Source organism: Lonchura striata, chromosome 1, assembly GCF_050655825.1.
Source record: "Lonchura striata isolate lonStrDom1 chromosome 1, ASM5065582v1, whole genome shotgun sequence".
NCBI classification, from domain to species: Eukaryota; Metazoa; Chordata; class Aves; order Passeriformes; family Estrildidae; genus Lonchura; species Lonchura striata.
In genome coordinates this window covers 95,189,772-95,766,487 of record NC_140703.1, presented here as the reverse complement: position 1 = coordinate 95,766,487, position 576,716 = coordinate 95,189,772, and the positions used below count along the sequence as shown (strand labels likewise).

Below are 576,716 nucleotides of genomic sequence, written 5' to 3'. Positions count from 1 at the left end.
CAAATGTTCAAACTACAAGGGTGTAAGCAGAAAAATTGCCAGATAAAATTGGTTCTCTAACTGCTTCTATTTAGCATATCAATGTATGATATAACTTCAAAGGCTACATTTAAATAAACTTCTATATAACTTCTGTTAACTGGCAGGATTGGATGGAGTAAAATGCAGCAGCTGGAGTTATACAACTTGTGCCTGAAGTCATCCTAACATGAGGGGTAGACTCTGAAAAGGGAAGCCACTCCTACAGCATCAAGTTGGCCATTTTGATTATCACAAATAGCAAGTCTCTGGTTGTTCTCTAATTTTTATGAGCCCACCAGAAGAGATAGATTGACTAAAACAGATCCAGATTGATATCCTTGCCAGTGTTCATTTTGTTTTAAAATCCCACAGAAATCTTTTCACACTATCTAACCACTGTCTGGGGAACAAAATGGGCCTCAGCTTGTTAATGAAGCTTTAAAAAATGTTTCCTGCTATTTTTTTCTAACTGTTTTCTATGTAGTTTGTAATGTTGAAATTATGAGGATTAATGTCTTAGGTTAAATCCTTTTAATGAAACTTGTTTCATTCCATGTATACACACTGGGATGAATGAAAATTGCTATTTTTACACTTGGAAAATCACAATATGACAATTTATTTATTTTTTTGATTTATTTTTATTTATTTAATTCAATATATTAAAAGCCTCTGTCTACTAATTCTTTTTATTTGTAATTATTTTATTCTACCATATATATATACATTCGTGTATGTGTATATATATTTATATACCTATATCAGCTATATTATCTCAGCTGAACTATACCTGACAACTTCTTAATCGGATTTTAAGAATTAAACTGATTGACAAACATGGTCTTAGACAAGCAGCATAGTGAGGAAAAAATACTGACCTATGATTCTTGGGGGAATCCTGCTATAGGACTTTGTTGTAATAATTTCTGAAAATATATTTTTCTGTTTTTCTCTTCTGCATCCTGGACTACTCAGAAATTTTCAGTTTCTGATTTCCTGAGTAATTATTCATTGTCTTTTCCATCTAGTGAAAGGAGAGATAAGTTTTCTGTTATTTCCCTTCCTAGAAGAAATAGGCATTTAATAGTTTTCTGATTCAACCTCAAAAACCTCACCCAGCTGGTAGCCTCATTTTTTTTTTTCTATTTTGTCTCTTTTTTCCCCTCCCAATTATTCAAATGGCCTAGCTTAACATCTCTCACTTCTAATTACAGAAAACGTTTTTTTTCCTCACACTTTCATCCAGAGAAAAGTAAGCAGCTCAATAGCACCACTCAGCCACCATGCTTTGGCATATTTCCATATGCCACAGATTATAATGTCATTTTTTCTGTTTGCTTGTGGCCAGTATCAACATTATTGGACTTTTTTGCTTATTTTTTCAAAGCTGTATATTTAAAAATGGCTATTTATCTATAACCCTTTTTTCCTGCTGACCTCCATACTTGTGTCATTTTAATTCTCTTGAAAAATTGTGAAAAACAGAAATTATCTTCTAAAATGTTGCTCTTTTAGATGTTTAATAGTGAAAAAAATTTAAAAATTAATAATCACAATACTGAAATTTCCTTTTGAACAAAGACCACTTGAAGAACAAGCGGGTTCCTGAATTGCTGCTTATATACCTTCCTGAACTGGCACCCCTCAGAAAAAGGGCTCTTTGTGAGTTTGCTACAGTTTCCTTAACATTTAGTATTTTGTCTCATGCAAACCTACTAGAAATCTACTCCATTCAGTTTAATTTGGTTTGGCTGCAAACAAAGTAATGTGTTGTGAAATCTGGCTAATGACTATAAACACTGACTAACGATTAACAGCAGCACACTTAATCAGAGAGGTGTCTAATGATATACATCTGTTCCTGGTTAGCTCCTTCATTAATGATCCCCAAAAGGAAGAAATGAGCATGCAGATGACAGCAATTTACCCTAACTAGAATATGTAGAGGAATGATGCAGAGGTGTACAAACAGAGCAGAAACACTGGCAAAAGATAATTACATTACTATTTGTAAAGATGTAATTCTGGAATGAGAAGAAAAAGTCTATAATCCAACATATATATCTACTCAATGAGAGGAAGGAATGTAAGGAATGGTAAATAAAGGGGAAATAAAAGTGACTTCCAGGATGACCTACTGAAGAAATTGCCTTATTTTTTAACAAATAGCACTAAGATATGGACAATGAAAGACCTTACAATCATTCTCATCTAGAGCAAATTTTGTCATGGTTTAGTTTTAAAGAGAAAAGCCTGCAAATTATTGAAAAGGTATATTGAGTTCAGAAAGGAGTGGGAATAAATCTTAGGCAAGAGATAATTTTGATAGTCTCCTTCTTTCCAACTGATGGATGCCAGTAATTGAAGAAATTTACTTTCTTAGCCCTCTGAAGTATATAATGAAGTATTATACATTTTTCCACCTTGTTCCTACAGCTTTATTATATGCTATAGCTTATCTCCTTTATTCTCCTATGAGAATAAAGACATAAATGGCATTTTACTACAGAGATTTTTGGAAGGTGGAGACTAAAAGTTTTTCAAAGTCAGAATTTGTTACATTGCAATGTCAAAAAGATCTCTCCTGAAGTGTGCTTTTATTTAGTACTACTTTTCTGCACTATAAAAAGAATCATCAACAGGATAGGCTTCACAATTCTCATAAAATATTTTGTAGCACAACTTTTTTCTGAAGAGCCCTGAATTTCTCTGGCAATTCACCTATGTCACTGACATACAGTTGCTTTTATTGGCTCGGTAAATTTTTTCATAAATAGCAACCACATACAGGATTTTAACATAAAGCCAAAATGACTGTTATGCACTTTTTTGCTCTTTGTTGCCTTTAAAAATCTGCACTATATAAATCTGAGGTTTTTTTTATTTCTTTAACTGTCTTTAATCTTTCCAGTGATCTAAGCATCCATATGTTGGTAACCATAGATGTAATTTTCCTATAGGTACTTTCTAATATTTGTTTAAGATGGAAAAAACTAAATGTGACAAAATTACACCCTTAAAGAATTCTGTTCTATTTCTTTCAAAAACACTTGCATTGAAAACAAAATGGTATGTTTTGGGGGAAATCCAGAAATGCAAAATATAGTTGCAGAAAGTTCCCATAATTGACAGAAAATTTTGGTTTTATAATTGAAGTCCAAAATGACAAAATAAATGAGTACCAAAATTTTCTCTATTGCTATTAGGAAAAAATTAGGAAGTAGTGGTTGCAGCACCAGGCTTGCATGAGTTCAAGAAAGCATTTGGACAAGCTCTCGGGTTCATGGTGTGATTCTTGGAGCATCTCATGCAGGGCCAGGAGCTGGACTCAATATTCCTGATGATTCCCTTGCAACTCAGCATATTCTGTGATTCTATGATTCTATAATAAAAACATTTAAAAGCCTAAGGCTGTGAAAGCAATATAATCTCTGTCAAAACTAAACTTGGCACCTTATTTCTCTGGGACAAATTACCTGCTGGCATGAGCTGGCTCAGATCCACTGAGATTTGAATTGTCAAACCCTGACCCTGAATTTCATATTCCTCTCCTTTCACAGGAGCAAATTAACTCAGTGAAAGAGGACTGGCACTTTGCTTAGAAATAGTTATGTTTGCCTATGTTATTTGTTTTTATTGTTTCTTCTGTTTATTGCAGATCCTGTGATTCAACCACACAGATCTAAGCATATTTTGCAGTATAGAATCCACTGCACTCCCCACAGATGTGGCCAAGTAAGGTGTAGTCAGGAACAAAGCACTCCTTTTTTCCAGTGCCAAAGAAAACATGGAAAAATTCAGTCACATGTGGGTATGTGCCATAGCCTTTCCTCCAAAACCACTGCTAGCAGTTTTCTTGCTCTGCTTTGTGGGCTATATGCAATAGTCAGCCACCTGTGGTTTAAACGAGCCTGTTTTCTGCTGCACTGGAACAGAACAAAGACGAGCTCTCACCACCGCTTTAGCTGAGGGGCATTAACAGATGAGCCACAGCTGCAGGCATTGCAATTTCTGCATAACTTTGACAAAACTGCATGGAGAATAGATATTTAGCTCCTTACTCACTTGGAGAGAGCAAGAAGTGACATGACAACAAGGGCCAGTGTCTGCTATCTATCTATCTATCTATCTATCTATCTATCTATCTATCTATCTATCTATCTATCCCTTTGTGAGTAATGAGCAAATTGCACTTTCATCATTTATTGTCAAAAACATTGTAATTCTACTTGCACAAGAGATAGAAATACATCTATTTAAAACATTTTCCACTCCTATTGCTGTCTGTTTACACTTATCCAGACATGAATCTTCCTGTTCACACAAGAAGAGCTGGCAGCTACCTGACACTGTCCTGTAGTTAAAGGAGTTGTTTGCTCATTTCTTTCTGTTGCAGATCATCATGCTTGTAAAATAACTTAATCTGAGTAAGCTACTTTCTACAAAGTAGAAATGCCAAATACCCCAACTGCCCCAAGAGATATTTCTTCTTAATATTCAGATGACAGACAGCTTGGAAGCACTACTTCAGTTTAGTATAAAAAGATCTATTGTAGTAAATCACAAATCATAACAGTAATGGAGACACATCATAAATGAAGCTGTGGACAGACAGAGGAATTAGGATACTAAATTTTCCTGTTTCCTTGTGCTTTTTCTAAAACTCAATCAAAATTTATACAAGTGAGTAGTTTTCTATGATTTTTGATGTTTCTTTCATGCAGAACCAACTAATTATAGGTATTTGTAATTTAAAAGACTCAACTTCTGTATGAGTGACACAGACACTGCACCTTCCCTGAGACAGCACAATGGAGGAATCTGGAAAGAGAGAGAATTTTGTATGCTGTATGTGTAAAGAAGAAAATCTCATTCTTCAGGATTAGTTATTTTACTCCTAAAGATGTATTTCAAAGAATTCTTCCTTCTGCTTGTGAATAACATAGTTTGCCTATGAAGTACTCTGCCACCTATCTGTATGAATAGCAGTAGATTATAAAATATCATTATTGTTCCTCTAAGAGAAAAAAATGCTCTATGCTTGTAGTTTCAGTTGGCAATGAATGTCATATCCAGGTTATGCCTGAAAACCATTTTCTGAATCAGTGAAAAGTATCAGACTGTAAAAATTTCATTTTGCTTAACTGGCTAGCACTGACTTAATTCTTACTCACCAGGAGTCCAATTTGCCTTGACGCAACACCCATTTCCAGTAAAGAGACCATCAGAATGGCTGCTGCCAAGAAATGAGGACTGAATTGCACAGTATTGTGTGAATTATCCTTCAGTTTACTTTGTAAGGTTTAGTGCAGTGTATCCTGCATTTTGACTATGTTAGCTGTATATAATTCTATGTTCTGAGTTTGTATAGGACTCACTGGACTAAATTCACTGTTTTACACTAAATTCACTGTTTTACACAGTTTGAACTACCTCATTTAACCAAGCAATTAAGACCTGTCTTTGACCATTTTAGCCATGTGAAATCACCAAAAGCAGTCAAAGCATACAGGTGCATCTAGACCAGAATCTCCCTTTATACAGAGGTAATTTCAAAGGCAAGGCAATCCCATTATGGAAAACAAGCCAGTATAAATAGTATATGAAGAGGCCAAAGAAGGAAACTGGATTTAACACAGCAGCACACAGTGATACCCACCAGCAAAGATCATTCAAACAGAACCTGTACTTCCCTCTACAAGTATTTGCCTCCTGCTTTTTAACATTAGCTAAATTAATGCAGACCTGATTTGGAATAACACAAGCAAAAGAATTCAACTACTTAAAATTAAGAAAAGAAACAGTGAAGTGCATGAAGCAAGTATGGGTCTTTCTAGTTTACCCATCTTGTAAGTTGAATTTCAATTGGCCAGTAACACTATGTAGAGATTGGACTAGATATTTTTTAAATGATTCTGTGATATTTTCTCATAGAAAATAACAAAGAACTTGGATAGTATCAGAGTTGCTCACTGAAAAAAAGATCTGCCCTATAGCTAAGTTTCTATTACTTTCTACAGTATAATTATTACATATAATAGCAGAGGATGTAATTTGAGGTGAAACTTCTGACTGAACCACTAAGTTCAGTGGAGTTATAAATGAAGTCTGGATTTTATAAATAAAGTTTTAAGACCACACTGCTATTAGAAATTTCATGGGAAGCCAGAACAATCATGTTCTTGTGCCACTTTTTTCTTGAATTCATATGGGAATGGAATTCAGGGCATTGTCATCCTAGTAAAAATCACAATGAAGAAAAAAGCATTTATCTTGGTGATTTTATTTTTGAAAGATTTGCTTGGAAAGTTTTTATTATTTGCAGGCAGAATGAAGGTTCCCCTTACACTGAGGATTTTTTAACTCATTTTTAGATGGGCAATTTTCTCTTTCTATTGTCCAATTTGGGTTTTAATTCCCCTCAAACCAATATTCTCCTAGTTGGTCTACAAAAGTAGTTGTTTTTTTTCTAAGGAAGCCTGAAACTACATCACACAAATTATTTTGGGTAGATGTTTTGTTCAACACTTCTCTGATCGGGCAAGAACTCTAAGAAATGTTGTTGAGATTCTTATTGAGCTATTCATAATGTTTTCCACTCTGTGTCTCAGCATGTGAGGCATTGTTCATATTGTCTCAAATGCTGTCCACAGATGCAACTTCAATACTGCATCCAGCTCTTACTTAGCCCAAGAGTTTTGTCATTCACAGGAAATACATCCTAACATTTCAACCCTGAAAGCAATGGGGAACCAAAAACATATCCAAAATACAGCTCTTTGAAGTAGAACAAAACAAACAGTAATATCAAACTACATCTGAGAGCAAGAACAAAGGCATTAATTTAAAACAAAAAGGATGTTTTTGTCCTTCCTGTTGTCTTTACAGTGCAGGTAAAATATGGATTATGGCTTTCTTCGAACTCTACTGATATAGTATCTCTGATTGCCTTATAGAGCTACCAACAGCTCCCTCAGCTCCTTTGGGGATTTTCTAAGATGATTCATGTAAATGAATGTGTGGCAACTGCATTGAAGAGTGTGAACTACAGAGATGCTGTAAAACCATTGATGCACTTGGGTAGTTTGGAAACCCACCACACTGACTGATGCATTTTTAAAGTACAAGTTTTAATTTCATTAATTAGGATTTCCTCCTGCAACTACTTATCAAAATATCTTTATATGTAGCAAATTCATGACATTAATGAGACAAAGTATTTAATCAAATTTACCAACAAACCAGAGAAGATAATCTGGCCTAGTGATATAACTGAACCACAGAGGTTGTGTCTGAAAACAAAGCAAGGCACTTTTATTCACTGTGAATGCACTAAATGGCAAACTGTATTGGGAATAAAATAGAAATTTTTACAACTCAACTAAGTAAGTTCCGTATACATAAATTGTGTTCAGAAAAGTTATTTTTAAACCTAGAGGTTTTAACAAATAATCTTTGGAATTTCTGGCTCATTTCCATTAAAAAATCCATAGAGTTGAATTCAAGTTGGCTGCCAATGTCTTTCCTGTCCAGATAATTTCAAATTGATTCCTATGTACCTTTTAAGTTTTTATTTTTACAATAACATGACACTCTATTATACACTAGATGAAAGGGGCTAGAAGAGCACGGAAGGAACACCAAATAAATATGAAGCTATTAGTAGTGATTCCATGTGTTTAATTAATTAATTAAATAATTCTTAAATACAGCTGTAACTGTATTTTCTTAATAGAATATTTTCTCATTATTTTCTTAATAGAACTGTGCACACATAAATACTATGTACCACTTTTCCATTTCCAGAGGATCTTCTTATCCCAGTCTAACTGTACCAATAAATCTTATCCAAAACAAGACTCTTTAAATTCTAGCTGCAAAGAGCAACTTATCCAAAGAAAATACTTGCTTTATTATTTATTGATTTATTCTCTAACAAGTTTGATACACATCACCAGTGAATTCCAAGGATATAACTCTGAATGATATATAGATTCTTGTATGGAATTCTTTAAAATCACATCTAAGTAGCCAGACAGATGAAAATTATAAAGAAATCCAAGTAATGAATTAGATATTTTTTTTCTGATTATTTTAGCCTTTATTTGGGTATGTTAAGTTGATGTAGAATATAAAAACTTCAATTGTGCTTTGTTTGCTTCTACTTGCTTTGAATATCAGCAATGCTTTGAATCAACAGGGATTATTTATTTATAGTTTATATTAATATGAAGGCTCTACTTTTCTGGCATTTTTGACACTCAATATTAAGTGGCATATTCCAGGTTTCTCTATACTATAGAAAGAAAGTATTCATGATAACATCTGAATAAAAATGCAGAATATTTAGTAAGCATGAAGAATTTTTATAAGAGTGCTCAGTAGGCCTAAGATGATTTTTTGAAAGCAGAATTCAACAGCTAAATGGCTTCTGAGTTCTCACTTTTGTGGTCACATTAGAAGTAAACATAAGACTGACTGCTGATTATGAGCATTATATTACAATTTTTATTGGTAAAGGGCTTCAGTTTATAGCTGTCATAATGATATAAACTTTAGCTTGACTGTGTGCTAAGTTTTAAAAAACTGTAGAAGTGCTGTCAGGGTACAAAAACATGACAACAGGTGATAGTAAACCAATAATGTAAACATATTATTAATAGTCCTTGTGTCTATCAAATATATTTAAAAGACTAAATCTATTAAGGGCAATATATTGCCAATGTATGGGTTGTCTGATGCATCTCTGTGGTGATTTGGGAATTTACTAATTTTTTTTTTTTCCTTTTTCTGTTATGCTTAGTTTTTTCTGATACCTAACTGTTCAAATGTGATGGGAATCTGCTAAAGAGCATGAAGCTATGCCTCTCTTTTCTTGCAATATTATGATATTCTGAGTTTATGATACTGACTAAAATTTATCTCCTCTCTAGATTAATAGAATTATGCAGGTTAGAAGGACCCCAGAAAGTTATTCCTACTGTAAATATTGGAAGATATTTAAAGTTGCAAGTTTACACTGGGAGTTTTTCTTTTGATGAACCTAAATGACTATGTTTCAGCAAATTCAGATGAGATCAAATTAACCACGAAGTATTTTGCTTTTTCAAAACCTCAGACATTATGTTTTGGTTTTGCAAGTACAAAACCACCCTGTAGTTTCATATTGAATTGTCAATCCAAAGGAAGCAATGAAAGAGAAGAGTGGCAATTATTACAGCACAATTATAGGATTTATTTGTCTTGTTAGAGGCTGGGGGTTTGTTTGAATACAAAAATTAAACTATCATTTATTTTTTTATGTTCCTAAAACAAAGTTGGAGAATCTTTTTTAATTCTGCAGTCTTTTAATTAAAAGATATTTTGTGGTTATTGTTATGGATAATACCTGACATTGAAGTTTCAGAAATAATGGGTTTGACATTTGAACCAAACTCTGCCCAGACTCAAACTCCAAATACTTTACAGCTTACAGAAGAATCATAGAACCATGAATCACAGAATACCAGGTTGGAAGGGACCTCAAGGATCATCTGGTGCAAACTTTGTTGGCAAAAGTACCATTCTGATAAGAATGTTCAGAATCCTGTCCATCTAAATCTTAAAAATTTGCCATATTGGGGAGTCCACTACTTCCTTAGGGAGATTATTCCAATGGCTAACTGTTCCCTTTGTGAAAAATTTTCCTTTTTTGTCTAATCAGAATCTCCCCAGGAGTAACTTGTCATCATTGTCTTTGATCTTTTAAGAAAAGAAAGCCTCTACCTTCTTCACAGCTACATGTTAAACATTAATGGTGATAAAGGTCTCCCCTAAGCCTTCTTTTCTCAGGGCTGAACAAACCCAGTTATCTCAGCCTTTCCTTACATGGGAGGCTTTTCAATCCTTTGACAATCTTTTTGGCCCTCCTCTGGATCCTGTCCACATCTCTTTTGTATAGCAGTGGCCAAAACTGAATTCAGTATTCCAAGTGTGGCCTAACAAGTGCTGAGCAGAGTGGGATAATGGCTCCTTTATCTGTGCTGGTGAAGCCCTTGTTGAGCCAACCCAGTGTCCTGTTGTCTTGCTTTGCCACAGGAGCATATTGGCCACTCACATGGAGCTTGTTTTCCACTAAGAGCCTTTCCACAGGTATTCTTCCCAGCTGGGTAGACCCCGGCCTGTGCTGTTCACATGGATTGTGTTTTTCCAGGTGCAAGACATTGACCTTGTCCTTGTTGAACTTCACAGGGTTCTTGTTAGCCCATTTCTCTAACTTGTCCAGGTCCTCCTACAGGGAGGCTCTCCCTTCCAAAGTGTCAACTTCTCCATTCAGTTTGGTATCACTGGCAAACTTTCTCAGGGTACATTTGATCTCATCTTCCAGATCACTTATTAAGACATTGGACCCAATACTGACCACTGGGAGACCCCACTTGTGACCCGCTAACAATTTGAAATGGAACAATTTACTTCCAGTTCCCTACCTACTGCATAGACTACTTGTCTAGATTGTAAGGCAAAGAAAAATGTCTTTTTTGTGCTGCCTAACCCTATGAAATTATCTTTTGGTAATTTATTCTGATAGAGTTTCAATAAATTCTTGTCTGGCTGGAATTAATGACAAACACAGCTGTTCATTCTGGACCTCAAATATGAACTTGAGAAAGAGTAACACATTTTTTAAAGGAACAATCTAATGGCAAATATCGAAGGGGCAAAAAGACTTCCACATTGTAACTTGTAATATTTCTGGAAAAATAGTTTTTTAAGTGTTAAGTGTATGACAACTCAGGAAAAGGTTCTAGGCATTTTTGAAAATGTGGCCTGCTATATTTGGGAACAGACACTTGAAATAATCTGTTTCCTGTTTTGCTGGTCTTGGTAATCATTTTCAAAAGGAAAATACTAATTACACCTATAAACTTGAAGTTAATCAGCTGTCACCCTGCTAGGCATCATAAATGAAAGCATTTTCACAATGAGAAAACAGATCAAAACATGCTTCACATCTGGTGACTGCGAATACAAAGAAATCAGTCATTAGAGCTAACAGTCTTCTGGGTAAGAAATTTCTTGATGAGGGTAAATAAGCTTGCAAGTTCCCTATTTCAAAGCTGAAGTGGTCAAAAGAAGTGAGAAAAGAGTGGAAAGTTGCAATCTCTTCTTCCTCTGTGCGTGCCGGGATATACGGAGCTGGCTGCTGACCAAGGCTGATCTGGTAGCTGGCACAGCACAGGACACAACCTCCTTTCTTCTCCTAACCTTTATAGCAGCCAAACCAACCTACTTACAAAGCAGAGGCAGCCTGGGGAATGTGTTCTGGCTTGGAGGCAAGAAAACACATCTCACATACCCCATTCCCATTCTTCTGTCTCCCATACACGTGTCTTCCCCATGTCCCTTTATTGGCCTCAACATACTCCGCAGGGAGAAAGGAAGGTAAGGACAGCTCTGCCCTTTGAGCACCTCTCCTTTTGGAAAAGCTTTGTGTACTCACACAAAGTTACTGGAAAGCCTCTTTACAATGTCACAGTAACACACATAGATCTCTGGTGAATTTTGAAGAAGCCACATTCATAAATAATTTGGTTTCTCCCTGGCAAAGTTGACTGAACTGTAGGATTTCCTGCTTCCTCACCCAACAAATACAGACTGAATGTTATGTTTCTTTCTTAACTTAAATTTCCATAAGTACTTACACTAATTTACATCTGCCTGTGGGTTGGACCTGGGTGCTTCAGCTGCTGGCTAAATATCCAAAGTGAACACCTCCCTTTATTGCAGCCCTGCTCCCTACTCTGAAGTTAATTCAGAGCCGACTGAAAGCAAACCACTGTCCTGCCAGTGCTATTTCAGTTTTAAGGGTGTCCAGGATTTAAACCTAGACCTGGATCCAAACTTCCTAAATATCTTCCATCCTTTTAATTGGCTAAATCAAAATCTTGGATTCAGAAACCCTCAACAATTTCACATTATTCCAAAGGGATTTTACTGAAACATTACAAAACTAGCTTTTGGTGTATTTTGGCAGAGAGAATAAAGTGAAAATTCAGCCCGTGAATAATTTGTTGTGGAATAGAGAAAGCAAGATGCTGGCAGACAATTTCCTCAGAAATCTTGACATGTAAAATAGGATTTCTATTGCAACAGGTGTGTGGGGTGGAAAATTAGGTCAGACAAGATTTTCTCCTCTGTGTGCAATCGCTGCTGACAGGCATGTGTCTCCCAGAAGACCTAGGGAGACAGATATTGCTCCACTATTGTTCTGAGTCTCAGGACTGCTACAGAATTAGCTATTGCCTCAACCACTTTTAGGTCATGGTTCACTTTTAGGCATTGTTCCAGTTCTTTATGGATATAACTGCACTTAAAACACCCATAAAAGATGGGAATTGCAAAATAGAGGTTTCTGCAGAAAGCACTGCATGGAGCATATGATGACCTTGTCTTGTTTTTCCCTTCTGTCTGAAGGTTTTATGTCCTTTCTTCATGTTGATTGCTAGGTTTGTAAAGAACATCCATTAAACTTCCCAATACTTTTATTTTTGATTTAAATTCACATGTTCAACAACAAAGGCAACAGTCCGTATGTAGTTATCTGCTATATGGTATGGTTCTTACTGAACATATTTATTTTTTCTGTAATTCTACCTCAATCTCCCTTATTAGTATGTAAGCTAAATGCATCCCTTAAGTACAAGAAAAAAAGCACAGAAACAAGACACAAAACAGCATTTAAGCAACACCATGTAGGATTATTTTGCCTGTCACTCTGGTCTATAAGGATTAGCTACAGACACTAGATTAGGCCTATAATTTGATATATCTAAATCAAGCACAAGCTAAATGATCCATGGGAATATGCCTAGAGCTACTCAATAGGAAAACATAGTTCAAGTAAGGATCAGATGCATCCCCAGCTGCTGTGACTTTAGATAGTGAATTTGTCTCTTGAGGTGAGGTGTCTGACGGCATGAGGGTCAAGGGAAGGTTCTGGGAAGGGGAAGGAAGCTTGTTGGTACACTGGCTCAGTGCACCTTCAGGAAACCTGTGGGTGCTGCTTAACAATGAGGAGTAGCTGACTTGCCAAACACAAATCTTCAGTCTAAGGATATTGACAAACTTGAAGCCTAGGCCAGTTTAAAACCCATGAAGTTCAACATGGAGGAGCAGGAAGTTCTGTACCTGGGGCAGAAAGAAGACACATGTCAGTTGTGGCCCCGGTGGAAAATACATAAGGGTTTTAACGGATGCAAGGCTGAAAATAGGACCACAGTGAATTCTCAGGACAAATAAGGAAAACTGAAACATCAGGAAGACCAGAATGTCATGGGAACTTATGACTGTCCTTTATACAGTGCCAGTGGGGCTATACTTGGCATAATCTGCCAAATTTTGGGCTCTCCCTAGTTCAGGATGGATGTAAAGAAACAGAGCAGTGTCCAGCAAAGACCTATCAAGATCATTCATACATGTATGAAGAAAATTTAATCCTCAGAGATCTAGGAGACTCCACCAGACCATAGCATGGCTGACTTGATCTGCTGCTGGCATTTGTCCTGTTCCACATGTGAGATTGCACTTGATGTCCTACAGGGCTCCCTTCCAACCAACATGTTTCTAATGCCATGATACTGTGATTTTATTTGCCTATGATGCAGGAGATCTGAACCTTAGGTCCTTGCTGGTCTCAGGGTATTTGAGAATATAACTCCCAAATTTTTTTTAAGCAAGTTCTGTTAGCTGCTCTCCAAACATCCCATTGAATCTTGGTCAACATTCAAGGAAAACAGAGAAAGGAAGAGAGGGAAAAAGAGAGAGAGAGACAGAGCAAAATGACACCAAAGTCAAACTCCTGTCCTGTGTTTTCACTTCCTAGAATCATGGCATGAAAAGCAAACAGAACCTGGAAGAGGAATTTAAAGCAGCTGATACCCTGTCCCATTACAGCTTGGACTATTCTTCAAAGTGAGCAGTGTTAGTCACTGCCTGACACTTTCATGACTAAACTCCAATATAAGCATAATTTAAGGAGTATGAAAATACCCTGAAGTTTTTAGTCAGTGGGCAATTGAGAGTGAAGAACCTTAGTGATTGCTGATAGATATATCAGGAGTGGAAAGAATTGAATATTCTATTGAAAGAGGAAGATGTAATTTTTAAATCTGTATTTGTAAGGATCGTGAAGATTAAAAAGGGGGAAGGGTTGTGACAGATGAGAAAGAATAATGAGAAGAGAAAGCTGAAAGGAAAGAGGCAAAAAATTGTTGCTAAAACTGAAGAAAAAGTTTAAGATTAAAAAAGGACCAAGTCTTCTGTGTCATTATCAGGAAATCTAGAACAGAGTGACACTAAGAAAATAGAAAAGTGAGGAGGTCTCCCTAGATCTAGACAGATTCTTTAAATGATAAATCAGTGTTCTCTGTAGAAAGAGGAGAGCTCAAAATACTTTCTATAATGAAGTCTAAAGGCAGTGAGGCATGAAGAACATCAGATATCATCTTGCCAAGAAGAAATGCCTGACTGAAGAATGGCAGAGTAAATTAAAGTCCTGTAATTATACATGGTAATGAGATTTTTTTACAAAGGTGTACAGAAACACAAAAACAGAAGCAAAGAGAAATTTTTTCAAAATGAGCCAGCAATGGAGATTAGTGAAACAGACAGTGGAAAAGAAGAGATGGGCAGGCAGACCTGAAGGCATGCCAAGAGTACGGTTAAAAAAAAAGTCCCCAAACCATCTGACAACAAGATCAATAGGAGAAAGAACAAGGAGCAGAAGACAAACAGAGGCATTTAAATCCTGGGGAGTGCTCAGGCACTTCCTGAATATTATTCCAGACCAATGACCTGAAGGTGAGTTCATTTCCCTGCTCTGTCAGTCTTTAACTGTTTTGCTAAATCTGCCTGGGCAGAGATCCACTGTATTCTAATTGAGGTACTGGGATGAAAATGAAGTGGTACAGGGACAGAAGACAGCCCTCTAAAAATACCTGTTTTTCTGATCTAAATTGATAAAAAAGGTCTAGCATTTGAAATAGTGACTTACAATATGTCTAAAGCTAAGACATTGCTGCAACTACAGCATTCAGTAAATGTTTCCAAGTTATATATTAATTATCTAACTCTGGAACTGCAAGTCTAGTTCTGACCCCATAACTCTGTGTTGCCATTAAACTCAAATATAAAGCTAAGTATCACAGAAATTTGCCTGTGCTGCCTCCACCCATACCAACTCTTTAGAGTAACTCAATGGTGTTTCTACTTTACAAGTGTCATAGTGATGTGCTAACCAACAGCTTTAGAGGAAATATAGCCAGTATTCTGTCACTAATTCCTAATAACTAATCCCTAATCACTAATACTGTAAATGCATGAAATTAAAATTAGTGAAAAAGAAAGATGTTACAGAGGTGTTAAAAGATCATTTTAAAATATATTAGTTATAACTTAATCACTGGCTATAAAATCAAAACTCTGGACCTGGACAAAACTCTCAACTTTCTCTCCAAGTGTAGAGCCAGCATTCCAGACCCAAGCATTGCACATATTTATCTTACCACATTCCACCAAAAACTGGAATCCAGTCACTTTACCGAAAATCTTAATTTCAAGGGAAATACATGTGTGTTTTTAAATATTAAATTTTAACTGTTCACAACCACAAATTCCCAGATGGTAAGCAGTAAGCAGTTGCAAATAGAAAAGGGAAACCTTGCAAAGCATGGAAAAAATGCTCTCTGGCAAAGCTAAAAAATTATAGGAACTGGCTTGCCTTTGCTATACTTTTTCCAAGATATTAAAAGAAGTCGACAGATGGCTGCTTGCCATTTGTCATAACCCATTTCAAATATGTCTCCTTGTTACCTTTTTTCATACACTTTTCCTATCCCTCTTTTCCTTCTTATCTTCAATCAAAATCTCTACTTCTTCTCAAGAACTCTTATTGCAGAAACATTTTCCAGGTTTTAGTATGTCATTGGAATATTTTAAGATTTGCCCTAGTGTAAGGGTCTCTCACAGCTTTGTAGCACATGCTGACAAAAACAGGAGAGTTTGTGCCTTAAATTCATTTGGTCTTACTGCTCTGAACCATGAGTGTTCTATGACTTAGATTATTGGAAACCAGCTTTCTGGCATTAATCTTCAAATTATATTCATTTTTGTCATTCAAAGTTTTGACATAGCAATCTTAGAATGTCTTGATGAATATTAATTAATTTTTAAATTAGTTAACTTATTCAGGTGCCTAAAGAGGGAAGTATAGAAACATCCAAGATACTATAAAATATTCTTCACCCAGTCTCCAGATGCATTTCCAAAAAGATACAGGTCTCTTATGTCTCCTATGTCATACATGCTGGGCTTTTCGGGGTGTCTGAGGTACCCTAAGGAATCTCAGGTGATACAAGAGATTTATGGTTTGGTACATGAACTGTGCCCTGATCACAGCTCCACTGAGCATTCCTAAGTTGATCAGGTATCAGTGATTTTCACCTTCCAGTTTTAAAGCTATCAGGACTCTAAACAGTGAGAATAAAATAATGTTTTTCACTGATGTGGTTTTAATTCATCTTAATATTGCAATTATTAGCTGGCTGTTTGAGATTTTTTATAATTCTAATATGCCTCCTTTCCCGCTTCTTTATTCTTCTATGAAACTATAGTTTTCTAAATTCTTGAAGAATACAATTCTCTTGTTTTCAATAGAACTAAACCTATGCCTAAATTTTGTCTGGGCCAATCACCTACAATCCAACAATGCAGAAATCCAAAGATGAAAAGCAAAGTTACTATATGCAAAAGACTTCACAAAATTATGTACAGGAATGTTTTAATAAGTACATTATTCTGTGGAAACACTTTAGGTTCATTCCAGCCCGTACAGCAAATGAATTGAATTCTGCATGTACCCTTGTACAAACAGGATAAAGCTCCCTTTTCTCACCCTGTAGGGCAAAGGATATTGGATCTTAAGGCCATAATATATCTGTGCATAGAAAACTTATTGCAAATCCTGGGTCTGGTCCAGACATACAGATATTTTAAGGAAACCATTCATTTGGAGAGAAAAGAAGGAATGATATCCGTCTCAAATTGAAGTTTGAGGTTCTGGTGTTTTTAGGTTTTGTTGTTTTTCTAATGAATAGCAGCTGTTCAAATGTGCTCAGAAGGTAGAATGCTGAATAAGCTCCAGTGCATGGGATTATTGGGCAAGGATCCGGGCACAAGGTCAAAGGGGAGATATAAATAAATATTTATATAGCAGCTCCCATTGTTGTCAGTAAGGGATGATGGCTCAGCAAATCTAAAAATCTGCAAAGTTTTATTTAGGTGTCTGGATATGAATATGAGAGACTGTATACAGTCCAGAAATAAACCATACTTTTTCCAGTTAGAAAAAGTAATATGACTGTGTTAATCTGACTTCTTACATAAGCTATTGATTCCTGAAGACAATAGTTCTGACTGTGTGACACTGCTTTTTTAGATACGTCCTTCATTTAAGAATGGAAAAACAGTAGATGGAAGGTACTGTACACATGTAAAGGTATATGTGTTTCTGAAGTTTACTTTTTTTTCTGAAAATCCATTTCAAAAATATTGATTTGGTGCAATTAAGACCTTTTTTTCTGATATTAATGTAGGTCTTCTAAAGAACAGGTTACAGCAACCTACCTTTTTGTTGATGCTGAGAGGAGTTATCAATGGCTGAGAAAATAATGCAGACTGGCTAAAGTTATTTTACTAAGTCTTACTGCTTTAACATTAGTTCTCTACAGGTTTAATCCAAATTTCTCATGCAGCCATCTTTGCTGCTACTTACTCACTTCTCTGTACATACTTTAGTACCCTCTACTGGTCTTAAATTTACTGTGATGTTCAGCTAGTCTGAGGAGGTAGAGGCAAACCCCTAATAGACATCTGAATGATGAATACTTTCCCTTCTTCTGTTTTGATCAGAAGGTCATGATCTCTGTTCCAGTTAAAGGCACAACTCTACTCGGTAATGTGGGGTGGTTTCTATCTGTCCTACAGCTCATTAAAATTGTTCATAAAAGCACAGATAGTGGAATCAACAATAAACCAGCACTGCTGGAAAAGACATAAAATATTGCACAGCTAATCATAAAGAAAATATGGCCCCTATAACAGCTCTTTGTTCTCTACATTCTTGCTGTCATCTGTTGCACTGTTTTCAAGAATGTCAGATGTGAATTGATTTGCAACATCTTTGTTTGAGGGGAGCAAAGCTATGTAATGTATATGGGTTTCAAAACTCTATAGCAGCCTATGAACTGCCCTGGAAATATATAAATTCAAATTTCGTTCTAGTTGAAGAAAAAAGAACAGTAACAAAAATGGTCCAAAAGGAAAATATGGCTAAAAGGAGCACCATGGACAAGAAAGCACTGAATTTCTCAAAAGGCAGATTATTGTCCAGATAGGGAGTCTCATGAGCCACTTTTACAGTTTGGCAAAGTTATAACAAATAATGCAATCGCTGGATTATACCAAAAAGCCCCACATTTTTCAATGCATTAAATGACAATTTTGATCTTAAAGGCTCCTTACCCAAATATTCCAAAAAGGTTTCTAAGTAAGTGGGCATGAACTTGGGCATGAACATTAACCAATAAATAAAACTGTTTTAAACTACAGTTTCCAGAAAATGGAAAAAGGAGATAATTCTTGTCCTGAGACTTTGAACCATCCATGCCAATATTTCCAGTTTAGCCCCTCAATAGGATGCTGGACTTCAGTAATATTTAATATACCATGATATTGTGCACAGATCCTACAGTTCCCCATGGCTGAGATCCTCTAAAAATAATAAGTTCTGCTTCAGCAATGGCACACACTGATGCAAGAGGTTGACATGGCTTTCCAGTGCTAGAGGACTCTTGGAACCCATAACTAGAGCTGCATTACCAGATAGTGTCACCACCAGGTTCAGCTGAACCTAGTAAAGGATGAGCACCAAAAAACTGCTGTAGGTGGAGCGAGAGCCACATTGGATGTTTCATTTGGATTTTTTTTTTTTTCCTCTCTTATTTGTTTGGTGTTTATAGACTGTTACTTTGTATGAAAGAAATACATCCACAAACTTTTCTGGTTTGGGTTATTTTTACTGAGCAAATGTTCTATATAATACTAAAGCCCTTAAAGAGATTTTTTTATATTATGCTTAAGCTTGGTTACCCATGGACTTTCTCTCCCTTTGTTTTCATGCTTGGCCTTGTTACAAAGGAGCACAAATTTTATTCACGCCAAGGAAACCTTTGAACAGTAACAATAAATTAAGAGACTGGACAACTTATTCTGAATGCTTGCTTTTTCAATTGTAAAATGAGAAGAATGATCTTTCCAAGGGAAAAAATGAAAAAAGAAAATACATTCTTTTTCTCTTGAAAATTGCTAAATGATTTCTAGCAACTTTTCTTATCTGACTAAATTGAAATTACCTTAACTGATTTCCTCAACCTGGTTCTCTGAGAAAGATCTAAATAATCTCTAAGATCTAAATAATTCCCATCTGCATGTCCATCTGAATGTGCCCCATCATTCCCTTTATTTTCCCTGAACCCTTATCCAGTAACCTATTAAATTCTCAAGATATTAGAGAATATGTTAGAGGGAGGTGAATTATCCAAGCTCTAGCATGTTCTTATACTGCCATGAAAATAAGAGGGTAAGAAGATCAGAGTTCCCTTTGTGCCCCTTGAAGGAAAAGGGAAGGAACACTAAAGGGGTAGTGACTGGTAGGCCAGTCAGGAACATGCATCTCTAAACTACTGACTTGGCACACTACTTCTTGCTCAGCTAGAGAGCAATAAAATGTGCTTAGTTATGGTACTAAGCTGAAAATATTGTGATTGCTTGGATCACAAGAGGAAGTGAAGAATTGTGTTTTAAGCAGCAGGAAATGTAGGGAGAAGGGCTGTAAGAGGAGGCTGGTTTGCTTAGTTCTGCTTCTCAGTGAGCCATTAAAGGATACTTTTAGTTGTTGTAGTTTTATTTTTTTTTAATTAGCCTGATTGTATCACATTTCTTTGGAAGAATGAATTAAAGATTATTAATATTTCATTTTCTATTTTATTTCCAGATTTGCCTGTTTGGACTGTGCCTTAGACTCGCGGGTAAGGTATGTTATAAGGACAAACTAATTCACGTAAGAGGAAAAAACACCCTTTTCCCAGTTCTTTCTGAATATTCAGATACAGAAATCATAGAATCATTGGATGGTTTTGCTTGGAAGAGGCCTGAAAGGTCACCAACTCTCCTGCTATAGGCAAGGACACCTTTCACTATACCAGTTTGCTCAAAGCCCCATCCAATCTGGCCTTGAGCATTTCCAGGAACAGGGCATCCATCCCCAGCTGTTCTAGGCAATCTGTTCCAGGGTCTCACTACCCTCACAGAAATGAATTTCTCCCTAATAACTAATATAATCCTACTCTTTTGTTTTAAAGCCATTACCCCTTGGCCTGTCACTATATGACCTTGTGAAAAGTCCCTCTCCTGCTTTCTTATGTGCCTCCTTTAGGCACTGGAAGGCTTCTTTGAGGTCACCCTAGAGTCTTCTCCAGGCTGAACAATCCAACTCTCTCAGCCTGTCTTGATAGAAGAGGTGCTCCAGGTGCTCCAGGCCTCAGATCCTCTTCAACCTTTCTTAAACAGAATAGAAGGGACACTCTTCCAGAAGTAAAGAATAGGGAAAATAAAGCTAGAGAAGTACTTGGGACAGAATTTCATTCAACCCACAGTACAAATCAAAACCAAATTTAAAATATCTTTTAAACTATTATTTTAAAAGATATGTTTGTTGAATTAGTCTCAAATCTTTTGATGACAAGTATCCAATTCCACAGTCTTTCCTACTGTATATATTACTTAAAATAGGAGAGAAGAACTGACTCTTCTTCAGTGCCTTCATATAGTTTAGAAATAAAAACTTCTGCATTTTGGGTTCATCCCAAGTCTCATGTGGGATATGTAATACCTCTATGCTTCTACTAAAACACTATAAAAACAGAACCAAGACAAACAGAGAGATAAATGGACAGATAAATGGCAAATGTTTTAATTTAGATAAAATTACAAAATAATAGATAAAAGAAAAGAGGACAAGGACATAAATCAAACTACCATCTGCTAGGAATAACTTGTGGGAATATAGCTGTCAAGTCCTTTAAATTCTAAACAGTACTACCATTGTGGGCATTTTTGTGCCTAAATTGTGTGTCTACAACTCCCTGTGTGTTTCGCATACACATAAGAAAATTTTAATCTTAATTAAATCAAGAGAGCAAAATGAAAATTAAGTTCCAGCTATGAATTCTGGGAAACAACTTGAGATAGAGATAATGAAGGGATGATTAATTTGACAAGTTATCTAATGTAAGTAAATATTGCTGGGTTGCGAAAGTAATTTTAAAGAAAATGCAGAGTTGATAGTTATAGTTGCCCTAGGGAAAATATATATGAGTGATATTGTCTTCATACTCCTACTCAGTCTACCCTTTGTGAAAATATATTTATTGCCTGTTTTTCAGTCTTGGTTCACATGATATATATTTTATGTGTTTTGTTGAAAATCATGTATTTTACAAAATATGTGGAATATATACACTTTAATTCACAAATATATACATATATGTCTAGATATTTTTACACAGAGAGATAAAGAAGAAAAAGAGTGAATGTGTGTTACGAAAGCAAAGACAATCAGCTTCCCTGGCTGATTGTTGTTGTTTCATTGGAATGGAAACAGCAGAAACATATATTATCCTGAGGTGTGAAAAAAGTCTTCCTCCAGTTATTAATGTCTCAGCTGACTGTTTTGTGAATGAATGTCTAAACCAGGCAGAACCATAGGAAATTTAAACAGCTATTATAAACTCATGTGTAAAAATATTTGAGATTATACATGGGTGGAAGATTCAACTTGACTACTATATCATAATTGACACCCATCTTAAAGCATCAATTTGGTAATTTTGTTTCTTATCAAATGTTTATATTTTATTTACTGCCCATCCCATTTCCCTGTCTCCCACAAGAGCCATATCAAGTTTCAGGTGCTGAAACATTTTCAGAAACTGCAGAAACTATCCACATATAAAACATATGACAGAACTGTGACCCCTGAGACAGAGAATTTATTTATGATGATATTTAGCTTTTTCAATCCCTTATTTCCCTTTTCAATCACTATCTGGAAATGATACTTTACAAATTTTAGATTGAGTAATCCATTTCAGCGTCTGTATAAGAAACAAAGAAATTTTCAATCTGGCACTTGTAATAGAATCACAGAATTAATGAATTTGTAAGTGAACAGCATATAATGCAAATAAACCTAAAAAACATTTTTATTAGTCTTATTTTTTTACATGCTGGTTCTGGCTAGTCCAAAAAAAACTTCAATAGAAAATATTGTGTCATTTTTTTCTATTATATAAAATCTATTATTTTCAGAAGTTTGTAACAGAATCATAATAAATTAATCATTCTGTTTGCAAATTACACTGCAGTTATTTGTGTTTTTTTTTTAAATATAAGAATCTTCAGGGAAAGAGATAGGATTACTCTAAGATACCATAAGTAAAGAATGGAAAAATTCCAAGTTAGTATGTATTTGAATAATTTTAAATGGCACAAAATCTTCTACAAGACATGAACATTAAATTCATTTAATTAAATTATAATATTTATATAATCAGCAAGCCAAGGTATCTCAGACTGCTCTGTTGTGTGGTTCCCATGGACCCTTTCATTCTAGTTGGGGCAAAAAGCTACAGACTATATTTTCTTTGAAATGCGTCATTTTGTTTGATGAAAACTGTCCCAAAGCAATTAGTGTCATAGCTTTGAAAGAAACATAAGTAGAAATTGAAAAAACAAAGGGGAAAGGAGCACTTATAAATCTGCCTCTTATGCCCACAAACCAGTGCAATGCTGAGTGTCCTGATCTAGTGAAGTAATCCTGTTGGAGGAGATCCTCACAGCAGAAAGGTGATTTGTGTCACGAAGCCACAAGCCTGCCTCCCTGGGGGACATGTGCCCAGACCACCCAGTACTTAACCTGGTTGTATAAATGTGGAAAACAACAGTGTTAGCATAATGCTGGGCATGAGCTAACGTGCTCAGGCTTTTAATTCCAGGTTGCTCTATTTGGCTGTCCCAGGGCATGGGTGAAACAGATGCATAACTGCCTCCAGCTGCTTATGAACATATCCTCTATATGAATCTCAGTGAAGGAGGGGGAAAGGAGGTGAACACACCCTTCACAGCAAAGTTTGGCTGTAACCAATTTGCTTTGATTATCAGATCCCCTGTTCAAAATAACTATCTAGCCAGGTCGGCATTTGGGCAATACAAATTTGCACATCAGGCTAAGACCAGAAGCCTCAAGGGAGGCCCTGTTGCCACAGACCCAAGCTCCAGAGAAGTGATGCCACCAGAATGTGCTTCTCATTAAAAACCACATAGCATTGTATGCTGCCTGTTTCTAACATTCTGAGGCAAATAGATTAATATATTTAAAACATTCCAGTCTTTTCAATCTTCTAAAAATATATCCTGGAATAGACAAGGTTTAATGTTTGATACAGGTACACCTATTCAGGACCTTCATCTCAGACTAATTCTCCTAGAAGAAGGACTTTTGGCAGAAAAATCATGACTGTATGCTCAAAAAGACTAAGGAAAAAAAATTTCATTTTATTTTAACACTTTGCTTTTGACAGCAACCATTTTTACAGATAATCGGTTTCCTGTGGTGCTTCCCAACAAATAGAAAAGATTTGTAGCTGGCAGCATTGGTCAATCTGAAAAGCAGAGTAACCTTCAAAGTCTGCACATGAAGAAGGGAGGTTGCTGTAGGATAGGACAGGAGAGAACAGGAAAAGGTAGTGAAGGCAAGGCAAGGCAAGTCATACTCTGTTCTGTAATGTTAGTTATATTAGATGTCTACTTCCCACATTATTGTAATATACATTCCATCTTCCATTTGCAGTAAAAACTAAATTGTTCAGTTAATGTATTTCATATGAAATTCACTTCTATTGAAAAAAAAAAAAGAACTGGCTGGTTCATAGTTATGAATCTGACTTACCTAAGTGGCTGATAATTATGCCGCTAACTTGAGTGGACACAGAACCCCATCCTTATTAACTTGTGCTTTCTTATTGACTCACTGCATTTAAATTGTGTCTGGAAATGCCATCTATAAAATTGTTTTGAGGGCATTTTGTGATGCTATGTCACCACACTATTGCTTACAAATTGCTGCAAAAGTTACACTTAAGAGCAATATTAAGAAACAGTAGTAATGTGTACCTAATAAAATCCAGACTGTATGCTAGGGAACTGCTTTCTCATTGTGAGACTAGTTTTTCCTCACAAGGAAACTAAAGAAGTCCAGAAAGTGGCCTAATCACAGTTCAGTTCTCAAGAAAGTCATAACACAGGGAGTTAATACACCTTGGAAGAAAACAATGTGTAATTCCACAACACTCTGCATCCCACCTAGATAATTTAACTCTGTCTGACAGTCAAGGAATGACACAATAAATCACTAAAATGGTTGGATGCTTTATTAAGTATTTTATTTCTGGTGTATTACCTCTAGATACCTGGATGAAAAATATTTCTTACTGAAATTGGATTTTAAGCTGCTCCCCCAACTACTCCATTACATTAATTAATTCCTTTCCTTTACACAATGAGGTAATTGGGTTCTCCTTTACTTTCCATGCAGTTCTGCGTAATTTTTAAGGCTACCTGTGATTTAAAACATGGCAGAGAGGTGGTTCATTTTTTAAAATCAAAATGGAGCATCAATGTATGTTGTTGACACAAGTATCTAATTGCATTGGAATCCTAGAATTCTGTCTATAAGGTTAGACACAAAGACTGTTTAAGAGTAAGGGTGTCGTGGTTTGACATGTCAAACCATGACAAAGGGTAACTATGCCAAAGCCTGGGACACATCCATTTCAAAACACATGCCCAGGTGGTGCTTCACTGGAGTGAGGGCTCGGAACACAGGAAAAGGTGGCCCTTGGAAATCTACTAGTATAATGCACTGTTGCATGGCCCACTGTTCCCAGATCCAGTGTATTTACAACACAGGAGCAAGACTTCGATCCAGCACTTTCATGGTGCCACATGGAGGTGCAGAGGAAACAGAAGTGTTTTTCCTCTACTCTCTTGTCAGCAGTGCACAGGAGAGCAATCAAAGCTGGGTGCTGCATGTAAACATCACATGGAAGGTGAGTCTAGATTGGGAAAAAGTGTACAGGTTTTGCATCACAGTCCAAGTGCTGTCAGAAGTGGGTACCATGGAAGAAAGAATGCAAAATACCACTGTGATATCATTCAACAGAAAACATGAGAAGGTAACTACCTGATGTATGTTCAGTCATTCCCCATGTTTCAGCAATGTTCAGTAAACACCCAGTGATATCCTTAAAGTTCGTAATTCATGATACTCAGCTTATATTTGATTTCCATTAAATTTATGGGCTATTTACCTTTCCTATGCTGCCATCCCCTTCAAAAAGAGCGTTAAATGTTAAAAAATCACAGCTGCACCCCTGTCATTTGTCTTTTTAATGTACATGTGTTTGAATGCAGCTTCCTTTCTTCCCCTTTCCCAGTTTCCTCTCAGATAATATGTACTTCCTAAAAGCATGAATCTGTACCTAACTTGACAGAATAAGAGAAAAGGGGCTGACTGGATTGGATCCATCTGATCACTCATATTATGCCTACCCGTATTAAATGGTGAATTTAATCATTATACATACACTACACATATGAGAACACTGCAGCATTAAGCAATAGAAGAGATTCACAGGAAGAAGATCATTGAACAAACATTCCAGAAGCATGGGTTCATTGACAAGCTTAATTATGCCTATTATACCTGAATGGTATTCCTTTTTTTTTTTTTTTTTTTTTTTTAAGAATAAAAATATGACAAAAACAGAAGTTGGGAGCTATTCAGCCATAACAACCACAAACCCTTAATTAAGTGTGGTGATCCTGGATGTATTGAAGCCATAATTGAATTTTTATTGACTTTAATGGGGACAAGATTTCACCAGCAAACATTCAGAAATCTGTAAGAGTTTAAAAAAAATAAAATGAAGTCACTCAAGTTTCTTACACTCTGAGTATTAAATAAGAGCAAACCATGATGCTAATCAGGTTTGACTTCTAAAATGCAGTGTTTATGGAAAGAAGTTTGAACATTGAGAAATCCACAATGGGAACTATTTAAACTAAAATATTTTATGATGCTTTAATTACCTTGGGCTTAGTTATGATTTTGGCTTTTTTTCTCAGGACTGTCAGCTGCAGTAGTGATGGGTACAGATAGCTCCCTAGGGATGAGGATGTGAAAGTAGGGAATGACTGATTTTTCTATATCACAAAAATATTTTAAGTGCTTTAAACATTACAGTTTGACTTTTCAGTTCTGAACTATATCTTTTGAATAAAAAATGATACTTGACGAGGCAAGAAAATGTATTTAAAAGTCCAAGAAAAAATTATATTGCAGGTGGGTTGCAATAAGCCTGGTGAGCTTTGGACCCTTAATTGCTCTCAGAAGCCCCAGAATAAAAAAACCCTGCCATATTATCAAGTAATCTGCAAAAAGCATAGAAGGTTGGGGAAAATAGACCTCTCAAGGCTTCCATGGTTTTGGCACATAAATATCCCTCCAGGTGCTCTACTGATGATCCTGTAGCTTGAAGGAGGAGCTCTAATAAGAAGACAGGCAGAGCAATTTTAATACATTAAATATGTCATCATACCTGCAGTTTCAGCAAATCAAAATGTTTAATGGAAGCAATATTCCCTTAAAAAATTTCCAGTTATTCAGAATGCTGCTTTCATGCTACAATGCAAAATCACATGGATGACTGTTGTCCTGCCCCTGTACACATCTTTCTTCTCCTTTTCTATGTTCTTTTTCCAGTTTTGGTGGGTTTAAACTCATAATAGAATATACTCAGGTTTTATACTCTGTTTATTCTCCTTGAATATTATTCTTTACTGTGTCTGTCTCCAAAAGTCTTAATCCAGTGTTTTGACGGAAAAAAATTCTACAGATTAGGAATGTTGGTTATGTTTTAGTAAGATTCTTAGTTTCAGCTTCCCTGTACTACACTACCTTCTAACAGTACTGTATTCTAACAGTATTTTATTTACAATCACTGTACTGTCCAAAAATATCTGGTGTATTAAGGTGACTTACAAGGTAGTCTAACGGAGGTTCAACTAAGTTGGCATGCAAGAGACTATGCCCATCTTTTTGTACTGCCACTGGCATGTACCTTGGGCATCAGACATCTTAAAATGGAAACACAAGCAGCTTTATAAAAATCTTTGAAAATAGCTTTTTAAAGTTTTTTTTTTTCAATTGTTCATAATAACTACATTATTATTTTCCAATCCTGTGCTTCATTAAACTACAGAGGTAAGTAATCTAAATTACATAAAAGTAATCTAAATTACTTCTGTGAAAGCTATTTATGAACAACAAATTTTTTGCTGGTTGGTCAAAATTGTTCCCCAGCTTTCAGAACCTCCATAAGAAATGTCATTATTTCAGAAGAGGAATATGTTAATAGTCTCAGTTCTTTAGATCATGGTGCTAATAACGCTGATCTTATGGGTTCAGTCCCCACATGGGCCATTCCTTTGAGAGTTGGGCTTGATGATCCTTGTGGGTCCCACCCCATTCAGAATGTCCTGTGATTCTGTGAAATACTGACCAGAACAAGGAAAAATAATGTGTTCATTAATTCACAAAACTACTTCATTCAGACAGGCTCAGTTTATTTTCCAACTTAGATCAGACTGTTTAATACCTATATCACAGAAATTGCGTTTCTGTTACAAAGACAACCAAACACTTAAAAAATCATCTGTGAAAGAAAATCCACAGCTTCAGACATTGATGGTGTGAAGCTCCCAATCCAAAATGTTGTGTATCTGGTTTTCAAAAAAGGCTGAAGTCCAAAGATTTCCTTAGTTCAAAGTGGAAACCCACCTTAAAATAATGGGTTTAATTTTTATTTGAATGTCTAAATATGACTTAAAAGCCTTCACCAAATGGTTTTCCACTATGGAGACACCACAACACATCTAACTTTTCTTCGTAAATTTTAATATGCCAGAGATTATTTGATCCTTGGGAAGCAGCATGGAACTCCTTTCAGACACAAAAATTTGAGACCACTAATGCTAGGCACCCCTGCTCCAAGCAAGAAACTTTGATACAGGTCAAAATCCATAAATTCTTTATTAGCCCTTCTTTAAAAAAGAAACTCATTAGAAAGAAACAGTTCTTATGAAAATCTTAAAATACAATGTGCCTGTTTGGCAGCAAGGGCTCCTCAGAAGTGACTTCTATACTTGATATTGACAAGATGTGGAGTCCTTTTACTTCACAGCTAAAACTCATTAGGCCCACAGGTCAAGCCCATTTCTCTCTTCAAAATTATTTTACTAGTTGTCTAGTTTTTGTACTCTCTCTTCACATTCTTTTAAGGAACTCAGGGAGCTCGATACACTCAACTGTTGATAGCTGGTTATCTAAAGCAAAGGTCATCTTCAGTCCTCTTTTCTGGTGAGATAAAGTCAGTTTCTTCGCAAACATCTCAGGTCAGTCTTACCTTGCATTTTCTGCTGAACTTCACAGTCACATTGTCCTTGCCCATCTTCTCTCATTTTAAGGGTTTATTGGTCAGCCACACTCAGTAAGGTGACTCAAAAGCATTTTTATATTATTGTTTTAGGAGCTAAAGGTTATAAAATACAGCGATACCAGAAAGCTCCTTTTTTGCTCCAGGTGCAAGTTAGTGTGTGCCAAGAGGAAGCAATTCAGTAGGCCAAGTGGGCTTCACCACCTTACTTAACTAGCACTGTAAAGAGGCAAAATTCTGATTTAAAGACACCTCACTACCTCTAGGGATAATTTTGTACCCTTGGCAAAGAATTAATTCTAAGCCCCTGGGTTGTTTAGGCTCTACAATCCATAAAATAACTTAACAATTTTTTGACAACATTTTCACATTCCCCATGTGTGTAGAAGTTATTTTTCATGGAGTCTTCAAACAAGCTGACACAAGAGAAGCCTGCTGGGGTTGGCTCAGTTTATCTGTAATGAGTCAAAAAAGACAGAAGCTAATATTCCACTCTACAACTGGAATCAGCAGCTTATCTCATTAACTATTCACAGTGGAGCTGCTATGCTTGAGGAAGCTGGATAATTCTCCCTTTCTTTAGGTGAAAACGTTACTCAAGCATTGTGAAGCTGCAATTTATCCTTAGTGCAAGCCTGCCATGAAATAACTACTTTACTATTTACAAAAAAACCTCATAACAACTTAGAGTTTTTATGGCATTTTCAGCTAAAGATGATTCTAACATTCCAAAACACAGTACGATGATTTCCATTTGCTAGTTAAGGTATTTTAAATCTTTACAATGTCTGAAAGCATTGGATAAAATTCTCAAAGCACATCTGTAAGTTCAAAAAGCCACATTGAAATCAAACTAGCAATAAGTGTTTCTTGACTGATATCTTAGATGCCAAATTGTATTCTGGAAGCAGTTTTATAACCAGATTCTGAACTTTGAAATAGGGTTTTAGGTTTATAACAGAAACAATTACAAAAGCAAGGCCAAGTCCCTGCATCTGGATTCAATGGTCGCACCATTGGTCTTGGAAGTTCCAAATCTAAGTCTGTACAAAAAAATGTTAAGAACTTCTGTAGTGTAGATACAGTGGAGGTATATTGGCTTATTCTTTAAGAAAATAAAAGATAGTGATAGGAATAAGCAAGAAATGTTTTTAAATGTATCTACATTTCCAGTTGGAAAAATATATTTATATTTCATTTTTCAGAACATATTTCTAAAAAAGATTAAACTAGTACTTTCAACTCAGCTTTAAATCTGTTTTAACCCCTCTCCTAGATATGGCCTCCAAGTGTCATTTGTAGCAGAAGATTTTGCTACGTCTGCTTATCAGAGCAGACATATGAAAAACACTGCTTTCTAATATTTTGGCCACTGGATTTCATTTAGCCATTCAGATCACACAGACTTGTCTAATGCTGCACTACTAAAAACATTATAAAACCGAATAAGATACAGCAAAACATAATCTAAATCTGCACTTATCTATCTGACATGCTGAGCATTAGGAAAACATATATTATCTTCAATCACATGCTGTTATGCTACTTACCAGCTCAGATAAAAAACAATTATATTCTGCAAGTCTACACATGAGTAAATCAAAAAAGCTGTTCATTGCTAAAATCCTCTAATCTCTAAAATGATATGTTTTTGTTTTTGCTGTGTCCAGTTCAGTTCTTATAGAGGGCATTAAGGTATCTGTGGCCTATAGAAATGTTTAAAAGATGAAGCAGAACACATCTCATGATTTCTCCAGGGTTTGTGGCACGTTTTGTTAACACTCCTAGAGTTTTGTTACTTACCTGGCACCAGCTATACAAAGCCTCTTTCAGTACATCTAGTCTTACTGCTGAAATACATTCAGTGTAAAGTCACCTGGGCATCCACTTCAGGATTAAAGATTGCCTTCCACTATGTAAAATCCAGTGACTCTGAAGTGTTTCTGTGTTAGTTTTTGATGCAGAAATACACAGAATACCAAGAAGGGTAGGAGAAGCACTTGTTTCAATCAAGAGAGTGTTTCTGAAATCAGGGATAGATAAAAAATGGAGCTGGAATAGCTGCCCAGTGAAATAGGGAAAATATCTCTGATTAGTGTTCCTGAGGACCTTGTTAAGTTTCTGGAAATAGCTGTACATCAGGATAGCCTGTGTTATTAGGAGGCTAAGTTTATTGGCCTAAAAGTCACATGTGCTTCCTACTGAGGTAACAAGAAGTGACAACACATTGTAGTGTTTCAAGCATGCACCACAAAAAGTGTAGCAAATCTTGGAGCTTAGAGGGAAGAGCCAAGTATTTGGGGTCTAAGTTTAATTGGTAGACAGGACTTGAACAGCTGAGCAGCAGTTCGGCAGCATTCTTAGGACAAAATTTGTTCTTCAACTTGAAATGTTGTTTTTCAGTATAAAAGGAACAACAGTGAATGAGAAGGTTAAAACTGAGGAAGTGGAGAAGCGTTTTGTAATTTCAATGCCAGATAATATAGTGTAAACCACAGTAAAGTGAAGGAGACTCTAGTGGAGAATGTTTGCTGCCCACTGCTACAGATAATTATTTTTCTTTTTTTATAATACTGTAATGAAAGTTAAATTCTTAGCTGAGGAAAGCAAGCAAATAAAATAAAGTTCTCATCACCTCTTTTATTTCAGCTCTTTTTTTGAAAAAAGGGAAATATTTTTCTTTCCTTGGCTAATTCTTTAGCTGACAACAGAAAGAAGAAAATTTGTCTCTATTATGCTTAATCTTAAAGATCGGGAAGTTGCATAGAAAATGCCCAACAACAGTTGCCAGTTATTACTCCCAGGTTATTAAAAGTCTGATAGAAGCAACCTATGCAGTTAAAAGAAAAACTTCCTCTTCACAACATTTCACTGGGAAAACAGAAATAAAGTAAGAGAAATAAAGAGATACTGGCACACAGCCAGAGGAAACTATACCTATTTCTTCTAGTGGTAACTCTTATTACAGATTGAAGTAGATTCTTTCATTCATACTTTTAATCACAGTGCCTCTTTATTCCATCACTTGTTAATACTTTAAGAAGCTACACCATTTCCTGCCCCTCTGCTTTGTCATTTGGAACAAAGATAAAGCAGTACTGCATCTCTTGAGGTAACAAGAGGAACAATCTTGCCCCATGGGCTTTCATCCAAGTCACCCCTCAGATAAGCTAAGTACAAATGTGCTACACTGGTCTGGGGGCAACTGAAGAGCCCTATGTAGCTGCGGCAGTGTATACAGCACTTGTCTGTCCTGTGCTCAAAGGTCTCCGGATGCAAGTCAATCCAGAGACCCGTGATGGGCAGAAGAGTCAGCCCAGCGCTGTGCTCAAGCAAACAAACTCTGCGCAAAGGCAGACATGGGATCAAGCTAACACAGCCATACAATCCCCGTCTGGAGCTGCCCTGCAGACACAGCCAGTGGGCTCCAGCCACCCACCAGACATGCCCAAAGGCACTGGAAGCAAGGACAGCCGTGTGACATTTTTGTTTGCACTGGCACAAGAAACAGTTCTGTTTTGCTGATGGCAGCTGAGGGCCCACCAAGGCTGTGGCAGCCCCTAACACCCTCTGTTACTAACTCCCTGCCTCCTCTGTTGCCTGTGTTTTCTGCATACCTCAGTGAGCCTTGGCCTATCATTGCTTTCCCTCCCACACTGCTGACCCTCATTTTTTCTTCATTTCTTGTTAATCAGCATTTACTCCAATTAGTTTGTGATATAACATGTCAGGCATTATAGTTCAAACACATGAAAGACCAAAAGTAAATAAAGGAAATACTGACGCTGGCAGTAGACCCAGCATGCTCTCCCAATACAAACACTCAGAGCCTGAAGACAAGTAGTGAACAAGTCATGACAGTACACGGGTATTATTTCTGTAAGCTAACAGTTTGTTTTTCTGCATCATAAAGTTGAATGCAGTCCATCAACTTTTCTAGAACTCTTCATTTTTCTGATGGAAGTTAAACAAGGTCCTAATTCAGCTGCAAAAATTTATTCCCCATTTGCTGCCAAGTGGTAAAAGCAATAGTTAATTTATTACGAGCTCCAACAGAAGGCATTTTAAAACTGCTGCTTTTTCATGTGTGTCACTCATGGGATTTTCAGTCTTCTGGGCTCCCTCTTTCTGCTCTTTTGGAGACAGCTGTCAGGAAAGTTAACCTGTCTACCAAGTTTATTCATCATCAAAACTGTGATGGTCTACTCCTCTCTTTTTTAAACCACAGCAAATAAAAAAAAACCAGTTTCAACTTCAAAAATTTTGTCTTGTTTAATAAACAGAACCACAGTGCTCTCTCTCCTTCCTGCATGAGGCTGCTTGACAAGAGAAACTGAAAGAGAATCCCAACTCACTGCTATGAGAAGGAAGACATTTGCCATAGATAATAAGAGAGGAAAGAAGACTGGAAGTTTAATTCCACATACAGCTATTCTTTCAGCAAGAACCATGGGATAAAGCAGTACACTTCGACTGGCCAAGAAGCAGAACCTGGGGCAAGAAGGATAATCATAGAATAATAGAACTGGTTAAGTTGGAAGGGACCTTAAAGATCATCCTTCTACCAGACCACTTTACTCAGAGCCCCATAAAACCTGGCCTTAAAATGATAGAATAGAATCATCAAATCATCAAGGTTGAGAAAGACCTCCAAGACCGTCAAGTCCAACCTTTGACTGAACACCACCATGCCAACTAAACCATAGTACTATAACTGCCATGTCCAATCATTTCTTGAAGACTTCCCAACTCTATCACCTCCCAGGGCATTCTGTTCCAAAGTTCCTCATGTTCACCCAGGTGCTGACCAGCACCCCCAGGCCCTTTTTCATTCTGCTTTTCAGAGCTTTTCAGGCACTCTGCCCCCAGCCTCTAGTGCTGCATGGAGTTGTTGTGCCTTGAACACTTCCAGAGATGGAGTGTCAACAGCTTCTCTGGGCAACCTGTTCCAGTGCATCATCACCCTCACAATGAAGAATTTGTTCAAAGTATCCAATCTAAATCTACTCTCTCTCAGCTTAAAACCATTAAGAGCAGCTAAACCATGTAAAAAAAAAAAAAAACAAAAAAAAAAAAAAACAAAAAAAAAAAAAAAAAAAAAAGGAAAATCTGAAGGCAAGGAGGAGAAAAGTTGTCTGAAGGGTATAGGAAAGAGTCCTTGCAAAGGGCAGCAACATACTGGCACTGCAGCTGCAAAGAGAGAAGCAGATAACTGGCTCTTGGAAAACCCAAAACTTCATTTCTGAGAGAGCAGTCATGCTACAATAGTTTGCCAAAACTGTGCTTTGGTGTTGGCTCTTACTGAAGGTTGAAGGTAACTTCTCAGCCTGTGAGCTAAGCGACCACAAGGACAGTGGTAGTGATGGAATTTTACCTCAAACACTGCCAATCTGAACAAAGTGAAGGTATTTCACAGTTAGTGAAGTTCAGTGAAAATAAGACAGTTCTCTCTAATTGTACCATTTCTCAAACTTTCATGCTTGACTTATCCTCAGCTGCCTCCCAGTCCTGTCAAAAAGCCTGCCATTTGCTGCTACCTACAACAAACAGGTTCTTGTTCATGTGGACAACCTTTTACCTTCAGACTAACTTTCAGAAATTACTGTATCAGAAACTCACTTGGTGCTCCCTACACTTCAAGTATTTCTACTTGGTTTCCCTTGTTCCTTTGAAATATTTTCCTACTCCTTTGTAAATTCTGTGTAAACAGCAGGTACCACAGCTGAAATGGCAAATATCAGCGACATGGATGATTTCCTTCACCATTTATTTGCTCTGCCTGTCCCTATACACAGTATAAAAACTTGTAAATATGTTTGTAAATATGTTTTCCAACCATTTACTGTACCAGATGCCAAACAACCTAGCATCACAGAAATTATACTGCTGCAGCAGCTGTCTATCTAGATACTAGTGCCTCCTCTTGAAATTTAGCTGAAACCACAAAGTAAAAAACTAAAAAAATACTGTGATCACAGGGCTGTCCAAGTACATGTAGCATCTATAAGTTCCATATCATGGACAATATTTACTGCTAACTCCCTAACTGTAAGTACTATATATAATTTTTTTAAAAATCCTGTAATTAATACTTTTCATCCTATAATTTACATTTTAAAATTGTAAAACTTTGCAATAAAGTAAACATATATATTAGAGCCGGATGTGCTTCATTGTCAGTCGTGTGGTTTTTACCCTGGGAACTGTTGATGCATTTACTGTTAATACAGAGTCGATACAACAATATGGGTTGGTACTGGCTTTGCTTGGCTGAAAAAAATTATTAAGATAGTGAACATCATCTTAGTGGTGCTATTTCTAAATGTCTGCAATACTTTATTCTGACATTTATTTGAGTGTAGCTTATATATAGTGCTGTGTTTTAAATTTGCGACAAAAGCAGTGTGGAAAACACAAGGATGCTTGATCTTACTGCTGCTCAAGGCTGGTGTGCTGTTTGGGTGTTTTCTGCTTCTCACACTATTTCACCAAGAGAGCAGGCTGGGAATGCACAAGGAGCTGGTAGGGGACACAGCTGGGACTGCTCCTTGGATCAGTCCCCAGCTGATCCAAGGGATATCCACCATATGGTGGTGTCATGTTCAGCATATAAAGCTGGGGCAGGAAGGCAAAAAGAGGTGGGGGGGCGGGGGGGAGTGTAGGATGTTTGGAGTTACAGCATTTGCTTTCACAAGTCACTTTTGTTCATAATGAAATCTAGCTTTCCTGGAGGTGGCAGAACACCTGTCTGCCTATAGGAAGTAGTGCATGAATTCCTTGTTTTGTTTTTGTTGTGCTTCACTTGTCAAACTGTCATTACATCAACCTGCGATTTTTCAAACTTTTTCCCTTCCAATTCCTTCCCCCATATCAAACTGGGTGAGGAAGAGGCTGTGTGGAGCTAAGCTGCCCACCACAACACAAAAAAGGTTCTGCACCTAAAAGCACGGATGAGCTTTTCTTTTGAAAGTGAAACTTTATTAGTGCATTTAGAAGATATGACTTGTCAAGATTCTGAAAACAGCTTATTGCTAGCAGTTGTTTGCCCACCAACCCTTTTGATAATCACACCTCTCACGTTTCAAAATAAAAAATGGCTAATCGATTAGGATTCTGATTATTTCTATTAATTTGGTGATGATCCACTTGCCAAAGTTTTACAGCCTTAAACATAATGCCATTCACTATATTTACTTACCTTGGAGACAGAATTTGAAAGTTCCATACCAAAACACAAGGCATTCTTATGACTCAAGATGCATCCATGCTTATTTCTGCGATTATTTTGTGCCTTGAAAGACTGAGTTCTTTGGCTTTTTAGAACAGATGAGGGAAAGAGCCACACTGGCCATCTAGGGAACAGAAAATTGTGCATATCCAAAAACCACACAGTGGAACCAATTAGACACTAGTGGTCTTCTGAATGCATTTTTCACTGGACTAAAGACAGGCTTACTTTTCTGTACTGAAACAATTGCTAATACAAGAGTGAAATTGAGAAGAGGGATGTCAATGATTTAAGGACTTTAAAGTTTGCTTCTCTCATGGAATTTAAAGGTAAAAAGCAATTAATGACTGGGCCTACATTCAGTCTGTTTAATTACTGTTTCCTGTCTTTTTCCTCTATTGTTGTAATTTTCTATTTCAGTTCTGAGATTTTCTGTTCACATGCATTTGTTGGAGTGTCGGTCATGAGTATGATCGCAGAGACCGAATTCCCACAATACAGACAGGATACAGAGGTCTCTGCAGCAGAATTGTGTCAGTATGAAGTATAAGGATTAATGTCAAGTTGGTCCTTTGTGTTGTGATGGGAGACCTATATCAGAGAGCTACAAAACCTTTAAGGCTGGAAAAGATCTCAAGATCATCGAATTCAACCATTAACCCTGCACTGCCAAGCCCACCACTACACCATTTCTTTAAGCACTGTATCACTATGGGAAGAGAAAGAAACCCAAACTGTTCGGTGCATTTTAGGGATTATGTGCTGAACTCCTGTGCGTATACGTGTGTGAGAGCGCACAAGATGCATAGCAGCACGTCTTAGCCCTTCAACAGTGCTGGATGCGCCCAAGTCCTAGAGACAAACTTTCCGTAAGCTTCAGGTCCCCGAACCAGGCGAAACCGCAACTGCCGCGACCCCTGTCCGCCGGCTCCGGAGCCTGCTTTACCCACCCCCGCCCCCGGCGCGGGCCCGCCCGCAGCCGCCCCCTCCCCGGAGGAGCCGCCCACCCCGCAAGAGGAGCGGCTGCTCGGCGCCCTGCCCCTGCACAGCGCCCGGCGCGGGGAGGCGGCGGAGCGCGGCGCCCCGGCTCCCGCATCCCTCGTCCCCATGCGGCGGCGGGCGGCGGGACGCCTCCGCCGCGGGAAGAGCTGCGCGCCCGGGCAGAGCTGCGCGCCCGGGCAGCCCGTCCGGCGGCGCGGAGCCGCCCGCATCGCCCGCTGCCCCACGGAGGTCCCGGAGCGACGCGCTGGGCTCCCGCCGGGGCTGAGGGCTTGAGGCGTCCTGACTTTCGGCGGGGTCGTGGGGCACCCGGAGAAGGGCAGCGCTCGGAAACAATAGCAGTCAACACAAACCAGCACCCGGCGGTGTCTGCACGGCTGCCGCACATCGCTTATGCTTGTTCGGGGGGACCCAGCCGCGGCGGCGGATCCCGCAGGATGACGGGTGATGAGGAGCCCTAAATCGGCGTCGAGGCGGGCCACAGCAGGCAGCGATGAGCCTCGGCGAGCCGGTGGCGGAGGGGAGGCCGGGGTCCAGGTGACCGCCGGCCCCGCGCCGCCGGCCGCCCGCAGCGCCCCGGAGCGGCGGGCAGCGCCTGCCGACAGCGCCTCGCCCAGCCGCAGGTACGGAGCGCCGCACGGCCACCGCCGCCGAGCGCGGGCGGGTGCGGGCGGGCTGGGTTTGGGGTTCCCGGCAGGGGAGCGGGGCGGCGGCTGGGCTCTCCCGCCGGCGGCCGTCGGGCTTCCCGCAGCCGGTACCGCCGTGTGTCGGCACCCGCCCTCAGCCCGAGCGCTCCCGTCGCCCGGTCCGGAGTGGACGTTCTTCCCTAATGAGAATCATCTGTCGTCCGGTACGGCAGAAAGAAAAACGGAGGCGAGGGGGAGTACGGCTCCCCACAGCCCCCTCCGCCCAGCCGCTGCTGGCGCCCGGCCGCGCCCGCCCGCCGAGCGCCCCGCCAGAGCCGGGACAGCGCCGCCGCTCGGGCCGTGCCCGCCTCCCGGGCGGGGCCGCAGCCCATTGGCCGGCACGCCGCGCGGGCGGCGCAGGCAGCCAATGGCGGAGGGGCGGCTGAGCGCGCCCCCGTGCGGCGGGGCGGCGCGGTGCGCGCTGCTGCGGCGGATCCGCGGGGAGCGGGGCCGGCCCAGCCTCGGTGACACGGGCGGAGCGCGGAGTCCCGCCCGCCCTTCCGCAGCCCCCACGAGCCACTGCAAACTCCTCCTCACCCCAGTGTCCTGAGAGCGACCTCTCACAAAAGGAACGTAAATGGGTAGGCTGTTTTATAGGAGGAATTTTCATCAAGGAGAATATAAAGAAAACAGCACCTGAACATTCTTAAACAAATTACAAGCTATTTGTCTTGTAAAGAATGCTAAGCGTCCCATTAACTTGACCACAGATATTTGGGAAAACCCTTCATCCCGACGAGCCTCTCTTTTGAACTGTAATAGTTTGCACATGGTAATCTTAGGGAAAAAATGTGCATCTTGTTGCTTGCAGACCTAAGACAATCTGACTTTTATACTACAGGCAAATAACTAATGGAACTAATAACAACTGGTAAAAGTGAATTCTGTCATTGTCACAGTCTTGTATAAATGCAAATATAAAATGTTTGTTACTAATAGCAGCCTGTATTCTTGTATGGCTTTAATTTGGAAAGCTTTCAAATTATTCTGTTGGTAGGAATAAGAATAGAAGTGTTTAAAACTCATTTGTCCAGAGTTATGGTGCTTAATTGGTATTAAGACATTACATACATTGTTTGATTTTTAGAAATTATTAGTGCTCAAGGTCAATAACAGATGTGTTTTCTTGTCTGTGCTTCTTTAAATGACTCTCCATGGTTGTAGTCATTCAGACTTCGACACGTAGTTCCAAAAATCTGAACTTGAGTATTGGTAGACATACTATTAACTTTTCCTCTGAGGTTTGTGCTTACCGTTTTAAACAAATTGTCTAGTTTTATCATTCCTGATCGATCATAATACCTGTTTGGTTTAGATTGCAATGTTACAGTATATCCAACATCACAGAGCGACCCATGGCAAAGGACAACAGAATCTAGATCTATGGCCAACCAATTCTTTCACTTTCTATCTCAAAAATTCCCCATATCTATTATGAATGAGAGTCATTGAGCCACATTTTACCCTACCAAATGTTAATAGCCTGTCTAAAAATTAGGCAGCTAGGTGAGGTGAATTTGCTAATTTGCTACCTAATGAAGATCAAGCTTAGTTGTACTATTTCTACTTACCTGATGAGGTGCTTAACTGATATTATTAATCATAAGGTGATTATGGCTTGTTTTTGGTTTTTTTTTTTTCTTTCATTGACTGTAGAGGGAGCCCTGGCAATTTGCTTGAGCTAGATATGTCCCTAAGATATTTCTAGTTTTCTGTGAGATGAGTACTAATCTTGGTGTTCAGAATAAGCCTATAAAATTTGTTACCATAGGGAGATAGCATAACTTTATTAGAATAGGTATTTAGTAGAAGTGAGTAATGGGGGAAAATGACACTGAAATAGAAAATGACATGGAACAAAGAAAATGGCTTTCCAACTGAACTTGACCTTGGTTGTCTACAGACTTTCTAGACAATGCAGGTAATCACTAGGTATAGAAAGGGTTTAAAATATATAAAGAGTGTATAAGTTTTTAAAAATCATAATTTCTTCTCTCTTTTCTTCCTCCCTGCCCCGCAACAACGTAGGAGGAGCCAGGCGAGGGGAGGCGACAAGATGGGGGAGCGGGTGGCGGCTGGAGCGCTGTCCGTGGTGCTGGTGCTGGGGCTGGGGGTGCCGCTGGGCGCCCTGGGCTGCCCCCAGCCCTGCGCCTGCTACCTCCCCACCGAGGTCCACTGCACCTTCCGCTCCCTGCCAGCCGTGCCGGCGCGTATCCCTAAACACGTGGAAAGAATCAACTTTGGGTTCGTATGGCAGCGTGGAGCAAACACTTGTATGCTCTTAGTGTGGAAGCCTGGAATGCTTCGTGCACGTGTGGCAAACCAGGATCTCTGTGTGAACTTCTTGAGTAGAATCGTAGAGATGGGTACTTACCTATCGGTGCTGTATTTCAAACACTACAGCTGCTGGCATGGAGGAATTAGCTTAGCCTTTTTGTTTCAAACAAAAGTTACTATTATTTTCAAATAAATATTTATACCACTGTGTGAGTTGTTTTTTGGCAAATAGAACATTTAGTCTTTTAGAGTGTTTAAAAAAAGGTATTTAATTAAATCCATTATGAGATTTCTACAGAATATGGATTTTTATACATGATGTAAAAAAAAATATGCAGTAGGAGTAAAATTCTATGATGTAACCCAGTAGCATTTTGGAGAACAATGAGATATAGCATGTCTTAAATTAATACATTGGTAAGAAATTTGATCCATTGTCTTTGGAGTTGTGGTTTGTCTGCCTTTGGTGTTGCAGTTTTTTCCAAGCAACTAAACATAAGCAGTATAAGCATACTTTGGGAAGGGATTGCTCAGACTTTAATTCACTGTCCTCTGCCAGGATATTGCCAACTCACATCTTTCAGATTTTGAGACAAGAGGGCAGGGACTGTTGGTAGGCCTCATATCACAAAAGTACCTTGTTGGGTCATTGTGTGACATGGAAGAGTGCAAGAGTCGCAGTCTATTTCTCCTTGGTGTCAGGCTGCCCCTCTACCCATGACGAACTCACCCTGACAACCTCAAGGCCTGTAAGCTGCGACTGATCATGCAATGACTGGCAGTAGTGACCTTGATTAGGTTTTTGTTTTTGCTTCTCTGTAGTTAAAATTTTTGTCCACTCACATTTTATCCACCTAAAGCCTAATTTTGTTCTCAAAATACTCTTGTGCTCAGTAAAGCTGTATAAAAGAAATATGTACTCCAATCCCTAAATTGCTTTTGAAAATGGGATGTAGGCTTCCAAGTTACTAAGGTGTTTGGGCTGTTTTTTTAGTAAAGTACATTATTTCATACAGTGTTAGCATGAACAACATTTCCTCCTTTGTATTTCATCACTACAAATGACTCTTTCTGAGTTGTATCCTTTCCCAGGAAGAAACAGTCTTAACTGTCTGTTGTTGCACTTTCACTTTGAAAGAATGCCTTTATCATATTGCTGTTTTAAGTGCAATGCATTTAGAAGGTGAAGAATATTTTTCTAACTGGTAATTATTCAGGAAAAAAAATTTTAGACAAGTTAATTTTTTTTTTTTTAATTACTGATTCTGAAATAAGGAATTTTAATAAGATGTCTGCTATAAGCTTAGTGGATCTGCAGAAGGACTAAACATATTAATACAGTGTTATAAAATTTTAGCAAACTAAGGATCTTTAGATAGATAACATGGTGAAGATCCAAAAGTATTTTGTCCATATTCAAAGCATTTTAATTTCGTGCAGTGAGTTTCCTTGCTTTCTAGAAAATACTAAGAAATTGGAAAAAATCTCTAAAATTCTATGCTTAGTTTTAAGACTTCATGCCTAGATTAGAAAATACATTTAATTTTCTGTATACATATGAGAAACACAAATGTAGAGCTAGGCTACCAAATGTAACTCTTCCAAACTGGCAAATAAAGCCTGATTTGCTTGTCCAAGGCAAAACTGATTGATTTTCAAAGAGTAGATTTTCTGTATTCCTTATCTAAGAGGAGTTTCAGGGCTCAAATGATGTAATTGGAAGGTCAATTCCTAGATCTCATGTATTTAGTTAGTAGCCAATTATATGTTGTAACAGTAAGTGAAAGAGGATGTGACTTACTGCTTCTTGTGCTGTTTGGAAGATAACCCATTTTTAATGTTTACTCTCCAAATCTCTGTGTATTTATTTTTAAATGCTGCTTTGGCAACACTGCAGCTTGTCTAGTTTGCCAGGCTCCATAGCATCAGGGTTTGGCCGCAGGCCATTAACTTATTTCCATTCTATAAACTGAGCTGCATGGAAAAATATACTGACAACTATTAGAATTTAAATGCCTATTTATTCCTTTTACTCCTAATTTATGGCTAAAATGCCACAAAGTGAGTTGAAAGAAATCTTAATGTAAACATGAACTAAGTATGCTTGGGTCTTGTAAGAGTCTTTCAGTAACTTCTGGCCTTTTGACAATGCATTAAGGTCCCTCCAGTTTTTCCTGAAAGTTAGGTTACACTAATTTTACATTTGCAGTCTGTGACAGTTAATGTATAAATTGTAACTGTATGTGTGATTTTTTTTTTTTTTCCCTAGGTTCAACAGTATACAGTCTATATATGAAAACTCCTTTGCAGGACTTACAAAACTGGAATTGCTCATGATACATGGAAATGACATTCAGACTATTCCTAATGGTGCTTTGAAAGATCTTGTGTCTTTACAGGTAAGCTTATGTTTTCCTAAATTTCAAAACTAACTTCCATGAATAACAGAAAACAGAAATACGTGGGTTTTTTTAGTGCCTTTTTAGGATTAACATACCATTTCCCCCCAAAATACACTGAATATCTATTAGCTGTGCCTAACTTGATAATGCCAACTAAAACTCAATTTTATTCTACCTCTGATCAGCATATAATTTCTCAATGGTGCAAGAGATTTGAGTGTAGGAGGAAAAGATTTGCTTGATTGCTATTCTATTTGGATTTAGATTAAAAAAGTAATATTTGGTTCTTTTTTTTTTTTTTTGGTTGATGCTTGTTTTTGTTTTGTTTAGGTTTTCAAAATTAGTTACAACAAATTGAAAGCCATAACTGGACAAACACTCCAAGGACTTTCAAGCTTAATGAGACTACACATGGACCACAACAGAATTGAGTTTATTCATCCCAATGCTTTTAATGGTTTAACCTCTCTAAGACTTGTCCACCTAGAAGGAAATTTGCTCCAGCAGCTTCACCCCAACACCTTTTCAACATTTATGGTCCTTGATTATTTCAAATTATCAACAGTAAGACATCTCTACCTATCTGAAAATGCTCTTAGGACCTTGCCTGTAGGGATCTTTCAAGGCATGCCCCTGCTGGAAAATCTTTACCTTCATGGAAATCCATGGGATTGTGACTGTGGTTTGAAGTGGCTCCTTGAATGGAATGAAGTTTCTGGAGGTAGGAGCATAAGCTACCAGTGTTTATTGAACTCCTAATTTTGATTTTTTTTCCTGTACTGTGCATTGATGGTTTTGTTATTTCCTAAGTATTATTACCTACATGATGTCTAAGTGCAGTATTAAATTCTGTTACTGTTCAATAAATGTGTGTATTTAAAAATACTGCAAAAAGCAAGCAGTTCTGTTTCATTAGATAAAAATATGCATTTAACAGCAAAGAAATTAGCCATTACATTTGGGATGATGGAAGTGGTAGTGAAGTTTATCACTGGAAAGGGGTTATAAGCTTTTACTGCATTTTCTTGCTCAGCAGTATACATTTGGGCTGCCAACTGTCCTCAACCAACAAAACTACTGACTGTATCCTCTCGTGGAAGGTGGTCACATTGGATTTGAACTTACTCGTCCAAGGAAAGAAGGAAATCAGTTACCAAATTCCTGGTTAAGCCCTCTAACTTTGAATCTATTAACATTAAGGCTGTAGTATGCATTCTTCACATCCATCCATGTTTCTTTATTGACCACAACTTCCTTTTATGATGGAGCAAATCTATTTTAAATATTTGAAGTTCTTGTAATGTATTTATTTTCAACCATGTAATTTTTTCATAAAATGTCTTGTCTAGCTTTGTTCAGGCTTAGAGATGAGAAAAGTATCACGATGCCTAGGCTAGAATGCTCCTGATTGTGTGCAGAAGCAAAAAAGAGAGTTTTGTGATGCCTCTGTATCAGGAATACTCTAAATGAAGAAGAGTTTGAGTGTTAGTTTTCAACTTGGGCATCTCAGTGCAGCAGAGGAACTGGTGTCACACCAGAGCTACTGCTAAAATATTAGGAGAGAATTGGCATTTAATTGTAACTGAAGATGTCTCAAATGAGTGATGGAGTCCCAAGGTTTATATAATGATTTTTTGAGCACATATGGTGAATGATGGTAGGTCTTGTCATCTTAGAATACGTAATTCATTGTAATTTTCCACTTGACTGTAGGACAGTGCTTTTTGGGAATGTGAGGTGCTTGAATGGATAAGTCTTCCTGACTGAACAGATATTTGTCATCTAATAGAAATACTGTATTTCACTAGCTTACATTTTAATATTCTTACATTGTGTTCTTGATCCAAATTGTGTATGTGTATGTGTAATGGGTGTACTTAAGTTTTCCTGTAAGTTATAATAATGAGATATTAATTGAACTTTCCATCCTTAGTGCAGTATTGGCTTGCTAGCATTTTTATTAAGTTAGGTTACCTCTTTACACTAAAACAGTAGTGATTTTTGGAGGGAGGAATAATTTATTCATGCAACTTTCATGTATGACAGATTTTGTATCTGTATATGACTATAGCATTAACTTATTTAGGAATTCTGTCTAGAAAGAGTTATTAAATTTCTTCAGACCAGTATAGCCACTGCCAAGTTGATTATGGGCCAGTTATTCCTTATCTTTGAAATATCCAGTTTGAATCTGCAAGTGACAAACTGCATATATATCTATATATATGTGTGTTTGTGTATACTATATATATATATATATATATATATATATATATATATTGCTGTGTGTTTCTCTTTTACCTGACATTTTGCCTTATTACCCACCTGTATATTGTTCATTCTTTCAAAGATCCTCATTCTTCAGGATGATACTTATTCCTAGGATAGCTGTAATACATTTTATTTACTATATGATTCCAAATGAAAAACATTTGAGTGAGCATTAAAATATAATAAATATATGATTGTTACTTTGCAGACAACATTCTGCATTGACAGAAGAGAGGAGTCAAGAATGTAATTTCCTGGTCTAGCTCTCCTTCTCTGTTATAGCTTTTTTTATTATTATTACAAAGTTTGCAGTTATTTCAGAGGTCAGGGCAGAAGTGGCATTTTTTTCCCCCTGCTGATAAATAGCTTGTAAGTGCAAAAACTAGTCAGCCCATTTTGGTAGGTACAGTAAAATGTTTTGTGTACTGCTGATACTATTCTTAATCAATAGAGAAAAATAAAAAGCTTCCTGCATTATTTAATGAGAAAGTCCAGCATTTCTCTGGTAAATGCTGTATTTTTGAAAGCTGAAAGGTCCCACTCCTCTTCATATTAGATCCACAAGTTAAGCTGTCACTACAAATGCAGTCTTTTTCACAGAGTAGTTTGTTACTGATTTAAATGTTGCCCTGCACACTTCGGTTTCCAGGCATTTAATTCAGAGGCAGTGAATCTAAATTTCAGAAAGTTGAAGAATTCAATCCTCTCATTAAAGTCAGAAGAAATTGTGGTCAGATTGAGAATCAGGTGCCATTCAGCTGTAAAACAAAGAGGTGCCATTCTATAAGTCTTGCCTTATGTGTCATGTGACATAATGCAATCCTCATGAAGTTTATTTTATATTTCTGAGAGTTGTCTAACTCTAGAACAGTTTTTCAGCTTATTTATCTCTTGTTTTCCTTTTTATTTTCTTTCTTCCTTTTTTCCTTTTTTTTTTTTTTTTTTGCAGGTGTTTTAAAATGCAAAAAGGACAAAGCCTATGAAGGGGGACAGCTTTGTGCTAAGTGCAGCAGCCCAAAACAGCTTCAGAAAGAAGATATTCAAAACTTGAAAGATATTTCCTGCAGGAAGCCTGTAATTCAGTCCTCACTGAGGCAAAATAGCAGTACTCAAAATGAGGAAGATGGTGACAGTTATGAACTCCCTCTGGAAGAACTTCAGTCCTTGCCATGGAACATTACTCTAAATATGACTGATGAGCATGGCAATATAGTCCACCTGAACTGTGAAATCAAAAAACCCACAGGTTCTACCAAAATTCAGTGGAATCAAATCCAGACTCAGGACATAGAAATAAATGCCACAATTGCACTGGATTTTGAATGTCCAATGAATCGAGAAAACTATGAAAAACTATGGAAGCTTATAGCTTACTACAGTGAAGTACCTGTCAAATTAGAGAGGGAACTTATGCTCAGAAAAGAGCCTAAAATAAGCTATCAGTACAGGCAAGGTTCAGATTATGATGCTCTTTACTACACAGGTGTAAAAGCTCAAATACTGGCTGAGCCTTCCTGGGTGATGCAGCCTCTTATAAATATCCAATTAAACAGGCGCCAGAGTACAGGGAAAAAAGTGGTGCTATCGTTTTTTACTGTGTTTTCTCAGACAATTCATACCAAAACCACCAGACAGCAGAGAAACTGGGTAATGATAGAGCAAAATCAGAGCACAAGGAGAACGCAGAGTGTGGTGGAAGGGTCAGAGTGTCAGCTGAGCTGCAGTGTGAAAGCTTCTGAGAGCCCCTCCATTCAGTGGCTTTTTCCAGATGGAACTAAACTTCAGGCACCTTTTAATGAGAAAGACAGTAGGTTTTCGATTCTCAGTAGTGGCCAACTAAGAATAAAAGCAGTGAGTTATGCTGATGGAGGGGTGTACCACTGCATTGCCCAAGTGAGAGATGATACGGATATAATGGCTTACAGACTTGTTGTGCAGCCCACAGCTATTCAGGTAGCTGATTCAGATGTAGTGAGGGTTGAAAAAAATGTTGGTGATCCAATAGCTTTGCCATGCAATGCAATTGCCATCCCAGACCCACAATTGAGTTGGATTCTTCCAAACAGTCAGGTACTCAATGATTTATCAAACTCTTCAAAAGGCTATATGCTGTCCAATGGTACTTTGCTTATTCCAAGGAGCCATGTCACTGATAGTGGCCATTACAGATGTGTGGCTGTCAATCAGCAGGGATCAGATCAGATTGTTGTAAGGGTCACAGTAAATAAAATGGTGTCTGACAGGTCATTTAAACGAATAAAACTAAAGAAGCGTCCGGGCTTGTCAAAAACAAGAGGGCGGTTCATAGATGATGAAGAGGGGTCAGGGGCAGGAGGGGTGGAGGAGTTCCCACGAAGAAAGAACCACCTAAAAGACTGGGAAATACCTTTTAAACAAAAAAGTGACCAAGTTCCAGAGGCTCAAATTAAAAAGGGGAAGAAGAGCAGAAGGAAAATGAAAATCTGGAAAAGTACTGATGGAACCCAAGACAGCAATGTTGCAGAAGGCCGGAGAGTATTTGAATCTCGAAGGAGAATTAATGTGGCTAGCAAACAGATTAATCCACAGCATTGGGCTGACATTTTGGCGAAGGTCCGTGGGAGGAATCTTCCTAGAACAACAGCTACAACTATCTCTGTAACAACTTCATTGCCATCAGTCATGCAGGAAACTACTCCTGCCCCGTACTCCTTAGCCAGCCCTCCATCTTCAGAGACAGGAGCTGATGTGGTGGATTCCTCTGCTGATTCATCACCTGTGGATGAAGATGAGCAAGTCTCAGTCACTGCTTCACAGAACACGGAAGTGTTTACAGTCCAGCCTGTATTAATAAGGTCAGAAACTGAACCATTCTCCAACCACAGGGCTTTAGAAACACCTGCAAATATGGACACTCTAGAGATTGCTTTGTCAAGTCCATATTTGACTCCTGTCTCTGCAACCCCACAACCGCAAGGGGAACAGCATCTTGATGTCAGGACGGATGATTCAGTTTCCTTTGCTGAAGAACCTCTAGCCAAAAAAAATGTGACAAACTTTCCTAATGTTCAGAGCAGTTTATTTAGAATGGAAAACGTAGATAAAACTGTATCTTCTGTATCTGAAGAAAATTCTGCTTTTGCTGAGCTACCACTTGATGCTACTCTCCTTGCTGAATCTCAGACTGTAGATCTTCATAGCACCTTGGAGAAAAGCTTGACATTAAATGAAGTGGGCCCAATTAGTGTTGACACAGTAACTTCAACCCCTTCTCAGTTTGATGAGATCACCCCAACATATTCTGGAACTACTACTGTTCCTTCATCTACTTTTCCATTTGTTAGAGAAAAGAGCAATGATGCAAGATACCAGCGCAAAAAAATATCCACAAGTCATACAAAAATGGCAGACCTAAGTAACAGTTTTCTAACTGCCATGCCCATCAGTGTTCAGAGCGAAGAAGAACCTGAAACCCAGAGGAATACAGTGACTCAAGAAAGCATATCCAGCAGTAATGCAGACAATTCTCAAACAGAGGAACATAGAAACCTAGCTATTCCGAAACATGGTCCCATATTCATTTTGCATAGTGCTAATGCTCCTCATAAAACAGCAGAGGGGTTAGAAACAGCTTTGTCCATGAGTAGATTGACCACTGTGGCCACCACAACAACTCCATATAGAAAGACCATGCCCTCATTTATTACTCAACATGGTAGAAAAAGGCCTTATGGGAGAAGGAGGAGGCCAAACAGAATCCGACAACGACCAAAGCCTTTGCCCCACATTGTTTTAACAACAGAGGGAATGCCTGTAATTCCAAGGACACCTGGAATTGAAGCTGTTACCAAAACTTCTTCTGCAACTCTTAAAAGCCCTGATCTTAAAAACACCAAAATACAGGCTAGGAAAGAGGAGCATATGCAATCCACTCCTTCATTAATTCCTGATTTGGGTGTCACAGAGGAAATTACAAAAATCAAAGACGTGATCACAACTTTCTCTTTTAAGTCTACTACTTCTCCACCTGGAACCAAACGTGTGACACCCCCTATTAGCCCTGAAACATTGGAGCTTCCAGTGACTGAACCACTCACAATTTTATCATCATATGCTGTAGATGATGTGCTTCCCACGAAAGAGTCAAGTGTATCTCTGAAACCAGAACAAAGTGAAGTGCCAGCATACCCCTCATTAGACAATGTCTCTGTGGAGAAGGACACGAAAGCAGATTCTAAAACTGTGGATCATAAGGCAGAGCAATCAAGGACCACAACTTCTCCTGTATATAGAAACAGCTCAATATTATCAACAAAACCAAAATCTCAAGAAGAGTCTAACCTATTTGACTTAGAAGTTGTAGTTAATGAAACAAGTGCTGGAACATTCCAGTTGGCACGTCCCACTATGAGTGACTTAAGTATTCCTGTTGGCACAGTTGAAGTTTTTAAGGACCTGTCAGTTTCAAAAGAGCTATGGAAGCCCACAGTATCTATAGAAACACCAACAAAGGCTGAGCCACCTCAGCCTTATGAGATCATTACTTTATCCTCCTCTTTCAGCACTGCAGAAACTCAGACTTTTCCAGTTAGAGAGACAGAGAAATCTGTTACTTCCAAGGCTGCGACAGAGCCATCTTCCTTGGACAGAAAGGAATCTATGTTACATGTGTTTTATCATTCACAGACGACTGAAAAGCCTCCTACTACGTCCACTGCTTTTACTTCATTTATAAATCTTGTCACTCTTCCCCCTTCCATTTCAAGCACTTCACATCCTTCTCTTCATTATACCACCAAGGACAGTAATGCCTTTAATCAAGAAAGGTTCCCAGAAGCAAAACAGTTTGGAGCAGGTGGTGACAAAATAGTGATGACCTCAAAACAGAATGTTCACCCTACTCCTTCCTCTAACCAGAACAGAATTAGCATACAGTCCAAAGAGCAGCAATTCAATGAGTTGTATGGTAGCAAATCAAACAACAGTTTACTGCTAAATTCAAATCTTCCCCATCCACCTGCTGGAATGATACCAATCATAAACCAAAGACTACCTGTTGTGCCTCCAAAGCACATTCCCGTAAGAGGCACAATGAAGCTTCCCGTAACACAGGGCCCACTTCGCTATTTTATAACACATCAGCCTCTTCATTACACAAACAAACCAGAGATAACAGCGTATGCAGCACATACCACCCAGGACAGAAAAAATTCTGCTTCCCAGAGAGAAACAGCTACCCCAACACAAGCCTCTCCAGTTCACAAAATTAATCCATTAACTGAAAGCAAATTCAGTAATCAGGGTCAGAATAGATACAAGCTTAATTCAAGACTTTTTGGAAATAACCATGTTCCAGATAACAGAGGCACAGCTGGGAGACTACCAAGCCAAGGGATCCCCTATTACCCCAGTTCCAGAATACCATTCCTTTTCAACAGAACAAGGATGTTCCCTCACTTAAATATGCATCCTAAACCAGATGTTCCTAGTCTAGTAGTGCCAAAAGACATAAATGAGAAGAAGGTTGCTCAGGTCTTCCCTACTGGGATCACATTGCAGAAAGCTACAGCTATTCCAGTGCCTCCAGTGCCACATGCCACAACGACCACATCACCACAGGTGATTTTAAAGATCACCCCTCCAGCCTTTCTCTCTCAGCGCACAAAACCACAAATAACCACTACAGTTCATCCTTTTAAAAATGTCCATGATCGTAATCAAAAATTTCCATCTGTTCCTTACATGGAAGGCATTATGCCACACAATTCAACTATAATTCAGTCTTCCAGTAATTTTAGGGTACATGGAGAAAGACCTAAAATTATCACAAAAGCATCTCAAACCATATCCATTCTTGCTGAAATGGATGCTTTTATCCCTTGTGATGCAGTTGGGGAACCCAAGCCTTTTATTACCTGGACAAAAGTCTCTACAGGTAAGACAGATAAAAAATGTGTTGTTCCGCATGGTTTGTGGGGGGGGTATTGAACAGAACTGCAACATGATCACAGGAGTAGTTCAAAACAGTGAAATATACTTCCTGTCACTTATAATCATTGTAGAGAAAATTATTAATTGCAACTAATCAATACAAGTAATAATAGATTCGCAGTGCTCCTTGTTGTAAAAGAAAACCTCTACCATTTAATGAGTTTGGTTTTGAAGAGTAATTTTTGGGTGTGAAAAGCAGCCAACTCTTCTTATTAATAGCAGTTAGAATTTATTACAGCAATACTTGTGAGTATGGGCTTGTTAACATTGCTGCCTTAAATATTGATGTGTGTGTCATCTCCATATGCAAAAGTAACAGAAAAGTTACATAAAGATTTAAGAGGGATCCTAAAACAAGGCCTTCAAAAATTTCCATGCTGTCCATGTTTGCAAGTTAGTGGTTAGTTCTGCAATAGGACTAATAATAAGACTAATTTGTGCTATGGAGAGTGTCAGGAGATGTCATGTGGGCCCTCTGAAGTTGTAATTGGTGTTGTGTAAACCTAAAATCTCACTTAAGACTTCTTTATTTCAGTAATGTACATTTTAAACGCTTTGAATTTGTCTTTCTTTCTTTCCTCTCACCTTCACAGGAGCTCTAATGACAGCCAACAGCAAGTTACAAAGGTTTGAAGTCTGGAAAAATGGTACTCTCCTTATCCGAAATGCTCAGCTTCAGGATCGTGGGCAGTATTTATGCACAGCTCAGAACCTGCATGGTGAAGATAAAATGATTGTTGTGCTCACAGTTGTAGCCCACCAACCCAAAATTTTACTTTCCCGCTATCGAGATGTCACGGTCTACTTTGGAGATACCATAGCAATGGAGTGTCAGGCTAGCGGGACTCCAAGCCCACTAATTTCATGGATATTCCCAGACAGGAAGATCTTGCAGGCAGTCACAGCCACAGAAAGCAGGATAATGCTTCATGAAAATCGAACTTTGTCTATCAAGCAAGCAACTTTTTCAGACCGAGGAGTTTACAAATGTGTAGCCAGCAATGCTGCAGGAGCTGACAGCATTGCAGTGAGGCTGCACATTGCAGCTTTACCCCCCATCATCCAGCAGGAAAAGCAAGAGAACATTTCCTTGCCCCTTGGTAGCAGCATTAACATCCACTGCACTGCCAAAGCAGCACCTTCTCCCAACATCCGCTGGGTGGTCTTTGATGGCACGCAAATCCGACCTTCTCAGTTTGTCAATGGGAATTTATTTGTTTTTCCTAATGGGACTCTTTACATTCGAAATGTCTCTCCCAAGGACAGTGGGGCCTATGAGTGCATTGCTGCTAACATGGTGGGAGCTGCCAGGAGAACAGTACAACTGCACGTGAAAAAGCACACATCTAATGCTAAGATCACTGGGAGCTCTCCTCAGAGAACAGATGTAACATACGGTGGCATCCTGCATTTGGACTGTAGTGCTTCTGGTGACCCTTGGCCTCGGATATTATGGAGGTTGCCTTCCAAAAGGATGATTGATTCCCTTCACAGGTAAATTACTGATTGGGGTGTCACAGGTAAATTGCAGTTTAGATGAACTTAGAGAAGACCCCACTCATATATGTACAAGTTTCCTTCCTGACTTCTGTGCATTTTGAATGATCCTCCCAATCCTTAAGAAGGAATTTCAAATTATATCAAAAAATATAAGTCATATGTTAGCATAATTTTCTTGAAAGCAGTATAACTCTTGAAAAGTTAGTTTCAAGATTTTAGGATAAGCTGCCACTATGTAAACATAGCAAAAAGTCCAGATATAGAGTTTGTGTGCTGCTTGTTCCAATGTGCTTAGTCTAAATAATATTGCAGAGGTGCCTGCTTGTCCCCAGGAGAAAAGGGATAATTGAATTTTATCTTTCAGGCAAATCATTACTTACAGTAAATACAGGGCAAGTAAATAAACTTATAATTACTTAAAAAAACACAATTATTTTAATGTCATATATAAACAAATGTTGCCACACAATAAGGTCTATGCAAACCTGGTTGTATATAAATGCCTAAAACAATACTTTCTCCAATGTTTGCAATATCTAGTAAACTATCACTTCTACAAACCTACAGTAACTGTCCTAATACTTGGCTAAAAACAAATTTCTGTACTATAAATTATTCATAGCTCACCTTAGAGCATTATAAAGAGACGAGAAATGCACTTTAATTAAAATGCATAATTGGGAACAATTTTCTTCACAGCTGAACATAGTAATAATTTTTTTTATATTGACAGGAAATATATTTAGGTAACCTTTATAGCACAAAATATAAAGCATAAAATCCAGATTGCATTTTATGCCTCATAGTGGTAGCAAAAAACTGTGTTTCATTTTTATTTTCTCTCATGACCTTTATGTGGGCTACTTTTCAAATACTGGAGATCTTCTTTGGGGAGAAAACTGTGACTACTGAGGGCATTGGTTTTGACCACAATACACCAATTCCATAGTGAAGTAGAGAGGAATAATAGCTCTTTTAGCATACTGGAATTTTTTTTCCTTAAAAAAAGGAAAGCTTAGCAACATTTTGCTTCTTTGTGACTCTTCTAAATGTTTAATATTTATACCTAATGCTGGAGAAACTTCCTCATCTTTATTTGTTTTCAGCTGAAGACCCAGGTACCAGACTCCATTATGGTCCATAAAGCCTCATGTGGATTATATAATTCAAAGATCTCATATTTCAGTGTTATAGAATAATGTACAAGTAGTCAGAAGCATCAAAACCACCATTATTTGTTATTTAGTGGATGTTTAATAGTCAGAAACAGTATTAAAGTCGTTAAACACAACAGAATTATGTGGTTACAAGTATGTAGAATTATTTTTTTCTATTTGCTTTTTGGTGATTAATATTCTGGAAATTTCTGACCATCTAATTATTTAACAATAGCAATTTTCCTCTCATATTCTTTTTTTCTTTTAATACAGTTTAATTGTTATCCCCCCCAGATTTCTCTCAGTAGTTCATACCCAAGATGTGATTTTGTAGCTCATGTTAGGTTCTTTTTTCTTTTCTTACAGCACTTTGGAGACTAGAATCAAAGTATTCAGCAATGGGACTTTGGTTGTTCATTCAGTTACAGACAAAGATGCAGGAGACTATTTGTGTGTGGCCCGCAATAAGATAGGGGATGATTATGTGGTCCTCAAAGTGAATGTGATGATGAAACCAGCAAAAATAGAACATAAGAATGAGTATAACCACAAGGTCAAGTATGGAGGGGACCTGAAAGTTGATTGTGTAGCCACAGGTCTGCCAAACCCGGAGATCTCCTGGGGTCTTCCAGATGGCAGCATGATCAATACTTTCATGCAGTCGGATGACAGCGGCAGCCGGACAAAGCGATACGTGGTCTTTGATAATGGAACCTTGTATTTCAATGATGTTGGACTGAGAGAGGAAGGGGACTACACCTGCTATGCTGAAAACCAGATTGGGAAGGATGAAATGAAGGTGCGGGTGAAAGTAGTGGCAGAGCCTGCAACCATCAGGAACAAAACATACATCGCTATTAACGTACCTTATGGCGATGTTGTCACAGTAGCATGTGAAGCCAAAGGAGAACCCACTCCCAAAGTGACCTGGCTTTCCCCAACCAACAGGCCTATTCCTGCCCTATCTGATAAATATCAGATATACAGAGATGGCACCCTCCTCATTCAAAAGACCCAGAGGTCTGACAGTGGTAACTATACTTGTGTAGCACGGAATAGTGCTGGAGAGGATCGGAAAATAGTTTGGATCCATGTTGATGTTCAGCCTCCCAGAATCAATGGTCATCTCAGTGCAATAACATCTGTGAGGGAGACAGCCATCAGAGACAGCCGGAAACTTATTGACTGCAAAGCTGAGGGCATCCCTGCTCCGCGTGTCCTGTGGGCTTTTCCAGAAGGGGTGATCTTACCAGCTCCCTACTATGGGAACAGGATCACTGTGCATCGCAATGGTACGTTGGATATCAGAGGGGTGAGACAGACAGACGCCGTGCAGCTTGTGTGCATTGGGCGGAATGAAGGTGGGGAAGCGAGATTGCTTGTGCAGCTCCTCATCACAGACCATTTGGAGAAACCCTCCTTCAGAGATCCTGTCAGTGAAAGGATCACTGCCATTGCTGGGCACAGCATCAATCTGAACTGCTCAGTCCAGGGGAACCCCAAACCCAGCACAAGCTGGATTCTTCCCAATGGCTCTGAAGTGCTGAGTGGCAGTCGCCTGCACAGATTTTACCATAAGAGGGATGGGATCTTACATATCAGCAGCTTATCTGCTGGGGATGCTGGGACCTACCGCTGTACAGCCAGAAACCCAGGAGGTTATGTGGAACGAGTAGTCTTCTTGAAGGTGGGACTCAGGCCAGAAATTAGCAACCAGTACAACAACCTGGTGAGCATCATCAATGGAGAAACTCTGCAGCTTCACTGCATCACCCAGGCAAGCCACCGGGCACAGATCTCTTGGACACTGCCCAATGGTATGGTTATGGATGCCCCCCAGGCTGTGGGTCGCTTTTCCCTGATGGAGAATGGCTCACTGACAGTGCGTGAGGCTTCTGTATTTGACAGGGGCACTTACCTGTGCAAAGTGTCAACAGAGTATGGCACTTCTGTTATGACTGTGCCTGTCATTGTGATTGCCTATCCGCCTCGGATCACCAGTGAGCCAGCACCTGTCATTTATGCCAGACCTGGAAATTCAGTTAAACTGAACTGCATGGCCATTGGGATTCCTAAAGCAGAAATTACATGGGAGCTTCCAGATAAATCACATCTGACAACAGGAGCTCAATCCCGTTTGTATGGAAACAAATTCCTCCATCCTCAGGGATCATTAGTCATCCAGCAGTCCACTCAAAGGGATGCAGGCTTCTATAAATGCACTGCTAAAAATATACTAGGCAGTGATTCTAAAACAACCTACATACACATATTCTAACACTAAAACAAGTGCCTTTGACTGGATACTGATGTTCAAGTCACTGCCAAACATGTGCAATGAGAGGAAAGTACTGCTTGCAACAATGGCTAACTAGAGAAGAAGAAGGAATTAATCTGCATTTCTTTTGTACTCAATATGGTAGTAAGTCTGGAACTGAGAAGACTAACATGTTGAAAAAGATTGTTAAGACAGTGTAATGTGGTTTTTCATGCTATCCAATAGCATCTGAGAACTAAAGTCCTTTATTGTCAATAGTCCAAAGCTATTTCTTGTTCTAACAAGCACCTTAAAAGTACCAAAGAAGTATTAACTATTAATAAATGAGCTGCAATGATAGAAGTACTTTAGTAAAACATAATTTTCTTTATACCCTGCAGCGCCTTTTCATAATCTAGGCTTATAGGACATGATTATTAACCTTTCTGTTCATGCTTCTATCAGCTCTTCAAAATCAAAGACTAAATTAGCAAATAAGAGTGATCTATTTTAATAAAAATACATGCAGAGATTAGCTACCTTAACATATGGACACACATTTGCCAGATACTACGGATGCTATGGTCACTTAATTCATTATATATTTTATATATATTTTTAATCTGACTATGAGACTAGAAAGAGTAGCAATGAAATTGGTCTCATTTTATAAATTATTGGTCTTTACAAGACTCTGATACATTACAGTGTTTTATAATATTAAGGTCAATATACTGTACATTTTATAATAAAAAAATATTTTCCAAAATATGTATTCACTGGTTTTCTTCTTTTCTTCTTTCAGAAAATAAGGAACTCCAAAGAGTGGGAGTATGGAGTTAGGTCAAAAAACCTTAAGTCATGTAGTGTTATATGTACTTGTATTTGAACCAATTTCTGTTTGTTTCATTTATAGATGTTTTAGAGAAGACAAATTAGTATAATTGTTTATATTTTTATAAGTGATTTATTAATATAAATTTATGTATATTTCAGCATATATTTGCAATGTCAATACTCTTTCTGCAGTCAAAGATTGTTTACTGGATACTGTCCACAATTTTATGAAGATTTTTCTCTTATGCTGTAGAAGTATTTGCTGCAAGGTGCTGACTATGCCCATGTTTCAACAAAGATCAGAATTTTGCAAATGTTAACTTACTTTTAAGCATGTGGATTCTCTCAGATATTCCTGAATTCTTAAAATTCTGCTTGTTCATAAAACTTATGTTTTAGAATATGGTTAAAATAAAAGCTTTATTTTTATTTTCTCTGTTTATCAAAACATGCCAGTAGTGTAAAGTGTCTTACTAATATTTACGTTTTGCAAAAGCTGAAAGCAAAGATTTCTGGCCTCACAGGTTTATCCAGTTTAGAATATAGTGAGCTGTTGCAAAATGTGTAATCATTGTAATGGTAAACAGAACTGAGCTACTTAAAGTAAAATGTATTTTATTAGAACAAGAATATAGAATTAAGTGAGAAGGGCATTACTGAAGATACAATTTATATTATAGAATATATTATAAAACTTATTTTGAAAAATTCAGTGCAGGCTAAAAATCTGTGGTTTGTACACAACTTCATTAAAGTTGTGGATATGTTGTCTAATTAAATAAATCTAGTTTCTTTTTTATGGTTTAAACCCTTGGGCCTTAAATCACCAAGCAGTACTTGAGGGGAAGCATGTTTCTAAATATCTGGCAGGGATGTAGCTGCTTGTAAGAATAGTTAATTAGTTAATGAAGAAAGGAGGCATTTAAGATTTTTAACCAGATTGCCCACGTGGTACTTTCTAATCTGGCTATTTTCCTTGAACGTATCAGATACATCTTTAGATCTTTTATTTTTAACTTTATAGTAGTTTTCCAATTTGGAAAACGGTCATGCAACATTTAATAATAATAATACATTCTGTAAAAGAGTCTGAAGTCAGCATTTGGCATTGTAGTAGGAGTCAAGCACTTTTAATCATTTGTCCAGCCTTCACTTAACAGTTATGGGAATTTAGAGATATTTTTGGGTGCTGAATTACTTCTGTATATTTCTATTAAGAAGATTTCTTTTTATGTTAAGGGAACAAAACAGAATCCAAACCCAAATTCAAACATTTGATCTTTTAGGATCAAAGAAGGCATCAGATCATGTTTTATTCCTCAGTCCAGAATTTTCACAGCTGCCAATGGAAGTTTTGGAGGCTAAGAAACGAAAGATTTGGCTCTAGACATTTTCTTAAGTCAAAACTTGTATGCTTGCAAAATTCCTTCATAAGGGGACTTAATTTTTTTTTAATGTGTTAGAATTTTCATTATGTTTGCCTTTACCCCTTTTGTGAAAGTATACTCCCAATGAGAGACATAAAATATAATTTTCTTCCAAAATAAATGTAACCACAACTTAAAAATATCAAATGAATGCTTTTTACACTCAAGCAGTGTTGGGCCATATGTTGTGTCTGTCATACTCTTTCTGTGCTGATATGACTGTTGTCCAGGATTTCTATCTTGAGTCACTTTTGTAGAAAGAAAGATATTCACAGGGAAACTAAGTCTGTTCTAGGACTTATCTTCTTGAGCCTGAATCTACGTGTCACTCTATGTGCTGAATCATCCATCAAATGAAGGCAGTCAGGCAAGTAGGACACTGAGTTTAAATCATAATTTCTTCCTTTATTTCCAGGTAATTATCTGCAAGTTATGTTAAATAAATTAATGACAAATTCGCATTACTTCAAAGATGCAACACTTTATTAATTTTTTTTTTCTTCGAAACTCTTCATTCCTTTTTCAGACCAATCAAGATCCCTGCATTCAAAGGCTATGTAGTTTGTTCTTTTCTGATTTGGGGAATGCTGGGAAATTAGGTGTTTGCTCATGGTTTGAAGAGGTTTCTAAGATTTTATTTGATCAATCAAAGCAGTTTCTGGATAGTTTCCCTGGAAAGGAAAAACATTTCTTTCTTGCTTTTGCTTTGTAAATGGAGAAGAAAGATTTGTTCATCTTCTATTTGCAGAAGCAGAATAACAAGGTGACTTATTACAATTGTGCAGATTGAAAATTACTGCAGTTGTTGATAAATTTTTTGGCCTTTACAAAAAGAGATTCACTGTAGCCATATCCAAAACACAACTAGCAGCTAGTAACAGAAATGGATGTAGGAATATAGACCAGAAAAGCAATAAACAGGAAATTTAACTAGGGTATTCATGTCTAGATCTGATAAAATTCCTAAAACACTATTGAGTTCACTTGCATGCTTTAGTGATTATCTTCAAATGCTTGTGAAGTCCAGTTGTGGTACAAGAAGACTGGAAAAAAATACCAAAGCTATAGTTGAGAAAACATGGATCAGCAAAACTCTGGTGTTAAGAGAGGTACTTTGTTTAGCTCATTATTAAACAATCAATTTAAGGGCATCTGTAGAATAACAGAGTGATAGGAAGCAGCTGCTCTGCTTGCTTCTGTAACAAATCGTATAACAACAATCTCACAAAACAATTATGTGAGAACAATCTTGTTCTCACACAAATAGTTAGTCCAGAGTATGGAAAGAGAGGATTGATATACTGTATCTTACTTTAGCATTTTTTTTTTTTTTAATTATGCAGCCATATGGGATGTCCTCATGTCCAAACTAAAGAAATGTGATTTATCTTTTATAAAGTGTGAAGAAAAACATGTCAGCTGAATCCAGCTTAGGTCGGGTGACTTCCCACATTCATTAATGGCTACCAGGTATAGAGAAGACATTTCAAAAATATGTATTATTAAATTGAAAATATTAATGTACATCAGACCAAGTTGCATTTCTGAAGGATCTTTCTAGATGGGTGAAATGATTGGAAATAAAAAAAAAAAAAATCACTCCTCCCCACCAATAAATATAAATGTGAGAATTATATTCAAAAGAAAGACAATGAATGCACAATAAACAGTGAAGAAGGTGTAGGAGTTGCACAAGTTAACATGACATTCCAAACAAAACCTTATCACTTTGAAATCTATTCAAGAGGGCTGTGTGAATGAACATAATGGACATACTCTTCTTGCAGTCAGGCTCAAAAAAAAAAAATTGGAAAGAATCCAAGGAAGTGATTTAGAAAAGATAACTTATAATGCTAATTGAAACTAGATGAGCTTGTTCTGCCTAAGAAAAAAAAAGGTGAAATATTAAATTCAATAGTTAAGAGAATACGTAGTCCTTATCAAAAAAGTGATGAGTTGTTTTTCAGGCTCAGTGAGGGTAGTATGAGAATCTTACTCCAAGCAAGCTCTAGGCCAGATACTAAAACTTTGTAACTGTAAGAACAGTTGAACAATATTATTTTTCTTGTGAACATTTTGAAATTCCCATCTTTGGAGCCAGTTTAAAAAAAGTCTAATAACTGAAACAGGTAATCAACATCCTTGTCCAAGAAACTGAGAAATCTTGGTGTTTATTTACATTTACTGGGGGGGGGGGGGGGGGGTGGTGGTTATTACATTTATTTGGTGTTTCATTACATTCCTATCTTTCCTTGATTTTCCTATTTGGTAGATACATTTGTAAAAGAAAGATTTGTTTGCTAGCTTTAGTCTGGGCTTGTGATTTTTATCTATGTAATCTTCATTATAATCTATGTGGTTGTTAACCATTTAGTACATAACAGATATGGGAAGATGACAAATAGGTCCACTGTGACCACATCTTTATGGTGGATATCTCATGGAGACATTTCTAGGAGCAGCTATGTCATAGGATCTTTTTTTCATTCAAATAGTTTGGTTTACAAAGGAATCTCAGAGCACATCATTCACAAGCTTGCCCAGAGCAGAAATAAGGAACTTCAAGGACTTTATATATTTCTTTTACCTAGTCTGGATTTCATTTATCTGCATGTTTTCAAAAATGCATTTGCAATCTTTCAATGCAGCCAGCTACCATGAAAATATTCTAAAAGCTGCACAAGCATAAGTATAGCTTTTAATGTAATTTCCTCTTTTATTGTTTGCAAATTGACCACAGCAGGTTTTGAATGACAAAAGGCAGAGCAAATCCTCACAGAGAACATTTAACACTCTATCAATCACCCCTCAATGATGTTTTCTGAAAAAGATGATAAGACAGAAGCCACTGCACACAGTGAGGAAGCACATGAAGTAGATTGTGACAGGTTATCATCCTGCAGAAGAAATAGTGGTTTGTTAGAGCTGTTGCAATTTGTTGATGTTTAAAGTTAAAAATGTATTAGTTTGCCTGAAGGGTGTGTATACTTTTTGCATCTATCTCTCTCGGCCTAAGAAAATATATACTGTTTTTTCCTTAAAACCTTTTCTTTCTGGTTCAGTCAATAACACCAGTATGGAGCCATTAATTAGAAGAAATTCTAGTAGCTTTTGTAATTATCTGAGTTAGAATCTCACCTGCCATAAACCAGTTGATCCTGGTTCAAGAGCCACCCAAAATGTTCACCCATTCTGTGAGCATCCCCACCCTTTTACTTGGAAGAAAGCTGAGTTTCATAGGTGATATAATGGTGAGTGAAAGAGAGTGCAAGCAATAAAGAGACGGTGTAGTGGTAATTGAGAGCATTCCTATTTTTGAAGGGTCTTCACCACATGGGAAGTTCTGAGCCTCTGCTTACTCTTTTGAATAAGCAAACTTTTCTTTTCCTGGGAAGTATATCTCTCATATTTCTTTATTCCCTAGATGCAAGACCCACTGTTACTCTTCATATATGGTGAGAGTGCTGCTTCTGATGCATGGGGTAATGCAACAAGAAAGATGCTATCATGTTGGACTGTGGATGTTATGATGTTGAACTGCAGCTGTGTACCACCTACTAAGCACTTCTTTGAATGTGGGACCTCCACAAAGGAAAATGCATGTTGGCAGCAGTACTGCTGCTTATTCCCTTCTCCATGACCCCATTCATCAAGCACAGCTGGCTGTTATATCAAAGAATTCAGACTGGCCACGTCTGATGTGCCAGATCACTGAGTGGTTAAGAGACATAAATATATGATGTCTCACAGCTGCCAGAACTGGAGATGGCAGACAGCAGTGTGAGTTTTGACAAATGAGGGGTAGAATGACATGAGATGGATAGTCAAATTATAAAATTAAAAGAACAAGTGGTGCTGTCACACCTAAGTACCTCCTGTGGTGCTCTGTATCATTCAAAGCACACTTGATACCACATGTATGTTCTATAACCCTTGAATTAACAACACATGTATGGATTTCCCTGTTACCTTTAGTCCCAGTGTTAGTCAAAAATTAATTCAGGCTCTGAATCAAAACTAGATTTTTTTTCCTTGCTTCTACAATAAAGGGTCAACAGATTGAGTTGCTGTACTCACCTACTAAGAACTGCTCTGTGTTTTTATGAGCTTCTTCAGAATATTACAATAACAGACAAAATGAGGAACATTTTAATAAAACCCTATTTACTAAACTGGGAAAAAAAACCCCTGGTAGTCATGGATGAAAAATGTATGCAGCTCCTTTGAAGCTAGCAAACCAAACATCTCTCTGAAATCAGTGGGAAAGTTCCTGGACTCCAAATTGTCTAGACAAAGAAATTCTTAACTGTTTCTTAACTGAATCATCTTTTTCAGTAAAGTGAGACTGGAAACTGATAAGGAAATTAAAAATTGGAATATTTTGAAAAAGCAAAGGAAAAGTATGGCAACTGGGACTTGAATGTGATGCAAAGGGCCTTTCTTATATAAAAATGGAGGTTTAGAAAGCTAACATCTTGTCAAAGGTTTTTTTTACAGTGTGCAAAAAAGGTGTTACTATCTGATCAGTAGCTTTTAAAAATTCTGCTAATATCTTGCTTAAAATCTGAATAAGAAGTGTTATGAGGCAGTCCTAGTGACAATATTACTGTGCTGTTATTACAGAAAATGTACATAAACAAATATCCATAGTTATAAGAAAACAATATCAGGCATCTTATAATACATTCTTCGTATTGTAAACTGCAACAATTATATAATTAAAATTTATTTCTCTTCATCTTTGTGTCTCACACCTGTAACACAATAGGGGGGGCAGTGGGTGTGTGGATAATAAGATTGCTTACAATGCAGCTAGGCAAGGTGGGGTTAGCTGATATGTTATTTGTTTTCCTGAAGATTATGTGCCTTCATAACTGCAGGTAATGACGCTGACAAGCAGACCACTGTAGCTGGGGAGTTGGTGACCCACATCACAACTAACCCGAGTAGGTGCAGACCTGTGCAGAGCTTGCACTGCTGTGTGACATGTACAGCATGGCCTTCAGACCCATCTTGTGCTGTTCACATCCCTTGAGTAAAATAAACTGGCATAGAAATTATAAAAGAGAAGCTTGTAGTCAGCTCTCACTCAATGCCAGCATTTACACTGCCTGCATGGCTTTGCCTTAATCTCACAGTGCGAGTTCACGTGTGCACATCTTCTTTGCTTGACAGTAGAAATTATGAGTAGAGTTGTTTACTTTTAAAAAATAGTTCAGATTACCAAACTGGCGCAACTGTACAATGGGTGGGCTCTTCCCAGCATTCCTCATCCTGATTAGAAGCCTGTTTGGCACTGCACAACTCAGAGTTTCCAGAACTTGAAGGGAAGAAAAGTTATCTATATCACCCTCCCTTTATAATGCTAGCTCTATTAAATACTGATTTAAAATACCCTTTATCGAGTGCAATTTACTGCAATCATAATGAAGCAGTACCTCCTGGTACAATGCACAGTGTATTCATTCCTCTTGATTGCATAATAGCTGTATATTATAATAAGCATTGTATGGGAGAAGTGTTTTCTTTTTAAAAGGCAGTATTGGAAAGAAAGAGAAAACTCAGGCAAAATCTCTTATACAATTTTTTTTGTTGTTTTTCACACACTGCTGTAAAGGAGGAACTCTTTCAAATGAATTTTTAGCTGCTTTATAAGGCCCAGAGGAATTTTCAGAATTTTCTCTGTTTTCTCTGACTTCAAGGACATCTTGAAGACTTGCCCTCAAACAGACCATATTCTCAACTTTCTTGTAAAGTTGCAGAACAAAAGGATCATTAATCTATTCCCTAGTCACCTCAACAGACTGACAGACAATTGTGCTTCATAATGACCATGAAGCCAACAATAATGAGAAAAGCAAGGATCTCATTCCTTTTCCCCTCATTAATGAACATTTTGTGTACCCTGGGAAGCACTGTAAGACACACACTTACAACAAAGTTGTGCTTGGCCCCATGAACTTATGCTATATGTCATGCTGTTCCATTAATCACAGTGTTTTGACTTATATAAATGGATTCTTGCTGTGTAAGAGAATTACATATAAAGGGTTAAAAATAGAGGAGGCTTGAGGCAACCTTCTGGATACATGACACACCATCACCAAAATTATCTGCAAGAAAAGGTTTGAGAGACTGAGTTTTGAGTTTTCTTTATTGTGACTTTTTTTGGTATTTCAGAATTCACTTTGGAATGTATTTGGAATATGTTGTGCCAAGCCTTTAAAACAAAATATATCCTGTTACAGTTTTTTCTTACAGCTTTCAGTTCCATTCTTAAACTGCTGGACAATGTTTGAGAGTATTCAGCTTACCCAGCTGAACTTTTATAAAAGACCTATTATTAAAATAAAAATAGTTCTGGTGATTCATTCAACATGTCAGTGAATCTGAGGGAGATTCCCAGCTCATAAAAAATAAAACAAATCAGAAACAGGCTGATTTTGCATAATCACACACAGCAAATGGTGACAGGCTTAATATTTGTTAGCTAACAAAATCAGAAAAGTTGTGGTATTTTTCTCTCTGATTAACCTCACATAAAACATGGTAACACATGGAAACATGACATTTGAAAATATAGGAAATAAAACTACTTGATCATGGGAGATTTACTCGACTGTCTTGAACTGTCCCTCATTAGAGATTTCTTCATACAGGCTGATGCAGCCAATCAGCCAAATTCAATTACTGAAGATTGGAATTGTGCTTCCTGACATTGTATGGGGTTCCACCAAACAGCAGAAAAGAAAAACTTGCAGTAATTAGAGATGTCAGACCACTCCTGAGAGCAAAATGTAGCTTAATTTCTTTTACTGAGTCATACAGACACTGTTTTAACTTTTCCCACCCTTACTAAAACCTGTGTAAAATTTAACTGTAGTTGATAAACATACATATGCAGCAAGGTATTAATAATTAGAGGCTGAAGTGTGAAATTTTGGTCCCAGGGATGAGGAAACAAAATGGCTAAAGTCTGCTTCCTGTTCAACAATGTCCAACTGCTTTGTGCCATCTCCCTGTTGCAGCTGTTCTGTGAGTTTAAGTACCCGTGGAAGAAAAATGGGAGTTGAGATGCTGCTACTTACGGCCAGTTTCTAATAGCCTGGGTCATAGTGACTTACTCCAAAAGCAATCCTGTGGCATGCTCTTCAGTGTGTCTGTCTGTACCATAATTTGCTTTCAATCCTCACTTAGACCAAAAAGCCAAACAGAAACTCCAGGATTATAACATTGTATCAAGTTAATTATAAATTAAGTGTAACATTTTGCAGATATATCTGTTTTCTCCAAAGGTGCAGATCCTTATATGTGTACATGTGTTTGTGTGTCTTTCCTTCTTTCTTTGGCTAGATATGTGTGTCTTTGTGCATGCATATATTTTATGTTTCCATACATATGTTCTCTTTGTATATATGTGTATATCTGGATGTGCCTATATAAATTTTTGTTTAAGTTCACTCTCCCTTTCTTTGTAAATAAAGAAGAGAAATAAATTGCAGACGTGCATGGAACAAATTTATTTGTCCTGATAAGAAAAAACCACGTGCTTTCTCTTTACTTCTGAGCATGAAGTACTCTACTGTCATGTGGAATGAAACCTTAAATTTGAGGAAGACCAGCCAGTGCTCCAAAAGTCTGAAATATCACACTAGCTAGCTGAGGGAACATTTTTTATGATTTTGGAAGTACCCAGATATTCCACCTCACTTAGAGGCTCAGTTATTGCTTTTCCTGGCAAGGGAGTATCTTCCAACTCATCTCTGAATAACCTTTTTTTGCTCTTCTCAGCCAGCATGAGATACTTTGGAAATTGATGACCCAGCTGCAGTGAAACAGCAAAATTTGCAGTGCTTTGATCATCTCAGGAAAACTCTCAGCTCTGGAAGTCTTTTATCTTATATTCTGCCAGCATGATCCATAGAAGACACTAGCAGTAGCTAGCAATAACTAGCATCTGCTAATGGAATATGAATGAGATTTACAATCTAAATTAATCAAATATGTTTTTAAAAATTCCATTGTGATTTTCCTTGGCTTAGTAATAACACAAATGAGCCGGAGGATTACACTATATATTTAAAAATACATATATTAAAATTGTATTGATGAAGCTTTTAATTTAATGTTTTCTTAGTTTTGCAACATTCTCTTAGAAGTTTTCAAGGCTGCCAAAATCTATATCCAGCACAGCAAGAGAGAAACGGTGTCTGCTGAACTCAAGCACTCTTGGATGGTGGTGGATATTTATACAACACTTCCTATTTAACCTTTCCCTCTACTTTTGTACTAATCTGGAAGACATGCTGAGAAAGATAATAAGCAAGATTACAAGATACAACAGGCAAGACATGTAGAAGTTATCAAAAGAACTATTGCTGTTATAGGCAGTCTGACAGAGAATGGAGGCAAGTGAATAAATGATGCTTTGTTTCATGTTGGTACAAAACTTTTGACATAGGTAGTTAAAAATTAGGAAAGATTTTAGGCTGTGTTCAGCTGTGATACATGAACATAGCTCAATTCTTTGCAACAATTTCTCCACTGAAGAAAAATTAAGATGACACAGAAACCTAAGGAATCTCAGATATCAGGCAGCAAGATTTTTTGGGGGGTTGACAGTTACTTTTTACTATGATTATTATAGTATTAAGACTATACTCTCAGGTTTTAGTTCAGGAAATATATTAAACAATCATTATGTTTGGAACCAATTTTCAAATCACAGGACAGCAGCTGGCAGGTCTTTGTGTAAGAGCAGTAAATTAAAAACAAGTACTGAAAATTTTTGGAAGAATTTTAAGAACTAGAGGACTGAACATAGAAGATGGACAAGAATAGCAACAGAAACCACTGGATTGTTTGAATTAAGTTAAACTTTGAAATATTTATTTTCACAGTAGCTCGAAAGTGAATTGTCCAAACAGCCTGTTCTTGCCAGTGTCTGGTTATTTTACTTCATATGTTCATTAGATTAGAACAATACTCAAACCAGATTAGAAATATAGAATACTCAGATTAGAAATAAGACACTGAGTCTTATTTCTACATTATCTGAGTCTAAAAGAGTTTAAATAGAAACCATCAACTGAGTAATCCTGTAACTGCAACCTTTTCATTTTTGGAAGTGCAAGGGAGGGGTATTGTGTTATAGGCATAGCAAGTAGTAATGTCTAAATTAAGATTGTCTAACTCAATGGAAATATGAAAAGCTTCAGCTTGCACATATTTATAACTTGGTTAAACTAATTGCTGAATTTAAATTTTCCATACTTTTCCTTTGCTTATGATGCAGGATTTATGGTGTTTTCAGTTTTTTGTGTTCTTTTGTCCTTTGTAATTTTAAAGGGTATTGCTGAAAAAGGCTCAATTGTTTCCAAAAATGAAGCTAAGGAAAAGCTTTCCACCAATATCACAAACACTTTCCAATTATTTCATTGAAGCGTTTGGTGAAGACTAAGAAGATTGGGAGAAAATAATTCTAGGATCAAAGAAGGGGTGTGTGTGCTTGCTGTTTTAAATCTCAATCTCAGATGGCTTCTTACCACAAATGATGTGGATATGGGTTGGACATCACATTGGTTAATATGACTCCCAGCAAGAAAATACTGTAAACTAAATTCTCAGTGGTGCCTCCACATCCTGTAAGGATAACAGACTCCTTCTTGGGGAATAAGAACCCAAAATTAAGTTGCCACACTTCAGATGTTCAGCATCTTTCATAATGGGCTGGGCTTCTTCACTACGCTGAAACAAACCTCAGGTTAAATTGAATAAAAATTTGTTCTCTTTATGAAGTATAGGAAAATTTGATAATGAAGAACTGAATTATAAGAAAAGGAAAAAAACTACCACCACCACCACCAAAACCAACAAAACTCATGGGAAATCAAAATGAATCCATGACAGCACAGGAACTGAGTTTTTAAACTGCTTGACTTAACTGCTTGACTTTGATGAATGTAGTTTTATTGAAATCAACTTCTAGGACATTGCTGGTAAAGAGGTCATCAAATTAAAAATCATCAAGCAATATCTGAGTAAAACAGAGACACAGGCAAGTATGAGGAGACCATAGCCTTTGAAAAAATGTCCTACATCTACATGAAAATAAGTGTAATTCAGTAATTATTTTACCCAATGGTCCTGGAAACCTCAAATTGGGACAAGATGAAATAAAGGCTTTTGGTCCCCAAATAGTGTGCTAATTAATTGTAAATACATATTGCTATGTTGTAAAATTCTAAGTAAGCATGATATGCCTTGAGAGCAAATTCATTTTTTTTTTTCAGATGTTTCAGACATTTGAGAAGTAATTATTTTGGTAGAATATCTTTTTTTAATGATTTTATGTCTCCTTTCAGGAAAATGCAACCAACTATATGTCAACTGAGATCTTCTTCCTCTGCCTCACTTTGATTTCCAGTGAATTTGAGAGCTCAGAAATGAAGAAGGACTAGGACTACTAGAGTGATCAAATCCCTCCTGCTTTATAAAACAATGTGCAATCGAAAAAAATAAATTCATTGTCTAGACTTACCTGCTGGGATGCACTGCAGTGAAAACCACAGCTCTGTCTCCCAGTCTTCCAGCTCAGACATCTGCCAGGGATCCCTGTGAGCTCACATGTCCTCGCCTCTGTTTTATAAAAGAGTCTTGAATATGGAGAAGAAAGGTGGATGACATGCCAATATCTTGCCTCAATATGAATACAGGATACTGGGAAATTGGAACACTTCCTAGGCTCTGTAATATAAATAAATGTGTTCATTGTCCAACAGACTAAGAGAATATTGTTCTTTCTGGGTTCTTTTTATTTAATTTTTTTAAAATTTTTATTTCTTGACCTAAGATAGGACCAGGTTGTAAAAAGAGATGCATTACATTAACTCAGTCAAACAAATTACACTTTTTCTGGGATTCCTGATGACATATTTCTAATGTAGATTCTCAGTTAAGCATCTTTACCACTTATGAATGAATGGGCCAGTAATTACTGAATTGTGCTTGTATTCTCACCAAGTGGCTTAAGAACAGTCAAGAAATATTGCTGACTATATTTATATAAGAAATACTGCTGAAATATTGCAGAGTTTGAATGCAGACCATTTAAATGTTTCTTTGAGGTCTTAGTGTCTTTGGGGCTTGAGTGTAATTACCTGGTTTACCACCACTGAGACAATATTAGACACAGACAGCCAGAGGCTGAAATGACATGACGTTGTTCTCAAAGTATGGCCTCACTTGTGTACTTAAAGCACATATTTGTTTATGTTGCACAGCTTCCTGAGCATTTGTCACCTTAAAAGTTCAGCCCTGCTGTCAGCACTTTCAAAGTATTTGCTATTTTATACACTGTAGACTCCTATGGGCTTTTCCTCCACTTATTTTCCATTGAAACAATCCTTGGAGCTTTCATTTAAATTTATTTTGACTTCTCCTACTGTATCTGATGAAGTGGTGTCACATATGGTGATTTTGTTTACTGCCATAAAAATGTCCCTGTCATTACATTTCAAGGGGATTGATGCATTTTTTTTACAAAACTTTTGTTTCCTTTCACAATATAAGAAAGGGTTTTAAGAATGAGTATAGTCATTGAGAGGTTCTCTTCTGCTGTAAGCAAGAATTGATTATATAAAAACATACTAGAGTTTAAAATGCTACCACAAAAAAAGGTAAACAGAATATGTGTTGTTTAGCAATAGGGAAAGATTCCTTAGTTTTCTGGGATTTTGTCTTCAGCCTAGTTCTGAGAAAAACTTAGATTATTTTCCTTGGAAAAATAATTATGAGTTATTAGTTATTAACTCATAACTTTAGGTAGGTGTCTAGTCAGCCATTGCAAAGAGGGTATCCACATGCTTAAGTGCTTTTCTGGATTGGGGCCCTAAGCATTTTTCAAATAATCTGCCAGAAATGTATTTAGTTCACTGCAATGCAATAACTTTCCTAGGCTGAGCTATCCTTCCTTGACTTGGAAAAAATCCCTTTCTTCCCGGTTTTCCTTGGCAGAGTTAAACTTTTCAGTTCTTACCTCTATAGATCTCTAGGCAAACTAGCGGTCTCCCCAGAACTTGTCTGCTTGGTTTGTGTCAGGTTGTGTGATAATTTCACCAATTACTTGGCCAATAGTCTAAACAAGCTTGCAGTCCTATTTTGAATTTTTGTCCTATTCCAGAACAAAAAGCAAATTTGGTGAAGGGAATCAGACATTTTTTTATTTAAAAGAGAAAAGACATCTAAATGCAAGCAAAATCAGAGCCAGCTTAATGCTTAATGAACGTTTATATCTTGACCTTTTAAGGCAAACCTTCTCAAACTGCAGACTAGATCTATTGAACGATTTAGTATATAGTCCTAACTCATATTTTGCATTACTCCATGGCTATCCTGCAGCTGAGAGGATGAAAATTTGGTATCAGGATCGATATCTAATCTATGTTTGAGAAAAGTTTTTTCCTAGCTGACAGAAATTTTGTCCAGAGAAAACTCAACATGAGAAATTCTGTGCAGTTACAATCTGTCTCAATTCTAGTCTCAAATCAAAACCCAGCATGCTTGCTCTGAGGACAAATACTCATTGAAGTCTACGCAAAGCCTAAGGGAAAAAATGAGATGGGTAAACATAATATCCTTGCATCCATCTTACCTTCACTCCCTCTCCTTCTTTTACCTTTCAGTGAAAATACCTGTAATTAATATTTTAGACAAGGGAATTCTCTGTCTCACAAATATGATGCTTGGTTCAGTTTTTCTGTCTTTCAAAATAGGATTACCAATATGTCTTACAGAAGGGGTCTGATTCAGGTCTGCTAGGAAAAGGTGACTTTGTCTTCCTCTTAGAGCTACTCTAATTGATGTTAAGTTAGTTATTTAGGAATCTCAATTAAAGCAGGTTCTACTGCAATATCCTAAAATGTGAACTCACTTTTCAACTGGATTTTGCTCCTGTTGTCTAATGGGGAGGATGTTTAAACATTTCAATATTCTCATGGTTAGAAGGCTGCTAACATCTATCCCATTATATGTTCTTAATTAGTTTATACATTATATTCTCTTTTCAAGATTATTCTTTATAAAACTCATGTTCGCGATAATTAATAAACACACATTTCTTCATCTCCAAATGTTTCCTTTAAAAATTTTTAGGTTTTCAAAGGGACTATTCAATTAAATTTTTCACTATTTTCTTTCCTTAAACTTTTTATTTATTTAAAATTATTTCTTTCATAAATAGTTTGCATCTTGTTGCCTCATTTGATATAATTCTTTCTTATATTCTTTCTTCATTAGCTTTTAAGACAGTTCTGCCAAAAACTCTTCCTTAGCAAAGTGTTCCTCTAATTTGAATACAACTTCAAATAGAGGAGTTTGGTGGGTTTCTCTCTTTTTTTGTTTTTCAAGTCATTGGTGCACAAACTGTGATATATCCCATATAGGTCCCTGATTTTTATCTTCTGTCCAATTTTATTAACTATTCTCACAGTTCACCAAGGCTTAATAATAAAAAAATACTGTTAGATTACTTATACTAAATTATTTTAAATACTGAATGTCAAATATTTAAATATTTATTATTAATGCTTAGATACTTTTGTATTTGGGGAGGATTTTGGTTTGTTTTGGCTTTTTTTGTGCTGTTGTTGTTGTTTCTGTTGGTTTGGGGTGTTTTTTTTGGTTTTTTGGGGTTTTTTTTTTGGGGGGGGTTAATTACTTCTGGGGTTTTGTTCCACTTAAACTCCATTGTCTTTCTAGGGTTCCATACGAAAGTACTTTGTACACTGTTTCTGTACAGTGTCTTCACCACTTTCCAACAAATATCAAACAGCTTCATTTTTCCCAGATGTGTAAGTGATGAAGATATTTATTATTTCCTTCACAAACATTACTATTATCATCTGCTTCTGAGAAATTAGTGTTTTCTGTAATTGCATAATTCTCAATAGTATTTCTCTAACAATAGTTGAGAAACATACTGACTTCCAACCCAGGGAAAGTAAAACAAATTCCCACATCAAGCTTTGTTTATACTCAACTTTGGGCCAATTCGTTTAGTTTTCCATGTTATCTGTTTATATCCCCAGATAAGACTCATGACATAAATGTTATTTTTTACATTTTTTTGTATTTTTAAATAATTTCTTATGACTTATGTTCTATGAAGACAGAACTGATTTTGACTGTTAATTATGTTTGGTTTAGTTTTAAGTCCTAAAGTATCTAGGATATTATTGACTGATTTCTTTATAAATATCTCTTCATCAAAAGAAATTATGAAAATTTTTGTTAAAAGGAGATAACTCTCAAAGTGACCAAACTTCCTGGCTCTGGCATAAATTTTACATTCTTTCTATCAATAGTGATTTCAGAGGGCTTCATTGAAGTGCTGAGCTTCAGGATCTTTGTCACAAAAGACAAAATCCCCAAGCAGACAACAAAGTAAGAAAGTGCTCGCAAACTGCATCCCTTGTAAATTACATCAAACAAAATAGCTTTGGATGGACAATTCATTTATTACCAAGGTAACAAACACTGTTGTATTTCCCCTTCAAAAGCAGATTTTACATAAACCTTTACTATTTTCTCTGTGTACAGGAGAGAAATACCTATGATTATTGCTTATAAAAATATTTTACATGTTAATACTTGAACTGGACAACAGTACTTCCATCTCGCCTTGCTTTCCCTATCCCCTGAAGTCAACATCATCACTTCTATTGCTATTTCCTCTGGGACCTAGAGATTCTGGGACCAGTCTTTGATTAGATGTACAAGTTTGTGTCACACCTCATGGTCACAGGGCACAGATCACTGATCCAAGGCAAATGTGACCAGGAGATTTGAATATGTTTAGGCTAACATTTTAGGATCATCTGGTCATGCACATCCAGAAACAAGCTGGGACAAAGGAACACAACTAGCTTAAGCTCCTTATCTGACACTATAGATAATTTGTCAGTGCATAAATGTTGACATGTGCTTACATCATGACCTGGATCATATCTGTGCTCATGGGTTGTGCAGGGTGAGGGGGAGCACAGACTGGGAAACTCCGGTCTGTTCATGCAAGGAGGAACAACTTCAGCAGGTGGGAAGGAGAACACTCTCCCTAGTCCTAAACCATATTGTCTCAATTCAACAGTCTTCCCAGAGTTTGGCACAATACATTTTTTCTCTTTCAGTGTTTTTAGGAACCAGAAAATACTCCCCAAAAGCAAGACAGCAGCAGTCAGCAGCTGGAAACAGCTGGCTTTCACAAAAATCTCTCAGTAATATACCAGCTGCTGGCTCTGCTGAATATCATTGAGAAAACTAGTCTGTCTTTGGTCCCACTGTCTTTGTTGCTGACCCTGTTCTATTTTAGAGTTTTTCTGAGAAAAATTGAGCATATAGGTATAGAGGTGCACTGAAGGAGAACTGGATCAAGTATTTCATACCTTCCTCCATGTGTTTTGTTAGGAGGGACAGAAGGTTATGCCTCTCTCACACAAAGGTCTCTAACTGCAAATGATGGGTCAAGACAAATCCCAGAGGAAGGAATGATAGAGGGAAATAATCAAATTTCATGTTTACAGTGAGACTCAGAATGCACAGCTGTCTTCATCAGGACCTGATGATTACTTTAGGAAAATTGTATTCTTGGCCTTGGTGGTTCTTTAAATTTATACAGAGCATCTAGTTATCTCATATAGGGCTTTGATTCTGCTGCTCAGGATAAGTCCATTTGTGCATGGAAGTCTGTTTGCCTGATATAGAAACATAAATAAAAATTAACTTGACTGCACTTTTTTATGCATCTCAGAAGTATTTGACTTGTCTGACTAGTCAACAACCATCAGAAAATAGAAATGGATTATGATAAAATAAAACCCTTTTCTGTCAATATTTCTTTGCAGGTTTTTCTGGCCATGGAAGCCTATTTCTGTGCTTTTAGGAAATAGGAAAATAAACCTCTCTTTTTTTTTTTTTAATTTAAACCTTTTGGACAAAATATTTTACATATCTCAATGTCCATCATATAAGACTAATTTCCTACTGCATGTGTATCTTTTATATTAGGTGAATTTCATTAACACCTCACATAATTGATTTTGATAGGTTACCTTAAAAATCATATGGCGATAATAGAATTGCATTTGATGTGAGTAAAAAGTTTGGTATGTACAATATATCAGGCAGTTCCCTACATCCCTCACAAGAGCTAATGAAATCACTCCATATTCTGGCCTTCACCAATGGATTCGCCTGCCATATACTGAGCCAGAGCTCTTGGCACCACTTTTATAGGACTGTCATTGCCAGATTTCAGCCTGGCAATGTTTTAGGGCTGGTTAGACACCTGGAGCAGAAGATTATATACAAATATAAAATAAGTATCTTCCCACTTGCCCATCCCCAGAAAATGATTTTAAAAAATGCTTTGTCAGTTTGGGGTTAGACAGAGAGAGATACAGAGATGTTAGTTTTTGTTTCATACAGGACTGAATAGTTAATTGAACTTACATGGTGCAAAGTTTGAGCATGTGGCATGGCAATTGCATGTGCTAGTGAATTCCAACATTAGGCTAGGGTCTGAGGAATCAAAAACCCTTATCCTAGCTCCCTGTGAGAATTAGTTTGGATTTGACCCAAGGTAAGACTCCAGCTGTGCCTCCCTATTCCCATCAGACAGGAAACTTAAAAATCTCAATTAATCTAGACTAAGCACAATCTAAACTATATCATAGCTATATATTAAAAGCCATGCCTTTATACAGAGATTTATTTTATTAACCAAACAAGATCAGTTAGTCTTGTATAAAACATCTTCTGGTTGTCTAGAAAGTGTCTTTGTCTTCTGCAGAGATGTATATTAAGCATATCAACATAAACTCTCTCCTTGAAGCTGTACTATATAAAGAAACAATTTTGTAATACATTTAAGACAAATTAGCTGTCAAACTTTTCTTAGGCTTTTTGCAACTTTTTGTGCAATCAGAAAAAGAAACATTTCAAAATCTGTACATAGTGGTAAAAATCCCATTCTGTCATTCTAAAATTATCTGTGGCCAATGTAAGTATTACCATGTGTAGGAGGAAACATCAACCACAGTCAGAGTCAGTACAACAATATCTGAGATGGGGTGGTGTTTGGAAAGATGGAATAAACCACAAAAAGAAGAGGCGGGGAACTAAACAGGAGAAGCTGCTCTACCAGCAACCTACCAGCAGTCTGTCAGGAATCCATGTCTTTCAAAGAAACTGGTTGCAAGTTTCATCAGGAGAGAAAAAAAAAAAAGAAAAAATACATGTGGATAGTACAGATAAACATTCAAAGCAAACTTTACAATCCTGGGAAGTTTACTTGTCTCAAAACTCCAAGGACACAGACCTATTCCTATTTTCAAATGGAAGATACAGCTTTTCCACCTCGAACAAGCTGCAGAGTATGTATCCCACCACCTGCTGTACCTGCCTGCTGGACAGTTGCCACAGTACAATTGTTGTCTTACCTGTGTAGCAGGGAAACACCATGTGGTTCCCAATGGGTTTTCCATACAAGATATTCCATTGGTGAATACCTCGCCATTATTAAAGCTGTGATCCCTCCATTGCCAGCTGTTCTGCAGTTCCACCCTTGCTTTCAGGGCTTAATAACTCTGTCTCAAAAAAAGTCTTCACAGGCTCAGTTTTAGCAAATAAAGTCTCAACACAAGTAAACACTGCAACATGAACTTTAAATTATCATCATGTTTATTTTCCATTATTTGGATGAAGTATTTATTGTTTCTACTTTCCTAAAGAAGCAAGTCCGAATTCTAAATTATGAGCTTTACTTTTACAAAAAGACCAGTGGTAAACATGTAAAAAAAAAAAAGGAACTCTTCTCATGTAGTGCTGTATCTTCCTTTTATTTATTATGGGACTTATTATGTACATTGCTATCTGAACAAAAGTTTTCTGTTCTGAAGTTTTGTTAGGGTTAGTAATTTGCAATAGCAGCAATATTATACTAAAACACATATTTAGATGTAGATTTGGATTTATATACACATTTCTGTACTTCTCTAAAATTTCTTTTCTTGCCCTGATTATCATCAAACTCTCTATATTACAGCATTCCCATGTGTATTGTGGTCATATCTCTATTGCCCTTTGACCCTCGAATTGCTGTTTGGCAAAAGAAGTGCATTTCAGAACCCAATATATGTTTCATAAAACTCAGTGGTTAGATATTATAGCTTTACAGTTGTTGGGATTTTTTTAATATCATCTCTTACAATTATCTTCAAACACTAATCTTATATTCACATATAATTCAGAAAGATACCTGAGCCTGTTCAAAATAAATTTTCATAAGTTATAGAGAATGAATGTCTGATGCATATATTGAAGTGTTTAGGACTTTTTTTTCCATAGAAACAGATTTTTTAGACATGTAAGGAAAATTGTATAGAGACTACAATAAGAAAGCCCAATTTACAAGAGCATGAAGAGACAGGGGGAATATATTCAAACTGAAAGAGAGTAGGTTTAGCATAGATATCAGAAAAAAAAAGTCATTACTGTGAGCAATTGTGCTGTTTACTGGTCTGTTTGAACCTAAAATTTTATCATATACCTATAGACATCCTTTGAGTAAGGCCCTCCATTTATCTCCAGGATTTTGCTTTTGCTCCCTGACTAGTTGAGCCAAGATCTACAGCTGTTCCACCCGCAGTGAATTTTGGTTCCCTGTTTATTGGAACGCATTTTGAGCAAAGCCATGACTTACAGATTTGGAATCTGCTGTCTGAAAACATTCATATGAACAAAAGTTTTCTCAGATTATTCACAAATGTTAGTGTACAATAAAACTTTCTACACAGACTGAAGCCACACCCAGAATCTATTTAGAAAATGTTTCTTAAAATTCTTTCTACAATTTCAAAACGTCTAATCCAACATATTGTTTTTTCTCTCTTTTCTATGTACTCTCTTAATCTATGTGTTTTATTAACATGGTTCATCTTAAAATGGTTTCTCCCTGTGAATTTCATGTTTTGCTATTTAGATCTGCGGAGTTTAAATGCATTTAAAAGAAATCGCAGAAAATGTAAGGAGGAGAAAGGTGTGACTTTTAGACTCAGGTTTGTATGATAATGCAGTTTGGAAGGGAATCACATGCATCTTTCCTAGATAGTATATCAGCTCTTTCATTTTCCATCAGCCCAGTTTACATCACAGAAGTCATATCAAAAAGGCTGGACAGATTTCCTGCACATCATGCAGGTAGCAGCCTACTGTTGTGTTTCATGGAATACATGCCCCATATCACTGAGAATAATTTCATTTTAAATAAATTTAAATTAATTTAAAGTACGATCAAGACATAAGAGCTTCTTCAGCCAACATCTGGTTGATATCAAGATGAGAGGAAATTTTTTCCCTTTAACAGAAATGTTTACTATCACCACTAAATAAAAAAATAACAGGTTTAAGTTTTTGCTTGTTTATTCAGACTGTAGATTTTCAAGTTTTCTATAGAAAGCATTCCATGTTTTATGTTTCAGTTTATTTTTCAGCATCCCTTTCCTCAATGGGGAACATAGAAGAATTTAAGATAAATAATTCTCAAATATTTAAAGAATATTGTAGATATATATATAACAATGAAACACCCTTTGTTTCCTCAAGCTATCTTTCAAAACATTAAATTTTTTGGAGTTCACTTATTTCCAATATATTTGGTTTAAACAAGATGTACTCAGAGCTAAGTACATCTAGATTGTCCCCAGTAGCATAAAGTGCAAATAACAGCTATAAGCACTGATAATTGCTGTTGTTTTTAAGAGGCTGAGAATCATGTCTGATAAAGATATTTTACTTTACTAATTTATTGTGGGTTGTTTTCTTTTAAATTTTATCTTCAGGACAAGTTAAGAAAATTTGCATATTTTTTTCCATTTTTAACTCCTGCTTAAATTAATTAATTTTAGACCCCATTTTTCACGTATCTTTGCTCAATAGACAAACATATATCTAAATTCCACTACTTGGGAAATGGCTGTTACTATGAATATGAACTTCATGCTTGGTTCTGGCTGACTAAGCATCCAAGGGTGGACAAGGGCCACAATATCCCTAGGGGTACATTGAAAGTATAATCATATATTGTATAGAGCATCTGCCATAACATAGTCCCCATCTGGGGGTTTTTATGCACCCTCAAAGAACAGGAAAAAAAAAATAGAAAGCTAAACTATTTGACAAGTATCAGAACACAGATATAATGTCCAGACTAATGTTCAGTGTTCATGTGTAATGACAGTGTTCATTCACATATTATCATCTCAGGTAATTGCCAGCTCCTCTGTCAGGGGAATAGGTGGGTTATAAAGTTTTATTTCAAACCAGATGTCATGGCTTTTCCTCTCAAAACTTATATTCTGCTGTCAACAACAAAGAAAAGACTGGAAATCAGTGATCACATAGATGTTAGGCTTAAATCTGATAGTCTCAATGGCCTGGAATTTACTTGTGAAATTTGCATGCATTGTAATTTTTGTTTCTGAAATTGAAAATGAGGAAACACAAAATTTCTCTGTCTGAGATGGTAGTTTGGAGTAAGGGCAGCTATATTTGAAGGATGCTTATATTTTATGCCTGCTGTTATTTTAAAGCCAAATTACATGGGACCAAGCTTAAAGAGAGGAAGTGTGCACAAGATGTTTGTGTAAGGCATCTAAAATATTCTTGAGCTTCTTTTAAGTTGTTGGAGCAACTTTCTTCATGTCCCCGGTATAATTACAGTTAATTTGACAGATTTTGTTAACAATTTTAACAATAAGAGGGTTCTTATTTTCAAGGGGAAGGTCAAGACTTTCAGTCTGAGTAGATCACCATTCCACAGTATTTAAACACTGACACCAGAGAAAAATGGACACATCCTGAATTACTGAAAAAATGGACACATCCTGAATTACTGAAATACAATCACTTGCATCTGCAAACTACCCTGAAAGCTTCAGGATCAATGATGATGATGGTGTCTGTGGATTCTGCACTCCAATTTGTCTGGAAGTGCTGCCAGAAATACCATGGTGCTCCCATGTTTATGTTTCTGCACTAAAACTCATCCATGAACAACTCAACATGAAAGGGAATCCTAGGCCGTAGAAATGCAGACTTGAAATTTTATTTAATGTTATCTTTCAGGGAAACAATAAATTATTATTATTAATCATCTTCCTCCCTCCTTTTGGTCTAAACCACATTCTTTAAGAGTGAGTAATTATTCTTTTAGTAAAAGGTAAATTGGAAATTTGTCTTATGTAAGCAACATGAGGGATCAGATGTGAAAGATAAATGACTATACAAGAGTCCAAGAAGTGTAAACAATGCTTTTTGAAACAAGTATAAATACTGTGAGCAATACTAGCAGTAACAATACAAAAATTTTAAGGCAAGTTTGTTTCTAAACAGTTTATGTGTCTTGAGCCAACTCCATTCCTTTTGTATACATATCCACACAGGCTTGTTCTAAAAAATAGTAAAACCATTGCTAGAAAAAGCTCCACAGCAGACTCCTGATGAGGACCAATATTCAGTATAGTTTTTACCCCATGTGCTAACTTTTTGACTAGAGGTATTATCATTATTTTTTTTTTACATTAAAATGTCTTCAAAGCAAATGTTCTATGCTATAAATTCGCAAAAGTTAACCAGATCACTGAAAAAAATTGAAAAGTAGGTTTGTTAATGAAGTAACAAATAGCACATGTCACTGTATGGCAACGTGCTGCATGCTAAGCCAGAAATTTTAATCACTTTTCAGACTAATTTAGAAGGAAATTATGCACATTTATACCAAGACAGGGGATTTAATCAGAGTATACAAAGCCACACACATAAAGTACAAATATGCATAAGGATCCTATTCACATGGCTCTTTATCTGAATTCTTTTAAAGAGGTAGTGTTATGACCACAGCTTCTTCACAAATTTCCTGAGCCTGGTATTAACATCAGGGATTCACTGACCCCTGAACGGATCTACTCTAACTGTGTACATGGTGACAGAAACAGCAGGAAACTTGGCTGTGACATGAGGCAAATGGATCACAGAGAAGACCAATAAAATTCACTGTATACCAAAAATGAATGTTGTGAATCTGGATTTTTGGCTGTGCTGAGTAAATTTGTTCCCCTGAGGGCAGTTTTTAAATATTTTTTTAACTCTAAGACAAAGTAGGGATGTAATTACAAGCAGAGAATACTAAAAATGCAACCAAGTTGCTGCTGTAGTGGAAGCAAAAGTAAAATTCCATTAATGTAACCTACAGAACCTATAGAACTATACAATACATATTGGTCATTAGTACATATGCCTAAAATAATAGCTGACAGATTGAAAATATGTGAAGTTACATCTGTAACTGACTTTGTACCCGGATAAAGCAACTCTTAAGTAAAAGATAGTGAAGAAGAGAAATGATCCAACATTAAATATTAAAAAGGACCTCTTTCCCTATCTGATAGCAAGATGAACTGAGCTGTCTGTAAACATATAGAAAAAGTCTCACTGATACAAGCTAAGATAGGTCTCAAGTGAAAAAAAAAATAATAATTGTTCATTGTTTAGGAGTTAAACCAAGTAACTTAGTCAAATAAAATACTTTTGAAATAATAATATATCAGGGCCCAAGATGCCCCTAAGAACCTGGTCCTTAACCCATGAACCCATGAACTGCACTGGCATCCAGGACAACAATCCCTAGAGAAGTAAAACTTAAGCTATCCCAGCTGATATTCAGTCTTCCTCTTTCTCTGTTGGAAAAGACTTGAAGGCAGTTGTGTATGGCCTAAAAGTAGCATAGGGAGCATTTTTAGTGACATCAGATATCTGCCTTGCTAAGTTCACAGAGATGCCTAAGTAAGAAAAATATTTGCCTAAGAATTAGCCATTTTTTCCATTGTCATATTATTTCTTAATGTAAGCTGGTTCTTTAGTTCTGTGGCAAAATAAAATATCCAGATCTGAGCAGCCTCAATGTTCTCAGGTTGAAAAATCTATACTACTGGGAGGAGCTGTACATTGCTTTTAGCTTCAGATAGTTTTTAACTGAAAGTGCCTATGTATCTGCAATGCTTTTACAAATAAAATGTCAGAGGGAGTAGGGATCCTTAGCCTGCATAAGAAGCCCACAAAGCAGTGCAGGCATTCCCATAAACTCATGACATTGTAGATGCTTTAATAAGTGGGAATAGAATCATAGACCTCTTTGCTGGTCATTAAATATACTTCTTTAATAATAGTCTCAGAAATAGAGCTAAAATGACTACAGGTTATATATTAAATGAATAAAACTATTTAATTTATTTTTCTAAATAGGTCATTAGACAAAACTATACTTAAGTTAAATTTTGTCATCAAAAGTGTCTGAATTCAGTCAAGGGAGACCAAAATTCATTGTAGAATTACTATTACCAGAGCTCTGGTACATCTGAATAGAAGGCAAAACCAGTTAGAAATGCACTCTAACCCCTTCCCCCCAGCACCTCCCCATTAAAACCTTGTTCTGCAATGTTTTCTGCACGGCCCAATCTAGAACCTTAGGGGTCCTTAGAATTGTATAAAGAGGCTTAACAGCTAACATGGCCAGTAGCAGAGTGGAATGCCAGTGTGGATTTAGCTTAATGCACAACATCCTGAGCCTATCCAGTCTACAAACTGCCCCCAGACAAAGCCTATTACACTGTGATGTATCTGGCTTAAAAAATCAAACCAAACAAATGAGACCAAAACAGGAGCACACAGCATTCCATCAGCTTTTTTCATTGTGGCAAAGAGCTGAAAGTTTATATGTGCATAAATGAAGGGGGAAACGTCCTAACTCTGTCAAAAATTTTGAAAGGTGAAATTTAAGTCTCCTTTTCACAACTTTATTTTTGTGGGAAGAAAAGAAGGCTTTCTCTCTCAGTCTTTTTCTGCCAGACATTTTAATCCACTAAAAACCAGGTATGAGAGGAATTTAAAAAATTTTTTGTTCCAATATAGAAATGAAACCTTATAGGTATTTTGAAACTTCTATCTTGAAAAATAAAGTTAAATTAATTATCAAATGTTTTTTTAAAGTTGCTATGGTTTGCTTGAGTTTTGTTTTTATTTCACTCTGCTCTGCCTTGCAAGAACACAAGAGCTGATGCATTTTTTTCATTCAAGAGGCCAGATTTTCCTCCTTTAAAATAAGAACAAGAAAACTGAGCTTCTCTCATTCTTCCTAGGATATGACATTTGCATTTAAAATAATAACCATTGCAAATGATCATATGTAAGACTCCATGTGCTATGATCTTCCATAATGTACCCAAGTCAAATTTCTACAATGCAATGGGACTGGAAAGGAGAGCTGAAAGGTTCTGTTAGCAGACTTTATCTTTCCAGACTTTCCTGAAAAGGGTTTTCTGATGAGATTCACTCAACTGGCTATACCCTAAAACACCTTTTTTTCCTTCTCAGTTAATACAGGGTTTTTTTCCTACAAAGGCTTGTCTGGGTTGTATTACCTGCATTAATCCCCTCTTTATGAGGCATACAGCAAGTGATTTGGTTCCTGATGTCTGCCATTCAAATAGGTACCAACATGGGGATGAGCTGAACCCAGACCTCAGCAAGTAATATGGTGGAGAAATGCTGATCTAGGAGAAGTCTGTAGTAATTGCAAATTTTAAAAAACTCTCCTAGAATTAACTTCACCTAGATAATTTTAATCTGAAGATTTTTAAGATCTTAAGTTAGTTTCCCCCCACTTTTCTTCTTTTATTATTTTACAGGGAAACAAATTCCTACTAAATATTTATGTGAGTTTGTTGTTAACTTCAATGTGCATATAGACTTGTTGAGGTTTGAGCAAAAGGTTTTGTTTAGCAGATTTTTCTTTTGGTAGTAGGATGAGGGAGAAGGGGAAACATAGTAAAATGTACAATAGATTTGATGACTTGAAAATAAATCTGATGACCAATGGACAAACATGAGAGAATAAAGTCTGAACATGTGTTGGAGAGAGAAAATCACCTTCCCATCTGCTCTTTCATGTCTGTAACAAGTTAGAGATGTGTAATAAAGGAAACATCTGGGTTAGAAAATAAAATTCCCAAATTAGATCACCACAAATCAGTGGTTAATGAAACACTAGACTCTCCTCAGTGTTGGAAAAAATTAATAATTTCAATCTAAATTGTGGGATAATCTTTTCTCAACTGAATGGAATGTTTTGCAACATTTATTTATTTTATTTGCATTTATTCACTTTATCTAGCTAAACTTTTGTTCAGATTGAATTAAATAGTAAATGCAAGTAAGTTAATTTCACAGTGTGTTCCATGGAAGTTCACTTAAACAACTACAGATAATAAGATATAATTTTAAAATACAGGGGATCATCTGGTCCAAACTGCCTGCTGTAGCAGGGTCATCCTAGAGCACATGGCACAGGATTATATTCAGAGGATTCTTGAATATCTCTGTTGAGGAAGACTCCACAATCTCTCTGGGCAACCTGTTCCAGTGCATGGTCACCAGCACAATAAGGAAGTCCTTCCTCCTGGTGAAACTTATCGTGCCTCAGTTTCTGCCCATTGTAGTTTGTCTTGCCTGGCACTGCTGAGAACATGGCTCCATTCTCTTGACACTCTTCCTTCAGATACGTGTATACTGATTCTTCTTTATGGATCAGGTCCCCTCTCAGCTGTCTCTTCTTGAGGCTGACCGGCCCAGTTCCTTCAGTCTTTCCTCATAAGAGAGATACTCCAGTCCCCTTTGTTGCTTTCCACTGGACCTGCTCCAGGTGCTCCACATCTCTCTAGTTCTGAGGAGGCCAGAGCTGGAAGCTCCAGATGTGCCTCAGGGCTGAGCAGAGGGGCAGGACCACCTCCCTCATCTTGTGGGCAATGTTCTTCCTGACGCCCCCCACAATACCATTGGTCTTCTTGGCCACATCGGGCACTGTTGGCTCATGGAAGCCTTGTTGTCCACCAGCACTCTTCAGTTTATAATAGCTCCATCTGTCATGAAAATTCCTGTTGAATCTTCTCAATCGCTTGGAAACTTCAGGAACCACAGTGTACAGTCTTATGTATTTCCAATTTGGAAGCAGTAGAAACAAAGTTAAATTGCCCCATTTGTTTCAAATAAGCAAACTATTCTAAACTATGTGGTTAAACACAGAATACTCAAGTATCAATGAGATAGAAAACAAAGTGTCATGAATGGCATAAATAGCATAACAAAACCAAAACTCCCCAGCAGTTAGCAGTTCTTAAATATTTGTTTCAGAGTCTTCATATGATACACATATTTCATTTGCTAATTATTGCTAATAATTGCTGAGCAATTATTAATTGTTCTTGCCTAGAATAATCATAGAATAATAGTGCATTTTAAAAAAAATCACACTAGTAAATTTACTATTAAAAGCAGATACCTCACTTCTATGCTTTTTATAGAATACCAAATTACTTTACCATAGAAACTTTGCCATAAAGTTTTTGTCTAATTTATACCTCATTTCAAAAAAAATGACATATTTTTGAATTATTTTGATGAGTTGCAGAGACTGTAAAAAAACTATTTTGTCTATCATACTATCTAAACCATCACAAACATTTCATAAGACTATTGAATCTCTCCTTCATTTATCTCTAAGGGAGATAATTAGTGTTGATTTGAGACCAAAGTATTGATTTTATGCTGCTCTGAAGTAGCCAGGCAGTGAGTGGCCAGATGAGATGCTTAACATCCAGTATTGTTCCAGATCAATTTTTCTCATTGCAAGAACAGTACTGAAAGAAAACTGTGAAGGTGATAATCATAATAGACATCTTGGGAATGCATACTTGCTGGAAAATTTACTTTCCAGTTAGGGAACTGGTCTCTTGTCCCTATAATTGAAAAGCAGTTACTTTAAAGACATTGAGGGAAGGTCTCTCTTTTATACAGGATTTAATGCCAGATACTATTGTGATGAAAGAGTTGGTGTTGGCACCTGGAGAATTTCATATGTGACTTAAACAGTGAGTGCTTTTTTTTTTTTTTTTTTGGTCAAGATTTGAGGAGGTACTTCTGTAGGATAAGTCACAGCTACAATATGAGGAGGCCTTGTAAAAGTAAAGAATCTGTTATTTAACAAATTAGTCAAGGAAAGTACAAAAGAAGACTGGAAATTACTTTTGAAAACTTATGAAGTATTAAAAAAAATATTCCATATAAACTGTCAAGCTTAAAACTTTCTCCTGTATATAATTATATATATATATATCATATAATTACCATATGCTTAGGCTTTTAAGGTTTCATATCTTGAAACCAAGATACCATAGCAAGACAAATATTCTGCCTGTGCACCTAACTTGCTAATAACAATAAAGTAAGCAGACACAAACCCACCGACATGTACCTGTAAGTTCAGATGCCTTTCCTCCCTTTGTATGTCCTCTTGCTATTTTGAGTGCTTAAAATAAAGCTTATATTAGGCTCTTCAGAACATGTTATTTAGACCTGAAACTGACTATGATGTGTGGAATTAATTATTACATAATTAATAACATAATTAATAATCATTACATTTCCATCATGTAGGCATCAGATTTGTGCTTAATTAAATATTTATACTGTGTTTTTTGAATAGATGAAAATTCTAGATAATAAATTAATATCCATTTCATTGATAACTTTTAACTCAGTATTTTATTTCTTTCTCCTGTCTTACAAGATCAAACATCTTTTCAAAATAATTTTACTAGCTACAAGTTCTTTCTTGAAATAAATTCAGGGACAGGAAATGCTTGCTGGAAGATGGATCTGAAGGAGGAATCCTTGTTGCTTGAGAAGTTATTCTTGCCTATACCCATGCTGCTTGGACTTGATGTTTCCTACAGTTTGGAGCTTGTATTAATTACTCTGTACATCTGTACCTCCCAAACAGATATTGATGTTTGCACAAAAGGCAAAAAGTGGTGTGGTCTACAAATATTTTAGATATGTAATTGTATTACTCTCAGTAGGTAGATGACTTTACACTTCTCCATAAACTCTGCCCCAGCTAAAGTGAATCAGGATCAGACCACAAGGGATTTTTCTTCCGCCCTCATGGAACTTTGACGTCTGAAATTTGCATTTTTCTTAAAATGACAGCATCCTCTGGTGAGCAATAACACAGATTACTTTCACTGAACTGTTACAAAATCCCTTTCGAATCTCAACCCTACAGTGAGTTAGTCATCTCAGCGTTGCAGATGATAAAATCCTTCTCATAATATTACAATCGAGTCAGGCTGACCTGGTACACAAAGGAAATGAACAGAAACATATGCCTTATGTAATAGTTTCACATGTAATTAGTTTTCTATAGGTTGGATTTCAGCCACAATTTCATCATTCTCTCCATTTTTGTTGAATCCCTGTTGACATCTCAATAACTTTCTTCCATCACAGACAGATGCTTTTACCCTGTCTGGCTGGTGAAGTGGTATGAATAGTTTTCATGGGAGCTGTTGTATAGAAAAATATGTGTTCTGTTGAACACAAAAGCAAATAAAAAGCAGTTTTCTTTAAAATTAGAAATGTGTCAGAATCAATTTGTACAATATTGTATGAGCCAATTTCACACAGACTAAGATTACTGCTCAACAGCAAAGAGCAGATATATTTCCTGGACCAGCCAGCAGCCCCACTGTGGCAGGACCCACCTTCAGTGGGGGCAGCTGAGATTCAGTTTCCCCTTCTGCTTGGTCTAATTTAGTTTAACTGAGCTACAATATACTGATTTTATGATCTCAGAAAAATTTGTTAATTCTTGGGTAAGTGGATTTCTCCCCTTTTTTCTTGCCTTTTTTTTTTCTCTCTCAACAGTTTCAAGTTTTTGGTTTTGTTTTTTTCCAACAAAAAAATCAGTTGTAGAGAGATCTGTTCATCATCTTTGAAAGCCTAAAGTTTTTCCTTCCAACTATTTGACACTAAAATCAGAAGAAAAAAGGAGAGGCTCATCAGAAGAGCTCTTAATATTCAACCCGCCTTTAATTTAGTTTTTATTAATTCCATCACACAGGTCCAAGCATGTTTTAGAAATTTAAGGCAAGGAGAGGGTCTGCAAAATAATCAAATTCAAGGTTTTCTACACAGTGTCTCACAGATGTTTAGGGCAGTGCCAAAGCATATCTATTGATCAGACCAGCAGAAGAGAGTTATTGCTGCAGGATGAGGCAGAGCAGAGCCACGCAGCTGCCAAGTGCCCAAACAATTTGCTGGAACACAGCACCACCTTAACAGAAAAGCATTTTTAGTACCTGAAATAGCTTAGGCACCTCCTACAATGTTTTCCAATATGGAAGGGGTTACAATCTTAGGAGCCTACAAATTTTGCGTTCAGTAAAAGAGAAGAGATAGTGCTGCATAGAAAAGGTAGATTTAACCTGACCCACTGAAAAAGGTGTAAGAAAAAATCAGTTAACAACTTCACTGTTTCCATATTACTAAATTAAATGCACCCATTAGAAACAGACTACCAACCAAAATGGAGAATATTTACACACCAGCCAGAGTCTGCAGTCTGACTACGCTACAGTTTACTGGGAGGAGCTACTCCTGTCATCTCTAAGTTTGTGCAAGATTTCAATTAGCTTTCAGTACTTTAATAAGTTCAATGTGCAAAATTTAAAAATGGCTCTTGATTTCCCACTACCTCAATCTCAAAAATCTCTTATTTGACAATATTTTTACTCTTCGAAGGCACTGGGCAGTATCAGTTTGGCTTAATGAAGGGGATATTATTTTTGACACAAGTCTTGTTACTAATAAAATTATGAGATGCAATGACGCAACCAAAGATTTAGAAAACCTATTCTACTTACAATTGAATGCCAGGGATTTTTTCAGTATTTTTCCTAAATATTTTAGCAGCAAAAAAATAATGTTGTGTTTTTTAGACAAACACTTCACAGATTGGATTGTAACCCCAAACCTGAGGTAAGAATGTTGTCTCACATAGAATAAAAGATACCACATGCAAGAGCTAAGTAGCAAGAAAAATTATGATAAAGGTCTTGGGTTTTAACCTGGTGAAGTGTGAAAAGTTTGGGTTTCTTTTCAGATGGTCTGTTCCACTGAATTCAGTAAGAACAGAGCCACTATAACTCACAAAACGAGGAGCAGCACTGGGTACTTTCTCTTGACAAGAATCTTCCCTGTGCAACAGAGCTCACTTTCTATATGTGCTTCAAAAACAAACAAGCAAGAAAATTGTGTGACAGCATCTGAATAATGAGACCTTACCAGCTACTGGCTTGCTAACAATCTCACTGCAAAAAATTATTTCAGGAGCTACTTTTTCCTCTGCTCTTGCTGTACAAACAACAGAAAAGAGATAGTAAGTTTGGATTCTTTTCCTAGAAGATTGAATTTATTTTACCTGTGAACAGAACATAAAAAGCATCGCCATAGCTGGGGAAATATTTTACTTTGTGCTCATTTGCCTCTGTTACATGTATAAATTTTAAAACATATTGTACAAAAGTCAGAGTAGGTAGTTGAGAGATCACTTCCTACTTTTCAGTATGAGTGGTGATGACTGAATTACACTGTTAGTTTAATGCACTACTTGAAATGATAAAATTGACTTATGACCAACAAAACCAGCACAGCATTGCTCTGACCATCAAAAGTATACAAATAAAATTTATTTTTTATTTTTCTATCGATAATCTTGAGAAAATCCAAAGAAGCAAATCTGTAAACATAAAGTCCTACCATTAAATTACTCAGATATTGCAAAAGCAGATAGGGTATCTATTCCTATGCCAAGAATGAACACATTTTATTGCTGTCCTTTTCCCTGTGTTTTACACATAACTTTTTGCTCCATTTGAATGTTTGAACATTTACTTTTATGATATGTGTTCCAATCTTCCTAGTAAGATTTAGCATACATGCCACCTAAACTTAAACAAGAGAGGCATCTGAAGCTCTTCCCCAGTCTCTGAGAAGTGCTTTGTAAGATGAAACAAGTGTCAAATGGAGAGTTTAGGCTAATGAATATGTTTGAAAATTAAGGCTTTAAGTATGTAGAGCAATAACATCATAGAACCATAGAACAACAGAATGGTTGGATTGGGGCGTATTTTAAAGAAGGTATTTAAAGATCCACCAGCTGAGCAAGCTTGTCATGGGCAGGAAAACCTTTCACTAGACCAAGTTGCTCCAGACATCATTCAGTCTGGCCCTAAACACTTCCAGGAATGGGATACCCACAATTTCTCTAAGAAACCCATTCCAGTGCCTCACCACACTCCCTGTAAAAAATGTATTCCTTTACATCCAATTAAAATCCACCCTCTGTCAGTTTAAAACCATTTTCCCTTGAACAAGCCCAATTCTTTCAGCCTGTTTCTGTAGGAGAGGTGCTCCAGGCCTCTGATCATCTTCATGGTCACTCTCTACACCCAACAAGTCCACAAATTTCCTGTGCTCAGGTCTCCAGAGCTGCACACATACTTCAGATGGGATTTTATAAGAGTGGAGGAGAGGGACAGAATAACCTCTTTCATCCCACTGGGGACACTGCTCTTGATGCAGCCCAGGATAAAGTTGGATTTCTGCACTGCAAGTGTATATTGTTGATTCTTGTACAATTTTAGTCCACCAGTATCTCCAAGTCCTTCTCTGCAGGGTTACTTCTATCAATCCATCCCACAGTTTATTTTGATACTGGTTGCCCCACATGCAGGAGTTTACACCAGCTTAGCTGAACTTCATCAGGTTTTCACAGCCCCACTCCTCAGACCTCTCAATTTCCCACTCGATGACATCCCTTCCCTCCAGCAATTGAGCTGCCCCACTCAGATTGATTCTTTATCCATCCAAAGATCACGAGGGACCTAGAGGGAAAGCCATATCTGAGGCAGATGAAGTCACTTTGTTCAGCCTAGAGAGAAGACTAAGGGGACACCTTACTGAAGTCTACAACTTGCTTGTGAGGGGAAGAGGAGCAGAACTGATCTCTTCTCTGTGGTGATCAGAAAGGTACGAAACTGTGTTAGGAGAGATTTAGGTTGTATACTAGGAAAAGGTTCTTTATTGAGACTGTGGCTGGGCACTGGAAAGGGCTCCCCAGGGAAATGGTCACAACACTGACCTGACAGATTTCAAGGTACACTTGAACAATGTTCTCAGGCACATGGTGTGAGCCTTGGGCTGCCCTTTGCAAGGCTGGAGTTGGGTTTCAATGCTCAAATGTGAAACTAGTGTCTTGTCAGGCTTATGCAATATCCATCATGCAATTATCATCCTGGAAATACTACATATATGAGTTGTCTTACCAAAAGAAGTTGTGATAAATGCTATAAATAAACACTGCAGGATCAGAATTTGTATGTGTAAGACTCATCTGCTCTGATTGTCAAATATATACGTGCTTGAGCAAACACATACTCATTTTGCATCCTCACAATAAGTATGGCTTCCAGATAGAGTACAGAGATTTCTATCAGAATATCTGCATATAATTCATTTGTGCTTGCAGAATGTGAATTACTAGTTTCTTAAGAGGCAATATTTTCTTTCTAGAGTCTCTTCTATAAGTACTCCTTGAAATACTGCAACTGGAATATTTGAAAAGGTCCCAGAATATTTTTAAATTTTAATTTGAACTTTGGAGGTCTTCCATGTCAATTCACTTCTCTATAGTACATAAGTTTAATAATTATCTTCTGTTACAGACAAATGCATGGACATGAACTTCTAGTTACCTTTTATCACCTCATTTTGACAAATTTTTTCTTGTTTTTCTGAATCAAAGTAGGTAGTGGATAGTAGTCGAGGGGTTTTGTCATGAAAACATATCTTAGACTTTCCAAAATGGAAAAAGTACAATCACTTTACTGAAGAGAGTTTAAATAAATGTTGCAGAATGTTTCTTACCTTTGAAATGGGTCTATGTCTATCAAATGGAAGCTTCAAATGGCAATACAGAACATATCCTGTTTTTCCCACTGACTACATGGGAGTTCCTTTTTGGACCTGGCTGACATCTGTCCTCTGGATGGACTGATTTTAAGAGAATGGATTCAGAAGTCAATGCATATTTCAAGAAAACTATCAACTATATTTATCCTATAGGTGAATATAACCTAACAAAATGTTTTGAAACACAGTTTTCTAGAACTTTGATCACTTTTGCTTTTAAAGTTAAATGTTGAAATGAATGCAAATTACAAGTGCTATTTCTATGAAACTTTTTACACTATATATTTCAATTGCAAAACATGGTCTTATGGCTTAAAGGAGACATGTTACCGTCAGAAATAAAGAGATATCACAATGATTCAACTTACAATAGGTTGGTTACACCTGTCACATTTAGTTTTTTCACAAAAGTTAAACAGTAAGCCTGAACTGACCTGACAGTAACCCTCTAATCCACTTATTTTCTATAGATTAAAGTAATTTGAATAAATGTCATATTTATTCATTTATATTGCCACATTTTAAAAGCTAGATTGATAAATTATTTTATGAGAAGAAAAAATTTGCCTCACAGCTTCCTTTTTTTCAGGGAAGTTTTTATTCAGTTAAACGGGGAATATTAGGGAAGAGGAAATAAGGTAAAAATTAACTTTTTCTGACTGCAGTTTCTGTCAGATGTAACATTATCTGGATTGTGTAGTAATATTAAAAAATCCTTACATTTCAAAGATTTGTAGTGGCAGATGTGGTTTTGCTCTTTAATTTATGTGCAGAACATGTTGACTTGGTGAGTAGATTTCCTGTCCAGATGATATATAAATAATTAAGGAAAAAATACAGGAAAGAAGCATTGTCTTCCTTTTCTGTAAGTTTTCTAGCAGACCTTACAATTCATCACAAGATGAGGAGAGGACAGATAGCAGGGAAAACTCCCTGGTTCCAAGCAAATCCTGGGAGAGACATAGCTCAAGGTGACTTTTCACTCAGTGTACCAGACTCATTTAAAAATGTAAGAACTTGGAGAACTAATGGCCCAGGTCACAGAAAAAGTGACCTCCTTTCTAGGAGGAAGGCATTCAGATAGGTATACAATGACCTATGTTGCAGCAGTCTGAGGAATTTGGGCTTACTTTCCTTTCTAACAGTAAATAACTTCCTTTCTAACAATAAATTTGGGCTTACCTTTCTTTCTAATAGGCAAACAGTAATGTTAAATAGATATATATGGTCTTTTTGAAAAGCCCTGCATATTAGTGTGCTTTTTTCTTACAGCTGAGGTGAAAAATAAACAAAGATATTTAAGAAATAGGAACAGAAGGGAATTTGATATGCTATTTGATATGCTGTAGATAATGTGATTCTCATCAGCATCTCTTTCACATGTTCATTTATGCATACTTTTATTGGGAATGGCGTTATATACTTACCGGATAAATGATTCTGAAGACCTATGACATTAGGCAATATTTTTTTTTCTTTTCTCAATCTCACTTTCTGCAATACAGACCAATTTTTTCTTGTTGGAGGAATATAAAAATATTTTTTCTTCCTTTCTTCACTCAGTTGATACATAGAAAATGGTTTCTATGCTTCCCTTAGTTTTCTTGCTTTATAACCTAAGCCATCCATGTTCAGTCACCCTTCTGAAGTTCTTTTTTTATGCACAATCTCATCAGCACCAGTGTTCTTCTCTGATCATTCTGGTTTACATCTTTTCTTAATTACAGTACCCCAGATAATACTCAGTGCTCCATATGAGGCTTCAAGGGTCTCCAGAAAACTTGAAGGATCACTTAATGTGTCATACAAATGATATGTATCCTAAAGTGCCTTCTGCACAGCACTGTTGTCTCTCATTCTGATTGTCCTCCACAATGAGCTCAGTTCCTTTTTTGTTGTTGTTGTTGTTGTTAGAAAGTTGCTCCTTAGCCAGCTCCCTCCTACCCTGTGTGTGCAGATGGCAGCTCCTAAAGAACAGCTGTCCTCAAGGATGCTGCCACCAGATCAGGAACCCAGGAACTGCTGTGAAGACTCAGAAAACCAAGACTGACTCAAATACAAAGAGAATAAGGGTTTTCTACTCTGGAAGAGGTAAAGGCTTGAAATCCAATGTCTCAAGGGATGCCATTAATGCAGAGCAAAGGGGGCAGTCATTCAGATTCCCTGCAGCTATGGCAAGGATGGAAAGAACAAACAACTGAATTTACAGCAGTAAGCAGAAGCATGGAATTGATCCCTGTGTTGGGAAACTTATATACTAAAGCAGCATGTTAGGACAAAAGGGGAGGAAAGGCTTTGGGAACGGGGGAAAACAGTCCCTTCTCTGGAGCTGCCCCTTCACCAGAAGTTCATTTTTAATTCAGTTAGTGGTGACAGATTTGCCACAAGAGGCATGGGGAGCTGCATCTCCTTTTGAACCCTCTCCATTACACACACAAGAAACAGATGGAGGTTGGCATAGGATGGGCTCATCGTGGAAGAAAAGCTCTCCCACATTTCCAGTTGTTTCTTAACCATCACGTGGCCCTGTCATCAGCCCTCTCCCTCTAATTAGTCCCTGTAGCAGAAATTATTATTCTATCAGCCTGTCCTTCAAAGGTGTAAAGGTGTATTTTAAGTAATAATCTTTCCTACATCATGTCAGATTTAGTAATGATGATCACTGTCAAAGGAGTGTTCAAACAGATGCAATTACAATATTTTAGTTTTTTTTCTCTTTACCAGTTTTTTCCTCTCTTCATATAATTTCTCTGTCCTGAGTCTTGGTTTTCTGTGGAGCAGACAGGGAGAGGTGAACTTACAAGCCACTAAAGAAAAGATTCAGTGTGTAATGGTATTTTTCAATATAAATTAAAATGGGGAGGAGAGGCAGATTGCTGCCAAATGGTGAAGGCTGCAACTAGTAATGGAAGAATTATTTTCATGCATTTAGGAGAAAGTGCTGAAGTGATGAAGAGTTTTATAATCTGTTTTATAAAGCATTTGACAATGTCCTTCTAGCATAAACCTGTCCAGCATAATTACTAGATTCCTTGGCTCTTCTCAGCAAGTTAAAATAAAATCTCCATCTTTGAAGAGTTGTGATTTCTGCCCTTTCAGAGGGAATGAACTACTCCTCCTGCTCCATGATATGGCCTCCTCCAAGTAGCTCAGGGCCAAATAAAATGCAATGTTTTCTGCTTGTGGTTCTTTTTACTAGTGCTTGAAAAGGGCTGCTGGGCCCTTCCTCTGCTGTTTCAAATTTGTAATGAGCCCCTGCCAAAGCCCAGGTCAGCAGTTTGCTGATTTTTTTTTTTAACTTAATCCTCCTGACAGGCACAGGTCCAGCACCTCTCGAAGATCCTCATTAAGTATGTCTGCCCTGCTTCAGTCAGGTGAACACTGTGTTGATGAAATAGCCCAGAGGAACTGCATGAACCCAGCTCTTTTTACTTACACTAAAATACTGCTTCTACTAGTCTTGGCAGGGAAAGGTGTTGTTTCTCTGAAACTCCCCACTCACCAGGTGGACTGCAGCAGCTCCAAGAGCATTCCAGCCATCGTCTTTTGGAAAACAACACAGAAAATTGCATCCATGTACAACTATGAGTCACTTGAGCATATACACTACTTTTATTGCTCCATTAATGATGTCTCAGTAAAAGACACCAGTGTTCTAATAAACAGCCTGCAAGACTTTGTAGAAAAACTCTAACTACCAAATGCATGAACAAATTCTTACACCAAATGTAAGAGTTCAGAACTGCTCTTTCAGACAGGAGCCTTTGACTCTGGGAAAGTTCCAAAAGATCTGAGCAAGTAGAGCCAACACGTGGCAGGTAGAGCTGTCTGTAAAATCCTTGATGGCTTCAGAAATAGCACATCAAAATCTATGACTTGGCAAAAAGCTGTGTGGTGTGTGAATACAGCTTATTCTGTAACCAATTTTGTAATGCTCATTCATCTTTCCTTCTTCAGCTAGCTGCTTATGTGAGTGTGAGAGGGAGATGTCTTGCAGTTTCACCTGTAGAACCCCTTAAGAGGATGGTCAAAGGTAATGTCCAGGTGCACATTTGATTATAATGACTGCTACAAAGTAAGCATGATTATAATGATTGCTACAAAATAAGCATCATCTTTCAAAGCTTCTCTTTCAAACAATGTGTTAGAAACCTACAGGCTTACGGCAGGTACAGAATCTCAACAGGACTATTACAGTTCTTTTAATTATGGAGGTGATAGAAATTAAATTTTCTGATCTCCCAGCATTTCCTTCAAATTTAAGGCTCCTGTGGATCTAGCTGCCACTGAATTAAAATCTCAGTACCTGAGGATGGGGTAAAACATTAAGTTGTGGTCATAGAGCTAAAAAGATGTCATTGACATCAAACTGGTGCAACTTAAGTAATTTTCCATGGAAAAAAATTTCTCCAGAATGCCTAAGGTTGTAATCCTGCAGGAATAAAAAGTATTTCCCCAAAGAAGCTGTGACCTTTGATCACCTGTCTTTAGCCCTTCTATTCCCCACCAAGAGGATAACACTACTCAAACTTTGTCTTAATTTTCAAAAGCCCATAATTACACCCTAGTAAGTTATTTACTTAATGCACCTTGACAAAGTGATACTTGGTCAAGAGGAAGAATCTCCCAAGCATGCAAAGAACAATTTCCTTTCAACCACTAGTGAAATAAAATCCCCTAGAAATAACTAATGTCCAAGATACAAAGCCAAGCAAAAGAAGGTCCTTCTTTGTCATGGCTAGGGGTCCCTTCACCTTGACTGAATGCTGTAGGACATGCCTTATTTGTTTTTCTAGATTTCCTGCCTCATTAGTGAGAGAAACCTACTGAGCAATGAAAAAACTCCAAAAATGTTTTCCAATGTTTACTGGAAAAACTGGCCAGGAAATCATGGTCAGGAGCTGCAGGGTGGCCTTCTGCACTAGCTCTGCCCTTCCCAGCAGGGCAGCTGGGTAAGCTTCTTTTTTATTCTGCTAATGAAACCCAGGTCAGCTGTATCTTTTTGCAAGTCTGTCTGACACTGGACACCTAAGAAAAAAGCCCCAAGCATCCCAGCATTTTTAAATTCATTAATGAGAATGGCACAAGTGTGATCAGAGCTTACACAAAGGTCCATCCCTTGACTCACAGAAAACTGGGTTATTTTCAACAAAGTCATGGATAGTGGTTTTAAAAGGGAGTGTCTGCACCTCCTGCAATAAATGCTACTCAAGATATCTTCCAAGAAAGAACTGTACTTGTATATTTAAAAAATAAACAGGTCTGACGAACTAACCAGAAAACTGAAAGGTGTCATCTTCTTCAAGGAAATGCTGGATGCTGAAAATCCCAAGTCCTACATTTCTGTTTCTGCTACAGCTTTCTCCACCAGCTATTATTATTTAAACTCCTGGTAAGACCCCAGACAGAAGATAATTTAAAACTCCATTCTATGTACATATAACAAAAAGATTACTCATGCACTAAAAAAGCTACATTCTTCCTGAAAATTATGTTCTTGTGAATAATGAATATTCCACTTTATCTGCCATGAAAAACAGAGACAATAACACTGCCTCCTACTATGGATTTTGAGGCTAGGACACACAGTTCATAAATATTTGGCAACTGCTTGATTTCTAAGGGGCAGGAAACTGAGGAAGGATAAAGTCTTATGTACATTTATGTACATTTCCCTCCAGAGCAAAATAAGCATTGCAAAGAAATTATGTAGCACATATAGCTGTTGCAAAATAAGCAGTTGTAGAATTTTGGATATTTTTTCCACATGAGCAATGAATAATCCAGTGACTTTAGGGTATTTTGTTAACTAAGACCACATTCCTTCACAAGTCATCACAGTAGATTTTTTTATTAATAATTGTATTAAAATGTTCATTAAGTTACAGTAACACTGGAAATATCACCTTCTTGTACACCCTCACTATTAGATCATCAGTTTGACAGTGAAATACCCAGTTCTCAAACCAGCTCAGAAATATATGTATTTCAGTAGACATTAAAATTACTTGGTCTTTAACCAGGTCTCTCTGGCTTAACAACAGCTAGAATTTTACAGCAGATGCATCTGCTATTAGAGATTTCTCTTTGCCAAAGTGTTCTTCTGGCTGGGATCAAACCCTTGGGTGTTGTGCTGGAAAGCTTGCCAGAATTAGGGGGCTTGTACTACATTTGGAGCTTTCTATCTATTCCTCAGTTTTCTTTTTTAGTTTGATCTTCTTTTCTGAAAAAGGTCATGGAAATTACAATGCAGTTAAAAAATTACAACACACAATATTCATGTGACATACTTACATAACAATCATATCTTGTCAGAATTTCAATATTTCCAATGCTCTAAATGTAATTCTGCAGGAGAAGGAAATAAGTAGAAAACTTGTTCTCATGTACATTAAGCTGTTATAGTGACTAAATATAACAACATGGAAAGCAACTTTATAATAACCTGTACAGTATTTTTTTTTCTTTTTCTTTTTTTTTCCTTTGGATTTGGTTCTAATGCAAGATCTTTTAAATTTTCCACTATTTTTCTTTGCAAAATATTTCCATATTAATATCCTACACATGGTAGCAAAGTGGTTATAAGCCTGTGCAAAAGAAAGAAAAAGTGACTGATTTTATGATATACAGCCAATCCAAAGCTTACAGAGGTTGACTCAATTCTTTGTTTTGGCTTCTGTTGGTTTTGGGATCAGAATCTACAGCAGGGTTTCAGAAACCCTAAAAGTTTATTTTAAATAGGAAATGATGAACTGCAAGCCAAACAATTTATTTGCAATAGAGAGAGAGAAAGAAGAGCAAGTCAGAGATTATTCTTCTTTCCATGCTGTGGATTTCCATGCTGGGGAAACAGCTCTATTCATAGTTTTGCTTTAAAAATAACTCTATTTCCCATCTGAAAAAAAAAACCATAATGATAACAATAATAAAATAATTGCTATTGTTACTATTGTTATTCACAAGAAGCAAGGCTGAGAATATCAAGGCATCTCATACCTTATGAAGCAATAAAAATTGTGAATTCTTAAACACATGATAGTGTGTTTTCATAACTTAGAATTTCTTCCTTTTTGGTAATTCCCATGAAAATAGCAATTTTAGACACCCAAAGCCCTTTGGATCACACATGTATTTCGAAATCTGAATTTCCATTGCATACTTAATTTATCCCAGCATTTCTTATTGAAAGTATTAAAAGCAACAATTTAACTGGATCCCACTATCTGTTCAGCTCATCTCAGAGATTCTGTTCCTCCTTTGCTTTATCTGGATGTATTTTCTGAGACCTGTTTCCCATTAAGTGGAGAGCTCCTGCCTTTGGAACAGCTACTGGAGGGCTTAAAATTTCATTCCAGTGAAGACTGATTCAAAAACAGATTCCTGTGTCTTAATGGACTCTTTCTTCCACTTAAGACAACAGTGGAGCATAGATTTTCTCACCCCACATAAGACAGTGACACCACATCTTGCCTCTGACAGCAGCCAGGTCTGGGTGCATCTGACAAAAAGGAGCTGACTTTCATTTTAATGCTTAAGGGGTTTATGTTCTTAACATGATGGCCTACAGTTCCATTGGTTACACATTTTTAAAACACTTTTAATCCAGTTGTTCTCAAATTCATTAGAATTCCCTATCTACTGCAATATAAGAGGCATCTTAGTAACCTCTTCCAGAGGGTTGTGTGTTTTTCTTCAGTTTTACCCTATGTATTTATGTTAGCAGGAAATCTCTCTGATATTTCCCTTATCTAAAAGCAGTTTAAAGAAACTACTTTAGATTTTTACAGCAATGTCATATGTCTTTGTATAATTTCATCTCTGTGTGTATTAACACACAATATCTTTACAAAAATGGAGAGTATTTCAGCTAGAGGAATTTCATTTATTTATCCAGTAGCAACATAATCTCTTCCATTTCACAAGCTGATTTAATTTCTTACAAAGTTTGTCTGGCATGAGACAAATTGTTTTGTGAATCAGTTAATTTCACAGACTGAATTTCTAGGGTCTTCAAGCATCAGAATTTTGATTGATTTTGGATGGTGGGTGTCACCACTTCATTATTCCATGAGCTTTGCCAGCTCTGAAAACCAAACAAAATACAAAATAAACTGTACCTTTCATAAGTCACTTTGTTGTTAATTATTGTGTAGTACTTTTCTCCTCAAGAAAACAATGTCTAAACTATACCAAATTTCTTCACATTTAATATTTTTTTTCCAAAGACACACTCTTTGGCAAAATGAAGGCTATAACTCCTGCATGTGATTTAAAGGATAAACAAAGAGGGGGAAAAAAATCTTCTGGTTCAATAAAATAATTCTGCCAGAGGAAAACCATAGCTAATGTCAGACTAGTGTGAAAGCCCACTTGGGCTACTTGTCTTTCCTTGAGGCTGCCTTTCACAGCAGGATGGTGGTCTCTCTCTCACCAGCAGCCTGCCTCCCACTTTAACTCCTCATTTTTGAACAACGTTTCTTTTTCCTGTCTGTAGTAAGTTATTCACAATCACAGAAATGTATAAATTCTGGGGAGTACAGATCTTTCATTCCTGAGTAGCTGCAATGAGAACTTAAAGTGCAAGCTCAGTGTGTAATATCTCTCATGGGCAGACACTTCCAGCAGCTCCCCTCCATGCAGTATGGAAATTACCCAGTTATTTCCATATCTATTGCCAAAGAAATTATCTGACTTTTTTTTTTTTTTTCAAACATTAATATTAATCAGTTTTACAATCTATATTGCATATCCTAATAAAGAAAAAATGTCACCACTGTCAATAAATCTATGCCAAAATTATTAACTGAGAGCCCTTTCTATGTCAAAAGTTGTTGCAGGAAAGTTCATCTCCTTGGGGGTTCTGAGGTGAAAGAACAGACAGCATTGAGGACATAGTGTATAACAAAACCAGCCATGGTTACTGACTAATACCACCCTGCCACAAACTGTAATCTGTTCTAATTGCAGTACAGGCTTGGAAGAAAACACCAGTCTCTCAAGGGGACAATTACCACTATGACATTTAATAGTTATACAGCTGGATATCTAATGCTTATAATGGCCCATAGCTATCCATTACGAATGCATATATTTTTCTTAATATATTAATTATTGAGCATGTGTATCTGTGTATTCAAAAAGGATAGACACATGTTGCCCAAATCTAAAGTTAAGATAGAGTTTCTTGGGATATTAGAGCCATTACTAATCAATGTTGGTACTTGAAATCTGGAAAAAGGTATTCAACAACAATTAAAACTACATTAGGTATTCATCAGTGGATTCACAGACATAACATTACTCTTATTCAGAAGAAAATTTGCCTTGGTATTTCATAGGCATTTATTTTAGCATAATCTATAATTAAAAGCAAGATGGAAAAAAGAAAGTTTTGTTATGATCTGAATTGTAACATACATTCTAATTTGTTCAAGTTAAATTTTAATTAAAAATAATAAAAGAACAATTATTTTTTGTAGATATATTTTTGTTGTGTTCTAAAATAGCAGCTGACTTAATTTTCCATACTTGAACTCTGACTGTGGCCACTTTGGAGATTGCACTCAAAATGCACATAAACCTAAATCTTAGACAAGCATTCAGTTATGCAGTGGCTAACTTCATTTCCACACAAATTGCACTGGTTTCTGAAAAAACACTGCCAGAGCAAAATTAAAATAACATAAATGAGGATTATTTTAGCAGTACTGCCTTTACAATCAAAATTTTGACAATCTAAATCGTAGAGATTAACATAGTACAAAGTAACACACTTGGCCTTATAATAAAGGGTCATATCTTGGATCATAATCTTTCTTTAGAAGAAAATCCTGCCTCTCAGAAACCAAATATGTAATAACTGTAACTTCATATTTGACTTTTCTGACTAGACCTGGTTCTTGTCATCCCCAAGCTGATATAGTGTCTGGTCTTTATTTTCTAAGAAAAATATAAATGTTTCAAATGTTGTGGTTCTTCAGAGCAAAAGTGAAATGAAAGGAGTTATACTTTATCCAAAATTTCTCATTATGAGATACAGCAAAGAATACAGTGAAATCATTGTCCAGAATTTTTAATAAAGGTTAGTTAGCTGTATGAAATTTAAGTCGTATCTCAAAACTGAACCATAGGTTTCATGCAGAGTTCATGGGTAAGGCATTAAAGTCCCTTTTTAAGGGCTTACATCTACTTTTATGCAGCAGATTGGATTATAGCAAAGATTTTTGTGCAGCTCTAACACTCACTGCTATTTTGTCTTCCAAAACTGAATTCCACAGCTGTCAAGAAAATACTGTGCATTCAGCAAAGGTCTGATTTTGGGTGGTAACAGACCCAGTGAAACACTAAATCCAGGTCCACACAGCACTGCACGGTGCTGGTTATGCATTTTAGCAGAGCTTTGAACTCTCATTCCAAGTCACATCTATCAAAATCCATTGTATTGGGAGCATGCTGGGATAAACACTTTTTTTTTTGTAATTTGAGACTGCCAAATCCCACATGATGAATGTGAGACTCAGTCAGCTGCCCCTCATCCCAAATCCTTGCCCTGTGTCTGCATCTTCCTTCCTGTGGTGTGATACCACCACCTCTTCCCTCTTCCTCATGACCTTCCCATTTTTCTGCCTAAACCCACCACAGCCAGAGCCGTGGCAGCCCATGGGTGCATTTGGGACAATCTGCCAAATATAAATCTCATGGGTCAGTATTTAAGTGTCTTAACGTGTCTCCACTTTTCCAGTGTATGTGCAAAACTTTTAGCAGCATGTTGCATTTATAATATATGTGCTTCTACTTTCAACAAGAGGATTATTTGCTATTCAGTTTAAGAGTAAACATTAATATTTTTCAAATGCAAAAGAAACATTGGAATTCTGCTGTGGGTTTCCTATGTTTTTGGCTGTCTCTCTGCAATGGAGAGGGTGGCAGAACATCCTAGCATGCCAGTGGCACTGTAACAATCTCCTCTGCAGCAATGGCCTCCTACATGACGTTCCGATGTGGAAGTAGTGACATTTTGCAACAAAAACATTATTCTAAAATCAAAATTTTCTGTGCAGGTCTAACATAGAAGTTAGGAAATATACTGTTTCCCTAACTTTGTTCCTAGTTTCACAAAAGAATTCTTTGTAAAAAGCACATTGGTGGCAAAAGAGAAACAATGTGCAAGTTTCTTTAAAATATCTTGATGTTAACATGACATCAACACCTGAAAGGACAAAAGTCACAGCTGAAAGTGTGAATCCTATCTAATGAAAATGTAGGCCAAACTAAAAACTGTATCTTTAAACATAACCAGAGTGATACTAATGTAACACAGACCCTTACATTCTTCAATCTTCTGACATGTTTTTATTCTCCTTTCTATTATTTTGATTTAAATAATAGACTAAAATTGGTTCTGCTTTTACAGAGAAATTGCCATGTTCAGAAAGTCGTGACTACAGAGACAGAAAAGTAACAGACATACAGCAAGACAAAAGATTAAATTCAAACACAGAAGGAAAACAAAGGCAGAAATATCCCTATAAATTTAATGTTAATCAAATAATGTAAATAAAGGACAGGAAGTAGAACATCCATAGTACCAAAAAACAAAAAAGCAGCAACTGTGAGGTCCAGAGAAGATGAAATAAAAAATCAACAACACAAAAGCAACTTGTGAGCAACCAGTAGAGTGAAATCTGTACATCAAATGAACAATTATCTACTTGTACTGTTCACTGCTTGAAACCAGCTACTGCAATAATCAGGAATAAGGGGTATGTAACAAACCACATAGAAAATGCAACAATTTACAGAGGAAAATATTCATTCTAGATGTCACTGTCCTGTCAATCTAAGTATTAAAAAAATAGATATCCATGAGCAGAACGCATTTATAAATATCTGAAGATAAATCATATAAACACAATGTACAGAGGAAAATTTCTACAAGTTTTATGAGCAAGGTAATTCTGGTAACAAAAAGAGGCATGATGCTGAATAAGTCCCCAGATTTAAAGCAAAATGGAACTAAAAATAAACAAAAATGCAAACAAACAGAAAAATTAAGTTGGGTTATCTCTAGCCTGGATTAGCAACTGACTGTGTTTTTTCAGAAATATGATATTGGACCTATATATCTGAAGTCTATATAATATCAGAATTGAATATTTTTTTTTTCAGTGAATCAAGCTGTTTCACTCAATTCTCAACAGCTGCCAGAAGTCTCTGTATGTGATATATTTTGCCTTAGGTTTTTGTTTTCCTTTGTTTTAAAGATTTGTAAGTGTTTCAAATAATTTCCTCCTGTGACTTAATCTACTACCCAGATACCCCAGAAATGAGTGAAATCAAATTAGTAGATGTTTTAGTGAACTGCATAAATATTTTGCACGTAAGGAGTTCTCTTTATAACACAAGCTGTTCCACCTCCTGTTAGTATGTTCCTATTTCTAAATTTGTCAACAGCATGAATAAAATGTTGTGGACTCTGAGAGCTTTTAAGTTTGAAGCATCCAGAAACTTCCAGGCTCAGTGAAGGATCCAGGCTTTGAAATACACTGGAAAGCACTCAAATGAAGCATGTGCTCTTTGACCAATCTCAAAAGGACAGGGAATATTCAAAATATCTATGCACCACACAGTGGGGATCTCAAAGGTCACTCGATGGGGATGGGCTATGAGCAGGAGAATTGAAGACTACAGCCTTTTACATGAGTCCCAGCTCCCTTGCAGACATATTTTCCTTCACCAGGGCCTAGGAGTAATGCACAAAGAATTTCCATCTCTTCCTTTTTGGATGCTCATTAGTGACTTCATCTAAAGAGATGATTCACAATGGCTTTCTTAAGAACTTGATGGAAAAAGAAATTAGGTCAGATTTAGGAGTGTATGTTAATAAACATATTTGAACAAACTGGTAAATGGAATGTGCTTACAGCTCTACTGAGTGGTGTGACAATGACCTACTCCTCACACCTCCTGAGAAATGTGTGAGAGGCTTAGAATCATAGAATCATAGGATCATAGAATCATTAAAGCTGCAAAGACCTTTAAGATCCAAATGTTAACCCAACACTGCCAAGTCCACTACTAAACTATGTCTTTCAAACACCTCCAGAGATGGTGACTCAACTACTTCCCTGAACAGCCTGCTCCAGTGCTTCACAAGAGTTACAGTTTCCATTAAGAAATCTTTCCTAATATCTAAGCTAAATCTTCCCTGCTGCAACACGAGGCCATTTCCTCTCAACCTTTCCCTTCTCACTTGGAAGAAGAGACCAGCCCTCACCTAACTATAACCTCCTTTCAGGAGCCTTCTTCAGGGCAAACCACACCAGCTCCCTTGGTAACTCCTCATCAGAACTGTGCTCCAGACCCTTCACCAGCTCCATTGCCCTTCTCTGGACGTGCTCCAGCACCTCAATGTCCTTCTTGTAGGGAGGGGCCCACAACTGAACACGGAGCATGGGGGGCAGCCTCAGCAGTGCCAAGCACAGAGGGACAATCACTGCCCTGGTCCTGCTGGCCACACTATTTCTGAGACAAGCAAGGATGCCAGTGGCCTTCTTGGCCACCTGGGCACACTCCTGGCTTGTGTTCAGACAGCTGTTGACAGCATCCACTCCCGTACAACATTCCTTGTGTTACCTCAGCACTTCTGTCCTTACAGCCTCTCTAATAATGAAGTAAATTATTTGTAGATGCTAAATATACTTTTTATATCTTCTCTTTACAAAATACATGCAGACTGCAGGCAGAGAAAGTGCTGCAGGAAATGCAGATTTAGCTGCAGGTAAAAACACAGAACTCTTTGACTAGAGCCTTGAAAAGCACACAAACTGCAGACTAAAATGACAAGAGGAGTACAGTGTCAAGGAGTACAATTTGTGCATGTATGTGTGAAGAATTTAGGGGTGAGCAGTTACAATCAATTTAAAACAGGTTTGTAATCCATAGGAAAGAAGACTTTCTGAGCCTTGCCACTGTCAGGGAAGAGGAAGGTGTTGAATTGGGAAAGTAGCTGTAATGTCAGCAAAGAAAGATACAAGTCAAAGGACACCTTTTCTTATTCAAGACTTGCAATCTGTGGTACTGAAGTACTTCACATGAGAAAATGGTAGGGAAGGGGGTAGAAAATGTCTGAATTCAAGGTCAGAAGAGCTGCATTAGGATGGAACAGGAAAGGGGCACAATGCAGTTTGGTAGGAACAGAGCCAAAATGTAAATGAGAACATATAAAATGTTTCTTTTCTAGATGATGGTTGTTACCTTTTCTTGAAAAGAATGATCAGCCTTGAAAATCAAGAGGTTTTCTGCTTTTAGACTGAGAACTAAAAAAACGCAGAGCATCTTTAATTATCAGTGCTGTATCTGTGCCTCCTCGGCTGCTTCATTATCTTCTTGACTGAGCACATCAGTGGCTCACAAAAAGGATCACAGACCCATTAGGCTTGAAATGAGAGGGAAAGTGGAATAACCTTCCACTTGGGGAACTGAAAATATGCACCCTAGTGAGTTTTTAGAGGTACTTGATACCTTTTTATTTATTTTGTGAATATCAGCTTAAAGCCTTGTCATTTGAATGGACTCAGTGAGTGTTTTCCTGGACTTAAAAGCACTTTCACACTCAGATGCCAGTGTTCCACGAAGGCATTGTGCATCAAGTTGAAATGCTGCCAGGTCTACAGAAGCATTAATGGTCATGAGAAACTAGAAACAGATAGCAGCTGTCTGTATAGGTTATATTTAACAGAATAAACATTTCATCTTTAAAATAATTTTGGTTCTTGAACTTTTGTAGGACATGAATGAGATTTTTCATAATAAAAACTGATATTTCTACATGTGCTTATGTTGCCTTCCTATTCAGAGGACAAACAAAAAGGAAGGTATCCTCCCATCTCACCTAGTTCTCCTCATTTCTGAATGAGCAGTATTTTTCATTTCTGAAAAAGGAAATGTGAATGAGGACATTATGCTGAACACAGCAGAGAGCAAGTAAATATAAGTATTATTCTGGAATTTGCTAAGAGTGACATGCATCACCACTTGATGCATGTCACTCCTGATTGATGTCACTCCCATGTAAGTGACCTCCATAAAGGTTCCTTTATGGTTCATGGGTATGATTTTGTATTAATATCCCTGAAACAAATCAAATTCCAAGGCAAGGCTTTGATGACCAGCACAAAATCTAAATTAACCATATCTTAGAAATGTATCACTGAAGCAGATTGTTTAAGTTGTTTAAGTTTGGCTTCAGCAAAGTGCCCTTGCAAGACGAGCAGCCTAGGATATCTTGTAAGGTACAATGCGTGTCCAACACTTGCACAGATACATTAATCATGATATCTTTAAAGCTCAATGGTGGTCTTGGCTAATAGGACTGTGTCTATTTAGACCTTTCACACAGAAAGGTTATCACAGAACTATAGAATCACAGAGTGGTCTGGTTTGAAGTGACTTTAAAGACTATCTAATTCCAACCCCTCTACTCTTGGCAGGGACATCTCCCACTAGACCAGATTGTTTAAAGATCCTTACAACCTGTCTTGGAACACTTCCGGGGAGAGAAATCTTTGGGTGACATCTTCCAATGTCTCACTACCCTCTCAGTAAAGAATTTCTTCCTAATTTCTTACATAAATCAATGACTTTCTGTTCTTTAGAAATACCTTAGATCTGATTCTGCAGAAGATGAGCACTTTTCAGTGCTAGACTATAGTCTGGCCAAAAGCACTAACACAGACCTTAAACATCTCTAATTATTTTAAGGGACTTTTTTTCTGGCATATAGCTGACATTTTTTTAAACACCTGTGTCTTAACATATATAGGTGAACATACACTTAAGTCATGTTGCTCAATTTGCCAATTGCTTTACCATGTGATAAAGCATGCCCAACAGAAATCCGAATGTCATTTTTTCAAAATTCCCATCAAAGCAAATAGAAAAATATTAGTCTTACAGGTAAGGAGGAATGTCAGTGTGAATTGCCAGTGATGAAATCCAAATACTGGCATTCTGTTGTGTTAACAGAGCCAAATAAGTGAGCATGAGAAATAAAAGAAAAATAAATGAAACAGTCTTTTCTAATATTTTTATCCTTTTTGCAGTTCAGTTCTTTCAAATTTTTATTAGCTTATCCTTTCAAACCCATTCCTGACCACTGCATAGACATTTTTCTCTAGATAAAGTTAATTAATTCTGAGTGGCATTTCAACAGCTTTTGAGCAGATGTTTTTAGTTTTAAGTGGACCCTGCAGACTCAAAACTAATTTGCTGAATTTTTTCACCATAGAAAGGAAGTTAATGAGTGTCTACTACCACATTCCTTTCGCCTTCAGTCAACTTACTGTTTTAGAATGTTTTTAGCACCCATGTTATAGCAGTCTCATATTTTAAAAACCACAAAATCTAGTATAACCATTCATTTTGATATATTGCATGAAAATTATTGCTTTTAGGTTTTTTTCCTTATAATATGCTAAACCTTCTGTCCTGATTATAATATTATCTGAATGAGTGAAAAAAATTTTTGGCATAAAATTTATTCAAATTTCTTTTTTTTTTTTGCTTTGAAATAACTCAAAGACAGCTCTGCCATGGTAAGTCAGTGGAAGTCATATTATTTTTGCATAGGTAATTGGACCAAATGATAAAATAATTGAGTCTACAAGTGACCTTTTGATGTATTCCTGAAAAAGAGATCAATCCTTATAATACATTTTGACCAACAATTAGTATTTTTTTTCATTCATGCAGAATCCATACATCTGTGGATTTATAGGCATACATTTGATTTTTTTGTACAATTATAGCATCACTGGATTTCCCTTCACCAAAAAGGAATACTAATTTTCCCACGTCAGGGACTTGATTTTGATCCAGAATGAGAATCTGTCCCACATTCAGAATATTCACTGAAGGGAAAAAACAAACAAACAAACAAACAAACAAAAACAAAACAAAACAAAATAATAAGCCATACAGACAAAACCCCTTACTCTGCAAATTTTCACTTTAATTTTTTCTACAGGTGAGATGATTTAATTTGGCTCTTCTCTGGCCAAAGGGTGGAGACTGCTGCCCTCTGATGCCTCACTGGTATGCATGATAGAGATGATAATCCATCATAATTCCAGTGAATAAAGAGCACAGTGCTCAAGGCACATTGTGCTGTGCCTTGTAGATGTACCTACAGCAGATAATAAAATTCAGATGTCTTTACATAGCATTAACCTAAATGGAAAAAAACCCAATCTGCTAGGAATGGATATCCACAGTATGAGGCCATTGAGACACAGGCTTCTATCAAAGTTAGTCCAGAGTATCAGGGACTGAGAGAAAGGTCTAAGGAACTGAGCACTCCTTTTCCCAGTAGAGGTCATTACTGAAGAACAGAAAAGCAGCAATTTATACTCTAGTTAATACTAATGTAACACTTATCCAGTAGATAACACAAATTTTGCTATTCAGTTTAGCAGTGTGACACTTGCTCACCTCTTCCCTGCATGGGTAGAAAACTAATTGACAATATCAGCACTGAAGGATTGCCTAATCTGTAGCAAATAAGGCTGTAAATCTGATATTAAAAAATATCACAAACAAACACAACACCAGGAGGATGGAAGAAAAATTTAATAAATACATGCTATGAATAAAACCCATAAACAACAACAGCAAAGTGTTTTCAGAGAACAAGGATACTTCAAAAATGTTTGAGCAAATGAATGGACATGCAGGTTACATAAGGATCTACCCTCCATCTATGGTCTTCTTCGGTGTCTGAGATTTTTATAAGGCTATTTCTCTAATTTCCATAAGTAAAAAAAATTGAGACTCCGTAGTGAAAATTTGAGTCTGCATTTTGATAAATTTACTCCAGTTCGATCCTGTCCTGTTCTTCAGTTAACTTTCAGTAATTCTAGTGAGACTGCTTATAAGGTAGAGGTGACTAAATCTGGAGATCTAAAGGCAGAGCCATACTTCCACATGGGTTGGCAGGTCTTGTTCTGTGAGAATATCAGTGTCTTTTAAGGCAGAATCAAGTACAACTTGCAGCTCTTCATCAGGTGGCCCAGGTTTTCAGGCAGGGATAGCTCAAAATGTTTATATATTATTAAGGAAAGATCTGCTCCATTTTTTCATCTAAGTTGGCCAAACCTCAGCAGCACTTCTGCAAGCTCCAGCTGCTGTTATGCCTAAATTTCCAGTGCACTGGGTTCCCATAAATAGAACCAGCTCAGACATGAGTAACACACTCCCCAACAGCTTTCTAGTCCATAAGCTTAAAGAAACAACTGCCTCACCTAGCAGCACTGCATACTTTGGTCCAAATATCACTTTTTAAAAAAATATACAAAAGGGCATGTTAATTTTGGCAAGCTTTTTGATACTTATCGCTCCTGTCAGTTGCAGACTGTGGGAGTTTTCAAAGTAAGAAATTCAGCAGCTCAAAGGATGAATGGCAAAACTCCTAATGATGATAAGCAGGCCTCCACAATTTAAAGAAAGGAATCTTTTTTTTTTGTCTCAAAGTTGGAATTAAAACTGATTTAATTAATTTATACACTGGGAAATATCTTTGTACTTCATTCAATTTCATAATACAGGACCAAAATAGAAAAGATTTGATCACTGAAGAACAAAAGTGAGCAGGCCAGCTCCTTTATTCTGATATCTTTTATAGTATATTTTATAGTATGCATCTTCTGCATCTGTTTGAAGCCATCTGGGCTTGTTTCTTTGTCTTCACTGCTCTCTGGTATAATAAAGAGCACTTCATATGGAAACTTCATAGGAATGAAGGGAACCACACCTGCACTGAGCTCCAGAATCATTACCACTGTGTAAAGGTCAGCTTTAAGCCATCTGACTGTGTAAATCAAAACAGCAGCATGTGGCTTAACTGCACTCCAAGACCTTGCCAGAAACCTGTAAGTTTGAAGATTGCATAGTCTTCCTGGGGCCATAAATACAATTGTAGCAGCCATGCCAATACCAGCATCTACAGTACCACAGTCCTCCATTACTTTTCAGTTTTATTCAGGCATGGATGCTCAGGTGTGTTCATGGAAATTTAGGGTTGTTTATGTGCTTATCATTTGCTAAGGGTATTTAAAGATGGATTCTCTCCCTCATGGGGTTTTTTAAAAGCATTTGAGTAAGCTTGGCACCTCAACTTCAAATCAGAATTTTTCAATAAACTGCTCAAAATCTTTAATTATTTACCTCTGGTTAGTTGCTAAATACTTCTGAAAATCTGCTTCTGCATGTGTATGTAAAGATGCAAGTTTTGATATTTTTAGGTGACACCAGTTTCAAACCATCCCCCACTCTGCAACCAATCTCTATATGTTACATAGGTATGGTATAAATAAAATTAAAAAAAAAAAAAGCTAGAAGTGATCAAGTATTCTCCAGAAATCATTTTCAGCCTTGCATTTCTTCAGGGGTTTATCCAAAACGTCTTCCAGTTCAAACTCTGGCTCCCAGGTTTGTAAAATGGTGTTTTCCTGGCTCTGTGAAATCCACCACAGAGGGCTGCTCCACAGAGTGCCTTGACTGCTGGACACTTCTTCAGGAATAAAACATATTGAAAGTCATTTAGGTTATCCAATCTGCAGAAAAATATACTAATAAAAGGTGCACACTTGTAGTCCAAGCTTCCTATAACCAAAATTGCCTCACCTATTTCTCACATAATTTTACCTGGGTCTTTGACCATTACATTTTCTTGGATGCAGTCTAGTTAAATTTTTTTGTCTATTTTTTGTCATTAATGTACACTCAAGTCTTCCATACCTTTCATTCTTCAGTGCCAATCACGAGAAAGACAATATCCCTTGAATTTGAATTCTGAAGAGTTATGAAATAAGATAAAAGTCTGTGCACAGAATAGCTCTGTTTTAGCTCTGGTAAAAATCTGTGTTTAAATGGCAGTTCCATTTTTGTGATTTTAAATGCTCATATATGCAAAGAGTCAAGTGCAGTATTGTACATCTTTACTTAATTGTTTTTACAACTTGATTTACTATGGGTATTAAATTAGCCCAGAGACTGCCTCATCTTTTTAATAAATAAGTTACAGAGCTTTTTCCAGGCAAATCTGTTCTGAAAATCTGCACCTTTCTTCTTTATTTGTTTTACTGTCACTCAGAGAATGAAAATGTATATAAACAAGACATCCATGAAATTCCATGCATTGGTGTCATAACTCCAGGGGCTTTGAATCTTCATATTTGAACAGTTCACTCAGACATCTGACTTGATGGAGCACAGATGTCTATGATATCACTAAGTTTTTTGGAAGACAAAGCATATTATTGCATATTATTCATTAACATTGAATATGTTTCTCTCTAATATGTGTTCCTGAAATCTAATTCCCAGTGTCATCCAGGATGCTTTCTGCAGATAAAGAACAAGTTCATACAGCTCTGCTGGCACTTAAAGACTCAGTCCCAAAGCCAACAAATGGAATTAATCTAACTAGGTAGTTTGTTGTTGATGCTAATAGCCTACACAAATTCAAAATCAGATCAAACAAATTCATGGAAGAGGTCAGTCAGGGCAATTAACTATAAAGCTCAGGGAATCTGATGGTGGTAAGAAAGTATGCTGCTGTTCATTCCCTGTTCATACACTTTTTCCTATACAGCTGTTATTATCACTTACCTAAACAGGAGAAAATTAGATTATCTTTAGTCTGATTCTGCGTGGCTCTTTATATGGACTTATCTATATTTTGGAGAAATAAATAAAAATTCAGAGAAAATAGTTTATTCAGATCAGTAAATGAATAGACCTTCTAATGTAATGAAAGCCACACAAGGAATACTAAAATAACACTAAAAATACTAAAATCATGGCAAAAGTCCTTTGGATTTCAGTGAAGACTCAAGTCAGTGACTAACAATACTATTACTGGAAAAAAATCCCAAAGTGTCACTACCAGACATATAATGCAAGCCTAAAATAGCAAACAATTTGCAAATTCCCCAAGAGAAGTTCTATTTCTTGCATTGGGTAAGCCCTTTTGTTCTTCACTCTGGTTTTTGTCTATGAAAATACTCCATTGCCTGCACGTTGAGCTGTCATATGCAACATTTAATTTGTTAAAATTCCACTCTCTTCTGTGCTTAAGGTGTTTGGAGGGTTGCTTGCTCACTGCTGTGGAAATTCCAATGTCACTACGAAAATCAGAGCTCACTCTCTCTTGTTTAAAGTTTTGTCACAGCTCCTCATATATCAGTACTTCCTGAATTAACAACAAAGAGAGATCCAGAGTTTCCCACTAAAGTAACGAGGGAAGCATTCCTGACTTCTCCCTCCCTCTCCCTCTGCCACTATTACCTGAACAGATGTGGGCTTTATTCTGGGGAAGCTGTATTTCTTACCACATCCTGTGACTGCAGTTTATATTAAATTCCTTTCTTATCTCTCTAATGTCCATTATATCTGTATGCCACAGTCTCTTTACAGTAAGAAAGTGAGTGTTGATTAAAGCAGTATAATAAATCATTTGTAACTCCTGTAAAAACCAATAAATCTTGATGTGGTCATATGTTGTTTCAAAATACACATTAATAAATACATTTAAATCAAAGTCCAGTTAAGGCTAATTTAAAAGATAAATGGTTAGGAATAAATATTAAGGTACAAAACCAACCATCATTAGATTGCTGCTCTGCAGAATACACAGAGTTTTCAAACATAATTAATGTCTAGAAGTTTAATAATCCAGCTGCAATTTATTTATGTTAACCAATCTCTCAGGCTTTTAAATTCAAGACACTTTGAAATCAGATCTTAAAAGTCTCCTGAAACTCCTGGTAAATTGTCGCAGTTCCTTAAAGTGATGCAATTACGTTTCTCAGAGTTCATAAAAAAGTAACAGTTAATTTCTCCTCTTGACTGCAGAAAAATCTGGAAATAAAAGTTCTAGTGCTCAAAAGCTAGAAGGGGGAGGAAAAAAACCCAGAATATCTTGCCTTTAGATTATATTTAAAGGAATTCCATTATTTGGGAAGTTTGACTCATATTCATGAGTAGTTAGGATGAAGATTATCACAGTTCTTTTTTGTGGCTTATCTACTAATAGCACATGTAAAAAAGGAAGGTGTGATATTAGTACACAGCAGCATAATATGCCTTGCTCAGGTATGGATTGAAGGTGAAAATATTTTAGTACAAATTAGGGATCAGGATTTGCAGTCCTAGAGTCTGAAACAATATTGCTAGTACATAGCCCAGATATGTGGGTTACAACTACTGCTCCCCACTGATTACGTTTACAAAGAAATGTATGCACAAAGAATGCTGGTGTGTGCTGTCACCACACCTTTCTATTGCTGTAGAGAATACCATCTCATGCATATTAATTGATTCTACTCTTTGTCTAACCTCAACAAGGGAGCCAAAGACTACAGGTATTCATCTTGATGTGAGGTAGGGAGGAATCTTTCTAAAAATTAAAAATAACATAGCCACAAAAGTGAAATTTCATCCTGATTTTTAGAGTAAGTGAGCTTTGAATTTTAATTCTAAACAAAAACTGTGCAAGGATATTTACAAAATATTTCAACATGCAAAGGAACATACAAAACATTATAACACAACCACATTTGTCTCCACAGAAGTTTAAAGTTTCCATAACATATATTTATGTGTAAGAACATCAAAAGATAACTTGGTTCTTTCATTTATTTTAATGTCTTAGCACCACTCTATTCACACCTCTCAATGTGAAATGAATTAAATCTTTCCTTCCTTCTTCTTTTTCCCAGAGATAAACACAGACATGTGGATACAATGTCAGGAAAAGAGATTCATTCTATGGTAGAGATATTAAGAAGATGCAAGTTACATCTGTGCATTCACAGTGGGCTTCAACTAACATTGGCCTTTTTACCTCTCCTCCAAACCAAGATCCAGGAATCACAGGTCTCTTTTGTCTGAGGATTTGCATTTAACATGCCATTTGCATTGACCACAGAGGAGGCTGGGCATCTTACTTTCTTAGAGTTAAAGCTAAATGAGATTAAATATTCCTTCTTTCCAAATACCACATTCAAATATACTAATACTTTAAAAAAGTAACATTACAAAGATATCCTCATCCATATGTAGTAGGTATACTATTTGACAGCAGATATTATAAATCTAGGGATAACTAATTATTCTTTCCCATGTAATTTAATTGTCTGTAATTGAAGTTCTACAGTTTAATAATTTTAGTGGTTTATAGCTCAAAGCAGAGCTTGTTTCTCAGTGATAAACACAGACATCTCTCATAAATAAAGTTATAGCAATTAAAATTTGAGTACAGAGCAGACTTTTTCTCTGAAGTTAAAAGTAGCTGACACTAATGGATTGCATTCAGAAGTACTTCACAGCACTCTGAAGGGCTGCAGATCCCCAGTCCAGCACCTGCTGCCAAATGCCCAGCTGCTGTTTGAGGTTTATTCGTGGGGCCCGACTTTCCCAAACTTGTGGGGCCTGACTTATCCCAAACTGCTCCCTGCTGCCTGCAGCCTCTCCAGCTCTCTTCTTAGCAAAAGTCAGGCTTGTGGCACTCCCTAATTCAGCGCTCCCACTAAAATGAAAAGTACAAATAGATCCTTTCCCCACTACCTCTTCCAGTGAGAGGGACAAAAGGCAGGGATCATGAGCTGGAATAAGAAAAATTTACTGGAAACAACAACATCAGAAACAGTAACAGCAACAATGTTAAGAATTAAAAAATACAAAAGAGAGGGTGATTCACATACAGAAATTGCTCCCTGACTGGAACCCATGTGGAGTGAATCTTGAGACAACCAAACACCATTTTGCTCCCTACTGCAAGCTACAGCTCCCTCTTTCCTGGAAGCGAGAATCCCTTACTTCTGTCCTCCACTCATGACATGAATGATAGAGAATAAAACCCAGTCATGCCTACGTGGCTCCAGGCTCTGCCACCTCACAGCCACTGCAAAAACAAATAACTCTGTCTTGTCAAAAACCAGGACAACTTGGAAGAATTGCTCACCAACCCTACCAAGTTTGAATGCTACTGGTTCTGTTTGAGATCCAAAATATTGTGGAATAAAAACTTAACTGCTTTTGCAAAATACCTTTTAGTCAAATGAAAGCCATAATTTTACCCTGCAAAACTGCTTTTTTGCATCCTCAGAAAGGCACTTCTACAATGTGGCTACTCATACAGTCTGACATTTTTCATGGGAAACAAATTCTGTCTACAATTTTCTTACCTAAGTACAACTTTCTGACTAACTAATAGCTCAAATAAGATCTTTCCAGAGATTCATTGTTAGAGACACCTTGGTTTTTATGATTCACCTACTCAGTTACTTATAATAATCACAGAAAATAAACCTTCAGGCTTTACAAAGTCTCCCAAATCTTTTCACTTTCACTTTAGATAATGTAAAAAACTAAGTATGTGTAAATCTAAACACCTGCAATGACTTCCTTGCATCATGCAATTTCAAATCTAATAAACCCCTTTGCATTGATTAAAAGCACCTATTCCCAAAACTTCTTCTTTGTGGGTTTTTTAGAGCAGTGTTCCTGTACCTAAGCACTACTAGTTAAACAAGATAAGCAGACAAAATAAGTACAAGAACTGAATGTCATTTGCAGAAAAGAGTGAGCCAAAGCAAAACTGCCACTACCTTTCACTAAGAGAGGGTTTAAATGAGCAAGGTTTGAATCTAAGAAAAGAAAAACTGCGGAAACTAGTTGTGAACTGCAACTATTCCAAATAATCAAAATAAAATATTTTTAGATTTTAATCAATGCACTTTCCCATAGAGATGCTAATTATCACTGATGTTTTTCCTCTATCTCATTCCTCAAACACCCAAAGACTGAAACCTCCAATGAGATCACAACATCAGCCTAATGTGAAGGTCTGGTTCATCCTTCTAAGCCATTTGTTTTGAGATTTTTTTTTTGCATTTTTTTACTATGGATCTTGTGATTGATCAGTGTGTCTGGGCAGTTCGGGTACTGGCAGAGCAGATGGCCTCCTCTCTTCATATGTATGCTCCCAAACATTTTACCATGTCGTTTCTAACTCACAGTCTTCTGGTAATAGATTCCTGCTAGTTTGTCTCACCTAGGAAAGTTTACATTGAGACTTAACTTGTATAACAGGACTGAACTCAGGAATGTGTAAGTCATTACCTAGCATGCCTTTTCAGCTTGTGCCTGCAATCATTTTCCAGTAGCGCTCATGTCAGAAAAAGCTGGAAAACATACTTGCAAAAATATGTGCAGAATTAAAAAAAAAGCCCATCAGATTAAACACTACCAGTTAATTCAAACTTCAAAAAAAATTTCTTTACACAGATATATAGAGCTACCTCCAAAAATAACACTTTATGTGGCAGATACACACGTAGGACAGAAAAGTGGTCAAGAGAAGCTGAGTCTTAATGATTACTGCATCCCAGCTTGGCAGGTAGAACATGCCAGTTCTACAGGCTGTTCAGAGTGTCCTGTCTTGTGCTTGAGATGCATTTCCACATACCTCCCTTTTTATGAACAAAATGACCTCATCCTACTTTCTGTCTTTTCCACTACCATAAATAAATATATACTCATGCACTTCATTTTTCCATTCCATTTTAACAACAGGCATGTCAGACCTTTCTGACCACTGAAAAGGAATATATTAGCCACAACAACACACTAGTTCAGTCTGGTTCTGTCCTGCAGCTCTTCCATGAAGTATTCAGAGTTGAGATTTTTATGGACAGGATATCAATCCTAGTTTTGGGCATTTCACTACTGGCATGAAAAGTGCCATTGTTTTCCTATAAAATGATGACAGCCGCCTAGAATAATAAGGAAATGAGCAGAAGTCTCTTCAGATAAAATGAATGTTTTTTTAATTACCAGTTCTATATCTGAAAGTAAGGCATACAGAGATCTGTGCGCAATTTATAGTTTTTCCATCACAGAGATCAATGGGAGGGTTTTTAAACTATTTCATTCTTCCTACAGAATCTGCTAGCAAAGTAAGTCTAGTATGGTTTGTAATATTTATTCCAAATATTTTGCTTTAGGCATTCTTATTCCATTTTTTTTAAGTTACCAAAGGTTGCCCTGATGGGAAAAAAAAAATATTATAGCTCTCTAGTTCACATTTTAAATAGGTTGTTGATTTATTACAACACAATAGTCAAAATGCTGTTTCATTCTTGAGGTTTCCAAACTCTAAGTGATCATTAAACAAATAAGCTAACACATGAGAAAATAATTTTGCCGTAATTAAAGCACGTCTTGCTGTATATTTTCCCAGTTTATTGCAGCAAAACATACTTTTTTGAGCTGCTTGAATCACGATGATGACTCTGATATTCTTTTAGCTAACATTTTAGAAAAACAAGCAAAACAAACTATGATCCAAATAACTAAATATGAAAAACCAAACCCCAAGATAAAATGCATGTACCTGCCATAAAATACCAGTATAGTCCAAATACACTGATAATCATAAAATTTTATTTGTGCTTCAGATTTTTGTATTTGGCTCTTGTTTGCAAGAGGGAATTGGAATGTTTGAGAGATTCAAGTCAAATATTAGCATAAAACATTTTTATTCACATAAATGAAATGCAGAGCCCTGGGAGAGGATATCAAAAGAGATAAAGGGCTAGACAAAGCCATAGCTAACCTCTTGTAGTGCTGGTGGTGTTAGATTTGTGGTAGCTTGGACTAGGTAATTTCCAGTGTTTCTTTCTAACTGACTAAAATGAATTGGTTTCAGCAAGATCAGCTGCTCTGGCTTAAATGCGTGTCAAGAGCATACTTAGAAGGTCTGATGTCATACAACAGCTTACACTGATTTTCATGCAGATGCCATTTACAGTGACTTAGTGTATTTTGCAGAACAATATCCTGCCTCAAAATTCTGACTGACACGAGTTTTTTAAAACCAAGTTTCATTTACTAGATTCAGATAAGAACAGTATTATGGTTTGCCATTCAGTTAGTTGAAACACTATAAGTGACAATATTAGCTGTTCTGCATTCTTTTCTGCATTCTACTCAAATACTCACACTGAATAAAATTTTTGTACTCTTGGCTAATGCATCTGATTAGAAATCCAAGTATACAATACACAAATGGCTAAGATACCAACATCATCTGATCATTAATATGACTGTAGACAATAACGTGGCCTTTCAAACCCAATTACAAAGTGCTGCAATTATATCAATTATGGGATTTAAAATAGAAGTAATTCAACATCAATGACCAAGAGATGGCGGGAAAAAAAATGTGGGAGACATCCTAAAAGAACTCTATTTTGAAACACATACTTGTTTGCAGTTTCTTATAGAACACAGGTTCAGGGAATTATTTTATGACCTAATATCCCCCAGCAGCATTTGTTCTGAAGTTAAGTAGCAAGGAGCTCTGCAGTGCCCCATGCTCTGCTGATTGCAGTCCTGATGCTCTGCAACTAATGGGGCCCAGATGGGACCAAGAAAAAACAAATTGAGTTGGCTGGGAAGGGACTGATTTATAGTGCTACTCATTCTCCTCCCCCTCCAAAACAAACAAGTTAAGGAAAGGCAACTCTACTTGGCTGCCATAGAAATCTCCAGCCTGTGTGACATGTGTACACTCTTAGAAGTCTCAAAATGGAGCAAGAAAATGAGGCCATCAGCTGTGTTCCTCCTGACAGCACAGACTATTTCAGAGCTAGCATAGCTGCTGTTTCTCTTTTGGACTCATTGTCTGGGAGAAACATCAGGCCTAAGAGGGATGGTAGGGTCAGGTAAGCTGTGTGTGATATCTCAATTAAATGGTATGTATTTTCTGTGTGTATGGTGGGGCTAAGGCTCTCCCAGGATTATTGCATCTGAAAGCTGTAGTACAGCAGAAGTCCAGACTCTTTGTTTCTTTCTGCTCACACAAACTATCTAACAAATACTGTATACTTGGCATATTGTGAGTTACTGGAGAATGTGTGAAATTAGGTATGTTTCCTTTAAAATAAATTCCATCTAGATATACAAATAAATCATTCTTTTGTATACAAAACTTCTTACACGCAATTTTTGCTCTTTCCACAACTATATTTTTTCTGCATCCAAAAAAAAAAAAAAAAAAAAGTATTTTTGTTAATGCTAAGTCTCTTGTGTAAGTCAAATTTTAGAGGGTATGTTTTTTCATCTGGCCTTCTTCATGTTTGTTGTAAAGTCTAGTGGTGATCCAAAAGCAATCTCATTCAGATAAAATTGTTTTATGAAGTTACAACTCAGCATGATTGCTTTACTACCTCTCCACCTGCAAGCTGGGATATAGGATTAAATTACATCTTCAGTAATATTTCCTATTTTTTTTAAATATTATGATTTGGAAGTCAAATGCACATTTAAGTATTATTTTAGCTTCAAAAGTAGGACTCTGAAATTGGTGGCATCACACCTGCTGTCTGCAATTTCAGCAGTATGTAGAAAAACCCATCTGTGATATTGCTGAAGCTGAGTGCATGGCAAGGTGTCTGATTTCACCAAAATAGTGCCACACAGGACTCAGGCAGCATGGTTCTCTCACCTCTCATCTGAAACTGGCCTCCTAATTGTCTGCAGAAGCTGCTGACAGTAGGAAGGGTCATGAATACATGCTGGAGTGTCAACTTCAATGTGCTAACTAAATTACATATCTTTCCTGCACAATGTAATGTCATTTGTGCACTTTTGTGCACTGTATTCATGTTGTTTTGTACACCTTCTTAATTTATCAATCAATCTTTGCAATAAACAGCAAGAATCAACTGTGGCTTTGCTCACTTTCTCTTAGGAAAATGTACTCCCTGCTTAGCAAATCCAAGATTTTGGAAGAACATGGTCCTTTGCAGTACAGGAAATCTGTATCTGAGCATTACAAGAACAAAAAAGAGAGAGGAGGAAAAAATTGTTTTTAAGATTATATACCAAACTAGTAATTTAATGTTTAAGAAAGAGTTAGATGCTGGCTGAGGAACTGTTTAATAATGTTGCAGCAAAGAATGTAGAGATACCTCAAGGATATTCATATTGCTCTGCTATGACAATGAAATAACTGGTAAAAAAAGAACAATTTCAATGCAAGGAAAAAGGAATGGCCCCCACAAGAATCTTTTCAAAATCATCCAAATGAGGATAGCATTTCACATTGCTATGCACCTAAAAGAACAATGATTATTTTGTAACTCAACTTTGCAGTCTTGTCACAAAATTTGGTTATGAAATCTCGGAGTTAATATTTCCCTGGGAAGCAAAAGATGCTGTTTGAAAGAAAGACAGACTCTCTGCTGGTTGCCATCTGAAGTGCTACCAACCAACCTTACCAGCCTGAGGCTTTTGACATGGAAAGTGGGATCTGAGCCAACAATGTGGCCAGGTGATTGCTGCAGAGCCTGAGGAGTGACAGGACTGACCTGAGGGCCATGGATGAAAAGGGATGACATGGGAGAGGCTGGGAGTGGGGAGAAAGCTGGATCAGTGAGACCCACATAACCCAAGAAGTTCTCTGTTTCAGCCTCCAGAGTGTGTTGATCTATTCTCAGGTTCATGGCTTAGTGGTGGACTTGGTACTGTTGGCTTAATAGTTGGACCCAATGATCTTCAGGGTCTTTTCCAACCTAAATGATTCTATGACTAAAATAGTTAGAAGCAGATGTGTATGTCTTAAAAAGGAACAGCATAATGTTGCATTTCTACTGACCCCTTGTTTCCTTTAATAGGAAATAAATAAATCACCTGGTGACAGACACTCACAGCTGCCCCCAGAATTTCAAAGAACCACCAGACTAAGCAAGACAAACTATTTTCGCTGCAGGAGCATCAGAGTTTTAAACCCTTGTCCCATTCTGTTGGTGACTTTTAATAATCTTTCATTAAGATTGACTGCTTTGCAAAGGAAGCCAGCTAGATGGTCTGATGCCTTCTGTTTGCCCTTCTACATGGAAGGCCAGCAGCATTGAGTGTAATATTTCTTTTTGCCCTGAGCTGGTTTTGCTTATGACATAAATGTGGAAGAGCATTATTAAGGGTAAGCGATCTAGTATGACACTGCTCATTAAAACATTTTCACACTCTGCAGGCCATAAATCTATTGATGTTCCTGAATTTTATGAATGATTGCTGTGAAAAGTGAGGAATGTCTGCATAATTTTTTATTTGACATGTAAACTACACTATGGGTTCCAAATCTGTCATTGTAGTGCTGAAATCCATCCTTGACACTGACTTGTAAGAATGGCAGGTCTCACTAGGAGGAAAATATTTTTTTTTCTGGAAAGCAGTGAAATTTGGCATTATAGGAGATAAGTCTTTGTAGGGCTCTTTGCCAGTCATTAAACTATGGCTGTCAGCTAGATGTGTTTCCCATGTAAATAAAACTCTTTCCACTGTGTACTTTTTCCTTCTTGAAGAGCTGTGTTTAAATACAAATGAATGCAGATAATGATCACATTTCTTTAAAACAGAGATGGAGAAGCTCATGAGGGTGGATGGGGAGGAGAGCTGGCTTTCAAGAATTTTGAACTTTTAGATAAACTTTTTTAAAGTATAAAATTTGGCTGGTTTTGTTTTTCTTTCAATAGACTTTTGGGGTGAAAATTAATTTCTTTAACCAGTGTATTCAAAAATTAAAAAACACTTACACAAAGCCAGCCTAAGAGCTGGATACATTTTGTATTTATATTAAACACCAGCACATGCCATGATTGCTTTCCTTAGAAAGGGACTCTACTAAAAATTAATGCTTTTCATGTAGAATATAAAAAAGAAAACACTGTACCTTAAATAATTTTTGAAGCACTGCATAATTCCAAGGATAGCAAGCATTCTCAACTCTCATTGATTTCAAAACCTAAGGCATTAGGCCTGAAGTATTTTTAAGGGGTTCTTAAGCTATACAAAAGTCTCATGTCTTTTCTAATGAAAATCTAACTCACTTGTAAACCAATTTAGTGCCAAGCATATCAAAATCTGAAGGATTTCCTGCAAGATTCTTGATCCAAAATAGAAAGAAATCTCCTTTCATCCATACCAAGCTTTTGAATAGCAGTTCTTATAGCTGTGACCATGAAAACAATTAGAAAATGTGATGTCTTTAATTCCAATGTCTTTAACTTGTCTGCAGGCACGCCAGGTGGGTCAATACAGTAAAAACCTCAGCATGGAGTCTGCCCTAAAGACTATTTTACTCTAATTATAGAATTACACTGGAGTGAAAACAGGCCAGAGAGTAAGGAAAATTTCAAATCTTGCTTACCAAACACACGCACATTGTTCTGAGAATATCAAATCTTTTTCCCTGACTTAGTTTTAAAAGTCAAGCTGTCCCACCTAGCTCACTTAATTTTATTCTTAAATATAAGTATTGAATAGCTTTAATTCTGAATTAAGAGCATCTTTCATTAATGATGTTACTGAGACTGCCATGCATGAAAAGTACCTTATTTTTCCATGGGCTGTGCTGGTTGTTTGAGTCTTTCTGGATGACTGGGACAGCAACAGGCAAGCCCGCCAGAAATCCTAAATCTCAAACTCCTTTGCAAATGCTCAAGTGCTTCCCCAGTTACTTGCAAAACCTTCTGCTTTTCATTGTGCTCTCACACCACAAAGTCAAAAAGGAAAAGTTTTAAAAAGGAGAAAATGTTTTTTTTCATCTTCAAAAACTCAGGAGGCTCTTTTTATGTAACTCCAAAATCCTGTTGTGGGACGCTGGACTCCTGCAGTCCCAGTGGGTCTGTTTAGGTCAGAATTGAAGTGACTGTGTCTGGCTGAAAAAGCCAAGTAATAGTTATGAATATAAAAAAATAATATTACTACCTTACTTTAATATGTGTATTTGTGTATGGTTATGGTAGTTATCTGTACCAAGGCTCAATCTCAGCACCGCCTCTCTTCTTTCTGGTTTAAAATTTCCACAAACAATTTTCTGTTTGACCTAATTTTGCATACATGTGTTAATCCAAGGATACTGAGAAAGCAGGCAGAAAATTGCTTTAAAAATCCCCAAGCTTTGAATTTTTCTGCATTCAATGAATTGTTAAGTGATGTTTACTATTCAATATCTGCTTCTAATTTATGTACTGTTTATTCTTTCTTCCTCTTTAATAAACTTCCAAGCAATATTTTGGGTATAACCAAAATCCAAAATACAGTCCTTGATCAAAAAGCCTTACAGTAAATAAAAGTTTATATAATATTCATCATATTGCATTTATGTTCTCTGATCTCCAGAAAGAAATGTAGTATATTGACAGAGTAATTTGAAGTCATCTAAAGGAATTAGGAGGAAAGAGTCAAAAGCAAATTATTTTCTTCAATATCAGATAATGATATCTGTCTGGAATTTTAATCTTGTTTGTGAAGAATTCAGTGTGAAGGATGGAACCTTGCATATAATGTTACTTAATTTTAAAATGACACACACAGAACTTGAACTGAATATAATGAAGGAAATAATAATGTTAAAAAAAAAGGACTCCTTCCTATTCTACAGAGGGAATGAAAGAAAGATTTATGAAACAGGAAAAGCTCCCCCTTTACCCTCATATTTGTCACCTTCCAAAAATGTTAAATCTTTATTCAGGATGTATGATAGGTATATATAAAACTGTGTTCATCCCAAATAGATTTATTGGAAATTGATGTCTCCTTGTTCAACGCTTTTGTAAGTCCAAAAGTAGTGTTGGGCAACACTGGGAAAGTTATTCACAGCTGGTCAAAGCAAAGATATTTCACTGCATTTTTGCCTCTACATTCTACTCCTGTGTGAAACACTGTAAATTATTATTTTTCTGGAACATTCACACATTGACCTTATCATTCTTACAGTACCAGAAGTGGAAAAATATTGTAATTTATCTCTGAGAATAAGATTTATAAAGAAATGTATTAGTTTTTATGTACCTTTTTGGACTTGTAGATAAAATAGGCCTTTGGATCTCTACATTTCAGTGGCATTTGATTATTTACACTTAGTAGAGGTGTGGCCTTTGGCTTTTAATTTCGCAGAGGATGCACCAAATAGTATAATATAATTTCTATCTTACTGGAAGTGATAATAATAAATCTTTAATAGTCGTTAATATGTTTTATAATAAAATGTAAAATCCTGCAGTTTCTTCTAGGAAGGTGAGAAACAGGTTAATGGAACTGAAAGACAAAGAAGTGACTAGTTGATTTGACAGTTGCACAAACGACGTGCAACTTTATCTAATATGGCATTAAATAAATTGCAGCTTTTATATTACAAGATACTGCGATGCTGAGCATAAGCCCCTTCCTATCAGTAATAAAAGACACTATATCCCAGAATGGCTGAAGATGTTTGGTATGCATTTTTCACTGATTTATTGTTTCTGCCCTGGAAAATATTACTTGGAAAAGGCAGTCCCTGGACCCTTTGGAAGCAGGAGGCTGTTGGAAGGGAGCAGAGGAGCAGGTCAGTGCTGTGCGCTCCGTGCGTGCTGCAGTTTAATCACGCTCTGAGCTTTCGCCTCTCCTAACTGCAAGCAGATGATTCCTCAGCAGCTCTTCTTAGAAAAGGCTCTGCAGAGCTACAGCACCAGCAGCAGGGTTGTTCATCATGACCAAAACAGCAGTAACAAAAATTCAAAGATCCTCTGTACTGGTGGGGGGGAAAGGAGCTGAAGATTGCTACTACCTATGTATATATACCTCTGTATTATTTCCTTCTGAAGTAAGTTTGTTGTCACCTCTGTATGATTATCTCTTGCTTTACCTACAGGAGCTTTGTTTTAAATTGTTATGTTTTCTAAAACTAATTTTAATATAATACCCCATTGGCAGTGTCATAACTTAGCTAGAATTTAGTCAAGTTTTCCATTGTAAGGATCTCTTTTTAGATGTCCAAACAGAATTTAGGGGGGAGAAAAAACCTTTCTGGGGCATAAAGGAATAAAATTCAACTTACAAAACCTTCAGACCAGGAAAACCTACTTTTTCTGAACTGTTTCTTAAAAGTAAAGAGAGAAAAAATAGTTTAAGCATTACATACACAGTAAATTTTTTATTCCACTGTCTCAACTCTGTTGACTCCTCCTGTCAAGCAAAAATAATAGGCTTTGATATGATCAATAAGCATAATTATTCAGCATACAATGCAATTTTAATCCATTTTGGGTTTAGTTTTTTTGAGGTAATGGCATTTGGGTTTCTCAGGGGGCTGGACTGGGATCTGGTCCAACATATTCAGATTCATTAGCCGTGATTTTGTATCCCAAGGTAACTCTTTGGAAGAAAACAAGTACATCTGGATTTCACATATATTGTAATGGAAATCTGCAAAAGGAAATGCTAAAGTAACTATTTCAATGCTAGTGCATTAGACCCAAAAATATTACCAAAGTCAAATAGATTTAGGGAATTTAGGTAACAACCAGGTTGTCCACAATATATTACAGTGAAAACTTATTATTTTTTTAAATAATGCTATGTGTCATGAGATGATGAGAACCATATAGAGGTTCATAAGTTGCATACCTTTTCTCTAAGAGTAGTTTGAAATGTTGTCTTTTTTTCCACAGAACCTCAGAAGAATCAAATAGAGTGAAAAATGCCTATTTTTTATCAGACTTAATTTGATCAAAGTTGAAAGTCAAAGTCTACAACCAACAAAAGAGTTGTTATGATCTCTGTGGGAAATGCCATGGAATTGTGCAGCCACATGTGAAATACAAGCTTTTCAATGAACACATAATTATAAAAATATATAACTGTTTTTTTTTTCTGAGCAGAGCTCAGATAAAAAATAAAAAATAAAATAAATATGTCTCTTTCTCTTTAGTGGCATTTTGTAAATACATAGCCTCTAAAGTCTGTCTCCAAGGGATGCAGTTTGAAGTAGTTTTCCTTTAAATCAGCAGTGGTAAAGTAACTTTTTAATTCTTGACGGGGGGGGGAGGGGAAATAATCACTCTTTTACTGTATAGTATTTATTGGCACAAAGCTTTGATAGTCCAAGTCTTCAGCTGCCTTGGAACACCTGTAAGATATCCAGTTTTTAAGCTGGAAAACCGTATCCAGTGCGGAGTCCAGCAATGACAGCTGTGAGACAGGTGTGATAGCAAGGAGCCTGGCCGGAGCGAGCTGAGCTGTCTTGCAGCCGCCCCTGTCCTCCAGGAGCAGGATTGATTTGGGCTTCATGGGGAGGAGCCTTCCCAGGAGCTGGCAAAGCCAAACCCAGACTCCCCAGGCTCAGCAGGAAATGGGCCATGGTCCCTAGACACGTACACACGTCAGTCTGTGAGCTCCACAGGGCCGGAAGGCACGCACTCTTGTATATTAAATCTTTTCCCTCCAAATAGGCAAAATCACCTAATTCATCGCCTTTGTCTGGCTACTCTTTTATCAAATAAGTGCTTGGATAAAGAAGATACAGTATATTTAGGCAAACACAGGTTAAACTCTCATTGTAAAACTGGAAACAGCTTTAGGAAAAGAGTATAACTTCTCTTTAAAAGTGTTAGATTTATTTATTAAAGTCCCATTTTTGGCTTTGTAGCTTTCATTTAAGATAGTTAAGAAATGCCTCAGCTGTTACACCTGCAAAAACAGCTCACATGGCAACATCCCCTTTCTGCTCAACAGACTTGAAACTTCAATTTTAGATCAGAAGTTATATTTGGGAGATGGAAATTTAGTGCCACTGCTTCATACTTCAACTTGTACAAGCATTTATCTGATCTACTCTCTCCCTTTTTCACTGCAATAGATAATCTGTTACTGTGGTTGATGCCACCTCTGCATCAGTTTCTACATCAGGTGTTTATCAACATCAGAGATAAGCCAAGGCTGCAACTGGATTGTGTTCTCATTTTATATGAGTTGTAGTAAGCATGGGCATTCTTTTATTCCATATATAATTGTATTGGCATTAATCTGCACTGTATTAATAGTAATAATATGTTCTTATTCTTCTTTATAATATTAAAAATTTATTTTATTACAATATAATCCTTCTTTGTTTTATTGCTTATCTGAGTTGTATATATTTCACAGATCATCACAGATACAGCTTTCACAGAGTACACTTAAAATAAAGAATAATTCTTCTCACTCATCTCACACTTCAGTTTCACAGGCATGAGACAGTGCTAAAGCACATAAAACAGCAGGGAAAGACAAACTGTAATTGCATCATTTCTCAAAATTACAGTGTTTCTCTTCTGAGTATAATTTTTTCCTCAGCTACAAGAGGTTACTAATTTGCTCCAATACTTCAATGAGCAATTGTAGCTTTCTTTGGGTAGCACATACTGTCCATCTGCAATAATCTCTGCACGCAGGGAAGCTTCCTCTTGTTTGGTTTGAGGCCAAGTCTCACTCTCCAGGCCACAGCACAGGCCTTGAGAGCTCATCTTTTCCCAGCATCAACTCTTCACACAGTATCTTCCAAACAGGGGAAAACTGACAGCAGAGAGAGAGAGAGGGCAGCTTCTACAAGAAAATCAATTAGTAGTTCTCTGTATGATTCCTGGAATAAGGGCCTATCTTTTTACTTTGCTTTGGACACACAAAGGAAAGAGCAAAGAGGGTGCTAACAATGCTCTGTGCCTAAAAGCACATTAAAAATTGTTAAGCTGACTTTAAATCCATGGGAACATCTATGAATATAAAATTGGCTGGGCATTTTTAGAGGTGTCAAGCCCAATTTTTTTCTAGACAATCATGCACATTGGTAAAAACTAAAAGTGAAAACTGCACAAACATTTTATATGTTCCCTTCAGCAATGGACAATCCACAGTCAGCTCCTGTAGGTACTTCTGGTAGCAGGTGTCAGTAGGTCTCATGGTAGATTATCTTCCTTCTGTTATTTAATGCTGCAGAAACAGAACAATGTACACAGGTAAATCTTTCCCTTTAAGTTTTTCATAGCTTCTTGCTTTAATGGCACACATTCAGACACATGATACAGAAATTATTATAAACTTTTACTGCTAGACAGTATTCATAATTATTTTTTCAGTTCTGAATTTTTAGTCGCCCTGAATACAAATATTAAAGTCTTAATACTATACCAGCTAATTTTGCACAAAATAATGGAAAGAACTTGCTAGGTCCTAGAGTCTGATTTTCTGCCTTTCAGGCAGAAATGTCATATCATTATTTTTAAAAAGAAATAAAATTATGTAAATATCTATTTGAATTAATGATAAGTCTCATTATTATATGAAGGTTGTCCTAGAAGATACCAGCCTAAAAACATCTTTTAACTGTTTTGTCCTCAGACATCTTTGTCCTTAGATCAGGAATTATTTTTCAATATTTACCTGCTGATATGTATATGTAAAGGATTTATGAGTGATGCCACTCTTTGTTTTATTACCTTCACTGCAAGTTCTAGAAATTCAGATGATTTGTTAATGACTCCATCTCCTATCAAATATAATTTTCTGCCAATTAGTAGACTGAAAGAGAAAAGATCTCGCATGGTTACTGCTCATGATACCTCACACAGCTTGGCTCTGAGGATACTGGCTCTTCTAAAATCATGTGTCTTTGACCTACAACTGGTCTTCAGAGTGCTCAGCAGGGTCTTAAACTCCCCAGAGCTTTGATTAGTCTGTTTTAAGGGTAACATTGGTGGCTGTCAGGTCTTTTTGGTTCATGAGCAGTAAATGGGGCAGTACACTGTTCCTTGGCAGTACCTCCAGCATGTGTAGCAGGAGTCTATCCTCAGCGTGTTCCAAGAACCTGATGCAGAACTCGTGCCGTGCTGTTTTCCCAGCAAGTGTGTGGGTAATCAAAGTCACCCATGAGAACCAGGTTCGGTCAGCCCAAGACTTCCTTGAGAAACCAATATAAAGTTTTGTCAGCCTCATCAACTTGATCCTGAACAAAAATATTTTCCTTTAAACCTTCAACCAGATTTTACCTATGGACAAATGTTACTCAAATATAAGCACATTCAGTTCTAAGTAAATATTAAAATTACCTATGTCCCACATTCATTTTGTTCAGAACTCTTGCACAGGAATCAAAACCAGCGGTTTGTGTCGTTTGTTTGTGTTTTTCTATAGTTACATAGAAATTCTGCATACATCTATAAGAAATAAGTTACTGTAAACTTGAGATTTCTTTAGAATTACTTGTCCTTTTATATGCATGCTTTTTATAAATGATAATGAAAACTATGGCATTGAAATAATGAATTACAGAAATTTGAAAAACCCTAGAGAACTGCACAGAAACACTCTCTGTAAGTTCAAATAACGAATTTGAACTATTTATCTACTCATTTAATAGCAGAGACTTTTATTCCCCTTAGGTAATCAATCTTAATTATGTAAGCTATGTTGATAATCATAGCATTTCTTTCTGTACAACAGCATCAAACTGAATAGGACAATTGTTTTCTTTCTAATAAGTAAATTACAGATGAGTTAAAACAGATGTCATTCAAATATCTTTTTTCCCTCTGAAGTATCACAAGACTGATTACAAATATTGTGTATGCAGGAAGTACTTCATCATTGATATATATCCTTCTGGAATGAGGGAGGGCAGGAGCATTGTAAAGCATATTAAGGCTTGAAGCAACCACAACAGAGCCTTTGTTCAGAGAAAAACTCTAATCTTGTGTTAACAGCACTGTGTTTGCCAGCCAAGTTTTTGTTGGCAGTTTTGAGAACAGTGATCCAATGGCTGGTCATGCCTGTGCCAGGCACATACCTTCCCACCCAGTGCTGGTCAGCCCTAAAAAACTCTGTCCATCCCACAGTTCAAGGCTGCTGAACTTGAGTCAGTTTTACCCCAAAGGCTGTGATGTTCAGGAGAGATTTTAACTGTCTAAGCTGAGCCCCACCAGAGCCCAGCACTGACCCAAAAGCACCATCGGCTTCCAAGGTGGGTGTGCAGCAGCCTGAGCACACCAGGGACAAGCTGGAGTTCATCAAGCCCCACCTAATAACACCTGCCATAAGTTTTGGGCTGAAGTTGGATAGCTCAACATTTGGCATGTTTTTAGATACTTCTAAATGAATATATTTAAGAGATCTGCATTTTACTGAGGGTCCTTATTTTAATTAGCATTACAAAAAGCAATTCTGTAACTGACAGAAGAATTGACAACATAAGATAAATATGTATCCTGAATATGTATTTTTTTTCCACATAGCTCCTATCCACTAAGTGAACTCATGAGAGGTTGTAAGCATGCTGTAGTTCTGAAATCATAAAGCCGGGCATTGATTAAGAAATAAAGGTTATAGGATTTTGCTACTTGCAAGCACTACATTCCCCTCTATTGTAGCCATCAATAGATCAGGTGATGGTTATGCTTTTAATGGACTATCTACTCTTCTGAAGTAGTTCCCCCTGCACTTTCCTTTACACAGTGCATCATTTTTCATGAAGGTGTTAGTGGAGCTGACATGCACAAATTGGATTTTTTTCAAGTATAGTTAAACTGAAAGATAACCTGAAGGACCACTCCTAGTGTATTCCTGTAGTTTCAGCTTCCATTGTCTGGGAGAAGTCTAAAGTTATTTTGAAGTTAAAAAAACACACAAAAAAAACCCAAAACAAACAAACAAAAAACCCCCACAATCTGTGAGGATATAGCACCAACTGCTTCTTGCTGCAGATCCAGCAAACAGAGCATGCATTGGTCCCTGATCTTTGCTAGGATAGACAGTCTCTATAAAACCTTATGATGGGTTTTGACCAAATTTTATCCTTTGCTTTAAGGATGCAAAGATACTTTTCAAAAAGGAGTGAATAGCATTATATAGTCAGAATTCACATTTCCACACAGGATAATGCAGGCTGTGTGTAATGTCCCTCTTGTAAAATAGCCTTACACCATGGTATATTCTACTGCCTTGCCATCTCACATGTCTGTTTTAAAGAACAATTATCTCCTTATGTCCCATTTTAGGTTGCTTATCTTTTATTCCTTTCAGTATTTCTCACAGTATTTCTAAAGTTAGACAATGAACTATCAAGTAACTAGTATGTTACTTTCATCAGTGAAGAGTCTTGCAAAATTTGGTAGATAACTTCCTGAAGAATGTGAGATGAATGTTCTGTGAGCTCTTTGGCACCACAGACTAGCTGAGCTGAGGGTTTAGGGTGACATAATACATTTTTCCATGTAAATGCTAGGAAAAAAAAAAAAGCCATAAAAGAATCTAGATTTTATCCATATTGTCACAAAGTCTGGTAAGTGCATTAGCTAAGGGCAGTGATTAATTCAGCACTCCTGTAAATGAAATCTTTTGTCAGAGTAATTTTTAGCCTTAGTTTCAAGTACAACTTCATCATCGGCTGTTGGTAACTCATCACTTCCTAATTTTGGTTTTTTCTCATACTTATGCTCACTAACATATTAACTATTTTGTATTATCACAATAATGTGTCTTTTAATACAAATTTCCCAGTGTTTTCATAATAGTAGCAGCACATTTTCCAGCAGCAATGCACTTCCTTCACATATGATCTCATGACTAAATTATTCCTGACTTTCTGCCATATATACCCCTAGGTCATATATGTATTTTTCTTAACGGGTGAACATAAATTCTACTGTATGAAGAGAAGTAAAATATGCCTAACAGGGAAGAAAGCACATCCCATGATAGGACGGAGGCAAGAAAAATAAATGCTGTTCAATTACTGCCTCCTCTCCCCTGCACCTCATTTATCTTTGCTCTTTTTTTCATATAACCATATGTGACAGAGAAATTAAGTAGAACATATTGCACCAGCATTAGGAGGAACAAAATAAGGGACATAATTTTCATGAGACTTAAAAACAAGACCTCAAAGAAAGAGAATTAGTGTCATAGAACATGCAACAGGAGTCATTCCAGGTCTTCCTTGAAAGCAGGGAGAAGACAGTACACCCAGATAAGGTTATACTCGTCAGTCACATCATTTATTTGTCCACACTAGCTTGACTGAGAGATGGATGACCACCTCTCTCCACCTTGTACCCACTGTGAGTCTTCATGAATCCTTGCAGAATGCACCTATAGGCTGTAAAGACATTTTCCCCTAGAGGAATTCTTGGGAAGAAAAAGAAAAAACAAAAACAAAACAACACAAGGATCTGAGAGCTACAGCTCAGAAGTGTTAATAAACAGTAAAGCACCTGGAAAAACATTAGCTGGAATAGAGAAACCTCATGAGTGTGTGTGGGAGCACTATTTTCTCACCAAGCCTTATTTCAGGATAATATTTAAATCAATCACACCATTAAGACGATTCCCCAGCCAACAAAATTATTTTCTGAGATTTCTGTGTAAATTTTGCTTCATAACATCATTGCTGTGATAAAAACTTCTGCTTCTAAAAATGGAAGAATCAGCATATGCAAATGTTCCGACTGTAAACAGCATGACAAAGAAACTAGAGGCTTGTTTTGAAATAATTTAAAGTTTGCCACATTAAGATCAACTGGAGGTGTAAAAGCTCCTGGCCTCTGACAACTGAACCTCTTATGCAGTCATGTGCCTAAAAAGAGTCAGACATGAAAATCTGCAAGCATTTAATTTGAGGATTGTTTGGGGTCCACAATAATAACCCACCAGATACTTGCAGTCATGTGAAATGGCTCAGCCATGTCAGACAGACCATAAAGGCTCACTGGCATCAGTCTGGGGTTCTGTTTGTGCACTCAGATTTGCCTAAGGTATATATTGCATGAAACTTGCAGAAAACAAATGCTGGTTAGAAGAGTCAGAGTCTGGAGGAGAGCCAGAGAATTATTTTATCCACAGAAAGTTAAATTCCTAAGTCAGAAATCTGGGCAAATATGGATTAGTGTAAGAACTGGATTAGCATAAGAAATATGGAGTCCCTTTGTACAACGTCTTTACACCAGCACAATACATAAAGCTCTAACTGTGCTCACATTTTATATCTGCAGATGGTTGAAAGGCAGAAAGGTTATGTCAATTTCTCTATTTACACACATAAGTCCAGTACTTATACTGAAAATAAATGGAGGATTTAGACTTATAACCCCTAAAAAAATTGCATTCCACAAAAAGATCTTATTAAGAAAATACTAAGCCCTCAGAATTTGGATATTCAACAGACCTGACTGCATCTTGTAAAAATCAAGAATCGCTCTTTATAAAGTCAGTATGTCATTCTTGTGCAGGCCCTTAGAGCTACAACCAAAATAATTTTTAAAAGATAAAGAATGTAATAGGATTTATAGTTCATATAAGTGATACATGCACAACTATATGAGATCTTAAAAAAAAAGATTCAATATTTTTCTACACTAGATTAATAAAATTCATATGTTAATATAAAAGAGAGAGCAAGAAAGAAATGAGAAATTTGTTTGTAACCAAAACTTCAGATATTTTGCTAACTGCAAAATCAATCATGGGGAAGGAGTAGATTTTATGAATGGAGAACAAAATATACACTGTTTTAACAGTGAACATTCTGTATTAGCATGAGAAATATGGCATAATTGTTTTTTCATATGCTCAGGAACTTGACTGAAAAAAAGTACAGCAAGTTGGAAAAACTAAATAAAGACTATTTCAGAGAAGCATCAGTCGCTTTCAATTGCTCCCTGACTAGACAACACCTTACTTGCTATTTAGGCATTAAGCTTGCCAAGGACAAATGGTCCAAGAAGTCATTCTTACTTCAAGGCCAGTTGGCTTTTCTCCTATAATGAATCCATGAGTTTTACTTTATAATCAAGAAATCCTGCAAAACAGCTTAAAAACACTGGTTCCTGATGTGTGTTTCAGTCCAGACTGTCTTGTCTACACTGAACTGTTCAAACATGTCATATATCAGCCTTTTCAGAGACTCTTAGAGTTGTATGTCAATAGGAATAATTACATCATCTAATCTGACCTGCAAGATACCAAAACACCTTAGGTTTCATCCCTTTATTTCTGTATTAAACCAGTAAGGCATCCAAGCTTGAGCTGAAAAAGTTAAGAGATAAGTCTACAGAAGTGTTCTTCAATAGTTTGTTCCAATGTGAGATCAAAATGGTGGCTTATTTCCTGTTTGTACTTATCTAGCCAGAATCTGCTGACAGCCACTGGTATTTATTAATATATTAATGACTCTAGCATTCCCCCTTCCACCCAAGTAACCTATACACTTGTTAGGAGTCTCCTCTTGGTACATTTTCTAATCAAGGCTTTTTAAGCAATTAATTGTAAATTGTCTTCTATGATACTAAAATTGTTTTTCTGTGACTCTCCTGTTTCTCAAAGTCCTTTCAAAATGTATCAGAGGAACAGCTTTATAGCCCTCTTCTACTTCTTTTTTCTGTGCATAAAATCACTGAGTACAAAATTATTTCTCTAGACTGTAATTCTGGCAGTTAATGGCAAACTAAAAGGACACTGTCACTAAACCCTTTTCAAAACCATTGTTTCCAGAATATGTCCCATACTTGTCAGCTTGCCTTTTGCAGTCTAATATATGAATGCCCTGCTTTTGTAGAAAGGACCCAGCTTAGAAAGCAATCCAAAGTCACTGTTGACTTGTCTTGATGATAATTTAATTTTCTTCAGTCCTTGGAGCAAATGTGTTCAGCTGTAATTTTTGCTCCAAGTCACAAACACAAGGTCAATTGTGCTAGATCTAAGGCAGATCTTAGGCACATAAGGAGGTCTTAAAATAACATTTGCTCACAAAAGATTTCCTTATTCATAATATGCCAGTCTTTCTATTCTTAATTAATTTCACTTACATTTCTCTGGTACTGTGGACTATTTTCCTCTAAAATTAGAATTCTTTCTGTGTTATAGTAAGGCTTTCAAAGCCTTGTAGGTAGATTGTAATCCAGTAGTTATGACCTCCCAAACTAGTAATTGCAAAGGAAAATATCAGGTTTGTTTAACTGGCAATGTAGCTCAGTTTAGGATTCATTAGGTCAGTCTTCTTTTGCATTTTAAACATCCCAATCACATTACCACTCCTACTTTTTGGACACTTTCCTGATATTATCAGTATTTATTTTAAAGGCATGGCCTCAAGCTACAGATTTCCTTCGACACCTGTTCAAGCATCTAGCCAATAAAACTTTCATTTCAAGACAGACAGAAGGTATGATGCTTCTGCATAATTATCTCAACCAATCTGGGTCATAACTAAGCTGCTGCCCACTTCACAAAAAGGCCACAGATGAACTGTGCCTGACAGCTGATGGTCCATTAGTTTTTGTGAGTGCTCAGGAAAGGGCATTTTTCACACTACCACCACTCACAAAGCACATGGATCTGTTCATCAGCTGCAGTACAGAAAATTAGAGGAGGTGTCTTCTAGAAACATCGACCCACAAGAAGGACAAAGTCAAGAATATAACAGTAATGAGAAAATTGAAGCATCAGCTAACATTCCCCCTGTGAGCGGGATGCCAGTCGCTCAAATCGTGCCTGCAGTGAATACACCTCTTCGACAAGCACAGCATAGAGCAAATCATCAAATCATCAGCCTTCTCTGGGTCTGTCTCCTTATCCACAAGCTCAGAATGCAAGAAAGCCAGAAAGACTCTTGCATCCCTTCTCAAACAGCCTCAGTGTCATGCTCCTTTGCTTCGTTTCCAGCAGCATTGGCACACAGGGCACAGAGCAGCTGCTTTCCTCTGCCATGCTCCAGGAGCAGAGCTGGTGTCAGCACAGCTGATGGGACCCAGTAGGTAGCAAGAAGCCTTTCCTTTCCCCACAGCTGCGGTAGGTTAAAATGACCCTTTCTTCTCCAGGGCACAGAGAGGCTGTGGGATAGCACAGGAGGTGGTGCTCTGGCTGTAGGCAGTGCTCCATACACAGGTGGTGCTCCACACACAGAGGGTTGGGCTGTTCAGCTTCCTCCTCACCCTTATCAAACAGCCCCTGCCAAGGAGCAACTTTAGAGGAAAAAGTTTATAAGGAAAAAGTTCTTCACCAAAAGGGTGGAATGGGCTTCTCTGGAAAGTGTTTAAGTGCCCATCCCTGGAAGTATTTAAAAGATGTGTAAATATGCTTAGGGACATGGTGTAGTGGTGGACTTGGCAGTGTTGGGTTAACAGTTGGACTTGATGATCTTAGAGGTCTTTTCCAATATAAATGATTCCATATTAGAAGTATGGAATAAACAGAGTTCAGGTCATTCATTCACATCAGGCCTGTGTCTGTTCTTATTTTGTTTTTCTTTGCCTTAGCCTGAGCTGAAGCAAAGCTCTTGATGTGTATGGCAGAAGACAATGATAGGTGGCTGTTTCAAGAAGGAATTCTTTACCACAGATGTTTTTTAAATAGAGTGGGTTTTTTTCATCTAATGCTTTTAGCAAACTTTAAGGAAGTCAAATCTGTTCTGAATATATGAAAATTCAGCTTTTCAGAAAGATGTGTTTCTTCTTATTCTCTTTTATTTTACATATAATTTGAGGAAATATTTTTATATCTTTTAATTACAGGAGTGCTTCTAAAACAGGCTTTACTGGTTTCTATCATTTCTTTGCTAAGAAGTCATGTAGCAATTAATGACTTGTTGGGAGAAGAAGATGTTGGGTTTCTTTTTTTTTTTTTTTTTTTTTTCTGAGCAGGCTTTTTACTCCATAGAAGAAAACAGAAAAGAAAAACGCAAATATAAAACAAAACATAAAGAACTCTCAAGTGCAGGAATGCCACCTAAAGCCTGTATGGTATGTTTATCCCTGAAGAGTTAAGGAAGCTGGTAAACCTATCTGAGCTGTCTGCAAAATATCCTCCATTTCAGGCATTTTGTTTCCACTGTACGCACTTAAAATAAGTTGTCTTAAAATTTAATTATCCAAATTATAACTTACAGATACTTTAATTACAGTGCATCAGTCTTCAGATAAATTTAACCAAGAAGCTGAGTTTAACCCTGAGGAGCTGCACGCCACATGCTACTCCACATACCATATTTTAATTATATACCATATTTTAATTAAATTACAAAATAGTTAGAAATCAGCTTAATTGTATTTCAAACATATACCTATTCCCACTTGCTGGGGTATCTTGCATACAGATAAATTCTCTCAGATAATTTTAAAACACATCACAGAAATGTCTATTATACTCACAAGAAACTTGGATTGCAAAGCAGAGATTCAGAGGACAATTACTCATCAAGAATTTCCCCAGCAATATGAATAAAGTACTTGGGTACTTTCATAAGCAGTTTAAGCTACCTAGAACATAACTCATCTTCAGTTCTCCCACCTTAGAGAACACCTGGGCTCAGTGTTGCAAACTTAGCACTCAGATGACAGTGAATCCTGATATTCAAATGTGGGATGGCAGAGGACTCTTTGCAAGCAATCAAAGTAATTATCTGCATTTGATTCATGTCTGGGAGCTGTATTCACTTACATTTAGTCCTTCTGAACAGTTGTGTTGAAAGGAATGCTGGAGGAGCCTTTGAATCCTAACAGCAATAAAGAGTTATTTTATTTGCAGAGCAAGGCATATTTACTTGCTGGCCAATACTGTATTTCTCTACCCTCTAGTGGTGAAAAACACTTGAAAAAAACTACTGTGCTAAAAAAAAAACAAAAACCACCAAGATTTTAGGAGAAGATATATAAGCATTCCGAAGTTCTTAATGAAAGATAAAATCAATGTTTAGAGTGAAAGAGGTTACCAGAGCAGTTAAAGTACCAAAATATACTAGGCTTTCATAATTAGCAAGGTGTCTATATTAACAAACCGAGCTTCAAATGAAATTTAAAGCAATGAGTTAGAGGTTTCATTAGCAACAGAAAATGGGTTTTGATTCAAATAACTGCTTGTTACTTTTTTCATAGTGTTTTCTCTAGGCATCTCCTTGGTAAACCTGAGAATGCCTGATGACCAAAAGCTAGGACAGAGCTCCTAGAGAAAAACACTGACTTTGGCACTGTTGGTTTCTGTAACATTCTGAAACTGGCCGTTAAGACAATATGGGAAGGAGGAAGGAAGGAAGGAAGGAAGGAAGGAAGGAAGGAAGGAAGGAAGGAAGGAAGGAAGGAAGGAAGGAAGGAAGGAAGGAAGGAAGGAAGGAAGGAAATCTATTCTGCTTCATTGGTAAACCCCAGCTGGTAAATTCCAAGTTAAAACTGAAAATAGTGAGACTCTAAAAGGAATTCTATAGTTAGTAGACATGTGGCATGTAAAATACCAGGAAATTTCATTTGTTTTCTGTATAAGTATTTTATTAGGCATTGGAGACAGGTTTCTTTTAAAATGAAAGAGGAGGATCCTAGTTCTGCTTCTGAAAATCTGTTTCATATAATGCCACCTGTAAAATCACTCTTTAAACTTGTGTAACAAGAAAATAAAAGAGAATTTACAATTTCAAAGATATTTCTTAATAACTCAATGCATAAACATTTATGGGTATATTCTGTAGTAGTGACCTTCTCCAAACTACACTCACAGTAGAAGTTACTTCACTGGCTCTCAAAAAGGGGACATTACAGTTCTCAATTACAAACTTCAAGATTTTTTTTATTTTGTAAATTGATAAGTAATTGGCATTGAGAGCAAAATATAGTACTCAGCATTTTTATAAGGCTACAGATGCCGTAGGATCTGTGGATTCCAGATCACAACCCATAAGGTACAAGCAAAAATTCCAAAAGTATTTTGATACATTTGTCTCCTCACATCCCTCCATGCCTGTAGATGTTGAAGTGGAATGTTGGAAGACACAGTACATTCATGACTGAAAACCATTAGGCCACATCCATTTTCAGAGCACTTACATGGCACAATGGAATATGGTTGGATCAGTTCTGCTTAAGATGCACTTTGTTTAAAAAAATCACTTCTAGCATTTTATTTCACTTTAGCCATTTCTCTCCCCCCAACACAGTAACAAAAATGCATTTCACACCTTTGACCAACAGAGCTGTATTACAACCTTGGTTTTAGAATGCCATTGATATAAAAATATTTCAGGTCTCCTGATCATCCATGTTTTTGTTCTATGCAGACTGTCTAAGCTGTTTCTTTGTGACTTCATTAGGAATGTTCCCACCACTGATTTCTGGAGCGAAGTTGTTTTCCCTGAGAGTGCAAACAATATCCCTGTGATGAACTTGTATGTTTCTTTTCTGCAGTGATGGAGTCACCCTGGTGCTCAGCTGCTCTAAGTGAAATAGATGCTTTTAGCAACTTCTTATTTTAAATAGGCAAGAGGATCTACTCTGAAGTTAATACTCAGTTCTGAAAGACAAGTGCAAGCTTGTAAAAACTATTTTAAAGGACTTAGATTCAACAAGAACTATTTTTAATGCTGTGTTTCAATGTCAGTGTTCTCCTTTTTTCTCTCCTTTTTATTTTTCCAGCGGTGAAAATTAAAATTAGTAAGATCAAAGAGAAAATATTTCATAGCTTTGGAATGCTGAATTCAGAATTCAGAAAATAACTGAAGATAGTTTTAAGCTGACCTGTGAAGTGTAGTAAAAAAGAACAATTACCGTGAGGCACTAAAAGTTGTTATGCCATTTATTTTACTAGTTTTATGTAAAATTTAAATATTAATAACTGTTAGTATTAATTCCTAGTTAATAAGTAATAGTCTTCTACTTCATCTTGAAAATCTTTGATAAAATATATTAGCACAAAAGCATTCATTCTATTTGAGTTTACAGAAACATTTAAAACCTGTGACTCCCTGTGTCTTACCTAGTTTGTATTTACTGACACTGATGCTTTTCAGTATGTTATCTTATAAATTAACATACTATTTAAGCCTTTATGAAATTCTCATAGAGATTTTTCTCAATAGCCTCTGCTTGCATGAATGCATTTAATATCAGCATCAGAAAACAGTCTAAAGTGAAATACTGTAGATTTTAAATAATTCCCTGTAGTAGCATGTATAACTCTTGTTTTCTGAAAGAATAGCTTCAGTGATGAAAAAAATCATAAACAGCAGAACATTGGATCAGGTAATACCTTCACACCCTCATATACAGTTGTGGTTTATTCCAGCGTCTTACAGATTTAAGCAGTTTTAAAGACCTGTTTTTCAAGGACATTCTAGATATGTGTGTTGTTTCCACCAGCTATCAAAATAAAAAACTGGTTTGTGTATAGTATAACCTGACAGAAAAAAATCATGCTCTTTTTTTGAGAAACTTTTTTAGATCTCTCCACCCCGCTTTAATCTTATTGCTTGTGGAACACCCTTTTTTGTTTGAGTTTTTTAATGTCTCCATTGTAAGTTTTAGTTGAGCAGTCTCAACTGCCAAAAACCTCTTTAAAATCTATTTCTCTCTTCTTTCCCATGATAAAAAAAATAATGTTTGAGTTATCTCTGTAAGTGTTGGTATGTACATATAGATTCATGCACATTAAGGCATGACTACCTTCACTTCATTCTTGCTGCTCAACATTGGCTTGCATGTGACTATTCCTAAAAAACTGTGTCCATGCAGATTGTCACGGATGCATGTCGCTGTAGGACACGTGAAAGCATGACGCGAGCCACCTGCTGTTTGCAAGGTAAAAAAGGGACGTTTATTATCTGACTCTGTCTTTTATACCTTCCCAAGGGTGACATTGGATTGGAGAGTGAATGGGCCACCTCTCCAAAGACATTGGACAAACCACCAGTACATCAAGTGTTCTCCACCCCCATAAAAGAATGTAAACAATATGTTGTTTACAGAAATTGTGTGGGAAAGTTCTCCAAAGGAATGTAAACTCAGAAGGCTTTACGAAGTCTTAAGAATCAGGGTGACAGATGCACACATGGCCTGCATTGGTCTGAAAGGCTCACAGCAGGGGTGTGGTATAGTGCTTAGGAGGCAGGTGCCTCTCTAGAATGGCATAGGTGACATGGCCACCTCTGTGGGACAAGTCCACGTCTGGGTGGCATGAGCCAATAAAAAAAAGAAGCTGTAGACCTATGACAAAAGAGTGCATGACTACAGGCAGCAGAAGGACCTCAGGAGTCAGAATTAAGCACCCTCTTATGCAGGCAAATACAAGTAGGAGTTTCTTTTCCATTTAAGATCATCTGCAGCAGTTTTTCTGGACAGACTGATCATGGCACTTACTGCTTTTAGTTACTTTATAGGAAAGTACAAGCTATTCTGAAGAGAGCTAATACCCATCTCTCTTGTAAAAGGTGGGATTCCTAAAAGGGAAATCCATAGCCACGTTTCCTTTGAAAATGCTCTTTGTAAACTCTCCAAATGATCTCCAAAAATCATGGGAGCAAAATACAGAAAAAAAGTTTATATTTTTTTAGCTAGGCTTCTGTTCCTCTTCATTCCACTGAAGAGGTAGACCATGCCTACATTCAGATTCCTGTCCTGACCATTTATACTGGCCAAAGTAGGCTGACAGCACAGAAAATTGTTTGGCAAAAATGGAAACACACTGATTTTATGGATTTCCTTGAGAGTTTAAATGTTGTGTAAGCAATGTGAATCATTCTCTGAGACTTGTGAGCAGCAGCCTTCTGAGTATATGTCTAAGGCTTCTATGATCTCAGCCTTCCATAAGGAAAATATTACTTCTGTTGATATAAACATAACTGCTTGAAAAAGAAGAGTGAGATACAGAAAGAAGGAAATACAGACAGAATGCATGGAGGGGTTACTTTCCCTTGAATGATTGAACTCAGGCAGCAGTGGAGTATAACTGATATCTGAGTTTCTATTTAAAAATTTATGTTGTCTGTAATGAATTCCCTAAGGCACCTCTACTAGCAAAACAATTATTTGTAATTCTCTGTCACCTTTCTTTATACCAGAGAGCCTGCCTATGGCTTCTGTAATTTTTCCCATGGAAGCCAGAATGCCTGTGGTCCAAGGTATAACAAGGTGAAACAAATTTCCTCCAGATACTCTGACACCTTGAATGTAGAATCTAACAATTTAATAAGAAGAATCTCCCTTTTTCAGAGAAACAACATTTTATATTACATATTTTCATTCTATAATAAAGTATGTACATTGCATATATATTTATACATAAAATCTTCTAATGTGATATAAATCTCTTCTATGTAGCTGACATATTTGTATAAACATAATTACAGATGCTTATACAAATGTGCCTCTATTTAGCTTCTTACCTTCTAATACAACCTGTGTAAGTTTACCTTGGAGGGTCATCAGGACTTAGTTTTGTTATTATTGTTTTGGGGGTTTATAGGTCTCATAGCGAAATGCTCTTGAGTACTGTCAGGAATGATATTGCAATATAGTTAAGATAGGTAATAGGTGCAATATCATGCCCGTCCAGTCAGACAGGGAGACGTCACAGGTGCCTGTGTGATGTAGCTACATATACATGTTCTTTCTAACACAGTAATCCTACTGATAGAAAGGACCAGAATTTCAGTAGTCATATATGCCCCCATCCACACCCTCGTACATTAATGCAGTTCACTCAGTGACTGAGATTGAGTGGTAGCAAACTCTAGTTGTGAGTCATCCTCATGTTCCTGTGGTGACTTTTCTTTGGCCTCTTCACCCTCCTTGTCCATCTTTATGGGATGGGATGATTTTCATACACACTTGCATATAGGAGCAACTACCACTAGCACAGGCTGGTCTTCTGTTCACCTGCACTTCTGACTGTCCAAGTCTGACTGGCTGCAACATCTGTCCACTGGGGTCATGAGCAGTCATCACATTCGTCTCAGGGGCTAAAGCATCTGGAGCTTGAATAGCCCCAGTGCCTGTTGCTGGAACGGGAATAGCTGCAGTGCATATCACAGGGATGGAAATGGCCCCAGTGACTGCTGCTGCTGGCTACAGTGGTTACCAAAAGGATTGAAGTAACTGCAATGCTTGTCACCGAGGCTTGAGTAGCTGCAGCCCCAGTTGGAGCTTAAGTTCCCTAGTCCTCTTTTGAACTTCAGGGCTTTTTGTGGGATTTGGGATGCTCTCAATCACTTAACCGTAGATTTCAACTATATGTAAGCACATTCGGATTCCCAACAAGAGGTTCGTTTGCAAGGTATTCAGAAGACATTCAGAGGGATGGAGTGTCTCTCATATGAAGACAAACTGAGAGACCTGGGGTGAAGAGGAGGAGAGGAGCCTTCAGGCACTTTATGGGGGCATGATGGAGATACAGACAGGTAGCAATAGGACAAGGGGTATTGTTTTTAAACCCAGAGTGGGCATATTTCAATTATATGCTAGGAAGACATTCTTTTCTTGGAGGGTGGTGAAGAACTTGAACAGGTTGCCTAGAGAGGTTTTGTATGCTCCATTCCCAGAAGTGTTCAAGGCCAAGTTGGATGGGTCCCTGAGTATCCTGATCTAGTGAAAGCTGTCCCTGCCTGCAGCAGGGGAACTGGATGATCTTTAAGGTGCCTTCCAACCCAGGACATTCCACGAATCTATACTAAAAATCTTTAAAATTCTCCAATGCCACTGCAACCAGCCTAGAGGGCTGGAGTGCTCCCGAAGAATTCGGGAGGAAGAAAATGCCACGAGCGGTTCGTCCCGAGCCCCGAGGAAGGCGGGGCTGTAATTACGGGCCGTGCCCGCCAGGCGGCGCGGGCGGCGGAGCGCGCTCGGCTCGGTCCCGGCGCGGTTCGGTCCCGGCGCGGCTCGGTCCCGGAGCAGGCTCGGTCCCGGAGCGGTTCGGTCCCGAAGCAGGCTCGGTCCCGGAGCAGGCTCGGTCCCGGAGCGGTTCGGTCCCGGAGCGGTTCGGTCCCGGAGCAGGCTCGGTCCCGGAGCAGGCTCGGTCCCGGAGCAGGCTCGGTCCCGGAGCGGCTCGGTCCCGGCGCGGTTCGATCCCGGCGCGGTTCGGTCCCGGAGCAGGCTCGGTCCCGGAGCAGGCTCGGTCCCGGAGCGGTTCGGTCCCGGCGCGGTTCGGTCCCGGCGCGGCTCGGTCCCGGAGCAGGCTCGGTCCCGGAGCGGTTCGGTCCCGGAGCGGTTCGGTCCCGGAGCAGGCTCGGTCCCGGAGCGGTTCGGTCCCGGCGCGGCTCGGTCCCGGAGCAGGCTCGGTCCCGGAGCGGTTCGGTCCCGGAGCAGGCTCGGTCCCGGAGCGGCTCGGTCCCGGAGCGGCTCGGTCACGGCGCGGTTCGGTCCCGGAGCGGCTCGGTCCCGGAGCGGTTCGGTCCCGGCGTGGTTCGGTCCCGGAGCAGGCTCGGTCCCGGAGCAGGCTCGGTCTTGGCGCGGTTCGGTCCCGGAGCAGGCTCGGTCCCGGAGCAGGCTCGGTCCCGGAGCGGTTCGGTCCCGGATCAGGCTCGGTCCCGGAGCAGGCTCGGTCCCGGAGCAGGCTCGGTCCCGGAGCAGGCTCGGTCCCGGCGCGGCTCAGTCCTGGAGCGGCTCGGTCCCAGAGTAGTCTCAGTCCCGGAGCAGGCTCGGTCCCAGCGCGGCTCGGTCCCGGAGCAGGCTCGGTCCTGGAGCAGGCTCAATCCTGGCGTGGCTCGGTCCCGGCGCGGCACATCGCGGCACAACAGCGCCCATAATCCTTGCCCTGACTCCACAGGACATGAACATCACACAGGGACACAGCTAGCAAGAACACGAATATATAATGCACGTCTGAGCGCACACACGGGAACTCTGAGAGCAAACAAAGCAACATGATGACCAGCAACTAGTAAGCTAACGTAATAAATGTTTATAACTGCTTTGCTTGAACAATCTCTGCTTGGATCAATCATTATCTCAACTCTTCATACCTCATGCTGGGTGCCAAACAAGGGCTAGGATGGCTTAACCCCAGCTGCCATGCATGTACCATGCAGCCTCTTGCTCTTTCCCCCACCACCTTCCTCAGCAGGGAGGAGAAACCTCTTGGGCTGACATAGGAAAAAAAAAATATTTGAGACAAACTATAACAATGATAATGAAACTAATTATGCTAATATAACAATAATTGCAATGAAAAGGTGATAGAGTAACGAATACAAGAGAAACAAGCCATGCACAATACAGTTCTTCACAACCCATGAACAGATGCCCACCCCATCCTCAAGCAGCAATCAAACCCTTCTGGGGTAATTATAAAGATAGTTTGAATACTGGGCATGACTTTCTATGGTGTGCAATATCCCTTTGGCCATTTCAGGTCAGCTGTCCTAATTATGCCTCCTCTCAACTCCTTGAGCAGCTCCTCACTGGCAGAGCATGGGAAACTGAAAAGTCCTTGACTTAGGGTAAGCACTGCTTAGCAACATCCAAAACATCAGTGTGTTGTCAACATTATTCTCATAATAAATGACAAAAACACAGGCACTATACCAGCAACTAAGAAGAAAAAAGACTCTGTCTCAAACAAAACCAGGAGAACCAGAGTGCTAGAATTGAAGTGCCTCAATGGATCTGGACTAAAAGGAAAAGAGTGAGCTACTTATAGCAGCACAGTAAAGCCACATGGCTGAAGCCTTTTTGGGCCAGGGGATGATGTCTGAAATACCAATATGAGGAAACTTGGCAACCACACTACCACAAACTTTCCATGGTAAGCATCAGGTGCCTGCAAAGGTGGAAGCCACTACTGGGTGGCTGGAAACATACTCTATGACCCACGCCACTGGCCCGAGCACCATCTTGGGCCTTGAAAAAGAATTTCTGTGGTGACACTGCACCCCCAAAAGAACTGAATCAGTTGTGAATGTGACTCAAACAACCTCATAGACACTTGGGCCAAGGAACAAGGCATTGACTGGGTGTATCAAATCCCCTGCCACACACCAGCCTCTGGGATCATTGAACACTACAGTGAATTGTTAATGTGCACTTGGGACATTCAAGCATTGGGATACAAATTTAGCAGAAGCCATTTGTTTAGTTAACATTACAGGATCTTCTAGTTGATTCGTCCTGCCCAAATGAAGCTGCTGCACACTGTGGAAGCAGGTGAGGTTCCTTCAGGTCATACATGGCTGAAAGAAAGAGTCTAGGTTACATCATTTATGCCATTGGCCTTCTTGGCAACCTGGACACACTGCCAGCTCATGTCCAGACAGCTGTCAACCAGAACCCCCAGCTCCTTGTTCTCTTCCCCAGCCTGCAGCACTGCCTGGGGCTGTTGTGACCAAGTGTAGGACTCAGCACTTGGCCTCACTTAAACACTCTAACACACTCCCACATACTGACACTAGCAATCACATGTGTAAACTCTCTCAGTCACATTCACTGATATGCTCACACTCTCACACACACCACCAATGCACATAAATGTGCTGACATTCCCAATTTTCCCATCAGAATATGCTGAATAACATGCTGTAACACAGAAACACTCAGAATAAATGGACACCTCCAGTTGAAAACAGGGACCTTTTTCCTCTCCTTCCCTTTACCTTTGAAGGTACAGCCAGAGGCCAAAGTGTTTTTATGATATGTAGCTATATTTTTAAGTTGCTCTTATTAATAAGTTCTGTTTCCATAATGATTTTGATCAGGTTTCTTTATTTTAATAATTTTGCGTTGCCTTTGCTTGTTGTTTACATACCCTTAGAGGTAATGTTAACAGTAAGAAATATCTGTTCTCTGCAACACAAAGCATGGGGTTTGGAAGAGAATCCACATCAGCAGTAGGGAAAGGTCTGGAGGTAAAAAGAACTCTCGCAGCAAAATTGACAATCTCAACAACTGGGGTTATTCAACACGGTGAAGAGAAGGCTCTGAGGACATTATGTGGCCTTTCAGTATATGGAGGAGGCTTTCTAAACAAGATGGAGAGAGACCCTCTACCAAGGTAGATAAACAGAGCCGGGGCAGTGGTTTCAAACCAAAAGAGAGTTCATTTAGATGGGACAAAAGGAAGCATTTGTTAGGGTAAGGGTGGTGAGACACTGCCCAAAGAGCTTGTGGTATTTTATTCCTGAACCTATTCAGCGTTGTGTTGGATAGGGCTTTGGGCAACCTGATCTAGTGGAAAATGTCCCTGCCTGTGGCAAGGGGGTCACTCTAGATGATGTCTAAAGGTCCTTCTAACCCAAAACATTCCATGATTCTGCAATTTTCAGAATGGAGCACTGTTTCTATAGGACATGTGAAAGCACGACGTGAGCTGCTGCTATTGCAAGGTGAAAAAGAGGAAGTTTATTTTCTGACTTTAGCATTTATACTTTTCCAAAGGTGACAGTGGATTGGAGGGTGAAGGTGCCACCTCTCCAATGACATTGGACAAACTACTAGTTGCATCAAGTTTCTCCGCCTCTATGAAGGAATGCAAAACAATAGGTTGTTTACAGAAAGTTGTGTGAGAAAGTTCTCTACAAGAATGTAAACTCAGAAGGCTTTAGAAAATCTTAAGAATCAGGGCAACAGAGCACATTCACCTGCTGCACTCTATTTCTCATCCCAAGTCCTGAGGCCCCTTCTGTCCAGCTCCAGACCCCATTTCTTGACCTATTCCATTGTTAGCTGTGGACAGCATGGCAGAATACAGACAGACTGCCCAAGCACGTCAGGCTTAGGCACAAGGTTTGGATAATCAAAGCCTGTCTGACTTGTATCTGGTGACTCATATCAAAGGAAGAAGAAATGCTTGTTTGAGTATGTAGGTTACAAAAGGAAGGCTGGGGAAAAAATGGGCCTCCAGCCAAAAGGAGCCAGAGCACAGTATGCTCTCCTGGTTGTAGCTCCAGTTCTTGGGGCTGATGGAGCTCCCAAACACCTTCCACTCTTTCTGTTGGACAAAGCAGCAAGTCACAACATTAAGCTATAAAGGGCTCACAGAAATGAACAGCATTTATCAGCAACATGTGCTGGTGAACTTCAGCAGGAGCTGCTTCTGCTGCATTATAATTCTCTGCATGGGCCATCAGTTTACCACGGTTTAATTACAGTTTTGCAGTCCTCTAAATACAGTGTTTAACTATAGGTTTTGGCATAATTTCTCTCTCTTTCAGGGTAAATTAAGTTAATTATTTTGCAAAATGGTTTGTAAACAATCATGCTCGGTTTTACTCTTCATAATGCAGTTGAAAAAAACCACCCAAATCCAAAAAAAAAAGAAAAGCTATTTTCCTAGTAGATGTTTCATCATAGAATTTTCATCTGTCTCCTCTGACTTCCAGTTATTTGAGCACAGTGAGGTTTAATCTTTTTAAGCCTGTCAGCTGAAAGTAAACTGCTAATTTGCAAGTGTTTTGTTAAAAAAACTCAGGAAATTTTCTTCAGATACAATTTTCTATGGAAAAGAAAAAAAAAAAACCACTTTAGAATGTCTTAAGGGGAAAAAAAAATCCTGGTGTATATGAGGAGTCTGCCTGATTTCTTGAGTGCCACAGATTTTCTTCCAAATGCTCTTTAGTGCCAGAAGATGGTGTGCTTCCACCACATCATGCTGCAGTCACCTTGGGGAAGGATTATGTTTGCTGTGTAAAATCAGCTCTCCTCATAACATAAGCAATAATTATGATGAAATCAAAATAAGTTTGTGGTAAAAAAATATAATTCATATTTAATGAATGTACTTATTACTGCATTTTCAGACATACTTCACTTCTACTTTTAATGAATTTTCAGAGGTGGCATTTTATCAAAAGATGTTTATAAAACAATCTTAAAATGATTATTAAATTATTGTTTGGAGATGATAATGTCTTTAACTGAAAAAAATGGACAATTAAGATTTAAAATAATATGTTTTCTCTTAATATTTGAAATATTATTCAGGTATTTGAACTGTTTGTACATAAATATCTTTTACTTGGTTTCCTATTCCTTTATGCAGACCCTGCTGCAATTTTTATATTAAAATTGGTTTTGATGTTAAACAATTTATTCTATAAAAAGTGCAAATATTTTATTTCTGTGTAAAAGAGTAAACTGATACCAAAAAATTTTTGCTCCACGGTGTTCCAGATATTGGTAAAATGTCACAGTATTCAAAAGGAAAAAAAAAAAATTGTGACCTAGCAGAACTGCACCATCATAGTATGTTCATGTGCATGGAATGTAAGGGTCTTAAAGTGAATTTTGCTCTTTCATATCTTTTTTCCTATTAACTACCTGGAGTCATTCATAGATGCAGAAAGGAGAAGAAAATTAAACTTTCCATTTTAGGCCTTTCCAATTACCTTCTTAAAGTACTTAAAGCACACTTTTTATAACCAGCCTAATTTAGAATAATTCATATTTATATATCTTACTGTTAGGCCCTGATAAGAAGTGAAGCTTAGAAGGCAGCAATATGAGGACTATTACTTCTGGTGTGGTTTGCTGATGGGTTGAATCACAGAATCATAAAATGACAGAATTTTTTGCACTGGAAGTGATCTCAAAAATCACCTAGTCCTAACCCCCTGGGATGGGCAGGGATATCTTCCACCAGAGCAGGTTGCTCAAAGCCCCATCCAACCTGGCCTTGAACACTTTCAGAGGTGGGGCATCCACAACATCTCCAGTGCCTCACCACCCTCACAGAAAATAATTTCCTGCTAATACTGAACCTAAGCACAGAGTCTTTCAGAGTGAAGCCACTCCCCTTTTCCTGTCACTACATGCCCTTGTAAAGAGTCTTTCTCCAAGTAAAAGCAGACCTTCTGATGTCTATAAAGGTTTTATAGTATTGAACTCGTGTTTATGACTTTAGCATGAGGAAATGACAGAATGAGCCCTACTACCTCATGGCTTTTACTCATGGGAAGCTCCACACACAAACAGAACATGGATGATGCATAGCAGCAACAAAGGAGAAGCTTTGTTGGCAGTGTGTGTTTTGTTTTATGTAACAATTTGCCTTGGTTGCCTAGCATGGTGGTTTCTCACTGAGTTTTCATCAGAGGCAATGCCAAATTTTTTGGGGCATGTATGCCAAGCAAGGAAGCACTACATACATCTTTAGCTGAATAGGCTGTAAAGAAAGGGATTGGCATGTGGGAGGTTGCTGGATTATTTTTTTCAGATATTTTCTTATCTCAAAATGAAAAATGAAATCAAGTTTTCTATTGGCTGTCAAGACTGAGGCTAAAGCAAAACAAATGCTAATGGAATTTGTTAAAATACAGGCATTTTTAATACACATTTTTCAATGTCATATTGAAAAACATCTCAGCTTCATGAGGAAGGATTAATAAGATTGCAGTACAGCTAAACCCAGACATCCTTGCAATTTGTTAAAGAACTGATAGCAGTGATGTAGCAAGACTGACTTCAACATAAATTCAGGTTTTGCCAATGGAATCCTGTGGTGTTCATCATCAGAGGGTTTTACACAGGTCTGAGGTGTCTGGCATGCATTAAATGAAAACAGTGAAAGAAATTAAATACTCCTGCTGCACCATGTTTATTTCAGGAGTAGTAGCTATAGTAATAAATAACAGTGTATGTACACAAATATTCAAATCCAACTTCAGAGTGGGACAGTGCAAGTATATGTTATATTTTGAATTTCATGCACATTAAATGTTATATTAAACTTACCTTGTCAAGGAGAAAGAAAATTTAAATAAGCCTTTGTAAACAGATAATATAATACTGACAAAACCAACTTTGTATCTTCATACATACTGAAATGTTAAAATCTATTGCAAATTTTGCAAATTTTGTCCATACCAAATGGAAACTTATTGAAACAGCTTTTTTGGCAAATATTTAGGGGCAGATCACAGACTGATGTCTGAAAACCATTTCAGTATATTACTTACAGGGTATTTACTACATGTCTTTTAAGGAAATGTACAGTAGGAGTGCATATAACAAATGTGTAAAGCATTTAATACATAGATGTGTTTTTCCAAAAAGGCCTCATTTTACACTGGGGTACCATGAATTAGCTGAATCTGAGTCACTTCTGAGCAGAATCCTACACATGTGGCTGTGTTCATCTTCTGTACTTTACCCAAATTAATAAACCCTATTCAGAGATTTTTATCTTAAAAGTCTTCTTCATTTAAGCTTTTCAAGTGCCAGAACACACTCTGAGCTGTCTGGCAAAGGCAAGAAAGATATATAGTTAATTAGCATTTTGGAAAGTGTTATTCATTTAACACAAAGCAGAAAGATCATTTTTCTATTCCAGAGAGGTGGAATTTCTTGGTTTTTTCAGACGTGCTCACAGGAACAGCATGGAAGTCTGGAGGATGAGGGAATAGAGCCATTTAATGTGGTAGTTAACACCAAGTCCAGTTTTAAAGTCATATATTCTCTAAGAGCAGTAATGAAACAATCACTTCAAGATACCCTACCCCTCATGAAGGGTTGTCCTGTGTCACTTGCAGCTATTGCAACACATTACAAAACTGAACAAACTGCTTAATAATATTGGATTTTAATTTCTTAGGTGCTTGCAAAGAGAAGAAGGATGATGCCCTAACCATAACCTACAGCCAGCTTTTATGAAATGGACTTTAATTTCTTAGGTGCTTACAAAGAAGAGAAGGATGATGCCCTAACCATAACCTACAGCCAGCTTTTATGAAATGGCAGTGTTCTGTGAGGCAGACAGAATTAATGCCAGGTGATCTGTATCAAAAAGAGGATCTCCTTCTATCCAGCATCATTTGCTGTTGGCACATTACTCAACAAGAAAAGAATTTGCCATGATGTAGACTTGAAGATAGCTTTCATTGTCACACAGGATATTTTCTCTTTCCCTCAACACTTCCTTAGAGATAAATATTAAAACACTTCTTTAAAATAATTTACAACCAGTAATAATAAAAGCTTATTCTTAACTATTTGTACCTCAGCATCCAAGCTGTGAAGAGGAGAAAAAAATTACACTTTCTAGAAGATGCAGAGGAGTATGGTATTTTATGGTGTAAGGTATCTTCCCCATCATGTAGCCATGATGACAATCAGAGTTGTACATCTACTTAAAAGGTATTGGTCCAGATTTTTGCTACTCTGCTATAAGGAAACTGCATCAGCACTAGGAAAAAGCTAGAGATCAGTGGAAATGGCAAATGCCTTTGAAAACGCCATCTATTAAGTAAATTTGGAGAAATTAGATTAAAAAACTTGAAAAATAAACTAATAGCTTCAGGTGCAAAACCTTGCTATAAAGAAGCTTCGTGAACAATTTACATTCACCTTCTAATCACAAAGAACAAAGTTTAGTGCAAGAGGAGTGCCTCTTTCTGGCAATAGAGGATCTTTGGCTATACACAGGAGGACATATCATAGATGTCAGGACTGTGACACCATGGAACTATTCTCTTAGAGTACTTCTGGAGTGTCTTTGATTTGCTTTAATAGGTTTAACAAACAGCCAGCCAGGATAAACTGCATATCCTAGAAACACCTCAGCTCAAGAGTTCAACTCTGCTTGTCTTTGCTGGCAGGGCTTTTCTCTGAGTTTATAGGATTTTTCAGGCCCTGATGAAGAAAAATACATTATTTGAAAAACCCTGTGTGATCAAGGATGAATGAAGTCATTCCTGTGTCTCATGATCTATAGTACTAAATTCTGTTTATTTGAGCTTGAAGGGGAAATATATGGTTTAACTTGTAGTATCTTGAATGTTAGTCTATGAAGTCAAGTGAAGACAGCCATATGTGAGTGTGATGCACAGTTATAAAACAGCCCGTGTTTACTTGGTAAGATTGCTAATTAGTGATAAGTTCCTTGTAATCACAGGTAACCTTTGTCATGCAATTAGTCTGCAAAGCAAAGCTGCATCAACCATTGAATGAGTGGAGTTCATCCTATCCCTTGCCACTGCAGCTAGAGAGAATACAGTACTGGAGCAGCATCTCTCCCACTGCACACCAGAGCTGGTCATGAAACTTTACCTTCTGATAAAACAAGCTGACTTTCCTTTGAAGACCTAAATAAATACAGAAGAGTAATTCTACCAGCCAGTACCATCTGTACTGTGATATTTTGAAAGCTGAGCACTTCAGCTTTTCTCTGTACAATTGAAGAACACTCTGCCTTCTCAGGCTTGTGTTAGTGCCACTTCTATCACAGAGCCCCTCTATCCCTGCATCAGTTTCTAACAGGACTCAGCTACTCTTATTACTCACTGACACCATCTTTTCTCCCGTCCATCCCCCACTCCCTGTCCCTTTTACCTGACCAGAATATGTTGCTTGTATCCTGGTTAATAAGTTCCACTCCAAGCACTGCTATCTGTTCTTGTAAGGAATGGGACACATCTTTCAGTGACTGTGTTACAGAAGCCAAGAAGACAAAAATAATGCTGACCAAAATGTAATTGCACAGGGTAGAAGAACATGTACAGAAGATTAGTACAGTATGGCACAGAGAAAGTTTGCATCAAAGACATTGAGAACATACTTATGAAAAAGATTAAAAAGACAACCTACAAAATTTTGAAAGGTTACTTTCTTAACGATACGTGAAAATATGAAGCAGCAGATCAAATTGCACTATTGTAACACTGGTTAACCTATGTGAGAAACCATGGTTTTGAAATCTATCCAAGATTTATCTGGAGTTATGAGTAGTCGGATACTTTCTGAAATCCACAATGTCATCTTGCTTTTACTAAAAACAGTGGGCATTTAAAAGGGAATTAGTTCCTTCTCTATTTTTGGAAAGCATTATTGGTTGCAATGGTATATAATTAGTGCCCTAAACCAGCCTTGTCGCATATACAATTAAAGCAGAAATAGTACTTGTGTCATTACCAGGCTGAAGATGAGAGGCTTCTGCTGAGAGTTTTATGGTAGCACATTTCCTCCCTACACCATGGAAAGTTTTCAGATCCTCCTCTAACCACTGTTCATCTGTAAACACTACCTTAAACTGGATTCAACTCAAAACCTAAATTGTCTGGATGCAGCTACTTTTTCTACATCTCAAAAAAATGTTTTGTGGTTTGTCACTTGGGACATAATGGATAATTACATGTGGGACTCCAGTGATGCCTATTAGTAAGCTCTTGTTCCATGCTGTTTATCATTTTGCCAAATCAAATTAACCATTTATGCTGAAATTTTCCATGGTGACTGTCTGCTCCAGACCAATTTTCATTTTCAAGAGGGAAAGAAGAAGAAAAAAGTCCAAGATAAACACACTGCTCTGTGAGCAGTAAAGCCACTTGAAATATTGTGGTTTGTAACTCAAATGCATCCCTGATCGTTTTTCCCTTACCTGCATTAAGATGCCTCTCTTCTGAATAGGTGGTTTTATGAAACTTGTAGTAGCTTGATACCTCTGGGGCTGCTACCCTCTTGTGAAATGGCTTAAACAAATAAAGTCCTACAGAAGCCATAGCAGAGAGGAGAGCTGCCTGATATGCACTTAAGTCCACACATTCTTTCCTTTATGAAATAAAGTTAAAAATCTGGGTGGAAGGCACTTTTTTAAAAAACCTGCCAACCACCCCCACACCAAGCACAGGTTGAGGGATATTTTGCTTCCCAGTTATGCAGAGATTAGGCGTCTGAGATTGGATAAGCAACCCACAGGAAGGCTGAGAGTGAGGAAGAGTAGCTTCTCTAAGTATGGATTACAGCCTCCCTGGACAAAGAATGAAGTCAAAGAATCAGAACACGAACACCTAAGGGAACTAAGAAAAGGAAAGGTGACAGCCAGGACAAATTCAACTAAGGGCAGCATCCTAAAATGCATTCAAAAAAACCTGATTAAGATTACATAATTGTCACGTCAAACATATCCCATTTTTTAAGTCCTTGACTTTGTAATTTTAAACTACTCTTATTGTAGTATTTTTAGATGCATTTTAATTTATACACCTGAAAATAGGTCATCTTAGTCTTTTGGGCCTTGTAATACTGAGCTGACCCCAAAAGCTTTAAGATTCTGGGTGCAAAATCCAGGCTATGTGACAAAGATGGAGCACATGGTACAACATCAAACCCAGCAAGCTCTAGCTTTGCAGTGAAAAACAAATTCAAAATATAGGCAATTTTCAGTGACACCCGGACTTTGAACTGGAGATTGCTTATATTTAACAGTTTTTACACAAAAAGAGCTGTTTATTCACTTTACATTTTCCAGTTGTTACCAAAATGCCTTAGAAGTAATCATAAGAGATGAGAAAAATAAACTCCCTTTCCCATGCTATGAGTGAATGTTTTAGGCACTTGTTTAAATAAATCTTCTCTTTTTGAGTACTTCTAGCCTAATTAATTTTGAAATCTGAATTTTATATTGAAGGCTCTTAGCCCTCTCCACTTTCTTTTCCTCTCTTTCTTCCTTTACCACAGGAAAGTCTAGCATGTAACCTTATGTCATACTGAAGGTGAATTTCTAAGAAATGTTTATCAGTCTTTCAAGTGTTATCATATTATGTGGGAAAAGGTGGATTCTGTTAAAATTGGTGATTTTATAGGGTAATAGACACAACCTATATGTATTGTGAGTGGCCTGACCTTTTTACTGTGTTTTAAATTATCCTATTAGGAAGAAATATTTGAAGAATAGTAGGACTTATTATGCAGCTTAGGGCTGATTCTTTCTAGTTTTAGATCTAATGGCACTTGTGGGGGACTGTGGCATTGCTCTGCTTATAAAAGAACTGTTATGCCAGGCATGCTCCCATACAAAGAATTTCAAAATCAAAAACCAAATTTAAAGCACTTTCCATGCTAAGAAAGATATCTGGAGGTTCTACTGCTGTACTTATATGTAAACAAATTCTTTTTTTAGTCTGATGCCAACTGTCATAAATCAAGACTGCCCAGTCATCTTCTGTTAGTGTAGTTAACATGATGCATCTCTATTTTTCTTAGAGCTGATTGATTCAGAGCTAATGGTTTCTCTCTTCACAGAGAGTCCTCAGAATCCCCCACAGAGGTCCTTGTGTCTCTGTCACTTCAAGGCCAGCTGTTGGATCAGACCAGGTTTATCACAGCTTTACCAAGTCAGATATTGGAAAACTTCCAAAGAGAGGCTTCCAGCCTCCCTGGCAGTCTGTTCCACTGCCTGCTTGCTGTATCGGTAAAAATAGTTCTCCTTACATGTATCAAGAACTTATCTTACTCAACTTATTGCTGTTACCTGCCATCTCTCTGAAGGGCCTGACTGCTTCCTCTTTGTCCTTTTCCTGTAGGCACCAGGGTGGCTGTGATGTGACAACAAAGCTGTCCCTGTACCAGGCTGGACAAGTCTTGCTGCCCCAGACCCTACGCACAGGGCAAGGCTCCAGCCCTCTCTGAACTTGCTCCAGTCCGCTGATGTCTCTGCTGAAGCTGGGCCACAAAAGTGCCTGCAATGCTTTAGGGGGTCTGTGAAGCACCAGGTGGGGTGGACCACCATTTCCCTTGAGCTAGGTACTTGCCAAGTGGAAATCCTATGAAAACTCAAGAATATGGTTTCTGTTAATAAAAGAGAAGAATTTGCATCTTCTGTTTTATTCCTTTCATTGTTTTGTTTTGTTTCTTTTTTTTCCTAATTGCTTTTATCCTCCTGTCCTTATTTGATTACACTGCATGGACTTCAAAATGATGACATATACAAAACTAAGACAGCTTCTGTATGCTGAAGATTGCCCATTTCACTGTGGTATAATTCCTCTACATAATCAATATTTGTAGTCATCTTCCTATGTCAATCTTATTGACATTCTGCTAAACAATATTCTCATCCTGTAATTTTCCTTTGAGAAGTCAAATCCTCCATGCCATCTTTTTTGTTAATGGCACTGTTTCTATAAGGACACCACAGGAGAATGTGCCTATTGCACATTCTACTTACGTTATCGTGTTGAGCCATAGAAAGATTTGATTGAAATTATTGGCATATCCATTTTTAAACTTCAAAAGCTATCCAGTGTGCATAAAGAATGCAAGTATGTGGGAATGCTTATAACCTGCTATTCTGAATTTAAAATTAAAACAAGTTAGATCCTGTGCCACTGTAACAATTGCATATTCATTATATATATTCCTTACTTTATGTACTTTCAAATGCACTATGAATAAAAACATAGAACACAACTGCATTATTTCTATACAGTTTCCTTTTTTAAGCTTTACTGGGGAACAGAAGATGACTTTGAATACATCAAAAAGATGTCATTCAATGGCTCACAGGTCAGAGTAAAACTTAAGTGAAATCAAAATTATAACCAGTGCTTAATCTTCCATCTAGACTTTCATTTCCTGCAGTTTTATACCTTTCAGTGAAAATAAGAATGTTTGCCGAGTTAAATGCAGACAGATTCAGGTGTTTTACAGGTCCTGAATTCAGAAATGGTCACAGCACAGCAGGGTAAGATAATGAACACAGATGGCACAACCAGTAGCAAGTGTCATTTCACACCACATAACCTGATGAAAAACCATAAACTCTTAAAGACTCTAGGTCCACTCTTCTCCCAGTTAAGTAATACTGCTAAAAGGAAGGGGGAAAATAGTATATGTATAATAAGTATTAGGCAAATTGAGAAATCAGACCTTGATGAACATAGATGAAATTTAGAGTTTCTAAACACAGAAACAGAGATGCATATATTTACTCATATACTAAGTATAGATATATGTATAAAATGTTAAAAATGCAGATATGAAAAATACATATTGGAAGAATCCAACAGTAATTGACTTGTTGTTGACTTTGAAAGTAAACATGCTCATCATAAAAGTAAAAAAAAATATGAGGGTTATCTAAGAGTAAATAATGAAACCTACACCTCCTTCTTTTCATTCCCAGAATTACAAAAAATAAATCTGTGTGTCCTCATCACAAAATCAGGGGTAGACATTCTTTAGAGGCAGATAGGAATTTTAGCTGGAGAAATATATTTTTGTTACTGATTACAGAGTTCCTATTGTAGCTGTTGAAAACATATTCCTGTTGTCCTCTAGAACAAAACATTCTGTACTCTTGAAGATAAAATCACTTTTCCTTCCATCCTTCTTATTTATCTTTCCCATCCAAATAATATAGCCCTTTTTAATGTTTCTTTTTAGAATATGCACAATCTACTCTTCTTGTTGCATATTCACTTCTTTATTTTTGGTTATTTTTTGCATGAATTAATGCTAAAAACTGCCTGTAGAGTTTGGAGTACATCACTTACTCATGTCTTCTGACACCACTTTTTGTGTTTATTTCTGGTGTAAATGCTTCTTCATAATTTATTTTATTTGGATATGAGGTTGCTTTTTTTCCTTGTTCCAAGAAGAAATCAAACTTAGCTCTTTTTATGACATATTAAAGCTAAGCAGACCTTCTTTCTCAGATGCATTATTGTGGTTTTGTTTATACCATGTTTTACTTGTAACTATGCTATTTTATTAATTATTTATTGTCATTTTAATATTGAATAAAGGTAACATTGTCAATTTATTTTCCCAAAATCATTTACTTGCATCATAAAAAATATTAAAGACAATCAGATGGATGAGCTAAAAACTTAACATTTTTAAGGTAAGTGGGCTTAAATTTCTTTTTTTCATTTTTTTTAAAGTCTTTTAAATAGCTTTTAATTTTTTATTTTCATCTCTTTCCACACTGGCTTTGAATAAATGCAAAGGAGTTTCAGACAAAAAAGATTTTGCAAAACCTCTTCAGTTATAGCAAATTGATTACTGGATTTTTAGTTCTTCCCTTCATGGGAAAAGTTAATCACAATAAAATTTTAACATGTGATCTTCTCTTGCTCTGATATATTTTAAAATAAGAAATATTGAAATGTATGACTGATTACTTTTAATCCACTCTTATCAGATTGATAATTTCATACAAAGCTGTGGTTGATCATATGAATTCCTTGACCTTGAATGACCTTGACCCTATTTATGAACCTGTATTTAGGAGAAATGTGAATGAAGTAGCTTCAAGTTACTGAAAACTTTGAAAAACGGTAATGTTACAATTCTGTACCCACCTTGCACTTGCATATTTGAAATCATTTTGTTTAGACCAGAGGACCTCTTACGTTTTGTTTTGGTTTGGTTTTTTTTTGCTATTTTTTCTTTTATCCTTTTTAGTGAGGTTTCTGGTTTTTCTTCTGTCTCCCCGGTTGCAATATCATCTTTAAATACACCTACTCAGAAGCTATTTTGACATTGATAATTTTGGAATAAAGAAACAGCACGAGTTTAGAAGGTTAGTGAAATGCTGACACTTTCTGAGTATGCACTTTTGAGAAGAGCATCTGGCCTAAAATATTAGTTCAGAAATCACAGAATAATCTATGACATTGAATGTAGAGAAATCCTGGTGAATTACTTAGTAGAAAGGCTTAAAGTGAAGGGGGTTCCCATTAATAAGAAACAAAAGGAGATGATAATAATGTACATAACATGTTAAAATTTCTGAGATTAACAATCTAGAGCACTATTTGAAATTAGCAGCAATGGCATGATGCAAAGGTATCTTTATACTGGGGGAAAATGTTTAAGTCTTCAAAATATTCTTTCTAAAGGCTGAGAGTGAGGAACACAACTAGTCTTCATAAGCAACCTCTATGTGCCAGCAGGTGGAAGTGGGTATTTCACAAGCCTTTTGTCTTCCTCCCTGCAATGCAGGTGTTAATGTCAAAGAAGTAACAGTGAGGACATTTACAGCAGACTTTCTCCAAAGTATTCCAGAATCTGAGGGGGTTTGCCAAGAACTTTTTGTGTTTTGTTTGTTTATGTAAATTAAAGGACTTTAAACCAGAAGCCAGAATAAAGAAATCCTATCTCCTCAGAGGTTAGAGGCTCACATATTGTTTTATCCAGTAAGTTTTGAGTTCTATTAAATAAAATTGAATACTTTCTACAAGAAAGATATATCATGTTTACATCCAGGTGACAGTATTATTCTGAGAGGCAGAAAACATGAGTTTAACTATCCTTTGGGAAGGAGAGTGATTTATGTATGCAACTAACTGAACAAACACTCTGGTTGTTTGACTATGGGAACAGATTTCCTAGAGGGGTGATGGGTACCCCAAGCTTACAGTGTTTAAAGGGGCATTCAGACATTGCACTTAATAATGTGCTTTAGCATTTTCCCAGGCAGTTGGACTAGATTATCATTGTAGGTCCCTTCCAGCTGCAACTATTTTACTCTTTTCAGCAGTAGATATTTCCAAAGTAATCTTCCATATTTAATCTCTCACTTTGGAAAGTGAAAAGACATTTAACAGATAATTAATTAAACTTAAATTTGTATGTAATAGCACATATCAGAGATGGCTGCATAAGGCTTCTTTAGGAATTGGTAAAAAAACTCAGATGAATCAGATGAAGAAGACAAACTTCTTGAAGTAGACATGCAAACCATGTCAGAAAAAATATTCTCTGTAAATTTCTACAACCTGTGAAAAAAATTAAAAAATTCGAAGTCAGATGTAGACAATAAGCTTATAGACATATATATTTAGGAAAGAAAAACCCCAGGTCTAGATCTGGTGTTCTACAGAAATTTAAGCCTGGTCGAATCACTCAACTTCTTGACTCTTCCAAGGCTACAAGAAGCAGAACTTCAGAAAATCTGGAATGCCTTGAAATCTAAATTATTAGTTTTGATTAAGTCAGATTAGACTGACTGCTTTCTTGGAGCATAAATTTTCTTTGCAGTAAAAAAGGCTCTTTCCACATCTGGCAAGAAACATTGCAGCAGATGCTGCTGTTCAGGTGTCACCTCACTTGGACTTTTTATGTACAGGCAAGCAAGACATGGAGAGCTGAAAGCAAGGTGTCAATAAGAAACTACAAAAAATCACTGATAGAAGGGATAAACAAAGACTCTTGATCCAAAACACAGTGAAACCTATTAAAGTACTCCTGTTTGACCTCATTTAGTTCTGGGACTGTTCCCAGATGTGCTGACAGATTTAATCCTGTTTCTACCTTTTCTGATTTTCAGAGATCATATTTTGTAGTTTTCCTTCTGGTATTAATTCAGGCAGAAAACCAGCTCATTTTAATTCGTCCTTTTTGGCAGAATAGTGTTTGATGTAAATTGAATATTCTATTTGATGTATACAACCATAAAAATCCATGACCTTATAATTAAAGAGGTTCAGCATAAATAAGCCACTATACAAGACTTTCTGGAGTGTGAACAGGAAATCTGGAGTTTTCTTTTTCTACAGACCATGCTTTAACAGGTTTTTTACAGCAAAATCTCAAGACCTTGTGAGTAATTCAGTAACTTAATCCTTGAGGCATTTAAAAATATTCAGATTGGCCCACTTATTTTTCAGCATCAGCAAAAGTTTGCTGCTTTTTCACTTGTATAATTAAAACTTACTAGGCAAACTGTGTGTCAGTCCAGTTCCAATGTAATTTCATAGCAAATCAAAGTGATCAAGAAGAGCAATTTAACTCCAACCATGCTCTCATGCTGCCATGATTCATTAGTTACAGTACCAATATTCAGAGAAACTGCATATGCAGCACAGATATGGGTAAAGGGAATTTAGATTTAGATTGCAACAATCAGAATCACTTGAAACTTTACATTTAAAAAAATTAATGTCAGGAATGAAGCAAAGTACACTCTTGCAAGTTGTCATAGCTCAGTAGTTCACTCTCATATCTCATATCCTGTACTAAAAAGAGTTGGCTCAATCCCTTTTGCTATTACATATTTCAGATTGTTGGTAATGGAAATAAGATCAAAGTATATAAACCTTTCTTGGAAGATCCAGACTATTCCTTACAGGTCTTTACAATAACTTAGTACATCTTGGTAAATTTTCCACTGTCACTACTTTACATTGGCTAAATCTCTGTAGGTGCTTTTCTGGTGTACTCCAACAGCAAAAATCTGAAATCTTTGGGTAATTCAAAGTACTCTGTGCAGTAATTCCTTTTGTTTTTTTTTTCTTTTCTTTTTATCTTTTTCTTTGCCATTTCAGTAACATAATTAATTTTTGTGTTTTACACCGTCATAAACCATATGTGTTTTTATGTTTATCTCCTTTTTCAGAAACCTAAGTCAAAATCCAAAAGCTTTCAGTATTGCTCAGTGTCTCGGTTCGACAAGACAGGAATCTGCGAAGGAGGGCTAAAGCCTCCTGTGCAATGGAGAAGGTAAACCCCCCCTCCGAATTACTAGGAGTTTTTAAATCAAAAGGCTCTCAGGCAAAGATATGGGAATGGGAGTAACAATTCTTTACTAGGAGAAAACTAGACAACAATTTAAAAAGGCAAATGCAATCGGTACAAACAAAACCAGTGAAAAAGTCCAGAACCTGAGGATTCGGGGTGCCAGTAGCAGTCCTGCTGGGATGATTACTCCCCTTGCAGTGATTGATGAATTGCAGCTGCAGTGGTGATCTTTAGAAGGGTATAGTTTTCCTCTGAAGATCTGGTGGCAGTGGGGCCGGTCTTCCTCTGCGCCGGGGTTGCCTCTGAGCTCCGCCGCCGTCGCCTCAGCGCGCGCCGGCTGCTTCGCTGCGAGTGCTGCCGAAGAGAGCTGCTTCTCTGGGAATCCCGCGAAGAGAGAGCGAGCTGCCTCTCTCCCCTAAAAGCTACCCCTTTATACAATAATAGAGTGCTTGGCTTCCCCCTCTGGGTGGGACCCCTCACAATAGGATGGTGTTACATTTACCAGCCCGGCAGTGAGTCAGTCAATAGTGTATAAACAAACCATTGCCTCTACGGGGCAAACCATTGTCTTTGGGAGAGATAACAAAACCTGCCCAACCTTTCGACAGATGGCAAATAGAATACAAGCTTATCTTACAACCTAGGACACTCAGCCAAGATATGTGCACGCAAGAACAGCAGTTAAGACCCTCCAACTGCATTGGAAAGGGCAGGTTATGTAGTGGCTCGCTTGTGCACCTCAATAGGCATTAATGTCAATTTCATTTTAGAGGAAATTTATTCTACAAAACCTTCTCACTTTTACTGGAAGCCACTGACCGTGGAAAGATTTTTATTCAAAAGTGCCAAACTAGCTCAGAGTTTGTTGTCTTGAATAGTATTCGATTCAAGCAAAACTTTTATATTGCATTTGGTATCCTGACTCAGTTTATGTTGCATACACAGGGTTAATACACTATTACAGAGGTGGGGAGCTGCTACACTGCCTCAGGGCAGCAGGACTATGAGCTACACCCAGCTAATTCCTGACACCAGGCATATTGGAAAAAATATTTTCCTATTCCTGATCAGAAGCATTAACAATCAGTAGAAGAGTGGAAAAGCATTAACTTACTTTAATCTTTCCATTTCTTGCAGGAGAATCATAGAACAAAAAATAAATAGTAGGTTTGGGGTTAAAAGTATGGGGGAAAACAAAAGGCTGTCCCAAGGTGCCACAAGCTATATTATGTATTTTGCCCATTGCTGTGACTAAGAGACTTCAGCAATGGAATACTAAAGACAAAATTTTTCTCATTCAAATTAAAGTAATTTCATAACAAAGTTTGGATTGCCATTTCTATGTACCAAATCTCACTCAGAAGGATACTAATAATATAGTCAGAGCAATGCTTATGTCAAATTCCAGAGGAGAAATCTTGAGGAATATGAAGAGAGGATAAAGAAGAAACATGTGTGCTGAGTATACAATGATTGTAAAGTTACATTTGTAATTTAAGCCTTCACAATGGCATGATTTTAAATTCTATACCATTTGTTTGTAAAGGAAATTAACTGTTATATTAATCAACACCAAACACCTTCCAAATGCAGAGATGATCAGTTGAGGACAGACCAAAATTGATGATCTCTTGCATTTCTCAATCCCAGTGGATGTTGTTTGTTACCCTATAAGTAGTATAATTCTTTTTGACAGTTCCTTGAAAACCTCTGGAAAATCTAGGAAGTAGAATATCCTTGATGTCTATTTGAAACTCTTTTTCTCCATCACCTTTTTTTCACAGGTATTACAACACCAAGTAAATGAGAAGCTGAAGACCATTCACAAAGAAACACTGACCGAGATGGGAGTTTCATGCAGTAAAATTCCTTTTTGTAGGAATTTCCACTGAAGCAAAAACTTGTCTCCAGATAAATTAAATGGAAACTAGCTGTGCATTTCTTAATACATTATAGAACACAAGTAATTGGCAGTTTCAGAGAAGTTAGATTAATAAATGAAAATTCAAAATTACTGAAATAGACCAAATTTCCATGGAAAAATAAATATGGATTGTATGATGTATCTGTAAGTTTAAATAAAATCATGTCTCCAACTGCAGTGGGAGTTAGAGACATGATTTTATTTAAACTTACAGATACAACATAAAAGAGTTTTTAATCAAGAAATGCTTGTATATATTATGGGTTACAAAGCAAAATTCACTACTTTAAATTTTATTAGTTGTTTATTAGAATATAGTTAGAAGTCATTAGTTTGTAGCAGGAGTCTGATGCAGATATATGGCTGTGCCATGGGCCAGGAGATATTAATGTATGTGTGACAGTCTTAATATCTGAAATCTTTGGAGACTTTCAAAAATGGGTATGCAAAGTTCCTACTTTTTAAGTAAAATAATGCAGAACTTGTTTTGACTGCAAGATTGAAGTGGAAACTCATTTTATATGGCTAGTGTGGCATTGTCATGAAAAACGAAGACTGCATATGGCTTCCTAAATCCAATACAATTCTCAAGCAGATATTCTTACCTTCATGGGACAAATCCTCTAAGAATTTATTAAAAAACTGTAGGATCATGTGTCAAAAATCTTACTAAAGCATGACAATGAATGATGAAAAAATATACTTTTCAAAGCGAAAAAGGTGAATTATCATAGCAGATATATTACAGTGCACTCAGTTTAAACATGATTCTTAATACTGATAGCATAAATGTCAAACTGTCAAATAAAATTGAGATACCTCTTGTTTAAAGGAGTGGTCTTTAATCTTCTATCATAAAAACAGTGGAGATCTGTGGAATAGTGACCAAAAAAATATGCACTTATTTGCTGATACATTTAATTTATATTTTTAAAACATCATGACATTATCTGATGCAGTTTTTGCTTAAAGACAGAGGACTACAGGATAATGAAAATGATGACTGCAGGCGTTATTTTATATTATCTATAAAAGAATTTTCATTTAGTTCAGCATTTAGAAGCATATTCAAGTTTGAATATTGTTTGTGTTTGGGACACTTTTGTTCCAGTAAATGCTGAGATTATTTTGTCCAGTAGACCTTGTGTTTTTTAAAACTCTACAATGTTTTATTTCTACACATTGGAAGTTTTGCTTTGATATTGAAAACAGATTTAGTTAAGCATTAGCATTTCTTTAGTAGGAATCTAGAAATGTTTTGAAAGATTGACATTTAAAAGAAAAAATACATTCCCTGAGAAGATTTGGAATATGTTTTGCGATAAATCGCCTGACAAAATCGTTGGAGGATTAAATCAGCCTGTGGATATAATAAAGAAGGAAAAATATTTTAAAAACTTTGTGGGTTTTAAAATGAACACATACCCAGGGAAGAAAAGGCCAAATAAAGGCATGAAAACAAAAAAAGATTAGAGAAAAAGCTTAAAATATGTGAAAGAGATATATTCACATAAAATATGTGAAATATCTAATTTCCTTCCTCACACTGAATTTGGATACCTCTTCTGCATAACAGATGCAATTTCAAATTTAGCTTTAAACAACACATGAAAATTCAGAAGATTCTGAGAAATAGTGTACTATGACTGCTAGGAAAAAGGTAAAAATTTGTTTAAATCATCCCTCAAAGTTCAGGAAATCTACACCAGTTACAGAGTGATGTACATCACATTATTTTGTGGCTTGCTTTTGCATTTCAAATAATGCATGTTTCAGTCTTTTTCAGGTTGATATATAGAAGTTTGTTTTGCAAAACAATTTCAGGTTATTGGTAATTAAACACTGCTGCTGTTTCATTTTCTCATGAGTAAATCTTTAATATACTTCTGGAATGTTGTAAATAGAAATGCTATTTGTGAGCCAGATGGGCAGCTTCTACCACATGCCTCTGTCAAGCTGGATTGTGAAAGGTGTCTTATCACAGAACTATCAGTGAAGCAAAGCTAAATAGCCTTGTGTAGATAAAACATATCTGTTGATATACCTTGTGTTGATAAATCAACATTAGCAAATTGTTGCTGAATTACAGGGAAGGATATATACGGATGCACAGCATTTATCATAATAGCTTTCAAAGACCGTAACTGTCAAAAGATGAGATAAACTTTATTAAATTATTAGCACAAAATTTGATAGAGCAACTTTATCTAAATCCCACATTAGCAAAGATAAACAGAGATATTGTGATTTATGTCTGACATCAGATTCCTTCAGCTGCTGATATAAATTCTTCCAGGCACCCTAAAGGCAAGTTACTAGATAAGGTAACACAGCAGAAGCAGATTCTCATATCTTTGCATGATTTGGACAGTGCTTTAAAGGAATATGATTTAGCTCTGTAACTGAAGAAATAATTAAGTTTATCTATGTTTTCTTCTTTAATTACTACAAAGAAATACCTGTTACTTTGCAGTAATTAATTTTTTCCTCCTGTTTTCTTCTTGTACCTTCCCAATCCTTAATTTTAAGATATTTGGAAGACCTCACATATTGGGGAATTATAAAATATATATATATATATCTTTTTCCATGGTTTAGTAATCTGGAAGAGCATGTAGTGATTATTGCTAAAAGTGAAGGCATTAAGATGCACCAAGAGCCACTACCTGCAATACTTCTGGCATAGTGCCACTAATTTGATGCAGGTCATCTTTCTTTTTTCACCAAAAAGGCTCTGGTAGAATTGTGGGATTAAGCACTTGGTTGTAGAGTTGGTAAGAAGTAAATGTTGTGCTAGCTCAGGTGTCAGTCATTGCTTCAGGGGCCTTCCAAGCACCCTGGGTGATTGCAGAGATAGGAGAGGTTTTACCTTGCACTCAGGGTTCTTGGTATCCAGCAGTCTGGATGACACTGCAAAATGCTTCCAAGGTCTGCAGTGCTTTTTGGAGCTCTGAGCAGACTCATTCTTCTTCCCCCTCCCATATATTTCTTCTTTCCGCTCTTCAAGTTTTGATTTATGCAGGAGTCCTCACTTCAGCTATTCATAAAAATTTTCTCTTATATTTACCTGACACCAATGCATGGAAAAACAAAATCAGTGCCTTAGATTATTAGACTGAGTCAACATCAAGGAGTCATATGCACAGTAGGAGCAGACAGGAAGAAAATAACAAAGATCATATTCCAGCATTTACTTCAGATTAGCACTAGTCCAATCCTGGGCACTAGAGGCTCACTACTGTTTGGCACATGTTCAGAGTACATCCTTTAATTTCATTTCAAAAAATTAATTTCCAAAAGGAATCCAGTTTGTATGCTCTGTCTCAGGGCTCTGTGGCATGACTCAAAACACAGTAAGAGGGGGATAACTGTGAAATTTGCTAGAATATGACTTCCTATCTGAAATCAAACACTAATACAAATTCATCCTTTGACTTCCTATCCTAGGTCCAAAAATTAAACAGTGGGGTTTGAACTTGTCAAACTGGAATTTTAGGCTTGTAGAAACTATTTGTTTTTTTCATACAGCTCAAGATCATGAAATCTGAAACTTTTAACTGAAGAAAAACCTATTTTCTAGCTAGTTCTGCCCTGGTCTGCCAGCTGTGTGGAAGTGGGACAATTCATGAGAGTATCCAAACCAGCTACAGCAGGTTGCACTCAAGGCGTTTTATACGCTTGCTTTTTTTTTAATTTTTGGAGGTCTTCTTATCTGTTCTGCTCTGCTCTGAAGTCTTTCATCTTTGTTCAGAATGAAATCTCCATTGGCACTTAAAATCTTTGGAGAGAGAATGAACAGTAAAGCATTAATTTACACTGTTAATTGGTGTATAAATTAAACCATGTTCCCTTGAGAGTAGCTGCTTCACAAGTCAGATACTCCCAAGGAAAGTTGTACTGGCACTTCTGCAGCAATATGCCTTTCCCTAAAACCTTCAGTAGTAAAATGAGATTCAGACAGGAGGAAAAGTGGGATAGCAGAAGACAAGGATTATTTTACTACAAGTGACTTAGTTTCTGATTTTTTTTTTTTTTTTGCTGTGTCACAGAAACAATGTCTGAATTAAAAAGTTTCTTTTTGTCAGATTTTCCTGAATTTGTGAGGCTGTGTCCTCATATTCCCCAGTGCTTGTCTCTCCCAATCCCATGGCTTTCTGTGCCAATTCTAGCAAACACTGCAATAAAACTGTTCTTACTTTGTCTTACCTTACCTTCTTGTACTGTAAGGTGGGATTGTTTATCCTCACTGTGTACTTTTTCTAAATGGGTATTTAGGAAATGTTCTGGGAAAAAAGAAAAAAAGAAAAAAAAAAAAAAAAAAAAAGAAAGAGAAATCTTATTGCTACCTCCCACAGATTTTATTCTGGGCTGCTCTAAAATGCTGGTGAACCAAATTCTCTTTAACTCATTGCATGTCCCCAAAACATACTGAAAGGGATGTTTCTTCATTTTTCTTTCCATGGCACTTGAATACACAAAGATCACCACACCAAACTTATTCTTTTCCCTCAGTTCTGCCCTAGTGTCTTCTTGCCATAGCGATGAAGCACCTGGAGAAGCTGGAGGTCCTGTGACAATGACCATGATATCTCTTATGGATCATCCTTCCTGCCAAACTGACCTGCAACCTCAGTCTGCCTGACTAGGACACTTCCCACTGAAAATACCAACTCATTGGAACTGGATCACCCTGCAGAAATATTCTCCTCTTGACAAATTGGAAAGAGCAGAAACAGGTTTCCATTTAAGTCAATCTGATTCTGGCCAACCTGTTAAGGGTTAAGAAGATTTTAACAAGAAGATTGCTTAAAGCTCTAAAAATTCAGCACCTTTTTGATTTTCCATTGCTAATTTACTTCTGGTAGCTTCATGTAGACAGAAATAATTTCCAAACCTGAAATCATAAGCAAAGTAAGGTTGTATCACACAGACCAGTTCTGACCAATGGGGGTTTGGACCTGGATGTGTAGTAAGCAGAGGCTAATATCTAGTCATAATTGGTTTGTATCCCTGATCATAGATCTTCTCCTTTTCTGAACTGTTTGGCTGAAAATAATTATTCTCTAGAAGCAAACTAGTGCTGGAGTTTGCCTGACTCCACAGAAATGGCAGACTTATGCAGTGACCCTAAAGGTTTTTACAGGAAAGCACACCAGAATTAATGCATAATTCATAGGGAAATAATTACTAAGATGCAGCACTATTACTCAGACTATTCAGGGGAAGCCTGTGGAGGATCCCTGCTGAAAACTTCTCTATGTCCATCAAAGATAGATTACAAAACATTTCCAAATCTGTAGCTGTTGCACAGCTAGGAGTAGAATGGGTTATGGTAGCATAGATTTCTCATAGTTATTGTTTAGCCTATGTTTGTTGTTAGCATCTTGTGGGACTGAGAGCCTTAAAAGATCTTTTTATTTCTAGAGTATCTGAGTAATCTGATCAAAGTTATTTTTTTCCTGGAATGACAGAATTGTCAGGAGTAAGTCATCCCATCTAGGTATGCCAAGGGTCCCCTGTTCAGTAAGTAACAGAAATTTGCTCTAACATCCTCCTGGGAGAGATGGGAGACAGCTTTGTGAATAGTCTTTGCTGAACCACACAGAGCTGAAGGGCTCTGACAAATCCTGCCAAGATTATTTCCTCAGTCAATTCCATGCTTAAGAAGATAATGCAGATAGGCAGATACTTTGTCCTGTGCCTATGCATGGCTTAATACAAAACCACAAGCAGCTGATGCTCTCATCACATGGGTACAATTCAATGACCTTCCTGCTGAAATTCCAGAAGTTTAGAAGTTTAGAAAGTGAGCATGACAGTAAAGCCAAGTATATTCTGTGTGCTATGTGTGGCATTTGGCTTCCTGACCAAATATCTACATTTAACCATCTAAAGTGCAAGTCTCCATATATGTGTTCAGTATATAGGTGTCTATTAAAGTCAAGTAAGACTAATGAGCTGTTTAGATGATCATGAGGTCATTTAAGTAACTCTCAACTTGCTCAAGTTTTCTGATTAGATATACACTGACTACAAAGGGAGCTTACGCAGCTGTCTTGCATGAAGTTACTGCAAGTGTACTGAAATCAACAAAATATGTCATCCTAGATTTTTTAAAAGTACATAACAATGCCCCAAATATTATTGCATGCAAAGTGTATGTCTATAAGAAGATGAAAAGAAAAAAAAAAAAACCAACACCAAAACTGGGATCAGACAAAGGCATTGGTCTCACTCTTATAGATGACCATGGCAACTGAAAGATGAGTCTTCAATTAATTAATTTTAGTACCAGTCTCCAGGGTCTTGCTTTCTTCTGCATAACCTATCACTTTCATATTAAGATACACCCACACTACATAAAAAATTTATTTCAAATTGGCACAAACTTTACCAAAATATTGAGGAAAATATAACATGAGAACAGCTAAGTCAAGTAGTAGCTCAGTGCTCCCAGGGTGCCTGATTTTCATTATCATCTGTGATGCCAGATTATACAGGAAGACTTTATGTATGAGATGTAGGAAAAAGTGAATGCTTACAGCAATATGCTGTGAAGGAAGCTATGTAGCAATTAATTACGTATCTTTGAAACCTCTCATTCAAGTAAAACTGCACACAGAACCTGGTCTGACTTGCCATCTAACAGTGATTTGCATTTTTATCAAGTACCACCTTCTGCAAGTAGATGGTTTCATCAAGTAGACAGTACATATGGAAAGAGTAGAAAATGACAAATGCCTTATTTCCCTCTGTGTTGGCCTTCCCCAGTCTCCTTTTGGGAACTTGTCCTGTCCTTCTTCACCATATAGAACCAAGAAGAACATGCTGCACTAGATCAACATGGATACAATCCACCACAATGATGTGTTTTGATCAGAAGAAGCATCAGTTATTCTTTTACTGAGGCGTGGTAAAAAAATGTATGCAGAGCTTTGGTTTTTTTGGTTTCAGGGGAAGCATTAAGATTTTAAGTTCATCTTCCATTTTGCTTTGGCAGTTTCCAAGGGCATTGTTGTGGTTTAACCCCAGCCAGCTGCCAAGCCCCAGCACCTGTTCAGTCACTTTCACCAGCAGGACTAGAGAGAGAACAGGAAGAGTAAAATTGAGAAAACCAATAGGAGATAAAGATGGTTTAATAGGGAAAGCAAAGGCCACACACATAAAAAAAGAAAAACAAAAAATCAGTTCCTTGCTTCTCATGGCTGGGCAGGTGTTCAGTCATCTCCAGGAGAGCAGGGCCTCATCACATGTAAGGTGACTTGCAAAGACAAATGCCATAATTCCAAATGTCTCTCCTGTCCTCCTTCTTCCCTCCATTTTATACACCGATCATGACATTCTATGGTCTGGAACATCCCTTTGGTCAACTGGGGTCACCTGTCCTGGCTGTGTCTCCTCCCAACCTTCCATGCACCAACAGCTTTCTCAGTGTGGGAGTAGGAAAAGCAGAAAATGCCTTGGCTCTTTGTTTGGCTCAGCAATAACAAAAACATCTCTATATTATCAACCCTGTGTTCAGCATATCATATCAGCTACTGTGAAGACGATTAACCCTACCCCAGCCAAATTTAGCAAAAGCATCAAACTAGATTCCAACAGTCATACAACAAGAAGATAGTTCAACAAATTTGCTTGTAGGCCTCCCAGAAACCAGACCTTTCCATTGTAAGAATTGTAATTTATTTATAGTAATTTTTTGCCTAGATGCTTCCTCCACATCTTTAAATATGTATGTGAACAGTGGGACAAATACTGCTGGAGTTAAGGAGATGTGATTGGTATTGATATACATAAACTGAGCTCCAAAACAAAAGCAACATTTAGATTTTAAATTGGAAGAGATCATCATGTTAATTTTGGCCTTTTATTCCTCTGCATGAAATTAGAAAGTACTTAGCAATTCTGCCAGGAAAAACAAGCCCCAGATATTTACTATGCAATGCACATTCTCGCTGAAGTACTGTATCACATGCTATATTGGATTTGCAATGCTGAACATAATTTGCTAGAAATTACACAGTTCCTATATTAGTTTGAAATGGTGTCATTTTATCCACAATGGTCCACTTCCCTGGATTGAATTGATGTGTGCATTTATGGAAGACTGAAACTTTGGGTGTTTGTTTTGCTTAAAGGAGGAATCATCAGTTTGTTTGTATTAAGATATTATGTCCATGAACATTTATACAATTTTTTTTAAGTCATGGTCTATGCAGTGTGAAAATTTCATATATATCATAGAAGAAACTAGATGATTTCTGCATCTAAGATTTAATCATAATTGCAAATCAATAACAAATGCAAAGTCTCCACCTGCTGAAGAAGTATTTTAAAGTGTACTTTTTAAAGGAAGTGGGGATTATACTACTGTGTCCTTTGACCTTGTACATTTTGAACCTGCTGGCCAACTTCAAACAAATTTGATAAAAAACTACAGAGATGTCAAGCTCACTCAGAACTCTAAACTTATTCTAAGATACTAAAGAATCTGTGTGCACAAGATATGAAGGAAAGCAAATATTATTAGTATGGCTAATACCAAAAGGAAAATAAGAACTGTATTGTATTTAAACAAGTACATATTAACTTTGTCTACTGTCTTTGCTCATCAATATGTCATGTGTGAATTGGTGAATTCTTTGTGTGGTAAAATCTCTATGCATGAAAACACATATGAAGTGAGTCTTCATGCAAATAAATTACAGCAAATGTTTTAATTGCATTTTTTAATGTGACCTTCATGCATTTGTACTCACATGATATTTATTTCTAAAATATTTAATTTTCATTAGGCTTTTCATATTAAACATTTCGTTTACAGATCTGAAAACACATTACAAAGGCAGACAAAATCATTATCCCTGTTTCTCTGCAAATTAATAAGACTCAGCAGGAAGGACTTGCTTCATATAGTGTGACTAGTTAAAACATCTTTAGATATTTTCATAGCTAGATAATGATTAAAGGTTTGGAAATAACAAATCTCTTTCATTCTTTTCCAACAAATTAAAAAATGGGCAAAGAGTAATGCCATTTTAATCACAGTTTCATGGGATAGTCATGGTGGAGCTGTGGAGGAAGAGACTAGAGCAACATTTTGGCTCCAGTTTAGTTAAAATAAGTGCTGTCTTTTCTTTCTGTGGGCAGAGAAACATGCCAGGTCTTCTGATTTCTGTTCTTCTGGGGGCAGAGCAACATGCCAGGTCTTTCTGATTTCTGTGTTCTAGGGCTGCTCACACTGCCTCTCAGACTTAAGTATTACTGCAGCTCCCTGGGTCATTTTCAAAAGACAATCTCACTGTACTTTGTGGATTATCAATCCTCTTTCAAGGATTTTCCTTTTTTTTTTCTTTTTTCTTGTTTCTTTTCTTTTCAGATGCATATATTTGTGCTTGGTGCAAAATATCCTCTCCATACAAAAGGAATCAATGCTACCTCAAAGCCCATGCTGGTTCTGTTTGTTTGAAACCTACAGAAAAAAATAGCAACTGTCACTAAATAAAAAAAAAAAAAAGCTTGCTGGTTAATACACTTCTAAATGAATTGTGGTCCCAAGTAACATCAGCATCCTCCACATTTTGCTATTTATATGTAAGTATCCATCTGTCTGCTGCAGAGTTGCAGGAGAGTAACAAATCTACAGGAAAGCCTTTCATTTACAATTGCCTTATTTAGACTGGGTGGATTAATTTTCTTTGCTGCTGAGAAGCAGGTTAATAGGTCCTCCTACTTAAATCTGAGAACAAAGTGAGTATTGCAAGCAAATACATTGCAAAGATTAATTCTTTTACGTTGTGAGAAACATTTATCTTATTTTATTTCTAATTTTCACTGATTGCCAGCTATATTCAGCTACATACTTTCAGTACAAAACACACAGCTAAGCTACACTAGCAATGTGGGAGCTTTATCTAGAATGTCACGTTACTGTGTTAGCACCCTTTCTTCTACATTAAGCACTGCTGACTGGTTGTTTTTTCTTATTTTAAAATATTAGCCTTGACAGAAACAATTTAGTATTACTATTGTGTCTTTTCTGTGCATGAATGGCTGTTGTAGGCAACCCAAGACATTGTGACAAAACAACAATAACCTTATGTCCACCACCCTGGAAGAATTTCTTCGCTGCAAGAAACTATGGCGTAATTAGTGAAGAAAGCCCAGTGAAACTTAGATGACATGTAGGGTTAAGTACTATGATGAATTAGCTGGCAACTTTACCACAGGCAGTCTCTAAATTGTTTTTGAAATGAAAGACATTCTGAAAACAAGTGCTGGTATTTGAGCAAGTAGGAAATTTTAGCATACTTTGTAAGTCTTTTCAGTTGAAGAAAGTCCTAGGTCTGTAGCTATCACCTTTTCTCTCTCAAGCAAGGAAATATGTTTCCTTGCTTAATAACAAGGAAATCAGATTTCACTGAATTCCAGCACCAACCACTCTCTGTCAGATGGAACCCTAGGAAACAAAAGTGAAACAATATGGTTTTCCCCTAGTTTTTTAGAGCGTTTGATTAACTGTATCATTAATATAGAGCATTTACAAATTCTTTTCTTGAAGAAAAGGCTGTCTTGCTTAAAGGAAAAATAAGACACTCCACAGGAGATAAAAAAATAAAGGTGAGAGAGATTTAAGTGCCAAAATTTCTGCACTGAAAGAGATTTGATTCTCTTTGTGCTTGTGACATTCTTCCACTGCAGAACCTAGAGAGAAATTTGTATTGGCTTACAATGGCTCTCATCCATGAGACTGGATAACTCCCCCAGACCAGAACCTGATGGCTACATTTTACTCTATTTTCTCCTGGTAAGATTATGGAACATTGCACAGTCTGAATTATTTCAGGGGAATTTAATTATTTTGCAGGGGAAAAAAAAAATCTACTTTGTTAAATCCAGAATAAATTTTTATATGATATTGTGATTGCACATATATGAAAGGTACTTTTAGTGCTTTTTTACTGTTGAGCTTTCTTTCTTTTTTGAAATGTAAAGTTCATTCCATGTAACTGACAGATCTGTTTTTAATGAAGTCAAGCGGCTCACAATATTTTTTTGTTTCACATCAGCCCTAATTCAGTGATTTTAATGGCTTCTACTCAGGCTTGATGACAGCCACCTGGCCTACTCCTGAACACCAGAGACACTACATGTCTGCAAAGAGTAGGAATTTGTAACACAAGGAAAACCAGTATGAGGAGGACCGACTGTGGATGTCTCCTATTACAATGGCAGACTTTCCAGGGTGACCTCAGACCTGTCTTGTCACTGGCTTTGCCAGATACCCAGGGCTGGGGCTGCCCAGGCTGCTCCCCACCCTGCCCTCCTCCCCAGCTGAAGCAGTAGCAAGGGACCTGGCTGCTCAGCACTGTCCAGACAGAGCCCACGGTGATCCCGTGCAGCTCCAGGTCCCATGGGAACCCCCACCCTGGCAGCCCTGGCACTGCCCTTCCAAAAAGAGCCTGGCAGCACTGCTGTGATGTGACCTGTCCCACCACAGCTCCACCAGCCCCGAGATCATACCCTGCACCTGCCTTACCCCCAGCCAGCAGCTCGGCTGCACCCAGCCGCTCATTCCCTCCCGCCTGCTGGGGTGGAAAAGGGATGGGGAGGGATGAAGTGAGAAAACTCAAGGGTTGAGATAAAGAGAGTTTAGTAGGCAAAGCAAAACCATGCAGGCAGCCAAAGAAGAACAAGGAATTCATTCATTCCAGGGTATTGCAAAAGTGCTTAGGCAATGCTCTTGCAAGTTTTATGTGGTAAAATTTTCTTATTGTGACCTGCATGACATTTCAGTTGTTCTGGTCTGCCCTGAAAAAAAAATACTTATAAACTTCTATTAATTTTCTTTTTATATATCAATTGTCTAAAATCAAAGATAAAAGCAAATTGTCTAAATTCAGAAACATTTTAAAAGCCTCTTACTCTCTTTGCTCCCCAAAATATACAAAATGTACAAAATGCATGCTAATACTGCTTCTGTTCTGTACAGAAGCACCCAGTAACAATGTAAGGAACCCAGAAAATTTTCTTTTAAGAGCATATATTAATGAATTCAATCTGTTGGAAGTCTGACTTCTTCTTGGAAAGAGGATACAGACCCACTTTTGAAGTTGATTTCCAGATTAGATGTGATAGCTGCTATGACTTTTCCCAGCTACAAAACAGCAGCAAGATGAAAAGTACTTGTGGGCACGAAGCTGACACACTGATTTTGTGTTGTACAGATTGATTCAAAGGTTGAGGAGGAAGAAGAGACATTTGTCATCCTGATGGCAGAACATAACATTTCATATTCCTGTGGAGATACTCTAATGAAACTTATCAAAGGGTCTTTTCACAGGCAAAAACCTTCCAAGACCACAAACAGATGAGTAACAAAATCCAGTGTCTCAGATAAATGCAAGCTTTAGTGTGCTACTGTGTTACTGATTTGTCTTTGTTACACCAGTTTTGTTCTTTCGCTCCTTTCACACCATTGCTAAACTCTCCCTTCCTCTTCTTTGACCTGAGCTTTTCTTGATGAGCACAATATCACGTGGAATGGAATATGGTCAATTTGGGTTTGCCATCCCAAATTGTCAACCTGTTCTTTGTTAGCCTGTTGCCACTCCCACTTTTGGGGTAGAGGAAAGAGACAAACTTTGATTCCAGGGTGGGAAATGAAACCTATTGAATTCTTTGTCCCCCTACCACCACCCACCCCATCCTGAAGGCCTCAAGCTGGAGGTGGCAAGAGGCTGGCAAGGAGCACCCCCTGTCCAGTGGACCCAGCCTGACAAAGGGGCACTGCGCACAGAGCGGTGTGCTTCAGCTAGAGCAGCCCCAGTCAAGAAGGAGAAAGGGGGGATGTTTGTTGTGATAGTGTTTGTCTGTGCAAGCAAGCGTTATTCATGATGAGGGTCTGCTGGCCAAGAAGTGGCTGAACAGCTCTCTGCCAAGGGGTAGTAATGAATGAATTCCTTATTTTGTCTGCCTTATGTGTGCAGCTTTTGCTTTTCCTGTAAAAATGTCACAACAATGATCCACAAGTCTTTTTTTTTTCTTTTCGTGTGTCTTCTCCCCATCTGCAAAAAAGGGAAAAAGTACAAGACTGAGTGGGTGTCAACTAGGGTAAATCCACCACAGATATACATGACAATTTTTTTTCCCTGGTACACGATATTTATATGGTTTGCTTTACTTTTAAGACAGTACTTTACTTGTATTTATTTAGTAATTTACCCATTCTCAATCAGAACTTAATGTTTTTAATCACACTGACAAATTTTGGCATTAGATCACATAAATTGTGATTCTTACTGTGTCTCTCCCTCTCATAAACACTTTGCACAACTTTCAAGATGGTGTAGAGCACTTTTAGAGAAAGAAAAATGTGCCCAGAGACGCAGTGCTTGAGGGTATGGGATCAGAACACTCCCATACCCAGTTTGCTGAGGGCAGTTTGCAAAGGATTAGTGAGAACTCGTGATCACACTCACTAAAGATGTGAAATTTGTTGTCACACTTGAAAAACAAAAGTCACTCAAAATGAGACTCCTTCAGTGAACTCATTTACTGAAATATTATTTGTACTCCTTTTCTGATTAGGGAGAGAAGCTGGATTACTGGGGAAGGGATAATAACAGTTGTCTGACCGGAGAGTTTTAAAACAATAGGGAAAAAATACTACAATAAAGTTATAGTAAAAATTGTTCCTGAAGTTATTGGTAGGTCTATCACTATTTTTTATTAATAGCGTGTATTATTCTAAAGTTTCTATGTCCTGATCATTTGTACATACCACTTCTAATATATACTCTTTTAGAGAGAAAAACACATGATTTCATATTGCCAAAAATATGTTGCTTTTCTGATTGCCAGCTAATGCCTGATTGTCAGTCCTCTTTTCATTATTATCTCATCTATTTTTTTACAGAGCAAAGGTGTTGAACAATTGCTTTAAACATTTCTCCCTCAAGTTTTCTCTATTCTGTATTTTTTGAGTTTGGCCAAAAAAAAAAGCGTAAGTGGTGGAAATTAGTTTTTCCCATATCCCACTTGACATTGTTCAGATTTATTTAATTTCTTAGAAAATATAAATGGGGGAGGCAATTTTCCTGATTAATAATGTACAGCCCAAAATTAAAGACAGAAGAAGGAAGGCAAAGGAGGATGGAGCTGCTGCCCTGAGCAATAATTTGGCTTTATAAGTTGTAAGCCAGTAAATGTAGGATTTGAAAAGCACCTTATCTTTATGTATTTTTGATATTTGAAAGATCGGTTGCAGATGGGGAGACACGCATTCTGTTTGCAAGCTGACAAAGTCTGCTCTACAGTCTGCTCCCAGCTACGTGATCAGGTAACGTAAGAGAATTCTGAGGCACTTGGCAGCTGCACTATGTTTACAAATAAGGGCTTTGGTGGAGCTTATCTGCCTTACACAGGATCTTTTTCTTTGACAGCCAGAGGCTTGACGCTAGTGAGATTGTTTGAATGGTATAAATGCTCTTAATATAGAACCTAATATGTACAAAATGCATATTAATACAGCTTCTGGTGAGTTTTTCTCTACAGACAGTTTATACCTTATGTTTGAACTCTTGTAGGAATTTGACTTTAAGAATAAAGAGCTATAAATAGTGTACTTACCATTGGAAAGAGGTGAATTTATTTTGCTCTGCAAAATAAATAAATAAATTCAGATTACTTTGGCTCTTATAGTAGCTATGGGTAGCTCAGTATCAGGATGAACAGATTAATATGTAGAATATAAGAACCAAGGATAGAGTTTCCAGCAAAGTAAAATAATGTTCAATTCATGATTTGGCTTTAATATTTAATAGGAAACTGATGCCTCAAAACTTTATTTCTTTTACTTTTCACAAGGCTTTATTAAGTTAAGAAAAAGCAAATGTTGAGGGAGCTGTGCTCTGAGCAACCTGGTCTAGTGAAAGGAGTCCATAGTGTCCCTGCCCATGGCAGGGGCATTGGAACTAGATTATATTTGAAGTCCTTTCCAACCCAAACCATTCTATGATTCTAAGATTTAATGTGGAAGCTGTACCATTCTGACTCTAGATTTTGAGGCTTCACCCTTTTCATCACCTCATTCTTTTTAGTGTCATGGCTTCACGTATGTTGCCTGCTGTTTTTTCTAATAATTAGATATCACTGAGGATTGTGCTGCATTTATGGTCTAAGAATGCTCAAACTTCCTATAATTTCCTCACTATATAAAAGGTGAGGACTGTTTTTATTTTTACAGTCCATGAGAAATCTATGTATTTGGAAAACTTTAAAAAAGCTGATTCAGCAGCAGTGTAGGCACTGTGCTCATGGAGTTCATATAAAACCTAAAATGTTAATCTTGCTCTTTCTCTATCCCAGCAGCTTCATGCTAAGAATATTTCATGGTGATTCTAGGACTCCTGTTTTAAAACACAGAAGGTTTAAACACAGATTATAGCCCAACAGTACTGTGACTATTTTTAGGAAATGATAATTTAGAAAACCCCTGAGGGATCTCCTGGAGCTATTTTATGGTGTGCCTTAAAATAAAACAAAATACACATGCCATTTACTTTATAAAGACTTTATCTTGTCCTCTGTTGGATCTTCTTTTCAGATGACAGTCTGTGTGCTAATTGAAACAATTTACTGAGATCAGACTTGTCCATGTATCTAGAAATAGAACAGCAGTTTTTAAAAAAGTTTAAAAATGTCTGCAGTTTGGGGTTTTTTTTGTTGGTGTTCTTTCACAGCTTATGTTAAGGACTAGTGGCTTGTTTCTCATTTTCTGAAACTGATGCTCAGAAACAAGGAAATTGTGGGTCTGTATTTAGGTTTTTTTTTTTTTTTTTTTAATTGTAAAGTAATCTTATCCTTTGCCTTAGGTAGGATATTGCTTATACATTCTGAAATCATTCCATTCCATTATAAATAAAGTTTCTTGCCTCAGGGTGTCCAAGTTTGTTAGTAGGTGTCAATATGGTTTGAGCATCTGCTCTACTGAAACAATATTTTATAATATTTATCCAGCTCCTTATTGAGACATGACAATGTGTGCTCTTTCTCCTTAGAAATATGGAGATGTTTTTGTTCCCATGAACAGGGCTTGGCTAAGCAAATTGTTTGTGCTTGATGAATGATAGGATGCTTTAATGGAGCCAGTTGCTCCAGGAAAATGTTGTTGTTCTTCTATCATAGCAGGACAAGATAAAGGTCCTCATATTAGTATGAATGAAAGCTTATTTATAATAATACTTAGTCCAAATGAATCTTTCCTGAGCTTACCAAAGGCTGTAGTGAGAAACACAAGTAATTAAAGATACACCAAGCATAAATTCCAAGGGAAAAATATAGTTGAATATCTTCTGAACTAAATTCCACTTCAAAGAACTATTTACTGCCTTGAAGGAATATATTTTTTATACAACATGGCTTGCCCTTAGAAACTAACAAAGCCAGTCATTGCATAAAATAACAGAGTAGTATCAGCAAAATGAAAGTAACCATAATTTGTGCATCATGTGCAACATTTAGTTACATCTTCAAACATTATAATATCTTTAAAAAATATTAAGCTATATATGCCAAGTTCCCTTTTATTTATGAAGGATCCCAGTGAATTTTTTCTGGCTTGTCCTCTGAGTTTTACTTCCCTTTCCCACCTGGGTCTTCAGGCAGATATTTTCCTGCAGTTATCCTGTGACCAGTGTTACAACACCAGGATGCTGTTTTTCATGGATACTGTGAGAAATCTTCATTTTCTACACCGGCAATGACATAGAAGCACCAGGGCAAAAAGCCTCTAGTCATGCAGGGGCTTTCATGCAGGAGATCTAGAGCACCATGCCTGGAAGAAGTTCATCAGGTGTTGCTCCTCTCCAGAAGGAGTAATTCAGTAAGAAGTTGCTTCTCCCCAGGAGTGAGAAAGCAGGGGATGGGGATGTCCTACTGCTGGACAGACATCTGTTAGCATACAATTTGAATCTCCTTCATTAACTCAACATATCCATAAATGGCAGAGGGACCCTGCAGAGAGACTTGGGCAAATTATAGATCTGGGCAATCACCAACTGTATGAAGTTTAACAAAAGACAAGTTTCCAATTCTGCACCTGGGATGAGGCAACTCTGAATGTACAAACAGACAGGGGACTGAGATGTTGGAAAGCAGTGCCACAAAATGGACCTGGGGGTCCTGGTCAGTGGCAAGTTGAACATGAGCCAGCAGTGCCCTGGCAGCCAGAAGAGCCAGTCCTGTCCTGAGGGCATCAGGGGCAGCATGGCCAGCTGGGCAAGGGCAGGGATTGTCCTGCTCTGCTCTGAGCTGGGATGGCCTCACCTCATGTGCTGGGTGTCACAATATAAAAAAGATATTGAAGTATTAGAGAATGTCCAAAGAACAGCCACGAGGATGGTAAAGGGTCTGAAGGGGAAGCCGTAGGGGCTGAGGTCACTTGGTCTGTTCAGCCTGGAGAAGTAGACTGAGGGGACACCTCACTGAAGCCTCTTCATGAGGGGATGAGGAGGGACAGGTACTGATCTCTTCTCTCTAGTGACCAGCGACAGGACCCAAGAGAATGGCCTGAATTGTGTCAGGGAAGGTTTAGGTTGGATATCAGAAGAAAGGTTCTTCATCCAAGAAGATGAAGGCAGTTGGACACTGGAAAGGGTAACTGGTCTCAGTGCCAAGCCTGACAGAGTTAAAAAAACATTTAAACCATGGTCTCAGGAACATGGTGTGATTCTTGAGGCTGTCTTGTGCAGGGCCAGGAGTTGGACTCGCTGATTCTTGTGGATCTCTTCCAATTTAGGATATTCTATGATTCTACCTTCTTACCACCTTTCAGTCCCATTTGCCCTGATTATTGTACTCCCCCCATCCCTTGTACTACCTGGATTGCTATGCAAATACCTTTCTGCTCTCCTGCTACAGTTAAAACTCATTGCAGCCAAAAATGACTCTTAGGCATCCTTGTAAGCCTGGTTTTCTAGCTGTTGCTTGATGACAGGACTCTGCTCTTGCCCCTTTTTAACTGTAGATTAGAAAAATTATAAAAGCAACTGAATGAAATTACTTGAATGTCTTCTTTTCTACTACTCTTCATCTTCACAGTTTTCCTTTGGATATAGTTTCTATATTAACCCAGTAGGAACAAGGGTAGATTGATTTTCTTAGTATAAGCTGGGTTAGAAAAATTCCTTAGAACTCCATGGTATTTTCCTCAGGAAGTCCTCTGTCTGCTGTGTGAGAGTGGGTGACTTCACTCCAAGGTCATTACTGTTCCAGGTAGCTAAAGTTTTTAAAGTGATTATAAAGTATAATTTTCTTTAAAAGAATGAAATTAGAAAAATAGGTTGATTTAAACAGAGGTGATAATGAAGTCTTCTTTTCCACATAACTTTCTTCAGCTGGAAGCCATAAATCACCAATAAATTGCTATTATTAATAAGACTTTTCCAGTCCAAACTGTTGTTAGATCCTTAATTTATGAATATAGCATTTTACACCATTTAAAAGTGCAAAATGCTTTCCTCCTTGGTTAATTAACACTAGCTGGATACCCACAAGAGTATAACCCTGTAATGCATACAAATAACAAGATTTAATTGATTCTTCTATGGCCTATTAAAAATGCATTGAGAGCCTAAAGGATTTAAATGGGTAAAATAGAAGAACTCCCAGACTGGCCTCCATCTGATACTGAGACTGCATCCGAAAATTCTAATAAATGGAAAATCACCCAATATGCAATTTTCTAACCAATGTCTAACTGCACGAAAATAATGATATGGAAGTTAAAACAAGAAATTGTTACTTAATGCTAAGTGTAGTCCTTTATTTTGTGGGGGTTTTAGACTGAATGCAAGATGAGGCAAATAAGTTGAATTCAGCCTCATACATTATTCACAGGGACTGAGCTAACATGATCATTCTTTTTCGTTAAAGCCCCTGCAAATAGCACAGCTATTCATTCTAGCACTGTTAATACAATGAAGACATGTTAATATGGAATGTCAGTGTCTTAAATCTCTGTTACTATTCTCTCAATTCTATGTATCATTAAAGTATTTTTTCCCTATATCCTTATCTTTTTCCAAAAGTGAAAATTTTGATGCTTTCCACTTAATTTTTAATAATTCAAAAAGCTTGAAAATGCAGCACAAACTGAAATAATTTAAATTTATGCAATAAACTCATTAGACCATGTTAGTTGCTCTTTATTTCTTGCACCAGTCTTGTATTGAGAGGAAATAATTAATGGTGAAATCCCTGTTAATGGGTGGCTTGATGACAGATCTTCTTAGTTCATGTTGACCTTTGTTTGCTTGCAGGCCAAAAACCTCCCATTTTTTAATGTCTGTAGCCTTCCTGACCAATTTGGATACTATGGATCTGATTAATTGTTTGGAATGCAGTAGCCCCAGAGGATCTAATCAGACACTAATGTTCTCTAGGACAAGTGTATCCCCTTTTTACATGTGAATAATCATGCCTGTATATATATACTCAGCAGTGTTACAATAAAATAAGCTCACTAATGGATATTCAATTTCCTAAATTTTTACATGTCTAATGAAGACAAGAGGCAGAGTGGGGAAATGACAGAATGACACAAAACCTGTAGCAGACCTTGATATGTAGCCCAAACATTGAGATTTTTTCCATTGCCCTGTTTGCAAAGCCAGCATACAACACAAGCATACATTATTTTTTCTGCTTTGTTGAATTTTTTAACTTTGTACAACTATGAAGCAGTAGTGAGAGTAGTATTTTACATCTTTGAAAACACAGCCATGTGGTTGGATCTTTATGTGCAGACTTCCATGATGTGGTTGTAGTATTTCACACCGTCCTGTATAAATGCCTATACCTCAAGAAGTGTGTGAAACCCATGTAGAGTTTGGATTTTTGTAGCTAAACATGGAAACCTGTCTGCATGGGTTTGTGTAAATGTAGAGCTTAGAATAACCCTATGCCAAATCTAAGAAATGGATTATCAGAATAAAAATATTGTACTACCATTTTAAGATTCTTGCAAGGAATATACTAGGTTATTCGGAAAGTAAAAGAAGCTGTTGAAACATCACCCACAACAAAAGTTCTGTCTTAGTCACTTTTTTGCTCCCTCTTTGGGAGATGTTTAGTCTAGCTTCCTCCTTTTTTCAATTGTGTTGTATGGCAGTCTACCCCTGTAACCTCTAGGAAATGTTTACTTCAGTTTTTTCAATTTACCTTTGGTTTTAACCCAGTGTTATTGCTGAGGTTCATCTGAATGAGGTGTAAATGTGCAAGGAATCGTTCCAGATGGGAACACATGGATGCCCTCTTGACATGAATGCATGCAATCCTAACTGGCATGGACTTGGCAGCAGTGGGTTACGTGGCTGATTAATTTGTGGGGTTAGGTCGTGTGATCTCGTGAGCCAGACTGTCAAGCTTAATCATCTTATAAAAAGGAAGGCCTCATTAACCCCTCCATATCTAACAAGAACCACCAGTCCTGGGGTAATCTTCAGTAGCCAGAAGTGGTTAGCAGAACAAGAGGATTTTGTGAGTAGGAAGCACCAATCACTCTGAGGGAAAAAAAAAAAAAATAAAGGAAAAAAAAAAAAAGAAAATAACAAGAAGTTCCAACATATGAAGAATGAAAATTAGTCTAATGGCTTGGATCCTTAATAGAAGATATAAATTTAAATTCCCTCAGCCAATAGAAGTATTGAAGCTGCATCTCCCAGAACCTGCATGAAGCCACAAACCACAGAATTCTTGCTTTCATTTGAATGAGAGATGCCACAGAAAAAAAAATAATAAAATCTCTTTAAGTGTAGAAAACCAACAATGGCATTGGAAGGTCATGTCAAATTTTTTTTCTCTCTAGTAATCTGCTTCATCTACTTAAGTAAAACATATTTAAAAAAAAAAATTCCCATTGAGAAGATCAGGCAACTAACGGGGATGCAGGAGCTCTTATCTAGAGAAAGACAATAGTAGGAACATGCCCAGGATGTCCTTCTGGACATATTTACCATTTTTGTCAATCCTTTTTCTTTCTCTCTCATACCTGCAGAGGAAGAATCACAGACGGCTTTCCTGTTACTGCTTGAGCTTAAATTCCAAGTTCTATATATAGCTTGAGACTGTTTTCCTACTTGTTTCATTATAACTGATAGCTGGCAGATAATTCCTATTTAAAACTCAAACTAGGGCATAGATGCAGAAATGTAGCAGCAAGCTCTTTGCCAGAATTTTGAAGTCTGGCACTCAGTCAGCCATGTGAAATGTGGCTTCCAGGTCCTCTGTTACTTGCTTACTAAATGTACTTTTTATTCATCACTGAAAGATCAGACATTTTACTACATCCCTAATAAAAGCTACACTTAAAAAACTTCAGCTCCACACTATTCTAATTTTGTAGGTGATATTCAGCAGTTCTACGAATAAAAGAGAAGATGGTCAAGAGTATCTCGAAATTCAGGTAGAGAGGAAAAAGACAAAAAAAGTACAGCTCTCTTGAAGATTTTGACTGGGAATAGTTACCTCCAATGTGGCATCCAGAAATAGTAAAAGGATAACAATATTAAAATTAATGAACCAGACTAAAAGTCAGACTAGAAAGACCAGGATTTCCCATCTGATTGCTCCAGAGAAGGGCAGGTCCACTTCTCCTTCCTAGCCATCTTTCTTTTGTCACATCTTGTCTCACCACCAGCTGTACACCAGACAGTACTCTATTTTATTCTCTTGCCTGGCTTTTGCCTTTTCTTTAAATTCTACTCTGTTGAAACCCTGAGTGCCAGCCTTTCAGGATTCGTCTCTTCCCCCTCTGGACTCTATTCAAAGCTCTGCTCTCTGCACAGTGGATCCACTTCACCCACTGTACATTACTTATAAGATAAGTATCAGTCTCAAGACACATTCAGAGACTGATTCCCACATTCATCTTTGCTTTTCTCTCTGACACAGTAATACACAATGATTTGTCTTCTGCTGAAGGCACAAACTGTTTGAAATACTGTGGGATTTCACAGCCAGCCTCTGTTGCCTCTCTTTCTCCCCAGCTATTCACTTACCTGACACCTTGTTCATCTAATGTCAAGTCATCTAATGTCATCTCATTTGCATCCTGCTTCAAGCAGAAAAGTGGATTCAGAAGCAAGACAACAATACCTGAGATCTGTATACATTTCTGTGTATTGCTCAAATGTGCCATGCATTTGGGTCATGGTGAAAAGAGGGAACTGGGCAGAACAGGGGAGATTTGAAGAAAACAGAAATAAGTGAAATTATACATGAATGTGCTGCAATTTTTAGGACTTTAATTCAATGTCAGGGTTACAAGCATCCAAACAGCAGATTAAAATCAGATGATTGCAAGAGGAAAAATAATGGCTACAGCAGGGTAAGGAAATTTAAAAATTACTCAAAAATTATCTCTAAAATTCCCATATAATCACTTCTTTAGTTAGCTTAGAGCACTGTCCAAGCTACAAAACTGTAGTCATCAAGGGACTGTTTTAGTAGGTGTGAGAGACAGTAGAGGGATGAGAAAATTGTACTGTTCTCAAGTGCATGAATTCAAAGCTGTCCCAGCATTCCAAACTCAAAAATCGATCAAGTCACCTTTCCAGATATTTTATGCTATGTAAATGAAGCAACAGAAGACTCAAAAATGCAGGTTCATAACCATAAGTAGTAGAAAAACAACTAAGGGCAATAAAAGATTACCATCATTATCACAGTTACATTTTGTCACCTGTAGGTAGTTGTGAATGAGACTGATTCTAGTTGCTCAGTCAGTATAAATAATTCATGCTGGTAAAGCTGATGAGGGAACAAGAAATAATGATGTGGTATTTGATAGTATGTCTTCCTCTGCACATTCATTTGTATTCTGTTAGAGTAAAGGTAGAGTCATGCTGTTTTGAACTTGTCTTTTTAAATGCTATAAATTGTTTTGGTAAATCTTGGTGGTATAATTACAACTGTCTATATCAGACAGTATTTTTTTTTTTTTAATTTACAACTATCTATATGTTTTTTGTTTGTTTTGTTTTTTAATTGTAAGATTCCTAAGCAAAGGGATGTAGAAAATCTTAAACATTTGAATTTTTTGCAATAGAGGTGTAACTTTGATTTCAAATAAAGTAGAAAAAAAATTTGTTTTGAGCTTTAAGCCAGAAAAACAGTTATTGTAAACAGTGCCAATGATAAATAACCATCATGGCAGAGGAGAATGATGGAGTGTGAGGAGTTCTTTTTTGTATTCATCATTAAAACTCTCTTTCAGCTTGAGTTATTATTTTGATAATTTTTGTTTCTTTCTATATAAATACAACACAGAAAACAAATTGCTGTCATATGAAACAAAAATTATTGTCTACATCCTTTGAAAATTAGGAAAATGAAAAAATAACTTATTGTTCATAAAACTGTTCAGAAAGTGTGGGTGAGTAGCTATTTTCAGTGCCAAGTACTCTATTCATCATTATCCTGAATTTGTGCTTAACCTTCTGAAATTTATGAAGCATAGCAAAAAATTTTGTGTTGTGATTCTTTTGAGCATATAAAATGTCGATAAATATTGCAGCTCAACTGAGATCCCACTGAGACAGAAATCTCTATGAAGAATTTGCAGATGCAAGGGTGTGGTTAGTTCTCCTGCTCCAGCTTTCTAACATCATAACCAGGAAAATGTGTGTGATACAGAATGGGTGTCCAACACCTTGTCCCCAGGGCTGAGGGAGAGAATGGAAGGACTGCTGGCTCCAAACATTTCTTTGGGTGCATGTGTGCTGGAGGTAGCAGACCTGGCCTTGCCCACACCCCCAGCCCTTGCCCCAATCCCAGCCCTGTAGTGGCTGCAAATCCCTGGCACAGCAGAGCCAAGGCCTCACACCCAACCCCAGGGCCCCTAACCCAACTCCTGAGTGGAGTGTCCAAATTACTGCAGTCCCACCTGGGGGAAGAGCCCAGCATGGACAAGGGGTATCTTAAAGGCCAAACATGCAGCAAGGACACAACTTGGCCCTGCCTCTTCTTAGACTTTCTAGCAGCGAAATGCTGCTGGCACCCAGAAATGGTAGCTGTGTAATGTGGGTAGTTCTGTAAGGCAGTTTGTGGTAATTGGAAGTGGTGCTGTGGCAGAGCCTTGTCCCCAATGGGCTACAGCTGTGAGCAGCAGGTGAGCAGCACTGACAGCAATGAGCCATGGAGTGCCCAGGGACACTGAGCAACACCAAAGGGAGCAGAGGGCACACAGGTGCAATGCATCAACATGAGGGTATAAAAGGTTGAGCTAAAGGACAGGAAGGGCAGGGGCTTAAAGCTCTCTGAGGTTGTATGGTGTTGCTCTGTATGGGTTGAAGCCTTCTGCTCTTGTATGATGATGCCTTGTGTATCATGGCTATCTCAACTGTGACAATGTAAGTCCTTTTCTGTATGTTTTTTTTCTTTCTCTTTGTTCTTCTAATTCCTCCTTCTTGGCATTTTTGGGTAACTTTAAATTAAATAGGCTTATAGTTTGCTGAATTGAATGGACTGTGTTAATGAGTTAAGAAGTTTTTTATGTTGATTGAATGTTGTTCTTAATTTTTGCCAAAGTTCTTTTATTTTTTGAAGTTGCTACTAAAGCTATTTCTTTGTTGTTTGGATCTCTTGGGACTATGTTGTCAGAATTTCTTCTGTGTGTCTTGCTCAAAGAACATGAGTAGCTGTAAGACCTTTCTGAAGTCTTACTGAGTGGGTGTTTTGAGGCCTAAAAGGAGCTGCTTTCCTATATGTCCAAAGGAAAGCAATACCCTCAATGATGAACATTGGTGGTAATTTGAAAGGCTTCTAAGTCTTCCTAGTTAGTGCAGTGCATGTGGGGAATCAGCTGAATATCAGTACTAAGACAAATGTTCACTTAAAGGAAAATGGGTATATGACTCTCTTTAAGAGTACAGATCTAATGAGCTTCACTTCATAAAACAGCAGATCAGATCCTCTCAGGATTATGTGGTGGCAGTACTTGAAAGAGTACTGGGGTTTGAATTTTTTTCTTTAATAAAAGTTAGTGCCACCTCTGAGATGATGTTAGTGCATTACATTATTTGCTACAAATAAGAAACTTTATGTTCCTCCCTGAAAAAGTATGACCAGAGGAAAAAACCAAGATTTTTTAAATACAGGTATAGGTATGAGCTATATGGTGGAATAATGCCAAATACAAGCATCTCTATACAGTAGTCTATTGAGCTGTTTGAAAAAGTACTACCCAAATGGTCATCTCTGATCTTTATTGCAGTGTCTAAAAATACCAAGAAAATGGAGAACGTTCCTGCTCAGGAAAGTGGGCTGTGGTCTGCCACCAGTATTGTGCTAGCCTATTCAGACTAGTCAGCCTGTAGGTCTCAGACCAACACAGATAATCTGTGCTGCTGTCTCCTCCATTTCCAAAGACTGAGTATCTCTTCCTGGAATTGCCATACCTTTCAGTTACAGAATCACAATTAAACATGAAATATCTTATAAATGCTAAAGCAAAGCTGTTTAAAAGATAGGAATGGAATTTCAGACAAAATGCAAAAGTTTTTCCTATATTTTCTCCACTTCTTGTTTACCCTTTTGCCAATATCTGAAACAAACAAAAAAGCATTACTAACATATCAACTGGCATGGTAATAGATGAGACAACAGAGAAAAAGCAATATTGTTAAAACACTATGATGAAAAGCTTTGAAATATTTAGTTCAAATGTCAATAATAGAAAATCTTTGAAATTCCGTAGATGAAAATATTGAGCCAGCAGAATCCAAATTTTAAAATATGGAATATTTTTCTGATTCTGACATTAGGAATTATTTTGTGTGGATTAATGTGTATTAATTTATACAAAAGGCATCCAATGAAAGGATTTAAATTTCAAATCCATTTTGAAACCTTGTTTGAAAAGTTGATAAGAATTGCAGAGGAGTGACTGGAAAAACCTTTCATGTATATGAAAACAATGGCAGGTTAAATGACTACATGGTGAGAAGTTTAATTTTGGAAGCATTTTAAATGTACATATTTGGCACCATCTTCAGCCAAAATGTATTACATAGGTGGCAGAAGACAGAATCCAAACTCAGTTACTGCTTTTTGCTGGAATTGCATGAAAGTTGATTCACTCTCTTTCCTTTGCTTTTTACTTGCTTCTTCATCCTTGGCAAGGGAAATGCAATGGAGATGCATAGAAAAAGTGCTGTGAGGAAGGTCTTGTCAGATGATACCTCAGTAAGTTGGGGTAAGGTTTACCATAATTTACATCAGTAAAAAACCCCAGAGTTATCTGCCAGCAGACTCCTGGAATCAGTGATCTGTAACTGCTCTCAGATTTCTTCTTTTCTTCATTGCTGAATGTTCTTCAAGAAAGAATGGATTTGCTAGGTCCCATCCAAAACAAAAAGTTACTATTTTTTTTTCTTTTGAAAAATGGAAGGAGTAAGAAAATAATATATTGCCTCTGTTTAGAATTAGGGGATATTATGTGGTTTGATATGGTCTTAAACCATTACTGAAATAGCCACATATACATATATGGCTATGATTTGAAGGTTTCAATATTTTCTGGCTTTTGCATATTAGCAAATATACTGTGTTTTTTGGATTAAACTCTTATGGAAAAGGTGGCGAACAAATAAGAAAGCACCACCTAACAAAGAAGCCATCTGTTTTTCTGCCACAAATAAAAAAAATCTATTTTGAGTCACTTGCATGGCTTGTACATCCTGCCTTCTCAGTGTTCATATCCAGTACATTTAAGCTCAGATCAGAGACCTTCCTGGTTGGCATTGGCTAAAGACTCTGTGAATATGCTGAAGATATGGGCTCTGAGAAAGAAAAAAATGAGCTGCTGAAAACAAAATGTTAGCACTTTTGTAAATCTGCCAAGTTTTTCAATATAACTGCCAACAGTTTGGTGTTCAGAGGAACTCGGCGGAATTGCTAACATGCATGCTGCATAAATGGCTATTCATTAGAAAGATGCTGTAGTTTATATGTGATTGCTTTCTTTGGCTGGCTAATATATCAAGTATGGTACTTGTTTTGTACTGTGAAAAACTTTCTCCATTACCATAGTAACCTCTTGCATGTTGGCGGAAGCTGATGTCATTCATGGTATTATTCATTCTTAGTGAATTGGTCCTCAAAGTGCTAACAGGTTCCAGGGAGATAAAGAACACTAAGTATACATTCTGGTTAAACACAATTTAACCCTTTTACCTCATTGGTTTCCTGGAGATTAATAGATACATATATTTGACATATGCATATATTTAATTTCTTTAGTATTTCTTATGTATTGCTGAGGAAAAAGGTTAAAATAGCACATTTGTCTAGCATAATACTGGACTAAAGTGAAAAGGCAGTAGTTCTCTTTATTCTCAAACATCTCAGCATTGCAGGTCAACTTATTGTAGGAAAAATAATTTAGCAATCTTTACTATTTAGCTATTCACCTCAAGTTACTTAATTCTTCATTACCAATGGTAGCTATTGTAAAATAGAAACTGTTCTGAGTATTTTTAATACTTATTAAACAAATCTAAAATTTGAATAGGGTTTTCTTTGAACAAGTTCTTCAGAAATTCTGTTACTGAAGTGCTAACACAAAGCTGGGCATTTGATTTTGATTGGAGTGGGAATAGGATCAAACTGTAGAAGCAGGAAGTTCTTGTATGTACTTATATATAACCTAGAGACCTTGATATCTTCTATAAATCCTTTGTCTTTTTGCATTTCATGTCTCAGGTATGGTAGTGTGGGGAGGGGGGTCTGGTAGCAAAGGGCTCTTAATTAGTTCTAGGCCAAGGACAGGGAGGCAGAAAGACTTATCCTGCAACTTTTTCCTCTCCTTTCCACAGTATCTACGCAAATGTAGGGAGAAGGAGAATATCTGTATCAAGGCCTGAAGGAGCAGAAAAGAAGACACAAGCCTCCCTTGCTGTGCTGAGTGCAGCTGTACAATTGCAAAAAGGGGAGAGACAAGGGTGGCAAGGAAATAAACCTGTTAGAGGTTGGTTCCACTGGATTTGTTGAAATCCCCTCCAGCACAGCCTTACTGAAAGAAGCATAAATTTTTCTGTACTTTTCTCTTTAGTTTTATAAAACATTTACTGTCTCTTCAACAAGGTTCTTCTTAGATAAGGGAAGTCTGATCTTCCATGGGCAAAGCTCATCAAAAACTTGAGCAAGGCACCACAACAAATTGCATAAAGGTCTGTAACTAAAGCAATGGCTCAGCACTTCTTTATTGAAATACTAATGATGGCATCATGTGTTTGAAACACTGACAGAGCTGAACAGGAGAGTTCATTAGTATTGCTGTGTATGTGCTGTCTAATCTCAGGTGGACACCCTCCCCTCTGCTGGTGCAAGGCAAAGTGCAATAGATCTCAGGGTGCTTTTGTCAAGGCTGTCATAATAAGCTGAGGATTAGAAACAAAGTGCCAGAAGTGTTTGCCTTTTACTTAATGGAAATTTGGATAATGATGGACAAGACAAGTTGACTCAGTCTAAACCCTGTATTTGTTGCCTACTAGTAAAGAAGTCTGTAGTTGAAGAGCATGTGAATACCTGAGCTGTGGTGTTGTGATATGAATATTATTAGTAAAATGAATCTTTCCTTGGTCCCTGTATGTAGTAAAGGTATCCATTTTTTGATCTGAAGTGACAAAGACTGTTATTTTTTCATTAATGCTTTCCTTGCTGTTTCCAATAATTTCTTTTAAAATTTTAAATTAAGGTCATTTACTTTGAATCATACTATTTAAATCAGCAAATCAATATTACTTTAAACTTCAGCACTACTCCACTGAAGTATAATATCCATCTCTATCTCTTTAAAAAAGTGTTGAATTTTGAACATTTATGAAAGTTTAACTAAATCCATGTCTGAGTTTCCCAGCCTTGGCACTACTATTTTAATTCCATTAATAAGACATTTGAACAGGGATTATTTTGGTTTGTGCAAGGTCAGAGATATTCATAATTTAAAAAATATCTTTCCATTAATTTTACTAACTGATTGGTTAAGTTATTTGAGGAATTTGCCTGTTCCTTGTATGAAAACTTTTCTGCACTAAAATGTTCATTCAAATAAGAATATGTTCTGTTTGTATTTTAAAAAATGGAATAAAAAGCATTCTCTTATCCAGCATGACAGATAAAATTCCAGTTGTTCTAGTGGTAACTAGAAAATTTCAGGAACCTGCCAGACAAATGTGCAATTCAGCTTGTTTTACATTTTTCCAAAAGAATGTAAAAGTGGTTAGCAAACAGTTTATTTTCTAAAGAAGCTTTAAATTAGTATTAAAAATCAGTATTTGTCAGGAATTAGAAAAATTTCATATCTGGAAAAAATGAAAATAACTCTCTGCTAAAACAATTTTTCCTTTTCCCAAACAAAATTGACAGTGCTGGTTAGATTCATTTGAATGAATGATTGCTGGCATTACTGAGAATCACTCACCTTATTCAGATTACCTAAGGTTATGACATGGGTAGATTAATCTAAGAAGTTCATACAAGCAACACCTTCACTCCCAGTCCTTTAGCCCAGTTCAAAGGAAACTGGATGCAGATGGTCAAATTTTAATTTTTTTTCCTGGATATATTAATTCCATTACATTTGAGCTGACAGGCTGGATTTCCTGTGGCATGGAGGAATATCACTGCTGACTAAGAATTCTGTCCTCAGTTGTGACTCCATACAAGGTGGGTTACTGGCAGAAGAAGAGGAATTTGCCAGGGTTGTTGCTGAGGCCCTGAACAATGAGATCCTCATAATTTCATCCAAGACCTAAGGTTATGTAGAGATATATGACAGTTCAGCATTTTCATCTTCTCTGGAAAGGACAGGGATAGAAAGAGAGATGTCTTCAAGGATGAAACTCTTTCTGTTATCCAACTCCTCCCTTTCTCCCTCCTGCTCCCCTCTGTTCTCCTCCAGCTTCCTCTGCGATCAGGCCCAAGCTGTCAAGATATTTTCAAATACCTCAGAGCTACACCTCATAGCTTTCTTACCAAGACTATCACAATTTTTTTCCCCCTACCACTAGAAGCACTCCCTTTTATCACCTTTGGAAATTGTGGAAACAAGAAAGTGAAAGACTAGCTGGCTGACCCATGGAGAACCCAAGAAGTATATAAGACATTACTTGTTGCGTCAAACTCATTTTTGGTTTGTGGGTCGTCCTTACTCAGGCTAGTGGCTATTCCTCATTGAAGTTATGAGGAACAGATCTCATTTTAACCAGCTACACTGTCCATTTAGTAACTCTGGTAGGCTATGGGTGTGTATGTGCATTATTATTTACTACACTTCACTGATTGCACTTTTGCATGCCCTTCTCTTGAGAAAACTTTTCCTGAAAAAAATGTGATTTTGAACCAGCAGAATGAAGGAACTGATCCTGTGAATAAAAAGTTCCTATCAGAATACCAGTTTCTAAAAATGATTCACTAAGAATTTAAAGTAACTGGAGACATGCTTACTGAACTAAAGCTAAATGCAGATATTCACTGCCTTGTGGTGCTGTAACAGACATGAAGTCCATCTGTTTTAATCTTGAACAATGAGGTTGAAGAAACAATGTTTTAACCTTAGAAACAAAAACATTTGTGCACCTTACTCCAGGATGTAAATCACTTGCACAATGATGAAAATGGTAAGAATCTACAGAACAGTTATCTTAGGTTAGTATTTCAGCACAAGTATGCAAAATGCCTAAATATAAGTTTTCTGAACAATTACTTCTGCCAGTGTAACATATCTCCCTCTGTAAAAGCTAATGGCACCTAATTCAATATTTTAAATGTAGCAATAAGCAAGCAGCTGAAGGTCTTGGTAACCCAGTCCTTCATTAACACATCAACAATTAGTAGTTTTATGGTTTTGATAGGCCCTTATGGAGTCATTAATTCAGATCAGCAGTGGTGCTATTCAGAGGTTAGTAGCTGCTCCAGTATTTCAAATCTTGTACTTCCCCAAACTAATTGTCAAGAAGATATGTGGCATATTAAAATACTGTGTTCCTTGATTAATGCAAACTCATGAATAGAAATTGATGTCTTGGTCAAGCTTAGTATCTGATTCACTCTGCAGAATAGATCAAGATGCAGAGAAAATCCACAGCAAAATTATGTGTTTTTGTTCTGAGCTTTGTATTATTATTCAAAGTGAATAATATTAAATATGAGATAAACTTTGACACTTTCTTTTTAATTTTTTACCAGTTTTAAAGTGTCTTTCTCTCTACTGTAATTAGCTCAGTGGCAGAATAGAAAATGAGTTATGACTCTCCAGGTTAAGATATAGAAATCTAAACTGAAAAACAAGTCCTTATTGATGAATTTAGATAGTAGAGCTGGAGCCAGAAAGCAATCCAACCAGGCTATTGTCTTATCTGAAATAACAAATAAACACAGATGAGTATAATTTGAAATGACAGACACAAAAATACTGTGAAATTCATATACACTTCACAGATAGAAAATTTTTCTCCTTGACTAACTTTCATAATGTTTCATTAACCTTGGTAGAAGACTGCAGCGAAGATATTTATTCAATAGAAGCAAGTCTGGCTGTTGTGTATTGGTTATGTGTAAATAAAGATCTTCTCTGTTCTGAAAGGATGACTCCTTCTCATTCCCCTGGTTCCTTTCTTTGTTCTCCTTTCACTTTTCCTGATGTTTCTGTTACCCTACATGACCTCTCATTTAAAGATAATGGTATTTAATGTGGGTGTACTACAACAAGCAATAGATTTATCCTTTGATGTGTATAGTCTAGGTCACTTTCTTCTCTTAATATTTTTGCATCACCTGCCATGTCTGTAGCCATAGTACATTGTTTACTTATTTGTCCATTTATTTTCTTTGACATAACCTGTCCATTTGTGTTCATGCAGCAAAATTGGAATGCATTCAAAGTTAGAAAATTAGGTAGGTTTGACTTGATTAAAAATATGCCTCCTCCCTTTCCTTCAATCAAATCTTCTCTTGCCCACTTTTCCGTTCTGAGATCACTTTGGTTCTGGCTGCCTAGAAACCTTTTACTGTCCTCATTTCACCTCATGCAATTTGCATGAACAAGTGTCTCCCAGCTTTCAGGCAATGATTCACACTTCCTACCTAAGCTTTTAGCTGTCAAACTAGATGTTTTTCTTCTACAACTGACTACTCCACTAAAATGCAACCAACACTGCTATGGAGCGTGTGTTGTGTCTGCATGTGACAAGCAGAGACGGTGTCCTGCCTCTGTTCTCTACAAGGTACATAGTTAAAAATTATATTTCTGGTGAAAATCATTACATCTAATAAAATCATAGAATGGCTTGTGTTGGAAGGGACCTTAAAAATCTTCCAGCTCCAAGTCTCCTGCCATGGGTAAGGGTACCTTCCATTAGACCAGGTTATTCAGAGCTCTACCCAGTGTGGCCTTGAATACTTGCAGGGATGAGACATTCACAAGTTGAATATATCCTGAGGGAAAGTGAGGAGTTAGCATGATCTTTAGCTTGAATTGACCTGCTAAAAATATATTTTACTTAAAGGTGGAAAAGTGAAAGGCAATCCAGTTGTACATAAGAAGGCAGCTTCAAAACAACCACAGAGGTTCAGTTCAATTTCCTATGAATTTCTGAGCTGCAGAAGGAATGCTGTTCTTATTCATGTTATTCCAATGGCATGACTGGCATTTTGGTAAAGCTTATGCTGTAGGAATGACCATGTTTTGTTATGGAATCTCTCTAGGCTATTACTTGTAAAAATACTGTGTGGACCCACACTAGAATTTTCTACCAACAGTAGCTTACAGAAATGAATGTGATTATTTCACACTACTTCAAATTCCTTCTGATTCAGAATTTCATCCTCTGATGATATATAATGGCAATGCTCTGGGGGAGAAGCAAGGAGCGATGATTTGTTTGAAGGGTAGTGTCAAATGTGACAGCAATTTAGATTCATAACTATCAATACAAGAATGAATGAATGAACTGCAATATCATTCTTTGTAGAATACACAAAGATTGGAAATGATACTTAAGTAACTTTCTGCTCATATTGGAGTTTGAATAGATGTAGTTAAAACAAGTTGATGGTTAGCTCACCCTTACAAAAATTTTACCCGAATTTTGGGGATTTTTAATCTGTCAAATTATTTTTACAGTGAATATCACTAAATTCAAATATTGATGTGGGGAATTTTTATTGCCTTCATTCTAATTTTATTGCCTTCCTGTCTAATTTACAAAAAAAGTGTTGTGCATGTTTCTATGTCAGCAAACTAATGAAGTAAAAAACTGGGAAGCTTTATATGCATTAGATGATAAACTGACCTTTGAGGTCTTCTAATAGAAGAAGAATCAGCTTTGGAAACAGATTCAATATTGCTATTTTAATTAAATGTTGCCAGTTTAGTGGAATAATCCGATATTTTATTAACTGTTAGAATTATATTTTCATATGGTTTTCCTGCTGGGAAACAGTACATCTACCCAGCAGAGTTTTTCATCCTGCAGAGTCAGCAGTAGTAGCTTGGGTACAGGAACCACACAGAGCAGCACTGCTGCTGGGATTATGTTGTGATGAAAATGCTATCAGTGCCAATGTGTTGAGAGTTGGGCATGTATTTCTATGTTGTACTGGAATTTGGAGCTGGAGAATTTGATGCAGGAGGAATGACTCAGGACACTGGGAAAATAGGGCAACCTTTGTATGATGCCTTGTTGGATTATCTAGAATCAATTCTTCAAGGAAGCACCAGAAGTGAGGTCTTCCCTCAGCCTGGTAGTGTGCCCTAACCACAAAGGAACAGAATCTGTCTTTATCAGCTAATTGAGCCAGAATTATGTAAAATAATAGCATAGGAAGAGCAGATTTAATGTACAGTCTTTTGTCTGAGCCCTTCCTATGAAGGTGAATTTCACAAGACAGCTCAGTCAAATTGGGGGACCTGCAACTGGCAGCCCAGGGCAATCCCCACCTCATTTCACTGGCCCTACAGCTGCTTGCTCTCTGCTTCCTTCTCATCTACCCAGCAGTGACTCTCAGAGAATATTTTCAAGCATCTAAACTAGCTATGGAGAAATGGGTAGCTTTCTTCAAATTTTGCTCCAACAGAGGAAGCATTAGGAGTTGGACTGCCACCTTTAGGAAAACAAATAGCTCCCAAACCAGTTTAGGTGCATTGGAAATGTACACCTTTAGGGGAAACAGCAAACTCATTTAGTGCTGGAGTCTCCTTCTGTGGCATCTAAACATCTCTTTCTTTTAAGTGAAGGAGGCACCAGCAAACATTTTTTTATACCAGTGCACCCCTTTCTCTTCTTCCAAGAACAAAAAAATGAATTGCTTGTTCATATCTAGATACAGAGTTGTCATTATTTTGTAACTTTTTCAACTTTCACTTTTGGAAGTCTTTCAGTTTGCAGGGATTGTCCTCTGTTTTGTCTCACATGATATATCTCAATAATTTGAAACACTTAGTAAATAAACTTTTGGATGTAAATGTTTGCTATAATGGGGATTACCTCAGTACTACTGGCAACAATTTCACTTTGATATGAAATACTGGCTTTTAAGTACTTTTCTAAGGTACTTTACGCAATCATTGCTTCATTTCCATTTTAGATGTTTAGCCCTTAGTCCCTCAAACAGATTAGGTGGCTCTAAAATAAATCTGCATTACAGAAAAAGTCAAAGGAAAAAAATAGACATCACAAATCTAGGAGATCCTTTCTACCTGAAACATTGGTCTTTCTGTACTGAATTAAAATCAATAGGAGATGATAGGTCTTGTACATGAAAGTTGCTTACAGAGCACAAGAAAGAAATTACCTTCCTTTTGCATAACCATTGATTATTTAGAGGGCTGGATAAACAAGCAAAGAGCCATTGAAGGCCTTCCTTAGCCTCAGAGGGTTTTAGTCCACTTATGAAGAAAGTGCTACAGACAGAAGACAGCCAGAATTCAAAGTCAAGGAACCAGAAGACATAATTCAAGGAGCTAACCTGCAGGAGTATGAATGAAGGTCCAAATTCCGATACCTATAATGTGCAATACCAGCATAAAAACTATTCTGGGAGGATATTTCCTAATCACAAAGTTAAAGACTAAGCTCTCATTTCTTTCAATCCTCGTAGTTTCTTTACTCTTGTGTGTTGGTTCAGCTTCTAGATGTAAGGAAGTGTGTGCTCTGCCCTCTAGACTGCACTCCACATGCCCTGCTACCTGTATCTAATCTGGCTACAGGGACACTAACTGTTCAGTTGCATACCAGGTCCCTATAATCTCATGTGAAGATAGCTGTGATCAGATCCATGATTGCTATCTTGAGCTTCTCTGGAAAAACTTAAGTGTATTTCAGATATAGACTATTTACATGTGGATCACAATTGAGCTTTAAATGAGGGACAACTACTTATATCCCATACAACCAAACTTGAGTCAGCAGTGCAGATGCCATCATCAGCTAAACAGGGACCATTCAAGACCGAGTGAAGGGTAATCTAACACGTAGGAATTTATAATCTCTAGTATTTTATAGTGTGTGGCTATGTTGATATTCTGTGTATCATTGACATGCCAGCTAGGTCTAGAAAGGGTTGTGGGAGCAGATAGTTCTTTCTTCTGTAAATACAACCTTGAAGTAAATTTTGGCCCATGTGGGGTATAGGCTATACCCTGCAAACAGAGGAAATCAGTGTGTGAATCCTGCTAGGACAGCAAAGATGGCTCCTATTGAGAGGATGTAGTGGAAGACTACATAGTGTGTGTTGTGTAGGGCAGTATCTAGTGAGGACTTTTCTAGGATGCTTCCTGTTAAGCCTCCATGGAAAAGAGCAGCTCTGATGTGCACTTTAGCTAGAACTTAGGCAGGGTTCTCATCTGTGGGCAAAATATCTTAACAGCCAGTCTCCTTACTCAATAAGGTGGCAAAAGACAGTCACTGTGACTTGTAACTTCCCTGCCTTTATGTTTTTGCAAGATTTCTACCTACAGTGCCAGGAAACACAGCTCTAAAGCAGTAGGGTGTGAGCAAGCTGCTTATAGTACCAGGACAGAAACAGACGCATCCAAGCTGCCCTTTGTTCTCTAAGTACAACCTCATAAGAAGTGTTGGTTTTGCATCCATTTCACAGGGTGATAATTATGACATTCCCATCGTTTCATTCCCATTTGTTGGGCATTAGGTGCCACTAGGGAATCAAGTGGGTCTTTGTTGTGTTGAAGTACATGTAGACTGCTCCCACACACACAGCCTTCCCGGACTTCTTCCTTCGAGCAGCTTACCGAAGGAGAGGGGCGGACAAAGCATGTCAAAGCCCGAAAAAGCATCAGCCCTTTGCGGCGTGCCCCGCGGGGCCGAGTGAGCTCCGAGCACGGCAGGTGAGTACTGCAAAGGGAGGCAGAGGGACGCAGGAGGGGTTCGGCGGGGTGCCTGCTGGCGTGCGGGGTGTCTCTTGTCTCCTCTGACCGCTCCGCTGCCCCCGGGCAGCCCCGGCAGGTAGCGGCGGGGCGGTGCCGGGAGAGCCGCCCCCGGCCGCCCGGCAGCTGGGACCGCTTCGCGTCCCTCCGCATCCCTCCCTTCCCTTCGCTCCGCTTCGCCTCGCATCGCGTTCCGGGGAGGCGGCGGCGAGGGGCGGGCGGAGGAGTGCCGGGGGAGGCAGAGGCGGCGCGGCCCCGCACGGCTCTGCTCGGCACGGCAGAGACAGACCCCCAGAGAAAGTGGAAGTGTGCCTCGCACAGCCGCTGCCCGGCACCGGCGGAGAGGCGGCCCCTCAGCCCGGCCTCGTCCCCCCGAGGTGAGAGCCGCCCTCGGGAGGGAGGGAGGAGGGAGGAGGGCGGCGGGGGCCCGGCAGGCGCGCACCGCAGCGGGGGATGCCCGCCGGTCTCCCGCTCCGGGAGCGGGCTGATATTGGGCGCCTTTTGCGGACGGATTTGGCTGGTGATCTCTTGTGAGTATTAGGGGAGAGAAGAGAGGGTGGTGGTGTGTGTGCTTTTTCATCTGTTCTGCGCTCCTTTTTGTCCGTGTGTCCGTGCCCTGCCCGTGGCCCCGCCGGGGCGGCAGGAGCCGCCCGCGCTGCCGGTGGGGAGCGAGCCAGGGAAGCTCGGGGTCAGGGCGGTGCGGGGCTCAGCCCGGCTCATTGTGTGCTGCGGGCAGGGAACTAGCCCAGGCTCCGTCAGACGGACACTTTGCTTTCAACCAGCCCCTTTGTGGACACGCCGCTGCCCTTCCCGAGCCCCCGGCTGGGGCGCAGAGGCTGTCGCGATCCTGCCACTCCGCTGGTGGAAATCTGTGCTGACGGGCAGCTGGATGGAGATTTTCTGATAAACATTTTCTTTCATTGGTAGTGTCAGTCGGTTAAATCCCAATCTTTTGTGGGAGTGTGCCTCCCGAATGGGTGACAGAAGGACTTCAGAGCAATGTTAGCGTCAGGCTGGTTTGCAGCACCATCTCCCCTCAGGTGGCTCCTCACCCCTGACCCTCTCCGTGCCGGGCTGGATCTCTTCCTGCTCCCGGGTTTCGCCATTGGAAACTTGCGGCTACGAGCTTGGATACCAGCAGCCCTGGCTTTACCCCAGGGCTGCGGTTGCTGGCAGTGGGATCCTGATCTGGAGAAACGCTCCGGGAAAAATGACTTTTCCTTCCCTTTGGCAAGATAGCGAATAGCGTGTCAGGGTAATCCCGTGTGCTTCAGGAGGAGAGGTATGCTGCAATTTAGGTGTTTACACAGTGAGTTTAGGAACTTTTGTCTCCTGCTGTGGGTTGTTCCTGGGCAGAATCTCAGGCAGATCGTGTTTTCTCTCGACTTCTGTTCCCACAACTTTGTAAGAGACTATTCTCCTGTTGAGCTTTCTATTCTTCTATAAATTCCACTTATAGTCCTGATATTGTTTTTATCAGTACGTTACACTAAAAATGAGGGGCAGTGCTGAAGTAGTACCCCTTTTAGGTGGTGTTTTGCTTTGGGAATGATTTTGTGAGTATAAAAACGTTCTAGATTCCATTGCCAGCATCTGAGATGTGCCCGAGGTTAAAAAAAATAAAAGGAATAATAAAAGCATGTTATGTAAGTAGTACATGTATCTATGTGTGTGTTTACAATAGATTCAAAGTGATGGGACAAGTTCTCTTGAGTGGGCTATTGTTCAGTAACAGCAGGGGTGCCATTAAAAGTACCAATAAAGACTGGGATTAGGGCGATTCGCAGAGCAGAGCTCTGAACCATTGCAGTAATTTTGTGTTGTGGCAGCATTCAGAAATCCCAGCTGCAAATCACATTACACAAAGAGAAAGCCAGTCCTTGGCCTCAAAAGATGACACAGGTACAGCAAGCAATTTGTAAGAGGAAGGAACAGAGAGGAAGCCAATTGTCTAATGTTACATAGGTTAGGCCAGAGCTCAGTTTCCAGACAGCAACTGGCTTTAAATGTTTTGTCTCTGTTATAATAAGTTTTCATTATGAATTGAATCTTTCCTGATTATGGAATAATTTTCTAAGTACTAGCAATGATGTTTGATGTATAGTATGCAGAACCTGTATTTAATATGTAACAAGAATAAACATTGAAATATTTTGAAATGGGAGATCTAAATAATTCCAGCTGGAAGTGTACAGTTATTTGAACATGTCTACACGAGGTATCATATGTTCTGTAATTGTACAGTAGGAATTCAATGGAGTTTAATTTACTTGGAATTTGTAGTGCTGGTTGAGGCAACTGACCATCATGGTTTATTGCACTGCTTTGAAAGAGCTCTTGCATTTTATGTTGTCATTATGTTACTTTTAAGTTAGTGCTGTTATTTCAAACCAGCATAATGAGATGAAAAGCAATTGGCATTCACCCCTGTAAACAAGATCTTAGTGCTAAATTCAGATCCCTGCTTGAAGGTATCTATAAAATACCATGCTTATGGAAGGTCTCATATCAAGGAAAATGGCCATCTAGTTTAAAGCTGCCTCAAAATATTTTTGTCATGAAATGACAGAACAGCAGCTTCAACCACATTTTTACTCTTTTGGAAAGGAATGGTTTCTTACCTTAGATATGGGAGCTCTGACAAAATGAACATAAGGTAAGTGGCCATTAAAAATGGGACACTTCAATTGCAATTAATTACAGATTTGAACACCAGCCTCTTCTGTCTCTCACAATTTTGCTAACCAACAAGTTGCTTCAGGCAGATTTCTTGAAAATGTATTTTCAATATACATATGCACAGAAAAGGGTTTTTTGTTCAATTGTGAGATACAACAGAAAACATTCTTCCAATGTAAATACCGCTTTTGTTCAGATTTTTGTGAACATGATTTCTTTGTCCAGTTCTATAAAAAAGTGACAAAATATCAAGCTTCTCATCTGACTTAACCCCAACAAAACATAACAAAAACTGAACAATACCAACAACAAAGAAACTCAACCCCAAAAAAGCAGCATGGTCCACTCTGTATAGTCTGTCAGTAACGTTTCAATCCTCTGTGTTGGCTTATTGATGTCTTTCTGATCATAGTCTAGCAAACCTCACTTGCACATTCTTTGTGTTTTTTCCACCTCACCTTCTTTCTGCTACTGACTGTTATTAAAATAATTGTACCTAGCAAACACAGAAAAATATTATAATCCTGCACAAAATTAGCAATAGCTGGGGATGCAGCTGATGGTACCTGGGTATATTGTGTTATCACATATTGGCAACAACAGCAGCTGCTAGAGACACTTGCCATTTGTTGGGACAGACCTGCTGGTTTACAACTCTGTAATTCACGTGAATTACAGTTTTTGCATCTTTCTGAAAAAGGTGACAAATATTTTTTTGCTCAATATGATGAAAAAAGCCATCCTAGCAGGCATCTAACTCTAACCTTTGCTTTTAGATTTGTTAATCTTCCTTAAGGTGTGTGTTTCATGTGGTGCCAAGCATAGCTGTTAATCAATTTAGCTTTTTTGAGACATTTCACAACAATCAAATATTAATATTTGTGTATATATAGAACTATTCACACAGCCTTTTTGTGGAGCAATTATTAATAAATCATGTGCTAATTAATGGCTGTTAGTATGTATATTCCTGGCATGTCTTATTACACATGCAGAAGAGGAGGGTTGGAAAATGGATTTTAGCTTTTGTTAATTCTAAATATTTCACTTTAAAATAACGCTCTCTAATTCCTGGAAGTGTTAATGCAAACATTATATCAATTTGGTCAGGGAAAGAATTTTCTCTTTCCAGAAATATTTGGATCATAAAAGCAAAGTGTATAACCTGAAGTGTTGGACCTGGCTTCAGGTCCTGATGGTGACAATGTGAAGACTCAGTTACTGAGTAATGTAGCTAAAATCTGTGATCATTACATTTTCCCCCAAAATTGCATACTAGATTTGCAATACCATTTGTAGAAAGGCTTTTTTTCAGCAAAACTTGTTCTTTCTGAAAAAAACACCCAACCTGCTTTCAGTCAGAACATCTCCATCAGTCTGAATGAATATTTTAATACAAAGGGTTGAATGTATCCACTGGAAAACAACTGATTTTATTGTAAGTTGCAGTAGCAGAAAAATATTATAAAAAATTAGTTTTCTGCATTGTGCTGTAGGAAGAGATGACTGAGATTTTTTTTCTAAGGGATATAGTAAATGTGAATCTTTTTAATGGACTAGTTACTGTGGTGTTACATAAAAAGGGATGCTTAAAGTTGAACTAAGATTTAATTAAACAATCTCAGCAATAAAGCCTCACTGGCACTATGGTAGCCATGCTAATTTTTCTGGTGCTTCTAGGCCTAAGTCCCTCTCAAGTGAGTTGCTGAGAGAAAAAGTTCTGCAGCTGCAGCACGAGCATACAACAAAACCACTTCAGACAGTAAAATCCAGGTAACTGAAAGGTACTGCTTGTGGTTCAGAAGACACATTAGTTTTTATGATGGTCAGTGTCAAACTGGGGGTGAAATGTTTCTTGCAAATAGAAATTCTGTGTTCATGTGAAATGATACTCAGTGAACTTGAAATAAACTGGTGTAAACCTTAAAAAAAAGGGTTCTGCTACCTAGAAATCTGTGCAACTGCTTTTTTGAGAAAATGGATTATTGTGGATTAAAATTCGAACAAGGTACAAAATGTTTGGAAAGACTGCCTGCAGGATGTGTGGAATGTCAGTGTAATTGTGGGGCTTGTTTTGAAGCAGTTAAGTACCTTTGGTGTAAAGGGGCTGTAAAAAAGTTGTAACTGTTGTGTTTGTATTGCAGTAGTTTATTGTGGATCAATTCTCAGTAGAGATGTGTTTGTGTCAGGTGGTGTTTTATTAGGTGTAATAAAACAAAAGCATCTATCCAACTGCATTTATCTTAGAGTCTGAGAAATTCTATGTAGAAGGTGGGATTTTGTTGAGAGATTTACATTTTTATGGTATCAGCAGCTAAATTCCATCACAAAAGCTCAATCTGAGCAAGTGCCCAGACCTCCTGTGTCATCAAAAGAGAGAGATGAATACCATTCTGGAGGTAGGTATCTGAATTTACAGCCATGACTCTCTCTACTATGCCAGTCTGCTTTGGTATCAAAGTCAAGGGGCATAGACATCCTTGCCTATAATTGTGCAAGTCAAATGAGCCTTCCTGAAGGGAGTACTATGAGTGCCTAATATTTCCTTGGCAGTGTCCTGGATATCAGCTAGAAAATAAAAGTTTTTGCTGTTTGTCAGATCTAGATTGTAGAGAAATATGTGGTGTGTCCTAATTAGGAGTTTTGTTTAAGGAACATTAATGATTTAACACCCCAATCTAATTACTCATAAGCTTGCTAATTTTGCAATTAGTGCTGGAACAAGACTTTTTATGGAAAATTCACCTTTAAGGAAAACAGAACCACTAACTTCTAGCATTTATATAAAGCTTTATTTCTGTGACAATGTTGTGTAGACAATGTTTATAAGGAAATAGTAGTACTTCTACATGATGGCAAAGACGAAATGTGTCAAATGCTTTCCAAAAAAAGTTATAATCAGGTTTTGAAGTCCAAATGACTGGCTTTAACATGTGCACCTGTAGGATCAAATTCTGCTCAGATATTACCTAGAGGAGAAGGCATTCTTGAATCTTGTTATACCACAGTCATCTTTGGCCTTCAGAGAATGAAAAGGAGGACTCAGGGTGTAGCCAGGGTTTACTGGCTGTATGTTCTTGCAGTTTATATCCAAGGCAGCTTCTTTATAAGCACAGATTATAAGGTGCAACTTGGAGCAGCTATAAGGCTGTTCTGAAATGTAGCTTGGCTTTACAAGGATAAAGGTGTTCTTGGTAGCTTGTTTCTAGATTATCTATGTAGTGTTTTTGTTGGGCAGAGAACCTGGTCCCATCAACCAGGTGTCCATAACAGTTTTCTCTTCAGAGAAAGTCTCTCAAGTGTTGTCTCAGTTTTGATAAGCAAACTTGTTCTTCCCAGAGATTGATAAATTTGACTAATTTTTAGTAATGGAAGGAAGTTCATGTTTTGCAGAATTCAAACTTAATAATCTTCTCTCTTTAAATGCTAGACTTTTAATGTTTTGGAAGATGGGGAGCTTTGTATCCATTCTGGAATAATATAATATAAATAAGATCTGGAGAGAGATCTGTTTGTTAGTTAAATGGATGTAAGTGGAAAAGAAACAGACAAGCTCTCAGGCTCAGAATACCTTACTCCCTGAATGAACTGACGAAGCAATTAAGCCTAAAAGCTTATTTGTTTTTATTGTGCAACAGTTGTAGCAGGCTTTTAAACTAATCTTTTGCTTATTTGTCTTTGTAAAAGAAAATGGTTCCTCCATAGGCAGATCTGCTTGTGCTTGGTAGCGTGGACATGTGCATTTAATGCGAAACAGCCAGAGCCACTTCAGCATGCGAGATTGTGCCCTGGGCTCACCATTCCTCAGTCCTGTCACATCTCTTCCTTTCTCAGCAGGACATGCTCGTCTACATCCCAGTGTGCCAACAGAGCCATATAAAGGAAAGGATATAAAAAAACTGCAAGCTACTCTGCTCTGCTTCTACTTCCTACCACAGATACTGTTTTTGATGTCAAGTTGCCCGGTACTTCCTCGAGCCCTTTCACTATTCCTCACTGAGTGTGTTTTAGCATCAAATAATTTGGCTCCCACTTTAGCCCCAGGTTCAAGTCTCCTGATTGTTCACACCACATATATGCTAATGAATTCAGTATCCCTACCAGCATTGGAGAAGTTATTCCTTGTGAAGAGGGACAGGGGGGTAAATAAGGCATTGCTGGCTGGCTAATTTGCTTCAGGGTCTGCTCTGGACCAACAGTATGGGCACAGAACCTGCCAAGTTTGGCTTCCTTTGCTTGGGACATTTCTCTAGCACTCTCACAGGAAGTCTTCTGCCTTTAACTAATCCCTCCATCCTGATAGAAATGGCTTGGAACTACTCCTGAATGTCAGATCTAGCTGGGCTTTAATGTGAGCACTACCAGTAAAGAGACCCTAGCCATGATGGTGACTATATCTAAATATGCAGAGGGGTAAGTGGATGATAACAGCCATCAGTAGTTTTACTCCAAATCTGTATCAACTGAGATTTTGGTATCTAATAATCTTTTCTATATTTCCAGACATACACTTTCTCCCTCTGTGAAAGGAAATATGTGTACAAACAGCAAACAGGACCTGCAGGGCAGTCTAATAGGCAGCTGGTACCTTGAGGCCAAAATTGTTCATCAAGATAGGGAATTCTATCTCAGTGAGTTAAGGCTGGCTCATGGTGACTTTCATCCACAGGGTAAAATTTTTGTGTGTTTCATCTTTTGGTGTAACTACTAATCAGGCTTTCTCACTTTGTGTGCATTAATACTCAGTTGCTGCAGCTATTTCCTTCCAGAATCCTGAGGGATTTTTTGTTTGTTTCCTCCAAAAACAGTGCAATTTTTTTTCCTTGGTACAGGACTGGTAGTTTTTGCATTGGTGTCCCACCATCATATTTCCTGAACTTTTAGTCAAACAGAATGTCTGAGATTGATGTTACATTTCACTTACAAAGCTTTATTAAAGGCACTGGATTAGTGGAACCGTGCAGTTGTTGCAGAAAGAGGAATCCTGGGCACGCAAAGGGAGAGCCCACAGCAGCTGGGCAGCGTCCTGCTGGCTGTGGCATTTGCTGCTGCTGCTGAAGCTCTCCATGGGCCAGAGGGAAGTTGTGCTCCAGTGGGCCTGACTGCTTGATCAGTAATTAATCTAGTTCCCAACAGTGCAAGAGGGCAGAGTGAGATGGTTTGACTATGTTCTTTTTATATTTTTCCAAGAAAGGAAGACACTACTTTCAAACAGTCTTCTCATCATTAAATACAGCTACTGCAAGTTGTGTCTGCTAGAAAGAGGAGTCAAAGATCCTCATTATTTGATGTGGACATTGAAATTCAGTAGCACTTCAAACCTTTGGGCTTTGGTGGCCTAGGTCCTTTACAGACATACAATAAATGACAGTCCCTGCTCTCCAAAAGCTTTCAGTCTATCAGATGAAATGAGTGAGGGTAAGCTAGGTAGTGTCCACGGAGACAAATAAGATAGAAAACAAAATTTAAGTTAGAGGACTTTCATTAGTTAAGAATGTGCTCCATTTCTGTTTTATATAGTAAGCCGTCATTATACTAGCTAGGTCTTATTATTTTAAATACTGTAATTCAAGTAAAATCCATAGGATTAAAAAAAGTCAGTTCAGTTCCAGTGAGTAGGACTGAATTGTCAGCAATTCAAGAGCAAGTACCACAGAAGATACTGTGCCCTGGAAACAGGATGAAAGAAAAACATTTGTCTATTTTGAAGGGACAAAGCCAGTTATTCTGCCAGGTTGTTTGTAGGTGTGTCAAGCCATGCATGGCCATACCCATTCGTATAATGTAGTGACTGCATGGCAGGTAAATTTTTCTGGTCTGGTTTGTGATGTATGATGAGAGTGATGGACCACAGCAGTGTGCTGTAGCTGTTTGCACCAGTTGCCTGGTCTTGAAATCCAAGAAATGTAACACAAAGACGAGCATAGGCACTTATGTCATCTACCCTTAGCTTGACTCAATGCAAGCATCCTCTTCCACACTGGGAATGAGAATATTTGAGAGGCCAGGGTGAGCTGGTGGAGCATAGTGGCACTGGTAGTCTGGCTGTGTGCATTCCAGAAGGTTTCAATCAGTGCTGATTAAGGAGGCTGGCACTTAGGAATGCCTAAGGGTGGGCCAGGGTATCGTCCATGCTTAAATGTTAGCTCATCTTCCCAGAAAGGACAGCAGTGTTGTGGCTGCTATTGCAGCATATTTGCTGAACTCGCAGTTGTGGAGGAAACATAGTCTCTTCTTTTTTAGGCCCTACTAGTGGGCTGGGTGCACATATGTGAATTCCTTCTCATTTCAAGCACACAGAGTTCTCACAGGGAGTCTGCTGCTGGGAAAGACATTTCCATTTTACAAAAGTTACGGGTTTGTATATAAAAGATGAGATTGGACACAAAGCCAGAAAATATTTGTGTAGTTTTGCTACACAATCAGCTACTTGGTGACTCCTGCATCTTTCCAGTGTTGTTTCTACATTTTTGTCTTCTTTCATTGCTGGTAGGATATTAACAAGTCATGGATACCATTGAAAGAATATATACATTATTTAGTCTCCTTTTATTGATGATGTCTACTTTCACAAGACTTTGCAGCCATAGAGAAATGGCATTCAGGGCGTTTTAAGGGGGAGTGGATCAAGTGTGATACAGAATGCTGTTTTGCTTTGGTGTTTAAGCACAGAACATAGGTGGGAGTTCTGCTAACCTGGAAACCAGTGAGACTGAACAACTTGCAATACTTTATGTATAACTACAATAATATAACAGACTTTGAATTAATCTCTCAAAATTCTTTGCTTTTTCTTGCTAATTTAAAAAAAGCTACAGATTTGCAGATCATTTCATATTGGCACTTACTACATTTTAGCCAACATTTGACAGCTGAAAACTACAAGCCATTTCCAGCTCCCAGCTGGTGCTGCCACTGGCTACTGTTGACCTTTCATCTTCCACAGATATAATGGTTCACAAGTGAGATAATAAGATATATTAAAGGAAAACAGAAAAAAGAAACCCCAAACACTTTCATCCATTACCACCCAGTTTTTATTTTGTGACTCCACTGGCTATTTTGTGTAAATTTGGGAAGCCATGAGTTGTAGTCCTTCTCTTTCAAATAGCATTTAAATTCCTTTTCAATAGTGTTCTTTTAAAATACTGTCATGACTACTGAAAATGAAGACATGAATGAAGGTTAAAGTGTCTATCAAAAAGTACATGATTATTACTCAGATAAATGATTAAAATTATTCCCTGTTAAATGTTATTTCTAGTATCATTTTTACTATTATCACAGTAGTTAGCCTGGGATCATGAACTTCCATAGATGAACATGATGCCTTTCTTCTTCCCCCACCCCCCTAAGTAGTGTGGCTTCTTCCTGTAGGGACATGATGACAAATCACATAAAGTTAATTTGTTAGTATCCTAAACAGTGCTGAGCAGAATATAGCTGTTCTCATTAGCTCTTTTATTGCCTAAGTGTCAGCACAAAACTCTTGAGGACCTGTTTGTAACATGAGTATATCTTGATTTGTTTAATACACATTTTTATCCAATCATGGAGATGGCATTTAGCTGTGCTGTGACTTCCAAATCCTTTGTGAATTAGTCTTAAGTGACCAAAATCAATTGAAAATGTCTAAAGACTTAGTGTGATTGATGGATACACAGTTTTGTTTGCAGAGTGACTAGATTTTAAAACAGTTGAAGGTTTGCTTAAACATCAGGCAACAGAGTTATTTACTTTTAAGGCAAGAATTTCTGGTAGCTGTGTACTATCAGCACATACATTCTTGTGAAGTGTACTTCTTTTTGTGTTTGTGGAATTATTATAATGGGATGCTGTCATAGCAATACAAAATATGTTATGTGATCCAAGATTAATATTGGAGCTTTCTCTGATGCTGCTTTGGTTGCTGATTTCCTCTGGATTTTGTTTGAAAAATATTCTTATGCTGACAACTGATACCGAGATCTTACTTGTGTGGATTGGTCATGCTGGAGGATATTGAAAAATGCTTTGATGTGTGTATGTATGTAACCATAGGCATTGAAATTTGCTAGATATTGCTCATAATTCTCAATGAATCAGGAATTAAGTACACTAATATCCTGGAAAAAGGAGCATAATCCAAGGAATGAGAATCCCTGAAAAGGGCTGACAGTTTTTGTTCAGAATACTACTTTATCTGTTTATTGTCCCTAAAAAGAGGAATTAGATTGCTTAAGTAAGTTAAGTAAGGAGTTAAAAAAATCAATTTAGGAGTTGAAAAATTGAATTAATATCCCAAGGTTATCTGGGAAATGTTTGCTCATGCAATGGTCAAAGATTGCTTTAAATATTTTATCAATGTAACACTGGTAGTTTCACTGTGAATTGTGGGTGTCCTGGGAAGGTGAGAGGACTGTGTTTTGAAACATTTCCTGAATCACGTTTAATTAATGCATTGATAATTTGAAGATGCTAGATTTTACTTTAAAATAAAGGCATTTATAATATCACTATGACTAGTGTATTCTGGGATGGAGTTTTCCATCTTCTCTCAATTTTGGCATGGGAAGAGGGCATGTGAAAAATGTGTATGTGTGGCTCTTTTGTTTTGTTTTATTTAAATCACAAGACAGAACATAGGACTTTGAGCCTTTGTGCTGCAAAAAAATGGAAGCATAAGCAGACTATATCTGTGACATGACAAATGGGGCCTTGGCATGTTAATAACACAGCTCAGTTAATGCTGGAGTGCTCATACTCCATCACAAAATGTACAGTATTGATGCTGGATATGACTTCCTCCAGTGCTGCCTGGCCTCTGTCCAGTTTGTGACTGTAGCAACACATTTACATGTTCTTCATTCTCAAACAATGAGAGGCCACAAAAGCCTGAGCATAATTCTCAATGTGGCAATATATTCCTATTTTGTGTGAATCTGTGTGTGCACATCTATATGCATGTTTGGACATTTCTGATTAGTATTTCCCAAGAAGCTGGAAGTTATCCTGTAATACAAATTAATTAGTACAAAATTAATTTTAAGGAGGGGGTAATTTCTGAAACTTAGTAAAAGTACATTCAGCAGTCGAACTTTGTAAAGTTGATGCTCTGCTGACAAATTCAAATCTCATGGCAGAAGGTGCTTGCTCATAAAGAAGATAGTGATCACCTTACATAAATGTTACCAGCCTGTATCCAGAGCTTCATCATTCAGTTATACATGCTGCTTTATAAAAAAAAAAATACTGTGCATGCACTTTTGCAATTTGTCATTGCTTTTCAAGCTTATTAACTCATTAAGTAGCATTTAATAAGGATAAGCACAAAGAAATTAATTTATGCATTAGGTTTATTGCTTCCCTAATGAATTTATGTATTAGAGTTCCTCAATAAATATGCTAAGCTATTGCTATATTTTGTATACATTTTGTTCTCTAAACAAACAAAATATTTATTCGAGGTCTTTATTCCAGACTAAATACTGTCTATATAACATCACCTGGTTAAGCATGATGTGGAGTTTTTTAGAACGAACCTTGCCAACATCAATGCTTGTTGACATCTTTGTCCTGCTTGATGTGTTCAGTAGTGACTTGTATCAGGGAAAAGCTGTTCTCTGTTATACTGGGAATTTAATTTATTGTTTATCCTAGTAAAGGTAGCTGTTGTACATTCAGTTCTTGCCTTAGGAGAATGAGTAATTGAGTAGACTTATGTGATGTATGGAAATAACCTATTTGTCAGTAAATAAGTGCACTTGGTGTGGCTATCTGGGTGTTGATAGTGGTTGGAGTGTTGGGTATGGGGACAGGAGCTGCCCTGTGATAAACATTGCTCCAGCTGACTCCATGGACCCTCTGTACCCACATCTGAGCCCCTCAGTTGGGCACTGGTGGTGCCTCTATGAAAATATATTTAAGAAAGGGGACTACAGAAAGCAACAGCGAGGGGAAAAAAGGTGTGAAAAACAACCTTGTGAGAACCCAGGTCAGAGAAAAAAGGGGAGGAAGTGCACAGTGATAGAGAAGGTATTTCCCTGCATCCTGTGGCAGGAGTGATGGTGGAGCAGGTGTATCCCTGCAACCCATGGAGAACCATGGCAGAGCAGCTAGATGTCCAGACTATAGCCATGAAGAAACCATATTGAGTGGGCAGATGTGGCCTTCAGGAACTTAAGCAGCCAGTGGAGGGACCACATGGGCTTTGAGCCTCTGAGAAGGGCTCATGTTGGAGCCATTTATGAGAACTCATTTGGATCAGTGGAAAAGTGGAAGGAACAACACAGAGAAACTAGCTGAGGTCTATAGACTAACCACAAACCCCATCCCCCCATCTTCCTGCAGGCATGGGGGAAGGAGCCAGAAGAATCATAATGAAGGAAGGAAATGGAAGGCCTGGGAAGAAGGGTTAGGTTAATTTATGTCTTTGTTTCTCACCATTCTACTCTAATTTGTAAATATTTAAAATAATTTTCCATAAGTCAAGTCTGTTTTGTCCATTTTGATAACTGGTAAGTGATGTCCCTGTCTTTATCAGGATCCATGATCTTTTCTATCATATTGTCTGCTTGTTGAGGAGGAAGGATGAGAGAGCAGCTGGGTGGGTGCCTGAAAGTTGGCCAACATCAACCTTCAGCAACAACCTCTACAATTATTTGCATATGGACTACCAAATCATAAATATGAAATTCTGTAATCTGCAACTGAACTGTCAGATTATGAATCTCGAATAAGTTTTATGGGTTGTGATCTACAATATTTATGAAAATAATGGACTGAAATATATGCAGGTTTTTTCTTTTTCTCAGTTTTAGAGACGAAGTACTGAACCCATGCTATCATGCAACCCTTGGGCTGACCTTTTAAAGAATTAATTCTAATAATTTCTGAGTATAAGTGGCATAGTTAACCACAAGGCTCCTTCTGCCTTCCAGGTAACTCACCATACTTTTACATAATTCACATTTAGAGCTATGAATGTGAAAATTATGGATTAATGTGTGGGCATCTGTCTTTATGATGATGTGTTTGGGCAGTATATAGGCAGTTTGTTAAAGTACGTTTTGTTGGGGGGGTGGCAAATTTATTTCAAAAAGGTAAAAAAAAATTAAGAACGTATAGCAAAACTAAATGCATAGTGCATATTATCATGTGGCAAAAATAACCATGCTAGAGCTTAAGGAGAAAAATGTATCAATTGACAACTCAAACTAATTAAGGGCTGGATTTGAAATTGAAACTATCCTCCAAATTGCAACCTCTGCAGGAAATGTAGGAACTATAATCTCTGGCACTGAATGTAGTGCAGCTGAAATGCTCTTGCATCTTTATGGACATATACATTTAATGCATCTTCTTTTCTTGAAATAATGAGTTAGTACATATATAAATTGTGTGAGAGATTGGTGTGCAGCACTAAAACATTGTTCTGGAGAAAAAGAATACTTTTTTCTTGCTACAGTCTGAGATTTAAGGCTGTATATGTAATGGTTTCAGAATAAATAAGAACCCTAGCTATGTGGTTAAGAAAAAATTTCTGTAAGCCTGTGTTTTTTTATATATTGCAGCTAAAAATGACTTGTCCTTTAATGGACATTGCACTGATCTTGATTTAGTCGATTATATTGTCTGTGAATATATGATATTAATTGAGTTTAGATTAATTCAATCTAAAAAGCATGTTATTAGTATAATTTATTCAGTGTCTTTAACCAAGAAAATTGCATTTATTTAAAGCAATTCAAAAGAAGCAGACTTCTCCCTCATAAGATATCTGCAAAATCTTACTTCTCTAAATACAAAGAAGACTGCAGTTTATTGTTTAATACTTTATTTTGTAGCAGGGTGGAAATACTGCCTTTTTAATTGCAGCCATTGTAACACAATAAATGTAGTTAATTTCTGCCAAAGGACTTCATGAACTGTTTAATGAACTATTATATGATAGAAGGTAGCAAGCAAAATCCATTAAAATAAGATGAACTGTGGAGTTCTGCGACAAAAACTCTTAATTTGAGGGGAAAACATCCATTTTTACCTAGGTATTAATATTCTATAATTCCCATATTATTCTTATCACCAAATTTCCCCCTTTTGCTGTCTTTCATGCACACATTTCCCTGTACTGCATCATGTCTACTAGAACCAGTGGAGTTGATAAAAATGTATGTGAGCAATTGCAAACACCATAGACTGAACTGGCTTTCGCAGCCTTACGGCCTTGGTTTCTAGGGACAGCTCTCTCTGTTTTGACCAGCATTTGAGCTGTAGAGGTTTACATTTTTGCTTTTCTTCTTGTGCTAGTGATGAGATTAAGGATTTTATTCTGTTTGGATGCAAGGTAAATGCTATTTATCTGTGCCCAGAGAAGGGCAGCAAAGGTTGTGAAGGGTCTGGAGTGCACATCCTATGAGGAGAAGCCGAGGGAGCTGGGGGTGTTAAGGCTGGAGAGAAGGAGGCACAGGGCTGGCCTTGTCACTCCCTATAAATACCTGAAAGGAGGCTTTAGCAGCATGGGGTCAGCCCTTCTCCCAGGCGGCCAGTGGCAGGACAAGAGGACACAGTCTCAAGCTGCACTAGGAGAGATGTAGGTTGGACAGCAGGAGGAATTTCTTCACAGAAAGGGTGATTAGAGATTGGAATGGGCTGCCCAGGGAGGTGGTGAAGTCACATTCCCTGAAGGTGTTCAAGGAAAGACTGGGTGTGGCACTGAGTGCCATGGTCTGAGGTGGTGATGTTCAGTCACAAGTTGGAGTCGAGGTGTTTTCCAACACAACTGATTGTGTGTCTCTGTGTACCAGTTCTGCTAATCTAGAGTGAATTACATTGTTCATGGTGAAATTTGGTTTAGCACCAGGGTAATCAGTGCTGTCACACCAATTTGTAGAAGAAAAAGCAAGATCTTAAAAATGCATTTATTGTAATACTAATGTAATAAATAGTAATGTTTATTAGTAAAATATTAATTAATATTTATTCTCATATATTACTCTATATATACTCTATATATTATTATATATATTATACTATATTACTATATATATTTATTAATATGTATATTACTATATTTGTACTAATATTTATTAGTACAAATATAGTAATACTCTACATCAGAAATCCTGTAAGAGTTCCCTGAAATTGAGTACGTATTGTTCATTATAAAGTACAGATTTTATGTTTGGTTTAAAAGTATAGACACATTTGTAAGAAAAAAACCTGTATCTTCTACCAAATTAAGATGGGCTCCTTGCTTCTGCCTTTCAGGTAGGTCACCCTACCTTTATGTAATACACATTAAGTGCATTAAATGTAGAAATTATGGATTACTGGTTAGACATCTGGGGGGGGGGGTTGTTCTTTTTGGTTTGTTTTGGTTTTTTGGGGTTTTTTGGGTGGGTTTTCTTTTTTTTTGGTAATGTGTTTTAGGAGAAAAAGAGAATTTTATTTTATTAAAAGAGGTTTGGGGGAGGGGTGGAAAAATAATCTTACTACTCAAGGTGCAGAAGTTGGGTTTATAGGTAAAATATCTAATCCTTCCCAAGCTGTTTCACCACAGGTCCTCAAAGACAAAATTTTGGTCATGCTCATTTTGTGGGTGAGAAATTTTGTCCTCAGAAGAGAAGGCAAAATAAATAGTTTAAAATATTGCAAGTTTGCTGTAAAATAACTGTCTTGTATATGTAGAAACACACACTAGAAAAGCACCACTTACAGTGGATTTATTACACTCTTTAGAAACATAGTGTGTACAAAAGAGGAACTAAGCAATGTCTATTCTTTATTTGGTCTCTGCTTTGTTTTATGACTTGCTATTTTCTAAAATTTCCTTTTGTGTATACTTGAAAAAGAAAATAGTAACGTTCTTGCTAAGGATTTGTGAGACTGAATAAATGCACTTAGTAAATGTGTATAAGATACTTCCTGTCTCTAGAACAGACCTCTTAGCAACCATTCATCATACTTCTAAATTCGTGTAAAAACCAGTCTTTGAATTAATTTATTATTCACAATTATTAGCAATACATATTTGAAGTCTGATTCAGCATTAGCCAAAAAGACAATCTTGCACTTCCACAGTGATGACTTTATCTGTTTAATGAAGCCAGAGTTGAATCTCAGCAGGTATTTTAAGCAGTATTGCTACCTCAGCATTTCAAAGTGCAAGTCATTTAATCATCATGTGTTCAGCCTGGCAATCCCTAAATTAATATTTTGTGATTTAAAAGGATGCTTCTGTTTGTGCATGTGTATATATATATATATGTATATATATATATATATAAAAGATGTACATGTATATCTAGCAAATAAGTGTTAGTGAATTTGATTGCATTAGATGTTTTGCAGAAACTTTAAAAAAATAAATGCTTTTTAGCTACCAATCTTCCATGTGTTTCTCAAGTAGTTTTACCAGGAGTGTTTGCCAGCTGTCTTTTGAAAGAACAAGTGTTGGCCATGGATGCCATACTTGAGAGAAAACAGGGATAGATTGTATCAATGTTAAGGATAAATCAAAAATGAGACACTCACAGATGTTACACTATGTTATACAATGCACATGTTCATATTGTAATATGAAATGTAAAAGGATTAAGGACAGATTACTTTGTTTTGGTTCTTTGTTGAATATGTGGGGAAAATGATTTTTCCATTTGCTACACTGCAAGTGGCTGAAGAATGGAAAATGGGAAGAAGAGAGTTCTTCAACCAGTCATTTTGTGTGGTGCGTAATAATAAATGAGAAAACCTATTGCAGTAGGGTTTGAAAACCTATTTGTAGGGTTTTTCTGCGTGCCCAATGGTTTATGAAAATTCTGATGTGAGATTTACAGGAGACATTGTGCATCTGAGGCTCCTCTGTGGACACAGAGATAACATTTTCAAGCTGATGAAATTTATTCTTGTGGATAGCCTAAATGTGACCTGTCAAGGTAATGAATGAAATATTATACTTAGGCAGAAATAATACAATGGCTACTCTGTGACAAGATGATGTTTCTTAAATTGAAAAACAGATTTATTAATGGTGCTCTTATATAGGCAGGACTAATCTAGAATTCTGCTACCGTATTTAATTAACGAGTCAGCTACTAATGATTCATGCAGTTTGGATTGCAAAGTGAGTGATGATCAATTTTTTGCAGGGCTGTGCTCACAGCTGTGAAAAGGTGGTTGCACACCTCAGAAAGCTAATCCAGAAATATAGATCAGTATTTGATTCTGTCTTTTACTGATGTTAATCTAGTCAAAAGAAGTGTTTGCATATTCTTAACTTTCTTTATGATTTAGGGTTTCTGCTCATTTCTTTCTTTGAAAACACCATTTTTTTGTGTGAAAAAAAGTTTAATCTGATAATGTTGTGTCAGGGGAATTTCTAGGGAATAAACAGGACTTTTAAAATTCAACATGCTGCTTCTCATGTCTTGAAATCTGTGTATTGTAAATTGTTCGGTACAAACCAGGGGATGAGGCTCCAGCTCTCCAGAGGAGAAGGGCAAGTGTAGTGCTGAGAACTCAGGTGTGTGCCCCCAGTTTTGGTGACTGGAAGCCATCCCTGCAGATGAACATGTGAAGGCAAACAGCAGAACTGGACTGTGACAATCACAGCAGCAGACGCTGCTGCAGGTGGCTGGAGTGGGGAGTGTGACCCCCGTGGTATTGTCTGCAAGTATATGTAGCACCATGGCAGCCAGCACAGATGGCAGGAGTGTGGAAATGGGAAGTTATCTGATTTATCTGCAATTGCCTCCTCTCCTTTTGTTGTGTTTTTAGTGGTATGCTGAGGAAATGGGACAATAAAGACATGCTCTGGGAGGGTATAATGGTTCAGCAGTGAAAAATGTTAATGAAGTGTTGGAAAAAAAGCATTTGGGAATGGAGTGTTCACATGTCAATATATATTGCCTTTTTAATGGGAAAGGTTCTCTAATGTTAATAGCCTGGTCATGATTTAATGCAAAAGGTGCTGTCTTTCAGCTCTACACAAGCCGAAAGCAGGAAGGGAAATGAGAAGAAAAACATGTGATTCTTCTGTACTTAAAGGATACATTAGTAGACTTTATGAGCTGTGAGTAGTGAACAAAAGAAGGATGTATGAAGTGACATAAAATAGATCTCAAGAGAACAACTTAATGTTTGAGTCCTAGGCAAAAAAAAAAACCTCAAACTCTTTAAAATTGCATGGATTGCAAATTTTCCAGTTGAGTGACACAAAGGATAAGCAGGGAGAAAAGTTTGGAATACAGTATGAAGCTCTGTTTGTGCTGGAGCTGTTGTTCAAGGCTGGTGCCTGGCCAGTTTTAGTCAGAGCAGACTAAAAGCTCTGACATTTGGCCAGAGCTCATTGCTGGATGTAGCTGAGATTATCTGAACTACTTTATCACTAGGTTGCTGATCCAATGAGCTGCTTTAGGGTCCTAAATATTGTAGTAGCCTCTAAAAGGTCATCCTTTCCTCCAGACTGGCTGCCCATAGCTTAATATGGCAGACACAGCTTCATTTGCAAGAGAGGTAAGAGAGACATGAAACCCATTCAGTCAGCTGACACTTTCTTCTGTGCCAGTCTGCACTGTCTATCCCCGCAGAGGTAAATTTATAGATAGCACTGTTGTCTCACTTTGCTGGGCCATATATGCAAGAACAAATGCATGATAGTGCAGAAGAAATGAGTCACTTCATGTCCTGAAGTTACATATCTTACTTCAGTCTCCTTGTAAATTTTTGATGGCATATAAGGGCAAATTATTTAAAAGGATTTTCCATAATAAAGGGCTCTTTCCCTTCAGTCAGCATTAGATTATTCTGTAGATCAGACACTGTTTTTATTTAATTCCTTTAAATACTAGTACAAATTTTCTTTTTTTTTTTTATTTTAAATGCATCATTGTCATGTGGCTATATCTGTAACTAAAAGCAAGACCACACATTTTGCTTGGGGAAAGGATCTGTAGCTGCCTTTCTTCTTTCCCTCCGCATTATACACCATACCAGAGAACTTGCATCCTTCAGGCTGTATTCCCTTTTGCAAATATCTGTGAATGGAGATGAGACTGTACCCTGGAGTAGATTTTTGAGCCACGTGCACCCTCAGGCTGCACAGAGGTGTCTAATACTGTGGAATTCAGTTGATGGCTCGAGCTGGCTGTCTGTTGTTTATTTTAGGAGATAATGGGCTGTAGCAGCTAAAAGGTAGAATACTTGCTACATGGTGCATTCAAATGTAATCTTCTCCTTATTGTCATTCTGGGCATTGAATAGTTCAGATAAGCATATGGAATTTGCAATGAAATGCTGCCCAAAATAGTCTATAAATGTTTTATGGTGCCTAGGCTGGTAAGGGGTAAGAAACCTTTAAAGCACAACATTCTGTCTTGTCTGTGCCTTCTGGCCAACTATCAGGCCATAAATGGGTGCAGCTGCAGCAGCCTGTATTCTTTATGGCTGTGAAGATCTTGGAGGCAGATTCTTTCCAAAATAAAGCTGTTCTAGATCAAGGTGTCACATAGAATAACACAAGGTATGTGTAGTAGTCTTCAAAGTATACTAGCTCATCATGCTGGAAAATCAATTGACTGCTAGTTTTAAAACTAATTTTTCACTTTTGCTCTTCCCCATGATGCTCTGGTGAGGGAGTGAGCAGGAGCTGTGTGGTGCTTAGTTTCTGGCTGGGGTTAAATCCTGGCACTTATTTGGTGCCTGAACAGGGACTTGAACAGTTGGAGGTGATAAGAGACTGACCAGAGCATATTAGAAGGGGCTTATATCTGTTAACATTTGCAAGTCGTGATATTGATTCATCTGCTATTGATATTAATTTTTCTGATCTGTGCCATGCTCTTTTTTATTGGCTGTGTATGTTAAAGCTTGGTGTTGGCTTTTGCTGTTTGTTGTGCTCTGTATCAGTTAGTGATGTTTACCTGAGAGATTTGTTACTAAAACACTGCCCTTACACTTAATATGGCTTTTGGGCTCTTTATAGAGCCATTACTGTTCTTTGAGTTACCATCTCATGGAGACAAGTAACAAATATATTTCTTCCTCTGAGAGATATTTTTTGGGGAAAAAATACAAAATAGCAGCCTGAAAAAAACTACAAAGGATGTAAATCTGAAGCTGTTAACACTTGTTAACAGCAGCAAGAAGGATGTAAGGTTAGCATCAGGCCTAGTGCAAAAATGTGATAGGAGGTGCTGTGGATTAGTTTTCAAATGGACATTCTGACTCAGAACTAGCACTTTTTAGCACTTTTTCTTTAGCGGTTTCCTGCATCAAATTGTTCAGGTGTCATTAGCTTAGAGTCAGCATTGGCAGCAGTGCCATCAGCTTGTCCTCAAGCTGGTGTGCATCTGGGACTGTCTCCATCCCAAGGGAAATCTCTCTCACGGGAAGGGTAGTCCTGCCCTTCTCTTGCTGCTCCTCTCACCCCCAGCCTCCTTCACAGAGGGAAGCTGAGCCCATATGGATGCCTTGCATTACCTGCTTCTGACCCCATGCCAGAAGTGTGAACTTTGCCTTGGTTGGGTTCAAGGGCCAGATTGTGTGGGATAAACCTGGAGAGTTTGGATCTACGAGTTCTGGGAATCCACTGCAAAACCAGCACATCAGCTCATCATCAGCATTTCTGAAGATTCTTTTTGCTGCTTAGTTAAGCATCTCCATATGTTCAGAGAGAAGTGCTGCTGCAGGTGCATGCTGTTTTTAAAGTAAATTAATTACTGCATATTCTGTGAATGCTATATCTTAGAATATGAAAAATAATATTAATTTGGGAATTTATTTTGTTTTTCCAATCTCTTACGGTAGACTATGGAACCCTGTGCTGTTTGCATTTCTAAATTTTTGCTCTCCTGGTCTATCAAGGATTTTCTTAGTTATTGTTTGAATATCTAACCTCTTTATTATTTCCTGAGTATGTTCACATAACTGAACTTATGCATATTAGTGCTGAAGTAGATGTCAATGATGTAATGGTTATATTTGTCTTCTTGTTTTCAATTTCAAAATGCTTGTTTTTAATACTCAAAATTTTACCTCCTGGATTTTTAATGTCCCGCTCTTGCCTAAAAGTTTTTGGATGAGGAGAAAATGTGGGGAAATTAGTTTATGGTATGACTACCATAAAGAAATTTTGAAAAGGAAAGGTGTAAAAAGAGGTCTTGAAAATATTTTGGTTACTGAAGTGGTACACAAAGCCAGAAATGCAGGCAAGAGTAGGCAAGACAAAACTTCACAAAAACTGTAATATATAGTCCTGTATCAAAGAACTGTCGTGTCTTCATAACAGGGGTTTTCTCAGGGGGCTCTGAATCCAATGGAATGATGAACTGCCCTCAGTGCAAAGTAGCCTTTTTAGGAAATGATGGTGATGTACAGCTCATTTCATCAATGTTCCTCACAATAACTTTTATACGGTATAGACAGCAATATAGGAGAGCTTATAATTCCTGACATAATGCTTCTCTAATCTACCTATTACCATGTTTTCCACATGGGAAACCCTCCCATCTCCAACCTCGAAAACAACTGACTTTTCCATTCATCTTTGCTTAATGACTGTACTAGGTTTACATTTGAACCCTATTTTTAAGTATCTGACTGTTCTCTTACTGAATCTTGATTTATTATTTTAGTATAATGTCGCTTTCTTCCATTACTCTCAGCTCTCAAAGCACCATGCCAGCTTCCTTTTACTGGGGCACTGTAATGATACTTTTTTGCCGGAAACAAAGCAGCATTACATTTTCATCTATTTTTAAAAAGAAATTTCAGTGAGGGTGTTGCTGTATTTTAAGAGTTGCACAGAACCTTACACCAGGCCTAAGTTCATATGCTCTTAGCCTGAGGTAATCCTATAAAAGTTAACATTAAACCTCTTACTGATTTCAGCACAACCAGGATAAGCTGATGTGCTGAAGGGTAATGAATGAAAATGCACAAAAATATCCACAGTGTTTTTGTTTGATCAGCCTAATAACCTACTAATGAAGGGTTTGCAGACATGTCTTATTCCAAAAGGTCATATAACATACTTAATTTATGCCCAAGGGGATAAATGTCAAGAAAACTCACCATTGACAATATTTTTCTTGAAAGCTATTTTGTTCAATTCTTACAAGAATTTTCAATTAAATGTCCACCTTCATGCAGCTTAAAACTGGTTATAATCCTAAATGAACTTGGAATTGGCCTTTTCTCCACAGCCTTTAATGTAGTCATATTGAGTTCCACAGTAGCTTTTTTTCAAACAGGTTTGTCCTTTCCATACCAAATCTATTAATAGTACTTGCTTGTGCTGCTGTAATTTATAACCAAGAGTAATGTGTTTACTCATAATCAAAGTTTCTCTATAGAAAACATCCATTTTTCATTACACCCTTTTTAGCAAAAAGTACTTGGTTCTCATGCATCCAGAAAGGATAAGTGAATGGAGATTAGGGAGGCTTACAGAGCCAGTAGAGTGCTGGGCTGGTAGTGACTTGTTTACTTGCTCACTTCTGGTGCCCTTTCACTTGGCCACTGGGAAACAGCAGGGTCTACAAGAAGCAGTATTACTCCTTTCTTGAACTCCCTTTGATGGTCTGGATTTCTACTTTGAGCTTCCTTTCATCAAGGGAAGCAAAAAGTCCTTGCTGTTGATGTGCAGGTGCAGCTCTTCCACGCACTGTACCTTGCAGTCAAGCACATAGCAGAGCACTTTGTTTATCCTGCTTCAGCTAAACATGTCATTTGTATTCTTCTTGCTATTTTCAGCCTTTTTAGTATTCTTGAACAGCTGCTTCAGGTGCCTTAGTATGAAGCACTAATGTGGTTGTAGTACACTACAACACTATACAGGTTGCTAACGGGAGTCTGCTGTGTGCAGACAGGATATCTGCCTCAGCTTTGTGCTATAGTATTTATAAATACTACAGCACAAAGCTAAGGCTGAGAACTCAGGCTAATTTCTGAGCAAACTTCAGAAGTTTTTGAGTGTCCTGAGGATATTCAGGCTCTTGCCTGGCCAGGCTATCTTTCTGAGTACTGGATGCTCTGGCAAGAGAAAGGTTGAGATATGTAATGCATAAGGAGAAGGTGCAAAAACTAGAATGAGAGGCTCTGCTTCAGCTAAGTTAATGAAAACCAGGAAAATAAGTGGTACTAACACTGTATGAAGCAACTGAAAGTAAAGCCTGGAACCACAGCAGAATGTCCAATAACTGTCTAGTATGGATAAGTCTCTCTTAAATTAGCATGAACTTATATGCTAGATAACTAAATGAAATTTGATCTGTCAGGATAAGGTTGTATGAGCCTGGTGATTTGTGCAACATAGCCATTTTGCTGTTCATTCAGTGTTTGGGCTGCAAAATCAGGAATTGCCTTGTTGTGGTCTCCAGAGATCTGAGTTTAACCTTGGCTGTAACCCAGGGGTTTTGCTGCCACTGTCTGTAAATTCTTGATTTTTCCCTTTCTTTTTTGAATCAGAGACATTACTATCTTGAGGGAGCTAAGATCCGGGTAACAGAAACCCATATATAGGTACAATGTAGGCAAGGGAAAATGAAAAGACATTTATGGAGCCATTTCCGTGACTCATTAAACCCAGAATAGAATCATATGCTTAGGCTTCCCTGTTTTTTAGCAACTTCAAAGAAAGGGATCCATCAGCACACCCTGTTACATGATTACTATTTGTCCAAAATCAATCTTTTAGTAATGAGATCTAGATAATGATAAGCTGCATGTGTTGCCTTGGTAACCTACTACCTCAAAAGTCTTATGTATAGCTTTAGGACTTGCAGAGGTATGGGGTGGGAATGAAGAAAAAAAAAAAAACAGTATGCAGAGAAATATCCATATTTGTCTGAGGGAAAGATCTTGCAGAGGACTTTTCTGTCTCATCAAATTCCAGGAGAATTATTTTTCATTAAAGTGGGCTGTATCAACTATGGTGATATTGATCCAGCTCATGTGAAATTAGTTGGTTTTGTTTTTCTTTCAGACAAACCCAGACTCTGTCTCTAATTAAAACAAAAAATATAGCACAAGTGTGATCTCTTTAAGTTACCATATAAAGGCCAGATCCAGAATCAAGATCTAGTCTTTCTTTTGTGTAAGCAAGTTGAAGAAGGGAAAATCATTAACTCTGTTGTATTTTTGTAAAGAGGAGCACTATGTCTTTAAAACACAAGAACAAATGGTTTTATCAGTACCAAAAATTGTTAATTTTTTAGACAGTTAAATCACTTAGTTTGTGATGACCAACTGTGTGCTCTGATTTAGCAGCATTTCAGGGTCTCTAGCACTTCATGGGCACTTTGCCTGGAAGGCCTTGTGTGCATAGTTTGACAAAAAGGTTTTTTTTATTGCTGATGAGTTTTTAGGAAGAGAGATAGAAATACAAGACTTTTGTGGAGTTTTCTCTGTCTCCTAAAGAAAATCAGCAGTTCATTAAGTTAAGAGGCTGACTCCAAAACAGGTATTTCTCCACTACCTTTCCTTTAAATAATTATGTATTAGGATCTGGTTTTGTGTTGTGTAGCTTTTTAAAGATTTACTCCTTTTATAAGGTTAGGATAAAGGGAGTTGGCTGGATCTAACAGAGAGGGTAGAGCTTCTGAATAAATGAAACTCTACACAAGAATGAATGTAGGTAGCAGGTTGTGCTTGTGCAATTATAGCAATGTGAGTTCTGTTTCTTTTCTCAGCATTCCCTCCTCAAGTTTAGAAGGAAAAAATAAAACTCTTCACTTCAATGGAAAATAGAGATGAGACAATGGAGGAAAACATCATATCTTCCTTGATCAATGTAATGGAAATAAGATACACTAGTTGACAACCACATTTCAGTGACTTGCACAAGTCACAACCAAGCCTCTGTGTTGTGAATTTGATATAGTTTGATGTTTTTATGCAGTACCTGATATTTCAGTCAAAATACTCTGATTTTTTTTTTTTTTTTGCTGCTCTTCAGGAAGAACTTGAATCAATCTACCTAATGAATTTTAGGTATTTATAGGTTTATATATAATATTTATATTATAGGTATCATTTAAGGAAGGCTGAAATCAGTGAAATGACAAAAGCTGCATTAATGCAAGGAATCAGGCCTGGCATGTCTTTCTGATTCTAGGGCTTTGTTCTGTGTAGACACCAAACAAATACAAAACCCCTGCATGTGTTAAGTAAAGAATGGTGTAAGATTTAAACTACTCCTTTGTGTGGTAAAACAGTCACAAAGTTACCATCAAAATCAAACTGATGAAAGCAGTGTATATGAAAAATTGTACAATTGCTTTTGTTTCTTTTTCTCTGTTAGAAAAAAATCATAATTATAATGGTATCTTATTTATTGACATCTTCCTCAAACAGCTAGAAAAACAGAATTGGCATAAATTCATATTTTACAGTATCTCTCTTTTTATTAATAGATCTGTGGATTCACCTCTGCAAAGAGTAAAATAACTTTTGAATAAGGAATTTGATATCATTACTCTTATTGGTCCCTCCAATTGCTCAACTCCTAGTGCGTATTTAGCAATTTCCTCCTTGCCTGTTATTCACCTTGTGTATTTTCTGCCCAGCTTTAGCTGTCCTGCCTTTCAGCTGTCTGCCACTACAAGGGCATAATGTGTCTATTATGAAATGCCAATAATGATACACTCATCTTCCCAAAGCAACTCCAATGAATATCTACTTTCAGGCTAGTACAGCTATTTCCAAACAGTGTGTATGTATTACTAGAATCTTCTTTTTGGGCTAAATTTATTTGTGGAATAAAGTTAAATTGGGTAGGTACTCCACAAGAAAACTTGTTTTCTGTAGTCATGCTCAGAGCAGATTCATTACTTGAAATAAGGCAGGATATGAGGTGTGGTGATTTTTGCAAGTTGATTTCAGTATATTTCATCTGTAAATATTGATGAAATCCTGGGTGGGTTTAAGAGATGCTGGGCACACTCAGTATGTTATGAGGGGCAGTCAAAATCTTGCTGCTTTAGCATGGTGAATCAAATCATATTGATTGTGCCATAGTAAAGCAAAGCTGGATATGCTCATATCATTTTATTGGAATCAAGGTAGTAACTTTGCTACATCAAAGCACAAATAAAAATATATACTTTATAAAAAACACTAATAAATAGAGCCACTGACAGAAACACAAGGAATAAAGCTGTGGAAGACCCAGTAACAATATAAACCAGATAATGTTGTTACATTATCTGTTTCATTATCTTGTTGAATGCCTGAAGAAAATTGGGCTTTGTTTTAATGGCTCTTGCTTTTCATAGATGTTTTCATAATTGTAACAGCATCTAGTAACTCTTCTAATGTTTAGTCAGCACTAGATGCCAAACATAATAATCTAATTATTCCTTTCAAGTTTGACTCCATGAGGAGGTATATTTTTTCAGACTCATTTTGCTTTAATTTAGCATGTAAACAAATTATACAGTACTAATTGATTTTTGGAGAAAAGTACTTTTATTTTAAATGCCTCTGTAATGTTGTGAATTGACAAACATATGTGAACAGTTTGGCCTTTTCTGCATTTTTTTGTTAATAACACTGTTCTACTGTTAGTGTGCATAGGTAAGGAAATAAAGATATGAAAGTAAAAATTTTGAAAGAACTGATGTGGCAAGGAAGGATGAGTATAATTTTAGATAGTAATATCTAAAATTAATGTGATTGCAATTTGAAATATGAAAGTAAACAGTGTGCCCTCCAATTCTGAGTAGTTAACTTGCTGATACAATGACTGTCCCACACAGGCAATTATTATTTTATATTTACTGTTAATAGTAGTATTATTAAACTACCTAAATGTGTTAATGCAATCATTAAAACTAACAATGTGATGGATATAGAACCTTCCCTATCTGAAGAAAATGAAGGTGCTAAAATCCTTGTAAGAGTAGATAGCATTTGTTTTGATTAAACCTTTTTAAAAGTTCTCATTAAAAGTCTCTGTAAGGCTTTACCTAATCCTTGTGATGCAACAGACTTCATTATAAGAGATGCATTTTTATTTCTTTCTTCCCCCTGAAATCAATTTTTGGTAAGAGACTCTATTAAAAAAACCCAAACTATGAGATATTAAACAAGACTATATTATGAAGTTATGGTAAATTTGATGATACCATAAATACTTGTTTGCCATTAAAGACAGTCCATTGCATGTCAGTGTTAGTTTACCTTAATGGAAAGAGAAGGGTGCAATCAGTCAAAACCAATATAATGTTCTAACAATACATGCCAGGCCTAAAATAGCAACCCTAATGAAAATCTCAAAATACAAATAAAGATATCACCAGTTGTTTTACTGAGTAGGGACTAACTTGCAGTCTCTTTGTTTTCTGCTTGCATCAGCTTATGTGACCTGATGATTGCTTATGTTGGAATCAGTTTATTTGCTGACAACCCCTTTTGTCTGTTTGAATCACCCATTTTATCAAGATGATTTTCTGTTGTTGTGATACTGTCCACTGATTTAATAAAAAAATAAATCAGAATAAAAGGCTGCTCAGTTTGTGAATGCTTTTCATCTAGGGAGTTTTACAAGTCTCAGGGGTATATTTGCTGGTTTTTACAGACTGAATTCCTGAGAGTCTCAGCAAGTTAAATTTCCACTTGTATAGAGCTGCATCTTTGCTAGAAGAATATAGAGGTATCTATTGGTGCATTTTAGAGATTATATATAGGGATTGGAAATGTTATGTAAAATTAGAGTTGTCATTCCTTTCATTTGATCTAAATAAACAAATAACTGAAATTGAAGCCAAAATGATGTTGTATGACCTTCTGTTTTACTTCAGAATAGTCTGTTTAGCAGCCCATAGGGCAGATGTGACTCGATATAAAATGGGTTTTGAGATGTGGCCTTGCTCAGAGGATGGAGACAAAAAAACAAAAAAGGATTCCTGGCATTTGATGAAGCCTAAAGCTGTCAAACCATTCTAGTGTGACTGTGTAGCCCTTGACACTAAGGTCTATGAAGCACCGACTACGTCTGCGTGTTTGTGGCTCTGGGAAATGCCAAGTCTGGAGAGGATCCCATGATAGCTTCCCCAAGGTGACATCTGCCCTTAGCAAAAGCAGGATTATGTTGTTGTAATTTAGTGGCTGTGTGTGATGGTTTTGTGACTTAAGTGTTACAGTCTGGTAAGTAAAATGTTGCTTTTATTCTAGGAACTGCATTCAGTTTGCATAACCAGGTTTTGCTAGCAGGGAGACCACAGAGGCAGCTCTGTGAGAACCTTCTCCATAAGGTTAATCTTTGTCCAGCAGAGCTAATACCAGCTGGCTCCATGGTGGGACTGCTGGTGGCCCAGGTTGAGCCTGTCAGTGATAGCATCCCTGGGGTAACTTAGTTAAGAAGAGGAAAGAGAAAAACAAGCTGCTGTAGAACAACAGCCAAAAGAGTGAGAACACACAGCCCTTCAGACACCAAGGTCAGTGTAAAAGGAGGAGCAGGAGGTGCTTGAGGCACTGAGCAGAGATCCCGCTGTGCCCCTGCAGCACATGGAAGTCCATGCTGAGGCAAATATCCTCCTGTAGACCATGGAGGACTCCATGCTGGAGAGGGTGGATTCCCAAAGAAGGCTCTGACCCCATGTGAAGCCTGGGGTGGAGCAGGCTGCTGGTGAGACCTGTTGCCCTGTGAAGAGTGGAGTCCACACTGCAGCAGGTTTGCTGGCAGGACCTTTGACTCTGTGGGAGACCCATGCTGGAGCAGTCTTCCTAAAGGACTGTACCCTGTGGAAGGGTTCCATGCTGGAGCAGTTGGGAAGGACCCACTTTGAAGAAGATTGTGACATTGTTGAAACCTGGGAAGTGAAAGGGAAGCAAGGGTGGTGTTTACAAGTGTTCTTTCTGAACCTTCATATAGATTTAGAGTAGATGCTAGTGACTTTTAGATTTGGTTATTAATGAGTAGGATTCTGTTTTGTTTGCAGAATCCTAATTTCAGGACTATGTAATGGCTTAAGTATTCATATGGAAGCTGTACTACTGCTACTGTTCTGCCCCTTGTTTTCAAAAATGTGTCCATGGGACACATGCCTGTGCGAATGATGCTGAGTATCTCCATATATTCATGCCTTGGTTTTGGCCATGAGTTTGTAGTCTGTGTATATAAAGATAGCTCCCATCTGTCCCCTACTTGAAGTCCTTCAGATGGAAGCAGATTACAGCTCTGAGATTGAAGATTCAAATACTGTAATGAAAGGATGAAGAAGACAGCAGACAGCAGACCAATTGCTAATGTTTTATTTTACTTAGATGCCTTTGCAATGTAATACATGTAAGAGTTCCAGCAAAGGTCATTATAAATTGAATGTGTACGTAAAGGAAATAACCTCTCACATTAAGTAGAATGTAATATTTCTTTATAACACTTTTTCAGAACTCCTTATTTGTCAAAGAGAAAACTAAATATATTAAGAGAATTAATATTGAAAATTGCCTAGAAGTGTAGAGCATCACAAATTTTATTAGGAGAGCAGAGCAATCACCTACCTTTTTGCACTAATGTAAGAATAGTCCATACCTAGCGCTGTGTTGATATGAATTTATTGTTTTCCTGTTTAGTACCCCCAGTTCCTCCCATCTCTCTGTTTAACCTGATTCCCTCCCCATCTCAGATCCCCTCCTCCCACAAGCTGATCTCCCAATGCTCTCAGTGGAAACACCAATTGTAGGATCATTACTGAGTGTATAATACTTACCTCTCCCAGAATTCACAATAAATTTTTGGTTGAGAAAAAATCAAACCTAAGTAATAAAAAATAGTAATAGAAACCCATTTTCCCATTCTCATCAAGTAATTCTTCTTTTGATGTGCTGAGGCACAATGGAATTCATCTTACAACAGTTTCATAACTCTTGCTTGTTAGTTGGAAAGCATAGTCAGGAACTGAAACAACTTTTACTCAAAAATACCTTTCTTCATATTCCCTTTGTTCCACATATTTTTCTTAAACAAACCTGTTTAAATCCCAGACCAAAATGCTGGTTTCAGTTCTGCTGGGGAAAGAAATTTAAGTCCTTGGCTGCTAGTCCATACAGGTATATTGTGAATATGTCTCAGATCACAAGCCATAGTATGTTACACCAGTGTGACAGTAACTTGAATTTCAACTGTGAACCCCATGCTGTCTCACAGATGTATTTTGTACTTGGTCTAATGCCTCCCAGTCAGTTTAACTTTTGAGCTAAAGCACAGTGAGATCTGAAACAGTTGTGGTGTTATTAAGTAGGCAGAAAGTGTCCTGGTACATTACTGTGTTCAGAGATGTGTTGAGTCCTAAGGTATTGCTGGTCTCCATGAAGCTTTTCTGTGCTAAGAGTGGTCAGAATCTCAATGTTTTATGCAGCTTATCAAGAGTGTCTGAGGGCAGAAAAATCACTTTTCTTAAAATCCATTTAGGTCAAGCTGTGGTGCAACCTAGTTCAAACAGGAGTACGTTTTTGCTGTGAGTAAGCACAGTTGTGAAGCAGTTGCCAGCTTGTGAAGATAAAGACTCAATCAGTGAGACAGTTTCAGCTCCCACTCATACTATTGCCCTAGATGATTGCCTAGTCTCCTCACTATGATCCATATCTGTGTTTGGGGATGCCCTGATTTGCATAGTATTGATGCATTAGACTTTGGAGCTTTAAAGACTCTGTTGCTTACTGCACCAGAGATCCCATTTTTGTTCTCCCACACTGGTTTTTTTTTGAGTTTCATTTTATATGAATGCAGAAGACATACTGCCTCCATTTAGTGATTCAGAGCACACTGCAAGCCCCCACTGATTGCGGGGGGGTTGTGGAGCAGAAGCTGCTGAAGAATCCCTGCCTGCCTTCTGACAGGCTTGGCCAGTGCAACATCTCTCCTAAAAAGACAAAGCACCATCCCTCTCACTAGCCACCATCCAGTTTGTTGGTGTGCTCCTGGGGAGATATGGTGGGGGTGGGAGGGTCCCTACTCCCTCCAGGCCACATGCACCAAAGGGAAAGCTTCTTAAATGGAGCATGTGTGTGCAGCCATGCTAACACAGTCATATCTGTGATTTGCATACACTTGCTTACACAGGGCAAACATGCAATAATTTTGGGGAAGCCCTGAATTTTGGGGTTGCGAATGGTGCTGGTTATATTTTTGGTTGTTCAGATGTGTTCCAATGCAGTAGTTTGACTTGTAGTCAAAATATATGCTGTTTCTTAATTTGAGGAAGTAGCTAATTTTTGTAATTAAAACCACTACAAGCTAAATGCTTTGAAGGTCATGACCCAAGATTGCTAAATGCAGAGTTAAAATGGTGATGTTAAACAATATACATTAACATTAACGCTGTATGTACCAGGCAGCAATTCACCATATAGTGTGAGGTGAGCAGCATTGCTTGGCTAGCATGTTTTCATGTTGCCGAGTTGCTATGGCAATATCAAACCAATGAATAAACCACATCACAGAGACAGGGAGGTGAGTAAGTGTGAAATTGATTCAGTGGAACACAGGAATATGTGGGAACAAAACTGGGCAAGATAAAATTTCTGGTAGGAATATCTATTTCTTTTCACATTTTCAATAATATAATTACTTTTTAAGACATTGAAATCTTGTAGGTATTTTTTCCACCATAAACTTGTGTATTTTTTATCTGATGCTATGTGTATATTACAACATATATAAGGCATTTAATCCATTAATAATGAATATAACTAAATATAAAAAGTACACAATTTTAATATAAATTAATTTTGTTGATAGTTGTATAAAGTGTTGGTAAGATAAAATAAGTTGACTACAAGTTTCATTACTAGCTGTCAGCTAATATTGTAGTAGTTGCATGTGAAAACATGCTTTTACATAGACCAGGATTAAACTTGTTCTTTGTTTTTCAGTGTGCATTATAGTGATAGAATCCACAGAAATGTCCTAGAAACACTGCATTTTGGATAGCACATTGATATAACAAAAGACACATATCTGTGCATATAAATGGATTGCACAAATATTGATCATGCTTCATTGCCCCATTTTTATATGACCAGTGTTTGAAATGTCTTAGGAAGAAAACATTTTGGATATTTTTTTTTTTTTGTATTTGTTTTAAAACATTCTGTGAAAAAACAATTACACTAAAATGTACTATCACCAGTATATTTTTGTTATCTGTGGAAAATAAAATATATATGAGGCATGTTTTTAATTAGGATTTCAGTTTTACTAATTTGTCTCACTTCAGTTGGATGATCAAATAATGAGAAAGCTTTTATTCCTGGAAAAGATCCTGCTATAGAGGAATAGAAGGTTATTTTTTGGTACATGAGTTATTAATGTTAGAAATTTATATTTGTCTAAGACATAAATCAATTTTTAGAGTATTTTTATGCTTTCTGGCAGGAGGCATACAACCATGAGTTTCAGTGCTTGTAGTTCGTATGCTATTTATTTGATCTAAACTTCCTGCTTATTTATAGCTTAAAAAAACTTATGTGTGCTTTTGTTTCATTCTACCTCCCCCTGTGATTGTATCTGTGTTGAAGCCCTCTTTATTTTATTTGTTGCTGAAGAAAAATATGTATTATAACAATACTAAGTTAAACAGCATTAAATTAGATTTTGTTTCATTTTCTTAAAGGCCAAAATGGTCTTCTCAGGTACAGTCAATAAAATGAGGACTGTAGTTTGTCTGAAATCCTACTCTGTCGCATAAAAGCCACTGTGGTCCTGCTTTGGTTTCTTTAGTTCAAAGTAGAACTTTAGTTTATTTATGGAACAGAAAACAATATTTGTTTGCATTTAACCTTTTTATTTAGTTTTTGGAGAACAACATTTGCCAAATTATTGGCAAAGAAGTTTCTGACTGATGCTTTTTACATTGGGATAGAATGATAAGGCAAAAAATCTCATGGTGAGACTCTGGTTTTTCCTCCTTTCTCTGTGCACCAAAAAATAAAACCCACAGAAAATACACAGACTAACTGTATAAGAAACAATGACTTGTACATAAAGACTTTTACATAAATAAGGGCTTTTAGCTAGTGTGATGTTGAGCGGATTTTTTTGGATGTTCACAGAAACTTTTGCAATTTGGAGTTTTGAAGATAGGATAGGCTCTTTTGTGATACAACAGCATCTTGAAAAAGTCCTTCAGTTAAATTTTCCTCCATTTCCCTGCAAGTGTTAAGTTATGACTATATAATATTCCTTAACTCAGTTCATGTGCTGATAAGCAGCTGGATCTCAAGAGTGTTCATTTGTGTTGTTTTCATATGTGAACAAAATCCCTAAATTAATTGATCAAACCTAGACAGATCAAGGTTAAACAGATGCAAAAAGAAATAGTATAGACCAGGATCTAGTTTCTGTTGTACACTGTTTGCATATGAAGTGCCTTTCTTCATTTGACGCAGACCATTTTAGTGGTGCACCTATATGATACCGGTCCAGCCTGGTGATATCCAGCAGGGACTGGCAAAGGCAGAGTTGTCACTGTTGAAGCTTCTGCCCTGGCCCATTGGTGAGCTCTCGTTGAGCTATGCCACTTATCAGGCTGGCTTGGATGAGGACAAGCACACAGCTGAAATAGGGGAAATGTTCTCTTTGAGGAGAGGTGCTTTCAGAAGAGATTCAGTTTTTCACCTGCTACTTTGACTTCCTCACTTTTAGTGCATATGGTGCCAAAATTGCAGAGACTTGTTGCTACTCTGAAAGCAAAGGAACATCTCTTTCAAAGGATGTCTGAAAGTTTCTTTATCAGCAGAGCTTGGTAAAGAGCCCAGTGTGTGCATAACCCCTGAACCATTGCTTGCAGAATCCTTGAAAGCTTTTTTTAAAGTCCAAGAGCTTTGCAAGACAGGTATGGCTAAGAAGCAAGTCTTTAGGGTGGGGAAGGAAGAAGTGTTTCTTCAGCAGCCCGAAGGAACCCTCCAGATGAAAGGATCCTTTTCTCAGCAATGCATACTGCTACACCTTTAGCTTTTTTACCTCCTATAAAATGAAATCACTTAGGTTATCTCCCCTGAGTAGGCAAGCTAAGATAGCTTTCTGTCCCCCTCTGCGAGTGGAAAAAACTCCTTCCTGCCCTATTCCTGCCCTCTGAAGCAGATGGTGACAAGGGTTCATTTTAACAGAAGCCTGTGTCCATTCTTGTAGTATCTCAAGTGCTGCCTGATGTGATGGTCCCTGTATGGTCCCTCAGCAGCATCAGTGTGCCCTTGCTGGCAGCTCTTGTGGCACTGCACGATTCCCAGAGAGACACCTGGCAGAAGTGAAAGGATGCATGTTAGGAGAGATGCATCCAGCTATGCACTTCAGGTAACCAGTGGAGCTGGACATCCTATGGCCCTGGAAATGTTCTCCTCTCTGAACTGTATTTGGGTGTGTGATGCTCTGCACTATCAATTATGTTTGTGTCAGTCCATCCAAATAAAGTCATGGGGATGGGAACAATTAATGCATGGAAAAAAAAAGTGCTGTCTTTACCCCAGTAGTTAACTATGTATACAGTCCAGAAAATCCCGATCTGTGCACTTTGCAAGACTCAATAGGATGGAAGTGGCATTTTGAGTAAATTTCTTTTCTTACACGTTTTCTGTGTTTGACGTTGGTTTCAGCTTTCTTTACATAATCCAATGTGCCAGCAATGGGGCACTGAGAGCAGCAGCAAGATCCTACCTGCTTCCACAACACCCACTGTTTACCTCAGCCTGGGTGAAAAGGATGGAGGCATGTTCAGTGCGAGCAGAATGTTATCAGACACTAATTCCTCTGAGTAATACAGCTGTATATAGTCAAATTCTTTCATAGGATTATAAACTCACTTGATATGTAGCTTTGTGTGATAGGAAAACCACTTTATTTGGAGTCACAATTCAACATCACAATGGCTAAAAGCCCTTATTTATGTAAAAGCCTTTATGTACAAGTCATTGTTTCTTATACAGTTAGTCTGTGTATTTTCAGTGGGTTTTAATTTTTGGTGTAGAAAGGAGGAAAAACCAGAGTCTCATCATGAGATTTTTTTTTTTATTAGTTTTTCTTTGGATTAGTTTCTACTGAGACATCAACTTGCTGCTTCACAAGTTACTGAGGTAATTTTTCCTTGTTCTTTGGATTCACATCTTTTTTTAAAAACAAGGATTCATCTCATTAGGAATTTTTTAATACAAATTATCTTATTTGAGCACCTTAGCTAAGTTTTTGCTGTTAGAAAGTTTAAAGAGCAGATTTTTATGGTTAAAGAAGATTCTCAAGTGAAGGCAATTTTCGATTCGCTTCAGTGCAGGATGAGGCACCCAGCTCTGACCATGAATACGAACTGTACCTGTGACCCAGTCTCCACCATTGCTTTTTTTTGGAGCCAACTAGTCATGTCTGGTCAGAGCTGTCTGATATGGGCAGGGAGCAGAGGGCAGAAGTTAGAAAGCTTCTGAGGGGGGATAAGAACCCTTTTGTGTCTTAACTGGGGTGTGTGTTTTCTGGTATCTACTGAGCAATTCTGGGAGGGTCCTTAGTCACTAACACCTTTTGTATTTGCTCTGGGCCTGGCGACAGTCTCTTTCCAGCCCTTTTGGAATATATGGCTCCTACTTGAGCAGGACAGTTGCCTTGGGAATTTCTCAGTGCACTTCTGGTTTTCCTGAAATGTGTTCATTTGGTAAATCATTTGCAGCCCTAGATGCCATCCACCACTCCTTTGTGCATCATCGCCAGTGGTTTCTATAGACTACCTTCAGTCCTGTGTGAGATGTCTGTTTTCCTCTGTCATTTTTCCATACATCTCTTTGGTGGAGGCTGTAATTTTTTTTTTAATCTCAGACAATCTGCTTTGCCTTACTGTCTGTTCCTTAAGGGATCACATTAGCTGTAGATTTAATTAATTGATATAACTCTATTATAAATCTCTTTGTGCCATTATGTATCGCTTAAATCTATTAGTTGGATGTTCCAGCTAAATAGTTGTCTTTTTGCACTGCACTACTGTAGAATGAACAAAGCAGAAGAGTTGCTCATAAGATAGGTCAAGTAGTGGAAATGGGAGCACAGAAACAAGCTTGCCTCTTTCCCTGGCAGTGAAAAGAGAACCAGAACACAGAATGACTGACCTTGTGACTGAATCACTATTGTGACACTACTTGGTTCTTTCCACAGTCCATGATAAAGCATGGTGAATCCTGCAGTCTTGGTTCTCTATTTGTTGAGACAAAAGGATCCACAGGAGTTTTTTCCTCCTACTTTCTGTCCTTGTCTTTGAAGAACTGGGTGACATGAAGACTATCAGCTCACTTGCTGATACTTCATTTATTGAGCTGCATTATTAATGGTCTAGTGCATAAGTTCCTAAAGAGGCATTGGTTTACTGACCTTTCAGTACCTGTTTTTTTTGTATTTAATCCTTAAATTTAAATGCACCAGATTATTTTTTTATTCCTGTGGCAGAAAACTTCATGTATTGCAAACATACTGGAACACCTCTCCTATGAGGAAAGGCTGAGGGAGTTGGTGTTGTTCAACCTGATGAAGACAAGACTCCAGGGAGATCTTATAGAAGCCTTCCAGCACTATTTTCCTAATCCAAATCAACTCTTTAAGTTTAAATTGTCCCCATTTTTTATAAGCCCCCTTTAAGTGCTGGAAGTTGAGGTTTTAATTTTCTTCCACTCATATGTAAAAATTTAGTGCCTGATTATCTGGAGGAAAGTCAGTTTTCTGTCAGGGCTGTTGACAATAGATGCTACAATATCTTGTCCAATAGTGCATTAGGGTCTAGGTGGAAAGGTCCCAGAGAGGGCTTCAATAGGTCAGAGTAGTTGACCTGATTTCCCAGTGTTCTTGACTCTTCACTGAACTCAGCATTAGGGTATTCTGTGTTATTAGTCAATGTTGGATCAGGTGTGACCTGGATTACTTGGCATTAAAAAAATTGCAGGACATGATTTTGCCAAGTAAGGACTCTTGACTGTAACCCTGTATCAATTTCAACTGCTTTAATTACATCCTGATTACATTTTTGCCTTACTATTTTTATTGGCTATAGCAGACTTATGGTTATTAAAGCACTGTGAGCTACTGTCATTGCTCATAAAACCCTGTCATGTTCCACGTTATTGCTTGGCTGACTCTCTCTAGTAAAATCATACAGGACTTGGAGATTTCTATGTAAATTAGGTCTTTGTATGTAAATAAAGTTTTTCCTAGGAGATTCAGGTTGTCGTGTATAGACCCTAATATTTACAAATATTAACACTTCAGTGTGTGAACATAGCTGCGTCAGCTGAAATATGTAATATTGAATAGGTCGTTGTTTTTAATGTAGATTGTTGGTGAGAAGTTACTGTCACCACAGAATGTGTATATATTTCTTAGAGGCATGTAGTAATAACTAAGATGGTACTTATTTTCATTTGGATTAAGTGTGAGATTTAGCAGAATTGATAGAGTTATTTCCCTCTCACAGAGATACTTTTGACTGCTTCCTCTCTACAGAAACTTCTGAACTCACAACTTCAGCATTGTCTCATTCAAATAAAGTTTATAAATCTCTGGAAGATAAAGTTTTACAATAAATTTATTCAGCTGAATGTTTTACTGTAGTATCTGCAGTTAAACCTTAGGCTAACTGAGATGTCCATGGGTGTTCATTGGCATGCACTTTGACTGCTGGGACAGAAGTTATGGTTGCTTTGAGCATTTGAGTAGATTGTAGTTCTTTCAGCTGCAGCTGGGTGATATAGTCCCTTCCTTGTGCACCTAAATAGGATTTGAAAACCCAGAATAACTCCATACTTGAGTACTTATGGAAAGTATTGTTGCTGTTGTTTTTCAAATGGGACAAACATTTCCAAATTCTATGCATTCTTCACAGAATTAACTGGCAACCTATAAAAACCAATTGTATCCTGGACTAGATAACAAGAGGTTACCAGTAGGTTGAGGGAAGTGATTCATACCCTCTGCTAAACTCTCATGAGATTTTATCTGGAATATTGCATCCAGTTTGTGCATTCCCAGTACAAGACAAACATGAGTTTGTTTGAATGGGTTTAGAGGGAGGCTACAGATATGATCAGAGGGATTGAACACTTCTTTTGTGAGAATAGTTATTCAGCATGGATAAGAAAACTCTCCAGGGAGATCTTCTAGCAGCTTTCCAGGACCTAAAGGGGCCTACAAAAAAAAAAACTTTCTACCAGGGTCTGGAGTATGAGAGAGGACAAGGAAGAATGCCTTTACACTGAAAGGGGGTTTATTTAGATTGGATAGAAAGAGGACATTTTACAGTGAGGTTGGTGAGACACTGGAACAGGGTGGTCACAGAAGTTGCAGAAGCCTCATCCCTGGTCCTGTTTGAAGTCAGGCTGGAAGGCACTTTGTGCAGTCTGACTTAAAAATACCCATGTCCATGGAAGTAAGATTGCTCTGCGTGAGCTCTAAAATTTCCTTCCAACCTAAACCCTTCCATGATGCTGTGATCCCTGGTCCTGATTATTTTAGCAATGGATAAAGCATAAAAGTTACTTCTAATTATTGTGAAAGATATTTAGAGTGTAGTTCAGAAACTGGGACAGCTGAATCAGCCACTATGTAAGCTGATCAGTGCATCTGGGAGGAAATGCTTCTCCAAGGAAGCAGCAATACCACAACAGGGCAGCTGCCGAGATCAAGTACCCATGAGAATATTTATCAGTGCTTTATCTTGCTCTGGATGTATGAGAGGGATAAAATTCCTTTTCAAGATATTTGTTGTTGTTGCTGATAGTGAAAAACAACATTGTTTTATTCTGTAAAACTTTCTTTTATATGTGCATTTTTAATTATCCTTCTTCCTTCTCTTTTCTTAGGGCATTGACTTTTTTTTCTGCACAAACTGTTGATACTGTGAAAAATCAAATTATAGGTACTTATAGATGAAGAAAGTGGGCATTTTAGTTTTGAAGCTGAAATAATGTAGTAGAACACAACAATTATTTCTTTTTCCCCAAAGAGACAAATCAAAATTGATGCCATTTTTTCTCTCTGAAGATTGAATAAAAAACCACTCAGGAGATTTCTTCCTCCATCTTCCCTTTCTTCCACCAAAACCAGGCTCCCTATGAGCCCCCCTTCCCCCGATCTTACATCCTGGGAGACCTAGTTTAAATAGGAAATTTTATTCAGAACTGAATAAAATATGAGATCCTAATCATATTTCCCTACAGCCTTTCCTTTTACCCTGAGGAGAGTAAGATTGTGCCTTCTTAAAATGAGAGAATTAATAATACTCCTCTTTCACAGACACGCTGTCAAGAGAGATCTGTTGTGACTTAGAAGTATAGGCTGGCAGGCTGCCCTCTGAGCTCAGGAAGGCATGGCACCATGCCCAGACTCTTTTTCTCTGGGCTTCAGCTTTTTCACATGGCTGTGCAAAAACCAGTCAAGACTTTATCCTAACCTTGCTTCTCCTGCTGAAGACCCATCTGTACTACCCAGAGGGTTCTGTTCTGTTCTCTTCCACTTACAACTCACTTCTGCTCCTTGTTGTCACCTTTCTGCCTGTAGCTGATGCATCTTAACTTTCTTACACAGACTGACTTAATTTAGCTCAGCTGTTGGATGACTTTTCCAACCTCATAATATTTTTTGATGAGCCTCAGGTAGGGGATAGCTAATCCTCTGGATATTGCTCTAATGATGATCTGACTCGCTTTACTATGAGTTCAACCATTCTGGAGAAAGTGAAATTATTGGATGCTTTGTTAATGCATATAAACACTATATAAATACCTCAAATCAGATTTGTTTAAATGGGTTAAATTTCCTGTGAAGTGATTGGATTGTAAGAAGTTATAATAACACTATAAACAGTAACTTTTTAGAAACATCTTCTCACTCTAGTAAAAGGAATTATTTTTTCTTGGGATTCTGTTCCTAATGAAGAAAAAGGAATACCTGCAAGCAAGAAGATGACACTAAGAAGGGAGAATACCATGCCATTGACATTTTAGACTGATCTGAAATGAATACTCAGTCAACCTGACTGACAGTGAGAAGGCAGAAATTTTAAATGCAACTTCAGTGTTATCTATTTAATATTCAAAATAAAATGCTGAAAATATTATACAATATTAAAATTTAAAATAGCAGTATATACTCAACTCTACAGATGGTAACTTTAACACTATTATGATATATGCTATGTGATATATTAATATATAAGCTGTGTTCAGTAATTTGAGGAGGAAAATTCAGAAAGTTGATGACAGTTAAAGAAAGGGCTATCACAGACTGTTAAGCCTGCATCATCTAGACATTCCTGCCTGATGCTGCCAGTCCTGAAGAACTTTATTTCAGCTTTCTGCACCTGTATGGTGTATTTTGCTAGTTCTAGGCAGGATACAAAGGCAGGTGACACTGCAGCTACCTCTCCTGACAACATTACTGTGTCAGGAATCACATTTTCATTTAAATTTGTTTGTCTGGCAAGAAAAACAAGAGCCAAAGAGAACACAGGCTACAATTCCACTTACAGACTACTACAAACAGAAACTATCTCATGCATGTCTCCCTGGGAGAATTCTACTAGGATTTTGACAGCTGCACTTCTAAAGGTCCTGGATTCATCATCAATAATTCACTAATATCATCAGCTTTGTTTGTGGCAGCATCAGTCAAAAAAGTTGTTAAAATCTTTGGCATCATCACGAAGGGTGTTGAGAACAAGACAGAGTGTCTGTGCTATGTTTTGCTCTGCTGTACAACATTAATGTGCCCAAATCTTCGCAGTCGCATGCAGGTCTGGTTTCACACCCCAGGAAGGATAGTAGAGGAACAGAGAGGGGCCACTAAATTGATAAAGGGGAAGCAGCTCTCTTTAAGGACTAGAGTCACAGGGAAAAGATGAGTGAAGTTTAACATCATAGGGAGCTGTATGCATTTGAACTTTGGAGGAGATAGACTTAAAACAGATGACAAGAATTTTTTTTGCTATTGTAAGAGCATGTGAATTCAGATAATGTGACATTATAAAATAAGAAAACCAAAAGAAACAGAAAATCAACAAATTAATTGGCAGTAGGCCAAGAAATACTCAAAGGAATAGACAGAAGTACACAATAGTAATCTTAGATATGAGATGGCCAATGCAGGGGATTATTTAGAGAATAATTTAAAGCAGGTGGCAGAAAGGAAGGCAGGAAGCTTAAACAGCTCCTCAGTTGTCAGTGGCAGAGACAAAGTGGTGTGCTAGGTGGTCTGAACTTTTTTGATTTTTTTTTCATGTCTGCTCACAGTGGTCACAAGGGTTTTATGATAAGTTTGTTCAGATGAAAAAAAGGGCTTGAAACTAAATACTGCTGAGTGAATATGGTAAGGCATAATGATTTTCCTTTCAACTGCCTAGGAAGATGCCAAGACCACTTCTAGATGGTTCCTGTGATGCTAACCTTTTACAGTGGTTGAGGAGACAGGTTTTGCAAATTCAGAACTTCCCAACTGCCACAGGAAACTGACATTCATTACAGGGATTTGGGGGGCTTTCATAGGCATCATGATTACTCTGTAAGGGAATCTCAGCCTAAAACCATTCAGCTTAACTCACACTCTTTATTGATTCACAAAACCTAATACTGAGCAACTGATATAGTTTTTGGCCAAAATAGCCATTGCCTTTTATAGTGAAACACTGTGATTTATAAACATACTGTATTCCAGACACTAAAGATTCACAGGTTGCAATCTATACATCTACCTCAAAATATCAATCCTTCTGCTCCTCCTGAGCAAGCTAGACAAAGAAGCTGTTTTTATGTTAACTTATCAGCAGTTGTGAGCATGCATTTGAAGTGATACAATTGCAGTACATAGAATGGCACCATCAGCCAAATCAGTGTATGCACTTGTAGGCTTCCTAAACACAAAGTAAAATGCATTGGAAGTCAGCGTGAAGGGTTGAAACTGTGGGGACAAGCTACAGGTTAGAGTAATTTAATAATTTTGATCATGTGTTTATGCCAGAACGTGCTAGACTTCATCCCTCTGAAACTTCTTATAAGATACCAATTTATTGTTTTGGGGCTTTTGATGGTTTTTTGCTTGTTTGTTAGGGGGTGGCTTTTAGTTTTGCTTTATTTCCACTGCATACCAGAGGCAGCTACCTCTGTCCTATAGTGAATTGTGATGACAATTCCCACTGCTGACTATGACATGTCTACTTTTCAAATGTGTGTATGAGAGTATCAGGATATAAATAAAATTCTGGTTAATGATGAACATCCTTCCCTGGAAGGGAATATAGAACAAGGAGTTGTGAATTCTTTCAGCTGTGGAGCTGTTAAGCATAGGTTTTCCCCTGGATACTTTTTAGTATCACTTGACAGCACAGACTTCAGCAACAAAACTCTAAACAAGGGTTCTTTGCTCTGTGTGATATTGGTTGAACCAGTTTTATTGGTGTCTTATTATTGATTAAAATAATCTCATAAGTGGAGGACAGTTGTTTGAAACTAAATCCACAGGGTTTTTTAAGGGAAAATAAAAGTGGTTTGCAGCATTTGAATTTGTGGCACATTACTTCATGTGGAAGAAATATCCCCAGAAATGTAACCTAATGGCTGAAGTGAATGTCGTTCTTAAAATAGACTGTTACAAATGTCTTAGACCAGTACCTATTCTCTTGGTTCACAGAGACTTCTCCAATCATCCTAGGATATTTATGTTCAGGGTGCTTCTTTGTTCGAGTCCATCCAAGATACTATTGTGTCTTTAGGATGAAGATGATAGCTGTGTGTACCCACTGTTTAACATAACTTTGTTCAATAAATTTGAAAATTGTTGTCATTAAAGCATATCTGTATGGGAAATCAAAGTCCCAGTGTGCTATGAAATACCCAGAGATCTGAAAGCCATCAAGAACTAGGGATCATCTTTCTTGATCCATGTTTGGGAGATCTTGTACAGTAGAAAACACGGAGTACAGTCAAGAGCCAACTTCACCTCTCTTTCACTGACTTAAAAAGAAACAGGCTATTGATGCTGCTGATGTTTATTTTGTATCACTAAGGCAATTTCCTTATTACTGCCTTCTTTCTATATTCTTCTTCCTCACACAGCCTAAATCTTGCTGCATTACTGTTGCATGCAATATCTGCATATTTTCCCAGTGTGATCATTTGAGTCTATTGAGGTCTGTGTTTTACTTCCGAGTTTTTATGAAAGAAAATAAATACATTTTGGAAAAACTAACTAAATAGAATTTTACTTATGAGACACAGAACTGCAATTCTATCCTTCACAATTTTATTTTGCTCTTTCCTTTGGGACATGTTTCAAGATATTAACCATCTACCTGGGTTCTATATATATTAAAAGAATACAATCTATAGTGTCCACTGAACAGTGAGATTATAACTTTATCTACCTGCTTTAAACCAAGTGCAAAAAGAGCTAGTTTTGATGATGACCCTATTCACTGAATGCACTGCTATCTTATTTCAGAAAGACTAATGGTTCATAAGGGTCTCCTTGCTAGTTTTGATGGAGGTTTGTATAATACTTTTGTTTTCAAACTTTCCCATGTCTTTTATTCACCTATAGGTATTGATGAACAATAATAGTAATAACAAAGTTATTACTAGGTTGCTGTAGACAAAAAAAACCATCCTCATTCCTTGTTTGAAAAGGACAGTTTTAAAATTCTGTTTCTTCCCATATTTATGTTGTTTTATGCTTAACTTGCTTGAAATAGAAGGAAGTGCAGGACAAAAGGCTTGGATTATGTAGGAACAAACCTGAAAGCATGTTGAGGGATGCAAAGAAAGAGCAGATAACTAAGCCAGATTGTCACTTAAGAAAAGGGTACTTTTGAACTTTAAAGCCTCCATGCCAAACCATAGGCTGTAGTTTGTACATTGCAGTGGTCTGTGACTGCCATTCTTGTAAGAAATTGGGGAAAGGAGTGATACATAAAACTAACAAGATGCTGTTTTTAGTAGGGACTAAATAAGTATAACTGAGAGGAAAATAAGGCTCATTTTATTATTAGCATAAGCATTTTTTATCAAAGTCTTTATAGAGTTATATTCATGTATCTGTACTATGCATGTTTCTCTGCTGGGAGATGAAAGATTCTACAGCGTCCTGCATGGAAGCTAGAAATAAGATCAATGTTTATGAGATTTTGGGGAAAAGGACTTGACCAAGACTGATGTAATACAGCTTGCAGAGGCGTTTTGCTCCTGCCTTTACCCCTTCATGGGGGTAAATGAACTTTACCACAAAACCAGCTTTCCAAGGCTGGGGTCAAGCTGGTGGCTAAAGGAAGTGCTGGAAACAGGACAGCTTCTAACTCCAGGTCTTGTTCTCCCTTGCCCTGGTTTGCACAGGCTGCACACAGATGGCAGCACCCCCACTGGTGTTCCCACCAGTGAAAGCAGATGGCAGTGGGCAGCTCTGCCTGCTCCCAGCCTGATGGACCTTCTGTCCACTTCACTGAAGCTCTCTGCCATCATTCCTCTTTTTCCTTTCACCTGCATATAATCTGTTTCCTCATTAATCATGGAAGTGTATTTTATCCTGCAGAACAGAAAAATGACTGTATGCACTCCTGAAGTTCATACATTTTGGGACATGGCTTTGCCAGCTGCACCAGCCACTGCTCACTGCCAAAATGCCAGCTGACAGACATGCAGCCAGTTGCTTGCTGAATTCTGCCAAGATGGTCTGGGCTGCTTTTGTAACTGTTTTTAAAAATCTGTATAAAATAGCCTGTTTGACTGCCTTGTATGACAGGCAGCAACCCCTGCAGTTATGTTGGTTCAGGATATAATGGTGAAGATCTGGGAAAGAAGCCACCCCTTAAATCTTGGAAAGCAGCAGTGGGAAGATGCTTGCATAGTCCATATTTCCATACTCACAGCATCTTTTTTTTAAATAAGCATCTTACCTTGTTTTATTCTATCTCAGCATTGGATTTGCATTGTGCTTGGACTATATGTACCTTTTTTTAATATTGTATAGCTATGCTGTGTTTGTGTAGTTGTAGTGATCCAATTTCATAGAGTATACAAGATGTGCCCAAAAATAATAAAAATAATTTAAAAAAAATTAAAAAAAATTAAACAGAGTGACTTAGTTGTAAAACCAGAATATTAAGTCAAAATAATAGCATAAAAGAGGCATAAATAGAGATTTAATCCTGTGATTATGCCCACATGGTCCTCAAGGTCTTTTTGCTTCTCAGTCAGTGGACACCAAAAGCTGGACCCAACTACTCTATGCACCAAAATGAGTTATGGCTCTTGAACCTGTTTGGATATTTGAATCTGGCCAGATGCAGTACTAGACTTAGGAAAACATATAGTAGTCTTGGATTTGATATTCTCATGTGGGTCTATTTCAAAATGAATGGGTATGCATTAGGTGTATAATCCACATTAGGTACATCATGCATTAGATTTTTTTAATGTATGCTTTAGAAATTGGGTTTCCTACACAACTGTGGCCACCTTGTGGATTCTTCAATAGAAAATTATATCTTATAAAAAAGTAGCTAGGAAAATTTTGATACTTAAAAACTATTCTGTTGTGATGTTAGTCTGGTTACTAGCTTTCAGTCATCACTTTTTACTTGTTAGAAATTAATTATTCTTAGTAAATGTTACTAGTTAATTATTGTTAATAAATGTAAACAGCAGTACTGTTTCCTCTGCTGGGACTGTTAAATATATGCTTTCCACTATAAAGTTACTATTTTTTATTAAAAGATTATTGAAATTTTTAAAGTTTAGCTGTGAAGGAGGAGAAAAGAATAATTTCAGTGACACAGTATATTTCTCTTGGAATTGGGGCTCTTTAACATCTCCCTCAGTCCTTAAAAATAGATTCCTGGGAAAGAACACACTGAAGATGGAGTGAATTGACTTTGTTTACCTGCTGAATGCTCACCCAGCTGCTCTTTCCCTTGCCTTTTTCAACAGGAATGAAGAAAATGAGACAAATCTAGTGGGTCCTGATGAGGACAGGGATATCTGTTACCATCATGGGTTAAAACAGACCAGTAGTGTGCCCACTGATAGCATCTTGCCATGTAAATCCAGTAAAGAAGGCAGATGAGGAAGAGGAGGATATTGCCTTTCCAGTACTAGCCTGCTTGCTAGGCCTGCTCTGTTGGAACTTTTAATTCTATAGGAAGAACATCACCAGCATGTGTGAAACTGCCTGGCCTGGCTATTGGAGCAAGTGGCTCAGGCCATGCAGTCTCTCATGGTGTGAGAGACTCCCTGAGCTGTCGGAGCTCTGGACACCTGCAGTCAAGATAATTAGGAAGCTTCAGGATCTCTGGCACTGGAACAGGTTAAGTAATAAGGGATGTCCAAAGTGCCTCCTCATGGCTAGCTACTCCAACTTTGGACATGTTGGTACTTGAGATTTCCAGCCACCTACTGGTAAGTCAGGCAAGATTTCATTTCAGTTGTTTGAAAGGTGGTTCATTATTCATTAAATCAGATTAGAATCAGCTGACAAATCTTTCTGGTGTGACTCTTGTTTTCCCAGAGAGTTTCTCAGTGGCTCCATTTCCGATCATAAAAGTGAGTATTCCTCAAGCTACTCTGAAGTGACTGCCAAAACAGAGTAGAGGAGGCACAAACATTGGAAGAAATGACTTAAAATTATAATAAAGCCTGTTCCAAAAGATACTGGACAAGGTGATATATGTGCCACATATGTTATTCCCTTGTGTCATTACTTTCAAGGATGCTCAACAGCAATGGGCTGTTACCACGTGACACTGTAGTAATGGAGAACTGTGTCTTGGTAAGGTCAGACAGATACAAAGCAACTCATCAGCAGCTCAAATAGAATGCTACAGTAGGGATACACCAGGAAATGGTTAAAAAATATTGCAGTGTATTGTAAATTGAAAAAAACCCCAACCCCAACATTTTTTTTCTTCATTCATTCATTTTATGATTATCCTGCATAAGGTGTTGTAAAGCATGTATCTTTTTTCTGTTTCTTCATTTTACTTCTATATGTTCTGCTCTAATTAATTTAGATTCATATTAATTTTAAAAACACTTGCAGTCCAGAGGCATTTCTGTAACTACAAAACTACTTTTTTCATTTTTAAATAAAAGTAACTTTTGCCTACATTTCACACATGAGTCCATCAACCATAACTGCTACACATTGTATGCAGCTTCCCTAGAGAATCATTTTACATATTTTTGGATGCACAAGATTCTTCATGTTTGCTGACATGTTAAAAAGTTCTTAATTGATTAGCTTTAATAATTTTTTTTTATTCATTCCTATAAACTTTTATTGTTTTTGCTTCCTGAATTTTCTTTGACTGAATAAAATTATTTCTTTTTCCTTCTATTGACATTTAGGTAATGAAATATAAATCAGGCTTACACATTTTCCTTGAGTCCTGGTTACAAGGAAGAGCTCAAGATGCAATGTGATGGCTTAGAGAGCATATCTATTAGTTGTTTTCACAGTAGATAGAGAAATTATGTATTGGACTGACAACATATAAATGACAATATTCCATGGAAATGCCACTTTCTTAAGACTTCTTGACTTTCAATAAGAACTTTAATTAAGAAAAGAAAAAAGCTTTTTTTTTTTCAATGCATTTGTGCTCTATACCCAATGATTTTTTTAAAAAGGTTGGAAATTTAACCTTTCAGTCATGCCTATATCCAGATTCTGCTGAATCAAACAGATACCATTTACATCAGATTGACGGAATTTGAACCTATATCATTGTAAGGAGAATAATCATGAAGGGGATTCTTCATAATCAGTACTTTCTTCTGATAGATCAGTGGTGTGACATGTGAGGTGCTTAACAAATATGCAAACTTCCAGAAGGTTTTTCTGGTACAATCTGACCTTCAAGAAAGTTTGTTATAAAAACAGTGCCAAGCATCCAACAGTGTTAGGAAGAACATTTGAGGAACGGTGTGAGATTGTAATTGTAAACAATATTGCAATCTGCTTTGTGAACAATCTATCGTTTGTCTGTGTGTTTTTGTTCCCACTGTTTAATACTGTGGGAGTGTTTTCTGTTGCTTTGTTCATTGTACTTTAACACTATGCCAAGTTCTCTATCGTAGTAGTAGTGAAGTGTTGCTAATGACTTACCATGATTTTAACTATGGCGTTATTATCTTTTGTTTAGGAGGTTTTGGAGTTTTGGGTCCAGCACTGAATACTTGGGGCTTTATTCTTCTCTCTAGAGAACCATGGTCAGGAACATAAAGATATGGCAGTTAAGTGGAAAAACTCAAAAATTTCTGCTGAGGCAGGACATGTGCTAGCACAATGTGTTTGAAATCATGTTTTTATTTTTTTTTTCTGAGGGGAGGAGGCAAGAAGAGTATATCCCTCCCACCTTTGAACTGAATGATTTTAAGGGAAGGCAGATCAAGTGCTCTGAGGAGGAATCTCTGGAGGTTACTCAATAACAGCAGTAGCAGTATGAGAGATCATATAAGCTTCAGGAAATGCTTTGAAAACAGCTGGAGATAAAGTAAGTATAAGGTGAAGAATGAGTGCCTACAATGTTTTTGTTTTTTCTTAGACTGATGGCCCCAGCTGGAGCTAAATGGGCTAAACAGATCAATACAGTGACAGTGTTTTGGGGAAGCCTGTGTTTCCCCAAAAGAAGTAAGGACAATTATGAGAGGGTGGGGGATAATGATTCTTCTCATTTGTTAGAGCATGCTTGGTCTTGTGTGGGTTGTTCAGAATACAAATTTTTGATGAAAATTATCTGCTGAAATTGTTCTTCAATAGAATTTTCTCAGAAACATTATTAAAATAATCCCTGAAATTCTACCTCAGAGTACTTAACTCTGAGCTTGTGCTGCATGTGTAACTTCTATGTAGAAGGCTTGTGTAAGTATTTCAATTTTGTGGAAAATGACTAAGGGACAGTGAAATGACTTGTTTGAAGTCATTCAAGAGGTTTGTAGCACTTTGAAGGAATTATGGAATTTAAGGTATAGAGTCCAAGACTAGTTGGAACTTGGTTATGCTTGTGCTGCACGTTGCTGGTAGTCTGTAATTTAGATGCTGGCTAAGGCAGACTTCTGGGAATAAGTCCTGATAAGTAAAACAAAGATAGCCAATTTAGTTTCAGGCAAAACAGGATCTGCAGTCAATAGAGTTAGGCCTTTAGATGATGTTACCTGGAAAAGCAAGCAGTGTGGAAAATATACTCCCAATCATGAACTTAATTTAAAGGGGAGCTTTCAAACAACTAAGATCTCATTTAGAAACATCAAGGTGGCAATTTATAAGATATTATGCAGAAGAACTGATCTTAGAGGATGGATTTAAATGTATAGGAGTGTAAAAATGTCCAAACTTGCTTTTTATGCTGGTCTTGAGAGAAGTCTTTTGTTCAAAATTTTAGGCGCATAATCTCTCCTCCAGAAGTACATACTTTTTGGGAGTAAGGTAAATATCAATCTGGGAGCAAAAAAAGTTTTCTATAAAATTGTCAGTGGGGAATAAAATGTATGTAATTTATATAAACTGCTTAAATTCCTGTCCACTGAAATGTGGCTGAAGACAGGAAAGGAATCAGTTTGGACCTCAGATGTACTTGTGACACTTTGGATTCTTAGTTTTACAATAGAATTGATCAGTGGAAAACAGCATGACAATAATAAGGATCTCAGTCAGACTGTGGAGTCAAAGTTGATTCTTATTTATCATTGTTAAATAACAGAATGGAAGCAGTGAAGCACAAATTCTCAGCAGAATACTTTTTTTTTGACAGCTGAAAAGAAAGATGCCTGTGCCATTAGCAATTGATACAGCAGTCCCTAGAAACTTGATGGGGTTGTTTATGAAAAACAGAAAAGGAAAAAATAAATGATGACTCTGTCTTGGAATCCCAGGTGTTGTGACTGTACGATCAAAATTATGCTCTCTGTAATTGCAAAACTGGGACTGAAATAGCAGTGACATGACATTAAGTTATCTTTTTTTCTCAGTACTCTCTACCTTTGTCTCACCTGGTTGCATACCTTTGGATATGGCTGCCGTCACAAACACCTTGGCTGTGAGGAAAGGTTGGGTGGAAGTGAACAAAGGTGCAATGAGGCATGGCTTGTCGTATTGTTGATGTTGTGCTAAAGTGAATACTCGTGTCTTGTAATATTTCTACAGTCCTTCTCTCTTAATTTTTTTGTTTTGAGACCTGGCCACAATATGCTGTCATTCCCATGCAGGCAACGGACTTGAGTTTATTCCTGAGGGCGAGGATTAATGTACACTCAGGTGTTATCCCATTACATAATAATGATGGGGCAGAGGTGCTTGCCCAGACCTAAGTGTCATGACATGCTTCTATGTCTGCAGTTCTGACATAATCTGTTTGCTTTGATAATTTAGTCATTCCTTTAAATTTGAATCTTGTCTGTTGCCCATGATTAAGAAAGGAAGGGTCAATGGTAACTGTGGAAGAGAAACACAGACAGTAAGACCCTTGTTCATTCGTTGGATTCTTTCTCTGTAGCTCTTGTGAGAAAGTTTTTCTTGGGGGTTTTGGATGATTGAACAATAGAAACTAAGGGAAGGAAGGGAGAGAGGAGATCGAGGAGTGAGTTACACTGTGTACTGTTAAATTACAGTGGAAATTCTCAGGAAGGAAGATTTTAAGTTGCTCTCTCCAAATTTCTATTTTCCCTGCAAAAGTGCAATGCTGTTTCCTTACTAATCGGGCTATGTCATATCCCAGGTCATCAACTTTACATAAGCTTTCTTTTGTCACCAGCATTCATGTGTCCCAAGTTCTTTTGGCTAGTTCAATGTTTAACCAACTGTGTTTCATCAGCTTAATGATATTTAGGTTTCACTGTTACAGTTTTGCAATCATCTTATCGAGATGTCCTGGACTAAGTAAACTTGAGACCCAGACCTCATGTCAACATACAAAAAGCAGTCAGTCTTTATTTTATACCCCATTTTCCTACTATGCAAGTCTGTTTTCCCTATTAAGACTAAACTGTTTTATACTATTTAAATAGAAAGTAAGCAATTTGTCATGTAATTAATTTGGTTCCAGTATTCATATTCTCCTTTGTTTGCTTGGAGGTCAAAAGAGGGCTATGAAGAGCTGTGCCTTTAAAGCAGTTTTTATTGGAGCTAATTAGGATATGTTATTATCTGTATAGAGGCTTTTGAGTACAAGTCAACTGTAATCCAGGCATTGCATGAAGTTCAATTCTGTCAGGTTTGCTGTCTTAGAGTAACTATTGACACCTAAAAAATTATAGTAAATACTCTTTCCTGTTGCATATAGATTTCATCTAGGCACCTATAGTAGACATTATAAAATGCAGGCTAAACTGTCTGTGCATATTTTTCTGCCCTTTTCCTTTCATTTTCCCTTTGTATGTGACAAATGAATACTACTTCCATGATTTTTTCTTCCAAAGGTACACTAGGATTCTTTCAGTCTTTGTTAGAAGCCAACAGGGAGTGTTTCACTCCCAAGCAAAGCACTGGGCTCATAGTTTTGAAAGAGGAAAAACAGATTTAAAGATGCTTCCCATAAGCTTGCCTGCTGCCATTTTCCATGGCAATTCATTAGTTGCTAGGAAAATGTAAATGGGCCCTTTGGAGCTATTATTCTGACAGCCTTATGCTGGAATTTTGTCTTAAAAGTGCTACATAATGCAAAGTTATCTTACATCTATGTTGTTTGGCATATTTTAAGGCTTTGTATTTACTTTCTATGTTAATAATACTTGTAGAAAAATAGCAGAGAAAAAGCACATTTGTCACATCTTTGGCAAACACTTTCCTCCATTTTCTTTTTTTAGATAGCAAGCTGAAAAGCTTGTGTTTTTACATTGGCTTATGATGTTCACTCCATAATTATTATTTAATAAATTCACATCTAGATAAGTAATTTTGTATGTTACTGGATTTTTAAACTCATAAAAGAATATTTTTGATAGCTGTAAAACTGTGGACCAGTAATACAGGACATGCAAGTTTTATACTGTGTAAACAGAAGAGCTTTAAAGTAAGACGGTTTCTGCAAGACTGTTTTTAATGAGGGAAAAGATTTAGGGTTTTGGTTTTGTTTTTTTTTTTCCAAATCAAGGATCTTTTACCTGTTCTATACTTTATCTTTCTGTGATGTCACTTCTCAATGGCTATGTGATTACATGTGTACTTCACTCACCTTAAAGAGTTAGTTCATCTCCTGGTCCTTTTTTCCTTTTTTGGTTTCTTGGCTGTTTGTTTTTTTAAAGTAGACTTCTAATGCAGGTATAATTGTGTTAGCAGTGCTCTTCATGCTATAGCTCCGTTTGGGACTCATAGCCATGTTTTCAAAGCTAAAACTTCCTCTTCTTCTTTTGGCACAATTGAACAAAAAAAAAATAGTATCTTCTTGTTAATGAAAAGTGTTAGGACTGTATGTCACAGTGTGACTGTAGAATACTGTGAAACTGTCTCTGGGGCAGTCCATGGGTCATGCTGGGTGTCTTTGTTTTGTTTTATTTTTAAATTCTCTTTTGACTACTCTTGACTTTGGTCTATTTTTTTTTTTTTAAACAAGATTCAGGCACTGGACTCTTTCAAGCTAAGCCACAAAAGTAGTTCCCAATGGGAATATTTGTGTTCTGTTTAAATCCACTCACCCAGATAAGCGGGTCACTTCTAAGCCAATATTTTTTTCAGAGTGCTGTAATGTTCATAGTAGATTCATCCCAGTGCTTCAACATTGCCTCAAAAAGAAACAAACTCAAAATAATAAAATGCCCACAAACATACACGTATATATTTTAAAATGCATTAATATTTGTTACATAAAGGAGAAGTATTGAAGTGTGACATTCTCAAAAAACTCAATTCTGATTAGAGTCATACCTTGTTGCTGAAGTTGTATTTAAGGAGAAATCACTCACCTTGGTTTCTTAGCTGATCTGTTTCCTTCCTGCCAAGTACTTCTGCCGCACCTGAATCATAAGCTAATTCAGTATGGCCTTCCTCTTGATATGGAATCTTATCAGGAGAATTTTTTTTTTAATTTGGAGGGTATTCCAAAGTGAGATAAAAAAAAGAGCACTGAGTTTTATTTTTTTGCTCCTCACCTTTTCTACTTTTCTACTCTTACCCTCCACTGTTGCTGTTTGCTGTCTGTGACACAGGAAGATTTAATAAGGTTAATTAGTATAGCATAGTATATTGCTATACTTTGAAGCACTGTGGGGATTTTTCTTCTTCATTTCCAGAATAACCTTTCAGACCTTTAGGAGTGGCAATCAGTCATCAGGAGTGCAGGAGATGATGCTGTACCAGGCAAGGGAAGGGAGGTGGGCACCAGGCTACCCAATGGATGCAGGGTGTCCCAGGGGAGCTGGGCAGCAGCTTTGTGAGTGGGGCAAAGCTGGCTTCTGAGGAAGTGGAGAGCACTGATGCTGGAGCAGGTGCCAAAGCAGCTGCTAGTGTTCCAAGGAGCCAAAGGCCCTAGCCTACATCTGTAGTCAGATACAAAGCATTTCAATGGGAGTCATAAAAAATATGAGCCCTGAGAGGCCTGAATTTACTTTTATATGCATCTGGGTATTTCTTTTGTGGAATTCAGAATGGGTTAGGTATGGGTATGATCCCAATTCTTCCCTCCACTGATTTGTACCACTGTCATGGTTTCTGTGTGGTCCAGCTAAACAGAAAGCTGTCTTGACATTTATACCCTACCTTTTTCTTTGTACAAATCTAGAGTAGGTGAAGTCAGTAGTATACAGGGAGGTGAATTGAAGCATACAGTTACATTATACCATGGTCCCCTAAGGATTGAGATAATTGAACAACTTTTCCCCAAGAACTGAGGATTTTAGTGTTTATTTCTGTGCTGTTGTAAGGAGTGTTGCCTGGAGGTCCTTGAGGGCAGTCATCTGTGTATGTAACCTGCCTCTTAGGAATTGCACTTAAGGATAATATTTAGTGCGTGTCATGGAACATTTTCAGTGCACCTCCAGTTAACCATGCCTTGCAGAGGACACTTGGCAGAAGAAAGAACAGACTTTGTGTTTTGTGCAGCATCCAGTTACTCAGTGTGTCAGGATAGAACTGCTGGTGATAGTAGCAAAAAGAAACAACATGCAGTCTTTTCTTTTGGGGTTGTTGCAGTACAGGCTATAATGTCTTTTGCACCAGGGAATTGGGAGCGGCAGTAAGAGTGGCAGCATAAGAGTGATATGATTACTGGGTACTAAGTGATCATATTATTACTGGGCACTGATGTGAAATAGGAAGCAGTCTCAAGAGCACTCTAGAAGTAAATATAAAGCAGGTCATTCTAGGAATATTTTAATGTGGTAATACCATTGGGTTTTCTCCTGCTGGTGCTGTTTTGGAGAGGGGGATCAAGGAGACTGTTTCTCAGCATCCTAGATGTTTTGAACAGAATTTACCTGCTGTGCAGCCAAATATTCAATATATGCCATAATGATCCTTTAATTTGAGTGTGATGACTGTGTAATGCTGACAGTAGCTTAAGTAGGTAACCCAAAGGAACCTCTGTAAAGATTTCATCATGATTAACTCATTTGTCATTAACTGTGGTATAGAATTAATGTGGATTGAGAATTACATTGCAATTTACCAAACACAGGATGGAAAATAGATAGTAAGCCATCTGACAAGGAATATCTATCATTGCATGAGGATTAAAATCAGCAAATCAAATGACATGAGTTGTTATAGCTGCTGACCTAACGTTCCTTCAAGCATCTCCGAAGCATGATAACTCCAGTGCAAACATAAGTGTGTGTGTGTGGTTCTGCATTATGCATAGTTTTAAATCACCCCTCCCATATTTTAAAAATACTTGTATAGTTAACTCACCAGCAGTAGAGTTTCGAATGCTGTTTGCCATGGCAGCTGTTTGGCAACTGTCTCTATAGCAGGGCTGAAACAGCCAGCTTCTGGCAGGTTGGCAGCAGGTCCTGGCAAAGAAAATGAGCTAAAAAGAGGCAATGACCATGTCAGCTCAGAGGATCCCACATACTAAACCCTCATAGCTGTGCAGTAGTTAACACTTGGTGTCTGTTGGCTGAAGGAGTGAAAAATGCAGGTTAATTTTTTAGAAATAGGCAGAGGCCCAAATTTGATTTGATTTTGGGCATGCAGCTCAAAGCAGGTGCTCTGCTGTGGTTTAAGGTTTTTATGTTCAGTTTAGTTTCACTGTTTCACCCTTTGGACTTGGTTATATCTAGCACACTGTCATGTCTTTGGACACAGACACCCAGCACATCAGGGTAAAAGATTGCTCTCCCATCCGTGCTTGCAGTCTTCCATACACTGTGGCTTTGATCACTTCTTGGAGTCCCATTTGAAATGGATATGATTACCTGTGTTTAATAATAATCAGCTTTTGTGGTGATGGGGTATATTTTTCTCATTCTTCTGCTACTTAATGTTTGCTCTTTCTGAATATTCTTTCACTGAAAGCAGGAGGATCTTTTTATAACCCTGAACATACTTTTGGAGTATGTGGGGACATGTATGTGGGGACATCATTACCAGCCAAAAATAAAAGTTTAATGGGTGTACAAACAGACTGCAAGCTGAAGCATCTGATGGGATACAGTGTGAAAAAAAGGCCTCAGGCATCTTGCAGAAGGGATATGTACATGCTCCCAAGTTTCAATTAAATCCCGTTTCAGATTTTGCAGTGATTTTCATTTGAATGTGTGATTTCACTTGAGTCTGAAAGTGATATAAATCTGAAAATAGGCATATCGTCTTCTAGTTTGAACAGAGTTTAATGTTTTGTGTAAGAAAATACCATAAGGTTTCACATACTTATTATCCTGTTCAGGTAATGAGAAAGAGCAGAAAAAATCCGCAGGCCAGAGATAATTTCTAAGAGTACAAAGTGACTACCAAAGTTTTTTATTTCCTTGATAGACATGAAAGCTAAACAGCTGGGCTTGGGATACTTTAACAAAAATGGTTACTAGATTTTGAAAAGGAGTGAAACCCAAGCCACGTTACTGTGAAGATATGTCCATTTTGCAGCAGTCCTGCAGAAAAGGCTTTGACTGATGCTTGTATCCTAAATGGAAGAGGGGTGGTACTGGTAGGCTGTAGTGACTTGTAGTGAAAAGGAAGAAACTGATTGTCAGACCGTTTTCTAAATTGTGTTTGTATATTGGTCTTGGCATAATTTCCTCTTGTTCCATTGAACAAAGAATAAAAGTATCATTCATGCAAATAGAATTTCTTTGCTATACTGTCGTGATCTTCCATCTTTTTCACAATGGAAATTTTTCACTGGTGGAAAGCAGTGTAGCAGAAAAGTACGTGGGGGTCCTGGTCAGTGGCAAGTTGAATTTGAGCCAGCAGTGACCTGGCAGCCAGGAGAGCCAACCCTGTCCTGGGGACATCAGGTACAGCATGGCCAGCTGGGCAAGGGAGGGGATTGTCCTGCTCTGCTCTGAGCTGGGGCGGTCTCACCTCCAGTGCTGGGGGCAGTTTTGAGTGCCACAATAAAAAAGATATTGAACTGTTGGAGAGTGTCCAAAGGAGGGCCATGAGGATGGTGAAGGGCCTTGAGGGGAAGCCATATGGGCTGAGGTCACTTGGTCTGTTCAGCCTGGAGAAGAGGAGGCTGAGGGGAGACCTCACTGCAGTTACGGCTTCCTTGTGAGGGGAAGTGCAGGGGCAGGCACTGATCTCTTCTCTGTGGTGACCAGTGACAGGACCCAAGGGAATACCTTGGAGTTGTGTCAAGGGGGATTCAGATTGGGTATTAGAAAATGGTTCTTCATCCAGAGGGTGGTGGGGCACTGGAACAGGCTCCTCAGGGAAGTGGTCACAGCAGCAAGCCTGACAGAGTTAAATAAGTGTTTAGATAATGCTCTCAGGCACAGGGTGTGATTCTTAGGGTTGTGGCTGTACAGAGCCAGGAGTTGGACTTGATGATCCCTGAGGATCCCCTCCAACTCAGCATATTCTGTGATTCAGTGATGCTGTTAGGGATACAGTATGGATATAATATTTAACTTGGATTAAATTTAATTAGAATAATCCATTGAAACTTTTTTTTTCCAGAAATTTCTTCTACAAAAAAGGGCACCATACAGAAGCAAGCCTTCCACAGAAGGGATAAAATTACTTGGGAATAAGATAATTTGTTCAGTTGTTGTAGGAAACTTCAAGCCCAAGACTAAGTTTCTTGGCTCAGGCCTTGTCTTATTCTCTCAGGCCACTTGCTCATTGTCATCTCTAGTGGGAGTCAAACAGTCTTGGGAGCCAGGACGTCCAGCACAGGGAATTCTTGAAACAGTGACCTGCAAGATGCCTCTGTGGGAGGGCTTTCCTGGAACTGCAGTCACTAGAGACCTCAGGATTCATGATGTGGAGGCAGTCCAGATGGCAGGACTGCCTGGAGACACTGCAGGCTTTGTTCCCTTTCAGGTCACCAGCCAAGCTGGCAGGAAACCTGGCAGGCTTTTGATAGAACTTTGCCCCTCTTGCAGCCAAGTCATATATATTGATCATTGTCTGTTCTGGTGTTTTGTTGTGTTTTGACCAGGAAATCTATTTTGGGACCTGAAATCCTTTCCAAAAAAGAGGTTTCTTTATATATGGAAGTTTCCGCAAAATTTTCCGGGTTTTGTGAATTGGCATTGTACCCAAGACCCTACCAGACTTCTTCTTATCCTCTTCCTAAAATGGATATCTAAATGGCTATCAGCTACAGTTCTTGATAGTGAAAGGCCAGTTTTAAAAACTGTATTTTGATCTATCTGTAAATTAAGCAGAAAGTAATCTCTGTGTATGGTGCTATCTGTATAGATGTGTCTGTCTGACATCAAAACACTGACCTTTCCTGGTGAGGCTTCTTTCTTATGCTATATTAAATTTTCATACAAAAACTAGCCCTCAATTTTCTTAATTTAACTTTCATATCTACTTCCCCCCACACACACACTTCTATGTATTTATAGTGTTACATACAGACACACAATTTTTTCCTAAGACTTAACACTACTTCTACTTGAAGTTATAGGTCAGACATCTAGTTTCATAAACAGTCTCCAAGACATGAATTTCAGGAAAGTCATAGACTTGGGTGTTTTTTTACTTATTTATTTTCATGAGTGCTAATTAAGTTTTAAAGGTGATATAGAAGTCCAGCAACTTTGGGGTTTGCCCAGATATGACAGTGCAAGGGACTGATATTTTCCTTTTGTGAAATTGTCCTTATAGAAGTGGCTTCTAGCCCAAAAGCAAACCATATCTGATGCTTAGTGGTACTGTGATGAGTTACCAGAATGGATTTTGGGAATGGATTTTGTTGATTGCTGGGAGAAAAATCATGCAACTGACATTTAACTAAAACTTGTGCTGCTGCAATAAATTGTGATTGGAAACATGTTTTAAATAAAGTCCAGAAAGACGACATTAGTGATCAATACTTGGCAATGAAAATTTGTTTCTGTGAGCATGTCCTTTTATGCCAGAGAGATTAACATTAAAACATTATAATTAGTATTTGTTTTGGCAGCTATATTTAAATCCATTCTTCTTAATCTTTACCTTATGTATACTTTGTAATGAGTAATCAGGATTCTGGGTATTTTTTAAAATTGTATTTATAGAGAGTGTCTATTTATATAGACACTGTTTCTGCCTTGATTTTTATATTCCCTTTAAATAATTTCTTGCTGTCTTTTAGACCACATTCAAGTCTTACCAAGATCAAGAATTATTTTCTTGCCAACATAGCCAGCAAATATTTGAATGTACAGTTTAATAAACTAGTTTATAAACTTCTTTTTAATTGGGCAGGTGAGCATTACTATTTTACTTTGTTATATGTATTTTTAGGGTTTTTTTTATAATGGTTTGCTTGTGTGTATCCTGAAATCTCTGTAGTACTTCTTTAACTGTAACTGAGTGTATTTCTCTTAGATTTATTTTTTAATTGCAATTTTCTGAGCAGCATAGTGGCATGAAAGAACTTGTGCTGCAGATTTTCCTGTCAGACTTAGAGAAAAGCATGTGACATGTGCCTTGGAGAACTGACCACATGCTGTACATTTCCTCTATGCTGCTTCTATTAATATCTTTATTACCCTTGAACTCAGGAGAACATCCTTGTATGAGCCCACCTGCCAACAGCTTCAGTTTGCTAAGACAGTTTTGGGTGGTCTTGGGAATGCTGAAGTAACCTTCAGAGCACCCTGCCAGAGCACTTAAACCTAGTGCAGCAGCTTGTACTGATTTGACCAGTCTCAGGCTTTGAAGAACAAAAGCACACTCCTAGTCCCTATTCCCTTTTTCTTCTTGTGGTACCTGTATTTTAGTAGCATCAGTCTCCTTCTGTCCTAGGAATGGATTTTCTCTACCGGACTTTGCTGGTGCTATTTCATTTGCCAGATTTGCCTGGTGCACAGGATCCCAGAACTGAAGAAAGGCTATAACTTTGGGCAGGTACCAGAAGGCAAAATACATTAAGTATGTCACAGCTACCATAACCAATGACCACAGGGTCCAGGGCACACATTTTCATTTTCATGCTAAAATAAAGACTTTGGTCTTCTTTTGAGATTATAACACTTTAGGAACACATTTTCTATCATTTAGCACAATCATTTCTATCTCCCTCACTCAGACAATGTTACTGGTCAAGAAAGGTGATGGCAAAGGAATTGAGGAAAAAAGTACTAAATGCCACTGCAAGATGACATCCAAACAGTAACTAATCCAGTAACCAGCCTCATCACCCTGTCTTGCATCCTGGCTCTAAAACAATTTAAGTGTCATTTGTAGAGACTCACATGGTCTGGAAAGGTGATTTCACTGATTTCACAATGTGTTTCAGGTGGCTGTCACCTGTACCAAGCCTACCAAGTGTCAGAATGTAACTGCTGTGAATACACATCATTTGTTCCATGAAGCATCAAGGTTGTGCCCTGTACAGATCTGGAAATCAAAGAGTTCATCTAACCCCATAGATCTCTACGTTCTCAGACCAAGAGGAGTAGGTTCTCCATCTCGGGAACCTTTTATCTACCTATTTAGATACCAGTGTTCCCTATACTTCCCAATCCAAGTTGTGTCTTCCCCCAAAACCTTTAGTCCTTCTATACTGTGTCAGATCTCAGCACCTTGACCTTAACATAACTTTTAATTTTACATATCCCTAATGACAGTATCTGTGCTTGCTAAGCTCACATAATACATTTGAGAAACCTTGCACTGGATCCAACACCCTCTAGCCAGTGGAAACATTTTCATGACACTTTACTTGACACTGATTCAGGCTTTTAGTAATTATGTTTTAAAATTAAATGTCTGCTTAAAATTCAATAAGCCACAAGGTTATGTTGTAGGAGTTGCTGTTTGTTTTACCAAAAAGTTACATGTTTTCACTTTAAAGCCAATTATCTAATTTTTACACTGCACAGCTGGTGTCCTGGTGATATCTCTGTACTTTTGATTACACAGCCTGACCTTGCTCCCCTCACAACCCCAGACCTCTCATATCTGTGGGAATTTCACACTAGAGACTGCACACAATAAGGCCATTCTTGAATATACATTCCATTGTAATTCTTTAGCTGTAAAAAGATTTTGATTTAAAAAACAGGTGAATAAATTAGAAACTGTTTATATAAGGGCAAATATTGAGAATTAATTTGATTTGTAAAATAACTTCTCAAGGTTTTATATGTAGTACAGGCTGTACCTAATCCCCTTAGCAGTACATGTTAGCATTCTTGCCATATGTTTACTGCTATGACTTATTTGATTTTATAATATCCTGACTCCAGTATACTGTACATAACAATTCCAGGCATTCTTGCCAATGTAATATACTCCAAATAAAATAATTGCCCATGTATTTTCAGTATAGTATCTTATCTTTTTTTTTTTTTGCTGTTATTGCATATTCTAATAATAATATAGTCTTACAGAGAACAAACTAGAAATAACTCTTTCACTTTTACAAAAATAGCATCCTAAAAAGTCTGAGTTTAATGATCTGAGGTAGAGAATCTTTTCCCAATACATGGACCCATTATAGACAGGATTACTCAAAAGGCTTTTCTTTCCTGTAGGTCTCTTTCTAGTCTTTGCAGACAAATCTCTTTCTCTTTAATGGCCTGATCCCTGTTCTGATGAAGTGTATTAAAAAGAAGTTTTCACTCATATGCTTTTTTTTTCCTTTATTCTCAGAATTTTGCACATCTTTCTTTCCTTCTTACATCTCTCCTTATTCTCTCTGGGCACCATTCATGATTCTTATCAAGGGTTGTTAATAATCTCTTAGTCAGGTAGAAAAGTCTCTGACGTTGCCTTGTCCTTTCGATTATGAACATTTCCTTTGGTCATGTGGTAATGACTTCTATCCCATCAGATAAAACATTCTTTGTCAACACTGTAAATGACAATAATTCATGAAAGCAAATTAATTTATGCAGGTTTAAAGATATTGGCAATGTCAGACATGAGGGGAAAAGAAATGAAATGCAAATGTACTGATTTTTATGGTGGTTTGTAATTTTCTTCCAGTCTTTGTGAATTGAAGGGTGCTAAACATGAGAGAAATAAGCAGGGGATGCTGAATGAAGGAGTGTTGCTTCTGGAAGGAGGTAACTTCAGTTCTTATGCTTAAGAACATACATAGCAGGCTGAGGACACCTGAAGGGCAGAGCTGAAAGTGTCAAATAAACTGAAGTAGTATTGCTTCTGTTACCAGCTGGAGTCATGTCTGGTGCTTTCTGTACAAAATGGAATATAACAAATAATCTGAAATCCATATTTTAAAATATTTTAATTTTTACAGCAATGGGTAAAACATACCTAGTATTTTAGATTCGTGGCAAATAAGTGATGGTGGTCATCCACTGTCAGAGCTATTTGTATATTTTATAGGAACAGATCATATATTGGACTCATAAAGTGACTTTTGAAATAGGAAATTATTTTTTATTCATTTTAAAATAATAAAAAATAAAGCTAGAAAATCAAGTTACAGAATTTACAGGTGTTTTCTTTGGTTTTCTACATATGGGATTTTGCTTAAGAACACTTGGGTGTTTAACAAACCTGTGTGTTTTCAGAAAATTAAAGCTTCTTCAAAGCTCTTCAAGTTGTTCAGATAGTCAAAGATACCATTGAAGCCCATTGGAATCCCATCTTTTCTCTAAATATATGGGTAGTGTCCTTGTGCTTATGATTTTCATGTTTTGTTCCAAGATTATTGTGGAGTGAAATATTCCCATTGATGACATTTCTCCTATTACTGCAAATGTTCATACCTGCACCAGAAGAAGCTGTACTCAACTCACAGCAGTCTTCTCTATGCAGAAGTAAATAACTTAACTGACTGAAGATACTTGACTGCATGTGCTGGTGTTGTTGACAGGCAAGGCAGAGGGACTGTAGGGGAACAACACCCAGTATGATCCCCACATCAGTAAAATTATCTAAACATTTGCATTGTTCCTTAAGGATAGAAGCAAAAAATTTCATCATAAATTCTGTGGAAGACACATGAAGAGATGTGTAAGTTTCAGAGAAGCGGGAAGAAAGATTCTACCAACAAAAGTTTCAGGCCTAGTATCCTTTTCCTGTGGACCAGATCATATCCATGAAATTAAAAATCCCAATCATGGTAAGGGATTAAAATAATTAAAATATTAAAATAATAATTTTAAATTCCTCTTAAATTCAGGGTAATTATTTTTTTTTCCAGACACATGGCTAATAAAAGAGGGACATTTTCACTGGATTAGCAGCATAACAATTTTTTTTTGTACACCTTTATATTGCTTATGATTTACATATTAATTTCTGTGATTATCAATATGTCTTCTATATGTCACTCCCTATTAATTTTTTTGCCTTCAGCTTCTTGAAGATAATGTCCTCTTGATAATACTTGATCCCTGTAAAATGTGATTTAGTTCTTTAGTACTCCTCTTGAAATCTCCGTACATTTTAATACCATTTTCATGTAAAACTCTGGTGTCAGTTATTTGTGCTGTGAAGCCAACCCTTAATAATGTAAATCTTATTTGTGAACCATCTGTCCTTCATCTCTCAGGTATAGTTAAATCATAGATCATCTGAAAAAAACTAGGCTTTCCTTACCTAGTTTATCAACAGAGAAGCTGCAATGCCATAGAGAGTCTTTGTGCTGCCTTTCAAAACTTCAGTATTGTCATAGTTAAATTGTCTTCCTTGATGGGTTATTATTCCTTTCAGATGTAGATCTAAACAGAAACTGAAAGGAATATAGCCTAGCTCCCACACTGATTTTCTTCTTGAATACTTCATACTCTATAAAAATGAACACTGATGTTCTTTTTGGTGTTGCTACAGGGAAATAAGTACAATTGGGTCATCCAAGAGCAGTAGATGGACCATGACATTACCTATTCAAACAGTAGCCTGTATGTATTTGCCAGCAAATCCTCTCTGCACAACGAACCTACTGTTTTAGCAAGTAACACAAGAGATTTTGTCCTCAGGTTTTGTTTAAGAGTTTCCTTGTTATTTATGTGTATGAATATTTATAAAAAAGCCCAAAGAGATACAGGAAATGTGCTGTAGAGATGCTCATTTTTAGGAGAGTATGTTATTAAGTTAACATTGTAATCTGCAGGAATATTCCATGAATGACCTTGGTACATAGCCACACAGTGAGTGGCCAAAACAGCTAAGCAGAAGTGTTGTGTTCTTTACCAGGGAGGAGCTGCCTCCTTCTTTGGCTAAGAGGGATACTAGGAAGAAAATAAAACTAAAAACTCAATGACACCAAACCACTGAAAGATCAGAGTGCAGGCATCAAGCTAAGGGCTTCTGGAAGACTTAAAGAGACATTTTGGAAAATGAAGCTTGAACAAGAAAATGTTATTAATGTGTAAGGCGATATCATGCAAAGTCAAAGACTTTGTCTCAGGCTAATGTATGTCAAAGCAGCATTTTCTTCACCTTACTGCTTTCAAATATCTGGTCTTCTCTCCCCCCGATTTTCACTGGAGAGAAGAAAAAAAAATTGAATCAGGATAGAAACTGCTGCTGCAGCTCCCCAGCTGTGGCACTGCTGTGCTGTCCAGCTCCCATCTCATTTCAGTCAGGCACAGCTCTGCCTCTCCTTATCCACCAAGGCCTTTTGCAGTCACTCAGGCTTGCCTATTCCTGTGCTCCAGCCTTCCACTGCCCTAGCAGGTGTCTGGTAGGGACAGGTGTCTGCTCCATCTTTCAGCAAGATTGCCATCAAACATCATTGTCAAGGACTGATAAGCTCCCACCTGTCTGCAGCACACAGAGCTGCACTGAGCACTGCAGATCTCTGCTGTACCTCTGCCTGCCCTCGCTGAGCTGCTGCTGTGTTAGCAGCCCCTGTGTGTGCTGAGCCAGCACCTGAGGGCTGCTGTCTCTGACGCTGCCATCCCGGGGCAGCCCTCCCAGATTGTGTCACAGGGGTGGCCAACTGGAGCTGGTCTGATGGATGTGCTTGTGAGAGCCCTACAGCTGACGGCAGCTGCTCACCCTTCTCTCTGCTTTCTCTACCCTTGATGTGTTTGGAGCAGCTGGTGGGGGGGCAGAGCGAGCAGCTGCGGATTTTCCTTTCTCTTCCATTGTGATTGACTGAGGGCATACTCACCAGGAAGACTGGAAGCAGTGCACCTTGACTGCCCTCTCATTTCCTTGCCTTCAGTTCTCTGATAGTCATCCTCACTGCTGCCAGCATTCTTCTCTATCACCATTTCTTGGTATCCTGCTGATAAAAGAGGAAAAAAAGAATTGTCGACTCTCCAGGACATGATCGTATGAAAAAAAAAGCCAGAGGAGTGCAATACAAACTGCCTCAAATCAGAGAATAGCTAAAACCCCCAGCACTAGTTGTTTAAAAACTGGACTTTAAAAAGCCATATTTGGGGAGGAAAGCATTTCTTTTTCCACTGAGCAATGTGAGGAAAATCAAGAGAAAGAAAAGGTCTGTGAAGAAGGTGGTAGCTTCCAGCTCTTTATCATTGGTTCATTTGTTGGAGAAGAGTAGTAGGATCTTTCTATTTAATTGCTGAAACTATCTCAGTGCACCTTGCTCATTTCATGCATCTGTTTCAAGGAAAGCATTTTTGAACTAATTTTTGGTCTTTTCCCACTCATTATTATTGTTTTCAACATGTCAGAGAGCATCTTGGGGAGCTGCAGGGCTCTCAGTTTACAGGTGGAGAATCACTGGGGAGCCAGGGGCTGCAGTTCCTTGTAGAGGTGTGCTTACCTATGCTGGCAGCTTGGGCCAACTAAAGTCTCAACAGAGAGCTTTTACCTCCTGTAATAAAGTCAAATTTGTGCTGACTAATGTGAAGTTCTTTGATGTTGGCTAACTACCATGAACTTGTTTTTAGTTTCAGATAATTGTAAACAAAAATACAACATGCAAAATAGGTTATAATTTCAAATATTTATACCAAGAAAGAAACAACAAGCAAGAAAAATTAGAAGGTTGAAATCTGAAAACCCTCCTTCCTTCTATCCACTTCATTTGCTGCCAATTTCCTGAGCTGCACTGTTAAGGGCACTACTTTTTTGCCTAATGTCTCAGATTGCATTAGTGAGATTGCACCAACTTTCATTTTGATTACTTTATGTTGTTATTGTTATCATTATTGTTGTCGTTTTTTGTTTTTGTTTTTTTTGTCTTTGCCAGGGTCACAATCACATTTATAACTCTTTGGGGTATATTCATGTCACTTATCCGAGTTGTAGTCCCTCAAACCTCTGAGACTGGTGTCCCTTTGGCACATCAGGAGCTGTCCTTCATATGTCCATCATCAGCACCTTAACACAGAGAAGAAAATCTTCTTACCTATCTTGTCACCCCAGGCTCACTGTGAAATAATCTCTATCTACTTAATCATATTTTTCTATCACCCTTTATATAGTTTATATGATCTCCCTAGTTAGTCTCCGAAAGACCCTGCTAACTCACTCTTTAGCTATGCCAATTTTGAAGCATTCTAAATGTGGTTATGCATTTTAGATTGAACCTCAAAGAATTATCTATAACTCGTCTTCTGTATTCTATATAGTATTCTAATCAAAAGGAGAAAGAAGTCAGAAACACTCAATAAAAACATGTTAATATCACAAAGCATTTGAACTTTCCATCTTATTGTTGGTGAGAATATGTGCTGTTTTCATATGTTCAAAGTCCATTTTTGAAATTTGCTTCTGATGATTTGAATGCATTCTAATTCAAAACTGTCCTTACAAATACTGTGAATGTGTTATATTCAGACACTATAGTTATATTTAGAAAATGTTGATATTTTTTAGCAGATGTAATTATTTTTCTTCTTAAGATATACAGAACCTAAGTCAATAAAGCTATGCCAACTAAATGTTTGATTTACATAGATGGAATATCCATAAGGATTGATAGTTAAAAGTGCTGATCCTCTCTTGACTTCAGCCAAGGCAATAAAAAGTTGAGCTTAGATTTGGTGAAAAAAAAATCTCACTGATTTCTGTAGTCAAATTAGCATTACCTATTGCTATGTTGTCCTCAAATATGACAGAAATGTGTTGGCAATGATAAGGAAAACTGGTTTTGAAATGACAAAGACACTGAGAAATGGATAAATGCATGGTCTCCATTTAACACCAACTGTAACAGAAGCATTTGGGAGATGTTAAGCAAATTAGTCTTGGTGTGCTATGCATAATTGCTAATTATTTTTTCCAAGATAGCTCATTTATGTAATTTTCCAATAATCTTAGGTCATTTGCTTTTAAGTGTTTCACTTTGCATCCTTTGAAGGCAGTGACAGAACTCCTGCTGGTTTTGAGGTTAAAGTCTAAGAATCAAAGAATGATTTATAGTCAACACCAACTTGTGTGGCTTTCTCTTCTAAGAATTTACAGCCTAGAAATAGCAATCCATGGAGATTTCAGCATAAGGTAGTTTGGCTAATGGGTGAAAGAAATTATTTCTTGTGCAGTTTTGCCCTCTGCCAGGATGGCAAGGTGCTGGTTGCTTCTTTTCTTTCTGAAGGAAAAATCTGCTATAAATTAAAGCAAAAAAGCCAATTAAAAAAAACCAAACAAAACTTATAAATTGGTTGGGATGCCATGATTTACCCTGCTGGATAATTCTTTTTTATGGATGTGTTTTACCCTATTATACTTGTACATTTCTTTTTTTACTTTCTCATGTGTCCTTTGCTGTTTGAAATTAAAGTTAATTACTACTGCATTTTCAAGAAAACAAAACTAAAATAATAACTACTTTTGTAATACAGTGTTTGATTAAAAGAGTAAGTTTATTTGAGAGCAAAGAAATAAATCTTCTGCTTATATGAACAGCCAGCCATTGGAGAAAAAAGTGAATGTACTCTAAGAATAAGTTCCACAGGTTTTCAGATCATGGGGAACGAAATACACAAATAGTATATTATTATAAAATAGGAAAACTGTGTTTCAGCTGTCTGAATTTTAACAAAATCTAGCTCATGTGCTGATGGTTATTGATGTTCTAGGGATATGTGCAGTAAGTGTACAAAGGTGCCTTACTCTTTACTGGGTCATGTGTAAACCAGCTGTTTGCTGACTTGATGGCTTTTGCCTTTATTATTCATGTTTGTACAAAACACAGAGATCTGAACTGGATATTTCATTTATTTCTGTTTGAAGGAACTGATTATCAAGCATCTTGTGTTTATTGATTAATCTTCAGCGCTCTTCATATCATTCTCAGTCTATGTTTGGGGAATCCTCCCTTTTATTATTCTTGATCACTGACATCTCAGCTGTGACCTGTCCCCTGCTTACTTGGAGCAGTTCTTTTCCACTGTCTTTCTGACTGTCTTTGTTTGTAACTTGCCTCACTGAATGCCCTTTTTTTTGACCTCAGATAATGTAATTAAAATAATATAGATTTTCTTCTTTCTCATTGTGGCTTGGACACCTCTATAAATCAGTGCCTTTAGTAGTCATCTTACTATACCTCTGTTTCCTTGCTTCTTCATATATTTTTCTCATTACCCCTTTCTTTCCAAAGCAGCTGTCTAGTTCTTGTTAATGTCTTATCCATTATTTGCTAGTTTGAGAATGAGATGTAGTTCTATTATATTCAAGCAGAGCGCAATAGATTCTTCATCTCTCACTTGTGCAGAGTGCAGTAAATCCTGCATGCTGTTCTTGTTCAGTGAGCATATGGACTTCTCCATATCATCTTCAAGCAAGATCATATTATTTTATGTCATGTCAAAAGTTCTTACCATCATACACTTTGATTTGATTATTATTCTTATCAAGCTGGACTCTCACCTGGTCTTTGTGGTCAGGATAATGCATTCTTTAAATGTTAACACAGACAAAGAAGAAAGAGGAAATAAGTAAATACGTGCATTAGAAAGTGAAGAAGGTGCAGAAGCAGAGATCACCCCAGCTGCATGTTGCTACATTGTGCACATACAGCAGCACTGTCAATTTAATAAAAGTGACATTTAATTAAAATGTCCTTTTCCATACCTTGTACCATTTCCCTCCCCTTTTCTCTGTGCTTCATAAGAAAACAGTGTAAGACAAATATGCATTAACAACCTGTGCTGAGTACATGAAGAAAGAAGTGCAGAAAGACTGGGGAAAGGAAGTGATATTGTATTTTGTGTGAGATAAAATGTAGTAGAAAAATCAGAAAACAAAATAAGCCTTGGGTAGCTTTCTTTACCTAAATTTAGTCTTTGCTTTTCAGATTATTTTTTATATAATTTAATAATGTTGCATTTTACTTACAGTGTCTATATTGAAACTGTTATGTACATCATAATTTTCAGCACAATAATTGTCAGTTGTCCAATGTTCATGTTTTATCTACTGAACCTTAGCATCTTGTAATTTCAGTTTAAACTTGAACTCTTTTTGGTCTTGGTCTATAGCACTTGTATATGGTACATGTGGTTTTGTTTTGGTAGGTTTTTTGAATGACATGGTTGAGTAATTTAAAATACTAACACCTCACCACCCCTTACAAATCTTCAACATTAATTAGTTTTTTTTCCCCCCTTTGTGATACCAAATACTGGAGGAATTTCTAAAATTTTTGAAATTGCCACCCTGTAATCTGTGCTGTCCTAAAGTCCTAGAAGAGTCTTATTCTATCACTTACTTCTTTGGCTTTTGCAGCTGCCCAAGTTATTTTTTTTCCTAAATTAGGAATACCTTCTATCTCAAAGACTCCTTCTGCAGTCCTTTCAGGATACACAATTCCTCTGGTCTACTCTTGACTTTTTATTTATCTAATAGTATTGTAATAATTTGTCTCCTAGTTTTAAAATTATCAAACCAATAAAAAAAAATCAGGGATACAGGGTCATCACATTTGCTAATCATCAAGAGGATAGCAGTACATTTTCCATGTTGAATTGAATTAATCTTCTTGCCTCTTTCTTTCCCAAATATCCTAAACAAACAAACAAAAAAAAATCTATCTCACCATATAATAATTTATTACATGGAAATTCATGGATTTTTTTTCTTTTTTTTTCTTATGTCTGGGCATTGTTATGGCTGTCATGTTTTTCTGCTTACCATTTTAACATATCTTGCTGGTATCTTTTCAGTCTCATAAGGGGCTTTGCATATAAAATGTCTGCAGCTTCAATTGGTAGCAGTCTTTCATCAAATATATTAAGAAATCTAATTTAAAAAAGCATATTCACACATTGTAGTGAAGAAGTTAATTATCAAGTCACTACCGGTGCCAAACATAAGCCTAACCATATCGGAGATTATTGGGATTTCTTCTTGTATTTGGCCTTGTTATTACCTCTGCTCTAGGCTCTCCCACAACAAGTGAGAGCTTCTTTATCTCATCCAGTTAAGGAACTGACAGACCGACCTACTCATAGCCTGAAAAGCTCTTATTCTGGGTGTGGCATGAAGTAATACTTTCAAATGGCACATGATTTCTACAGGTAATTTTGCAAACTTCATCAGTAGTGGGTAATAATATCCTGTTTTCAATTCATTAAAGAATAATTACAGGATAGACCACCCATGTACATTCAGTTATGACAGTATATAGGGAAGAAGAAAAAGGATTTTTTTTTCACTTTTTTTCAATCTCTTAAGTAGAGGAATGGGGGGGAAGATAGCCGGCTTCCTGAAAAACCAAGGCATTTCCAGTGACATGGGAAAACAACGAAAGGATGCAAAAGTTGGAGGAAGGGAAGAGAAAACAAAAACTCATCTTTTCCTCTAGTGGTTAACCACACTGAGAAATTGATTGAATGATTCTATTTGATTTGTTGTTGCAATCTCTGTAGCAAACCCCATATCCATCTGGCATGCAAGTTCATAGAAAAAATTATTTGGAGAAACTGCTGTGTTTTGTTCTGCTGTGACTCATGTAGAGAAAATTAGTACAGTCCTTCTTGCTAAGTATCTGCATCTGCTAGGGCTCATCCCAGTTTCCTGATAAAGCATAGAGCTACCAGATGTTAGCTGAAGAGTGGCTTGTTGGCAGCTGGATAGAACGGCCAAGGTTTGATTGCTAAGCAGTATCACTTGTCAATGAGCCATGTCAGTGTTACTCTGCATTCCACCTTTTTTGTCTGCAGTCCTAAACCCATAAGTAGTGCAATGAAGTTGTAACATCTGAAGGAATATAACAAGCTTTGCTGCACTGAGCAAAAATGGATAAATGGGGAGCATCTGTCATGTATTTAAAACCAGTAGTCATGGTGTTTTTCTCATTATTCAAATTGCTTTTGGATAGTTCTGCATACCTCTATCAAATCTTTCGGTTACATGTGAATTGCAAAATACTAAGATGATAAAATTATTAAATTTTCAGTTGTTTGTGACACCAGGAGACACTGTAAGAGTAACAAGATATTTGCATGACATGAGTACAAGACAGTGTGTCAGTTCTTATTTTATTTTAAACCTTATTTTAAAGTGTTCTTGTTTGCTGGGTTGTTTTAGGAAGAACTTCAAAGGTGCATTTCTAAGTCTGAGCCTTGGAAACTGAGATATGAAAGCACTGTCTACTCTGAGATGGTGATCCCTAGATGGGTGTTTATCCTAAGAAATAGAACTATCCTAGTGATGGCTGACTGGTTCCAAGATTCTCTTTAAATAACCGTAATTTCATTGAATGCTGAATTTCTACAAAGAATGAAAGTGGCTGTTTTCTCTCTGTAGGGAGAGGTGGCAAAGATTTTTTCCAGAAGAGCTTGTTTTCTGACCTTGACTCTCTTTTATCTATATTTTTCCTTAGCTGGAAAAATCAAATACGTTAACTGTTTTATCACCAGATTTAGTACCAACTGAGTCTTTGTCCCCAGCTCAAGAGCATTTGTGCCTTTTTGTAGACTTAAACACTGGTGTAGTCTTTAGAGAACCACTGGAGCTGTGATTGAAAACTTGCCAATGTTACATTTACTTTACAGAAAGTAGGTTTGCAATGCCTTCAGAGCCTGTCTGTGTATAATTCCATAGTTTATATGGTCAGATTGTAAGAGTTGTTTATATGTTTTTTCTCTTTTGATTTTTTTGTTGGAGTTCAGTTCATGGCTAATATCCCTTTCTTGTGAATAACCAAATTGTACGATTTGTTTTCTAAAATCACCTACAATTAAGTATTCCCTCCTTCGGAGTCATTCCAAAAAACTAAGTCTTACTCTTTTTTCTTTCCTTATACTTGAAATTTTTGTTTATTAATCAACAACCCACCACCATAGTGGTTTCTTCTCTGTTCTTCCTCTACTCTCTAACCTAGCAAAATATTGCACTGGAAATAATGTCTTTCCAGCAGGTTAAATAGATTTTGGCTTCTTAAGTATTCCTATTGTGGCTTCCTTTTACCTCAAGTTCAGCTGCCCCTTCTCCTGAAGGTTCATCCTATCTCTGCATTTGCAGTTATCTATTGTTCTTAATTCTCTTTGATGTTGCCCTTCAATATGTCAGAATTTACTGCTGATAGCAATATACATTGCTTTCCATGTTTTCTTTCACTGCTTTTTCAAAACCCATTAATGATAATTACCCACATAATAAAACTAGATATGTTACAAAATTAAAAATAAAACCACACAGTTTTCTAAAATAAAAGATTTGAGGTTGAGGTTGCCATCTTCCAGGTGCCACCTCTTGAAAAGTGTGTGCCTTTTTTCCATTAATCTGGGGACTGTTATTCATACTTGAGTAACTGACCACATATTTTTGGCATACAGACTCCTGGAGAATGGGCAATTGCACAGTGCCCTGCTGCAGGTGGCTACATGCTGCTCATGGACTTGATTAGTCCAACAGTCGAGATGAGGGGCACAGACCCAAAATATGGTGTAGCAGTGCAACCCTCCTTTGTCAAACAGTCCCACATTCCTCCCTGATGACATGGACCAGCGCACGTTAGGAGAGAAGAACTCAGCAAAGAGAGGACAGCGCTGTTCCCAGTCTGTCTGATACAACTATCAAGTCAACAGCTTGCTGCATTCAAGAGCCTGTCCCACACATAAACACCCTCTGTAAAGGATGCAGAATCATAGAACATTTTGGATTGAAAGGGACCTTTAAAAGACATCTAGTCCAAGCCTCTTCTGCAATGAGCAGTGTCACATTCAACTTGAGGTTGCTCAGAGCCCTGTCCATCCCAACCTTGAATATTTCCAGGGTTGGGAGTCTCATAAGAGCAGAGGAGAGGGGCAGGATCACCTCCCTTGACCTGCCATATTTCTTTTGAAGCAGCCCAGGAAACAGTTGGTTTTCTGGGCTCCAAGCACATGTTGCTGGCTCATGTCCAGCTTTGCATGAGTAACTCCCAGTCCTTCTCAGCAGGGCTGTTCCAAATCCCTTGATCCCTCAGACTGTATTGATTCTGGGGGCTGCCTCGAAGCAGGTACAGGACCATGTACTTAGTGTTGTTGAATTCTCTCTCTCATTCCTTGCAGGATGGAGGATGTAGTCTAGCCTGTCACATAAATTCTACCAAGTTCCACCATCAAAAATTTTTTCTATGGCAATGCAATACATAATCACATATATTTCAATTTAAAATGAGATAGATCCAAATACTTTTCCTTCACATTTTGTTCAAGCCAAAATCAGGTACTTATTCTCCCTTTTATGTCTGTCTGCTGAAAAGCATAATTTGTCCAATTCTCTCACTCACCATTGTTTACCAAGGTGCTCCTGGTTTTAACCAGTGTGGGATTGTGAATCCTGATGTTATTAGACATGTCAGCCTGTTTGTCTGACAGTGCCACCAGAGATTAACCTGTCAGGAACATCTCCACCAAAAAGTATTGCTCAAAGGCCTTTTTGTGAGATTACTTGACACTTGCTTATGAACTATGATTAACATTGCCTCCTAAAACACTCTGTATTTTTATTTTATAAGCCATATGGCCCAAACTGGCCTAGTGTTGTATAGGTGTGAAGGACAGTCTGGATAAATTTAATTACATTGGACTTCTGAGCTTTCCAGTAAAAAAGTTTCCATGGTAATGTAATTACTGTATTGTGTTTTATATCATTTATCCCTGTGTCCCCCTGGTTATTACTTGATTTTTTTTTCGCTTTCTTCTGGAAAACTATGTTTTCAGGAAGAAAACCAAAACACCTAAATAATTATTTCTCCAAAAGAATTTCTGTGCATATTTGACTTTTAACCAGATGTGAAATATGTGGCTATTAGGAGCTGAAAGATTTCACCTAAGGGTTTTGCTAATGGATCACTGGAAGCCTGTGAATATATATCTTTCTTCTCTTATGGGAACTTTGCAGAATAGTTAATAGAATCTGAATTAGTGATCCTCACTAATTAGTTAGACCCTTTTTTCTTTGTAGTCCTTTTAACACTTTGTAGCTGTTAAAATGTTATGTATACAAAATTGTAGGTGAGAACCATTTCAGATGAATAAAAGATTTAAATGTGGCTGGGCTGCCAGTTTTGCTATACAAGAGCTCTCACTCAGTGAAGTGTGGACTATGGCAAGCATGATGCATAGTAAGCAAATGGAGGTCTTCACTGAGTACAGTTTTCTTAAATTATTGTTTGATACTATAAAAATATTTTACTGCAGTTCAGCTGTAGGTTTCTCACAGTAGTAGCCAAATGGGTTTTATCTCACAGAAGTAGTAGCCAAATTCATGGGTAACTGTTCCTGGCAAAGTAATGCAGAAATTGTTCTCAGAGGATGCTGCAGCCTGGGTGCTTAAAATACAATGCAGGTCTGCCTTTTGTGTGCCCTTAATCTGAAACCCGGTAATGCGTCAGTGTACATTGACTTGTTATTCTACAGTGTGATAAATAATTGTATGGGCTTGTTCTTAGGGATGCATTTTCTTAGGCTTTTTGTCTTACAATCAGTGATTTAAATATCTTTTGATAACATGCGCATAATCGTGATATAAACCATGCAGAGCTTGCAGTTTTTGTCTCCTTACATAAATATTCCATCTGTGAAAAAGATGCATTGCAATACAAAGAAATGATAGAACAGGAACATATCAAGAAATGTACACACAAGCATGTTTTTAGTTCAATGTAAATTAATTGATGCATAAACCATGAGAGTCTGAAGATGGCTGTAAGCTCTATCCTGATTTTTACCTTATATTATACTGAAAAATGATCTGTGATGCTAAAAGATGGTTATTCTTGGAAACCTATATCAATTTCCTATTCACACAGCAACTGGTGGCAACTAAAAATAATCCTGGTTTAGTACTAGCTAAAAATCTGGTCGCATTTGGCACATGAACAACATGCACAAATAAAATTTAAGGTCCCCTTTCTGCTATTTCATTCAAGCCCACTCATCAAGCTTAGTTTGCTGCCATTTGAAAGCTATTGAAAAGCCATTAACTGGCAGGACTGTGAAAGCCGCAGTGCAGCAGCACACCTCAGTGCTGGAAGAATGTGGCTGCAAGTGCACACCAATTAAATCCTTCTATTCCTGGGGATGTGGGATTTGGAGCGGTGTCAATCAATTGTGCTACAATAGCACGTGCAGTAGTCATGGTTCAAGACGCACAGAGGTTTATCGTAACTCCAGCAGCCGGGTGAGGGTGACTTGGAAGCCTCTGCAAGATCCTGGAACAGAAACTACGCTGAATAATGTATTCTGAGGTGTACTGGATACCTGAGGAAGGGCTTTAAATAATGCATTTTCTGGGCATGACAGTTGTAGCAGAAGAGAATGCTGAAACCTGTAGTGAGACTACAGCCTGAGATGAAAGAATGTCTCATTACCATTTTATCAAATGCTGTAAGTAACAAAATGGTTATTTTGCTTTTAAAACTGTCTTTATTTTCTGAGGTGTGTCTTTTCATTACATATGAAAAAAGTCGAATGCAGATGCTGCATGATGTCAACATAGTAGTGGGGAAGGGGAGTTGTTACTTTGCATGTGAATATATAGGCAGAACCCAGTGTTTCTTTCTCTCCTCTGTTCAGAGGTAACTTCATTGTGTGTCTAATAATGCTCTCATTCTGAACTTCATAATGATCAGCTTTTAAAACTTTTGTTTAAATTAATCACCAAAGAATGTAATGTCCGAAAAGAAGAAACGTCATTGACAGCATTATGTTAAGGACGCCTTTAAGGACAACCTTGGAACATGGCTCTCACACTTTGCAAGGATATATAAATAAGAATAGCTTTATAACTGTGAGTCCAACTCATCATCTACTGTAGAACAAATGCTTGTATTCCCTCCTTGTCAGAATATTTAGCTATTTGCTGTGACAGATTTAAAAAAATAACAATGAACTTTTAACCTTGAATCATACAAGCTTGCCTCCTTAAAGACATCCTGAAATTGGGATCTATGCTAAATGTATTTGATTCATTGCAGAGGAAATTCCTAACAGCATTTTTTTTCAAGGTTGCTTGTCTTCCTAGCTGCACATTTTTCAGTCTTATAGGATTTGCCTTTGAAAGCATCCAGAGTCTGAGTGGAAATTGCTGGGTTTACACCAGAGAAATGAATTATTCTTTAAATACTTGTTTTGTACAGCCAGCAGTAGTTAAATAGCCATAGATATTTTTTACTTGAAGGACTTAGAAAACTTCCGACTTTAGTGAGTATGGCACAGTTTTTACATATCAAATAGCAGACTGCTGTAAAAGGTTTTTCTTTCTAGATCGTGGTCTTTGATGACTTAAGTGCACCAAGGACACTTTAAAACTATTTTTAAAACACTGTGTTACAGTTAATAAACAAATAATGTGGTTCTTTGCTGTTTTAATATGAAATTAAGGTGGCCTGAAAGTATTTTAGTACTTCAAGTAAAAATTATTTATATGGGTTTCCTCTTGTCTGCATTCAATGGGACTGGTGTATGGACTGCTTTTAATACTAGTGGGGGTTAAAATTCCCTGTTCATGCTGAGAAGCAGAGTAGTTTTACTGCAGTTTTAGAGGTGCATTCTAGGAATAAATCTTTGAGCTTGTATTGAGATTTGATAAAATTAAAAAGAGCAATTTGCAATATAACTATCTTGAAGATGTCAAAAAAGTATTGTTTGGTTTTTATTCACTTTTAAATTACTCTTACAGTGAAACTGTAGTAAATCTAGATAGGCATGTGAGTGTCAATAGCATGCTAAATAAGCAACTTTAAGGTGAAACTATAGGAAAGATACGAGGATGACCCTGAGGTTCTTCTGTTAAAAGGAAGTAAATGATGACTAATTGGGATGTTCATTTCATTGATTGCAGAGATGAAGGACTAAAACACAGCAGAAGGGAAGGTGAATGTACAGCATCGATTTTGTCAATAATATTTGTTTCCTGTTTTTCAGATTTGGAATTTTGATTAGTGAATTCTCAGTAAATTGGGGTGTTTTACCACAAAGCACTTTTCTTTCCAAATAGTGTCCTTTAGAAGACAACGGATGCTGGTTGGAACCTGACAGGAGCTTTTTTCACTGCCCATGCTTCTCAGAATTGGCAGAAGTGCTTCCATTTCCACCTGTAATTAGTGAAGGAGAAGCACTTCCTCTGCGATGCTCCCCTGAGCATTATTATCTGACTTAAGGTGCCAGGATGTTGCAGATATTTGTGTTTGGCAGACAGCTGGGACCAAAGCTGGGCCAGGGCTGCGTGCGCAGTTGCAGCAGCAGCAGTATTCTGAGATGTGCTGAGAACAGCTGAATCTCACAGTGCTTGGAACATGACTCTTCACACCCCACTTCACTTTCAACTCATTTCACCAATGATTTCTGTATCAGAAAGAAAAGACACTGATCCAGAGCAGAGCACTGTCTCTTGGACTACTTTGGGTAGAGAGGAAATATCTAAAAGGCACAAATTAATGAGACTTAAAAGCTAGTGTTTTATGAACTATAGTGCTATGTACCTAGCTTTTGCATATGTTTGCATCTTGGTTTTTTTTAAATCTTTGCATTAGATATGGGAATCTGAGCTGAGAAGGGCTATAGCTGTTTTCTGATTATGTTAGTAGAATTTTAATAATATTCTTTCATTTTTTCATGGCATTGCTCCCATTAGAAATCTGTGAAAATCAGATATGCTTCACCATATAAGTCACCATCTAGTCACAAACCTTTTCTGGCTGGAAAGATCCAACTTTAAAAACTCTTCAGTCCACTACAGACTCAAAAAATCATTAATGTTGGAAAATACCTCTAAGATCATGGAGTCCAACCATTGTACTAACACTGCCATATCCACCACTAAACCACAGCCCCAAGCACTATATCTGCCTGTGTTTTGAACAGTTCTAGCGATTGCAATTCAACCAATTCCCTGGGCAGACTGTTCCAGTGTTGACCACACTTTCAATGAAGTAATTTTTCCTAATATCCAAACTGAACCTCCTCTGGCACAACTTGAGGCCATTTCTTCTTGTCCTATCTTTTGTTACCTGGGAGAAGAGACTCAATATATCCTCCTTTAAGACAATTGCAGAGAGTGATAATGTGTCTCCTGAGCATCCTTTTCTCCAAGTTAAACAAGCCGAGCCCCCTCAGCTGCTCCTTGTAAGACTTGTGCTACTGACTCTTCTCCTGCTCTGAGCAGGGGTAGCTATGTGGCCAAACCAGATTTTCTGTGACCATGCCCAGGGAGGTCTTTCATCCCACTAATGCTTTGGAACTGTGCCTGCTGCAGCCATCATGTTGTCTTTAGCTGGCACCTGCAGCATTTAACACTAAGCCGAATGTGTGTCTGCCTGCTGGAGCAGCTCATGTTGTCACTACTCGTGCCCATCTCCTTTTTGCAGCCAAGTATTGCTGCTGCTCAGAGCTGTCCCTGTCTGTGCTGGTAGCTTATCCTTGGCAACCTGTGACTGTATTTAGAAAAGAGAACAGTGGTTTGTAGGAGAGTATCACATATGATCTGCCAGCTGCAGGGTACCATTTCATCTTGATTTGTGTGATAGAATTGTACAAATGAATGTCATTTTGCAAATTGGGCAGCACCTTGCTGCTGTCTTCTGTCTCTTTTATATCTAGTTATGATATATATATCATCATTTGCGTGTTGTGGCAGTGGTTTTCTACCTTTGCTCTGGATATCCTCTGAGAGATCTGCAAAGGTTACTAAGAAAAACAGTACTTTAGCAAGGAGGATTAAGTTTGTTACTCCAGAGTCTGATTTCCACTGTAAATGCTGTAGAGGTGCATAAGTCCAAACAGAATAAAAACCTTGCTAGAAGGAGTTATAATCATGCCCAGTGGAAGTCCAAGCCAACTGAATTTATCCAAACATTAGTAAAATATAATCTGAACATCAGCTTCTACTTCTTTCTGGTTTATCTGTTTCCAATTCCTTTAAATCCTTTGTATGAATTAAAACCCACTGAACTGTTCTCTGTGACAGACCAATACCTACAGTGATCTGGGATGGAAATACTAGTTAGATGTTCATTGAAAAATTTAATCCAGGATTTGGAACAAGATTGAAAATAAACATAATAATTTTATTCAATATCTATCCCTTATTACCTTCAGGACCTGATTACATGACAAGGATTGTCCATGAAGTGGTAGCTCTACCTGAACCTTATGGAGCTTGGAAAGGGTGGGGGAAAGATGTGATATGATACATTAGTTTTAGTTTTCAGAGGATGGAGACTTGAGCTTGATTCTCCCATGGATGAAGAAGTAATACTGGGGGTGAAACACGTGATACCTTTGTATCAGATTTCTTACAGTGAGACAGCCTGTGAAACTTTGATCTGTGCCTCAGTAGAGTGACTTACTGTAGTTTAGACAAAATAAGAGAGGAGAAGCCTGAAAAGAAAAATTGGAGACCCATACCTGGTCTGTGACACAGGAACCATTTACCTCTGTGGCAGCATGTGCAGGATGTGTGATGACCCAAGTAACAGTGGCACATTGGTGCTCTGTCACACTAAATGGTTGGTGATATAAGAGAACTAGCACATTTTTGAAGTGTTTTCTCCTTTCCATGAATAAGATTTCTTCTCTTCCAGAGTTAGGCAGGAGGTGGTAATAATTTATTTATTGTATATTCTGATGTCCCAGAGAATTCTCATATCTTCTTGGACATCTCTTCTGAGTCCAATGAGGAGCTCCAGGTACAAAATAATACAGAGAGCTGTAAACAGAAGCAGGATGTCTGTGGCAGTCCTTATTCAACACCTATCCCTTCTAAGCTGATAGTTCATGGTAGCGTCTGCTAACTCTTGTGTCATGGTTTATTTCTGTAATAACAGAGCTAAGTACACCATGGCTGCAGGGAAAAATTCCTTTCCCTTGTACATGCTTATAACACTATGACCTGTGGCATGAGGTTAAGATTGTTACTGAAATGAGATGCCTAGCATGGCTGAGTGATCCTGCCTGCTGGAAATGAAACTGGGAGGCAGAGTCAAGAGTCATCTGCCCTGGGAATTCTGAAAGAGAGGGAGGAGTGGCTCTGTGAAATGAACCACTGCTTGGGAGTTTTAAGGTCCTGTGAAGGCACATAAAGCAAGTCTGGAGGAGTAAAGAGATTTTGATGAAAGGCATTTGTTTGAGAAGCTTATACTGTAAAAAGGTATAAGAGAATGTTAATACAATACATGATATTCTGTATCCCATTTTGACAGACTGAATGTGTCTGATGTATCAGTGATATGCAATGGAAACTTTTTTTAAAAAGTTATATGATAATTCAGGTGTCATGAAAGATATCTAAAATAAAAGGGTTTTAATTATTCAAGACCAAATTATTCAATTATTAAGAACAAATTAGTTGTATCTTACTAACCTTAGTACAAATGGAGCCAGAACTAGACTATTCTTACTTCTATCACACTTTTTAGCTCTCTGATTCTCCCTGTGATCACAGGATAAGTGCAGACCAACAGGAAAATAGGATATTATTTACCACCTATGAATGCCAGTATCTCTGTACCAGTTGGCTGTATTTACCTATCTGTTCTCCAGATCATGAGTTCATGTGATAGTGACAAAAATGCAACATGAATTTTTTAATTTGAAGTAATTTTTTACCTAATCTAAATATTAACAAGTTTGAGATTCATGATGCTGGGTGCAAGAAAGAGATTAAAAAAAAATTATATCAGTATGTAGGGAAGTAGGGAAGTTATACTTAGGAAAACATGTTTTAAGCTGTCAATAAGCCAATTAGCTTGGCACATTTGTAGTAGTAGTCTAATAATTTGCTAAGTGTGTTTCCAGTAAATAACACAGTGACAACTTTCACAGTAACAACTTTCCCAATCTCATAGAATAGCATTTCATAATTTTATCAAGATGCATTTTTATATTAAATTTATATTAAATTAGGAAAAATACACTTTGAAATAATAGCAAAAGGAACAGTATTAACTTGGACAACTGAAGACTATAACATTTCCAACTTTGCATTCAACTAAGAATAGGTTTCATTTACAGTACCTTAGTGGAAATCAGAGTCATCCACCAATTATTTTTTGTCATTATTTTGATTGCTACTCTAAAAAATCCATCAGTAAAGAGAAGAATCAGCACTTTCTGTGGACAACTTTACTGAGGGCTTATAAGAAACTCCTTATAATTTTGGAATTTGGAGAGCTTTTTTCTTCTAGTTACTCTGCAAACAGCAAAGAAATCTATCCACCCTGAAAATCAGATGAAAGAAGATTATAAAGGTAAAAGTACTATATTTTCTCACCATATTGGCACAGCATGTGTGAAGCTTGAGATTCCAATATTACATTTTTTGAGAAGTTTGCTGCAGGAACAGAGATCAGAAAAACACCCCACAAACCAGCACAACCCTCCCTGCCTCTTTATTTCCATGTATGAAATTGTAGTGATATAGACACTTTTCAATCCTGATGTAGCTTCTTGTTCCAAACAATCACATTTATTTCTTTTTATTTTTTCGTACAAATTATTGTACTGCATTATGCTGAATTTTGCACAGTTCCTAATTTATAAAACCAAACAGAAAATATATTTAGATAATCCAATTAGCACCTGAATCAAAATTGCAACAGCATAAACATGATTATTTTAAAGCAAGTGAAATCTGAGATGGAACTAATTCTGATTTGCTCTTAAACAAATGAAAATAATTAATTCAGCAAAAGCTTTGTTTGATTTGTAGTAAATAAAGAGTTGTCCTAATTTATTATTTTTAATATATCATAAAGGAACACCACCAATTAAAGAAAAAATGCTGTTTTCATTTGTTTGCTTTTGAGCAAATGCCTTCAGTGAAAACAACAGCAATATAAGATCTACTAAGAGAAATCTGCAAGTTATGACTACTGCACATCCCTTCAGCCAACAGATGGGTCAGTGTGGTACTAATTGCAGAAACACAGATGCAAGTAGTATTGCCAGAACTGGTTTTCTTGCCAGTGCCAGTCTTGTACATTGAGACAACAGTCTCTGACAACTTCTCCCCATCTGTAAGGTGATTAAGACAGTCCTGACTTAGTCCAGTTTAAACCTCTTTTTGATGTAAGGATGGGACCTGGCAAAGAGCATGGACAGGAGGGCACCACACACAGTAGAAGAGCACTTGGTCATTTATTACCAGCTTTTCATCCAGCTAGAATATGCATATTTCTGTTGGAAGTGTACTTTACTCTCTTTCATTTCATAGTGGAATTTAAAACAAAAATCTTATTTTCAGAAAAAAAGAGAGAGATAAAATCTGATCTCTTTCGCTGTAAATCCTACTGTGAATGTCTCTCCGTGCAGTATGACATTTCAGAGGAGATGGAAGCAGTATTCAGGGCACACAGACAGACAGTAGATCTGGGCCACACCACCTCAGGTTGGTGGACTCCTGCTGTGGTCCCATTTGGTGCAAATCCTGTTATGAAGTACAACACATAAAATATATATGGGACATATATAGGCATCTACAGAAAATAGAGCAATATGTTAAGGTCATATTTGGAGAGTTAATTGATAGCTTTCAAATGGGAGCCCTTTCCCATTAAAGGAATGTAAGATTTCTCCTGTGAAAAGTTTTGTAAATGTTGACATCTAAACTGAGAAAGGGGGGAAGCAGGCATGTAGAAATTTCCTTTTTATTCTCTCTTTGTGAGAAGAATATTATTTTTGTCTGTAGGTAGCTTATTGCAGGAAGCTCTAAAAAAAGGTTAGAAAAATATATTCCTTACTCAACAATCATTTTATGTGAAAAGAGAGACATTTTATGTTCAGATTGCACATGAATTGGACAGCTTGTTTTTCAGTTGCTTTCCTTTCAACACAATTATTTAATTCTGGTAGCTGCAGTACTAATGTTAGTTGCAGAAGTGGCATATGTAAATAATATAGACATAGTTGTGAAAAGTAAAGCTTTTAAGGCAAATTAAATTACTTAATTCCTCTTAATCAGCAATGAATATATAGATTTATTTTGTCTTGGAGTGACATTTTTCTTTCTTGTGAGCAGTAATGCCAGAGTTGCAATAATAATTTCTGTTTGATTTCTGCTTCAGTTTCTTCAACATCTAAAACCTGTTTATGTCCATCCAGTTATTTCTTCAGTAAAGGTGCCTGAAGATTTGTGTAGAATAGGAGTCCATCATTTGATACTGCTTTTTTTTTTTTCAGTTGGTCAAATGAGATAAAGCTGTTCAGTTTCTTCTTCCTCTTCTTCTTCTTCTTTCTCTTCTTCCTCTCCCTTTTTTTTAAATTATCAACCATATTTCCCCATTTTAATTTAACCCAGAAAGGACATTGCTGCACGTGTTCACAACAAATGTTAGGCTTATTGTAATTTCTATTTCCATGCCCCTACAGCTGTCCTATAGTAATATATGGCCACAAGTGTAATTCTTAATGATAGATGTGGAAGGTAACCTTAGAGACTGCTGTAAACACTGGTGTCAGGAAAGCCACTAAACCTGCTTTCATTTTCACTTACCCTTGAAGATCCAGTTCTCACTAGCAATCATCCTTGCTCTTCTAGCCTTAGCCAGCCTTACCTTGGACATACCCAATAATTACCCCTCCACTGCAAGGGAGAGAAGCCTTTCAGATGCCAGTGGTGTGGCTTTACATGCTAGAAATTCTCATGAGTTGGTTCTTCACTTTACTGAGGGGTTCTCTTTACAGAGCTTTACAGGGTCATTAGGAGATTTCAGAACTGTGTGAAGGAGCTGACCTGAGTGTGAGGAACACAGAGCTGCTGTGCCTGTGCTGCTGCTTTTGTGTGGCCGTCTACTCAGTACACCAAACAAAGAATTTTGCAATCTCACCTGTTAATATCATCCATATATGCTATTTTTGTCTTGGTACTCTGCCTAAATTTGCACTATATTAAATTCATTTTATTTTTCCATATTCTCTTCATTATTATGGTATATAACCTTTTTCCCTTTCATTCTTTAAATTTCTGTTAACTTTTCTCTCCTTAGTCACTGCTTAGCTAAGATATGCATATTTAATTCTTTTCATCTTTCCTCATAAATCAGTCCCTCGGGCCCCAAAACCATTTGTGATAGTTTCTTTTGAACTGCTCCAATTTGACTGTCTAGAATTGAATGCAATATTCCAGATAAATTGCCTTTCTGCAGAATGGAGGAGGGCCAGTTTCCAGTCCTCTTGCTGTTTGAAAACTGAGATGGTAGTCCCTTGATGTGCACAGAACAGTGACCAAAGACCTACTGCAGAATTCTTGTTAGCTCCACTGTGTGGTAAACTACTTTTCCATCTGCTTTTACTTTACAGTAATCTCTGTAGATTATTAGATTGCATGTAGAACCACAGTTCACTTGGCGTAGGATTTCCTTTCCTGTGTTCTTGCCAGTCCTTATGGCTAGGTCTGTGAACTACTGCTTCCTTTTGACTTTTAACTCCCTATGATGTATGATACTCAATATCCCCTTTATCTTGATTCACATAAACCTTAACTAGCTTCTATATATGCAGGTTTTTGCAAATTTTGATTTATGTGTTTTTTTAATGTGTTTTTCTGTAATTCTTATATGCTATATGACTCTTGAGCCCTGGCATATTTGCTGGCTAAATAATGGTATCTGAGAATGTCTGTGATAAAAGAACTGCCCCAGGTTTTGAAACAATCTGATTTCTTGTTTCTTTATTCAAGCAGTTGGCTGCTGCTGCCTTTCAACTTTTTCGATACCCTTGAGGTATAGCAACTGTAATTCTGGCTTCCTCTCACTGTGCACTAATGTGTTAATTCACTTTCCCAAATTTCAGATTTACAAGTATTAACAACAGTCTTAGTGTTTTTCACTGTCTATTGTGTTAAATACCTGTGTAACAAAACTTTTATACTATACTGTGATGGCAAAAAGAATTTTCTAGTGCATCTCTTTCTGAGCGCATGTGCTTCCCTTCTCTCTATCCTATACCTGAAAGTGTGGGCTAGAGAGCCATGTATTATTACATTGTCATTTAATGCACTGCAAGGAAATAACTATTATTGTCAAAACTTAATTGTCACTTCATAAGTATTGTATTGCAACCAAATAAAGACAGCTAAGTCTGTGCAAGGACTAGAAGGAGTTATTTTTTTTCTGCAGGACTTCTCATCTATTCTTTCTTATCTTTCTTTATTGTCATTTGACAAGCCCAGCTCTTTTTCATTCTCATTCTACCTTCTGACTTAGAGCTTCTTGTTTTACTTGCTTTTGGTGTGATTTACAACAATTTGGGTTATTCAAATATGACCAAATATTCTGATGCTATTTCCTCACAGGCTTTGCAAGAGACAAGCATTAATTAGTATATTATTCCAAGAAATGTACTTTGTTTTCTTCTAAAAACACCAAATAAAAAGTGACATAAATTCATAGATCCAAAAGTTGTAAGGGTTAGTGCAGTCAATGTGTTTTCTCTTCTAAGTTGTCTATATATAGATATATATTAAAAATAAAAATGTGTTAGTGTAGTCAGTGTTAATCAGATGACCATTGTTTTCTGATTTCTTTAAATTCTCTTCAGATCCAGACATCGGGACTTGAGCTATTTCTTAAAAAAAAAAAAAAATTATCTGTTTTACCATTAAGCTTTGGGGAACACATAAGCATAATTTGCTTTGATCTTTCCAAGGAAACAAAGTCTTTGTGATTGTTATTTGTGTGTGTGCATCTTGTAGGTTTTCTCTGCATGATAATTACCAAACCTGTTACCCAGTTGCAGGAAAATGTTTCAAAACCAGGTTAATCATGACATGATTTATTCAAACAAGTGAATACTACATTGTCTAGTAGTGTTATACAACAATTTCACTATGGTTAGAAATTATAATGTGGCTTTTCTACCATATGGTTTTCAGGTTTAGCTTCCAAGCCATTATTCCTTGCCATACAAGGTACCATGTCAAGTCTTGCAAGGAAATTTAAGCATGTTGCGAGTAAGTTTCTTCTTGGTGTGCTGGTTTCAGATGGATAGAGTTAATTTTCTTCACAGTGTCTAGTACAGGGCTCTGTTTTGGATTTGTGCTGAACACAAGGCTGATAATGTAGAGATGTTTTTGTTAATTGCTGAGGAGGGCTAACACAAAGCCAAGTTTTTCTGCTTCTCATAGAACCACATTGGGGAGGGAGTTTTTGGTGCATGGGAGGCTGGAGGAGACACAGACAGGACAGGTGACCCCAGCTGACCAAAGGGATGTTCCAGATCACAGGAACTCATGCTTATAATAGAAAGCAGGGAGGAAGAAGGAGGAAGGGAGTGCATTTGGAGTGATAGTTTGTCTTCCCAAGTAACTTTTCCACATGATGGGGTCCTGCTCTCCTGGAGATAGCTGAACACCTGCTAAACCATGGGAAGCAGTGAATTAATTCCTTTTTGCTTTGCTTCTGTATGCAGCTTTAACTTTCCCTGTTAAACTGTATTCCTACCTATGAATTCTCTTTTACCCTTTGTATTCTCTCCCCAGTCCTGCTGGCGAGGCAGGGACTGAGCTTCTGTGTGAGGTTTGGTGGCTGGAGTCAAACCACAGTGCTTGGGTGAAAATGCCATGCACAGTTTGCACCACTTACCTTGCTGCAAGAAAAAATAAGGTGTTGGTGGGACAAGCTGCAGAGGGTGTGTCTACACTTCATAAACAGTGAAAGGCATTGGACTGCTGATGTTCTAAAGCATTGTTATTTAGCTCACTGGATCATTTTTGAAGTGTCCCTACTAGTTCTCTCTATGGCAAAGGCTCTGGATGGTATCTAGAGACTCCTTCCAATAGACAGAGCAGATGAAACACCCTCAGATTGTGTGTTCTATTTCCTGTGCAATCTTTCATCTATTTCAAAAAGCTTTTATCCTCAAATACTGTTCCCTGCCTACATATACCCTCCTACTACTTACTAGAGCATATATAAAAACTTTTGGGTTTATATTGTAAAATACCTTTCTCCTATGTTGCAGTGCAGTCTTCATATTAGACATTGTGAAATTTAGAAGCCACAATAACAGGTAATTATATCTTAGAGCACAAGAGCTTAGAAAAATCAAAGGAGAACTAGGAGTATATGCTGTGCTGTCTAGATGTGTTTCATTTTTTCTGCATGAACCTTCACTAATAACATGAACTGGTGTACAACATTTAACTGACAACTTTTTTTTTTTTTTTTTTTTTTTTTTTTGTCAGGGAATACTTCTATCCTAAGTCTTGTGTCTGGTTGCTCAAAAAAACTTACTTAAAATGCAAAAGAGCAGTGTTTCAACCTATTGTCTGCATACTCATTATTTAAAGAGGTTACAATAAAGTCCTGAGTTCACTATGAGCCCAGACTTTCATCTCCAAAAAGCCCACCTGAGATATTCTATGAGATGAATGGGTTAATGTGTTTTACTCATATCTCAGACTGTGCAGTCTTTCTAGTTGGAAACTCCTGTGCTCCAGAGCAGACAATGGTGTCTTAGTTTGTTTCATGAAAAGTTCTGATGTTTGCAGGAGAAATTACTTGAAATATGCTGTTGGTGGGAATTCAGACTGCACCTTTCTCTCATCCTCCAAGGGAGTACAGAAGGATAATGGCAGTAGAGAGGAGATGGAGATAGCAGCTTTACCAAAATAAACAGTATGAGCTCGACCAGATCATGTATGCTCATTTTGCTTGCATTCCTGTAGTTTCTGGATGAGATCCACACATGAGGATTACTGCTCTGCGACATACAGACTTTCTTTCAGACCATGCATATTTGTGAATTCCCTGTACATCAAAAACAGACAAAAGGAAATTATTTTTTTGTGTTTCTAAAAAATGAGAATAACCCCATACATATGTATTTGAAACCTGTGTTTTATTACACTGAAGGCTAATGCACAGGCAAGCAGTTTGGCTGCATTTGTTGAATAAGCTGGCAAACAGTTAATGAATTTTACCTAGAACATAAAATCTCCATATGTCACAGTTTATACATGGCATAAATCACAAATGTCAGTGCAGAGCCCTCTGTTATATTTAATCAGAATCTCTTCTATCACTACAATGGCAAGATCCCAAACTGGTTGGTTCTTTGATTTAAATATAATAAATTTTTAGAAAATGCCAATGTAACTTCACTGAATTGCTGATAGATAATAGAGTCTATTAAGGAGCTTGTAGAGTTAATAAATAGCATATGATAAGTAACTTTTCCCTGGTATCAAGCTGGAAATTGATTGCAGCTCCTATTTACCAGTCTAGTCACATCAAAAGGCTCTTGAAGAGTAGCATATGGGAGTAGGGTTTTATAAGAGGGTGGCTGCTTGAATGTGCTTAGGATTGCTCTTCAGCAGAGACAGAATTGGGTGTTAAGCAGAAATTGAGGAAGCTTTGTGTATTGTGTCATTTAAGAGCCCTAACTTTCTAAATACATCTAAAAGAAGCTCTGTGGAGCCAAGAATAGGAGAACCACATCAGCTCCTTTACTGCAATGTGATTTATTCTCAGAGGACTTGACATTAATTGAATTCTTTACATTCTTTACAAGGTAAATAGTTTACATTTATACTGCTCCCTCATGATTATCTGCTTTTGGGGTGGGAAGGGAAAACAAGAAAAAAGAAAAAGGATGAAGTCCATTGCTACAGTGAGCAGATCTGTACTGAGCTGATGGAAGGGTTTCAGCTGTGGAAGTCAGGCTGAGTGGTTGCAAGCACCACACTTCACTCACAGCTTAATAAATGTAATGGAAAGGCTGTGCAAATTACTGGTAAGTAATTTTCTCTGTGCTGAACAAAAAAAAGATTTTCAAATCCAAGTATTTTGATGCTGACCTTAATGTTTCAATTTGAGATGGATTTAAGCTAGCCTTTCCTGTGGCTGTTCTTAGCCACATTTCTTTTGGAAACTGTAAGATCTGTAGAAAATATATAATAACTTTTGATTTCTGAAGAGCGCACCTGTAAAAAATGCATTGATCTGCATTTCAGACACAATGACTTAAATTATGCTATAGCATTTACATCACCGATTTCATATGAAATTAATCTCAGTTTCCTAAATACTAATAAATTGTTATTTCTAATTCAACATAATAAATTTAAATAATATGCATTGTTGGTAGAAGAAAAACCTCCTGTATAACAATGTCATTTTTGTGTATAACAGCAAAGTGCATTACTGAAAGGGCCAGTGCTTAAATTTCTGGTCTGATTACTGTAAGCAAACATGGAGTGCACATTAATGTAGCTTTTTGGACTGGATGAAGGTACACTAATTTACACCATCCATATATCTGAATCTGTAAGTGCCAAAGCAAGTGCTGTTCATTGCGTGCCTTTCCCACATCTTTGTTAGTAGTGTGGTTATGGTTAGCTAGCCAGCTTTAAAAGTATTGTACAATACTACTGTCTTTATGAAAAAAATGCCTTTTAAAATTTGTTGAATGAATGCTAATCTATTTAACCATTTATTGAAGTTGTTCGAATTTTGAAATATTTTATCTTTCTGCAATTCAGGACTATTTCAGTTATCTATATTAGAATGTAGATGTTTGATTGAAGTTGTGAAAATGGACTACTATCATATCTTTAGCAAGAATAGACCAAAGTAGGGGCTAAGTGTCAGAGGACCCAAACTAAACACAGAATCTATTTTGGAGGGTTTTTTTACACTTTTTTCTTTAGTGAGATTAAACTGCTTAAAGACTATTGTTTTGGTAGCAGTTCATATTTTCAGAATCTCAAATTACCATTTTTTCAGTTTGTTTCAATGCTATAGAGACAACAATCTTTCAAATACATAGAACTTAATTATTCATTGTTTAAAATATACTAAAAACCATCATGTTTGCATACATAAAGGTAAGCATGTCTCTTATTTTGAAATTTGTAATTTTAAGCATTATGCACCCTCATTCCATGTCACCTTATTTGAGAGGCTTGCTACATTAAACAATGTCAACAGTTTGGTTGTTTGCTTGCCTTTAATGAAAAGTTACATGCAACATCAAAATACAATATGTCTGAGCAGAGAGGTGAGGCTGTGTGTACATGTATGTAGGCATTCAGCTTTACTTTCTGGAAATGCCTCCTGACTTGTCACCCAGATTATTCAGGTACATAATCACTCCCATATAATGTAAATTATCATCTGAGGTGCAATTTTTAGGGTGACCAGTCTCCAAGTTTAAATGCCAGACCAAGTGACTAAAGTTAATAGACATAAAGCCATAAGAAGCAATATAAGGGAAAGCTGTATCAATATGGTTTCTGAAAAGAGGTATGGCAAAAATGTCCCTTCATACCATAGTTACATGAACTCAAATCACCTTCAGAAGATGGAAGAATATTTCCCTAACAATCACATTCTTCCTCTCTGTTTATATCCCATCACCCTTCCTTTGCTCTTGTTCAGAAGCTGGTGCTTGTAATGTCACAAAATATTCCTTCTCTCATCTTCACTGTGAGAACCAGTGACAATTCAAAGCAAACCATTCATCTTTACTCAGAAATCTCTTATTTATACAGGCAGGATCAAAACTGCAATTTGTCTTGTGATGTGGATGTCATACTCTCCAATTGTGAGTAAATTGCTATAATTTTATGAAGCTGTTGTTTTAAAGCAGTGATTCTTCTCTTTCTTGTGGTGCATGGCAAACTCAGTCAATGAAGCAGCTTGTCACTAGCAAGAGCAGAGCATTGAAACACTTTTTAGTTTTGTTTTGGGTTTTTTTTTGTTCATTACAGTGGTAATTATGGTGGTCCTGTACTAATTAATAACCAGTGTAATATGGTAAAAGTTTATCTGGTTTTGATATTTCAGTGTTCTATAGAGGTTTCTACATTGTATGTTTATACAGAAGATGCAGACCTTAAAACTATATGCATACTGACAATCATGTTTAATCTAGTAGTTTTTGTCCAGAATATCCCATTAAATAAATAATAACCCAGTAAACCTTGCCAGTTTTTTCGTGGGCAACACTGCCAAGGTGTTCTCCAGTGCATTCTATCATGACCATCACAGTGGCCTTATCAAGTTCCTGCACATTAGTATAATTTGTCATGCACTGAGGCAAGAACCGCATGGAATAATATTCAAATCTGATATTTTACAAAATGAAATAGAAACTCTTAAGAAAATATATTCAGAAGGAAACCTTTCTTCCCTATCCACAAATCTTTACCATACAGCCTCCTCATTAGCAAGATCAAAACCAGCCCTGTTTGGGATCATGTTTTCCATCTATCTTCTGCTGTTGAATGGGGGTCATACAGTGTTCTTGTAGCAAATCAATGTGGCAGTTTGTGCCAGTTTTCCCATATATGGGGAAGGAAATGATGGACATGTTACTTGCTGCATATGTTACCTTTTTAGGAGGCTCTAATAGCATTTCTTTGAAGTCTAACTGTGGTTGAGTTGTCATTCTCTAAGCAGTAACTGTTTACATCCGCCTAATAAAGTTGTGGATTTTATCAGCTATTTGTCCTGGAGGATTTCTTTACAGCTGAAGCTGTTGCTGCTGTTGGCAGTGCTCACTTAGGACAGAGTAGTTGGCGTACTTCAAATGGGAGAGCTTAATCCTGGGGATTGAGTTGATAGAAACTTTGAGCAGTTCAAGAGAGGAAGTGCATATTTGCATGCCTGAGACAGACAAACCCTATACCTCAGTACAGGCTGGGAACTGACTGACTTGAGCTGAAATCCTGCTGAAGAGTGTGCAGGGGTTACAATGGGCACAGAATTTAATGGAAGCCAGCCATATGTGCTGATGATAAATCAGGCAAACCACAGAGGGGGCTATGTTCAGAGGAGTTTGGCCAGGAGATGGAGGGAATTTATTGTCTGATGCTACTTGTGACTACTGAAGCTGCACCTACAAATATGTGGTCTTGATCCCACCAATCTAAGATGGACACTGAGGCAATAGAATCAGAGCAATGGGAGGCAACCAGGATAACTGGCAGAAATTACAAAGCTGAAGTCTTCTCAATAGTGACAGTAGTAACAAAGGATAATGGCCACCAAAAGAACTCAAATCATTTTTGATAGAAATTGGTGCAGCACTTAAACAGTTTACCCAGACAACTTGTAGAATCTGTTAACAGAGGTTTTCAAGACTGGTAGACGAAACAAAGTTATAAGATCCAGTGTTAGTGAATTACCCCATGCTTTGTGAGTATTAAGCCACCCACAGAATTTCCTCCAGTAGCAAGCATGTCTATAATCATCCTGTCTTTGAGGTGAACTCTCCTGAGGTGTGAAAGAAGCTCTGCCTCTTGTGCCATCACCAGTTCCTCTGCTTAGTAGGACCACAGAGCAGAGCTCTGCCCGATTCTAAAACTCAATGGTGCATTCCTTATAGATGAGTGCCTGAAAGATTGATTCAGGGAGTTTGCCTTGTCTGCATTTATACTGTTTCTTAATCTAGGCTTAATCTAATGAGGTTGCTGACCTGCAGCTGTTACACCCACCTTCATGAAGGAGAAAGAATGAGTAGAGCAGGGGTGGGCTCCCAGCTGCAGGCAAACATGGTTTAACACAGTGAGCTGGTTTTCTCTCTGTGGCTTTGAGCCTTGCTGGCAGGCATTATAGCCACATTTAGAAGGGTTAGGGTGTAAGTTTAGGGTGTCACAAGCCAAAAGGCCTGTGTAGGCTAAAGGCTTGGCTGCTGAAATATTTTACACACAGCAGAACAATTCTAATAGCATAGATTTGAAGTGTGCTTATTCTGCTGTCCTATCACAAGAAAAAGAAGATGTCACTTGCAAATTACCTCAGACTGAGCAGGATGGTGAGTGTTGTTCTTCAATGGGATCGAATACTCTGAGCGCTGGGATTGAAGCCAAGAATGAAGTTCTATCTTCTGCAGTGTTACAGAGTTACCCTTTCATTTCCTTGTGTCTTCCAACAAGGAAATAAAAGAAATGAAACATACAATTTTTGCTATGAAATGAAACATATAATTTAAGGTCAAATGGAAAATTTTGTTTTATACAGCAGGAGTGGTTGGCTTTGGCATGCAAGAAGAAAGAGTTTGTGTTTTGCCTTAATGCAAGCCAATACTTTTATCCAGTTTTTAGTTTGACAACTCATTTTCTTCTAACTAGAAGGGCATGCTAAGAAGAGAACAGAAATTATAGAGCACGGGTAGCCTATGTTAAAAGTAATTGACTTAACTTATCTGTAGAATGGTATTCTGTGTCCACTTCTGTCATAGAGTTTCCCAATGACACTCTAGTCATTTTTTGGATAAATGTGTGCTCCTCATTTTCTAGAAGTCTGGTTTGAGACAATGGGTTGTAATTTATAGTGAATACATATAATATTTAATACAATATATAATATTTTATTATCTTTAATTTATGAAATAATATAATAACTTAGCAAATAAATATATTACATTATACATAGAATTTATAAAATTATTGTCATGCAGACCTAAGACTATTTTTTAATATTTTATTATAGAATTGTGATACATAATAGTTTATAGAATACTATGCCTTTAAAGCAAACAAAACATGTTAAAAAACCCCCACAAGATTCTTGAATGGGACACCCAAAATCAATGAGTAATTTTAAAAGAAAATCTTTGTTTTTCACTTCATTTATAGAGAATACAGATAAGAATACTCTGTTGTCCTTTTTTAAATGAAAATAAATAAATATTTGTGATACTTTTATGTGTTGTGATGAAATGAGCTTTACAAAACCCTGTCAGGAGATTGTTAATTGTGCCTTCAGAGCAGGGTTTGAATGGAATTCAATAGATTAAACACATGTCAAACCACAAGGAGGAAACAAAGTCGTCATTTAGTCAGCAGTACTCGGGTGTGCCCTCAATGAGATAGGGATCCTTTGATGATGTGACTATACAAAACAGGTAGGAAAAAACTGTTTATTGAGTTGCAGAGTAAGGCTAATTTTGGTATTTCTTAATTACCTAAGGTGAATTGAGTCTGCATTTCCTTCAAGAGGTCTTACTTCAAATTGTGGAGGGAAAACCTCCTTCATCTGGGCTGCTGTTTGAGCCCCTAGCCCCCATATGAAGGAAATTAATATACATAAAGTAGAACATGAGAATTAGAAGTGATGGGGTGGTCTGTAACCACCACATCTAATTGCCTTAGTGCGGGATAGTGGGCACATTGTTGATGGGTGTGGATGATAAGATAATTTTTCTTCTCACTGAATACAGGAATTTGCCAACCTAAAGCAAGCTGAAAATGAATAAAAAAGAGGCATGGGCATCAACTAGCATTAGCCTTCATAGTAGCTTCTTGTTTGTAAGCAAATACTAGCTGCTTGAATTGTACTGAAATATTTAGGTATTTTGTCCATCTCACATTTGAACTTTCAGATTTCTTTCTATCACATTTGTGCACACGAACTGATCCAACTTTTAAAAAATGTATCAGTGATTTAATGGAATGAGTTATGTGTTATTTTCAAAAAGTAAATGATAATGACAGAGACTCTCTGTAGTCAGCCTCGGTCGAGTAGGAGGAGCTTACACGATGGACTTGCACACGGTTATAATTGGTGGAGGTTTCATGGCACATTTGAAAGCAAGATCTAAATTTGCTTGTGTTTAATTCCTTGCAGGCTGTTTCCAGCTATGTAATGTTTTTCGGACCCATGAGATGGAAATTGAGCAGTGCTTGCTGGAGTCCCTCCCCCTCGGCCAGCGGCAGCGGCTGGTCAAGCGCATGCGCTGTGACCAAATAAAGGCGTACTACGAGCGAGAAAAAGCTTTCCAGAAACGGGAGGGCTACGGGAAGAAGCTGAAACATGGAAAGAACCAACGAGTTTGTTTTAATCTTGCTGATATGATACAGGATGCAATCATACGTCATGATGATAAAGAAGGTACATATTATTAAAGTTGTATGATATTTTCCTTTGTACAGTAAAAGTTTCAGAGGAAAAGCTTTCTTGTTCTGCTCCTCTATCTCTAAGTAAAATACAAAATACTGATCATAAAGTGATTGTCTCAATGAAATATGCAGGCATATATTACAACTTTTGCATTGCAACTTTTTACTGAAATTAATAAGGTGTGGAGAGTAAACCTTCAAAAACCTAATTAATTTATTTTGAGATTAATATAAACTAATATATTTCAAAGCAAATAAGGACTATGAATCTATGATTATGCCTGGCCTCTTACATACCTACATGAGCCATAGAATTTAATACAAGTTAGTTTGAAAATTGGCTTCTCATTTTTAGCCAGAATTTGGAGTAAGGGATGCTGCTGATAGTGACACTGGCGTTTCTAGAGCAAGGAAATTATGTTGACCCATAGTCACACCAGATAGAAGGTCATCTTTCTGCTTGTGAAATTATGTTTATGTCCTTTTGAAATATGCAACCACACTTTAGTGTTCTGATTTTAGCTTCTTGGCATTGTGTGAATCCCTGGTGCACCTGATAGTAACCTGAGGAATTTGTAGTTTACTCCTCAAAAGTGAACCAAACCTTGCAGTAAGAATCTCCCAACTTTTAGAAGTCCCCAGAAATCCCCATACTGTTGTGTGGTAGGGAAGGATGTAAGAAAAGAACTGATGTAATGTTGTTGGCAACTCCTTTGCAAACAGAGTTTATGTCAGTTCATTGTAATCACATTAGTGTAAAAAGGAGAAACTCTGAGACAGACACACATCATGCAAAGAACCTGACACGTTTCGCCTAATTTTATCAGTTTGATTAGGCACACCTTTTTTATTCACTCCTGAATCTCCATTTTATTGTGTATTTGCTCCATCATTGCTTATCACTCAGGTATAGTCCTATACATTTAGATCTTTAGAAGAAATGAATCTTTCTTTCTGAAAATTATTTTAAAGTGAGTGAAAAAGACATCATTATAATTAAATAATAAATAAAATTCAAAACCTTTCATTCCACTCTCCTGCTTCTAGGAGGAATTATAAACAAGATTTTCTTCCATGTTCTCATAGCCAGCTTCCTTTAAAAACCAAGCAGAATACTAGGTATGACTCTTAACATTCTGTAAAATTCAGATACTTTAGTCTGTTTTTTATATTCACACTGTAGAAATGTAGTTTTCTTGTTGCAGAGGTGGAAGGGCATCAACAGTGTTTAGTGTTACCTATATTTGGCCTTGAGCTGCACCTGAATCAGAATATAAAGTTCAGCAAGTGCTGAGACTGAATAATGTAAGCAGAAAGGGAAAATATCTCAGGCAGACAAAAGTAAAATGGAGGAAAACCAGGAATGTTGTCCTGCACTTGAAACAGATAAAACAGGTCCCCATACACAAGGAGATCAAATAGCCCACAGATAATATAGTCCTGAATTTGTTGCCTGTGGTGCTTTCCCAGGACTATGGAAATGTGTGATGTCTTTAGGCAGCTTGGAGACCTGCAAGTTCCTGTCTGTTGTGTTTTTAGCCAAATGTTCCCAGAGCCTGTTTGCTTTGGGGTGAAAAATGCTATATTAAGAATTGTTATCATCACAAAAACCCCAAACCAGAACAACAAAAACAACAAAGTTCAAACTCACAGACATGAAAGCTGATTTCCTGCTATTGTCACTGAGTGGAACATAACAACCACAAGTCTTCAATGAATACACCTACATTAGAATTTCTATTCAAATTAGACATATGCTTTTGTAATAAATATCACATTCATTTACTATGTTTGGTCGTGTTTTATGGAACATGCAACGTAGATTCCTTTCAGGCAAAGCTGTACTGGAAGATGTGGTCTGGAAGTACAGCTAGTGCCCCAAAACAGTAATGAGCTTTCAGTCTGTAAGGCTCAGCTAGACAGAGCCTGGAGTAATCCCATGGAAGTAGTGGGGTGTAGCTGAGGAATTTGGGCTTTTGCTACAACCTGTTTCTCTTCTTTATTTAATGATATTTTACAATGTGTTCAGCATTCAACAGCATTGGATAGGTGTAAAAGACAGCTAAGAAAGGTGTTTTGCAGTTATATGAATGAAATGCAAAAAAATGTATTATAGAAAGTGGAAAGAGGGCACAGCAAAGGGATAGAAGTAGTTGTCTAAGTGAAGTTCAGGGGTTCAATTTTAGTATCATAAATTATATAGACTGGACAGCATATTTTGAAGTGGTGAGTTGTAGTTCTGGTGTGGTACATGAGATAAATTGGATACCATTAATATATATAAAGATTAATTTATAATGTGGCTGGTGCAAAGACATTTCACAATTGAGTGTGGTGAGAATTTCACTCTAACAAATTCATTGTCTTTGTTATTAATGAAAAATCTTCTCCAAAATTACTATAACAGCTGCTAGTGGGCACAAAATGCATTGCTGTTACTGTATGCTAACAGTGACCATTAGTTTGCTCTAAAATTAATTTTAGAACAGGCTTTAAGAAATTTTTTACTAGTGACTGGCTTTGTACCAAATTTATAAATTAAATATATGCTAATTTGATTTATCAATAAGCTAAAAATTAGTGAAATGATGTATCTTTGCTTTTTTTATTAATTGTATTTTAAAATTAATTTTATTTGTAACTATTCTTTGGTATTTTACCTGACCCAGGGAGATTGAAGGGGAATCCTCCTTCTCTGTCTCCTTGCAGCATCCTATAGTTTCTCTGTTTTAAAGCAATATGTTTTAACTGCTGTTTTATTGGGCCACATCCATCCACACACTACTAGCAGTGAGCATTTTGGGAGATTCTGCAACTATTATTCTCAGTGTTGGCATGTACAGAAGCAGAAGCTGGTGAATAAGTGAATACACTCTTTTTTGACACTGATTTTGTACATCCTTACTGCTGGCAAGGGAATACCTTTTGTTAATTTTTTTAAAATACTATATATTTTTCTTCTGTGAGATATTAAATTCCTAATAAAAATGGACAGCAGGAAATTTGTCTTGCTAGCATCAGCCATATAAATGTACTGCAGAATGGGAGAGGAAGCCAAGTAGGCTTCTGCAACCCATTCCTTCCCACTGTGAACTAGCATGCTTGCACCTACATGTGGCATTACCACATGGATTCAGATATTTTCTAGTACACACACAAACCATCATCAGTATTTGCTGAGCCTGCACATCAGCTGAGATTCATCTACAAGCAATTAGAAAATGAACTCAGCACTCAGGAAATAAACTGAGCCAGTCTCAGTCTGAGTTTCTGCTTCAAATTCAAGGTAGTCAAGTGGATCTTTAGTATTTGGGCCATTTGAGAATAAGGGGTAAGCATCCCTCCTGAGGCAAAGGTTCAGTTATTGGCACTGACAGCACTAGCTTTAGTATATCGCATGTTTCGGTATATTCTGTAACTCACCTTCTCAGTCATGCTGCAGATTTACACAAGATGTAGGATTGTCAGAAAATCTTTGTATGTAGCAAGTATCTTTTGTTGTAAAACCTCTCAGTTGTAAGGCAGTCATGATGTGTACCATAAAGTCTGCAGGGCTGGCAGGTGGTGCTAGGTCAGGGTACCAAGTGCAGAGGCATCAAATTCAGTCTGGAGACAAAAGAGGTACTCCTGTGAAAATCAGCATTACAAAAGGGAAATGCAGATTCCCTAAACCTATTTAAAGCCCATTTCATCCTTCTGATGAGCAATATGCTGATTCTGTAACAGCATTGTGATTCTAAATAGTAGTGATAGCAGGGTGAGTGAGTGTTAGCATAATGCTGAGTCTCTAGCAATGATTCTTTGTCCTTTTGTAGTGACTCCCCGTTTTAGACAGTCCTCATCAATTCTCCCAGAGTTTCTTCCCAACCCTGCAAAGTTGCCAATGTGACTTTGCCTTTAGGGAGGGAATGTTGGCATATGGTGGCTGGGGACATCCTTACTCTCCCTTCACTCACTATGGTATGCCAGGAAAAGGCGATTTAAAACGAAGATGATACCAATGTCCTACTTTTCCTGCAGTGTTCACTGCCAAGGCAGGTCTCCCAGGACTGGGTCCTAGCCCCAGTTTATTGACTGCCAAGCAGTTTCATAGCGTAGGAAAGAAAACAGAAATCCTATCTCACTTCCCTTCCTCTGATGCCAGTACCTCTAGCTGTTTGAAAGATGTAATATTATTGTGAGATTGGTAGTATCATGATATTTTAAAGGGTTGGAATAATCAATATATTGGAAGGATTTAGTACCATTAATTATTTTAATGAGCACTTTTAATGAGTTGTAATGTACAACGTTATGATAAATTTCAGATATGTTAAATAAAGGGTGTGTAAGTGAGCATAAAAGGGGGTACAGGTGGGGCTGGTGCTGATCTGTAATTTACATCTGAACAGCTTTGGGCTATAAAGAAGGCTCAGGGGAAGGAAAACAAAATCTATTCAGAAGAAGAATGTATCTTTAATTTAAGGTGGCAGATGAGTTGGCCATTAGCTTTCGTTAGGAGAATGTCAGAGATGTTATTATAATCCTTCCTATTTGTGGAAAAAGGTAGAAATAATCTGAAACAGAAAACTGAGGCTGAAATTGAGCAGAAATAAACCAATTTTTTATTATTTTCTTTCATTGTTTTCAAATCTTCCAACCAGCTTCTTATTTTTGCATTCTCTTACATTATGGTTGGTTATGCTTTGCTGTCCCCAGCCACTTTTTCCATTAGAAACAGCTTGGCTGGTTACATACAAGATGTTCTGTAAAACAGTGGATTGCACTGACTGTGTCTGGCAAACATCTCAGGGCAAACCTTCTGATCCTCAACAATCAGTTTTAACATTGCCAGCATTGTTTTTGAAAAGCTGGAAGAAGCAGGATGTGGGCAGTAGTGACAGGCTGGTGAGAGCAAGGCTCCATTATGTGAAACCTGCTGTCAGGCAAGAGTGTGTGGCACAGACTCTTCTTGGCAAACACCTTTAGAATTAAGAATAATGGGAACATATTCAGGAATTCTGACTTTCAGGCTACCTTTTTTAGATGTTTGATGATACCTTCTCTTATCAAACTGATTTCAGGCAGCTTTTCTGATTTTTACATATTGCATATTTCAGGGATGAATGGTGAGAAAGCAAGGCTCTGATCATGACAATGCCTGGTTTTTAAAATTCAGCAAACCCTTCAATGAGGATTGCATTTTTGTGTGCCAGAAGTTTAGAGGAATCTTTTCTACTAGAAGAGACAGAAAGATAAAAAATATGTTTACTAAAGACAGAGAATTTTAGTAATAGAAGAGTTTTACGGAAATACAAAGTAATAAAATGCATTATTATGCTTAATATTTAGAAAAGAGGTGAAAAACAGGTGTAACATTAAATCTCTCATCTTAGGTCCTTATCATTAAGGCAGATTTTCCTTAAATTAAGCAAAATTAACTCCATCTTGAGTTTAAAATAAAGGTGACTCTGGAAAACAGAAAGATCTCTGTGTGAAAGTGCAGATTAATCTCCTGTGCCATCACAGATTACCATAATCTGTGGTACAGACACACTCTTATTTGCTTCTGTCTTTAAAAATCTTCCTACCTTGATTCTTATGATTAATATTTAATATCACCTTCTTTCATTCCATTCTCCTCCCAAAGGTACTTTAATTAGCATTTCTTTTGTATACTGGATGTTGCTCCTACAGCCTTCTGAAGAGGCAGGGCTAAAATAATAATGAATAATAATAACTAATAATAAATGATGAAAATTAAGTGCATGGGATATTTATATATACTTTATATATAAATATGTACACACTTTTTATACATGTATTATACCAAAGGCATAAAGGCCAGAAATACAAACACAGTTGGCAAATCAGATTTTTTTTTTGTGAAATCTGAATAACTTTCCCCAGTTTTCTATGCACTCTTGATTTTACATTCTATTTTGGGAAACCTCACTTTTACCAGTTATTCCAGCTGTGAGAAGAATAAAATGACAAATAGTGTTTAACATACACAGGTAACCTTTATTACAAAAGAAAGCTCCCAGATTAAAAAAAAAAAAAAAAATTAAACCTTGGTTCTAAACCTGAATTAATAGGAAATGACATAAATAACACCAGTTAATAAGATATTGCATAGTGATATAATGAAGAGGGAACCTCCCCAGAAAATCAATTTAATCTAATTTAAGTTTGAGGAATTTAAAACTCTGAATGGTTAACATCCAGAACAGAACTAAAATGTATTACATACTGGTATTACCTTATTTTAGCATGTTCAGTCCTTTTTAAAATTTAAATCAAGGATTTCTCAGATTTTATAGTGCTTTGTTTCAGATTGTTCTAGCAGTATTTAATACATTTTAATTTCAGATTATTATTTACTCTCACTCTAAACTTAATTAAAGTCTATTTTTTATCTTTCCAGGGAAGCAAATGGATTTCATTATGCATGTAATAATAGGGAGACTTCCCCACACAGAGCTATTTTGGATTTTACAGTGTTTCCCTTGAATTAGAGGAGAAAAATGTACATTAGACAGTAATCTAAAACTATTTACAAATGTTGATTTGCTGGGTACTATTGTAGAATAAATCACAACACACATGCTTTTTTCAATTTAATGTTTATTGTCCAATCCCTAAGAGACATGAGCACTAGACACTGAGTAGTAGAGTCAAGAGCATAATTAGAGCATATGAAATTAATGAAAGTGCACAGAAATTTTGTGAATTGGGGCTTTTGGAAAGAAGGAAAAATATATACTGTAAATGAATGCTTTCACACGACAAATTCATGCATTCTGGAGAGGGAATTGTGTCTGTAACTGTGGATGACACTAATGCAGCTGACTGTCCAACACGCTGCTGGTGCTTATTCTGTCCTCTGTACAGGAAAATGAAGCATCAGTCAACCATCTCAACCCACCCATTGATGAAGAAGCTTTTCCAAAGTCTCAGAAGGTAGAGACATTTCAAACCAGAGCAAGGCTATAATCCTATAGATTCAGCTTGGTTGTTAACTTTCTTTGGCTCTATGTGTGCTGAATTCAGCAACATGGCATCTTTTTGTTATGATGCAGGGAAACACAATGCCTTTAGTTATTGGGTAACAGATGTTTAGTAATTAAAGCAGCCCATTTCAAAAGCAATCATAAAATCACAGGGAGATGAAATTTGAATACATCTGAATTCTTACAGGATTCCATATGTGCTTTTTGTCCGTGTGTTTACATTTTTAGTAATTTGGTGAAGCTGAGAACTGAATATTAAATGATTTGCTATTGATATAAATATGTATGATTGCTAGTATACAACATTTCTTTAACTGGAAAAAGTAAGACTCACTAAAAAGGTATGACATGTCAAAAAGTGAAGAATAGACTTGAGGGTGTAGATTTAATCTGTCACTTTGTTCTCCATGTGGACTGTCTAACCACGGGAGTGCTTCTGACCCTTGAGTACTTTTCTCTTAGCAGTGAAATTTTCCTGGTTTGTTTCAGCTGCAGTTTTTGTCTCTGCACGTGCCCAGAATTACCTGGATCTGAACAGCTATCCTCTGCCTGTACCAAGTGGGGAAATAAAGAAAAAGCATCCCTCTATTTTGGGTCCCCCTCAGTAGAGAGATTCAAACCAAGTGTAATTTATCTGTCTTTTGATCAAATAGAGTTATGATGTCCTCCTTCTCTCCATAAAAACTGAGCTTGGAGCTGTGAGCCACCCAGTTTTGGACGCCCACAGGTTTTGCCTGTGGGTTGCTTTGAAAGGCATTTTTTGTGTGTCCCACTGACTTTTCTGTGCCCTTCTGTCCACACACCTCAAGCATCTTGAGCAGTGTCCAGCCTATGTCTTTCTCCTGGGGAAGGACCTGAGAGGCAAACTGGATCTGGTTGTTCTTTCTTACATTACAGTAAACTGTAGAAAGTTGAATGAATAGTAAACTGTTGTACAAATATCTCAATGCTATCATTATGGCTGCTACTAACTGTTTTGAAAACAGGAGTATATTCTGGGCTATTTGCAGTCCTGTTCCACATGCTTAATCTCTGATTAATAAAAACTGAGATATGTATTTGAAATTTGTTATTTTCTTTTGGTGGTTTAGAGTATCTACAAGTTCATCTGGAAGGATTTGTTGAAAAGCATGCCTTTTTCTTACTTATATAGAGAACTTCTAGAAACTCAGCTTTTGGATTTTAACTTGAATCACATATTTCTAAAATGTAGGCACTGAGTTGCTTGTTTTCTATGCAGGTAAGCCCATTTTGAACTTTAACCCTACATAGAAAAAAAACTAGATTAACTAGATTAACTAGAAATCATAAATGTTGCTTCAATCACAAGTGTAAAACATATTTAATATTAAAGAGAGGACCTTTGTAAAAACATACATTTTCCCTATTTTTAAAAATTTATTCTGAACACATTTTCAAAATTCTCAAATATTTATTTTGGTGGACTATAATATGAAGATTTTCTGCAGCTGGAAAAGTCAGTATGTATATTATTCATGACTTCTAATCAGACTTATTCAAAAGGCTTTTGCAAACTAATATAAAGAAAATGTCAAGAAAAACTATTTTGAAGACCATTACTCCTAAACAAGAATCCAGCTTTTTAAGAGTGTAATCTGTATATGCATGTCTGATAGACACATATCCATTTTTATTACATTTTAAACCTATTAAGTTTATCTATAGTTCCATACTCATGGTTTTTTGTTTTGTTTTGTTTTGTTTTGTTTTGTTTTTCCCATAAGACCTTCTTTTACACTTAATAATAAAAAGTTTTTCACTTGAGCATATGTTGTGGTTTAACCCAACACATGGCCAGCAGCCAAGCTCCATGCAGCCACTCACTCACTCCCCCACCAGAAGGATCAGGGAGAGAATCAGAAGAGTAGAAGAGAACTTGTGAGCTCAGACAGAGACACTTTAATAGGGTAAGCAAATGACACACACACAAGCAGTGAAAAACAAGGAATGAATTCACTGCTTCCCATGGGCAGGCAGGTGTTCAACCATTTCCAGGAGAGCAGGGTCTCATCACATGTAAGTGACTTATGAACACAAATCCCAGTTTTCTAAATGTACACCCTTCATCCTTCTTCTCATCTTTTTACATACTGAGCATGATGTCCTATGGTCTGGAACATCCCTTTGGTCAGTTGGGGTCACCTGTCCTGTGTCTCCTCCCAAGCTCCCATGCACCAAAAACTCCCTCCCTGGCGTGGTTATACAAGAAGCAGAACAGGCTTTGGCTCTGTGCAAGCTCTGCTCAGCAATAACAAAAACATCTTTATGTTATTGACCTGTGTTCAGCACAAATCCAAAACATGGCCCCCTACCAGTCGCTGTGAAGAAAATTATCTCTACCCCGGCTGAAACCAGCACAGCATGCCCCAGCATTCAAGTATGAAGTATGAAGAAACACAAGAACTAATCACTCACAAATTTGCTGTCATGCCAATAAGGGTTCGTTGAGCCATTAGCAACCTACAAATTGGCACCTGGCAGTTCTTCCTATTCATGTGAAAGGAGATCCACAGTGGGAAGCAAGACTCTAAATTGGCAGCAATCAGAAGCCTATTCTCTCTGTGAAAGATGGTATCCACTGAGTAGCAGGTACTGCTGACATTCTCTGGTTATTGTTATAAGTCAATGATTAAAAAAAAAGTATTGCTGCAACAGCCAAAGATCCCAGTCTATTCTTATGAAATAAAAAGAGAATAATAGAATATTTTCTATGCAATTTGCTTTTGATTTAATCTCCAGTGTAATTATTGTGCTTCATATTGATTTCCAATAATATTTCAGTACAAAGGGGAAACTTTTCTGTAGCTATCTTTCAATATTACTTACTTTAAAATGCTTTCATTTCAGTCATAAATTACACTATGATAGAAGTTGTGATGGGGAACTACAGAAATCAGTGGAGAAAAAATGCTGTGCTCTCCCTCGAAAAAACTTTTCTGTTGTTTTTTTTTTTCCTTTTTACGAGCAAACCTTTATAGCAATAATTCAGTTATTTACAAAAATGAACTTAAATAAGTCTTTAAAAATGTTTTCAATTATTAAATATCAACTTTAGCATTTTTCTACCAGGGCATATTCAAATTGCTACACTGGAGTATAAACTAAAATAGAATACTTAAGCATAAGACTGGGAGAAGACTTTATTCTGATATCTTGAAACATGCATACTTTAATTTTATGACTATCAAATCAATTGCCAGTTTGAGAAGAACATTCCTTCAAAATTTCTAACAAATGGAGTTTATTTGGAGGTTTTGTGGAGTGGGATAACTAAGTGGAGTATCTTTCTCTAAATCTATCAAAGGTATAATTAAATGAATATAACCAGGATCACTAAATGCAACAAATTTTTTTTTAATTACTAAATTTTTTAGGGCTTTTTTGTTATTCTCTTTTTTAACAAGAGTGTGTGCCAAATTGTGCACCAGTGATTGGGCAGCCCTGGTTGTGAGTACAGACTGGGGAGTGAGAGGCTGCAGAGCAGTGCCAGGAAAGGTTCCTGGGGTCTTGGTCAGTGGCAAGTTGAGCGTGAGCCAGCAGCGCCCTGGCAGCCAGGAGAGCCAACCCTGTCCTGGGGGCATCATGGCCAGCTGGGCAAGGGAGGGATTGTCCTGCTCTGCTCTGAGCTGGGGCAGCCTCACCTCCAGTGCTGGGGGCAGTTTTGGGTGTCACAATAAAAGGAACACACTAAACAATTAGAGAGAGTCCAGAGGAAGGCACAGCAATGGTGAAGGGCCTTGAGGGGAAGTCATGTGGGCTGAGGTCACTTGGTCTGTTCAGCCTGGAGAAGAGAAGGCTGAAGACAGACCTTATTGCAGTTACAGCTTCCTCATGAGGGTAAGAGAAGGGGCAGACACTGATCTCTTCTCTGTGGTGATCAATGACAGGACCCAAAGAACTGGCCTGATGTGTCAGAGGAGGTTCAGCTTGGGTATTGAGAAAAGATTTTTCACCCAGACAGTAGGCACGGGAATAGGCTCCCTGGGGCAGTGGTCACAGCAGCAGCCTGTCAGATTTCAAGAAGCTTTTAAACAATGCTCTTAGGCAGATGGTGTCACTCTTGGGATGTCATATGCAGGGCCAGGAGTTGGACTCGATGACCCTTTTGGGTCCTTTCCAACTCAGCATAGTCTATGATTATTTCATTCTGTCTGAATTGTAGTACCTTTCCTAGTAAAATCACAAATACATCTTAGAATGAAATAGATTTATTTATATACTGCCTAGTGGTTTTTCTTCCTCACTACAGATTCAAAGCACAAACAACATATACTGCTTATTATTTCAGTCATCTTTCTGTTCTCTGAGGTGTGAGTTGGAGGTTCTTTCTTCTCAATGCACTGAGGTATCAACTCATTCTAGAAGGCTTTTTAGCTGTTAAAACCTTTTTCACTTCAAATTGACAGTGAACAAACTCTGTAGCTGTGACAGAAATTAGTAGAAAGCTTATATGGCATAATGCATAGAAAACTGATCATTAATTGCAGCCTTTACACTAATAGGCTGCAATAGTGGAAGAATTGAAGGTTTCAAGATACAGTCAATAAATCTAGGGGAATGGCTAATTTAGGTTGTGTTTCTGTGTGAATTGCATCAAAGGATGCAGGTAGTTACGATGAAATTCACAATATTTCTAAATGTCTTCCTTTGAACAAGCATATGGTTCAAGGTAAAATTCAGTCAGCTTGGAAACACATACTGCTTTCTTATGTTTCTGTCTGATGACTCTATTACAATGCAGTGTAAACATGACCTTGAAGCAGCAGTGATTTTACAGGACAATGAGATGGTTAGAGGAGGTAATTTCTCACACATGCACTTTTTAGGGTTTTGATTACATTTGGGCTCAAAAGATAAATATGATAGCTTTAGCAATAAATCCTTAAGTTAGGGTCAGTCCTCCAGATTTTAGCAATCACAAGTACTTCTGAACATAAAATGGTAATTTTTTCCCAGACTTCCTCATTTACCCATTGACAGGACAGAAAATATGCCTTGAATGTTCTTAAAGCTGGAAACATCTGTGTGAAATTTTAACTGCTGCTTTGTTTCTTAGTCTACTAATAGAACATTCTATAAGCAGGTGCCAACTATTCTTTTAATAATGGCCATCTGATCTTCACTGGCTTCTCAGATCCTATACAGGGTGAACATTAGATCTCTTTTGCTTTCAAGCCTCTCCCTAAAAATCCTATGGATAACATATTTGGAATTGTACAAGTTGAACAGAAAAGGACAGATGTAAAGTCCAAATATATGCAGTTCTACTCCTGCTTCTGGATTAGTCTTTATCTCTTTTTCTGGACTTAGGCACTTCTAATGTGGAGCTCTCTCTGGGTTCTCCTTGATTTACCAGATTTATGTACCAGCTACCTGTCAGATGTATTGTTTGAGCAATTGAGGCTCTGTAGTTGTAGCTCATCACTGCATCCCAAATCTACCATGTGGCTCTATATCAACATGGATTCAATGGTATGAGTCAGAATTGAGAGCTCCTCTTCTGTCAGTTGATGTTTGTTTCTTCTTCCTCTTGCTGACATCAAGATTAAATTCACAGAGTTAAAAGATCAGTCTGGCTAAAGGACCTCAGAAGGTCCAATATCCCAATACCATGCTGACTTTGAAGAGGAATGAGACCACTCAGGTAATGAACAAAGGCAGCTCTTATTATTGTAGTGCAAGAGCAGGCTAAGCAAAGCAGAGAAATTCCTGTGGAGAGTAACTGATAATTCTGCTTCAAAGCCAAATTAAACCATCAGCTCTTATGTCAGACTTTTGCCTTCCACAAACTCTAAAAAAGAGGCGATTATACCAGGTACTGTGCAAGTGTAATTTTCTGCTCTTCGTGCTGGCCTATAACTCCAGTTCACACTGTGGCAATCCATACCTGTAAAACATGAAATAAAACATAATATAAAGCAAAATTTACTTTGTGTTGGTTGCTCCAGCTTTGGAATAATATTTTTGCTATTCTGGTGGCTGACTGGTATCAGAGAAGAGGAGGCAGAGGGTTTGTCATGCATCACATCCTCTGTTCCCCAGATCCTCAAATGCTTCATTGGTAACCCCGTGTAAGTTCACCTTACATAAGATTGGTATTGTCTGTAAGCTTGGTAATATTGAATGCAGAATAGTTTGTGCTTCAAGTTTGTCTCTTTGTTGCACATTTCTTTCAGATGAACTGTTATAAATCTGTCATTCCAATCCCCTGTGTCCCGGTGTGTTTTTTTCATTTCATAATGAACTTTGAAATCAAATGAAGTTTACATCACTGCAATCTTCAGCTGCCCAAATCTGACAGCCTTATCTCAAAGTAGATACATGGAAATGTTTTCCTTTGCTTATTCTGAGGCGGTTTTAAAAAGTGTCAGCCACAGTTTCTAAGTTTGTTAGCTCTTTCCTTCCATGATGGCTTTATACATATGATCTGTTGTTCTTGGGGTGATAATGTGTTCATTGCTTATTTTTCAGCTGTGTCTTGTTGTTGGCATATTGGTAGTGGTGGTTGTTGCTGTTACTGGTGTGGGAAAATGAAGTGTTAGTGGCTTTGTGGGCCACTGGGAGCATGGGAGCCACTCCAGGGCAGCTGGACAGGGTCTGGCAGCTGGGGCCTGTCCCACTGCCCTAGCTGGATGTTATGTCAATGTTATATTTTTCTAATTCAGAAAATTTCATTTGTTATTTTATGATGCTGTTCCTACCTGTTTACTGCAGGCTCTTTGCATCAGATTTAGCAATTGTGTGGCTGCAGAGTAAGTCAGTTCAGCAAACTGATTCAAAAGAAAGTGCATCACCCCCTAGAATCAAAAGATAAATTCTAATTCTGTGTCACCTCTCTGAACCAATTCACTTTCCTGGTGCACAGATGCTGAGGCTGATGCAGAGAAAGAAAGGAAACATTCAGATGTCTTGGAAACAGTGATTTGATTTTAACAGATCCCTTAGGATACTTCAAATATCAAATGACACTTAAAAAGTGTGTTTCTAACACAGTTTAAGCTAAAATTGAGGCTGCCATTGGTTGCTCTCCTTTCTGTCTGGCTCTGCCTCTGCCCCATCCTTTTGTCTTCCCATCTTTATGCTCATTTTGGAATGAGGCAGGGAGATGAACCATCTGAAAACTGCCTTTCAAAAGGTTGGTCTTCACCTGGTTTAACTCTCCATCCCAGCTCCTGGCAGCATGACATGTGGCACTGCTGTGCAAAGATGGGGGCAGGAGTGTGTGAATTAAATGCATGAGAAAGAGGGAAGCAGCTCTGTTTTTGACAATGCAAATTGTCACAGATCACACACTGTGAAAGGTGGTGCCTGAGCCACAGATGTAAAATAGTGAGATATGCCTGGAGCTACACATTTTCTTCATAGTTTTGGTCACTCATATGTCACACACACAACTATTTGGATAAATGCATGGATTGGTAATGCCCCTAGTTTGTTCTATACTGCCTGGTTTAAGTTTTCTTTCTTGTGCACTGCACACCCTGGGAATTCCAGGAGACACACGGGATCTAACAGGTAGAAGTCCACAGCTGGCAATTAGTGCCATTTAGCAGCTGCTGAGCAGGACAGTAGTCTGCTATCCTTGAAGATCTCTAACACAAATCCCAATGAGCTGCTTACAAGGCTTCTAAGCCAGCTGGCATAAACTTGCTCTGCATGTTGTGGGAGTTAAAGATGGACTGACTTTTGCTTCATAAGGAATATAAGTCAGCAGAAATCTGATTTATGCCAATTAAGTAGCATTGGCATAGGACCAACATAAATGTTGGTGAAACAGAGGGGTGTACAGTCTGTGCAGATGAAAATTTGTATTGTATGCAAATTCTGTTACTGTTGCAACTAAGGAAAACATGGGTATGACAATGGTTTTCAAATTAAGGAACTGACCGCAGAATGAGTTATTTTGCTGATATGTGTTTTAGTGTTTATCATTTAATGGCTATAGGACTGGAAATTTGAAAATTCTGCAATAAATTTAACTTATTTAGTAAAATGCTTTAAGGTCCGGGTTTTTACTCAATTCTAAAAATATTTGAATGTACAATCAGGTGTTTCTGTAGCTGAAAAGTTGGCCTAAGAATGATAATATTAGTTTAAAGAGCTTTTAAACATGTCTTTAAGGTGAACATAATGGGTTGTGAGTTCTTGACTGTAGTCTGATGATAAAGTCTTACTGGTTTTAGTCATCTTGGTCAGGGACTCCAGAAAAATCCATACATGTGAGACAGATAAAACATGCGTAAAAAATGAAATACATGATCTAAATGCTAAAATATTTCATTCCTTTTTTTTTTCATAACCTTGAAATAAATAAATCTCATTAACTAGCTGGAAGTGAAAATTTTAAGAAAAGCTATGTTTAAGTTTACTGTATGATCAGCTGCTTTTCTCTAAGGTTAATTTTAGAGTGTTCAACTTCCACTAAATGTTACAAATCTTTGTTTTATTGTAATTCTATCTTACTAACAGACATTCTGGATTCAGTGAGGTCTGTGCTACCAGTTTTTGTTGACATAGCTATTTAATCCACAGAAGTAGCTATGTTGGCAAAACCCTGTTTGTGTTATTAGCTGTGGTGATAGATCCAGTATTTTTAGCTGAGCATGTGTTATTTTGTAAAATGGTGCTGAATGATTTTAGCAACACCTCTGTTAGGTTGGTGCAGTGAGATAAAATCACAGCTTTATTAGCAATTAAGACCTTACCACAACAATTCTCTGCCTCTGGCCTTGCCAAAGCTCTAAATGGAGGCAAAACCATGGGTCACCACAACTGTTTTTTGATCCTGGGTGTGTCCCTTGAAGCAGTGTCTTTGGGCCATAGAATTGAATGACTACTTCCAGTGTTCTCAAAATTACTGATTTACGCCACTGTTCTGCCTTCCACATCACAGCTTAAGGGTCTTACATTTCACTGCTGCCCATTGTCACTTTTGTGTAAGGAGATAGGTTAACTTGTTACTGCTTGGACACTGTAAGAGGAACACACTGAGGGTTTTTAAGCCATTGGGTTTGTGGACTTAATATTTTCCAGTGGAGACACAGACTGCACTATGCTTAATGTACACAGAAATTAAAGAGGGGGAATTTGCCTGAAGGAAAAGTTTTAAATGTAGCAGTTCTTGAATAAGTGTAGTCCCTAACTCATAAATTATTCTGGCTGTGTCTACAATGATAGAAATGTCTGTCCCATGAGAGAACTGTGACTCTACTCATGGATCTCATTGGAGTTTGACTTAGTGAGCATGTGGCTCAGAGGCAAAACCATTATTTTCCATATGGTTTTCCAGTTCAAGATACCTCAGGTATGAGGAGGGCTGTGCCCTCCACCTCCAGCATGACTGCATTGCAGAAAGCTGTCAGGGCTGGAGAGTGCCTGGGCATGGACACACCAAGCTGGTGGCACAAGGTCTGGTAGGAAAGTGGCACAAGACCAGGCACAAAGAAAGGGACTTGTCACATGCTTGGCATGTGCTGCTTGAAGGTCGTGCCTACACTGAGTGATCAGGCCCCTCAGCTGTTTCCAAGGCTGTGGTCTGATTTCTCCACAAAGAGAGTATGGGAAAGAGCTACCATATGTTTTGATCTTCCAGCATTAAAGCTGGGAGAGATGCTGAGTGGGGCTGTAGGAATACCTGGGTCAGTCTGTTTCATTGGTGGCTTGGTTTGGCTCTTTTACAGGTAATATTGTGTCCAATGAAGCACAGAAATCAGCCTGACATTTCACATCACATTTTTAATTTCAGAAGAGAATCAATGACCCATTTGCTTTGCGGTCATGGTATTTGGAGTCTTGGCTACCTGAAAAAAATTATAAACTATGGGAACTCTGACAGAGGAGAATGGAAATGTCAGCCCTTATCACTTCTCTGTTCCAGAAGTGGGCACTATTGCTTGGATATGCAAGGCTAATACTCTCAAATTCAACAACTATGGAAAGAGTAACTTCCCTCTCTTCATTTCTGTAGTCTGTGAATGACACGCTTATCTGTCCAAATGTGCATATTTTGTTTATGGTTTGCTGCCTTTAATCTTTGTGCAGAAAAGATGAGAATTTATTTCCAAGAGTTCTCCTGAAAATGAGGAGATCTGAACAAGTTAGACAGATGTTGCCAATGAACTCTGGAAATATTTTATGGAAAAAGCTGTAGGATTACAAATCAATTGTTTGCAAAGCTCATTAAGGGCATGACTGCTCTGAATAAACACTGTCAACTGATGGCTTACTATGAAGGAAAACTTGGGACATTGCACTAGTGATAGTGATAGCAAATGTCTTTGTTAGGTAAACACATAAAAAAGACACCTAAAAAGAATTATTAAATTACCAACACTGGTACTTGGGTTCTAAAATTTAATTTTTAGCTACTCATAGCAAAGGCACAAGGTAAATATTTTTTCTAAGACTACATTAACCAAAAATTTATGACATCTTGCATTATTTCATTTGGTATTATGATTAAGAAATTACCCGAGACTAGCATTCATCTGTTTTCACATGGAGCTGAATTGTGTAGCAGGTTTCTCATAAACACCTTTGGTACAAGCTGAAAAGTATGGAGTGACTGCTGAGGAATTAGAAAAGAAAACTAAAGATATATGAATGTGGAGAGGATTCTATGTGATTAATCTGTACAGAGTTTAAGATACTAGCAGTGGACCAAATATCTGACTGTGGAGGAAATAATGGGAAAAACATGACTTTTAATTGGTGGGAGTGGAAGGAGTGGAAAGATGCTATTCCACATCTTTCTCTATCACTTCTCTTGTGATTCAATTTCATGGTCAGTTTATCCCCAAAGTTCTCTCAGCTGTTGGCGGAAAGTGGTGGCTACACCATTCTCCCTATTCATACCCATTACCCAGTGCCACTTCTCTGAACCTTGGAACAAGAATAAAGTTTACACTCGCTGGCTGCTGCTCCCCAGAGGAACAGTTAATAGGAGCATACACTGGTACTCTATATATAGCACAGTAGATGGCCAAATGTTAGGTTTTACATATGTTAGATGCCTTTATTTGGTCTGGTCTGTTACTGCCAAAACTGAATTTGAATGCAACATTGCCCAGAGCCTAAGTTTGCGTTGCCATCCCTACAGATCCCTGGTGAGTTACTCATAGCCCTGGGCCCTCTGAACTCACCTTTCAGGCTCTGCTGTGACTTCAGATCAGTACTTCTTTTGTCTGCAGCGTAAATGAGGTCACAGATTGCTCTCTATGCCTGCATAGCTGGATTATAACCACAGTACAGTGTAAGTGCTGGTTGCTGCCATGTATATCAAAATCCTTAATGCATTATGCACCACAATTACACAAATGTAAACAAAACTGTGTTAGGTAATTGTCACATTGTCATCAGCCAGTTGCTATAACAACTAAAACAAAGCTCAAAGCAAGCCAAGACAAGCCCAGGAACAGTAAAGCCTTACAGCCCTAGTTCCACAGGCAAAGTTAGTACAAGACCTGTGCCTCGTAACAGGCACAGCAATAATGACTGTACTGCATCATAAGGCTATATAATAAGTCATAATCTAGTCAATAAAATCAATGGAAAGTGAATAGGTATTCAGCTCTCTGGAATAATTTTGTTAAAATTACAACATCAAGGATATGTAAAAAGCTCCATTGATTATCACCGTTCTTTTCTGATGAGACTTCAATGTATCCAATGCTTTCTAAAACACCTTTATTAGATATGAAATTAGGTATGAAATTCTGTTCTAAATTGTCAGTAATTTTGTGTGTCAATTCTAAAAGATATCAAAGAATGGATGGACCTCTTTATACACACACACAAAGGGCTTCAGAGTTCCCTGAAAGGTTTTTACTCTGGAGTTGTTTGTTTGGCTTTTTTTTCAGGTAAATATCAGCTTCCTGCTTTTAAGTCAGTTTTTAGTCTCATCATTCCTGTCAACTTTCCTTATGTGAAAGATTGCAAGTAAAACAAGTTTTTTTAAAAAAGTCTTATAAAATCTTCCTTAAAATTGCATTAGTTAATAGATATTTACCATTCCTTGAATAGAGTTTTGTATTACTTTCTGTCCTCATTAGGGCATTAAATCCCAAACTACTAGCATAGTTATACTAGCAGTAGCTAGTATATTTACTATCTAACTACTTTTAGATAGTAGTTCTATCAAAAGGAAAATATGAACAACAGTTGTCTAGTAGGAAGGGGAATTTGTTTCTGTGATCTATTCTGGATTTTCTTTTTTTTTATTTTATTGTGTTTTGCAAAGGGGTTAAATTCAAGGAAAGGATTTTTTTTCTTACTTATTTTTAAATACAGAGGCATGTAGTACATAATCCTGATTCAGGACACAGACTTTTGCCCAGTTGAAAGGAGACTTTGCATATCTTGCCTTACTCGTCTGTGTGATATGAATTTCCTGAAGCACTGATCAAGCTGTGTTCAATAATGAGGAAAAAGACACCAGATCCACAAAAAAGAGAAAAAAAGCTACTGATCTTTTATCCACATTCCCTAATGTTTTTTTATGTGACTCAGTAATTTGTTTATGGTCACAATTATTTAATATTCTACTTGAAGATTGGAGTTAACATATTAATTCTTTATTCTGTAATCTTGGTCTACATTTCTGCTGGTAGAAAAAAAAAACCCAAAAAACAAGGCAAACCAATTAAATCTAATGGATTTCAAACTCAGATCCAGAAATGATCTGTTGTTCTTTTGGTTTCAACTGCAAGGAGTTGTAAAATGGATCTGGAAAGGCATTACTTTGTTTTGCATAGCTTCTTTATGGGAATCAAGTCTTTGGGTGTTGGGGGAGGAAGATATTAAAAAAATTGCCCTTTACTATTTACGGGTCCAGATGAAATTCTTGTGGAATACTGTTAGAAATGCAGTTTTCCAGCCCACTGACCTTCCCATGTGTCCTGCTTCTGCCAAAAGAGTGAAGTCTTCATCCTCTGTCTTTGCATAGAAGGACCTATTCTAAAGCCTATTTTGGTGATCCCAAGGCTCAAAATAATTGAGTTCATCTCAGTGACCCAACAAGACATTCTACAATTGATTTTTGCAGGTGTTATTTACCCAGATGTAGAGTTATATAAGCCCTTTAGTGAATGGAGGAAGGGAAAAGACTCCTTTGGTTAACACCTTACCTTACCTGTCTTATCCCATCTTGCAAAAACACAGACTGAAGATGCTGTTTCATATCAGTCCTAGTCAATATAAGACTTCTGCCACCAACCCACAGTGTGCTTGCTCTGCCACCACATGATGCATGAGGTTTATTTTTTCCCCTGGAAAACAGGGGATGGAGGAAAGGGAACACTTTGGAGTATTAATTTCTTCAGGTGAAATTCTGATGGGATTGGGAGAATTAAATTCTTTTCAGAGCCTTAAGAAATATTCTGTGTATGGAAATAATATTTTCTGCCCTACTAAAGAAATGGCATAACATAGGAACATTTGGAATATTAACTCTCAAGGAAGATGTAGTTGCATGCCTGTTAAAGGAAGGGGGATTTATAAGTCTTTACTCACTTTAAACCTGAGGTAGAGAAAGAATCTCCATTAATGGTCAGAAATTCAGGTATTAAAAAAAGAAAGAACTTAGTTCTGAACCTCTATTTTAATGGTATCTCTCTGAATGAGGACAAGTCTGTGCTTCAGTATGTGATTTGTGGATCTGAGAGAACAGAAAGGAATGGTTTGCTTTTTATTGTTCATCTGCTTCTCCTGACATTATGAAATTTTGTAAATAATTCTGCATCTTCCCTCTCTGGTGCTGTGCTGTTCGTCTTGCTTAGCAGGTGTTATGCAGTTTTTTTTATTATATGTTACCTAATGCTCTCATTCTACTTTTGTGGATGTGCTGGGGATAACAGGGACTTCTAATAATGGCTAACTTTCAAAGTGGCATTTGCCAGAACATATAAGTCTTTTAAAGTTATGTAAATTAAATGAGGCAGAACCTTTGGTGGGGACAAATAGGTACCATGGAACTATTCATAAAGTAATAATTTATACAGTACTTTTGACTGATCTTTGATTTTCAAAGTTTAAAAAGAGCAAAAGATTAAATATATTTACATAACTATTGTAAATATTTGCCCATTACATCAGTGTCTTTTTGCTATATGATATTTTTAGTAATGATAATGTCACATATTTCACTCTATTTTACAGGCTTGAAACTATTTAACCAAATATTCTTTCCTAGAAGAAATCTTTCTAGGGCACCTGATCAAAAATAATTCAGCACATTCAGAAAACACTGCTTATCTAAATTGACAGTATTTGAAAAGAAAACTGACCCCTTTCAAATAGGTTAAGTGTCTGAAAGCTGTAAGAAACTTAAATGTACAGTGAAAATGGAGTTGCAATATATCCTTGGGAGAAAGAAAACAGATAAGAGAAAATGCATAGATAGGAAAGAGGTGGTGGTCATGAGACTGCTGACAGATTCACAGAAAAGCCTTAAAACAAATCTCTGGCCCTCCTGTAGGACAGGAATCTCAGTGGAACCCATTTCCCAACTTAAAATTTCTTTGAAGCTGTTTGCACAAGTCCATCCAGGATCTTAACTAAGAATTTAACTCAAGATTTTCAGATGATGAAGACAGAACTGCCGGTGCTCCTACTCAGGAAATATTATTAGCAACTATTCTCATGGAGAGAGGCCTTTCAAAAGGGTTTTTCATGCCAGTTTAATGAAGACAGGGTTGCAGTGCTGGTGTGGAGTCCCCTGGTACTGCCAGGCATTGCTGCTGTGCAGTTCTTTGCAAGGAATGAGCACTGTTTCCAGGAGTTAGTCAGGTCTTTGATTCAGACTGAAAAGGTTATAAAGGCAATAAAGACCATGGGGGAAAAGTGCTGAAATTTTCACATTTGAGTGAGCACCAATGTGAAGGGTTGTGGTTTGGCTTGCACTTATAAGCCTATATTCATTTCAGAGGGGTTTGATAGATGTAGCTGGAAGTAGAGTGTGGCTCCAAATATTGTTTTAAAGATTATGCTGCATCAGTGATCTGACAATGCACTGGAAAGGTTAAATTGAGTGCAGATCATTTAGCTTTGATATGATGATTAATTTCAAGTGATATCAGTTATGAATAGTAGTTTCAAGTATTGACTGAAAAAGCCAATATATTGCATGGGAACTTTGAAAAGTGAAATAATGCCAGTTAACTGTGATTTTGCTTCCAAATGAACTAATCAGGTGACTGAAACCTTGACATGGCTCTTTCCTCCAGCCCTCCCCTCTCATATGTCTGAAACTGTCATGCTCATCTGTACACTTGAAAAGTCCTGAATGCTGTTGATATTTACTGTTCATTATCAAAGGTCTTTTGCTTTACAGGCTTAGCTGTTAAAACATGTGAAATGGCAAATGCTGACATGACAGTTTTGCAGTTACACTAGAGGTTTGTATGTATTCCTAAATCCCCTGATTAAGATGATTAAGAATCAGCCTATTAACAGTTCAGAATTAGGTGTACTGCTGTTATATTAGGTATATTAGTTATATTAACTCTTGTTCCTCTTTTCTTTGATATTTCAGTGCTACGGCTGTTGAAGGATGGTGCTGACCCTCATATGCTTCTTTCCTCAGGAGGCTCCTTGCTCCATCTGGTAAGAGTGATTGAAGATTATTGTTAGTGACTGTGGATAAACAAAGTGGGAAAGTGAGTAGCAGATTTGGCATATTAACAAAATAGACAGGTTTGACAATTTTTTTAATCTGCACTGAGCTCCGCCATGGCTGTGATTGCATCCAGCCATTTATTTTAAATAAATTGTCATTTTCAAATTGCTTACAAAAGAATGGATCATGTCATAGGAGTGGTAGCTAACAAAGGCGATGAAGTGTTTTATTTATAAATTATCTGTGCAGCAAGGAAGAACAAAGGAAAGACACCTTGATTCTAAATACAAAATTATATGGTTCAAAGTTTCACAGTTCCTGTATGAAAAAGACCCCATGATATAGCATTCTTCCTTTTGTTTTTGTCATATTTTCTTGCAACAGTTTCCGACATGTAGATATTTAAACATTATCTGCATTTAGTTTTTCATTATTTGCATAGCAATTCAGATTAAGTAGCAAGAAGATAAAAGAAAAACAATTTGTATATAATAATTAAAATAAAAGCAAGAGGTAAGGACATGACAGGCAGACAGAAAGAAAATACCACAGGAGAGGAATTTTGGCATTGATGAAGCCACTAGCAAAACTCATAAATAATTCCTACATCTTATGATCCTAGTCTGTGATGCTTCAGTTGCAGACATGCTGTCTATGAAAATATTTTAAGACATTTGGATCCAAATTTATTGTACACCGTGGCTCAAAAGATGCGACTGAGCAAAGTAACAAAAAGTCTGCTGGCAGAGTGCTTCATTTCAGGGCAGCTGGAATACGTTTCTCATAGTATGTATGCAAACTACAGTAATTTATCTATGAGAAAGAGCCCTTGTAATATTACTGGACTTCAGCACACCTGTGACCATGCTCTTGCAAGATACAATGTTTTTGTTGTGTAATTAATCCTTGTTTTCCATTCTCCATGGCTGTGCTATTTAACCAAGGACTTTAGGAAACAGAGACCAAGGTAAGGGGAAAGTGCAGTATTTATTTGGAAGAGAGAAAATTTTAATTCTCTTTTCTCTTCTCCAACCATTTGTCTGCTGTAAAGATGCTCAACCACTCTTTAAAAATGCAGTCCAAATGAGATTTGGGATTTTTGGGATTCCCAAATGTTACCTTATGCCAAAAGCCCTAGGAGACAATCGCTACCTTTAGTGTGGGTAATTTGACATAAGTGTCAGGCACTTTACAATAAAAGAAAGAAAAATTAATCTTCAGGGATTTTAAGTTGCTTTATCTAGTTTAGCTGAATAACAGTTTTTAACTGCAGATAAAATCTGCAGTTGAACTGTGCCATTTTAGGTTTCTTGATCTGCATCACGCCCCAATTCACTGTCACAATCAGTATCTCTCAACTGGTGCCTGCTGCTTCACAAGCACACATATGCTTCCAAAGGAAGGAAAGCTTTCTGCAGTAAGACATTTTCAGTAGAGAGCCATGTGTAACCTACTGCCTCAGTTTAGTCGGAGTTACTTGTAAGTACTCATAATTCATTTACAGGAAAATGCTCATCCTACGGGAGATAGAGGCAAACCTGAATTCAATGAAATTCGGATTTGACCCTGATTTGGGAGCAGTAAAGACAGGAGAGATGAATCGTGATACAGGGAAACAAGATAAGCCAAATTTATTTTCCAGCAAGAATTGAAACTAGTAATTTAGCATGCACCTGTGCTATATTCTTAAAGCCCACTTAGATCCATTCTAAGTGTTAGTTTTACAGCTGTGAAGCTGCTTGGTCCAAAGTGGAGCTTAGTGTTTATTCTTTCCACTTGTAGACTAAATGTTTTTGTGTCAGAATGAATGGAAAATATATATATCTTGACATTCTTCTTAAAATCTGATTAATTATATAATTCCATTTTCCTTTTTTCATATCTGTTAACTTCCAAAACATTATATAAGTCTAAAAAAAAACCCCCAAAAATGTGATACTTGATAAAGATTCTGGTTTTATCTCTGTAGAGTATTCCAATATGGTTGAATCTAGGCAAGCTATGGGAACTTCAAAATTATTCACTGAACTTTCTTTAGGTCCCATGACAGGAGAAGTACAATAAAAAGTGAGTAGGTGTCTGAGCTGCCATGCAGTATGAAGCACATGGTGCCAGGTCAATTCACACAGGCAACAGCCCACCCCCACCCTTACAACAAAGTATATGCGTCACAGTTTTATTCTGGAACCTTAACTGAACTTGTCCAATTGTTTCACAAAATCAATTAAAGAAGAATCAATGAGCAACAAGAAATCTAAGCTGCAACTAATCAGAAAAAGCTCTATGTCTATTATTAATACACAAAATGGGTCAGTGATACCTGTCATCTCTAGAACTGGTAACTGGTTAGTTTTGGTTTGTTTTTTTGGTTTTTTTTTTGCTTAACAATGTCTTGAAAATATGATTTGTGTTCTATTATGCTGATCTGTAATATAAAATGTCTTACCTCTGATTTGTTAAATTTCAGCACAGAACAGCTCAATTTAAGTTGTACTGATACAATGAACGATACCAATGAAATAAAACAAAACTGTTTCTACAGCTGTTGGATAAGTTACACGAGCTAAAAGAAATACATCAGAATTTAATTTCTGTTCTATAATTTAATGGTCAATGTATTTGGAATTCATTTAGGACAGACTGCTTTTTTATCCTGATAGAATCTAATATTAATCTTTTGGGTTGTCTATATTTATGATTGCACTGGTACATGCAGCTACTGTGTTCTGATGGAGATCTCAGATATATCTTGACTTCACAGTTGAATCCAGTTACACTTTTCCTTCTTCCACACTTCCTTTTGTATGCTGGCTTCCATGCCAGATTTAAATTAGTCCCCCCCTAACCTCTCCCCCGTGGGGAAAGAGATGGGTTCCTTCTCTGAAGAGTTATTGAGATTGTGTCTGAGGCCAGAGTTAGGATCTTAAGTGTCCTGATTGTCTTTTAAAGTATTATCCATAACCTTATGTATAAAAAGCCACAGATGCGACAGAGGAGTAAGGTCAACACAATGTCCAAGCTATTTTCTTCTTCTCTTCCAAATTTGTGGCCATGACCAAGGTATAGAAACATGCATGCACACACGCATATACACACACATGTGCATTTTTACACCATTTTTACTCACAATTACACCCTCAGTGTGCAGGGTATTTATCTGGCAGAGAGACTCGAATAGGAATCAGTCCAGTTAGTGAATTGGAAATAGAAGTGGGCTATGAAGAGGGGTGTATTGTTGCCCTAAGCTGCATAAAAGGCAGAAATTTATGTATGCATGGACATATGCATGTGTGGGTGTGCATATATTTAGATACCACTACTCATGATGGGATCATCAAGCACTGATGTCTGTGCACTGATTTGGAATGGCAATATTGAACAGGGGAAAAAGCCTCATCCTTGTAGATTCAGATTCATCAGATTTCAAAAGGAAATAGGGGATTCTGTGAATCATGCACATGGACCTGGAAATCTCCACACAATTATTCCTATAGATTCCTCAGCTGTTGTTCCCTACAAGCACAGCAGCTGAACTACAATGTGTCATCTGCCCAATTTAAATTGTACGTAATAAATTTAGTTGTACACTGAGGAAAACACCATTGCTAATCTGCTCTTTTTCCTTCCAGTGTGCTCGCTATGATAATGCATTTGCTGCGGAAATTCTAATTGACAGAGGAGTAAATGTAAATCATCAAGATGAGGATTTTTGGACATCAATGCACATAGCCTGTGCCTGTGATAATCCTGATATAGTCCTGCTACTGCTACTAGTAAGTAAAGCAAGCCAATGCATTGTGTGCTTGAAAAGGAGACAGAATGGAGCATGCTAAGGTCTGAAACTGCTATAGGAAAGCAATATAGTTCTACTAATCATATCAGTGAAAGCACGTACAGTATTTGGTTTTTCTTGACATTGCTTTTGTGCTCAGGATTTTTATAAGGCATTTTTAGGACTTCAATGAGAATAAATTGCAAACATCAGTGTCAAGTATCTCCTATTTCTCCACTGTGGTCCAGATCTTATATCTCTGAAACATTCAGTCCCAAATGGAATAGTCAGATAATTTCTTTTCTTTTCTCCTTGTCACTTTCTGTTAAATGTTGAGTCGCCAGACAATCTTAAAAAGCAAGTATTGGCTGACTTATGCTCAGTATCCATAAAAAGTATTTGTGGACATGGTCAAAATGAGACAAATTTAATATTTATATAAACAACTTTGACTTTTTATGCTGAGTTTGCTCAATATAGTAATCTATATGGCATTCAGCCTTTTTAGAGAGCAGTAGTGTGCCCAGGTGGCCAAGAAGGCCAATGTCATCCTGGCCTGTATCAGCAGTACTTGTGCCCAGCAGGAGCAGGGCAGTGATTGTCCTCCTGTATTTAGCACTGGTGAAGCCACACCTCAAATCCTGTGTTCAGTTTTGGGCCCCTCACTACAAGAAAGACACTGAGGGGCTGGAGCCTGTCCAGAGAAGAGCAACGGAGCTGGGGAAGGGTCTGGTGCACAACTCCAGCTGCAGGAATTTGGGCTGTTGAGGATGTAGAAGAAAGGACCAGAGAAAACCTGAAAGAACGTTGTAGCAAGGTGGGGGCTGGCCTCTCCTACCAGGTAGAAAGTAGCAGGACAAGAAGAAATAGACTCAAGTCACATCAGGGGAAGTTTAGATTGCATATTTGGAAAAACCTTCTGTGCTGAAAGAGCAGTCAGCATTGGAATAGGCTGCCCATAGAAGTGGCAGAGTCAACATCCCTGGAAGTATTTAAAAGGTGTGTAGATGTGACAGATATGGACATGGTTTAGTGGTGGACTTGGCAGTGCTGACTTAATGGTTGAACTCCATGATCTTAAATGTCCTTTCCACCCTAAATTATTCTCTGGTTCTCTTTTGTGCTTCCTTGCCTAGGACCACAAACTCTAGTTTTATGCAATGGTACTGATGCAGCTCATTCTCTCAGTTCGTGTGGCATTGCTCTTCAAAACTGTAGTGTAGAAGCAGCTCACAGTCTGACTTAAAGTTTTTTAGTCTTTTTATATAATTTAAAAATGTTTATGTTTTAAACATGTTGTTGTAAGGTCAGAATTTTTTTTCATGCTTATAATTTTATTTCAGTGTTACAGGTAAAGGGAAGGTAGATAGATTTTTAGACTGTATCCTTGATAATACATTTAATGAAATCTCTTTGGGAGATTTAGTCCATTCCCTCTGCTCAGACAAGAGCTAGGCACACCAGCTTGCCCAGGACCAAGTCTTCAAGGATGTAAAGTCCACAGACTCACTGGACAACCTGAATTGTCCAGGCTGGACAACTGGGCAATCTGTACAGTATAAAACAAAACAAAACAAAACAAAGAACCAAAAAAAAAAAAAAAAAAAACAATCAGATACATCTGGTTTTAAGCATTGTAATTACTCCTGGCAAATAATGGATAAAATTTCCAGGTTGATTTATCTCTTGTATTACCTCAATCTGTCCAGTGTAGATACCTCTGAAGCCTATGCATTATGCATGTACTCCTAGACTGATAAACAAACTAGAACAGAGAAGTTTATTCATAAAAAGCTCTTGTACTGTGGGAAACTCTTGTAATGGGGGGAATTTTCAAAAATTCTGAGTACAATGCTGTTGTCATTAATAGGAGCAGTTTAGATTATAGAGGGCTTTTGTAAAATTTTCCTTGATCACTTTTGCAAGAAGCTTAACCTAATTAAGCTTTGAGTGTTGCTATATAGGGTTATGTCCAAACTAATTTTCCAGGCCATCATCTGAATATTTTTTGACTTGGTCCCTGTTGTTACAAGCTGCCTTCCTCTGAAGGTTGTAAGCAATTTCTGATATCTTGGTTGCCTAATATATTCAAATTTCAATAAGCAGGGGTACACACGTGGATTTTTTGCAAATAAAGTTTGAATTGTTCATATTATTTATGATAGCTTCTGGCAAATCTGCCCACATTTAGGTGGTCAGCACTTTAAAAGGCAGAGTTTCCTTGACCAGATAAATAACATCTTTATATTCTCCCTTCTAAAGTCAAAATAAAGAATTTGAAATTTTGAGATTTAAAGATTTTTAAGGAAATGGCAGAAGAAGGAAAATATTCTTAGGTAAACAGTAGGTTTTGTACCATCACATTAATGTTCTCTTTGATAACAAATGACAATGTGAAGATGAAAACTGAGGTTGGAGAGACTTATTTTTCACAATTCTGAATTGCCTTTGTGTGAGCAATTCATATTAGAAATTACTTTGCCTTGAGGTTAGTGTTTCATGGACCATGTCTAATGAGTAGCATGAACCTTGATAATGCCAATTTGAGCTATAGTCAGCTTCTATTATGCCACAGTTTTTCATTGGAAGGAAAAATAATGCTTCTTGTAACCTCAGGAATTACTTTTAAATAAATATTTATTCTGGACTGAATTTATAGCCCAGGCAGTACCATATTTTCTGTTTTAAAGATGTGCCCTAAAAGGTAACAGCATGATCCTTTAATTGTTCAATTCAGATTTCTGGAAACCTCTCAGAAGCCAGTGGAGATTCCCTCATTAAGGACTTAAAACATTTCTTGTCAGGGAAGTAGGAAAACAGAAAATATTAAAAATTGTATATTAAAATACCAGAAGGCTATCAATGAAGATTTGCTTAAACACTCCCAGTTTCTGACTTCACCCCACTTTTGATGGGCTCAGACTTCATTTTTCTCTGGCTGACACAAGATATTGTCTTGTCATTCATAATCTAAACTGGTAACTCACAATGTCTTTGCTCTGGTAGACAGCAGACAAAATCAAAGCTCATTCACTGCAAACTAGGAGGGGCTGTAGCTGTTTGCAATGGGGTAATCTTCTGTCATGGCCTGCTGGAAGGCTATTGGAATTGTTAATACTTTTTTTTGGAATGGATGCAGAATGAAATGCTTGAAGCTATTTCTTTCCATAATTTCCAACACTTTACATTAGGTAAAGCTTTCCAGGGACATATTTATGTCTTAGTTTTGTAGCTGTCAGCAAGGGGAGAGGGGGGCACTGGAATGAGCAGCCAGGAGAGACATCCTGTGTGTGCTAAGCAGGCAGTCAGTGAGGAGCTTAGCCCGGGGCTGGCACGGGAGGAGATGCAGAGATCAGAGGTGGTCCATGGGGGTCTGCCTGCCGTGCACGCCGATGAGGAGGGAAAGGTCACGTTCATCAGTCACTGCTCCACCACATCAGCACTGTGTGTTCTCCCCGTGGCATAGGGAATTGCTCTTCATGGATTTTGTATGAAGGAGGCTCCTGTAGAAGGTTGAAGAGAATGCTGAAGTGTTTTTCATTTAAAAACCGAGGTGTGTAGGCTTATATACATTTGTGCCCACATTAAATCTCTTAAGAATGTGAACAGCAACCAGATTTATTGGAGGGATCTGCTCTGTCTTGCCTCACTGCTTTTTGTAGGCTCAGGACTGAATGTGCTGTCAGCAGCTCTGTCTGGTTGGGGTGTGTTCTTTTTCATCATTCAGAGTGCATTGAAACATTGGTTTTTTATGAATTCCCTACACTTGTTCTATATTGAATTCAAACACTAGCCAAGATTTGTACCTTAGTATCCAATGTTCTTTGTCCCATGCTATCAGAGTTGCAGAATGTCCAAGAACCAGCATTTTGGTGCTGCTCCTGCTTTGTTAGTTGTAGCAAGTGGCCTTTAAATGGCTACAGCTTTAAACTTGTACCCATCACTTACAGTCTAATTAGACTTACAGTCTAAGCTTTGTTCCTCCACAAAAGATACAAATTTTTAGCTTTAAATAATTTTAATTGATACATAAGAGTGGGTAACCCTTACTTTACTTGTGCACTGTTCAAACTGTCTTCTTGTCATGACAGCTCAACCCCACACAGCTTCTCATTCACTCCCCCCAGGTCAGGATCACAAGGGTAAAAGTGAGAAAACTTTTGGGTTGAGATAAAGACAGTTAATTAGGGAAAACAAAAGCTGCACACATAAGCAAAACAGAAGAAAAAATAATTCACCCTGTACTATCAGCAGGCAGGTGTTTAGCCATCTCTGGGGAAGCTGGGCTCCACCACGTGTAACAGTGTCTTGGGAAGACAAATGCCATCACTCTGAACATCCTCCTCCTCCTTTCTCAACTTTATATGCTGAGCATGAGGCCATATGGTGTGGGACATCTCTCTGAATAGTTGGGTGGCCATCTGTCCCTGCTGTGTCCCCTCCCAGCCCCTTTGCACCCCCAGCCTGCAGTGGTGGGGTGAGGAACAGAAATGGCCTTGGCTCTGTGTAAGGGCTGCTCAGCAATAGTTAAAACATCCCGATGTTATCAACACCTTCTTCAACACAAATCCAAAACTCACACTGGCTACTGGGAGGAAAATTACTCAATCCCAGCCAGAACATGCACACATATGGTGGAATAAACATTGACACTCTTGCAGTTTTGTATATTAACCTTGGCTACTCAGAAGTAGGGTAGGTAGATAAAAATTGCAGGTGGAGATGGTATTCTGCTGTTTGTGCAGTATGCGGCACAGTAGAGATTTATTCTTTATTTATTCTTTCATGGAACTGAAAGTATTACTGAGATAAACTTGGCACTTAATTAACTAGAAGAGATCAGTACTACATCCTCAGAACACTCTTAATAATTTTTTTTAAACTGACCTTACTAGGAAAAGTAAGTGTACCTTCTGTCTGCTAACTAATTAAATGTTTCATCGTGTACTTTTTGGAACCTAGAATTGAAGCACAAAATGCAAATCTGGCATAGAAGGCTAAAAGTAGAAATTAAAAAAAAAAAAAGATTGAGGCTGAATATTTTTTCATTCCCCTTTTTAAGAACTTAGGAAAATCTGTGCTTGGCAGTGTGCAAAAGGGAGCTACCATAAAATCATTAGATTTACAGCAACAATAGATGAGCAGTGTCAGACATATAATACTATCCACTGCATGTGTAATCCACGTTTGATTTTGGTGTAAAATCCTCTTTCCAAAACCAGATATATTTTCACTGGAAAAAGTTTACATGAACTGACTTCCCGGTGGGAGTAGAAAGGAAGTTGTTATGGGGCTGTAACTCTCTTTTCTGCTCCCCCATGCAGTTGAGACTGGCACATATCTGAAGTCATGTAATCAGGCAGCAGTTGCATAGTTATTTTGCCCTTCTTCTTTGCAACTGCTTCAGACTATGTTAGCAAGCAGAGATTAACTGTCAAGATGCCATTATCTTTAGAACTTAAAGAAAGGTTTTCCTATTTCATAGCTCCAGAAACAATTACTTCCTCAGAGGAGGCAATTCTGCGCTCCCATTCAATCTTGCTCAGTATGACTTCCTCCTTTGAGTCAATGGGAGAGGAAGCAGGGAAGGGGAAAGAATAATGAGCAGTTATAGGTCATAGGAGACAACGGCTAACAGTTTATAGTATAAATTATCATGAAGTACAAAAGAACAATGATTCTTCTGTCTTTCTAGAGGCAGTTCCAATATTTGTAGTAAGGAAATTTAAATAGCATTTTTTTTTCTGTGGAAGCTGTGGGTATCTATTTGAATTCACTCAGTTTGCAGAAACTAGTGGATGTGTGAGGAGTGTAGGAGGGAACTTCCAGAAAGTGTGTACTACTGGCTTATAGCCTTTCATCATTGCTAGCTGGGATAACATAAAACTAACCTAGATGGAGGCCACTACTTATCTAATCTAGGTGATGCCTTTTAATTAGTTGCTGAGTACCAGATAGCAAAACTCATAGGAAATTGTAGAAATATTAGTCCTCTGTAAAGACTGGTGAAAAGTAATGAAGCTAGCTAGCCATGCAGCACTAAAGACGGTTTAAGGAGAGATAAGAACAGGAACTTAACTGGATACAGCAAAATGGTCAAAGCATTTAACTTTGAGCACTATCATGAAAGTAATGAGATAACCTAGAAAATAAATGAGACTAATATAGAGAGAAAAGAAATAGCATTGAACTTCAATTGACAGCAGACATAACCAGTGAAATAGAATCTGCAGTTCACTGTACAAAGAATGCTAAATCATTATATAAATCAAAGCTTTTTTACATGGGAAGTAGACACAGAAAGTAAGATGTAAGAGGCTGTAAATACTTCTTTGATGTCTAGAAATCTCACACATACACATACACTTTCCCTCTCTGCCTCCCTTTGTCCCTCCCCCCATTTCATCCTCCCTCCCTCTGTCCCAGTGGAAAACATTTGGCACTGAAGATGGAACTTAAGATACAGACCATGGCTATTAAGCAGCAGACCTGTATACTCTGGAGCTCTTAGCATCAGAGCATTTCCAGAAAACAAAAGCTCTTGGAGGTAAAAGAGAGTTAGGCTTCTTGGAAAAAATATCAACCCCAGTTTTGGCTGGAGCAGATCAGGAAAAGTATGCTGAGGGATGGAAAACATATGCAAAAATGGGGAATTTTGGATAAACTTTACTCTAATTCTCTTTTTTCCCAGAGAAAGATGATCAAGGAATGAAAAGACAATGAAAATCAACATCTGGCTTTGATCTTCAGTAAACATAGTTTTGTACTATGAAGTCTTCTTCATAGTTTGGGAATGTTCCACCACTGGGGGATATTTGTAGAAGGTGAAAATCATTCTTCATGCCAAGTGGCCTCTGCTTGAATCACTGACATAATTATTCTGTGAGTTACTCATGAGTGAGTAGCTAGGGAATTAAGGAAAACTCTTAGTTAAAGTGTAGAAGTGAAAAGTTGCTTGGTAGTGAAGAACATGCTAACAAGAAAACAGCCTAGCTATTAATAGAGAAATGGGCCTGAGAGCTGCTGAGTTTTCATTAGGATTGGTCCTATGACATTATTTTATTTAGTTTTGAGTGATAACCTTGAGAGGAAAAATAGAGGTATGATAATGAAATATGTTGAAGACAATGTTCCAATGCCTTATCTGTTAGGGTGAGAATTATAATATTGTGCAGAAATCATAAGGTATTTTTGAAGACCTAAGTAATAAAAATGGCTTGAAATTTCAGAGTACAGATACAAGGTCATGCTCTGAGCAACAGACATTTCTGTGATATGCTCAGGAACCATCAGCTGGAAATTTGGAAAAAGAACTCAGAGTTTACTAAATATTAAGACAATTTTATGCTGCAAACATGTAACTGCAGGTGGGAAAAACAGATTCTTGGATTTGTCAGAATGAAGATGTTGTCAAGAGAAAGAGAAGAGTGGTTTTGCTACTGTCCAAGTAATGACAGCCTGCAGTTAGCTATCAACAACCACATTCAGAGATGGGAAATTGTACCAATGAAACTTTCAAGGATAAGAGAGTAAAAAGCTTATCTTAAGAGAAGGGAGTAAAAATAATATTTTCTACTTAAAAAAATCAAATCAGAGAGGATGTAAAAATTTCTGTAAATATATGAGGATAGAGAAAGAGATAAGAAAAAAAGCTTTTGAAACCTGCTTACTGCTAGCATGAAAGAAAATAATTGCAAAGGTGTCCAACAATAAAGACAGAAATTAAACTAAGCTTTCTTAATGTTAGGAGACATATGTTGGAAAGCAGCATTCCATGCAGGAGCACTAGGGATTGAAAAACCTGATCCCTAATTAGCTTTAAAATTGATCTTAAAGTTGTGAATGAGATTATGGGTTATGTGTTGCCTGCATTACCAAACTGATACTTCAGGAGATCCATTCTAGTATTATATTTCCACATGACAGCTGTTCAGAAGGCTGTTGGATATAATTATTCTGATTGTGTTCTTAAGACAATAAAGTGACATACAGAGGATATTAAACACGTAATATTGTGAACAATAAATAGCAAGTAAAGTTACATGGTAGATATTTGATGCCTGTAAGATTATGTTAAATTTCTATAGCCAAAAAAAAGACAGAAGAAAAGTTTATGAAAGAACACAGTTCAGAAAGAGAAGTACAGTACAGGGCAAACAAACCATTTTCCAGGCATTTCAAATATTTCTGTTTGTTTGCTTTTAATACTGTTTCCAGGTATTTGAAAGCAAAATACATAATGGCCAAATAGCATGAAGTCAAAGAAGAAAAAAAAAAGGTTTTGTTTTGTTTTTTGTTTTTTTTCTCAAGAAAAGAAGCCCCAAGGCCACAAAAGCTAGATTAATAGTCTCTGGAAGTAAATTGAGAATGGCATTTAGATTGGAAATTAATTGTGTTTCTCAGAAGAATTTATTCTTAAAAAAAATTCTGGATTTTCATTGGGAAAAAGAATGTTTTATTATTTTTTTTAAATGTTAAGAAATTCTGTTTCCAAAGGACTGACATCTGGGAAGATGGACATATACTGGCCAAATTTAAATAAAAATCATGTATTTAATTGGTATATGGGATTGGAAAGCCAGTATAATTTAGTAATCATGAAAAACAATAAACTTCTTTCATTTGGATCTATATATATTTTTGAGCAATGTTTTCCAACTGTGACAAATTTTGGCTTGATTTTGACATCAAGTACTGAAGTAAACTGAACTTAGAACCAGACCTTGAATCACCGTATCATTAGGATTTAAACCAATTTTTTTAAATGAAGTATTAAATGCAATTTTTCTCATTAAAATATAATAAGAATATAATTTTAAACATTTGTACCTTTAATTAATAAAATTATTTTTAATATATTATTTATTTGGATAAGAGCTGTTCTTGAATGCTGAAAAAAATCCCCAAACCATTCAAACCAATGGACTCCTCTCTCAGTTATATATGGCTTTTTGTGTGTTTTCATTTCAGAAATACTGGAATGAAATATCACTATGGCATAATTTGTAATGCATAATTTAGAAGGGCTTGGGAGCATGAACCTATGAAAAAAGAACCATCAAATGAATGTCTATGAATTCTTGAATTTGTGAGTGAGCCAGTAGGGGAAATTGCAGCACAGATACAATTTATCAAAAGTTCAAGGACAACTTACATTGATATGCCACCATGAAGATTGAAGTGTAAAGTCATTGGAAAGAAAACTGCTGCAGGAAAATCCGGCTTACATTTTGAAAGCAGATGGTTTAGGTAAATTGTAACAGTGCAGGGTTAGTGGAACTAATAAAAGAGGTGGCATGAAGGTCATTAAAACACTCAGGTTTTCACATGTGTTTGAACACTTTTCAGTTAGAATAGGAAAGGTGGAGAAAAAGTATTGATTTTCCAAATCTAGAATAATTGGTGTGGACTATGTGTGGAAAAAGTAGATAATTCAGTTCAGTGTAGAACAATATAAAATAATGAGACTGGGTTGGTAGTGAAGTGTAGGAGTTAAAGTCATGAAAAGAAATATAATGGAAAGTTGGATGTACATATATTTTTCTGTTTTTATAATGAGTTTGAGCAAGATGTGGTTGCTGCCTGCAAGGATGAAAAGCTAAAGAGATGTTGGAAAATGTATAAAAGCTGGCTTCTAAAAGCACAGGAGAAAAGTAGCCTTTATATTATTTCTAAGTAACAGCTGTATCTTCAACTATTTGAAGATTATGAAATCAGATTTGTCTTAAATTTCAAATGACTCCCATTAGAAACTATGATATATTGTGAATTTTTAAAACACACTAAATATTTTTCCAAATGTTAAATAATGGAAAGTATTTGTTGAATTAGTGAATACTGCGAGATTACTGACTTGCACTTTTTTGGGAAGAAGGATGCTCCTTAAAATTCTGACAGTACTGGAAGGTGGAAAATTTCATTTTCTGGAATGAAGACCAGAGAATGGTAAGGGATTGATTGTGGACAGTTGTTTCTTTGCAAGGTGATAAGCATTTGATAAATTAATACCTATTACTTCAATATTGACTGCAAAAATTACAATTTATGAACATGAGGAAAAGACTTTGTCTGATAAAACACAGACAAGTCCTTGATGGATGGAACAGCAGTATGTCTGTGAAGTATTTATTTCAATTTTGTGCAAAATTTCATCACTTTTCCAATATATATATTAATCCAGAGAGAGCAACTATTACAAATAGACCTGGAATCTTATGTTTTGTTAATATATAAATGTCAACTCTGGTTATACTTGTATTGCTATGCTTTATAAGCATATGTTTTTCTTTTCATATAATCAATTTCAAACTTTAGCATGGAGTGTATATTTTCCTCACTGCTGTATTAGGGACTAACTTGCTGCAATCCCACACAGCAAGTTACTACTGACTATGACTGGAAGATTTTCTTGTCTACTGCACTTTTTTCATTACCTAAACACAGAAAAATAATAGAATTTTCTGGTCTTCTTATAAGTTCTCTAATTATATGGTGATGTTCTGAGAAGCCAGGTTTGTGTTAAAGTGACTGACATACTAAACTCCTTAAATAGATTTGGTATTTCACACAATTATTTGTTTCTAGAAGGTCTAGATTTAATTACTAACCAGCAAGACAGCATCACCCTGAGTGCAGATTAAGCTACTGTACAGTCCCTTCCCTGTACACTTGGGAGCATGTTGATGCTATTAAACAACGCAATTAATCTGTCTCATAACAAAAACAGAAATTAACTGAGTTAAAATAGCAGTTTTGTACTCATACTTCCTTGCATGATACATTTATCTTTGCAGAAACTGTATGCTGTACACAGCTATTTTTTATTGCACACTGTTTAATCTCCTGCTTTTTACACCAGAGACATGTAATACAGATTTTCTTTCTTTTTACTGTGTGTATATACATTAACACAAGCCCTTTTTTCTCTGCATTAATAAAATGGTAAGATTTGATGTAATACCTGAAGTAGCTCTACTTTCTCATGTGTGCCATTTCAAGTGTATTTAATTTACACACACACACGCTTATACGCATATATATACACAGTATAGACACATACACACACACACACACACACACACATCTCTGTATGTAATCTCAAAATGGACATTCAGCATCTGTATTTCCCAAGTTACATAAATACATAGACATGGATATGGCAGTGTGCATAGACAGGAAGGGAAGATGGCTTTCCAAACTATGGGGATTAAGAAGATCATCAGGTTAAACAGGGCCTTGGGGTTTGCCCCTAGTTAAACTTTCTACATATATGTTATTTACATTGAACCTGTAAACTACAAGCTCTTCAAAAAACAACTTGCAATCTTTACTGAGCCATCAAAATCAACTTCCTTTCTTTGCAGCCATGTGGTTGTTTTTTTTTGCTCTGCCCTTATCTGTGGTGTGCCAGAGGTGGAAACTCTTTCAAGTGAAGCTGCTAGGCAAAACTTTCTCCCATGTTTTTTTTGGAGTGTATGTGTGTGTAAATATATATGTGTGCATATATATGTGTATGTGTGTATCTGACTACTTTCCCATATATATGCATGCAATATATACATACAAACACATAGACCTTTGTAAGGAAATGTATTAGTAAAACTTTGACCTCAATGTCTTATATTTTATTTGTACTTATCAATACAGAGGATGCTTCTCATCTCCATTTTGCCTACAAAAAGTTATGCCTTACTAACTGTCCAATTCTGTACACAAGTGACTGTTCTTGTTAACCCCAGGGAATGATCTTTATAATTCCTAAAGTATGAAATTTGTTTGACCTTATGTAATTGCAAGTTTGCTTAATGGTTATGAAGTAACTGTTAACTCTAACTGTGGTGTCAGATTAAAAGACTTTTTGACAGACAATTCCAAAGGCTCACTCCCTGCTGTGCAAAGGAGATTTTATTTCTATTTGTTCTAAAAATAAAAGGCAATAATTTCAAAAAGTGACCTTTTTTTGGAGTATTATATAAGACAGGGACTGATCATTTTTCTGTGTGCCTGTCATAATTTTTGATGATTACAATTAAAATAAAATTAGAAGAAAGCATGCTTCTATACTGTTATCAGAGACATTCAGTGCTCGAATAATTTATTTTTTTTCCATAAGCTCTGCTACTGATGGGAAGTTTGCAAGTCCCATGTGCAGAAACAGATGGGAAAATTTTAGTCTTTAGTCATCAATGCTCTTTGAAGTTTCCTTTCTAATTCCCTTTTCTTGCCAAATAATTTGAGAGCTGGCAATATCAAGTCAAATACCCCTCCTTCTGTACTTCAACTATCCTTTTTTTGACCTCATTCTGATCTATTGGATTTTTGCTGCAGTGTCTTAATCATAGAACAGAATGAGAATACTATTCTAAGCAAAAAGAACTTTTTTGTGATATATAGCATGTAAGTCAAGTTTTCTATAATTTCTTCAATTCTTTAGTCTACCTCAACTTTCAATAAAAATACAACATTTCAGTGAGAAAATACATTCTGATTTTTTTTCTTTTTTCATGCTTTCAGATAAAATGGTTTTAAAAGAGTTAAAAGTGTCAACTTATTTTTGTGACATTCAAACAAGTACATCCAATTCATATAATTTTTCCAGATAATTTTTTTTTTTTCATATTAAGCTAAAAAGAGTGTCTTCATGTTCTTGGAGACCTTCTGATACCCTAATGTCTTATCTGTTTTTCTCTTTTCTGAGAAGCCCTCACTGAAAATGTGCAACATGTATTTTGAACCAATAAGGTGCCTCCATAAAGTAGGAAAGTGAGAAAGAAATGCAGTTATTGTTTTATTTTTTGTCATACTTGGCTTTGGAGATGAAAATCATAGATATATAATTCTTCATTAACTGCTCTTTAATGTAACACCTTTTTTTCAATGGAAAGAAAATTTTTGGCAGGTAAAATATTAAAATATTGATATTGTATTAAGACAAGTGCATATCTTGAGAGTAAGATTGCTTCCTGTAATTTCTGGTTTAATAAAACATATGTGCAGAGACTGGAGAATTGGATGTTTAAACTCATAGTTATGTGGGAGCCCTAGAACTGAATATGTTCTGCCCATGGCCTGTCCCACCAGAATCTCCAGATTAATTTGAACTACACTGTGGCCAAACTAAAATTTCTCATGCCTGAATGCACATCTAGCCAATAAAAACAAGAGTAAAATTGTTGTTGTTAAGGCTTGTTTCCTCACTGTAATAAAACCAGCAGTGATTACATATGAAGACACACTGAGGCTGAGGCAATTACTGTTCAAATTGTATGGCAAAATTCAGTCATGCATTTGAGGTACTGATTTTCATGACATTAAGAATAATCAGTTGAAGCTGTTGAAAAACTTCAGAATGAAGCATGGAAGATAAAAAACAGAAATGGATACAACAAAAATAATTATGTTCTTCCATTTTCTAGTCAAACTAGCTAGATGATTTTCAGTGTTTCCAGATATTTGTGAGGGAGAAGAGAGAAAATAAAAATAATTTCTTGAGGCAAAGCTAAGTCAAGGAAATCAGACTATATTTAGAAATTAGGACCTTAAAATCTGAGAAACCTTTGTGGTCTATACTAGGATTCACAATTTGAAGAACCACCATAAAAGACAACTTGCTGTCTGATTAAGATCCAAGTACAAATCTGTATGACTTTAGAATTAATAGAATGCTCCCCAGTCTTCATGAATATTGTAGTTCTAGGGCATGGAAATAGTGGTAGCTTGAGAACTATACATTACTTTTTATTTGACTGCTTCTGTAAGTAGGTTTTAACTTTTTATTTCATAATTGTGTTCTTAGTTGCATTTTATTTTGAAAGATGCAGTTGCAAACGTTACACTTTGAGTGTTTTCAGAAGTGTTCAATACTGGAACTGAGTGGGATTTTCTCTGCCTTTTTCATGCCATCCAGCTGATGAGCGGAATTTAAGTCCCCATGGTGCACAAACAGATGGGAAAATGTTGGTCTTTCGTTTTCAGTCATCAGTGCTAATTCTTTTATCTTCTGCATGCATTAGTCAAACAGACTATGCCTGTCAAGCAATCTGTAATATGTGCCATGACAGCCTTTTTTTTTTTTTTAACTCTACTGAAAATCTTTTCTCTGAACTGTCATTGCCTACATTCTCTTAGTTTAAGGAGGAAAATGCTTTATTCATGAACTAAATGATTGCCAAAATGGTTGTAGAACTTTGATTTTAAAGTATGATATTTCTTTACTATTTTGTGAAGTAATTCTACAACCAAGCTGTGCATTTTCAAATACAATTGGGGATTTTTGTAGGCATTGGTGGTCCTATATATATATACAACTATCTGATGTTTTTTTATGAACAGACTCTTTATTGGCACGTACTCTTATCCTTTTTCACCCAGCATGTCACAGTGATACATGTCTGGGACCTTTGGAATACTATGATGCCCTTTATACACACTGGCATGCATCTATAAATCTTAATTTCTAGACTGTAACAAGAAAGGAAATTTGTTTTCATGAGCAGTTAAGTTGCATATTCAGATTTTGGTGCCCATTTTTGCAACAAGGAACCCAGAAGAGCCATGAATTAAAAAACTTTTATCCACAGAACAACTGAAATACTTTACTTACAAAAGGACGTGTGAATAGCAAACTGCATTTATATGATCATTGCTTGACTGGTTTAGCATGTATGTATAATGGAAATAAGTGATTAACAGTGGCATTACATAAATTTATATTAACAGAAATGCATCTATTTTCACAATTATGTGAAAATATTGGCATAACATTTTCAGCACTGCATTATCTCCTGATTTATTGAAAGTGCTTTTTTTGGAAACATGTTTTATCCTGTTCAGTTTATTTTATATGCGTGGAGGGCACTTATAATGCTCTGAATTCAGCTTTGATTCTGTAGGCTCTGTTGTCACAGACATAAGGGATTGAGCTTTGTGTTTGTGTTTTTATGATGTGGGTGGGATCAGGCATGCTGAAAATGAATTCAGACCTTTATTATATCACAAGTTAAGCTCATCCAGATGGCAGACAGTTCCTACTCCGTGTGAAAGAATCGTTTTGGTAATGTGACAGGCATGGGTTTATAGACAGCAGGAACTCTTACAGAGCTGAAAGCCCTGAAATAGAGCAAATATTGCATACAGTAATATTGCAGCCTTTCCTGTGTGAGAGGTGGAAACTCCCGCTGCAGGTAACCATTGATTCAGGGTTATGGAAGGAGTCCTGTAAATGCTGCACTGGGCCAGCCCAGTTTGCAGAGCTGTGCCCTCTGCAAGTTAAAGGAAGTGAGAAGATTTTCTATTTGTATTGAGGGAGAATTTGTTTTCATGAGTACACCTTAACATGATGCCCTACTATGGAGGAAATCCAGTGAGCAGGAGGATTTGTTCCCTGCATTTTCTCTAAAGCTATAGAAGCCCATGTAAGGCATGCATGAAACATTTGTTAGTATACCTAACAGTTGTTGCTTTGATTTGTGATCCATAGATTTTAGTTCTGAACTTATATGTATAGATATGGAGTTTGGGTCCTTGCTATTTTACTAAGAGACTTTGTAAAGAAAGGAAGAAAAATTTTCAGTTTAGAAACTCTCTCTTAATGAAGCCCCTGTTTGAATTTCTTCAATACTTTTAGGAGTTCAGGTTTCAATACATAAGAATTTATTGATAACAACTTTTTATTTTGGAAAAAATTATGGCATCCATTATGGTTGAGGGATGGTGGTGTTTTGATGTGGAACTTAACTAACTGCAAGTAACTTAACTGCCCAAGAGGAGATGTAGTTTATTATTTGTAAAACATAATATTTTGAAGCTCAAGTCATCAGTCTGGAGTTACTGAAATTCCCATTTAATAAAATATCAGGCGTGTCCCCTACAGACACGCTTTTGCTTTTGTATAGGTGAAAGGATTGCTTTTGTATAGGTGAAATTTCCACTTCCATGCTTTTCTTCAAGATGTATGGAAGGAAGGAGGGTGATAGGGTTAGCTGTGCAGTAGATATCCCTATTTGGAGTATGATTTTCCATCAGACACACTCTTGTCTTCCAAAAGGGAAGTATGTTGTCTTTTTTTAACCCTTTTCTTTTGGCAAGTTACATTAAGGGTCAATAAAGCTAAAACTGCAGCTAGAGCAGCTTTGAGGTGACTCTACTGTTTGCCATGGGCTGTACTGAACTTCCATTATCTTTGTAGATGGCTTATAAATGTTTTTCTTTTCCTTTCTTTGTCAAGCCTGGGGGTGGAGGAGTAAAAGTAAATATTTAGAAATAGGTATCCTTCATGGTAGACTTCTAGTCCTGAATCAGCCCTTTTCATGGGCTTCTTTTGACAGTTTTGTTCTGGAGCAGGAATCTTTTATTTACACTGGGGTGTGTAGATATTGGTTATCTATCTCCCAAATATCTGAAGAATTGATGGCGTCACGGGGAAAGGTCTTCCTTAAAGGTTTATGTGGAAAAAATTTAAAATTAAAGTATTAAGTCTGCAGTCAGTGTTATTTTCTAGACTGTTTTGTGCACATAAAGAGAATACAAAAGAGGATACTCAGCTCATGTCTGTCAGTTTTCTTCTTACTAAGCAGGCAAAACTCAGTTATGATGGCAGCAGGTAGGGGAGCTGTCAGTGGAGGATCTGTAATTGTAATCACTTTTCCCCCCAGCTCTTCTAGTAGCTCTATTGTGATTTCTGTGAAATCATTTTCTGCCTGCAGAAAGTCTGTTGTTGAGATGAGTTGGAAGGAAGACATGCTTTTGAACTGAGAGCAGCTGCTCAATCTCACTTAATCTTTTATTTCTTTGTCTGTGGTTTCCTAATGTGGTGAAGTCTTTAGCTTTTTTTTTTTTTTTTTTTAGCTTTGCCTTGAGAATTGCTCCTCATCTGTTCAGCACTGTGAGTTTGTGTAAAGTGGTATCCAGTGCTAATGACCTAAACCACAGCACTGTGTAGAGCAACTTCATTTCTTTTGCTTTGTTAATGAATTATATTCAAACAAGTCTAATAGGAACCACAAAGAGGAACCAGCTAGATTTGTGGGATTTGGTATCTTAAATGAAAATTTATGCAAGCCATCGAGGTTAGAGAGCAAGATTGCCTAGCATCATGGAGCCATGAGCATGTAGGACTTCCTGTATGTTTCCTTATTCTTAAACAAATAGAACTTTATATAGAACATTTTTTATAGATGAGAGAATAGTATGCAAATGTTTATACATTTGCATGTGTATAAGTGTATACATATGGAATATGTGGAATTGAATAAAAATAGATTGCTAATATAATAATATAAGTAGGCATAAAAAAGTCAGGTTTTGTTATGGGGATGACAGGTGACTGCACAGTTTGCACACAGCTAGCATGTTGTACCAATTGAACAATTGAACCATTGTAAGAACTGTGCAGGAGCCTCGTAGTAGGAAAAAATTTTGGGTTTTTCTTTCCATAGCAACAAGTGTATAATTTTTTTTCTGCCTCTTTTTTTATTTTTTTCCTCTTTTTATTTTTTTAATATCCACACATATTCACATATTCCTCAGGGTCTACTGTATTTCTGACTGCCTTCATAAAACCTCAAGAAGGCAATGGTGGCAATCCTAGGTGACAGAGGCAATTACTGGGTCATCATTTCTGTATTAAAAATATTTTATAATGCACCTGGGACTTTCTACTATATTAATAAAGCTAAATTACTTAGTTATTTCAAATATTTAAATAACCTGCATGGCCCACAGGTTTGAGAGAATAATTTAAGGGTATGCAACAAAAGAAAGGATTTCAAGAATTTCAGTGAATCATAGTCAGACTTTCAGGAGTCTGCCTGATTTCCACCTAAAGAGGACTGATGCTGGATCTCATTCAGAAAGCAGTTCCAGCAGGAAACCCTTCTGAGCATAACATTGTCTGGGTGCAAAACCTGAGACATCCTAGCTGGGAAGGTAAGCAAGAGGTAGTATCTAGGCAGAGAGATGGCCAAACCTCTCCCAAGTCCTTGGAGAACCTTGGTAAATTAGGAGTCCTCAAACAATGCCTAAATCAGATTAGGCTCCTGTCCACATTGTTGTGATGGCATTGAATTTCTGGACATGCAACCCAGTGGTTAGAACTCTGTCCCTGAATACTGGAGATTGCTGGAGAAGGTCTAAGCTCACAGCTTTTCATATGGTTTTCACCTATCCTGATAAAGTTAGACTGTCAATACAAAAAATATTGTGGATTTCAAAGATACAGAAATAAATAAATAATTTAAAATCTTTCAATAAGGATACATTCCTCAGAAGGGAGATACCTGGGCCCTTGTTTTTTTTTTTTTTTTTGGTTTTTTTTTTTTCAGTGATGGTAGGTAGATATATTTTTCATTTGGGAATCATAAGTTGTATCACAACACTGGAAATAAGAAAGAGTAGAAGGAATATTGGGCAGATAATAAATAGTAGAGAAGAAAGTTTTAAGACTTTCTAAAAAAATAAATACTTAATGAAAAATTTGCCCCTGTGCATGATAAATTGAGTTTTAGAATCAGTTATTTATTTAAAAAAATAAAAGGTTGAGAGATTGATTGTTTATTGATTGCTTCTGACTTAACAGTATCACTAATTAGGCTTCCTAACTGTAGAATGTGGACTAAACTCAACTTTTAGCTTCCCAGTGGAATTTGGACATTGATCCAGTGGATACAGCTGCAGCAACATAGCCTTAGGAGTTTGTGACTGCATTTTTACTTGGGTGCCTGTCCCAAGGGGTAATGGGTAGCTTCTTTAGGGGCAGAGCACTGAAGAGGTCTGTTCACATGTGATGATATCATGCAGTTGCTAGTTATTGTAAATTCTTGCAAATCAAAACTTCCAGTAGTGCTTAGACTTTTTGGTTCTTTCCCCATTTTCTTCCCAAGATTAATTGAGGAGGAACAGTTCAGCTCCTATGGCATCCTGTAAAGCAAAAGCAGTATTCTCTGCACTATTCTAAATTAGCTCCCATTTATACACTAAAAAATATGCTAGTGGTGTAGACCTGATTAGTGGTGGTCTAGTCCTGTTCAAGGTCTTTATTCCTGATGTGGGCAGTGAGAGCACACCCTCAGTAAGTTCACAGATGGTGCAGAGCTGGGAGGCAGGGATGATACACCATATTAAAAATGCCTATTATTAAACCCATAAGATAAATTGGGAACATTTCAAACATTTCTCAAGAAATTAATATAGAAATACCCAATAAAAATTACTTGGAGATGAGTAATTCCGTATTGTATCTTTCCTTCTGTGATATTACATCTTAGAAATGAATTAAAAGTGGGCTTCTGACCAAAGTCATTATCCTACTTTTCCTGAATTTGATATAACAAAGGTATTTTGGTTTCTTAACTTAACAAAGAAGAAAATGATCTTTTGGCATTACATGGAGATTATCTACGTGCAATGAAGAATAGATACCTGCAAGACTTTGCAGGGTTCTTTTATATGCAAAGTAATGAGATAGGAAATTGTTTTGCTTTTGTAATTCTGCCTTCACCAGCAAACTCTCATAGGTCAGTGAGTAGAAAGCAAAGCAAAAATCATACTTTCTAATAGTGGAACAAGTGCAATAAAAGTTGTTAAACCATTCCCTAAAGATACCATGATCCTCAAATTCACCCTTTATTTGATTTCCTACCATCTTTTTTATTTTATCTAGCAGAACAGATAGTAGAAATTTATTTTCATAGAACTGTAGTGAATGTAAGATTTTACACTTGTAAGTCTCCTTCCATTCCTTTTCACTAAGCATGAGAGTCAAATACTCTCATCTAATTTCATTTAAAAATTCATAAGAAATACATCTAATCTAAATTTGCTCTCTGGGTTCCCCTTACAATCAGTGCAACAAGATAAGAATAGAAGAAAGTAGTGTGTTTTGTAGGAGGACAGATTATTTTGCTGAATAGGATATGGTCTAATAGGATGTAAGAGATGTTTGAGACAGGTGAGATATTTTTTTGATGCCTGTCTGTCCCCTGGAAACTCAGATCACCTCAGACAAACAGTTCAAGTTTGATAACATAAAGCTTATATGAACTTGCTTATTTTTTGTGTCATATTACAAGCTGAGCCAGACCTGAGCCTATTACAAGCTTTTATTTGATACAATACTTACAGTGAAAATTCCTGAAAAAAGCAGTCATGTCTTCTATTAATAATTTCATATCGCATTTGACCTCTGCTGCTGTGGTTTTAAGAAAAGCAGTCCTTGGCACTTCTCATTTTTATTAGCTAAACTCTTTATCATACAAGCTATTAAGAAAAGTAATTAAATTTACCTGAAGTCACACTTATTTCATAATTCCTTGCCATTAAAGTCATAGAGAGAAATTTTAAATTAATGTTACATGACAATTCACTAGTAATGTAACTTCTACTAATGTAACACTAGTAATGTAAGCGTCTATGTCCACCAGACATTTATGATATTTTCAAAGATAAGAGCTTTCTTACTAAAAAAAAAATATTTTCCTATAAATTCTTACATTAATAATCTTTAATATAGAAAATACCATCATGCTGGTGGTTTCTTTTCAAGCTTCTCATGAATCTGCTCATTTCACTAGTCCTCAACCCCAAGGGCTGTTCTTACTTGTCAGTCATTTATATTGAATTTTGAATGAAACTTAGAGAAATTTCAGCCTGGCTTCTTTAAAGATTACAGTTGAAATAATCAACTCATTTTCATTGTCTCCAGTTGGTGACAAATGGCAATTTTATTTAGCAATGGATGGTTCACTTTGAGGTTGGATTGATGGATGAGGCCTCAGGAGGTCAGGCCAGCTGACAGGGTTCCCCAGACCAGCTGTCTGCCCATCCCTTCTACAGCCGTGTCCATGCTGCTGGCCATTTTGACCACAGCTGGTTACTGCTGGAGTATTTTAAGGCAGACTGTAGTCAGTGGCAGCTGACTTTAAAGTGTTGTGCTGCAAATGGTGGTGGTTCCAAAACTCACCGATGAGCAACCCAGACATCTGTGTTGCAAAGCCAGACTGGACAGCTAGTGTGGCAACAATGCCAGCTGTCTCAAACAAAGACAGCCCTTTTGCCATTCATGAGTCCTTCATTTTGCCTTTGCCTTTTTGTATGTTTGGATTTGTTTCAGGTTATAATCAGCCTGCTGTCTAAGAACTCAAGCTTTGAAATGTTTTTGAATAGGATCGTGTAAGAACCCCAGTCGTGTTTTGAGATTTCAGTACAAAAACCTAAAATGCTTTTAATTCTTGTCTGTAGGCTGGAGCAAATGTGCTTCTGCAAGATGTTAATGGAAATATTGCACTTGATTATGCTGTAGAAGGGACTGAATCTAGCAGCATCCTTCTGATGTACTTGGAAGAAAATGGTAAGTCAGCTCTTCAGCTTTTGGAATGCTTTTATTGAACATGTCATAAAAATAATAAGGATGTGTATTGAGCTGATGGAAGTCACACCAAAGCCAATTGAACTATATCAGTTTGGGGATGAAGGGGAGGAAGATGATTTGCTACCACTCATGTTTTCAGTGTGCTTAAATTGGAACAACTAAAAAAGGTTAATGGCAGTCGTCATTGTCAAAACTGCTTTTGACCTTTTGTGGGGAGATGTTAGAATGTAAATTCAAAGTAGAGAAACTGCAGCAATACAGAAACTTTTAAAACAACTAATTCAACTATTCAAGGACTAGGTTTCACATTTTGTTTCATTTTCCCATCACAGTTCCAGAGAATATTTCTTCCGAGTGACAGACTGCTAAATAAATAAATCTTTTCAAATAATTTGAATGAAAATGCATTCTGAATGATACTTTATTCATCATTCAGAAATACTAGTATTGGTTTAGGGTTTTTTTAACTGTGAAAATACTGTAGCAAGATTTCTATTATGAATTATGTTTAATATGTTGTAGATGACAGGACTTGTATTGAAAAACTAAGTTTGTTGCTCAACAGTTCCAAACTTAGATAAGAGTTCTGGAGTGAGATTTCTAACATTGCCTTTGACTATGAGAGGTTGTCTTAACATTGTATGTAGCTCATGTTAACACTGAGGAAAAGGCATTAAGCAAATATAATGAGTAATAATGTAAAAAATAATATTTTCAACATTGACTCCATATAAATATTTTTTTTTAACATAAAGTAAGTTAAATTATATTCTGTTAATGAACCCTTAAGCAAAGTGTCAAGGAAATCACAGTTTCAGGTCCTATACTGCACACATCCAGTGTTTTGCATGTTTTATAATTTTGTTTCCTCAGTGTGTAGCAGTACCTTCACAGCTCTGGTTTTTCATTTTTCTAATGGAAAAGCAGCTATTTGGTTCTAAAAACCTTGTTGCCTTGAAAAACACAGATATTTGTCTAAATGTTCCAACTACTTTGACTCCTGTTTAACAGGTAACATGCAAAATTCCTGTAGCATACAAGATGTAGTCTGCTTATAGTGGGATCTCTTTTACAGTAGATAGGAGAGGCATTATTCCTAATTAAACAGTGTTTCTCTGAATATTGGAAGTTACCAAATTAAAAAATGTAAATATTTTGAGGTTGACATCTACCTCTACTAACTTTAGGTAGATAAGCTTAAGTTAATAATGCAGACTTTTCGGTCAATATAGGGAAAGAGGAAATGCATGCATTGTTTAATCTAGTTCTAACCTGGCTAGATGAGGAGAACTGACTTCCAGGACTCTTTCTGCTGACTAATAAAAACTGAAGTTGACAAATTCTAGGGTTAGATTGTTAAGATTGATCAGTTCTACCCATTAGCTGCAGTAGTGCATGAAAACCTGGTCTTTGGGTGATCAGTGTCAAAATTCTGATCAGCTTTGCTTGGTTTGCTAGAATTATTCTTGTAACAATAGACAGCTCAAAGTATCCTTATTTTTCACTTGCTAGTACCTATGAAATATTTGTATAACCTACCAAGTTTAATAATACCTGAGAAGGAGATTCTGGATAGAAAATAAACTGTATGAGTAAGTATGAATTACTTTGAATTTCCTAGCCTCAGTGTTTCTCTGTGGATTGTTTTGGTGAAGTTTTCCTCGTGGCAGCAATTCCCATGCACACCTGCATATGAATATCTCAACACAGAGCATGTCAGGACCAAGCCTCCTTATACAATAATAGCTGATCCTGTAGTAAATACCATTTTAGGCCTGTAGTGTTAAGAAACACACACCCATAGTATCAGCCTTTAAATACTACGTATAAGGACTGTTTCTCTATTCTCTGAACTTCCCTGCATTCATAAAATATTTTCATTTAATTTTCATGTTTTAATTCTCCATTCAGTTGTGCATATTAAGAAGAGATACAGTATTAAGAAGAGATTTGTGTGTAGAATAGACTATACTATAATCATTGCCTCTAATTGCAGAGATCACGGAGAAAAGAACAATTAGGTGCCTTATAGCTTAGCTAATGAGAAAATCAGAAGCTATCAATTTACTGATGAAACAAAGTAAGATTGGAACAAGTAGCTTTGAAGCCACAGAAAACATTGTTAATTGGAAACATCAGAGTTCTTAGAACTCTAGTGTGTATATAACTTCTTACAGATTTTACTGCTGTGGTAGTTCACTGTATCTGTTTAATTTCACTACAGATCTTAGTGACTGAACTACTCTTCATTGTTTGAAGTAACTTAATTTACTCTGTGGAAGGCCTGGAGCCATAAGTGATAACAATAGCCTTGGATGCCTTTAATGATTTATATATTTTAAAACTGGAGTTAGTTCTATGAGTTTTGCTTGTAAATGATATGTTAGGGCAACAGGAGTACCACAAGTACAAAATATTGTAATCATCTAGAAACTGCCAGAAAGCTTCCATATATACTTTTCTGTTATGGAATATTACATATGAGGATGTTTTGTGGAGATTTTATTACTGAATTCTAATGAAATTATTACTATTTCATTAAAATATTCTCTTTTCCTGTACAGAAATTAGCTTTCTATGCTGTTATATTATATAAGTAATGTTAAATTGTATGCTGAAAGTACTTATTGACTGAAGAAAGAAATTAGCAGACTTCAGTTACCTAAGAGAACACAATTCGAGGTACACATCCCTGGTATATTTAAGAGCATTGTTTCTGCTCAGTAATAATTCTGGCATATTGTAAGCTTAATTTAAAATATCTCTAATTGAAGATGGAAGGGAAAATACAGTAACCTGCTTTATGTTTAGGAAAGTATGGGAAACAACTTAACTGTATCATATTAGATTATGTCCAAGGGGCATTCAGAAGCCTAGTGGACTCATGAGCTCAAGGACTCTATTTGGACTGAGTTATCTAAATTCTCATGTCTGGTAACTACTCTATAGCAAACCCTTTTTAAAGCAGAAGAGATGCTTTGAAACTAGGCATCTGTAATGAGGCATGTGAATTAGGATCTGAACTGCATGCTTCTTTCTATGTGCTATGGAGGGAGCCCAGAATGGCCAGCTGAGACATAGAAGTCTGCTGTGTAGGTTGACTTTTAGGGTATTTAAATTTACAGGTCTGTGTGTAGGTGCCTACCCAGTAGTCTATACTCTTATCACCAACAGTGCAGTACTAGGAAATGCTGACTGTAGAGAACAGAAGGATTATTAATTTGACCATCTACAGGAAAACACCAGTAAAAGCTGTTGAATTTGCTCTGTGCCAAGATGTCATTGGTTTTCCATGTTACTGGTGTTCCTGTTTTGCTATGAAAAGAAAGTAATGACTTATTTAAGGTTTCAACATTTGCCGAGACAAGGCCACCTGAGAGTAAGCCAGGTGGGACTGGAGATTCTACTTCTCTCCAGGCTCCCATTCCAGTGCAACCCATCTTTATGTAATTTCTTTTCATTTGAAATTTTCTTTGTTGCCTCTTACACCTTCAACTTCATATCCATTCACTGTTTGCTTTCAGAAAGTGTCTCTTCATTGTGGAGTTGCGGTGCACTTCATTATTATGAAAATAATAATGTGTCCTGCTTTAGGGTAAATTTGGGAGAAAACTTCTAAAGGGGTCCCTCTAGAAAGCAGATTCAAGCAGCCCCTCCCCCACCTGGTTTGGGAAAAGATTTCATTGGATAAAAATGGAAAAAAACCCTGTTTTTTTAAGAAGAAAAGTATTCAGAAGCATATAAAATGAGTAATATTAAACAATGAAACCTCTTGCTGTTCTGAAGAGATGGCAAATTCAGAAAGTCCTTGTCATCGGGTGTAGCTCAGCTCACTGAGTCTCTTATCTGTCCCTCCTGTGCTGGAAAATTCCATGTTCTGTGCCCTGGTGGGTCACAGGTGTGAGCTCCCAGTATTCTTCTGGGTTTTCAGTCAAGCAGGGCCAATCAGTTTCAAGAAAAAGAGAAACCACAGTCCAGGGAACTTCTCTGCCTCAGCTAACTAAAAACTAAGAGCAAGGAGAGCTCTCTCCAACTTCCCACTGCAGGCAGCACAGTCCAGGACAAAGATGTGGGTGCACAAGTGCAGTTTCTGATAAACTCCACGCTTCTTTTCCTCTCCTTCTCTCTTGGAACCAGTCTTAAGGTGCAGAACTTAATATCCAGGGTAATCAGAACAGACAATTAGGGATACCAGCACTATAAAAAGTCACCCTAGGACATAATGTAAAAAGGTGATAGTTGTTTCACTATTTGTCCTGCTTTATTCTAAACCTGAGTGATCATTTAAATCACCAAGAAAGCCCACCCAGCACCTTCCATAACCTTTGTTTTGGTTAATAACAGCTTTATATTTTAAGGCAAATCTTTTGAGTAGTTAATGGCATTTTAAAACAATCAAACATTAAATGACTGCCAGGGTATTGTCTGGTTTTGGAGACAGAATGTTCTATTGTACAACTGTGTCAGTGAAACTCTGATTATGGTATATGTTCCTTGCTTCCTCCTTTTCCATTAGTCTGTTTTAAATATTTAATAATTTGAAGAATGCAACATTTTTGTTCATTTCATTACTTGGTATTTAGTTGTATAGTGGATTGCATGACTCAGCTATGAACTAAAAATGGTTCTGTATTTGCCAAGTCATAGGAGGTGACACATTGACTGTAATTAATTTCTGAAAAAATATTCTCCTTTGTCCTCAAAGGTCTCAGGCTTCAGTTTACAGTAGTATAACTGTGCACTCCAAGTACATCAGCCTTGTTGTTGAATCTGAGAAAAGAATATTTGGACATTTACTTTTCTTTTTAAAGAACTGTCTACATACCACACGGCTCTCAAAGCAAATTTAATGTCTTTCTTGTCTGTTGTGTAGTGAGAGTTTCATGCAGTAGCAGATAATTACTTAAGCAAAAGAAAACCATCTGTTGTGATTTTATTTTTTTGAAGATTGACTATATTTAAATAACAGATTTACTCAAAGGTGTGGATAGTATTCCTTTTTCTACTGTGACACAGGTACAAGAGAAAAACTGGGTATTGCTTTTCTGCAAAGTATTTTACACAATATTATTCACTTTCTGTGGGGGCAAATGAACTTAAAATAGCCAGTTAAAGGTTATTGACCTTTGACGGTAACAGAGATTTCATGTACTTAAGCAAAATCTATTATGATATTCCAAGCTGGGGGAATAATGGGTCTGTTTTGTTCCCTGAGTATTAAAAGGATCATATTCAGGTGTCTCAGAAAACTGCATATAAAGCAAAAAAAATCATGTGCAAGCCCTATCTATTTAAGTGGCTTTGTATGGTTTAAATCAGTTAAAATATTGTGCAGATTTTGCAAATAAAGACCATTGTTTGTTAAATTCTACTAGCAAAGGAACTAAGCCTTAGTCTTTAGCTGCAAAATAGAATAAATAAATTTATTTTTCTGCCTTGCAGCAGTTGGTAGAATTAAAAAAAAAAAAAAAGAAGCTAAATGTTAGTAGAGAATCCTACACAGAAGACAGCTTTTAACATTAGCCAGAAATAGCCAACTTGTCAATTACTACAATAAGGAGAATTTCCCTGAAGCCAACAGTTAACAACATATGGGAACATATGACATGTGCAGAAAAATCTAATTTAGAAAAGTAGTGGGCAGGGATTAAGGAAAAATTTACCGCAAACCTGACACTTTACAGTAATCTAGAATGTGATAGGAAGATATACCAAAAAATATTTTTGATTTAAACTGTAATTTAATTTGAAGTTATCCATAAAATTTAGTGTGGTTGCACTAAAATCTCCCACAAAGCTGCTTACCCATTCCTTTCCTGACAAGGACAGCAAGATTGCTTACCAGTTACTGTCACAGGCTAAACGTTCAACTTGGTGGAATTTGTCAACTGGAATAGGCTCAGGTAGTGAGAAACAGAAAGACAAAAATCAGAACAACACTTTTCAGGCTTCACTTCTTCACTCCATACTCTTCTACCATCACAGGCAGCACATGGAAGTGGTGGAGTTGGTACATGGCTGTCTCTGTCTCTGCCCCTTTTCTTTTTCACACTTCTTCTCTGCTCCATTCTGGGCTTTTTTTCCAGGTATGGAGCTCCTTTAGGAGTGTCTATCTGCTTTGCCACGGGTCACACTTGTCTGCCAGGCTCAGCTGTGTCCTGCTAAGGGTCTGCTAGAGCTGATAGGACAGCCCCTGCCCCTCTCCACACAACCCGTCCCTAACAGCCCCACAGCTGCCAACACCTGGACAGTACCTCTCCTTGTGTGTTTCCCAATACTCTGGCACTTGTTGTGAGAAAAAGATCAAAATGAAGATCCTAGTTGTGTGCATTTTGCATTGGGATTATTTGTTGGTGGTCAAAAAGAATGAATGTGTACACTAAAATTTTTTAGTATTGAGGTTGTGGTACATAAGCCCTTAAATGGATCTAGTAATACAATGAGGGGACAAAAACCCTTAGAGTTTCTTTAGTACAGTAAAGAAAATAAAGGGATATAAATCAATGTTATTTCAGAAAAATACTTTTCTAGACTTTAATATTTCAAACTATTTCACAGACATTAAGGAATTATTGCTAATATACTGCAATAAGAACTGACTAAAATGCCAACACATTAAGATTTTTAGCACTAAAGATCAGCAAGCTTCGGCTAAAACTAAATTCCCTAATATATTTTCTGGTTTAGAACCATATGCACCATGATTTTGATTTATGTTTACACATTTTCTTTCAACAATATTGATGCAGTAGGTTGACAGAAAAATAGGCAATCAAAACAAAACAGCCTCAGGGTGGCTCAAAGTTTTTTCCCTTTGATTCTTGTTGATTGGGAACTACCTACTCATATGATTATCACACACAAAAATATTTGTTTTCTGAAGAAAGCCTGATTAATTGATAGTAGGATTTAGGTGTTAGTGTTTTCAGTGAGAACAAAGGAATAAATGAAATGTTTCTGTAGGTCCTTTCAAAAAATGAAGCACATGGAAAATGTGGCACATTGGAAAATGTCATAGCTGAGAATGGTCATTTTCCTTTTTTTTTCATTTGCCTTTGTGTTTTCTAATGTAAATGTGAATAAGCTATCTTAATTTTTAATTTTTTATAGTTCTTGGGGGGATTTGAAATCTTAGATTCTCCTTAATATTTTTGTGCTTCCAGCATGTCACCCATAAGATTCTATCAAAGGGAAAACCCTTAAATTCACTGTGCAAATTTTTGACAGTGAAATGAGCATTTAAAATTATAGCCAGTAGTTTATGATCTAGTTATGAAGAGATGCTAGAAGGAAAACAGCCTTTGCTAAGATTTGAAAAAAGGTTGTGAAGAACATCAGAAACTAGGGATGCCCTTTCAGTATCCTTTTTAAACAACTTATCAAGAAATAATCTATTTCATTACCATCATTATCACTTTTTTATAGAATTTCTAAAACTATAAACTTAATCTAGATGGAAAAAGATGTCAGTGCCCACAGTGCATCCACAGGCCCTGTGACCTCTCCTCCAGCCCTCCTCCCAGGGGCTTGGCTGCCTGAGCTCAAGGCCAGCTGTGGTGGCCTCGTGACCTGGGAGCTGTCAGGTGGGAAGGAGCTAAGCTGAGAGTCAAGGCTGGGAGCAGCATTGTCATGATCTTTCACCCATCCTTTGTCTCTGGAGCCACATTTAGTCTCAGGTCCTTGCTTCAGGGAGTCCTGTGCCCAGCCATGATTCTTACTGACCCCAAACCTTGCTTCATCTTATTTACCCGGATTTATCACTGAAGGCTTTTCTGGCAATCACAGAACTTCTGTTATCCCTGATTCCCATCACCAGACCTGCTCAATTTTCTTTTTTGGGTGTTGTGGGACTGTGTCCTGGTCAGCAAGGATGGTGACCTGCCTGGCCTGTGTTCACCCTCAGCTCCTGCCTCCCTTACATGTCTTGGGTTGCCTGCTTTTACTTCTCTCTTACAAAAAAATGTTAACTATAACATACTAAAACCTTGCAGTAAAATCTGTAGTGTTGAAATACCATCTGTGATGATCTAATTTCAGACATGATATTTACCACAAGTATCTGGAGACAGTGATATAATTATTTTGCTTCTGTATTCAAGTATTACTATAACAAATAGAATAATAAACATGCAATACATATCCACAAATGAATGCATTAATATAAAGCCTTGAAATTGTGCCAGCTTTTTGAAATAAATTACAAAAATTATTTTTGTTTTCATGCGAGTTAAGAGACAGTTCATTTAACTAATTTTAGCTGAAAGGATCATCAATGTCCTTGTTGTAGAAGAGAAAGGAATAAAAGTATGTTCACTAGAGTGGGAGAATTGTCACTCTGATATCCACATGAGGAGGAGGTAGGAACTTCACTTCTGAGAGCATATTCATACTAGAAGCAGATAAACCTAACCAGCCCAGGAAGCCAACTGTGCCTTGGACTGCATCCAAAGCAGCGTGGGTAGCAGGTCAGGGGAGGAGGTTCTGCCCCACTGCTCCACTCTGGTGAGACCCCACCTGCAGTGCTGCATCCAGCAGCATCTTGGGTCCCCAGCACAGCAAGGACATGGAGCTGTTGAAGCAAGTAAAGAGGAGGCCACCAAGATAATTAGAGGGTTAGAGAATCTCTCCTATGAGGAAAAGGTGAGAGAATTGTGCTTGTTCAGCTGGGAAAAGAGGAGGGTTTGCAGACGTAGTTGCAGCCTTGCAGTACCTGAGGGGAGCCTATAGGAAAGATGGACAGAGACTGCTTACATGGGCAGCAATAATAGTTTTAAACTGGAAGAGAGTAGGTTTAGATTAGATGTTAGGGAGAAATTCCTTACTGTGAGGATGGTGAGGCACAGAACAGGTTGCCAAGAGAAGCTTGGTAATGTGGATGCCCCATCCATGGGAGTGCTCAAGGCCAGGTTGGATGGGACTCTGAGCAACGTGGCCTAGTGAAAGGTGTCTCTGCCCACAGCAGGGTGATTGAACTAGATCATCTTAAAGGCTTCTTCCAACCCAAGCCAGTCTATGAAACTAATGATGCTTCACTAAACATATGTAATGATATCGTTAAAGGCAGACAGGCAAAACCCTCCAGCAACATCCAGTCAGTACTGCTGCAGTGAATTAGAGCTATAGACCTCAGTAGTTTTATAAGTATATATTTTTTTGCAGAATCTGAAAATATTGGCTTCCCTTCTCACATAGTAAATGTTGTTAGCATGTATCTGTTTATATGCTGACCTTTGAAAAGCAGATTTACGTAATGCCAAGTGATACGCACAAGGGCTGTTGAACAATTCAATCTCACAAAAATAATGTTTTTTACAAAGATATCTACTAAGCAGCCAAAAAAGTCTCTCTAAAACGTTAAGCAAATAAAATAATAAATACATCCAGATATTTCAAAGAATTAAAATTACTATTTAAAGAATTTTGCTGTGATTAATTTTTTTTTTAACATGCCTATCCTATTCTATGCCACACAGAAGAAAAATACAAATTCTAAACTGTGATATCCCCTGAATTATAGAAGGGTAAGAGAGGCTCATCATACATGGGGTGAAGAGCCTTGATGTATCTACAGCTCTGTGCAGGAAGGGCAGATATATAGATAAAAATGAGAGAAAACTCAAGTATGAGAAGAGAGATCAGCTTCTCAAAGCCATTGCAAGTTTTTAATGTACATTCGTGTTTGCAAGACAAGATGCTGTTGTTGATACTTTTCAATACTGTTGTTGATACCTCTCCTTAAGAATGTTAAGCCCATTGGAGAATGAGACCTCCTGCATGCTACAGCAAGAGCAGCTGCCGGGGGTGTGTGCAGTGGGTGTTTGCCAGAGGGCTTCAGGTTTTCCTCTGTACTGGTCCCAGGAATGGGTGTTCCCCTTGCACACTTCTTTGTACTGGACATTTGTGAGGAAAATGTGTTTAATAGCAACCCTCAGTTCTGTTTGCCTTGTACTTCTTTATCACTGAAACTTTTGGAAAGTTACTTTTGCATTATTTATCTGAGGTTTTTCTATTCCTTTTGGTTGACACTTCTATAATGATATGCCAGGGAAGGTGAGACAGCCAAAGCACATAAAATGACCTTGTCAGGTGTTTTTCTTAAACAGTGAGAGGTAATTTATTTTGTAGCTTTTAGGTTATGCTCCTGCCTGACATCAGTGCTGATACTCATCACCAAATGTGTGCCCTGCAGGGTCACTGATGTTTTCACTGTTCCTTCTTCATCTTATCTCCTGTAGAATTTGTGACCATGTAGCTCTTCTGATTTTACAGGGTATTTGGAGTGGTTTTTGCATCATATGCCTTTTTTTTTTTTTTTTTTTTGCTTTCTAGTTTTTGAAATATGGATATGTTCCCATAGTAGATGCCAATGTGTTTTTCTTCCTCTTTTTATTCATGCTGGCTGTTGTCCCACTTCAGCTGAATATCTAAACCGCATTTCCCCTTTGGAAAGCAACGTGAAGGTCACTCTTTGATTCAGGCAGTGAGTTATTTACTGTATAAGTAGCATTTTTTTTGTTTAATCTAAATTCCTGGAAAGTATCACACTCTGGGGAGGGAGAGTGAACTCCCCAGAATTATGAACTTGATTAAAGGAAAGCACTTATTGACAAGGCCTCCTTGGTCGAGCTTCACAGAAAGATACATTACATGCTTGATAAATCTACTTCTCAGCTCCCACCAGAGAAATCTTTGCTTGAAGCCTAATAGCTCTTGGGTTCTTGGAATTCAAAACTGTGCTTCTAAGACTGAAATTTAGATTATTTTTGCATGTTTTCATTATTTTTTTTTTTTTGTAAAGGTAGAGAACGGGAAATTCTATTGTTTCTGTAGCATTTTCAAACCTACTCTGGATATTTAAAATTGAAGTCTGTGGAACCATGCTGCTTTGGTACCCCTCTTGCTGTGCTGATTTACTTCTGTTTGTTTAGTGAAATATGTATCATTCATTTATTCCACAATTAGTCTGAAGCCAGTAAACCTGTCTTGAATAGGTTTCAGATTCACACAGACTGTGACTTTTGTTGCTCTGTGGCATGGTTTAATGTGTTTTCTCTGAGCTCATGGCTTTCATTACATTTATGATAGAAAATAATTATTAGCAGCAATTAATGCAACTGAATGCTTTTCTTTATTTCCTCTTAAATTTGAGCAGAGTTAATTTTTCAATGGCTAGGTTTTTTGTGGTCCCAATAAGTCACACTAAGGAACTATAAAAGGTAATTTACAGGGAGTAAGGATCAATATTTCACTGTTAATATAGCAATGTACTGATATGTTAATTCTCTGACTATGTTGGGTGTAAGTCAGTATAAATTGCTAGAAAAGGCTGAGTGGACTCAGCTGACCTCTGCCCTCAATGTGTAGGCATTACTGTAATTTATGTTAAAAATTATGAAGGAAACAAACTCATAATAACTGTATTTCACTCTCAGGGTTTTTTTATTATTTTTCATTTTTTCTTCTTGGGAAAAGCAGAAACTGTATTTCTAATCTGTGGATTGTGAACTTAGTTTTCAGTTTTGCGTGTTTGAGGTATTCTCAGACAAAGAGGTAGTAAAATAATTTCCACCCAAGTATGTGTATGTGTATCTGTTTGTCTAAATTACATTCACATGAAATATTACAGGGTGGATCCAGATACAAAAAACCATAATTTTATCCGTATCATATTTGTATTTGTGTTTTATATTTGGTGTTCTTTAGTATCATTTAGGTGAAAGGTCTAAAAAGAAGAGAATAGGAAGAAAGTGCTCACACTGAACATTTCACTTCAGAGCTGAAACTCTTACAAGTGTTGCAGGCAACAGAACATAAAGCAGTATGTTGGAAAAAAACTGAATTATTTGGTGAACTACATATTGTGCACCGCACCCATTTATACAAGGGTATAAATGTGTACCCATTTATACAGGGCAGATTAAAAATAAGAAACTCAAAATATGATTTACCCTTAAATATGCTAAAATTGTTTTGGTAATGTAAAGAACTTCAAGAACTTTTGAAGGTAAAACATTTTTAAATATATATTGATTAAATTAATTTATAGTTTGTCAGTTTTCAACTCAGTGACAAATGCAGAAGAGAAACAAAAAATCATTTCTTCATATGATCTTTTTGCTATGCCATGGCCAGAATAGAATTTTTATACTCAAATTTCATTTTCTATATATACATTTAAATAATATCATGAAACTAGAAGCAGAAGAATGAAGCACCCAGTAGGTTATTTATTCCTATCAATCTAGTTGCTAATTTAATCACTTTATACTTTTGTTGTATCCTGGTTCTTATTTTAAACCTCGTCAGACTGGATACTATGCTTTATTTTGATTATAAACTGCCTTGCTTATCTTCTTTTTCATACTGTTCTTTGACAATTGTTTCAGCAGCAATGCTGACACAAGCAATCCCATACCCTTCATTCCTCTCATCCCCTTCTATTTGTTCCTACTGCCACACCACATTCCCTCTTGGTTTATGGGACCCTGAAGTGGTCTTGGCTCAACTGGAGAACTAATCCCAGTTAAAAATAACCCAGACACATAAAAAAGTGTTGAATTTTAATGTCATTTGCTTGACTTCACAATCTCTCAAGCAGTTCACCCACCAAATTTGAGGGACTGGTCTGGATACTGTGATGTATTTGCAGGGCTGAAAGAATGAAACAACAATAAAATTAAGTAAGTCCCAAACACTCGAGTGGCTTCCTTAGATTTTTAAATTATTTTCCCAATCACAACTATTTCACACTCCCAGTGGGTTTCATGATATTTCAGCTGCTTTACCTGCAATTGCTCTTGCAGTCAGTGGGAGATCAGGGTGGTTTATTGGATATTGCTCATTGACTTAAATCATCTATGTATCCACTGATAAAGGTAGGCATAGACTTTCTGATAACTGTAGGTAAGTAAACACTCAAAAATATATACTAAATTCTATTTACATGTTGATTAAGCTTTTAAAATCCCAGAACACAAAATCACATATCTGCTCTTTATTGACGAATAAAATAGCAGAAGGATTTATCCTTTTCTTTTTCCAGGTGTAGAGCTGAATTCCTTACGCCAAATGAAGATTCAGAGAGCTATGACAATGCTTACAGACGTCCGACAGCTCATCTCAAGTGGAGGGAGTGTGAATCAAAAGAATGAGGAAGGAGTTACCCTGGTGAGTGGCAACATGTAATCATCACCCTGGGAATATGCATGTGGTGCCACAAGTTCAGCATGCTTGCAAGGCAGTTTTCTTAGGAAGGGTTTGGTTCTACCTGTTGTTTTGAGAACAGATGTATGTAAATTCTATGCATAATATAGATTTTAAAATAGGGTAGTGCAACATCTCAATGACAACTTGTTTTCTCCTGGCCAACAAATATGCAACATAAAATTTGATAGCAAAAATATTAATGCCATAGTTTAAAGCTGTAGGAGATACATGTGGTCTCTGACATTCTGTGTGAGAGAGGGGCTGAAGCTTCACTCAATGATCCCTGGTTTTGGTTCATATCTTCTAGCTGAGCCCTACTAAAACACTGTTTCCTGTAGCAATCCAATCTTGATTCAGTGTATTGAAGCATTCACCAGACACGTGGAAAAGTACTTCTGCTGACAAATTTGCATGTTATTTATAGTCATTGGGTTTTATTATACTTTTTTTTCTGCAATTAGATCTTCTATCCATTTGTTTTGTCAGGACTTCAATTTCTTCAGCTGTCAAATAATTCTAATTTCATGTGTATTTTCATAGCATGTCTGTGGAATGTTCCCTTTGCATATAAAATCTTCCACATCATTATCAATCAATCAATCAATCAATCAATCAATCATTCAGTCAATAAATGGTAAATAAGCAGCCTTAATATATTTAATACATTTTGAAAAGCCCCTTGGGTTTTTTTCTGCAAATAGTGTACAAATATAATTAGAACACTAATAATTATTGCTATCATTTCTGCATTTGCATTGAATTACATTGCCTGATACTGAATTAATATACTCAATTATTCCATATTTTAATATGTGGGGAGTGTTTAAGCTATAACTGAAAAAGTGATCAGCCTCAGTACTTGGATTGAATCCTGCCACTGGCTCTCTGCAGAAACAGAATTCTGTGACTTTTGGGGTGACAACCCCAAGGCAGTTAACTGTATTTAAAAACAGGAGGACAGCAGGGAAGGGGTGGGAATAAACAGCACAAGTTTTAATTTATTTCATAAAATCATTAATTTACCTTCTTTTATCTAAGCTCCTAAATCACATAGCTATTGTACTTCTACTGCTATTTTAGTCAGAATTGTCTGAGTTATACTGAGTTATGAACTTACTATATAAAAACTTTCCTATAGTTAGCTGGAACAGTTGAAATACATTTCTGAAATACGTTTAACAGAACTGAAAATACTAGGAGAAGAACATTGTAGATACTTTGGAGTTTTTGCTATTTTCTTAGCAGAAGGTTGACAAAAGGGATACTCTTTGCATGAACAGTTTTTATGCTGAGATCTGATTTTTTAAAGATATAGATACAAAGTAGGTGATTTTGATTTTCTTTGAGATTTCTATTATGTGAAATTTTTGTTTGACAAACTGGTGGAAAATTCAGTATTTTTTAAACAATTGTCTCATTATTCATGGGTGTTGAGTCAGCCAGTCTGTGATAGCTGTATGGACATCAGAGGGTTCTTGGAATAATGTTTTGTTCCTCTACATTTATCTGTACAAAAAAGACAAGTATATCTGTTTTAAGTCTCAAACCAATTTTGTTATCTCTTGACAGGATATGTATATATATATATATATATATATATATATATACATATATATATATATAAACACATGTGTTAGTTAATATGAATCAAGCAAGAAATTGTTGTTTTAAATATATAAATACACACATTATCATTGACTCATAACACCTACATTTGTGCACAAGCAATACCAACAGACACAGAATTTTTTCTGCTATATTCTCCTCTAATAATTTTTCTTTGAAAGATTCCATCCATAAAATATTTCCTAGGGGCTTTTTCACTGCTTGAAAATAGCACTTGTCAAGTTGATGTCTGAATTGAAAATGTAGCTTTTTCTGTTAAAACACACCCTCCCTCCACTATAAAGCTATGTCAAATTACAGGAAAAATTTCAGGGTTTTCTACATTGGAAATCATAGCATGCAGAATCAAAGTTCTGCCCCCAGGAGAGTTGTGCACCCTTTACAGGGGAAGATTTTTGATGAGTTGACTGTATTTCTTCCCACTGTATCAATCATATTCATAGTAAAAACTTTATGCATGCTCTGTGTTGCAGCTGAACCAGAAATAGCAGGTAAGGGAAATTATATCCTGAATTCTCATTTTAGTGTCTCCTATTCTTACAGTGACTTTGGAACTCCATAGTTGTAGTAGTAGGTTTATTGCGAGACATTTTTATTGCCGTTATCCATCCATTTCAATCACCAGAAAAAGAATATCTTCTGCTAACAATGCTTCGGGGAGAAAAAAATCATGCAGTGGGGCTGTGCTGTTTGGGGACACAGGGACCAAATATAATCTGACTTCTCAATTTCTGCAATATTCCTGTGCCCTATTCTTACTGACCAGTGTGAGTATTAAGTTCTTCTGGCTGGGGATGATCAGTTATATTTTGCCAAATTCCAAATTCAGGCCTTGTCCCCCTTGTTCCCAGAAGCGAAGGGAATGATTTAAATCATAGCAGAGGACAATGAAAAAGTAAAGACCATTAAACCATAACCTGGATCGATCTCATGATATGAAATACATGCTTCAACAGACCTTCATCACATATAAGAAACAATTTTCATCAAAACCTGCAAATTACATTTTTTCCCTGATATAGGGTTCCTTATTACATTTTATTCTTCTACTAGATTATTACGAGAGAAAATAATTTTATTGCCTTATTATGTCTTTCCCTTTTTCTCTGTTCACAAGACCTGTTTGGTATTATATTGTTTTTATATTTATTTTACACACTTCATGTTTCTTTTAAATAAAACTACACATAGGTTTTTTATATTAAAAAATATCATCTTATAAATAACATAGAGTGGAATTGATTGCTGATATAAATGCCAAACATATACAGAGCCTTAAATAATAATACATTGCAAAAGATAATGTCTAGCTCCTCAAATCAGCCATTAATAAAGATATTTTAAATTTGGTTTTTCTTTACTTGTCATTACAGTTTTCATACTTTATCACTCTTACAGTATTTGTTACTCAGAATGACAAGCCCTGAGCAAACACAGCTACCTTTGGAGTTATCCCTGTTTTAGCAGGAAGTTACACTACTTGACCTCCTGAGGTTACTGTTGACCTGAGTTTCTCTCATTCTGTTACTGCATTTTTCACCCTCCTTCTGTTTGACTTTGACTCTTAAATGAAGTTTAGAGATACAGAAAATCAACCAAAAATTCTTTAAATAATTATAAATTAATATAATTAAGTATTTAGGGAAGCAATGCAAGTATAGAAAATAAAATCTTTGTGGTTCAAAATCAAAAAAGTATTTTTTGTCACTAATTTTGTGCTGCAGTGTCAATGTGCTTAGTTTGATTATGTGCTAATAAATTCATTTTGGAGTAGTGTCAGCTTAAATCTGGGATATTTGAACTGATACAAAAGAAAGTTCTAGGCTCAAAGAGAGCCCAAGCTCTGTTGAAATCTTTGATTCTACCTTAGTTAATGAAGTCTTTGAATGAGTTTGAAACATGTTGTCTTGAACCTATATATGAAAAGTGATAGACTAAATTGTTTAATAGCTCACAAAAAGCTAGAATTATTTTTTTCAGGTGTATCTTTTTTAGAAATGCTCAAAAAGGTTTTGCAGCAGTTTTCTTGCCTGTAGTAATCACATTTACATTTTGTGGTTGCTGTAACTGTGATGTAGTAAAGATACGAAGTACTACACCATGGATGAGTTCTTTAAACTATTAACATATGCAAAAATTAACCTTTATATTGCAGCTGCATGTGGCCTGTGCTAATGGATACAAGAATGTTGCATGTCTGATACTAGATCATGGGGCTGACCTCAATGTAGTGGATAATCAGTACTGGACACCCCTACACTTGGCTGCAAAGTATGGACAGGTAAGGCATGATTTTTCACCTGCTTTTCTTTCTTTTATAGTCTTCTGTAGCAATAGCAAATGCTTTCAAGTCTGGGAGACTATTCTACTTTAATGAAAAAAACTTTCTCATCCCTCTAGTACAGATTGGCATCTCAAATAACAGAGAATGAGCCTTGTAAATGTATTAACCCAATACAGCTCAATCTACCACCAGCAGCAGTTTGTCTACAGCAAAAACTAGGTTTGCTTACATGTGAAAGGAAGACAAAATAAACCCTTTGTTTGTTTTTTTGTTTTGTTTTTTTTTTTTTTTTGTTGGTTTTTTTTTTTTTACAATCTAATATCGAAGTTTATTTAGAATTTTGCTGTGTGTATTTCTGTGAATAGATTTCCAGGATTCATCTAGCAGCTGTGTTCAGTTTTCTAGTCTCTGAGGTGTGGAAGTGTGTCCTGGGTTTGGGATTTAGAGGCCACTCCTAAACATGACTTGTCCCTCTTAATACTTTTCCAGTTTTTAGTTTTCTTACCTTTTCAGTTCTCCTTCATCCTCAGTCTCTCTAGATATGTTCAGTGAGTCTTTGTTACAGTTTGACTACTTTAGGACAGTTCTCCACAGCTCTCTACCCACCTTAGGGCATACAAATCACCACTCACCCTGCTAAAAATCTCTGATACATTTTAGCACAGACTTCAGAGAATAAATAATACACTTTACAACAAGAAAACAGCAAAAATGTACCAAAATTATAGTAAAATACTAAAAGTAGATGTGTTTATTTAGATGAGTTTGTCCTGCTGGGTAATAGATTTCTCCTACTGAGAGACTCTGTGTCTGCTCTTTTATAGAGTGTCAAAGATCTGCATATTTTCATAACAGAATAAGTAATTGAGTTTTATATATGTGTATATATGGCCTGAAGTTTATCCTCAACAACTTCAGGTAATGTAAATTTACAGAGAAAAATTTCAGATGGAGATATACTGAACCAACATTTTGTTAGCCAGTGAGGTATCGGGGGTCTTTTCAATTTACTGTAGATTTAATTTTCTCATCCTATCTTAACCTATGCTGTTCTGTAATTCTGCTACAGTTCTACTGCTCTGACTGATCCCTCTGCACTCACTCTGTGTTCAGACTTCAGCAGGCAGGAAAGCTCTTACTCAGAAGTAAGGGATAGCAGTGGTGCAGCCTTGAGCTTCTTATTCTCACATTTTAGGATGGCTTACAGGTTAGGGCATTGTACTGCCACAATGTGGTCGTTGTACTGCAGCTGTCCATTTCTTCTATTGTAAAGATTAACCTGAGTTTAATTGAAGAGGACTTGGAAGAAATCACTTGAAAGGGCTGGGAAAGGACTTACCTTTCCTTTTATATGTGTAGCATGCACATGCATGCACCACTAACTCTGGATGACTTGAAATACTCTTTTTGTTGTGAAGAAATGGGCCTGTACATGTAAAGTTTGTAGTTGACAATGGTTAATGGAAAAAATGTCTTTCCTATTGAAGAATTCTAAGAGCCCAGATTGCTATTTTTTAAACGATCCTTTTTGTTGGCACTTTTGTTGGATTGCATCTCCCTTATGTCCCAGATGACAATAGTGTTAATTCTTACTATTTCAGGAGTTTTCAGTGAGGAGTAAGGGACCAGCTGCTCTAGTCTCTATACAACCAGCATGGGTACACACAGACAAAAACCATGAAGGGACATTGTACTCTTCTTCACTAAAATTAGCTAAATACAGACTAAATATTTTCATTTTGTAGTGTTAGTAAATAACAAAGTTTAGAAATATCTTATTAATTATATACAATTTCTCAATATTATTAAACAGATAAATACAGCTTTTGTATGATTCTGTTTTGTAAGAAAAAAGTAAATAATTTAAATTCCTTTATTAAAGGGATTTATTACTTATCTTCTACTTCTTTCTGGTAACTACATTATCAGGGTGTTTTTAAAATTTATTTTCTTATGATGATAATTTTGAAATATTATTTAGCCTTAGAATGAATTCACATGCATACCATATTTATAATTCCATTTTGAGTATTCAATAATAGACTAATATGAGCATTGTTCCTATTTTGGGTAAAAGTAATTTGGCAGAAAGGAAATAACCTTAGACAAGATATGAATGGGATAGTCTCTTTTAAAGTAAAATACATTTATGAGGAAATGGTTATTTTTTAGCCAAAAATCTTAATGTTCCCTGAAAAAGCAATTAATATAAATTCTGGACTTGATCCCTTACAGATTCGCACTCTTCTAACACATATTTGTGGCATATTTTTTTAAAAAGTCACACTTGAAAAACTTGCTGGAGTGATAAATATCTTTTACTGGAAGACTCTCATAAAGTCTATTTTGTTTTTGTTTGATGTCTTTTTAAGTTCTTGGGAGGATTTCTGTCCTTTCAGAAATGTATCTGAACAGCAAAATAATCTTTACTTGTCTTATGACTTGTCTAATAAGCAATGATCTTTTAATGAGTGGTCACAGAAATTTCAAAAAATTTGTTGTAAGCCATTGTCATTGAATAGTTTTCTAGCACTGGTGCTGCACTACCTGCAACCAAACCCCATCCAATATTGGAATAATATTATATTCCAGGAGTCTTAAGGACTGATAGTTTTTTCTGTTTATAAAATAGCTGCAGATGTATTTTTCATGTGGAGAAGCTTCTCACCTTAATATAATGCTATTAAATTAGCTACACAAATTACAGATTTGGTTTTTGAGCTATTTTATGGTACATACCTTACATACATATATTTTACATATTACAAAAAAAAGTTGTCATATGAAGAAATTGTTACTCTATTTTAGAGTAACATCCAGACTAACTTGAAGCACTTCAGCTCTCTACATATACTGTTCTATATATGTAAATACATAAAATGGGAAAAAACCTACACATTTGGCTATTTGTAAAAGCACAGCAATAATGGAGATGGTATTAATTTACATTACCTGGAGAAAATAAAAAACAACCAAAAAAACCCCGAAGGAGCTGTCTAAGTTTTAAATTTATAGTGAGAAAATCTAATTTGCTTCTGCACAGGAGGAAACTTGTAAAGAATAAAGGCACTATAAGCTTCTTGTTACAAATCTCAAGTCGTGAATGAAGTGGATTATAAAAATCTTCCTGCTCCAGCTTCCACAGTAATTTATATGTAAAATTACTGGTGAAAGATACATCAATCTGAATGAACTAATCATGTGAAAGACATTACATCCACACCTGATAATAAACCTGGCTCGTAGAGATTCCTTGGTAATGGTAAATCCATTTTTATTTCGGATGGGGTTCTTCTCAACCAAATTTAGCCAACTAAACTTAAGGACAAAGTCAAAGCTTTTTCTTGTCTAATGGGAAGAATCACCTTTAGAAGACAACTCAGAGAATTCTAGGGGATGCATTTAAAACAGGGGAGAGGATTCATTGCTTATAGGTCTGACCCTCCCTGGTTATAGAAGCCATGGGCATATGTCTACCATATGTCAGAGGTATAATCTGAACATTTTTAAATCCTTCATGAGGAATCCAGATCAGAGTGTGGGGCTAAAAGATGGGGCAACTGCCCACTGGTGTTCTGGGTGTCCCCAATCATCATTAAGGGCACATGGAGTTGATGCCTTATATTTAGAAAACATAAAGTTGACAGAGGGAATCCTAGAGGAGGAGAAGAATCAGATACTTAAAACAAAACCAATCTTATCACAAGCAAAACATAGTAGAATGCTGTTGTGTTGTTTCCAAAGAGGGAATAAGTAAGAGTTTTAAGTGTCAGTATGTATTACCTGATGTTGAAAAAAATAATATCTGTGTCTATCTTTACAAATATTTGTAAAGAAAACCAATTTAATGGATAAATTTACCATGTAAAAACATTAGTAGTCTGAATATTAAAACAGAGCATGGATTAATTATAAATTAATTATCCTGTGACAGAACGTGTAGATCCAGAGTAGAATATTTTTTTTGCATAGGAGTACAGGATATTGCTGGTGAGTTTGAGGGTTGTGTACAGGATATGGCTACTGAGTACAGAATAGGACAGCTGAGGCTACTGCCTGAAGGTCAGTTTCTGTAAGACAAGAATCTGCTTTACAGAAACAGATTAGATTATTACTGAGTGTAATAAACTGTTAATTGAAATAATACCAGTCTGCAAACATTAAAAAATAGATCAATTTTTAAACAGCGGTATTCTGAGTTTCTAGGACTGCTGTAATTTCTTCCACCCCTCCCCCCCCCCACATGAGTATTAAGGTTAAAGGCAATTTTGTGTTTTTAATGCATAGTAACATTATATTTTAAAAAAATATATTATTGATATTAAGATCAGAGTTGCTTATCTTAATAATTTTACCCTAATAAAAACATAGAAAATAACACACACCCAAATCTGCACCTGTGACACACAAAAACCTCTTCAAAATAAGATTATCAAGACAACAAACATAACCTCAAGAAATCGGAATATGTCAGGGTTGCCTATGTAAATTTAATTTTGGACATTGTCATGTTTAACCCTGTTTTTGGTGGCAGCTGGAACTCCTCTGTGTCGCTGTCACGCAGCAGGGGCAGTGCTGGTGCATTTGTAGTTGCTGTGCGTGCACACCAGCGCAGGGCACACGTCGTTGTCACTCGGGTACCACCCTGCCCGTGCTGGCACTGGGGCCAACTGCAGAAGGGCAACTTGTGTTCCTCAGGCTGGCCCCTTAATTTGAATTTACATTGTGGACAGCTAGTAATCTGGCACTGGTAGTGCTGTCCCTGCTGGACGTCTTCCAGCTGCTGTGATCAGGAGAGCGCACACTTGCCTTCCCCATGGTGGGAATAGGCTGCAGCTCTGACATTTGCCTTGGGTACTTTGGCACAATTCCCAGGCACAAGCTGTTTCTTTGCTGTTTATCACAGAAATGTCACCTTTCAAACAGCTATCGGAGACACGCAGGTCAGAGCTGACTCTGCAGTAGCTTAAACACTGTCTCTCCCAAAATTTCATCCTTGGGGGATGATGCCTATGTCTAAACTGTTAAATCACTAAATAAAAGAGGACTCGGGATTAAGCCAGGCAACAGCCTGGCTCACATTCATATTGTTTAAAGCTAGTTTCCTCTATAGGAGATTAGTCATGTTTGTAGAGAGCTGGTTGGAGTGATCCAAAGTAGAGTCGGGAGGAGCTAACAGTTAAGCAGTGTGGATTATAAGGGATACTTAAACTTGCTCCAATGCACTCTCCTACTTAGTAAGACAGATTTAGCCTCTGGCTTTGAGGTTTAAAGGGTTTCATGATGTCAAAAAAAACCCCAAAACAAACAGGACATTTTTTCAACTGCTGACGGAATCTCTTCAAGAGTAACTCCTGTACTAGAAAGGATTTCTTCCAGTATAAATTTGAAATATTCCACATAAATAAAAAGAACTTATAGATATCATCAGATCTACCTCATGTTTCTTAGCAAAATATATAAATCCTGTGTCATTTTCAAATGCGTGAAATTGTCATTCTCAACGTATATTCTCCCTTACACACATTTGATTGATCTGGATTATACTCCTCTGATTCATCAGTTCATCAGAACACAACATTTATTTCAGATTGTAAAAGGGACTCTGCTCCTTGCTTAAATTCAGATTATATACCCTCTTACTATAGGAACTAATTTGCTTATCATTACCAAAACAGATTAGTAATTTCACTCAACTATGACTTTTTTTTTCTTTAAGTGCATGTTGCATTCAAAGCAAACAAAAAATCTGCATCTGTTGCTAGAATTTGCTTCTGTGTAGATGGATATATGAACTCATTGTGGGAGATGACACCTAATCTCTTGAAGTTTGGCCATTGCCACAGGACTTCCTTTGAATGCAGTTTTGAACTTCAGCAACTTCCACAAATGCTTTCAGTGAGAAGCACCTAAAGAAGGGGGTGCTTCTTTAGTGTTTCAAAAATAATGGATTATAGTCACACAGGGGATAAATATTTTCCCTGTCAAGTAGTTGGAGACTTCAATTTATGGTCAGAAAATCCTCTAGAGCATGTTTTATTCAGAGATATCTCACTCCTTTTCTGTAGTCTTTTTTTTTTCATATTTGGCATATCTGATTGCACTCAGGTAGAAGAGCTGTATTTCCCTTCAGATCAAATTACACTCAGTTTCCTCAAACAGAGAGCTCACTTTAGCATTTCTGCTTGTGATATCTTTTTTTCACTCCCAATATATTCACAAGATTTCTATAGATTATTCAAATGCTAATTGTGGGCAGAGAACATAAGGAATCTGAAATTCACACGATACCAAATGATAACAAATGAGTTTGAATTTCATATACAGACTAGGAAAAATCTCAATTTACAAAATTACTATAAAATTCTCAGTGTTTACATGGGTATTTTTAAAGCTGAGGTGTGCCTAGTCTACACTATATATTTGGTTATTGCAGGATCTCTCCTATCTATATAAATTTTATTTTCCTTAAAATAGCTTTTATAGTGACTTTCATATATGAGAGGCAAGTATGAAAAAATATGTCTAACAAGGCTTTTCAGGCACAAACTTTGAGAAGTGGAAGATTTGTGTTTCTGTAATATAAATATATAACTTGGAGGACCATAACTTACAAGCATCTTTAATTGGAAGATCACATAATATTTTCCCTGAGTTATTTTATTTTTCTCTGTTGCACTTCCTGGTAGAGAGAAAAATAGAAATGTAGGTTATCAGTCTTCAAGTAAATCAGCTGTAGAAAACAATTTACATGACTTTTGTCACCTGCTTTAACAACTGAAAACAGCATTAGGCTTCCCTTTTTTTGTTGGAATTGTTTCAGAGGTTAAAGAGGCATCTTCTTAAACCATATAGGTTAAACTTGCTGACTGCAGAAAAGTAGTGGTGACACTTGGGGAGCTTGAGCTCCATTCCAGGCTCTGTGCCTGAACAGACGCAGTATTTACGGTTCATTCCTCTCACACATAGCCTGATTTGTCCCATTGCCTCCAGTCTGTTTCATTCTTGTCCTTGTTCTAGTGCCTTATTGTCCAATTCATTTGCCTGGCTTCATGTCCTTTCCTTACACGTTTTATCTGAAGCCTGATTCTTTGCACAGTCAGCTTCTGCCCCTCCTCCTTTGCCTGGTTCTCATCCAAGCTTTCATTTTTTTTCTACTTTGACTTCATGCCAACCTTCCTGCCCTTCTGTCCCACTTGCTTACAGTCCCAATCTCCCTTGTTCAATCTCAGTGGTTTTTTCCTCACATGTCACTTTCTTCTTTCATTTTTCTGATTAGTCTGACTCTACCTACATCCTGGCTCCTTGCCACATTTCTCTTCTTCCCTTTCCCTTCATTTATTTCATGCTGTTAGTTCCAGATTCCAGCTTTTTATCTATGCCTTCTTCCATTCCATGCACTCCCCTCAATGCTTTCTACCCTGCTGCTAGTCTTATTCCCACAACCTACTTTTCCTGATTTGTTCCACTTTGCTGACCACAGTTTTGGTCCCCTTTTCTCTGCACTCAAATAGAAAATAAAAAATCCTTCCCAATCTATATTGTATTAAGAATGGAGATCTATAATTATTTTCAGACATAATTTCCTGTGTTTAGAGCAGTACTGTGGATCAGATTTGCAATTACAGAGGAGATGCTATTTAGCCTCTGAATATTATTACTCTTTTTTAGGGCTTTACCTATAAAATGTTGTCTGTAAGGGACAAGCATACTTATCTAAGGCATACTATTATATAATGGAGAACAAATACATTATTTTAGAAGCTCAGTTTACAGAACTCTAATGGATTAATAGTTACCTTACTCCCTAATGTTGGGAGTCTCTGTCTTGGAATTTGTTTCACTCCCCAGGAGTAAGGTTCCTAACCTATATTTTTCTTTTTTATGTCCTTGATGCTTGGTAATGTGCCTATTATCACCCCATTTCATTAGCTAAATAGTCTCCAGTGTTATTCTAAGGAGTTATATTGCTCCATGACTTATCTGATCTTATTTATTCGAATATAAACATTCACAGGCAGCAGTCCTAGCAAACTGCCTAACAAAAATCACACAGGTGATTTTTGCATGCATTTAACTCAGTCAGTTAAATTTTGCTCATAGAAAACTGGTCCTTATGAGTGCAGAGGTAGATCATCTTACTCAGTGGTGAAGACTGCAGATTATACTGGTGTAACCAGTGATATTTCTTGTGTTCTGTCTAAAGGTTTTGCTGTGTTTTGTGAACATACACCTTAGATATATTTGGTGATTTTACTGTATTTCACACAATAGTGTGAGACTGATGGACAAAAATAATACCGATTTTGATTTAATATTGTTGTTCCACTAGTTTCTTATTGTACATCTTTGTCTCACTGTGAATGAGTACATGATGGGGGCCATCAGTGGTGAACTGAGAAGTGTCAAGAGGTAGAACAAAATTGCCAGAAGAAGGTGGTGAGGACTTAGCCTGAGACAACTGAGGAGTGGATATGAAGAAGTGTCTGGGGAATAAAAAATGGAGAAGGAGATTAGGAACCAAAAGGTTGATGATGAACCAGGTCCCTTAGAGATTACAGAATATGTCCAATGCTGAAACAGACAGAGAGGAATGGAGAGAAATTTTGGTGATGATAGGAAAGAAAATGAAAGACTGAAAGAATTTACTGTTGGGGATTCATGCAAATTGGATAATGCATATTCATTGCTGTGCAAAACAGCACATGAGGACATTTGCATAAAACTGCCAGCTTTCTGAATTTAGGACTTAAGCAGGTATCCCTCTGATGATAAAGAAAAGAGAATAAATGATCTGAGTTAGTGGCTCTGGGACTGGGACTTGGATAATAAGAGCTAAAAGCTCAGGCAGAGCCAGCAGTTTATCCTTTGCAGGTGCTCGTACACATCTAATGTCCCTGGCTTCAGTGGAAAATATCTGACCAGAGAAGAGAGGAAGGAAGGCACTTCTTGGAAATACTGGTTCTGCTCTACACCTAATTAATTTCTAATAAAAAATAGCAGTTTGAGAGCAGTTTGGAGATGCCTTAGCAGCCTCAAGTGCATGGGGAGATTCTTGAGGAATCTCTGTTACTCCTTCATGCCCCATATTTCATACTCTGTCACTGCAGTTACATATCTGTGGCAACTTGCAGTCTTACTAACAATGGTGCTCCTGAGCCTTTGTTTTATCAACAATGGTGCACCTGAGCCTTTGTTTTATAAATCTCAGCATTGTTTTTTTATTTTTTAGATAGCATTTAATGCATGGTAAAACTTAGCCTCTTTTTCAGTACAGGGCAATTGTATTTGTAGGCTTTATAATGTGTGTATTGCAGTAAATTTATTTATGCTTCTTTATGTCACAGAATCACAGAAGGGATAAGATTGGAGGGGACCACAGTGGGTCATACAGTCCAACCCCCCTGCTCAAGCAGGATCATCCCAGAGCACAGGGCACAGGATTATGTCCAGTTCTTGAATATCTCCAGTAAAAGAGACTCCACAACCTCTGTGGGTGATTGCTTCTTGTGCATGGTCACCTGCATTTAAAGAAGTTATTCCTCATGTCCAGGTGAAACTTCTTGTGACTCATTTTCTGCCCATATTGTCTTTTGTTCTGTTGCTCAGAACCATGGAGCAGAACATGGCTCCATCCTCTCGACACCCTCCCAGTCCCCTCCCAGTCTTCTCATCTCCAGACTGAGCAGGCCCAACTCCCTCCATTCATCTGTGCAGGGAGATGCCTCAGTACCCTACTGACCTGTCACTAGGCATCACTGAAAAGAGCTTGTCTCTGTCATCTTTCTATCTCCCCTCAGGTATTTACCCACACGGATGAGATTCTTCTGAACCTTTGCTTCTCCAGGTTGGATAATTCCAGCTCTCCCAGTTTTTCCTCATATGTGAGGTGCTCCAGTCTCTTAATTATCTTAGTGGCCTTTTGCTAGACTCTTCCATGTCTCTTTTGTATTTGTTCAGAAATGGGCACAGCACTGCAGGTGTGACTTCATCTGTGCTGAGTAGTGAGGAAGGTTCACCATAAGTCAAGTAGGGGCAACACTTCCTAATTGCTGTTCAGGGAACCATGTGCTTTCTGCCTAGCCAAAGCACATTGCTCACTCATGTGCAGCAAGGTATTTACCAGACTCCCCTGGTCCTTTTCTGCAAAGCTCCTTTCCAGTTGGGTGGCTCTCTGCATGGTTATTTGGAAATAACCCCTTGGGCCTGGGGTTGTTCTTTTGCACTTGGCCATGCTGAGGTTCATGAGGTTCTTGTCTGCCCGTTTCTCTGGCCTGTTGAGGTCCCTCAGGATGGCAGCACAACCCTCTCACATATCAGCCACTCCTCACATTTAATGCCAACATAAAACTTTGCCCTATCAACCAGATCTTTTTAATGGGGATATGAAACAGGTCCCATTACTGTTTCCTGGGGTACAGTGCTGGTTACTGGCCTCCACCTAGTCTACTGACCATCATCAGCAGCCTCTGGGCTCAGCCATTAGACCATTTTTTAGTCCATCCGAGTGGTGGAGTAGCCCATCAACTGTTTCTCTTCGGCAAACATCATGTCAGAACAGGTTGTGAATGGATGTTCACATTCTAGGTTCACCAGTATTTTCAAGGCTTCCTCATTAGTATAAGGTGCAGCCTAGAAGAAGTACAGAAATAGGTACCTTCAAATATATTAGTGATGACCAAAGTCACAGCCTCATGTGCAGTGGGAACTGAAGCCAGAATGGTGCATGAATGGGAATACATAAATCATGGAGAATCTCTGAAGGCCTTCGAAAATGAGGGTAAGATTCTTCTGGCTTGGGGAGAAAAGAAGGAGCCAGGGGAACCTAAAAGGTTGGACTTTCAGATTAAAGTGAGAGACAGGAAAATATTCTTTGTAGTAGCATTCTCAACAGTCAGAGGATAAGATATCCAGTAAGAGATAGAAAAATAGAAATATTGCAATTTGAGGAAAAGAGAGACAGCCATGCTTTATGAATACAGAAAAAGTAACTAATTTTGTATTTTGGGAAAGAGGATATTCAGAGATAAGATCTAAAAGGAGAAAATTAAAGTCTGAGATGTGTACTGGTGTTCTTTCTAAAGGTACTGAATAAATAGTTAAGGGTACAAAAGGAGAAGCAAGACAAATGATATTTTATAAGCTGATATTTTAAATAACTACAATTACTGTGTCATTTTCTGCACAGCGAGTCATAATGCTGTCTATTTTTTTAAATTTACATGAATTGGCAAAGACTACAGTGGAAAAACAGGAATATACATATATATATATATATATATCTACACACTAATTTTATTCATAGGTTCTACAATAATTCATTAGGTAATTTGTTATTTCTTGACCTGGTCATATGTATGTTATTTGTAACTCTGCAATTGAAATGATTCTTCTTAGTGGTAATTTGCTGTCATTATTCTACAAATATTTCTTCTGTTAAACACAGTTCTGAAGATATGTATTTTTACATTATAATCTAAATTGTATTTTAAAATACTCCTTCTAAAACACTAGTGAACGAGTTAAATTCCAACACAAGAGAGTTGTGTGTCCAAAATCAGGTTATTGAAATTGTCGGTGACCCAAATACCTTAGTCTTGGTGGCATTTCATCAATGAGTCCCAGCAGGAGATATTTCATTGGCAGCAGGAAGCACTGATATTGGAGCATGGTATTTCTTGTGATAAAAATACAAACCTTTGGTAACCCAAAAAGCTGTGTATTGTTATTAAACTGAAAGTGCATTTACAGCCTCCTTCCTTTAATACAACTAATATCACTTTTCAGAGATTATTCAACAGCTCCATAACTAAGCATGTTCCTTTTTTCCAAATACAGAGAGACCATATTTTTACATGGGTTTTAATTTCTCAGCAGAAAGCAGGGATAATTGGATTTGGAAATAAACCTTTTATGGCTTCCCCACTTCTTGAAGTTTGCTGAATTTTATGCTGCTACTACATGAAAAGAAAGCCAGTATTAGAAATCTGAGGACAGCAAGATCTTTTTATTTTATAGAAATTTGCAACAATATTTTCCTGGTTTTCTATTATTTGAAGCTTGGGATTTTTTTGCATCCTCATTATCATAGTGTTTTCCAGTAATTTTCCTTCTGTGTACTGAATCCAAATTTAATTTTTTTATTAAAATACTTTTTCTATTTATTTATTTATTTATTTATTGCTTGCATTTATGCCAAATAACTATCCTTTTCCTTAGCTGACTTCCAAGTCAGGTCTCATTGATCTCTAGATGTGTTCTTCTTCTCTGAAGAATCCTTTGTTTCCTTCACAACATTTTTCTCCCTGTGCTCATCCTCATCTCTCCTATTTGCTTTAATATATATTCAAAAATGCATATAGTTCTGTCATTTAGTTGGGCTCTACATTCTTATTCTGAAAGTATTTTTTATTCCTTATGCAGCCTTTCACCCATTTCTGACCAGTTTATCAGGACAGACATTGCTACAGCCTTTGACGGGAAAGTATCTCTAGAGACTTAGGTGCCGCCATAGAAGAATTTACGAAAAACAGTTCTTTGAAGGAATTGAAAAATAGGTTTTAGACTTTGTCATTATATGATACTCTGCCCTCTCCTACTGTGCTATAATTTTTACCTTTACTAATAGATTAGATTATTTTGGTGAACATAAGATAAATGTGCAAATTTCTACTACTGACTGAGACCAGATTTACTTCTGTGATAGTGGCAGTGAGTCAGACTCCTTTGACAGTGCTGGCACAGTTGTTGGATTAGTTAGGCACAAGTGGTAATGGGTGGTAGGTTTGTTCCTTTGTGAACTGGTTTACACATGTGTGCTTGGAAGGTGATTTGGGGGTGGAGTTTTGCCAAGGGTATCCTGAAATTGTAGGAGAATTGAATTTTACTCTGCCGCTTGTGATTTATAGAAATGTTTTTAGTAGCTGAAGAAGGTGGGGGTTGGGAGGTACTGCCTGTGGTTTATCATATGATTTCAGATAGTGCAGGAAGGAAGGAATAAACTGAGTGACAGGCACCTGTCCTACTTCTCCCATTTCAAACACCTCTGGTTTTGCCCATTTTAGACCAATCTTGTGAAGCTGCTTTTGATGCACCAGGCTAATCCCAATCTTCTTAACTGCAATAATGAAAAGCCTTCAGGTAGGTGAAAATCCATGTACATGGTGTATGTATTAGCTATTGTGACACTGTTTGCTTTCCTTCCTGCTTTCTTAGCTGTAGTTTATTTAGTGTGTAAAGTTATATTTACATACACATGTGCACATTCTTACATGCATTGCTGAAAACTGCTGGTCATGGTAACGCAGGATATCATATCAAATGACAGCATGTCCTTCCACTTGTTTCATTCCCTGTTTATTTTTAGCTACATTTCTTACTTGTGAGTTCTTCCCTGTCTTTGTGGTAGCTGTATTCACACATTTTTGGTGTTTTCTCACTGAGTTCCTTACTGTCTCACCTGTTTGTAGTACAAGGCCTCTTGAGTTGGAATTTCTACAGCTGTTGTCTGAAAACAAATTAAACACCTAGTTTTGAAGTGTAGCTGCCATTGTTTACTGCAGAAAGCACCTTCTTAAACTAAACAGCAACGGGGTGCTGGAGCACTGGCTCTAAGGGTAATAGAATTGTGGAGTCTGATAGGTTGGAAGGGGCTTCAGATCAATTGATCTAACACAGAGACCAAAGCAGAGCTAATGTCACTAATGCTAGCTAACAGTGTGGAAAAGAAGAAACACATTGTTGTTCAACATTCTGTGCCTAGGATAAAATGAAGATGGAACTCAGTAATGTACATAATAGAAACTTTCTGTCAGATTATGGGTGGAACTTCCCTTGCATAATAAAGCAAACCATCTCATGCTACAAGTGCTGTACTGCCTACAAATACAGGGAACTTCATGACACTTAATCTCAGAAGAATCGTTTGTAGTTAGATAGAGTTTTTATTTGTAAAAAGAGCTGTGAACTAAACTCAGATAATCTAACAATACATTTAGCTAACCATATTTTAGTAAGTATTTAACACAGTTACCTGTCTTTCTGGTCTGCAAACAGAACTGTTTTCAGCACTTCTATATGTATAAAACATATAAATCTAGTTTGTAGAAATGTAAAACATTTTAAAAGGATTTAAGTGTATGTTTTAACAGAAATAAAATGTTGAAAAGGGTTGTATGGTTTTTCCTGAAGTCCTGTAAATTATTGAATACTTCGGTTTGGTACACAGCATGAACAGTTCTGAGGTTTTGCATATGAAAACTTAAGTTTGTACTGAATTTACTTTGCCTTTGTTTTCCCAGTAATTTTAAGTATTATTTTATGAGTGATACTCGAGCAATTCCTTTTGTGTTATCTAGCCACATGTTTAGTCTTAATCTGATATAAAAATTTTAATACAAAGGAGATTTTCTGCACCATTTTCTTGTCTGATATCTTGGTGTTCCAATGTCTTAGATGTTGCAGCTTCTGATTTTATTGAGGAAATGCTTCTGAAGGCTGAAATTGTTTGGGAGGAAAAAATGAAAGACCCTTTAGCTGTTTCTACTTTATCTCAAGAAGAGCCATATGAAGAGATCATCCATGATTTGCCCACAATTTCCAATAAACTGTAAGTAAGTGCTGGTGGTGTTATAGAGCAATTCCCTGCAGCCAGATTATCCTTTGAACCATATCTGCCAATCCTGTGTGTGTTTGGAGATATTTAAATCCCACCTGGACCTGGTTCTGAGTAACTGTCTTTGCCTGAGCAGGATGAATGGACCAGGTGTCCTCTAGGAAGTCCCTTCCATCCCCAGCCATTTTGTGATTCTGTGTGACTTGATGGATCAAGTAACTTTCGTTTTGAAATATCCTGAATAAACTTTTGAATTTTTATCTCTTATGTCCTTTTGTCAATCTTAGTTTTATAATTATAGATTTTGAATAATAAAATATATTATTACAATTGCCAGCAGGAATTACTTGGGGTTGCCTTAGCAGAATTATTAGAGGTTAATACTGTCGACTTAAACATCCTTTTTTTAAGGTAGATGGGTATAGTGTAAGTAAAACTATCATTGCCTATGAGAGAATCAAGGACAAATCCTGAAAAGAGAAAAATCAGATATGTGATTGCAGATGAAATTTTACTGGTCAAAATTATATTTACAAATTTATATTTAGATTTGTACTGCTTAAAATTCAAGCGGAATCAAGTAGCATTTAGCAATGAGGATTTAAAACTCAGTATCGAAGAGTCCATTTGTGTCTTAAATTGTAAATGTTGATACTTTTGCATTTCCTTGTCAGCCTGAAAAAAAGATTGCCATGCATATGTGAAAAGAGATGTACAATAGGTATGAAGAACAATTAGTTGTGTTAGGGTAATACAAGACATACTGATATTTCAAATTCTTCTTTCCAGATACCGTGATCCAGGGAATTTTAAAAGTTACAAGTAATGTTTTTATACAGTGTGCAGTTGCCATATATTGAAAGTATATATTTGTTAGTTGCAAAACACTGACTATAATTTTTCTGTAGTAATCAATGAAGAGTGTGTGAAGAAAACAATAACCTCTTATAGAGAGACAGATAAGGTATATTTGCTTCCATTTCATAGGAGTTATAATTTATGGTTGGCAGAATGAGTTTAGATACATTAAAATTTGGAAGATGTGAGCAACTGTCATGAAATGATCAATCTGTTAAATTCAGAACTCCATGGGATATGCTGATAATTAGCAAAGATTCAATATTTCATGGGTGGTAAACACAGTGTGTTGTTTCTGCTTCATGATTTGTAATCATCAATATATGTAACTGGATATATGATACTAATGTTTATGAAATTACTAATTTTTCATGCTTGGTAATTCCTTACAAAATAAGCAGTCCTCTAGTCTGACCTGTTGTTTCAATAACATAAATCATACTCCTCTGATTTATGTGGTCTTCAATTGTCTTTTAAATGGAAAATTTTAATTTTGAGGCATGAAACTAAGCCTTTGGATTCTGAAATGTAACTAAAACTTTTATTTTTAATTATTGATATGTTGTAATACTAGAAGTAGATGGGAGGTAACACTTGTACCTATGTAATAATGCCTAGCAAAAGTTATTCTAGAGGTTTTAGAGACTTTGAGAACTTAGTCATCATTCTTGTATCTAGATGATGCATTTCCATGTGTTTTGTATTCTAGAAGTTTGTACTGTGGTGTATATATTGCACTGAATACTGGTTTTAGTGCTAACAGCTACTAACCTCTGGAAGACGTGACCGGCACATATTTTAAGTGGTCTGAAAATATTTTTTCTCTACTCCTTCCTTTCTCTAATACATCGATTATGATAGCTATTTTTTGAGAGTTTTCTGTATAGTGACTCTTTATATGACAATAATGCAACCTGCCATGTGTAAAAGCCTTCATTGGAACTTTTGAAGAAGCAAAGCCCACTGAAGAAAAAAACATAGAAAATTGATATATGTGTGGAATTGGCTGAGTTTAGCTTCTATTGCCAATGTATCCCAGTGTAGGACTGTATCTAGTTAGTGGTGCTTGCATGAGAATATAGCATGAGGTGAAGCCAAAGCCAAAGCTCAGCTCTGTGCACGGACTTTGGCAGTGATCCTTTGTGCATAGCCAGGGGGCCATTATTAGGATACAGTAAGCTTGAAGGAATGCCACCTTGGCATGTTCTCGAGAATTTTAGAGTCTGTAGGTTTAGAGACTTCCTCAGCCAGAGCTTTGCAGTCAATTCTTCTGTCAGTGCAGTGAAATATCAGCTGGCCAGCCAGCTATTCTGAGATGGGAGCATTCTTGGAAGGCTAAATTATTGGTGTATCTTGCCCATGCATATCTCAGCTATCACTACTGAATATGGAAGACTGTTGGTGAACCATACCACACAAAGTTCCATGGTACTTATAAATCCTCTAACCTTAAAGTGGCTGAAAATCAGGTGTCATCCAAAAGTTAGTTATCTCAGGTTTACAGTATCATGCTTATAATTGTGAAACCTAAAACCTTTGCAGAGAGGTATTATTCCAAATGATAGTAGACATATTCTTAAGATACAGTGAATTATCCTCCCGAGTGGCTCCATGCTTCCTGTTAGAGAGGCAACCTAGATGCCTGGTTTCAACTTTTTTCCTTCCCATGGCTAACGTTGAAAACAAAGAGTTTCATCCTTCATGCTCTGTTAAGAGTCTGTAGATATGTATACGTTAGTTTGAAGACAAATATCTGTGCTATTTTTGTGTACCAATGTCTTGGTTTGACAAGACAGGAGTCTGTGAAGGAGGGCAAAAGCTTCCTGTGCAATGGAGAAGGTAAACCCCCTCCCTCCGAATTACCAGGATTTTTAAATTAAAAGGCTCTCAGGCAAAGATATGGGAATGGGAGTAACAATTCTTTACTAGGAGAAACTAAATAACAATTTAAAAAGGCAAATGCAATTGGTACAAACAGAACTAGTGATAAAGTCCACAACCTGACACCCTGAGGAGTCGGGGTGTTGGTAGCAGTCCAGTTGAAATGACAACTGCTCCTCTTGCAGTGGCTGATGAATTGTAGCTGCAGTGGTGATCTTTAGAAGGGTATAGTTTTCTCTGAAGATCTGGTGGCAGTTGGGCCGGTCTTCCTCTGGGAATCCAGCGAAGGGGCCACTTCTCTGGGAATCCCGCCAAAGGAGCTGCTTCTCTGGGAATCCCGCAAAGAGAGAGCTGCTCTGTTTCCCAAAAGGTACCCCTTTATACAATAAAAGAGTGCTTGGCTTCCCCCTCTGGGTGGAGCATCTCACAATGGGATGGTGTTACGTTTCCAGCCCTGCAGTGAGTCAGTCAATGGCCCATTAACAAACGATTACCTCTTTGGAGCAAACCATCGTTCTTGGATGAGATAATAAACCTGCCCAATCTCCAACAGATGGCAAATAGAATACAAGCTTATCTTACAAACCAGGACAACCAAACCAATTTTTTAGTGCTGAAGAGGAGTGGTCAATAATGATCCACATGTACCTTTGATTTATTTTATATTGCATCCATTCTTCATCAACTCTTTAGATGTAAGAAAGTAATATGAGGTGGAAAGTTTTGCAATAGTTCCTAGTAACTCCATTTTGTGTCGATATTGCTTTGTGGCCATTTCTCAGAAGAAAACAGTATTCAAAAGCAGACTCAAAGATGATGAACAAATTATAAATAGATGTGTTTTGTCAGCAAATCTAGTTTTGCTGGTCGAAATTTAAATTACAGCATTGATTTCTGGAAGAACACTGTGAAGAGATGAATTGAAATCCAGGAGAGGAAACAAAATTTAGTAGTCAGTATATTTGAAATATGCTGTTACCAAGCAAACCTGGCTTTCTGCATTGCACTCAGTCTCACCAATGAGGTGTGGGTGGCACAGGGCAGGGTTGAAGTTATTTCTCTTTGTTACTCCTCTTGTCTTGCTATTTTCTTGTGCTTTACACAGGCCTTCCATAAGCTGCAGCATCTTTGAGGCCATACCTGCTCCAGCACAGTTCCTTGGTCATAACTGACCAAGTAAATTAGCTGAAGGACAGAATTTTAGTAATGTCATGAAATTATTTGAAGGTTGACCATTGCAGCAAACCTAAGGTCTATGCTGGAAAGTTTTGCCAGTCTTAATTCTAATGGCACAGTCAAGTGAAAATTTGTTACTCCACTGGCAAAAATATCAGCACAGAATACATTAATTGACATAGCTCACAGTTCAGAACATTACATTGGCCATATCTGTTTAAAAGTGGCTTTAGGCTCGTGCTATGTTCACAATGATTACTGTACTTCTACTCCAGTACATCTGCCTGTAGAGCACATATAGCGCTGTCATCTAAGTAGTGATAAATAATAAAAGATTAAGAACTTACTCTCAAAGTAATGTTAACTTAATCACACTGTACATTTTCTGATGCATGTTTAAGTAAATATTAATTATAGTAATTATGTGTTTCAAAATCAGCACAAGAATGTGAAATAAAATTAAAATAGATGCCTTCAAGACAGAAAAACAGAAGAGTGATTCAATTTTTCTTACATTTCAATTCTTATTTTCTATGTAAGCATTTATGTAGCACTTGCCTTTTAATTATTCTAGTGTTTTCAAACATTCTTCTAATGTTTAATCTATTCTGAAGTTTCTTTTATGTAACTTTAAGAAGCTTTTTAGACTGAAATTTCAGAGATTATATTTTTTACAGGTGTCAGATGGCTTTGAAATTGTTTGAAGTATCTCAGAATTGCCTGTGGAAGGCAAATTTTCTCCAACAAAAGCAATAAGCTCAAAGGCCCCATGAAAATATTACTTCAGATTCTGCCTTGATATAATTCTTTTATCAAATTAAAAAGTGCCCAAGTGCTTCCAATATTGATGACGAAACTTCCAATTATTTAATTGTCAGCTCTTAACGTTTCATATTATTTCTTCTTTTTTCCTTTAAAAGTGACATGGTAGAGGATGACAACTTATAGAAAACCTTCTCACTTTATCTAAAAAAGGGTCCAATAAAAATACACAATATTTCAAATTAATTCCATACATGAAGGCTTCTTTGAATAAAAATTAAAATCACTGTTCCTCCATATAACATTCAATATTTTTTCCAGTCAGATAGGCAGGTAGAAAGTCCTACCACATTCAAATAATATTACCCTAGATAACACTTCTTGTCTACTGTGCTACATTATTTTGGCATAAGTCTTCCTTTGTGGTTAATTATTTATTAATTATCCATTAATTATCCATTAATTTTCATAAAATAAGACAGTTCATGCTACATTAACATAAAATCTTGCCTACATTAACATAAAATTTTCCCTTGTACTGTTCTATAGTTGAGCTTTCAGAGGCATTGCTTGACTTAATCTTGTGACTAGTAGAAATACTTTTCTAAAGAGCCAGTGTTTTCTGGAAACATTTTATTTCAGTTTATTTTTCATACTATCTTCTTGAACTTGAATTAGAATGAATTGTTGGAGTAATTTTAATGTTTTTTCTTCCACAGAATCATTCACATTTTTGTTTTAATATGAATTATATGTCATCCTTTCCATCACATTAATTATATTATCACATAAATATATGTAATTTAAAGGCAATTCTTGTGTATATCAGTACATACATACAAAAAAAGAAAGGTGCCTTTTAAATTAGGTTTTTATTGTCCTCTTAAGTTTAAAATGCATCTGTCAAAATAATAGGCCCTCATTTTCCCCCCATACTTTGCTGTGATTTACAACCTGCTTCTCCTTTTGTGACACCTGAAAGATTAATTTGGTTTTGAGAAGTTTATAGCTGGATTTTAAGAAGTGTTTCTAATGTGTGTTGTGTAGTTACCACAAAAGGTCAAGACTGAGTGGGTAAGGTTCAACTTAACAGTAAAAAAATACTGAATCTTCACAATTTAAAAGAAACATCACATGAATATTAAAAAAATATATGAGGCAGTGCTTTGGTTTTTAACACTTGAATTTTGTTTACGCTTTTTTTAAAACTTTTCTTTGTCTGTAATTAGAGAAATTTGAGCAGTTTTGCATAGTAGCAAAGGGCTACTCAGAAAGAAATCCTCATGTTAATTATGTTTTGCTCAATTCTGAATCTGGGTAAAATGTGAATTAATATTTGTCATTTATGTTTGTGTCACAGGTGTTTAATTTTTTCTACAGTCTAATCACTAATATGTCTTATTCTAATTGTCAAGTTCAAAGTGCAGTTCAAATTGAAAAAATGAGGGTACGTCTTTTGTCCATGTGACATCTGGTAAATTTATCACACGATTATTTATGGTAAATCTAAGCACTAAATGAAATTTTTATTTTCAACAATGTTCCTCTAGATATTTTACATACAAATATCTGAAGCAAAACATATTGAGGCAAAAAAACCCATTTGTAATTCATTATAAAATGTTTTAACTAATTCTTTCAATATTTGCAGCCTTATAGTTTCATAAAAAGTTTTGTCAATCTTTTATTCAGTAGGAAACAACTTTGTCTTGTTATTCAATGAATTCTATCTAGAAGATGTTTTATATTTTATTTCTAAAATTATGTGTGTATTTAATTTCTACATTATGTATTTCAGTTTTGTTTCCAAGAGAAGCTCTTTTCCCCTCTGCTCTCAATGTTAGCTATGAGTATTCATTTAAGTTAACTGTATAATTATGTGGGTTTTTGTTTGTTTGTTTGTTTGTTTTTATCAGTGATTAAACTCAAGTAACTTAGAGTAAAGATGAGATTTATTTTAACTAAGTTTGGGCTTTATTCCATAGTGGAATGCACTATTTCCACATTCTCGTATTAAGTCTATCGAGTCCATATTTGCTTTCAAAGAAATTATGTATGCATTTTGGCAAGGAGCTGGTGTACACTCCATGAGATTGTCTCATTTGCACTGTCAGAATCCAGACAATTATCTTTTAAGATATTTGTATTCTCAGCTCCTACAGATGATTCCTTGCTAATTCCTTGGATGTACAACTCTGAAAAATGATCCAAGATTTGGCATTGCTGTTTTTCACAAGTGTCATATTGTCTTAACTGCCAGTAGGGAAAGCAAGTCCATATGTATAAGAATAGTTTTAACTTTTATGTGGATGAGGAGTATTGCACACTGCTCAAGTAATTTCAGGAGTCTGCTATTTGCTTACTTTTTTATTTGGCTATTTTTACCTTAGCACAATTTCAGAGGTGCTTCTGGTCATAAAATTTATATGGTATATTGCTGGATTAAAAGTAAGATAAGAAGTGATGGAATTTTATTTTAATAATTGCAATGGCAATATATGTAGTTTAAACATACTATTTTTCAAAATAGTGTTGTGTAGTTTACCTGTGCTTTTTAAATTCAGTTACAAAATTGGTTATTGATTTGCCAACCTAGTGCTGTCACCAGGAGACTCGTGCATATTCTCTTTGTCTTGCTCATTTCTGCTTCAGAAAAGACATGCATAAAGGTGAATTTTAAATCAAAGTATGTTGCTCTGCGTCTCTGGGAACAGACCAGCCTATGTGAACAGTTTATTTCTCACCAATTTCTTTTCAGTACTTGGACCAGGAGCTTGTGTTTCAGCCCTGAGCTGTATCTCAGTTCTGTGCTTGTGCCACCCACATTTGATTGTCTGTCATCTTCAGTAGGAGTTCTAATTGCTTTATTGATTCTCTTTGTAGGAATCCCCTGGCTTTACCGATTGCCAAGCAAGACAGTTTGCTGGAGAAAGATACCATGTTCAAAGATGCAGCTAAAGGCTTATGTAAGCAGCAATCTCAAGATAGTGCATCTGAAAATATCACTGTGAACACCACAACCAAACTTGAGCAGGTAACAGAATGCAGGGTCTTGAAATTTTCATTAGTGCTTAGGTCTGGAAATTGTAAACTTAATGAAGCTGGTGATCATTGTTTTTTTCCCCTCACCATACAGCACCATCTCATTTGCACTGTGGAGCCTTGTCACCTTGATCACTGCCTGCAGTCTGTTTCCTCTGCAAATTGAGCAGCTGCTTCCTGCCAGCTACTGGTGGCAGGTCAGGGGCTGTGGGGAGGACTCAGAGCCCCTCCAATTTTATTCATGGATGACAACAGGGGAGGAACAACTGTTGGTGCTGCCCAGATTGTGTGCTTGTCTCAAACTTTGAGTTACAAAAGAAACACAACCTGGGAGACTGAAAAAACAAAAATGTCTAAGGAATATCAAGTTTCGAAGTAAAAGACTGCAATTCAAAGCTAGCGCTTGCCAGATTTACAGCTGCAGTGTTTACTCCCTTTCTTGTGATAATGCATTAGAGTATCAGCACTGATTATTTGGATACACTTTACAGTTTTCTCCACGGGAGGACAATCTCATTCAGTATATAGGATGAATGCAAAAGGAGACAATTATCTATTGCTTATAAATCTAGCACATTCTAGGTTTGAATGTTTAGGACTTAATTTTTTTGTTGTTGTCCTTTGTGTTTAGTTTGGTTTTTGTTTTATTTGGATTTTTTTTGTGATACAAATGAGTTTATTTTCTGTTACATGCATTTGGGAAACACACATTCCAGAAATATTTAGCCATTTAATAAAAATCTACTTTAGGATAAATGGTTGGAGGAGGGGAACATTTCCAATAAAAATAATTTATTGTGAATTTGAAGCATAACAAAAGAGCAAGATATTGGTTTGATTTAAGCCACGTTTGGTTCAAAGAAACTGCATCTCTGTCTTGGCAGAAGAAGGCATGCTCCTCTGTTTTTTATTTGGATGTGTTTCAGAGGAATGGCTTGATCACATGAGATCAATCAGTGCATCCATATGTAAATGATATGAGTCAATCTGTGAAAGAACTTCAGCTGTGGAATCATGTGGAGTGCTTGGTTCCCTGTCCAGTCAGCAGATACCACAAAATGTTTTGCACTTGGCTTACATCTTGTTTTCATGTCATGCAGTTTCTGATGTTGCTGACTGATGCGATTTGGTGGAAACTGCCGTTCCAAGGGACAAGCACTGCTGGTCAGAAAAGTGAATGCTTGCAACCCTTTAAGGAGGAATCCTCCTATAATTGTAGGAAAAGAGAGGGGAGTATTTAGCTTACAGTTTTGCCAAGACTATTGCTTGCTTCTAGATGTTCAACAGAAGTGTTTACAAGAACATAGAGACTTCTTTCTGCCTGAATAATTTTGATGTAACCCTAGCCAAAATTATTCAGGTTTTCATTATCTAGAAGCTAAACTTTTGTTTTATAGTTTGTGCACAAAGACATACACAGAAACCAATAGGATTAACAAATTTCAATCTTCCAGATGAAAATGAACAAACAGAAGTCTTTATGCTGATAATTTTACTGTCCACGATGACCTTGAGTCTCTTCACGGAAACAGGACAGATTTACAAAAAGCACTCTTGTTTCACTGTTTACTAAAATGGAACTTCCCACAATACTTACAATTCAAAGGCAAGAGAGCAGATTTAAAGGTGAATCTCTTTTAGCTCTTTTATTTGAGAAATTTCTGCAGGAAATAGTCAGAAATTCTACTCTAAACTAGCCAGGAGTGTGTATCCTATACATTTTTAGGAAAAGGGAAAGCTAGAAAATATCTGTAGTTGCTGAATTTGGAGTGATGCTCCCTATCATGGAAGGATAGGAAGAGTTCTGGCTGAGAAATTATCATTAACAGGGGATAGGTTAGAAATAGTGCTATTTTTAGTGGGTTTTTTTTAATGACTTGTTGCATTAGAAAAGAATTAATACAACTTTTCAGTTGGCAAGGGCTTAATGAGCTTTAGCTCTTATAAAAGAAAGAGAATAAGCTACTTTAATTACTTCAGGAAACAGATACATTTTAGGAAAGTCTCTAGATTTTGCCAAATTAAAATTTGTAATATTTTTTCCTTTGATGCGATTGTGATCCTGGAAGTAGAGGGATTGTATTCTCTACTACTTGCCATGCATTATGATCTGTAGGTATATGTGTATCATATCTGTATTTGTCTTAATAATATTTAGACTTTCGTTTCTAAAGATTAAATCTATCAATTTAACACTTTATTATTATTATTATTATTATTATTATTATTATTATTATTATTATTATCTTTTAATTTCAGAATTTGGGAAGTAAGTTTTTATTTAGAACTGATACCAAAGGAAATATTTGAACAACCCCTTCCCACTATTCCTGCCTTTTGGGTGTCCTAATTCTACTGCGTTTCTAATGATTTGTCTTTTATTCTTACCAGTTGCATTCAAGCTACACTCAAACTAATCATGTTCTGTTTAATTTTTCAATAGGTTATGTGGAGTCATTACTTGGATTTTATGTTCATACATTATTGAAATATATCAGGATGATATTTTGCATGCTTTATGTCAGAAATACCACACATTCTTAGGCAATATGGCATGCAGATTAGGCCTTTATTGGGGGATCAAAAAGGAAAGTTTCATCCTAGCACATTTCAGACACGAATTTTTAATAGGAAAAGTCTGTAATGTTCTGGTTTGGAAAGAAATAGATGTTCAAATTTATATATTGCTTCAGGTTTTTTTAATTGCAAAAATGCTGAAAAAGAGACTTAAGAAAATATTATTTCTCATGTAGATTTCTATTAATTGAGTATAGGAGATGGGGATGAAGTGACTACTTCAATAAAGCAATTTGGACCTTTCTTGGCTTGTATTACATTTTTCCTAGATGTCAAGATCTCTGCTGCCAAACAAAGAAAGCACTATGAATGATATTCAGAATTTTATCACATTCTCAATTTATCTTCTCATCTGGAAAGGATATTTTTTGATAGCAGATTCAAACTAATGACTTGGAATTGAATTATATGCACCATGCTGCAAATAAATATAAATTAAATTTTTTATCTTAATTGAGTATTAAAAAAAAAATTGAATTATACTTCTTGTTTATGTATTGTTGGCCACATGAACTGTGTGACAGAGTATCCTCTGATGCCCTCTGGATAGTTCCAGTATCAGTTATGACACAGATAAGGCTCAGCTGCGTATAACATAATATTACACATAAGAGCTGGAATGTATAACATAATATTATACACAAGAGCTGGAATGTATATCTATTTCAGTGACACAAGTATGTAAAAACCAAAATATATATATATATATATATATATATATATATATATATATATAAATAATATATGTATAACTATAACTATATATAACTAAATAATATATATAACTATAAAACTATATATAGCTAAAGACTATTATATGAGCAGATTCTGAATGTTGATAAATGTATGCAATTGAATAGAGTAAATAGAAATCTTCATTGCAAGCATTACACAAATCTAAAAACTAATCACTCCTAGAAACATAGTTATATTGGAACATATGCTGTATGTATGGCTATTTTTGTTTTTATGTCTCATAACATACACATCAAGGAATTAGAATGATAGCCAGATAGATGCATTGAGATAAAAAGCACAGTATGCTCAGAAAAGTGGATGAGAATGGAAGATTAAGGTGCTCATAAATAAGATATTAATAATGTACATAATGGTCATTATCAAGTCAAATCAGTTGTGAGTTTAAGTGATATAGAGTTTCTTATTTCTATGTTGTTATTTACTTCTTGAACTATGGAATTTGATGCAATGAGTCAGGTAGAAAATACTGAAACTTCAAATCCTAAACTTTGTAGAAAATGTTGAAAAATTTTGATTTCCTTACTTGGAGCTTTACTTCACATTTCTAACCATACCTACAGAATGAGCATTTTTGGTCATGCCTGGATTATGAAATAAATGCAAGCCAGTGCCTGTTTGCTGGTCTAGGGCTGTGTGGGACAAGTTCATAGACGTCTGTAAGGCAAAAATTTCTCCCTCCTGAGATGGGCACATGCCCAAATGACCAATGGGAAATGATCATTGTCGTGTGACGTGAATGATATCCAGGTTTCATCTGCATGAGTGCTAGCTGGTAGGAAGCAGGAATGTATAAGGAAGTGTGTTAAAAGTTCAGAAAATGAGGAGAATCCCAGAGCAGTACTTCTATCCAAACCTTGCTTTTATTTACAAATACCTAGCAGAGGTTTAATCTTTGTAGAGATAGATTAAAAGAAGCTCATTCTATGGCACAGATGTTCTGAGTTTTGATAGCACACAATGGGTACAGTGAAGGCCTGTTTTGTTCCTTCATGCCAGATGACCACACTGTTAAGGAAAGGACGCCACAGACTTGTCTCTCTATTCTCCCTCTACAAGACACTTAAAAATATCATTGGAATTCTTTGGTTGTTTGTTTGTTTTTCTATTCCAAAGTACATCATCAAAACAACACCAAAATGTAATTTAATATTTTGTTTTGCCAACTGAAGGCAAAACAAGTTTTGCTCAGCTGCATATCCAACTGCGATGATTAAAAACAAAAAGAGCAAGAAATGCCATCTTCTGTGTGTGACAGAGGAGTCATCATTCACTTCAATGGGGTGAGGAACAAGCCTTTCCAATAGGTAGACAATAGGTGCCTTACACCTGAAGGCTCAGGTAGTGAAATCTGAGTATCAGGTTTTCTGAACTAGACTTTGAACCTATGGCAACTGAGCTGCAGCTTAGAAGCTGTGTGTCAGATCTCCAGTACTAAACTCAAGTATCCATAGTCTTTGGGCTCTTCCCCATGACAGAAGCATGCTCCATGTTCCCTCCAGTATCTCCCAGTCTGCTTCTGCCTCTGATCTCCTGTCACTGGCAAAAGATGAAGGTGCTGAGGTGTTCACCACAAAGGGCAGTGTCTGCTTTTCTCTTGAGCCTTCATTTTAAGCAGAACAATAGAAGAAAGAAGTTTCATCTTGATGGGCCATTCTCAAAATAGACCCTGAGTTATTACAATAAATTCTGAACAAACTGCTTAATTCTATGGCCGTTCATGTAAGAATTTTCTGTTTCTGGGTATTTTACTGACATAAAAAATTAATCAAACTACATTTTAAGTGTAGACCATTATTTATAAGCACACTACTTAATGCGTCAGTGATTATTTTGTCTTTAATCAAATTTCCATTATCACTGATTCTTTTTTACTCTGTCTCCCATTTTAGGTGTAGATAATTATTTTTAAGCACACTGCTTAATGTGTCGGTGTTTATTTTGTTTTTAATCAAATTTCCATTATCACTGATTCTTTCTTCTTCTATCTCCTGTCTCAGTCTTTTGGATCTTTTTTGTTTCATTAGGTTTTTATTCGCCCTTGCAGAGCTTATATTATTCCCTCTAATCTCAAAAGTGTTAAACAATTTTACTCACCAGTTTTGGCTACAGTGGACTCTTCTGATTATCTTCTGATTTCCATAACAACACATTTCCAATTTCTTACTAATTTACTTCTATTCTGCAAGAAAAATTCAAGTATAATTTCAAATCCCTGTATGATAAACAGTGGTCTGAGAGCTTAGTTAAATACTGCAAGAAATACTTTACAAGTCCAATAACTAATTTCTTGATTTCTTCTGCTATAAACATTTAATGAAGAGAGCAGGAAAATTGAATTTGATCCAAGGATCTTTATGGGTTTAAGGACTGCAAATGGCACTCTGGTATCTTCTTAAGAGCCCATCAGACTCATGCAGTAATACACCATAACATTGACAATAATTTTTATATTCTTCCCTTGATTACAATTAATTATGTGGATTTATCAGGAGTCACAATTTTCCAGTTTCCTAATGCATTTTTTCCCCATAAATTCTAGTGGTCTTGGTTTGTACTGTAAGTTAGAATATTATAGTAAAGAATGATTCATTGTGAAGTGACTTTATTTCTCTAATTTGTTTCTCTAGATCAAGCTAATGCCTCCAGCTCCAAATGATGACCTGGCTTCTCTGAGTGAGCTAACAGACAGCAGCCTGCTTTATGAGATTCAGAAGCGTTTCAACAATAATCAGATATATGTGAGTTGCTATTCACCTATCAACAGTAAGCTTTCAAAAAACCACCAAAAGAGAATAAGAAAAATAGGATTACTATCATAACTACTGGACAGTAACCTGCCTTGAACTCATGACTAGTTTTAAATATATGAGGGCATGTGTGTGTGCAAGCTCTGCACTTCCTCAAGTTTGTTTAGGAAAAGGAGAAGTAAAAAATAAAATCTCACTTCAGACAGGATTGAATACAATTTATGTGTGTTTATTTAATGGAGGAAGTAAGTTAGTAAACATTGATGAACACACTTGTCATGAAATGAGTGTTTTAAGGTTGCTCAGATCACTGTGTTTGGGGCAGGGGTGTACCACCATGATTTGTAATCTTCCTTCTCAAACCACCAAAAGAGCCTTCCATTTCCAATGCTATGTTAATTTAAAAGAGCATGATTACTGAAAATGTAAAAGAATTTTAGATTTAAAAGCTTAGAATTCTGCATTGGACTTTTAATTATTCATTTTTTCCAGCATCAGAGAAATAATTATATAGTAGTGTTAATCATTTGGATACCAAAAGAAATTTTTGTATCCCTGTCCATAACTTACCCATAACTTATTACTAACTTACTAAACAGCTGAGTGGAGTGTAAATGTGAAATATGCATATTATTTTTAAATATATGAGTTGATTACACTCTTTTGACTAAAGGAATATGGAGGACCTGTTATGTTGCTGTGAATCCATTTGAAATTATGGGAACTGAATAGGTGTTATGATATTCAATGGTAAAAAAAAATCTGTGGTTTGGAATCATGGATCAAATGCTAAAAAATACTCATTATATGAGTATTTGTTTTTCTTTATCTCACTTTCAAAGATACTGGATAATTTAAACTGAATTAATGAAGATCCACAGAGGAAGTCTTTTATTTTAAGATACTGAAGATTTCACCTGAAAGAATCTTCTACTCTGGAATTCTCTTAGCTTAATAGAGTTTTTAGGCAGTGATCATGAGTATTTGTCCCAACAGAAGCCACTGTGCTTTGTAGAGTGTCAGCATCAGTGCTGAAGTTGCTTTCATCTTGACTTGGTTCTTTGACTTAGAAGGAAAAGTCCTTGGGCTCCAATTCCAAGCCAAACTCCTCATTAGCACTAAACACTTTCTGATTCATGTTCTTTTGGAAACTTTATAAAGTTTCATTCTGCTGGAAAACCCAACAGTGAAGCCAGGGTAGATAGGAGAAGGGAAATAAATGGATGCATTTTAGAAGAAAATCAGTACATTTACTATGAAAGAGAGCATTTCCCACCTCCCCAAATCAAAATGATTCATCTTGAAAAAGACAACATGACTGAAACTGTTCACATGATGCTTTGCTATCTGACCTCTTCAGAGACAGAAGTTTGGCAATTTTATAGCAGCAAGTCTGGCATTCTAATAGCAGCAGCTATTTATGTGGAGTGGAAAGTATAGCAGCAAGAGTGGCCTACAATCTCACACTTAAGTGCACAGAATTGTACACTGGTTTGAGTTGGAAGGGACCTTTAAGATAATCTGATTCCAACCCTCCAGCATGGCCAGAGACATCTTCCAGTAGATGATGTTGAACTCAGGGCCCCATCCAGTCTGTCCTTGCACATTTCCAGGCATGAGGCATCCTCTGGCCAACCTCTTCTAGTGCCTCAGCACTTTGACAGTAAACATTTTTCTCCTAGTAGCTATCCTACATATTTTTCCTTCTAGCTTAAAACCATTCCTCCTCATTCTGTCACTACAATCCCTGATAAGAGTCCCTCCCTATCTTTCTTGTAGGCCCCTTTAGGTATTGGAAGGTTGTTCTAAGTTCTCCCTGGAACCTTCTCCAGGCTAAACTGTTTCAATTTTCTCAGCCTGTCTTCACAGCAGAGGCGCTCCAGGCCTTTGATCATCTTTGTGGCCCTCATTTTGTCCTAACAGGTCCATGTCCTTCCTGTGCTGGGACCCCAGAGCTGGATGCAACACTCCAGGTGGGCTCTCACCAGAGCAGAGCAGAGGGGCAGAATCCCCTCCCTCACCCTGCTGCCCACACTGTTTGTGGTGCAGCCAGGCCACAATTGGCTTTCTGGGCTGCAAGAGCACAGTGCTGGTTCATGTCCAGCCTCTCATCCATCAATGGCCTCAAATATGAAATAGTGAAATCTTGCAAACATGCAATCATTAGATGATTTACTCTTTCTGATATGGTCAGGATAGTTTTTCTAGATGCATGCTCATATGTTCCTATACACATACACTTGCATAAACACTTGTATATGTATCAATTGCTCCAGCTAACCCCACAAGCAATGTATTTTACTCTCTTCCTCTTTATCTCTTCCATAACAAAAAATCACTTGAGGGGCTTTTTTATGTGGTAGGCATGCCAGGATTTAGACTTGATGATCCTTGTGGTCCCTTCCAACTCAGCAGCTTCTGTGATTCTGTGACATTTTTTTAATTTGGCAAGTGGTAAGTTACAAATTAACTTTCAAATAATCCACCAATAATATATGTAGTGCAATTTTTCTCTGCATAATTTTCAGTTATGAAGAATTCAGTTTTATTACAAAAATACTAATTAATTATGTTCAAAATGTAAATTTAGATCTCAAATTCAAACCCTGGAGTTAAAAGCTCAGAACTCATGAATTATGTTTAGCATGTTGTTAAAGATTTAAGAGGTTTTGCTGAGAATTCTTTTTGGAAGAAAGCCTCCTTAAAAATGTAAATTTATTACTTAATAAAGCAATTATGTCTTCTTTTTTTCAGACCTATATTGGTGATATACTGTTGCTTGTTAACCCATTTAAAGAACTTCCTATTTATTCTACCATGGTAAGCATTCTCTTTTTAAAAGTTTGCAGATATTTTTTCACAATTCATATAGTTCATTTAGTCCAACCACTAAAATTAATTAATGTATATGCCTATTTTGTGTGGAGAGCATCTCAGTTTTAGTATTTTTACTATTTTAGGAAAACCTTAAAAATTTCTTCCAAGGTACAACTATTTTTTCTGTGTCTTATTGCTAATTTGAATGAGCAGGATCTCTTTAGGTAAAATAATTCCTGATGACCTTGATGGTTTGTGCCACAGCCAGACTTACAGAAATAGATGCATACTTCATAGAGTGGTTGTCTGAGTTCACATCCCCCTGCCCAAAGCATGATTATGGAGATAACAACCTTGGATCACACACAAAGGCTCAAAATGTCTGTCTGTGCTCCACACCAGGCTCCTCATCAGGGACACTGCAGAGAGCAATGCATCAGCACCAGCTGAGCTCTGCCCTGGGCTTGTGCCTGGCACAGGCAGAGTTTGGGTAAGGGGGATCAAACAGTGTGAAAAAATCCAAGTGTTTTGATGTCTCCTTCATCTTCACCAAGATATTTTAGAGATACAGTGTTAGTATAACTTAATTTATTCTCCCCTCTTCTCATTGATGAGATCACAGAACTCAGCCTCCCTGATAGAGAATGTCCAAATATGTCTATTTAACTTACAAGAATTATAAAGGGTTAAACATTTGGTAAGCAAATTGTAATTTGTGACTGTTTGCTGTGTCATGTGGCTTGGTGTGTAACAGTAGTAAATCTGAAAGAAACACAGTGATGTTCATGGTAGAAGCAGCAGATTCTAAGTAGAGTCTGAATTTATTTATAAAAATGGAAATCATTGATCATCCCCAAAGCTTTAGATGATGGTATTTTTTCCTGTCACTGTGTATTTTATATTAGATACATTATTTTGTGCACCAAGAGAGAACTGTAAAGACTTTACGTATTAAAATGTTTCCCGAATGTTTGCTGCATCTTTACTTCTCTGTGATAGATCTATTTAATTAAGTTCATCAAGAGACACTTTTTGTTCTGTAATGGTTTGAGTCACCTTGGATAATAATTGCTTTCTCCTCATCTTTGTAATCTGCACACTACTGTGTATTATGCAGGTATTTCCCAGATGATCAAGAAACCATGGTTGAAAAACCACTTTGTTTTTGAAATGCTCTGGTATACTGCAGCAGCTTAGCTGATATTGTATTAAAGTCTCTAAGTGTTAGATAGTCAATGTATTAAAGTAATAAAAAGTGAAGATGTCAATTCCTCACTAAATGCTGACATGCTATATGATGTGGCTCATTAGTTAGCATTTTTGTTTGAGGTATGTAGTTTGTTAGCTGTCAAAAAGATAAGGAATGCAAACATGTATTGAGCATGATACTATTTTTAAAACAAGGATGAAGAAATGAAAATATTATTATATAAATATTTTAATAACAGTGGCATTTTATGTTTCCTTTCTTAAAAAATTACTGTATATAACTTCTTGACAAACAATTTTGTTATTGTGCACTGATCGCCCACACTTTGTTCCAATAGAATACTGCTAAAATAAGTATTTTATAAGAAGTTATTCCCTCTGAGATGGCATAAAGAATCATGTATTAATGGACACTGATGTACTTTGCTTCTTATGAAATTCCATGCAATTACTAGATGATAATATTATTTCATTTTTACATGGAAATACACTGTACAAATACACTACGCATTATAATAGCATTATACAAGGAACATGCAAGTACAGCTTTAAGGGTATTTTAGTGATTGTAGAAGTACTTGAGCTGTAACAATGCTGCTTTGTTACATTCCTGCAGAATTTACTTGTGCCCGATTAGGACAAATATATTCTTGAAGTTTGTGTTAGAAAAATATGTAAACTTGCAACATTTTTCATTGAGCATACTTGTGTGAAGGTTTTTCTTTGTACTTTTTGAGATTCTGAAATGATTCCTGGAGAATTGGTGTGGATTCCATTTCCTTTTTTTTTTTTTTTGTCTGGTAGACCTTAAGGCCTGACTGAGAATATATAAGAGGATACATTCAGCTTCACTGTTGTAGATAACCCAGCATTGAATATTTCATATCTAAATAAATAAGACAGGCATGGGACAGAAAGGGGTGATACATCAAGACACTCTCAGAAAAAAAAAAAAAAAATTGGTTTCTATAACAGATAATAGGGTTTACTCAGGCTTTAAGGGTCGTGTGTGTTGCTAACTGTGTCAGTAGTTATTCTATATTGCAGAGAGAGTATTTGTAAGAGAATGCTCTGCCATGTAATAAATGAATTAGTACTATAAATGTAAGGTATTAAAAAAGTAGCATACGAGGTTTTGTTTTACTTAATGCCAGTACTGTTAAGTCCTCTAGTTAAGTCTTCTAGTTATGTTTCATTTTATATCTTAATTAGACCTTCTGTGTTTAAAGCTGTATTTTATGTAATTAAGATATTCATAGCTGTTGTAAAGGTACCACTTCTATACATAGAAAGATTCTGTTCATAATGCTTAGAAAGCTTTACAAAAGAGCAAGATTAAGGAGGTGAAACATAACTGTTTTGAAATGTATATATAATTTTAATTTTCAGGTCACCCAGCTTTATTTAAGTAACTCTGGAAAACTGTGTTCCTCACTTCCCCCACATATTTTTTCCTGTGCTGAAAGAGCTTACCACATGCTATTCCAGGAGCAGCGTCCCCAGTGCTTTATCCTCAGGTGAAAATTTATCTTTCTATTAATTAATTTGTACCTCCTGCCTTTCAGCAGTTTCCCTTGGGCCTCAGCAGTTGAGATTTCCATTTTATTTTTTCTCTAACTGATTTTTTCTTTGTACTGATCTCTGTATCATACATTAGAGCAAAATAGCAATGAAAAGGGTTTAATTACATCTCAAGTTCATAAATTCTCTTGGGCAATTGCCACTCCATGTAGCTGCATCTAATTAGGAACAAGAGTCAATGGTAAAGAATTCAAAACTGCTGTGTATGTTTGCTAATATTACATGAATCAGAATTAGAAATATAATCTAATGACAATAAAAATAATAAGTCCTTGACTAAATTATAAACCTCTGTGGTGATGCACTTGTATTGGAGCTTGCACTCTGCCTCACGTTTGTGTGACCATAAGTTTGTTCTTTTACTCACCAAGCTCAAAATGGATTTTAAAATGGACTTTAAAATGGACTTTAACCTTTAACCCTTACTCACAGTATTGATTCAATCATAAGTAACTTCAAGATTGAGAGTAATTTTGTTAGTAATCTGTGAAACAAGTTTAATACGAGTATGCTGGTTTTATAATGGTGAAATTTGGCATTCACCTGGAATGTTTTAATCGCCAAATCTATTAATCCTTCTTTTCTCAAACTCTTTGAAAACAGTGAGTCTGGTGAATTTGATGTACCCAGTCAAAGAAATGTGTTGCTCAGTCTCATCACTTTTCTCTCTTTTCATCCTCTACTTACTTCCATATCTTGTGAATCTTTAATCTTAATATCTTCCATGGGATTAGAAACTCAATGAGATTGTAAAAGACCTTTGATATCACCAAGTCCAACCCTTGACTGAACACATTGTCATCTAGACCATGGCACTGAGTGTCATGTCCAGTCATTTCTTGAACACCTCCAGGGATGGAGACTCCACCATCTCCTTCAGTAGCCCATTCCAATGTCTAATCACCCTTCCTGCAAAGACCTGATGTCCAGCTGTCCTGATTTAGGGTAAATTTGGGAGAAAACTTCTAAAGGCGTTCTTCTAGAAAGTAAATTCAAGTGGGCCCTCCCTCAACTGGTTTGGGAAAAGATTTCTTTGGAGAAAAGTGGAAAAAATTTGTTTATTTTTGTTAAATTGTTCAACAGGCAAAGCATTCACTAGCACAAAACATGAATAATATTAAACAATAAAACCTCTTGCCAATCTGAAGAGATGACAAACTCAGTCCCCTTTGTGGGCTGCGGCTGGGCTCACTCAGTCTCCGATCAGTCCCTCTGGCGCTGGAAATGCCACAGCCCAGCCCAGCCCGGTGGGCCACAGGTGTGAGCTGCTGCTGCTCTCCTGGTGTTCAGTCCAGAGCAGGTTTGAGCAGTTCCAAGAAAAAGAAAAAACAACAGTCCAGGAACTTCCCTGCCTCAGCTAGCTAAAACTAACTAAGAACAAGGAGAACTCTCTCCCACATCTGTCTGTGCTGCAGACACCGCAGTCCAGGAGCAGGATGCTGGGAAGCAACTGCAATCCCTGATTACAAACTCTGTGCTTTTTCTCTCCCCTCCTTTGCTCTTGGAACTAGTCTTAAAGGTGTAAAACTTATTTCTGGGCGAAACAGATAAATGGGGATACGAGCATCATAAAGTCACTCTAGGGCATCAACCTAACCTCCCCTGGTGCAGCTTGAGGCTATTTCCTCACTGTATTGTTGCTGGTTGCCTGGGAGAAGGTGCAGATCCTCACCTGGCTACAGCTTCTTTTCAGGCAGTTGAAGAGAGTGATCAAGTCTCCCCTGAGCCTCCTTTTCTCCAGCCTAAACAACCCCAGCTCCCTCAGCTGTTCTTCATAGGACTTGATGCTCCAAACCCTTGACCATCTCCCTTGCCCTTCTCTGGACTCCCTCCTGCACTTGAATATGCTTTCTCAAAGTGAGGAGACCAGAACTGGACACAGGGCTTGAGGTTGCAGCCAAATTTGTTACCATTTTACAATATTTTTTCCCCCCCCAGTCACTTCACATCTAATCAAAAGCTCACTCATGGAGATACAGCATTTTACAACAGGAAAGCATTTGGCCAAATCACTGAAGAACTTGCTATCACAATTATTTTCACTTTGTAGCAACACAGCTGTATTCATGTATGCTTAACACCAAGAACTGTCTTCGTACAAACTTCTAATGGAAGTTACAGAATAAAATAATATTATTAGTTATGCCCTTAAATAGCCAGTAGGTGGACTTTTCATTATTAGCTTCCTTCTGATTGCATTTTACTCCCGCTTTTCAGGATATGAAAATATATTAAGCACTGACAAGATAAGTAAAGAGCTGTCTTGGGAGCCTAAATATAGTCCTGTTAAAAGCTAAGGATCCTTAGTAAATCAAACTAAAGATTTATGGCATGCTGATTGCTAATTTGTGAGTCAAAAAGTCATAATGAATACATAAAATGGAATGGTCTAGCTTGTTAACAGCCAGGGAGGGGTGGCAATATCCAATGATACTGTTGTGACATAAATCACATTTTTAAGCCAAATAATCTGGAACAGAGAGACGTCCTGTGTTTTGCAGTGGAATTCATTGAAAGCTTTGGATTTCCTCAGTTTAGCATCACCAAAAGCATTCTGTTCAATTTAAATTTTTTTAGAAGTATAATTCTATGCATTTTAAATGCAATGGGCTGCTGCATACAGTTGCATATTTGTATTGAAACATTGCTTAGAAATACACTGTCCAATTCAGCTTACTTTTAGAAATATAATTTCTAACTAACATGAAAGATTGATCAGTTACATATAACATTACTGTTAATACAAAACTCATTCTTTTGTATTTAACAGTTTTGCTTGCACATATTTGTTTCTAATCTAGAAACCTCAATCACTAGGAGCAAGACTCAGTGTCTCACTTACCTGCTTTGAAAATGGAGCAGAAATAGATTATTCTGACCCCCAAAAGTGTGCAAAATTAGTCACTGTTCCCTGGATATATATTACTATATTAATGGGAATTTGGAGTAGTAATGCTCCATGTAGTACAATAAGAGATTTGTTACAAAAATTCATGCAGAAGGGCACACCTGTCTTCCCTTAAATCTGATAGAAATCTTATATGAATACATTCTGTCAGCAGTTTTCCATCACTTCTGATTATAGTTCAAGTACTGCAGGAGTAAGGTTTTTTTGTTAAGTATGGTATGAGTGTGGTATCTTTGGTCAGAATTGAAAATGAAGCACAAAAAATAAAACCCCGTCATTTACAACATCTGTAATGACAGGTATATTGCTCCTCACATATTTTATCATATTTTCCCTAAGTAGATGATTTATAAAATTTCTTTATGATGGAACTGTTGTTTACCAAACAGTAACGATCCAATAATTATCCACTATTCTGAAATCGTAAAGGTATAGACAAACCTGCCTAAGATGCAGAAACTGGGGGGTAAACAAGTACTTCTCTGTACTTGCAGAAAGTAATTCTTAAAAATTGCCTGGGGTTGGCTGTTTTCTGACTTTTTTACCTGGGCTTCCTTGATTAACTGTTTCCATGTGATGGTTCTATTTCCAAGTCTCCCTTCATGCAATATATATGATAATGGATGATAATCCAAATGCTGTGGATTTGACAATTGTAGATTCTTTATTTCCCCTGGATGTATTATGTCTCATGTTCTTTTCTTCACATGACTTTGTATTTTCACTCTTTCAATTGGTCTTTTTTCCTAACAATTTAGATTTTAATTTGTTTTAAATTTCAAAACAGAACCTATTTTTTAAATTATTCATAGCACTTGAAGATAGAAAGATTTGAGCTGTAATTAAGGTTGTATTAACAAAATATTTATAAAGCAATAATAGGAAACAGGCCCTCCATCAAGTAGTTATAAAGAAAAGCTGGAAAGCCAAAGGAGGAAGAGTGATAAAACTTCATGGACTTCCTAACTAAATTTCATGTTTCTTCCTAACATCTCAGCTAAGCTTACCCTCTTTCAGTTTGCACAATTATTCATTGTCCTGCCACTCCAGTTTCTAACTAAGAGTCCCACTTTGGCTTCCCTGTCAGAGATTTTGCTTCCTTCCTCCATCCCACCACTTTCCTATTGTTTCTTTCCACCTTTGTCATTCTATTGCCTTGTACCTTATTTACTTTGGTCACTTTGCCTGTTAGAAATTCTTATTCTTTTGAATATTTATTCCATATAACAAACAAGAAATCACAGTGATCTGGATAGAACAACTAAAGTAAGAGTGTATTGCAGAAACTGGGCAGGTTGTAAAATCAATCAGCTTTTTCTTTTCCTTCCTGTTCCTTTTGTATTTTCTTTCCATTCTTTCTATTGTATTCTTCACTTTCTATTTCTTCTGATTTCCCATCATTATGGCAAAAGTAATTTCCCCATCTGCAAAGGAAACCAAGGCAGCATTAGTGAGCTCCTTTGCTGGACAAAAGATAAAGGTAAACATAAAATCTGTGCTGTAAGTACCTTCAAAAAGACTTGAAACCATTAGATTTGATTGGTTTGTGGTACAAGACAATGTACCACAGCTCTGACAGCCTTCATGTACATAGACAGTCAGTCTATCTCCTATGTTCTGTTCTTTAGTTGTCATCCATAAACCTTCTGTTATTTGAAATAAAGGTTTGATGGAGGTACCTTCAATCTATTCAAACAAAGCTAGCAGAAAATTTAAATGACATTTCAATTGTGAAACTAGCACTGATTCCTCCCTCTCTTCCTTGCCTGTCATCTTGCAGTGGAGAAAGTGGTTCTGGGAAGACTGAAGCCTGCAAACAGATAGTGAAACACCTCACTTGCAGAGCCAGTTGCAGCAGAAATACCTTTGATACAAAGATAAAACATGTAAGTAGCAATCTCACCACTGAGTGGAATGAAGTAACACCTTGGCTTCTGGGATAGAGAGATATTTGAAATGTATGGAAAAAGGTGTTACCTCTGTAGAAATTCATAAATGGCTTGTTTTCACCTTTGAAATCAAAGGAAGTTTTTTTCCCATGAATGGGAATGGGATTAAGCTCACCTTGATCTGATAAGAAGAATCTCTAAAGTGGAGACAGTTTTGTTTCTATGTTTTGGTGACTTTGAAAATCAGTATTGCAGTGAATAGGAAACATTTTTGTGATAAGGGACTGTTTCTTACACGTTAAATTAATTGCCTTCAGTAAACAAATAAATAAATTTGTCTGTATGTTACTTGTTGGACAGTATTAGAAGTGTTGAGACATCTGAAGTAATCGTATGCAAGACAAAATGTAAACTTGCAGGAAAACTGCAAGGGTTGAACAAAGTCATATGGCTCAATATCTGTGTACTAAATATATTTAAGAAACAAGTAAGAGTTCTGAATTTTTGTTCAGTCATATTTAATTTTGAAAATATGTGCTTCCATATATCCATATTTAATTCCCTAGAAAGGTTCACACTGACATTTTAAATTATGCTGAACCCTGGATTGCTAATTCATGTTCTGTATAGAAATTACCTTTCTTGATGAAACTTCTCATCCAAGATATCTACTCAGAGAGATAGCTATCAATGTGTTTTAATGGAGGTGGAAGAGCATTATCAAATTTTGGTTATAGAAAGATCCTTTAAAACTAACGTAGATGGGATATCTGACTTTAGATGGTAAATGTGTCAGATCTCATCCATAGGGAATAGAGTAGAAATTCTAATTTAGTTGCTTTTTAAGGTGCCTTAATGAACACAGATATCTGGATTAATTCCTGCTGCAGTTGTGCATATAAGCATTAAATTAATAAAGTTGGACAGGTTAAAGCAAGTGTTGAATTAGTCTAAAAGCAAATACATCCTAAACATCACTACTGGAGTGGAACTGGAACTAAACTTGGCTGACTAGTTTTCTGCTGCCACCTACTGCACAGACATCTGGTTTAATTAATACTTGTGAATGGTTTAATTTTTAGAGCTTCTGTGCCACTCCACAGACCTCTTCCCTCCCCAGCTGATTCATCCAGCTTCATGGAAAGAGCAATGCCAGAACAAGTGTATATGCACCACATTGCAGTCAGCTTCAAGGATGCATAGAGGAAAGTTCTGAAGGGAATCTGTCAGAGTGTAAGGAGTGTAAGCAACAAATTATACACAAAAAATATAAATACAATGGCTGTGACCATGAAAGTCTAACATGGAAATGCATTAGTGAGACATGCCATAAAAATGTCTGAAATTGTTTTTTCCCCTCAGTTTTTCATAGTATAATCCTGAAATAATTATATTTGAAATCAATAATTTATGCAATTTCTGACATTATATAAAGCCTGTAAATTCCTTTGTTGTGTTATTAGTATTGACCAATTGTAGCTTCACAAGCTGCCAAAGATTTTAATATTTTTTGCCAACTATGCCAGCTCCAGGAATATGACTCCAGTCACTCATATCCAAACTACTGCTAGAAGAAGATTTCATAGGTGAACCTTTCACTTAAAACTTCCACTATTCTGACATTGCTTTTTTGGAACATATTTGTTTTGAGATTTCTTACTTTAATTTCTATTTCCTTGGCAGGAAAAAACTTGCTAAGTATGTTTTTAAATTCCAAAATGGTCTTCTTTTTTTTTTTTTTCCTCCATTTATTAATCAATAAAGCAAACCTCACAGATGTTTCTTGAAATATCTTCCTATTTCCTCTCTTTTTACTTCTTTAATATTGTTTTGCAGGTAAACTGTATCTTGGAGGCCTTTGGACATGCTAAGACACCCTTGAATTATTTTTCCAGCTGTTTTATAAAGTATTTTGAACTACAGTTTTGTGAGAGAAAAAAAACATTAATTGCAGGTAAGTATCATCTAATCTGTAAATTTTAATGTCACACTCAGTGTTAGATCAGAGATCCCAGTGTGCCATGCAGAGAGTTGGACAGCAAGGGCTTCAAAGTACATGACAAAGGCCAGGGGGGTTAGGGAGGGTCAGAGGAGCAGCTTTCACAGCCTGTGTTGGAGCACTTGTCAGGCGAGAAGGGGGCCCTGTTCTAAGCAGCCACAAGGTGGCAGGGAAAGGCAAGAAACAAAGTGAAAATGCAACTCCTCGTATTTCCCAGGAGGCTACATTTCATTTTATTTCACAGATCAACAAACTGAGAGCTGTGTAGTGTAACACTGTGAAGTAAGAGTGAAAAAGGGATTGAGTTGTTAAGTTGTGCATTTGTACCTAGTGTTGTATTGGGTATTTTAAGTATCCCTTAAATTAGTGAGTAATATAACCTGTTTAGTAAAAAAAAAACAACCAACCAAAAAAGACCAAAAAACAAAAAACAAAAAACCAACAACAAGTCTATTCTGTAATACTGAAATTAGAAGCAATTTATTACAGTTTAGAGCTTCTTTTTAAAAAAACTAGGAACCATATTTTTTATTCTTCTTAGAGGCAATATAGTGTGAAATTTGTTCTTACTTTCAGTGTGAGTCTTCTAATACCTAGTAAGCATTCATTAGTAAAAAAACAAACAAACAAACAAAACCAAAACCAAACAAAAACAAAAAACAACAACAAAAAAGATAAATACAAGAAAATTGAGCAGACATTCAGTTTGGTTCTGAAAACTCTCTCTTCAAAAGCCATCAGAGAGAGCTTTCATTTCTGGTCCACATAGGTCATCATAAAGCTACTCACTGTCAAAGCAAGGTATGTCTGCCAAAATAACTACACAGTTTCCTACTTGTACTTTCCTGGATAGAGAAGCTGTATCGCAAGACACACTTTTGTTCCAAGTAAATTAGATTCTGTTAAATAAGCATTTCCAAATCTACTCTTTCTTTATAATTTTAAATATGCTCCTGCTTTCTGAAGAGTTTCCTAAAAAAAATCTTTGGAAATAGTTTCATTTACATTTTCTTGAGACAGTTCACTATACTATAGAAAATAGATAGTTTCTTCACAGGAAATGTCACACATGGGAAATTACTAACACTTTTTTTCTGGTTTGTTTTGTAATGAGTGTAGGATAATTGCAAAGGAAATTCAAAACTAAAAATGTGTGATTTTGTTTTTCGTTTATAAGCTCTGGTGGGAGGAATGCAAAATTAAATATACATTAGCATGGGCTGAAGAGCATCTCAGTTCAGTTTGTAAAAATAAACCTCAATCCCTAAAGCTAAAATTTTATAGACCCTTTGTATTGTACATATTTAATTTTAGTATATTGTGTCTGCAGGGACATGAGTTTATGAACAGCTTTACTCAGAACTGACAGTTTAATTCATAGCCACTGCCTGTGACAGGATCAGTTAAACAGGTTCTTGTGTCAGTTTTCTGGTACACTAATTCTGTGGTTTTATGATTCTCAAGTCATAGGTATCAAATGAGAAAATGTAGGGGGAGTCAGGTCAATTGAAAATATAAACAAATTACTTATCTACCCTACTATTCCCCAGTTATTTAGGAATTGAATCAGTTATTCTTACCAACTCTATGGCTGGCTAAAATTATATAATTTACGGTCAAGAAAGACAAGCCTTGCTAAGCAGTAGAAATGTGTTTTATATCTCTGAAATTTGCAACTGATCCTGCTCTTTGATTTGCATCGTAGGTGTTACCATTTCTCAGCCACTGCATCACATCTGAATAAAATTGTCCCAGGATTAGACCACCATAAATGAAAAAAGAATAATGCATGTTGTCTTTGGCAGGTTTAAATTCCACCCAGGCATACTTTGTATTTATTTGCAAGATCATTTGCAGCAGTATTTACTGTCTTGCACTACTTAAACATAAATGAATAATTTAAATATGCAGAGCACCTGATTTTGCTGAGCCATAAATTTACAACTCATTGATACTAATGGGGCTAAATATGTCTGATTCGTAAACAAAAACCCAAGTGATTCTATACTGCCTCCATCAAAGGGTTTGAATGGTTTAAACTCCTCCAGAGATAGATATTACAGGTGAAAATCCAGAGCAATTTGCTATGGCAGGGATATGCAAAGTACATGTGCACACCTTTATTACAGAGGGCAGGCCCAAGATGGCACTCCTTGAGTTTTGAGTGGACACCAGTGAAGTTTGTGACAGCTTCTTGTTCATGCTGAAGTTCTTTTAGACCCTGGAAATGCTCTGACTTTTATCACAAGGTTTATTCTTCTAGCAGAAAGTACAATATACCTAAATAACAGAAATGTTCCCCATAATTTTCATCATTGATTCGTTCTTTAGCACAAACTCTATTTCTGCCATGATGGTTTGAAAACAAGGATGGAGAGTTTAGTGTGGTTCTACTCAAAGCCAGTACAGATATCTGAAGAGGTTTTATGTAACAAAAAGTTTTATTAAAACAAACACTTAGAATAAACTACAGGCCTGTGATTTCATTAAGTTTCTAAAATAAATTAAGAACTCAAAGACTCATCTTCTGGCAAAAAAAATAATATCATCTGAGTGAATGATTTACTACCACTACATAATAGTAGAATACTGTTTTTATTTCCCCAGAATGGTCCTTCAGGTAAGTTGATATAATTCCTAAGGTGAAAATGAATGCCTCTATAAAATTCCTCAAGTTACTCAAAAAGAAACAAAGCAAGGACTGATATTTTTTTTTTCCTTTTTTGGGTTACATTGAAATGGACTGACAAATGTTTTCTTGTCTTTACAAATAGCTGTGCTTAGGACAGCATGTTTTTGAGAAGGAGCAATGTAGTTTCTAAGAATGCATAGCTGAAACAGATTTCACTGGCCACACTTTTAATACATAATCTGCTTGCTGACTGTGTAGCTGCTGAGTAGATCAAGTGAGCTGTTAAAGGAAGTATAAATTTGTGCCTGTAAGTACAATTACCATTGCACAAAAATGACAGACATTGCTTTGGACCTTTATAAATTTTCTCCCTTTTATTTCACACATAGATTAACAAACTTATTTCACTTTGCAGAAAAGCATACTACCACGATAATTTCCTTTATGACTCGTAGCACTATTAAGATGGTGCTCTGTTTGATTCTTGCTGATTGGAAGCTTGGCTTTTCTTAACAGCTCTTCCCACTGCTGGATATGCTAGTTGAGATGGAATGTATTTAGCCTTATTACAGTGCAGGTGACTTGAAGTACTTGGAAAGGACTGAATTAATTTGTGTCATCTGAATAAGTGATGTTGCTCATGATTAAAGTTAAATGATAGATGACCTTTGATAACATTTTTCCTGCTTGTATTAATCAATGGATGTTAAAAACAACTGAAGTGGTAGTTATAAAAGCCTTAGTGAAGAATATTGCACACAAAAATGTGATTAAAGATTTGCAGTGAACTCTTTTCAGATTAATTAATGGTTGGATTCGTTTTACTGTGAAATAAGTTACAAGCACAATAAAAGATGGAAATCATCCTTGAGGTTCATCTATTCTGTTTTACCCTGTAGAAATGACAGCCAGGTAATGATTGATTCTGATGAAAGTGTGTGTCTGGGCCAGTCCTGCCATGATTGCATTGCTTCAATTTATAATGTGTTGCAAAGTTACTGGAGCCAGAAACACACATGATTTCCCAAGTGCCCCTTTCTACTTCCCATATAGGTTTGGGTATTTTAGTTTTTTCTGTAGTGTAGCAGCAGAGGATTAGATGGATGATACACAATTTCTCATAATATTGATTCCATAATAGCAGTTAGTTCACTACTACATTTTGTAGGATGATTAAATGGGCCAGATCATGTTTCCTTGCTTCAGCAAGTCAGATGTACAACTCCTCTCTGTCAGCCCTACTGTCTCTTAGCCAGAGTCCCAGGCATGGTTTTGGGTGCCAGCACATGTCAGAACATGTCTGTGCTGTTGCACAAAGAAAGCATAGAGGATGTTCTGGCTAATGTACCACTGACCTTCTGTACTCCTTAACTGGGAGAGTACAGAGTAGTTCTTTGAGACCCTGCATAGTTGACAGAATTTAGCTGCTGAGGCTTTTTTCAAAACAATATGTTCAAGATTCACCCATTTCATTTCTCTCCCATCTACACTGTCTTTCAGCATTATTCTCAAAGGCTGTGTTCCCTCATACACACAACTTCAAGTAACCTCAGGTTTGCTGTGTTTATTTCAACAGTATAAACAGAAACTTAAAGAACTTCAAAAGATAAGTGGAATTTAAAATAAAATGACCAGACAAATACAGATGACGCAGCAATAACCTAGCAGTGGACATTAGCAATTTTATGGTGACAGGAACTGACATTCTGCCTGCTGGCCTAATGCCTCATTAGGCTGATGCAACTACCTCTGATATACACTCTCATTCACCAAAGTGTTTCACTTTGCATTAGGAAACACCTTTGAGTCCAAAACTGGTTCTGAAAATATTGCTTTAATCGCAGACAGCTTAAAAAAGTTAAAAAAAATCAGAAAAAATCTAAAATTACATTAGTGGCATGCATTTAGAGAACATACTTGCTGTGCTGCAGGATGCATGCACTAATATTTACAATGACTACATGTTCAATAACTACTTCCAGTTTATGAAGAAAGGCTGTGGGAACCTATAGTTTAATATTCTCATCTGCTTACTGTATTCAAAAATGTAGGTCCTCTGTTGCTGAGAAGTGCACCTTATGCTCTAATCTCAAGAGCCCTTTCCACAGCAAGGATGCTTGCAAAGAGTCTGTGAAAGCTCTGCCATACTGCAGGTATTGAAAAGCCTAGAGGTGCAGCAAAATGGATTGTGTCCATGTGGTGGAGGTGCTCAGTTGTGTGTGAAGAGAAGTGCTTCTGGTCTTTGCACCACAGCTAGTATTTAAGTAATGAGATAAATTATGCCAGCAGCTGGGTAAGTGGGAACTGGGATTAGGTTCCCACTCACTAGAAAGGCCCTGACCTCTAGCTGCAGTTGGACATTCCCTTGTTCTCTTAGTCTCTTGCATCCGGAACCACATGGTGGTGTTCTCCAAGGGGAGAGCTCATGAGGAGCCTGCCCAAAACAGTGGATAGTCCTCTGTCTCTTCATGGGTATCTCTAAAATGCCTGTTATCTTCTGAACAGATAGATCAATCTGGGGGCTCAATATTTCCTTCGCTTCTGTGTTTTGCTTCTTTCAGAATCTTAGTGGGCCTGAGGTTATGTATGGTCCTGTAAGCTGTTTTTCTGTAGGCAAATCCTGCTCAGATTCATCCTCCTTCACCTTCTTCCCCAGACTGCTGATTCACACGGCTTCTCATTTATTCAGGTCATCATAGCCCTTCTGAGATGCCCATGTTTCCTCAGGCTCAGGTCAGTGAGCTTGTTGAGAACCTGTTCTGCAGAGGATTTGTCTCTTTGTAGCCATCTAGAAGCTAGGTGGTTAATCTAAATTATTAATCTCTATGTTCTGTTCTTGATTACCAGCAGAGAAAGAAGAAATGCTTCCAAGTGTGTTTTTTCAATAGATCTTGAATCTCTCTTCCATCTTTCTGTTTAGAAGGACAGTATAGATGCCAGTGCTCAGATGTCTATATTTTGGTGAGATAACTAATAGCTTGTCTCTTAGAAAGTCTTGCCAAATACAACAACTGGTACAAATCAACATCAGTATCTTCAAAACTAAGTAATTTTGATGGTAATATCAAACAGTGAGTGGGGCAATATGTTCCACCAATTCTAATGGAATTAGGGTTTTGTATGTGATTTGTGTAGAAAACCATGGTAATAAATAAATGGTAATATATTTTATATGCTCCCCTCAGATAATTTTACAAGAAACATTATTAACTGTTACAATTGTAGATTATTTAAGACATTTAAGTTTAGAACAATCAGTATAATGATGAGTTTATATGTTTGTTTCTTAATCAGCTAGGATTTATACGTACATGTTGGAGAAGTCTCGTGTCGTTATCCAACCTCTCAACCAGAGTAATTTTCATGTTTTTTACTTGATGATGGATGGATTGTCTGCTGAAGAAAAATACACCCTTTACCTCAGTAATTTATCTGCACACAGGTAGGAAAACAACTTTATATTTAGTATTAATAGTTTTTTATATTAATGTCTCAGCTGTTGAAGTCTTTCTTCCAATTGTTAAAATTTTTCTAACTTTTCAATGAGTTCTGAAATTATTTATTATGGAGCATTTGCTCATGAGGATATAGCTCTGAAGTACATATGTACTTTCTTAACAAGATCAGAGTTTTATGTACATTAATATTGCTACCTTAAAGGAGAAAAAGAAACTTATTAGCTATTTTTCTGTCTTCTGTGGGCTAGAGTAGGCCTATTGTTTTTGGTTTTTCCCTGGTGAAAATTTTGTTTCATAAGGTAAAACTTTTATTTATTTATAATTTTCTTATGGAATATGTTGATTTTGGTGAAATGTCACTTAATGTAACTGATATCTCCATTTTCATCTTGATACTTTATATAAAAATTTGTAAGAAAAAACAGAAGAAAAAGTTTTGACTGCTTTGAACCCAAAGATAGGATTCAACACCCAGCACCTAAAATTATGTGTTTCTGTATGACTCCACATGAGCTGATTGTCTTGGCTTCCATTTGCAATCAAAGGAGATTGAGTTCCTGCTCAGCTGTACAAAGACTCACAAATGTGGCTCAGCTCATCCAAAGCACAGAGCTATATGTGTCTTCATAAACTGTGCTGATTACCTCGCCTTTAACAGTAAGAGCTTAAATATAAAGAGCTGAATATAGACACCCAAATGTAGCATGTCTAAGGCTTAATATACTCCAAAGGAGATTTTTGATTTTTTGAGGAAATTTTGTGATTTTCTCAGAATTTATTAATTCTGACTGTTTTAGAATGAAAAAATATTCCTCCCTTAGCTAATTTGCATTTTACTTTTCAGGCTTTTCTAAGTGTCACTGAAATGAGAAAAGGGTATTCAGTATTAATGATCTCCTCCTAAACTGATTACCTTTACAATTAGTATAATGAGTAACTGTAAAAAGACCTATAGTAATTAAAATTATGTAAGAAGAATGTTTTCAGGTTTTCACATCTAAGCCTTTTTTCCATGGATTTTTTTTTTCCTCAACTTTTTCATTTTCCACTCTGGCTAGTTACTTGAATAAAATAGCAGTTCTAGATTTAGGACCTGTAAATAGAAAGACACCACATTAATTTTTGTGGAGAAAAAGTTTGTTGATTATGATTTTTTTCTTAGATGGAATTCTTCTGACTACCATTGGTTAATGTTTTAAGCTGTTACCATTGCTGTATTATATAGAATAGCACATAGCACTAGCTCTGAAGAAACCTCCGATTAAATTCTTGTGCTAAAAGTGATTCACTTCAAAGCAGGGAGAAGAGTTAAATTCTATATTTTAAATTGTTTGAGGACTTTGAAGACCAAAACTATTCTAAGTTCCTAATGATTACTTTATTTCTCTTCTAGCATAAGTTGTTTGGAAGCACTCAGTTTGTTCAGGAAATGAAACAGTTTGAAGTCCCTTTGCAAGAAGCTCAGACAGAAAAGAACTTGGTGTAAACCTCAATAATTAGATTTACATGAGCAAAACTTTATCTGATAAGATATCTGATAATCATCCAAAAAGAACAAAATAGTATTTCTAAGTAGATGTCTGAACATTGCAGTACCAAAGCTTTAGAAGTAATTTATTGTGGAATATTTGCATAAACCTGCTTTTATCAATAAAGCTTTGCTTTGCCTATGTAGAGTAGATTGTATCTTGGATTATTGAGAGTGTTTGGGCCAAATTTTCCTTACCTTAAACTCCTGAGTGCATTACTTAATTGAGTTAGATCTTTCCCAGTTGATAAAGTTAAATTAGGGATGAATTTCTACTGCATCAAACTTACTCATGAATCAGGAAGGCAGGATCTGGCCTCTTTTATAAACTCATTATTTCTGGCTTAGTCAAATTTTGATGAGATCACATAATTCTGGTAACATCCATAAGTGATTTTTAAATGTTTTCTTTGAACAAGTGCAATCTTGATTCAAATAGTAAAATTAACTAGATAACAGGCCTTTTAAAATCCTTTGGAGGTTGTTTCTGCCCAGTTGTTTTTTTGATAATTTTTCTGTTCCTCTTCACATTGCTTAATATTGCATTTTTATGTAGAAGATACAACAATCTTAGTAAATAATGGCTATTAAGATCACAAAGTAACTCTATTTTATCTTTTTTTTTCTTAAGGCATTGCAATGTAAGAAATAAGATGTAGCATGAATTTTTTAATTCTTATTTTAGATAAAAATACCCCAAAGATTTAAAGTAGTTTTGTCAGCATGATGCTGCAAAAGATGAGATGTAAGTTGTGTTTTATATAATATATAATCCTGGACTGAGAGTTAATGTAAATTGCTTAAAGGGGAAATCCCTCCCTTTTGGAATCACTAAGAATCTTTGTAAGGCTGGGGTGTCACCCCATCATGATGGGGAAGTTGTTTGGTTGTAAATCTCTGCTGTTTGGTGCTGTCCTGAGAGGGAGCTTGAGCTCAGAAACTTAAATATGTGTTCTTGCAAGCATTGTATTTGCTAAGGCACCATGTGAGGATAAATAGCCGCACACTTTCTATTGAGCCTACATTACAGCTAGGATCTCAAAGTAGCAAGAATTTAATTTACATAGGGAAGGATTTGAATGAATACATCTCCCATCGTATCTGCATGTGGATCATGATGGATAAAGACAGAAGTAATTGCTGAAAGGTAAGATCATTTTTCAAGATTGAGCAAGGGAAGCATGTCAGAAATGAAGAGAGAGTCTCAAAAGGGGAAGTAAAGGCTTTTTGATTGACAACTACTCCTGTGCATTCATTATATTTGGAAACTGATTTTTATCAGCAGATTGTTGATTAAAAACTTCCAAAATTTCTGTTAATTTACTGTGTTTCAAAGAACTCTAGGACTTTTTATCTTGATGATGATAATTATGTGTAATACAGAGACATTAACAATTTGAAATTATATTCTCAATTTGCTCTTGATTTGCTCTGGATTACAGTTTTTTTTTTCTGGGTGCAGATTACAGTCCATGACTGTAAGCAGTACTTTTGTGGTCTCTGAAGTTTAGCCTCACAAAAAAAGCATGTGCTAACTTTTCTAGCACATTTAGCTTTGCCTCATAGTTACAGTAGGTCCTAACTTAGTGATGAATCTTGCAACCAAGGTGAAACAGAGAACAGTAAGAGAAGCGACAGTGGCGATAGATCAATTTGTAAATGATCTTCAACACTAGTGAAGAAAGGATTGGAAACAAAAGGAAAGATCATAGCAAGAGGAGAGAAAGTATTTTAGGAAAATCTTCCAGAAAATAAATAGAAAGTCCTGCTTTTGTTGCTTTGGGCCAATTGCTTCATATTAGTATTTCTATTTCAAAGCTGTGGCATATAGAACAATGTAAGAATGTCATTGTGTAATATGTATATGTAAGATACTCAAACATACTGTTATTAAAAATCATGTCTTTACATTTGTGTATTTATATTTAAAAATATAGCTTAAGGCCACTTAACTCAGGAAAATTATTTCAGAAAAGATGGTAGGTTTGAGACCTGTTCAACTTACCATTTTCAGTTTAAACAAGGTTCCTATTTCTCCTAATTCATTGTACTGTAAAAACAAGCTAATAACTTCAATTGGAGGAAAATGTTATATAAACATTCATGCAAGCTGAACTGTGGTCAGCACATGCACTTTTTGTATTTGCATTATCAAACTGCTGTTCCCAGATGTGTAAAACTTTCCTTTCTCCCATAGAACAATGCTGTGCACTGCACTGTGTGCTCTCTCTGCCTGTGATGTTTCTCACATCCCTTAAAAAGCAGTGAAACTCTTCTGCAACAACAGATGTAGATCAGTTCATGGGACTGATGTACTTTCTTTTACAGTTTTTCAGTGCAGGTGCCCTCTTCACTCTCAATAAGAAAAACTTGAATTTAATATATAAAGGTGTAATTTTAGTAAAGTGATTGATTTTTTTTTTTGTTATAGTCTAAGCTAATCTGAATCTTGATCAGTGAAGAAATAATTTCCCATTCTAAATTATAAGGCTGGTCTTAAAACAAAAGGCTTAAAAATTAGTGTGATGAAGTGAATGAAGTAGAAAGATCCCAGTAAAGACAGCCTTACGTATGACTTTTTTTGTGTTTCCAGTCATCATCTTTTCTAACAAGCACTAATACAATGACTTTAAAATAATGATTATTCTAGTAACATCCATATTGATCCCCACTCCTCATTTCCTTTGCATATAAGAGCCCAAGATGTAAATTTTCAAGTACTGTGAGTAGCCAGTTACCACAGATTTCCTCTTTTCAATACACTCAGGTGGCAGCCTCTCTATTTTCTAACTATTGTAGATATGGACCATGAAGAAACTGTGCATTTCCATACCTTTTCCTTCCTTCTCTCTTCCTTTTCTTTTCTTGTATCTTTGGATGCCTTTTATTTTTTTTTTTTCATTAATTTGATTAGGTTCTCATTTAAAGTGCAACAGAAAGAAATAATAATCTTGAAACTACCAGTTTTTCATACTTGTGCTATTTGTCTACAAACCTTACTATGGCAGTCTAACAGTAAATTCATAGAGAAAAGTTGTAGGGGTTTGGGGATTTTTTTGTTTGTTTTGTTGTTATCTGGGGTTGTTTCTTTTATTTTGGGGCTTGTTCTCATATTTGTGGTTTTTTGTTTGTTTTGTTTTGTTGGTGGGTGTTTGTTTTTGTTTGTGTATGTGTTTGTGTGTGTGTTTTGTGTTTTGTTATTTTTAAATTTTTCCCACACAATCAGATAAATAGGCATTTTAGGAATGTTCCAGTCCTCTGATGTTTCCATGCTCTTTCCTTGTAGTAAATCCTAATAGATTTTTTTTCTTATGAATATTGACTTTTTTTAAACTTTCAGTACGGCCAAAAGCTCAGTTCACAGAGGTGATTACAGGACCATTCTGATCCCTTTGTTTCACAATTTTCTTGATGCTGATATCTGTGTATGATGACTAGAGGAAAATCCAAGCATTAGGCTTAAGTTACAAAATTAGGTGGATTTCAGTGTTGTCAATGAAACACAACTAGTACTGTAAGAGCTGCATCAGATTTTCCCATCCTGCTGAAATTATAATTTCTATGGGAAGTGCCAAGTTATATCACTTTATCAAACTGATGTTAGACATTGTGTGATGAAACTCAGCATAAGATAGTACCAAAATTCTGAGTCTTGCCCAAGTAAAGCCTAGTGTTGAGACTCCCTGGTTGAGGATCAACTTAGTTTTAAAATCTTGCTGACAGAAACTAAAGCTCTAGGCTATCAGGAAATTGGAATTAATTGTATTTAATTTTAGGAGTAGGGTAAAGATCATACTCAGAGGTTCCTCTGCAAAAGTATTCCACTTTTGCATATGGGCAGTGTCAGCACAGGAGAAGAGGGAAGCTGTGGCAGGATTTATTAAGATCACCATCACTACATCTGAATGGTCATGAAGATAAAATACTTCCTCCAAAGATACCTTCTTCCAAAGATCTCTTAAATTTTAAACAAGCATTCAAGTTCTGGTTGAGAAAGTAAAGTTGTGTTGTTTTGTTACTGTTTTGTACAAGTTTTCCTGTCCTAACTTGATTATGTGCAGAACATTCCTTTTGTCTGAAAATCTTGCATTTTAAGTACATTAACATTTATAAAATAATGCAGTGATAATAGTAGCTCAAGCTGTGTACAGTAGCATGCCAAGAGAGCAAAGGGCATAATGACTTTTGAGCATATTTGACAATCTTTCTAAATAATGTGGTAGTGTGACGATACACTTTCAAACACATGGAAGATTTCAAAAAGAAGAGAGTTAGGTCTAAGTTATTTTTGCTGGAATTTGTTTCAGTACAATAAGTGGATATGGATAGGTGAAACCCTAAATAAAATAGAAAATAGTTTGGGTTTTTGTTGGTTTTTGCTTTCTTAACTGCATGGTAGCAAATAATATAAAAAATAATAAACTTCCATCAGTTTACATCTTCCTGGTAAGATTTACTTATATTTCAGCTATCTAGTGAAAAGCTTTAACTGTGAACATTTGTTTCTTGACTATCTTCATGCAATGCTACTGTGAAAATCTGATTTACAATGAGTAGTACTATTTTAAGGTTAAGATTTGTAGATTCTGCATGTAATGAGGCAATTCCAGCAAGGTCTGACAGCTAAACTAGACCAGGCTAGTTATCAGGGAGGTAATGGGGAGAGATATAAAGCAGATCTATTTTTCTGAGATTCTGGAGCAGATTTAAACTGGTTTCAGTGAGATGAATATCTATGTAATCTTGAATATTTTCAATGTAAAAATAATTGTCTAAATTTTATCTGTTTGTCTTTTGTTTACTGCTTGTTTACTTTGCTGTTTACCATGTGTTCTTTTCCTATCTACAGAGTATTTACTGATGTCAGAACTTTTAAAATTGTTTCTTTTTTGAGACTATATCACCTTTACTGCATGTAGGTCATATGCATATTCCAAAAAAATGTGCTTTCACATTGTTCTCTTTAATATTTTTCTCTATCCTCTTATAGGATAGGGTTTCAGTCTCCAGTTCCCATTTATTTCAACTGATAATAGCCTTTATCCCAATGCTCCGACCTTCTTCAGTTTTCCTTTGTTTTCCTCATTCATGCAGGTTTTCTGAGCAAATAGTGGTCATGTTTATTCATCTTGGTTTATTCTTTATGTAAGCAGGAATTGAACCAAAAGGAATGTTTATGTTTTTGTGAGGTTTTTTCCTTAGCCTCTTTTTCTTCTCTTATTCTTTCTTTGAAGGTCAGGCTCCATTAATCTCTTGGATCTTTGCTCTTCAGAGAAGGAAGTGTGTAGAGACACCAAATGACTGATGTGTGTGATTTGTTATGCTGAATAGTAATAATCATGACTGACTCAGTTTTATTGAAAATGGAAACCAGAAAATATATGTTGTATTAAGATTCAGCTTCATGTTTCAAAGTGATATTGATTGTCTAGAACTAATATTATCTAATTCTAATGTAGCATTTCGCAATATGTATTTTCAGATATATCTGAGATTAAAAAGTAGAACGGAGGGTAAGTTTAGGGATTTTTTCCATTCAATATTGATTTCTAAAAAAGAATATTTGAACATATTGATTTTTTTACTCTGTGGTCTAATTAAACTTATTTTGCGTATTTGTGTACTTCAGTTCTGTTCAGATAGCTTTTAGACTTAGTCTCATATTTTAAGCTTAGATTGGCTTATTTTAATGAAAACTAGATGGAATCCAAAGGAGCCTATTAGTGTACAGTAACTAAGAGTTTTTTTGGTGCCTTTTAGCAGGGGAATTATGATGACCAGACCATCATAAAGATGGTCCAGACTAAATCTTCCTACTTAAGATCATCACTGTGCATGTTAATATTCAGGAAATATCTGACAATATTGTCAGTGTTGAAGTTAATACACAGTTTGTTTCTGAAAATTCATTACCTTTCCTCTATCTCAAACCCCCTTTTGTGAGAAATTTGTGGATAGCTGTGTCCTAAAAGATACATTACTAGGAGCTTTGCATTGCAATTACAGAATATATAAACAGGATCACATCTTAGGTTTTTGAAACAAAGCGGAACTGTTATTTATCTGCTTTATTTTGCAAATTAAGTGGTTATTTTTCTATTTGCAGATACCTATATCATATATAAGGTATACCTCTATATTATTAATTTTATTTCACAGTATTTGCTTTGAGTATCTGGCTGTGCATTTGTTTTGAGTGGTTCACCTGAATTCAGGGTTAGGTACATACACACCTACGCACTTGCATTCTAATTACATGTCAAGATATTCAAAGCATTTTTCTTCTTGAAAGCAGAAACTTAGCTTTGGATTTAATGATTAATTTATTTATTCCAGTTTTGACATTATCAGCTTTTAATAGTACTGCTCTATTTGCAAAGGATACTTTAAAAAATTATACCTCCAGTGATGTTTAACAATCATTAACTTACTTGAAATTCAACAAGAATTTTTATTTAGCAAGGTAAAGGTAGTAAAATTGCTCAAGGTCTTGTCTGAGGTCCCAAGTGTAATTGTTATTTGTCTGGCTTTTGGAATAAATGCTGGAGAAATTCTGCTTTGTTCAAGAGTGCAAGTCTGAAACTCATATTCCTCTGGGTATTTTCTTTCATTTGATGTTAACAGTCCCCTCTTCATTGTATTACTCTTCATATAAATTGATTGACTAGTGGCAGAGGATGTTCAGTCCTCCATTGGAAGATTCTGAGAGGCAAAGAAATAATTCATTTTGATTACCTCTATTTTCAACAACTTTTTTTCTCTCCATCATAACTCTGAACCTGTAAAACTATGTGTAAACAAAGACATAATGCTTTCTCAGGAATGAATTTTACATTTATAGTGGTGCAGTGGAGTCAAGGCACTCTTATTTGTATTTCAATGTTTTCCTAAATTAACTCAGATATCTGATAATATTTGATAAGTTACATTTCCTTGGTGTCAGTTTGGAATAGAAAAAATTGCATCAGACCATATAAAAGTGCTCTGGATTTTGCATTTTTATTGCTTTAGTCAGTTTACTTTTGCATGTTTAGTTTTATTCCACAAACTTGCATTTATATTATTTGACTGGCATTGATACCATTTGATATTTATTTGATTTAGAGAGCTTTGTCTTTTTTGTCTTCTTTGGTATGATATAGAAACAGGTGCAGAAAATAGGAGAAGAACACTCTGCCTTTCATGGCTGTGGCATGGCATGAAAGATGAAGAATAAGAGGCAAGAAAAAATTGAAATCTATTTAATTCAAAAGAAAGAAACAAACTTTGTAATTAAGAGCAGTGGGATCTTTAGAGTTTACTGAACACATCTGTCTTAATTTTAGCAGAAAACTATACATAAAATAAAACATTGTTTAGAATAAATTGCTTTAAATGGGGAAAGGAAGTGCAAAAATAAACACAACATGTACAGATGATTCTCCAATTTGTTGTGAATTCTGTTGATGAGTATCTTACACCTTAAAGTTCCTGGGGCAAGTTCAACCTTTTGTCAGAAAAAACAGGAATCTCCAGAGAGCTATGAAAATTATATATATTAAGGTTAAATTTTATCTTCTATTGAAGAAATTAAGTCCTGACTGTTTAAGCAGCCCACCAGTGTTTCATGTCAGTCAGAAAATGGATGTAACTTCAAGAGGTGAAATTGCCAAAGAAACCCTGGCTTGAAAGTAGATGTGATTACTCACATAAATGGTAGGAAAGTTAATTTGGCTTTTACTTTAAGTACAAAATATATCTCTGCACTTTACTAGGTTGCTAATCGTCTCATATGTGGAGGGAGATTCAGTGGATTCAGCTCCTGAAACCACTTAGCTATTACATTACATAAATCTAGTGTGATAACACAGTTCTGCAATTTATGCTTCAAAAGTCACTCTTAGAATCGTTTGGATACAATTACTGTAGATGAATTTCCAGTCAGGACTGGGTGTTTCAGAAATTGTTATTGACATACAGAGCCCCAGTCATTGAACTCAGCTCATCTCAGATCTAGTGGAGCTGATACCTCTTCACCATTGTTTGAACTTGCTGCCTTCACTCAGCTCCCTGTGCTGCCATGTATTTTTCATTGCACTGGTAGCCAGCTCTCTCCAGGAAAGTCAGGCAAGGTCAACCCAAAGTGTAGCATAGTTTTCTTCCTCTAGTTCTTTCATTAAGCATAACTCAAAATTACCACTGCACATAAAGTTATACCTGATTGTGTGAGATTAGTGCCATTTACAGTTTCCATTTACTGATTTCCACACTATTTTCCAAAGTTAGTTACTGAAACTGAATTTTGTCTAAAGCCTACAAGTAACTAATTAAAATTTTCTGAATATGCTAGTTGAGTGCTATTGACCAGAGGATGTCAGGATCTTAGTTTTGCTCCTAAAATGGCAACTCTATCAGTCTGGCTTCTGAATTTATTTTATGCAATATAATGTGGGACAGAATGGTGTGTAAATTTCTTTTAATGGATCACCCATCACCCAGATGATCTTTGGAACTTTTCAATTCTGTGAATATCAGACCTGAGCAACCAGAACTCTGGTCAGACAAGGAGACATGCTGGGGAGAGCTGAATAAGTCCAAAGTGTTTCAAGTTTCTGGATTTTGGGTTCAATGATCTTAAAGACTTTTTCCAGCCTAATGATTCTATGATTCTCTGGTCTGTGGCCTGTCTGTGATAATAAGCCCTATGTTTGTCTGATTGTAAGTTTAAACATTTCTTGAACAGAATATGGGTGAGAAAAAATATTAAAACAGATGCAGTTTGTACAAAGAGAGATGCAAATTAAGAAAGCGTTCTGAAATGAAAAGCTTACTACATATTTTCTGCTGACTGAAATGATAGGAAAAGGGACTGAAACAATGTAGAAATACCATTTGGCCAGGAAACTGTATTTGTAATCATTATTGTAGAGAAGTGTAATGCATGGCTTCTGACAACTGCTGGCACCTTCTAATTTCTACTTTAACCTTTGTGGGATTTTAACCAAATCAAATAATTAAATGGATAGAAATCAATTTACCAGGCTGGCATTACAGCTTAGTATTAAACCTACACAGTAATTACAGTATTTATTTTGATGCTGGTACACTGACACCAGTTTTGTGTTTTGTTTTCAACCAAGAAGAGGATTATGCAGACTAAGAAAAGTGCTAACTAACCACTGGTAAAAAATAGGTCTGTGGCTTTTCACTGTAAATAATTAAAATAGAAAAATAAGTTATTTCATAGAATTATTTTGTTTTAAAACAATTGGAGACTATTCTGTGTCATTAGAATTTTGAAGCCACTCTGATCTAGTGGGTGGCATCCCTGCCCATAGCAGGGGAATTGAAAATAGATGGGTTTTAAGGTCCCTGCCAGCCCAAGCCTTTCAATAATGATGATGATTCTATGTATTTTTCTATTTATACCATTGTTCACTTTATTTTTTTATCACTTTTCTGTCTCAAATCGAGATGTGATAACACTGACACTGCTAGAGATTGTCATAGCATTTCTGAGTATTTGGGATTTCTTCTGTATAACTCATAACTCATGTCTTTAAGTTTAGAGAAATTAGATTCACTATCACAGATGTATCTGTACTTCCTTGTTGCTGCAGTCCTTCCCCCATTTTCATCATGCTCTCTGACATTCCTTTCCCAGTATATTTTCAGATCTATTATGTATATTTTCCACATTTCAGACCTAATCTCCTGTTTAAACAGGACTCCTAAATCATGTAGCAATTAAGAGGAATTGAGCAGCATATATTAAAATATGTCCTATGATGAACTGAACTTCAGTGAGTATGTTGTGGAATTAGGTTGGCCTCTAAGACAAAACTGGAACAAATGGGAACATCTCAAATTCTTTTTTTATGTAGTTTATTCTGGAGCAAATTTTTTAAACATGAAATTGCAATCCTCTCCAATCTATTACCATTCCTGCTTCCCATATATCTTAGGAGGGAAACGACTAGTTTAAAGCATAATTTATTCTGTGATCATCTTTCTTCTCCATTTATTTTTATTACCTTTTTATAATTGTATTTGTTTTCATTTTTGTTAGAAAGCAATGTATTTGAATGAAACTTAGCTTTGCAATCCCTATGTGTAAATACAGCGTGGATTTTAGCACTAAGACCCAGTAGGAAGACTGTCCTATTTTGACACACAAACAATGAAAGTACTCTGAATCTTCAAATGTGCTTTTGGAAGGCCAGTTTATACAGTATTTTATACAATATAAGGTCAGTGTAAGTAACTTGCTTACATGTCGCCTTTCAATTGAGATCTCAGTGTGCAGTCTCTGAGTTTTACTTCAGGTTTGCTGAGTTTCTGTGTCCTTGGTGCCTTACGAGAGGCAAAGGAGGACACTGCAGGGGATTTAATGTCAGAAGTATTTAATTTGAGACCTTTCATCCAGCACGATTTTATTGTGAAGGCTGAAAAAATATGAGAGAAACAGGCATATACACCCATCCTGTTCACATTTTGGATGGTCCTGGAATGCATTTGAGACAAAAATGGTCCTGAGGCAGGAGGCAAAGCTGGTCTTGGCTGAGTATAGGAGAGCAGATGGCAGTTCTCCATTACTGAACCCTGTGTCCAGCATCACGTAGCCTGGTGGCTGTGTGAAAAGCAGAACACTCCTCTTACATTAAAGGAGTAGCAATTGTTAATTGTGGATTGTTGATTTCTAAATAGATAACATATATAAATATACATTAATTTGCTCCATTTATAGTTGCAAGGAGAATATTCTTGCTTTGTAGAAAAAAGTAAATTCCAATAAAGTTTGGTACTGCACCAAATCATATATGTGTAGTGTATGATACTTTCTTAGCCCATGAAAGGTGAATTATCATTATTGATTAATTAATTAATTTTATTAATACTTCTAAAAAGAAATTTCAATCTTGAGTAAATAATATATATATATTTTCTAGTATTTCAAAAGTTGCCTAGTGTCTTGGGGGAGACTTACCTTTTATTTTTAACCAAGTTAAAAGTGCTTTAAATGGATCTTACTGTTGAGAATTATTTGTTTAATATACACATCTGAATACACATGGTCATACCTGCATATACAGGAAGAAGAGTGCTTCTTGTAAATCAGCTTATCTGAAATTGATTTGTGCACTACAATCAGTAATATGAGATAATTTTGAAGCATATTATCAGTATTTTAACTGGATATTGGTGAGAGTTATAAGCAGGTTTCCTAAGCACTTTTTATAGTTTAGATCAGATACTGTGGCTCTTAACACAGTAAGCTTTATTTAATGAATCAGCATTTTAAAACTATCAAGTGCTGGTGGAGAAATGGCTTTAAGGCTTATAAACTTCATGACATCTGCCTGGCAACCAATGCCAAAGTCTGAACACAGAAATACAAAATTGCTTTTAGTTGTAGGAGCAAAGTTCAAACAATTTTTTAAACATTTCAGGAAGCAGATTGGACCAGTTTGTACTTGCATGCAGACTGGCTAATTTTACATCTTCAGCTACTTTTTTCATCATCATCAATATTATGCTCTTTATTTCATGTATATTAAGCTTCAAAATTATACTTTTAGAGTGGTAGTTCACAGATGTTGTGATTCTGTCCTGTAAAATATCTGAATCATGAGTCAGATAAAAAGTTCAAGGTATACTGTCTGTATTAATTCTTGTGTTACCATCAGACGTGTGAAAATTTCTATTTTGAGTCACTCTTATTGCAAATTCATTTTTTCCTCTAATGGAATAATTCTAAATTTATGTTTTTATGTGATTTTAGGAACAGGATGCTTGAGTCTCTGATTTCAACCTATTCCATAGGATTATCAATATAATTAGGAAAAAAAAATATAGCTGATTGAAGCCTACCAACATTTAGCATTTTGAGGCTAAAGACCAGTATGTATTTCTTTGCTTTCCTTTTCAGTTTATCCACTCTCTGTAAAACTCATGTACTTCATAGTACACATAGTCTTTCTTACAGAAGTATTTGAAACTTAATTTATAAAATATCAAGGCAAAGCTACTTACCGGATAACACATGAGCTTTCTGTGCTAAAACCAGTTTACAAAACACATACATAACTTGTAATTTTGTTAGCTTAGAAAACTAAAAATAAAAGCTGTGTTCTGGCTGTCATCAAATCTGTCTACAGTGTTTATTTAATTAATATTATGGTGATACCTTAACTCTTGACATTAACAAAGCAATTCAGATTTTTTAAAGTGCTGTTTTTGGTACTTTATTGCACGAGTTATGAAAAATATGTGCACTTTAATGATAAGGAGTAACTCCAGCTCATTGCTACAGGGTAACAAGGTTCAAAGGGTATGAAAGTTTTTCAGATTCTAATATGTTTAAAAACTGGGGATAAAGGGAAAAAAAAGCAATAATACATGCCCCTTTTCCCTGAGAGAAAAAAGCCAGAAGCTATTCATTATCATGTTCTGGAAATGTCATTTACTTCATTGATGTCAACTGTTTTGCTTTGTCTTTATCTCATTCCTGTTTACACATCAAACAGTGCTAAGTGCAAAGCAGCTTTTCCTCACTAAGCAGAATACATTGTCCTCCCATATTCACATGAGATATTTAAAGAAATAAAAAGGTTTGTTGAATTTTTTTACTCTGTGAGTTAGTAAGTATGGTAGAGATTATTGGAATATATTTTTGAAAGGTAATGGCTTTCTTTTATATACTCAATACCCTTTATCCCAGCAGTTCTAAAAGCATTTTTTAAAACATATGTAGAACTATGAAGTCATTAATTTTCAGCCAGGCTAATCAATCCTAAAATTTAATTATACCTAATTTGCATCTTGGGAATTAGTAAGTAGTCACAGGAATAACTAAACTCTTACAAAAATTTAATGTATTTTAGAGAAATACTTCACAAATATTTAATATGAGGGCAGTAAACTGACATAGTTTTAAGAATACTGGTTTTTAAGTGCTTATGTTTTGTCTGTAACTAACCCATATCTGAATGAACCTAAAGTAAAATTAACGGATCTGGTAATGTTGAATTTTTACTGATGACCATTGTACTTAATCAGGACTACTACCCTGAACTGCATGGGAAAGAGGAATGGGGACTGCAAAGGAAAAAGCCATATGCCTTTCACATAATTGTGCAAGTATATGGTTCATTGGGCAGCACTAATAAGGGGAAGGAAGGGATTTAGCTTGTTAATCCATGCTTCTTAATACAATGTCACATTAAATGACACCCACAACATACATATTGATTGTGTTAGAGCTGGAACCTGATTATGAAATACTGCTCCATCCTCCTGTGACATTGGCTCTCTTGAGATTTTTCAAGCGACAAAGCATCAACTAATGAAGATTTTGTAATAATGTTCTGGTTGAGACTTTATATAATGACAAGTAGAGCTGAAAGATAATTCTGTGTGGCTCATTGTGAAGTGTATCAGAGACTCCCCAGATGGTGTTGAGCAAAAAGTGCCATGGTTTTGTTGGGACACGCTCATCTAAGCTAAATAGCTAAATATTGTTTTCTGCACTATGCCTAGGTCATACAGTTACAGTTCAGGACTGTTTGTGTATCTTTGTAATCTCCATTGCATAGAGTAGAAATAAGTGTAAGATAATGTAATTAAGGCCTAAAAAATATGTAAGCAATGCTTGGGACAGCTGAAAGTCTAGGTCGCCAGTACTACTTATTTCCTCCAGACTCACACACCTCAGTCTGCCTTTCCTTCTTTCTCAGTGAACTAGAGCTCAACAGAGGGTCTTCACCTATAACTTCCAGTTATTGATATTTATTTTGATAATAAGATTCAATAGAAATCAGTGGGACAATGCATGGGTTTGAAGTTAGTTACACAGAAGTGTTTTGCTGAATTGGGGCAATACACAGTGGTGAAATAATTCATTATTCTACTTCACAGTACCTGTAAACCTGACAAGAAAAGAAACCAACTTCTTGTTTTTCCAGTGGCATAAAATCACTATATATGATGTCATGATGGGCATGGTCTGTGTCTGTTTTTGGAACAAGATTTTATAGCAGTTGGCACTGAGAGCACACTTGTGTATTCTTTTTAATGGCACATTTTAATTAAGGTCAAGCTGTAAGAAAAACCTTTATAGCATCAGAATAAAATGAATGTTTCCAGTCAGTATTCCTGAATCCATTCCATCTGACTGATGTGCTCTTCTCTGAGCTATGGGCACAATATTTCCTAGCAGTTGCCTTATGATTTATGGAGAGGCTCATGCATAGCAAGTGACAAGTCACTTCTATATCCTACTTATCATCATGATTAGAAAGAATTTGGACACGTCTGTGTGAGGGGAGATATATACAGGAAATCATATCCAGGATGAAGAAGATGTTTTGAAAGTGCCTAGTTTCAATCATCCCTTCTAAATTTCTTTAACCAAACAACACATAATGTTTTTGGAGAACTATTGCATGAGAGGTTTCCATAGGCTTACAGCGTGATATAAAAAAAACCAAAAAAATGCAAAACACCCCAAGCAAACAAACAAAAAAAAAACCAAACCAAAACAAACAACAGAAAAAAAAACCAAAACATGGGGTTTTTGTCCTAAAAGTTGGAACAAAAATCTTCTGGCTTTGATAAATGAATATTAAGCATCAGGATCTCAGTTTTAAGATTTTTATTTTTTAATATTTTAAATTTGTAAAAGAATATTATGACTTTTATTTGTATGCTATTTTTGTAAAATAAATAAGAGCTTTATAGAAAAAAATCTAGATTTTCTGATTCACAACATGATCTGCAGAGGCTTGCACTGCCTAATTGAGTCCTGTATGGAGCAAAGTATTGACAGAGAGTCCTGTATTTAGTGATCAGTTTATCTTGAGTATTTATTCTTTGCTCCTTCCATGTAAATTCTTTACGCAATATTTTTTGCCTCCTTTTAGCAAACAAAATATACTGTATTTTGTGTTCAACTGTGCCAGAGTAGGAGTTGATACTATTCTATTTCTCTCTGGATAAGTTATAGAGGTATCCTACTAATAGCAGAGAAATTACAAGTGGACAAGTGGATCAGCAAAAGAAAGCACATCATAGAAGTTTTAATTCTTCACAGGAGCCAGTTGGCCGAGAGTCTCAAAAAAGAACAGATTAGGACATTCAGTGCTTCTCATGCTTTTTTTTTTTTTTTTTCCAGTTTTTTTCTTTTACCAACTGAAGAAATATAAACAGAGAAAAATAATATTTTCCTTTGCTCTTGATTAAGAAAAGGCCTCTAGAGATCTGGTATACAATGGTACAAGCCTTTTTATCAAGACAGGATCTACTGTGCAAACAGAGAGGTCCTTTGAAAATCTATTGCCTCAGCAGCACAAAAGAAAGAAAATATAACTGATTTGTGACCTAATGCCAGGGCGGTTTCATCCAAGTTCACATTCATGTTCCCAGTTCTTATCAGGACCATGATTTTATCATTCCCAGATCTTGAAACTTGTTATTTTCTACCTCAGGATGGTGTTTAGAGTAAGCAAAGTTTTTGTTGTGACTTCCAGCCTTATCTTTTTTTTCACTTCATATGTGAAAAAGCATAAGAACTAAAGTCTAAGTTAATTCTGAGTTAATTTACTGTACACCTCTACCCAGAAGCCCAGTGGAATAAAAATCTTATCCTCCCTGAGTGATTATATGCAAGAAAGAATTCTTATTCAGCCATCCTGGTAGCCCTATTAATAAATCATAATTTCATGTGGAAGGTACATATCATTTACTGTCTAGATACAAAATCAAGCTAAACTGTATTTACTTGGAGATGTGGTGGTCATAGCATGTGTCCTGACAATTATTTTGATCCAGCTTTCACTGGATATTTTCACCAATTCCACTAGTTTGTTCTGTGCCCCCAGTCTTAAAAAAAAAAAAAATATCCAGGTATTTTGAGGATATATATATATATATATATATATATATATATATATATATATCTTAAAAGATATTTTATTTGGTTTCTAGCTCATAAAATATAATTAAAGTGTCTGGAAATTTTCTGATGATAAATTGGTCGTATCATTTTTTCTTAAATGTAAGGTTGATTTCTATAAAATTTAAGTTTTCTAAAATTTTAAAAAAGAAAGATGATTTAGAACTTGTCAAAATATTTGTTTTCAAGATCAGAAGAAATTTTCCTCCTCATAAAATAAAAATACAGTGCTTTTTTAACTACTACACTTCCTTGCTTTTCTGTGTGGTTTTGGTTGTTTGGTTTTGGTTGGGTTGTTTTTCTGGGGTTTTTTGGTATTAAAGATATATTGTCTCTTGCTAATCTGAGCACAGATTGTTCTGAGTATAAACAATTAGAAAAATGAAGATTTTTGCCTGTAACCTGAGGGATTTTTTTACTGAAGATCTTGACTGTGGTTGCTGAAATCCTTATTACCACAAGCAGCATTTACTTCACTCTCATCTATAATAGTTTCAAGACTTTTTTTGTACTGATTTTGTACTGTTTCCTTTATGCCAAACCTGGTATAGCCCAAAAAGCTGTACAACAAAATGGAGGTGTGTCAGCACTCACTCTCCACCAGAAAAGGAGTCAAGTGGGAAGCAGCTAGATGCTAGCTTAAAAACAATCCCAACTACCTTTTTAAATCGTAGGGATTTAAAATTTAAAATTTTACAGTGACTTAGAACCACTTAATGATTTTACCCTACCAAGAGTTCTTTTAATTATTAATGAAAAGATGTTTTTACTTCAGGAGAGACCTCAGAAAGGCAATGTCCATCTGACAAATCTACAGTTCATCTTCAATTGAAACCAAATTCTAACAGTCCAGACAAAAGGGAATTTCTGGTGAATTGGTTGCAACCCATGAATCTCTTTCAGACAGTTTCCCTGCCAGATATGACTGGAACCACTGCAGTGAAGTAGATATTTCTTTATCCTACAGAGCAATATGTAATATTGTGTGTGGCATAAAATGGCTGCTCCTACAGAATAGGTGAACATTTCAGATGCCAGATTCTACAAATGCAAAGTGATTAGGATAGTGTTTTGGTAATGTTTAATTTATTTTGTTAGTGAAATATCAATGTTTATTATCAGATGTATTTTTGTTTTTTCACAGATTTTAAATAAATGTAGCAGTTCTAAGCATAAACAGAAATTACATGAATTGTTTATGTTGAATGAGGTAGATCACTTTGTTACTATATGCACTTGGGTTACACTTCAAAAGAAAATAAATTAATGTAAATCAGGTATTATTTTGCTGAGTTTCTGTCAGCAGCAAACTAATACTCAAAAATTTTGTTTTTAGTCTTTGCTTGTCTTAGCTAGTTGTAGCTTTAGTCTCATTATTTGCTCAGTCATCTAAGCAGAGGATTAATTATTTGAACAAAGTATTTAACTGGTAGGTTTATGTAGAAAATTTTGAAAAATGCTTATGTCACAAAAGTTCAGTATTGCTCAGATAAGGTAACATACATATTTCTTCTTATTATTTGAGATCTGTGTACCAAATATATAAGTCGAATAATTGTGATTATGTGCAACCATTTTAAGGAGAAAGATAAGGTAAACAGGTAAAGTAATTATGGAATTATATGGGTCGATAATATTTAAGAACTGAATGCCATGAAAAGTACTTTTTTATACTCTTGGTTGTACTAGTCATACTCTTACCTGAAAATATGATCTATGGTGTCATTTTAATGATAGTTCAAAAATTGCATATTATGATTAACAATAATCTAAAAAATTACCACCATTGACTTTATCTTCTAAATACTATTTTTTTTCCTTGTATAGACTAGAATAGATTAGATTGCTACGTTGCTGCAAATTAGAACTTTTAGGGAAAAAATCAGGAAGAAAGATTCTATAGTCAATTATTTCTCACTAAATGTCTAGTTTCTCATGAAAAATCAAGTGTACCATTGTGCTTTACTGAAAGTGACTATACTGCAATTCAATTAGTTGATCTTCTTTAAAAAAAAAAAAGTTTTGTGAATCAGTGAGTTTCTTCTTTTCTGAAATAAAAATCACCAACCATATGTTTAGAACTTTTTTGTGTGCTGATAAACTGTCTGTTAAAAGTACTAGTCCGATGCCAATATCAGCATGATATTGCTGACATAATATTGCACCATTTAAACAAGTAGTTACAGTCAGCGAAAAGGGATTAATTACCAGAACTGCAGAAACTCTTTGGTTTGTCAGTTCTGAGAGAGATAAAAACATCACTTGTCTGGGTAGCTACCTTCATTTAAGAGGCTCAACTTCATCCAAAATCTGAGAATCTTTTTCTAAAGCTACAGTAAATTAATTTGCCTGTGCATTTACAGAATGATTTGCCCACATAGATATGCCAGTAAGGCTAAGTAAAATTGCACTAAGTAAGCATGAAACCGGTGCACAGCCTGAGTGCATCAGATATTATGGAACATCAGCTCTGGATTGTATAGCAGTAGTACCTCTTTTACTAAAATTATTAGCAACACTCAGGAGTCACGAGATCTGGTTTACATTTGAACACAGACTATTTTGTTGGAAATTTATAGGAACATTGCACACACTCAAATAATATTGTAGGTGTTCATGGGTATAGTTCACAATAGTAAAAATCAAAGTAAAAATAATAAATAAAATCTCCATGTAGATTGAAAATCTAAATTTTAAGCAGTTTAGTTCCTCTTCATCACTAGCAATGCCAGTCTGCCCAGGCCACTTGAATGTCAAAAGACAAAAATACACTATAAATATGATGAAAGCTACTCATCCTAGAAAAAAGTTTATATTTTATGTAAAAATTATGTATCTTCAACCAAGAAATGTTTATTATTATTAGGACTTTTGCACTGTGACACATCTCTTTCGTCTTGCCTTAATTTTGTAGAAGAGGGGATAATTTAAGATTTGTTCTGGACTCTAGTTCTTAAGCATAAATAGGTGACAGTAGTAATATTGAGACAAATGATGTCTCAAACCCTTGTAGTCCTCAACATCTTTAAGGTGGAAAGAACGAGCTGCTAGGGAACTGTTTTAAAAGAAAACTAAAAGTCTATCTAAATGTTACTAAGTTTCTGAGGCAGAATGAACTTAATAAATAGGAAAATATATTTCCTTGTATGGTTAGAAAATATTATGTTACATTGTATATTTCCTACATTTTGTGAGGGTTATATGATACCCATCAGCAGTTCCAAGTATTCCATATGATTGATCTGTCCTTAATATGAGTATACTCTGTATTATAAATGTATAACAGTCAAATGTGCAAATCTTCAAAGCAATGTTTCATATTTCATTAGTCCTTAAATAGTTTGGAAAATGAGTGGGCCTCATGAAATGTTATAAAATAATTTGAGTGCTTTTAGACTGGGGAAACTAAATTGAAGTGCACCTTAGAAAATGTCCAACTATATCCCTTCCCAAGAGCACCAGCACATCTGCTGATTAAAAGTCTTCAGGACGCGTATAGCTGGGAAAGTCAGATGCTATTCCAACAGGCAAGTCCCAGCAGCTGCTGCAGTTTATGGATGGTTTGTAGAGCCACAGGCACCTGGTTTGGCAGGTACCCACTTTGCCCCCTGCTGAATCAGCAAGCACTGTGCTGAAGGCAAGAACTGGCACGTGTGGTTGCAGCTCAGCCCTTGTCTCTCAGGGAGTGAGGGCTCTGCACCACTTTGCTGGGCTGCAGCTTGCTTTCAGAGGGGTTGGTAGTATTCACACAGCTTTCTGCAACAGCAGTACCCACCAGCACTTCAGCTGTGCTAAAAAAGTGCTGGTTAAATGGGGTGGCTTAAAAAGAAGTGTGGAGTGTTCTCTTCACACATCAGGAAAGACTACTCCTGTTCAGTATAGAGAGAGACAAAGAGTTATTTAGGGAGAAAACCATTGAGGAGGAAGGGTTTTTTGCAGAAATGGCCATATGCTTCCAACTCCTACAGCATTCAACAATAGAATGTTTTGACAGCAGAGTGGCTGCTGCTGTAAATCTCTGAATTATGGAGCAAAAGTGCCACCACTTATGATGCATAACATGTTACTGGCATAAACTCATGCAGCAGTTCAGAAGAGTGGAAAGTTTTCTGACGGATTAACCTTTACACCAGAAGGTTCTATGCCAGATTCAGTATTAAATGTATTCTAGGCTGCTTTTGATCCTACAGGCAATGTAAAAATCCCCAGGAAAAAAAAAAAAAAAAAAAAAAAAAAAAAAAAGGAAAAACCCAAAAAAATCATAAATCTGACTATGTATCATCTGCTATAGTTGATTTGACAGCAATTTTATCATTTCTACCTATCTCAGTCTGACAAAATGAATGTTTTAGTAACCTTGAGGAACCAGTGCTGAGTCCTGGCAGTGATGCTCACAGACACACGTTCTCAATGGCTTGTGAGCCACCAGCTTTATCCACTGATATGAGAGGCTTGTTCATACTTGAGATGACTGCTGAGTTAGTCCTCCTGTGGGTGTAAAAGGTACTTATGCTCCTAGGCACACATTTTTAACCCCATCATTTTTCTTCTGCCCACTTGCTGGGGTAAATTATGCCATTATCACTGCAAAGGGAATCCACACTGGTAAATCTGATATGGATTCACTAAAAATGCACTTTATGTTTCATTGTGGGTACTACTTAAACCTCATCTGTTATAAAAGTGCAAATACTAAATAATTCTTCCTACATGCATTCATGTAAAAGGGCATCCTTATAAGAGCTACCACCCTACTAGAGTGCTTCCAGACCTTCTGCGGTAATAGTTTATTTTGGAACTATGTCTCCTCTATAGTGGTATGAGAACATGATTGCAAACAAGAATTGTCAAAAATTAAACCAGTATTGTTTCCCATATTTAAGTGACAGATCGTGGACTGAACATCAGTAGAGAGCAGAATACTTGTGGGGAATTTTTGTTGTAATTGTGATGAAGGGTGAGGGCTGAAATGTGTGTAAATTGTCTACCTTTCTTGGTGCAGTGATGATGTTATTTGGACAAAGGTGTGGAGAGTTGTTTATTTAAGTGACATTTGTGAAGATTGCAGATTTTGTGATGAATGTGTATTTTAATGATTATGCTCATTTGATGAAAACAAGAAAAGAAAATATCTTACATATTCAGCATCATGTTATTAGAAGTCAGATCCTGTAAGATATTCAGACACCTCACTCTTAGTGATTTCAGCTCCATAAGATACCTGAATACTTTTAAAAATATGGACTTACTTCGAGGGTCAAAATAAATGGTTGTAAATACTAGATTGCTGCACTTTTCAATTATCTATTTTGTTACAGTTTGTGATTAATCTATTTTGTGTTATTACTCTTTATGTTGATTACATTTTCTTTTTCCCGAGTTAGCTGCTGCACTAGTCTCTCTCTCTGATAATCTGTTATCTCTGTTAATCTCTGCTAATTGTTTTTAGGAAGGTACATAAAATTGCCTTTTGCTTTGCAGTGTGCAAGGCTGTACACCTTAAGGGCTGTACACTTACTACTCTATGTACTTCGTTACTGCTTCATTTTGAGAGATGTTGAGTACACCCATCACCCATTCAGCTGCTGGGGGAAGGAATGATCATTGTGGTAGTTAAGGGCTGATCTATTCCCTCATCAGCAAGAGGGGAATTTGGAGCAGTCAGAGCTATCAGAAGTTTTCTTCAAATCTACCTTCTGAAGGGGAATCTCTGGTAGTGCAAGAGTGGCAAAACTGGCAATGGTATAAACCCAGTTTGAAATTTCAGCTGCCATGTAGGACTAAAGTTAGGGCTGTGGGGAGTCTTAAGCAAAAGTTTAAGAAAGAAATACAGCATGTTCTGTCACTGGTACTGCTCCCTCCAAAGGCTGAGAAAAATCTGCAGTAAACCTCTGGTTAGAAATGTAAAGCTGAACTTTAACTTCAAAAGCTTGATCATGCACCAGCCTTGTAAATACCAGATATTCTGTTTTCCCTCTTTGCAGGTATCTAAGCCAGACTGTATCAGAAGAGGCGATGTTAGCAGCCAATCCTCAAAACAGGGAGAAATTCACCATACTGAAACAAGCTCTAGGTGCTCTGGGATTCAACAGCCTGGTAAGTTACATGAGGTTATGTTATATGTGGCTAAGTAATCATATTAGCTGAAAGCAGGCCATAAGTAACTCTCGCAGATAACCTTTTGTGGGTAAGAGAAGCACCTTTCTGTCTTTTTTTTTTCCCCATGTTAGTTAAGACATTGAAACAAATACAGCACTAGTTCACTCCAGGGAAATTACTGTAATCACTTTTAATTAGACACAGAACCAACAATGTAAATCTTTCTCACTCCTAAAGATTCACAAAACAGCTTCAAGGTATACTACTCTGAACAATTAAATTACATAGATAAAAAGAAGCAATCAAATCCCATATGACACCTCATAAAAGTCACGGAAATTTTTTCCTCTTCCTGATTATCTCCCCATCCTTTTTAATTTTATGAAACACACATATGCTAACAGCACCTGAAAATAAGTAAATACCTATTTAGGAAAGAAAATTAGAGTCAGGTAACTTGAAAGAGCTGGCTTAATTCCCCAAAAGTAACAAGAGGATAGACTTGCTGTTTGTCTTTAATTCTATGAAATTAATGAAGAAGATAATTTGGAAAATTAATCAAGAAGAGGTTCTAGGGGACAGAGGTGTGAAAGAAATAAGAAGAAATAGAAGGATAAATATAAGAATTCATGTAAGCTGTGCATCCCTTCAAGATACTACAATGCTTAACAAACTCCCCATATTTCTTAAGTATGTGTATGCTACCTAGCACTCTGTAGCTGGAACACTTCTGCAAGAGAAATACATAAGCAACAGTAGTTTTAGGAGGTAAGAACTTGCTCCTGTACAATATAATTAGAAAGAAGGAGACAAAAGGTTAATGTAAATATACGTTAAAACATCATCAAAAATGACAGATGGGCAGCAGTTGTAATAAAAAAAGGATCAAGGGCTATCAGCAAAACTTTGTTAATCTGCTAAAGCTGTAATTTAAGTGGGAGATAGACTTCTGTGGTGGTAGTGGTACATCATGGAGCTGTTTGGCATGTTAAAGCAGTAAAAATTGTCACCTTTCAATGTAACGAAGAGTAGGGGAGTAGGGTTTATTTTAATTAATGTTCATGAGGCCATATACAAAATTGAACACAGATTACTATATTTGACAATATTATTCCTCACTTTTAGTGGCTAAAGCTCTGTACTATGAGATTTCAATAACATAAGTCCAGAAACTTTTGGATTAAACCCAGTGTTCACAGTTTCGTGGATCTCTCTTGTTCTTTCATTAATGTTTCTGTTCTGTTGAGGAAGGGGTTCAGCCCGTAAGTAAATAATTGAATGCTAAATAGATCATGATTTGTAAGCTTGCAGTAACTGTCTGAGAATGCTTCATATACAGTTTTCTTTTGAGTCCAGTACTTCACGCAGAATTCTTGAAAATAAGTTACCCTTCAGAAAAGTGTCAACATCTTGAAAGCTGCTCTGTAGTCAGGCAGCATTAGAATAATATTTAGGGGACAAGAAATCTGTGAAACTCTCAAGTACTGCAGGCTGATCTCCTGTGTTGAATGTTAGATGGCAATATGAAGATAAAACACATTCCTAAAATTTCTACCCATTACTTCTGAGGTGCAGGGAGAGGTCTGTATGTATCATTCTTTGACTACATAGCCATTTAATGATACAGTAGATAATCCTTTTGAAGAACTACATAAAAATTCCTTAGCAGTCATTACTGCTATCTTCCAAAGAATGTTAGTGTTTATTAAAACCAACTACTGTTTTAAAGGTGGGGAAACATGCATATTACACAGTGATAAAGTGTTTGAGACTCTGGAATGTGAAATATACCTGAGACTTTACCAAAGTCACCAGAATCAAAAGCTATCCCAGTCCACTGTCATTCAGTACTGCACAGTAATCCCCAAACCAGTTCTGAAAGAGTTAACCTACAAGCAAGGAGTGCCATTTCACCTTGCCTGAGATACCATCCCAAGAAGCAGAGAATAGCAGTGAATGTCAGTTTGAATGCTATATTAGCATAACTTCTATTTTGAGTGTTATCTTGTTTAGACTTTGTATATATTGGATTTTTTGAATTTTCAGCTTTGGTACCATGTAATACTAAAATACACTGTTGCCCTATTGACACCTCTCTCATACAGTAAGAGATTGACATTCTTGTCTTAAAGTGTAGTTTAGAGAAGCAAACATGCTTAAACAGCACTGGAGGTGCTATAATCTACCCCAGAAAGACTGTAAGCTTTTCTAATGTCCTTTGATGATTGACATATTTATCAGGGAAAGGAACATGAAGAAATGAAGAAGAAAACTTGAGAAAAAAAAAGGGTGTGTTAGCTAAGTATTTAATTAGATTTAATTAGTAGTGTATGTATAATCTTACTCTGCAAATTCTGATAAGTGAAATTTTCTCAATGTCACTTCTGCAGTTTCAGAAGATTCAGGTTCTAAATATTATTTTTCAAAAGTATTTCAAGAATTATCAATTATTTTGCTGCACATAATGCCCTGTAATGTCATAGTGGATATCAGGTTTCCTGTTTTACCATTTTAAGAAGCTCCATTGTTATATAACTGACCTTCCAAAAAAAAAATCTTCCAAAAACACACAATGCTTTCCATATTTTAGGATTCAAGGTTCATATTCCATGAATCATATTTTTCCTTGAATTTAAAAATACTTTAAATTAATACTTAATTAAATTAATACTTAATTAACCAACAAAAACAGTCAAAGAAAGTTAGTTTTCTTCTTGCTGTGATAAAAAGGAGGCCAGAAAGATGCTGTCCCTAAAGATAAATGCTTCACAATTTGACACATCTCAGAAGAGTATGCAATTCCAGAGGGAAAGTGTGAGGGTAAGGAAAGTTGCTTTTCTTTCTTTCAGATCTTAATTACAGCTTTTCATACCAAGAACCTATAGAACTAGACACTTTGATATTTTTGAGGCAAAAAATGTCCTGGCTGTTCCCAGATACATAAATTGTCTGAATGGAAATTCTCTATGGACAAGATAAGTTTTATTTCTTGGAGAAACAATGCATCTATTAAAGATGTATCAGTATTTTTATCACACTGGGAAAAACTTTCTTAACCTGGTGGTTAATGTGACATCAAAACAAGGAAATAAAAAGTAATTTTGTTAGTTCATGTCCTAGCTAGGTTCCAGTTTGATTTCAAATTTTCTGTTAATAATTCACATGTGAATACTTTTCAACTTATCAAATGCTGATGACACAAACTAACAGAATTTATATTTTTATAAAGCATTGCCTTGCACTGGTGTTTCCAACAGCTCTTTCCTTTATCTTTAATTCTGAAAAAAATGTGTGCAGGAGGTGGAGAACCTGTTTGTGATTCTCTCAGCAATTCTGCATCTCGGAGACATTCGCTTTACGTCCCTGACAGATGCTGAGACAGCGTTCGTGTCAGACCTGCAGCTGCTGGAGCAAGGTCAGTAGGACACGACCTTGGAGCATCCCCTGCTTGCTCCCTCAGCAGGGAAGTTGCACTGTTCCACCGACAGATGGAAACACAATTCCAGGGAGACAAAAAAAAAAAAAAAGACTTCTGAAAATTCATAACCGTGGGAAGGCAGTAGGCAGTATCCAATTCATTTGGATGTTTTATAAATTACAGATTTTTATGGGATGAAATAAAGTGCCAGTATTGCAAATTAGCTAATTAAATGTCATATTTAATGTTATTGTTTGCCAAAAGAAATTGTACAGTGCACTTTGTGCAGTCTTGTTTTGAAATGCTTTCGCACTGCTTGTCAACAGCTGAACAGTTTGCCTTGAATTGAATCCCTCACATTCAAAATCTATCTCTTAAAAGGGACTCTTGTTTCTGTGCTGTGAAATTTGCCCTCTTGGTCACTAACAGATCTCCTCCAAGTGGCTTATGGATACAGAATGTCAAAGAGTAGTATACCTTCACTCTAATACCACAGACAGTCTGCCCAGCTCTGGGGAAAGTCCTGAGTAGTCTTTGAAGGGGAAAGAAATCTGTAATGTAATGCACAGATACATTTATACTTCACAAAGTACTGATTATAGTAATCTGATTTTATTTGTTAGTTAATTGTGATTACTCCTGTGGCAGCACCCTTGTCTTTAATGTTTGGATTCTTTCACTATTCAAAAAGAAATCTACAGAAGAAAATCTGTAAAAAATGAAATATGCAGGTATAGTATAAATCAGTCTTCACATTTTCTTTTCCTTTCAGTGGCAGGGATGCTGCAGGTTTCACCAGATGAGCTTGCTTCAGCCTTAACAACTGATGTTCAGTATTTTAAAGGTAATCTGCTCCAAGCTTACATTCTTATAGATCAGACTGTTCAGTATTTTAAAGGTAATCTGCTCCAAGCTTACATTCTTATAGATCAGACCTGGTGACAATTTGAGCCTTCTGATTTAAAAAAAAAATTAAAAGCTGTCAAATTTTTTATTTCTTATTTCTTCTATAGTCCTGTAAATATTCCCTCTGAGGAATATGTAGGCTTATCTGCCATGCAGTAAATCAGACTGGGCCACTAAATTAGAAATGCCTTTGTAATATGGAACAAAGCAGTTTCACACTGTGATGCTGATGGGGCTTCTAACTTGATTAATGTTACAAAAATGTGTAAAGATAACAGATTGGATATTAATAAAGAATATTAGTCAGAACTGTAATCAACAGGACTGTCTTAGGGAAGAAGTCTGAAAATAATATTTTCAGTAAAATATTAGTTCTGTGTAGTACTCATACACATTTCTTTTGAACAAAGTATAAAGGCGTGTATTTCCAATCATAAAATCTTTTGAATGTTGACTGTCTACTCATCTTGCAATGGAGGCTTTAGAAAAAAAGCTAACACCATGCAAATGTTTGGCAAAGGAGAAGTAACTGTAGCTAAATTTACTGTAACTAAAATTACTTAAGACAAAGTTTACGGCACACTTTCATCTCCATTTTCTGCTTTTTCTCTTAGGAGACACAATTGTTCGGAGGCACACTATAGAGATTGCAGATTTTTACCGGGATCTCTTGGCAAAATCTCTATATGGTCGTTTATTTAGCTTTTTAGTCAACACAATCAACTGCTACCTTCAAAATCAAGATGAGAGTGGCAGGTAGGAGTGCCATTGGAAACTATTAGTTGTTCCATTATCTGTTCAAATTCAGAACTGTAAAAGAATCATAAGTGCTTTAAATGGTGCAATTTAATGCACACTGATAAAGTTTTAAATAATTTTGTAATAACGTAACAGTGATGTTTGTATCTTTAAAGCACTGGCCATTCTTTCTAGCTGTTTCTACTGTAACATATTTGTTTATTTGTTTGCTTATATAGGGGGCCATGGTACTTTATGTGGTAATCTAGATTAGTGGTTACAATTAATAGCCTTTTTGGACTTGACAATACAGAATGAGCTAAGTCTTTCAACATGCAAAATGCTGCTTGGAGTTTTTTTAATGCAGAACATACTTGTTCTTTCTTCCCAAAACAGTGACCTTAGCACAGGGTATTAGAACCAGAATTTTATTCAAAAGCCTTCAAATTAATGTTTAAACTTAACTTACTTAAATGTTCTAAGAATGTTCTCTAAGTTGGCATCTTCTAAATTCGATGCAGTTGCTCTCCAACATGGCTTCTTGGAAAAATGAATGCTAATTAATGTGCATCAGTGGAGCAGTCAAGAAACAAATTAAAGAACAAAAAACCCAAAATCTCAGTGGAATCAAAGCAACAGACTAAATCAGTAGACCTAATTAGATGATCATATGCCTGTGACTTAATCAAAGTTCAACAGCTCATATGCTCAGCTCAGCTTTCTTAAGAACATGAAACACAAGTGGCTTGGAATTATTGGTAAATGGTAATCTACTAATGGCAGATGCAGAGCTTTCATAAGTATGTTTTCTTTATATCATATATCTATATATCATATATCTTTATATCAAACTCTTTTAGAGTTTGAGGACTTCACAAGCTTGTTTTTTTTCCTATTCATAGACTAATTAGTGACAAATCTCTTCTATGGGTGTAGTTAGGAGAAAAAGGTACCATGCCTCAGTAACAGGTTTCTGCATCTAAAATCTGTCCATCATTAGATATACACCATCAGAGTGTCTCACTTCCTGCTGAAGTAACAAGGAATGATTTTACTTGTCTGTTTGTGGCAGTAAGCTAGGGCAATTTTCCAGTCCATGGCCTAATTTGACATACTTTCTATATAATCAGGGAGGGCATGAGGTCACAGTTCTTCCTCATTCATTCCTGGGATTTATGGAACAGAGGCTTATCTCAGTGTATGTCTGTGGCAGGCAACAATCCAGCTCAGGCATTTCTAATTACAGTAATTATTAAGAAAAAAATTTATAATTGATATATTAAAAATAATAAAATTATTTTAAATAATTTTTCAGTGTGTAATTTTACAATTTGATATCTTATATTCTTTCAGAATAGGGTGTTGTGTACTTCTTTTGTTAATATAAGCCTATAATTTTTAGATATCATAGGATCTTCAAATAATGAAAGTCAAAACTGTTTGTAGGTTGTCTACCTTGTAGTTTCCTTTTACTGCAATCACTAGGTAGAAGAGGTGACCTTTCCCTTATTAAAATATTTCTCAGTGAAAGTATTTCTACCTGTGAGAACATTGTAAGTCCCAGCTAAAACAGGACAGCTCTTTATGTAGAAATGAGGAATTTGCAGTAGTCTCCTCTGACCACATATTATACCTATGCTTGAAAAGGGATAGTTCTTCATTGAGGCTGGTTATAGAAAGCTAACCAGCTCAGAATTAATTGGCAGTACTGACAAGATATACTAAATTTTATCAGGCCAAAACCAGCTTCATTCCCTTTCAAAACTTGAAACTAAGTAGCTTATTCTAAGTGGAAATAAGGTTGATTGTCCTTCACTGATATTCCAGCCATGGTTGAAGTAGCTCACATACAGTTTTGTTTTTTGTTTTTTGTTTTTTTCTTGGTCCAGCCTAATCATATTGTTTAGACTGGAGGAGTAAATCAAGGCATAGAATAGTTCTAGATGCAAGTTGGATTACTGCAATGAATTTGTGATTAGTGGTTCAGATTTACTTCAAATACATCTGAGCAGCTCTCAGTTAGCAGCATTATATCTCCAGTTTGGTGCAGTTTTAATAAACTTCTGCTGAAAGATCCACCAAAAACATTAACTTATATGACTACATAAGTCTGATACATTCCAGGCCACACTTTATTTCCCAGTTGGAAACTGACAGAATTACTACTTCTCAGATGGGATGAAGCCTCCATCAGAAACCTGGAATAAGGTTTCTAACTCAGTTCACCTGTTCTGTTGTGAGGCAGTTTAGCAGTACTTCCATCACACCAGTGAGTATTTATGAAGCGATAAAATTATATTTCTTGGCTTAACTCTGAAAGAAGCATTTTTTCTTGGCATTTTTGAGGAATCTGGTTATCCATGTTTAAATTTTATGGTGGAAATACTTGATTTTGATCTTTAATAATTGATTTATATTTACTAAGAAAAAGCTTGTGACAGGTTTTAGGCAAAATAAAAGGAATTTTTATCATTAGATCTAAGCAAAGGGGAGATGATTCTGTGAAACTCTTCAAAGATCAAGTTCTAAGGTATGAAGAACAGAAGATAAAAAGTGTTGCCAGAATCCAGCAAATTAATTACTTTGAAATACTATTCAATAGGTATAAAGCGAGAATTTTAAGGATGGTGTTAAGTAAGATAATGCACCTCTAGAAATGTTGATCTCTTCCATAAAAACTTACAATTTTGTCTAGTTTTAACTAAATTACAACACCATATGCTAGTTTAGACTGGTTTCAGGATCTGAAATTTGTTTACTTTATTCATTCTGATAGTATTTTTAAAGAATCGACTGTGGAGAAATTATTTTGCCATAATTGGCCCCTAGAGTGGAATTAGAAGAAAGCTAATAACATTTCTCACTAGTGCTTATAATTTTTTTTAATTATTGATTTTATCTTCACTCATCTATATAATTATTTCCAACTCTACTATCAAAATAGTCCTGGTGAATTTCTTCCTAAGACTCTTAACTCTTCAAGGTTTCCTCCGTTTTACTTCCATTCCGATATGTATGCTGATTTTCAGTTTTGTAGATTCATGGTTGCCTTAATGTGGCATTTTGATGTAATTGATGCACTTTGGCAAAATTGGATCTGGTGATCCAAATGAATAATGAAATGAGTTAAGGTAATGTTTTAACAATTCCTGACTCATTCTGCAAGAGAGCTTTTTCTTTATGGATATTTAAGAATGTCTGTGGATTCTTGTGAAATTGTGTTTTTCACTTCTCATGGAAAACAAGCTAATTAGGTAATATGTCCCTGAGAAAATCTTGATACTGTGTTCCTTTCCTGCTAGTAAGTTTAAGACATGTTGTTTTATCAGCTAGTTAGAAAAGATTTTCTCTATTTGTAAATAAAACCAGATAAAAAGCTGATAAATATTTTGTAGATAAAGTCTGGCTGAACAGCAGGTCCCAGAGGGCCTGGGTCTAGCTGGAGACCTCCTCTCTCTAGCAGTCACTCTCAGGGTCCATTACTGGGCCCAGTATTGTTTATATTGTTGACCTGGATGATGGGTAGATGAACCAGCAGGTTCACTGAAGACACAGAGCTGGCAGGAGTGGCCGATACCCCAGAGTGCTGGGCAGCCCTCCAGAAGAACCTCGAGAGGCTGGAGAGATGGGCAGGGAAGAGCTGTGTGAAATTCAGCAAAGGCAGGGTCCTGCACCTGGGCAAGAACAACCCTCTGTGCCAGGACAGCCTGGGGCTGACCTGCTGGAGAGCAGCTCTGGGGAGAAGGACCTGGATGTCCTGGTGGACAACCATCTATCCATGGGCCAGCAGTGTCCCTGTGGCCAGGTGGGCTGATGGTGTCCTGGGGTGCATAAAGAAGAGCATTGGCAGCAGGTCAAGGGAGGTGATCCTGCCCCTCTGCTCAGCCCTGGTGAGACCACACCAGGAGTGCTCTGGGTTCCTCAGGAGAAGAGAGACATGGAGCTCCTGGAACAAATCCAGTGGAGGTCTACAGAGATGATTCAGAGATTGGAGCATCTCTCTTATGAGGAAAGGCTGAGAGAGTTGGGCCTGTTTAGCCTTGGGAAGTGACACTGAGAGGGGAACCTCATCTCAGCCTATAAAATCTAAAGGGACGGTGTCAAGAGGGTGGAGCCAGGCTCTGCTCAGTGGTGCTGAGCAATATTGGAAAAGGTAATGGGAAGAACCTAATGCACAGGAAGTTCTACCTGAACAGGAGGAACAACTTTTTTACTGTATGGGTGACCATGCACAGCAACAGGCTGCCCAGAGATGCTGTGGAATCTCCTTCACTGGAGATATTGAAAAGCCATCTGAGTGCAGATCTGTGCCATGTGCTCTGGGATGACCCTGCTTGAGCAGGAAGGTTGGACCAGATAACCCATTGTGGTCACTTCCAGTCTGAGCCATTCTGAGATTCTTCTGTGGCAGCATTACAGACAAACAAAGAAAGCTGGCATGCAGACATGTTTTCTGTCTGTACCACCAGGTCAGCCATAGATTTCTGTTGCACACAGAGCATACAGATTATTTCTAAAGAGGTCGTTTTTGAAAGCTTTTACATTATGACTATATACTCATGCCTATCAAAATTCAAATAGTGCCAAAGATTAACAGTAGGAATACTTAGTTGGACAATGGAAGGACTTCAGCTGTCTCATTTACAAAACTCTTAGCATATTATCTGATTTATACAACAAGATATTCTGGAATATAAATCTTCCTAACTTCAGGGAAAAAATCGGAAAATAAACCCTAAAACATGTATTTATCTATTACTGAACTCAGCAGAAGGGTGCTGGGAGTGCAGGAAGGAGGGAAAGGAACTACCTATTCAGAACCTGAACCCACAGCATAATGAGACTTGTTTCTATATGTGGAGAGAAGTCTTTAAAACAGACAAAATATGAAACATCTAATATAATTTGGTGCATAATAGCATAATTTGAAATCTGCTTAATTCTGGATAATTTCCAGTGTTTCATTTAACTAGATGATGCCATTTTTTAGAGCACAGAACAAATTTCACTTGAAAGAACTGAGGAAGAATATGTGCTACTAATGAAAGAGCTATAGATCTTGAGTCCACTGGCAAATATATTTCTTTTTTCCTGCCATAACTGTCAAGCCACTCAAAAAAATGTCTGTCAGATATGGAGCCAGTGTTTCCTTCTGTTGTGTCCAGCCACCATCTCTGTATGCACCATCTCTATATGCACCACTCACACCTGGGTAAGTTAAAAGAAAAATTACAGTTGTTGATCAAGATACCTGAGAGACATGGCAGTGACACCAAATCTCAGCAACAGGTTCAGAATTTTGAAAAATTTCCCTCAAACATTTAAGAAACAAATTTTGTTTGGTAATTGTTTGAGATGAAGAACAATATATCCAACTGGAAGTAGTCATCCTATTCCCTTCAAGAAATATGTTTATGGCAACAGGTATAATCTGTTCCCCTGGGAAAACTGAGGGTGTTTTAATTAGGATTCTGAAGGACCTCATTTGAAGTCTAGGCTATATACTTAATCTGATCAGAGAAATATTTCCTCATTAATCAGTATCACTTCCAGTATATCCAGATCAGACCTAAGCCTTCCTCATTACTGGCAGCAGTTGGAGGAAGAGCAAGAACTGTTGTATCTTGGACAGATGAAAAGATGCATAAGATCACCCTCCCCCAACAAATTCATCTCACTGCTCTTTGCTGGCAGGTTGCAAAAGATATCAAAATGAATGAATTCCATGGATTGTGGAGCTAAAAAGCATCTGCAATTAAATAAAAGTTAATGAATTACATTCTGTAGGTTTGTCTGAAGCACTGGGTCAGATGTATTGTAAAGGGAGTTCTGGTCACCTTGCCAAGAATGGCAAATGGCTTGAGAGCATCACTTGATGAATGGCAAGATGTCTGCCAGAGTGGTGGATTGGGACATCTTCTGTATGTGTATTGTTTTTAGGAGTTGTCGGGAATTTTTATGCAGTTTCTCTATAATTCAATTGTTAAGTGTGCAAGATTAAAAAGGTGTTTCTAGTCTATAAGGATATCTTTACAGAAATGTTCTGAGGAAAAAAGGCAAAGTTGGAGACATAGTAAAATATTGTAACCTGAAATGCTGTTTGGTGTATCAGAAAACCAAAAAGACTTATAGTGAACATCCATGGTTTTTTTTTAAAGTATTTACTCCTGTGTGCTGATATAAGAGATAAAAAAAGTTATTCAAACATCAGAAAATTCTTTTTTTCTACTTCATATTCTACTTTATATTCTGGGAAATATTGTCAAACTTGAAATCAAAGTCTCAGTCCCAATTAAAACTATAGTTCTTTTAGTTATACATATTAAATATCTGAAATATAATGAATAAATGTGTCAGTGATGATTAGTAACCATAAAATAAGAAAATAAGGAAATTTCAGAAAAAAATGCTTTTTTCTAATATTTGTTCTTTTAGACCCTAGTGACATGTCCTTTCATTTGTTAACATGGAATCATTCATGCTTTATTTTCCCTTGGGAATCTCTGCTATGATTATTTAAAGAAAGTAATTTTGCTGGAATTAATATGATAGACAGCTAGCCAGTAAAAAGATATATGGACCCTCCTTCTGGCAAGAAAAGTGATATGGAAAAGAGAAAGACAAAAAGAAAGATTAAAAGAACAAAGTAGTTTGCAATCACATATAAAGCAATGCTTTTAATTTGGATATTGTGTTGTCAGTTGTTATTTAGTTTTCAAAATCTGAACAATAATTTAATACAGAAAATTACTGTCATGGTTGAAGAGATTTGGCACATAAATAGCACAATGTAATAGTAAAATGTCAATGTTGTAGAGGATACAGAGCCTAGTGCTGTTATACTTGTCCCGTAGGCAAGATATTAATTATGTAAAACCTCCAGCTCTTTTAATGTGGTGCATCTCCTAATAAAACTAGACCAAAATTATCAAGAGGAGTTCATAAAAATATTGAGACTACATGTATTTCTGTCAAAAAATACATCTCCATTATATTTGTAAGCCAACATATTTGTCACAAATATCACAGTTTTGATAAGGAATGCACTAAGGCTTTTATCCAGAGTTTTGGAAGCTAGGATCAGGTTCCTGTTTTCCTGACATTTAATAATTCATTAAGTCAGTTTGTATTGGTCTTTTCCTAATGCAAATGTTTATATATTCCTTGAGGGAAAGTAAGAGAGACTAATTTGACAAAATAAGAGTCACAGATTCAACAGGAATGCAAACAATCCAGTCTCAAATTATTAATTGAATCAGTCAGAGAAGTGATAAGCTGTTTTGTCTGTATTAAGTAGTTCTCAAAAATTGTAAAATATAATGCAATATTTCAGCTGTTGTACAATGCTACACAGCAGTTCATGTTTTGCCTTCCTATAAGGAAGGCTACATACAAATGGGTGAAAAAAAAAAGAAAATTAATAAAAAAAAGAGTGAAAACCTGCAAAGTATTCTAAAATGTCAAGCTTCTTTTTTTTTTTCCCCAAAACAAATTTAAAGAACATATTTATTCTGGATTTTCAATATTAATTTCTTGGTGGTAGTTTGGTTTTAAAAATTTAATTTTTCTTTCTATAAATTGACAGATTTCATTGAAAACTAGTTCTGACAAGGAATGTACACTCCCTATCTCTAATCAGGAGCAGTTGTGAATGAGGCTTACATTTTAAAACCCAGTTTAAATTGCATTTATTGCTAGAGATGGATGTGGTGAAAAAAAAGCTTTTTGCTTTTTCTTGTAGAAATTCCCTTGGAGGCTAATCAACCTCCCGATAACCTCCCCTGCCCAGCGAAGCCATTCTGGACTAGATTTATTATGTAACAATCTATGTCTGACATTTATGCACACAGCCATTCCCGTGACAATCAGGAGTACATTGAACTAGTGTGCTTTCGAAATGAAGACAAACTTCTTGGGCATGATTTCTGACAAAGGCTCTGCTTGCCCCTGAGGATTGTTTTTCCAAGCTTGTTTTATAATTTGCATTTTTTTTCAAATTATTTTACTTTGTTTGTTTGCTATACAGGAATTTATTTTGAGGGCTGGATCCTCATCAAATGGCATGATATAGGGTTACAATGACTGCAATGGAACCATATTAATGTACTTCAACAGTGGTTCACCTTTTTCTCTTTTACATCTATAGCCTAATACTCACAGAGCTTTAGACATAGAGGAAACCTGGATTATGGAGAAAAAAATACAGAAGCATCTCAGAACAAGCAGTCTGCAATATTATTGTTGCATAGCAGGCAACAGAATATTCCAAAATATTCATTTTGCTCACTGCACTGAATTTACTTTCCTCTCCAGATCAGGCTTACAATGACTCAGTCCAAAGTACAGAATAGTAACACCTCTGTCCTTTTCCCAGTTCTTCTGTCCAAATCCTAGGTGACTGCTCTACCCTGACGCTTCCACTCCTTCCACTTGGCCACAATAAAATCCCTTCCCTCAATGCACACACCAAATTAGATGCAACGTCAGGAACTACTCATTTATACAGAAAAGGAACATCTGCCTTCTTCAGGCCTGACCCCCGACTTTCTTTCCCCTGGGACATGCAACCTCTTGGGCAGCCTGAACCCAGAAATTCTACTTGATGCTGACACAGAGAGGATTTGTGCTTAACAGGTTTCCCTTGAAGTACATTCTGTAGAAACAATTCTGGCTGCCGAAGAAATATAAATGGGAAAGAATAACTGAGTGCAGCCAGGCATTTTTGAAACATCCCCAAAATGGTTGTCCATGATGTCAGAAAATGGGTACCTATATTCTTAGAAACTAGACTTTAGTAGGCTAAGATTTTTTCCATCTCTTACAAATTTAGTTTTTAGCATAGCTGTTAAAGCAATCTTGAGCCTTGTTCTTTTTTTATTTCTGTTCAGTATGTACAGGTTGTTAGTAGAATTTTGATTTTATTCTGTACATGGTCTCCTTGTGTATTTCATCCATGTTTATGAAATACAGCCTGCTTTTGTCCTAGAACAGAAATACTTCTGTCAGAAGCAACAAATGTATTATTCACTTGCTTGAATTCTTATTATCTGTAATATCTTTTTTTTTCCCCAGTGACCAGGTGTTTGAAATTGGAGTATTAGATATTTTTGGATTTGAAGAATTTCAAAAGAATACTTTTGAACAGGCAAGTGTGGATTGCTTTGCTGAATTTAATGTACCTGTTGTTATTTCTCTAATTAACCAGTTTTGATCAGAATATAATTATACATGAAGGTGAAAATTTTATCTTAAAATATTTTTCCCATTATACCTATATGTGTATGCATTATATGCTGGGTTTTGTAGAGTTCTTGGAAATTTTAAAATAATATAGTAAATATCTATCGTGATTTTGAAAAGGGGTAGCATTAGCACTGAAAGACAGCCTGAGGGAAATAGTATTGTTTCTTTTCATTCTTGTGTTATTTATACTTCAACTAGATCAATGAGTAGAAGGACAATATACTGAATTGGAAGAAAGATCAAAAGGTCTCCAGATGCCTTGGAGAAAAAATAAAATTTAAGTGCTGCATTATGCTAAGTGCCATTATTATCAGATTTACCTCTGTGTGACTGCAACATGTAACTTTTCAAAAAATTGAATTGCATCCATGGAAAAGAAATTAAAATTTATGTCACTTAATGCTTTAAAATCCTTTAAATATCAAACTTTCTTTAAGATATTCACCTACCATCAACATTAATCACTGCACACTAGAGCTCTTGGAAATTATATATTTCAGAAAGTATTAGTGACTTTACACAACACACTCAAAGAGGTGTTTAAGTTTGTTGTTCAGTTGTTCATTCATTCTGTGATGCAGAGGAAGAAAATCAAACCACAGAACAAAAAATCAAAGCAGAGAAAAGAATCGAGAAGGCACCAGCAGGAACAAAGGACTTACTATAGTTTGAAATGGTTTTTTGCCCCTTTGTCCCAGTCAGTCCATTGTTTTATGGCTCAGCTTCCTCCTTGTGGTGAAACAGAAGTCATAGGGCCATATCAGTTCAGCTTTTACAAGTTTACATTGATACCCAATTTCCAAATGTTTGAAAGCACATGGTAGGTTTACCTGTACATCAAAGAAGCATGTAAGAAGGCAATAAAATAAATTCCAGTTTCCCTTTCACAAAATTCTTTTTGCTGTTACAGTTCTACCTTGCTTGAACATTTGCTGCATTAAGGACTCTTCCTGTGTACAGATAATTTACTCATTGTGAATGCCACCTTCAGAGGAAACTATAAAGTGAAAAATTGAAAACATTTTAACAGATGAAGTATATAAAATTAAAAAAAAACCAATAACCCTCCTTATTAATAAGTATGAAGTATTATATTCACTTTAAATGCTTCTCAAAAGAGAGGGGTTCATCTTGGGACTTATTGGTTATTTTCCTTTGACCCTGTTCTGCATTGATTTTTTGTCATGAAACTGATAAAAGGTCTGCAATTGACATCATGAAATACCATTAATTCAATTTTATGGCATAAGTAATTTTATGCTTAATAACTGCAAAGGATACTTGAAGAGAAAATACAAGATCTACAAAAAATTAGTAAAAAGGAATTGATTATTTCTGTGTAGCAAACATGATAATTTAAAAGTCATATTTGCATTTCTATTTCATTTTTTCTAAATAAATATACTTCAAGAGACATTTACTGTCCCTCCACCTGGACTGAATGCATTTTATTGAAAAATATGAAGTAATAATCTGAATCATTATCTCAGAACGGCATTTAACTGCATTCCTGAAAAGACAGAGCAGAAGTGAGAGTTTTTTTTAAATGAACTCTATAATGGAGTTAACATATCTGATTCCTGAAGTGGTGGGTGGGTTCTAGTATCAGTGAAGAGAAGCAGTTTGTATCTCCATGTGGTACATATAATCATGTAGACTTACCCCAAACAGCCTGAACTTCAAATCTGGAGCTCTCTAGCAATCTACTCTAGTTCTGAGTTCTTCCAGGGCTTGTTAACCCTAACAATAAACAGTCTTGTTAGCCGAGATAGGGTCCTCATGCAGGACATTGCATCATGTCTGCAAACATGCCCAGTGTCAAGGCCTGTGATTGTAGAATATTAGCATTAAATGTTACAACCAGACAGTAGTGGAGTCATAAAAATTATTTTTAAGTCACATTTAGATTAGCATATTCTAAAATTAATTTTAGGGAAAATTACTTTTTTAATTGGTGTATTATAAGGAATTTTTTGTGATATCTGTTTTTCTGGTTTCTTGGAAAAAAAATGATGACTGTTTTAAAAAAAAATTTAAACCTCCTGACTGCCCAAAACTGGTGACATTCAAAGTAGCTGTGGAAATCTTTCTAAAGCTTTATATCAGGCTGGTAGATAGGCAGTTTGATGTCATAATTAAGAGAGTAATAAGATAGTAAATCACATGTCAATTTTAATAAACTGTGCTTGAAGATGGTTCTGACAAACAGAGATGCAAAAACTGGGTAGAATAACTTGTTTACTCTGTTGTATGTTTTGGAAGGACAAGGCATTAGAGTATTAAAATATCAAAGTCAAAAGAAGAATTGGTCTAGGAACAACTCATGACCAATGCAAAGGAAAGCAACTGTCAAAGGACTAGAAAAGTAAGATGAATGATGCCTACATCAAGAATGTGATAAATTCTGCAGGCAAAACTATGTGGCTGACAGATTGTAGAGAGAAAACTTTTATAGGCCATTGTAAACGAGAAGGCATTAGAAGTTAAAAAACATTATTGTTTCCCTTGTATGACTGTAGAAAAGTTATATCATGTAATTTTTGTAAGTGAGGGTGAGTAAGGTAAGACTTTAAGTAAGGGTGAGTATTGGTAAGACTTTATTGTATAGAACATGCGTGATATAAGAACAAAAATGGGACATGTAATTCTAAAATAAAAGTAAATAAGTGTGAAATAAGCAATAGTGAGAGGAGTTTTGATTTTTGGTATGAAATTTAAAAGTTGAAAGGCAGGGAACAATGCTTTTTAGAAGGCACAATCTGAAGGAGTCTGCTCAATAAAGACTGAAAGCTTCTCAATCACCAGGACTCAGTGAGTTACTGCTTTTACTGCTCATCAGCTGAGCTATGGTAAATGACTACAGTAGACTTCTAGTTCACCCTAATAACAATTTACAATCACTTCCTAGCAGTGAGCATTAGCTTGGGAACAGCATTTTCCTGGAGCAGTTGCATACCTGCTGTGCCAGAAGAGCTTTGTATACAACCACACTGGAACATGGTCAGAAGTGAGCACAATTTCTCTTTCCTATTCTGTAGGGAAATGGCCTTCATTTCCTGGTCATTTCAGGAAATAGAATGCTCTACCAAAAATATAAATGGTAGTTTCTAGTGTTAATTCAATGTTTTCTCAGACTTCCCTGTCTGAGAGGGAATCTATTTGTTTACAGTTTATTCTGCACCCCTCTAAGACTAGAAGTCTGCTTCTCTTGTAGCAGAAATTAAAACTAGGTGAGATCTTATTCATGGGTCCTTCACAGCACAACTCCAAATAGTACAGTCAAGGAATGCTACAACCTTCATACTTATGATAGTATATTTTTGACCACAAACTCGTGACCAATGAATATAAGAAACAATCAGGATAGATAGTTGCCTGTACCAATTTTCCCCCAGCTATATCTAAGAAAACTGTATTATAGAAGAAGAACCAGACATTAGAGGAGAAAGAGTAGCTTTTCTTCCCCCTGTTTTAGAAAGTCAGGTCTTTCTACAGAAATGGAAGTCTGTAGTTGTAGATTCATCATAAAGAACAATAATACAATAAAGTCCAATTGTCCAAAAATGGACAATGCTAATAGTCTTTTCTGTCTGATATAGAATTCAAATGAGAAACTGAAGAATGTATTTAGCTCTTGCTAAACTATTTGTTTAGCTCTTGCATGGTATTTTATATCTGTAAGCCTCTCAAGTTTTGTGGTAGAAAGTATCTACATATTATTCTTTTTATAGGAAATATAAGGCATTTATCTAAATTAATGCTGCAGGTCACTGGAGCAGTCAAGTGTCTCTTGAATCCCATTCAACTCCAAACCCATTAAAGTACGTGCACATTATCTCTGTGATGCTCTGGGAGAGGCACCGCTTCCATGGAAGCTCTGTGCAGAACATCTCCTGCAACAGGAGCCAGTGGGCTCTGAGAGCACAGAGCATTGCCTGCCCCACTCAGAACTCTACCTCAGTCACTATGGTGAAGCAGAAGAGGTCACAGAACCCAGCTGTGTTGGAATTTTCACGTATGTCTATTATTAGGTGTGGTAGATTTTAACTTCTCGGCATGATATTTCTATGGTTAACTCTGCTGACACTACATGTTTGTCACATAACATTTCCTAGCCAAAACAACCTTAACAGATTATTTTACATTAAATTTCATTGTCTCAGCCATTAGACTGCTTCTAGCTGTCTAAATGTCAGGTCATGTTGTCTATTTTGAAGGTGGATGGATATGAATAGACAAAAGTTACGTTATATAACTTTTCTACAGTCATTGTTGCCTCAGTGATTGTAGATGGGAAGTCACACACGGGTTTTTACATTTGGACAGTTTGAAAGAGAATTTAAAGATTTTGTTTTATGTGGAAGAAATCAACTTTCTTTGGTTTTGCGTGTGCAGAGCATAGATGGAAATTGCTGTGTGCATCTTTGGAATAGGCAGCTGCTGGTGCACACTGAGCTCTGTTACTATGTAGGGACTTAATGCAGAACCTTCCACTGCAGTTCCCAGTGCTGGAGTATTCCTTATTCCCTATAGGATGATGGAAAGTCCTTACTATGTTAATTCAGTTTTTAACAAGGAAATTTTTAAGTCAGAGTTTTGCTACCTCCATACACAGGATGGTTTGAACAACCTCTCTGTGGAGCAGCGAGGACCAGGTGATCCTTGGCACCAGGGAGCCAGGCAGTAGGAGGAGCCAGAGGATGGCCATGCCCTCCCTGCTGGGCAGCATCCCTGGAGCCAGGGCTGGCAACAGTCCCTGTCAGCAGCCCCAGCCTGGCAAGCAGCCAGATGGGGCTGGGACCCTGTCACAGGCAGCTGGAGAAAGAGCTGGAAGCTGGCACTGCCATGGCATCACCTGGGACTGGGCTCACCCGCAAGAAGTGGATGGGGGCCCCAGGAAAAGCTGAGCAGGGCTTTAAAAGCCTATCCCTTCCCTCAGGGGCCTGGCCATCCTGTGTTTTACTTTCTTCCTCAGTCCAGTTCCATGGCCTTTGTCAGGGTGTACTCCTCCCTCTTCCCTCTTAGAATCTTTGGTCTTCTTCCCAGTGCACACATTTCTTTTGTTTATGCAGGGCACTATTGCCTGTCCAGTGTTATTTTTTACAGGAGACTTTTTGTAGCCAAAAATAAAATAGTTTGTCTCAAACTGAGATTCCCAGCTCAATTCAGTTTGTGATTGATTGGTAAAATTCTGCACAACATTTAATTTATATACATACTTACTTTCCACAGTAGCAACCTTTTTTATCCCATGGTACTTAGTTTCTGGCCAGCATTATGAGTGAAAAAAAATTTAGAACAGTTTCAGAAAAATTCCAAACTCTTTCAGGGAAAAATTGTTGTTACCATGGTTTTTTGTTAGCTTGGTTGTTTAATATTTTCATGTCTACAAGAAGTCAGTGAGACTATTCCGGTTTGTATAGAAATAGTCCCTTTTCTGAGGGGCATTTCAGACACTCCTTTGTAGAAGGCTTCTCAGGTGACAGCTACTTGTAGCAAAGTTTCAGTATAGCACCAGGCTCTCTTTTACATCATCTGAGGAACACAAATCAGGTAATGGCAACTGATCCCAGAGATGACATGGAGTCCCAGTGAATTAAAGATCTTCTGACAGAGGTAGGACTATGTCTGAATTTGTGTTGGAGCTGTATGGGGAAAAATAAATCTGTGTGAAATCCTATTAGTTCTATAGGCAAAGGACAAAATACAATGGTTCTGGTTTTGTTATCAATTCCTTAGAAATATTCTGATAGGTACTATACAAAAGAAAAGGATGTTGAAATGTTTGGGTAGCAGATTCAAAGGGGAACACCATTCAAGATACTTCTAATAAATAAGTGTTAAGCTTAGGTTTAAAAATATTTTCTGAGTCCAGCCTCAGAAAAAAGATTATTCTGTGTTTCATTATCCTAGAAATTACATTTTTGAGAAATGCTAGAGCACTTCCTTGCAGGTTAAATTTGACATTGTTATTTCATCATCTCAACCCATAAATTAGGGCCTGATAGATGTGTTGAAGTGACAGCTGTTAGCTGTACTCCATGCTCTGAATACACATTCCTTGGGAGAGTTAATCCTTCTGCATGACCAAAGGATGTAAATGAGCTTTCCAAAGGGTCTTTGCATCCATCTTTCCCTCACTGATTAACAGTCACCAAGGTTGCTTTCCACAGATTTCCTTCTTTGGCAATGCCTTTTTCAAATAGGCATAAGACCCTGAAAACTGGATAGAGTGAAGAGCAGGAGAATTTCATTAGTCATGGGGGCTTTTCTGTCTTCAGAGCACAGTACAATTTTGGTATTACCTAAATTTTAATTTGGAGTGTACTTAGTTGCACTAACTGTTCAAATGTGATGAAAGAGACCAAGCTAATGCTGTCTAATGTGATGAATACTTACTACTTTTACTAAATGTCACTGTATTAGTTTCCAAAATCTAAAATTTGAGTGGTGCTGTAAGTTATGGTTGTTTTGGTTAAGGGTTATTTTTTTCTTTTTTTTTAATTTTTTTTATACTTGAACAAATTATTTTCTTCTAAAAATTTCTGAAAGGACTTCTTAGAGAAGACAGAGAAATATATGGTGTATTTATTTTCATTGAGATGTGAGAGTGAGTTAATATTAAAAGTTAAAAGATTGGTAGAAAGAGAACTACTTAGAAGACATAATATGGAGTCCATAAGATGCATATCAAGAACAGTTTAACAATATTTAATGATAAGAAGTACCATAGGTAATGTCGAGCCAAATATTTGTTTTAGGTAAGATTCTATTTGAATGGTTTTTGTTTTTAATTACTGTTATATTTCAGTTAATTTACATGAGTACAGTTAAATACGTGTTTAAAAATGTGATTCTATGACCTTTTCAAATCTTTGGACAGAAAGTAATTTTTTTGTGTAATAGTTAGAAGACTTGAAGCAAAAGAATTTGGGTTTACAAAGCTAGTTTAGTTCATATTCATCCCATTTCTACATTTCAGCTGCTTTAACTATTACATCAACCTGTGCCAGGGTTTTAATTTGAAACATTCATTTCATTACCTTTCCCCAGCAGGTTGTATAAAACTGAAATGGAGAAAGAGGCGAGGAGAATGCATTGCTTTCCAGCAGCCCCTGGCTGTCTCCTGGTTTCGTTCTGCAGAGCTGTCCCAGCCACTGCTCTGGAGAGAGCAGAGCAGAGCTCTGGGGCAGTCTGCAGTTCCTGCAAGTGCTTGAGCTGCTCTCTGCCCTGGCCTGCAGTACCTTGTGGCATTGTGGCAAGTCTGCCAGTCTGGGTGACAGTGTTGTTTATGTTGCCAAGAAGCACCTCAGTGTATGCCATAATACACTGGTTGGTAGAATTTAAACATTTGGTTTTTTCTTTACCATCTATGAATGTTTTAACAAATTACTATTCCTTTTATTTTGCTACTTAAAACCAATGCTGTTTATCAGATCTTTGTAAGACAAGACAATCTTTCCTTCATCTCAAATTGTGTAGTTCAATAATTTTGCTGCACAGTCAGCTTTCAAATACTTTTTAATGCCTTTTAAGAGACTGGCTCATGATAAAAAGTAAGCTTGACTTTATAGGGATTTTGACAGCTTTTCTTATTGTAGAACACACCTTTGTAAAGTTGAATGACCTGGTTCTCTAAATAAATCATCTGCAAATAAAGATGTATACAGCATGCATCATTTTAAGGCTTTACCATATTCTGCAAAGTGTAAGTTTGTCTACCTTATAAAATAATGTTAACAAGCTTCTGGAAAAATTTTGTAATTAGAATTCAAGAAGTGATCAGTAAAGCACAGCTTTCCTGCCACAGAGTTAAAAAAGCTGTCTTTTCCATAAAATAAGTAGATACTGGAAGTCAGTTGTATACTTCTATTGTTAATAAGGTAACAATCTGAATGTTTATAAATCCCACTTTAAAGAAATATTGCTTTTATTTGAGGCTGTCTTTTGTTTGCACTGTCATGCATTAGTAAAGACAGTTAATAGACATTTGGTAGTAAAATGAGCTTTGTCTCATTTCTTCTGGCTGTTTTTCACACTAGTCTATTTTATTGTATAGCAAGTACAAGTTTGCTATGCTAACAGGAGGTGTTAATGGAAAATTCAGGCAACTCTTACACATTATTTGGGTCCTTTTCCCTCATCTGGATGTTAAGCCATGTAATATTAGGATTAATCAAAATAATTCATACCTTTTAATAAGATTTGCTGTTAGAATTGCTTTACACACTTTATTCATGGAAGATATAGTTAAAAGCTGGCCAACACAAGTATGTGACTAGTTTAGACTGAAAAGAAAATGCATATAGGCATTCCTTGTATCATTCCTCATATGAAGTGTTCTTAAACCCCTTTTTAAGGAGTTTCTCTTTTCTTAATTTCTTAGTCAGAATTTATGTAGCATTGGAGGAGGTTTTCAAATTTTCAACTAAAATTTCCACTTCAATGTCAAAAAAACAGTTAAAACATTTATTCCACAAGGTTATTAAATATTTAGTTATTTTAGCAGGTGGACTTTGAATAAAATACAAAAGCACACTAATAAGCTGATATCTGTTTTTAATTGAAAATCAGATTTCTGTGAATCTATTTAGTTGTACATCCTATGAGGCATCAAAGAAAATATTTTAGAAGTTCCCACACTATTTATCTCCCCAAAAGTTGAACTTTTCTATGGAACAACATTTTCTTCCCAACCTTCCTTTAGAATATGTATAAAATTGAGAGCAGCATCTAACAAAATGTCCCTAGGTGTTTTATAGGTTTTGATAAAATACAATGAGCTATTCAGGGACTGCTTTAGACTTCAGTGACATTGGATATGGAAACAGAGTTTTGTCTTTTTTAGCACTGAACTAACTACAGACTCAGGATCTTAAGCAAATATGTAGTTTGGTTTTGGTTTTTTTTGTTTTTTTTTTTTTTTTTGTAAAAGCACATTTTATTTGTATAATCTTCCTGAATATAAAATGCAGAAGAATATTAAATATACTAATAGATATGTAGAGTTACCTTTCTTCATTCAATGTAATCAGTTTAAATTTCCACTGTATTTGAAAATAGTTATATTTGATAACTCTTATGTGGATTTCATAATGAACTGTGCAGGCAGAAAAATTGTGCATTCCCAATTTAGCAATGGTTGTTAGAATCTAAATTTCCCTAGGGTCTTCCTAAATTTGTGGCCTACCAAGAGATACCATATTGTGGATTGACATTTCTTCAAAATCAATATTAGACATGCAGTAAAACCTACATTGAGGAATTATCCAGTAAATGTCTAATATTTATTTTTTCTTCATTTTTCAATAGCTGTGTGTCAACATGACCAATGAGAAGATACACCAGTACATCAATGAAGTTCTTTTCCTACAAGAGCAAGCAGAATGTGTACAAGAGGGAGTTGCCATGGAAACGATGTATTCTCCTGGTAACCATACTGCAGTCTTGGATTTTTTCTTTCAGGTAGTTTCCAGATCCATTTTACACCATGTGCATTTATACATAATCTGTGCATGTTAGGCTGATACAAACTTTTGCTTGTGTTTTCCAATATATGAATCTTCAGACAAGGCTATGGATCAAAGAGGCCAGATCTCAGTGGCTTACAGGACTTAGAACAGGGCTGAGGAAGATGCAGCCTGTACTGGTTCACGTGTAGCCTCTGTGTGTCGTGGCATGGTGACTGTGCTGCCGTTGGGCTGAGAGGCTCTGTCCTGAGCCTGACAGCTTCTCTAGTGCCTAAAGCTAGCTTCTGGACAACTTCTAAGAAGCAAGTTATACAATCAGTTTCTAACAGATCATTAATAGTGACTATTTTTGGCAACAGAAATACTGTTCCCTACATTTCTTATAGAAGGACCAGCCTTGAACACTTACCAAAGTATTTTAAAATTTTTTCTTTTTCCTGTTTTTTGAGGTGATATATGTTTTTGTTTGCTAAATTACAAGCTGTGTTACTTTACAAAGAACAACCAAAATTCTATTTCTCCCGTATAAAATGAGAAAAATCTATTTTTCATTTCAGAAACCATCAGGCTTTTTGTCAATGCTGGATGAAGAAAGCCAATCTATTTGGTCAGTGGAACAGGGTCTTTCTAAACGCATTCAGTCTTACCTGGATACATCAGATACAAATACAGTCTATTCCTCCACAAAAGATGGAAATGGCAACCTTGCCCCAAAGGATCTGGGCTCCTCCTTCACTGTTATGCATTATGCTGGGAGGGTAAGTTGTTTGAATATCATTTACATGCAGTTAATAAAAACATTTAATAAAACAAAATTTTACATAGCTTCTCATACTCTTGGCTATAAATAGGATTTCACTGTCAAGTGTTAAATTTTCAGAGGACAACTCAGAATCTCAAAGCCATATCTAGTGTATAAAATGTGTAGCTTACATCCCAACATGAAGGATATGGGCTACCTAGTCCTGGCTTCTAAATTTTGTCTTTCTTGTAAGCATTTAATGTAGAAAGGGGTGATACAGACCCTCAGCATAGATGTTTAATGCCATTCTAGTTGGCTCCACTTTGCATATAGATGTGGTTCCCGAACAGCACAGGTTCCCTGTAGCGACTCTGCTGTATATGTAGATACCAGGGTTACCAGTATGAATCTGGTAAAAAAATCAAAACCAAAACTCCCATGTTTTCTATTAGCAGTCATAATATTTTTTTTTCTACAAAAACCCCAGAACATGCTAAATGTCTTTTAGCGTGACTGTAAAATTAGATTAATATCTTTTTATTCTTCTGCCTGCAACATTCACAGGAATAGTACAATCAGTTCTTTTAAATAGACTACTTACCCTTTTCTTTCCAATACTTCATTTTCAAACTGTCCCCAAAATCAAGTACAACTCAAAGCAAGCAAGTTAGATACGTGTTTAAAAGGATAGGTTTTTTTTGTTGCATTTTTTTGTTTTGGTTTGTTTCTTTAAATAATCTGACAGCGTTATAAATAGGGACAGATTTCTTTGTGGCTGCTCATTTGCTGATGGAAGTCTGGAGTTGTGTTTTGACGCAAGCAAATTTGTTCTTGTCCAGTGATAGAAATGTGGTCATTAGGGAAAGGGTTATTTGAGTACTGCTAAGTTCCTAACCCAAATACTCTGAATAACTCCTTGGAGGTTCTTCTTTCATCACAAAGCCTTCTACTTAGAATCAAATTATTTGCCAAAGTTAAGTGGTTTGAATACCTCGACTAGTGGGACTTGTGAGTAAGAATGTGGACACACAGTGGTTAGATAACAGTGCAACCAAGATTTTGTGAAATTTACTAGGACTTCAAGTGATGGAATAAAGAACTGACCATGAACTTCATATGTATACTTTTAATTTAGAAACTTTTTTTATACTGTTACATAAGTATTTTTAACTCAAGGCATCTACATTAAAATCAAAGCCAGAATAATAAGCAGATTTCTTCAAAATTGAAAAAAATTTTTTTCTTAATGTCTAAAGAAGTATTCAGAAGATTTGTAAAGACCAGTATTTCACATTCTGAAAGTTAAACTGTGAGTGGTAAAGTGGACGCTTTTCAGTATCATGTGTTGTAGTCTTGCATGGTTGTTTAGATTTTTTGTTTTATAACATAGACACTTGGTTTGACCTTTTCCTAATAATAGTAATGACATTTAATCTAAAAGCATGAACAAATAGACAGCTCTCAAAGTAATGTAAATCCACACATTCTTTTGAAGTCAGTGGAGATCCTTTGATTTGCTTTGACCAAGGAACTACTCCAGTCAGGTTGTTCTCTGCATCTTTACAACAGTAAAATGCTGCCAAAATAGAAAAGTTCTCTTGCAACTCCTTAACTCTACTTGCTTTAATAGTAATGGAGCTAAATCCTTGTGAGACTCTTATCCAGCTATCATAGACTGAAATTGCCAGTGTTTCATGATATGTATTTATATAAAATTTTGATGATAGTGTGACTGTACTAAATGACACAAATTGAGTTTATTCTGAGACTATGTTGAAAACCTGAATATGAAAAAGTCAGATTTTAAAACTGCTGATGCTGTTCTTTAGATTGCGCTATTACTACATTTAGTAAATTTTTTTAGAAGTCATTGGTGATACATGTTTTATGAAAATTGTTAAAGGATAAAGCTTTTAAGTATACCAGGATTTATTGACACTCAAAAATAAGAATTTCATATATAAAGTATAAACATAGTTTGGCAGGTTTTGAGACCCTTTTTTATAGTCTGATATCAATTAAATGGGTCTAACATAAGTGAAGTATAAAGCAATTTTACCCTTGATTTTTGCCTTCAGAGATCTCCAAATTTAAAACAAGGCATCTTAATTTTATTCTCACCACAATTTCACTGATTTTTACTCCTTTAACTTGGTAAAGCTTCTCTGTATTTACATAAGTATAACTGGAAGATGAATCAGACCCAGAGGGTAGAGCAAGAATTAGCAGTGAATTGTGACAGGTAATGAAACATGAAAGTCTTTATTTCTAGCGTTAATCATTTATGCTCAGGTGATGTGTCTAGGCTGGCAGTTGAGGAGGAAATCACACTGAAGGCAGCAGGCTCTGTGTGAAGGCAGACATCCTGATTTCTCTAGGTAGCAGTTGTAGCTGCAATGTATTTCACAGCCAGTGTTAAAGAGCTACTCGGAGTCATCAGAAAAAAAAAAAAAGGTAATATTCTGTGTTGGCCTTTGGTATGAACCACTTATGACTCCTGTAATTTGGGCTTCTTTTCATGAGTAGTGTATGCTTGTAGGTCAAAAGCCAGAATTAATTAGGTTCATTTCTTTACTCAGACACTTGCAGTAGCTATTTTAGCAAGTCAGAAGTGCAGTTAAACTGGAAAATGCAGTTATAAAAAATACTTCCTCACTGAAAAGACCTACTTTTTTATATTTAACTGAGATTGACAGACAACTTTTTGTGAACAAAAATGATACATCCAGCTTTATATTCTGAGACAATTACAGCTGATACAGATGTGTCCATTTTAAAGATCTCTAATATGTTCATACTTGGTGAAATTTTATGTCAAGATACAGAAAAATTATCTTATCTTCCAGTATCAAGTTTTTTTAATTGAATGTCTCATGAACTGGGAGGTATTATGCATTTCATTAAATTTCTTGCTCAGCAACTTTTCCTAAGAGTAAATATGCCGTATTATTGATCCAAGCATAATGAGCCTTAAACTATCTCAGAAAAAGCAATACTGAGAGAAATAGAGAAGACAGAATGGGTCAGAAGTCAAAGAAAGAAAGCACGATGTTAAATTGAGACAAAGAATGCACAGGAGGCTCAAAGTAGCATGTAAGGAGGAAAAGAAATCCAAATAATTTGGAATCCATAATTAATTTTCTGGCTGAATCAATACTTTAAGGAAGTCTGCATGTATGATACTGTTCTGAGAAACCTTGGATTTTTTTCATATTTTCTTGTCAGTTTTGGAGGGAAGAAAGAGGAGCAATATACACAAGTTCACGTCTGCATATGGAAGAAATCAACATGGGGGTCAAATATTTTAGTGGAATCTGAGAATGAATATGGTTTTACACGAATGTGACAGAATGATCCAGTGGAAGAGAGAAAATGAATTTTGCCTCATTTCTTTTGAATTTTGCTATTATTCCTGAACAAGATTAAATCTGTCTTTTTCTGCATGGGTAATATGATATATTGCTTATGAACACACATGAACACATGCTTAGCAAAGGCCACTGTGAGCCTCAGTACTTTATTATATCAAGTATTTTACTTTATCTCCTAGTTTTAATTTTACAGCTGAACAGAATCCTACAGTGCCTTGACACATTATGAGGCTTTTTAAAGAGATGTTTAATGTCTTGGTATCTGAGTGCTGTAAGACAAAAGGCTTATCTGTTTTGTTCAGGCAGGAGGTAGAAGAGAATGATTTAGGGGGTTTATGACTAAAAAAAATAATTCTAGTGAAAGGCTTTATCTGAAGGTTGTTTAACATATTTCTCTGAATACTGGCAGTCTGGTTTCTTCCAGAAAATTTCTGCTTATCTAGGGCATTGCTTTGTTTCTGAGGCCTGATATGACTGTAGGTATTCTGAGATGCTTCTCACAGAGATTGTCTATGGGGGAAGAGGCACATGCAGAACCTTGCAAGTTTGCCTTCAGGTGGCAAAGGGTTTTATCTGATCACCAGCTGAATCTATCCTAAGAATCTGTAATACTGAATGACTGAATTTCTAGGTTCATTTATTGACACTATTAATATTTGCATTGTGGGTTCTCACTTAAAGAAGGGCTTCACATTAATTATATCTTTGAATTGTCAGACATATCAATAGCCATGATTTTTGAAGAATAACATTTCCATCATTGAACTTTCTCAAGGGTTCAAAGTTCTTTATTTTTTAAAATTTTTGTGGAAGAATGAGCATATCACTAAGTAAATCAGAAATATATTGTCTTAGCACAATGCCAAGAGACACAGCTTTACCTAATAGTCATATTTAACGTAATGGTATTTGCCTCATTTTCATGTGATCTGAATAATACATTATCACAATTTAAGCTTTCTGCTGTTTAAATTAAACATGGATTTGCAAACTAAAGAAGCCCCTTGTTGCTGTTTGCCTTGCCACTGTTTTGACGTTCTGTACTGTAATGAACTGACCTACAGATCAAGTTCTTTGCTCTGTAAACCAGTGCATGTAATGTTCCTCTAAGTGCAGATCAATGTCTTTCATTTCTCAGCTACCTGCATATCAAAAATACCTCTCAGCTGTCAGCTCACCTTCACCAAGGCAGTCTTCTCTCAAATGCCTTGTATATCCCAGGCAGATGCTGAAACTGAACCTCTAAATCAAAAGACAAAAGGAGGGGGATTAATCAATAAGGATGATTTCACTTCCACTATTTTTCCCCCAGGCTGAATCCTCAGACAGAACAATCAAATCAATCTAATAAAAAACTGTACCAAGGCATATAAGGGCTACTTGACATTCTGGTTTTCACATAGGCAAGACAGGCTTGCTTTTTTTCCCTTTCTCTCTTTCTTTCTTTAAGTAGTCTTGATTTGGGATTTTCACTTGCTGGAGAAAATTATAAAATGCTTTCCCCATCTGTCTATTTTGTTTCTAAATAATTCCTTCTTTCAAAATGCTATTTTATCACAGCGTTAGAATAAGACTTGACAGACTATAAAATTATTTAACTCACTCATTGCTTAGCAAGATTTGTTTTGGGAGGTTGATAAACCCAGTGATACTTAAAAAATGGCACATGCAAGCATATCACTCACATTCAAGTAACTGGCAGAAAATTAGCAACTGCAGGTGTCTCTCTGTACACCAAATTGTCTTTGGACATCTTCTCAAAGATTTCTCTTTTGCTACATGAACTAATTATTTTCTTATTACCTAAAATTTACAACACAGGCAAAACTGAGTTTCTCAGTTACATTTTGCTATTAAAATAATAAAATTTTCATTTTTAACTGGGAATGCATCCAGAATGTTCTTAATATTCCAGGTGGCATTTCCCTAGTTTGCTTCAGGTTTTCTGCCAAATCTGCCATTAACCATGAGCTTTTTTGGCCTATCACAAGATATGAAAATTATTTACCGAAAAAAAAGAAAAAGTATTTTGAGGACTTGATGAAAACTATGTGTAAAGGTGGTCCTGTTGATAAAATATACTGGGAGACCAAATAAACTTGGAGAAAATCCCTTAAGCAAGTGAGATATTATGAGATAGGATACTTTAGGTCAGAATAAAATATATAGAGTTTTCTGGCATTAAGATAACTAATGAAGCAAAGAGACAAGAATATGTAAAAAGATAAGAGGAATATGCAGTTCCCAAAGCCAGCTCTGTGCATATCAGATGAGTCTCCTGTTTTCTGAGTGTTTTAGCTCTTGCTTCTATCTGGTAGCTCTTGTGGTATTAAAACCAGCTATGCTAATTTATACAAGCAGAAAACAGGTTCAAAACAAATAAACTTAGGGTGCTTTTCTTTTCCTCAAACTTAGTAATTAGTGGAACTCCTTGACGTAGAGTCTTAAAGAGATACTGGAAATGTTAATGAGATCTGGAAACAGAGATTTGAGGAGGAAATGTGAGTCAAGAGATACTAAACACAAAGGTGAGATACAGCCTGCAAGACAAGAGTGTCTTCATGGGCAGAGCCCTGAAAGCTGAGGAGAGAACTGGTGACTGGCAGAGTGGAAATACTCCTCAATTGTTTTCCTGAAATATTCAGGACTAGATGAATATTTGGCCATACCCAATATGACGTATATTAACTCTCTTCCTTTATGAACTTAAATTTAGAAGGAAAGCAAATCCAACTCCATTTTGTTTTAATCCCTTATAATGAAATAAAATGCAGTATGGATCAGTATTTTTTTTTTAATAGAAACATTTCAGCTATTCAGATACTATATAAAGGTCTTCTTTCCTTTGGCTAATATATAAAGGTCTTCTTTCCTTTGGCTAACATAGACATATAGGTTTGCACACTGTCTACCCTAAAAAGTTACCATTTAAAGCAAGATAAAGCAAACTGTGATAAATAGAAGAGACAATAAGGAGTATGATTTATAATACTGGACCCATTATCTAAGTAAGTGATACTTTCTAAAGCATACAATATTTTCTTGCTTTTTGTCTCCCCAGAATAACTATCCACTGTGCTTGAGTGCCAGGCAATGCAGAGTTTGGGCCAGTGTTTATTTTACAAACTCAATGGAAGAAAACTGAGGGAAATGTATGTGCTTTAGACGGCAGGTAGTTTGCTATCTCTGATGAGAGCAAGATTAAATCAATAAAATTGGCAGCTGGAAGAGAACTTATTTCTTTTTCTATTTTGTGGGACTGGCAATGACTATGAAACCCTAGAGTATCATTTCATTGAGTCAGTTTTCATGTCTTTAGGCAGTGAATTAATTTACCACATCTATGGGAAAATTTTTTAGAGTGTTAACAATTTCTTCATAAAAGGGAATCCCCCTAACTTTTATCTATTTTATGATATGAAATATATCTTATGAATATAGTTCCAGAAGTTTGTGATGTATTATCCCAGCATCAATACTGAAACTTCTCCCTGTTTTAATCTAGGCAGTTAATCATGATATAATATCTCCCACTGCTGTACTTACCTACTCTTCCCACCAATACTAATTCTCTTCTTCTAATTTAGTGAAAGCCCAAGACATTCAATTAGGAACTAGCTTTATGGATTTGTCATATAAGTTCTGTTAATTACCTTTTATGGACCAAGATGGCACAACATTTATGTTGAGTACACTAAAAGCATTTAACAGTATACTTAAAGAACTCTAATAGTTTGCTAACTATGTTTATGTTCTTAGGAATGCAATTAGAAAATACATTAGATTTGTCATGCAAAAGAACCATAATTCTCTTGTTATACCTTGTTCATGTCAGATGCTATAGTAATTGCATCATTTGGCAATTACTCACTCTAACAGATTATACACTTCCTAATCACATAATTTCTTTTGTGAGCAAGATAGCTTTGCATAATTGTCAAGTGACCCCATGGAAAATTAATGCACTGATTAGTGTTACTAATCTTAATTATATATTTACAGCTTTATTAAATGTACAAGAATAAAATTTCCCCAAACACCTAAGGGGCTTAGGATATAGATCCAATACAAAAAATTAAAGAAGGCTTTAGATAGAAACATGGTCCCAAGGTAAATAAAACTGAACTGCATTCTAAGTTTCCAGTAATACCTGTCTAAGCATGCAAGTACTAAAATCTATATTTTTCTTTCTTTTTGACTTAAAAATTCCCTTTGGGTTCTACTACTATGTAAGCCAGAGCTTCTTGCATCTAAAGTCTGTAAATTCACTAGTTGTTTTTCATCCACCCCCATACAAGGTTTAAAAAAAACCAAAAAACCAACTGCTTTCTTGTCTTAGTGCTCTTTTTGTATGCAATGTCTTCAGGGATAGGCTCAGTATTAAAAGAGACATTTGGTTATATTTCTTAATTTTGGATGTACCCTCAACACCTCTGGCTAGAATTTGGATTTTGCTCAATTTTTAGAGTGTCTATCCCTTGTGTTAGAATTTATCTGCAGTCAGATGACAGATGCAGGGACAATCTAGCTGTCTATTATTGAAATTACAACAGCAGGAAACTGAGGTGAACCAAAACTCTTATGTCATAATTGTTAGAAATGTAAATGGGATTTGTGTACAATCTATTGACAGAACTTACCTCCAAAGGATATGTCAATGGTTGGAAATTGTCCTGAGTGTGAGTTTGGACTCAGATTGCTTTGTCATGATTAGTGGGGTTAATGTCATTGACAAGGAGATCCGTGAGCTGGGAGTGGCTTTCTCATCCAGGGAAAGCATTGTTAGCTCAGTGTCTCCTGCTTTACAGTAGGAGACATTTGATTCAAAGCCCTGTATTATGGAAATGTTTTAAAATCAGACTAATGAAATTTCTGTATAGCTGCAGAGGCACATAATGTTCAACAACCAGTTCTTCTGGTCAGCATTGTAGGCACTTAGAAAATGCCAAAAATACCTGATGCCAGATTTTAACTGTTGGGTGGAAAAAAACATAGCTTCATTTCTACTGCTGTAAGATTTTTAAAAGATGCATTGGTCATTACTAATGATGTCACAATATTTTATTATAGGTTACATATGAAATCGCTGGTGCGATAGAAAAAAATAAAGATTGCCTTTCACAAAATCTCGTATTTGTAATGAAAAGTAAGTAAATGATTTTGTGGTTACTGTTGCAAGAAATCAAGATATTATGACTTGATTTTTATTTTCATTTTAGTTTTAAGAGACATATGTATATATATATATATGTGTTATATATATATATATAATATATATTTTTTTATTTCCAGTAAAAAAAATCACCCTCATCTTTATGAAGTATTTGCATACAGTATTGTTTGAAATTTGCTCTAATTTAAAAGCTTTTAGATTAATGAAGATAGAGCATCTTTATCATGTGATGTAAAGAAAAATAAGGTGTAATATGATGGGTGAGAATGACTTACAGAAGACAATGAGTATGAACTACAGCAAAAACAAAACTCATAAAATAGAAGGAAATTGGGCTCCCAAAATCAGAGGCAGTGGGATGTACTCCACTGCTTGAGTACCCTTCTAAAAGCAGTAACTTGTGGGCGTTCTTATGTTTTTCGGTGAATAGATATAAATGTCCATTGAAATGCAAAATTAAATGCCTTTCAGTGTTCATATTATATAATTATGCCTAATAATAATAATAATGCATGTGATTAATTAATTAATTAATTAATTAATAATTATTAATAATTGGATTAATGATAACTTGTATAATTTTCCCTTTTTGGAGAGGAAAAACAAAATGTTTTCCTCAGAGAATTGCCAGAGAGATGACCCTGAGGTGTCATGTCTCCAACCACTGTAGTGTTTTTTACTTAATATATTATATACTTATATTTCTTTCCTTAGAAGGAGCAGCCTGCTGTTAAAATGTTTTGCATTTTAACAATTTTACTGCAAAATTAACTGAGCATCCTAATAAAATAATTGATGTGTTTTAGATGCAAAAATTATACATTCCAAATGAAGAAAGAAATGAAAGAAATTTTATTGAATATAAGCATATTGCTTGTAGTTTTAGAGATATTATAGTTCTTAATGCTTGGAATATATATGATAATCTACCAAAGAGAAGGTATGACAACTTCCAATACATTTGATGTGAGAGAGCATTCTTCCATTCTCTCACTTAGTCCCTTTTGCACTTTCATTGCTGTTTTGTGTAATCAGCTATGCAACTATTAAAAAGCAAGAATGAAGGATGAGATTTGATATAAAGAGTTTAATACGATGAGAGTGAATATATATACAACTGAGGAGTCAATAATAATATTAATGAATTCTGTGAGGAGAATATTTACAAACATGTAAGTTTAAGGACTTTAAGGACTAACTGCCTTCTTTATTAAGTGACTTAGGCTTAAAACCTGTTAACTGTCAGTGACATATACCCTTTAGAGTCAGTCTCATAAGTTGTGTAATGTATAACTTAAGTGCATGCATCCTTTGATTTTCATTGAATTTTGTTTCCTCAATCAAAACTTTTAATTATAATAACATTAAAAGTAATTTGTATATATGTGTAGGAATGTGGAACATACCTGCTGAAAATTATCAGGAGAGGTTATTGACATAGGATGTACCTGTTTTAATTCAAAAGACATAATTTCTATGCCTGTCCTAATCTTACTTATTGCTGTTAAACATATGTGTATTGATGCCCACTGATTGTGCTGAAAAAATTTCAATTATCTGCTTACATATCTTCCTCATAATTTTAATGTTCCTGTAAAGTAAGGAATAGCAATCTCCACAGAAAAAGGGAAAAAAATCTATTCAATTTATCATATATAGTAAGAAGCCTGTAAACATTTACTGAAGAGCAAACTGAAAATTTTTTACCTGCTGTGCTAATTAGCAGGTAAAATGATGCTTATCCCATTCATCTTTCTGGTTTTTTTTGCTTATTTGTATTATGTATGTGATTATAATTCCAATTTTCTAGTTATTAAAAAAAACTTTCACAGGAATTCAGCATGGTTAAGGATGTATCACATGAGTTCTTGCACTTATTGGTGCTGTGGCAGTACAAGCAGGATGTAATTATCATGTTCATCTTAAAAATCCTGTGACCATAAATTTATAAAGGATAATCAGACTGAAATTAGGATGAAGTATACTATCTGTCTTAAAATTCATATATATATATTTTTTTGTTGTTTGTTTAAAAGCACCTCCTGGAAGTATACGTACAAGTAATAACATATATCTATGCCATTGTCTTTTTTCTGTAAGTGTTTTTAATTGTGGTCTTGATGTAGAGAAACCAAATTTTTTACAGTTCTCTTCTTTGCCTTGCTCTTTTTAAAAATCCCTTCTCATGTTTTGTGAATATATAATTATTTAGTGCAATTAGTGTCTATAATTTATTTTTGTCAAGTGCCTTAGTTGTTCCTAAATACTTCATGTTAGGAAATTGTGCAGAACTCATCTCTTACATTGCTTTAATATATGGATAAATAGGGAATCTGTAATGGAACAAAATTCAGAGGTGATAATCCCATAAGTAATTAAGTTTAGACACATTGGTCTGAAGGGTTTTGGTTTATGCCCTCTTTTTGTTCAGCACAGGATCTGAATTGATGAAAATAGTGTTACAATTTTCAGATATTGAGTTTTCTTTCATAGTGCTCATTTTTTGATTTTTCCATTTGTTTTAGGCTTACTTATTTAATTCTCTCCTACCATGTGTCTTTTCACTGACAAATACAATATATATAATTTTCTAATTTATATTTTATCTTCATGCATTTCTTTCTATTTTTTTATTGCCAGCAAGTGAAAATGTGGTCATCAATCAATTGTTCCAATCCAAACTGACACAAACTGGATCACTTGTTCCTCCATATCATTCCCTTAAAATCAAAGGGTGTAAAGCAGCTTTGCTAAGTAAAACATCTGTAACCTGTGCAAGTGGAGAAGCGAAGAAGTATATTGAACTCAGCAAGGTAAGAATTTAGAATTCTTTCTGCTCTTGGCTCCTTGAAGACTTTTATTTTGTCATCTCTGAGCCATCTTGTTCTCTGTTTCATTCTCTGTAGTCATTATGCTATTAAAATAATTTACTACTTACTATCAACAGTAAAGCAGCAAAAGTGAGGAAAGGTTCTAATTTACAAACACTAACAATTGTGGTTCAGAAATATTTTTCTTGGACTCTTGGAGCAGAAAGTCAAACAAGATGATGAGGTCCTTCAAGCCTAAATCATTCCAGGATTGCCTGGTTCTAGGGCTTATTAGCAGTGAATGCAGTCTTACCAATTTTTGTCTGTATATATTGTTTTGTCTCCTTGAAAGACTTTATGATGAATAGTTGAGTAAATTAAGACATAGGAAGTATAAAAATAAAATCTTAATGCCATTATGTCAACATGAGAAGATTTCTGGTTTGATAAATACAGTTTTTTGTGATTTTGTATGAAGATCAAAATGTAAATTTTGGCCACCATTGTTATTTAAAATGGTCTCTTATAGTAAATTTTCCCAGTTAATTTTAAATCAAATAAAATATGCCTAATTTATGAACTTACCTCTTTTCCTGATAATTAAGTCAGACAAAAAAGTTAAAAGAAAAAACCCAAACCAACACCAACCACAAACCATAAACAAAAACAAAAAAGAGAGAGGAGCAGGAGAGAAACTTGGAAGATTATCAGAAAATTAATTGTTCATTAACATGGAACATCTCTCTTGAAAAGAAATAATGTGACTTTGTGAGTTAATTCATGACAGAGCTTTGGAATTTATCCTTCTACAAAAGAAGCACACACTTTTTACAAGTTCTGCATTAGCTGTCTCACCAGGCTTCTTGAATTTTACAACTCTATTTTTGGTTTACAGCTGCATAAAATTGATTTTGTCATGGGATTAAGGAGCCTGCACTCATGTGTCATTGTGGAAGGCTTTAGCAATGGGACTTTCCTTATAGTCCCCCTGCTGATAACAGCATAATTCCTGACTACTGTTCTTGTCAGTAATCTCAGTTGAAAAAAAACTGAAGCCAGTGGTGTTGGTTTAAGGCTATATTTAGAAAACAGCTGAGGCCTTACAAGGTGCCTTTAGGTGCCTTTCCACTGTAGTAACAGCTCCCTAGAGGAAGCTACCAAAAAGCTTGAAAAAGATCCTAGTCTCATACATGGGAGAAATCATGAAAAGCATATCTGAGTTAGAAGCCTAATCAAACCAGGGCAAAATACTGCACAGTTGGGATCTCTGAAATTATGATGGTTTTGACATGTCCAGAATAGATTTTCACCTGTAGTTACTCTCTTGAGAGACAGAAGACATTCAATTCCTTTGGGTAGCATGATATCTGAAGTCAGACATTTCAGATTCATTGAGAATGCTGTAAACCTTTAGGCATTAGTTGGAAGGTGGGAAGACTTCATCCTTCATCTGTCTGCAGAGACAAGGATGGCTTTGCTTCTGAAGCGCAAGCTTTGAGAAGAGCTGTGCAGGTGAGACAGAACATTTTGTTGATACTAAGTTGGCCTAATTTGAGCAAGGTGCTGTGCTGCCCTGCAGGACTGGAGCAGAACTTTAGGGAACTAAGCTGTTCCACTGGCAAAAAGCAACGCTCACTTTTTTTTTTGGAATAGACACTCAATGCAGGAGCTGGAAGTAGGTAAGGGCTTAAATTCTATTAAGGATCAAGCCCACATCTGTAACCGTGCAGTCCCAAGTAATTCCTTCCCTTGTTCAACATAGCCTTGAAAATCTGCTGTGGTGGACTGCAATAATGTTAGGTTTGTTATTTTTTTATTGTAATTGCAAATGCAATGTAAGGGGCTTTTTCTTGTCAGCTTAACATTTAAATTATTATGAGTTGGAAAATCATGACCACTGTATTTTTATTGGCATGTATTCAGAGGTTAATGGCAACAAAAAGAAGGAAAAAAAATAGAATAGAGGAGGGAGAGAAGGAGGGACATTAAGGCAAAAATTATCAACTAGACACTGACATTCCTTTTATATCTGAAGTTTGAGTCACAACATACATCATACTGTAGGCAGTAGGAGTCATGAAATGGAAGGTACACATGGTGCTGTGTATGGGAAGATACCTAGGCTCCATCATATCCAGGGAAGGGAATTAGAGAAAGTTAAAGTCAAAGAGGATTTTGTTGTGAGTCCCCTCCTCTTTCATCTTGTCACTTCAATCCTAGCTAAATAAAGGTTATATAATTATAAATGTCTATAATTATGGCTATGTGTTTGTTTACCTTTCCATAAATGACTCTTGCTGCTGAGCATGATGGCATAAGTAAGGATACCTCTTTGAACTAATGCTATAATGGTAGAATCCAAAACAGAAATGCATCCATTCTACGGTAGACATGAACAGATCTGTTAACTGGCCAGAAGTTTGGAGCTCAAAGGAGTCATAGGAATTTGGGGATGACAGCTCAAGCCTCTGTGACTTATGAAGATCATGTGCCCTTTTCAGATAAAAAAATATCTTCATTGATACTCTCACAACTCTTGCTCACATCAACTCTTGCTCCCTTTTTTTTTCCTAATCTTTTCCCAGTGCACATTTTGTCTCTGTTGTCTTCTCCACACTTACTTTGGAAGAATTTGTATGTTTCAGAGTTTATACAGCAAAAGTCTTTAGATAATTTTAGGAGGAGATTTTTAGCTTCTTAACCGAGATTTCAAATACATATATGTGGGGGGGGTTTCAGGTAGATTAAAGGTACAAGATATTCCAATATGAAGCTGTATATTACAGGGTGATATAGCCTTTTTCCTTAGCCCATAGGTGACAATTAAATATGTCCAAGTTTTGAGAGTTTGAATTAAATTAATTTTTTGTCTTTGTCTTTTTTTTCATTTTTCATTTGTTTTCTCTCTCTCACTCTGAAACAAATTTTTCTTTCCCATGGGAAGTCGTATGTAACATGGACAAGCAGGCAGGAGTTTTAGCATCTGAAGTGTTGTTCCTAGATCTCCCACTAAGCCAGGAAACAATCTTGAACTATTGACTTAAATATTGAGAGGAAGGGGTGACAGCATTGTCTGTAAGGTGAAGAAGATTTTATTTTGGTTATATTCCCCAGTTATTTTTAAACTTTAACTGAAAAGTGTCATTGGCATGCTAGTGGATCCTTTTATGAGAAAAACTGGAACAAGCAGATGTCTTTTACTTTTTAGTTTTGAAGTTGAGAGTGAATTTGCCTTTAAAATCTTATTGCATCCTAGTAAGTGAAATAAAAAAGAGCTCCAAAGTTTAGCATGGTGAGTAGAAAATTGCTTGCACTACAATATTTTAACAGCATTTGGCTTTAATGGGCCAAGCTGAGAAGATGTAAGCTTTTTAGATAAAATTGGGAAAAGGAGTAGGCCAGAATATGCTGACTCAATAGAAAGGGATTTTTATGGGATAAGTGGACTGAAGAAAGGCAATGGATAGTCAGAGGTGGAAAGGTTGTCATTGATAAGGGAGTTTAAATCTCACAGCTTTGCCAAGTCCTGGAATGCAATAATTTTGCTAGCCCTTCTGTAGAAGATTTAACAAAAGACCCTAAATTCTGGGACCACTTTTAGTATGATTATTGCCATTTCTGTCTCAAGGATAGGAAGTAGAGCAGCAAAAATAAATTCATTTTCCCCTCCCAATTCTGATGTATGGGATAACATTGGATCTAATGAGATAGGAAGTTGTTAATAATTTATGACTCTAATTGGTGAAAATGTAATAAAAAAGAGAAGTTTAACTGTGTTCAGATGTGCAAGAAAAATAAGAAGAGTTTTAAAAAATATTTGTATTATTGTTTTGCTGTTGAGATTTTTTAAAATTGTCTGTACTCTTATATTTACTGACTTAAACACCTGTCAAAGGCATAAGGCACCTTCTTACAGAGTTACAGAATTTTGCTACTTCTAGACTCTATGGGATACTAACTTCACAAGTCCTGCTTCTGCCATGAAGTTCTGAAACACATTGATTTGCCCAGTTATTTGTAAAAAGTGTATTATCATTATAATGTATGTAGCTGCTTTTGAAATCAGAACTTACTCACCAGTCATGGCTCTGCAAATACCTGAAGATATTTATCCACCTTCTATTTCTTTCTGAAGCTCAATCCTTGTCTATGGCACAGTGTTTGTACAATTTTTTTCCTTCATCAATTCATTTTTCAACTGCAACAATGACAATAAAGGTCTACTGCCTATCTTGAGATAAAATTGTTGTGTGTATGCTTTTCTCTTCCACAGCTGTTGAAAAAGAAAGGAACATCCTCATTTCTTCAGAGACTGGAACGAGGGGGCCCAACCACTGTGGCAATACAACTCAGGGTCAGTGAACATCTTATGGACAGAAATTTGCAAAAGAATTTCCAGATGTTTAAAAGGCAGGATTACCCTCTGCAAATGGCAATGGAAGAAAGAAAAGTCTTGTGTTTGAGAAATCTACTTGCATGACCTGTCAACCCTTTTGAGAAAATGATGTTAAAAAGTTAGGAAGAACATATGTATTGAATAATTGTCTTACCTGCACAGTAATTATTGATAATTGTTTGTTTGTTTGTTTGTTTGTTTTCCCCCAGAAATCACTTGCAGATATTATTGGGAAGCTGCAGAACTGCACACCACATTTGGTTCATTGTATAAAACCTAATAACTCCAAGCTGCCAGATACTTTTGATAATTTTTATGTGTCTGCTCAACTGCAGTACATTGGTGTTCTAGACATGGTCAAAATTATCCGACATGGGTATCCAGTACGTCTCTCTTTCACAGACTTCTTGTCAAGGTAAATTCTTTCAAGTTTCATAGAACCTTTTTTCTTACCTACAGTACAAAACCTTCTGTTTTGTTCTGGTAGTGCTTGTAATGTTGTTTTGCTTATGAGTTTTTCAGACTTTTTTCAGAAAAAATCTTCTCTGCCTCAAGGGGTAAAGGCCTGTTACTTTTTAATTGAACAAATAAATGAACTTTAGAAATATATTTATAAATTCATGAATCTATAAAATTTATATTGATATGTAGAAATATATTTATAAAGATCATCAGAAAAATTAAGTTTTAAAAGTTTGACCTCGTAAAAGAGCCCTTTTTTACAATTTATATCATTTGCATGATTTAAAATATATAAAATGTTGCATATTTTCTGCAGATAATTAAAAAGGAGAAAGAAAAATAGTCTAATTTTTCAACTTTTTAGGTGTAAGTAAGTGTCATGGGTTCATTATTTTTATCTCATAGTCTAGGATTCACTTGTGCCTGGTCCTGAGGTACTAATGCTCATACCACAACTGCATTTTTATTATTGTTAGAAATCAGTGACATATTGAATTAATGTGAAAAGACATAAAGGTCTGCTTCTGTCAGCAGGCAAACTGTTGGTGCCCTTTCCCAGTTCAGTACTGGGGTTTTGGGTCACTTAATTCTTAAAAGATTCAGGAAAGAAAGAGGATTGTCTTGCCCAGGAAGTATTTGTTTAGCAGCCTCATGCACTCAAGACAATTCCATCTCTCTGTATGTTCTACTCCTTGATTAATGTATATCAGCCAGTCATGATCTAGCCTTATTTTACTTCTGAAAAACAGCATTAGCTGCTTACACATAAGTTTCAGTTGTCTTCTTGGAAAAGTTGTGGATGTTAAATTACTGCTTGGGCAGAAAGTTGTTCTCTCTGTAAATACTCAAAGAGTGAGGAGTATAGGAGTTTATAATTGTATTTCTTTCCTAATTAAACCATTTGTGCCCTACCACAATATTCATTCTCCAGTGTGAATCAAGCTGGGCAGCCTGGTTGAGGAGAAGATGCAGATAATGGGAGATTTGGGAAAGCTTTCATGTTCTAAAATTCCATGGGCAATCTTTATACAGCCATTTCTGTATAATTGAACTGGACCTTTGAGGTACTATTACACGAGCACAGTGCCCCAACCTTTCCAACTGTTAGATCCTTACTGTGATTTCTGTCAGATATTTGCTTCCTTGTCACCCAGCCTTTTTCACTGCAATTCCCAGATACAGGCTGAGAATTACCACAGGCCTAGGATCAGTCCTGGTGAGCAATGTCTATCTAGGCTGCTGCTCTCTTTTGGAAGGTAAAGGAAATCAATCATGTGTACAAAAGTAATTTTCAGTGCCAGAGAATGGCACTCTTAACAGTATAGGGACAAGTCTGGCATATTTTCTTAATTTTGAGTTTTGTTAAAAATGTAAATTCAATCTTTTTCATCCATGCCTTCGAGTACCTCCTGAAAGCAAATTTTTGCATGAAAGTCTTGAGGAAATCTGTTGTCTCACAATAAATATTTATTTACAGTAACAAGAGTAACACAAGACTAGCAAAAAACACCAACAATATGATGCCAGCAACACTTATGCTGTTAAAGTATTCTGATTTTGTTACTCTATAATCTTTATCCCTTTTCCTCCACAATAAAGTACCTTTGCAGGTTGTTTGCAGCTGATCCCCTACCATTTTTACATATTTACATCAGGTCATTATAATTTTATTGCTATACATAAAATTATTTAAACAGTGATGGGGCTAGCATGGTGTCACCAAAAAAGAAGTTAATTTTTTAATATTCCCTGTAACTGTTTATTGAACCTATTCAGAAGTTAGCAATAACAACTGCATACAGTTTCTCAATACTGCTGAATTTTTAGATTGGTGTGAAAATAGAAACATGGAGTTCTTGGTCCAGAGGTATTGAAAAAGACTATCTGCCTTGTGAGGTTTTTTATAGTAGTCATCCATGCCACACAGGCCAAGGCTTATCTTCCTTTGTGGAGGAGATTTTCACTTTACTCATCATGACAATATAACCTTCATATTCACAGTCAGTGTATTTGTATATTTCATTCCATTTAATAGTTCAAGAATGTGGCTATTTGCTCTCTTATTGGCTGAAAGCATGAAATTTTTAAGCAGAAAATATATTATTAAACTGCATTTCAAAAGTAATGTCAGTTCTTAATGCTGTATGTTTTTTTCAGACAATAGACTGCAAGTAAGAGAGAAATATTGAATTCAGAGATTATGAGTTACCTTTTCTAAAAGTTTCCTTAAAACCTTAATTTGTTCTACATCTCTATATTGCCTTGGTAACTGAACAGGATATTTTTAGAAACCTGATAATTCATTTCAGTGATTTTTTTGTTAACTGTGTTAGTTTTGTTGACTGTTCAGCCATACTCTGGTCTTGTCTTACTATTAATTGATTGGAATGAGAAATTATTTGTTGTACTTCTATACAGGTTTACAGACCTGAAGCTGATGGAATTTTTCACCTTTCAAATTCTTATTTCCTTTGCTGTCAAACTGGTATTTCTAGTATTATAAAGAGAATTTGTGGCCCTGCTCCCAACCAGAATTCCCAAAAGATAGGGAATTACTATCCTCCCTCATCATCCCTGCAGTTTTTGTGCATTTACTTTTTGGGTCTTCCTTATCATATAGGTAATGGGTTCAGAATTCAAAATAGCTACCAATTAAAAATTAAACCTTTTTTTTTTTTCTGCTAGCTTACAAGAAGAAATAATGTTTGAATTAGGAGACTTTGTGGTAAGGGGATAGAATGTTGGAAAACCTATATTCTATCACCAATCAGACAGTAGCAGATCATTCTTAATTGGATGAATTTGAATAAATGTTTACTGCTATCTAGGTAGGGATTAATATAACTTTTATTTAACCTATTTATAAGTTCCATTTGAACTCCTACAATGCCTTAAGAGAGAGGTAGCTAAAGGAATGTCATATTTTGCAAGAGCATATCTTTCTGGGCTACAAAGTTTAATCATTATTTCTGGTGCTATCCCTTTGGATCTAGTGGTTCTGCTTCTGTCTTATCAAAGTTGCCAGCTATGAGGTGAACCCCTCAGTCTCCAAAGTTTGCTGATCAGAAGAGAAATCTTGTGGAAATTCTCATTATTAAATGGAAGCTGTGGCACTTCTTCTCAATGAATATATAAAAAATGAGAATTCATAAGGTCAGATGCTAGTAAATCCTATTAAAGTAGGATAATTAAGAAATCATATATGTGATTTCAACAGATTTGCCAGCTCCAGATGCAGAGTTTCTCCTGAATTTACCTGTAGTGATGGCTGAATTTCTAAAACTCTGTGAACAGAGAGACTGGGATCAGTTTTTACCTTACCTTAAAAACAGAAAACCTTCAGTAATGCCCATTTTCCAGTGCTGGAAAAGTTTACCCGTATATTTTGCTTATTATCTAGAGAATGGTTCTCAGTGGGCTATTTTTTTTAAATTCTAGCTTTGCTTTTTAAGTCAAGGCAGTGGCACAAACAAAATTTTAAAGGGTTTAAAGTTTCCAATTTGCAGTCTAAATTGTACACATAGGTAAAGTATCCTCAAATATCTTTTTTCTTGGAAGAAAGAAAACAGTAAAATAGCTGTGTAATTAGCAACTGTCTGCAGATGGCTGTTTCTTTCCAGTATTTAGTGTTTAGATATCTTATTTTAAATTGCTTCTATTTTAAAATAGATCTAATTTGGAATAAGATATACAAAAAGACCATTAGTATAAACTGTAATTTATTATGGTTTTGGTATTTGGTGCCATGGAATAGGAAAAGTATCAAGTGTCTGCAGTGTTTCCAGTGCAGAACAATAGGGCTCAGAAACTCTCTGGGGCACAAACAGAGCCTCGTTATACAAGCCTAATATCTAGAATCTAATCTCTTTGCATCAATTAATAAAATGAATCCTGGCTGACTTTTATGTCATTCACCTCACATGGTGCTCAAAGAAGACATGCAAAAGCCATTTTGAATATAAATTTTTAAAAGTAATTTTAGTGTTCAAAGACCCATAAAGTGACCTCAGCAAAGTACAAGAATACTAGTGTTCAGGTAAAAATGAGGCAGTAAGATGCTTTGTTTCACTCCTTCTGAAAAATTTTGTTTTGGTAGCATCCTCCTCTGCAAACACTCCATGTTTTCTAAATTTAAATAGAAATTAAAATAACTCCTTCTTTCTACTTTAATTGTGCTCACCAAGTTTCTGAACTATACACAGTTCTTTTCTCTGTCTGTTTTTCAATTTCCTTCCTTTCCTTCCTTCCTTTCTTTCCAAGGAAGAATTTATCACTACTAACTCAGAAACTGAGGCTCACATGTCCCCATTTTCTTGTGTCTGGGACACTGCTTGGCAGTATAGACTGCAAGATCCAGTTACACAGGTCCTTAAATGAGGTATCTGTGTTTAGCCTTCCCTGCCAAGTTTACAGGAAACACTCAGAGCTGTTGAAGCTCAGGATAACCTCTGTGGATTATTGGAATTGATAAGCAATTTGAGCCTCTTACTTAGCAGATAAGAATGGCAGGATTTCTTTGGCAAAAATCATGTTATTCAAAAAGCCCAAATTCTAGTGTCCTGTTCCTTGCATTTATTTCTGCACTTTTTGAGTGTTTCTTGGAATTTCATTACTGTCTCTCAGGTTTCTAGATGGCCTTTCCTGGGTTTAATTCTATCAATTTACTCTTCTGTTTTCCATCATGGAGGTCCCATTCTGCCTTCTGCTGCTGCTCAAGAAAGAGCAGACAAAATTCATAGTCTGAAGGAGTACTTGAAGGCTGTATGTAGAGACATCCTTTACAGTATGGTGGCAAGAAAGGTCACTAGAATGTTATGACTTAATATTTCTAATAGTCTTTTAAAATTTCTTAAATTACACCAATATAACCTTTAGTTTTATTTAGGCTAATGTAGCCATGAAGTTTTATAAATAGTAATTTATCTTGTTAAGACAGTGTCAGATGCTAGTTTGGAGGTGCAATGTCATGCCTTCTTCCTTCTCAACCTCCTCCTCCTTGTCCTCTTTCCCTTCCCCCTTCTTCCCCATCTTCTCCTCTTTATCTCTTTCTTCTCCCTCCTTTCATAATCTAACCTTGCTCTCCTATATGAATAAGGTAAAAAATATCTAAATCACCAACTGTAGGCTTTATTCAAAAAATAAAATAGTTACCATTCTGATGATTTTTTGTTTTAAAGTAACTTCAAAAGATGATGAAACATACATTTTAATAGGAAATATTAGGAGAGAAAAATATGGAACACAAGGATAATAGATTCTTATGGTAATCATAGCAGTGAGGGTGAAACAAGTATGTTCAAAGACTGTTCTAATTACAGGTTTTCCTCTGATGTTGGTATGAAGTTCCTAATTTGTTCTTCAAGCTGCACTAAACTGCAGATCCTGAATTTTGTACTTCTAGTCAGGGCAGCATTCATTGATAGTGAAATGCTCCAATGATCTTTACATCAGAACTTTAGTGCTTCAGAGTACTAAATTATTATTAACTCTTTCAAATAATTGACTTTGCTAAGAGATCAATCTGAAGAGATATCTTGTTTTCTCAGGAAAGATTATGTTAATGTTGATATCATTGCTTAGTCAAGTAATGTCTGTCTTTTTCCTATAAAGCCCTTTTTAATAGCTATAGTAATGTTTTCACCAAATTCATGCTATTAGCTGATGATGTATTGCACAGATGTGTTGTTTACATTTGTAAAACATATACTTGAGTCATCACTGTATATCTAAACTCCCTTTGTCCAGAAACATTATCCAGAAACATTTTATTGTTGACTTTTTTCTCTTTCTTTCCCCTCTCCCTTTCCTCTTGAAAACAGGGAAGCTATAATGTTTTATAATATATAATTTTTGAATGTAAAAAGTCAGCAGAACATTTCAGACTCTCATGAGTAAGTTAGGGCATTAGTGAGAATGATGTACAGAGCAGATTGCAAAGTGATGGGTCATCATCACACCGGCCCTTTCAGCTTAATTGTCTGCTATGCAGCATCAGTAATCTCATAGAGCACTACATTGATATTTCCCATGATGCCTTAAATCTTTGTAAGGAGAGCTAGAAGCAATCTGACTGGTGCTACAAAAGCAGTATTTCATTAAAGTAGATGTAATGATATCAGTTTATATCAAATGGCTTTGTCGCTTCAGACCTGGAGCTGGAAGTGATATTTCTGATTGAGGATAATAATTTTTATTTGTCTTTCTTTCAGAATGCAAGCAAAGGTGAGTAAATGAAGTATCTTAAAGTCATCAGCTTTGAGGGCACTTTAAACCCAAATGAATAAACCTGGTAATGACTAACTAACTTCCTGTGAGGAGTGAAGGTCGTCCTTGAAGTTTAAAACTGTGATTTTCAAAATGTTTGTGTCCTTGGCAATTTTGGTAATTACTATGGAATCACAGAATGGTTTGGATTGGAAGGAATTTTAAAGATCATGTTGCTATAAATAACTTGCCATGGAAACCTTCGACTTTACAAGGCTGCTCAGAGCCACTTCCAACCTGGCCTTGGACACTTCTAGTCATAAGACATCCACAGCTTCTCTGAGAAACCTGTTCCAGTGCATTTCCAAGACCACAGCAAAGAATTTGATCCTAATATCCAATTTAAATCTGTCTTATTTCAGTTTAAAGCCATTCTTCTTTGTGCTATAATTTCCTGCCCTTTTCAAAAGTCCCCCTCTGGCTTTCCTGTAGGCCACCTTTAGGCACTGGGAGGTTACAGTAAGGTCACTCCAGAGCCTTTTTCCTCGCCAGGGTGGGCAACCCCAGCTCCCTCAGCTTGTTTCCATAGAAGAGGTTCTTCAGGTCTCTGACTATCTTCATGGCCCTCCTCAAGACTTGCTCCAAAAGGTAAATGTCTGTCTTGATCTGAGGACCCCAGAGCTGGACACAGCACTCCAGGGGGAATCACAAGGGCAGAGCAGAGGGGCAGGATCACCTCCCTTGACATGCTGGTTACACTTTTTTTTTTTGATGGAGCCCATGATAGTGTGGGATTTCTGGACTACAAATGTACATTTCCAGCTCCTGTCTCTTCTCATTCCCCAGCACCATGAATTAAGCACGTGGATAAAGAAGTGTCATTGGCTAACCCCAGGTGGCAGCTCAACCCCTCATGGCTACTAGCTCATTTCTTCCTCAGTGGGGTGGGGGAGAAAATTAGGGGAAAAGTCAGAAAACTCATAGGTTGAAATAAATACAATTGAATAGAGAAAACAATATAAATAAAAAATAAGGAACTTATTTTCTACTTCCCATTGGCAGACTGGAAAGTATTTAATCATGAATACTGGTGACTTGGGAAGACAAACACCATCACTCTGAAAGTACCTTCTTCCTTTTTCTACCTCAGCTTTTATTTGTTCTTTTCCTTTCACCAATCTTTTGGATAGGGGAACCCAGTTTAGGATAATATACAGCACTCAGAGTTACTCTACTAATTCCTCATGGAACCTTACTGATAGGGGTTGATTATAATATAGGAGATACCAGAAGCCAGAATGCTCTGACATTCTCCCTTGCAAGGCTAGTAATGGAGTAAATCACCCTGGGGAATTTCTGAGACCTAACTAGTTATTTGGGATTGTCTTAGGGGCTACAGACTGTTTCAAATCTGTGCAATGTGATAGTGTAGCAAGAGTTACCAAGATACTCATATTATAGAAAAACTAAATAGGTCTTTCCATGCAGTCTGACTGTAGATGGACTCTTCTGCTCTACTCCCTTTGGAGTTGTTTCTTTATTTCCATTTAGCTTGTTTTCCCCAGTCTCCCCATTAGGTCATTTTTGATATTTTAGAAACAAGAAATGCACAAGATACCTTCATATGCCTTTGGTGACTTGCCTAATTAACCAGGACTTAATTTGTAGGGTGTAAAGAAAAGTGATCACTTTTAAGATGGGATCACTTTTAGGATGGGATTCAACTGATTAGTCTTTTAGGTTTATCCATTTTTGCAGGCATTTCCCAGAATCAGTGTAGCTCCATTCTATGGTAAAGGAAAGAATTAATGCTTTGTAACAAGCTCTAAAAAAATCAGAGAACATTTTGCAGTCAAGACAGATGCAGTTTTTGAAGCTGTACTATGGCATCATCAGTTCTCTCTCCCACAGAATTAGTCTTGTAAATACAAAGTATCAGTGCTTATATTATGTGTCACAGAGTTTGGACTGCGAGGATGGTTAAGCTGCTGGTGTTTCTGGGGCTTAGTGAGAGTGACAAATGACTGACTATAAGAGAAAAGCGTTTCTCTTTTGACTGGAGTTTTCAGGGGAAGACTAGACACCTGACTTTATTTAGAAGGCATCTAGCTATATTTTGAAGGAAAAATAAATATCAGCCTTGTTTGCTTGGGCATCTTCAGAAGCTTATAATGCAACCCTCATTTGCTAAAGCAATTACAAATGTGTAAATGTCTGTAAACAATTGAAGTCAGTTGAATTATTCATATCTGTCATACACTTAACAGTTCTACAAGACTGACAAGAAAAGAGGTCCCTTGAGCAGGAGGATGTAATTAGGTCATTAAATAGCCAGACAAAGGGAAATAAAGATGACATGGCCAGTTAAGTCTGATGGTTCCTAACTTTCAAATGTTTGATGTGTAACCTGAATAATCTTCCAGCATTATGTATATTACATTTAGTATAGAATGCATGAAACTTAGTGGAGCTTCTTGCAGTGTTTATTGTTTCATGCAATAGAGACTGTCCCAATTTTTAGGCTGTTTCAGTGAGAATCTCATAGTATTGTTCTCCCTTCATTATTAGGTGCATAAAGCTATATTAATTTCCTTAGGCAACTATAAATCTATTTGGCACACAATAGCATAATTCTGACTGAACTGTTTCAACAGTTCTTGTGGTTTTCTTTATTTAAACTTCAAAATCTGTGAAATTCTAAAATGTTGATTTAATTTCTAGATTAAAGTGCCACCCTTGGTACCTCTGCTTTCCACTAGCACTTGACATTTCTTATCTGTCAGATTTAATATAATGTTTATTAGATCACTAAATAACCCTTACAATAATTATAAAAATCTATGCATGTTTTTCATCTGTGAATTTTAAAGCTTGTGCTATTTCTAGACATAGAGAAATGTTGTCACAAGGTGCTAAAATACCTACCACAGCACTGGATTTAATCTAAAGGTATGGATTATAAAAATAGAATTATATTGGTACACAAATAAGTATAATGAAAGTTCTTGACCCATATCTCAGAAACTGAGTTCGATGTGCCTATAACAAGCAGCTAATAACTTTATTTCAGAACCTTAAGGTTCCAACAAAAATCTTTATTGACTGCTTCATAATTTGCTGACATCACATAATGACAAAGATAATGGACATAGATTTATGTGTGGCAATAAGAAATTCAGTTAAATACCTTCCATAGAAATAAAGCTTTTAAAATATTATCAACCACTAATATTTTCACTAATCTTTATACATTGAAACTCTTCTAAGGAAATGCTTGTTAGAATTACTGACCTCCTAGATTAATACAGCATATATTTAAAATAAATATTTTAATGAAGTAAGTACCTAGCACATTCATTTATGCCAGTAGCACTATGCAGGAACTTTGAATTATCAGATTAAGATGCAAATTGTCACATAGATTAATTTTACTGTACAATTTAAAAATAATTCCATGTTATTTATTGCTTAATGAAATATATCTGTGTTTAGAAAAATATTGGTTGATCTTGAGTGCTGTTTTTTTATGGTCATAGGACTTGTATAGGTCATAGGACTTGTATAGATGCAGTCCAGCTGCCTCACATGCAAAAACAACTGTGACCCTCCTGCTGTTTCCTCTTTCTGTGGCTCTGCAGCTGTTAAATTCTTTCCACTCCACCTCAGATATTCATGGCACCCTTTTTCTCCTTATCCATATCTCAATATTCTCTACAACCATTTAATCTTCAGCAGGAGAACCTGGAATGACACTTCCTTAAGCTAGATTTCCTAGTCAGGCTGAATAATAATAGGCAGTTTATACTGGTGATATCTGAGAGCAAACACAAAATCCTATGCAAGCATGCACATAAAATCATTTTATGCATCTTAATCACTGGGTCTTACTTTGCTTTCCTGTTTAGACCAATGTGGCATTAATTTAACATCATGTGTTTTTTGTAGAATTACTCCAGCTATATTCCACTCTAAATGAGAGCAGAATCTGGTCCACTCTTGGCACATGACCTTAGTATATCTTGAAAAATGATGCTCTTGTATGGCTTGTCTAACCATTATACAATCCAGAGCCAGGAGAATCCCTGTTACCCAGACTGATAGTACTCACAGGGTTCAGAGGCACAAGGGAAGCTCCCACAGAAGATAGAAGTAGAGATGATCTCACAGAAAAGCTATTTTGACATATGGTTTAAAAGGGTCCAAAAATCCTTCCCCATAATCCCAATTAATGTTATCTACTAGTGAGTACTGCGGGAAGGGATTTTTATGTTCCCATTCCTCTTTGGCTGAGTACTGGTTGCACAGGAGAAAAAAAAACACCAAAAGGAATGAAGAGAAAAAGGAGGAACAGCAAATCTAATCCTATTTCTCTTTAATATCACAATTTCCATTTGTCTCTGGTTTTACTTTCTGCTTCTGCAATATACATCTTTCTCAGAAAATTTCCCAAAGAGCTGGGCAGTGCCTTCTTGGCAAGCAGTGAGCCACTGAAGTAGCAATGTCACCAGGAGACCAAGCAGGAAAGTGTCAGTGTTTCAGTGTTTCAATTGGAGGACTTTTGATGTCCTATTAGCACATGGCTGTGTTGCCAAAGGAAAGGCCCTTCACTGATGCCAGACCTACAAGACCTTTGTGTTAAACAGAAGCAAACTAGCAGGTAAACAAAGAAATTTAAATGTATTCTATAGCCCATATAGAATTTAAATTTATTCTATAGCTCACTGTGTACAGTGAAGCAGTTTATGGCCCTGTGTGCATGTTGGCGGGATGCCCAAGCATGGAGAGGTAGTTAGCTGTGGAAAAGACCTACCTAGCAAGAGCTAAAGGTAAACATTTGCTGAAGTAGAGTCAGATGTATATGTTTGTAGATGTAATAGAATTGTTTATTTGCTCAATGCCAGCGTATTTCTGAGACAATGTGTGATTTTTGCAAATTTTTAAAGTAAATATGTTTTACATTGTTTTGTCAAGATGAAATGGGAATGTCATCTTTAGGTAGAATGGTGCAAAAGTATTGTAAATCTTTAGCAAATCTTTAGCAGATGTTGCAAATTCATATTTTGTATTTACATAGTTGAATCCACTAATCCCAAGAGCTGAACTATAATTTATATTCTACTCACTATTCTGCTGCCACATTGTCTGAGATAAGAAAGCCTCTGCTTAATTACAGGAAGTATATGAATAAATAATCCAGGACTAAGACACACATATCTTCATTACTTCTTTTCTTCAGAAACTGAAATTCAGATGTTTAGAAAACATCTCACAAAGGCTCACAAAGTCTAATGTAAAAAACCCCATAAAACTCAGAAAAAATTAATTATTCCAATTAATTTCATTATCATCTGTCATAAGGTAGTATCTTTATCTGAGAAATTGGTCTTCCTTTTTATTCAGTTTAAGTAAAAACATCCCAAATGACCACTTCTGCAAAGGTGTTGGCTTCAGTGAACTTCATAGCCATGACCCTCATTCAAAAGTCTTTACTGAGCTCTACATTGGCCCAGTGACTGACTCACATTTGAGCTACTGTAAAATTTTGTTCTGGGGATATTCTGAGCATTCTTCCAGTTTTATTTTTTAGTCCTAAATTTTGGGTTTTTTTCTCAGTTACTTGTCATTTATTGTCATTCTTGAGTATATTTTCCTTTTTCTACACACATATTAAAGCATGCTGCATATTTCCCTATAACCCCTTGTATAGGAAGTGAATTTTTAATTGTTGAAGTAAAAAAAATCAGTATATTTTACAGGAAAAAAATATCTATAGAAACAAGGTAAAACTATGATTAGTGGTCAGTTTGTTGTAAAATGACTTTTAGCATTATTAGTTTTCCAAAATTGCTGTGCTTTTATTTTTTTTTCCCTTAATTCTTATTGGACAGCAAATCTAGACACTTAAGACTGTGTTTCTTGATATCAATTAAGATATTAAAAATATAATATGCTAGGCAGGTACTTTGAAGTTTTGGTTCATTGCCATATATACTTACAAATTGTTTCAGGTACATTGCACTTCATTCTCACATTTACAATATTCTGAATTATTTCTGTAAGTCTCTATGAAGCAGCCTTGGTGTGAAATTTGTTTGTAAAAAGGTGAACTTTATAATCTTATTCTGAATTTTTGTAGTCCTAAAAAAGAAACCCCAAATGCAGTCTGTCTGATGTAATCTGTTATTTCTAAAAGCATAATTTTCTTCTTCACATCCAAAGATTTATTCTCTCAAAAATTTTTAATATATGCTTTGGTTCTTAATATTTATGCTCTATAATAAGATATTTATGTCATATATATTGTACAGAGATTGAAAGAATCACTTTTGTTTTCTTGGAAACTATAATATTCTATTTCCTCTTTTCTAATTATTTGGAATTTCCCATATTCCTCATATTTCAAAAATAATTAGGTTATTCGTTCAAGAAAAAAAAAAAAAACAGAGGGAAGACGAATTAATGAATATTTATTATTTACATAAAGGTAACATTTATCAAAAATTTCCATCCTATTCTTTGCTACTCACTGATTTTATAAGTTTTCTACTGAAAAATTTTCAGGCAATCTCTCTCCAGCAGATAGGCTCTCTGGATGTTTCAGCTTTCACTTGATATAATTTTCAAATAAAACCTTGCCTAACCCACTCTTCCCATCCTCCGCAAATCTAAACAAACAAAACTAAAAATCCTGAGTTATAAGACATAGTGACAAGTTTGGCAAACAAATTCCATTTCTTTCACATATTTCAGATATCAACAATTAATGATTGTCAAAGAAAGAGAAAATGTAGTATAGAAAGGGGAAAAGAGACAATTTTCTGAGACAGCACAAGCTGAACCTTTATGATGGCAATTTTTGTATTTCTTCTAGCAAAAATATGGGACATAAATTAATTTTGATTGCTGCCTTTTATTCACTACCTTTTGAATAGATCTTATTAAATCATACCAGTTTACCTTGGCAAACAGTGTACATTGTAGTAAGCAAAAAAAGAGGAAATTAAGCTACAACATAATGAATTATACTGACAAGAGTGTCACTCATTTTTCCTTATATAAGTTGTGTTTGGATATTGAAAACTTAAAAGCAGATAACTTATCACTCTTTAAAAGCAGTTACCTGCCAGCCATATGTGATTTTTATTTTTTAAGCAACAAGACAAAGACATGGAAAGAAGGAGCTTCCTTCAGGAAAGATTTGACTTGTGGTGTTAGAAACTATCCTCTTACTGAGGACATTGGATTGCAGGCAGTAGCTACCTCTAATTTTATTATTTTTTGTGTTCCTTTCTTAATGAGGCAAGAGAGAGACCTGAGAATAAGAACAGCAAAACAACCAACCAACAAAAGTAGTTCTGTGGCTTCAGTTCAAAGACATCTTTTATTAAGCTATTGATTTGGAGCTGCTTGTTTTCCTGCCCTTTGTACTTGCCGTGTTTTCCTTTAGTGTCTTCTGTCACGTTGTGCTATTGAAATTGAGTGAGTCATGTTTATTCCAATGCTTAAAGATTTGCTGTGCATACAGAACTGGGAGTACAGCCCTACGGCCCATTTGTGCACACTCTGTGTAAATCAAATAACGTGCTGAGCCTTAGAATATTGCTGTGGGTTACTGTGCCATAACCTGAACTGCAGAATATTCTGTCTTGGGGAAAAACAGCCTGCTGGATCTTGTCAGCTGTGCACTTAGGGAGGTGAGGGAGAAAATGATTAGATAACATCCTTATCTGTGAAGACCCAAGAGAACTGAGTTTTCCCTATTCACAAGCTATTGGCAGCAGTATCTACTCCAAACAAATAAAAAGTTTCCCTGATAGAGCACATCATTCAGAAGCAAAGGAAGAGAGGTCAAAGCACATATCTGCAACACCAGAGAATCCTGGCCAGCCTGTACATGCTCACAGTGTGAGCCTGTCTAGCCAGAATATCTTTCTTCTGTTTATGCTTCTGAAAATGACAAGTTAGGACAAGGAGGGTGCTGAAGGAAAAAGCTGGGGAAAATGGATCTTTTCTCACACTGATGTCATGTGGATGGGTACTGGGGAGACCCTCCTTTAATAGTAGTGTTCACTGTCTCAACTTGTAACTAGAAGAGGTTTTGTATTTACTTCCTTCCAACAGTACATTAGTCTTGGCATAGCAGTGGAATGGTGTTGATTCAAATTAATCCTTTAGACCCCTCTGTTTTGTATTTTATTTTTGATCCCTTAGTGAATGAGTTGCTCTGACTAGCCATGAAACGCTGGGAATTTTTAGCTTCCTGGCTATGAAAGAGATTCACTTTGCCTGATATTAGATGTCTAGGCTGGAGGCAAGAGCATCTTTATATTCAGTGAAAAGACACAATGGTCTTACAGTGCACAGTTCATCTGACCTCTTGTAAACATCAGTATTACAGTGAGGAATATGACACCAGAATACTCTATTCTACTGAATTTTAAGAAAGTCTAGACAAGTGACTTGTCAATCCAAGTTTAGCTGAAATGTATTTCCAGGATTAAAGGCCTCGAGGTAGCACTGAGTATGCTTTCTGGATTCCTTAGGATCCTCTTTAAGCATTCTGCATTATCTACTGGGGGCAAAGTGTGTGACCTGTCAGGTGGGAAGAAGCCTGGTACTTAATTGGTTGCATTCATTCACTTCAGAGTAAAGGAAGTCTGGAGTGCTGGGGGAAGAATTCTCTGTGAGGGAAAATTTCAAAGATTCCCCAGATTGCATTTCCCCAAAAGCAAGCCCCCTTGTTGCAAGTAATTAAAGTTTATTTATACAAGCTTGCATCATAATTTCAGTATTCGGTGATACTGTAATTTCTGTGATAGAATAAATTATAAAAAAATAAATTATTTTGCTCATCCTGAGAATGATTAAATTTAAGATTATATTAAATTATTGTGTCTACGTGGAAACACAAGGTCAATCCACATTAAAAAGTACCTGATACCCAAAAAAGATTTTGCATTTTGATAATAATGTCACAGTTGTAAGTTTTTATTTCCTTCTTTATATTTTAGTTTACTGTCAATTTAAAGAAAAAGGTTTTCATTTTTTCACTCATTTACAGCTAAGTACAGAAGAAATTATGTAAGCTTATGGTTAGACCATCCCTTTTGTCCAGAACAAATGTGGGCTCCCACCAACAGGTGTAGTCCTCTTATTCCATTCATTCAAGAACTTCCATTAATTCCCTGGCATTGACATGGGTATATGCACAGCTGGACTGAGAGTCAAATTGGGGCACCACTATGGCTGAAAAATAGCTGCAAACTTTGTGTTGATTTTATCTTTATACAAGATGAAAATGGTTGATAACAGATGATAACACAGGAATTAAAGGTACTTTTTCATTTTGGATATTGTCCAGTAGATTTGAAAAAAGTGATAGGGCAAATAAGGAAGTTTCTTAGACCCTCTGTTAGCCACTGCAGGGTGAGTAGCTCAGTCAGACAAGTAGGTATGAAGATGAGCTTCCTCTCAGGCACCCAAATGAAAGCATCCAGTCTGGACTTCTCCTCTGAGTCCACCTGTGGCCAGTGGAGAAAGGCACCTCCAGAGGGCAATGTCTTCTCATTTTATCAAAAATATCTAGAACGCATAGAAAAAGTCACGGTGGAAATACCTGTCTTCACAGGCTGTTTTGAGAAGAAGGTGACTAACTCAGGCTAGCACAGCTTTTCAGTGTCTAACATAGGGAAAGTAGACCATCTTCCAAATGTCCTGCTGTATTCACAGAGGAAGTTTATGGCAGAGTTAAATTTCCATAGCTTCCTCTTTCTCTACTACTATAACCAATCCTCCTTTTCTAAGATAGTGCTTGCTTTCATAGATAGAAGGGGATTGTGCGCTGTGATTAGACAGGATAATGTGGTGGAATTTCAGAGACTTTAAAAGCTGGAGGAAAGTGGTGGATCATTTTTGTCTGGCACCCTGTATAATACAGATTATAAGGAATGTTTGGCTATCCTTGAATTCTATCATTTTCATGACATTAAAGAAAACTTGAGCCAAATGTAGAAAGAACTTCAACCTTTTAAATTTTAATTTGGGTTGGTTTTTTGGGGTTTTTTTTAAGGGGAAAAATAAGTTTCTTTCAGTTTCTCCTGTAAGGGAGTTTCAGGCTGACCACTTTTGCAGTTACTTCTTCATGCATTGTGAGGCAATGCTTAGTCATGAATCTTCACTTCAGTCAGCAGTTGCTAAGCTTTCCAGCAGTTATTTCTCTAACACCTCTGATTTCCCATGACTTCTAAGAAAAAACTGTTAATGCAAGTAGGGGAATAAGGTGACTCCAGCCTTAATAGAAACCTGTAAAATAAATGTCCTTATGACCATGCAGCTAGTTGAATATCCCCAGTTTTCTAATGCTAAACTGGATTGTGAGACTAAATACAAGGATCTGTGATGAAGTTTTGGACCCTTCTTACCACAGAACATTTCTTGGGCACAATTTGGGAGCTAGGACAGGCTGGTGACCAGTCAGAGAAGGCAGCTTAGACATGGTTACACTCTGTTGTAAGGAGACAGTTCAAAAGAACAGAGCAAACTACGTAATATTACATGTATAAATAAATCATCAGGCTAGGGTTTTTTCCAGATGGCTTCTATGCCAGAGAAGCAGTCCCTCTCACTTTTCATTTACTAGTGTAGACTTAGCCATGTGGTCCTCAGCAGGACTGCTACCAGACAAGAGAGTATCTCCAGACTGCAGGAGCTGAGGTACCCCAGGGTCTGTGCAGCTGCACCAAACTAGAAGTCTAGGTGAAATTTGGTCCTACAGCAGTTTACCTGTAGATGTTGCTCCAGACTTGCCACATCTTCTGGGACAACTGAGGTCCCTGGATTCATTCTAGCACTGCAGCTTTGCCTACCATGGTGTGTGAAAGGGATCCCAAGACAGCAATATTTTGGGTTGTAGCAGAGATATAGGTGAATTCAGCTGTTAAATAAATAAATTAATTAAATAGCAGGAAATGTAATTAACACACAAACTTCAAAACTTCTTAATTTCACTGGGAGTTTAATCAAAAGAGGCATGTTTGCAAAGTGTATATCCTTTTCAAAGCCTAGCTTTTTGTATCAAAAAACATTCTGACTCATTACATGCAGTCAGATCAAGACAAAGGAATACCTCCAAGAAAGTATAGTAATATTATGTAGCATTAAGATGTATAAAATTCATTAATTTTTTTAGTAATAAGTTACAATAAATTTAGTAAGTCGACAGTGAAAGTTTGAGTTCTATATTTTATTGGACTTTGTATTACTTAAGTTTCCTTCTTGATATTTTTATATGGTACATCAAAGAGACCTTTAATATCCAGCATTTTCTGTCTTTGAAGGTACTCAATGCTATAATCAATTATCCTCTTGAACTTCTTTCCAGTAGTGTAAAACTGATCTAGTTCCTGGAAGTCTCTTTGCTACATGACCTTCTGTTCAAAATGAAATACATTTCAGATTGATGAAAATAATTTTTGTCAATGTTGCTTTCTTATGAATTACACATTAAGAGGCATAAGTTGTATGACACATACTGAAAACTTATTTTCTTCCTTTCAATGACCCAGTTCAGTCCCAGTGATCTTCACTGGGGACGCTTTTCATTCCTTTGGCACTGATTTTCAGTGAGGCATCCAAAGAACTGACAGGAAGTAAATTTGGGTTTTAGGCATCACTTGTTATTAACCAAGGTCATGTCTAAAAATATACAAGATTTAGAGCAGTTTGCCTTCTTGTTTTCTTCACCCTGATCAAATCCCAGCCTTCCAGTTTGGATATTCCTTTGAGAGTCAAAGGAAAACTGACAATTTCTACAAAATGTCAATAAAGTCAACACTAGAGTAACTACTTCTGCTGATTTTTCTAGGTATAAAGATTTGGCTGATACTGCAGCAGGAGAGAAGAAGAAGTTGAGTGCCAAGGAGAGATGTCGTCTTGTTCTTCAGCAGTGTAAATTACAAGGCTGGCAGGTTTGTGATCTACAGAGCAATTAAAATATCATTCTTTAAACAAGCTAGCTGAGTCATTTCCATTGGTGGCAAGCCACCACATCCTTTGCAGCAGTGTATTTTTTTGACATTTAATATATGCTTGGGTAAATTATAAAACTAATTTTCAGATTTTTATGAGTAACTGATCATTGCGTCAAAAAATCTGTGTATTCTTGTGGGAAGAAAATATTCAATTAACCAAGCACACTATGTAAATTTTTATCCAGATTTTTGAAGGTATTTATTATATACATTTTAGTGGTTGAATAGTTCCTGAGTAACCTTACACATTTTATTTATTTAAAATCCTAAATGCTCTACTGTCGTAACAGGGCAGACTCAAAATCAGCTAATTAGGATTTCCCAGGTAGTCAGTGCATTTGTAGGTGCCAGCATGCTGATCCACAGACCCACCAGAGAACCTGAGGTTGCCATACATCAAGTAAATTAAAAAAAAATTTTAAAAAGTGCCAAACACTAAACAGGAAACTATCAACTCCCTGTCCTGTCTCCTTATCCTGTTTATATCATATAATTCTCAACAGTATGAAGACTTCAAGGTGAATGTCTCCATTTGTCCCGAGTACTCAGTTTTCTGCTTTGGATAGCTTTGTAATTGAGTAATTGAGGGACTAATTTCTCTAATATGTGCATTTTAAAAAGAAAAACGTTTCTTTTCATAGTATAGAAGTTATTGAATAGAAATGAAGCTTTCTGTGGCTTCACACACAGCACACTCCTGCAGGCAGCGTGAGGTTCAGATTGTGGCCTTTTTCCAGCCTAGCAGAAATCTGTTCCACAAGGGAGCATCCAGACCAATTTCAGGGATAGCTGTGAAGTTAAGGGATTGGACAGTGGATAGGGCTCTCTTATAGGCTTCTTCAGTTTAAAGGATGAGGTCTTCTAATTAATGTATAACCTCTGAGTATTAAGATGCCCAGAAAAGTTTCTGCAAGCTGTTCATAAAGGCCAAGTTCTAAGTCAGAATGTGTGCTATGGATATTTCTCAGTGGCCCAGATTGCTTAGTAACAGGAGCAAAAATAGGCCCCCACTAGGCTGGGAGCACACATGTATGATCACCTGAACTCAGACATGTAAGAAAATTTTTCTTTTATCAAAATACTATTTAAAGCCACAATTTATTCACCAAGCAAAGCAGAGGGCGCATATAGCACCTTTCCCTCAATATAAAAGACCAAAACACTGAAAAAAATATTACTAAAATAGACTTGTTTTTCCTACCCAGGCTGTGTAAGTTTGCTCTGATCTATGTTCTGCATCATTGCCACAAGGTTTCCTATTACAAAAAAAAAAAAAAAAAAACCAACCATTAACAACTAGAAACTGTACCTTCACTTACAAGTACCTGGAGATGAGAGAATCTCTCACATTTAGAACTTATGTGGGGATACAAGCTTGACATTGGACAAAAGCTGTGTAACAATAATTGCATAGTGTGCTCCAGTCACAAAACACAGAACAGAATGCCTATCAAGTTTATTTCCCTGGAGAAGAACCATTGTTACAGCACAGGAAAAAAACAGTTGGTCATCACTGAAAGCCTTGAGCTCAAGATTAGTGATTCTGTAGTGATAGGCATTTGAAAACAAGACTGAAATCTATGAAGACAAAAATTTTAAGAGAAAATTGCAAAACAGAATCCTTCCATCATGCAGAGGACTGAAGATTGTGATCTCAAACAGATTTTAGAAGTTCTGACTCCAGAATCTCATTAACTCCAGAAGTCAGGTGTGCAAAACTACAGCAGTGCATAATGCATTATCCCTCAGACCAGAAGGGCACAAAACTCTTCAAAGACACTGATATGTTAAATGGAATGGGAGGGATTGGGTGCGAGAGTTATACCATTGTCACTCAGTGACTAAGAAGCACATGGTAACAGATTCAGCTGCAAGAAACAAGGTTTGAAAAAATGAGTGACCTTCTCTGTACACCTTTTTCAAGCCACAGAGAGGCTTTCTTCCGAGGCTTTCTTCCATAAAAAGAAACAGAAAGATGAAAAACGTAGAAGAAAATTTAAGAAAATTCACTCCAAGTCCAATTTCTTAAATATTCAGTGAATACCAGCTTGGTACCAACCTATTTTGTATAGGTGATAAAAAAACATATAACCAACAATCAGCAGTAGTGACTAATGTCTGTGTCACATAATCTCTCTCTCAATTATCTTTTTGATTCATTTGACTAATCATGAAAGTTGAACTTTAAATAACAATCTAAATGAAGATGCTTACACAATCTGCATTTGTCATGGGTGCTCTCCTCTATGCTTTTACAGCAGAGGACTCTGCAAAAAAAGAAAATATTTAACAGGTAGAAAGAGGGAGGAGGAAAGGAAAGAAAAAAGGCTTTAGGAAACAAGCATGATGCCAGCTAGCAAAGTCAGAAGAAAGGAGTCATCTGTAGTGAATTACTAAAAATCATCCAAAAAAGCAGGGGGTTACACATATAACCAGTTTATTCAGACACTGTTGCCAGCAGTAACTACTTCAAATGAGTCACTGCTGGAACTGAAAATCTATTTGTTGCAGGAGTTCATGAATAAATCAAAAATTGTCTTCCCAAAAATGTTACATGCACTTCCCTGAAGAGCTGTTGCAGATTCAGGTAAAAAAATAAACCAAAAATATAGCCAAAATGCCCTCATCAAAGATGATGATATTTATGAGAAAGCAACACAGATCTGAAATCAACCTCCAGCTTATATGTCATCATCTGAAGATGAAGTTGTCAATAAGCTCAAGAGCAGAGGGGGAAAAAGAAAGATTCACTTTTTAGCTGAGTGAATCTGGATACTTTAAACTTTCTTCTGACAATATACCTCACCATCCCATTTTGAGAAAGGTGATATTAACCTGAGGGAGGGAAAAGTGTTCTGAATTAAAATCCCTGAAAATGAGTAAAGAAAATAGTATCTTTGTGTTTATTTCCTGCTTGACAATTTCTCTGTTCTTTCTCAATAAGTTTTGTTTTAAGAGCATTTTGTTAACCTACAAAACAATAAAGCTCAGACCCTAATCACAGAACATGTTCTTTCTTCGCTAGTAAATACTGCAATCTGTTTTCAAATAGAAAAAAAGTGCAGAAGATCCAATACCAGGGTCCAATTTTGGTTTATTTTCTACTCTTTAGCAAAGCATAAGAGAAAACACTTTTAGTTGGCCAATGTCTTGTGCTCGCTTCACCGGCTTACATGTTAGAATCAAGTATTTATTATCATAGAATAATTAGGGCTGGGAAAGATCTCCAAGATCACTGAGTTCAGCCTTTGATTGAACACCATCACATCATTAGACCATAGCACTAAGTGCCATGCGAATCTGCTCCTTGAACACTGCTAGGGATGATGACTGCAACATCTCCCTAGGCAACCTTTTCCAATACTTCAACACCCTTACAGTGAAAAAATTGTCCAATCTTAACCTCCTCTATGGCTTAAGGACACTTCCCCTTGTCCTGTCACCAGTTTCCAGGGGAGAGGCAGACCCCCACCTTGCTTCAACCTCCTTTCTCTTGTAGCTGTAGAGTGATAAGGTCCTCCCTGCGCCTTCTTTTCTCCAGGCTAAACAATGGAAGCTCCCTCAGCTGCTCCTCACAGGAGCACTCCAGATCTTTTACCAGATCCATTGCCCTTCTATGGACATGCTCAAGAGCCTCCATTTCTCTGTTGGAGTAAGGGGCACAGAACTGGAAAAGGAATTTGAGGTGTGGCTTCACCAGTGCTGAGTACAGGGGTACGATCTCCTCACTGACTTTGCTGGCCACACTATTCCCCACACAGGCCAGGCTGCCATTGGTCTTCTTGGCCATCAGGGCACACTGCTGGCTCATGTTCACCCAGGTGTCAACCAGGATCCCCAGGCCCTTTTCTGCTGGGCTGCTTTCCAGCCATTCTGACCCAAACCTGAAAGGATATCTGGGGCTGTTGTGGGCAGAGTGTGGCCTCACATTTGGCTTTATTGAATGTCATACCATTGGTCTTGGCCCATTCATCCAACCTGTCCAGATCCTTCTGCAGAGCCTTCCAGCCTCCTAGTAGATCAACACTACAACCCACCCTGATGTTGTCTGCAAACTTACTGGGGGTAACTCAATCCAAACCTTTGATAAAGATGTTAAACAGGACTGGTCCCAATACTGAGCCTTAGAGTACCCCACTAGTGACTGGCCGCCAATTGGATGTGGAACCAGCCACATTCACCACCACACTTTGGACTCAGCTGTCCAGACAGTTTTTAACCCAACAAAAAGTGCACCTGTCCAAGCCATGGACTGACAGCTTTCCCAGGAGGATGTTGTGGGAGTCAGTATCAAAGGTGTTACTGAAGTCCAGCTAGACAGCCATTTCCCTCATCCATGAGACAGGTCACCTGTCATGAAAGGAGATCTAGTTGGTCAGGCAGGACCTGCCTTTTCTAAATCCCTGCTGGCTGCTGATCCCCTGATTGTCCTGCAATTGCTGCATGGTGGAACTCAAGATGATCAGTTCCATAATCTTCCTTGGCACTGAGGTCAGGCTGACAGGCCTGTACTTTCCCAAATACTTCTTCAGGTCCTTGTTGTAGATGGGCACCACACTGGCCAAGCTCCCATTGTCTGGGACCTCTCTGGTTAGCCAAGACTGATGATAAATTATGGTGAACACCTTAGCAAGCTCTTCCACCATCTCCTTCAGTACCCCCAGATGGATCCCATTCAGTGCCCTCTGAGTGTCTGAGTGGGACAATAGGTCTCTAATTACTTTTTCTTGGATTTCAAGGAGTCTGTTCTGTTCCCTGGCCCTGTCTACCAGCTTAGGAGGCTGGTTGCCTTGAAAATACCTAGTTTTTCTGCTGAAGACTGAGGCAAGGAAGGCACTAAATACCTCTGCCTTTTCCTCTTTGCATCCAAAAAGGGATGGAGATTTTCCTTGCGTCTTATATTTTGTTAATGTATTATATAAACAATTTTCATTATATTTCCCAGTGTGGCTAGACTGAGCTCCAGACAAGTTTTTGCCTTTCTAGACCTTTTTTCTATGTGAGCTGGTGACATCCTTGTACTCTTCCTAAGTTGCGTGGCTCTTCTTTCAAAGGTTGCAAACTCTCTTTTTTACCCTGAGTTCCAGTGAAAGTTCGCTATTCAGCCAAGCTGTTCTTCCCTGCTGGCTTTGGTCACGTAGGGACAGAAGTGTTGATAGCTTTATGAAATGTTGCTGTTCCTTGGGTAAACTGAGCTAGAGATAACTAAACTAGGACAATAAAATAGTGGTTTCATTGAAGCTGACATACCATGCAGTTTCAGTCATGCACATAACTTAAGTACTGGAATTATGAAAGTGCAGAGCTACTAATGAAAGACAATTTTTGCATCTTGACTCTGTGTGCAGTCTTGATAAGATATTCTTTCTGCTTAAATATATTCTTCATCACTACAAGCTTAGCTATTTGCTGTGACTTTTAAACACATCTGATGTTAGAGAAAATTAGATTGCTAAATCAAAACAAACCATTTTTCCTCTAGGCAGAGAGAAAGTAACAGACTTGTTTAGCCCCTGGAGGAGTCAGTGCGGTGATATTTAGTAACTTTAGAGTTAAATTGAGAAGAAGTACTGGATATTCCATGTAAAGCAGAAGAATCTCCTGTTCCCCAGAATATGTGAAGGTCTTTATATCAGAAAATCCCCATTTTCCGTGCTGTATTCATTTATTGTAACACACTGATGCATTACCTAAGCAAAACCTATCATCCCAATGGCATGGTTTAATTTGCAAACATTATCATGCTTTGGGAGAAGTATGGGCACAAACAGTCCTTGGCTCTTTTTACTGACATAAGGAAACTTTCATTTGTTTGGATTATCATTCCTCACACTGTTAAGCTTGCAAATATAAATTCAATAAAAAAGAGTTAGCCGTTAACTCATACCTTACTGAGCTTTCTCATCACAACTTGTAGCTCTCATTTTGTTTAGCTAAGGTCAGTAGTCTGCAATTAACCCTTCTTAGTTACTTCAGATGAAGCTTGCTGAAATGCAAACAACTAGTACCATATCAGAAGAAAAAGAAAACATCAATTTAATTTGCTTTTACTAGAAAGTGCATCTGTTAAATACAAGCACTGCAAAGGTCAGACCTTCACTGAAATAGTATTTTAGCCTTTGACTGCTAGAAATGCTTATCTGGTTAAAATATAGCAATCCTTAGAAACATCTAATAAAAGCTTTGTCTTAGTTTACCTTTCCAGTATTTAGCCTGCTTCCTCTAACACACAATGATTCCTTCTTATCAGCAGCTTTGAATTCTGAACACAAGAGATCACTGATTTGTCAATGACTGTCTTAAGTTTCAAATGGGATGATCAGGTAGACTCATTAGGTATGGAATAAGCAGTACAGGAGAGCCAGCTGGAATGTTTTAATGAAGTTCAAAATGAGGTAATTGCTTGAGACAGGTGCTGTGTTAGTGCCAGTTCATACTTTCACAACTACAAACATTGCTGAAACTGATTCAGGAGCCAGCAGTGTTTGTGGATAAATGATCTTTGAGGAGCTGTACTATCAAACTTGCAGTCATGAGCACTAAAAAAGAGAAGTCCTCAATATAGAGAAATTCCCGAAGTCAATTTATAAATCATAAATTCTTCCAACACTTATAGAACTGCAAAGGGAAAACAAAGTCTGATCCACAGTTCTTACCAGTCAGAGAAAAAAATAATATTTTTTTACTGTTCTATGGGTGTTTCATTTATTGGATTTGAGAGAGCTGTCCTTAGGTATTTTTAAATTTCAATATAATATTAGCATACTAATATGCTAGTTTTTGAGAAAGAAATGTATTTATGGTTAAATAGCAGAATGTAGAACATAAGTGGCTTATATTAAATCAGAGGAATGAGCAGAAGTGTATGAAATCATGTATATGTAAATTTTATGCTCAGTTCAGAGAATCTTTTAAATTATTTTTTAAACAGAACTGTTTATTTTGGCTTAAAATGAAAGTGGTCATGCTACACGGATTGTATTGTACCTGATATGCTGAAGTACTGGGGCACTTTGCAAGCAATCTAACAGATAAGGGGTTCTTAACTTTTTTCTTTCCCTCAAATAGGAAAACTTTAGACTGTATAAATTTTATGCTAGTTCATTCATTTGTTATTTAGTCATTTTAACTGAAGTCAATTTCCTGTTTGTTTTGAATATCTTACTTTAAAAGTCAATTTTCTTTTAGGCAATTAATAAACAAAATCCTGGGGACTGGGGAGGTGGGAGGGGTCATACTAACAGAAATTATTAAAACAGAAGCATTTATTTTTCCTTCATACTTTGGATTATATCAGTAAAGTGATATTGTCCCATTATTTTTTTTTTATCTTGTCACTCTATTAAGTATTGGAAATAATTTGCTAGTTGCAGAAACCACCAGGGAGTGACTTTCTACCTCACCAGTACTACCAAAAGATTGACCTGGGCCAGACACTGCCCACAAGCTCACTCAGTGACTTTGTGCCACACTTGACAAACCCATGCTTCCCTTCAGCCAGGGAATAGGATGGATGGTTGACTTTGACCTCAGAATGCACATAAGCTCTCACTCTTTTAACATAAAGCTCTATTTTTAGTTCATATTTCTATGAAAAATATTTTTCCCCTCTAGAATATATTCCTCCCTCTCTGTGTCCATCTTTCAGGTTTTGCTTAGGATTACTAATCATGCTAACTCAATTTTCTTTTTGATATCTTTTGCATCTCAGATCTAGATACCATGTCTTCCTCTTCCTCTCTCCTCTCCCACCTCTCCCACCTATTGACACTTTCCTAGATACTCTGCTTCATATTTGGCACCAGTCTTCATCCCTTATTTGTCTGTGATTAGTTTTCCAGTCTCCTGCCTTAGGATTTCCTCACTGTGCCACTGCTCTCCCTGTCCCCTGTTGCCTGTATTTCTCATTCATACCAAGAGACCCTTTCATATTGTCTCTTCTGAGTTCTGAATGAGTGGTTTGGCTCAGGTTAGGAGGGAGATTATAGAGCAGGCCTGGGGAGGACATGAGGAGGAGGATATACCACCACATTTTGGTGCTGTGTCGCTTTCTAGAATTCTGAAAACTAGAATGACATGTCTGAAAAATACCAAGATCCTATGAGATAAATTGGGGTAGGGTTTCACCTACTCAGTGTTTCTTACATGTATCTTAGATTTCCTAACTCCTTCCTTTCCTTTTCTGTAAGACAGTTCTTCATGTTGCCTTGGAAGTATGAAGAGCTGTGAGGTTGGTACAGTCTAGGGAACAGGAGTGACCATTATTCTGCCCTTTCCCAGAGACCTGAATGACAGTTTGTCTCTCTAAAGTCCAGCTCTTGACAAGAATTTATATAAATGTTTGGTATATCAGACTACTCACATATTTTATATTAAGGCCATAAATAAAGTATGCTAAAATGTAGGTTTATTCAGTATGTACCACAGTGCAATGTCACTAGTTTACAAAGAAGGACTATTAAAATGTATTAAGCAAATCAGAGAGTTAAATTTTAAAAATAAAATTTCAGTCTGTAAAAATCAATGCCCTGTGTTTGTCATTATAATATCTTTGTAGACATGTACACTGCAAGAGGACACATTTTACAATAGTATTAAGGCTTTTTTCTAAATTTCATTAATGCTCTATGAAAATGTGTGTCATTGTGTAAAATATCATTAGACTATAGTTCTCTGTCTTTTGTAGGTAGCTATTTTGAAAGTACTGCCAGAAACACTCAGCACTCCCACAAATTGCCTTTTTTAAACTAAAGAACAGCTTTACAGATTCCCTTGACACCTATTAAGTATGAGCTAATACTGCCTCCATGCCACCTACACACAATCTCAGCATCCATTCCAGAGTTTTGAATGTCTGTACTTCTACATCCTACACCTTTTCTATACAATTGAAAAATAAAAAATAAAAAACAAAAAAGTAAAAAAAAATAAAAAAAAAAAACAAGAAAAAGAACAACTCCCTCAAAAAAACAAACAAACAAAAACAAAACAAAAACAAAAACAAACAAAAAAACTAACCAACCAAACAAACAAAAAAAACAGCTAGCCTGTAGCAACGATTGAAGCTTTGGTAGTCATCAATGACAATTTTACTTAGTTTTTTAAAAATGTGTCATTTTGAAAAATAACATTTTAAACCCTAATGCTTTCCTAATTAAAATAACTATTACTGTAATTCACAGATGGTTTACTATACAGGAGTCTGAATTACATTAAAATTTCAGACTCAGATTGAGAGCATTTTGCAGTCTAGAAAAAATATCGAAAAGTGAGTGTTATAGTGGAAGAATATTTGAACTTTTTTTTTCCCTAGGCAAGCAGGAAACATTTTATGATTAAAGAAGAGACCAGAATGAAGACAGGTGGCAACCTCAAAAACTGTTTTGATATGTGACATGTGAAATTCCATTTTTCATCATTATTGCTTTCACTGAGCACCAGAACTGTAAAGAAGGCAGTGAGACTATCTTGTTCTCTTGGTCAACCTTAGAGGCTCTCAGATTTAATTCAAAGACTAAGCAAAAGAGATTTCTATCTGTACTAACATAATCAAACATGTAATAGTAGTTTCTGCTACATGTAATAGTAGTTTATGCTTCTGTCTAGAGCTCTTCTCTCTGTAGACTTGGCATATGATGTAAAAATCTATAAATAGCTTTTATCTGAATGTAAAAATGGATTTGTATTGACATTTTGTATTTCTTCATTCACTTAAAAATTGTAGCAGTCTCCTACTAATGAAGTTCATAGCATAAGTAATGCCACAATAACTCCATTTATATTTTTCCTTGGGTATAGGATGAGAGAAAAAAGAAATAAGGCTTTGCATGTCCCCTAGATAGCTTTGTGACTGCAGTGTCAGATACTTGTAGCTAAACCAACATAATCTTCAGCAATTGTCTTGACTGTGATTTTGTGACTGCACACTACCCAATAAATTGCAACTCATTGTTTAGCTAAGTTACACATTTGAAATAGAGCCTAAATGCGACCAACCCGTGTGTCAATGAGACTAATTGAGAATGGAGCTGTTAATTTTGCCATGGGCATTACTAGAGCTTTTTTAAGCTTAATAAGATCTTAATAAGAGCTTTTTAAATGTTTGAAACTGGAATTTTCATCCACTTTTCTACTGTCTGAGTATCAGTATTGCTGTAGTAGGGGGAGAAGCCAGAACTATGTGTAATTAAGGACAAAGGACAGAAATAAGGAAAAATTGGAACATTTGGCATAGGCTTGAGACAGTAGGAAAAAAACTGTTTGATACAGAGGATTTTTAGAAACGAAAGGTGAAGTGTAAAGAGAAAATTTAATCAGTGTAGGGGAATGTAATTTTATTAAGTATTTGTTCTCGGGCTTTGTCTGAGAGCTGCTCAGATGGAACAGTAATTATAATAACCACATGATAATTTAATTACAGTTAACTATATGAATAATAATTCAGTTATTTTTTACAGAGAAATCTGTATTTAAGGCAATGTAAGCAAGACAATGAAGATATTAGTAGCCAAAACTAGTAATAAGGCAGGTTCAGAATGTGTTTTAACAAGACGGATGGGAAGAAAACCTCAGTGAGCAAAGGGTTAAGATAACCAGATTAATAGAGAATTTTGAAAGCTGAGGAAGAAAAGTAAAAAAATTTTGTTAGACGTCGTCAGTCAGAAAAATGAAGATGAGAGCATGGCCCTAAGAGCAGCGTGTGACTGCACAATTGGATCTCAGGGAGATTGCCTCAGATTAACCACCAGACAGAGAGCCTATTCCCTATTTCTGACTTTCTACAATGGCGAGACAAGTAAAATGTCTTTTGTGTCACCTACTTCCACACACTTTTTGATAATTAAAAAGGGACTATTTTAAAGGGAAAAGAGAGACTAATGGAAAAAAAAAAATGAGAAGCATTCTAATTTTGCCGGTGCATCTGATTTTAATTAAAAGACTAACAACTGCACCATCATTGTTAGTTCAAACTTCAGGATTACAGACTTTTTAAAACATTTGATTCAAAATAGTTGCTCTCTACAATAGAGAGAAGGGAAGGCAAGGGACAAAATTTTGCCACAATAATTTCTGAACTTAGTTAATGGAGTTTAGCTGTGAAATATATATCCTGATTTTCTGTCATCCAACCCTACAAGGATGTAATCTAACAGTGTTTGGATTAAAAAATTTGGAAGGGTGTGCAATTAACCCTCCACATACGCATCTCCCGGATCTAAAGTAAAAATCATCAGTGGAGCAGGATGGCTCAATAAGAAGAGAGTAAGCTTTTATGCTGGAGACAAACAAGAGTTGGAATGAATTTCTGCAATTTTAGCCAGACTTGTATGAATTAATCAGTAGGCCTATTAGCCATGAAAAAATTAATAGTTAGGGAAAAGCTAGAATCTTCTAGGGTAGCACAGTTTTCTGGCACTGTTCTATTTATTTCTATGAAATTAAGAAAGTTACTTCTACAAAACTCTTGAGAAAAATGATTGGTTTATTGTTTGGGTTTTTTTCCACTTGCTGGTTTTGGAGTTGCTAGGTTGTTTGTGGTTTTTAAAGTCTATTAGAAAGGAATGCTTTTGAAGATGATACAAGGAATTTTATAGGACTGTTTCAGCTTGTTCAGAAGGTATCAAAAGAAAGGTGTTTTCTTTTGGTCTAACTAGTTAAATTTGGCACTAAAGGAGTGAGAGCATCTAACGATTGTTACTTCAAGAACTAGATGATTAAACCAAGGTACTACACAACACCAGAATCAATACTTAGGAGATTATTTTCCACAAATGAGTCCCTGTCTCTGACTTTGATCCTGAAAGGAGACTCAAAGCATAGCTTCAGTAAGCAAAGCTGGGAACCAGGATTCATAACTTTACTGGATATTGGGAATCATTGTCACTAATGACAGTGAGTTTCTCCCATCCTCCAACTTCAGTTAAGTTCTTCCTGTTCCACAGATGGCAGTTATCTCACCATTTTCTGTTCTACATGGGTTTGTCTTGTCACCTTTCCTCATGCACACCCCCTTCTACTTTATAAGACCTAAACCTTATTTTCTATTATGTTGTCTAACACATTAGACTCAGAATGCTTTTTCCCCCAGCTTGTATTTAAATTGAAGATTGTACTATTTGTTCTGGATATTTTTGGAACTGAAGTGGAACTATCTGTCTGACAGCTTGTTCATCCTTTACAAATACATCTTTTATTCAACCAAGTGATAACTGCATTTCTGTTACAGAATTAGCATTTCACTGTTCCTAAATTGCAGATATTATTTCAACCTTTTGCTGGATTGTTAACATGCAAAATCTATTTACCTGTCATTGTTTTGGCTTCATTTGTTGATGTTTTCTCTGCTTTTTGTATTTGGTATTTAGATAGGAGTTCGAAAAGTGTTTCTTAAGTACTGGCAAGCTGACCATCTCAACGATTTGTGCCTTCAGCTTCAGAAGAAAATCATAACCTGCCAAAAAGGTAACAGTTATAGAACAACTATTCCTGAGCTGTTGCTTTATACATGGAGCAGAATATTTCATAGCAAAGAGATTTTCTCCACCTTGAATAGTTGCTATATATTTATACATTTCCCTACAGATATACACAGATTTTCAAGATAGTAGCATTAGTGATTTTTGCACTCTCTGTTGGTCAAACATAATTTTATGACAGTCTTGAATGTAATTAAAACTTAGAGGATCTTGAATATTTTCTTTTCAGAGTAAGTTCCATGATTTTTCAAGGCATTAGTATCACCTTTACTTTCTTTTTTGCACATCAAATATTATAACAGTGATACAAAATCGGAATATTTTCAAAAATATCAACACTAAAAACAAAGCTAATAAGTGAGTGTGTTTAGTTGCCCTTATTTTTCCCCTTTTCTTAATACTTTCTTATTTGACTGCTAGTTTTTTATGTTTTTATGTTTTATGTTTATTTTTCCTCATTTTACACCTGCATTTTTCATAAGGTCACTGACATTTTTTGACATATTTTTAAAAGGAGGTATTATCCACTGCCTCTTGATTTCCTGTTAGTTATGCTCCATTTTCTGTTATTCTCAAATAACTGCTGAAAATATGAATATTGCTTTGTTTGAAGAAACTTCTTTCACACCATTCATTATTTACCTAATTGGCTGATGTCTGCAACAATTCCCATTTTCACCTATTTAAATGAAATTAAAAATACAAAATCTTATCTTTTTTTTGTCAGACACATAATATTGTAGATTTAAGAAACATAAACCCCTTTCATTTTAATTATCTATTCCTCGTTGTAAGCATGTAGTGAAAAAGAGGAAGTCAAGAGAAAACCTGATGCAAGGGAAATCCAAATGGTAACAGTTCAGAAATGAACATGGAGAATCACAGGTAACAGATGCCACAGTTCAGCTGAGTTTATAACTTGGGCATGATTTTTTTAATGCAAATTACCCTATTGTATTTACGCATTTTGAAAAGCAATACCAGTTAATCCTCTTTACCTTCTTATGCTGACTTATCAAAGAAAGAAAATATTTACCTTTCAGAATACAAATTGCAAACAGAATGCTTCAATATAACCCTACACCAAAATTTAAAACATCCTCAGATATGTCCATGGTTTACAGAAGTAAGGGAGCAGATCACCAAAGCCTGCCTAAAGAATGAAGAAAATAGGGCTTCATGGCTCCTTACAAAGTATTTTTCTTGGTTTTGCTTCTATCCTCCTTAATTAGAGTAACTTGAAAAGTCCTTTTTTTCCAAAAGTGTGTTTAAAGCTATGTCTCATCTGCATGCTTTTTATGATCTGGGAAACCTGAGAAAATTAGGAACTTGGATGAGTAAGCAGTAGTTAGACGTCAACCTTGTGTCATTAGCTCATGAAAAAAGCTGCCTTTTGCAAAGAGGTCCAATTGTAAACTTGTAGAATTAGCATGCCAAAGAGCTTTGGCAGGTCTGGAATAGAATAGAGTACCAGTATGCTGTCCTTATGTTATCCTAAAATTGGTATCCATATACTTTACACTGACATAGTGATGCTTAGTGAGTAATGGTGTCAGTCCCAATGCACTTTTGTACCCTTGCCCTTTACATGCAGGGGACTTTGGAAGCTAGACCTGTCCTAAAAACACATTGAATAATAGCCAAATTAGTCAATAATCACAATATAACAAACAATAAAGCTGTTAAAAAACATCCAAAGGAGGGTTATGAAAATGGTGAAGGGCATTGAGGGGAAGCTGTGCAAGAAGCAGCTGAAGTCTCTTAGCCTGCCTAGTCTGGAGAAAAGGAGGCTAAGGGAAGACCTCACACCAGCCTACAACTTTCTCATGAGGAATAGAAGGGCAGACACTGATCTCTTCTCACTGGAGACCAGTGACAGGACCCAAGAGATCATCATGCAACTTCGAGGTTTGTTGGGCACTGGAAGTGCCCCAGGGAAGTGGACACAGCACCAAGCCTGACAGAGCTCAAGAACTGTTCAGACAATGCTCTCAGTTACACATGGTGTGATTCTTGGGGTGTCCTGTGAAGGGCCAAGATTTGGACTTTGATGATCCTTTATGGGTACTTTCCAATTCAGTATATTCTGATTCTGATTCTAATTTATGTATCAGGCTTTAAATGTAACATCATATACCTAGATAAGAGTTTAGCTTTAAGGGGAAACAAAAATTCCTACAACTCCTTTTACTTCAAATCTAACTAGCAATCCCTTCTTCTAGGTTTGGGGGAGGAAAACCCAAAACAAAGCAGACCATATAAGTTCTTCCTGGTATCCTGAAACTTATCTTACACAAGCAAAGCAATGGGTCAAACTAAAGCATGTGTAGAAGCGCTTTTACATAAAACTGTATCTGTGAGTTTAAAGACCTTGTCATATTTTTTTCTGCAGGTATGAGAACTACATATGATGCATTTTGACCTGAATTGCTGTGCAAATTGTTTGTACTCATAGGAAGAGCAATCATGCTGAAGTTCTTCCATCAGAGTTCATGTAGATGAGGAATTAACTTGAATACATTGTACACACAATAGTTAATAAATTCCTCATATAACCCAGATCTGTGGTCTACTGGAATTTTGATTATTCCAATCCTCATCCTTAGATGAACTCTAAAGTACTAGGTATTTTTCTGCCCTATGGGTGCTAACCTCAATTATTTTAATTTTCATAATGAAAATTATTTTAGATCTACATAAATGAGGAGCAAACTTCGCAAGGCAATCATAGTACCCAACAGCAGTAGATGAAACTAAGCAGTAAAAGTCTAGGACCTGAGAGTTTCATTTCACAGCAGTTTTTTAGGTTATAAAATTGTTCTGTATTTAACCGAAACCAAAATCTTTCATATGTTCTCATAGAGAAGGAAGTGTGGAGAAATATCTATCACTTAATGAGAAAACTGAACTACTTAGTTCATGAAAATGTATGCAAAGGAGGGATGTCTATCTGCCAACCCTTCCTAGTAAAGCTTTGTTGAATGTTTCTCCTTCATTTTGGTGAAAAAGCATAATCCTAAGTAGCTGTACTGGATCTCATTTTACTGGACCATTCTAGCAGGCTACTCTAAGATGTTCATTCATGCCTGCTAACAATCCTATCAGAGAAGTGATCTCTTAATTTCTTTATTTTAACCAACCTTGGTGGCGTTGCCAATATTTGTTCAATTTTTTGTCAAGTTAAAAACATACACAGACACACAGGCTCTTGTAAAAATGTTACTTTAAAATATTTAAGAATTTTTTCAAAATCACCCAGGATTTGATGCTTATTTTTGCTCTGCAGAAGTTAGGTTTAAAGAGAATATTTTAGGAAAAAGCATTTTTTTATAATTAAGCTTTTTCAAAATTTTTATATTCATGAGCAGTGAACTCTGATAATATTTTATGCAAGTATTCATTCTTTTTGCAACAGTAACCCTTAGATTCAGACTCAGTAACATCTTTATTATGAATAGTCTCATAAAATTGTAAACAATAACTGTACTATTAATTTCCCTTTCAAGTAAATTTGGTATAAGCATTAATGTTTCAGAGTTTAAAGAAGTCAGATTTTATGGAATATAATTAAATGCATTAATTTGTTGTTATTATAAAAGTACAAACCTTCAAAGCTGTCTATCATAAATTATTATTAGAAATTATTTTAAACTATCTGAATTTGAAGGTTTTCAAAAGCAGTGAATTTTGGATAGAAGCACTATTAGCATGTTAACAAATTTCTTATATCTTGTCAGTTGGGTGCTGAGCATGTCTACCAAAGAAATCTTTTTTTTAGTGTCTAAACAAGGCACTAGAAGATGATAGAAAGTATCTTACATTACACTATGCTTTAGCTGTTTCTTTTATTCAATAACATTTTGTATTCATAGACTAGTTTTATTTTTCTCTGTTTCCATTTTTCCTTTAGATTATTTCAGCTTGATTCTTCATCATTTAATGTTGTTGTGCAACCATTTAATGTTGTTCTGCAGTAATCTTAAATCTGAAATTTAACTATGTTGTTGTAAATACCTAATGCATTTTATCCTCCAATCAGCATTCTCGGTATCTTCTCCCAAACTCAAACAAATACCTTACCCAGGCTGTTGTCTGCTAACTTCATGGATGAAAAGCTTTCAATTGACGAGAAAGAGAGAAACCATAAGAAGTGATGAATTTTGACCTGGTTTTGATTCATATAAATTGATGAAAATCAAGACTATTCAAGGCAACAGACAAGTAATTCTAAAACAGGTTCTTCCCTATGACATACCCAGCAGTGGTTCAACATCTGGAAGGAAACATGTGGAACTTTAAAAAATAAACAGCCACACAAACACAGTGCTTTCAGTTAGCATACTTCTGCCTTCTAAGCCAAAGCATATGTTCAGAGAATATTGACACCACCTGTTGCAGGTGCTGGGATTAAAATGGTGCCTAATTTATTATGGGCACAGAGGCCCCTGTGCCGTGTGTTTCTGATCAACTGTACTTCAGAAAATCCAGGATACTGGCTGGTATTTGGGTAGGATTTGTTGTAATGAATGTACTTACATAGGAAAGTGCTACAGAAAGCTGTTATAGGAGATGCACTAAAATCTTTTCCCAGCATAAAGCTGACAAAGACTGTGAAGAAAAAGCCTAATAGATAAATGAAGCTGATGCAATGTAGATGAAAACTTCTACCTGAAAAGTGCAGATATGATGTGACAGATACATTTGAGAAATTTGCATTTAATTAATCTAATTGTTTTAGCTGAAAGGAAATGAGCAGTGAAAGGTCTTTTAAGTCAAACAAAAAAAAATCTTGTGATTTTGATGAGGTATTAGGTACATTGAAACACTTAAAGCATTTTTTAAAGCTGACCACCAGCAGTCATTTAATTCCTACAGCATTCACTGCAATTAATTTATCCAGGCTTTTATTTTGAAACAAACTATCTTTTGGCCTTTGCAGTGTAAATGTATGCTTTCATAATCTGTAGTATACATCTTGCATTATGCATATGTAAGATGTATACACTCTATTACATCTATGTTGTAATGTAATAAAACCTAGCATTCAGTGAAAGTAAACATTTTGAGTTCTGATGGCTCAAATTTAATAATTTACTGTCACTACTTTGTTTTAAGCACTGTCAGTAGAAAACAGAAAGAGCTCCATTTTATTATGTTATTTATGCCATCAGATTTCTTTCCTAATTTGTATAAGATATTAACTGAACTTGGCTTGCCCATGTTTACAGCAGAAACCACAGTGATATTAATTCCCCAATTAGCTGTCTTTCACTGGTCCATATTTTCTCCTTCCACTATGGCAGTTGTAAGAGGATTTCTAGCTCGCCGGCGCTTGCTGCAGAAGAGGAGCATCAAACAGCAAGAGGTCACCTCAATCAAAAGCTTCTTGCAGAATGCTGAGGATATGGGATTGAAAACATATGACAACTTGGTGATTCAAAATGCCTCTGACATTGCTCGGGAAAATGACCGGCTCCGCAACGAGATGAACGCTGCTTACCACAGGGACAAGGGAGAGGCTAGAAACAGGCCAGAAGAAGGCCAGAAAAGGTAAGATGAGAAATACCTGCTGTGGAGAACTAATGAGTCTCTTCAGTTTTTGTGAATTCCTTTCCCTGCTTAGAAAGTAATAGAAATGATGGAAGGATTGCAAGAGGATTCTCAAGTATATGCTCATCTCAAGTTAATATCAGGTCATATCTTTTCCCTGTATGTCAGGTAATTAATTCTAGAAACTTAAGGAGACTACCATATCCTGTTGGGGGGGCACTGAACTTAGAGGAACTTATTCAAGTCTCTGAACACTTATTTTTTGCAGAAATACTTCTAATTCTATGATAGATTATGGTTTAACTTCATTAGACCAAACAAGCCAAGGAAAAATTTCTCTGACTTAAAATACCAACACTGAGAAATAGCCAAGGTAATGAAAAACAGATATTAAAGTCCAGAATAATAAATCTTGATTTCTCACTGAAACAGTGAGGAGGATGCTTTTATTTAAAAATGGGCAAATGTTGGTTTTTTTCAACTCACATCAAAATTTTCAGGAGTATCTATTTTACAAATCCAGTAAATGATGGAGAGCCATTCTCTAGGAACTGAGTCTCTGATTTCTCTCTTATACAGCTGTGTAGGCAGAGTTAGCATTAGCAGTTAATCAGTATGTGTGAATAGAAAGAATGTGTCCATAACTTGCTGGACATATAAATGTTTATTTTTCCATAGGAACTTAATTTTCATCCAGAACAACTCCCTTTGCTATCATTGTTTTTGTCAGTGACTTTAATAAAAGTGAAAATGGCAGTGCATCTGTTTAATTAGCTTCAAATATCCCAGTGATTACATATTGGAGGAAATGCCTTTGTAGGAAAGACTGTAATTAAACATTACAGCAAAAACAAATTATCCACTGAGCACCATGCTTTCATCTTTTGCTATTTCATTTGCTACATGGGCAGCTGGCTATATCCTGTGCATGAATTTCAGCTCTGCTGGTGATTTGCCATGCAGAAATACAATTTAAAAAGACAAATGCTTGGGGATTTGTTTGAAAAATGGCAGTATAGACATCTTCTATCTATTACATTACTACTCTGAGTTGAAAGGGTATCAATGTTTTCATTCTTGGAAGAATAAAATGTTTGAAGAATTTTTGTTAAAAATCAATTGGTCAGGAGCAGCTGGAAGGTTATTTCTCAATATGTATTCAAATAACAAAGGAAAAAATAGGGAAAAATTGAAAAACTGGATTGTAATTGAAACAACTAAACATAACATCACAATAATAAAAATTATTATTAAAAGTAATAATTAATAATTAAGTTTAAACTGGAAGACAAGGATAACTGGGTGGAATTGCTCAAGCAGCCAATGTAGCTGGTTAAAAAGGTCACCTAATATTTTAAAGATTTGCATTATCTAAATAGAATTTATAGTTGTCTTTTTAGAAAATAATGATAAAGGCTCAGCATTTGCTGCCTCAGTAACTTTCTATTAAAATGGATTTCCCAGAAATTATTATTCAGATTAAAAACCCAGCTTTTGATTGTGCGTAGCAATCAAAGTGTGAACAATTCATTCAGTGAATGTCTGGTCAACAACATGAGACTGCTTAAGCAAGGCTGCATTTGTGTAAAAAAGGGCCGGTGTCCTGATTTATCATGAAGCAGGAAATGGAAGAAAGCTAGCAGCTTGATCTGGATTTGTTTGTCAGAAGATTACTACCCACATCCCCTCGACACAGCAGGGGAGTTGTGAGATTATTTACCAAAAAGCTGTTGTTACATTTGCATGAACAGGTTCATTGTTATTGCTTGAATAATGCATCTGGGCCTCTTTTCTGTGTTTTCAGAGCTGAAGACAAGGGTGGGAAGGTCTCTGAGGACAGCTTTGCCGGCTGTCGAACATCTAAGCACTTTCACTCCAGCTCCGTCCCCGTCCCCATGGCAGTGGATGGCTTGGTGCATTCTGCGGCTGGGTCATCCATCAGATCCCCCTCCCTGCACTCTGTTTTCAGCATGGACGACAGCAATAGCCTGCCATCACCAAGGAAACAGCCTCCTCCCAAACCAAAGAGGGACCCCAACACACGACTGAGTGCCTCCTACGAGGCTGTTAGTGCTTGCTTGTCGGCAGCTTCTAAGGAAACAGCTAATGAAGGTTAGACATAAAGGCAGAGACAGTCGCAAATGCTACTCTGAGTTATTGATTTATTCTTCTCACTTTGATCCTTTTAAACACAGTCAAATGCCTTTGAGAGGTCCTGCTTCCTTGAAATATTTCAGTGGCAGTAAATAAAAATAGCCAATTTGTCATTTATTCCCAAATCAGCAAATAATACTCATGTGTTCTAATTGCCCAGTTTGACAAAATCAAAACCTATTTGTAGAACTCTCTCTAGAAACAAGTAATGTGTCAACATGAGATTTTCTAACCCACTGACTATTTTATTTCACCTTTTAAATTGTTAGACTATCTTACATCATTAAAACAGAATGCTCAAATCTTGAGTTTCACTGACTTAAACATTAAACTTTCTCCTACATTGTCTCTACGCTTACATTAATAACTTATGCATTCAGTGTTTGCTTGCCAATCTTTTTTGCCATAATTTGGTTACAGTGATTTTTGTTTAGAAGGAAAGTGCTGCAAGTGTCCCAAAGTATCTCAGTTCATTAGGGTGCACATAGCATAGAGTTCACTTGTTTTATTCTCCTTTACCTTTGAAATGAATGGGTAGAAGATGAAGGAAATTAATGCATTCTGCTTTCCTTGATAAGCCTGACTTATCGTGTTTTGTGTAAATGATCCTCAAAGTTTATCAAGGAAGATCCTTCAGCCTGGGTTTAAAGCTCTCTATAACTCACTAGTCCTGCATACAATGGATAGAAATCTTTGCAGCTCCCTCTCTCAAAATAATTACTGTTCTCATGTCCAGTTCATTAGGTGAAAGTCCATTTTTCTTAACCTCTTCCTTGCCCATTCAAGCTCTTTGTAAGAAGACATGAGCTACACCCAACATACTTTTAAGTTAGTATGGTTTAAGGAGGTCCATAGTAATTTAATCTTTCTGTATCCAAATCTGCAAGAGATTTAACCAAGAAGTTCTAGCAGAGGTGTTTTGAAATAACAAAAAATTATATATGTATGTGTGGTCTTAACAATAATGCTTACATATACTCACAAAACAATTTTGGAGTTCTTATATGTATGAAGCAATAGGGTGAGTTTCTCTGCCATGTAGTAATTTTCCAGGAATTATGTCTGTTTTGTATCTTTGTCCAAAACTAACTCTGATTTATACGATCTAATTTTGATCTTAAAAGACTAATCATCTAGGTATCTAGTCTCTTCACTCCATACATGCCTGGAGGCTATAAAGAGACATCTAGTTTAGTTAAATGTACACTCACTTGGGGATTTGCCCTTAGGCTATGGGACTCCCTAAAGTTATAAATTATTTCCACACCTGCAGTACCAAAGAAGAGAGGGGCATAATATCATCCTATAATTAGAGATTTAGAGATATTACATAAAAGAGGGGCATTTCGTTTACTGGCAATCACATATTTGTCAAAGTAGCACTGTGCTGACTCCTAGTTGAAAGCATGCCCCTCTCTCTTGGAGCAAAGGAAAAACAAGCACATATTTCCATGTGTTACAGATCTTGCAGTGCACATTTGGATTCAAGATATACTTTCTGAGGTGCGAGTTCTCATCTTTTACTGGCAGTAGAGATTACCAAAGCAGATTATATGCTCAGGTAGCAAAAGCCTGTGGTTGGGTAGCTGAAAATTCTGTATTTTATTCCTAGAAGTATTTACACTTTTGCTTGGAGTCCTGTGATTGTGACTGCTGCTTATTGTAGAACTAAATGGACAACATTTGAGGGCTAAAGTACTAGACCAGTGTAAGAAAAAACTGACTTTAACTTGGTAATAACACAGACCTTTTTCACTTTCCTAGTACTGACCCGTCCAAGACCACACAGTGATGACTATAGTACCATGAAAAAAATACCTCCCAGAAAACCAAAGCGAAGTCCAAATACAAAACTTAGTGGCTCTTACGAAGAAATACCTGGCCAAAAGCCTGGGGATGTAAAAAAAGCAAGCACAGTAGTTAAACCAGGTGTCTATGACACCGTGGCAGTACAAAGAGCAGCTTCTACTGATGGACCACAACATGGCGTTCTGAATCTCTTTATGTCACAAGGAGAGGAGGAAAATGAGCCTGTCTATATTGAAATGGTAGGGAATGCTGTGAAAAGCAGTTCTGCTGAAGCAGAGAGTCCAGAACAAGGAGAGTCTGTATATGAAGAAATGAAGTATTTTCTGCCAGAAGAAGGAAGCAATGGTAATGGAATAATTCCAGTGGTGACTGGATCTCCTCCTCTGTTGTTTGAAAGCAAAAAAAATATTAACATTGAAGATGGAACATTGGATGGAAGCAGTCAAGCAGCTTTGATCTATAAAGATTCATGTGACATTCCAGCCCCTTTCCCCAACTTGCTCCCCCACAGACCACCACTTCTTGTATTCCCTCCAACCCCTGTCACATGTTCACCTGCTTCTGATGAATCACCTTTAACACCACTGGAGGTCAAAAAGCTTCCTGTTTTGGAAACCAACCTAAAATACCCTGTGCAGTCAGAAGGTTCAAGTCCAATATCACCCCAGTACTCCAAAGGCCAGAAAGGGGAGAATGAAAGACCAGTATCTCCAGGCTTGATTGTGTTCAGTGTTTCCACCAAAGTGACTCCTCCTTCCACACCACCTCCTCCACTGCCACCACCACCTCCTCCTGTACCACCTCCAGCTTCCTACCGGGCTTCCACACATTTTGCATCTCCTCCAGAGACTTGTGCTAGTTTTCTGATTAATGCGGGGAAAACAGGTACAAATTCAGATCTGTCAAAAGTACCTCAGAGAACCAATCCTGCTCAGCTTGGATGCTCATCTTCTCCATTCTCCAAACTGCCTTACTCCCCAAAGTTGGCAAGAGCAGATCACAGGAAATTGAACTCAAATTCATCGTCTTCATTTGCATACAACCCTGCAAACTCAAGGTCATTGACCAGTCCCCTTGATGAGTTAACTAGCTTGTTCAACTCAGGAAGGAGTGTGCTACGAAAATCTGCAGCAGGACGTAAGATCAGGGAGCCAGAAGGTAAGATAGTTCTCTGTGTTTCTGTATTGTGTATTGTTTCTGCATCAAAACTTTCTTACCTTGGAAACTGATAAAGAGAACAAAAACGCAGAATGAAACTTTGATTAGTTTGGGTTTTTTTTAAAGGTCTACGACAAAAGGTTTTTTGTTGTAGTCATAAGAAACACATATAGAATATAAATGACATATAAAAGCTATGTCTTCAGCTTTTGCCTGAGATATCAACTTTTCTTCTACCAAAATGATTGTATGGCACAAGTTTAAATGATCTTTTAACATTCCAGCTGTCTCAGCAAAATAAACAAAGATGTTTCACACATTGTGTGAAAAATTAGTTTAGGTTATCAAAATATAAAAATACTTTGAATTAAATACATGGCTAGGTGGCTGGTAGATGTGCTTTACTTTGAAGGCTGTCTTTTAAAGTTTGATCATTTCATTTCCATGAAATTCTGTATTTGGGGATACAGTTTTTATTATTTCCCTAGATAATGCTTGGACGGAGAGTCATGCAGCAAATAATATTTAAAAAATTAAACTAAATCTTGGTTCTGCATCTCAATAACAACACTGACTCCAATACTTTTGGAGTACTTGAATCCATTACTTTTCTAATTTAAAAAAATAATTTCCTATTGAAAATATTCAGCATGCTTTATATGGAAATTTCTCCCCATAGCAATATCCCCTAAACACAAAATTTTGTGAATTTAAAATTTAGAGTGAGAAAATCTCTAGACTGTTTCTCTGCTTCTTCACTTCTATCTATCCAAACAGTTTGTCTTAATCAAGAACTGTGCACAGCACATTCAAAATAAGCAATATATAATCATAGAATTACTTAGGTTTGAAAAGAACATTAAGATCGAGTCCAGCTGCAAAACTAACACTTTCCATTATTTCAACTAATCATAGTTTTCCAGCTGCACAGTTTCCAGCTCCTCCTGTTCGTTGCCCATGCTACATGCCTTGGTGTGAATGAACTTCCATTGGCCTATTGATGTCCCACCTCTTTGGGAAGAATCCCAAGTCGTACTTTTGAAATACAAAACAATCCTGTAGAGAACAGGATGGATTCTCCTAATAGTCATTGTCCATTTTCTTAAGTACCTACCACTCCACTGATTTTAGTATCATATCCTAATTTATACAGCTATACTATAACAGGAGCAGGTGTTTATTCTTGCTCTGCATACATGTATGTCTGTCTGCCACCCTGTGCCTCTATTCCTAAGAATCTTGTCAACCTTCAGCCAAAATTGTTTTTCACCAAATACTACAAGGAGATAAAGGTCTCAAAATTAACTGAGTTCCTACAAGCTTTGTGAAAGTTAGTGTCTAGGTGGAGATAAGTAACTTTCAACTATCAGAGGAACTATGGCAGACAGACCCCTTGTGAGTCCTCCAGACCCTGCAAAAACTTTAGCTGCACCTTGCTTGTTCTTGTATGCCAAATTCATTTCTGTATGTTGAAAGAGCTATGAACTGAGGCTTCATCAGTTCTCAACCTCAAGAGAACGTTTTTTTTCTTATTGATGAAATTGGTAAAGGAGTTATTACAGTAGTTTTGCTTGCTTTGACAAAATTACTCAATAGCATTCAGTGTTTATAAATATATGTAGGATGTTTTCTGTAGGTTTTTTGAGGGTTTTTTGGTTGATTTTGTTTGTTTAGTTGGTTGGTTGTTTTTTTTAAGTTGGGAGTTTTGTTTTATCATATAGTTTATAAATTTTTATCTGGTGGGAAGTAACAAAGTTAGTTCTTTGGATGTATCTTCCCAAGTCTCTCTAAATGTACCTAGTGAGAAAGTGTTCTAAACCATTCCAATCAGGTCAAAAATAAATAACCTTTACCTTAAAATAAAAGTTGCTTTGGAATGGAAAATTTTTGCAAATGCAATGATCAACTAAAGGTGACCACGATAGAGTTCAGCTTGGGTCTCATGTTGGAGGAAGCTAGTACATTAACAGAGGGCACCATAAAAAACTCTAAATTTACCTTTCACATGGAAAATGTACTTCTAAATATTTTATCAAGGGAGCAGTAAGTATGAAAGATCAAAGTTCAAGAAAGATATACCATAAAAAACCTGAATCAATATTTTATGAGCTAGGAAGCTACTGTATACTAAGTGCAGTTGCATATGAATAGTCGAATGATAAGTAGATGGATTGAAAGTAGCTAAGAAATACAAGTGAACATATGTGTGTGTTTTTACAATTTGCCTTTTTTCATGTATTTCAAGTGTTCATCTATTTTCTAGGGTAACAGCTGGCAAAAATTTATTTTACCTTTCATGCAAAGTAATACGATGGCAGTCATCAGAGCTGACTCCTTACAAGTTGTGTAAAGCTAGAAGTTGTCATGTGCTACTTCTGATTTTTTTATCACCTCTTGCCTAATGTATATTAAACTCCTAGAAGACTCCTTTTCTTTTTATAATTTTTAGTATTTTATTTATTGGCAATGATATGATGGAAAAAAAAGTCAATAGAATGACATAGAAAGTTGAAGACATAGAAAGTTGAAGGCTAGAACAGCACTCTATAATGTGCAGTTTCTTTTATTTTCAGAAGTTATAACCCATTGACAATCTTAACTAAAACTAGAAAGTAAAATTCTGGGCCATTTTGAAGTCATGGAGAATTAGCTATGGGAATCAGGGAGTTTCTGTATGGGATTATCAGCCTTGGAGATGAAAGCCTCCTTGCCAATATATAAGAGCAGTACAGACAGATCCCCTAGCATGCCTGCCTCTTGCCTTGAGGAGTACTTTCAAGGCCTGAGAACACTTATGTCCTTTTGGCTCCTGACCTCTTTGTGAGAAAAGCTCATCCAGAATTACAGTAGAACACATTTGTGGTTTTCTGATGTGCCGAAGAGTTATTGTGAACTCAGCTGAGAGCATTGTCTTTCAGAAGGGCAACAACAAAAAAAATCAAATGGCAAGAACTTTATTTTCTTGGTGGTCGAGCCTGGCCTTCTTTTTCATACAACACTAGCCCCTGCTGGTTCAAACAATGGTCTGGATCATATACCATGCAATTTCATGCAAAATACTTCACATGTAACAAGAGAAGTTGTTTGCCCTACAAAGTGGTAACAGTTGAGAACCTGGATAAGGTGATTTCTTGAAGATTGGGAAAAGTTGTCACTGAAACTGCAGCTGTATTGTTATATAGGGATTTGTTTTTACCCCATATAAAATGAGACTTGAGAGTAGATAAATGATAATATACACACATACAAATCTTTTCTATTCTCTGTGATTTCTGGAAGTGAAACTTTTAGTTTGCAAGACAGACTGAAAATGAATGGTCATGTGCAGAGCCCCTACTCAAATAGAGAGGACCTGAGACTTGAAAGTAGACCTCATGAAACCAAATTCAATCCTTTAATCACAAAACAGCACTCCTTAGCAGGTTATCCAAATATTTTTGACTCTTCAACATATAACACATTCCTTATATAAGAAGGAGACAATTACATGTTTAAACATTTCATATTAAATATTTATGAGCAAAGACAGAATTCACTGTTCCTCAGTGTGGAGGAACGATACTCAGATTTTGCTAGGTCGTGATGTTATTTCTCTTAATTGGTACAGTTGATATTAAATTATTCCATGCAAAGGGGAATCATTTCACCTTCAGAACAAAAGGTAGAATAAATCCTAACCAATCATCCATGCTTAGATTGGCAGAGTGAGTATTCATGTGGATTTTGAAGGGAAAGGAGCAAAGTATGCTCCTTCCAAGGAGATATGATTTTACCTTAACCTGGGTGAATTTCTCACCATTAGTCTATTGAGATTAAGGCACAGTGTTTTCTCTTTTTCCCACTTGTTGAGAAAAAAATTGACATAGATATTTAACTTCTGTGTCTCAGTAAAAGAAAATCCACAAGTCTGCAACCCCACATCTAGGCGCCTAAGAAGAAAAATTAGGAAGACATTTCCTTTATTATATGTCACTAATATAGGCATCAAGTTTTGTGAAATACTGTTAGTGTTTAAGTACAAGTAAATATGTATATTCAAGTCTACCCATTCTTCAGTGACCTATTCCTTTCCAAACAGTTTGGTAACAGCAAAGGGGTGGAAACTTTAGATTGTTAACAGTTTATTGTTATCAATACTGCTATTGTTTGTCCAGTATCCTTGACATCCATTCACTATGTGAATCCTTTTCACTTACTTCCTAAGTGACGTAATTTCAATATGATATACATATGAGTTCAATTTCCAGTTTAAGCATTTAAAGTCACAATAAAATAGTTACAACTGACAAATAAAACTGATATTTAGATGTACCTTGGGACTACAGCTTGCCAAATACCCTCTATTGAGATTGACTCAAACTTGGAGAACAACAAAATGTAATGTATATGTATGAAAAGTACTGTCCTGTCAAAGGCAGGTATCCCTTTGATAGCTGGTAAATAATTTTCCTTTATCATCAGGTAGAGCAAGCTATTGTGCACCTAACTCAACTGTGGATTGCAAATTAAATCCCAATTGTTCTTCTGTGATGAAATCCCAGGCCTTTTCCCTCTAAGCAACCCAGCTTTTTGTCTTAAGCAACTTAATAAAGATAATAATCATATCTCCATCTCCTTCCTATTTGTACAATGAAATAGATCTACTTTCTTTGTGGCAAAAGCTGAAAACTTAAAAACCATGAGTAATACAAAAAGCTGTGTTTTCAACTTTTATCTTTTACCTGTAAATGCTGGAGGAATGATTGTATAAGACATCAAACTTCTACATCTTTAAAGTAAAATTCTCAAATCATTAAAACTTAGTCAATTAAGCTTCAGCACACTTCTCAGAAAGAGATTAATAACTTTTTACATAATTGCCTTAATTAATGGGGATTGAGGGTGACTTTCTGTGACTAATTTTCAGATCAGATTTCTAAACACAGGAGAGTCATGAACCTCTGCCAGAATATGTGGAGTTTGAAGGGACCTATCAGGATCATCAAGTCTGATTCCAGGCCCTGTGCAGGACACTCCAAGAATCACACCATGTGCCGGAGACTCTTGTCCAAACACTCAAAGTGAAAACAGGCTTGGTCCTGTGACCACTTCCCTGGGAAGCCTGTTCCAGTGCCCAACCACCCCTGGGTGAGAAATCTTTTCCTGATACACAATCCCCTCCCTTGCCAGCTGGCCCTGCTGTGCCTGATGCCCTCAGGACAGGGTTGGCTCTCCTGGCTGCCAGGGCACTGCTGGCTCAAGTCCCAACTTGCCACTGACCAGGACCTCCAGGTCCCTTTCTGTGGCACTGCTTTGCAGATTTTTGTTCCCCAGTCTGTCCATACATCCAGGGCTGCACCATCCCAAGTGCAGAATACAACACTTGTTAAACTTCTTATAATTGTTGATTGCCCATGTCTCTGCAGGCCTCTCTACCCTCAGGGGAGTCAACAGCTCTTGCCAGTTTAGCAGCATTGGCAAACTTGCACTTTCACTACAGGCTACTTGCAACTCTTAATCTGAATCTCTTGCTGTAAGTGCAGAAAAGTGGGAGGAAGTGCTGGTAGTAAGAGTTCAATGTGACTCATTACAAAAATGCTCTTTCTTGGCTAGTCACAGATGCCCTATACAGAAAATTACACAGGAGTAGACAGAACTGCTGGCAATACAGTTGTTATTCAGCCCATGCCAGGTGATTTTTCTGAGGAAAAAATTACTGTTTCTATTATTGCAGCAGAAAAAGGTTAGAAGCGTCTAAAGAAAGTATCCTCAATTCCTATTTTCAGAATATCTATATAGCCTGTAGAGCCTGAAAGATACCAACTTAATCTGCAGTCTTCTCCTGATCTAGAGTCTGCCATTATCTGGATAATGTATCAGAAAAGACCTGTTGTTTCTGGATAAACACAATGTTCCTAGAATAATTTCCCATTTCAGAATGGAAAACTGCAAATGTCTGAGAACTAGTATATTTTACTGCTGAAGATGGTTCTGGGTTTCTATTATGACTTTTTTTCACTAAAGTATTTCAATTTCTGGTTGACTTCACTGTTTGTTGTTATAGCCTAAAGCCTTGTAATATGGAATTTGCTTTGGTTATCTGTTCCAACATGTGAAAGAGGCTTTGTGTGTGATTATCATAAATAAATTTAACCCAAAGATTATTAGAAGAACAAATCAAGTCTAATTTTCAGGTGAAAAAAAAATTGTCATAAAAATTCATATTTATTTTGCACTCTAAGTGCTTGTATTGAAAATGAAATCAGATCTTTATCCCTCCTCCTTACATTTCCAAAAGCTGTATTAATGAAATAGAAGTTGAAGGAGACTATGGAGCCCCAGGATCACAGAGGAAAATATCACTTCATTTTTGATTTCCAACGACCTTACACTGTGGCTACTAAAAAGGGTTCCTAGAGTAGGCAGCACCTTGGTCTGACCCACTGCAGGCTCTCTCATATTCCTACCAAGTCACTGATGAAGAGGAAGAGCACTGAAGAAAAGTAATTGCACTAACTTTTCTGTTCCTTTGATATGGTCTGTTTCTGAGAACTGCAGGCATTTCTTTTAAATTCATTACTCTGTTTTGCATCCTCTCCATTGAGCTGGTTTTACCTTGTGTCTCCTTCATTCTGTCTGATACTTGAGTAGAATGTCTATACCACACTGGTTCATATTAGTGCATTTCAAACCCAAAGTTTTTAATAATATGCCACTTTTAACTGTGACTTGGATAATTCAGTGTGAGAACCCCGGTCTTGGTCAGGGGTCTCGTGTGGTGGTAAAGTCTCTCCTCCAACCTGTACTTCCAAAGAAAAACTGCACAGGCTCTTGTTGTTCTGTCTCAAGGCAGTTTATTGTGAGTTATCTAAAAGATTGTCTTCTCGGGCTGCGGCTGCTTGGTCAGCGGCCCAGGCAGAGACACACACACACCCTGACACCCTCTCTGTCTGCTGTCTGCTTCTTCTCTCCCCCCGCCCAGGGCTGCTGCTATCCTTTATATGATATATTACATATTACATGTTTATAGTTTTCCCCCAATACCTACTACCTATATTACAAAGTGCTTTTCTACTCTAAACCAATCCATAAGTGCCAGCATCCCCAAGAACATGGAGGCAAGGAAGAAGCAGGAGGAAGAACAGAATCAGCCCACTTTCCTCCATCTTAGAACTTCTGACCCCCATGTACAAAGTAAAACCCCCCCGTACAAGTGCTAAAACCCCCCTGTACAATACTAAAAAAAGTTCCCCTCTGTTTTGTAGCTACTTTTACTATACTATCTAACCCTTTGTGACTGCTTGTTCCACCTCCAAAGTTGGTAACTCATTCCATGGCTCAAACTCAAAATCATAGCTGTTTTTCAGCTGTCTGACAGGGTCTAAAATGCTTCTGACCAAGGCCTGGAACCTCTAAAAATGTCTGAGAGACATTTTGAGTTCCAACAATTCAGGTAGACATTTACAGGATTTTTATTTTCATAGCAATGTCTGTTCTTCAACATCTGACATGACATCACGGTTCCAAATTCAGCAATGATCCAGAAAGCTGTCTCTTTGCTAACAGTGTTATGGGCTTCTTTAAATAGTAAGAATTTTATTTGTAATTCACAACGCAGAACCACAAATTATTTTGTTTAGGAACCACTACATAATTAATTGTAAACCAATTTGAGAAATTGGCCATATCTAAAAGAAAAATAATTATTTGTACCACACTTATGTTCCTGATACCAAAGAAGAATATGGGTATTTGACAGTAAATTTCATGCCACTTCATTTTACAGGAATTCCAGCATTTTAAATATAATGAAGAATGAAATATGGACATACATTTTAGTGAAGGTCTCTGATAAAATTCTTAGCTTGAGTGAGAAATCTCTTCAGATGTTTTTAACTTCTTTGCATCCATCTCAGCATTAAATTATCTTTTGTGAAGGACCTCAGTAGAGAACAATAATTCCATTTCACAGAAAATGTCAAGATTGTGACATTTATATTTGTTTTAGGCTGAAATGAAAATAAAGCTTTACAAAATTCTGTGCAGAAGTACATATTCTTTCGTGTCCAGGCTTTCTAAAGTGTTTGTAAAGTACTGAAACAGTCTGCCTCAAAAATGTCAAAAATGCTTCTTACTGAAAATGTTAGCAACTAAATATGTTGACCTTTTTTTAAACCTAGATAAATTCAATAGTAGTCATGTCAAGATTGGTCAGGTTGACATTCAGGAGTATGACTGTCTCATAAACAAACCAAGCTACTTCTAAACTCCTTGGCTCAGGTATCCAAGAGCTGTGCAATCTCCAGCTCCTCAGTGATGACCCAGTTATTGGCAGGACTCATGTAGCTCACCATGAAACTGTAATTCTATAGACCTGGATGAGTGGATTGTGTTCCAGTTCCAGCATTGGAATTTTGGGGGGCTGTATGAAGAAGCCAGAGAAAACAACTTAAAAGAGACTGACAAAAGACTTGATCATAAATGTAAAGTTACCCTGACCCTCCTGCTCTCTCCTCACTGCTACACTCTGATGTGAGAGAGTAGTCAAGTGCTTTGGAGTACTGGAGGTAGGAGTACCATTTACAGGAGTTAGGGACATCTGCCTTCTTCCTGGCACCACTAGTGCATTGGAAAATACAGAAACCTTAGGTTCAGTGCTCTTCTGGCTTGAGTTTTCATTCTCTTTTAAAATGAAAGGCATGAAAATTAGTTCTATCCTTTGTGTGGTGAAAATTTTAAAACAAAAAAACCTTATTAAATTAGGCCTGAAGTTTTACATTTCATTATTTCTCTTACATTTCATTATTTCCATAGGGGCTGATTGCAGAAGAATTCTGACATACTAGTAGCATTTAGTGACAATTTTTAGCCACTGCTTATCTATATTTGTGCACAGTATGGATGTTCATCACACTGATTCTGTGATAGCCATATGTTCTTGCTTTGAGGCTAATGATAGTGCCATTGACCATCACTCTATCCTTTCAAAATTAACTTAAAAACAAACTAATTATATCTCTAAATTCATTTTTTTACTTAGAAGCTCACTTGGAAAGTACAATATGAATATTGTCTGAGAAGTTTTCAGAACAGCTGTCCCTGTTTGGTGGGCAGGATTGCAGTACAGGTGAACCAGAAATTTTCCTTGGATTGCTCCTCAGGATCTGCTCAAACAATTTATCTGCTCAATGCAGTCACTTATGCCAAGACTTCAGTGCTGCAATCACTGCCAGAGCTGGTATGCGATATCCTGAAAAATATCTGTAGAAGCTTTCTGGTAGCAGTAAATAGAACTGATGTGATGCTTCTGGAAGTAGCAAACTCCTATCTATTTGTTTATTTGTTTGTGGTTTTGTATGTTTATTTTTACAATATTTGAAACTCTGTTTGAGGGGGAGGAAGGTTGAGACAGTGTCTCATCACATAGTTTCTTTTAACAGCAGCTAAACCCCAGCAGTAAAGGCTGTTCTGTAACTGAGATACCACACAGAAACATAAACAGACTTATATGTTCAAGAAGAACTGCTGTACCACACAAACTTGAAGACAGTTTAGAAAAGGGAAGTTGTGTTTCTCAGCAAATTGCCTCCTCCTTTTCCAGCACACCAGCAGGTTTTTAAACACACAAATACAGAAAGTAGACTTTTTGGTCAGCAGTAAATAACCTATCAGTAAATAAAACTATTAGCAGAGTAAAATCAACTACTTCTTTCCCATATTAGACTTGAAAACAGGGGACATGGGGTGAATAAGTGTTTCTTCTAAGGCAGGATATTTTCCCAAGCAGTGCTCCCCTCCTTTCTGCCCTGTGTGGTTTGTTATGGACCTCAAAAAAGCCTTCAGAGATCACTTCCTAGAGAAGATGTGATGAATGAAATTCCCAGTCTCTGAAACAGGTACACTGACTGGAGTCCAGCTCACTTGCTGCACTGAAAAGATGTTCCAAGCTCTTGCTCAGATACTATCAGGCAGGAGAGATGGCAGCCTGTCCAGACATTCTTCATTCTTTACCACTGTTTGAGAAGGCTGTTTTCTCCATTTCAGAATGGTATTCTCTAGTCTCATGCTGGGAAAAAAAAAAAAACAAACAAAAACAAAACAAAAAATCAAACCAAAAAAAAAAAAAAAACAACCACCCACCAAACTAATTCAAACAACCCAGAGTCCTCCAGACAGGGAAAAAAGGCATTTATGTTATCTCTCACACACCACCTCTGAGAGTTTACCTCATCCAGGGATATCCCTGATATTGCTTCTAGGAAAGAGGGAAAGATTTGTAGCTTGTAATGACTGACACTAAAATAAATGTAAAATTAGTGCTGTCTTTCTACCAGCACAAATCCATCAGAGAAGAAAGCAGAAGAAACCTTCTTGTTCTTGTTCTGTACTTTCCAGAACTGTGGTTTACAAAATTACAGTTGAGCTGATGGCTCTTAAGGGCTGAATGAGACCTAGGAGTTCCTGCAGCTGCTTCTGCAACCTCCTTTTTACTACCAACCTCATCTTCTGAAATTTGGCCCATTAGTATCAGATTAAAACAAAATTCTTCAGAGGAGCTCATTCCTTCAAGCAGAGATAGGTTTGTCACTTGATATCCTTCATGGCCTGTGTCTCCTCTCTTTGCTTTCCAGTCTTAACACAAAGCTCACACAAATGCAGCTTCCCAGACAAAATAAGTGGTCTGTTTCTCTACTTACCTGCTCCATAAAAGAGTGTGGGTTCTGGAGTATCTTGTAACACCATTTGATAGCTCCGCTTAGCTCAGGGAGAAAGGATGCTGGAAGTGACAGTACAAATTCACTGCTGCCCTCCTAGGAGCATCACTGGTGGGGACAATCGCTGCTGTAAGGGAAGGCTTTGTGAGGTGAAATAATCCAATGAATAATTATTGCCTCTGATGGCAGGGGCAGCCAGCAGCACAGCTAAAAGGGTGAGACAGGCAGCACATGCTAACAGGCTGGGGAAATCCTGTCTTGACAGTTTTCAGCCTGCTCCATTTCTCTCAGCAAATAAGATGCAGCTGTTTGCCTGCAGCTCTCAGAAGACAAAGTAAACAGTCATGTTGCCGAGGGTCACGGTGTGACTCCCTATGAGTAAACTGAATTACTCTGAAGCAACATGCATTTATCCAGCAAAAGGACACCAAAGACAACCTGTGCTCAGGGTAACTAGCAAATGCCACAGACAAAAATGTCACAACAGTAAGTCAGAGCAAAACAAGAAACGCCAAGTGTAATTGAAAAGGTACAACAAAACACAGGGGTAAATATTTGAGCAAAAAAAAAAAAGGCTTGTTCATCTTTAATCTTCCTCTCCCTTTCCTTCACCAAAAAATATCTGCAAATTTTATGAAATCACCATATATTTTTTTTCCCTCACTTCACAACATTCACTTGTAATTGTAAAAACTATCCAGGGTCAGCCTAGACTAGGATTCAGTGTGTTCCTAATTTTCCCAAGAAAGAGTGAGAGCACATATCAGAAATCCCTTCCATCTGCAACGTCTTGACTTTCAGATGCTGGGTAATGGGATCCATCAGTTCTCTCTTATTAACATGTTTAATGACAAGCTGCTTGATTTGAAATTTACATTTTACTGGATACCAGCTGTAGGTTTTAAGGAAAATGAGCTATTTAGCTTTTACATTCCATAGTAGCACAGGTACAAACAGCTTCTCCTCCTGTACTACATGAATTTTTCTGCCAGAATTTATGTTTTCCTATTTTCATAGTTGCTGATACAGAACATATAACTGTGGATCTTGATATCTAAAACTGTGTATTGATAATTAGTTAAATAAATAATAAATAAAAAAGTAAATAAATAACTGTGTATTGATAATTCGTTTCCATAAATGAGGAAATAGTGTCTGATTTTATACTGAGATTGTTTCAGCTTTAGGACTGAGATACGTCCTGCCTAGCTTGTGACACTGAATTTCCCCAGCTGGAAACTCATCATTAGCTCTCTGTTTAATTAAGGAAAATAAATGTGTGCCTTGAAAGAATGATCATGTCAAATCATACTGAGAGGAATGCATGATTTCATTTATACCAGAGCAAAACTAGAGAGAATCTGCTCTTTCTCTGTGGTTACGATGAAACCTTTAAATATGGTTTTAGTAGCTGTGCAATAGTTCAGTGCTTTAGCAGCCCCATATGAATTTGAGACAGTTTTCTTCCATATTTGTCCGGGTTTGGGTTTTGTTTTGTTTTGGTTTGTTTGTTTTTGTTTTTGTTTTTTGGGGGTTTTTTGGTTGTTGTTGTTGTTTTTTCTGAGATAGATTAATACTGCCCACTGATTTTTGATCCTGGTAGCTAATGCTGTCAAAGTGAAAGGCTGCATTTGTTTTACTAAGTGAGCCAATGCCAGGGAATGTCCTTAGAATGGCAGATCACTGCTGTGCACCGTTGAAGTGCAGAGCAATCCCCAGTGTTCCTTGGGACCTGGCAGGCTGGCTCCCTTCCAGGCACATCTGGGCATGCTTCATGAAAAGACACAGCTCCAGGAACTATTCCCAGTAGATGATTTGGATTCTTCTCTGCTGTGGAGAGCAAGGAAAGTGTAGTAGTACTGATATGGGTCTCTTACCATTTGCCTCAGGGCCAGAGAACAGTTGTGATCACATTTGAATAATCAGGATAGACAAAGCAAGCAGTGCTGCACAAAGCGTCCAAAGTAAGCATGAATGGGATCCAAAACCTGCTGAAAGCAGTGGAGCCTTCTGTTATTATTGATGAGCTTTCAGTTAGACTGTAAATGATCACTAAATGTTAAAAGGAGAGGCATTTGAAAAAGAACATATGGGGATTAATGTATCCACAAATATTATGGATATACCTGCATTTAAAAAAAGGAGAGTAAAACAAGGGATTTGACAGAAAAGTAAAATACAACCCATAAGGTGAATTACTGCTGGGCCTTTAATAATATACTGGTTTTCATATCTTGCTGTACAATGAATCTATGAAGACTCCACCTAAATTCTGATACTAGTCATCAATTTATATTTTGTCTTTAGACTTTATAAAATAGGCTAAGTATATGATTTCCTTAGAAAACTAATTGTCTCTCAAAATATTTCAGTTTTCTACTTTAATCTGTCATATGAATAGAGCTAATACTGGCTCATTTTCTAATTTAGTGATAAAACATTAGTTCTGCTTAAATACTACTTATGAAATAATTATGATGCTTATGATCATACATTTTATGTTTAAGAAGAAAAAGTTTGATAATAGGATATTTGGAAGTTATAGCTCAATTAAGAGTTTAAGACAATCTTTCAACAAAAAAGTTCTAGCATGTAGACTTTCAGTGTATTGGTTTCTTTTAAAAGTGAGATAGTGACTAAAAAATGAGGGGGGGGAAAGCAAATACATTAATTTACATCATTGCCATACTCTCAATTTATTTTACAAAATAAATGTAATTCTGGTCATCCTGTGCCTTATGACTTTATCTTGAGTTTTAAACTCAGACTCTTCCAAGAAGACTAATAACAAACAACTGTGGGTTTCATGAGCTGCCTCTTTTGTTTTTGTTTTTTGAGTTACATGAGCTGCCTCTTTTGCATACAGTTCCTCTTGCAGGCCTGGGAAAAGGGTGCTGGGGGCCCTGGGAGCTGGACAGGAGCTGGCAGTGAGCCTTGGCAGCAGAGACAGCCAACTGCATCCAGGGCTGTGTCAGTCATTCCTCCACCCAGCACTCATTGTTAGACCACATCCGGGTACTGTGGCCAGTTTGTGCCTCCCGCTGCAGAAAGATGCTGATAACCTGGAGCAAGTTTAATCCAGCAATCACAGAATTGTTTGGGTTGGAACTGACCTTTGGAGATCACCCAATCCAACCCCATGGCAAAGCAGGGTCACCTACAACAGGTTAACCAAGAACATGTCCAGGTGTGTTTTGAATGTCTCCAGAGATGGAGACTCCACAAGCCCCCTGGGCAGCCTTTTCAGTTCTCTGCCATTCTCAATGTAAAGTCTTCCTCAGAAGGTGGAAGGTGAAATTTCTTGTGTTTCAATTTATGGACAGTGCTCCTTGTCCTGTCACTGAGCACCACAAAAAAGATCCTGGCACCATCCTCTTGATACCCATCTTTGAGATATTTATATGTGTTGATGAAATCCCCTTCTCCAGACTAAACAGGTCCAATTCCTGTGGGCTCTCATAAGAGAGATGCTCCAAGCCCCTCACCCTCTTTGTGACCCTCCACTGGACGCACTCCAATAGTTTGTGTATCTGTATTGAGGAGCCCAGAACTGGACACAGCACATGCTCAGGGCTGGACCATGGTCCTGTGAGCAGAGGATGGGGCAGGGGGAACTTGTCCAGTGTGGGGCAAAGCTGATTTCAGGGGCCCTCTCCTGAAGTCTGGTTGAAGTTTGCTGATGTTCACAGTTAAGCTTGTTCTATAGACTCACATGAATCTCCTCCAATGAGGAGTTGAAGATGCATATATATAGGAAAGTAGTTCAAGTACCTTTATATAACCCAGATTGTTTTGAAATAAAATATAGGGTTCTTTCTCACCCCCAAGATCAGCTAAATAAGTCACTATGAAATATATTTTCTCTATATAGTTTTCTGTTCAGAAACTAAAGGGGTACATTTCTTACTATGATTGAATATACCAAACTGGATAACAAATTTCTGTCTAGATAGTTGTCCCCACAGATATGCAGTATATATTCCACTGCTTATTTCTGCCAATTTAGTATGATATTCTAGCTTCATAGTAGCTGTCCAGAATTCTTTGTAGTATTTCATTTTACAGATACAAGAAGAAATTATAATTATTTTTCCAAGAGCCCTTCATGAATGCCCTGAAAAGATATCAATGTACCTGTGAAACAAAAGGCTTCTGCAAACACCAATGCCAGAAAAATTCTTTCTACTTGTTCATTCTCAAATGAATTACACATGTCAGGCAAATCAATAAATCTTTTGAATAGCAAGAAAAGTAAGGATCCCAGCCACTTGCCCAAGAAGCTTTATGTAAAAAGTGGCACAATAATTATGTAGGTGGATTATGATCTATAGGCAAGTGCACTGACTAGTAACATCTAAAAGTGACATTTCCTTTTCAGACAAATTTAAAATGAGCTGCAAAGGTGCATTTTGCAGTCAACTTGCTTGTACAAAAGCTAAATCAGGCATGCTTTTATAATTGTACCGTATGCATTTTCCATCTCAGACTTTCCATCTCAGCCTCTCCCAAGTCAGTTATTGTGGGTAGAGCTGGCCTAATTTTTTCAATACAAAGCAGATTTGCTTGAAGATTCATTTTATGAAGCAGTGTCACTGAAACAATCCAATCAGATCTGACAAAATATAATGATCAAGGAATGAGGGCAAGGGAGGAAGGAACAAAAATCAAAATTAACTTTTTCACTTTTCAAGACAGATTTTTTTAAACAAGGAAATTTTAAGAACATTTCAGTGTTAGATAACTAACAGCTAAACAAAACCAGGAAATACTTTTTCAATTAAATTAAATATTTTGAGAGAACCAGAATGGATTTGTAGTTTCCATATCATTAATTAAGTTTTTAATGTTGGGGCTTTCCAAATCAGATGGAATTTTTTTTGGTTCAGGCATAAAAATGAAAAATTGACTTAGGCCCTAAAATCTTCAGGTTAAGCATCTATTACCTGGTGAAAAAAATTATTTGCCTTCCCCTTGAAAAATTTTCATGTGTTTGAAATTTATAAAAATATATCATATCTTTGGGAAAGCTGAGGATGTTATTGGAAGTATGGATGAATGCACAAATGTTGATTTTAATAGCTAGTCTTTTGACCTCTCTTTGTTCTTGCTATCATTATGACAACCAAAATCAAGGAATAACTCTCTCAGAGTTGTCATAGAAGGAACATTTTCATTTTAGAGTATTACAGGAGGACCTGTGCACCAGGGTCAGCCATAATACATCAGCCCTGCAGCTAAGGCCAGTCCTCAGAGGGAGCAGAAATAGTTAGGAAGACTGAAATGGAGAAACTATTGAATTCAACTTTGTCTTCTATGAATCAAACCTAACTATGGCAAGGAAAGAATATGTATATATGTTCTACATACAAAAAAAAAAACCAAAAATGCAAAACAAAACCAAGCAGACAGAAAACCCACCAACCAACAAAAAACCCCAACAAACACAGAAAAGAGAGATAAAACCTTAAGAAAATGCATGACCTTGCCAGTGCAGCATTTCATCAGCCCTGTCACACTGGAGTGGAGTGGGGATAGCCAGGGATCCAGGTGGATACAGGAACTGCAGTGGGGTCCCTGCTGCTATCCCCATCCACTTTGTCTTGCAGTCTGAAGTGTCCCTGGCCCCTGAGCTCCAGTGGGCAGCACCACTCGGGCACAGCCGATGACCTGAGCCTGTTTCTTGTGGAGCACTGGGCTGCCAAAGCCAGGCAGGCTCAGAGGCAGCTCCAGGCACTTTGCTGGGAGCTTTTCCTCCACCTGCAATCATTCAGAGGGAGAAAAAGAAAAAGAAAAAGGGCTTTGTTTTGCCCTTCTCTTTGAACAAATGCTAAAAAGCTTTGGAACTCCTACAGGATCAGACCTCTTCTTGATGTCTTGAAGAAATTTAACTAAGGAATATTGCTACTATGGTTTAATCTCAAAAGTCAGTTTGTTTCTTGCAGTAGGAGGTTAGAGAAAAGGCTAAGATCACATTATATCTGTTGCTACTATCATTTAGTGCAACGATGAAAAGCATTGCAGTGATGACAGTGCTATGTAAGCTCATGTGAAATAGAATCTAAGAGACAATACAAACACTTGGTGAGCTATATCCACTGATATTTGTGTGGAAAGAAACAATACAAATTAAATTTTGTAATGCCTTTCACTCCCCTATACTTGAAAAAGCTTCAAGTGGAGCAGTAACAAAAAACCCAACCAACCCAACCAATAAAAAAAAAAAAAGTCACTGATTGAAACCTTTCACTTTTATCACTGGACTTGTGAATTTAGTGATTAATTTAATAAAGTGACTTGGTCTCTCTGTGTTAGTTTAGTTTTCATCTAATTACATGTGAAAGCCACTAGTTAAAAGGAAGCTGACAATCATTTTTTCTCTTTCTGTCAGGTGCTGAAACTAATCTGAACTTGAGGAGCAGGGAAGATCCAAATACATCAGATTCTGGATCAGAAACACAGGATAAAAATGCAAATAACCATGGAACTCAGTCATGTAATCCATTGTCCGGTTCTGTGACTGCTGAAAATGGAAATTCAGTATCAAATGGTAAGTAGTTTTTAATCCCAAAACTCTTCTAACATAAAATTGCTGAAGTGTTTTCTTGAATAAGCTTTGTAAGTCAGGCTGGAATCTTCTGAGTTGTGAAATATCTCTGGAACTGGCTTAACTTTGTATGTGTGAACTGATAAGCCCCTCTCCAATAAAAGCTGAATGGAAAGAACATAAAACAACCTCTGTTGAGGAATTTGTAATTCCTTCAGCTCCAAGTCTATAAGCAGCCTAAGGCATAGAGGAGTGTGATTTAAGCTTCTGATCCTATAATCAATGCAAATGGCACAGAAAATAGGAAATCAGTGTCTCCCTTTGCTGTAGGTGCCTTACAAGTGAATGAAATATTGTGCATCATTGCAATACAAAATGGTACAAGAGCAGTGACAGAATATGTTTCAAGGTTCTAAAAGCATTAATCCTAAGGAAATAACACTTCTCTGAGTTCAGATTTTTAATAGAGGTTGCTTTTTCATTTTGTATAATGAATATAATTGCTCTTATTTTTTATTTTATTTTTGATAGGAGTAGCACCTTTGTACATCTCTGTGCTATATAACAGTGACTTCACCATAAATCTTCCACACTTAGCAGAGTTCTTATTCTGAAAGAAAGAGCTTTTTGCCAAATACAAAAAGTAATCAGAAAGCCTGAAATAACCTTTTACATTGAAATGCTGAAAGTTGTGATCCTGCATTACCCAAAACAGTGCCACATATAATTGCAGTAATAATGTATAGAAAACATAATTTTGCCCAAAAGAAAAAAAAAATGCCAAATTCAACTTACCTTTGCTAACTTGAGAGTAGTTGCAGGAAAACCCAATCCAGGTGGTGTGGTTTGTACTCCAGACTGAGCCCCTGATTAACTTAGGTTCTTGTAATTTTCCCTCTGGCCCAGCTAAACTGATGCTTCCAACCTTGGACTCAATTAAACAAGGTCTTACTCAATGTACAGCTGTGGCATCCTAATATTTACTTAGGTGCACGTAAAGGAAAGCTCTCAGAACATAATCAACAACTCCATTTGTCTTTCCAAGCTCTACCAAGCCTCTCCTTGCCATGTCTGTGACAATGTGCTGTTGCTGTACATGGAAGCTTTACTTATTTGATAAGGCAAATTATCAAAGTGCTTTTTACAGAAATAAACAGAAAATCATTGATAACCTGATTCTTAGCTCAAGGCTGTCCTGGGCAGTCAATCCTGAAGTGTATTAACATCGTACAAAATCAATATTTTTTCAGAACTTGCTGTTTGGCCTAGGAAAGTATTTTTATTCATTTTTTTGTGGTCTATAATTATGAAAATATTTTACATTCTATCTTTTATTTGAATTAAATGAATAGCACCTACTTTTAGTAGTTACTTTGCATTAAAATTTAGTTAATTTTTTACTGCTTTATTTGAGATGGATCCAAACTGAATCCATGTAAATAAATTTTTAGTTCAGGAAATTATTTGAAAAAGGGGGTTGCTTTCCATTCACAAAAACTGTGATTTTTTTTAGAGGGAAATTTATTTCAAGCATTTCATTCAACCAAAAACAAAAGGAGAAGTTTTAGTTTGAGTACAGAGAATTTAATGTAGACAAGAAAGCAATAGTGATAACTGACATATAATTTACAAGACTAGCATTACACTAGAGACCTTGGATGTCACACCTTTCCCCTATACATATGTAATATATAATTTCCCAGCTTCAAAAAGTGATAATCCAACCTCAAAACAACACATAGTTCCATTACTGAGAGAACAGGGTCAGATTCCTTTTGCAGCAAGCAGTAAAGAACTGAAATGCTGGACTCTCAGACTGGACCTGGTTCTTGAGCTTCAGACAAGGGATTCACCTTCTTCACTGTCTGTGTGTTCAGAGAAGTCCAGATGATGTAGAAGATCCATATTTATGAATACTTACAGGAGCTTTATTCAGAAGAAGAAAGAATATTCAAAAACTGTTGTCCCTAGTTACAAAGTTGTGGGAAGGGACTGCTATGAGGGGGAAACTAAAAGGAGGATAGAGGGGCTTTAGAGGGTTTCAAGCTCTGTTTTAATTCTCATTTTTCTACTCTTATTTTGATTGCTAATAAAATCAGTTCATTTCCCCACCCTGAGTCTGTTTTTTCCTATGACAGTACCTGGTGAGTGATCTCTCCTGTCCTTATCTTGATCCACAAGCCTTTTGTTATATTTTTCCCCTCTATACAGCTGAGGAGGGGAGTGATGGAGCTGCTTGGGTGGGCACTCAGCATCCATCCAGGGTCAACCCACCAACCAGCATAAATACCTATCATACTGTCCCTACATGGTAAAAAAATATTTTTTCTGTTTCAGTAAGCATGGAAATAGTAAATATTCAGGGAATATGTGATTTGGGGGTTTTTGTTTCTCTTTTAGTAAAACATACTAAGACCTTTTGAACCTTATTTTGAAATCAACCAGTGCATAAATCTCAGATTATAATTTAATATTCTTCTGCTTTAGGATTACCAGAGGAAAATGACTTTTCCAGACTGTCTGCCAGCACTACAGCAGGCTCATCGATTCAAAGGCACAGGGAGAGCCACACTAGTCAGGTAAATATTTCATTGATGGCCTGCTGAACCGCTAAAAGAGAAAAAGATCATAGTAGGCACATGTTGAAAGCTTTCTCTTGATTCAAATTTGGGTGTTGGCATTGGAAAATGCAGACTTTTTTAACAGGTTTGTATTGAGCTAAAGACAATAATGAATTTACTATCATTTTTTTTTCCACTGGAAAATAATCCTGAAAGGTTCTTATAGTGAGTTCAAAGTTTATGAAACTTATTGTTGCTGGTTGTGAGGATGCTATTTCCAAGCAGGAAATATGTCTTTTTACTCTGAGAGTACCAAGGTATTATCTCTTTCAAGATACTGATTAATTCACATCAGAAATACTTGCATGAATCTAGTAGCATGAAATGTATAATTATATCATACTTTTTTATTTAAAAGCAATGAGGACTTTAGAAATGCTCTTCACGATTTTTGTAAATATGCCAGTAAGTAATAAAATATCTATCAGTTAAAACGGAAGCAGGTACTAATGTAATGTGAAGCTTGCATTGTTTTTCTTAACATTTCTAATGAGTTAAAGTAATTAAAAAATTGCAAAATATAGTTAATTTTGATGTGCATTAAATGAACAAAATGGATAAACTTTTTCATAAGATGTTTTCTTAATTCTTTCTTCAACATTTTGTATCTAATGTGAACCATTTTACTTTCTAAGTAGCCAATTCTGGCATGAGGGCATTCAAAAATTTTATTATTATATTACTTCACTTAAATGGTATTAGTGTATTCTCCTGTTGTCATTATGTCTTCAGTGCACTTTTCTAAAAGGGTATTCCCAAGCCATTTTTTTTTATTTGAGGTTATTGTAAGAAGTCTACAGTAAAGCTAAATATTGTCCAAATAGAAAACAAGTTGGAGCTAAGAGGACTTTTCTCAAGAGAAATATCTCATTAACCAATTTTACCATTTCCAAATTATTTTACCAGAAGGTAAGAGAAGTACTTTATTACTTGTTGGCTGTGGGGGACAGCTGACATTTCATAACAACAAAACACAGGCCCTAGCAAAGTTAAATGAATGCCTTTGACTCCAGCAGGAGCAAGATTCAGCCTTTGACATGATACTCAATGTTAACATAGCTTTGAAAAACAGTAAGCTTCAACTGGATGAATATGTGAGCAAACTTGTACAAAAGCCTTCACTTTTTGTTTTTCTGCCTTTATTGTCAGAAGCACATAACTACAGCCCCTATGCTGAGCTGAAAAATTGTGCCAAGACAGCATCAGCACTACACTCATCTCTTGAGTAAGGCAGCTAGAGCTTACTGGAACATAGATAGGAACACATCCATCTTGCACACCACACCTCACCATACCTATCCAACTCTCAAAAATGGACTTTGCCCCTATTGTGAAAAAAAAACCTTTCTGTCTCCAGAGGAGTATCCTGGATGAGGATGTTTCCAGTTGTCTCTGTTACATTTTTATTACATCAACCAAGTACTTATTACCTATGAGAGTGGCCAAAGAGACCTTTCCAGCAAATGAAAAGCCCAAGTCTCTGACACTGCTCCAGTTACACAGTGAGAAGCTTTTGTCCTGAAGTACCTCACACCTCTGTTGCTAATAAAGCTTACCGGGTCAAGGTGGTGATATTTAAATTACTACATCAGTACAGTACTGACAGTTAAATGAACTGGATATAGGGGAGTCATTGTCCTCTTCTTCAATTCTTTGCAAATGGAAACATTTAAATGCTTTATTTTAGAAGCAAGTTGCTAACAATTTGCAAATTTGTGCTCTTTATTTTTCCAAAAGTACTTCCAAAACCTGAATATAATTTCTTTTCAGTATTTTGAAACGTCACTTTTCAGTAAATTTTTAGATGTTTTGCCAAAGTGTTTCACAATTTTTTAAAATAAATTCTATGCAATGTACTCAGAATTGCATGCAGGGACAATCCTTAAATTCAAGCTCAGTAAGAACTGTGACAAGTTGAGAGAAGAAATCTGTAGTTGTGATTTTTGATACATTCCTTTAATGAATAAACATTGTCAAAATTGTGTTGCCAAAAGAAAAAGAGAAAAATGTTCCTCTTCCCATAAAAAGAAAAAAATATCTTAAAAAAAAATCTGTGCTCATAGGGCTGAGAATTCTTACTGTGAAAAGCATTCCTCACTGTTGCCAAAGCATGGCACATATTTGAAAATGACTGGGTTTAATTACTGTTGACATTTCTTAGCATGCTGCTAGTGACTCTAACAGGGTACAAGCTGATTGTAAAAATCTTTGCCAGGTTTCACTGTTGTAACCTTATCACTTAAAGTAATTATTGCACAGCTGTATGAAGTGGGACATATTTTTTCACAGGTCCATGATTGACTAATTGCTCTAAAGAGAAAAATTTAGGTCGTTGGATATCTTAGCAGACACTGTCACTTCAGCTAAAGGAAACTGGTTCACCAGCTTTCAGGGACTTCCAACATTTATGGATTTTTAAAATGCCTCCCTGCTAGTTCCTTACTGAAGTGACAATAAGTGTTAGTTCATTTCATTTGTGTCACAGGATCTCAAGGTGAATATACATTCCATTAAGCTGAGACACTGTGGCTACGGTACCATTGTGTTGTCACATCAGGTGCTAATTACCTGCATCACTGCCTGACACATCCTGCACACTGCAAATCTGCACACTCCAGAGACAATTCTGCAGGTCAGTGTCCACATGCAGCACATGGATCAATCTTTTAACAAACTTTTTTGAAAGTAGTTTCCAAGCGTAAAACATCATCTGGTTGATCATCCTAAAATGAAGTCTGCTGAAAAAAAGAAAAGAAGAAAAAGGTTCATTGTTGGCCATAAATGCTAATTTTCTAGGGCAGTGGTTACATAAAAGCAAATTTTTCCTGAATGAAAAAGAACAACAATTGGAAAATTCAAATACTAACAAAATATTTCTCATTGGAAAGTTACGGAATAGAGCTCTACTTTATTCTCTTAGAAAAAGTGGAAGAGTATTGGGGTTTAATTTTTGTCTCCGCAGGAATGAAAGAACATACATCAAAAGAAATGAGTCTTGCATGTCAAAAGAACAGTAAACTACATTTTTTCTTCATATTGTTTTGTGGCTTTACAGCTATAGAGTTCCAAGTGTTTTTATCAATAGCTTGCAAAATATCACATAAAAATATAAAGAAACTAACATCTGATATAGCACTGTCACTTCATCTCCCATTCTCTGTGAAGATGAAAACTGAACCATGAATTTGGGGGTGAAACCAGTTATTGAAAGGTTTCATGGGCTTTAGTTTGTTCAGACAGTAGATCTGGAAATTATTTGCTAGCAGAGCCACACATTTTCTCCTCCCCAGCACACTAACTTTCCTGTGTTTTGTGCTTTCCTTGTAAACCAAAACATTCTAGTCAAGGAAATATTCAAAATTGCATGCCAAAAATCTATAGTAAAATGGTCCTGCAAGAAGCAATAATCTAATCTAACCTTATAAGAAAACTTTACTCTTAGCAGCAATGCCTCTAACTCAATTTGTACAGAAAGTGTTTTGTAGCCTCTTGCTCCCAAGACAGCAGAAAACTAGGAATCTTCCTTTTCTAAGCTTAATTTAAATTACAGATTTAAAATTATTTAAATAATTATTGTTTCAATTGCTTCAGTGATTTGTCTAAACAGTTTAGCAGTTCCAAGTGTGCCTGGATCTGTTGTCTCAAATTCTTCTGCCATAATTTCCTTCCAGAGGCAAAAACCTCACCAAAATTAAAGAGATGTTTTTTTCTGGTCATTTTTACCATGAACTTGCTTAGTTATGAAATTCTGATATGACTAAGAGTCACTTATATTCAGTTACATTCTAGAAAGTGATCCCAAAGCATACTGGCAATTTCACAAATTTTGAAACTGCTTAGCAGGGGCTAAAACCCAAAACCGCCTCTAAAATAAAAAAAAAGCTGTATTAAATATTGCTCCTGTGCTCTTTTTCTTTTACACAAAGTATTTGTCAGTTCCTTAACCAATCCAATGGGCTGTCTCCAGACTGTTTTTAGTGATTCCTCTGTTCTCAATAGCTGCTATGAGTGTCTATGTTTAAAAGGGCATAAAGAACATTGAAATATATAAATTCTTTGTAATGTCAGCAACGGCAGAAAGATGAAATAGAGCAAATAAAAGCAAATCTCTTTGTACCTCACACAAAAGTTAAGAGGCCCTGTCTTTTTTGCACAGATCTGGAACTGTGAGGGTTTTTTTGGTGGTTTGAGGGTTTTTTCAATGATATTTTAAAGTTGTTATTACCATTCACTATGAAGTGGGAAGTGGTGTGAGAAAGATATAGTGGAATCAAGAAAAGCTAGCCAGCTAAAAGATTCCTTTTCTTCTTATGTGGGCAGCAAGAAGCAACATAGTCTGTCTGTAACAGGATGAGATGGACAACCTGAAGATAATGAACAGATGGAAGTAAGGGACAGATTAAAGACTAGAGTGATAATAAGCATGGGGGGCGGGGGGAGGGTGGGAGTGGGGAGTAAACCAGGCACAGATAATGGATGATTCTAAGAAGTAAGTCTGGAAAAAGAATAAAATAACTGAGAGAGAAGGTAAATAATGAAATGGAATAAGGGATTTGGAAAGACAAAATATAGAAGAGCCAAAGAAAAGGAATCAACCTGAAGAAGTTATGAAAAAAAATCTAAAAGGAAGATAAGAACAGGAGGGAAAGAACCAAGGACAGAGCAAAGGGTGATCCAGTAAAAAGAGGGACTAAGGAGGAAAAAAGTAGAAAGTCTATGTAATATTCCAGATATGATATTCATATCCATGTACATATCAATGTGATCTTTTATGTATGATAAAATAAAAATAATTGTAATTATTACCTACATTTATAGGGTTCATTCTGTGCAAGTTAGGTCTTAACTATAGTCTCCTGATGATTCAGTTGTCCCAGAAGAAAGGTATTAAATTTTCTGTTGATAGATGCAAATCCTCTGTCCAGTTTAGCTTTGAATGGCTGAATATTTGCTTAATTGTAATGATGGTGTCACATACATTCAATCCTATAGAAATGCTCCCAGAACAAGACACAAATAAACAAGCAGCTTTCCATCCTGTTAGGTTAAGTAATATCAGACATATGACATACCCTGGTATAGGATTTTGGTTACCCACTTCTGAAATATGTTTTATCTGCCATGTGTTCAAAGAGGTGAGATTAAAAAATCATGGTTATTTTTTCACATATGGTTATATTAGAAAATCTGCAGTCTTATCTCTTCCATTTTGTTTAAACCCCATGGTGCAGCTTGGCAGATTGCAGTAATATAGGAGCCAACATCTGACAATGTTAAATTGGAAGTGTCTTTTCATATTCGTGAACTATGTATTTGTTGTTTCATTACAGCTTAAGCCACAGCTCTTATTTCATGAAATCTCATTGCTTTCAGCAGTTTTCTCTCAGAAAGAGCTGCATATTCATTATGGTTTCAAGGGTCTTCTTTGTTCCTGCTTTATTTAATATTTGTTGCCAATCACTTCTTTTGTTGACTGTTCAAAAGTTTAAGAGAATGAATAGTCAAGAATGTGTTGCAATGTGTTACTATCCCCCACCCTTTGTCACAGTCCTAAACACTGGGCTCTAACATTCATTGTTATTGTCCATCATGTTTGCTCATTAGCTGGAAGCAATCTTTGATCACCTTTGAAGCAAAAAAAAGTGGCAATCAAACAGATCTGGTATAATAAAAAAAACCACTAACACCTTTGTAAACATGCAATATCCAAAAGACATAAAATACACTTACCATTGATTGGAATCAGTATACCCCCCTGCATTGTGTTTTGTTCATTGCTTTGACAGTAGCAAAGAATATTCTTTGTAATGACACAGCAACGAAAATCAGGTCCTATAACACATTGTGGCTTTATTTTTAGAAGTCTTACAGTCAAAAGCATGTGCCTTATAGATTAAATGGTATGAGGTAATGCATAGTGTGAATTCAGCAGTAAATGCATTATCTTCTGTATATGTTGAAGGGCTCTTGGAGGGATGATGCCCCTCTGCTAAGCAGGTATATCCCACATCTGCCCGCTGTGACCTCCACAGGTGAGAGAGCAGATCCTCCTCTTGGAACCAGTGGATGTCACAGCCACTTCCCTACACATTCCAAGCCCCTTTTCTGTCTCCAGTGCTTCATCTTCACTGCATTTGCCCCTGGTAAATGAGATTGTAGAAGAGAAGGGAACGAAATCTCCTGAGTATCCCCATGCCCTCCCTAAGCTCTGGTGTTTGGCTAAAGGGTGTAATTATCCCTCCTGGACTGCCACAATGGCCAGTGGCTCACCCTAAAAGGCTGCTTCAAATCTGACCTCAATGGGAGTGTGGTGCTACCACCCCACTGTCAGCACCTGTGGAGAGTCACTGCACTTTGCACTTAGAAGTGCTGGGTGGGAGAGGGAATAAATTGGTTCCTCTGCCCTTCATTCTCTTGCTGTCACACCCTGCTGCATGCAGATAACAGAGATTTAGATTGCTAACAGACCGTAAATTAAATGTTTTCTTCTAACATTATTTGACCATAAGTGTTTTTATACAACAAAGGATGATACCCAACTACAGCAAATAGAAGTTGATTGCTCTTGTAATTGCTTTGGAAGTATTGTGACAAGCATAGTCTCTATCTAGTAAAATAAAATATTTCCATTAATGTCATAAAAAGTCAGAGATAAATTAAGTAGCACCATGACTTAGTTTGTCAGATATTTTGTGTTATATTAGGTGCAAAGCAGCATTAGCATTGTTAGGTGAGCTATTCCAAAAATCTCTGTGATAAATGATTTGTTTTCAGAACTCATCTTGATAAAGACACAGTTTCTGTCTGAACATATTTTTCTCAAGAATCAGAGGCAAATTAGGACGACATCTTGAAGGTTTTAGAGAGCATTGCATAATCTCTTTATCTGGAGATAAATATTACCTTAGAGAAAAAAAAAAAAACAAATTTGATATTTGTTGATGGTTGATGTTTTAGTTACTCTTAGAATGTGTCACCTTTTAGTTGACATCAGAAATCTAGAGTTAAAAACACTCAGCTAAAAAAAAAACAAAAAACAAAAATTAAAAATTGAATGCCACATGATCCAAATAAAGAACACTCTTGTTTTGAATGTATGGACTTGTCCAACTCTATTTGCAGCTCAGGTAATCTGTGTGCCTGATATGTACTGTCATATGTTATTGAACATTGCCTACCTTGTACTAATATTTTCTACCAGATTTCAAATTATAGTTGTACTTAAGATTTTTTTTCACAAAGATATATTGTCTTTGGTTAATTGCTGAGATATTGCCAGTCTGCATGGAAGATAGCTAACATAATTCATTGGAAATACTGTGATATAATTAATGATATATTTTAATAATGTTGATATAACTACTTCACCAAAAGATACAAAATTATGGAAGACGGGTCCTGTTTTGTGACTAAAATCTAATTTTCAAAAAATAATAATAATTTTAAAAATCACCCCAAACCAAACAACCACCTCCCTCCCCCTCAAATAAAATGAAAACAAAAAACCAAATAAACAAACAAATAACACAACAACCATAACAAACAAAAAAAGAACAAAAAAAAAAAAAAAAAAAAAAAAACCTAGAGGAAACCACTACAGTAAGGCAGAAAATCAGACACCTTCCACCTGAAATAGAATTGCAGTTAGATGATGAATGTAAACTACCCTGCCTGAGGCACAGTATAGGTGTGTGTAGCCCAAGATTCTCTTTCCAATTAAAAAAAGAAGCCTCTGCTACCCAGAATAAAGTCAAAGACACAAGATGTCCCTTTTGCAAATATAATCTCTCAGTTTTCAGTGGTCTGTAAGGAAGGGCTTCCGGAGGCAGAATTCATTTAGTAGATAATTATCTTTAGTACATTTTTCTTTCATTAATTCTTCTGTAAAATCCTATCACAAAGTGAAACTAAGGCAAACAGTGGAATTAATGTTTTAGGATGACGTTTGGGAGATTTCCAAGTGCTATGTGATAGCAGAGGGCTGGACTGGGCAATCAAAGACACTTGTGTTTGAATGATCTCTGACACAAGACTATCCTTCTTCCAGCATCATTCCACACCTGATATTTGGAAGAAACTGGAATCTGTCCCTTGAAAAAAATATCCAAGACATAGCCATAAATTTCTTCAGAAGAGAAAACATTTCTGCCTGAATTATGTTCCAATGCATTTTTGTTAGTAGATGTTATTCCTCTTAAATTTTATTTTAAGTACAAAGTTACTTTCAAGATTAACCCAAATTTTTATAGGTCAGCCAAGTTATTACTTCATTTGGTATGTCATCTATATAGCAATATTTCTTCTAAAAAAAGTTTATTCTTTTGATTTAATTAGAAATTTTAACTAAGAGAGAAAGAAGTATTTTCCTGTTTAGAAAAAAGGAAAGGCATTGCATTTTCTCTTACGGATCTCACTAATGTTTTGTTGGCATACCTCCTCCAGAAAAATTCTAGATTTGCACCAGAAAGAATACCTGTCTTTGCCATTTTCTCCTTTCCAATGAGCCCATTTGACATCCATTCAGAGCTTTATTTTTTGGATATTATAAAGTTGCTCCAACACAAAGAAAAACCATCATCAGTTTAAAAGAAAAATTAACTAAAATCACTTTATTTTTGTATATCACATATCAAGTTATTACATTCAGTGGATCTGCTACTGCAAAAAAAATGCCTGTCCCAGAATTCACATGACAATCCCATGAATCAGTTTGGATCCCAGTGTTATGTTTCTATTTGAGGATTTTAATTGGAATATTGAATCACGTAAGATCATCTATCATGGCTGCTCTCTGCTCTGTGCTGGGGTCATTCATGGCCCATGTAAGTTTCCCAGTCAAACACAAATTTATATATTGATTTGATTTATGTTGTATGCTTACCTAGGCTTCTTAACATACCTCTGGCTTATTGTGTGCTTTCCCCTTATATATTTAAATTAATATTATATTGTTAAATAACATGTAGACTAACAGATTTTTAATTTTCCTTGATTCAGTAATTGGTAAAAAAATAATCCTTTCCTGTTTTCTGCTCTTTTTTTAACATAAAAGAAAACCCCAAACAAATCTGTTTGTACCTGATGGGTTAAGATTTTTTGGAGAGGTTGCAGTGTGCCTGTTCTGTAGTTTGGAAATAAAGTTGTGACATGCATGTTTGGGAAAAGTCAGGGCTTGTCAGATTAAAAAAATTAATAAAGCCAGTAAAATGAGTTAGAAACATTTTTGTGGGAGTTGCATATAAGTTGAATCAAAATATGTTGCTTTTGCTAATAGTTGCATGCAGTAAGAATTATCTTCCGAATTACTGAATGAAATGGTGTCTAATTTTGAAACCAGAGGTGAGAACATCCTTACCATTATTGTCTTTAAAACTGAGGATCCACAGAAGATCCACTGGAGTCTGTGAACTGCTTTTGAGGGCTGTAATAAAGTTAATTGTGGGTCACCTAATGGCTGAAATTTATTTGGCTTTCATATTTCAGCAACCTACAAACTGAAAGAGATTTTAAAAAGGGGTTTTGTCAAGGCAGTTTCATTTCTAAAATAATTATGACAATTCATCATCAACATTATACATTTATCACATAATTCACTTTAGATCCTGATAAAAGTTTAGAAAGGTAAAATCATTGCTCTTCTGAACTCAGTCTTCCCGTGATTCCATGATGAGACTTCAATTGCACTAATGGAAGAGACAAATTAATGATGTAATAATTAACTGTGAGCATTTACTGACAATTACTTTAAAGCACCAACAGTGATAAATCTATTGAATAAAACAAATGACATTATTTCTCCAAATAAAAAATATGAACCAGCCAGAAAATGCAAATGTCTCAGGAACACAGGTTGATATGCTTTGCAGGTCCTTAAATTGCTCTGTGATTTTCTGTTGTGCTTATATATCTATAAGCAGGAATCTTACTAAAACATAAAGAAGCAATTAAAACTAGAACTGTAATTTTTTGCAAAGTGCATTATTTGTATGTTTCAAATAATATGTAATTATCGTATGTAATTAAATACTTCATTTCTGGTGAATATTAGTAAAAACAATGCACTTACAAATGAAAAAAATTACTAGAGTAGTATACACATAGTTTTTAATAGGTAAACCCTACCTTTCATTAGTGAGGGAGCAAACTGAGGTGAAAGAATGAAAAGAATCTACCAATAATAAATCTGGTTTTCAGACTGTGTAATGAGCCCTTTAGTCATAGGCTGATGATTAAGACTCTGTTGCATTTGACACACAAAGAATTAAGTTCTTTGCTTCTGAATGCTACAAAACATCCTCTGTAAAGTTATAGTGTTTGATCTTTTAATGCAGAATGAATTTCTTGAGATTCTAGAGCTAAAGCTCTAAATAACTTGAGTTAATTTTAAATGTGTCAGTCATTTTATCTGGCATATTTTTTGTCACAAATTACTTAAAATATGAAACTTTTTACTTTCTATAATTAAAAACTTGCTGAATTTTTAACTTGCATATGAAGTAGACTATAATTAAAATAATTTATTGACCTAGCTTATAGCAACTCATCTTAATGCTAAGGCAAAGTTGAAATCCAATGTCTTCTTTAAGCTGTAAAGTGAAATCTAGGCAGAATTTACTAGCCTAAATCCAAAAGGCAGTTCAGGGCCTCATTCTCCAATGACTATGCAATACTCAAATGTGTACAGGCAAAATTGTGCTCTAGGACTTTCATGACTGCCAGCATGTAACCAAAGTTCTCTGTCTCCAGTGGTTTTTTTGTGCATTAAAACTGCAAGGGGCTCTCTCTGAAGGATTTGCTTTATCACACTAATCTGACAGCCCAAAGCACAGGAGTCAGAGTCCTTCTGCTCTGCACTCAGGGTTTACCCCTTGTAGTTGCAGTGTCCTCTCAGCATGTGGGAACTTGGTCTCTTGCTTAACCTGAAAGAACTGTGGTGGTTTGACCCTGGCTGAACACCAAGTGCCCACCAAGCTGCTCTATTGCTCCCCCCTGCAACAGGACAGAGAGTAAAAACAAGATGGAAAAAAATTCATGGTTCAAGATATAGAAAGTTTACTAAAGTAAAAGTTAAGGTTGTGCATGTGTAAGCAGCAAAGGGCAAAGAAAAGAAAACAAAAAGATTTTATTCTCTACTTCTGATCAGCAAGCAATGTCTGGCCACTTCCTGAGAAGCAGGGATTCAGCCTATGGGGAAGTTGTTCTGAAAGGCAAACTTTGTAAATAATTAATGTTCCCCCTTCCCCCTTCTTTTACTTTTAATCTGCAGATCTCATATAGTATGGAATATCCCTTTGGTCATTTTGGGTAGGCTGGCCTAGTTGTGTCCCCTCCCAAAATGTTGCCCATCCCCAGACTACTGGTCAGGTGGGAATGCTGGAGAGACAGCACTGAGGCTGTGCTAGTGCTGCTCAGCAGCAGCCAAAACACTGCAGTGTTATCAGCTCTTTTCACTGCAGTGTTATCAGCTCTTTTCTTTTCTATTTCCCAATGCAAAGAGGAAAATTATTTTCATTTCAGGTAGGACCAGCACAGAGAAGCTGAATCCACATCTTCTAATTTTTCAATATGCTCTAACTTCTGGAGAATGATGAAAGTCCTTCCTTACATCTTGTGATGGAACTGAGTCATTGGAGTTCTGTCACCAAACAAAATCCCTGATGCCAGGAGGAGAGAATTTGCTTTTATACCATTAGAGTTTGGGGTGTGAAGTGGAAAGAAATCCTGAAAGCTCTTCCCTGGGCTGCTTGTTACAAATTTATTTTGTCCATCTTGCCATATTTTGCAGTGGAAAATATGGATATTGTTTAAATCCTTCAATCCATTGCATTTTCTGGTTAATAGCTGCGGTAACTCCACAAGTTCTTCTTTTGTGTGTGACTTTGATACTTCAGCTTTTCTTCTTTGCTCATAAAGAACTCTGGATACTAAACACAGAGATGGTGTTTCCACCCAAAGGCAGAACTATTAAATGCCAGTATTCAAATACTGTGTTTTGTGGGTCTAGCCCAAATGTCTGACTGACCATTGATTTTGAGCATGAAAATCCTGGTCTGCAGTTGTTGTTGCTGATACAGGTGGTGGAAGTTTTTTGTTTAATGTCCATTAAAAAGATCCATAGTCTTAAAGTAATTAATTTCTACACACATCATTCACCCTTTACAAAATACCTTTTCAGGATATAGAATAATAATGAAGAAACATAGCTTACTGTTTTACATCGTGCTCCATGTACCTTTTCTATAATGAATATGTATAATAGATATTTAACTCGTCACAGGTCTAATCATAAATGGAGAAAAAATATCATGTTATTCAAATAGATCTAATTAAATTAATTGGTTCATTTAGAGCTCTGCCACTTCTTATGCATTTTCCCCCATTTCATTTTGACTCTAGTTTCATCTCATGTCCTTCATTCAGGCTGTTTTCCAGCTAATTTACCAGATCAGTTTCACAGTGAATAAATGTTTGAGATATTTTTCCATCCTTGTTTTAGAAAATGAGATAAAATATGTACACTTATTTGTGAACTGAACCAACTTTTTTTCCACTGTGCACTGGAAAATGAGCTCTAAGTGATAACCAAATATTAATTTACAGCTTGCATAAGCAAGGCCAGTATAATAAAGCTTTTCAATGCCTTTAAGCCATAAATAGGATTTGTCAATCCCATGCCCAGGCAAAATGCACTTACTTCTTACATGTATCTATGTGCCTTTATATTCCTTGGAATGGCACTAATACTGTCTCTTTTCAAATACTCTGTCCATCTCTCAATCTGAAAATTCTTCCAGACTTCATTAATCCTGCCATCAAACTTTTGTCACCAGAACACATCCAACAACACAGTTTTAAAATATCTATTTTTTATGACTATATTTATCCTCCAGTATTCAGGCATGCCTTTGATTAATTATCTCTGAAAATCTTTCATGTAAAACTATTGCAATTATAGTCTAACCAAACTTGGTTCTTGTGTGCTCCAGCACCTCTCTAAGAAGCATGCCTAGTGTAGATTCCTGGAATTTCTAAAATTTAGGGACAAATAAGGTGTCAAAATTGGGAAGACTGTAGTCCAATCTATGTGTGTTTCAGAATGGATTATGCCCATAATTTAAACTCATATAAAACTACATAAAATGGCCAGGACTGGGTAAGCCATGGTGACTCACAAACTACCCAGCTGTTGTATAGGGTAAAACACCTGACCTGTCTTTCTTGATAAGTTGTTTTCAAGTGAAAATTTTTGTCTTCTAATCTTCTATAAACCACTGAAAAAAAGGTAATGTGTTTTTTCTCTAATGTCCCTCTAGCAATATATGGGAAACATTTCATTTTTATCTGAGTTGCTGAGATGCCCTGTTGCATTTTGTGTAAATATAAAAGCAAAGAGGTTTTTAACTTGATAGTGATATACAATTGAAATACACTTTAATTCTTTCAAACATTTTCATTTTTTCTTCTTTAAAAAAAATTCAGAACTTTAAACTGCTTTTTTTTATTATAACTGTTATTATAAGCTAACGCGTTTCTCTTTGAAGCATCAACCAACCAGAAATTGAGCAAATTCCCTGTACATATTCAGGAACATCCATGCAAGGGCTCATTCCTTCTCTGACACCATGTGAATGTGAAAGGTCTGACTTGCACAGGACATATTTGAAATTTGAAATGTAAAGCCTGGTTAGCCTCTATACCCAGCCACTTGCTATTCCATGAGGGAAGAGCAGGAGCCACAGGAAGAGCCCACAGACAGTTCTTGGGCCCCAGGAACCCCATTGTCTATCAGTGACAAAAATGCCCTTCATGTCACTCAGCTTCCCTCATAACTGGAACTAATCATGCGTGGGGTATCCCACGAGCACTGCACATAATTTCCTTTTCATAACTAGGATGCAGCTATCCCTCATTATGACAAGTAAAATTCAGCTTTAATGTGAGGCCATTGTGTGAGGTGAAATGTGGGCATTTTAGTCATGCCATAGATGCCTCTTAGAGGTGCTCCTGAGGTTCTTAAGAAAGAAGGTAACAGGATAAGGGTTGTGGACTATTAGATGTTATGATAGGCTTGTTTCATATTTTCTAGTTAAATGTCTCCTGCTACAGAATGCTCCCAAGCCAATAGATCTCAATACTAGCTCAAGGGGCTTCTCTACTGTATAAGTGTCAAGTCTTAAAAGATGGTGAGATGGACTTCATTGCTTCATGGACTTGAGCTGCCATGAGGGCATCAAACTGACTTGAACAAAATAAATAATCACTGCAATAGAAGAGTTAAATGGAAGGGAACAGTTTCTTCAATGTGTATTATGAATCTATTACAGAACAGTGACTACTTTAGAATGAATTTATGAATAGATTCAGGGCAACTGAAACTAGAGTTAAAGTTGTTCATGTATACTCTGGAGGAAGACCAGGACTGGCCCCTGGTGCTGAGGATAACACCTGTCTTTGACAAGTAGCTTTACTGATTCTAATGTGCAACAAAGGTTATGGTTTCTTGGTTATGGTTATTTGGATATTAATATTTAGAGGAAAAAAACTTGCTACTCCTGCAGCAGCTGTAGGCAGTCTGCTTTGTGTGTTTTAGAGAATTGTGTTACTGCACTCTTTGATGACACAGGGGAGTTTTTTCTCTTTGTTTCAGTTTTGGCAGTTGCTTCATACAGCTTCAGACATTGTGACTTCAGACTCTGACTTTCACCCATGGGATTGCAATAAGGCAATTCTAAATCACTAATGTTCTTTATTTTCAGTGTAAAGAGTTTAAAACCTTTTTGGAGGACAAGTTTGCTTCAAATTATTAACAGGCTCACTTGATCTGTTTTCTTTATCCACCATTATTATTATTGTTACTGTTATTATTATTTTCTTCTCACAGGTAATTCATCAGCTTAGACTTTCCGAAAATGAGAGTGTGGCTCTACAAGAGCTTCTAGATTGGAGAAGAAAGCTGTGTGAAGAGAGAGAAGACTGGCAGCAAATATTGCACAATACTGAGCAAAGAATCTCAGCCCCACCTCCACCCCCTTGTAAGAAGCCAACGCTGCTGAAGAAGGTAGAAGATACCTCCTGCAACAGACTCTCTTCAGGCATATGGGATACCACCATATGACTCAGATGTGTGCTTGCAGACTGTTAGAAATGGAACCATCTAATGACTTCAAGCTGCACAATCAGCAAGTTTTCTTCCCTTCACAAAATGTGCAGGGATTTGTTACAAGCACTAATTCAATAGCACAGGATGGAGGAGTTGTTTAGATCTGTCACGTGTGTGTGTGTGTGTGTACATGTGTGTATTTGTTCTTTTCATATATATATACATGTATACATATATGTGTGCACCAGCAAGTATATATATGTATGCATGTGTATATATATATATGGAGACAAACTGCACTATAAGTACTTAGTTTAAAAGTACAAAACAGTCACTAAGTTCTCCCATGGACAATGAAGAAAATATATTAATGATGATGGGGAGAAGTGACTGACAGACATTTTGGAGAGATCAGGAAAGTCTGTGTGCACACTGTACAGCTGTTTTATACAGTACAAAAATATGTTTCTTGTTCCCTAATGAATGGGTTTATTATCTTACATGTATACATATATATATATTTCTTTGTAGATGTCTGTGTTCCATGGAGATTATTTACATGTCTATTTCTGGTGTTTTATAACTTCATGCAATTGGTGCTGTCGTTCTTTCTTCAAAATACAGGTAATAAATTCAGTACTTGCATTTTTCTTTTACAGATTATCTTTAACAACATACCAAACAGTTTTAACACAGTTTTAACAGTTTTCAGAACTGGCAATATCCTTTCTAAAATTCAATCCTGAAATTCTTGCAAAGCTCCTATGTGTAGGAGTGATCTGGTGCTGTTCACAGTCATGAATTAGAGACCATTACTTCTTTTTGATGGACTTGCATTTCTGAATGTGTGAACTGTGAATTTGAAATTACATCTCAAATCTTATTTCATTCTGGGTTATGTAAAATAATGAGGCATTCATTTAGATTACAAGTGTGGTTTGAAATTCATAACTGATTATGCATAAGGTCAGGTGTCAGTGGAAAGATACATAATAGTAATGAGGTATGAAAATAGGTCTATGATTTACTGTTACAGGCCAGAAGGCTTTGCAGAGATGGGTATATCAAAGTATTATGTCCTTATTATGGTAGCACAGTGATGCATTTATAACTCAAATTTCATGTAATGCAATAGTTTCAGAAATTGCAGCATTCTAGTCAGTGTAGATGAGTTCTGAGCAGTAATGTTAATTTATGAAAAACATGCTGCTGGGAACTTAGTTATTGCCCAGCAGTCTTTGAAACACTGCTTTGCCACTAAAAGGTGTAATTCATATATATTTAAAGGTACTTTCCTGGGGCGACTTATTTTAAGTTCTTGGAGTATGTAGAGCCAGTGTGGAACACTTCTCTTGGTTGTTTGTCCCATTCCTATTGAGAACCAGGAAAAAGTGTTTCCAGTTTTGCAAGTGGATGTAAAACAAATATTTTCAAATGTAAGCTAGGTATAGAATGGCAAGAATGGAAGTTGTTGGAAAAGGAAAAAATACATAGAGTTGTAGGTTCTTCCATCATGCTTGACAGAAGTTTCAATCAGGGTGAATACAAAAAACAACCACATGCTTGTTTGATTGTTTATTCAGGGAAGCAACAAAACTCAAACTGTTCCCATGAGTATCATCAATCTGTAGGCAGAATTAAGCATCTTCTCTTGCATGAGATTAAAACAGACATTTTGAGTGGACAAGGAAGGGGAGACACCAAGTTAGCTCAGAATTTTTCTTTGTTACCCCTGTTAGCTTCACAGAAGTTTTCTGTATAAGATTATCCATTTCTATATCATGGAGAATGAGGAACTCTAGATTCCAAATCTTACCTTTGACTGATGTAAATGGCCACAGACAATTACTTTATCCAGGAGGGGCAGGTAATCCCTGTGAGTGAGGTTATGCAGAAAACAACTCTCACCTGCTACACAGTTATGTTAGAATGAGGCTGTGCCTGGAAGAACTGAGGTTTCTGATTTTTTGCTCAGATAACCAGGGACACACAGAGATCCCTCTGTGAGTGCAAAATGCAACAGCTCCAGAACTGGATGCAGAAGAGCTAATTAACCTGATCTTGCAGCTATTTTGCTTCCAGGATGCAGGTTGTTATCCCTACATGGCACAGCATCCCTATCCATAGCCACAACAACCTCTAGCCAGCCAGCCTGGCAGTGCTGAGCACCTCGGAGCACTGAGACGTGCAGAAGGCCCTGAGGCTTATCGCTCCCCAAATGGGTCTGGCAAGCAGCCCTGCCATAAACTCTATCATATTGCTAACCCTAGTGCTCTCTAGCTGGCTCAGCCACTGCTAGCAATCAATCCACAGCAGCCTGGAAGTTTAAGACAAGCTGTAAAAACTGACTGAGAAGCCAGTTTAGATCATGCCAAAATCCCTGCTGCTGCAGTGAGCTTGCTCGCAGTCACTTAGCTATTTGTAAGGTGAGCTTGTGTATCTCCAGATGACACTGTTGTCATTGCTGCACTTGGAATGCGAGAGTGCCCAGAGGGGAGAAAAGGCATTTGTCAAATGGAGTTTAAAACGGGAAACAGTATAAATATACATTATCCTACTTGCCGTCCTTACCAAAAGTTGTGTTAGAACTGTGAGCAACCTCAGGAGCTCAGCTGCAGGAGTTCAAATGAGGTCTTAAGGAACTTTTTTGCTACTTGTTCAAAGTCCACATTGTGCCCTATTACAGCAGTATGGACAAGTGTGGAAAAAAAGGTGTGTAGATTTTCTAGCAGTTTCAGCAACAGAGTTACATGAGAGAAGCCAGTACACCCCTGATTTTTGCAATCTGATTCTACAGACAATGAGCAAAGCAGATTATAATTCCCTGTGAAGAAGGCCTTTGTGCTATTTTTTGCAAACTTGGGTAAGGCATATATTTTCTGGGGCTATTCTTTAAAGCATGTCACCACAGTGCAATATGACAAACTTAGAAGACTTTTTTTTGTTTGTTTCAATTTTTTTTTTTTAATTTCAGGTTATTACATAATGGCTAAATTTTTACTTAGGAAGATTTTTCATTATATTCCATTAAAGTACAGTACTCTAGGAATAAAGTACTTGCTTTAAAACATGTTTTAAATATTTTTATAACGGCAGTAAGACACTCTAGAGTGTGACTTATGAAGTCATAATTCACACCTAGTGTGTTCATTGGTCTCTTGGCCTTTGGCCTTGAGCCTAACAATGCAGTTAGTGGGGAATTATTATACCATAATTCACACCCCACTGTGTCTTATTGCTTAAATAACCATACCCCCAGAGGTGTCTTAAAACTACCATTAAAGTTTATATTGTGTATCAAAATGTGTTTACAGGGCTGGGAAATATACTATTGACATTTTGAAAGGTTGAAAAGTAGTTTTAGCAGAACTGTACAGTGCTTGTAAATTAATCTCCCCAGTGGAGTATACACCAGCCAATTACAGTATTTCTTGACTATATGAAGTCCTGTCTTGCACATTAAAAAATAGCTTAGAAATAAAAAAAAGCCTTATGAATTTAATATTCTGAAGGGGAAAATGAAACTCTATGGGCATGCTAATGCCCATAATATCCAGTGAAAAATCTAAAATATATTTATATTTGCAATAAAGCAATTTCAGGATGCTGGGATTATCATCAGATAATCACTCCTCCACATTGTGCCTTATTGCTTAATTTTTAATACGTGAAAAAACCGAAATGCCTAACAAATCAATCTGTCCTTCAGCATAAGGTAAGAGGAATCAGATGCATTTTACACTTTAAAAACTCATTGATCTTAAAGCCAAGGAAATTATGAAACCGTATTAAGCCACAATAAAAGAAAAACAATGTCTATTGGCAGGAGAAAATTTTTTAAGCTTGTATACCTTACTTGTTACTCCTGAAATATCACTTGGTGTTTTTTAGTTGCTGAAGTTACATTCCTGTTGCAGTTTTTAAGCAAAACTTTGCTTTTAAAACTGATTTAGATGTTCAAAGAAATACATGCACCGATATTTTTCAAAAGATCTGTGTACAGCATGAAGTGATAAGCCTTTTAAAAATTTGAATTGTTTACAAAACAATAGTATGATTGTTGAGTAAGTGAATTGCATTTACCCTTTTTTTTTTTTTTTGCCAGTGATCCTTTTTTATTCTAACGGGTTCAATTACTTTCATTAATAACTTTGTTATACTGCAGATCCTTTGTGTGTGGGACAAAGAATTTCATTAACTTGCTAAGAAAGCATAATAGATTGTAGCATAGTTCTAAAGTGATAGTAATAGCCATATTAGTTGTAGCTTTTAATTATGCTGTATAGTATTAGCATCCCTAGTAATCCTGTTATTCTTATCTCTATAAAGCCTGCTAATATCTGAAATGCTCGGAGGAACTTTAAGTAAGTTTTACTATTCACTTGTTAAATAATAAATGTAACTAAACTCTGTACAAATCAGTTTTCCAGAATGGTGTTAAACATTTCATGGCTTTGTGTTTTAAATATACAATTTTTAAAAAGAAAACACCACCTGAGCATAAATATTTGACAATAGCTGAACAAAATAGAAGAAAATGCTTTTCTTCCAGTTCTGCTGTTCTCTGTATACTCAGGACTTTCCTTTTGAGAAGAAATAAATAAATACCAGTGCTGGTTTATACTGTGGCTGTGAGAATTAGATCATTAGCAAAGATTGTCTGTTCTCCCCACTGTGGTTTGGCCTTGTCACCAACCCATGAATGTATGCTGGATCTGGTCAAGTCATGCATTTTGCTGTGAAGTGCCACAGGCAAAAGTTCAGTCAAGTCATGCTTTGACTTCTTGAGGATTTTTTATTTATTACAGTAAACAAAACAACCTCCTTGTAAATTAGTTAGACATATTTATTTCAACCTTAATTAGCTTGGTTTGGTTTTCATATATGTGAATTAAGTCCCCTCTTAGCACTTTCCTATTTCCTTTCCTCTCAGCTTAGCTTAATTTTCAATCATATTTTTATGATAAAAAAGAAAATGTTGTTAAATTAAATTACAGCATAACCTTTATGACTATATTTTGAAAAAAATCCTTTAAAATACTGAAATAGAATATTTAATTATTTCAACATGTTCTTCACTTTTGCTAGCTGAAATTATGTCCTGGATGCAGCCTGAATTTACACATGATTTCAACTCTTCACAAACATACATTTTAATAAATTCACTCTTCTCTGAAAAAAACACACTAATGGATATTTGTTGTGAAATGCAAGAGCATTGCTGATGTGTTTTGAAGTATCAACAGGGAAAATTTGACAAGCACGGGTATATTGCTGTCATAGCAATGTTCATGTGATAGTTATTAGCTAATATTTGTGCCCTTGCTATGTTTTATTTGGGTTCTAGCCCCTTCTCAGTCTACCTGGATATGTAGTCACCTGTCTCCTGATACTCATTAGAGTACAGAAAGAAAAGTGCTGAATCTGTCATATACTCTCAGAGAAAGGGGAGAAATGTGCTGCAAACTCATTCTAATTAAAGCTTAATATAAATTAAGCTTTATGTTTTACATGTTTCCAAAAATGAGTATTGGAATGCAGCTTTCTCACTGTCCAAGTGTGACCAAACCACTAGGCTAGAAAGTTGTGATGTTGAAATAGCCACAGCTATTAAATTGATTTTTATGCAGATATAGCTCCTCTGTCTTACAAAATGGCACAACCTGGTGGTCAGGAAATTATTTCAAAAACTAGGGAACCTGATTATGTATCCTTTTGGGAAGAAGTCCATGTAGTTTGTTTGAATTAACACCATCTCTAGCTGATTTTAGTGCAGAACATCCTTAAAAGAGTGGTCAGACCCTTGCAAATCAGATAGGCAAGGAATTGCCTAATTTGACAGGACTAAGACAGGAAAACATTCTTCAGCAGACAGGTAAGTTTGGGCAAATGCTTTGGAATTTTCCAGATATCATGACCCTCCTCATGGTGCTAACTAGTAGCTTGAATATAGATTTGGTCTAAATTCTTGCCTAATGAATCTAGTCACAATCAGTCAATGCAGTTAAAAATAACTTGAATAGAAATTGCTTCTCTAGTCATTTCAATCTATACTTTAGTAACGTGATTACTGAAAGTATTTGTTCACATCTATCTTTTACTGACATAGCTGCCATGTCTGTAAATATGAATTCAGCACAAAAGGGCAAAAGTAAAAAAAAGACAATATAGGAATTAGTGCATTTGAAATATATATTCTATGTCCATTATGAGACTGGGGCTCCTTGAACTTTAGAATTATCATAAGTAACATGGTAGATGCTATATCATCTAAGATCAAGAAAATGTCCCCAAAGCTCTCAAAGTTTAAAGGCTTCCTTCTGCCTTAAGCTTCTCTCCTACGTAATCCCTGAGCTCTCACCAGGCATGAGTAGTCACCAAAGTCAGACATCATACAGCCTGGAAAGGGTGCATCTGTTTTCTCCTGGGAGAGACAAACACCCAAACCTCAGCTTCTCTAAGGTGGGAAAGACATTCTATTTAGTTGATCAAAGGCACAGTGATGGATGATTCCTATCAAATATCTTGTGTAAGTTTGCTTGCTTTTCTGGAGAAGATATAACATTCTGTGGCAGTCTTATTTGTTCAACAGAGAGGTTGATTTGTAGCTGGGGAATGTGGACCTAATTTAAGTCCATGATTTTACAAAGATCTTCAGTTAAGTTCAGGATTTGACCCCAGCTGATTTTTGTGGCCCACAGATGGTTTACTTATTTCTGTGTGTGTACAAGCATCCTGCCACACATTAAAATAAGATATTCTAATTAAAAAAAAAAAAGTATTTGTCTAATATTTTATGTAATCCCTGCATAGGAATAAAAGGCCAGATCCTAGTGAGGATTCAATTCCTATAAGGAAATTACACAAGACCTGCCTTTTAAGTGCCTTATTTCTGGAGAGGTAGGCAGGACTAAACTGGGTTTCCATATTGGCTGTTCTGGGCTTCCAGTTCCTAACCCTATTGACTCCAAATTATTCATCATGAAAGAGACACTGTATTCAGGGGAAGAAAGGAGAATCATACATTTGTTTAGATTGGAAAATACCTCTGACATCGAGTCTGACAGTAAACCAAGCACTGCCAAGTCAATCACTAAACTATGTCCCTAAATGTCACATCAACAAGTCTTTTAAATACCTCCAGACTAAACTTTCCTGGAACAACTTGAAGCCATTTCCTCTCTTCCTAACTCAACTTGTTACTTGTGAGAAGAGACCAGCCCACACCTCACTACAACTTCCTTTCAGGGACTTGGAGGGGGTGGTAAGGTTGGATTCCTTTACTGCAATTGCTTTTGAAATTACTATTGAAATTGCTATTGAAACTTCTTGCCCCCATGGGTAAAGCTGCTTCCTGTCCAATCAACCCCCCAACCAGTTTTGTTACATAGGGGTTTTCCACTAGGGATCCAAAAATTTAATTTGTTTTTGAGCAATGTTAATGTTCTGCCAGCCCATTCCTTCAGGCTGCCAGCATCCACTGACACATCAGCCCTGTCCTCCAGAGATTAAGTGAAGCATTGACTCCCCTTCATCTTGCTGCATACACAGAATTTGCTGTGTATTATGCACAAATGTATTGACTGTACAGCTCATTAATAAAGATACTATTTTCCTCAGTGTTAACCCTGAAGGAAAGCTACTATGTAGCTGACAGCTGGACTTAATGCTGTTGTAATACACTCTGAAGCTGGTGGTCCAGCTAATTTGTGACCAAACATGAAGGCCACCTACCTGAATCATCTCATCACTTAGACTGTTGGTTGCTTTCCAAGTAGATAAAGAGATGGCTGTGAAGAAGTTCCTAAGTTCCAAGAAAGTAATCATTGGCAAACTGGAAGGAAGCAGAGATTCCACATTAAATCTCTTAAGAGTCATCTAGGACCCAAATATTTGTTATTTGAATAGAATTACTTGTATAAAACTAAGGATTACACCAAACTCAAATAAGCTTATAAGAATGCTGGGCCAGAATTCAAAATTATAATGAAAATTTGCCAAAGATTCTCTCACAGTGTGGGAATGTAAGAGATGATCATTTAACCCTCAGTGGAGAAAAGCATGCCCCTAGTCTGAGACATGACAGGGCTTCAAGACTCAAAGCTTTCTAGAGAGAGAAAAAATCAGTTTTGGAAGACCATGTCTAGGAACTGAGTATAAAAAAGCTCACTGAGTATTAATTCCACTCACTGGTGGAGTTTGTGAGTACTGTGCTGATACAGCAATCTGTGGCACACAGCACTTGGCATAAAATAAATTGTATTGTCATAAGTGTGGTATTGCATGGAGATACACTTCGTGAATGCATGTGTGCATGTGTCTTTTGCTGTCTGTAAACTTAACATGATCTCCTTAGGTGTTACTACAAATAAAGCCCTTATAAGAACATGGGATTCACAATTCAAACTTTACAAAAGGTCTGCAAATTCTATTCTAGTATATGTCTACATGTGTTAGAAATGTTTTCCTTTCCCTGTACAGTGATAGCTCCAAATCCCTTTATTTGGAGAAATAATATTTCCTATGTCTCCCTCTGCTTTTCATACATGGAAATAATAGGTGGGTGAGAGTTCTGTAAGAAGATAAAGCAAGATTTAGCTGGGTACAATCAGAGAACATATCAAAGGTACCACTGGACAGGAAAGTAGTTTCACAAAATCATGACAGTTGAAAATTAGGAAGCAAGATTTTCTCTCTTTCCTTGTTTCTGTTTTTTTCATACATTTTTTCATACATTTAACTTTCAAACAATGGCTTAAAATATGACAAGGAATCTTAGAACCATATAATTCTTTAGTCTGGAAATACTTAAGAGAGAAGATCTTGAAACTGCCAAGAGCCAGGAGTCATCTTTTTATCCAGATACTGTTATTACAAGATCCATTTTGCTTTGTTGCAGCCTTGACCTGAAAACACATGAAGATAAGATTGAGAGCAGCCCTGAGGAGAAGGACTTGGGGATGTTGGCTGACAAGAAACTCAATATCATCTGTCAATGAATGTGCACCAAAGCCCAGAAAGCCAATTTGCATCCAGAGCATCCAGAGTAGTGGGGGCAGCAGATTGATGGAAATGCTCCTCCCCCTCTACTCTGCTCTTGTGTCTCCACTTGCAGTTCTACATCCAGCTCTGGGGACCCTAGCACAGGAAGGACATGGACCTGCTGGAGTGAGTCCAGAGGAAGATGGTCAGATGGCTGGAGCTCCTCTCCTGTGTGAATGGGCTGAGACAGTTGGGGTTGTTCAGCCTGGAGTGCTGAACAAGGTTGACCTTATAGCACCTTCTGGCACATAAAGGGGGCTATGATAGAGCTGAAGAAGGACTTTTATAAAGGCTGTAGTGATAGGACAAGGGGTATTGGCTTTAAACTGATAGAGGGAAAGTTTAAATTAGATATTAGGAAAACATCTACTGTCAGGATCATTGAGACACTGGAACAGTTTTCCCAGAGATATTGTGGATGACCCATCCCTGGAAGTATTCAAGGCCAGGTTAGATAGAGTATTTGTGCTCTCTTGTCTAGTGGAAGGTGTCCCTACCCATGACAAGGGGGTTGGAATTAGATGATTTTCCACATATTGTGTGATTCTAAGATACCACCTTTCCAATATGATAAGGAAAATCTCTATAATCATTCAGCTTTCAAGGTTTATGAGAATGCTTGCCATGGGTAAGCTGTGATAGCTCACTTGCAGGTGATGAAGCCATGAACTAATTTCCTCACAGGATTTCAAACTGCCAACAAGTTGTTGCAAAAGTGCTCACTTAGTTTAAGCATTTAATGTTGTCCTATATATAGAAGACAAAAGACATGCTGCTGTTTTCATAAATCTTCTTCTGAATTATAAATTGTTACTTAATAGATATGAGAATGTCTCTCACTTTATTGAGATTAGTTGGTTTTGAAGAGGATATTCCATTTTCAGGAACCACCATAGAAAACCCTTCCAACACCTTGTCAGGGTCAAGTGGCTGAGGACTCATTATGGCTTCTAATAAAAGCAGAGCTCCTTGTTTCTAATTGCAGAACCTAGTTCAGATAATTCCTAATTTAAAAAACATATAAACACATAGCGGGATATAAAACCCACAGGTAATGAACCAAGAGCACTTGCCCTTGGAAGGGGTCATTCAGACACACAGAAGTTTCTGATTTCAATCTGATCATTGACCTCTGTAGTTGTGAATTTATGCAAAGTGTGCTCTGAAAGCTTTTGTAGGCAAAATGCTTGTGGTTTTGGAAGTTTTACTTTTTTCCCTGATTACAAATTAAGAGTCAGTAAAATAATCCAGTTTGAAACCTCAAACATGTAGTCAAGTGCAAATGTGAAGAGGTGAGCAATCAGGTCCCACACATAAAGATTTGGAAGTCATGAGTGTTTTTGCTGTAGATTATACAAGACATGGCTGGAAATTACTGCTGAAGGATAGCTTGGTTCTGAGAGTTGACAGGAATCCTTCTTGCTTCATAGATATGTTAATTCCATATGTTTATCTTTACCTGCTCTTTTCAAGACAAAAGAAAAACCGGTTTAGCTACTTTTAGAACTCCTGAACAGGCAACATGTAAACAAATAGCTGTGCAATATTCTTTATAGTTGTGCTTCATCATTCTACTTTAGCTCAGTTGGATCATTGAGACTTTTTGCAGTGCAAATCAGGATAACTACTGATCAACAATTTATTCTCAAAAACTGAAGTCTGTATTGTTCAGTATGTCAGTGCTTGTGAAAAATACTCCTTTTGTTCATCAACAATCTGATGCAAGACAACTTATTCCCCTTATTTGACTCTCACCTCCTACCCAGTCAGAAATAGTCATACTTCTACTGCACTGTTCCTAGCGTACAAGACATGTAGTAATATGTTTGAGGCATGTATTGAGCACATTTGATGCTTCAGATTCTTTTACAGTATAAGAGTCATAACTTCTTTAACATCATTAGTAACGGTAATAAATTCACAGCTCTGTGACTGACATAAACTGTTAGTACACATTATGTTCTGAAGCATTATGATTAGAATGAAACCTCTTTCCCAGCCATACAGGGTACTGGGCACTCATGCTCATCATGTCATGAGGAATAAGTTTCAAACCCGTCACCTTGCAAATATAAAACAATATTGTCACTTTGAGCTTACTTGTGATTTTTTATAAGAAGCTTCACTGGCACCTGAGGGGAAATGTATACTATGAAATAAGGATTGAATATCATTAACCAAAAAGTTTATTAGATGCAAAGAAATGGGTAAGCAAACAAATAAAACCAACTTGAAATATTTCTGCTTTCAAGTTCTTATCACTTTTCATTTAAATTTGAAGTTTTTGACTTTGAGTATAAGAATAAAATGGAATTGAATAAACATTTCTGCTTCATTATGTGCAGCAAAAAGGATGGACAATAGAGAATTATTTTCCACCTCTCATGTGGATATGATCATTATTTATTGGAGGCTGTTTTGTAACACAATGACCATCTGTCAGTAAGCACCAAAAACACTCCATCATACTGGCTGTTCTGTTAAAATGTCACAATCACTGACTACTCTAAAGGATTTGTTTGGTTTTTTCTGGCTAAAAACAATTACATATTTAGAAGGCCAAATTAGCTCTCATTGAAGTTGGTATAAATCCTGAACTGCTCTATTGGAATCCAGGTATCATCTCTAGATTTATAGAAAGGTAGCAGATATCAGTTATTGACCCAGACCTTTAATGGGAGGATATCAGGGAAGGAGCTTCCTCTCAAGTTTTGATTTTTTTAAATACCTGTGACAAAAAGGAAAATCCCTAATTAATTTGCATAGTTTAAATAACTGACGCCATGGTTTTTTCCCCACATTGACAGGATAGCTCAGAATTATGGTCTGCTAATCTGTAGAAAGGTACATATAGCTGTTGTTTGACAGGTTCCACTTATAATTGTTCATTTAGCTGTTAGTTTGATTGTTGCATCACGCTTCTTTGTGCACTTGGTTTGGAGAATGGATGCTCAAAGGAAACAGCAGCTGCAGTCAGAAACACAGAATTAAAACTGGGTGTAATTCTGCACAAACCAGAATAATTAAACCCTCTAGGGAAAGTCTGGAATGAGATTAGTTAAAATGGAGCCATGTGATTACAAGTGCACCATTAACAATTTTTTTAATATATATAAAGGGAAGCAGTTCCCTTAGGGTGGCAGAATGAGAAATATGGCCTATACATTGAAGGTCATATGCAACACAGGGGTGGAAAATATTTCTTAATTGAAACTCCCCCTCTCCATATCATTTATTATTACCACGGGTTATAATTACTTAGCCTATTAAAATGCTTGATTCAGTTAATGATTTAGTTAGTAAGTATCAGACATTTCAACTGAAGGAGGAACAGGAAAGCAAAGGGAGGTAGTGATGGGGGAACTGTAGTCTTGAAAGAAATTGAGTATCTCCAAGGAGTCTTTGGAAACTGACAAATATTTTTTGTTTCTTGGGCTACTGAGGAGCCTACAGATGCTCAGCATTTCCCAGGGAAGGATCTGATATGAAAGGTGTGGAGTTGCGCTATTTGTATGTTTTATTATCCCTGTATTATGTATTAGTTTATTCCTTTGTACCCCCGTGTGCAACTTGGTTTATCCCCAGTTTTCCCGCCTTGTCCTCCCTTCCCGCCTTCCCAGTATCTATCCATCACCCTGAAAGAGGCATTTTACCCCCCCCGGGTGCCTTGTCTATCACTCAGTGCCCCTTCCCATCCATCCAGAAGCTTCTGCTCAGGGCACCGGGTGATTGGGCGAGGACCTGGGGCTCCCCCCATATCCTTCCCCCATTGGACCCCACCATATCCCCCCATCCCGGAGCCACCCCCTATCCCTATCCCCATTGGTCGTTAGATACCCCTCCCTTACAGTTTATAAGCCAGTGCAAGCACCTTGTGCTCATTCCGTTGGCTGGCACCGTTCCGGAATATTTGGCCCCGTTGGCCACAATAAACTCGGACTTAGCCCCCAGCAGGATCCGCTCTTCATTTACCACCGCGAGGCTTGCCAGCGCTGCCCGGAACCCACAAAGGCACTCTCCAAACCCCAGCTGGGAGCGGCGGAGGGTGCCTCCATCGCCCACTCTCGCCCCACAAGAGCTAGCCGGGGCTGAGAGAAAAGGGATTTGGGGCGGGAGCGCGGCAGAAAGGGAGCGTGTCCTTAAGGTTGCTACCTCCTAAATCCTTCCCTTGTTGAATCCCATCTCTCATTTCCTGTTTCCAAAGCCCCTCTCACCCCATCACAAGGTGGTCAGACCTAGCAACAGGCTGCACAGGGAGGTGGTAGAGCCACCGTCCCTGGGAGTGTGCAAGAAACATCAGCACAAGGCACTTGGTAAGGTTATGCTCAGTCAAAGGCTGGATTCAATTGTCTTGGAGGTCTTTCCCAGCCTTGATGAGTCTGTGATTCTCTGTGTGAGGCAGTTTGCAAGGCATGAGCATAGAAAGAACAAGAAAAGGAAATATGCTAGCACACAGCTGGGCAGGAAGGGCACAATCCTGCACGTTCCTTCCCTCCTTCCTTACATGCTCAGCATGGAGTGGGAGGAGAAGGAGAGACAGAAATGAAGTTTTGTCATGTGGCCTGACAAAACCATGGTCATTAAAATGGCATTTTCCTGTACTCACGGGTAGCTAGATGTGAGTAGTTAGATGAACAGTCACAAACATTTAATTTGAAACTTGCTATGTCCTGATCTTCACAACTTATCAGTCCCCAGAAGCAAAGGTCTTCTGAAAGCAACTGCACCTGCCCACCCCTATGCCCTTGTCTTGAGAAAGCATTGCAGTCACTCTTCCAAAAGGCCACCAGATGTCATTTTGCAGCTGCATGCAACTACCTGTCCTTAAAAGATTAAACCTTTACTGGTTTGACCGCATGCAACCTTACGTGACACACTAGCATTGCGTGGGCTGTGTAGATCTGAAGAGATTACTTAACCAGTTTGTAACATGAATGTTTCCTTTGTCTGACTTCTTTCCCATAGATTTATAAATTTATAAGCTCATAAGTTTATGAGCTTCCCATAGGCTGATGATAAGTTATCCAAACCTGTGTATCACAGTTTTTGTCAGCCATTCATCTAAAATTATGTCCTGGCAGTCAAGCTTCACAGTCAGTCATTTTTAGAAGCATGTGACTGGTGCGCTAAGTTACAAAGGATTGCTTCTGTTTCCTACTCAGATGACATAGCATTATAAACACAAGCTTGATTAAGTTACTAGGCTTTGAGTCATAGGCTGACAAAAGTAGGAGCATGGTAAGAAGGGCAATCCCACAAGCAGAAGACAAGGACAGGTTTATTAGCCAGTTGCCTTTTGGTGGAACTTTCACCTTAAACATGGTGATAATTCAGGGAGTCCAAAGCAGCATATTTCCAAGGGTGTGTGGTTCTGAGTATTGAGGAGACTTATTCAAAAGATTTGTCAACACACAGCAAAATGATTTATGGGAATAGCAGCAAATAAGTCCCAAAAAGTTTCAAAAGAAATTATGCTGTGTCTTTCCATTTACATTAATATTGCTTTCAACTTCTTATGTGACTGATAACAGCTAAAATAATATACAGGATGTTGTATTTACTGTGCTTTTGTTTTATTTTTGGTGTACATGATGTGACACCAGTGGGGCTGATGAGCTGCCTTAGCTTAAGATATGACACTGTATGACATTTAGCTTTTGTGATATGATGAGGTAATGTGACATGACACAAGCATATGCCATGAACCAAAGGTCAGAATAGATTCAAGTACATACACCTGTTGTCAGCCTGACCAGTCACTGCCAATTTGTAAAAAGTCTTCCAGACTACACACATTTTTCTGACAACAATTGATGGTCATGACACAGATGTATTAATTCACTGGCAGAAAAGCTTACCACCTACTTATCTATACCATGTTTCTATCTAATGGAAATTGATTAGAAAACATTTCTTCTCCTCAGAAGCTTTACTTACTTGCATATTTAATTTTGGGCAGCTGCCTGTGCAAGATTCAAAGAGATCATGCCTATACCAAACGGCAGAATATCCCTCTTTCAACATCCACTACTGGCTTGCACAGGAACAATGAATATATTGTCTCTACTCATATGACCTGAGGGATCTCTTAATCTATGCTTTGTGTCCTTGATGGTACCCTACTTCACCCAAGTCCTGAACCCCCCATTCATTCTGGGGATTTGTTGAAACTTGCTGTCACTGTCTTCTTGTATGTCTTAATATGCTTTGGCTGAAGACCACAGCCTGAGGAGGAAAGGCAGATGGTATGTGACTAGATTCAGTTTCAGGGATGCAGAAGCTGGCAGGCACTTTCACATCCCACAGCTTCGGCAGAGCCAAAGGGACTTACCAAAACTGGGACTTGCACAGAACACACAGACACTCAAGGCTAAAGCTGTGATCCTGCTCAGCTGTTAAAATTTTGCTAAATTCCATTTCAATATTTCAGTTTAAAGTTTTCCAAATACATTGAGTAACACTTCAATTCATGCACAGCCCTGCTCAAGTCTTGGCAGATGGAAAAATAAGACAGTCTCTATTATGCAGCACTGACAGATTTATAAACTATGGCTGGACCTTGTCATATGTGTCCTATGTAAGCACAGAGTTCTTTCAAATGCAAAGACCTTTCTCAATATTGCAAGAAATAGGATGCTGGAGGTCAGCAAGCCAAGTCATCCTTTCATGTACTGAGTCAGGGCCAATAAGATCTACTGTCTGCAGGTCTTCACTAACAGGTCATAGAATCATAGAATATGCCTAATTGGAAGGCACCTACAAAGAACATCCAAGTCAACTCCTGGCCCTTCACAGGACAACACCGGGTAAACACCATGTGCCTGAAAGCATTTTCCAAGCACTTCTTGAACTCTGTCAGGCTTGGTGCTATAACCATTTCCCCAGATAGTATGTTCCAGTGCCCAACCACCCTCTAGGTGAAACACCTTTTGCTGAAATCCAACCAAAACCTCCCCTAACTCCACTTCATGACATTTCCTGAAGTCCTGTCACTGGTCATGAGAGTGAAGAGATTAGTACCCCTCCTCCACTTTCCTCATGAGGATACTGAAGACCACAATGAGGTCTCCCCTCTGTCTCCTGCAAGCTGAACACACCAAGTGACCTCAGCCCAAACTGTGCACAATATTCAGAGTAAGGCCACACCAGTGCAGAGTAGAGCAGAACCTGCTGTTGCACACAACTAGTATGTTATTCACTGCTACAACTCCAGTTTCCTTTTGTATAGTTCCACCCTTCTAACAAGAATGTCTTTCTTGTGCCAAATTTTTTTTTTTTTTTGATAATGAAAGTGATTTCCTCATGCTTTCCCTCATGACTACACAAGTTCATTGCTTATTTTTGCCTTTATATGCATATATAATCATGGTGAAGCCCTGTTTGAGTGAGAGGATGATAAACCCAAGAGAGGAGATATTTCAGGAATGTGTCTTGCAAGAAATGTTCATGGATTTGCATGTTTTATCACAGTGTCCAAAGCTACTGAGTTTATGAACTGTAGCATTTTGAAGTCAGATCTCTCAATATAATACTGCTTACACCAAGAGATGCCTTTGTTAATTTGGATGTCAAGCTGTGATTCCTCTTACTTAAATTTAACTGTCTAACAGAGAGATGAACACTTCAAGCTTTTTACACTGGCTGAAAAGCAAGCACATTTAAAGGACAATTTATTTCACCTTCTTGGATAGGTGCTTTAGACATGCAATATTTTCTGTTCACAACAGAATCAAATTGGACAACAAGATTAGATTAGACTCAACTTTCAGCTTTTAGATGTGAAAAGAGAGTAACCTCAGCTAGTAAGTTAATAGAAATAATATGTGAATAGATACCTCACAACTGATAAGAAACAAAAGAACAAGTATGCTCAGAGCTCTCTGATAAATATCACTGAGGTTTAGGATGTACTACTACACATCTTCAATTTACCCATTTTCTGATATTTACTTTTAATACTGACATCATCTTCCTTTGGCCTAGAAAGTCAATGAATCTTCAAGACTATTAACATAAGAAGTCAAAAGTAGAACAGATGTTTTCATCATGCTAGTAAATTGTTGTCTATCGTTAGTTGTTTTTAATTATCTTGCTTATGAAATTTAAAGTCCTAAAAGGTCTGGACACTGCCTTATTTTTAACTTCTTTACCCACTTGTCTGGTTTGTATATGGACCCTTTTCTTGATGTAAAATTTTACAGCCACCAGAGCAATTTGATCACCTGGAAATGTTCAGTAGCAAAGTAAGCAGTTAGGTGAATAAATAAAAATGCCTCTTTATACTCAGTGTTAGGCTCTAACTGCAAGAATTTTAACTGAAATATAGGTTAGGCCCTTAGCTATGATCTTAATTTGTCACCCAGTCTGTTGAGAAGAAACATTTTTCTCATTGTTTCTGCTTCCTTAGCCCTGCTCTGACATATTGCTAAATCTGAAAGAGGCTTTAAGCTGCCACTTTTGTATTCATTGTTACTAATTATCCTTTCAGTTCTTTGATTGTGCTTTTGTTATTTTAGTTCTCAAAACTGAAGCTGATTATACCAGTTTCTTGTTTTTATTTTTATTTTATTCTGATAAATGTCAAATGTGGTGCAATGTGCAGTCTCAGAGGAAAAAGCACAGTATTAAGGAAATTGATTATGAGAATGTTTTAAATAAGTGCAGTGTTCTCAGGATCAAATATTAGAGGGAGGATTAAAATTTGGTTTTGTTTTTCTCTCTATAATCAATTCAAAGTTAATTGGATTCAGTATATGTCCTTTCTCTTCCTATTGATTTTTTTTGTTATTGTTCCTGTTTGATTGCTGGTTTTCTAGCTTTTTGGATATTATTTTCTTCATGTTTTTTTGGCTTCTTCCCACTTAGCTGCTTCTAAATTATTTTTAATTAAAACAAATAGTAATCGCAGACACAATATTTTATCTTACTTTATAAACATAATTAATTCTGCAGAGCACCAGACTGGTTACTGGGTAGGCAGTATCCCCTTTCCCTCAAAAGGACCGTCTAAGGTCAAACAAGGTTATGTGGTGAATTCATATGCATGAACTGTACAGAGGAAGGTCACTTTGGCCACAAAACCATCACAGAAGAGTCTTTAACGAACATTCTGTTTGCATGCAAAAAGAAGAAACACCTTGTAAGTTGAGGTTTCTCTTGACTAAACAGATTTTTAAGTACTCAAAACCAGAGTCTTCAGGAAAGCAAAGTGATGTGCAGACAGAAGATTGCATGCTCATTCTTCTTGTGCCTGGGCATCCGATCCACGGCCTCCTGTACAGACTGTGCGTGCTCCGAAATACCTAAAGAGCTAAACTGGGTGTAAAGGCATAACAGCTATTGGTTTTCTCCTGCTGTCTTGACCACTTGCTGCCCACCTGCCAGCTGTCTTCTGCAGGTTGGCTTGCTGCCATATTCAGGGGTTTAGAATTTACATTCCAGTCACAGGGAGGACTGGGAACAAGAGAGCAAGAGGAAACAGCAAGGATATCCCCTCCTGTTGTTATGCAAACCCTGATTCCTCTGATACTCCTGTGACAGCTTCTGAATGCTGGGATCTGCACATTATTAGAATATTTAATATAATCCTAAATGACACTCCAGGAAAATGAGTTGTCCCCCTTATTTCCTTGACAATTCTCTAGATTAACACTTGCTGCAGCTGCTGTTCCAGAAGTAACTTTCCAATGAGGTCACTGTGCAAGCTGACACTGTCTTTATTTGCTGGAAGGTATCACAGCAAAATCTTGGAAGGTAGATCAATATTAGACATTAAATTAGATATTAAATTAGAAATTAGATATTAAAAATGTATTTTGAGTACATCATTTCACTTAAAGAGCCTCCAAAACAAACTGAAAAAACATACACTTCATTAAGTGGCTTTACAGTCCTGCATGTATGCCACCTTATTTTCCTTGCTGTCAGACACTGAAGAGTGGCAGAAAGCAAAAAAGGCAATAAGCTTTATTGCACAATGCCATGAACTAGACTAAATCTTGTTTCATCATTTCACAAATCTTCTTGACGACCTTCTTTGATTTATGAGGAAATAAAGTTCTTTTGATATCTTCAAAGAAAATCTGGCTTTTTGAGGTTGATCTTCTCAATGGGCACTTTCATCAGCAACTTTTGGAATGCATCAGAGTTTGGGAGTATTTTTCCTGTTGCATTGGCAAGGGCCCACACTTCAGCTCAATAGCTCCTGACACTCTGAGACGGACCTCATTCAATGTTAAACCTGCACATCAGCTGCTATTTTCAAAAATGCCCTGTAGTACCAGGCATCTGAATTGTTTCAGCAGCAATGAAGAATTCAACTTCTGGTCTTGGACCAGCTTTTGCAAAGAAACCTGAAGCAAGATCCCTTGAGAAACTGCATTGGAGAATTTGGATCCAATGGTCTTCAAGCATTTTTTTAATTCAAGAATTAAAGTAATGTGCTTCTGACAGAGCAATCTTAAAGGGAACACAGAAGCACTGTTTTAGCACACAAATAATGAGTAGGACTCTCAGAGTGATTTCACACCAAGAGAAAATGAAATATTAATAAGAAAAAAATTGATTGCTTTCAGAAAGCAAAAGTTTTGCATTTGTAGTACTTTCTGCTAGAAACAAAAATTGAGCATCTTCAGTTTCCAAATCAAAATATTGAAGTATTTTAGAGCCACTTAGACCAATATAGGCAATTTTTTCTAGGTTTCTAAATCTAGAATGGTGATGACAAGTCAGGGGGTGAGGGGTTAGGTTATGCCAAACACCACCTCCAATAAGCTGTGTAAACACAACTGCATGAAATTTGGTGCCTTACATGTTCTGCCAGTGGGCTATACAATTTCATTCTATCCATAGCAAAATCTGTCCATGGGAAACAACTTCTGTTAAATGGTGTGGGAAGACTTATCTTGTACCATCTGTCCCGTGAACAAGCCACACAGTCTTCAGAGAAGAGGAGCTGCTGATTGCTCCCTATCTCCATCACAGAGAAATGAAAATCAAACTTTTGCATCTTTCCTGCCACCCCATTGCTAAATTATGATGAGACAACATCTGTCCTTCAAAGTCTTGTAACAGATAACATTGCCTGGAAAGCTGAAAGGTACTATGTAGATTACTGAATGCATATCCCCTGAAATGGAATGTTATTTCAACATTTAACAGTTACTGTTGTCTTAATCTGCAGATTCCTCTTGTAATCTGGAGAACAAGAGAAGCAATCCTTTAGTTTGGTGTATAAATAAATTTATCAGCTGTTATCATACATCTACAATTTGTTAATGTCCTTTAACCCTTCCTCATTGCCTCTAGTCTGCAGTAAATTTGCTTTAGCTTTTACACGTCCTCTAAACTTACACTGGCTGACATTCACAGAGAGCATACATATGCTAAACTTCTCTGTCTTGAGATACATGGATTTTTTTCCTAAACCTGGAGTGACTAGGGGCATTAACTAGTAAAAATTTGTTTTCTCCAGAAAAAAAGTCCTGCCAATAAATGCAATTTTGACAACATCCAAGCCCATACTTACAAAAACACTTTAAACAGAATAAAGCAGTAGTGCTGCAGATAGATGCAGTTCTGTCTATCTTATCTTCCTCCCTTCCCTCAGCCTCCTCACTTCCACCCTGTGCACCCAAGCAGTGCAAACTGGTATGGCTGAGTGGTGAAAAGCAGCAGGAAACAGGCTTGACCTGTCCTAACAACGACTTTCAAACTGGATCAATTCCCTGATCTGCCTTTTCAAGACACCATGCAGATGATTGTTTTGGTGCCAGAGCCAGCATGGTGCAAAGGGCAGAAAAACATGGGAAAGCAAAGAAGGTGTAGAAAAGAGGAAGTTGCAACTTGCAGGAGCATTACTTCCTCACTGAGGTGCTGGGAAAACCACAAATCTAAAAACCTAATCTTGGAAAATGAAACTAGACTCCATCCAGATTAAGGCAATTCAAGAGACATGTAGGTTCCTATTTTGTGACAGAATGGCATATTTTCAGGAAGAGGAGAGCCCTTGCCCTAACAGTAATAAAAATTAAATTGCTATTTTCTGCCTGGCTTCTTAAGCCTGTCTCTTTGCAGTATTGGGCCTGCTCTTAGCTGAGTCCTAGATCAATCTCATGGAAGACAAAATATCATTGAAACGATCAGTTAGACAATAAAATGAAAGGACATTTATCAGAAGGTGCAATGCTTATTTCTGTACAAATAGGACAAAAAATAATGAAGCATATAGATATTTTACATATTGATATGTATTGATCACTGCTGTAACTCAAGAGGGAAGTAAATTTAAGAACTTGCCTTTGTCAGACACCTTATTGACAGCTCAGGTCTGTTCTGTTTCCAATAGATAGAGACATAAACCAGGGTTAATATCCATCATCTTATCCAGAGTAGCAGTTCCAGTAATCTTCTTCCTGGGCAACAAGCGAATCCCTTTTCAAGTGACTTCAAAACCCCAAATTCAGAAAGATCTCAGAAGGAGTAAATAAAGTAGAAGAGGGCAGCCAACTCACATAGTTTCCATGTCATATTCTCACAGTCTAACATTCTGTTCTCTCCAAGGAGGAAATAACAATATAATGTACAGCCCTGCCACCACTGCTATTAATATCTTGGAATGGGTCCAGAAGCACATGGGTGCAGGAGAATACACTGTTCCTGGTAATCACATAAATGTTTAGATTTTTTTTTTTTACGAGGCCGAGTCTGGATCTCTTTTTTATGCTGCACTGCAGAAGTCCTTATTTTCCAGCTCCTCGAAGGCTGGGCCAGTCAAGCTTCCCTTTTTAAAGGCAAGTTGCCGCATAACAGAAGTACTACAAGTTCCAAAACAATATATGAGCTATTTTAGGTATTTTAGTGCACTAAAAAAAAAAAAAAGGAAAAGAAAAAAAACAGTGAGGGAGGATGGAAAGTAAAAGAAAAACAGAAAAGGAAACCAGAACATGGTGAAAACAATTTTTCCTAATGTTTTGTAGAATATGCACAAGCAATTACCATAGAAAAAGCATTAATGATATAAATTACCTTAATAAGGCACAGTTTCTTCTCAATACACAACTACACATACTTCACATACTTCAAGTGTCTCTGAAAATTCTTTCCTCAGAGGTTTTCTATGGTCAACTTCTCCAGTGTAGCCTGTGTGATGAACGCCTCAATGGCCAGCCAGCGACCTCCCCTCCAGATGCAATTGTCCATCATTAGGTACACCTGAGCTCTAGAAGGACACAGGGAAAGGCTGACTTCTTCAAGAGGTGAAGAGTGACCTCCAAGCACAGGCTATAAATAGGAGGCACTGCTTTACCCATAATGTCTGAATTTTTTTCTTTCACTAATTTAAAATTAAAACCTAATGGAAAAAATAAGAGAAAGCCAGGGGGAGAAAATACTACATCCAGTCTCCAGGTAACATCTGGGCTGACTGACAGTATACAGTTGAATGTAGCTTGTGAGCCTTGACTTGCCTCCCAGAGCACCCCCACAAGTGATGTACCTGCTCAGCCTGGCTGTGTCACAAATGGAGCCAGTTCTGCTCCAGTAGAACTGGATGTCTCAGATACTTTTCACACAAATATTGGTTTGGGTCCTGAAGCAGCAGAGCTGTATGTGAGTGTGGTATCTGAGGCTTCAGCCCTGCCAAAGCTGTGCTGGAGGAGGTAGTGCAGTGCCTCCTGCCCTCATCCACAGCCACACAGCCCTGCTATGGAGCCAGGGTGTCATGCTTGTGTGGCACCCCTCCCTAGGGAGCTCTCTGGGGACATGGAACACTAGAACTGGAATGCCAAGCCATTTCCTGGAGGAATCTGAATCTCTCTGTCTTAGAGTCTGTAGTAGATGGATTCCACTACTGCAAGCTGTTCTGAAGCTTCCTTAGACATTTTTAAAGTAGTGCAAACACAGTATTGAAAACAGCCCACATAGTCTCTAATTATTCTACTGGATAACCCTAAGGGTAGGGGTTTTTTTCATAAATTCTAGAAATGTATGGAAAGGATACAGCAAATGCTTTTTTCCTATTAATATTATTGTTATAGCAAGATACTTGAAAACATTAGGTTTTATGTTCAGATATAAACTTCCTCTGAGAGCTGTAGCTATAAAGATATTTTTTTTTTTTGTCAAACTGTTTTGACATTTTGGGCTAGATTTTTTCATAAAATCATTTCAGAGAGTGTTCAGAAATCTCATTTTATAGTCCAAAGAAGGTTGCATTGAGGACTAATGGAGAAGCTGGAAGATTGTTCAGGCATGATTTTGTCTGCAGCAGAAAAGCATATTTGGTGCTGGATAGGAGTCCATAAAGCAGAAGGTGCTGTGTTCCTGGTGCCTACCACAAGCAGGTAGAAAGGGGATGAATTAAACATCTGAATATTTGGCCAGTTGTCAAGAATACCAGTTGGAATGTTCATTTGGACATGTTTGTTTTCTAGATAGATGTATTAGTTCATTTGTTTCTGACTTTGTTGAATTTACAGTGGCTGGACTACTCAGTAAATGTGAAACAAATATTTAACATATTCAAACAAGATGCAAATATATTAATAGATCCATGATCAGTTCATTGTAATTCTGTAGGGAAGGAAAGGGAGGGAGAAAGCATTGCTTCATGGCTGTGGAAAGAAACCTTTTGGATTTGCTATTCCTGACATCTTAATAATTAGAAAGGAATCCAAAAGCAGTGCTGCTCAAAAAATATCACCATGGAACACACCACGCAGTCTCCTAGCTTCAGTATGTGTTGCACCATCTTAGGAAAAAATTGCTAGTAATTTATTTATTTAATAAATAAAATCTTATTATTTGTGGATGTTTTAAAGTAGGATAGAAATGTCATAGATTTCCTTATCACTTTTTCTCTTCATGTGAAAGCAAAGGGTCACCATGGACCTGGGCAGACACAGATGCATGAGGACAGCACAAGGTCAACATTCCTGACAGAACTTACGCAGATCACACAGAGGCGACAGACTGTGAAAGAATTATGTAGACTCCTAGTGCTCACACAGGACCAGACATAACAAACATGTCAAATAAATGTATGTAATTAAGCCTTTAAGCCTGAAAAGCACAGTCCAAGGTATCAAAAATTTTGCTTCCATTTAAGACACTTATTTCATATTCCCAGGAAATATACTTGAATCTTCTAGGTCATAGCCACTGACATAAATGGAAGGAGAAAAACCTCCATTTATGTCTTGTTTATAAACACTTCCCCACTTCAGTAGTTCCCCCCATCAAGAGGAAAGGAGAGCACAGAACACTCCTAAGGGCAGAGCAGAAAAGACTGAAATGGTAATCTCTCCCAAACTGGCTTGATGAAGAAAAAAAAAGAAAACAAAAGAAACATTCAAGTAGCAAAGCACTCTTCACACAAAACCCTGAGAACCTGTGCCTCTTTTGACCTGCTGCCATTATTTGGAGGTGGATAAAGCAGAGACATGAGCAATTAAAGGAAAGCAGAAAATACATGTGCCTTGTTCAACATACAATTACCTGTTGCAAACACACCCTCAAGTGGCTGCTGCCCCTAGGACCATCTGTTGTTGTTGAAAGCCTGTGGGCATTTTTGACCACAAAATAACAATGCATACTCAAAGCAAGTCCACAGTCCTTAGAAGAGAAAGAGTAGATCTATAATTCTGTTCACCCACTTTTGAATCCAGCTGGGCTGAAGATAAGAAACCTTTTACGTTAATTGCTGTTCTAGGATCCTGGGTACAGTTAGCTCATCAAGCTGGACTAAAAAATATGGCAATGCAAGAAGCTAGAACTCCAGTCAACATCAGTGTAGATAAAACACACAAAGGAGAGAGTATGAAGTACAGTCACCTCATCAGCCACAGCACCAAGCAGATTGTACTTGGACCTAAGATAAGTCTCTTTCAACTCTTGTGATACAAATGGCTGAAATTACCATTGGAAAGTGAAAGCAGCAGGAGCAGTCCTTCTTATAGTGTCCTCAAAGTCCCCTTAGGAAGACCAAACCTCTAATAGAAAGCAGCTAGGGTCGCTGTGGGTAGGAGGTGGTATGCAAATGATCTATTTCTATGAAGTATTTTCACTCTGCTAGCAGTGGCCTTCTGCTACAAAAGCAGGTCCTTCAGAGGAGGGGCAGTATTTGTGAATGGGTCACTGTGGACACCTTGAATGCATTTCTGTGGTGAAGCTCCTGCTATCAGTGAAACAGCATGAAAAAGCTGGAGCTACATTTAAAATAGCTACTCATGATGGAAAATGTTCCAGTCAGAACAATACAAAGTTCTTCAGAAGCTAAAGAAAGAAGGAGACATATCCAGGCCCAATATGCCCTAAATGTTGCAGTTATAGCATTCATAATTACTTACCACTATCAAGTATCTCTGATGTTTTTTCCAGTTCAGATGTATCTTTAAACTTCTCTGCCAGCTGTTGAAGGCCCTATGGTACCATCTGGAGATAAAGAGCTATCACTATAGTGTGCTTGTAACTTGTGTAAATGTTTAAATACGAATCTTACAAGTGTCACTTAAAGGAAAGATAGAGCAATTCGATGTGAAACCCTGGTTACTAATAAACACTGAATCAAAATAAAAACCTGCTTGTCTATTTGGTTTTCTAGGGATACTCTGAACAATTTGGAGAAAGCAAAACCTTATTAACTGAAGAATAATTATAAATAAAGTGTTCATAGCTGGTTTGCCTGATTAGGAAACAGATGGGAGAAGGAGTATTTTTGAGGGGTCCTTTTTCTTCCCCAGGCACAGTCTGAGAGAATTTGTGGGACAATCTTGAATTCTGCTTTTCCCCTCATACTCTGTGCACATATCAGTTTATACATCAGAAGGATTCAAAGCTGTACGTAAGCATTCCTGTGACATAACACTGACTTAAATTCTTTATGGGGAAAAAATATATTTTGCCTTAAAGTAGCTATCAGAGACTGACCACAAGTTTCCATTTACCCACAAAAATCAATACTTTTTGCAGTGGTTCCTTCGATTACATTCTACTTGCAAGAGCTTGTGGGCAAGTTAACAGAAACTCCTAGATAAAGGTATTCAGGTTAACAAGCTTATCTAAACTCTTCCTCATCATACAGCAGAGTCCATCAGTCAAAAAATCTCTGTGCCATTTTGACATCTAGACACCAACAAAGGAAGACTCCATGCCATGGTGAAGAATCTTTTGTGATTAGTTGCTTCTGAGGGGATTATGTTTGGTTACATGATCCATCAGGGAACAGCAGCAAAAAATAGGTTAATGTAGATATTAACATAGAGCAGATGGAAGCTGCCAACAAGTTTAAGATCTTAACTTTGACAGAAGTAATTGAGCAGCTCCATAGGATGATTCATGTCAGCTATGTATCTGATATTATCTTTGGTACTAGTACTAAATGTCCATTTGGTTCACAAAAGATGAAAAGAACCTCAGGATGAATAGTAGTAACTGTGCCAGGTGAAATACAATTCAAACATTCACATGAGCAACAGTACAGATGCCTGTGCTGAAAGGTAAAGAACAACCTGTGCTTTCTAAAAGATCTCAAGGTTCTGGATCAGAGTAAAAGCAGACTTATGGCTCCCTTTGTATCTACAGAAGGCAAAATTGGCTTGCAAATTTCAGAATACCATAGATGCCATTACAGAGCAAACAATACCAAATGAAGAGTCAATTCTCTCAGTATTGCTTTTGGGTTCAGAGGAGGAATGAGTTGATGGATCTCAGAGCCCCTCCCCACTCAATGTTATTTGACATTTTTTTGGCTGAGGAATTCCAGGCAAACTGTCAGGGTGGTTAAGTATGGATTTGATTATCAAAGCCAAAAATTCTTATGAACAGCTTATGAAGAGAGAATCATATTTTTTTGCTCAAGAGACAAAATTATTCTCCAAGTTTTGGAATCTGAGAAAATGAATATTCACATCCACATCCAAAAAGGTAAATTTACATGTCTCTAATTCCTCATTCCTGACAGTATAAGTATCTTATACAGAAAAATCAGATAGAGCACGGATGGACAGAAATATGATTATTTGGCAAGACAAAAACAACCAGTGGTTAATAATGAAAGGACTCAAGGGCACTGAGTTCTGATTGAGCTCAAGTTCAAACTTTCTTGCATCTGCTACAACAAAAGTGCCTTCTGACTGTGCATCATTACACAGCAAAATTCAGTCTTGCTTATGTGATGGCTTCCACTTTCTTTGTTGCATCTCAGTAGTCAATGATTAACTATGAGTGTACATATTGTTAATACTGAGTCAGACAATATGCCATTACCTTGTAGAACAAAGGGGAAATTCCATTATCTTTTCTGGAATCTAAATGAATAATTTTGTTCTGGTGAGACACACTTTGAGCATGTCACTCTAAATAAATATTGCCCTTATTTTTTAATTCATAATCATTTTGTCACTGCTTCATTGGTGTTCGATACCAAATGCCTACACATAAATATTCCAAAATCAGTTTTAAACAAATTACTTGAGGTACAGAAATAGCCATATTACGCTGATGAGAATGTTTGGGCAGGATGCCAACTCTGCCCTTGAACCCATGGGTGTCAGTGAACCAGATGAGAGGTTAGCCTGCCCTCACCTACTACTAATTCACATGTAATTATAAATGCACACTGCCAGATTTAAGGACAGCTTTGATATTCCACAGTCACAATAATCATAAAGCCAGGCTCAGTTTTGTATCCGCTGCAAAAAATAAATTTGGTAAGACCCATACAACCAACATATTTTTAATTAAAGGTGTTTTAGAAAAGACATGTTCATGTAAGCCTCTCATCTTTTCATGATAAAATTACATAGCAATGTAGCTTGAGATGATAAATATTTTTTCTTTTTCTCAGTTCAAATAGGACTTAAAGGATACCCATGTTTTGGAACTAAAACGGGGCAATTTTAATGTTTGTTCTATATTTCTACTCCCTCAGAGTCTGTATAAAGTGTTGGAAATATTGTTGTGGTGGGTTGAGCCCAGCCAAACACCCACCCAGATGTTTGCTCACCTCCCTCTCTCATAAGACAGGGCAAAAAATGAACAAAAGCAAGAGAACTCATGTATCTAGATATTAACCATTTAACAGGGAAAGCAAAAGTTGTGGTCATAAGCCAAGCAAAATATGGAATTAGTTCACTACCTCTCATCAGCAGACAGATGCCCAGACAATCCCTGGCAAACAGGGCCTCAGCACATGTAATGCTTGCTCAGGAAGATGAAGTCCATCACCCCAATTATCTTTCTTTCCTCCTCCCTGCCCTGAGCTTTTCTTCCTGAGAGTGGCCTCATATGGTATGGAATACTTTTTGGTCACTTTGAGTCTGCTGTGTGGGTCTCTTTCCTATTCCTCAACCTAGTCACTTCTGGCTGTGTGTGGGAAGAGTGGAAACCCAGATGCTGTGCAAACACTGTTCAGCAGTAGCCAGAACTTTGGGGTGTTAACACTGCCATAGAATTCCTGAAAGGCAAAGCACAGCACCATACAGGCTGCTGTGAAAAAGGTTAAGTTAATCCCAGCCTCACCCAATACAACTGTTAAAGTTGGTAAAACTATTTACAGATAAAATTAATGTAGATGGGAGACACAAGAACATGCTCTAGAACATTTCTAGCATGGATGTACTCTTGATACTACACAATCATTCTGAATTCACCCATATGATCCATCTCATACCAGTTTTGAATACTTTTATTAATGGAGTTTTGTGGGACTTTTTTGGTCAGGCTGATTATTATGATTGTTGTTGCTATTGTTATCATTATATATATATATATATATATACATATATATATATATATATATAATTGTTATAATTATTATTTTTTTGCCTTTACTGCTACTGATATTTTCAAAAATATGCACTTCTCTTTTATCTTGATTATTAAGCTGGACTTTGCAAGCAAGTGCTTACACAAAACAGCAGGATTGTTCTGGGAAAACAGGCCCTGTAGCCACTGTATGTTAAAAATATCATAGGTA

The 576,716-nt window shown here is 36.8% G+C and overlaps 2 protein-coding genes across 9 annotated transcripts; both read left to right on the top strand.

Moving 5' to 3' along the window:
* The first annotated feature begins 37,146 nt into the window (after positions 1-37,146).
* On the top strand, positions 37,147-56,246 carry MXRA5 (matrix remodeling associated 5). 2 transcript variants are annotated; one of them, XM_085583949.1, is made up of 7 exons: positions 37,147-37,580; positions 39,672-39,887; positions 42,190-42,319; positions 42,653-43,043; positions 45,543-50,507; positions 51,157-52,057; positions 53,587-56,246. In XM_085583949.1, exons 1-7 carry the CDS (start codon positions 37,405-37,407, stop codon positions 55,496-55,498), a joined length of 8,691 nt encoding a protein of 2,896 aa, XP_085440075.1. In that variant the 5' UTR covers positions 37,147-37,404; the 3' UTR covers positions 55,499-56,246. The 2 variants fall into 2 exon arrangements, with proteins under 2 accessions (XP_085440075.1, XP_021401249.3); XM_021545574.3 differs by lacking the exon at positions 37,147-37,580 and having other exon boundaries at positions 38,079-39,887.
* A 143,531-nt stretch (positions 56,247-199,777) lies between these two features.
* On the top strand, positions 199,778-556,714 carry MYO16 (myosin XVI). 7 transcript variants are annotated; one of them, XM_031503852.3, is made up of 36 exons: positions 275,666-275,830; positions 295,015-295,278; positions 317,829-317,899; positions 321,542-321,685; positions 342,919-343,027; positions 356,091-356,215; positions 360,036-360,161; positions 373,229-373,304; positions 374,619-374,772; positions 382,339-382,489; positions 388,461-388,571; positions 391,335-391,400; positions 393,996-394,123; positions 398,876-398,981; positions 400,821-400,938; positions 406,910-407,057; positions 430,517-430,628; positions 433,929-434,046; positions 434,822-434,893; positions 435,570-435,711; positions 444,766-444,838; positions 454,249-454,401; positions 454,964-455,164; positions 463,590-463,665; positions 466,333-466,505; positions 470,776-470,856; positions 471,108-471,313; positions 489,428-489,530; positions 501,959-502,055; positions 507,373-507,619; positions 509,424-509,731; positions 511,538-512,740; positions 529,823-529,981; positions 532,466-532,557; positions 547,481-547,657; positions 556,599-556,714. In XM_031503852.3, exons 1-36 carry the CDS (start codon positions 275,803-275,805, stop codon positions 556,602-556,604), a joined length of 5,724 nt encoding a protein of 1,907 aa, XP_031359712.3. In that variant the 5' UTR covers positions 275,666-275,802; the 3' UTR covers positions 556,605-556,714. The 7 variants fall into 7 exon arrangements, with proteins under 7 accessions (XP_021401265.3, XP_021401270.3, XP_021401271.3 ...); XM_021545590.4 differs by lacking the exons at positions 275,666-275,830; positions 556,599-556,714 and adding an exon at positions 199,778-199,885 and having other exon boundaries at positions 547,481-548,344; XM_021545595.4 differs by lacking the exons at positions 275,666-275,830; positions 556,599-556,714 and adding an exon at positions 200,070-200,301 and having other exon boundaries at positions 547,481-548,344.
* Positions 556,715-576,716: the final 20,002 nt, after the last annotated feature.

Excerpts from the sequence above, each read along its gene's own strand:
- MYO16 (XM_021545589.4), top strand. The coding sequence starts at position 275,803 with ATGTCTCATTACCATTTTATCAAATGCT. Across the intron at positions 275,831-295,014 it reads TTACCATTTTATCAAATGCT|GCTGTTTCCAGCTATGTAAT; the intron begins GTAAGTAACAAA and ends AATTCCTTGCAG. Across the intron at positions 509,732-511,537 it reads TAAGGAAACAGCTAATGAAG|TACTGACCCGTCCAAGACCA; the intron begins GTTAGACATAAA and ends TCACTTTCCTAG.
- MXRA5 (XM_085583949.1), top strand. The coding sequence starts at position 37,405 with ATGAGGAGCCCTAAATCGGCGTCGAGGCGGGCCACAGCAGGCAGCGAT. Across the intron at positions 50,508-51,156 it reads CTGGACAAAAGTCTCTACAG|GAGCTCTAATGACAGCCAAC; the intron begins GTAAGACAGATA and ends TCACCTTCACAG. Across the intron at positions 52,058-53,586 it reads ATGATTGATTCCCTTCACAG|CACTTTGGAGACTAGAATCA; the intron begins GTAAATTACTGA and ends CTTTTCTTACAG.